Source organism: Mesoplodon bidens (genome assembly GCF_964165515.1).
Source record: "Mesoplodon bidens genome assembly, chromosome: 16".
Taxonomy (NCBI): Eukaryota; Metazoa; Chordata; class Mammalia; order Artiodactyla; family Ziphiidae; genus Mesoplodon; species Mesoplodon bidens.
Window position 1 is genome coordinate 4,749,668 of NC_138173.1, and position 575,873 is coordinate 5,325,540.

The 575,873-nt window shown below is 41.4% G+C and overlaps 2 protein-coding genes and 2 pseudogenes across 9 annotated transcripts in view; 2 read left to right on the plus strand and 2 right to left on the minus strand.

Annotated features, from left to right (window-relative positions):
- The first annotated feature begins 107,239 nt into the window (after positions 1 to 107,239).
- Positions 107,240 to 107,882, plus strand: LOC308604773 (signal peptidase complex subunit 2-like; annotated as a pseudogene). Its single transcript has one exon. The product of its transcript is annotated as a signal peptidase complex subunit 2-like (transcript).
- A 43,356-nt stretch (positions 107,883 to 151,238) lies between these two features.
- Positions 151,239 to 487,354, plus strand: XKR4 (XK related 4; the record flags this gene model as incomplete). The annotated part of the gene is made up of 3 exons (XM_081258696.1): positions 151,239 to 152,064; positions 361,927 to 362,126; positions 486,408 to 487,354. The coding sequence occupies exons 1-3, from the start codon at positions 151,244 to 151,246 to the stop codon at positions 487,352 to 487,354; spliced, it is 1,968 nt and encodes a 655-aa protein (XP_081114822.1). The 5' UTR covers positions 151,239 to 151,243.
- Positions 376,131 to 405,823, minus strand: LOC308604752 (large ribosomal subunit protein uL4-like; annotated as a pseudogene). The gene is made up of 6 exons: positions 405,724 to 405,823; positions 405,540 to 405,642; positions 405,066 to 405,298; positions 403,742 to 403,793; positions 379,551 to 379,587; positions 376,131 to 377,403 (listed from the first exon to the last, which is right to left on the minus strand). The product of its transcript is annotated as a large ribosomal subunit protein uL4-like (transcript).
- A 64,589-nt stretch (positions 487,355 to 551,943) lies between the features above and the next one.
- Positions 551,944 to 575,873, minus strand: part of TMEM68 (transmembrane protein 68) — a 34,589-nt gene continuing 10,659 nt past the window's right edge. For 4 of the 6 annotated variants that reach the window (XM_081258213.1, XM_081258214.1, XM_081258215.1 and 1 more), the window contains 5 exons: positions 569,599 to 569,766; positions 566,723 to 566,916; positions 561,599 to 561,659; positions 559,379 to 559,518; positions 551,944 to 553,567 (listed from right to left, as the gene is read on the minus strand). In XM_081258213.1, coding sequence (XP_081114339.1) covers positions 553,463 to 553,567; positions 559,379 to 559,518; positions 561,599 to 561,659; positions 566,723 to 566,916; positions 569,599 to 569,766 — 668 coding nt within the window. In that variant the 3' untranslated portion in view covers positions 551,944 to 553,462. The remainder of the gene's footprint in view (positions 553,568 to 559,378; positions 559,519 to 561,598; positions 561,660 to 566,722; positions 566,917 to 569,598; positions 569,767 to 575,873) is intronic. The other 2 variants (XR_014017733.1, XM_081258217.1) reach the window with 2 other exon arrangements.

Below are 575,873 nucleotides of genomic sequence, written 5' to 3' on the forward strand. Positions count from 1 at the left end.
GGTGACTTTGCTAAGGAAAAAAAACCCAGCACTCTCTCCTAGAGCAAATTGTGCAATCTACTTTGATACTGAGAACTGCATGCCTGACATTTGCAGTGACATTTGCCATCGTTAGGTGGATGCTGGAAATTAAGTAGAACTTCAGCTCTATTACTTCAGGTGGGATTAAGACCGTCACTTGTGATGCAGTGTGAGAGTGAGAGCATTTTCCCCTGAATTGCAGCGTGAACGGGGGTGCTGAAACACGCTTGACAGTGTTCTAGTTGGCAAACGCTAGCATGTTAATAAGTCAGTACTGCCGAGAGTTCGATGTAGGAGCTCATCTGAGAGTGAAATAAACTGATGAAAGCTCAGACCAGTGAGAACATTGTCACCATCCTCAACAAAGTGTACATGCGAGTTTGTAGCTCATATATGAGTAACCTTTCAAAATAATGCCCACGTCTGATCATATGCTCCAGTGAATGCCATGAAAATCCCTGCCATGGTTTTCAGAGAGAAATAAACATAATTTATATTTGGCATCAGCATGAACTGGTAATTATCTTGGGATAAAAAATACTAAGCAATATTTTAAAATCACTTGCGTGCAGAAGAGCTCTGCTTCCCGTAAAATAATCAGTGAGACGAGATGGAAACTAAGGTGATTATTTAGATCTCAGCATAAAGATTTTTAGGAGAGGTGTTTTCTGAACATTTGAAATACTTAGTCCTGTTTGGGGGCAATTGTTTCCTTACAGCTAGTCGCTGATCACTTTTTAAATAGATTTTTAAAAGCTCTGCGATTCTATCTTTTGCCTTTGGCCATTATTTATTATTATTATTATTATTATTATTATTATTATTATTATTATTATTAAATCTGATTGTCCAAGTGTTGTTCCCGGAGAATATTCAAATCCCTTCAAAGACATGGAGCCTCTTAAAACTAACCATATATTGAACTGTTTTTTCCCTTCTGTTGGAAAACAGTTGGAAATAAGTTGACTGTTGACTATTGTTCCCAAGGAAGTCCCACCAAGATCCCTGTGTTCCTTTCTCAGAGAGATAAACTTCACATTATTGCAACACATGACACACGTAATGCTTCCACAGTTCCTGTGGAGAATCCCTGTTCAAACGCTGTGCTGGTTACTGTTTTATGTCGCTTCTGGAGAGGAAAGAAGGGCCTGCCCAATGTGACGTAGAAGATTCACACTGCGTGTCACCACTGCCCATCACAGAGAAGGGCGTGGAAGGTGGCACCAACTCCCTCCCCAGCTTTAAAGCAGGACCTGTTATATGGCTAAATCTTTATTTCTGCCACTCCCAATGGTAAGAGGTTCAAATCTGTGAAAATGCATTGGAAAAAAGGATGCAAAACACATGCGGAGAGCCAAATCCAGGGTGGTTCTCTTTGTCCGTTTGGGCTGTTATAGCAAAGCTCCACAGACTGGGTGGCTTATAAGCCACAGATATTAACTTCTTATGGTTCTGAAGCCTGGAAGCCTGAGACAAGGGTGCCAGCATGACCGGGCTCTGGAGAGAGCCCTCTTCCAGGTTGCTGGCTTCCAAATTCCCACTGTATCTTCACATGGCCCAAAGAGGAGAAGAGAACTCTCTGGGGACTCTCCTATAAGGGCACTAATCCCACTCCTGAGGCCTCACCCTCATGACCTTATGACCTCCCACTGTCTCCACAGTGCCATCACACTGGAAGGGTAGGTTTTCAACATGCGAATTTAGGGGGACATATAGTGGTCGTCTTTGAATGCTGTGAAAAGTAGTTTTGTGTAGAGGGTGAAGAGATAGCAGAATAAACCCTGCAGAATGGTCTCTAGGTCCCTTGCTACTGTGAGATGCCCTCCTCCTTGCTTATTTTGAAAGAGCCAAAGTAAGTCCAGGCTTAGAGCAGGAGAAGTCCCTCATTTTGACAAGCACGTCTTGTTAGGGTCCATCCATTTTGCTTTGTGTGACATGAATTGTGCAGCTTTCCTTGTAATTGTTGCTGCTTCCACTAAGCCAGACTTGTCCTTATTATAGGGCCCCCTGCCAGGATCACCCCCAAACCCACCTTCAGCATATTCTCATCAGCGCTATTTGTAATTTTAATAATAAAACATGACATTCCTTGAACCCTAGATGCGCTTAAGTCAACATTTTGTGTTTCTCCACAGCCCTTCCTGCAGCATCACCTCCTGCCACACACAGGCCCTCAAATATCTGTGAAGTGGGTAAACTTGAGACTGCTAGTGAGTTTAAACACATATTTCAAAATTTAGATTTCCTAATGGGTGGAATCCACAGATTCAAAAGGTTGTGATAGGGAACCCTAAAGTTTCCAGGTTTTAACTGATTCCAGTTTAGGGCTTGATCTTGATGGTTTTCATGGAATCCAGGATTGTACAGATAAGTCCAAATGGGTTGCCCACTGACAACGTGCTTCCTCTCTTCCTGGTACCCAATGAGGTTGGGGATAGAGCTCAGTCATAATCGAATCAAAGCATTTTATAGAAAAAAGTACTTGTGGAGTCAGTTTTAGCAACAGTCTGTATACTGTTCTCTAAAACTGGTCTGTAAATTACAAAGTGGCACAACTGTGTGATAGTGAGACCAAGAGAGAGACTTACAGAAGTCATCAACACCACAAGAAATATGGACATTTATAAGATTTTTGTTTTCTTATAAAATGCACATATTGGCTCCAATCATATGATAATACACAGATTAATGTTCAAAACATCTCATCAGCACTTCCCTAGTGGCACAGTGGTTAAGAATCCACCTGCCAATGCAGGGGACATTGGTTAGAGCCCTGGTCTGGGAAGATCCCACAGGCCTCGGAGCAACTAAGCCCATGTGCCACAACTACTGAGCCCGCGTGCTACAACTACTGAGCCCACTTGTCACAAGTACTGAAGCCTACTTGCCTAGAGCTTGAGCTCCACAACAAGAGAAGCCACCACAATGAGAAGCCTGTGCATTTCAATGAAGAGTAGCCCCCGCTCGCCACAACTAGAGAAAGCCCACTCACAGCAACGATGACCCAATACAGCCAAAAATAAATAAATAAATAAATTTAGAAAACAAACAAGCGAACAAAAAAAAATCTCTTCCTCGCGACTGGCTTCTCAATAATCAACCTTAGAAACATCTATAAGGTTATTAGGTCTTCACTTCCATTTGTTTTCCTTTGTCTCATAAATACGTGTTAATTTTTGTCTCAAGCATAAACGTAGATTGTAGACTCTTTTACATGGCTCCCATTCTCTCTCTCTTCCTCCCTCCCTCTCTTTTTTATATCTACCTATCTATCTATCCATCCATCTAGTGTTTTTCTATTGAATTAGAAAGTAAGGGATGTAGGGATGATATTCTCGATAATCCTCCCAACAGTCAAGCTACAGTTATTTCAGTTTCTTAAATGCCTGTGGTAACTCATTCTTACTAATCCATCTGGCCACCAGATTTCATTGGTGTCAACACTTCTGTGCCACAGTCAAAATTTAGTTTTAGCTCTTGTTTTCTGTGAGAATCATTTTGTGGGTAATGGTGAGGGGGTGTTAAGGGGAAACCCAGTCCAACTTGATAGCTTGTGGGCCAGGAAAATGAGTCACGTTTCAAGCATGAAAGCGAAGCCTTAGGCACTGAACTCTAGTTACTCCTAAGCTGTCTCTAGCAGTGCCCCGAGTCTACTAACAGGAGGCATCAAACAAATATCTACATGGTTCCCGTGGAATATTTTTCATTCTCCTTTAGCCAGACTCAGAGACTGAGTTCACTGACAGCAACCTCCAGACCCAAGGGCTGTCACACTGTTTGAGGGTCTGAGTTTCGTGAACAGCCCTCCCGGACACCCCGGGGTGCATCCACCCAGTGCTACCCTGCACCCTTTGCTCTGCAGCCTTCTCTGCCTTCAGCACCCGGCAAGCTGACAGGAGGCTTCTGCTGCCCTCATTCAGTCAGTTCTGTGTGTCGCCATGCCTGGGCTTTACTGTTTAATTGTGCCTCAGTGTAGTGTCAGCCTTTGCAGAAATGGTTAGCCTTTGCCCCGAATGGGAATAGAAATGAGGTGCCCCGTAAGCCAGGTCTCTGCCCGCAGAGCCCAGGAGTAGTGGACAGTTGCTGTCACCCCCGCTTACACTTAGAGCAAAATGGAAACCTTCCCCACTCAGCAGATGCAGAGGACATTTTAACTGAATTGGCCTTAATATTGTTTAAGCATTTGCTCTTGCAAACGAAATATTACATAATTCCCTAGAGAATGTTGTTGAAACTGGGGAGCTGGTCCTCGCAGTACAGTCATGCCTACACACTCACACATGACATTCATTTGGTGGCACAGCTGTGTCTACACAGGGGTGATTGTGTAGATGGGAAGGGGTGGGAAGGGAGAAACTATTTGATTTACGCATGAAACACCGATTTGTGATTGTCGTTACAGTTTTGTTTTGTTTTCCTCCGTGGACCGGACCGGGTTCACCTCCTGGGTTAAATCTTACGACTGTTTTTGTGTGCCCTGGGGTGGAAAGGCCTTGCACTATGGGATCCAGTCATGTTGAATTAAAGTCCTTGCTCAGAAACTTAGGGCCCAGAGGGCCTTTGGGCACATGACACAACCTCTCTGAAGCTCCCTTTCCTCCTTTGCAAAATGGAGAGAATTATGTGTCTCTCAGGGTTGCTACAAGGATTTAAAGTAACATGAAAACGTTTGGCCGTGACTCTCCTTCTCTCAGCAAACCTCAGGCCTTGTGCTCGTCACTGTTGTTACGACACCAGAAAAACACCTAGGATCTTGACTTGGTTTTTGTTGTGAGATTGGGTTCATTCTAAGTGAAAAACCCCGAATTCTTATTGTAATTCTGAAAATGAATGGACTTATGAAAGCCTCCAAGATGCTCATGGAGCACTAAGAAGGGAGAGAACCTTAAAGTGACATCAGTCTGGAAGGAATGAGCCCACAAAGGACTCAAGAGTGAAAACTAAACAGAACCCAAACAAACAAAACTCAAAGTCTCTCAGAGTCACCGCTCTGTCCTTGGAGGTGTTTTAGGTGAGGCACTGAGTCGGATGGGGTGGATGTAGTTTCTCTGACTGTAGAGAACAAGGTGCGTGACCGGTGATCATTAGAACATACAAAACCTCGTGTACTTTCTCAGAGTTCACCCAGCAAATTCTGCAGTGGATAGGCCCTGTAATGGGCCTCTGCATATCGGTGGGAGGGCACTAGACATGGAGTTTAGTTTCCCAATTTGCCCCGTGAAGCAAGGGCCCTGGTTATTGTGTCTTCAGAGCTCTCTCTCAGGTGTGCTGGTTACTCAGTACTCTTTCATTTGGTAGAATTTTGACTTTGTTAAGATGACTTTTGATGCTGCTGAAAGTCCTTCAGCTATTTTTTTTCTCTCTCTCTTTGGAGAAGTTGGCCATTGATCATAAAATGATAACGCCCATGGGCCCATGGAAAACAGTAGAAATTCTGCCTTAAAAAGAGCCTCAGCATATGGTCTAGCATTTCTTTCACAGTTTGGGTGATCTGACTGATACACACAGCTCTCCTCTCCTCTGGCTCCACCACCACAGATTTCTATCCTTTGTGACTGAATTATTCTTTTAAAAGTCAGACAGTGGTTTATGGAAGAACTACTTTCAAAATATTTTGTGACATGTTTGTTGAATGACTCTTAAGGCTTAGAACACTTATCTAATTCTCCAGTTAAAACCAAGCTTTAAAACTCTTTCTTCAAGATGTGGTATATTGTATACAATGGAATATTACTCAGCCATAAAAAAGAACAAAGTAGTGCCATTTGCAGCAACATGGATGGACGTAGAGATTTTCATACTAAGTGAAGTAAGCCAGACAGAGAAAGACAAATATCATATGATATCACTTATATGTGGAATCTAGAAAAAATGATACAAATGAACTTATTTACAAAACAGAAATAGACATACAGACATAGAAAAACAAATGTGTGGTTACTAAAGGGGAAAGGAGGTGGGGGAGGGATAAATTAGGAGTTTGGGATTAGCACATGCAAACTATTATATATAATGGATAAACAACAAGGTCCTACTCTATAGCACAGGGGACTATATTCAATATCCTGTAATAAACCAAAATGGAAAAGAATATGAAAAAGAATATATATATATATATAACTGAATCACTTTGCTGTACACCAGAAACTAACACAACATTGTAAACCAACTATAATTCGATAAAAGAAATTTTTAAAAATCCTCTCTTCTTCAAAGGGGAGCGAGGAAAATTTTGGAGGTGACAGGTTTATTACCTTGATTTTGGTGATGGCTTCATGGGTATATGCATATGTAGCTCATCAGATTGTGTTTCTTAAATATGTACAGTTTTGCATATCAGTTATATCTCACTAAAGCTGTTAAAAATAAATTAATTTGAAACTCTCTTCTTGAACTTTTATTAAATGAAATAAAGTAATAACATAGTGACCATTACTTAATATTTGTGCTAACGCAAGGAAAAGGTGCAGTTTTAATATTCTAGCCTATGAGTACATCCAATACTGATTTTTTATATTCCAGACAATGTGGTTTGATAATAATAATCCTAACATGCGATGTGAATATTGAGGTAGATAACCAAGGAAGTCTAGGATTTTCTTCATGGTCTGGGGTGGTTCATTTGTAGCTCAGACAGATGGGTTATACAGCATTGTAAACTGCTTTCCAGCCCTTTAATTCTTGGAGTACTTTTATGACAACAAAATTATGTGTGTGTGTGTCTGTGTGTGTGTGTGTGTGTGTGTGTGAGAGAGAGAGAGAGAGAGAGAATGAAGAAGACCAGGTCTAATATTGTAAATTTTAAAAATAGATGCCTGCCTTGAAGTTCTGTTTGCAAATGTTAATAATTTTCAGAAAGATAGTTCATATTTGGTTCAGTTATAGCTAATTTTTAAAATGGGGATTAACTTATGTCTAGACATGAACATTTTGCCTTTGCTTCTAGTGATGTTATTTCTTCAGAAATTTTAATACAACTTGAATATAAACCTGTAGCATGCTCATATATCCCAATGTGACCATAACACTATCTGGGCGTTTCAGAGCTCTTGTCTACCAGCTCTGTCATGACTACTGGGTCTCAACTCTGTCTTTCACAGATGTAAATGTGACTCTTTGGGAGATTTGGCTTATAAGGAAAGGTAGATTCTTAAAAATAAAAACCTTACTCTCTAATTATAAACAATCCCAATGAGAGAAAGGGGGAAATTATTTAATAAAGTGATTACACAGAGATTTCTTTGATGAACTAAAATTTTGAAAACTATGTTCTAAAATGCATATAGGGACAAAATTAAGAACACATTAAAAACAAATAGCAGGAGCTTTCATAAAAGATCTCTGTAAGTTAAAGCTTTGTGCACCTGGAGACGTGGAAAAGGCCAGTGGTCATTTAACGCGAATAAGAAGGGATGAGGGATGTGAAACGGTGAATGTGAACGAAAGCCAGGGAAAAAATAGAACTAATGAACTCTGACAGGACATCAGTGAGGAAAATTTCTACCTGGAAACCTGGAAATGTAAGGCAAATTAGGTGGAATTTCAGCCCCAGGACTTGAGGGTGTAGTCAGATCAAATACGTGGCATAGATGTACTTCCAAATATATTCGGAATCCTTCTTCTTCCCTCTGTGTCCATTTCCAACATCCTAGTCAAGGTCACCACATTCTCTCACGCGGATTCACACCCTAGTCTCTTTTTCAGTCCCTCCACCTGGCTTTCACTTTACTGCCCTGCAATCCTTCTTTTGCAGAGCAGTCAGGGGAATCTTTTAAAAACATAAACCAGATCACGTTATCTCCTGCTTACAATCCCATCCCTGACGGACACTACATGTCCACCTCGCTGTCCTCCACGCATTCTGGCTTCTCCTGGCCGAACAGCCCAGGGAACTTCTTTTTTTGCTCCACACTTGAACCAACCAAACTCATTCCCAGGTTTGGGCTTTTCAAAGATTATAGTAGCTGTTCCCTCTGCTGGCAGTGCTCTCTCCATTAATATCCACCAGCTGAATAGCTTTTTGTCATTCAGATCTCGGCCTGAACGTCACCTCCTCCGAGAGGCCCTCCCTGGACATCCCATGTAGAATGGCAGCCCATTCAGTCTCTGTAGAGAACTGAGCACATCATTGCTTTTCTCCCATGTGTGTTTATTCTCTCTCTCACCCCATTAGGAGGTATGTGCCAGGAGAGTAAGTACCCTGTCGATCTGATTCCTTGCTATCTCTCCCCAGTGCCTAGAATGGTGCCTGGTATATAATGGCTCTCAATAAAAGTTTTTGCATGAGTGACAGAATGCATGAATGATTAAGAGCTGAGGGAATTCAGAGACCAAGGACATCAATGCAGGTTAGGGTTGGTGTCTTGGGGATGGTTTTGGCAGAGGTAGAATTGGGCTGGAACTTTGTCTGGGGCCTAGAAAGGTGGAGGAAATGCCTGGGCACATACTGTGGGTGTGTAGATTAGCAGGAGGGAAGATATTAATGGGGAAGGGCCACAGCCTTCGGGAGCTGGCGAGGAACTTGCGTGGCGAGAATGGCAGAGAATGAGACTGAACAGAGTGGGATCTGAGTAAAAGCAGGGGTATTTGAACACTACAGAACAGCTTGGTGACTTGGTGGAAACTAGAATGTGTGTTTTTATGTGTGCAAAATAAAACTATGTTTAATACACAGGAAATTATGTCACAATTAATTTTCTAAACAATTTCTTCACTTATACACAAAATAATTTTTGTTAAATGACTCTAGAACACCTCATTACTTTATCTGTTAATTCTACTGATGTTCACACAGACATAAAGTAAAACATTTTTCTTTAAAAATAATATGCGCTCTTCATTTTAATTTATTAGACTTGGCTCGTAGCTTTACAAAATCCCACTTACAGAGAAAGTCATAATTAATATATGGCCTATTTCATTTTATTTTCAGAAAAGAACTATGTAAGCCATTTCATAATTGGGAAATGTGACATTTCCTAATAGAGCTTATTTTTCCTATTATAAAACTTGACCTGGGCTTCCCTGGTGGCGCAGTGGTTGAGAGTCTGCCTGCCGATGCAGGGGACACGGGTTCGTGTCCCGGTCCGGGAAGATCCCACGTGCTGCGAAGTGGCTGGCCCCGTGAGCCATGGCCTCTGAGCCTGTGTGTCCAGAGTCTGTGCTCCACAACAAGAGAGGCCACAACAGTGAGAGGCCCTCGTACTGCAAAACAAAAAGAAACAAACAAAAAACTTGACCAACTTAAGTGCTCACAACCAGAGTTTGTCTATAAAATAAGAAAAAAACGAAAACATACAAAAAAACCTCTCAATCCTTTTTAACACTGCAAAGATGGGCTATGTTAACAACAACCACTGAGCTCATTTTCTCACACCAAGGTCGTCTTCAGCTGCCTTGGTTAAGAATAAACTTGACTGACAGTTTTGAACCAAATGTGCTGGAGGCCTGCGTTGTGAGTTTGTGTGCTTCCTATATAACTTTGGACTAGCTACTTTAGCTCAGTTTTCTCAACTGTGAGATGGATTCAATGAACAGTGTATTTGCAAAGATGCAAACCGTGGCTGAAATCAGCCTTATGCTAATGATGGCTTGTCCTGACAGATTTCCTGTCCTCTAACTTCCACCAGCCCTAAGAAATGCTATTTTGTAAAAATCCATCAGATTTGATTAGGTTGAGACTTTTTGTTCAGAACAGCATCGATCTCCAAATGAACATATGCAGATGGAGTAATGGTGAAAATCTCAACTTGGAAAACTAAGGCTAACAACAGCCGTCTTGATGCAGAAGGACATCTAAGTGGCACTGAGGCAGGAAGTGGGGCTCAGCTTTATGTAAGGAGGGCACCTGCCTCAAGAAAGGTGGTGAGGTGTGCGCTGGGAGCATCCCCGCCTGGTCCTCTGAGCTCCTCCGGGCCTGTGCCTGCTGGAGAAGCCAGCCACCTGTCCTTGCCCTGTAGAACTACTGTGAGAGGCGGATTACTATTTGCTCTGCTTTTTCTTCAAGCAGGAGGACCCTTACTGCCAGGATCTCAGGACAAGGCAGATACTTCACATCTCAGAAACCAGGGACCAAAAAGTGGGAGGAAATTGGTGGTGACAGAGTGTACTTGTAAAGTGGCGTCTTCAGGAGCAAAGCCCTGGAGATAGTGCAGATGGGACTCGGGGAGCAGTATTATTACAGTGTATTACAGAGAGGGGGTGGGGGGGGCGTGAGGATGGGGAGAGCTGAGACCACCGCGGGGCCTGGACAAGTTTAGGACAGCAGTGTCCTAACCAGAGAGCAAGAAGCCTTGGTCCCCAGGACCCCATAAAGGGGACCCATAAGGAGAGAGTGTCCTGAGACAAGTAGCAAGCTGAGGGGTAAAGCTGGAAGTGACTTAGAAACAAAAAGGCAACAGCAGAATGGAAATTCATGCATAAATCTGGGAGTGAGAAATAGCAGGGCCAAGACTGTATCAGCGATGTAGGACATGCCAGAAACGATCTCCCGGGACAAAAATAGAGAGAGAGAAATAAAGTAAGGCGTGTGTGGAGAACAAAAAGTAAATCAAGGTGTTCTGGAAAAAGAAACAAAAAAAATATAATGATAGCCATAATAAATAGAGCGGAACACAACTTCTAGAGTTATAGACTATCACATATCAACGAAAGGACCCATCAAGTTCTACACACAACTGGTGGAAAGAGGCCCATGTCCAGATACACAGTGGCAGCTTTGGGGAGTGCTGAGGATAATCCAATAGGTGTTTGTTAAAAACAAACAAAAAAAGATCCTGCTAAACCATATGAATAATTCACATTAACACATTTACACCAATTTCAATGGGCTTATATTGTCCGAAAGAAATTATCATACTTATGGGTTTGAGTCCATGTTCTGCTTTTCTGGGCAATCATGGCCAATCCAGTACTTTCTAAAACTCTGCCTTCTGATCTGTAGAAAGAGGTACAAATATAATCTCTTATATTGGTTGTGAACATCAAACTATCAGTATAGGTGGCTTCAGTGGTGGATGCAATCTCATATACTACGAAAAGCAGAGAAAGGAACTTAATGTGATAAACTGGAAAAATTAGTGTAAACTCATGACCTTAAAAAGCTGCAGATTTTTTTCAATCTGTCACCAGTAATTGTCCCAACAGCAGCAGCACTTTCACCCACCCACTCTCATGTGTCCCTAGTGCCCATGTTTTGTACGTAATGTTGCAGACCACGAAAAAGACTCAGGATACCTGGGTGGGAAATTGATTCCATGTCTCCCAGTGGGAAAAACAGAATTGGTCTGGAATATCATTTTGTCGTCTGGAATCAGTAATAGCTTCAAAAATGTCAAGGGCAGTGCTGAAGCACAGAAGGAGAAATTTAAAGGGGTTTGCATTCACTAAGCTGGAAATGTTATCTTCGTAATAGTGATGATAATCATAATAGTTAATTGAAATAAGTGGAGACTGTGAAAAGCCATGAATTAGTAATTGCATTCAAAAGAGAAAAGTGAATATAAAATGTACAAAATGTAGTTGTAATACAAAGAAGAGTATATATAATAGTATATGTTTAATTATTTAGTGATATTAATAAATAAAAGAGTGTTAATAAATGGGATTCCTGTAAAGCCCTGTGCCATTTGAGATTTTAATAAATTCACTTCTATAAAAGATGTAAACAATCTGCAAAATGCAATGGAAAAAAACTACCCACAGAGTAGAATATTTGATTGTGTAAATCTTATCTTTCAACCTATCCACCGTGATTTTGGATAATTTTGATGTCATTCAGCATAGCATAGTTTTTATTACCTGGAATATAAAAGAAAGAAATTAGAAAAAATGAATCATTAGTAATTTAATTTAAATGATGAGTAATTTCTATCTCTCCTACATTTTGCAAATTGTTTATATCCTCCATAGATGCAAATGTATTAAAATTAAAAACTACACATTTACTTTATGGATAGCTTGAATATATGAGTATTTTGTTTCTTATTTTAATTATGTATTCAAATATCTTGAAAGTACCATCGTAATAATGTGTCTGCTTCAAAATATTTGTGTTTATCAGACTTTAAGTAGTGAGAAAATAAGTATCTTTCCAAAATGCTTACTGACAACCTATAGCCAGTTTTAGATGAGAACAGCTGAGCTAAGATAAGTTTAAAAAACAGGAAAGCTCTCCTTAATGCTTTAGCCTTTATCCCAATACCCGTATTCAAGGGGAAAATGTGGGCTTCAGAGAGAGGCAGATCCTTTCATCGGGGAGACAGCTGAAGCTCAGAGAAGCAGAGTCTGGCCTCAAATCCTGCTCTCAATCTGGGGAAGATTACACAGATTTTCTGAGTCTCCGTTACTTTGTCTGTGTAATGGGGCTGATACCTATACTAGAGTGATCTCTGTGACATTGGCCATCCCTCCCGAGGCACATTTGCGAGAGAAGAACGGCTCCATTAATCATTACGCCCAGACAACAGATGTCAGTTGGGACCATTCCAGACAAACTGGGGAGTGGTCACTGCGTGGGGCTTCCATCAGGAGGAGTGAGAGAGTGTGACCGCAGTGCTGTCCCCTGGGTGGCACTCAGCACTAAATTGATTCCTTGGTCCTCTGCCTGAGACTTCTCCATACTGCTTCCTTCCTACCGCTTGGCTGGTGTCATGATGGGAGGACAAACACAAAGAACAGCCCGGGTAGAGGACAGGCTCTTCTCAGCCCTACAGCCAGAGGGGCCCTCTGACAATGTCAATCAGATTCTGTCACTCTTTTGCTTACTACGCCCCAAAGGTTTCCCAACTTGCTAAGAGTAAAAGCCCAAGTCATCACCACCTCATACCAGTCCTTCCCTGGCGCCCCCAGCTCCAGCCTCAGCACTTACGGATGTCGCCAGGCAAACTGTCCCTCTGTCCCCAGGCCTCAGCCCTTCTGCTCCATCCGCTGTCCCCTACCTCCCCGGCCTCTGCATGGCCAGTTCCTTCACCCTCCATCAGGTCTCTGGTCCAGGGGGCTTCTCAGCTAGAAAAACCCTCCCTCCCCTACCCTGGCATTTCTTTTCTTTCTACAGCTCAAAGGTACTTCTTTTTCAGCAGTAAGGTAAATGATTTCAACCATGGGGATTCAGCCCTGAACCGCCAGCGTATATGGTCTCGGACCACAAACCTTCAGTGCAGATGGAGGTGTCTGCACGTGCTTGATGCTGGATCTCATTTACCATCTGTGTCTGAGTTCTGATTCTTTTGGGCAGTTTGTATCAATACAATCACACCACGATGAGTGCTGAGAAAGCTCAATTCTTGGTGACCTGCAAGAAAGCACTGAAAGAGTCCATTAATTATATCCGATCAGAGGTTCAGCCGAGGGGTTCGTTTTAGTGACACTGAGTTGTGCTGCCTGCGTAGGCTTCCTGGTGCCGGGGGTTACACTCCCCAGGTGGTGCCAGCAGGCTCAGGGCTCACCGGGCCCCCTCCCCCCCGCACCCCTCCCCATGCCCCTGTGCAGAGGGGCGGGCCCCACAAGATCCTGGCAGGGCAACGTTACTCAGTGTTACCTGGGAATATTTGAGCATTATGGCTGAAAAGACGGTACTGGGGAAGTTCCCCAAACATAAACAACTACATCTCTTTTTCCGGATTGAGAAAGTGTTCAGATAAAAAACCCCCAAAGCTGACATTTGCTAAACACATTGTGTGCACTTTGACAGGAAGATGAGGACTCACCTGTAAGGTTCATGGCCCTTTAGCCTTTTCCTTAGGCTCTGGGATTTCTTGTTTATGTCATCCAATGTTGGTAGAGCCTGAAATGTGTCAAGAGTTTGTCTCCCAGGATGGAGGAAAGGGTACTGAGAGGTCATGTCCCCAGGTCACCTGCCGACTGGAGAGATTTGGGAGACGGGCTGGCCCAGAGACCCTTTGGTACCCCATCTCTAAATTGGGGAGCTAAGTATTTAGAAGGGCCTTGGTGGAGAATCTTTCAGTTAGGGCCCTACTTAGGATTTAAGGTCCCATGAGTTTCACTGGAGTATCAGTGTGTTTGCCCCCAACTCAGGGCATGTGTGTGTGTGTGTGTGTCTGCCCACAGACATTTGCACAGAGGCACGTCTCTCTAGGGGAGGTCCCATAGGTCATTTCCCAATGAAAATTTGAACAGTATAACCCCAGTAGAGAATGGAAATCTGCAACATTAAGGACACAGCAGGAAGAATGATATTTTTATGTGACTCTATCGTTTATTTGATAAACGGAGAATTTTGTTGCAGCGGATTGAGAACTCTTGGAGTTTTAGACCAACAGGGAATGAATTACACCACTGGGCCATCTTCATAAAGAAGATGAGGAGGCCTTTGCCATGCACTGGCTCGGGAGGAGCATGGGGGGGTTGACAATGCTAGTTCTCTGCCCCCCTTTGTTCTTCAGTCACTGGGGTGTGTGGGTGCTCCTTGGAGAGGGTCAGAGTCTGGGAAACGAAACTCTGTTGTCCACTCCTACTGGAACATATAGATCTAAGATAAGGAGGCAAAGCCAAAGGGCCCAAAGCCAGGTGGACCCTGAAATAAACTGGGGAATAAGAGCAAAGTTGGCTGCAAAAGGAGCCTGGGAAGGTAGACTCTGTTTAAGGCACAGATCTGTGTGAAGAGCAGCCACAGCACTTTCTAGTTGATTCACACTTGAGCAGTGCTTTGGGCAACCATCAGGAGCAGGGTACAACACTTACTGATGGATGGGTGGATGGGTAGATGGATGGATGGATGGATGGATGGATGGGTGGATGGGTGGATGGATGGATGAATGGGTGGGTGGATGGGTGGATGGGTGGATGGGTGGATGGATGGATGGATGGGTGGATGGGTGGATGTGTGGATGGATGGATGGATGCATGGGTGGATGGATGGATGGATGGGTGGATGGATGGATGGATGGGTGGGTTGATGGGTGGATGGGTGGATGGGTGGATGGATGGATGGATGGGTGGGTTGATGGGTGGATGGGTGGATGGATGGATGGGTGGGTGGATGGATGGATGGGTGGATGGATGGATGGATGGATGGGTGGGTTGATGGGTGGACGGGTGGATGGGTGGATGGATGGATGGATGGGTGGGTTGATGGGTGGATGGATGGATGGGTGGATGGATGGATGGATGGGTGGATGAGTGGATGGGTGGATGGGTGGATGGATGGATGGATGGATGGGTGGGTTGATGCGTGGATGGGTGGATGGGTGGATGGATGGATGGATGGGTGGGTTGATGGGTGGATGGATGGATGGGTGGATGGATAGATGGATGGATGGATGGGTGGATGGATGGATGGATGGATGGGTGGGTTGATGGATAGATGGGTGGATGGGTGGATGGATGGATGGGTGGATGGATGGATGGATGGATGGATGGGTGGATGGATGGATGGATGGATGGGTGGGTTGATGGGTGGATGGGTGGATGGATGGATGGATGGGTGGGTTGATGGGTGGATGGCTGGATGGGTGGATGAATGGATGGGTGGATGGGTGGATGGATGGAGGGATGGATGGATGGATAGATGGATGGGTGGATGGATGGATGGATGGATGGATGGATGGATGGATGGGTGGGTGGATGGATTACTAGGCATTCATTTATTCAGTAGTATTCAGTATTTACATGTGCCAGGAGCAAGGGGTTCAAAACTAAGGAAGACGTGAGCCCTGCACTTACGACACATGTGGTTTAGGGGAAGGAGTCCAAGAGGCCCTGGACATGGATAACTCATTTCTGCAGGAGGATGGCCCATGTGAGGTGGACAATGTTTTGGCTGATAGACAATCTGTGAACGCATCCACTGTTTGATATATCATCAATAATTTCAGGTGATTTTCATAACAGAATTACTAGATATTCTTTCATTATTTATTCAAAATCATCCAAAATTGAGAAGATTGCTTCTCTTTAGGGCATTTCTCTTGAAATAGCTGCCTAGATCTGGGAGGAATATTTCCTGGTTCAACTAATTTTTATGATACTCTGATACTGTAAATGGCAGATTGTGGAATAAGGTAGCCGCCTGCTCCTTTCCGTGTTTACTTCTGGGGATGACTTTATTTGGCCATAGGTACTTCTTTAGAGTTGTTCAATCTTGACATCTTGGATGGGTTAAAGGTGGTCCTTTCCTCCTGAAACATACAATGGCCCTTAATGATCCTGAATGAGCCTGATGGCAAAGGACTCAATTCAGTTCCACAAATAAACTCCTGGTGTCTAGATGTTTAAAACTCTCCATTCCAGATAGATTTGTGAAAAGGCTGCCCCTCATCCCCACATAGCTGATACCTTGGGTGATCAAGGGATCACCACCAAGGGAATGAAAAACTTCTTGGCATGATAGGATATTAAGAGGTGATCCTTCAAATGGAATTGAGATTAAAATCACAGAACATCACCAAATATATTATATTTTATATATTATATATAATATATTTTATATAAAATATATTATATATAAATATAATATATTTACATATTACATATAAAATATATTTACATATTATATATAAATATAATATATTTATATTTATATATAAATATAATATATTTACATATTATATATAAAATATATTTATATATTATATAGAAATATAATATGTTATATGTATAATATAGAAATATATTATATTTATATAAATATAATATATTTATATGTTATATATAAAATATATATTTTATAAACAATTAATTGGATTCAGTGCCTTTATATGCTCATTCAAAAATCAGGCAGGTATCATGTCTGAGACAATATTTCTAGATATCATCCTGGCTATTACTATATCTGCATTGTTTTTATCATCATGTGATGGGTTTGAGTCTTCACAATCATAACTTTGAGGACTGCAAAAACATAATCTTTTTTGTTCTCTATAACTGATTAAAATCACACCCCTCATGAGGAAACTTTTTAAGGTGATGGAAATGTTCTCTGTCTTGATTATGGTGATAATTAAAGGACTTGTGTATATTTGTCAAAACTCATCAAACCATATACCTTAAAAGAGTGAATTTTACATGTGAATAGTATTTCTTGACTTTAAAATATTCCAAGCCCCTATTTCCACTGATGATGGAAATCTTAATCCTTTTAATTCAAAATAAACTCAGTAAATTCCAACATAGAGCTTAGTTTCTCTTGGGTGAAAACTGGTCAGTTTAGGATTCTTGTCATTCTGCTCCCTCTCTTACTCCAAGTGGACATGTCAGTTCCTGGAACTCACCCTCAGATGTGGCGAGGATCCCTGTGTGAGCACCACCCTGTGTTCTTGGCCATCTCTGAGGTGTCTCTTTCTAGTTCCTCTTTGGGTAATGCTTCCTCCCTCTTGTGCTGAAGGGAACATGTCCCATCGTGCCTTTGGTTTCCCTCTTGTAAACATCCAGTGAAAAATCATATTATAGCTTTCTCCCCAGCCATGTGACATTTTTAATATATCCTTGTGACTAAAGAATTTATATATGTCCCCATGAAGAGCAAATATATGTAATGTAAATATAAATATAGATAGATGGATTTTTAACTCTTCGTATGCAGTAAGCAGAAGCAGAAGAATCCAAGATTCCTTGTAAGGAAAATCCTAAGGATACTATTTATGGCGATATTAAGACTTGGAGTTGAGGCTGATAAGTCATCATTAACAAACGCTTGGCACAGACTCTGACCTAAAATGATGTTTGAAAAAAAAAAAACTGTGGGGGAAATTTGAAAGATTTTTGTGTCCCTCATGAGATGGTGTTAAATCTTATTATGTAGGCCAAAGGTTTATAAAGCCCAAAGAATGCTGAGCTTTGCAATGATACGTATACTGTGCATTACTTGAGAGATGGGGACATTGTTGAAATGACAATAAATACGGTAAATATAAGGACGAGAGTGTTGAAGATGGTGACATTACAAACACAAGTGAAAGAATGCCCCTCAAACAGTGAAAACAGGCAGCTATTAAAGGAAGTGGATGACAATTGCGGCAAATAGAAGACAAGAATTTTCTTCTGTGCTGATGGCGGATGGGAAAGGCTTTCCGAACAGCTGAAACTACTGACTAATTGTCGGAAAGAAAAAGTCCATGTCGGCTACAGTGAAAAGAACTTTTAAAAATTATTGGCAGAAATGCCCAACATATATAGATAACAAATCAGCAACTTAACTTTTTGAAATACTTTTAGCTAAGAGGGTGATAGATACAACTACTTAAAATAACTACTTAAAATCCGGTGCTTCAAGAATGGTATTTGTAGTCAGCATGATTGGTTAGTAATACCTCCCTTTGAATATGTTCAGGCAAAATGGTCTCTTCCATTCTGCATAACATTGACACCTGGAGACCCATCCTTATAGTTTTCAAGTATTCGAGCTAATTGCAGGTTCTCTTCTAACTCACATTTTGGACTTATCACTGGGATCCCTCAGGAGTTCACCCTTGTGTGTGGGGTGTCCCTCTCCTAAAGATAATTTGCCAGCCTCTACATTTTTACAACAGAATGCATGTCATTAAGCTAGAACATACAGCCCTGACGTTAAACCCACATCGAGCCCTGACTTTCTTGCCCAAGGACAGACAGTGAACAAAGGATTCCTGATCTTCACTTGCTGTTTTAGCACATGGTATTTTAAGGTGTGTCTAAGCAACGTGGTAACTTTAAAAGTTCCCTCTGCATTGTTAGATAAGGAAGAATTTTATATTGCCTTAAGGATCATGAAAAAGTCTGGAGTTTTCAGAATCTATTGTGAAGCATTTAGCATTTTTAAAAAGAATCTACATGCTTTCATTGCAGAAGCAAATGCTTCGTGAATCTTGTTATCTAATACCAGTAAAGGAGAGTTACTGTTACAGATTCCAGCAAAACGTCTGTTTCTCGTAGCGGGATCATGTTTTCTTTCAACTTAGCAGTATAAACTATGTGACTCTTCTTGATGCAATTTGAGAATAAAATTTAGTGTTCATCTATGATAATCACTTTGTTCTAAAATTTCTAGTACATTTATTTCTCTTTCTTTGAATTTAGATGATAAGTTAAGTTTTGTGTTTTTTTGGTGCGTGTATATTAAACTTAATTTATAGCAGCTTCTGGAAGCACAGACTTGAGAACTATTGAAGGTGTGTGTAGGTAGCAGTCAAGGTACAGGATGTGGTCATTGCCGCATACAGTGATTGAGGAACGGCTGAGTGTTGTTTGTGCTGCAAATATATGTCTCGGTTCTAAATAATTTTTGATATGCACATTTTAAACCTTTAACTATTCATTCATTTTTGTCATGTATTTTAATTTTTTAAAGGTCTTTATTATTTAAAAAATTTTTACTGAGGTATAGTTGATTTACAATCTTGTGTTAGTTTCAGGTGTACACCAAAGTGAATCAGTTATACATATACGTATATCCACTCTTTTTAAGATTCTTTTCCCATATAGTTTATTACAGAGTACTGAGTAGAGTTTCCTGTGCTATACAGTAGGTCCTTATTAGTTATCTACTTTATATATAATATCTTTATGTTTTTTAAACTTGTAAACAAGTTCACTCTTTGCCTTAAATGAAAATATTCTGGGTAAACGGAAACAATGTTTCTCTATAAAGACTTCAGTTCATGCTCGTCCACGCACTTGTCTTCACGAAGAATTCTACCATAAGTTTTAGCTTAATTCAGTTCATGCAGCTACACAGGTTGTAAGACCAGATCATCTTAATAGGTAGCTTTTAAGATTTCTGTGATTGTCCTAAATTCATCAGTGTTCTAATTTTCTGCTTAAGCTCAGCTGGGTTTCACTCTGGGGCATTTTAGAATATGTAAGACAGCACAAAGAACCTGATTTATCTTCTCTGCTTACACCATTTCCCAGTATACCACGTTTGTCTTTTTAAAGGTCAGGTGTGATGGAAACAGACAATGTTTCTAGCTTACTTTGTTTTCTTACTTGTTGGATTTTCATGTCTGAGTTCTTTGGAAAATGTTAATGTGAATTTCTATAAATGCAACTGTTTAATTGCACTGAGGATGGTTTAGAAGGAGTTCTAGGATCCTGGAATAAAAAGTACTCATTGTATCCAAGATATTATCCATATTAGTAGTATCAGCAAGAGCAATCTCTTTCCTAATTAGTGACTTCTACCAGTGTCTCAGAAATTGCTTTAATTCTAAGGTCCAATATAGTGGATCATAATTTGCTCGTACCTCACTGCGCTCTTTTTTAAAAATCATATTTAAATTTGCATCTCTCTAGGATCTTTGTATTTTTTCCCTCTCAAGAGGCTATTAAAAATCTCCATTATTGGAATAGTGATCTCCATGAAGTAGCAGCATGAGTGACCAACTGTGATTAGAACAGCCAAACTTCAGGGGAAGAAATTGCCACTTTTATCTAATTAAGAGAGAGAAGAGTTTTTTTTAAAATACAATTTCTCATAATAACTGTGAAAGTGTAGTGGTTAATGAAAGTGCATAATTGCTAACAATAATTATTTTGAAACAGTAGTTCTGGGAATAGCTGAGAGTCTGTATGAATGGGTTAAACATGAAATAGCCAAGAGTGTGTTTGAATAGGGGTGCACATAAGAAAAAGGGCCAAGGCCAAATACCATGGAAAAACTCACATCAACTAGATTAAAGAATGGTCTGATTCCCTTCCAGGGTATCTACATTCAAAGAGAAAATAAATATGAGAAAGATACTACCAGATTTCTGACATTTCAGTAATGGTTTATGATATCTACGTGTACAATGGCAGGAGGCCAGGTGCCGAGACAGAATCTAACGTGTTTATCAACCTCATCGGCACCAGAAGAGATTCAGGGAATCGAAGCCCTCATCAATCCAAAAATAACAAAGTCAAGTTTTGGCTTGGACGGGTAATAAAAAGATCCTTCTAAATTCGTGCCCACAATTTTTCCTCTAATTTCTCTAACTAAAAAGACACTCAAACAGAAAATTCCTGAGATGCTCATTTGATACCAGCTAGGAAGTACAGTAGGTGAGGTCATTTCTCGGTATGCATCTTGTCTTCAAGTTGAGTTGAGGTGGGACTTAGCCAAGAACAATGCCACCATGAGTAGGTCCCAGTTTCCTTTTCTGTTAAAAACAAGTAACCTCACCCCCCACCAAAAAAAGAAAAAAAAAAAAAACCCAAGATTCTACCTCCAGATAGGACGGACAGTATAGCTTGTAACAAAATGATCATCCTGCTGACAACTAGAAATGTTTGTCTCTTTAAATTGGTTTTGAAGGCACTGAAGAGCTGCCAAGGCAGTTAGGGCTTGAGGGTCCACGATCTTGGATAGGAAGGAAATTCATAGGAGAACCTGATACTCAGCAGAGCTTTCTGTTCTGTTGTTCGTTAAGTGGAAGCTTAGATCAGAAAGTGGCATCAGAGAGCCTGAGATGCTGTGCAGAGATTTAGGAGGCTCCTGGGGAGGGGATGCAGCCCGGCAGTGAAGTCAGACCCTCATAAAGCCCCACCTGAAAAGCGGGACCTTTGTGTGGGTTCTCCCCGGGGCAGGTCCTGCAGGTCATTAAAGGGGGAAGTGACCCCAGGAAGCAGCAGTGAAGGAAGGTGGAAGAGTGAAAGAGAGCGGCAGAGCCAATCTGAATGTGTATTCCAGAGGTCACTGCTGTAGGCAGCAGGCACTGGATCCCTGTGACCTCAGCTGGCAGCCTGGGAACCCACAGCCCTCGTGCTAAAGGAGCCTCAGGGGAGGGAGCCCAGGTCCTCGGGCCACGCACAGACAACTCTACCCCTGCCACCATGCTCACTCCACCCATGAGCCCATTCACACAGGAACTTCAGGGCCACAGCGAGGCTCTACATGGAAAACTACAGAATATTACTGGAAAAATATAAAAAGACACAAATTAATAGAGAGATAGGGACTTCCCTGGCGGTCCAGGGGTTAAGAATCCAGTGCAGGGGATGCAAGTTTGACCCCTGGTCAGGGAACTAAGATCGCACATGCCACGGGGCAACCAAGCCCACGCACCGCAGCTACTGAGCTTACGAGCTCTGGAGCCCATGCGCCACCACTAGAGAAGCCCAGGCACTGCAACTAAAAAAAAAAAAAAAAAAGATATACTATGTTCCTGGATTGGAGGACTCAATATTATAAAATTCTCACTTCTCTCCTAATTGATCTGCAGTTTCAGTGCAATATCAATCAAAATTCCAGAAGTATTTTTAATGGAAATTGACACTCTCATTCTAAAATATATGTGGAAATGCAAAGAGTCAAACACACCCAAATAATCTTGAAGATTATTAATCTTGAGAAAAACAAAACCGGAGAACTCACACTGTCACATATCAAGATTTAAAGTTAATGCTATTAAAACAGCATTAATTGATACAAGACAAATAGAGCAGAGAAACAGGCAAAGGCCAGAAGAATATCTACATATCCTTATGTCCAGCATCAAGGAAACAATAGTCTTTTAATGAATTCAGAGAGTAAGCTGGGTATCATTATAGAAAAAAAATCATGAGCCCTATTTTATACTAAACCTAAAAACCAGTTCCATACAAATTTAGGTCTAAGTGTGAAAGAAAAAACAATAAAATATCTAGAACATGTGAGAAAATCTTCATGACCCGGGGAATAGATTAGGAGTTAAAATTTTTTAAATTGGGCTAAAGTATACATAACATGAATTTTACCATTTTACCCATAATTAAATGTAAAATTTTGTGACATTAAGTACATTCACACTGTTGTGCAACCATCACCACCATCCATCTCCAGAACTCCTTCCTCTTGCAAAACTGAAACTCTGGAGCCATTAAATAATGATGCCCATTCTCCTCTCTCTGTTCCCTAACCCCAGACCCTGGCTACACCTCTCCACTTTCTCTCTCTATGAATTAGAGTCCCTTAGACACCTCAACTAAGTAGAATCATACAGCATTTGTTTTTTTGTTTGTTTGTTTGTTTTGTTTTTTTTACGGTACACAGGGCTCTCACTGTTGTGGCCTCTCCTGTTGCGGAGCACAGGCTCCGGACGCACAGGCTCAGCGGCCATGGCTCACGGGCCCAGCCGCTCTGTGGCATGTGGGATCCTCCCCGACCGGGGCACGAACCCGTGTCCCCCGCATCGGCAGGCGGACTCTCAACCACTGCGCCACCAGGGAAGCCCGAAGCCTACTCTTTACAGTGAGTTGTATGCTGAGAAGGCAAGCACCAAATTACTCTTGATAAGGTTTATTTTTTTAAACAAAGACGTACACCTTTTAATTCTCAATGTTTCTAATGTATTTAATTACACTGTATTAAATTACAGTGTTCTAAATTTGGTGTTGATTTTTTAAATCTTATACATTTATAACTAACAGTAAGAGACTTTTTGATGTCTTTTGATATCACACATGGTCTCAGCATGTGGTCTTTTCATGGTTCTGCCCCATTGCTCAGAGAAAGTTGTGTAAACATGTAGGTCAATTCCAAGTCCTTTTTTCTATTCCATCAGTCAGTTTATCTATGCCAGCACCAATTCTGTGTTGTCTTACTTAGTATAGATTTATGAGACATTTTGATACCTGATAGGATGACTCTCCTACCTAACTGTAGTCCTGGAGTGCCCGAGACAGTCCTGGGCTGTGCTCATTCACATACATCTTACCATGCACTTGTCAACTTTCTTGTAAAACCCTATGGTGAATTTGATATAATTACATTGAAGTTTTGGACCTGACATCTCTATAATTTCTTTACACTCATGAATATAGGCTCACTCTCTATTTGTTTATGTCTTCTTTACTGCCACTCCTGAAATTTAGGTAATCTTTCTAGAAATTATACTACATCTGTTTTTATATTTACCCTACTTTTTTTTTTTTTTTTTTTGCTGTACGTGGGCCTCTCACTGCTGTGGCCTCTCCCGTTGTGGAGCACAGGCTCCGGACGTGCAGGTTCAGCGGCCATGGCTCACGGGCGAGGCCGCTCCACAGCATGTGGGATCTTCCTGTACCGGGGCACGAACCCGTGTCCCCTGCATCAGCAGGCAGACTCTCAACCACTGCGCCACCAGGGAAGCCCTACCCTACATTCTTAAGTTTTTATAGCAATTCAACATTGTAACTTTCATCGACTTACACTTCTTGCCTGTTCCTTTCTGGTCAATAGAAATGTCATGGGTTTTTATATATTTGTTATATATCTAACCATTTTCCTCATCTCTCTTGATTCCAGTATTTTCTGTAACTTCTTGGGGTTTTAAATTTAGAAAGTCACATTAACCATGAATAATGACTGTTCTGTTTCTTCTTTTCCAACAAATTACCTTTCATTCTCCTTTCTTCCTTCCTTCTTTCCTTCCTTTTTTCTTTTTTCCCTTTATTTAATTGCATTGACAAATGCAATAATCAGTGATAACTTCTAAATTTTTACCATTAAGAATGATGATTGTGACTTTACATTATTAGTTAAACATATCAGTCTTCTATAAATAACGTACTGAAATGCATTTATGTGAGTTTATTTTGCTGTGTTTAGCTTTTAAATACTTTTTAAAGAATTTAACAGAGAGTTTGTGCCCCTGGCAGAGAACCCTCTCTCTTCTTCTGCTTCCCCTCCTCTGAGTAATCAGGTAGCTCACTGAGGTTTGCATTTCTCTGCTGGTATAACTTGGATGTGCATAGTTTTGTATGCAAATTGCCTGAGAAGTGTATTTTAACAGGAGATTAGGAGATTCTATGAATAAAATCACAATACTAGTATATTTTATGCTGAGAGTCAAAGTGATCTCCTTTGTCAATCTACACAGGTAAACAGTTGGTTTCTTGAGAGGACTGTTGTTAAATCTGAAAAGGAAGATGACAATCAAGAAGTGCTGGTCCCGTGCAACAGGTGTGCTGTCACTGTCCATTTCTTCCAGCTGTGTCACCAGCCTGCCCCCTCCATCCGTCTGGCCACCTCCTCCCCTCCTTTAAAACCAGAGTTGAAGGCCTTCTCTCCCCAGGAAGCTGCTCTTTATCCACACTAGTAATTACTAAATGTTGTAACATTTAGTATTTTTCTCTTCTGGAATAAGCATGCTGAAATGGAAAGGACGCTAAATTAGGACTTAGAAAACAGGTTTTTGATTCTGTTTCTCAAACGGGTACTCTGTTTCCCACTAGTTCTGCAAACGTGGGTATTGCTGTCAATGTCTCTGAGGTTCAATTTCCTCATATTTAAAGTGGGAATAATACCTGTTCCTCCCGGTTCATTTGAATCATTTAAAATCAAATGAAGGTATATGTATGAACTGTGAACTCTAAAGCATTATTCTAATACGGTGTAGATATAATATTAATTAAGAGAATTAAGTTGCAAGGGCAGCTCTGGAATTCATTGACCATTCATAGGTGTATCACTTAAACTCTCTGGTCCTCAGTTTCAGACTCTTTATGCTAAGAAGGATTAAATAAGACCTACCTACTTTATAGGGCTGTTGTGAACAACATCTTAAAGCAAAGTGAGCTATAAATAGACATCATATAACTAATTTCCTGTTGTTATTAATCTGTAGAATATGTTGGTTCATTCATTCGGTCATCGTACAAATAGTAAATTACCATGAACCATAGTAGGAAGTGGAGTAGATTAGGAGATTCAGGGGTAAAGTAATATGGTCCCTGACTGCAAGGACTCAGTAGACGGCCACATGAAAAAAATGTTCACGACCTAAGGGCCCTGATAGAGACATGTGTGAGAGCCCAAGTGCCAAGGTGGACGTCTAGGTGATTACATGTTCCCTGAATCTAGAGAACACATGCATTGCATTGTGTTTATTCATTTATTCATCCGTTGACTCAAGCACAAACTGCATGCCTCCTAGGCGTCAGGCACCATACCAAGTTCTGGATATCTAGGGATAAAAAATGAAGCACCCCTGTCTTCAAGGAGCTTCCACTTGTTGATGAGGTAGGGGAGGAGGGATGCGTGCTCTGAGTTCAGCAGGTGTTTGGTCATCGCTGACTCCTGAAGAGGACACTCCTTCAGACACGTGGGGAAGCACTTCGGTTGACTGAGTGGGTTTTACCTTACAATAGTTCTGATTCTACGAAATATCCATACTTTTGAAACTTTATAAGGAGTTGCATTCTTATTTATATGAACAAGATGTATAACACTTCTCTGATCTTCTGTTTGTTTTCTTACTACACATCCATTTGAAATGTATGTGCATCATAGGAGTTATTGCCATTTTATAACCTTCAATTTCTAGGAAGAGACCTTATATTTTTAGTTTTTGCAAGAGCTCTTTATTTCTTAATGGGGAAAGATTGAAGTTTTTCAGCACTGGCTTTGAATTAGAGCTCTTTCACGGACTAGCTCTGGGAGCCTCTGTTTATTCTTATGTAAAATAGCAATAATGACACCTATTTTGCAAAGTTGTTTGAGGATTTCACACAATATATATAAATTACCTGAAAAAGTGTCTTGCAGTGATTAGAAGCTCCACAATGACAAATGTTATTGCAATAGAGCAATTTTAGATTAAATAAATCTTTAGATACAATGCCATACATGCAAAGGAGGTAGAAACTTTCATTTCTAGATTATATGTCAAGTATTTAGAACTCTCCAAATAATTAACTTTCATTTTTAAAAATCTAGATCTGTACAGTCCAATACAGTAGCCATTGCTACATGTGACTAATACATGCAAATTAATGAAAATCAAATCAAATAAAAATTCAGTTCCTGGGTAGAACAAGATACAGTTCCAGGGCTCAATAGCTGCAGGTGGCTAGTAGCTACTACATCGGGCAGCTTATACACAACATTTGGTGCTATATCACATCTAGATATTTGGTATCATATGAAGCTATGCTTAATATTATCCAACATATTTTTATTGCTTTTAATACAAGGGTAAACATGGGATAACCTTAAGAATAAATAAAAGATTATTGCTTTATAAATGTGTCACATTTAAAAGATCAAGAATCATCCCGAGCAGGTGATAATAGTCATATTCTCTTCAGAGCTAACATCAATTTTATTGGCAATGCAAAAGAGAAGTCAAGATGGAAGTGACTTATTTCTCCAGGGTCTGTCAACATTTTGGAATAACTACAAACAAGAAAACTGTATTTGTAAAGAACAGAATGATACAAATGAAAATAGTCACCTGTTTCACGTGAAAGGTGAGAAACAAAGGCTTCCACTGTGGAAACTGCAAATGAGAAAGTTTTACTGACTTTAAGATATATTAGAATATTTATAATGTTACCATAGGATGTTTCTGAAAACTGACACGAAAGGATGACTCAATGTAACCTTCAGCTTCAGTGCAGGACAGTTTCACTGCAGTTGCCCTCCTAGAGAACGTTTGGGGTGGCTTGAAATCTTAAATGCTTTTAAAAATTTCTGAGCTTCTCGCTGAAGGCCTCCTTAAACCACTTCTGTATTTCATTTTCCGTTCTAAGCCATGTGCCTTCTTTACATCCTCCCTCATGTTACTTACCTTCCCCCTCCCGTGGCAAGTGGTTGTACCAGTACCAGGAAGATGGCAGGGCTGAGCGGGAGCTGCTCGCCGAAGGCAGCTGCGGGGCAGGAGGGACTGGGTCCCCGGCCTCCTGAGAGGGCCCACCTGGGTCTTTCGCTGTGCCTTCAACAGGCTATTTACCTGATGGTCACAGTGTGTCTGCCCTTTCCTCATGCTGGGGCAAATCCCCGGCAGCGTCGCTTGTGTCGGACACATTCATTGCTTCTGGGAGAAGCACCAGCCAATGATGGACGGAGATCAGCCCGTCATAACTGGGTACACAGATTGTTTCCTCTTCTTCCCACTTCCTCTTCCAGAAAACCTGACACCTGCTGGGTTTACTGGGATGTTTAGGTGGCCTTAGTGGAAAGTAACTGAAGAGGTACATAATGCTTGCTGGCAGTAAGATACTTTTAAACAACCTACGTTAATTTTAAAGCGGAAGTCGTATTCTTGGAGAGCAGTCTGTCTCTCTCAGTGTCGGTGGTGATGTACAGAGTCAAATGTGAAAAGAAAACAGTCGATTGGTTACATTGCATTCCCTCTGCACTTCACACCCACCCTCGTCCACTCCGTCTCTTGGGAGCTGGTCACTGCGGCTGCAGCGGTGAGCAGCTGGGCTTCCTGCAGGGCACACGTCTTCCATCCGCTGGTCAGTTTTCTCAACTAGCCTCACATACTTGTCAGCTCGGTGCTTCTTCCAACCTGTCCACTGGCACAGCGAGAAGCACAATGGCTTTGACATCAGAGACCTGGGCTGGAATCTTGATGCTGCCACCGCGAGGTGGATGCTCTCATCCTCCACCTTTGGCCGCTGCGGAAGCAGAGACTGGGAGAGGCTTGCCCACGCTCATCGGGTGAAATAAATAGGAGAGCAGAATCTGCACCCGGCGGTTCCGCTCCAGAGCCCGCATCGCTCCATGTGTTTTCAGGTGTCCCGGGAGATCACCCAGCTGATCCTGCACATGACCTTCCTGTTCTTGTCACATGCATGTACCACCTGGACCATTTATACTCAACATTTTTTTTTCTTTAAACTGTCTTTAAATTAGGTTATTTGAGGGTGGAGGGAGCTTTGCCTCATTTTAAACCATATTCATAATATCCACGCAATCACTGATGTCATTACATTTTTTTCCTAAAACATATTAAATGAATCTATGTCTAACAAAAATCGTAGTTTAGATATATGCTACCTACAATTATCTTATAAACAACCGGTGGGTCTGACATACAGTGATCCATAGATAATGTTTCAACAGATAGAAGCTGTTGTTATCACGGTTTACCTTTCACTACTCCATGACTAAGGACTAACCTAGTCCTTAGAAATGGTACATTTTACAACTGAGTTTGAACACACATCAATAGTAGAGCTTCAGTGATTTGAAGTTGAAAACGTTTTTTCCTTACAGTGGCCAGCAGACCGTGTTAAGGGTTAGCACAGCCAGTATGTTTCATGCTGGCTGTAGGAGACCCTGGTGGACCGCCTCTAGCCTCGGCTGTTGCTGCTGCATGGTGCCCCGTGCAAGGCAGGTACTGAGGAAACACACCTGTCTATTAAGCAGAAGTTTGTTAAGTGTCTCCTGTGTCCTAGACACAGAGTCAGGCACCGGGGTAAAGGGCCCACAGCTCAGTGGTTCTCCCTGCCCGCCGAGGGACTTCTGTGCTAGTGGGGGACCCAGTGAGTAAAGCGTGGCTGCACACAGGTGGGCACCCCTCCTGCTAGATCCTGAGCCCTTTGGAGTCGGGACCCTTTTATGCTCCTCTGCATGTTTTGTCCTGGCGTGCGGCCTGACTCATAGTAAGCGCTCTGAGTCTATTAAATGCACGAATCATCCCTGCCCTACAATTCAGCACACCTTTTAAGAGATTAGAATATTAAATTATACCCGATTCAGCTCGTATATTTATGGAATTAGTACTCACAAATAATCACTCAATTCCTCTGCTTTTACAAACTTTCCTACAACAATATATTTCAATTTTTTTTTTTTTTTTTTTTTTTTTTTTTTTGCGGTACGCGGGCCTCTCACTGCTGTGGCCTCTCCTGCTGTGGAGCGCAGGCTCCGGACGCGCAGGCTCAGCGGTCATGGCTCACGGGCCCAGCTGCTCCACGGCATGTGGGATCTCCCCAGACCGGGGCATGAACCCGTGCCCCTGCATCGGCGGGCGGACTCTCAACCACTGTGCCACCAGGGAAGCCCAATATATTTCAATTCTGAATGTAATCCTTCCCCTTTACTCCCACCACACAGATGGGAGCAGGATGCTTCCCACTTCTATCCGGCGGCAGAGTTAAAATCCTCTCCTGGGGGAGGAGGTGGTGTAAACACTGATTTCACCCATTTTGTGTTGATTCTTCTTTATTTGTTTATTGTAGCAGATTCTGGCACTATCTATCTCAGTCTAACCCCCATATATATCGACTATACCCTGAAAACTGGATAAAGCGCAGAGAAGCCATATTTATTTCTGGGTTTGCTGAGAAGGCAAAAATGAACAGAGTATGTGGTACAAAGAAGGCAAATAGATTCTTTTTTTAAAAATAAATTTATTTTATTTATTTAGTTTTGGTTGTGTTGGCCTTCGTTGCTGTGCATGGGCTTTCTCTAGTTGCAGCGAGTGGGGTCTACTCTTCGTTGCAGTGCACGGGCTTCTCATTGCGGTGGCTTACTCTTGTTGTGGAGCACGGGCTCTAGGCATGTGGGCTTCACTAGTTGTGGTTCGTGGGCTCAGTAGTTGTGGCGCACGGAGTTGCTCCGCGGCATGTGGGATCTTCCTGGACCAGGGCTCGAACCCTTGTCCCCTGAACTGGCAGGTGGATTCTTAACCACTGTGCCACCGGGGAAGCCCAGAAGGCAAATAGATTCTTTGTTTTTTTAAGATGAATATTTTCATTTTAATTAATAAAACAAAAATGAAACAATGAAGACATATATTGGGACTTCACTCATTCACCAATTATGCAAGAAAAGTTTTGATTAATTAAGATAATAATTTTTGAATCCAGAAAAAAATATTTCCTCAAGTTCTGGTGCTATTCACGTTGTAATGGCTATAGACACAGCACACTTTTAAGTTTGGTCTCCATTATTAACATTTTCTACACCACTTTATGTCTAGACAATCAACAAAACATAAATCAAGACCTGATTTGCATTTGCCAATTTCTGTGGTGGAAATACTCCCACTGTGGTTGATTTCAATCTCACTGTTGGGAAGAGATGCACATCATTACAGTTGTCTCCCAGTATCCACAGGGGATGGAATCCAGGACCCTCCTGCAGAAACTAAAAATCCATGGATGCTCAAGTTCCTTACATAGAATGACGTTGTATTTGCATATAACCTACCCACAGCCTCCCATATACTTTTTTATTTTTATTTTTTAAACATCTTTATTGGAGTATAATTGCTTTACATTGTTGTGTTAGTTTCTGCTGTATAAGATCAAGTGGAAAGAAGTGTCCTTTTCTTGTGGAGAGAATCATGTAAACTCCTAATCCGGAAACTGCCGTGTGTGTCCCTGGGAAACGCTGGGGCTGGGAGACAAGTGCAAAAACGAGGGCTAAAAACAAAATGTGGCTTGTTTCATGGAGTGCCATGACTGCCTAGCACAGCCCTGGTGGCTTCTCCTGTTTGCTTGTGTCTGGGGCAAAGTCAAGAGGTTGTGAAGAACACTTTCATCTGAGGAGCTGAATCCTCTATTTTAACCAGCAGACTACAGTCGTGGTGCAGTGTTGGTGCTGGTGTCCTTCCAGTTCTGCAGGGTTCTCATAGACACGCTGCTCAAGCAGGCGCGGGTAAATACCGCTGATGCATTTGTTGTACCTAAGGATGATACAACTTCTTTGTGTCTTTAGGCAATGCAGTGTCTTGGAGAGCTAAGCTGATGGCTCTTTAACAGGGAGGAGGGGCTTTCTAGAAAGCCCACCAGAGTTAGGTTTACCCTACAGTTATGAGGGCTCGTAATACTTCTGAATAGTTCACATTTCCAATTACTTTTAGAGGCAAAGAACCTCTGCAAAGTAGACCCTCTTCATGCTGATGTTTTGGAAAATGGAGGTTCATTTCAATTCCTTCAGGCAGTGGAATAGAATATAGTAAACAAAGGCTCTCAAGTTCAGAAATTAATCTTGATTCTCTACCACAAAAGGTCTGAAGTTCTGGGAAGGTAACATCAGCTTCCTTGGGCTGTTTCCATGCCTCCATGACAGCAACTCGAGAGAACCAATAAGTTTATAAATATGCAAAATCGTGGTTATAAGGTCAACATTAGTCTTTGCAAGCTCAGCCATGCCAATGGATTTGAATGTCGCAAACACACCATTCTCCAGCTCTGTCCCCGTGTGGTTTTGTGTGCATGGAAGGTCCTTCCCTCGTTGCCTGGAAAATGGGTTTTCATGTTCTGAGATTAAGCTTGAAGTGCTCAGCGCCAGTCAGAGTTATGTCACCCCATCCTCTGTGTTTCCATATCACTGTGCTTCGTCTCTGGTGGTAACTGTCATTTCCATAGTGGGCGTGTATCTTAATTTATGTACTCCGAACTGTGGCAGATATTACACTCTTTATCTTCTATACTCCGACTTAATGTCTGGCTTTAAGTCTCCATCCCGCAGCCTGGTAGACAATTTCTTCTTAAGCATAGTCGTGGCACGTCCTCTTTCCCAAGGAGAATCTGACAGGCTGACGCTCTGTTTGGAAAGGAAGGAAAACGCTCCTCCTCCCCCGTCTCTCATTGTCTCTGCTGAAGCAGGTTCTCTCTGCTTCCGGGCCACTCTCAAAATGCCAGGAGTCTTGGCAAGGCTGGTACCCTGAGTGCCTTGGGCGCCCCCTTTCCAGGCTGCTATGCAGCCTCTCCTGGGAAGTCTGCCCCACCCTCGGGGTCTCTCCTTACACGAAGATGACAAATCCAGTAAGGATCCCACTGCTCTGGAGACTGCAGACCTGTTTCCTCCTGGAAGAGAAAAATCTCTTCTCCTTACCCTGTTGCTTCTCAAAAACCCTCTCCCTTCTCCTCCATCAGCACAAGCTCTTATACATTTTGGCTTTCACGGATGACAGACAGGATTTTGTTCCCAATACGAACATGATGATGGCGGAGAAAAGAATCTTTCCCCTCTGTTCTTACTCAAATTAACAAAGGGACTGAAATGTACAATCTCAATTTCAGTGACTGCGTGAGGCAGTGGGTATCTGCGGACTCCCAGATACATGACATGGTCTGTCACAGACAGCTGAAACAGACACTTGAGGGACCAAGCAGTGGCAGATCTTAGAAAGTGCCAACGTAAGCCCACTTCCAAAGGGTACATACCCTCCCGGGAAGTAAAGAAGCTGTATTTTGTATTCCTAACAGCTGGAGCAGGCATCTGTGTGGAGCCTAGTGAGCAAGGGGAGGGCTGAGATCAGGCAGAAGCTGTGCAGAGGAAGATTGGGTAGGGAACGCTTCTCTCATCAAGCCTCAAGGAATCCCCAAAAATAATGTGCGAAGGAAAATGGACAGTGCCTGGTAAAATCAAAGCTCAGCTCTGAATAAAAAGAAAGAAGCACTTACGAGTATTAGGAGACATAGAACTACAAAGGCTTCGGATATTAGAATTGTCCACAGAGTATAAAAACATCTATAGTACATTAAAAAAAAACAAAAAAAGCAACTGGTGTGAAAATATCTGTTTAAGTGGAAAACTATAAAATTCATCTAGCATACTGAAAAAACCAACTAAATAGTATTTGTAGAAATTTTAAAATGGAATGCTTACAATTTAAATCTAGGTGTGTGGGTTTAACAGCAAATGAAGCTCAGTTAAAAAGAGAATTTGTTAACGGAAGTTAACAAGAATTTTCGGGAATGTAGCAGAGAAAGACTAAAGAGAAGATATGTGTGAATGAGAGGTGAAGAGACTTTGAGAATAAAATGGTAAGTTCTATTACATCTAATCAAATTCCTAGAGAAAACACAAAGAATGTTAGAGGACAATATTTGAAGAGATAATGGTGGGGAAGTTGGAAGAAAAGTTGAAAGTTGAAAGATTCCATTTCCAACAGACCAATGAATCTTAAACAGGATATGGGAAAGGAAACCCACATCTTAGCGCCAACGCGGTATATACTGCCTGATACCCAAACCGTGCAAAACAATGAACAAGCAGCCTGAGAGGAAAGTTACTTTACTTTCAAAGAAACAGGACGTAAAGTCGCAGACGGTGTTTCAGGAGCAGCAAAGTGGCCAGAGAATGGAAGGACAGCTTGGGAATTCTGAAAAATTGTGAGGAGGATCTAGAATTCTCCAGCCAGGGGGAGTGAGGCCAAAATGAAGATATTCTCTAACACAAAAGGTACACGCACAAGAATTCTAAGAGTTTGCCACCAGACCTTCACTAAGGGAAATTCTAAAGCAGGTGCTTCAGGCAGAAAGAAAGTGATTCCAGATGGAAAGACTGAGACTTCAGAGGAATGATGATCAGAGAAGGTGGCAAATAAGTAGGAAGACCTAAAATAACATTGACTGCAGGCATGTGATGGTACTGGGTTAAAAGAAAATGAGATAGAATTAAAATGGAAACAAGAAATACCATGTAAGTCTATAAGTTGGGAGGGGGAAGTAAAGCACTCTTTTCAAAGCCCTTGCTTTATCTAGAAGGAGGATAAAGGTATTAGATTAAATACGTGTGTTTGAATTTCTAGTGTAACCACCAAAAGGAAAGCAACAGGATAAAATTTGCAAACACGTGTATGTGAGATTAAAAGGTTTAATATACCAGGAAGATATTATAATTTTAAATTAATATGTCACTAATAATATAGCAAAGGTAAACATAAGCACAAAAAAAAGTAGATGGAATATAATAACATTGAGAGATTTTAACACATACTTATTCTCTTGGTAATTGAGAGAATAAATAGCAAAAAGAAAAAAAAAGACATTGAAGATTTAAATAACATGATTAACAAAGGACCTAACAGAAAAATATAAAACACTGCATCCAACACATGCCAAATGCACACTTTCTTCAGATATCCATGGACCACCACAAATATGGAGCATGGGTTGGGCCATAAAGCAGCAACAAAAATGAATGAACTACAGACACATCGATGACATGGATGAATTTCATAAACACGATGTTGAGCAAAATAAGAAAGAAATACAAATATACGAATATAACTCTATATAAATTCTAAAAGCAGGTAAAACATTTTGTATGTAATGTTTAATTCTATATATAGGTTGAACTGTTTTGGTTTTTCTTTTTAATTTAATTTTATTTATTTTCTTATACAGCAGGTCTTTATTAGTTATCCATTTTATACACATCAGTGTATACATGTCAATCCCAATCTCCCAATTCATCCCACCACCACCACCACCACAACTCCCACTTTCCCCCCTTGGGGTCCATACATTTGTTCTCTACATCTGTGTCTCTATTTCTGCCCTGCACACCGGTTCATCTGTACCATATTTCAAGGTTCCACATATATGTGTTAATATACGATATTTGTTTTTCTCTTTCTGACTTACTTCACTCTGTCTGACAGTCTCTAGATCTATCCACATCTCTACAAATGACCCAATTTCATTCCTTTTTATGGCTGAGTAATATTCCATTGTATATATGTACCACATCTTTATCCATTCATCTGTTGATGGACACTTAGGTTCCTTCCATGACCTGGCTATTTATTATAAATATTGCTGCAATGAACATTGGGGTGCATGTGTCTTTTTGAATTATGGTTTTCTCAGGGTGTATGCCCAGTAGTGGGATTGCTGGGTCGTATGGTAGTTCTATTTTTAGTTTTTTAAGGAACCTCCATACTGTTCTCCATAGTGGCTGTATCAATTTCCATTCTCACCAAGAGTGCAAGGGGGTTCCCTTTTCTCCACACCCTCTCCAGCATTTGTTGCTTATAGATTTTCTGATGATGCCCATTCTAACTGGTATGAGGTGATACCATTTTTAGGTGTACAATTCCGTGGCATTAAGAACATTCACAATGTTGTCCAACCATCACCACTATCCATTTCCAGAATTTCTTCATCATTCCAAACAGAAACTCTGTACCCATTAAATAATTATCTCCCCATCTCCCTCTGCCCTGAGCTCCTGGTAATCTCTTCCCTGTTTTCAGTCTCTATGAATTTGCTTCTCCCAGACATCCAAGAGATTAGTTAAACGTTTTTTAAAAAGGTTACCAGTGGCAGGGCAGAGATGGGGATACAGAATGTGGAAGATGGAGGTGGGAATGAGTCTTTTCATGCCACTTGTTTTGAATCACTGAACTGGTAGTCTGTTGAAAAAATTAATAGATGAATAATTGAATGAATGATTGAAAGTAAATGGGAGCTATCTTAGTTACCTACATATGTAAGGGATACATTCCTGGAGGAGCCCCAGTCTTTCTCCCCAGGATTCTAGGGTCAGAGATTTGCCTTCCCTGACTCCTGCTTGGGAGGGGGAAGGAAGAAGAGTAAAGGAGAGAAGTCAGGATGACCACTTCGGACACAGCAGTCCACTGTCCCCACTGGACAGTGAATTCCTGGAGGGCAGGAATTTTCATCTTATTTATCTTGTATCCTCTACCTGGATCAGTGAAGGCACAAAAAACTGTTATGTTTCCCTAATAGAAATTAAATATATACTTAAGGAATAATGGGGATAGTTGGGAGGCTGAGAAAATGGAAATAATTTAAGAAATTCATCTTGGTTTTTTTCCCCAACAGTTATTGTGATTCTGTTTTCACCCAGTAAGATGATCTTAGAAAAAGAGACCTGAGAAGTCCCTTGTTTTGCCAAATGTCATTGTCAGTTAGTGCAACTAAAAATGTATCCTGAAGTGACAATCCCAGAAGCTGTGGGTCAGAGTGTGCAATGGTTTCCTCAGAATGTTCGGAAATGCTTTAAAATTGGTGATGAAGCTTAATGTGCTATCTTTCCTGAGGCATTTGCCTAATAGAATCCATGAAAATGCAATCCCACTCCTTGAAATTACACTCGTGTTAGTAATATTACAGTGAATACCCTGTGGAGAAAAAAAGACTCAAGGTGAGCTCAAAAGGGTTTATTTTTGTAAATGTTCTGGCCCCAAAGTTATTTTACCACCAATCCTCCCATTGTCATAACTTTTGTGACTCTCTAGTTTATTTCACTGCTAATCTGCTTAGTGATTATTGGCTTTTTCAATTTTAACAATAAAGCTGTTGGTTGTTGAGGAGAGGTCAAAGTGAAGCATGACACAGTCGCCTGAAGGTCTCAGGCACACTGAAATTGTCAGTAGATTGCCCAGCACGTAAAAATGTCCCTCCCCACCACCTTTTTTTGGAGTTTAGCAGACTGAAGGGAGACGTGTTAAGTTAAATACCAGGAGCCCTTCCTTAGTACTTACCGTGTTTTGGCCGCCCAGCACCCATCTTCCATTTCCAAGAACACCCCACCTTCCTTTTGAGAAATCAGCTTTGCCTCAGGACTGTGTTCCTTTCTCCTCTGTCCTTTCCTTGGCTAGAGACGGGCTTGTGACCCAAGCAAAGCTGATACTCGGACGGACTTTGAGTTGTTAATGGCAGAGACCAAAAAATGTTGGCATTTCATCCCCAGCCAGCAACGGGCCCCGCGGGACTTCTGCCCTTGGCCCAGGGAGCTGCCTGGGTCCCTCCCTCGGCCCCCAGGCTGGTTCCCCACCCAGGAGCTGAAGCTGAATCTGGCCTCTTACCCTGACACTGAATTAAATCTTGGAGACAGAGTTTTGGGTGAAGTAGAAAAGAATAGCTTTATTGTCTTGCCAGGCAAAAGGGGCTACAGTGGGCTAGTGCCCTCAAAACTGTGTCTCCCAACCTGGAGGGGGTCGTGAGGAGTTTTATAGTCATGGGTCAAAGAGGGCGTGGTCAGCTCGTGGACGTTCTTCTGATTGGCTGGCGGTGAGGTAATCGGGAGCCGGCATCATCAACCTTCTGGTTCCAGAGAGTCGGGGGGTCTACGTGCTTGTGAGCAGCGTACTACTAACCGTTAACTTCTCCCACCTGGTGTGGGTTTCAGTATCTGCAAAACAGCTCAAAAGTACTGTGTGTATCCCTCGAGGGGGGACGGGGACCCTGCCCCCAGGCTGCACTGTTGTTTCCTGACTGCTCCTCCCTTGTCTCCGCATCCCCTTCTCTTCCCTGATTAGCATCTATGTGAACCTCCTCGTTGGACCTCAGGGAAGGTCATGGAGGCTGAATGAAGCCTATTTCCTGTAATCGAGAAACGGGGGACACAGAAAGGCTTTTGTGTCCAGGAGCCCCCCAGGGTCCTGCTCGTTATCAGAGCCGGTCCTTCAGATACACTCCCATAACCACTGAAGTCATCAGCATCAGTCCATCTCGTCTGTGACCCAAGTGTTCTAGCAAATTCAAGCTCTTTCCTCAGGCAGCTTTCATCCGCCCTTCCTGTCCTGTCTGCCTGGAGATCTTTCCTGCTTCCAGTCCTCTCTCACAGCAGGACAATTGCTCCGCCACTCCCACCCCAGCCCCTACTTCTGTAACTTCAGGCTGTAGTGAGTAGCCGCTGGCAGAGACATCCCTGTGGAACGGAGCTCTTGAACAGTAGGAGGAATGGGTTTTGCTTGTTATTTTATGTTACTTTGACGGTGATGTGCACATAAACAGAGACCATCCTAATGAGAAACGCAAAGGCTGTTTGCTCAGAGCTTGCTGTAGCAAGAAGCTCCACCACCCTCACTTGCCCTGGGCAGAGACTCAAGGGCCCGATGAGAAATGGAAAACTTGAGAGTGGAAGGTTTCAGGTGGCCCCGACTGGAGGCTGCTGAAGGGCCTGGGTGGAAGCCGCATTCCCTGGCAGTGCTTGGGGTGTATATTTGGCTTCTGCTGGTGGATCCTAAGTTGCAAGAACGGACAGAAATCAGGGAAGCTGGCAGTTATTGATCAAGTCCTGGCCATCTGGGGCCATTGCTACTGACTTGTGGTTTGGCTTCCAGGGCTGGTGGCTGCAGACATGTGAGTTTTATGTCATTGTCAGTCTGCCTGCTGTCTGCTTATTCCGTCTCTCAATTAGCACTTGAGTTTGTGGTATAGGTTTTATTTAGATTTCGGACACATTCTCTTTGCTTTTATTTCCATTCCAATGCAAAGGAAAGGAAATGCTAAGGAATAAAATTCTCTGCCCGAAGCCACCTCTTGAAACCCAGAAGTTCTGGTTTCTAACCACAGGGTATTTTTTGTTTTGATTTAATACATTTTATACATGAAGATTATCTTTTAGTTTCTCTTTGTAGTTTCTAAGTGCAGGTGGTCAGGGCCTGCTTGTGAAGAGATTTTAAAATGCATTTTCAATCACATCTTCTGTCTCTGAATACATTTTTTAAAAGTCTGTAAGGAAGCCCAAGTAAGGGTGTTCTTCTGTCTGACTCTGTTCAGGGTATTATTCCCAAATGTCATTGTACATCAGAACAAGCTGGGGACATTGTTTAAAATGCAGACCCCTGGACCCCCCGCAGGCTTCATGCACCGGACTTTTGGGAGGGTTGTCCAGAGCATTTTTTATTGGTTCACTTGTTTGAGTACAAGAAGTGCCCAGAGTGACTCTCATGCCATCTGGTGGATGCTGGTCCTTGTGATGGCATTTGGCAACATTTGTTTTTTTTTTGGCCATGACATGCAGCTTGCGGGATCTTAGTTTCCATACCAGGGATTGAACCTGGGCCCTGGGCAGTGAAAGCGCCAAATCCTAACCACTGGACCGCTCGGGAATCCCCTTGGCAACTGTTGAATTAGGAATTCCACTGCTTCATGGTGGTGAGACTGAGGATGTCCCATCATTTATCCTTTTCATAAATATTGCCTTTGACAACGTATCCACATTTACATTTGTGTTTCTGAGGTTTGGAAATTGTGCAGCCTGGGGAATTTCTGATTTACCACTGTTGTATCTTTTTCACTACGCAGGCAGTGGGGACCTTTAAAACAGGCCATGTTGGGCAGACTGGGTTCCTTTTGGCTTTAAACACGCTGCCAAACTTCCTGAACGCAGAACAATTGTGAAGAACCAGTCTTCCCAACGTTACAAAGTTCAGGAAATAGCAGAGTTGGGGAACCTAAGCAGGAATATATGTAACATTTCACAGGCAGTTTAAGGAAAGGAGCAGCCCTGTCAATTTAACCAAAGTGCCTAAAATAGCTTTTGCTCTAAATTCTTTGAAGCCTGGCTGTTCAAAGAGACAGAAAAAGTTCCACCTTGTGTCAGGTGCTGAGCTCTCAGGAGGCGACACCCAGGCAGGCAGAGCTCTGATTACAGGGTTTGGGGTTGAGCAGCCCTTTCTAGAGATGCAAGATTCTCAACCAGAAGTGACACAGGCTCCGTCAGCCTGAACTTTTTATTAATCATAGACTCAAATAACAGATGTGGAAGGGGTCACTTGTTCTTTATAAATTGGGGTGGACTCAGTCACTTCTTGGCATTTACGTTATTATTCACCAGGCCCTGTATTCCCTGAATTGTCTCAGTTAGTATGTAATCCGAGAGACATGTCCTGATGCCTACAGGAAAGACCTGGGCACTGAGGTGGAGGGAGGAAGTACTAGCTCACGCAGTCACAAACCCGAGCCTCACAGCCAGCCCTTTGCCTCCAGAGCGTGAGCTCTTGACCAATCCACTCCCCAGAGGCACGTGGCATCCCGTGGGACACAGACCCAACTGCCTAATCTTTTATTGCAGTGTCTACAGAAAAAAACCGCACAGCGTGGGAGCTGTGAGTTTCAGTTTTATTTGGGGATTGACTGAGGACTGCAGCCCGGGAGATACCCTCTTAGATAGCGCTGAGGATCTGCTCCAAAAAGGTGGGAGCGTGGGCGAGGTCAGCATGTATGTGATTTTGGTCAAAGTGTACATGCCTCTCAGTAGAAGGTTGCTGCTAGCCAGAGGGAACAGATAGCTGACTTAATGGTTTCAGTGCTTTTCTAAGTATGGGAAGATGCAAGAATCTAGGTTCATAAAAAATTTCTCCTGAAATATTTCTAACTATCTAAGGACCTGTTCTGTCTGTTTTCCCAGAGCACAAGTTACCTCATCCTGATCTTCACTCTGAGTTCCTTTCAGGGTGTGTTGAGGGTCACTGACTGCAGTGGCTAATGACTTGATTCTTGTGGAACTGGATGGTGGGCAACGTTCTTTATTCTGCAAGATTGATTTGTTTTCAGTTTGAGACTATTATATTATTAATAAGCTGCTATTAACATGTGTGCACAGGTCTTTGGACATCTGCTTTCATTTCTCTTGGATATGTCTAAGGGTGGGACTGCTTAGTCATGTGATAAATGTATGTTTAACTTAAAAGAAACTGTCAAACACATGTACCACAATGTTCATTGCAGCACTATTTACAATAGTCAGGACATGGAAGCAACCTAAGTGTCCACTGACAGATGAATGGATAAAGAAGATGTGGCACATATATACAATGGAATATTACTCAGCCATAAAAAGAAACGAAATTGAGTTATTTGTAGTGAGGTGGATGGACCTAGAGTCTGTCATACAGAATGAAGTAAGTCAGAAAGAGAAAAACAAATACCGTATGCTAACACATATATATGGAATCTAAAAAAAAAATGGTTCTGAAGAACCTAGGGGCAGGACAGGGATAAAGACACAGACGTAGAGAATGCACTTGAGGACACGGGGAGGGGGAAGGGTAAGCTGGGACGAAGTGAGAGAGTGGCATGGACATATACACTACCAAACATAAAATGGATAGCTAGTGGGAAGCAGCCGCGTAGCACAGGGAGATCAACTCGGTGCTTTGTGACCACCTAGAGGGGTGGGATAGGGAGGGTGGGAGGAAGGGAGACGCAAGAGGGAGGAGATATGGGGATATATGTATATGTATAGGTGATTCACTTTGTTATACAGCAGAAGCTAAGACACCATTGTAAAGCAATTATACTCCAATAAAGATGTTAAAAAAAAAAAAGCACCTGTCAAACGGTTTCCGAATGTGGCTGTTCCATTCTGCGTTCCCACCATCCGTGCACAAGAGTTCAAACTGCTTCACCTTCTCGTCAACACATTGTGCGGTCAGTTTTTAAATTTTAGCTATTCTAGTATGTAATCAGGTTTTAATTTGCATTTTCTTAATGGTTAATAATATTAAACATCTCTTCAGGTGTTTATTTTTCACCAAGTCTCATCTTTGGTGGGTAGTCTGTTCAAATATTTCCATTTTTTCTTTGGGTTAAGAGTCATTCAAAACACCTTTCCTCGTTTTCCCAAAATTGATTAAGAACAGGTTGTACTTATCTATCTCCAGGAGATTTTTTTGTTAGCTTAAAATGAGAAATACTCTTCTGTCCCTCCACCCTCATCTTTTTTTTTTTAAATCAAGATAAGAGAAAAAGGCCTTGTTAGTAATGAGTCGGCAGTGAAAGCAACCATATGCCTAGTTCTTTAAGTGTCCATGTGGCCACCTTTGAATCCTCCATTTTTACATAGTCCTTGCCAGCAAGTAGTGTTGATACACCCACTGGTGGGTAATATGGTGAGAGAATGACATTCCCTGCTCCCTCTCAGGCAGGTCTGGCCCAAACATTGGCTAAATTCTTTCGCTGCCTTTCCACGTAGGGTGGAAAATAGGGATGCGTCCTAGAGCCTGCCTTATGGGAATAGCTCTAGCCTTCCGTCTGTCAGTCTCCACTCTCATGACTCAGCAAGGAGACAGGCAGTGATGGATTATTTACACAGCAAGCTCAGGAAGGGCTGCACTGGACCAGTGGCCCACGGTGCGTCCTAGGATTATACCTCCTGCTGGCACCACGGCCAAGTCCTGTCTTCCATCCAGTCTCACCAAGTGTGAAGTTCGTATTTTGATGCCCATCTGATGCCTGTCTTCTTCTCCATTTATTTGGAACCCACTGGGGTGAGGGTGTTACTGGATCCTGATAATCTCAATACACATTTTGGAACGCATGTACTCTTAATGGAGTGTCTGCCTCCCTCCCTCCCTTCCATTCTGTCAATATTTACCAAGTACTTACCATGCTCCAGGTATTGAGGCTTTAGAGATTTCTAAGTTTATTAAGCCTGACCTTGGAAGATTGAAGTATACTTATATGGGGAAAAGGAAGGAAATATCTGTATTACTATTTCTTCAGAGCATCTTTCTTTATCTGTGTCACATCTATTTCCCTTACTCTGCCTGTGAGTAAAAAGAGATTTTCAACGTTTCATCTTTAATGTTTTGTCTTTGCTACTTTTCAAAATGTACCCTTCACAAAAAGCAACCAGAAATATTGAATGTAGGAATAATTTTGTCCAGAATATTTTACCTGCGATACAGGTTCATGTTTGCAAACATTATCACCATTAGGTTTTAAGGTCTTACAGAAGCCACAATTTTCTACTTAGTTGGCAAGTAGCTAGCTCCTTGCTGGCACTGAGGTAATGCATGCTTTGTAAACAAATGAGTTTTGAAATATCTTCCACAATTAGAAGTTAAAAAACTTATAAATTAAATACTTAAAATATTGCATTTTGAACTTAAAAAGGTAATTTGAAGTCCATTGATATTTTTGGTGTGATATTTCTCAGCTTCAAAATTTTTTTCAAGTTCATAAACCCTCTTAAAGATTAGAAGGATGATAAATCATTAAGCCTTAAAGCCCTTGATGTTGACAAATATTTGACAATATTTATACCTGTTGGGCAGAGATGGATGGTAGGAGTTATGACAGTTGAAAACTCTGCAGAAGCTCAGCATGGGAAGAGCACACAGGTGGTTAATGGCTCAAGAGGAAGAAGCCATAACCTCCCCCTTTTCACCAGTCATCCAGGACAAAGTGTTCTTCCTGCAGCTACCAGAGAATCCCTTGAAGTCACTGAGAGATGCGCTTTGTATAATAAGTTGTGGAAATCCAACAGAAAGACAGAGACCCTCTGTAAGAAAGGATTTGCTGTGCCTTGGGTGCAGGCAGCTGGTGTGTCTAATGTGGATTTCAAAACTAAAACTTATCAGGATTGTGCACGTGCCTGTGTTTTAACTCCCAGCACGTTTGATGGGCTATTTATCGAGCAGATGATCGGCACCACAGCACTTAGTGGTCCCTGCTCTTGGACCATCCACTTGGAACTGTACTCATGGACCGTCCAGAGCAGCCTCTTCTCTTTCATCAGATCTCAGCTCTGGTGTCATCAGCACACGTGGCTTCGCTGGCCACTTCCAGGTGCCCCATTCCTCCCACGCCCCACTCACGGGCACTTCTTATCCCATTTCCCCACCATATATCTTTGTAGAACTTCACATCCTCCAAGAGAGCACATATTGATGGTCTATTTGTTTATTGGCTCTCTCCCACTGTAACATGGGCTCTTAGAAGAGCAGCCCTTTTGTTCTCTTGATTGCAGAATCCTGGGGGCCTGTGGTGTCTGGCACACAGTAGGATCCCACAAATCTTTGATGAAGGATCGAATACTAGGTTACTAGCCCTAAGAACTAATCAGACCAGATAGCTGCCCCTTTTCCAACTAGGATATCTTTGACTTTAAATGTGGATATCTTTAAACTGAGCCTAAGATTTTATGAAAAAAGAAGAATGAGGCTTAATCTTTGCATGGTCACAAGTATAAAGTAACAGACTCTGGTAGGGCTGTCATCCTAAAGCCTCTGCCAGGCCACGCCTGCCATGGCTGACCACCAGTTCTTGGTGAAACAGAGGACCGATGACAGAACTGTCTCTGCATGTAGAACCTGGGTCTTTTCCATCGTGGCCAGAGAAGGCTTTCCTCTTCTAAGGTGAATGTCCATGGCTGACAGTGAGGGACGGCTCCAGGAAGGTGGCCTGAGCCCAGGGTGGTGTGTCACAGAGAAGCCACTCTTGTCCAGCTGTTATGGGCACCCCCCCTGCCTCCCCCACCCCGACCATTCAGACCCCAGAGAGTAACTGGGGGAGCAGCACAATTCCTCCCTCAGGGTGCTGAAAGTCTCCTAAATGCCTGTGGGTTATTTCATGGTCTGTTTGTCATATAAAAATATGAAGTCTGAGAGTTTCATGAAACAGAATGGACAGAAAACATGATTAGGTTCCCCCAGTCTCACAGCTTCTTGATCAGAAGTGTCTATTTCAGTTCATACCCGTGAGGTATCCTTCAGGGAGACAGTTCTGCAAACTGTGACCATTTATTTTACTTTCGGCTTCTTGAGGGTGTATTTACTTCACATTTGTACTTGGGTAGGTAACTCACTGGCCACTTGGAAATAGAATTCCATGCTTCTCATTGGTCAAGATCCATGGGGAGAAGATACACTTCATCCTTGTTTATACATGATCTTGCTGGAACGTTAGTATTCTCGAAGAGATTATTCTTTTTTAAATTTGAAGTGTTACTCTCTGAATGGATTGTAATGTTTTATCAATTTTTAAATACTATACAATAATCAGAACAGCAGGGTGTAGCATTAGAAAGTTGATGTTTCATGGAAAACATCCTAGTTAGAAAGAATTGACTGCATAGGCTATGTTGTCGCTAGTCTTTTTTGCTGCCTTTATCAGTAAAGACTTTGTGGGAATTAGAACATTCATTACTTAAGAAAATTGGCAGCATTCCACATATCATGGTTTTTAATTGGGGGAGGGTAACTATGTAATGATCAACTCAGTTGGGTAGTAAATCAAATCGTTGGGACGATAAAATAGAATATAACCCTAAGACAGTAGAGATTGGAACAAGGGGTAAATTGGATAAAATTTCTGGAAGATCAATAGTGAAATAAAAGTTTGATGTGTTCTGAGTGATAGGAAGAATGTAGCAAAGTAATGAAATAGCAACTAGGTAGAGGCCAACATTCTGATGAATTTAACTAAAATAGTCAAGCATTTAAAAAATCTGTCTCTTGAAGAACATCTTAAAATTAGTGAGTAGGAGGGAAGTTTGGTTGCAAATGTATCTCCATTGTGTATGGATGCGGTGAAAATCACCAAGTAAGTGAAAATCACCATGACTTTGAGAAGCTGAGTTTTTAAAAAAAGTCTTTTTGACAGCAATCCAAACCATCGACTACAACAAAATATTCTTTTAAATGGCTTCCAGGTATTTTCCTATGTTTGTGTAAATGCATGTGGGAAAAATATACCTATGAAGACATTGCTGTTCAAAGTCCCTTTTGCTAGTAAGAACCGGAAGCCAGGGGATGTTTGTTAGGGTGCAAGATGTTCTCCCCAATGAGTAAGCTGATTTGCAAGATTCTTTATCTTCCCAAACCAAGAGATTTCAAATACATTTTTTTCTAAAAGATCCAGTGTTATATTGAGAATTAGATTGAGAGATGAGTCTAATGCTGTGAAAAGCATGGACTTTAATGGTTCCGTGGAGGGTATGCTGTTAACTCAGGGGAAGAATGTATGGTTCTCGTGAAGCCATGTTTGCCTTTAATTAAGAACCAAGGTCATGGTAGGGAAGGCAGAGCGTTCACTCTTCGAAAATCTTCCCAGTCGCATTACTCCATTTATACTTCTGTACAAGCTTGCAAAGTCACTTTTTCTATTCACAGTCTATGTTAGAAAAGCTACTTTGTAATTTTTATATGTTCTCCTTAAATTTCCAAAACACTCTGAAGGTTTTTGAGTGATGGAATCCCTATTAACAAAGCATATAATCTCCAATCACAGAAAAGTGATCAGATGTCTAGTTAGAATTCCCCTCACACTGCATGAACTCCAGAAATCCTCTCTCAATATACACTGGTCCAGCCTTCTTGGTACCCAGGGCAGGTTGGCCAGGCAGAGTGAAGCCGTGCACAAACCTACCACATTCTTTCTTAGGGAACTTTCATTCTTTCTAAAACTTACAAAGATGGTGATAAGAAAAATGACCTTCTGATTTCAGCTCTTAACTTGTTGGCCAAGTGTGTTGGGTAAGTCATTTTATCAAGACTGCTATTTTCCGCTATAAAATGTGAATAATATTGTCTACCTCTCTGGACTTACAGCAAGGATGAAATGAGGTAATGGAAGTAAAATTGCTCTAAAATTATGAAAATCATTATCCTGATAGTAACTATAACATGATTCATTACAATTCTTAATCTTGCCATGCGAACAGGTGCATTTCCCACTGGGCAGAACTAATGATGCCTTGGCTGACAAATGGAGGCTTCAGCAACTGTTTCCCTTTTGAGTGCAAACTATTCACATTTGTTTTTCTTTCAGCTTTACTCTTTTTTTTTTTTTTTGCGTTACTTGGGCCTCTCACTGCTGTGGCCTCTCCTGTTGCGGAGCACAGGCTCCTGACATGCAGGCCCAGCAGCCATAGCTCAGGGGCCCAGCCACTCCGCGGCATGTGGGATCTTCCCGGACCGGGGCATGAACCTGTGTCTCCTGCATCAGCAGGCGGACTCTCAACCACTGTGCCACCAGGGAAGCCCTCAGCTTTACTCTTGATTGCAAACCCTTTTGTAACATCAGAGAGGAGGGGTGCACCCTGGGTAGCCTAAATTGAAGTGGTTTATGGGGATGGGAACTCTGAGAGCAAATTTTCTAAAGACTTATGATCAGTATTATGTTATGTTACAACAACAGTGGGGTCACCATGGGCAGGATGGAGGAAGATGAAGCTCTCTGTGTCCTAGGGATGCCCAAGCTTTTACTTTTGTAAAATAATGAGCTAAAAGGGAGATATCCAGATATAAATGTTTAATTGATCATAATGCTATGATTAACAGTAACCTGTTAATTATTCAATATATGGATTGTAGGCAAAAGTATAAAAGCAGACACTAAAGTGTTCAGTAAATTTTTTTAGCAGGATAATCCTAAAGTAGTCCTGGAAACTTCAGTGACAGAATCTCTGGTCTTGAAATAGCAGGGGTTAGGGAGGGTTTTAGAGTATATTTCACATGTGATTCCAAACCTACATCACAGGCAACCAATTCAAGAGAGGATGCTTTACTGCAGCTAGTTGTTACTAAGACAGTCCGGTCGTAGCCACATTGCGAGATCCCTAGGAGACATGTGGCTGGAGACCCTTTGTCTTCCCGGTGAGCATGCTGACACTGAAACACAAGCAGCATAAATAATGATAGTTCAGAGACATTTGGAGTCTGTGCTCCAGAGGCAGCAACAGTAATTGAACCACTTACAAAAATGTGTGACCCTTCCTGGAAGTTGTGATGTCATCTCTGCTAACCAGCTCTGCAATTTCTTGAAATCCACGACAGCATCAGCACATACCTGTAAAGGGGAACTCAGGCAGCGTGTGGTGGCTTTGTCCAGCTGGAGTCTGAAGCCCTGGACTGTCTTTGAAACCAGTTCAGCCCCGCCTTGGTTTCTTGGCTGCAAGATAGGATTCAAAGTCCAGATGGCGAGAAACTAAATATCGTGAATCACTTAATGTCTGACAAATTGGCATTCTCCGAGTTTTAATTAAAAAAAGAAAGTCCTCAATTGGATAAAATAGTTAAATACATCTCTTCAACAAGTTTCCACAATCTATCTAAAACAACAACCACTCCGAGGGGAAACCTCCGTCCTCTGTGTGACTTCTTTCAAGTGTCACGTAAACCAACACTAGTTAATGACACAAAGACAAAGAAAAGGACTGAATGGCTGTGTTTTTAGCGTCGTGCAGACAGGCAGAGGCCAGGCCCAAGCTCCTAACGGCCAGCTCCATGGAAACCAGACACATGATCTTCTCTTTGACTTGAAATGATTCGCCTACCTTATCCTGTTTATTTTTTTCATTGCTGGTGTCCTGGGCAAGTGGACATTTTTGGGTGGGTCATCTTTTATAATACCCCAGATTTTACGAAAAATTTTTAGTGGAATTTAGTTGAAACAGTTCAAAATCATGTTATCAAGTTATACTTGTCCTCACAAATATTAACTAACCTAAGCCCTCTCATTTGAAAACTCATAACTGGGAGTTTTCTAATAGTAGTTAATGGTACTGTGTTGGCTCATCAGTCGTCACCGCAAATGCTCCACAGCACACTCAGATGCAAGTTGCCCACCTTCAGATCATTCTGCACATAAAAACACATGCCATGCAGACCTTCTTTGCCCTCTTGTCTTGCTAGCGTAACATATGTTTTTTAAGGCTAGATAGACACTAACTCAGTGAAGAGGGGAATTACGTTAAAATAACTCTAATCAGATTCAATCAACTACTGATATGACCTATAACTTTATAAAGGCTGCAAGGTTGACTCACTGGTGGGCTGGGGGGTCAGATAGACCAGGTGCAAATATTAATTCTCCTACTTATAAGTGAGCCCCAATTTCCTCATTTGGAAGATGCACTTAATAATACCTAGTTTGCAGGGTGATTGTGAAGACCCAGTGAGGGCTGCTTGTTCCTATTTAGCACAATGTCTGTTACACGGGATGGTCTTCCCAGAGCTGAAGCTGTTCATATGAAGTCTCTGCAGCACCATTAATGTGTCTGCTTTCTTTCACACTCCGTTGCAGACCACATCTTGCATGAGGTATACCTGCACGGGTTCGGGTCAGCTGTGAGGTCTCACCAGCTTCCCAGCCTTTCCAAATAGAAAAGGAACATACAGATCACGAGGTGAACTTTGACTGTGGCTGCTGGTTCTCTCTTAAGAGAAAGACAGGCAACCGGTCAAAGAATTCTCTGCAGAGAGAAAGGACCAAAACATTTTTATCAGGTAAAAATGATGGGGAAGACAGAACAGTGTCAACTAGGCTTTGAGAACAAGCCAACGGAGCTTCACATTTTATTACTTTTCCCTCCTCTTGATAACTGCTTATGTGATGTTTTCATAATCACTCTGAACATGTGGCACTTTTAACATGTGTGTTTGTGTGATTGAGGTGCACAGAGTGTAGGGTGCCCATGGGTCACTTGGGGGTGGTTGATAAGAGAGGCATCCCTGATGGAGTCTGCAAAGCACTTAGTAGGATCCACATCCGTCTGATGATTTCTGAGCCCTGGATGCTGTGTGCCCAGCCTCTCCCCAGCCCTCCATCATGTACGCTGGATGGGATAAGAAAGCAGTGGACCTCTTCAGCAGCATCATGCATGGCCAGAGAAGTCTGGCCCTCACCTCGCTCACATGCTTTCACTTTCCCCCATGAGAAAATTTGCAGGCTGGGTCGGGGGGTGTCCCTTGGCACTGAACTGACTGCCTTGGGGAAGGGGTAATGCAGGTAGAGTGAAACGGTTGCTCTTACCGTCTTCAATGCATCCAATGTCAGATTATTTTTTTCAATGATGTACTAGAAATTCGCTGGACTCCCTGACTCACACAGTTCTTCTCATCTGTGAGTGATAGTCAATCTTTGGAGGGAAGAGAGTGAAAACTATTTACCATCTTGCTGACATCCCTCCCGGGTTTTGCGTAGGCCTTGACAGTTGAATGTTAGTACAATCTCTCTCTCTCTCTCTCTCTCTCTGCTCCCTATAAATGGGATATTATTTGCATAAAAACCAGGGCTTTCTACCTGCTCTGTATATATCCAGACCTGGGCTTTCCAATACAGCAGCCGCTAGCCATATGTGGCTCTTTACATTTAAATTAACTAGACTTAAACATTCAGTCCTTCATTGCACTGGCCACAGTTCCAGCGCTCAATAGCCACCTAGCACAGATATATAACGTTTCTATCACTGCAGAAAGTTCTACTGGGGGTACTGCTCTAGAGTCATACTTAATTCTTTGGATGAACAAATGCTTGGTATTGGAGAGAACGCAGAGAATGAGAGCCCTCTCACACTGGCTGGGAAGGGTCCATTGGTAAATACCCAGGAATTTTGCAAGCCAGTTGATAAACTATTGGTATCTTGAAATTGGCCATAGTGGAAGCATTACACCACGGAAAAAGTCTCAAATCAGGGCTTCCTTTTCTTCCCTTTTCTCTTTTCTCCTGTTTTCTTCTCCTCTCTTCCCTCCCTTCCTTGCTTCCTTCCCTCCCTCCCTCCCTTTGTCCTTTCTCCCTTTCTCTTTCTCCCTTTCTTTCTTTCTCCCTTTCTCCCTCTCTCCCTTTCTCTTTCTTTCTTTCCTTCCTTCCAGCTAGTTTACTAGCAACCTACTGCCTGACATGGCTTGCGTCAGGTATTTACTAGAGAGGAGACACCCAGATAGTTGATCCCCTCACTACGGAGCTGCTTAGGCGATGCCACTATCACACCAGAAGCCCCAGCCGCTGTGGACTCTTCTCTCCTGCCACATGCGATCTGCAGTTACTCTGCCTCTACGATGTCCTTCCAGCATCCCACCCACCCCCTGCTGCCACCTCGGAGCAGACTGGCACCCCGCTCACCCAAACTGCCCTGCTAGTTCCCAGCTAGCCATGCTGCCTCTCCACTTGATCCCTTTCCTTCCTTGGTCATCACTGATCACGTGGCTACCCATTAGGTAGAAAATGAGATCGAACTTCATGGGACTTTCCAGGCTCTCATTTTCCTGCCGTCTCATTCCTACGACACCCCTCACCCACTGTTCCCCTCTCCGACACACCTTCTTCCTCTGTCTCCGCACCCTCACTTCATATTCAGCATGCGTTCAACGGATTCACATTGTCTCATCTCTGTGTTTTAAATTGTTTACTCCCCGAACTCCCCAAATTCCCATCACTACTCACATTCTGTTTCTTCCCTTTGTGGCTCTGCTCAGAATGTGCTCTCCATATAGATTCATTTTTGTCTTTCTTTCCCGACCCTATGTCACATTTTTTTGCACTCAGCTCAAGCACCTTCTCTTTAGAAAGCCATCACTAACAGCCCTTCCACTTGGGACTGGGTAAGGTGAGTCTCAGGTGGCTCCCAAAACGTACCTGCAAGTATCTGTATCACGTCCCTTCCCAAACGGCATGGTCACTGTTACTACGTGTCTGTCCCCTCACCCCACTCCTGACACCAGGCTGAGTCCTGACATGCTGTAGACAATCAGTGCATACTTGGTGCATGAATCAGTGAGCAGAGTCCAGGTCCTTTGGAAAGCTTTGCCAGATTTTCCCAGGCAAATCTGATGCCCCCTCTATCCTGACCTATCAAATCTTGCCCTGCAATATACGTCTGCACTCTGTGAGGACAGGGGTCCTTCTGTAACTGTAGCCTCAGCTTCAGTCTGCAGAGTCATTTGAAAGTTAAAAAAAAAAACACATTTGGTCACTTCTACTGATATGCATAAAACAGGGTTGGTGGAAAGAAATATTTCATGATCACTAAGGTTATTCAGTTTTAGTTCTGCCCATAATGACCCCATGTCTGGACACAGCTGGCCACTCTGTGGGCTCCCACGTCACCAAGGATGCATTGGATAAAGACCGTTTCTAATCAGCCATTCATTTTCCTCCTTCCGACTCCAAATTACTTCTCTATCAAGTCCTAGCACTGTGCCTCACTCTTGAGTTGTTCTGAAAAAAAAAGTTTTCAAACAATATAATTTTTTGCTTATATACATTCCTCACAAAGAAAATCTCATGTATTGAACAGGCTTCCTCCTGAGAAACCCAAGAATGAGACATCCAGGACCCCCCTCCCTTAGGCACTCATGGGGGCATTTCTGGAGCTCACAGGCCCCTTCAGCCAGGTCCACAACTCTGGAAAACTTGGTATAAAAAGATCTGGGGTCCTGAGCCCAGCCTGCCGAGATATCCTGCTGACCACTGTTCCCCTGTCTACCTGACAGATCACAAGTCACACAAGGTATTGAAACTAACAGATACCAGAAGAAACTAACCAACTTAAGGGAGAGACATTTCACTCAGTTCAAAAGCTACATACAGTACAACTTACAGTCTTCTACTCAGAGAATCTCTAAGTACCTTTAATTGTTGACTGTAGCCCTAAAAATGTACGGGTTGGTGCTTTTTAATGTTCTGTTAATAGTTTCAACTAATGGCATGTTTAATAGTATATTAATAATATTTGTACCTACTCTTGTACCAAAGCTAGAAAACTGAAGTTTGCTATTAACACTGAAAATTTTTCTTCCCTTTTATGGGTTTTGTTCACTTTACAACTTATAGAAAATCGAAACATTATTTTTCTTGTATAGATGTATATCCTTCTTGGTAGCATGCCTCTTCAGTAGGTGTGTTAATCCCCAGATTTCACCTGCCCTCCTGCTAGGGATTATCTTTTTTATCCTAACTTTGTCAAAACTATGCAAAATTGCCTTTTATCTCATTAGCATTATGCTCCTTTTGGCATTTTGGAAGTATTTTAAATAATGACTGTGTAAAATGTCACAATATTTGGAATTGAGCCCTTTCATTATATCATTCAATATGAAAAGCTGATGATCAGGGCAGTAAGAAGACATCTAAAAATAAATATCTTGGGGCTTCCCTGGTGGTGCAGTGGTTAAGAGTCCGCCTGCCGATGCAGGGGACACGGGTTCATGCCCCAGTCTGGGAAGATCCCACATGCCGCGGAGCGGCTGGGCCCGTGAGCCATGGCCGCTGAGCCTGCGCATCCAGAGCCTGTGCTCCACAATGGGAGAGGCCACAACAGTGAGAGGCCTGCGTACCGCAAAAATAAATAAATAAATAAAAATAAATAACTATCTTGGAAACATGTCTCCTGTCACCTGGTGATCTTAGGTCCTCCCCTCCCCATCAGGCTGGCTGCCCTGACAAGCCATCTCTCATAGCCAATTTCACACTTGTTTTGTCTTAAACCTTTGTTTTGACTGCTTTGATTAAAAATCACTTTGTGATCTTTACTAATCTAAGAAGGAGAGGATGAAGTGCTGTGAATTAGGCACATGGTTGCATGATTCAAAAAGCTTTCTCTTAAAGTACCAGATGATGGCCAGAAACAGACCTGCCACAGAAAATAGGCTTGCCAGTGTTTTTTTCAACAGTGAATTACCACTGTTTTTTTCCTTCAAAATTGTCCCCAGACAGGAAAACGACTGAATGTACTGTTCCAGAGCAGTAGAGTCACCTCAAGGCAGAGAAAACACCAGTGTTTTTCCCCCTGGCACCCCGCAATCTGCTGCTTTTTCTAGTTATGAAGGCAGTGGCAACTTTGAAGAGGAACAAAATAACATTTGTAGCATCTACAGCATTGGCATCCAATCATCACCTCCGATGTTTATTAATCAGATATTTATTAAAATGTTTCTGAGGTAAATAGAAATAAAACACATGGTTCCTATTTTCTGTGTCATTTCAATCTTCTGGGGAAGAGAAGACATGGCTCCTTTGCTAACCAATATTACAATTTAAAAAACAGTAATTTCACAGTAAAAATATCTCCATGTAATTTTGATCTATATTTGTATTATCAGTGAGATTGAGCACATTTTCTTTCTTTCTTTTTTTTTAAATTGGGGTATAGTAATTTTACAAAGTTGTGTTAGTTTCTACTGTACAGCAAAGTGAAGTAGAGTTCCTTGTGCTATACAGCAGGTTCTCTTTAGTTATCTATCGTATACATATTAGTGTATATATGTCAATCCCAATCTCCCAATTCATCCTACCCCACTTCCCCACTTGGTGTCCATACATTTCTTCTCTACGTCTGTGTCTCTATTTCATATGCCCAGCAATCCCACTACTGGGCATATACCCTGAGAAAACCATAATTCAAAAAGAGTCAAGTACACAGTGTTCCTTGCAGCTCTATTTACAATAGCCAGGACATGGAAGCAACCTAAGTATCCATCGACAGATGAATGGATAAAGAAGATGTGGTACATATATACAATGGAATACTACTCAGCCATAAAAAAGAATGAAATAATGCCATTTGCAGTAATATGGCTGCAACTAGAGATTATCATACTAGGTGAAGTAAGTCAGACACAGAAAAAGAAAAATATCATATGATATCACTTATATGTGGAATCTAAAATATGACACAAATTAACCTATCTGTGAAACAGAAACAGAATCACGGACATAGAGAACAGACTGGTGGTTGTCAAGGGGGAGGGAGGTGGAAGAGGGAAGGGGTGGGAGTTTGGGATGAGCAGATGCAAACTGGTATATATATGGAATGGATAAACACCAAGGTCCTACTTTATAGCACAGGGAACTATATTCAGTACCTTGTGATAAACCATAATGGAAAAGAATATGAAAAAGAATGTATGTGTATGTATACTTGAGTCACTTTTCTGTACAGCAGAGATTGGTGCAACATGTAATTCAACTATACTTCAATAAAAAATAAACTAAAATTTTTTAAATAAATAAATAACACACACACACACACACACACACACACACACACAAAAGAAAACCCTGGGAACCCAGGGGCCTCCTCTCCCATGTGAAATCCACCATCTCCCCAGAGCATTTGGTGACACCAAGGAAATTAGGCAGCCGTGCTCCCTACTCCATGGCCCAGCTGCTGGCTGGCCTGGCTGGAATCCCGGGGCTGCCTCGTTTTACTAAAGAAAATGCTTCACTTGTAAAACTAAAATTTCAAAAGAAAATGATGAAATCAGGATAGTCTCCTATTTCTGTTCAAATAAGCCTCAGCTGAGTTGCTAGCTAAGCATTTTGTGAAGTCCTAAAATTCTGAAGTCATCCTTGGAAATCGGCATAAGATCCAAGGCCAAATTTTGACCTGCAAAGGGAGAGAAGCTGAATGTTCAAATCCAAGAGGGATGACTTGACTTTATAATACATGTCTTTTCTGATGAGAACTTACTGGCTGTAAATGGACACAGTTAAAGCAAAGCAGACAGCCTGTTGTGATGAGAAACAGGGCCATTTTGGTCTGTGTCTGAACTGTTTTTCTGGGTTGCCTCTTAGATGTGGGAAGTTACTAATTTTAAAAGAAGAAAAATTAAATACTACTACTAGAGATTGAGAAGAATTATAACTCCCATCAGGCCTATCAAACAAATGTGACACCAGAACTCAGAGGAAAGCTGGGTCTGATTCATTAAATTCCCACTGGCCTTAAAACACATTACATGAATTAAAAACTGTCTGTGATATTTGTTCCAATTAAAACAGCAGAGGCTTAAAAATAGCTCATAAAACAAATATTTATCCAAATTTCGAGAAGGTTTCTCCCCATAAAATTATCCCAATTTTATTAGTTACAAAGATAAGCATGGTAATCTATGTAGTGATAGTTTTCTAACTATTTCTAGTAGGAAGTGTCATTTATCTTGTTTGGGCAGAATAAATAAGACAAAATCTACCAAAAAGCCTGTAATATTTCTTAAAATTAAAAACTTAATCTTCTTAAATAGGGGAGACCATTTGTTGGATCTCAAATGTCATTCTTAAGTCAAATTCCCAGGCTTTTTGGACCCGAGTTTCTGACACTTGTTCCATGCTTGGATTTCAGTAATGGCCCCTTGGACTTGCGCTTTTGCATACATGACCAGTTGATGAATTTAACGATCCCCAGTACCAGTTCTGCTCTCAATCAGATAAGAAAGGGACAGTATATGCAAATGCATAAAGGCAGGATGTAATGTTGCATTTTCAAGAAACTAGGAGTATTGTGGAATTCCTGGAGTTTTAAAGAAAGGGACAAAGACACAGGAGAGACCAAAGGTGGAGGGCTGGTCAAAGGAGCCTCTTCAGTCTTGTTAAGGCACTTGAACTTTATCCTGGGTGATGAGTCCTTGCAGCAGGGAAGTTGAATGTTGGCTTTGAGTAATTCTTCCTCGGGCAGTGTGGAGTCTTGTCTGCAGGGAAAGGAATTAGAAGAGGGGGACCTGCTGGAGACTACAGCAGAGAAGACCAAGTAGGTTAAGTCCTTGTACCTCAACAGGGAAGAGCGGGGAGGAAAGAGAAGATGACGGCCAGAGCAGGGCACCTGCTCAGCAGGGAGTGTGTCTTATTGTAAAATGGGAGAAACTCGAGGTTAGGGAAAGAAACCAGAGGAGGAGTTGGGAGAACTTTCAGTCATGCAATGAGACTGATGAGCTGAGGCCCCTTCCTCAATTACACACACGGACTCTTTGCAGGGGAGGCTGGGCACGGCACCAAGATGGGCACTGGGACAGGGGACTGGCCGGGGACCACAGGAGGGGGGCAGGCTCGTGGTGTTGCCTGGAACGGTAAGGGCCATCCTCTCTACACATCCTGCCTGTTGGCCTAGGAAGTGGCACCAGAAAAGAAAAAGAAAAATCTGTCTTTGCTTGGGTCTCTTGGGGGCAGATAAATGAAAAAGCATATCTGCACGGGTACCTGTGGGGTCTGTTCCCTCTCCCTGTGTTTGTCTCTCTCTGTCTTTCTGGGATAAGCACACTGAGCCAGAGTTAATCTGAAAACAGATCCCATCAGGTTTCCAGAGAGAATGCAGTGCTAAGTTCCTAGAAAAGACGGCATTCACAGCTTTGGGTACAGGATTTCCCAGAGTCCAGCGTGCTGGATTCCACAGGGGAACACAGCCGAGGTGAAGATGAAGCCCCATCTACACCACAGAAAGCAAGTGGGTCATGACAGGAGGGAGCATCTCTCATAAACACCGGAATCACCTCTCCTGGGAATTAACACTCTGACATTATAGAATAATTGTACTTGAAGTGATTATAAAAGGAAGAAGAAATACCTCAATGAATAAATTGGGCACTATCTTGAAAATAGGCAGATTTGAAATAAGACTAAACAGAATTCCAAGACATAAAAATATACTTACTGAATTTTAAACAATGTTCCTTGAAGACAGAGCTGAGGAAATTATGAGAATGCAGCAGAATGCTGAACACACTGTCTTACCAAAATGCAATAAAATTAACAATCAAAAGCAAGACAAAAACAGAAATAAAAAGAGACTAGTTCTAAACCTAATGTATGGCTATTTAATAGCATGCATACATAAGTCATGGATCCACAAGATAATGTAAATTATGAAGTATTAAGAACTAAACAACAAAAAAACACTACATATAGCAAATCTTTTTAGATGCAGCAAAATTTCCTTTGAAGGAAATATATTGTCCTAAACGTACATATTCAAAAGGAAAATGATTAAAAATAAATAGCCTCATCATTCAATTCAAGAAGGTAGAAGAAAAAAACACAACATTATAAACTTGAAGAAAGGCGAAGGGAGGAAATAATAGGGAAAAAAGCAGGAAATAATTTTTTAAACCTCAGAAATAATAAATAGCATCAGTTAAACCAAAAGCTAGTTCTGTGAAGGAGTTAACAGCCATTCCTCGGGTAAGAAAATAAATGGGTGAAACTATATTAATTCATATAAAACGTATGTATAAAAACTCTAACTAATGTACATACATCATATATATTTATATCTCTCTACATGTGTATGCATGTATGTATGTATAAAAAATACAGAAATTCATATAAACCTGAGTGCAAAATCCTAAATTAAATATTTACCACCTGGGTTTAGTAATGGTGCCAATAATATGTTACGAATAAGTTGGCTCTACTTCAGGAGTCCTGGGTGGTTTAACGTTAGGAAAACCTGTTGAGGGTATTACAGGACTACATGAAAGGTCATCTCCTTATACCTGCAGGACCAGAACATGCTGATGAGAGAACCAACACTTCTGGGCCACACTCTAGATGACTACTCACCTCTGTCCCAATTTCCAAATTCCTCTGTTGAGCAGGAAAAAAAAATGGATTTCATGATATCCTTTGGGGGTTATTTGACAGAAGGGAAAACATGCATTTTAGGCCACTCCTTTGTGGGCTCCTGAACCTTCCACATACAGGTCAGCTGCTAGCCTGCAAGACGGAGCCAAGGAGCTCCAAGTGCAGGCTCCTGTGTGTGTGTTTGGAGATCTATTGAATCTGTCTCCCACTATGAGTAGGGCATTGTGGTGTAGGACTAAAACCCAGTGTTGACATCACTAGAGTTTAGAACAATTCTGTCTCATTTGGTTCATAAGGAGGGCAGCTGAGGTTTTTGAGTTGGTAGAAAACCAGTGTCAAACACAGCCTTCTCCGTCCTTCCAAAACCATCTCAAAAGGTACTATAACAGGTTCAATAAAATTAAGCATCTACTAATGTTAAAAAAACCCAAAAACTTAGAAAACTGGGAACAGAAGGGAACTTTCTCGCTTTGATAAGGGTATCTACCAAAAATCTATAGTAAACAATAACAAAAGAAAAGAAAAATTAAAAGAATGTGCATCAGAATAGACGTAAAAACTGTCTTTACTCACAGACAATATGATTCTCTACATAGAAAGTCCAAGGGAATTATATACAAACAAGTAAGAAGGTTTAGATACCATGTTGGATTTAAGATCAACTACATTCCTATATGCCAGCCAAAAGAAAACATCAAAAGGTTATAGGGATAAATCCAACAAAAGATGTGGTGAAGAAAATAAAGCTACTGAAAAATGCAAAATTTGCTTAAATATATGGAGAGCAATATTGTTCATGGATGAGAAAACTTCAGTCATGTTAATCTAAATAATTCAGTTTTGTTTTAGTAAAATACCAACAAATCTATAAATCTTTCACTCTTTTCCTCTTTCTCTCTCTCTTTCCTTCCTTCTCTCCTTCCTTCCTTCCTCTTTCTTTTCATGAAATTTGGTCAGCTAATTCTAGACTTCATGCAAAATAATAGAAGATCAAGAATAGCCAGTGTTGGAGAACATCTGGCGACAGCCCTCCTAGATATCTTTATTCATTACAAAGCTTAGTAATTAAAATCACGTAGTATAGACACAGTCTTAATCAAATAGAACAAGGCAAAATAAAGAACCCAGAAATAAACCTGGGAATATGACAGGGTGGCATCACAAATCAGTGGTTGTGGATGAACTTTTAAAGAGTGGGGCAATTGATTACCAACACTGAAGAAGATTAACTCTGATCTTTACCTAACATCATACACAAAAATAAATTCCAGTTCTGTGAAACTCCAAAATGTGAAAAATCAAACTTTAAAAGTGTTAGAAGAAAATAAAAGTGAATACCTTCATTTTATGGTAAAGAAATTTGATCAAGACACAAAGATTTTAAAATTCGACCGTATTAAAATTTTAAATTTCTGTAAAATAAAATACACTATATTTGAATTAAAATATAAGCTCTGAGAGAACGTGCTTGCAATTTGTCCAAATAAAATATTAATATGAAGATTAAACGTACACAATTCATATGACAAATAAGACCTTAGCATCCAGATAAGAAAGCCATCCCCACCCCCACAGGTAAATGGCTAAAGGGCATGAAGAGGTCATTCAAAAACAAACAAACAAAAACAAAAAACAAAAGAAAGCCAACTGGAGGCACAGAGAAATTATGGTTTAGTTTTATAGGGAATTGAGAAACCAGGAGGTGCAGAAGAAAAATGAGAGAGGAAAATGAGGGCGATGGGAGAGAAATACCCAAGTAACTGCTGTGATGAAGTAGGTCACTGAGGAGAGGAAGGGAGACCAGCGAAACGGGTTAATGGTTAACTGGGAGGGAAATCAAGGAGATTTGTGGTGTGAATGAGCAGATGCATCGTCGAGAAGGCAGCACCTAGCCCTCAGGGAGAGTGAACTCTTACGTTAAGACTGCAGAGGTTGTAAAACTCTGATGATGACTAAGCCCAGAGTTTGTCTATGTAGGTGGTAAGTAGAGGGGAGTGAGGATTCTTGGGGTTGAGAAGGTCAAGGGGTGGTGGGTGGATCCACCGAATACTGAAACTGCTAGAACGAGAGACAGATTTGGTATAGACAGTATTACTTAAAATTTTCCATCTCCTTTAATCCTGAACGGTGCGATTAGACTGATAGGTAAAAAAACCTATGAATTAGTACTGGAAACATAAGAATGCAAAGTCTTTTCCTTTTGCAGATCAAACTTAACAAGTAGATTTTTTCCCTCGTGTATTGACCTCTAAGTTAATGTAACTAGGAAATTGAATTGAGACATATTATTATTCTACTTGCTGTGAGAATGGGGAAAATATAAAAATATCAGCTTATTGGAATGAGATAGAATATTGGTAGTAATTCAGCAGCTCTCCCCCTAGGATTAGCGGGTCTCACACATTTTCTCTTCATCCTCTGCAAAGTGCTTGATTACTAACTGATCTGCTATTTTCCAGTTCGGGTGCTTCTGAAGAAAAATACCTCCAAGGAAAGAACATCACTTTTCTTCCCCTGTCATATATCCTCCTCGTGATAAGATTATGTGGTTTCCCAAATTTTGGGTTCCTTCCGTACCCTTTGCATGCTTGTTCTCAGCTACTGGGACTTAAAATCAATTTTAAGTCATTCTCCGTGGCTCTGGGAGCTCATGCAGGCTGAATGCAGAGTATTTAGAAGCTGTCATCACTGGTAGGGCTTCTGGTCCTCCTGTAAGATACACTCGCTTCCTCTACAAGTGATCCTGTGTCATTCTACTTGGTTATGTATGTCCCAACAGCTGACAGGCAATGATATGCTTAGTGGAACCTTAAGCTGGGCATGGAAGCTTCTGAAAACACTGTATATCATTGACAGTGGCAATGCTTAAAATTCCCAAGACCTTCTCGTAGCAGAGGAGGTGAGAGTCCCCACCCCAGACTCAAGCTCCCTGAGTTCCAACCCTGGTTTGCCTGCATCCAGCTCTGCACCCCAAGGCAACTTACTCAGAGTCCCCAGGCTTCAGTTTCTTCATCTGAAAGATTCTTAAAGGCCTCAAATGTAATAGGGTTATTTGAACTATGCCGACATTGCATTGTTAAGAAGTTAAGGAAATCAGTACAAGTTAAATGCACACAAAAATATTCACAGACTGCCAAAAAGAGGAGTGAAAGACGTGTTTTAAATCAGTTGGTGCCCTGCAGCGTCACATCTTCCCTTCAGCATCCCCAATTCGCTTAATTACAGGTGGATGTTTTCACCCTGGGAGCAGTGCACCCTGGCAGCCTGGAGCAGGTGATGTTGAATTCCAGAGTTTGTAGAAAGCTACAGTGTTTGGCAATGTAAAATAGTTACCTCTAGGTTGACCATACTACTTTGTCATATGTTAAGTATATTTAGAGACATTTACTGAGGAATTACTATTTTAACTCCCTTCATTATTGTAGATTAATTCCATATTGTTCTCAAGTAATATGCATGTGATAATTTTTAAAGCAGAATTTAATTTTTCTCTCTCTAAAATAATGAAATAAAAACAATGTATTAAGGCCTTCCCTGGTGGCACAGTGGTTGAGAGTCTGCCTGCCGATGCAGGGGACACGGGTTCGTGCCCCGGTCCGAGAAGATCCCACATGCCGTGGAGCGGCTGGGCCCGTGAGCCATGGCCGCTGAGCCTGCGCGTCCGGAGCCTGGGCTCCGCGTCGGGAGAGGCCACAACAGTGAGAGGCCCGCGTACCGCAAAACAAACAAACAAACAAACAAAACCCACAATGTATTAAAATAGAACTGCATTCATTGCTATAATTTAATGTGTCTAATTATTATTATTATTAGTTTTCATTAAGCACTCAGCCCCCTCCCTTTTGAGAAAACCAAAAAAAGAGTAGGGTTTTATGTAGTATTGTTTCAGCTTATTACAATAAAGCTCTGTTTCTCAAAGCAAGCTGGGGGGATGGATTCCCAAAAAGTGCATAGATTTCAGGGAACATATAATTTAGGAGATTTGGGATATACTCTTAGTTAGTTAATGATAGATTCCCAAACATGGGAATTCTCAATGTCCTTCTTTATCAGAAAGTATCAGTGTTCACTGAAGAAAGAATAGCAGACATTCTTTGAATTCACTTTATTCAAATCAGGAAGGGAGAAACATGGAGAAAATGGCTGTACTTTTCAAACTGTTTGTTATACTTTCTAGAATCTTGCACTTGAGACTTGCCTGCATTTAAAATTTTGAGATATGAAAGAATGAAGCCCCGAAGAAACATTTTTTTGCCTGTATTTGCTTTTATTTCAATGTAGAAGTGGCTTAGAGAACTGAGATTGGAGTCCAGATGTGGACTGGCTTATGACCTCAGCATATGCCATTCGTTTTGTGTAACTTCGAGATACACTGTTGGCCTCATCCTGCTTGAATATTATAAAACATAAATCAAAATACTTTTGGAACCTACTTAATAGTATTTAGCAAAAATTCCAATTTATCTAGAATCCAAATCTCAACAGTGAATTAAATAACTAATGTTTGAAAAAAAATAGAAGGCTGAGAAATTGAGTTTGTTTTCCACGTTATGTTTTTTCAGATGTGATATTCTAAAATGCATAGAAACCCTTGAAGTATCTAGTTCATTAGAATATTAAGTCAAAATATAGTGAAAATATTTAAGAATGACAAATTAAAAAATATCAAACAGTGAAAGGAACACACCATGAGTGAGAAGCATACATTGTATCCCCCATCTACTCAGCACTCAAGAAGTTTGTCATATGAATGAATCTTCACCTGCTACTTCATTATGCATCCACAGATGAGGAATTCAGAAGAAACAGATTCTCATTTCCCTGGAGAATTACCTTTTGATCACCTCATATATAAAAGACAAGTAAATAACTAGCTGGGAGTTTTTTGTTTTTGTGACATGTGACGCTCCCTCTCCTCTCCTGTAGCTATATCTCCAGTGCAGAGTTCCTCTGCTTTAAGTCTGGTCTGCTTATTAGGTATTAATGTAAGAAGGTGTTTGGACAAAAGATTGATTCAATAGTTAGAAGAACTCTGAGACATTATCGTATTGATGCAAACATCCAGGAACACGGAAGAGGAAAGTGGTATGTGGGTAGAGATTAGCAAATGATGCTTCTTTTGTAATCCAAGCACACCTTTTATAATGTTCATCACATCGGACAATTTTGGTCAACTTCTCCTGAGTGTGATTTCTTGCCAGTTAAACAATAAATAGAAAGTCTGTTTGTATACGTATCACATGAATCCAGGCTGAAGTACTGAGAAGATCATGCTTCTCTGCTTTTTTTTTTAATTTTATTTTTTTATTTTTTTATTTTTCTTTTTTCTTTTTTGCTTTATAACAAATTTAATCAGTTATACATATACATATGTTTCCATATCCCCTCCCTTTTGCATCTCCCTCCCACCCTCCCTATCCCACCCCTCCAGGCGGTCACAAAGCACCGAGCTGATCTCCCTGTGCTATGCGGCTGCTTCCCACTAGCTATCTACCTTACGTTTGGTAGTGTATATATGTCCATGCCGCTCTTTCACTTTGTCACAGCTTACCCTTCCCCCTCCCCATATCCTCAAGTCCATTCTCAAGTAGGTCTGTGTCTTTATTCCTGTCTTACCCCTATGTTTTTCATGACATTTTTTTTCTTAAATTCCATATATATGTGTTAGCATACAGTATTTGTCTTTCTCTTTCTGACTTACTTCACTCTGTATGACAGACTCTAGGTCCATCCACCTCATTACAAATAGCTCAATTTCATTTCTTTTTATGGCTGAGTAATATTCCATTGTATATATGTGCCACATCTTCTTTATCCATTCATCGGATGATGGACACTTAGGTTGTTTCCATCTCCGGGCTATTGTAAATAGGGCTGCTATGAACATTTTGGTACATGTCTCTTTTTGAATTATGGTTTTCTCAGGGTATATGCCTAGAAGTGGGATTGCTGGGTCATATGGTAGTTCTATTTGTAGTTTTTTTAAGGAACCTCCATACCGTTCTCCATAGCGGCTGTACCAATTCACATTCCCACCAGCAGTGCAAGAGTGTTCCCTTTTTTCCACACCCTCTCCAGCATTTATTGTTTCTAGATTTTTTGATGATGGCCATTCTGACTGGTGTGAGATGATATCTCATTGTAGTTTTGATTTGCATTTCTCTAATGAGTAAAGATGTTGAGCATTCTTTCATGTGTTTGTTGGCAGTCTGCATATCTTCTGTGGAGAAATGTCTATTTAGGTCTTCGGCCCATTTTTGGATTGGGTTGTTTGTTTTTTTGTTATTGAGCTGCTTATAAATTTTGGAGATTAATCCTTTGTCAGTTGCTTCATTTGCAAATATTTTCTCCCATTCTGAGGGTTGTCTTTTGGTCTTGTTTATGGTTTCCTTTGCTGTGCAAAAGCTTTGAAGTTTCATTAGGTCCCATGTGTTTATTTTTGTCTTTATTTCCATTTCTCTAGGAGGTGGGTCAAAAAGGATCTTGCTGTGATTTATGTCATAGAGTGTTCTGCCTATGTTTTCCTCTAAGAGTTTGATAGTGTCTGGCCTTACATTTAGGTCTTTAATCCATTTTGAGCTTATTTTTGTGTATGGTGTTAGGGAGTGATCTAATCTCATACTTTTACATGTCCCTATCCAGTTTTCCCAGCACCACTTATTGAAGAGACTGTCCTTTCTCCACTGTACATTCCTGCCTCCTTTATCAAAGATAAGGTGACCATATGTCCGTGCGTTTAACTCTGGGCTTTCTATCCTGTTCCAGTGATCTATCTTTCTGTTTTTGTGCCAGTACCATACTGTCTTGATTACTGTAGCTTTGTAGTATAGTCTGAAGTCAGGGAGCCTGATTCCTCCAGCTCCATTTTTCGTTCTCAAGATTGCTTTGGCTATTCGGGGTCTTTTGTGTTTCCACACAAATTGTGAAATTTTTTGTTCTAGTTCTGTGGAAAATGCCAGTGGTAGTTTGATAGGGATTGCATTGAATCTGTAGGTTGCTTTGGGTAGTAGAGTCATTTTCACAATGTTGATTCTTCCAATCCAAGAACATGGTACATCTCTCCATCTATTTGTATCATCTTTAATTTCTTTCATCAGTGTCTTATAATTTTCTGCATACAGGTGTTTTGTCTCCTTAGGTAGGTTTATTCCTAGATATTTTATTCTTTTTGTTGCAATGGTAAATGGGAGTGTTTCCTTGATTTCACTTTCAGATTTTTCATCATTAGTGTATAGGAATGCCAGAGATTTCTGTGCATTAATTTTGTATCCTGCAACTTTACTAAATTCATTGATTAGCTCTAGTAGTTTTCTGGTAGCATCTTTAGGATTCTCTATGTATAGTATCATGTCATCTGCAAACAGTGACAGCTTTACTTCTTCTTTTCCAATTTGGATTCCTTTTATTTCCTTTTCTTCTCTGATTGCTGTGGCTAAAACTTCCAAAACTAGGTTGAATAAGAGTGGTGAGAGTGGGCAACCTTGTCTTGTTCCTGATCTTAGTGGAAATGGTTTCAGTTTCTCACCATTGAGGACGATGCTTCTCTGCTTTTGGAACCTGGCTTTATATTGCAGGTGTTCTGTGTGGCTTCAAAAACACAGTCATGCTCCTGGGCATCACAAAACGTAAGGGTTTATCACAAGCGTTTTTCAAATATGTGATTAATTTCAAAACTTGTGCATTTATTTTTGCTAGCACATTTTTGACTCACCCAGTTCTTGGCATTCACGTCCAGGATTTCGGCAGATAATGTCATTTTCTATCAAAAGAAGAGCTATTTCCTTTTTCTGGCCATCCATATTTTGAAAATAAAAGGTCTAATTGTTTACCATCTAATGTAAAGAATCTCTTTCCCTGTTAGGATTTCCAGCGAATGGAGACAGTGATGGACATTGGCTCTGGTAAACCGCATAGAATTTTTAGTAAAGCTACATAAAATCTGGCTTCTTATATGTTTTCATTTTTACAAGCTGTGTTTCTTTTGTCTGGCTTCTCGCAAATATGTCACAAAGCATATATTTGTCATGTAACATAATCTTATATTAAAAACATGGAAAGGCTTTAAAGTCATGCTTTTTAGCTTTTAATTTTCCTATTTACTACATTTTCTAAATTTAGCAATGCATCCCATGTTGATAGCAGAATTGATTCTGATGTAACCAAGAGAGGGGGTCCTTTTTCACTCACAAAGGGTCAGAGCCAAGTTGGGTGACACAAGAATGATGTAGTGACCCCACGGTGTCTCTGGAAAAAGGTGTCAAACTCTTTCTCGGCTGCACCACCTTCAGGGTGAGAGCCCTAGCTTCACGGTCTGAAGAAAAAGGCTGGTGCTGGGCCACCTCCTGTCTGAAGCAGGAAGAAGGGAACAGGGAGGGGGAAAGAAGGTGGCTTATGCCAGCTATGTGGCTCCTATTCAAAGCTTACCTCGTGGTGATGCCCTCCCTCCCCTCCTGGCTTGCATCTCTTTAGCCAGAACTGTGTCCCACAGCCCCCAAATTGTAAAGGAGGCCAGGGAATGAAAATATTTAGCTGGGCTTGTTGCTGCCACTACAACATCAGGGACCATGAGAGAGTTATATCAGGTAAGTAGCAGTCTCTGACATGTCCAGAAACACTGAACAAACTTAGAATTAGCAATCAGTAGAGAACATCAGTGGATGCATCTTCACATATCTTTTCTCTTTTGGAATAAAGAAGGTCTAGGTAAATGAAGGGTGATGACAACTGCACCACAGCCGTATAATACACCTCTGGTTGACTAAGAAATTAAATGTCCAACGGGGAACTATGCCTGCGTGCCTCTGGTCGTATCCCCGAGTCTGCACCCTGGTGCCCTCCAATCAGCAGTACTCAGGTGTACACCTCGTGATGTTGTCAAAGCAACCAATGGAAATGTGACAGTTACAGGTTATACAGACCAATGCTGCTGATGGTTTCATCAAACTAAACTGCCTGCATTTTTGGAAGAGTTTGTTGTTCATTTGTTTTGATTGTTTTTTAACTTGTGTGACTCATTTCTATTAGAATGTTACAGGTGTATTTTACACATTTACCATCAGAATGTTTTGAGGAAGTAAACACACCCTCTTTCTTGTGTTTCAGCCAGAAAATTGGTTAGATTGTTATAAAGGAAGCACACACCTGTACCTTCTCTCATATATTTACTTATAACTGGACAAGCAAACACTCAAAGAGAGATTTCCCTGAGGTCATGGTCCCACTGAAAGAAATATCAATCTTGTTATTAAGATCTCAATATTTCTTTGATTTAGCTAGGAACAAAACTCTAGTTTCCATTATAAAAGCAAATTTCCAGTTATAACCTAAATTTCCCTAACTGTCCAGGACTACCAAAAGCTTTCAAAACATATTCTATAATGCCCATAAATACAAATTCTATGTGATTCTTCTCCAAATCAGTGTGTTGGATATTCGCACAAGTTAGTTTAAACCTATTTCATCATATTGTTTTATGAAATGTTAATTTTTATTGTAGATACTTCATCTTATAAAATGTTTAAAATTTTCTACCTCCTAATGAAAATGAACTTATTTATATTATACTTAAGATGGAAAACGAATTTCCGTGTGTGAGATAAGACATTTTTAGAATTGTTTTAGGGAATGGAGCAAAAGGAGTGAACCATGTGATGCCAGGTTCACTGCTTCCCTGCCCCAGTTGCTTCCACCATCACGCCTCCCTTGCAGGGTGGAGTGAGAGGAATGGAGATCTAGCATGCTCAGCAGGGGACCGGCACACGGAGAGAACCCACCGGGCCTTACACCCTTATCTTTCCTCTGCATCCCCCCAGTTGGCCCACATTTTTGATCCCACTCACACTTCCTTCCTCACCCAACTCTTCACTCCAACCCAGCAGCTTCCGGACGCCTTCTTGAGATACCACGATCATTGTCAGTGTATAACGGAGCAGGACCCTATGGGGCCTTCCGGGGACAGACCCCTTCTGCTGTAGCGCCTCTCTCAAGTACCCGGATAACAGTATCTGATGCACATTTCCTGAGTTCTTTACAGGTCAAAACCCCCCAGCAAATGGAAGAGGTTAACTACTTGAGACCCTGAGCACAGAGCCCCAGGCCTCCTGGAGCCTAAGGACTGATCATGTTAACCCTGAGCACAGAGCCCCAGGCCTCCTGGAGCCTAAGGACTGATCATGTTAACCCTGAGCACAGAGCTCCAGGCCTCCTGGAGCCTAAGGACTGATCATGTTAAAGCCTGTGACATCACCCTGCGACATCACCAACAGACAATCAGAGGACTGTGCACAAGCTGATCTCGTACCCGGCGACCCCCTCCCTCACCTGGTTTTTAAAAGTGCTTTGCCGAAACCCTTCGGGGAGCTCGGGGCTTTTTAGGGCAGGAGCCATCCATCTCCCTGCATGGCCTTGCAATAAACCTTTCTCTGCTCCAGACTCGGACGTTCCGGTTTGTTTGGCCTCGCCGTGCATCGGGCACACGGGCTTGCGCTCACAAGTGCTACTCCCGTCTCTCCAGTGTCCGTTCTCCTCTCTGCTGTCCAGGATGCATCCATCCCTCGTGGTTTCTACAAGCCCCACTCCCTCTACCAGCCTTTCCTTGCACCCCCTGCGATGCCCATTCCATGCTTCCCTGGGCTCCAATAACACAAAGTGTCTTCACCACTCGTTTTGACACTTGAATTTTGTAATGAGTTACAAGGTCCTTTGAGCCCAGCAAATATTCTATGATGCAATATGGGGGGAACATCTTTTCCACAACAACATTTCCTCCACATTGTCTACAATAAGCAACATTTACACATGTAAATAATGATTATTTCAAAGCTTAGGAGTAAATAGTCATCCAGCTTTGAATAATGGAGAGAAAACAGTAAGCCGGATCTAAACATCCGTCTGCTGAGGATGCGTGACTATGTTGGAATGAGAGGAAAACCTGCTGCACAGAAAGTTAAAAATCTGAAAAAGGACCCAGGGAATTCCAGTTTCTGGTTCCACATGTCAGGAGCCTGGAAGTCATCATTGTGTCTTAACAAGTACAAGGTTGAACAAACTGAAAAATAAATAACAGTTCTGAGATCTGTAAGAGAAGTGAAGCCACAGGCAAATGGCTGTTTCCCTAATTAAAGAGACCAACAAGCAAAAAACAGAGAATTGCAGTTAACCAACGCAGCAACACAGGAGCTGAAACTCCACGAAAACCAGCGCTGAGTAGGAAAAGCTAAACTATAATCGATGGATTGCTGGCAGCTAGAGTGGACAAATCCACTGGAAATCTGGAGGGGAGTCTTGGGGGCGGTCCCCACATCTTTGTGAGTTTTACCTCCAGGAACTTGACCAAATTCCCACAGAAGATATCAGGGGGAAATCCCCTTGTATTTCCAGCATGGAAAAGGGAGAAGGAGTTATTCTGAAACACACCAGAGCACTTAAGAAGATCAACCCTCAGGAAAAACTATTTCACCAGAGCCTGCATGTGCGGGTTTTATCAGAGCCTACCTAACTGACCTAACAGAAGGGAAATGACCAACTCCAGCTGGCTCTAGCCATCCTGTCCCATTTAAGAGAAGTGAGGCAACAACTAAGAAACACTAGTGAAGTTCACCCAATTAAAAAATGGTTCAAAGGAGTTCCCAAGATGGTGGAGTAGAAAGACCCTGAACTATTTGAGACAACATGGATGGACTTGGAGAGTATTATACTTAGGGAAATAAGCCAGATAGAGAAAGACAAATACTGTATGAAATTACTTATATGTGTAATCTAATAAATAAAACCAAAAAAGTGAATATAACAAAATGGAAACAGGCTCACAGTTATAGAGTACAAACTAATGGCTACCAGTGGGGAGAGGGGAGGGGGGAGGGGAATGATAAAGGTAGGGGATTAAGAGGTACCAACTACCATGTATAAAATAAATAAGCTACGGGATATATTGTGCAGCACAGGGAATATAGCCAATATTTTAAAATAACCATAGATGGAGTATAATCTATAAAAATTTTGAATCAGTGTTGTACACTTGAAACTAAAACAACATTGTAAATCAACTATTCCAGAATAAAAAAAAAATGGGCCCAGACCTTAACAGACACGTCACCAAAGAAGATAGATGGTAAGTAAGCATACGAAAAAATACTGCACATCATAGGTCCTCAGGAAATGCAAATTAAATAAAAATGAGATACCACTACGTACCTATTAGAATGATCAAAATTCAAAATGCTGACAACATCAGATACAGATGCGGATGTGAAACAACACGAACTCTCATACATTGCTGGTGGGAGTGCTAAATGGTACAGCCACTTTGGAAGACAGCTTGACAGCTTCTTATAAAACCAAACATACTTTTACCATGCAATCCAGCTATGGTGCTCTTTAATATTTAATCAAAGGATTTGAAAACTTATAGCCACACAGATACCTACACATGAGTGTTTATACCATTTGTAATTGCCAAAACTTGGAAGCAACCAAGATGTCTTCCAGTTGGTGAACTAATAAATAAACAAGTACATCCAGACAATGGCATATTAGTTAGCACTCAAAAAAAGAACTATCAAGCCATAAAAACACATGGAGGAAACTTAAATGTTTCTAAGTGAAAGCCTTATTGCTAATCTATAATTCATATTATTAATCTGAAAGGTTGCCTGCTGTATGATTCCAGCTATATGACATTTTGGAAAAGGCAAATAGAAACATTAAAAAGATAAGTGTTTTCCAGGCATAAGTGGGGAGGAAGGCAGAACACAGAGAATTTTCAGGGCAGTGAAATTACTATGTATTTTACTATATTGTTGAAAACATGTCGTTATACATTTGTCCAAACTCATAAAATGTACAACACCAAGGGTGAACCCTATGTAAATGATGAACTTTGTGTGATACTGATGTGTCAATGTAGCTCATCAGTTGTAGCAAATATACCATCTGGTAGGAGTTGTTAATGATGGGAAAGGGTCTGCATGTGTAGGGGTAGGGGTTATATGGGAAATATCGGTACCTTCCTCTGAGTTTTTCCAAGAACCTAAAACTGATATTAAAAAAATAAAGTTGTTTAAGAAATGACCCATATTTGGTAGTTTTACTTTTTTTTTTTTTTTTTTTTTTTCTTTTTGCGGTATGCGGGCCTCTCACTGTTGTGGCCTCTCCCGTTGCGGAGCACAGGCTCCGGACGCGCAGGCCCAGAGGCCATGGCTCACGGGCCCAGCCGCTCCGCGGCATATGGGATCCTCCCAGACCGGGGCACGAACCCGTATCCCCTGCATCGGCAGGCGGACTCTCAACCACTGCGCCACCAGGGAGGCCCCAAGTAGTTTTACTTTTTAAAGTATTAATTTTAATCACGTTAGCTTTTTAAAGAAAATATGAAAGAGTTGACTGAAACAGAATAAGGAAACATGACATTAGATCTCATTCCAAGCTTGTCTGATTTGCTGTTCTAACCCAGGCAGAGGAAAAAGTAACATAATCAAGAGATGTGGAAGGAAGTCTGCGGTCAGAGGAACATTTGAAATTACTTCTCAGGCACTTGGGTATGTAGCAAAACCCAGAATTGTCTAAGCCAATTTATTTTGCCACATCCTGCCAAATCCCAAATGCCAGAGAATCTTGGCAGACTCCTTGATAATTCAGTCTAGCTGCTCTAAATCATTTTCCAGAGACTGGGCTTTGTGATGTTGCATGCAACAGTATCTAAAGGAAGCAAAACTGCTCACATACCAACCTATTTTAGAAAAATGCCAACAACTGAATATGCTTTAAATCCTACTATGGAAAGTTTCTTGCTCATGATGCTGTTCTATTGGATTTCTTTTTCTTTTCTTTTTTTTCCCCGTCATTTTACAGGTGAATGTTGAGGGCATAGTGCTATAATGAAAGTTTCTTGTCTATTACCTGGCCTATGTTTCAAGAGAGGAATTAGGCTATACAAGGCACTGTTTAGTATTGCATATTAATTTGGTACACTTAAGTGTATAACATAACTAACAGTGTATCATATAACTAACAAATCAAAGCTTCTGAGTAGTGCTGTGCACTTCACTCTTCATGATATTTCTTATAGACAATGAAATGAAGGTAATTTCTCTAGTCCACGTAACAGACCTTCATGTAGATGAAACATTATTTTCATAGGTAAGGGGTTAAAAATAAATAATGTAGAAAGTTGCAATTTTTATATTGGAACAAAATCTTTAAAAGATACGATTTAGTAATTTTAGAGTTAATTTGGAAATGTCATGTGAACTTGGGAACTAATATTTGTATTTTTTTATGAAAAAAATTTATAGTCCTCAGTTAAGTGGCTTAATTTACTGTCAGACAGCAGAACTCAGGTGAAACCACCAATATACACCTTCCTTTAGACTATTTTCCAGAGAAAGGAACGTGGACCCCTTTGAGAGTAGCCCATTCCATTTTGAGGACCAGGAACAAGTCCAGAGGTTCCAGGAATATTTTATTTTTGCAAGTAAGCAAAGATACTTTAAGAAATTGTCTAGGATAATGTTGAAAGGACAAAGAGTCATCTTAAAGCTGCTACTAGTAGCTAAGTTGTGAATACTTGAACATCAGTTAGAAAAAGTTATTATCATTATATAAGAAGTTGAGTCTGTGCCTGTGAATGATATTCAAAGAGAGAAAAGTTAAAAATAAAGTATGTAAGAGCTACTTTTACTACAACTAAAGGACATATCATAGGACATTTATTTTAATGAACTTTGAGTGAGTACTGATGCATCTTATTCAATTTTTTTCTATCAAGTATATATTGACTTATAAAGTATTGATATGTGTTCTTCTTTCTTTGTAAGAAGAGATGGCATGATATTGGAAATTTTGAGTAAGCTGACTAGTTCTAGGAAAAGCAGGGATTGTCCTGAGAATAAAAGAACGAATGAGCACTGCTGGTCATTACCATTGCAGGGTGGAAGGGGTCCACTGGGAGTGGGAAACTCATAGATTAGCCACATGTTGATATAAGAAACTAAACAAATAATTCTCTGTAGAAATACTCTTTCTGTCATCTCCTGGGGGATAAAAATCTCAGAATAATGCCACTAATTATAACAAAATACTTATTAGACATATATATATAATTTTGCAGAATTGCTAACAGATCAGGTCAATATAAGATATTGATGTGGCAATGGATTATAAAACCTGAAAGCACATCATTTTGGAGAAAGGCTACATTTAACAGAAACTAAAACCTGTTGGAAGACATGAGCTTTAAAAATTCTGTGGAAGTAACCACTGAAGCTTATCTATGAAATGGGGATCCAGCTTGAAGACCTGAAAAAAGGCAGAGAACTTGCAAACTCAGCTTGACTGGTAAGATTACTGAAAACTGAGGAAGGTCCAGAAACTTTACAGTCCTGAGACGGCACAGGAATAGCGAGGGGTAGGATATTGTAGCAGATCCTGCAAGGACTAGAGTATGACGATTCCAAGCCTGAAGTGAGGGGCCAGCCAGTCATTCACGTCACCTCCAGGAGTCCCTGGTCCCCTCTCTTGTGTCCTTTGATCCGAAGCCTTTCTGAGTTCTTTAGGAGACATAGGTTTTCCAGCCGCTACTCCCCAGACAGACTTCTTGTAGAATAGCTATCTTAGACAATTTTGGAATTTCGGAAAACAGGCAAAATGGGGTTCCTTGCGTCTGGAGAAATCCTGAGTCATGTGTCATAGCTTCCCACCTCCTAACCCAGCTGGCTTGTACCCCTTCCAGAAAGATAAGTGTGGAAGGGCAATGGACTGTAAAATTAGAGGACCCATTAGGGCAATGGGGTACCATCTCCACCACTTCTGTAGGCACTGACAATGCCTCGGAGGCTTACTTTCCTCATTGGCAAAATGGGTGTGCTTACATTTTACAGGATTATTGTAAGGTCGATGTGCCACAACTACTGAAGCCCGCGCACCTAGAGCCCGTGCTCCGCAACAAGAGAAGCCACCGCAATGAGAAGCCCACACACCGCAACGAAGAGTAGCCCCTGCTCGCCGCAACTAGAGAAAGCCCGCGCGCAGCAACGAGGACCCAATGTAGCCAAAAATAAATAAATAAATACATTTATTAGAAAAAGAAAGTTAGGCATATTACTATTATAATAATACTACCAGTGATGATTATCGTTTATTTATTGAGTACTTACTATGTGCCAGGAATGGTGTTAGATGCTTACAAACGTTATTTTATTTCATTCAAAATTATCACAAGATAAGTAGGATTCTTCTCATTTTATACATGGGTCAAGTGAGAGAAGGGACACTGAATAAGTTTTAAAGTGTCAAAAGGCTGTGTAATGACCAAACTGAGTTTCTCACCCCAGTCTGACTCCAAAACACTTGCTTTTGCTGCTGTAATTACAGTTTCCCCCCAAGGACCGAGGTGTGCAGACATGACAACACAGTCTTTTTTGAATTGTAGGTCAAAGCCTCTGTAATGAAGTAACATAATAAACTTGTTACAGTGCATCGCACATAGTGTAATAATATGTTATAAAACTCGTATTCATTCATAGCGTGCGAGTACGAGGAGGGCCACAATATAAAACATATCCTCATAGTTGTCATATCAGATAGTGTTTGAAAGTCCCTGTTGTCATATTTACCAGCAATACCAGTGAGTGCCCAAAGAAGAATATATACAATCAAAGGGGTGAAACATGATCCAATGGGTTATTTAGGAAGGACACATTAGAATCTCTATTTCTTTCTATTTGTTTTTAGTGTAAAAAAATAAGAAAAGAGATGGTGCTTTTTGGCCATGTTACAGGTAAAAATAAATGTAAAGTTGACAAGAAGTCATGGAAAAAAAAACCCAGAAACTCAATTATCAAGAAGACTGTTCAGAATATGGATTTACACTCACTGTCCTTAACATAAAATTTTTCTTAAAGTCTATGTGGTGCCTTTAGATATGAGCAAAAAGTAGAATGAAGCCATGGCACAAAGATGTTCAAGGCATTTAAAAACTGAACAAATAGATTATAAAAAAACAAATGTCTACCTATTTTTACCAAGTATAAATTATTTAACACACAATCCGTATTTTATAAAACTTCACCAAACCTTATGCTAAAGGTTTAAAAGTTTGAAATTTTCTCCTTTTTAACTAATAGCTGAAACAAAAAGCAACACAATGTTGGAGAAACATTTGTTCTCCCTATTGCAGCAATAAAAGTGGCTAAAGTAACATATGGATAACAAAATGAAAACAAACTAAGTATTCCTTTGTGAGCAAATACTCATATAACTGGAAGACACATAGAAAATATTGCTTTAAAGTTGAAAAAGTGTATACTAGAATAAATTATGCAGTTTTTCACAAGTGCTAACTCTACAGTTAGTTGGAAGTGAACATGTTTCTAATGTGTTATAGTTGTGATGTTCAATGAAGCAACTATGGAATGCAAATCCACTGTTTTCTGGATCACTAAAGGGAAGAGGTACCAGAGAAGGTATAAGAAGTGAATGATATTTTTAATAAAAACTATATTTTGTGGAAAAGATGTATGAGTGTAATCATTAATGAAGCGATTGCTCTGACTGGAATAATAGAGGATCTCAGGATAAGGTTACAGAGCTAAAGCCTCTTATATTTATTCACTAACTTTTCCATAGTCAGGTTATTGTAGCAAAGAAGCTGAAAGCAGGATTGTACAAAGTTCTACAGGACAACATCCATATCTGTATAGTTAAACTTTAAAACCTTTAAAAATACAATATTTTGTAATGAAATAGGGAGTGATCACTAAATATTTTTAACACACGACTCATTATTTCATGAAGTACTTAAGAGAGTTATTGAACTTAAAAATGTTAACCTTATTCTTTTATTTAAAAAATGGGGGCTTCCCTGGTGGCATAGTGGTTAAGAATCTGCCTGCCAATGCAGGGACACGGGTTCGAGCCCTGGTCCGGGAAGATCCCACATGCCGCGGAGCAACTAAGCCCACGAGCAACAACTACTGAGCTCGCGAGCCACAACTACTGAAGCCCACGAGCCTAGAGCCCGTGCTCCACAACAAGAGAAGCTACTGCAGCAAGAAGCCTGTGCACCACAATGAAGAGTAGCCCCTGCTCGCTGAATCTAGAGAAAGCCCGCGCAAGGTAACGAAGACCCTACACAGCCAAAAATAAATTAAAAAAAATTTTTTTAAATGGCATTGCAAAGTTGCAGACATTTCTATGTTGTTATTGACTAGTATTATGGTACCAAGCACAAATTTTAAAAAATGTATTTAATCACTCTCTAAAGATTAAAGTGACTTTAAAAAAAGAGTATAGGGCTTCCCTGGTGGCGCAGTGGTTGAGAGTCCGCCTGCCGATGCAGGGGACACGGGTTCGTGCCCCGGTCTGGGAAGATCCCACATGCCGCGGAGCGGCTGGGCCCGTGAGCCATGGCTGTTGAGCCTGTGCGTCCGGAGCCTGTGCTCCGCAACGGGATAGGCCACAACAGTGAGAGGCCCATGTAACGCAAAAAAAAAAAAAAAAAAAAAAAAAGAGTATAAATTTTCACTAATTTTCAAAAGAAACCCATGCCATAGACAGAGAATTTTGAAAGCGGCTATCTGGAAATATTTCCTCCATTATGATACTAGTTGCTGGAAACAACATATGTGCTACCTATAAAAATATTTGTTAATATAAACTTTAAAAATTTGGAAACATATTTTTCTAATCTCTATAAAAATTCCAAATGAATAGTTTTTCTTTTGGTACGTGGGCCTCTCACTGTTGTGGCCTCTCCCATTGAGGAGCACAGGCTCTGGACGCATAGGCTCAGCGGCCATGGCTCACGGGCCCAGCCGCTCGGCAGCATGTGGGATCTTCCTGGACTGGGGCACGAACCCATGTCCCCTGCGTCGGCAGGCGGACTCTCAACCACTGAGCCACCAGGGAAGCCCCATTCTATTTCTTAAAATACAAACCGAACACCTTCCCTATTTGTTTTCAAGAACAACTTATTGACATAATTATAAGCTGAATTACAACAACAGTGAAAAACAAACCTTTGCAGTGAATGGATGGCACTGAAAAATCAGTAGCAAAATCCAGTTAGTACAAACAATGATGCACTTTCCCCCTTTGGATGTCTATGTAATTTTATGAAGTATCTTCCTCAGCTATCATGGCCATTAAACCTGAGTATCCAAATAAATCCAAATGAAAACCAGCATTTCAAAATGATGTAAAAACAAGTGTTGAACTAAGTACATTATTTAGAGTAATTCTAGTTGCAATTTCAAATAGACCAAAAATGTCAGAGTCTTAACAGCTTAGGGGTTTATTGGTTGTGCATTGTCCCAGAGCAGAGGTCCTGCGTCACAGGTGACCTTCCTCCATGTTGTGACTTAAGGAGCCCAGCCTTCTTCGGTCCTTTGGCTCCACCACCCCCTATGGCTCTGCATCACCTGGACCCAGCCAGTGGAAACAGAAAAAGAGTAAGGAAAACATTGGTTTCTTAAAAGCTTTGCCCAAGAAGCAGCACATCCGTTGGATGAAAAGTTGTTGAGGAACAGGATACTCATATTTTTCCAAAGCATCATCTCACAATTTAGTTATTAATTGAAATGCTTTACAAAGGAGCCATCAGGTAGACTCACTTTAACCAAAGGGTCTAAGTTGACGTTACCAATTGTAGGACAAATGACAAATGTGCCTCCTGATGGGATGCCGTGGAAAACACATATCACCTCTATGGTACTCTTGTCAAAAATTCTAACCTGAATCTAATCGTGAGTGAAAAAAGTCAGAAAAGTCCAGACTGTGGGACATTCTACAAATCAACTAGTCTGGACTCCAAAGAAGTAAAATATAATGAAAGACAGAAAATGGTGGGGAGGACAATTTTAGATTAAAAGAGACAAAAGCAACATGGTAGCCAAATGTAACACATGGTTCTTGATTGAACACTGGATTTTAAAAAACAAAGTTTTTTTTTTTAAAAAAAAACAAAGCATGATGCCGAACAAGGAGATAAATCAGCAAGCAAAAAACAGAAGAAAGAATGTATAAATGTATAAAATACTATGAAGGAAAGAAAGACTTGGAAGACAATGGTTTAGGGGCAACCCACCAATAAAGATCAATTATTTGTGCAGTACTGCCATGAATCTACACACATTTTAAAGTGTTCAAATATGTTGTATTTCACAATAAAGTCTCCAATTTTATTCAATTATTCATTCAATTATTCATTCCTCAAGTTGCGTTACATCTTTTTTTAATGTCCCTCTTTTATTTTCTGTTATTTTATCTTTTAGGGCAAAGTTGCCTTATGGTCACTTATCAGTGCGTACGGGTGTTTGTGTATGTTTGGAGTCTGTGCTGGTGATCTTCTGTCTGCCTCTGCAGATCTGCTCTCCACCCTTCTCTGCCCTGTGGTCTGTTCTGCGGGCTTGACTGTGTCATCAGTGAGCTCTCCTGCCCTGTGGCCCCCTCTTGGTCCCCCTCAAATAGAGAGCACTGAGCAGAGATTGGAGGCAGGGGGGAGAGGGAACCCAAGGTCTTTCCTACCCCACCTGGGGATAACAGTGGATTGGTTGTGGGGATTTATGGCTGCTTATTTAACTCACAGATCTGAGCCAGTTCTTGGAGATGAAGCCTTTGGATCAGAGGTCCAGCTGAGCTAGGACTCTGTATATGGTGATTCTTCCCCCAAGCCTTCTCTAGAGGGACCTTGGCCATTTATCAGGGTGACTGTCCCAGGAAGTAGAAAATATGCACATTTTCTAGGGATTATTATTACTGGATTTAAATTGTTGCTATTACCCAGAGACTAAAAGTACCCCTGCAGTACAGTGGTCAAAATTGCAGCATATGGAAGTTGAGTGACAGAGGGAGTGCTGGCTGAATCAATCTCAGAGAGAGTCCAGCAGGAGGGTGGACCCATCCTGTGGCTACTTCCCCAGCCCCCTGAATGTATAATGGGAATAGATGTACTTAGCAACAACATAGTTTACAAAATAGTAAACCAAAGGCAATACCACATTCCTAAGGAAATGACAGAGTTTTTGCTGCCATCAACAAACTGAGAGGTGCAGGAATAGTTATTCCTTCCGTATCTCCATTTAATTTGTTTTTTCAGACAATAAAAAGCCGGATGGATGGCAGAAAGCATCTATATTGCTGCCAACCTAATCAGGTGATGATGCAATCCCATCTGTGGTTCCAGGTGTTGTATCTTTATTGCAGAAATGGATACAGCCCCTGACACCTATTTACTATCAAACACTGTGTTTTTCCCCCTGATATCAGCATAGATAACCGGAAACAGTTTGTCTTCACATGGCAAAGATAAGAGGAAGGGCTTCATCAACCTCTCTGCTTTCTCTGTCACAACCCAGCCTACAGCCGTGCTGGCCGGTTTGGTAGCTACCAGCCACACGTGGAGACTGACCACTAGTCATGTAGCTGGTACAGAGATGTTCCATGAGAATAAAATCTATACCAGATTGTCAAGACTTAGTATAAAAAATGTAAAATATGTTGCGCTGATTACATGTTGAAATAATACTGATATTTTTAATGCATTGGGCTAAATACCATTAAAGTATTATCTATTTCATTTTACTCTTTAATGTGGGTACTAGAAAATTTAAAATGGCACAGGTGGCTTACATTTACAATTCACATTACACTTCTATTGGACATTGGTCTAACGGAAACTAGATTGTACTGATAACCAACAGGACATACTAGAGGTCCATTAAGTTGATGAAATTAAAATAACTGGACCCAGTAAGAAGGAAGTAGGGCACATCCTAGCTGCCTTAGTGAGTTTATGTATGCCAAAGAGTAAACAATTCAGGGACCTGCCACACCAGTGGAGATTCTAGGCTTCCAGGGATGTTTGATATGTTGGGATATCTCTTCTAAAGTGCGAGATATATTGCTTTGCTGCACCTTGTATTTCACACTATATATAAAGAAATACAATATTTGGTGACCCTGTTTGGATTTTAGAGGCAACATATCCTGAAGAAATGATTTCTATGTGTCACGGTGTGTTCTTTCCCTTTAAAATATCTGCTAACCAACAGACTCACTCCTTTAATACCAGCAATTTCCTAAACAAAAACAACTTTTTATTCACCTGCATAAAATACTAGGCTTTTGGGAACAACAGGAGAAAAACCCAAAGCCACCACAGTAGTTTCAAAGGCATCATTTGTAATATTCCCTCAAATTACCTTGTCAGGCTCTTAGACTGATCTGCCTTTGAAATAACAGAAGTAAATACTTACTACGGTTGGACATGGAAACAACCATAATTTCTCACTTCTTTGTATTTGGTGACTGTGTATAGTATTCTACTGCAACACACAAGTCAAATGCTTGCAATAAAATATTACGTTTGTCTTGTACAGAGCAGCAAGCTAAAGGCGAACAGTCGCCAAGCTTGGATCCTTGAGCTGTCATTTGAGGTGCTAAGGACGCCCATCCCAAAGGGTCTGCTGAGCCTGGATCTACTTGCCTCCTATGGGGTGGGTCGTGCACAGCACAGGTGCCAGAAGATCTCCTTTCCAGCTTTGCTACTGAACACACGTGCGAGCTTGGGCAGGTCAATCAACCACACTGAACTTGACATTCTTTACCTGTGGCATAAGAGCTAAAAGTACCTGCCTTACAGGCATGTGAATGACCACGTTAAGGAACGGGAAATAATTTGTTATGACTAGATCATCTGTGGGATTTGGGGAGTGGGGAGCAAGGAATCCAGAACGGAAGACAGAGTCCAGCTGACAGAAGGCACAGAAACCACACTAGGGACCTACGCCTTTACCCTGCAGGGTTGGCATTAGTCGGACATTTGTAACTGAACTCTATATTTCTGTCTTCATACCTCATTCTCAACTGATCTTTTTATTTATTTTTACATCCTCAAGCAGGCAGCATCTTTAGGTATCCTTATGAAAGTCACACCCTTTATTTCAAAGGGCCCGTTTCAATTAGCATATGTCACCTCTTGTGAAGGCACCCCTGGATAACATTACAACCAAGGAAAGAAACCATGAGGAAGCACAATTTAAACAAATGTAGTCAAAAATAAAAATAGGAACTCTGGGATGAATAATGCCTAAAAGACATCTGATCAAATTCATCACATGAATCACCAGAAGTCCAAAATTGATATTTCGCCATCTAGACCTGCCCTGTAGCATATAATGGCCTCTAGTCACATGTGACTATTGACCACTTGCCGTATGGCTAGTCCAGATTGAGTTGTGCTGGAAGTATAAAGTATACCACAGATTTCAAACCCTTAATATGAAAAAAATGTAAAATCCTTAAGTAGTATTTTTATACTGATTATAAGTCGAATAATATTTTAGAACAGTGTTAAATTAAATGCATTATTAGAATTAATCTCACTGTTTTCTCTTCCTTTTTTAACGAGGCTACTGGAAAATATAAAACTGCAAATGTGGCGAACATCCATCCATTTCCATCGGAAATCGCTATTCTAGATCATTCTAGAGCAGGATTGGAAACAGAGGCAGCCTCTCAGTACTGTTATTTTCTTGTCAGGTACTTCTGGAGAATGACTAAAGCTACTTGAATACAGAGGTTATGTTTATCTTTATAATTCCTGGAGCGACTGCAGTGCGTCTCGAAGACCATGCATATATCTCTTCATGTTTGTGCTTAAAAAAAATAAAAAATTGGGAAATCACTGTGGAGGCTAGTGATGCTCCTGCAGACACTTGCCCCCTGAGATGACCTTTGTCACTTGCTGTGATCAGTCTTTGGGCTCCATTGTTGTTCCCAAAAACCTCTCAGGGAGCACAGTGTATGAGGTAACAGTGCAAAGAGCTGGGAGTTACAGGGCCATGAAGAAAGTGGGCCTCACGTCAGAGATGCCCTGCACGGAGAAATCCGCCACTGCCATCAAGAAAGGAATTAAATCATGTGCATTCCTTTTCTTGGGTTTTTGTTTTGCCTTTACTTGTATATTCCTAGAGGACCAGAAGTATAGACGGGCCCAGCCTCGTGTTACACACGGGCAGGAATTTGGCAGGTCCTTTTCAATAATAAAACTCGTAGCATGATTTGACTTGCTCTTTTACAATTGTGCTGATGACATGGGCTACCACATCAGGTTCTTATTTTTAAAAAATATTTTAGCTGCTAAGTCTCAGTGTTAAAGATTTTATATGTGATGGAAAAACATACCTCTTGTGTATTTTTATTAGATGATCTATGAATTATAAAATTATTTCTAGCTGGAGGAGAGCAGAAGGTGGTTGCCTGTCCCAGTTCAATCCATTTTCACTTTTGTGAGCATGCAAGAGATTATTACTATAATTTCAAATTGGCTGTTATACGTTCCGGACATATAATCCCAAAGAGGTCATAAACTGAGCTTCTGGAAATGCCTTTGACAAAAATATCTGTCACTTTCGTTGATGTGCTAAAAATGAAATGAATAGTTTAAGGGTCTGCAATGCTGAAGATAATCCTCTGATGCCATCAAAATCGCTGTGCAAAAACACCACAATCGTAAACAGATTAGATACTGATACATTTGTCTTGGCCATAACGAAAAAAGAGCAAGGATGAAAACTCTCCCTGGAAGGTTTACAAGCCTGCATCTAAGAATATCTTGTTGTTTTTCTTTGTGAGAATAGAAAGAAAACCTCTTCATCTGTCGTTAAGCATGGAAACCAGTAGCACGATGAAACACACAGCAGACATTCTTTTGCGGGCCCACCTGCCAAAGACACCTCCCTCCTCCTGTGAAAGATGCACATGTCAGGCCAGTTGGCAAATTTGAAAGTGATTTTCAAGACTGCGCCCACCGGCTGGGGATCTCAGAAACAGGATCAGACTGAGGCTGGAACTTTGTAATTAACTGCTGGCACAGTACCCTCAGCCAAAGCTGGTGATGATTCAAGCCACGTTAAAATAAGAGTGGCTGGAATAATAATAATAATAATTCAATCCCGAAGGTTTTCACAGCTGGCGTGTCAATTTGGCATTGCTGTTCACTTGAGCTGTTAAGTATGGCAGATTTTCTTGTGACAAACACGGGGTGCAGGGGTGTGGGTCTCTCTACACAGCATGTTCAGGTCTGAAGAGCTTAATGATAATCACACTCATTGGGTTCCGGACCTGCCTGCCAGGAGCTCTTAGCTAACTGTCCGGAAAGCCCTTTGTGATGAATATGCTCAGGGTCCTACAGGCTTCAATTAGATGGAATGTCAGGAATATTCAATATCAACCTCGAAATTCCAGGCATAAAATAATATACGTTTGTGCATTATGCATTTAGATGCATGAGCATCCTTCACACTCACAAAAGTAGGGTTTTTTTCCAAGCTTTTTTTCTCCTCCCCTAATTTACACAAGGGGCGCTTATCTTCCAGACATCACTAATATTGTAATGTTGCCTTTTACATCAAAAATACAATTTTTCTCAGTCTTTATTATTTGAATATTTACTTGCTGGCTTGATCTTCCTCTGACGTTAAAAAACGGGTCATCTAGGTGGGGCATGGAGTATGTGTCCAACCCTACGCAGCCAGGGAACTGTGCAAAGAGTTTGCAAAGGGAGGTCCTGACCCACAGTCTGGTGTGTATCTCACGGGGCAGTAGAGATGCCGTGAAAATGAAACAAGCACAGGACAGGACACAACCTCCTAGAGCACCAGTTTCCACATCTGTGAATTAGAGCTGTTTCACAGGGTTGCTGTGGGATTATGTGAGCCAAGACATGTAAACATGCTGTGTCAACCGGCAAACACCTCTCCAATACTACCTACCACCAATTCCTACTATCCCGAATCCAGGAATTATAGGACCAATGAGTGGGGAAAGCTATAATTGATAAGGTCCAAACGTGGAAGGAGATCCTGTACACGGAGGACTCATGACCTATTGATACAGACTTGCAAAGTTGATTGCTGAGGATGTTTTCAGTTCTCTGGCACAGGATACCAAGGGTAAAATATTTTTTAATAACTAGATTTTTTTCAGTAAATCTTTTTGATAAAGTTAAACTTCTTAATGGGACATGGAATATTACTCAGCCATAAAAAATGAAATAATGTCACTTGCACCAACATGGATGGACCTAGAGATTGTCTTACTGAGTGAAGTAAGTCAGACAGAGAAAGACAAATATCATATGATATTGCTTATCTGTGGAATCTAAAAAAATGGTACAAATGAACTTATTTACAAAACAGAAATCAAGTCACAGATGTAGAAAACAAACTTATGGTTACCAAGGAGGAAAGAGGGGAGGGATAAATTGGGAGATTGGGATTGACATATACAGACTACTATATATAAAATAGATAACTAATAAGGACCTACTGCATAGCACAGGGAACTCTATACTCGATACTCTGTAATGACCTATATGGGAAAAGAATCTAAAAAAGAGTGGATATATGTATATGTATAACTGATTCACTTTACTGTACAGAAGAAACTAACACAACATTGTAAATCAACTATTCTCCAATAAAAATAAAATTTAAAAAAAAGGACAAGTGATTCAGTCCCCTGAAACGGAGGTAGATAGTTTTTTCTTGAATTTAATAGGCATTTTGATATTAGAGGCAAAACCACCTCTATCTCTGGTCTCCAGTATGAGAATTTGTGACTCTGTTTTGATGTTTGTTTTCACTCTACACATCATTGAAAGCATAATCTCTGTGTTCTTTGAATTTTTTCCAATCACATATGTGATCAATGCCATGGGTTTATTTAGCTGCATGTTAAGTGGTTTACTAGTCTGTCTGTGTTCCAGTATGTACAGCTCAGGATCTGGGACACTAAGCTGCATAGAAAAGTTACTCACCTTGCCTGTGCATCACTGTAGTAACTACATAATGAACCTTTGTGTCAGGGTTCTTTTACTTAGCACTATGCTTTCAAGGTTCATCTGTGTTGTAGCTACTTCAATTAGAGTTGCAGAACTGTGTTAATACTTCATTTTTACTGTATGGTTTATACATTTTACGTATCCATTCATCAGTTGATTGACACTTAGGTTGTTTCTACTTTTTGACTATTATGAACAATTCTGTTATGAATTACTTATGTACAGGTTTTTGTGTGAACATATGTTTTCAATTCTCTTAGGTGTGTACCTAGGAGAAGACTTGTCAAGTCAAAGAGTAATTCTACACGTAACCTTGTGAGTGGTTATAGTGGCTGCACCATTTTACATTCTCTGCAAGTGTACAAGGGTCCCAATCTACCCACATCCTCACCAACACTCATCATTATCTGTCCTTTTAATTTTACCCATCCTAGTGAGTGTGAAGTGGTACCTCAATGTAGTTTTGAGTTACGTTGATGGCTAATGATGTTGAACACATTTTCATGTGCATGTTGGCCATTTGTATATCTTCTTTTTTTTTAACATCTTTGGAGAAATGGCTATTCAGTTCATTTGCCCATTTTTAAGTTGAGGTTTTTTTGTTTTTGTTTGTTTTTTAATTAACTTGTAAGATTTCTTGTATGTTCTAGATATAAGTCCATTCTCAGATATATGACTTGCAAATATTTCCTCATATTCTATGGGTTACCATTTCACATTCTGGATGGTTTCATTTACAGCACAATTAAAAATTTTTTGAATAGCATCCAATTTATTAATTTTTGCTTTTGTATCTTGTGCTTTTGGTGTCATATCTAACAAACAGTTGCCTAATTGAAAGTCATGGAGATTTATACCTTTGTTTTCTTTTAAGAGCTTTTATAGTTTTAGTTCTTACATTTAGGTCTTTGATCCATTTCAATTAATTTTTAATAATTATATATGGCATGAAGTAAAGGTCCAGCTTTATTACTTTGCATGTTGATATCCAATTTCCCCAGCACGATTTGTTGCAAAGACTTTTCTCATTGAATTGTCTTGCCTTGTTGATTATCAATTGATTGTAAATGTGAGGGTTTATTTCCAGGCTCTTAATTCTATTCCATTGATCTATATGTCTACACTTATTCCAATGGCATGCTATTTTGATTACTGTAACTTTGTAGTAAGTTTTGAATTTAGGAAGTTTGAGTCCTCTAACTTTGTTCTTCCTCAAGATTATTTAGCTACTCTGGGTGCCTTGAATTTGTATAAGAATTTTAAGATCTGCTTGTCAGTTTTTGCAGAGAAGCCATCTGGGATTTTGCTAGAGATTGTGTTGAATTTTTAGATCAATTCGGGGAGTACTGCCATCTTAACAGTATTAGGTTTTCTGATTCATGAACATGGTTGTCCTTTCATTTACTTAGCTCTTCTTTAAATTTTTCAACAAAGTTTTCTACTTTCAAAGTATGTTTCACACTTTTTTGTTAAATTTATTCCTAAGTGTTTTGTAATTTTTGATGCTGTAGTAATATGAATTGTTTCCTTAATTTAATTTTGGATTGTTCTTTACTAGTGTATACAAATACACTTGATTTTATATTGATATTGGATCCTGCAACCTTGCTGAAGTTATTAGTTCTAATAGTTTTTTACTGAGATGAAGTTTACTTAGGATTAATCACTGTAAAGTGTACAATTCAATGACATTTTGTACATTCACACTATTGTGCAACCACTACCTCTTCTAGTTCCAAAATATTTTCATTCTCCACAAACTAAACCCTCTGTCGCATAAGCAGCTCCTCCCTTATTCCCATATACCCACAGTACCTGGTAACCACCAGTCAGCTTTCTGTTTCTATGGATTTATCTATTCTGGATATCTTTTGATGTTTCTGTGAAGAGATGGGTCTTTGAGCTATCTACTCTGCCATTTTCCCTGACATTACTCCTTTAAGTGTTCTTTAAGTTTGAATTGTTATAATTCTCTATATAAATGCATGTCATATGCAAAAAGAGATTTTTACTTCTTCCTTTCCAACCTGGATGACATTCTTCTCCTTGTCAAATTGCCCTAGCTAAACACCCAACATGATATTGACTAGAACTGGTGAGAATAGATATCCTTGTTCTGTTCCCACTCTTAGGGGAAAGCTTTTGGTCTCCCTATTAGTTATGCTGCTTCCTATAGGTTTTTCATAGATGTCTTTTATCAGGTTGAGGAAGTTCGTTGAGTTTTTGGTTTTTTGTTTAGTTTTAATCCAGAAAGAGTGTTGAATTTTGTCATGTGCCTTTTTTTTTTGTATATTGAGATGATCATGTGGTTTTGTCCTTTATTCTATTGAAATGCTGTATTACATTAATTGATTTTCAAACGTTAAATCAAGTTTGCATTCATTCCTGTGATAAATCCCATTTGGCCATGCTATATAGCTTTACTTATATATTTCTGGATCTGGTTAGTATATTTTGACAATTTTACACCTATATTTATAAGGGAAATGGTTCTGTAGTTTTAATTTCTTGAGGTATATTTGTCTGGTTTTGGTATCAAGGTAATACTGGCCTTATAGAGTGGATTGGGAAGTTTTTTCTTCTTTTCTTATTTTTTTTTAAAGAGTTTGTGAAGTATAGGTGGTAATTCTTCTTTAAATGTTTGGTAGAACTCATCAGTGAAGCCATCTGGACTTGGAATTTTCTTTGTGGATAGTTTTTTTTTTTATTGCTAATTTAATCTCTACTTATAAGTCTGTTCAGATTTTCTATTTCTTCTTGGGTCTTTTTGATAGTAGATGTCTTTCTAGAAATTTGTCCAATTTGTTGGCATACAGTTATTCATAGTATAACCTTATAACCCTTTTTATTTCTGTAAAGTCATTTCTTTTTTATTTCTGAGTTTTGTAATTTGAGTGTTTTGTCTTCTTTGCTTGGTGTATTAGTCTGCTCAGGCTGCTATAGGAAAACACCACTGACTGGGTATCTTAAATAGCAGAAATTTATTTTCTCATAGTTCTGGAGTCTGGAAGTCCAAGTCCAAGGTGCTGGCTGGTTCAGTTCCAGGTGAGAACTTTCCTCCTGACTTGTAGATGACTGTATTCTTGCTGTGTGCTCATATGGCCTTTCCTCACTGTGTGCATGAGAGAGAGAGGAAGCAAGCTCTCTGATGTCATCTCTTATAAAGACACTAATCCTATTGGGTCAAGGACCCACTCTTTTGAACTCATTTGACCTTAGTTACTTCCTATAAGCTAGAAGGAGAGTACTCACCAGAAACCAAGTTGGCTGGAATCTTGATCTTGGACTTCCAGGCTGCAGAGCTGTGAGAAATAAGTATCTGTTGTTTGCCCCACCCATTTAATCTTGCTAAAGTTTTGTCAATTTTGTTTACCTTTTCAAAGAACCAGCTGTTGGTATTGTTGCTTTTCTGTGTTCTTCTGACCCATTTACCTTTACACGCATTTATTCCACACACATTTTTGAGTGCCAACAACTATGCTAAGGTTCTGGTAATATAGATGAAGTCATTTTTCTTGCCCTCATGGAGGGCATTGTCCTCCACATTATTCTCAAACTTTAATGTGAAAAACTATTTTCCTAAATATTCAAAAGTAAATATTGCTGGATCACATATATAGAGAGATTATATTTCATTATATCTAGGCTAGGACCTAAGATAATTAGGTGATTGTGATGCACTCATTCATGAACCATACACTGAGATTTATAACTCTGGTGAGTGAACCAGACTAAGTACTAAGACATACTTAGGCTTCAGTAAAAAGGAGCTCTGAGAGAAGTGTTCAGAGGCAGCTAGGAATTACAGAGACACAAAGAGGAATCAATAGGACTTAGAGGTAAAGCCAGGGGTGAACAGGGAAAGCTATCAGAAGGAAATAATAACTGAGCTAAATTTTAAAAGTATAACTTAAGAAGATTAAGAAAGGAAAGACTATCCCAGAGGGAGGTGGTGGGTAGGGACAGGGGGAGGGGGCCAGGATGAGGAAAGTCAAGGTGGGGGAAATTAACATCCTACATGCAGGCAGGGAATTGCAGACAGTCTGATATTGCTGGAAAGCAAAGTGGCATCTCTGTATGAAGCACTAGCTTAATTATACCTTTTTTCCTTTTTCCCCTTTTACAAATCCTGATCCAGGCTTAGTTGGGCTGTCATTCCTTGAAGAAAGACTGTGTGGATTCAGGTTTTAAGTTTGCCTTTTTTTATTAAGTCATAATACCATCATCCAGGCACTGTCATTCTGGTACAGTTTACTTATCAAGGGACCCAATTGGTTCATTAGCTCAGCAGACTTGGCCCATCACTGAATTGGTTTTCAAGGTATGTGAGCAGCTAGGTGGTGGTGATTATATTAAACTTGATATCTATGCCAGTCAATTAATTAATGGCAAAAGTGAAAACAAGTGCTTTGAGATAAGGGACAATATATATTCTGTCCTCTTAACCAGAAGAATATCATATGTTGCATGAACAGCAAACAGGAAATAGTGGAATTGACAACCAGTATATAAAACCAAAAATAAAACAAAATACGCAAGATTCCATAATCCTTGGTTTGTGTCTCAAAGACTGAAAGAAATTTCTCATTTGTGTAAAATATTTTTTTCTAAAAATGTCTGTATTTTATACATCTATATTTATAGAAGAAATATTTTTAATCCAGATCTACTTGCTTTAGTATCCATCTTCTTGATTGCTCACTTAAAAGTATCCTGCTTTTCCAGTCAGGGCATCTCTTCTCTGAAATTTTTGTTAGGCCTGTAGAATTCATGTGGAAAAAGCCAGAATTATTAATTCAGCAAAATTTCCTATTATGCTTTCAGGTCTCCAAGGAGACTTAAAATTCTTCCCTCCGTGGGGTATGAAGTTTGTTCTTAAGAGGAAAAGGTGGGCCAGGGAAAAGTTAGTGGAAAGTTATTAGAAAAGTTATTAGAAAAAAAATGGTGTTGCAAAGCCAGGTTAAGCCCAGAGCTAGATGTTCTTTTCCTCTTGAGCCATGGCACGCATGGTCTCTCCATGGAATGAGACTTTATTCCTGCAATCTCAGTGGTAGAGAAAATTCTTAGATGCCTTGTCAACCGGAGTATTTTTATTTGATTCTTGCTTTAATCTGAAAATAATGTAATGTTTGAGTAGCATATAACTACTTGCTACTAGGGTAGCATGTAACCAGTGTCACTGCTTGTGATAGAAACTATTACTCTCCATCTGGTGTACTTGGGTAATCTCACAGGGCAAATCAAGGGCACCTAGGATCCTCTGTCCTGAGGTTCTTCACAAAAACAGAAGATGCAGAGTGGCTGAGGATGCAGTTCTATGGTAAGCTATTCCTCTTAATCACATCTGTCCTGCTTTTGAGAAAAAACACCGAAAGGTCAAGCAATGTTTTTGCCTGGTGATATTTTAAATTACATAAAATAGCTACCTATCGCCCAATGAGCTCTTGCTTAGGAGTGTAATATTACCACTTTTGGTACTTTTTCTTAAGCACAAAATGCAAAGTCTATACTTCTGTGACGCTAGGCTTCCTCTTCATGCCCCTGAAGTACAAACCGCACGGGTCCTCCCGGGCATGGAGGGGAAGCTGACCCGAGTCTTTTGGGCAGCAAAGTGGTGATCTCAGCTCAGTCACGCCCAGGTTTACTCTTTACAGAAGTGCAAAGTAAACACCAGAGCCCCTTGGAAAGGCTGTTGTCTTTGTGATGAACAAAGTTTGCTTCTTATTGAAAATGACCCAAATTTCCCTTCCCAGGTTTTGTTGACTATGTTTGCTCTTCTCAGAAGGACCACTAGTTCTTTCCTTTACGTTCTCTGACCACATGTGGTCCATCACGCCCGCCTACGGGAAATCCCATCCGTATCCCCTCTGGTAGTTGCACACTCACGCCTAGGCAGGCACACCCCTCACCCTCATACACGGTCAGGGACCCTCAAGGAGGCATCAATGCCAGATACGCAGCTGGAAACACGGACAATGGCATCCTTTCAACATGGATAATTTCCACTTATAGTATCGTAACTCACATGGGTGCTTTAATCTTCGGTCAGCTTTAATCCCAAAGTTGTAGACCAAGAGTCTGATGTGTCATCAAATCATATGGTAAAATTGATGATGACATAAAGGTCCTGGATTTGCTGTAGCTCAATCTCTCACTGAATGGAAATGAACCAGGTTAAGTTAGGTGTGTATTAATTAACCATGTGTTTATGACAGCTACTGCATTCTGCTTCAGAGCCAGAAGTCACGCCTTCCATCCCCACCAGGCAGCCCCTGGGGTCAGGCAGTGTGGCTGAACCATGTGTCACCCTTCAGGGTCCTCAACAGTCCCTGGGAGGAAACTTGGCAAGATGAAAAGTAGGTGATACTTTTTCAGATTTCCTGACTTCTGCTTGTATTTCCTTTCCTCTGAATTGTTGTCATTTTTTGGAATGAATATTTAAATGTATTATGTTAGGCAACTTATTTCTTCAAGGAATCAGATCATTTTTCTGCTACTGATAATTTTTTCAGCATATACCTTTTATTCCTTGGTGGCTGTAACATGGAAAGGTGACCAGGTATCTGGCCTTAGGAGGACAGTGCTCTCAGCATCTCCCCACAGATGCTTATTCTTCTTGGCTGAAATCATCCTCCTTCCCCTCGCCCTCCCACCCATCTGCCTTCTCCTCATATTTCTCTCCTCCTCTCTCCCTGTTCGTCCACTTACTCAAGGCCATTTCTGTCTCTAGTCTCGATTCAAATCCTAGCCCTCCACATAAACCCACTATGTGCCACGTTTCTTTTCAAATTTATAAAACACAGATGAAAATGGCACCAACCTCCTAGAGCTTTTGTGAAGATGAACCCTATAAAGCCCTCAGGACAGCATCCAGCATCACCCAGGGGTCAGTCACGTTTGTTGTCATTGTCACTTCATGCAGCTACATCTGCTCCCAGCATCGGTCAGAGACACGGGCAAGGTCCTGAACACCTATGCAGAATCAGTGCAATTTGGTACCTCGCTTTCCCCGTTTGAAAAATAAGGCTGATAAATGCCATCTCCATGAGGAGCTGTTTTGACTGCTTCAGCTGCACCAATTTACTTTACCTTCACCTCCTGAAGGTGAATGAATTTTTCAGAATTGTTGCCACTTTTCTTTAGGAAATAGTTCACTGCTCCAGCAACCAAAATAGAATTCCATTGGCCTAAATGAGACCATACCCCTTCAAAAGTAAGTGTCTTCCTCCCTGATTCCTGGGGGGATATTTGAAAATGACCTTGGACTTCTTAGAAGGCTGTCAGAGTCCCAAAAGGACACTTCTCCTTAAGTAGCCACCTTGTCCTGTGGGCTGTTGGTATTTCTAAATTCAAAAAGGAATATCTCTCTTGAAGGTAATAGGCTGCTCCCGAGAAGGATAGTTTGCATACCTGAGCACAGGTCATTTCCTGGAGGCAGTGACTGATTAGAATTAGGGGCAGCTAAGGGTGCACAGTGAGTAACAGACTGACCACCTTTTGCCAACTTATTGGATGAAACTGTATAGGACACAAATGTTGTTTCCTTCCCCTGTTCCCTCAGATATGCCCACCTGGCTGGTGGTTCCTGATGAAAGACTTGAGTGGAACTTGAAGACAGGTTTTTAGCTTGAAACCTGTGTCCTAGGGAGCGAGGGAGCCCAGAAGACCTTGGCTTCCCAGCTGTCTGAGCCCCTGGGCTGTACATTGTTACTTGATGGGTTTAAATCATAATCCCCTGCTTCTGGCCCCCTGGGTCAGCCGGCTCCCCACCCGTCCTTCTCAGTCATTACAACAGCCCGGAGATGGAAACAACCTAAGTGTCCATCATCCGATGAATGGATAAAGAAGATGTGGCACATATATACAATGGAATATTACTCAGCCATAAAAAGAAACGAAACTGAGCTATTTGTAATGAGGTGGAGAGACCTAGAGTCTGTCATACAGAGTGAAGTAAGTCAGAAAGAGAAAGACAAATACCGTATGATAACACATATATATGGAATTTAAGAAAAAAAATAATGTCATGAAGAACCTAGGGGTAAGACAGGAATAAAGACACAGACCTACTTGAGAATGGACTTGAGGATATGGGGAGGGGGAAGGGTAAGCTGTGACAAAGCAAAAGCGAGGCATGGACATATATACAGTACCAAACGTAAGGTAGATAGATAGTGGGAAGCAGCCGCATAGCACAGGGAGATCAGCTCGGTGCTTTGTGACCGCCTGGAAGGGTGGGATAGGGAGGGTGGGAGTGAGGGAGACGCAAGAGGGAAGGGATGTGGGAACAGATGTATATGTATGACTGATTCACTTTGTTATAAAGCAGAAACTAAAAAAAAAAAAAAAGAAGACTTCACAACAAGCCTAAATCTTAGAGCTCTACTGACTAGTCCCAGTATCGTCACTGGATTTACATTTGACAGAGATAAGACTAAATGGTACTGAGTTCTTCCTTTGTGCCGGCTACTCTTCTAAGTACTTTGGATGTATTAAGCTTTTAACCTGTAAAACAATTACATAATCCAAGCACTATTAATATTCCCTTTATGTGATGTGGAAACTCATGTATAATTAGGTTAAATACCTTGCTCTTGCTGATAAAATACATTTAGAAGGTAAACAAGCCAAAGTTTGAAGTCTGACACTAAATCTAGCCCTAATCCAATCCTAACCCTAAACCTAAATCTAAACAAGACTCTAACCCTAACCCCAACCCACTGTCTTCAGAAACTTCACTCTTAGACACTATGCTATAGTGAACTATTATTTGGGCACTAGTGAAATCACTCAATACAAAAAAAAATGCATGGGGATTGCTATCTGGTGAAAATGATAATATAATTTATTAAATACAGTGATGGTTTCATGAGTAACTAAATGTTATGGCTTTGGGCTAGTGACTTGAAGAAAATATTTAAAAGGTGTATTTATCATTTATGCCTATGTTCCCCATAGTTTTCAGGTTGAAAATGCTCCATTATGACTAAAAGATGATGCATTTGCAAGAGTAACAGAAATGGGATTTTCATTTTTAACGTTGCATTACCATTCTCAAAAAAAATGTTCTCTTTTCTTGTAAGACTTGATCTTGCTTCAAAGGTGCTAGTAAGCAGTAACTATATTTTATCATTGAAATAAAGTGCTGTCAAAATATTAAATTAGTTACATTAGCAAGCCAGCTACTGAGCACACAAATATTAGGTCTGTTTCACCCCGAAGACTGGCAAGGTGCAAAGGAGAGTGGAAAACATCAACATTCAAATGGATTTGCCATGAACTGAAAGCTCATTTAGAAAATGATAGATTCCTCCCCCTTGTGAGCCAAACACCAGCTGTAGGGTCAATGGAAATTAAATTTCTCATTCAGTTTTATATTCAAACACAGTAAGAATGAAAATCAAATTCAGGAGCCATAAATAGGCCAGGTAAATAAGGCAAATAATACATTTCAGTGATGCTGTCCATCCCCAGGATTTTTGCCCCGAGAATGATTAGAAGAGGTCATTGCACATCAAATATGTGCTTAGTATCTGCTTGTTGACTGAATGAAGGAAATAAGTCATCACAGATGATCTGCATGTTTGAATAGGTTGAGAGAGAGAGCCTTCAAGATACTGATGAACCATATCATAGAATTTTAGCTAAGCTGTGTCTTCCAAGAGCATATAGCAAGGATAATATACTTTTAATGTGTTTGGGATTTTTTTTTCTCAACCGACAGAGACATAAATTGCTTCATCCCATTAAAGAGCCTAAACATGTTTTAAAAAATCACTCTTTGATAACAAATTCTCTTCAAAGTAAGATTTATTTAGGAAGAGGGATTGGACTCTACATTTGGTAAATGTGGTCATCTATGTAAGTTGATCAGCTTGTTTAAATTGATAAAACTTCCCATGGAAAGGGGGGAAGAATGCCAACAGCACACTGTAACCTTTCCAGCCTTTGCTCCCTAGAATAGTAGAGGGTTACCGCTGAGCATGTCTACCTATGGCACTTAGGGGCTAACTCAATCCATTGCCGTTACTTGTTTCTTCTTTCACGTGGACTGAATAATAAACTTACTGGGTGTTGAAGCTAGGCTGGGTGCCTTCATACACATATGTGACAGAATATACAACTGTTCATGTTACTCTCTTGCTTAAACCCTTTCATTGGACTGAAACTGAGAGGCAGGTCCCCTCTTGGGGCTCATGATGACATTCCAGCACTGAGAGCTGACACTAAACTAGAGAGAAAGTGACCGAGTTAAGATAAATTTTGAAGGAAAAAAAGAAGTTTTACCTGTAAATTAAAAATGGTGGTGTGATAGGATAGGACCATTAATAAAAATGGTGGTATTGGGGTGGGGGAGATTTATGGACAAGGATTACAAGTTAGATTTTATGTTCACTTGAGCTGAAGGTGAAGGTAAAACAGGCATGTCAAAAACTAAGTAAGACCTTAAAAATGTGAGGCTCGAATATATTGGACAGGCCAGGGCTGATGTTATCACGTGAGAACGCTGGACAAGAAGATAAGTTCAGGTGCGAAAAAGGCAGCAAGAATAGATTTGGCAGAAGGATTCATAAGAAAATTCATAGGAAAATCAAAGAGGTACAGTTGATGTCATTAAGGATGCAGTAAATCATAAATCACAGGGAAAAAATATGGAGTCAAAGAGGGTGATTTTTGAGACATCCTAAAAAGTTTATTTTCAGTCTTAACCAAGCTCAGTGGCTTTATCCTCTTCTCTGATATGTCTTTCCTCTGGCTGGAGTTGGTATGACTTCACTCAACCTTATCCCTGCATTAGAATGTGTGGATATTTTGAGAAACAGCTAGAGTGGGAATTAGCAATTTAAGTCTTTGGATTAAATATTATCCTATTTCTTTATTTATCTTTTCAAAAGTAAATGGGACTTCCCTGGTGGTCTAGTGGTTAAGACTCCATGCTTCCATTGCAGGGGACAGGGGTTCGATCCCTGGTTGGGGAACTGAGATCCTGCATGCCACTCAGCACGGCCAAAACAAATTTCTTTTAATTAAATTAAATTAAATTTAAAAAAAAACAAATCCTCCTAGATGTTGAAATCTACTAGGTGATTAACATTTTAGTGGAAATTAATTTTTCAGATTTCTTTTTTTCATGGTAGAAAGAAACGTTGGTGCAGATGAGGGTGCTGAAATGGAGGCGACCCCACGGAGTCTGGAGTGGATGACAAACGTGGGCCCCATGTGAGCACTGTGCCCACCAGCTCCCACCCCGCCGGGGCAGCTGCTTTGATGGGAGGCTGCGTAGGGTTCCTGCAGGGTGGCCTTTCAGCACCTCCTCAGGGCTCTTTTCACACCTGCCCTGTGGCTGGACACTGCTCCCCGCCCCGTTCCCTACCTCTGACCTTTTAATTCCAAGACTTTGGAGTTGGGTTGCCTAGGGCTTGCAGCCTAAGTAAACACTCCCCTGCAGGCAAGGGAGCAGGGATGATGCTGAGATGGTCTTGGTCAAACCCCACTTGACTGTTGGGACACTAGCCTCACAGGGATCACTGTCCAGATTATCACACCGCACTTGATTATAGAGGCCCTTCCCTGTGCCAGCCTGGGGGTAAACGACTGGGCAGGCAGACCCCATTTCGGCAGCCAGATGCCCTCAGGGTTCTGACTCCAAGCCCCAGCTCCTGTGGAAACCAAGTCTCGGGGAAGGACTCTCTCCAGACAGAAGGGTAACTTGGTTGGCATGCTGTTCAAAGGGGCTGGTTTTAAAATAAGTTAATCTGCTTTCCATGAACAAAAAAGTACCAGGGCCAAACTGGTCCTTTTATGACTTAATCCACTACCTTTTCTTTTTGACCACTTCACATTTTGTGAGTTCTCTCAAAGTTCAAGTTGCTATTCAGTATTTTGGAAAAGGGAAGGAACATGCCTTATATAGTATTCAAGAGTCTTTTGATAAATATGGCCATTGTAAAGGATTATCATCTTGGCTGCTTCTGACTGAATCGTCCTGAGACACATGGAGAGTTGTTCCATGCTATGGATCAACACAGCGTCCTTTCTCTCTGGGTTATGACTTCGGATGACAAATCCTCCCCCCATCTCCCCCTTAATATGTATTTTCTCCCTGCATCCTAAAATGTTTGGAGCTATTGCAGGGTGTTTCTCCTGAGTTATTTCCATGTATGTCATACCTACCTGAGAGTTACTAAAACAGCCATTCTAAAACATAATTGTTTGTTTATCCCCCCAAACTCCAAAACAGTTTATGATCTTAAAAAAAAACAAAAAACTTAATACAACATTAGTATGATCATGCAACAAATAACCTCTTAAATATACATAAAAACTATAAATCACTCTTTTCCTTACATCTGAAAAATAATAGATTAAAAATGTATTCTTCTCCCTCAAAAAAAACTAATGACACAGGAACATTTATTTTTCTTTGCTCCTCAAATTTGTCTTTTAGTAGCTGAGAGCAGATGAAATCTTTTATCACTATATTTAGACGTCAACCAGGCAGGTTGGTGCCATGGCAACAGCTGCACAAAGAAATGTTAGCAGGAGAGACTCTGTCGGGCTGGGAGAGGTGCTTACTTAGTGCTGCTTGAGTGGATTAAAGATAGGCTTGGCCAAGGCCACGTGCCTGGCTTCTCTTGTGTCCCTGAAACAAGGGAAGCACATGAGTGCCACTGCCACCTGGTATCACTGAAGTCCAAGAAACGGCTGAAGGGTGGATGTAAACAAGCCTCTGTGCTTTAGTCCCCTCACCTGGATCCAGGCTCCTCTGACCCCCAGTAATGCTGCCTTGGCCTTAAAACATCCTATTAGCCTTGAGTCCCAGGATTGTTTTAGATGATCACTTTATAATAAGATATGGATAAAATAAGTTCATTCCCCTGCATTTGTATTCCATGTGATTCCCACATACTGATCTGAAAGAAGAAATCACCCAGTCAACAGTTCTTACTGGGAGCTTGCCTTTGGCCCGATACTGTTTCAGGTGCTAGAGATGGAGAAATGAAAAAGACAAGCAGGGTACACGTCTTTCCAGCTTCAATTCACTGGGAGAGAGACGGATGATAATATACGACAGCAAATAACAATAGTAAATAGATAGTAGACATACATTTTAAAATGCCATATGCACAAGTGATGTGAAAACTACCAGCAAGGCAGTTTTCACATGACGGGGCTGGGATTGTGGGTGGAGGAAAGACTGCCACTTGAGTTGAGACTTGAGTAATGGGAAGACAGACCACTCAGGACGCAGAGGATGTCTTTCCAGACAGGACAGCAGGGCAAAAGCCATGTTCCAGGAGCAAATACAGGTCCAGTATTGTTGCAGCAGGAAAGCAGCAAGCGCCAGGCCTGTGCCAAACCAGCTCGTCTAGGCCGTCCCCTGCGCCTTCTTCAGAAGCTCTCACATCTTCGAGCACCCCTCAAACAGGCCTAGGAGCCCCCAGGAAGTGGTCTCCCCTGAGATCTGAAAGGAAGTGTGCGTGTCTACCAGCAAAGAAAATGGCCTGTCTACCATTTCCTTCTTTCTAGAGAGCTCTCAGCTCGCTGCAGCTGGATTAAAGCCCAAAAAGGCACTTACACCCTCAGTAACCATCCAAGATGCAGCTCAAGTGTCGCAGCTCCTGCTGGGTGACAAGAGGTGCTGCTAGATGGAGTACCCTGCTCTGGCTTTGTCGCCACCTCCCATGACTGCTGCTGCTTCCTCTGGACCTTTATCTTGTGCTCACAGGCACCCAGATGGCCCCAGGCCTCGTCGTTGGGTTGTCACAGTGACAGCTACACCAAAGCTAGGGTGACTATGGAGAAGCTCTTCCTTCATTCTTGGATGGCACTCTTCTTCCCCAGGCCTTGGTCAGAGCACTTGGCCGGCACCTGGAAACAAACTGAGCACGTGGAAGACAGATACCCACCCTCAACTCATCCTTCACCCTCGAGGACCCTCAGCATCAAGCAGCTCAACTTCCTCTTCCTTCAAGGTGAATTCTTTCTTTCCTTTCCAGGAGGCTGTCTTGTTTCTCATGTGATGGTACCTCTATTGGTCTTCCACAGGTGCAGGCAGGCCCACATTTGGGAATGAATGCAGATGGGCTTCGAGGTCATTCTTTATTTAGGAATATTTAAGTGTTGATCTGTCTTGGACAACTCTCTTCCCAGCACTACTCAAAATGCGCATTACATGGGTGAGCTATGTGGACTGAGCCACAGAGTTCCATGATGCTTCTCAGAAATGAATAGAACGTCGCTGGATGTGAGGACTTTCTCTTCTTGCTTGATTACAGTGGGGTTTACGATGATCTGCAAGCTCCACGCCATCTCTCTCTCTAGTTTTATTAAGAGGAATTTAAACAATCGTAGGAGATACGGTTTTTCTGGCAAAAGAAAGGGTCTCTTTGGACCCTTGATCTCATTTCTAGCTAATCTGGTCAAGTCTGACCCAATGCATACCACCTCCATGTCACTTTTCCTGAGTTCTCTAACAGGAGCTGACAATTTTTTTGAATCTTAAATGCACTTACTTTATTTTTTATTTATTTTTTTTTTTGCGGTACGCGGGCCTCTCACCGCCGTGGCCTCTCCCATTGCGGAGCACAGGCTCTGGATGTGCAGGCTCAACAGCCATGGCTCACGGGCCCAGCCGCTCTGCGGCATGTGGGATCTTCCCAGACCGGGGCACAAACCCGTGTCCCCTGCATCGGCAGGTGGACTCTCAACCACTGCGCCACCAGGGAAGCCCCTACTTTATTTTTAAAATATGTTTACATATTCTAGTATTTGTTTTCTATATCATGTAGCACATAGTACAATTCAATCAATAAAGACTTTGAATGAACGAAGGTATTGGTGAAGATGTTGTTTCTTCCTAAGTAGGCTGTAGGCTCTCAGAATAAAGGAACACGTTTATACTTATTTTTATAACAAATGTTTTAACACAGATCCTTGTATGTAGGGTGGATGGACAAAGAAAATACTCAAGAGGGAAAGAGGAGGCTCATTTGAGAAAGAACCCCACTCAGACAGGACCCCAAAAGATGAAACTTCCTTAGTAGCTTTTCACAGTACAGAAGCTAGTTCTTAAGCTTGTTAGCTTTGAAAACTGATTCCAACAGCAAATGGAGAGTGGTTTCATCTTTAAAATAAACACATGCATGAGGTCGATGGATAAAATCAGAAGATCGATTTATTAATTCACAATGAGAAATGAACGGTCATAAGAGCTGGAGGGCAATGTCTCTTGCGTAGACCTATGTGGGAAGCCAGATATAATCAGAAGTTTGCTGGGTGAACATGGAGTCAGATCAAGGGAAAATCAATAAGTGATTTAAATATTTAATGACATCAGACCAAGATAGTTTGATGCATTTATCTCCATAGTCATGATCATCCTGCCAGCGGAATAACATTCTCGAGTCTGTTGGCTAAATGAACAGTCACTACCAGTGTTTGAATCTTGGGCCGTTCTTTCTCTGTGTGAACTCGTTATCTTGTTTTATAATCTTCTGGGATCATACTTTCCTTTTAATATCCAAATAAAATTCTTTATGGCTCCCATATAGTGTGACTATACAAAATGCAGTCATTTCTCAAATATTGCTGAGAATTTCTTGCCCTACTTTCCTAGTTGTTATTGATTATCTCTCACTCCAAACTACTGCTCCTAGGACCCCCTCCCCATCACTCCTTGGCATATTACTACTCTCTCTGTATGTTCTTTAATCTCTCACTGGTCTACTTAGTCCCAGAACCTGCCTATAATCTTCTTTTTATTCCCCAGAGGAACATTTGATTGTACTGGTTAACTAATTTGCTACATTTTTTCTGTTACTTTTTAAAATGTTCTCCATTTGGGTGTTTTAAATTAATATGAAGAGACCCCTTGGCTCAGGGGACAGCAACATCTGGGCAACCACAGACAAGCCCCTTGGGATAGAAGCTTCTCACTGACCCAACTTATTTTGAAATTCTTTAAATGAAGTGTCAAATCATCCCAGTAAAAATGCTTCAAATTGACACAGTATCTTTGAGCTTCCTGCCTGATGCCTTCAGAACGTAGTCAATCGTCCTAGCTTTCCTTTTCATTAGCCATTAGGCGTATGTTCTTCATTTGGTTTCATGGATAATGACACACTTTAAAAAAATTTTTCAACGTGATTTTTTGCAAGGTGCTCTAAAGTTTAGAAGAAGCCTCAGCTTTTTTTTTTTTTCTCAAGAGTGTGGTCAATTTATTACAGAATGCCAGGGTTGTTACACACTTTATATTGTAGAGTGAAATCAGTAATAAATGGGCACAACAGTGACTGCTTCACTAGTTATCATAAATAGCCTTTAAAAATTTGGGAGGTCTTAGTTTTATTACTAAATCAACTTTTATAATTTTGTAGATGAAAAAATTTGGCCTGTCAAGACTAGACTAAACCGGAGCTCAGGCTAAGCTGCTCCAAACCTGCATCTCCATCCTCTTTCCAGAATGGTACATGTCTTACCCAGACTCCCATTTCTCCCCCTTATATTTTAACTAGCAAACTGTTCAAGTTCTTTTTTAATAGATGATGTGTGGCTTTCAAATGGAGCTGGTTCACAGAGCTCAAAATTTCTGCATTTGATATTTTGCTGTTGGGAGGCGCTGGGCTGTTATGACAGTCGTGTGACTTGAAGTCACACAGACAGAAAGCAGTGGGACCTGGTGGGATAATAATGAGTTGGGGCCAGGCAGAGCATCTCTTAGAGTCCTGACTTGGTAGCCATGGGACACTGGGCAAGTCTCTTAACCGCCATGAGGCTTAACTTACTTACCTGTCCAGTGAAAAATATAACTTACAGGGTTATGTAAGCAGTAAAAGTACAGTGTCTAGCATAGTAATAGATGTTTAATAATTAGCAGCCCTTAGTGTTGTTTTTCTGTTTTATGTGTCACTTATCACATTTGTAAATGTGGGAAAATTATTTAACTTCTCTGAATCTCTTTATGCCCAGTGGCAAAATGGAGAAAAGAATATCAACCTCACAGGAATGTTAGGAGGATTAAATGATAAAAATATGTACAGTGACATTCAATACACATCTGTTCATTTTTCTCTCCCTCTTTTCTCCTGTCAGTAATTTGTTCTGGTTCCTCTGAACCAGTGAACAGTTTAGATTGAAATTTTGTTGGGAAGAACTTCATGCTAAGGGTGTTTGTGTCTTCATTTTAGGTGGCATGTCATCTGCCCGTACACTCCAGAAGTGAAAACAACTAATGTATTGAGTTGTGGTTTTCTCGATTTTGAAAGCACCTCTTCCTTTCTGATGAGAGGTCCTGGAGTTTAGAACCTTGCATCATAGCAGCTCCCACTCTGGGCAGAGTTGGTCAAGGATGCCCCTCTTGTAAAGGCCTACAAGCTCTCAAGTTTATTTCACAAAGAGAGGGGGTTGGAGCTTATGACTCAGCTTCACACAAAGTCAGCTCTTTTTCTTAGAATGAAAATTTTGTTGTGCTTCTCCCAAGGTACAGATGAGGATTCCATCCTTGCTAACCGTGCTGGAACCTCCTGCAGGTGGATGTGTTCTGGGTGGAAGCAGTTGTCTCTGTTCTTTTGCAAACATTGTATGTAGAAAGCAGGCAGGGTTTTGGCATTTGAAAAAGGTGCTGTGAGAGAGACACCCACGAATGCAAGGGAACTGCTACCTGTGGCTCAGACCTGCTCAGGAGCAGAACAGACTACTCACCAACCATACTAAAAACCACAGGTGGTTTATTTTTCCTTTTATTAAAATAAAAGTACTCTTATAATAATTACCAATGTGTTAATAATGTTCTAAAACAGTTTTGGGAGAGGAGTGACATAGCCGAGCATCTTTGTTGCTTTTGCTGTCAGAGAGCATAATAGTAACTGTTTCCAGTTTATGGCCAACATAGACTCAGCATAACAGGCAGAGCTGGAATCAGCAGAACTTGACTTTATTTCCAATTCTGGAGTTTACTTATTGTAAGAATGTGAAAAAAAGATAATAATACGTACACTCCAACAATAACAAGACTTAGATTCTCAGAGCTACGGTCACTGAGAGGGAACGTGAGGCTCAGTTGGATGATGCGCGCATGTAAAACTCATCACAAGACCCAGCAGCATCCACACAACAGACCATGCTTGCATCTCATCTTGTTTAATTAGGAAATGCACCTGGAAGTTGAAGTCTAGGAATTTATTAGATCCATTTCATACTGCTCTCAAAAGGTCCCAGGGTGATCTAGTTGCAAACAGCAAAATGCTTTACCCCTTACAGACCTTATGATTTATTTATAAGAAAACAAAAGAAAATATTTCGATACTTACTCTATGTTATTTCCACAGGTGATAAGGTGGTCTGTTGGTGTTTGTTAGTATGTGCATTATTGTCTAATTTTTAATTATCTAGCCTTGATTTTATTACTTTTTTGAAAGGAAGTGAATCATTGTCATCTGCTTATAGTCAATTAAGTTATAGACAATGTGCTATTAAAAATCTTGAATAAGTTTAACAAGTAATTCTTAAGGAGGACAGATACCACAAATTTGGTCTGAATTATTTTGTGACCTACCAGAACAAAAAAGGGCTTTTACTGACTTTGCCACCAAACCATAGAAGAAAAAGTTGTCTTTTATTGTATACAACTGTATCTTGTTATGATTTAAGTAATTAGTTTGGTATTAGAAGTATCTGATTAATTCAGATACATCCAAACCAGTGGGAACAATAATTATGTAAAAGAAGCATGAATAATTAAAAATGAAAAATTGTGAGTATCTAGTTCTAAAGCTTTTCAAAGTATTTGTTCTAGAAGCAGCTAGTTGTGCAGAGCAGTGTCTAGGAGGGAAAAGTTAAGTACAAAATCACATTGTAGACTTCTCAGTTTAATCTTAATTTAAATGATACTCCACTGCCTAACCACAAATGAATACATATGCTTATTATCACGTAGATACGGTTTTGCCTAAACATCCATTTGGATTTCAATCTCCTTTTCAATTAGAAATCCAGGAAAGCAGAAATGTAGATGCCTTGCCACTGAGACACCAATACTAGCTATCAAGTGAGACTTATACCACTGTCACGGATATTGTGCCAGGCAGTTTCAATCTGGTCACATGTTAGCTGTTGTTATATGAGAGCTGTCCTTTGCCGGAAAGTCTCTTTACATTTTCCTTATGCTACTCAAAAATGGTGATATATTTAGACTATATTATCCAGTCAAAATACACATTTTTATTTATTAGAGCAATTTCTTTTGGGTCTTTAAGTTACTGTCTGGTATAAGTTTGATCCCCAAAAGAAACACAAATTTTCTAAAACAGCTCATTTCTCCTACATGCCTGTCTTTCTGATTTAAAGTAAGAGCAATATAAGCAATGGAAAGGACACTTTCCATTGGGCGTTCTGCTGCCTATAGAAATGCTTGATTGAAACAAAGTAAATATATTTCCTTCTCCTGAATTTTTTTTTTTGGTTATCACAGTTTTCATAATGAAAACAATTTTCTCTTACACTTATCATATCCTGATATAATTTGGTCAGAAAGCTCATGGAAAATATGTCTAAAGGTTCAGGAAGAATCAGTTGAAGAATGTGAAAAATTTTGGCTAAATACCTCTGGTTTGAGGGGATGTCTGCTTCCAGATGGATGGAATAGAAATACATTTCTATATTCCTGCCACTAAATACAACTACAAACCCTGGACATAACATGTATGACAAATATAAGAAGACTCTGAAAGGTGGGAGAAGAAATCAGGCTGACTGGGACCATCAGGATCCAAAGAACAATGTGGAGGTGGAACCTCTTGGCTTTTCTTTTTGCCTCATGTGCCCCAGACAAAATGCTGGAGACGCTACAGCCTGGAAATGCCAATGGGCGCAGACAACAACAACAAAATAAGTCCCAATAAAAGTCCTGCTCTCTCTCTAGCCAAATGACCAAAAAAGGAGAAGTCTAGAAAGACAGAAAATCTTTTAGGCAATAACCACTCTCCTCTATCCAAACCCCACAGAATGAAGTGAGGCTGCTTCCCCACCACTGCTGTGTCCCAGAGGAGACATTCTCTGGGCTGTAATAAGATGCCCAATCCCATGGACAGGGTGATATCTGACCGTGATGGAATCAAACTAGAAATCAAAAGCAGAAAGTAGGAGGAAAATCTTCAAACTTTTAGAATCCAAGCAACACACTGCTAACTCAGCCATGGGTCAACCAGGAAGTCTGAGGGGTAAACTAAAATTACATTTAACTGAACAAAAATAAAAACAGAATAGCAGCAAACTTTGTGGAACACAGGTAAAATAGTTACTGAGAGGGCGCTTGATAGCATTAAATTTGTTATTAAATAAATAAATAAATAAAATTTTTTTTTAAAAATGAGGAAATGTCCTAAATCAATCATCTAAGCTTTTACCTAAAGAATCTAGAAACAGAAATCAAAATGAACCCAAGCAAGCAGAAGGAAAGAAATAATGAAAAGCACAAATCGAGGAAGTTGAAAATAGAAAAATAAATATAGAAAATCAATGAAACAAAAACCTGTTTATTTGAGAAGTCAATAAAATAATCAAGTAAGAGTGATAAAGAACAAAAAGACAGAAGACACAAATTAATAATGCCAGGAGTGAAGCATAGAGTATCACTACAGACCCTACTTCGAAAATGTAATAAGAAAACACTGTACACAACCATACATACACAAATTTGACAACTTAGATGAAATGGACCTATTCCTCCAAAGCATGAACAACTACAACTTACCCAATGTGAACTAGAGAATTTGAATAGCTCTGCCACTATTAAGGAAATTGTATTTGTAATTAAAATCCTTCCAAAAAAGATATCTCCAGACCAGATATTTTCACTAGAGAAGTCTATGAAAGATTTAAAGGAAAATTAGCTCCAATGCTACACAATATCTTCTAGAAAATAAAAGAGGAAATAGTTGCAAATTCATTTTATGAAGCTAGTGCTATCCTGATACCCAAATCAAAGACAGTACAAAACAAAACAAAACAAAAATCATTATAGACCAATAACACTCATGAATATAGACAAAAAATCCCTAATAAAACATTAGTAAATATAATTCAGCAATATATAGAAAGAATTTTATATCTTGGTCAAATGAGATTTATTCCAGGAATGCTAGGCTGATTCAATATTTAGAAGACAATAAGGCAGTCCACCAATATTAACACAAAAATCATGTAATCCTATCAATTGATGCAGGAAAATCATTTGACAATATTCAACACTAATTCATGATTGAAATCTCAGAAAACTAGGAACAGATGGTAAGTTCTTCAACTTGACAAAGAACAGCTACAAAAAACCTGCAACTAACATGATATTTAACGGCAAAAGTTTGAATGCTTTCTTCCTAAGGTCAGGAAAAAGCAAGGATGACTGTTCTCATCACTGTTATAAAATGTAATATTAGAAGTTCTAATCACTTCATAAGGCAAGAAAAAGAAATATAGATGTACAAATTGGAAAGGAAGTGGGTAAACCCCTCCTTATTCATGGATGGCATGATTTTATATGCAGAAAACCCCAAGGAATCTACAAAAAAATTTTTAGAACTAATAATTGAATTCAGCAAGGTCACAGGATACAAGATCAACAGATGAAAAACAATTATATTATATATGCTAGCAATGAACATGTGCAGGCTGAAATTAAAAATATAATACCATTTGCAATACTTCCCAAAACAGTGGGAACATAGATATGTGTAAACCTAACAAAACATGTATAAGACTTACTTGCTGAAAACTACAAAACACTGATGAAAAAAAACCAAAGAAGATATAAATAAATGGGGAGAAATATCTGTTCATACACTGGAAGTCTCTACATAATAAAGAAATCAATTCTCCCTAAACTGGTATACTGGTTTAGTGCAATTCCTATCAAATTCAGAGCAAGATTTTTTTGTAGATATAGAAAATATTATTCCAAAATAATATATGGAAAGGCAAAGGAACTATAGTAGTTAAAACAATTTTGAAAAAGAAGAAGGTGGGAAGAATCATCCTACCCAGTTTTAAGACTTATTATGTAGTTACAGTAATCAAGACTGAATAGTTTCGGCGAAGGATAAACACTAGAGTCAGTGGAAGAGATTAGAGGATGAAGTAATGGCGCCACACAAAGACACCCAACTGATTTTTAGTAAGGGTGCAAAAGTGATGCAGTGAAGGAAGGAAAGCCTTTTCAACCAATGGCATTGGAGCAATTAGACACCCATAAGGAGAAACTTCATGATCTAGAGTTGCGCTAAGAGTTCTCACATGTGAAAAGCCTGATCCATAAAAGAAAAATAAAGGTAAATCAAAGTTTAACATTTTTGCTTTGCAGAAGACCCTGTTAAGACGATGAAAAGGGGACAAGTAGGAGGGGAGGGAGACGCAGAGGCAAGCAAGATGGCAGTGACAGCTGCTCAGGGCGGGAGAACCGGTGGTGGCTGTAGTAGGGCTGGCGGTGGCCAGCTGTGGGACAGGCAGTAGCCGCAGCAGCTTGCTGGATGAGTGGAAGATTGATGATAAGCCTGTAAAAATTGACAAATGGGATGGATCAGCTGTGAAAAATTCTTTGGATGATTCTGCCAAAAAGGTACTTCTGGAAAAGTACAGATATGTGGAGAATTTTGGTCTCATTGACCGTCGCCTCACCATCTGTACCATCTCCTGTTTCTTTGCCATAGTGGCTTTGATTTGGGACTATATGCACCCCTCTCCAGAGTCCAAACCTGTTTTGGCTTTGTGCGTTATATCCTATTTTGTGATGATGGGGATCCTGACCATTTATACCTCATATAAGGAGAAGAGCATCTTTCTCGTGGCCCAAAGGAAAGATTCCACAGGGATGGATCCTGATGACATTTGGCAACTGTTGTCCAGTCTCAAAAGGTTCAATGACAAATACACTCTGAAGCTGACCTTCATCAGTGGAAGGACAAAGCAGCAACGGGAAGTCAAGTTCACCAAGTCCATTGCTAAATTTTTTGACCACAGTGGGACACTGGTCATGGATGCATATGAACCTGAAATATCCAGGATAAAGTAAGAAATGTAAAAAATGTCCATTTTGTCTTGAAATTTTAGTCCATTCTGGATAAATACAATTTTCTAGCTCAGTTATGATAAGTTGTAGCTCTGATATCTAGCTATAGCCTCTTTGGTCTGCTGATTTCATTCTTTTGATTTGCTTTTCTGGAAAAGCATTTTTGCTAAAAGCTGTACAGACTTTCTTGTCCATATCTAGCAGTACTTTATATAGTATAGCTTTGTGCCATGCAGCATTTGAAGACTCAGTTTTTAAAACTGTTAACCTGTTGTTGACTTTATTGTGTTAATTCACATTTCAACAGCTGTTTCCCTTAATTCAGGATACAACTTCCTGTGTATGACAGTTTTCCTTCACACACCATTTTTGTGGGTGTGTATATATCTGACTTGGGGGAGAATTGGGGGACAAAACCATAGCTTTTTAATTTGTTTAAAAGAGACTTTCTGCCTGCTACATTTTGTGCTCTTAACCAATTAAGGAAGCCAATGGCGTTTTTAGTTTTATCTTGTCTATGTTTTCCACTAGTATATCCCTGTTGATTTGTTTGTGCCCTTTATTAACTGCCATTTTCTAAAATTTTTTTCAATAAAACAAAAGATGTGAAAAAAAAGACAATGAAAAGATAAGCTACAGACTGAAAAGATACTTGCAAACTGTATATCTGTTAAAGGACTAATATCTAGACTCTATAGAGAACTCTCAAACTCAACAGTAAAAAACAAACAAAAAATCCAAATAAAAAATGCAAATCCCATGAAGAGACATTTTATTGAAGATGATATATATGGAGAGCAAGTAAGGATATAAAAGGTGTTCAACATCACTAGCCATTAAGACTACAATGAAATATCACTGCACAGTTGTTAGAATAATTAAAATTTAAAAACAGTGACAATACCAAATTCTGGTGAGGACACAGAGAAACTGGATCTCTCTTACATTGCTGGTAGGAATGTAAAATGGTCCAGTCGTGTTGGAAATCAGTTTGACAGTTTGCCAAAAAAAAAGACAAAACTAGACATGCACTTCCCATATGACCCAGCAATTGCCCTTCTGGATATTTATTTATGAGAAATTAAAACTATGTCCACACAAAAACCCATATATTCTTTTTTTTTTTTTTTTTTTTTTTTTTTTTTTTGCAGTACGCGGGCCTCTCACTATTGTGGCCTCTCCCATTGCGGAGCACAGGCTCCGGGCGTGCAGGCTCAGCAGCCATGGCTCACGGGCCCAGCCACTCCGCTGCATGTGGGATCTTCCCGGACCGGGGCATGAACCCATGTCCCCTGCATCAGCAGGCGGGCTCTCAACCACTGCGCCATCAGGGAAGCCCAAAACCCCATATATTCTTGTTCATAGCAGCTTTATTTGAAATAGCTCCAAACTGGAAACAACAAAAATGTCCTAAACTATGTGAAGAGTTAAACAAACCCGTTCCATGGAATACCAACCTGCAATACAAAAGAATGCACACAAATAAAAAGAAATGGAACAACTTGGAGACATCTCAAGGACATTATGCCAAGTGAGTAAAATCCAGTATAAAAAAGCCACTGTGTCATTTCCTGTATGATTCCATTTGTATAACGTTCTCACAATGACAAAACTCTGAAGTTGGAGAACAAATTAATGCTGGGGCTTGGGATGCTGGGGAGGAGGGAAATGAGTGTGACTACAGAGGGTGCCACACGGGAGAACTTTGTGGATAGATTAGTTGCATATCTTGATTGTGGTGGTGATGACATGAATCTGCACATGCAATAACGGGACAGGATCATCCCCACACTTCACACCAATGTCAGCTTCCTAGTTTTGATACCATACTCTACGCAAGAGGTAACCAGTGGTGGGGGGCACTGAGTGAAGGTACACAGGTCCTCTCTGTGCTAGCTTTGCAATTTCTTGCAAATCTATAAATATTTCAAAACAAAAAGTTTTTTTAAAAAAAATCCTAATCTGGCTCTGATGTTCTAAGGAAGTCGCTGTATATTTGACACCCCACAGAATCAAGGAGCCCTTTAAGTTCATGTGATTTTTTTACTGAGAAGCTGGTCCCATCAGGTGGTAATTTAGATCACTGCCTTCTAGGTTCTGATACCCTTGACTTAGGAATGATCAATAAAGTCCTACTTGTGCTGAAGAGTTTGGGAACCTCTGTTTCTTCATCATTTTAAAATTCAGAAGAAAGCAACAATGGATACTTTTGGTCTACTATAAATAAAACACTTCCTCTTTCTTTTAATGGAGACAGATGGATTGAGTCCCTGCTGAATGGCCATTAAGGGAAGCTCTGTCTGGTATATCTCTAGCTGCTCAGAAGATGATAAATGATTCTGGAGCTAATACCATCTAATAGACATTTTTCTCAAAGCACTCCATTATTTTATGTTTAAAAATTTCTGAAAAGCCATGCATTAATCCCAGATTTAATAGTAAGTAAACTGAAATTAATTTAGTTTTTGTTTTAGGATTAGTATAACTAAAGGAAGCTTATTTTTTACACACTTCAAGCTTTTCTTATGATGCATAGCTAAATGGTATTTGGCAAGTCGCTCTGTTTCACATTCTTCAGTATTCTTTGGTGCTACTTTCTGGTGCCGGTGGAGGGTGAAGCCCAAATTATAAACCTGAAGACCTTATACATCACCCAGCCCAGAGGGCTTGAAACGACGGCCAGCAAGTGTTCAGTCTTGGAACATGACTATTTTTTATTGGAGTTCGAATGTCTTTTGTCTGAGCACAAGATATCCCGTCAGCCACAGCCCAAACCAGGCTCTCTGAGTCACCTCCATTTTCCCAGGATACATCCCCTGCTGGGAATTTGCATGTGAGACTCTTCTTCCTTGTGTATCACTCACATAGGTGAAGAAACAGAGAACAGAGGCCAGAGGATTTACTTTATCAAGGTCACATAGCTAATTCACTGCATAGCTGGACCTTGCCTCAGTCTTTCTGATCCTCACATACTCCACTGTCCTGTACACCCCACAGGCATTTAAAAAAAAAAAAAAAAAACAGGTCCTAGGGAGAGAGCAAGAAACCCCAAAGGAACAGAAGAATTTCTCTGTGTGTCCAGCAAGCTCAAAGCGGCAGCCCAGCAGGGATCCAGGCAAAGTTCAAAGTGATCTCCTGTGGCATAAGGTGGATCAGACTCTACTGCTAGAAACAGCCCGCATCTCTGTCCCCTCTCTCCCCGCCCCACTCCCAGTCCAAATTGATTTTGTGCTTCCTGTTTTTCTGAGCTTGACAAAGAAAGCAGAAGTAACATGCTGTCAGTGGAGAGTTGCCAAAAAAGCCAAGTGGCCTTTAAAAAAAATCACTTGCTTCAAATTTCCAACAGCAGTTCAAAGTCTCCTTTCAAGCAGACACTGCATTATGCTAATAATATGCTAAATCATTAAGGTCTTCCGATTTGTCTATTGATTGTTTAAGTAGAACGTCATGACAGAGAGGTATTGGTGCTTGAAGCATCAACCCGCCCTCGGTATGTTCTTCAGCAGGCAACTCTGGTCTACATGTTACACTAACTCTGAGGTATTGCATGTCATAAGCCATTTCATCATACACCGAGATGGTCTTTTGGGAACATTGACATTCTAGAAAAATTGAGAAAATATAGGCCACATCAAAAATAATATTAATAATTATTTATCATTTATTGAGTTTCCCTGAGCTAGAAACAGTGTTGGGAATTTTACCTGTAACATGGCTAAAAGGCCAAAGCTATCCATAGGGATTATTGTCTCCTTTGTACATTTGGTGGAATTGAGACTCAGAAAGGTGAAGTTGCTCTGCTAAACTCCCTTGGCTGGTCATGGCCATTATCAGGATCTGGACCAGACCCCAGCTGAGAGGAGGTCCGTGTCTACCTTAGGAATAACTCAGATTTCCCGGATCAGCTCGCTCTCTCTCTTTGACCTCGGAGGTATGGAGACAAGGAGTTACCAGTCTGGGGTCTTCAACTTCTAGTAAAGCGAGTTGTCCTCCAGTTGGTGACCAGGTAAGGGAACACTGGAGGCAGAGTGGGAGTGGGTGCAGCACCATGGGGCCCCCCGTGAAGTGGTAACAAACATGTAATTCAGACACACACCTGGCACCACCCAGAGCCCTGTGCACACTTATTGGTGATGCGGCACACTTACCTCTAGTGCAAGTCTCCTGGGAGCTGGCAGAGAGGAGGTGTGTGTGGGGGGGGGGATGGAAAAAACTGGGATTGGCAGTGTGTACATGTCATTCCCAACTCCCTAACTACGCCTTCCTCCCACCCTTCCCCCTGGTAACCAGAAGTTCGTTCTCTAAGTCTGTGAGTCTGTTTCTGTTTTGTAAATAAGTTCATTAGTATCTTTTTTTTTTAGATTCTGCATATAGGTGATATCATATGATATTTGTCTTTCTCTGTCTGACTTACTTTGCTCAGTATGATAATCTCTAGGTCCATCCATGTTGCTTCAAATGGCATTATTTCATTCTTTTTAATGGCTGAGTAATATTCCATTGTATATATGTACATCACACGGCTATATTTAAAATGGATAACCAATGCTGAGTAATTCTGGTGATTCTTTATATATATATATATATTTTTTTATTAGTTTCTGCTTTATAACAAAGTGAATCAGTCATACATATACATCTGTTCCCACATCCCTTCCCTCCTGCGTTTCCCAGAATTACTCAGCATTGTTCTGAAAAACCCAGCCAATGCTATAAGACATGGAGAGGAAATAAGAGATGTGAATATTTAAAAGGAAGAGATAAAACTTAATTTGCAGATGACACAATTTTCTATTTAAAAAGTCTATACTGAGTCCCTTTCTTATACCTAACATAAAAATGAGTTATATATGGTCAAATATCTAAAACTTTAAAATGTGATAATAATATGATCTTGGGATAGATTATAAAATTATAAACTATTCCTGTGGAAATTTGTTTCTAGACACACATACTAGTTCTTAGGGACACATCCTGTAATATTTACATGTAAAATAATATAATATTTGGAATTTGCTTCCAAAACAACAGGGAAAAGGTATGAAATACTGAGTAAAATTACAGTGTGCTCCTAAAATAACTGTTGAATCTGGAAGATGTGTACATTATGGGAGTTTATTATACTGTTCTAATTTTGTGTATGTTTAAAATTCTTTATTCTCTATAATAATTCAAAAATATTAAGTCTGCATAGAAGAAGTGAGAGTTTGAGTTGGCCCTAAAGAACAGGATACACAAATCCCCAGTTTTCATTCTCTGTAATTCTTCTGGGAAAAATAAATCTTATATTTAAAAATAAATAAATAAAATGGATAACCAACAAGGACTTATTGTATAGCACAGGGAACTCTGCTCAGTATTATGTAACAACCTAAATGGGAAAATTAATTTGAAAAATGATACCTGTAAATGTATGATGGAATCACTTTGCTGTACACCTGAAACTAAAACAACATTGTTAGTCAACTATATTCCAATATAAAATAAAAAGTTAAAAAAAAAACTGGGATTAGGAGGCTTACTTGGACACCTAGTAAATAGAATTTCCAAAACCATAGATCATTTTTAAAAGACTACATGAATTACAGAGTGGTTTTCAAGTTGAGATCCATGGCGATGTCTTAACAGACAGGATGCTGAAGAAAGGGGTCAGGTTGGAGACTGGACTTGAAACAGACCCATGCTGGGTCCCCGACCTCTACAAGGAGAGCAGTGGTGGTGGCTCTCTGCAAATGGAGACAAAGTGCAAGCTTTGTCCCTTAAAGGGAGCGCTCCTTGGGGGACAGGTTCTGAAATAGGAGTTGAATTGGCCTGAAATATTTGGAAACAAATCACAGATTAAGGAAAGACACATTCAGAATTTTCTCATTTATTCGTATCCTTGAACCACTCCGATCCCTTTCTCTCTGTCCCTGTCTTTGTCTCTGCCTCTGTCTCTCTCTCCTATTAATTTGATCCTACCACTCACCCCAGCTACGAACCTCCTTCTACATTTTGCCTTCTTCGCAGAGCACAGCACACTGGAACCATGACTCCATCTCCATTCACACATCTCATGGATCAGCTTTCTGTCAGACAAAGGGACGACCTTTGTATTCCACCCAGTAATTAATAGCGACATTCTTTCAAGCATCAGGGACTAAGAGTTTTCTTACTGCCTTTTCTAGAATATTATGCTCTGAGTTGCAAAGAGCCTCTCTCATTTTTATGGTATTTTTCAGCTTTAATACCTCTTTCTCACCCAGGTCTTCACCCATGAATCCTTCTTATGCAAGGCTTGTTCTTTCTGCATGTAAGTCCGCTCTCTCTCCTGCTTCTACCCCAAACTGTTCTGTTACTGTGCTCTGGGCTCTGTTCAAAGTCTTTCTAAAATATCAGTTTCCTATTCTTTCCTTTTTTCTTTCCTCATAACATGAGTTACCTAAGCATTTAGAAATAAGATTTCAAGATTTTTCCCCAGAATTGATTCTCATGAGCTATTTTCCCTAGGGACGAACAAGGTACCATCAAAATTAGATAGAAAAATCTAGCGTTGTTTTTCCTTCAGTTCAAGAAACCTTTAGTTGTGTGCCTCCCACTTGCTAGGTCACGTGCAGGGCACACAGAGCCGCACAACGCAATTAATCTCTCAGCGCCAGAGACTGTCCCATCACACCTCTTCAGGCTCACTCTCCGCAACCTTCCTCCTGGGCTCCCTCCCGCTCAGCACAGAAACTTCCTCTCTCACTTTAAAAGAAAAACAAAGCAACAAATACATCCTGAACCACAACCATCCCCAGAGACAGCTGATGCTCTCAGCTTCACAGCCAACCTTTAAAAAATGATACATTGCCTTTCCTGTCTCCACCCCTCCATCCCTTATTCAATGTTCTGATCTATTGCAACCTCACCCACCTGTTGCAGGACGACCCATTCAGCTCCTACTTTTAAAAATACAGAACCTACCATTAAAAATCCACTCTAATTATTCACTCTGCACGTGCACCTGTTTATAAGGCTGTTTTCCTTACCAGACTGCGCCCCATGAGGACAAGGATTATGTTTTACTTAAGTTAAATCATGTTAAATTGCTATCTAAATTGCCATTAACTGTTTTTAACTTACAAAAACAGCAAGTAGGGTTCAATCTATTAATACTATCTCTGTATCCTCAGCACCAAATATAGTATGTGGTGCAAAGTTTAGGTTCAATAAATACTCAATAACTGAATTAATATGTAAAATGTCCATGCTTTATGGACTTATTGAATGGTTTTGCAAACTTTTAACTGACATTGATCTCTCAGAATTTATCTCCTCGTGAATGATTTGTTCTCTAAAGCTTCAAGAATCAAAACATATTTTACTGAGAGAAAAAAGTTGTCTATATACTTACAGGCTCTAATATAATATACATATATTCATAGACATATACTGAAAGTGCGTATGAAGCCATCTTATAGATCTCTGAAATAAAACATGTAATTTGTAACTGCTACTATATTACAATCATTAAAATTGTAGTAAAAATTTGAAACTCATGCTACTTCTTTGTGAAAATTGTTTCAACTTCCATTTGTGTGTGTTACTTTAAAATAAAAAGATGATGCCATCTTTTAGAAGTAGATTCCTGAGATACAGTTAGAGCAATAGCCTGTTTTTGTTTTTGTTTTTGTTTTCTTAACACTTAACAATATTTAAGTGTCAGGAGACACTGATTTCTAGACATTTTCCTAACTTGGGGAACTGACTTCACCTTAAAAATTTCATCTTCAGAAGTAGTAGAGACACAGAAACTTTCTCTCTAATCAGAAACACATCCTGAAAATGACAGGAGGTAGTCTACTTTTCATTCTCTCTAGGAATGCATTTCATTTTTTCTTTGCCTTTGAATTAATAACATTTTCTCAGTTCTTTTTCCAATGGCTTGATCACCATCCTGGAAGCTTTTGTTGTTGTTATTCTTGTGACTTTTGTCCTGGAGGCTGTTGAACTGGGAACACTGCATCACATTACCTTGTATAGAAGCATATCAAATGTATCCTTTAAGTAAGCAGGAATTGTTGAAGGAAAAGTATCCAGCACAGATCTCTGGAGAAATGGCAGGCTTTATGCAGATGGGAAAATCATTACCCAGGCAAGGAAGCAAGTCTCCTCATGGGATTCCACTCCTGCTTACGCCAGAAAGATCCAGAAGTGTAATAGAATGAACCCTCACTGCTGTGCATCCCTGAGGTGGGAAGCACAGACCCAAGTGGATTTCTTTGTCCATCTGTGAAACAGTGTGAGAAGCATAGTCTCCTAGCAAAAGGAGACTTTGGATAAGGGGGAAGGAAACTAAACATTATTACATAGATACTGCATCTTATACATCTGTACATATCCAGTTGTATATAATGTTGGGTGAAATGAGGTAACCCAGCTTTGAAGTTCGGCTTTGGCAAGTAAAGCCCAAATGGCTACAGGTTAACATTCAAAAATGCTTATAATCATGCAAATTTCACATTCACAAAAGGTATGATGATTCTGATTCACTTCAAAGGAAAGAAAGAACCCAACTTCCTAAAGGGTAAAATGTTTATGGAAAACTATATGATGGAACAATTAAAGAGTTTGAAGCCAGATGAGGTGGATTAGAGTTGAATGCAGTGACTTTGGGCAAATGGCCTGAGTCCTGGGCTGTGGCTTCCTCAGATGGAAACAGAAATAAGAATTCTTGCTTCTCAGGGTTATTGAGAGCATTGAAAGCATTGGACATTTGAAAGTGTTCTGTTAATGTAAAATGTGAAACGAATGCTAACTATCTTAACTTCTCCTTCCTGGGGAAGGTGTTAGCCATCTTTGCATAGGTGCCTGCCTCTTAGCACCCTGAAAGCTGCCTGTTATCTTCTCCCCGGACCTTGAAAGAAGGGGAGGCAAAGCACAAAGAGTGGGGCTGGAGAGTCAGAAAGATCTTAGTTCAAATCATGGCTCCATCACTGAGCAGCAGGTGCATCCTTGGGAAGTTAGCTACTGGGGGGCTGCACGACAGCGTGTGCAGGGTTTAGGTGACCTGGCTCTGTATTTTCAGTTTCATCTTTATTTCATCTCTATCACGTAGCAGTCTTGTGATCTTGGGGAAGTTGTCCAATCTCAATTGACACTTCTATCAAATGGGGATAGAGAAGAATATTTCTCATAGTATTGAGAGGAATAATAATAAAGACTAATATTTATCAGTTCGTGTTTTGGGAGTGTGAAATAGAATACGGACAGGCAGACCCTTGCATTACGCTGAGATGGCCTGAGAACACTGCCCGCCTAAAGCCAGCACACAGAGAAGGAACTTGGGCAAGCTACCTAAGTAAATGCTCCTTCTTTTGTGTTGCCTGTGAGTTAGTTATTAAAACACTACCCCTGAAGGAGACACGTAGGAGAGAGCTCATTTATGCTTCTGAAGTGAATAAATAAGTTTGATCCTTAAAGCTCACCAGACAATCTGGTGTGCAGGGAGCTTGGGAGGACTTTCAGCAAATAAGCAAGCTTCCCCATCTCCCCCACCTGTGAGGAAAACAGTCGCATGAAGGGTCAGACATTTCCAGAAAGCTCACCAGGCTAACTCCCACACTACATGGGCTACCTACAAAATGGGCATAGAGAGGAATGAGGCTTTTAAAGATACTCACCTCTAGACGCCGAAACATGACTTGTCTTCAGTGACCCCTGTGACTGCCTTCATAGATAACATTATGTCGTCAGGACACTCGACAGAAGTTCCAGTGATTGTAAACCCTGTAGATCCTTCTCAGTCCCCAGGACAAAGGCAGGAGATGAGGTTTTATTCTCAAACAATGGGATAGAAAACCAATTACCATCATGGAGCTCCATTCTGCTATTTGGGACCCAAAGGGAAGGTTTTATGTTATTCATGAAGGAGAGATGGCATCATCCCCCAGACCAGGAAGGGTCACCCAGTGACGCAGCAACATCCTGCTCTGTTCAGGATGGAGGGTGAAGCCTGAGAAAGAACATGCTTTGTGGTAAAAAGAACCGGAACAGCAAGCCATCTCCTGCCTGGAGGTTCAGTTCTGCTTTTCCATGTCATCCAAGACCAGGGGATGAAATTAAGCCATGTGTGCTGGACTTTAACACTGTCCATACATAGAATAATGTCAATATAAGTTTAAATTTCCATCATCTGATCAATTTTTAGTCATACTGGTTAATTCTTTGTCTCCCTCTGAGGACTGTAGAGAAATGAATGTTACAAGACACATACAAAACTTGTCCCCTCTCAGACTCTCCTTTTGCTCAGCCCTGCCTGCTGGGTCCCCTCTGAGGCCTGGGGTGATCTGGGGATCTCTGGCTCAGTAGCTGAAGTTTGCATCAGCTCCCACTGGAATCAGTCCAGTTCTCGCAGTGGATTTCGGCCACCACCTCATTTCTGCAAGATGTTAAAAGTGCCAAAGCCCAGAGTCTAACGGACCTCTGCAGCAGCCGACACCCCATGCTCATCAAAGAACCTTGTATAGTAGTGTTTCCCCAGCAAAGGGGCTCTTCCCAGGAGCCCACCTGTTCCATCTTCCAGAGCTGCTGCCCTTGTCAGCTGGACACAGAGACAGTGCCAGAGGAGGTGGGCATAGAGACAGTGCCAGAGGAGGAAGGACAAGACAGAGAAAAGGGAAGAGAGAAAAGGAGAGATGCATTTTAGTCTGTCTATACCAGTTACCAAGATTCGATCATCAGTGAATTTTATGTTATTATTTTACTCTATTCTATTCTATTCCATTTTTTCCCCAGGAGAAGTTCTTTTGTAAATTTTACCCATCATATTCTTTAGTAAAATTTATGGTATTCTTTTTTTAATTAAAATTGTTTTTATTGAAGTATAGTTGTTTCACAATATTGTGTTAGTTTCAGGTGTACTGCAAAGTGATTCGGGTGTGTATATATTCTTTTTTTTAATTCTTTTCCATTATAGGTTATTACAAGATACTGAATATAGTTCCCTGAGTTATTCAGTAAATCCCTGTTGTTTATCTATTTTATATATAGTAGTGTGTATCTATTAATCCCATACTCCTAATTCATCCCTACCTCCATCCCCTTTGGTAACCATAAGTTTGTTTTCTATGTCTGTGAGTCTGTTTCTGTTTTGTAGATTAGTTCATTTTAAGTGCATTTGGGAGATGTTTCCCCCAAATAGGTTAACTGCAGAAATATTCCCACGACTAGGCAGACTGCCTTCTGTGAGGAGACAGTCTTCAGAAACACTGTTTTTCTGACTAACTTGAGAAACTTTAAATGCAGGCAATGCTAGCCCTGGGGTCTCCCCCAAGACCTTTTTATCCTCTTTAGCATCTTAATAAATATTTAAAGAACACTTCTTTAACCTTTCTCTTTGGCTTCTGCACTCCTGATACCCTAATCCTGAACTGAGAGAGACCTCTGGTCCAGGCCAATCTTTCTGCCTGTCTGCATTTGGAACAGAAAGTTCTCCAGGCTGTGCCCGTGGATCTGCATTTCCTGGGAAAGGAGGAAGGGAGGGCGGAAGAGGAGGGAAAGTGCTTTCCTTCACCGTGTCCCACCCGAGACTTGCAGGCCTGCGTGGCCCCAGGGAGACCCTCCTCTAACCAGATGGGATGCACTGCTCCCATGGTCCACCAGCCTGCAGCTGCTTTTGCAGCCTGAGGTCCCTAAACAGGCTGCTTTGTCCCACCTGTGAACCAGCCTTCTCACCAAAGCGATCGTCTCCTGAATAAAGGTGTGTCAGTGGGTCGGGAGGTTGCCTGGGTCTCCTGAGGGACCCTGCCTCCTGGGAACAGGGTGAGCCGAGGTTTTCAGAGCAAAGCCAGATTGTTCATTCTGAGGGAAAGGGGCTTGGGCAGGATCCCAAATCCTTGATGGGGTGGGCTGACAAAGCCACAGCCCAGTAAACTCCTGGGGAAAATTAATGCAATAAGGCACTAAAGGCAAAAGTGTATTTTATATTATTAAATAGCTACAGCTTTAGCCTCGAGTTTCTATCTGGACTCATCCTCATGAACCTGCGTGGTATGAGCTAGGCCAGGGAGGGTAATTTCATAGCCTGCATCCCAACAAGACACCCACCGAGTCCCTGAGGACCCAGAGAAGGTCTCAGAATCCTTCTCTCTGACACGTGAGAGGACACTTACTTACAATCCTGCACTAGGTTAAGAACAGACCGAAGGGGCCTGTTCCTTGGGCTCTTTTTCCTCATCTTTGCTCCTTCTTGTTCTAAGGTGGGCAGGGGTCATAATAAGGGAATCTCTCCTTTCCTAATGACAGGCATGCTAAGCCCCTTTACAAACTTCGAAGAGAATTATTAATTTTTTAAAATAGGAATACAAAAGGTCTAAGAGCCACCAAACAATGTTTCAAGTAGAAACAAGACTTTTAAACATTTTATCCCAAACTGTGACCTCATAGGTCTTTATACATATTGGGGTGGAATTGAGGGGAAGGGTTGTGGTGGGAGAGGTCCAGGAATTAGAGCTTCCATTCGCAGTTGAATGTGTAACTAATAGTATGTATTTGTGTTGTCATCGTTACCTTAAAGATTATGATTATTATCTTCATTTTATAGATTAGGAAACCTAGGCTGAGAGACACAAACTTGCCATCTTGAGGTCACAGGGCCAGTGAGCGTCAGAGCTGAACTGAAAAGTGTCCATGACACCAGTCCCTTGCTTCACCCCAGTCCTAGATAATCCCCTGGGCAAGATGACTGGGAGTCAGCAGTTTGTGGCTCCTGGTAGGGCTGGGCTTTATAGTAGACCTAGGTGGTATGGCTGATGAGCTAATGGGAAACCCCACTTTTTCACCACCCCACTCAACCCCAATACCCAAGGGCCTGGGACTCTACAATAAAAGATTCACAGTTTTTCAGCAATCATTACTTTCACTGGGCATTTTTTTAAAATCAAAACACCCCTGAAAAGAACAAGCATCTTCCATCACTCCTTCAGGAGATGGCTTTCCTCTGGCACAACTGACCCCAGCTTTATAAAAACACAAGCCACTTGCTTGGAAAGGAAGGAGAGTGTCTCCTGAAAAGGCAGAAAGGAGGTATAGAGTTTACAGGTGGGAGGAAAGAGCTTCCCCCTCACCCCGTGTGCTGAGAGACTGCTCTTTCCTCGTGTGAGGGTGAGTACAAGGCAAAGGTGATTCGCGGGTCCTACTGAGTCCAAAAGACTAGGTTTGAGCTCTTCTTCCCCACGGTGGGGAGTGGGCAGTCCTCCCAGAAAGAACGAGCAACTTTCAGAAGGCAGATTTCCAAGTTTACTGAGTGAGTTTAACTTGTTTTTCTGGTGTCTCACAGTTAAGTGTTAACAAATCTTATTTTTATATTGATTATCTTGGCAGAAGGTTCATTATGAACACTGATAAGCTTGAAATTCAAGAAAAAAAAAAAACTCAGTATCTTCCATTATTTATAGAAAGGAAGGATGGAAGGCAGTGAGAAACCAGAACTGACTCTGGTGCTGAAATCATCTTAATTCCCAGGAGGCAAAAGGCCTAGATGCAGTATAACTGGCTATCCAGTTAAGGTGTATACAGGTGATGCTAAAGTTACAGGTAATGATGCTGATGTGCACAAGACTATCTGGAAAAGAAAACTTATCTAAACCTCTGCTACTCCCCAGTCTGAGGACCATTCAGACCCTTTGAAGGAGGAAAGGTGTTTTGATAAGTCTGTCATATTAAATTAATAAGCGTTACTCAGACACATCATTCTCTTCATTTTCTGATATAAAGGAAATCTTTGTAATACTTGATATTTATGCCAGTTACATTTTTCCCGCTTGAAGACTCAGGGCATTGGCTGCTGAATTGCCTGCTTGAGTGTAGGTAAAGGAGCAGCTTGGATAAAAAGTGTGAGGCTCTGGTGTTGAGTTAGGCTACTGTGGTGGTTGGGGAGTGTTCACCCTGTCCCTCGGGGTTAGACTCTCCCATCTTTTAATACCTGCTCTAGTTGCACCGGAACTGATCTCTCCTTACTTCCTGTGCTATTCTCTGATAGTCACTCGGGTCCGTGAGGGTTTTCTTTTCTCCCTCCCACCTTATATTGCTAGTCAGGTCCAAAATCCTTCAAGATTTTCTCTTCTAACAAGAAATGTTTACTTTGACAACCACATTTTCAGACTATATCTCCCAAAATAGATTTATGAAGAAGGAGGAAAGAGAGACAAAGGCTAGTGAAGGGCTCCTTACCCACCTAAATATATTTTGAAATGTCAAAACCCCAATGGACCAACTCCAGAAGGAAGGAAGGAGCATGGGAACATGAGGGGGTCCGATGGAGGCCGTGGGAGAGCACAGGTGGTGGGACAGGGCCAGGGTCTTATACTTGAGACTCCCATTCTGACAATAAAGACAACAGTCACCTGCCCTGCTTTCGTCAGAATGTCTTATATTAGTTATCAACACTGGAACAGCCCTTGGAGCCATGCTTCTTCTTCTTGTCTGTATATTTATAATGCTCTAGAATAAAGATTTTAATTTGAAATTTACTGCCATCTTTTTCCTAACGGATTCTGAGAAATCATCTTACATTTTCCAAGCGAAAAGAGGGAGGAGCCTTAGCAACATGACAAAATCCCAAGCACTTATCTTACTTGATGCTTTTCTACTACTGGGCAACAATAATAAACAGTGAAATATCTAAATGTGTTGAACATCTTCTTAAACTGCAGTTCCAACCACACCACTCTCCTGCCCCAAACCCTTCAAACCGAAATTCAAATCCCTTCATACAGGGCTCAGCCTCCCTTTTTGGCTTCTTCTTTTATATCTGAACTAGATGACTTTACAGTTTCTCAAGTTCACTCCTCCCCTCCCCCTCACTGCCAAAAAATAAAAATAAAATCTTCATCTGTCAAAATTCTGCTAATTAGCAGGTTGGGATTAATGTATACACAACTACTATATATAAAATAGATAACCAACAAGGACTTACTGTATAGCAGAGGGAACTATACTCAATATTTTGTAATAACCTATAAAGGAAGAGAATCTGAAGAATATATATATATATATATGCAAAACTGAATCACTGTACTGTACATCTGAAACTAACATGATATTGTAAATCAACTATACTTCAAAAAAATCCTACTAATTCTTGAAGGTCCATCTCCAAATCACTTCTTGATTCCTTCTCCTTGATGCAAACTCTCCCTCCTTCTAACCCCTCCTCACATTTATGTGTGTGTGTGTGTGTGTGTGTGTGTACTCCATCCATTCTGCCCTGTGTTATGAGCCACATCACCTGGTGTCCTCTGCAGTGTCTAGTGCTGTAGTGTAGTGTCACACAGCTTCGGTGACACTACATGACAGTTTGCTGAGTCCTTTTGTCAAATTATAACTGGGTGGTGACCTCGTCCCTCTTCAAAGTGAAGAATTATCAATTGATAACTTGGAAAGTACATTGCTCATATTTAAAGGAGAGACTATTAACTCCAAACAAATATGGAAAGCATCCTCCATCCATTTCTTTGGTGCAGTCACAAACCTGAACCAGCCAAGATCTCAATTTTTAATGTTCTGACTTCTCCATGTTTTAATAGCCCCGTCTCTTTCTATTTTAAAGGCTGAGACATTCCATATTAAAACAAAGAATCTGGGACAGCTAGAGAGAATTGAATTGGGGCATAATGGGAAAGGACTTGGTAAGTTCTCCTCGAGGAAAATTTAACTGAATTGGAGTCACCCCAGATATCTACCAGTGTCTTTTATATTCAAAGAGAGGGCCACTGCCTGTGTTGCTAAATGTGTGCAGAGGACAGCTGAAAAGACCAGTGTGACCAGCTGTCCCGTCTGCAGTGCATTTGAATGAAGCCTGTTCTTTCTTACTTAGCAGCTGTAGATGCTGTTTGCTGAGCGTGTTGCTATTTTTGATTCTGCCTTCCTCATAAAGAAGAAAAAGAAGAGAAAGAGAGAAGTCAGGCCACCTCCGGTAGCTCCCATGTCCAACTGCTCTCTGTCCACCTTCCCTAGCTTGAGATGGTTGAACAGCACATATTCACATCTTTTGTTCCCCATTTCGGTTCACTTTATTGCATCCATTATTTATTGAATCCACAGTCGCACATTAGCCTCACCTCTGGAGCAGCAGAGAAGTCGCAAGGAACGTTTCAGTACAGCCAGTTCTCTGGCTGCATTCCAGGGTTTCATTTCTCTCTCTTTTTTTTTTTTTTTGCTCGCATCTAGAGGTTTATTAATGGTATTGGCTCCCGGGCAGCACTGGTTAACACACCCAGAACAATGCACTTGAATGGTGAGGTAAACCCAAGCCTCCCCTGCTGCATGGCTGTGACCCAGCAACCCACTGCCTCATAGACCCGCAGCCTGACCCTCCTTTCTCCCCAGCCCAGCCCCACCAGGGACACGGCGCCTTCTTGGTCAGAGTGCTGGGATCTGCCCATTGGACATTTTGCCCCTGAGCAGAGTGTGATGACTACTACGGGTCTTAACTGGTGAAGGGAACCTCTGGTTTTATGCAGATGGATACATAGCATCCATTTCACACGGGCCTATTCTCCCTCATTGTGTGACTGGCCACCTGAACACAATTTCTTGCATAATCCTCCAGGCTCTCGACTTTTATGCCTCTGGCCTACATTCACTGACATTAAAGACCATGGCTCCTACCTGCCAGGGTCCTCCTGTGTTGCTAGAAGACTTTGTTCCTTTGTGTCCACTCTCTTTTAGCTAGACTGCTTTAATGTCCCCTGCTGTGACCTCCACATACAGCTTCAACATTTTCTCATCTTTCAGGGATGTCCTAGGAGCAAACAAGGACTTGCTAGTGTTTCCCGCTAAACAACGTTCAGTGGAAACGATACTAAAATATACTTGCAACTTATAAACCGCACATGGTCTAAGTGGTGTCAACACACAAGATCCTCCAAAGTCAATCCTAGTTCCTCTCCTCCTCCTGGTGAGAGGCACTGGGCTGTTAGGGTCCCAAGTGTGATGCTGGAGATGTGTGACCCGAGTCCACCACTGGGCTCTGTCCCTGTGAGCTCATGTCCTTTGGAAGCCGGTCACTGTCTCTCTCCTTCACTTAAACTATCTGTACAATGAGAGTTATAGTAGTATCTACATTATAGCATTGCTATGTACAAATTACACAAATATACATAAATAAAGCTATGAAAAATTCTCGTTCATGTAAACAATGTCGTATATAGCTTATAACAGTCTACAAAACCTGTGAAATCCATGTTTCAGAGCATTTTAACTGGCCAGGATCTTGCCAACAATGGAGATTTGACTGATGAATTCCTTCGGTCATGTTTTGATGATCCATCTTCCCTTTCCTGGTTGTGAGCATAAGGATTTGAAATCCTTATCTTTCTTCAGCAGCTTAAAGGTCATGGAAAAAATATGTAGATTATTTAGGCGTCCCCTTCGACCCATAAAAGATTGGAAGCTACTCTTAAAAGATTAGAAGCTGACTAACTTTGGGAACCAATTCCTATGTATACAATAGTCTTTCCTAGAATATTAGCATGCAGAAAGCCATGCATTTCCATCAAATTTCAGTGAACATTTATAAATGCACTTAAATATGCTTGAGTCTACTGTTTTCTTCATGTGTTTTGTCATAAGTCAAAGCAATGAATTACATGTCAGCATTTCTCCTTGGAATGGTAGTAGAAATGTATATTTCTTATATTTTATGAACACAAATCAACTAGACTGTCAGGACCACTTAGGTCAAGGAAACAACCATTCATGTTTATTAAATAACAGAACTATGCTTAAATGTTAATGTAGAACGAGATGATTCTGTAAAAGAGAGAGGAATACACAACACTATTTTCTGGGATTAGTATTGGTAATTGTGTTAGTAGAAAATCACAGTTTAGTGGGTCTCATAAAAGACTTAAAACAGTCACAATTTTATCAATGAAGTAACTGCAGCTCCAACAGGTTAAGACCACCAAGCTAGTTATCTTTTCACCAAGTCCATTGACCTTCCTCTTGCACTGCCTTAATCAGCAAAGTAGCCCTTGAACAGAGAATACAGCTGCTTTGAAGTGTTCAGGATGGAAATCTGGAATTTTGCGCTTACCAAAATCTGAAATATACTAGGTGAGTAAATGTAGTCTGAAGCCCAGAGGTGATGAAGGTCTGTTCTTTAAGTCTGATCCACTCAGAAATCTCTCCTTTTCTTGGGAAAAATTTAAAATCTCCCATGACTGACTGTCTTACCTGGCTAGAGCATCAGAATCTACATCATTAGGCTCTAGCAACATTCTTTAACAGTGTTTCACAGTGGGAGAAGAAGCAAAATTAAAATGTAGAAATTGGTCTTGTTGTTAATTTGAGCTGATTCACTAAGCTGCTGTTTGGACTGTACTTTAAATGAGATCAAAACTCACCTTCAGAGTTTTGAGAACTGTCCTCATAATCCCTACAATATCCACTAACTAACTTTCTTAAATGACCTGAAAGCTTTATATTTTAGCTTTCAGTGTGGGGTATGGTGATAATAATAAATACTTCTCAGGCAGTATTTCTCTACAAGCCTCAGGCTCACAGTAAGAATAAAAACACAGCGAGTCTTTATCTCTAGCTGAATGTTTAGCATATTAAAATATTTTGTCACTTGAGTATTCTCCCCCTATAGCTTATGATTATTTTCTTTTTTAAGGTAGAAAATACAGAAATGTTCAGGAAGAAAAGACAGTTCCTTTTTTGCAATAGGTCTGTACACACACTTGTGTTTTGTCTTGGAGTGGAACCGTCTCATAATTTGGATATTCTTAATCTAGTGATATACCTCCATCTCTGTCTCTAGGCTTTCTGCCTCTTTTCACTGGGTTAAATTATCTGGATCAAGAATCTTTTGATTACAAAAGATAGAGTCTTGACTCAAATGAGCTCAACCGGCAAAAAGGAAATTTGTTTGGGTTCTTAGGAAGCTCAGAAGTGGATCTTGGCCTCAGGCAAGGCTGAATCTAGAAACAAACAACACTGTCAGCATTTCTCTCTTTCTTGCCCTCTCTCCTCTTTCCCATAATTTCTTCTGATTCTCTCTTACTGAAGATGTGCTTAATCTGCTTGGGGCAGGTAGAAGGCGAGACAGAACCTCAGATTCACAACTTTCCAACGTCTCCACTTAACATTATTTGTATAAAGAGACTTCATCTCTTCCCAGGCCAAATGACATTCCAGGGAGTGGACTCTGATGTCAGGGCCCCAAGCACGGACTAATAACTGTCTCCAAAGGGATGGTTTACTGTCACAGGTCCAGCCCTGGTCACATGCTCACCCTTCAGGTAGAGGTTGAGACTGGGACACTGAATCAGAGCCCTGAGTAGTGAGAAGGAGTTCTGGAAATAGAAGGGGTTATAATCAGAAGAAAGAGCGGAGAATCGGCTAGGCAGACCAAAAATGGCAGCTACCCCGTGGCTTCAGCTGCTTCAGCAGGGATACAGCCTGAAAACAGCTCCCAGGGCTCACACAGGCACGATTTGCTGCTGCTGACTAATCCCGCGCTGAGGAAACACCACCACCACTACTTCAGCACCAGGGATGTTCTTGAATCATCGTCCCTAATCTGAGTCTCCCACCCTCCCCTCTGCCACGGGTGAGGGTAAGCTCTGCTTTCCTGCCAAAGGACAGAAATAGATCTCTGAGGTGCCGACGGGAGAGAACGGAATGGCTGTCCGGAAACAGGTGACATAGTTATTAGAGCACAGGCTTTGGTATCGGAGACGACACATGTTCAAATCCCAGCGTGACGTTTCAGTGACTTTGTGACCCTAACTTTTCTGAGCCTCAGTTTCTACCTCATAGGTTTTTTTTTTTACATGTTTCAGTTAAGCTACCTCATTGGGTTCTTGTGAGGATTTACTGAAATAATATACGTAAAGCATATGACATAACATGTGGCAACAAATAAGTTCCTAATAAGCAATAGTTGCCATTATTAAGAATATTATTTTAGTATTTCGTCTCTCTGCTTCTCAAGCTGGGGATAAAGAGTAGCAATTTAGGATGGTAGAACCCTCTTGAATGAAGAGTCCGATGTCACCGTGATGTATATACGTTGTTACATCTGTGCACAAAGCTCTCTCATACAACAGCTGTGTATTCTCTCATTTAGTCTTCAAAGCCTCCACTGAGCTGGATGTCACTAATATCCAGTTTCCAGGTGAGAAAGATGAAGCTGGGTGGGACAGTGGTTTTATCAGGCTACATAGCTGGTAAGTCACAGAGACAGGATTCAACATAGGTCTTCTCACTCCAGATTCTGTTCTCTCTTAATTATACCACGTTGTACAGACCTATTTTTCTGGGAGCCCAGCATGTGCCTGAAGATAGTCTTGTTAATCAGATGGCATAAAGGGGAATAACAGTGGCCTGAGAAGACCCTGACAATTCTCATTAGGTCACTGAGGTTTTGAACATTTTTACCAGGAATTGTCTCCAAAGGTGATAATAGCGGACAAGCTGTGGCCTGTTTGAGAGAAGAGAGGAGAGACCAAAGCTAAGAAGAAGGAAGAGAGCTGAGTGAAAGGAAGAAAAGTTGGAGGTTGGGGTGATGAATATTAAAGTCTGCCCTTGTAGAGCTAGGAGGAAGCCAAAGGTATCTTTTAAACTTATTGCACTTTTTGATAAAAGAAAACAAAGACAGCAATGATTAGTTAGAGAGTCTAGGAAAGGAGAAAAAGAAACAGTAATGCCCATTTTAAGAATAAATTGAGTTATTCTCTCTCTGACTCTTTAAAAATGTTTAAGCTTTACAAAGTGTTATCCTTAGGAATTTCTGTTTAAATGTAAACTTATTTTGCTTATTTATCTTATTATTATTTAGTTTATCCCCTTCCCTTACTAAGTCCCCAAATTTTTACTTATATATCCTATTACTCAAACTATCACCCTATAAAATACTCTTTATCCAATCTTGACACAGGGATATGATTTTAAATTATTACTCTAAACCCAATTTTCAGCTTCCTTCAGTTTTCTCTGATATTCCCACCTTCTTTTAGGAAAGAATCTTGAATATCTTTTGAAGAGAGCAGCAAACACATGTAAGTGAGACATGTCATACACACTTGAGTCTTGAAAAATGTCAGAAGATGCATCCATGAGATGAAATTATACATCTAGGGACTTCCCTGGTGGTGCAGTGGTTAAGAATCCGCCTGCCAATGCAGGGGACATGGGTTCGAGCCCTGGTCCAGGAAGATCCCACATGCTGTGGAGCAACTAAGCCCATGAGGCACAACTACTGAGCCTGTGCTCTGGAGCCCACGAGCCACAACTACTGAGCCCACGTGCCACAAATACTGAAGCCCGCGTGCCTAGAGCCCGTGCTCCACAACAAGAGAAGCCACTGCAATGAGAAGCCCATGCACTGCAACGAAGAGTAGCCCCCTCTCGCTCCAACTAGAGAAAGCCCGTGCGCAGCAAAAAAGACCCAACGCAGTCAAAAGTAAATAAATAAATTTATTAAAAAAAAAGAAATTACACATCTATCATCTGGACTATTTATTTTTATTTCTTTATTTTTTTTAAATCTTTTGATTATGCTGTTCTTTTCCCTACACACACAGGCAAAAGTCAGAGAATATAAATTATCAAAAAAAGAAAAGTTCTTAGACTTCAGTCATTCCTTCCATCAAACAATATTGTGCCAAGAAAAGGAATCAAGGCTGATATATACAATCTCCGGAGTAGGGTAATTCTACTCTAAAATGGGAGGAGAGGTATTGGGTTACGCAATTTTAAAGCAAGTAGAAACTTTAAAATAAACGTCTGGTTTTGTTATCAAGGTAATACTGACCTCAAAGAATGAGTTAGGAATCGTTCTCATTTTTTGCAACAATGTGAGATGTATTCATATTAATTCTTCTTTCAATGTTTGATGGAATTCACCTGTGAAGCCTTCAAGTCTGGGCTTCTTTTTTTTTTTGATTACTGATTCAGTCTGTTTACTGTCCATTTCATGGCTTTCCCATCCACACAACAAAAAGAAGCTGAACGGACTGGACATCAAGTACTTTCCTCAGGTCCACCAGAGAACTGAGATCGCAGGGAAACCGCTGCTCCCAGAACTGGAGAGACAGGCAGATACAGAGAATCCTGACTCAGGGAACAGGAGCTCAGGGACAGAAACCTAAGGCAGCCTAAGCTGTTGGGGTTGTATCAGCGCTTAACCAACCTGGGGGGTGGGAAATACCCAGCTGCAGTCCCATCCAGGCTTCCTGTCTCATCCAAAGGGAGACAAACAAACACGACTGAGCAGTACTTACGAAGACCACACCCCCGGGGTACGGGCTCACTAACAGACCCAGACCTAATCATAGACCATAGAAACTGAAAAATGCTAGAAGATATAGATGTTTCCATAAAAGTTTCTTTTGTTTCAAGGATCTCAAATCTATTAAAACCTTCTCAAATAAAACAGGAATGTCCTCTTCTTTTGAAGGAGACAGATCTTCTAAGAACCCAGGGGAAAAAAATAAAAAACAAAAAAACTCTGAAGCTACAGGAAGGCGTAACCAACAGACACTACATGGCCTGTCACCTCCCTCTACACTCTCTGACTCTGGCCCTCCCATGTCCCCTACTCCCTTCATCCCTGCCTTGTTGGCCCCCTGGCCCCTGGCTGTGACGCCAGTGGGCTAGGAGCCCTCCTGCCTCCAAGCATCCGAGCAGGAATGCTCCACCCCAGATATTAGCATAACTGCTGCTTCTCCAACAGGCCTTAGCTCGGTGTCACCCATCAGAGAGGTCCTCCTTGAAGACCTGATGTAAAATGACACACCTCCTGTTCCTTGTTTTTATCCTGCTTACCCTCCATTGTCTTTCCTCCGAGCACTTAACAGCACCTCAGCTTGTATGTGCCTTTGTGTTCATTTGTTATCTCTTTTCCCCTTAGACTGGCCCACGGTTGGCTCTTAGTAAATATTTGTGGAATAACTGGATAAATAAATGGATGAGTGAAGAACAGATACCAAGTTGGCTTTAGGGACCACCTCTATCCCACCTCCTGCCTCCTGTTCTCTGCTTCTCTCTATGTGTTTGCTTCAATCCTCTATTTTTCCAACTAGATTCTGACACTGTGTTCCCGTATGACATAGGGGGACACATAACCTAATGACAGGTACCCATCCGTGCTCTGCTGACAGCTCCACTCAAATGTTTGTCTCCAACCTCTCCTCTCCTCTCTGGCTGTGAGTTCAGAGACACTATCTGTCCAGCAGGAATTTTCCTTGTTTATTTCGTCTTTCTAGGTCTTTGGGTGGAGGAGGGGGAGTTAGGTATCACAGACACGGCTACGTGCTCCTTCTAGGTTGGTAGACTTGCTCAGCGCAGGGTTGCCACAAACTTTCGATCTGTAAAAAGCAAAGCACGAGCTTCCCTGGTGGCGCAGTGGTTGGGAGTCCGCCTGCCGATGCAGGAGATGCGAGTGTTCGTGCCCCGGTCCGAGAAGATCCCACATGCCATGGAGCAGCTGGGCCCGTGAGCCATGGCCACTGAGCCTGCGCGTCTGGAGCCTGTGCTCCGCAACGGGAGAGGCCACAACAGTGAGAAGCCCGCGTACCTAAAAAACAAACAAAAAGAGGAGCCAGATATTTATTCCTGCAGCAGAATATTATACCAAACAAATAATACTTGTAAAAAAAATAAAGCTCTTCCCAAGAATCCCAAATCTTTCCCTTCTATTTTCTCATGGCCTCTAAATAAAACTGGAAGCAAAAAGTCGGCTTTCAATAGGTATCTACTGCACACATGTGTTTGGGGAAAAGCCTTCGATGGCAATCAATTCTTTTCTCCAACGTGTGGGATGGAAACTCGAAACAGCAATTTGGTTCATGTGCAGGGCGTGAGCGGGTGGGCTGGGTTTCAGATGAAGTGGGGTTAGTCCTTACAATCAGTGAGCGTATTTACTAACCGCCTCTTGGACTTATGCTGGGCTTGTGTTACTAATGCAGATGTTTTCCTTCTTCCTGCACGCAGGCGGTTGGCGAAGGACGATAATAATAGACTCCTTGTTACAAAGCTCTACCAGTGAATCTGCTTTTATTTTTTTCAAGCATTTATTCTCCATGTACTTCTTTTTATTCAAATAAATGTTAATTTGATTTCCCAGATTTCTTCAGGTGAAATTACAAGGGTACCACAATTATTTATGAAGAATGTCAAAACAATACATTAATGACTCTGTAGAGTTTAAAACTCATTAATGCATAATCCATTCACAGTGATACGAAGTACTTGCTAGAACCATGTGTCAGTAAAGAACCAATGACTTGAGTGGCGATCATGTAATCTCTGTGTATTTTCGATACACTCCAGCTAGCTCATGTGTCACCCTTTGAACTAAGACCTGTCCTTCCACCTGGTAGCTGATGGTCCACATGGCTTTTCACGAGATGACACGAGAGAGTAATGATCACATGTGGACACACTTTTTTCTCCGAAGAATTTTTTACTAAGTTTATTGGAGAATTGTAGCAATGCATTAAATTAATAACAGTAATAGCTGGCATAGACATTTATTGGAAAGCCTTTCCTCCTTCCCTTTCCATAAATTCCCAGTTGTGTGCTTTGAGTGGGATTGCCCTCGTGCCCCACTGAAAAGTGAGCTCTGACTTAGCTCAGACTCTGGGTCTCTGGGTCCCATCCCTCTGGGATTTGTTATTAATGAACACATGTTGCAATTGGGCCAGTGAGACTGAAACGCTACTGAGAGGCCTCTGGGGAAGAAGTTGCCTCTTTTTTCTTTCGGAGCTACCAGAAGGCAGATCGTTTCTTTCCCTGGATAGTGTATTACAGATTGGAGGTCTGAACTGCTGCAGCCAGGATGCCTCTGGGAGGGGAGTAAGTAGGCCTAGAGACAATGACCACACACAGAGGAAGCCACAGCTGAACGACCTGGAAACCCCTGGACTAAGCTTCTCCTGAAGCCAGATCTACTATCAGTATTTACAGGAATCAATATATTACCAGTTTTGCTCAAACCAGTTTGCATCATGCCTTCTATTTCCTGCAACCAAAGCACACTAATGAATGCAACCTTCCAGATATCTAAGAAAGATCCACACGACTATTTCTATTGGTGGTAGTCTTCCTAGGGCCCTCACTCTTTCTCTTTGGAACTTTTTATGTCAGAAAGGCCTTAACTCTTTATTCGAAATTTCAGAAGTAATTTAGCTAAGTGCTTTGTGGAGTTCATCTGCCTCTTGAAGGGGTCTGAGAATCAGTCAACAAGTATTTATTGAACACATACTATGTGAGGCACTCCATTCCCTCCTCATGTAGATTGTCACTACCTTTGGTAATAATTATGATTTTATTGTTTTTTCCAGGTTTTAATTATCCAAGTCAGTTTGGTCTGTAAAAATTGAATCAGAAAGCTAACAAGAAGTGACTTTCCTATGAAATTTCTAGCACTTCCTATTTTCAGACAGGCTAGAAATACCCTGTGAACAGCCTTTCTCATAAGATTTGGCATCTGCCTCTTGCTATGATCAGAAATAAAAAGTGTAGGGGTTGGAGAAAATTAACTAGAAAAATATACCTGAACTTTCAAATATCAGATGCAGACTCTGCTACTGCCTAAGCTCTCTTGATTTTTCCCTATAGACCAAATGTTTGTCCTGACCTGTCCTGTTTTCACAGCAGTCATTTGCTTAATATAAAGTCTATATGTTGTGATAACACTAATTTCAAATTTGAGATGAAAACTTTTTGTTCTGAAAAATCAGATTCAGGAGTGATTATTGACTGACCATCTCCCATAGGCTGAAAGCTTTCTCTCAACAGAAAACCACAGGGTCTTCCTGGAAGTTGATCTTTGTTTTTCCGTGTCCTAATAAGTAATAATTCAAGTGATTTCTGAGAGGATCCAAGCAGACAAATAGTGACATAATAATAGTTCTTCAGAAATAGAATTTCCTTTTGTACTGCTGCAGTAGGGCCGGGAATGGATTTTAACTCCAATCCCTAGAGTATAATCTGGTTACTTAGCATCAGTATTCATTATACTAAGCCTCTTTGTTGTCACCAGCTATGTGCTCTGCTTAATTACTGTGTCTTTCATTAATTGTGGGTCATATTAATTCTCTTCCATATCATATTTGATTTTCATGTGTAAATAAGCCCTGCCTAATCTATTTGTTTTCTGTTACTAATAAAGAATACTTTCCATTAGTGGCTGTGTTGCTTCTTTTACACACCTGTCTATTTGATCAGTGTGCCCATCCATTATGGATCGACAATGTGGGAAATGTGTTTTCACCTTAAAACTCACTCAAATACGATCAAGTAGTGAGGGTAGCACCTTTACTCTCTAATTTTAGAGATGGTCCTTGGGGATTATAGTTCCAGCCTTTCAAAATGGAGAGTAACTTCCAAGTTGCTTATATGAATGAAGTGTTGGGGAAATCAACTGAGTAAATAACTAGAAAGGATGTATTAGAAAAGAGAACAGGAAGCACAAACTGAAGAATGAGGTATTTTAACAAAGAAAAGGGATATTTCTCTTTTTGTTTTCTCAACTTTCTAACACTTCATATAGATATTTAATATGGGTAGATAGGTAGGTAGATAGATACTCACATACGTGTGTATATGTTTAATGACAAAACATTATTAGGAAATAAATCAGTCCAAAAAGTTCCTCGAAGTCAGGAAACAAGTAGGACAATTTGAAATTCCTTAGGGTAAACAGATCTATAGAAGAAGTAAAAAGTATTTTTATACCAACAAATATTTATTGAGTTAATTCTGATAACTTTGACCTTGTCTCCTTTGGCCATCATTTCTCTATAAGAAAGGTAGTACCACTACTGTCTATAACACTTAGATGATGGGTAGGATGCCATAAAACATGGAGTTTTGTTCAGTTGAGTTTTCTCCAACAATACTCACTTGAATACATCCACTTTGGATATATTACAGTTGTTACTGATATAACAAAAAGTGAACACTACTCAAGGTTTCTGAATGGTAAAATTATGTCAATAATTGGTTGTATGGTGTGGGCACCTTTAGTTATTCCTTAGTGTGCTTTCAGTACAACAAGTTAAGTTGTGCATCTGAGTTTTTTGTTTTTAAATCCTTACAACTTCATTTCACTCATTGGTTTCACCTGAATAATTTACTTATTTGAAAAGCATGACCATAGCTAAATCCTATTTTAAGAGCTGACATGCCCTTTCATTGGTGGCCAAGAGTGAGAAATTCTCTCTGGTACCCCAGGGGACTCTGATTAGCAGCTAGCTGCGTGGTCATTGATCCATTGTTTCTGAGTTAAGATCATGGTCCTTTTTTCCACATTCCTCATCTCTTACAGGTCTTTATACCTATTTTTCAACACACTTGGAGCTATAACTTTCCCCAAGGATGACTTGGCAAGAACACTTTGGTACAACCAGGTAGCTCTAGGGCTTCAGCTAATTTTGATTATCAACAGGGTTATTTTCAGGGATCAAGTGCAACACAAGAGTGAGGAGTCTAGCGCTTATCTCTGTTTCTTTGATCCTAATACCATAGCAGTGACAATTCTCGACTTCCTTCACCTCCACCCTGGCCAGATCCTCTTCCTCACCATGAAGTATCTCTTGTACCTATACTTGTCACCTAGGAAAATGTTGTAGACTCCCCCTTTTCTTGATTCAGAGAAGTCAGTTGACTTCCCCAAGTTCTGAAAAGCAGGAAACCTAATCCTACCATCTGAAGAACAAAGCCGGACTGAACTTCATGCCCTTGGACTCAATGACACCAGGGCTCAACAAGAACCAGACCGTCTGTGAATGAAGCACGTGGTGTGGTTTATAACTTGCCTATTCAGAAACATACTTGAGTTGAATACATGATGTGACATTTGTTCAGTCATCATCCCCAAGGCTTTCAAGTTCTCGGGAGGCTGTAAATGTTGGGCATTCCACACGGCCTCTATCATGTATCCCTAGCAAGTTTACCTGAACCACATTTGTCATTGGAATCTGCCTTCTGAGAGTTATTTTCGGGGAGACCACAATTCTCTTTGTTCTTGTTCCTATATGAATCAGAGAATGAGGTCTAACCTTTGTAAATTTAGAAAATAAAAAACTGCATTTGAGCCGAGAAATTATTTTGCTAGGCTTTTTATGCTTTTTAATTTAATTATTCACATTAATCCTCTGTACATTTCTAATATATCTATGTAAGTCCTTGGCATTTTCCCATTGTCCAAGATAATATCTGTATATTTCAGTGGATGTTTTACTAACAAATATCTGCTTATTATCACCTTTTAAAAAGTGTCGTGATTCAATTTAATTCAACTGAATTCAAATTCTCCTGAGATTGTTTATTAAAAGATTATCACACCTTCATTCTTCCTGACAGGTGGTTTATTATATTTCCACAATTTATCTGTAACATACGCTAGAGCATTTTGGAAGCAGCAGAAACATTAAATACCTATTATAATCCTGGCTGAGTGTGGCTGGGTGGTTTTGTTTATTTGTGTGTTTGGTTTGATTTGGTTTTTGTTTGGAAAGTACAGTGTGAAAGAAAAGAGAATTACTCCAGCATTGCCCATTTTAATTTTTATGTTTAGTCATATCCTTTTTATCAGAATCATTAAAAACAATTTAAATCTACATCTAATTTACGAAGAAGTTAAGTTGAAATGCAAAGCCACTGGGTTTTTCAATTACTTCCAGTTTTATTAGACAAACAATGGGGAGTTTCTGTTTCCACCACCTTCCCACCTTCGCATTTTCTGAGGCATGCATGACTCACCTCAGATTGCTGTAATGCTGTTCCTCAAGGAACTTGGAAACATAATTAGGAAAAAGGAGATGGGCAGCCGCTGGAACAGTACCCAGTCCTCTCTCAAACTTCAGAGGGAGCTCCCAGTGCAGAAGGCTTCAGGAGGAGGAGAGGGGAGGTGAGCACGGGGTCTCTGGGCACTCTGGGATCTGCTGCCTCTGCTCACTGTGAATGATGGACGCCCGGGGATCCAATCCAGGGGAGGATTAAGGCTAGCGGGGGTCAAGTGCTGTGGGATAGAATCTGCTCATAACAATACCAGAAACATTTATACTGCAACAATCCAGATTTCTGTGGATCCATCTTTCACCAGCCATCTTGGGTATATTCCGTTTGGACTCATCGTTTTGAAAATTCTCCTGTCCCTAGGTACCCATGTGCCTCCTTGTGAAATATTATCACATATAGTTCAGTAAACATGCCTCTTTATTCTCAAATGCTTCTTACTCTGCATGGAATACATTCCCACTCTGCTTGCCTGATGAATTCCTACTAATTCTTTAGGGAACCTCATCAAACATCATCTTCTCTGCAAAACCATCCTGACTCCAGAGGGTTAATTATACACAACTTTGAATCCTTATTCTATTGCGTACGTGTTGCTAATATGCTTTTCATACAATATTACTAGTATTTGTGTCGGTTTGCCACACTGGACTTTTTGAAGGTATGATTCACATCTTCTCTACGAGGTGCTGGGTTTATTGTCTATAAATATATGTATCAAAGTACTGTCCAAAATTGTTGATATTTCCTCTAATGTTTACAGCAGTTTCACAGCCATCACATGAATAATATATAATATCTCCAGTTTCTTTTCAGGTGAGGAAACTGAAGCTCAGAGAACGTTGTTCAGAAAAGCAGCATTCCCAAGGGTAAACACCATGAATTCCAGGCCAGCATGAAGTCACGGCCAATTGGACCCCAAAGTGGAGGCTCACTTAAGGCACCACTGTGCTCACTTCCTGCAGACTGATACACAGATCACCAGCTGAGACACTTAGACAGTGTTCTACCAAGATTTCTTGAATTAGTGAAGTAATCGATTTTAAAAGTTCACACCAGCCTTGGTCCTTGTGATCTGGTCAGTAAAGAAAGATGCCCGTCTCTAGAAATAATAGACCCCAGAAGGCAGAGCTACTGCACCTAATCCCCTGGAGTGGGTGCCGCGTGAATAGGAGGCATGGGGTCCACAGAACATGGAGTGCACCTTCATTATAGTCACATAAACGAAGACCCACATGGCTAGAGGGCATGTCCAAGTTAACCAGCTAACAAGAGGCAGAGAGGGGACTAGTAAAGAGAGAGCTTCGATCTGGACCTTATGGCTTGGCTTTGTGATGTGGCACTGACAGATGCTTTGGTTACTACTTATTCCCTCTGCTCTTTACCACTGGGCACCAGCTAGCCCTTCATTTTCCTGTATTTCCTTCTTTATGAAGTAGGACCAACTGTTGATAACCTGTATCCCCCTTTGTTGTAAGTCACAAGAAGGCACAAGCCTTTGCTTTTACACGTTTGGGTTTTGTACGACTTTTTGAGGCTGAGTATGAGGATCGAGGGGTGAGACGTCTAAGGGAACTTCTCCTGGTTCCAAAGTGTGAAATAAACCCAGATCCACTGGCAACATCACCGTGCTCTGGGCATGTGGTGATAAGAACTCAGCAGAATATGGGATGAAACTCCAAAGCAGACTCGGCAGTAAAAGCTACACTTGTGATTTCTCCTAACAGTGCCCTAGCTGCTGGTTCTGGGGTGTGGTGATGGGAGACCACTGCAGGGAGGGCAAAGGAAGAGGAAACTGAGGAAAGGATTTGGAAATACTGTGAGGGGAGAAGGTCTTTCTGGTGTATAAGCTTTGGCCAAGATACTGACTTGAGTGAGGTTGAAGACTGTCAAAACCTTGTCCCTGTGGTGCTGGCTAGAAGAATCACATCACAATATTCTCCTGTGGTTCCGTGACCCCAAACCGGTATCCGTTTCTTTCTCCATTGACCAGGAGCCTCAAATGCCACAGAAAAGAGGATCCTGGCATATACGGCATGTAACACCCAGCTTTCCTGTCTCCTGGTACAGACACCTCAGTCTCCCCACACTGCCTGTTGATTAGGAAACTTAAGCTTCTGCATGTTCAGAACAATGCAGAGCAGTGACAGACTCAAAAAGCAGGAAAAAGAGTTTTAAGGAGATTATCTTGTTGAATTTGCATTCAACTGATCTGTGTTTTTGTTTAATCATAAATGAGAGTTAGAGTCAACCTACTGGCTTATTTCAAAACCAGTATTCTTTTAAACAACATTGATGTCGCTTCTTCATCAAAATTATATTTTTGGAGTCATGTACCACAATGTTCATTGCAGCTCTATTTACAATAGCCAGGATATGGAAGCAACCTAAGTGTCCATCGACAGATGAATGGATAAAGAAGATGTGGCACATATATACAATGGAATATTACTCAGTCATAACAAGGAATGAAAGTGAGTTATTTATAGTGAGGTGGATGGACCTAGAGTCTGTTATACAGAGTGAAGTAAGTCAGAAAGAGAAAAACAAATATCATATGCTAACACATATATATGGAATCTAAAAAAAAAAAAATGGTTCTGAAGAACCTAGGGGCAGGACGGGAATAAAGACACAGATGCAGAGAATGGACTTGAGGACACAGGGAGGGGGAAGGGTAAGCTGGGACGAAGCGAGAGAGTGGCATGGACATATATACACTACCAAGTGTAAAATAGATGGCTAGTGGGAAGCAGCCGCATAGCACAGGGAGATCAGATCGGTGCTTTGTGACCACCTAGAAGGGGGGGATAGGGAGGGTGGGAGGGAGATGCAAGAGGGAGGAGATATGGGGATATATGTATATGTATAGCTGATTCACTTTGTTATAGAGCAGAAACTAACACACCACTGTAAAGCAATTATACTCCAATAAAGATGTTAAAAAAATTACACTTTTGTATTTCTATTAAAAATGCTCTTATTTTAACAATAATGTTATTAATTTCTTATTTCTTTTGCATTTTAATAACTTCTCTATGAAAGAAATTATTGTTGCAGTTCAGAGATAATTTTACTTGGTATCCAGGACAATCAGAAGACAAACCTTGATTTTTTTTTTTCTTTTTACCACATGGCATGTGGGATCTTAGTTCCCCAACCTGAGCCCCCTACATTGGAAGTGCAGGAGTCTTAACCCCTGGACCGCCAGGGAAGACAAAACTTCAAAACAAAGTCTTACTCCCACTGATCCAGGTAAACAGCATTGCAAATAACTTCACTGGATTTTCTGAAGGTGCAAAAAGAGAAAAACAGAAAGGCAAAGAGAGAGGGAGAAGGACAAGGAAAGGTACATTAAAAACATATGAACAAAGTCTATAAATGTATTAAAGAAGGACCATAATGCTTCTCTTTAGTTGATCATCAAATTCTATCATACATGTTACTTTTTTATACAAAATTACTTCCAATAAGAATGACTTCTGGGCTTCCCTGGTGGCGCAGTGGTTAAGAATCCACCTGCCAATGCAGGGGACACAGGTTCGAGCCCTGGTCTGGGAAGATCCCACATGCCACGGAGCAACTAAGCCCGTGTGCCACAACTACTGAGCCTGCGCTCTATAGCCCGTGAGCCACAACTACTGAGCCCACATGCCACAACTACTGAAGCCCGCACGCCTAGAGCCCATTCTCCGCAACAAGAGAAGCCACCACAATGAGAAGCTCGCGCATCGCAATGAAGAGTAGCCTCTGCTCGCCGCAACTAGAGAAAAGCCCGTGAGCAGCAACGAAGACCCAATGCAGCCCAAAATAAATAAATTAAATAAATAAATTTAAAAAAAAGAATGTGACTTCTTACCATTTCTATAAAACATAAGTAGGAATTACTTCATATAAAAATTTATAAAAATTTTCCTAACATTAAAAGACCTGGAAAACAGATTGGAAAGGTTTATTACTAGATAAAATAAAGATACTATATTACTAATATGGTTGGCTCTGAAAGTGTATCTTTCATCTATAAACTTGTGTAACAAGGAAGTCAATTTATTTCCAATTTGTTTGTATGACCTACGATTTGGGTACAGTGATATCAGAATGCAACATACACATGCATACACACACCCACTCTCTCCTTTTATTAAAGTAATAGTTTTCTTTTGATCTTTACTGTATTTCTTCCTTCTTTTTCCAGCTTGGCTTTCCCTTTCCTTTGCGAACATGCCAAAGCATGTCTGGTCAAAAGTACATCAGAGAAACAATGGTGTGGGGCAATAAATACAAGAGGTAAAAAGAGGATTCCAGTTTCTGACACATCACCAAAATGGTGGAATGGAAGCAAATCCACAGGAACTCAAATGGGCAGGTAGTCATATAATTACATCGTTATGACCTCCTCCTTGTGTATTTTTGGTAGATGTGTGTATTGCTTTTCTAGAGCTTCTGTAACAATTTAACAAAAACTGGGTGACTTAAAATAATAGAAAGCGAATTCTCTTATAGTTCTGGAGGACAGAAGTCTGAAATCAAGGTGTTGGCAGGGCTCTGCACCCCCAGAAGACTTAGGGGAGCTCCTTTTCTTGCCTCTTCCAGCTTCTGGTGGCCCCTGGTGATTGTTGGCTTGTGGCCACATTACTCTAACCTCTGCTTTTGCCTTCACATTACCTTTTCCTCTGTGTCTCTGTGCCTCCTTTTCTGTCTCTTATAGCGATACTCTCATTGGATTGAGGGCCCACCCTACTCCAGAATGATTTAATCCCAATCTCAACTGCATCTACAAAGACCGTATTTCCAAATAAGGTCATATTCTGAGGTTCCAAGTGGATGTGAATTTTGTGGGGACACTATTCAAGCCACTACAATACGGGGGGGGGGGAAGTGTTTCTAAAGGCATGGCTTACAATGGCTCCTGCCCACATATGTGGTGTGGTGCCCACCACTGCTCCTTCGGCCCCAGCTTCCCAGCCTTCCTATTGGGCTTCCCCTCCTCAGGTGGGGTCAGTCACCTGGCAACCTGTGCTTGGGTCTATTCCCCACCATTGTCTCCTGCCATGGTCCATCCTTCGTCTGCCCTCTGGGCACATGTGCACACCTGGAATAATGGACTCCTGACTGGTACCATTCTCTCATCTTGCAAAGGAGCATCCATCCAGGAGCAGAGAGGTGAAGCCTTTGCCTGAGGTTACGTCGTGTCTGGCTCATCCTCTGCACCCAAGCTCAGCCTGGACTGGCTGTGCCATGGTGTACTGACTCACTCCTTTTTGCCTCATTTTGTGCAATTTTTTTTTTTTTTTTGGTGGGGAAGGGACACACCGTGCAGCTTGTGGGACCTCAGTTCCCCAACCAGGGATTGAACCCAGGCCACAGCAGCGAAAGCCTGGAATCCTAACCACTAGGACACCAGGGAACTCTCCCATTTTGTGCAATCTTGCAAGTTCTTCTCGTTATTAGGACATTTTTGTTCCTTCTATGTCTCCTTGCAATCCTCTCCCAAATCCCAACTGGTCTCTCACAAAACGTCTGCCTCCCTTCTTCCTTATTTCCCCTCCCTTGTCTCACACGAATTGTCTTTATTACCCTCTACATCCCCAAAGCCCTAAAGTTAAAAATGCTAGTGATGTATCTGCATCAAAGAGAAGGAAGACTCTAAGTCTTGAGATAAATTTAGAAGAAAGAGCCCTTGCCATCAGCTTCTAATGTGCTTGATAGTGGGAGGGGCTCCTTCAGTATCTTTATAAAGCACTCATTTGTTCTTCTAAGTTGTTAAATTTATTGGCCTAAAGTTGTTCATATCACCCCTTACTATCCGTGTGCATGTGTTCAGTTCTGGGTGGTTTATCACCTGTGTAGGTTCATGTAGCCACCACCTTGGTCAAGATACAGAACACCAGAGTTCCATCACCAGAGGCTCTTTTTATAGCCATCACTTCCATCCTTAACCCCTGGCAACTACTCTTCTATCCTCCATTTCTAAATTTTGTCATTTGAAGAATGTTCTATAAAGGGAATCCCATAGTATACATTCTTTTGGGACTGGCTTTTTTCACTCAGCATAATTCTCTGGAGATTTACCCAAGTTGTTGCCCATATTACCAGTTTGTGTCTTTTAACTGCTGAGTGGTATTCCATGATGTGGATATGCCCTGATTTGTTTAGCCATTTACCCATTGAAAGATGTCTGGATTGTTTCCATTTTGGGGCTATTATGAATAAAGCTTCCAGGAAGATTCCTTTTTGTGTGAACATAAATTTTCACTTCTCTGGGATAAATGCCCAGGACTACAATTGCTAGGCCATATGGTAGTTACATGTCTTATTATCCTTTTAATGTCTAGACTTTGAAGTGATGTTCCCTCTTTCACACCTGATATTGGTACTTTTTTGTTTTCTCTTTTTATTGACCATTCTTGCCTTTAACTTTACCCATTTTCGTAACCTTTTCAAAGTACTGATTTTTTTCAATAAACTTAATTTTAGAATAGTTTCAAATTTACAGAAAAGTTACAAAGATGGCACTGAGAGTTCCTATACATACAGAGGTGAGACACTGTTTTCCTTCTTATTAACATCTTACATTAGTGTGTTTACATTTGTTGCAACTAAAAAACCATCATTGATTCATTACTATTAACCAAACTGGATTTTATTCTAATTACACTGCTGTATCCCTAATGTCTACTCCAGGATCCCATCCAGGATTCCACACCACACTTATTTATTTTTATGGGAAACATTATTTTATTTTATTTTTTTAATTGAAGTATAGTTGATTTACAATGTTTGGTCAGTTTCTGGTGTATAGCAAAGTGACTCAGTTATACACATATTATTTTTCATATTGTCTTCCATTATGGTTTATCACAGGATATTGAATATAATTCCCTGTGCTATGCAGCAGGACCTTGTTGTTTATCCATTCTATATGTAATGGTTTTCTACATCACATTTGGTCATCATGTCTCCTTAGGCTCCTCTTGGCTGTGCAGTTTTTCACTTTCCTTGTTTTTGATGACCTTAATGGTTTAGGAGAGAACTGGTCAGGTATTTTGTAGAATGCCTCTCAATTGGGATTTGCCTGATGCTTTCCACTAAAACCTTGTAGGTTTTGGAGGAAGAAGACCACAGAGACCACAGAGAAGAAGTGTCCTCCTCTCATCTTATCAGGAGTCTCTGCTGTGACCATGACTTATCTCAGCTGAGGTTGACCTAGATCACCTGGCCAACAGGATGTTTCCAGACTTCTCCACTACAAAATTACTCCCCTTCTCTTCCTGCTCTCTATTATTTGACAGCAAGTCGCTAAGTGCCAGTTATATTCAGGCAGAAGGGTGAGGGGAGGAGTTTAGCTCCTTCTTCTGAAGCGGCTTCTATACTTTCAAATTCTCCTATTTTCCTCTCAAGCTTCAGTATCTAATACAAATAAAACTCTTTCTTATTCAATAGTATAGTATTTTGAAAATTTTGTCTAAGTGCTAGTATGGAAATGATGTATTTTCTGCTTTTTTATTGCAAATGTACATTTCAGCTATGTCAGGGATAAATAGGTTTTTATTGGCTAGCTTGGGGACTTAATCACCATTTACCATTTTGTACTTACGGGAGAATGCGTTTTAAGACCTAAATGACTACTAACATACTTCAGAAACAAAACACACTTCCCAGTCAGAAGCTATTATAAAATATAGAAAGAAACCCAGGGCCCCCTCTTTCTTTCTGCATCAAATCTAAGCTTGTGTTCCCAGCTTTGGAGACACTTCATTCCAGACCCTAAATTGCATCCCATTCTATTTCTTTTACTCAGCTCGGGTTGCCATGCCAATTTGGAAATTAAAATATTTAGGCAATTCAACCCTCTAAATTCCTCTCACCATTTTTGGTAATTATATCCCTCAGCCCTCATCTGCTCTTTCTCCAACTGCCTTCTAATATTTACATTCCTTAGCTTTGTTCTAAATTTTGTTTAAAAGCCCATTTTTTGTTGATTCTTTTAGCATTTCAGAAGTCTCTATGGTTTTGCAGCTCTGGCCTTTTGAAAGCCACAGTTGTAGTTCTAATGTCGTCATAAGAGGCATAGACTGTTTGTCTGGAAAACCTGTTCCAGAATATTTATCAAATGCCTGCTAATGTTCAGACATGGCATTCGGCTCTGGGCACAGAGTGGACGTGGAGGGCTGGTGGACCATCACAAACCACCAAGGGTCTTGCCACAAGGTCCCTTACTTCTCCACTCTGCTACCAGAATGGTCACTCTAAAATGGAAAATGAGTCGTGTTTCTCTTGTACTTTAAATGCTTCAAGAGTCTTTCTAGTTTGGGAGAAAAAACACACTACTCTATATAAACGAGATAACTCATAAGGACCTACTGTATAGCACAGGGAACTCTACTCAATACTCTGTAGTGACCTATATGGGAAAAGCATCTAAAAAGGAGCAGATACAGTTTATGTGTAACTGATTCACTTTGCTGTTCACAGAAACTGACACAACATTGTAAAGCAACTCTACTCCAGTGAAAATCAATCTAAAAAATAAAAAACCACAGCACTGCTTTTCATGAGCGAAATCTGACGGGACCATGGAGCGTGTGCCCGGGGCTTGGAGCCTCAGCTCACAAGTGGTCCCGCCTCCCTAGGATGCTTCTCAACTCCCCACCCAACACCTCCTCATCCTCCAGCCCTGCCTGGCCTCCCCTCTGTGCCCTCACCCCTGTCCCATTAGCACTGTTGTCCTCCATCCCCAGACACCTGGGCTTAGAAGTGGGGAGTGCAGGGGTCAGGGGTGTGCCCTGTGGCATTTCAGGCTGAGGTGAGGCCATGCCCCCCCTCCTTGGACAGCAGCACCAGATGCATTCATCGGGGCCTCTCACCCCCCACCCCCCAGGATCCACGGAGTTAAGAGGGCTGCGATCTCTTGGGAACTGCTTGTCTGCTCTGGGTGGGGACCGAAGCCTGTGGGAAGGGAGACTGACTCCCCTGCCCACAGCTGGGGTCCTGCATTTTGCACTGGGCCCCCCAAATACGTAGCCGATTCTGACGCGAGTGGACGAGCAGTGTAATCTGGCTTGCTTTGTTGTTGTTGTTGTTGTTGTTGTTTTTTGCAGTACGCGGGCCTCGCGGGCCTCTCACTGTTGTGGCCTCTCCCGTTGTGGAGCACAGGCTCCGGACGCGCAGGCTCAGCGGCCATGGCTCACGGGCCCAGCCGCTCCACGGCATGTGGGATCTTCCCGGACCGGGGCACGAACCCGCGTCCCCTGCATCGGCAGGCGGACTCTCAACCACTGCGCCACCAGGGAAGCCCCTGGCTTGCTTTTTAAAAGGAGCTTTCTGACCGCTGTGTTGACTGTAGAAGTGGAAGGGTGAAAACAGGAAGACCAGTATGGAGGCAAAAACTCCAGGTGGCAGATAATTGGGAATCAAATCAGAGTGGCATCAGAGAAGACGGTAAGAACTGATCAAATAAAAATAGACTCTGAAGGTAGAGCCAAAAGCATTCATTGGCAGCTTAGATATGGAGTCTAAGAGGAAGACGTGGTCAAGGATGACCCCGTCATTTTGTCTTGAGAGACTAAAAGGACAGAGTTGTCATTAACTGAAAAGAGAAAAGAGGAACAGATGTGGGGGGAAGATCTGAAGTTCAGGTTCAGACTACTTAAATTTGAGATGTCTATTAGACATCCAAGTACAGATGTTGAGAAAGCAGTTGGGTGTATTCTGCAACTTAAGGGGACATATCCAGGCTGGAGAAATAAATATGGGAGCCGTCAGCATATGGCGGCATTTTAAAACATAAGATTTCATGAAATTATCAAGAGAGCAAGGGTACATAGAGGAAGATTTGAGAACTGAGCCTATTTAAAGACAGAGGAAATGAGAAAGAATTAGCAAAGGCCCAGAATTAGCCAAGAAGCAGGCTTTGAGAGAGGGAAAAAAACAAGAGTGTGTGGTATAGTGAAAGCCAAGTGAAGGACGTATTTCAATGAGCAGGGAGTGATCAACTAGGTCAAATGCTGCTGAAGGGTTCCCATAAGATGAGGGCTGAGATGTTTAGTAAAGTGGAAAGAGATGGCCTCGGACTTGGTGAGAGCAGTTTTAGTGGAGTGCTTGTTGGTTTAGTCAAGTGCGTTCAAGAGGACAGGTGAACGGGAATTGAAGGAAGCCAGGTTAGGCAACTCTAGGAGTTTGTTGTAAAAGGTTTCAGAGAAATGCGGTGGTAGCTAGAAAGGGAATTGGAATCAAAAGGAAGTTTTTTTTGTTCAGTTTTAGTTTTTTTGGTTAGGTTGGTTTTTTAATTTGTATGGGCTGAGGGTAATCCAGCAGAGAGGGGAAATTGATGGTCATGGAAATCGGTGTTGAATTGTGCTCTTGAGCAGTGAGGGGATGGGGGCTGGTAATCAAGTGGAGGGGTCCCCTTGTCGAAGAGGGGCACATGTGTACAGATGCCGGTCGGTGGGCAGGGGAGGTGCTGAGAGCTTCGTGTGTGGGCTCTGTTCTCTTGTGGTTGCTTCGTTTTTCTCAGTGAGATGGGAAGCCGAGTCATCAGCTGAAAGCAAGGAAGCAGAAGGAGGTGTTAAAAGTTTGAGAAGGGAAAAGAAGAGAAGAAATAATAATGTAAAAGAGTAGGACAGCAAATGGACTGGGAGGACGTGGTGGGACCGCCCAGCAGACCCGGGCTCCCCTTTGGGTCTGTGGTCACACATCCAAGGGAGCCAGTCAGCATGGCTGCCCTTTCTCCAGACACAGCCCGTGGCCCAGGCTCAGGCCTGAAGTCGGTGGACAGAAGGGTTGAAGCAGCGTTGGTGTTTGGTCAAGTAAGAGGGACAACAGAAATGAGGATGTGTTCCAGGGAGGGCTGATGGGGGTTGACCACGGGACTTAAGCTGGGCCAGGAGAAAGGTCAGGGTGTGAGGGGGTTAAGGGATGTGAAAGCCTGGCAGAACCGAGTCCAAGGGAACTTGAGGGACTGAGCTGACCCCTTACGAGAGATTAGTCCGAGAGCGGGATGCTTGAACTTGAGATTATGAAGCTGTTGAGTAATGACATGGTTTAAGTTACGACAATGGGAAAGGATCTCTTAGATAGGATGGAAGACAAGCTCATTGAAGGAAAGGCGATCACAGTACTGATAGGCCAGGAATCTGTATTAAAAAACCATCTGATTCTGATGCAGGGGGTCCAACAACTGTGCTCTGAGGAAATCTTATTTTAGGGAGAGTTGACTAGCTAAACATAAAGTTTTAAAGTTAAACCAGAAAACATGAAGGGGTGGGAGAAACATGAACAATATGAACAGAAAGTTGTGCATAGAGTGTGCAGGACGCAGTGTCAAACAGTTTACAGGCGTCATTTTATTTATTCCTGGCAAGAACACTGGATGCTAGAGATTGTTATCGTCCCTATCTTCCAAATGATGAACATGAGGGCCATGGGGGTTGAATACTATGCCCAAGCACACCTCCGTCTGAGTCTAAACTCTGAGCTTTTAGCCAATACGTCCATCTGCCTTGACAGATGCAGTGGTTATTATAGAGCAGGTAATCTTAAAATCTGCATCTCGAGATGTGAGTAATAGACTTAGGGGATTAGAAACTCTTAAGAACACTATTGTATACAAAGTGCAGTAATATGCATTATCTCATCCAATCCTCATATTAGTCCTGTTTATTAAGCAATTTGCCCAGATCATGGGACCAATAAGTAGCAGAGCCTGGATGTGAATGCCTCTCCTCTGGCCTCCTACTCATGTACTCTTCCCACTAACTTCCACCACCTTCAGGAGATGGTTCAGACAGAAACTTTAAAAAAAAAAAAGTCTAAATGGTTTTGAATAAATATACTAATAAGGAGAGTATTACTAGTTATATCTTTTTTAGAACCTAACAGGATAAGTCTCATAATTCCTGTTTCCATGGGAACATTAGTACAGAATGTAGCGTTCTTTCTGTTGTGGAATGTTCTTGCTATAAATCCATGCATCCATTCAACTAATATCTATTGAGCAAATAGTCTGTGCAGGCCCTGTGCTAGATGCAGAGGATACAATTGAATAAGAAACATTCCTGCTCGAAGGGAAACTTCAGGCAGCTCCAGGCCTCCAGAACCTCAGATCCTCTGCAGCCTTTTCATGTCACTGTAAGGCATTGCACTTGACCTAGAATACACCCTATCTCTTAGGACCCAGTTACCTAAGAGATCATTCCTCTCCCTAGTGGTTTGGCACAAAGTAAGATCAGCTGTAGTGCCCTGGAGATGCAATCTTAGATTTGGACCTTGGGCAAAAAGAACCGAGGTGTTTTCCCAAAAAAGGATGGTCCTACTTCAAGACGGTCCAATATATATACATATTTTTTGGAGTATAGTTCATTTACAATGTTGTGTCGGTTTCAGGTGTACAGTGAAGTGACTCAGTTATACACATACATACATCCACTCTTTTTTAGATTCTTTTCCCATATAGGCCACTACAGAGTATTGAGTAAGAGGGTCCAATTTTAAAGCTAGATTTAAAATACACCTTTTGCTTGGCAATCTAACTGGCTCCCGTGGCCCTGCACTGACCCTCATTCACTACTTGGCCATGCCTTGCGTTAGAAGTACGGGATTTGTACATACCAGGTAATGGTTAGGGACTCTGTGGCCCAACACCCATCCTGCCTAACTGGGCCCAGGGCACCAGTCTGTAAGAATACAGGACAGGGGTGGACAAATTCCACTTTGATTAGGTTGGTGCTGAAACAGTGGGTGAGCTGTAGCACAAGACGTCCGGGGCGGCTATTTCTACATGCAGAGAAATGTGTGCACTTCCACTTCATAATGCTTCTAATTCAGAATGACACACATACTAGTTCGAACTGAGCCTGCTGTCTAGAAGTAAGGGGGAGGGTGTTAGGGTTTGCCTCCAGATATAGAAGACCACACTGGTGCTCCTCGAGGCAGTGTAACACGTGTTGCCTCACTTCCCTGTGGGCTTAAAGCATGTGAGTCACAGTACAATTTAAGATTTACACTCCTTGTCTCTTACATTTGCGAAAGTTAAGTGAGACAAATCAAAGTTTTCTTATCCAAAAAAAAAAAAAAAAGAGGATCCAACACCTATGGGGTTTTCAAGAATCTTTTCAACCCGTAAAATGTTTCATATTCTCTTTATATCTGATTCGGTGAACCACTCCGATCACAGGTTAATTTATTCGAGTCCCTTCTGCAGTTGCGGGACTCCACAAATCTGCAACTCCTACAGCTTTAAGAGCAGGTAGTTCTCGTTTGGAGCCCAGGAGGCGGCGTCAGCTCCGGTCTCCGCCACTCCCGGCCCGCGGGCCAGGGCACCGAGGCCCGCCGCTGCCGGCCCCGCCCCGCCGCCCTCGGCGCCCAGAGCCTCCGCCCGGGGTGCTGCGCTTTCCACCTGCGGGAGGACGCGGCCCGCACCGCCGCCGCTCCTCCGGTCTTGGCCGGTTCCCGGCCGCGGAGAGCGCGTCGGGGGACCGGCCCCGCGGCAGCGGAGAGCGGCCGAGCCGCCTCCTCACCTCCCCGAGCCCGGGCGCCCGGCCTACGCGAGAAGCCGGAGCCTTCGGGCCGCGCGCTTCCTCCCCCGAGGGCGCGGGCTCGGGGCTCCCTGCGGGCCCGCCCGTCCTCCGCCGCCCGGCTGCGCGCTCCGCGCCCTCGCGCGTCCTGCCGCCCTCTCCGTCCCCAGCTCTCCCAGGCCAGACACACCCACTGCCGCTGCCGGCCTTCGGGGCCCCGGCGTCCGAGTTAAACCCAGCCTCCCGACCCTTGCCGGCCGCAGCTGCACACCCAGCCCTCCTCCCGGTCCCCGCTGCTCGGAACGAGCACAAAGAGCCCTGCGCCTCCCCAGCCCTCGCCGCTGCCACACCCGCCGGCCCCCAGCCTCCTTCGATCTCCGCGCTGGCTGGACGCGGGGCCCCCTCCCCTCTGCGCCCTCGCGCCCCTCCCCCAGGGCCGGTCACGTCCACCCAGCGGTCCCCGAACCCCCGTGGGCCGGGCCCTGGGCCGTCTTCCCGAGTCCTCGGCCGCGCGTCCCGGCCCCGGCCCCTCCTCCGGGGCCCTCCGCCTCCCTCGCCCCTCCCGAGCCGGGGTGGGAGCGGCGGCAGCTGGAAGGGAAGCGATGAGGTCATCCTCTCCCTCGGAGTCAGCTGGTGGAGGAGCGGCAGCGGGAGGAGGGAGCGCGCGCGCGGGGAGGAGAGGGATGTGCAGGTCCGAGGGGCGCCGCGGCGGCCGCTGCTGCTCCTGCTGCTGCTGCTGGCGGCGGCGGCGGCTCGGGCGGCAGCCGCGGGGCCGGGACGGCGAGGAGCGCGGGCGGCGGGCAGGGGCGCGCGCCGGGCGCCGCGAGCAGCTTGGCTCCGCGCAGGCAGCCAGGCGGCGCTCCTGCCGGCTCCGGGCGCACCGCTAGCCCGGCCCAGCGCCCAGCCCGGCGGGCGGCGGGCGAGCCGGCGCAGGAGCGGGCGCAGGGGCAGCGGCAGGGGAGCCGCGCCGCCAGGGAGGGAAGCCGGGGCGAGGCGAGGCGGCGGCGGGAGGAGGACACAGCGAGGAAAGGTGCCACATAAAGGAGGGCTCTGCTCCGCTTGGGAGGCATCATGGCCGCTAAGTCAGACGGGAGGCTGAAAATGAAGAAGAGCAGCGACGTGGCGTTCACCCCGCTGCAGAACTCGGACCACTCGGGCTCGGTGCAGGGACTGGCTCCGGGCTTGCCGTCGGGGTCGGGAGCCGAGGACGAGGAGGCGGCGGGCGGCGGCTGCTGCCCGGACGGCGGCGGCGGCGGCTGCTCGCGCTGCCGCTGCTGCTGCCGCTGCTACTGCTGCTGCTCCGGGAGCGGCGGCTCCGGGGGCTCGAGCGGCCCGGGCGGCGGCGGCGGGGCGGGCTCGGCGGCGCTGTGCCTGCGCCTGGGCACGGAGCAGCGGCGCTACTCGCTGTGGGACTGCCTCTGGATCCTGGTCGCCGTGGCCGTGTACTTCGCGGACGTGGGCACGGACATCTGGCTCGCCGTGGACTACTACTTGCGCGGCCAGCGCTGGTGGTTCGGGCTCACGCTCTTCTTCGTGGTGCTCGGCTCGCTCTCGGTGCAAGTGTTCAGCTTCCGCTGGTTTGCGCACGATTTCAGCACCGAGGACAGCGCCGCCGCCGCCGCCGCCGCCGCCGCCAGCTACCCGCAGCCCGGAGCCGACTGTAAGACGGCGGCCGGCAGCAGCTCTGCAGCCGCGGAAGGCGAGGCTCGCCCTTCCACGCCGCAGAGGCAAGCGTCCAACGCCAGCAAGAGCAGCATCGCCGCCACCAACAGCGGCGGCAACAGCACTGGGGCCACGCGGGCCAGCGGCCAGCGCAGGTCTGCGTCCTGCTCCTTCTGCCTCTGGCTCCTGCAGTCGCTCATCCACGTCTTGCAGCTCGGGCAGATCTGGAGGTACCGTATCGGGGGTGGGGGAAGAGGGAGATTTGCTGCCGCTCCTGCATCCCCACTGCTTTGCTTTTGCACAAGAAAATCGTTGAGGGTTGCCGTGGTAGTAACCCTAGTCACACTCCTTCCGGGTTTGGTTTTGTTTTGGTTTGGTTTGGTTTTAAATTTGTGATCATAACCTAGGGTGGGAGAGAAGTGAGGGGCAAGGGAAAGGCAGCAAAGTGGCTTTGAGCGCTCAGCCCTTGTCTTCCCACTCCGTTCGACCAGCTTCTCTATGTGCTACACCCCCCTTCCCGCTCCCCCCCCATTTTTAGTGATTCTGTTTCTGTGAGTAGGAGAGGATTCCTATCACATCTTCTAAAAAATCATTTTTACTTATGTTGAATTTGAGGTGTGTGTTGCAGTTTGGATGGCTTCTTTTGTTCCCTGAGAAAAATTGCTAATTCTAGTTAGATGGAGCTATTGCTGTTCAAAAGTACCCACATTTTAATTCTCACCGCTAGAGAAGTACTGTGCTTCAAGTAAAGAGCTTAGTAGGGGACACACTTGTTTTTGGGGGGGACTGTGTATATCTATATCTATTTTTATATCCATCTCCAAATACCAGTAAGTACACTTTATGGGACCCAGACTTACTCGAGTGGTGCCCTTTCTGATTATCCTGCAGTGTCGCCTCAGCTGATTTCTGGGATAACTAAGAACCCTTGGAAAAGGGTGGTGCATCTTGTAAACTTTGACCACACTTGGCATCTTCATTGACTTGCTTTGCTGCTTGTTACCTGATCTACCAAGTCTTTACACAGATATCACTTCCACTTACAAACTGGAGTACAAACTGGAATATGGTTCCTTTGGGCAGAGGGAATCATCTCTGGAACCATCACAGCCTGGATTTAGGAATATAATGAAGTGGCATGCTCAGGAATGCATTTCTCCAGGTTTTATATGTTTTTGATAGCTTTTTGAAGTGATATTTTACAGCTACAAGAATTCTTTGTGTTGAAGCATTTAAATGCTAACATCCCAGAGTTTTGCTTTTTGGGTTTTTCTTTTTTTTGGGGGGGGTGTTTAAAATAACTTAGTAAGTAAAAGTAAAATGAGAAAACTTCCTCACAAGTGCACTGATATGGGACTACACTCTGCTATGCCAATGTCCTTTTCAATTTTATTTGTAGTTATTTTTGTGATTAAACAAACAAAACGATTATGAGTCATTAACTCTGCTACAACTCAGAGAATTTGTGGAATGGAACTAAAATCATCCTTTTCTTTACGGTGAAGTGTAGTGTTTTCATTGAGAAGAGCAAGTGTGATTTTTTTCAGTCTTTTCCGGGACCATTGATTTGTAAAGCAGGGTAAGCATTGCCACAGACAGTGACTTTTCAAACTGAGAAACTTTTTTTCCAAGCAGATACTTTCTGGTAAAGTGCTATATGATATGCAGTCAGACAAACTGATGTTGGAAACTTCCATGCTTTGGACTTAAAGGACTTTTTGAAACGTCAGTTAAATGTGATAGCTATATTTCCCATGGTTGACTATTGCAAAGGCTTGCAGCTTGGTGCTTTTCGAGTGTGATGAAGAACTCAAAGGCTTGATTTAATTACTGGAATTATTTACGGGTTGAGATTCGTATGATTAGCAGTTTTAATCTGATAATGTGGTAAATGAAGCTTAACATTCCATTTCTTCTGCAGACTTCATACAGGATTTGGAAATCACTCACTTTTACCTTTAAAATGTCTAGATTCATGTAAATAATGCAAACACTTCTCAGTTCTATTAACTGAAGAACTATCTATGTTTCTTACCGATTTATACTTTATGAAAAATTGAATATCAAATTCTAGTTGTGTTTACTAGACCTTCTAGACCAAACATTTTCCCAGTTGAGAAATGATGTTTAATATCTCAGGACATAAAATATGGAAAGTGAGAAATAATTAGGAAAAGAAAAGGGCTTCAATACATTTCAGCGAGACCATAGCCACTGGGTCATTTGGCCACACAGCAAAGCTATGGAGGGGTGGGGGGCAGGGATGGGTAAGGTTCAGTGCAGAAGGAAAACCGCAGGCTGTCCGACAAATGCATTCACCAGCCCAAACCTTGGAGAAACTATGGTCACACATGGCTCCTTTTTGTCAAGCATTTCTACAATATTTTCCTTAAAGGCTTCAAAGTTTATTCTGCTAACACATGGTCATTTGGGAGGAGATAGTATTTCTTTAGATATATATACACATATGTTTTTTATATTTGTTTACATATTCAGAATAATGTATTTAATAATGTATATCTGAATTATCTAATCTTACTGTTCTTGGATTCTGGCTAAGATATTTGGAGGATGGTGGGGTAACTTGGTGGAAGCATGATCTAAGACTCAGCCTCATTTGTTTTCTCCTTATAATGTTAAAAACAAAGCAAAAAAAAAAACTTTAGCCTAATGTAGGAAATTGAAATGGGGTCAGAGAGTTCTTGGAATTTAAAGCTCAGATGCATTCCGAATTGTTTCAGTTTCTCTGAGTGTAGAAGATTTGAATGGAACTTGGGGGGATGGGTGCATCTTTGATAATAAACTGGTGAAATACAGTTCATCTCAGATTATTGTATTAGACCATTATCTTTGACCACTGTGATTCCTTAATTAGGAACATCCCTCTGCTTTTTCAAGCTTTTCTTTTCAATGCATTGTACACAAATGTTGCAGAAAGACCAAGGTATCAATGGTTCAAAGCTCAGAGTTCATTACTCATGTTTTAACATGCTACTTTCTAAGATCAATAGAATAGATTTTAGCTAGGTTGGTAACTGTTCATTGTATTTCCATGGAATTCAAGTTATTTTAGGTAAGGGTCAGATTCTAAAAGCTCTCTGTAGATAAAATCCTTTGAAATACCATCAAAGTGTTTGCTTGCTCAGAAATAGCTGTTTGAAACATTTTGGACAAGACTTGCATGTATTCATACATTTATTACAAATGCAACTGCTGAAAGCAATGGTACATATTCATTTTAATTAACGTTTACTAATGGAAAAATTAATGGCAGCTTTTAAAGTCGCAGGAGTTGATACTGGGAAAGAGCCGTTAGAAATACTGAAGTGAATTTTTGCTACCATGTGAAAAGAGCAATTGTGACTTTAAAGGAACTGTGTGAATGAATGAGGAAGTACTTTTTTTTCTTGTTACATCATATGATTCCAGAAGTTACTAAGGGTGCAGTTCAGCCAGTGGGAATCAGAAACACGCAATCAGAACAGCTTTTAGTCTTCATAATACCCACGATCGATTATATCTGGACGTCTTCTTCCTTCAGAGTTTATGACTTACTCTTCAAGTTTGACCTGAATTTCTCCTACACTTGTACATGTGTAGGTACGTACATATTTAGTTGTTTTCTAGCAAATAGGCACATGGTAAATGATAACTCCGTGGATGGTAGAATGGGGAGTATTTTTACCATTTTTGGTTTTGTTTCTGAATATCTTATTGTGAGAGTCACCTGATGGAAGAACAGCTTTCTTGTGTTTCTCATGCTTGATCCCCCACGAGATATTAACATGTGTCCCATGTTCAGGTACTTGGGAAAATGACGGGTTAAGCAGAATTAAGCAGATCTCTCCACAGCAGGACTTCTCAGAGCCTTTACTTACTAAGCTGTTGTGCAGTTGTCAGTAAGTTTTTAAAGGCACAGCTATTCAATTCTCTTGTAATCATGTGGCACACAAAGCACTTTGAGAAACATTGTTCTATGCCATTCTTCAACCTGCCCAAACAAGAATTATAATAACAAGAGTTTTATGTGGCACTTTAAACATCTACAAATATTTTTATACTTCTCTCTCGTCTAAGCATTAGTACCTCTGTCTATGAGCAAGCTGGCAGAGAGATTACTCAAAGATTACTCAAGATTGCTTAAACTCAGAGAGATTAAGTAACTGGCACAAGATTACCCAACTATTATATGATGTAGCTCAGAGTCAAAACCAGGCCTGTCTTACCCTAAAGTATTTTTCTGGTTCAATTAGCTACCTCAAAGTGCCAATTTGGATAATAAGGACAACAATGTATGAAAATGACAACTTACCTTCACTAAGGTTGGCAAAGTTCGAGAGACAGCTGAGTTTAGACAAGTTAGGATGTTTCTCTAATACACACCAGTGGTCCAATGGCAGAACGGAGGATGGAGTTCAGATCATCTGACCAGTGTTCTTCTTCCTACACCACTTGGACACGCTGAGGTTGTTGTAGTGGCATTAATGACTAAATGGCATAATGTACGTGAATAAGCAGAAAGTGCTTTGCAAATGATAAAAAATTCTAGAGATAAGGAATGGGTAGGAAAATAACATACTGGGTACAGCTGCGAGTGTTGAAAAAGTACCTTATTGATTCTGAGTTAGTTCTGAATTCTGATATAGGTCAAGCAAGATTGGTGCCCTTTCCTGAGTTTATTGAATGGTCATTTCCCATATATCTGTGTTCCCTCTACTGCTTATTAATTCATCTATTCATCTGTATTGAGTACCTGCTCTACGCAAGGCACTATGCTAGTTACTAATCACCCCAAGATGAATAAAGTACACATCCTCTTTCAAGGAATCTACTGTCTGATGAGGAAGATGGAACAGTAAACACACAATTTCAGTACTGGGAAATAAGCACTCTGATAGAAACAGGAAACTCAAGCCACCTTCGTGGTTCAGGTAAGACTCTGGAGCAGAAGATGTTTGAGCAGAGGTTGTGATGGTGGGCAGGTCTGCTACTGGAATAAAGTGGAGGTTGGCAGTGAGGGCTTGGATATGACTGAGTGAAAGGGCAGAGAGGCAAGAAAGAATAAGGCAGGTTAAACATGCCCTTCGAACAGAGAGAGCGATTGAGAGACAGTAGCTAGAGGTGAAGATGGAGAATTAGTTGGGCTGGACAATGAAAGGAATTTAGATTTTATTCTGGAGGCATTGAGAAACCACTGAAGGATTATAAGGGTGAGGATTGTTGACAAAAGTGTGAAAATCTTGTTTTATTCAAAGGAGTGGCAAAACGTTGAAAGATTCAGAGGAAATGTCATCAATCCCTCTCTAACTCGATCATGTCCCTTTCATTCATAAAACTCCATTGATTTTAAACGCATTGAGTGTGGATGTAATTGGAGCATATAAATAGGCCCAACATCGTGGGAGAGTTGTAAACAGATTGGTTGAAATTCACTGTATTTATACCAAAGTAAGTTATTGGCGCAAGTTTATTTTGCGTTACTTTTTGAAGAGATTTTCCTTAGGATATGGTGGGCTTCATCTTATTGAAATCCTTAGAAAATTGTTCCTTGTATTTGTGTAACACTTCTATTTACAGAGGGTTTCCAAGTTTTCTTTCTTATGTGACCCTCAGACTCATCTTTGAGGTGACACATTTTGCCTATGTGGAAATTGAGACAGAATTTTAAATGTTTTTCTCTTTAGATCACGTGGTTCTGCGCAGATTCTAGGCTAGACTTCAATACTGAGGTGGGAGGGAGAAAAGGGAACATGGGAAATTGTTGATGTAACTGAGGATGATTTGGTAGAAGAGAAACCTGAAAACTTGAGAGCTCTCTGGTACTGAAGGGTTCTAATGTGGAAGACACTTTTGCATCAGCCCTCTGGGACAAAATGGATAGGATCTACAGAAGAGATTTTGAATTAATGTAAGGAAAACATTTTTAAGTAGTCATAAGTAGTTCAGCTAAGATTCCTTAGAAGTAATGAGTTCCTCATCATTGGAGTGTCTAAGCATAGTTTGGAAAACTGTAAGCAGAACTACGGTAAAAGATACTTTATTATACAGAGGGTTGGACTAGATCATCTTCCAGCTCTGAAATTTTATGACAATTTCTATCATTACATGCTGCTCCAAACATAATGAACTAACCTTTGCTTTTTTTGCATAAAAGAAGTAGGAGTTTGCTTGAATTACTGCAGCTATGTCACTTTGAAATCTATTCATTGGTTATGGACCCAGTATCTTCCCTGGAGCATCACAAATCCACACCACAGCCTTGAGTGCTGAGCTTGGTATTTAAATCTCTGAGTTAGCTCACAGATATAAATCCACACACAATCAGACAGTCCTCTGTCCATTTACTTGGGTTTCTGTATGAGCTGGAATAATTTATGCATAAATCTGTGTGGTAAATATAACTATTTCAGTATCCTTGTAATAAATGCAAAAGCTGTAATTTTTCCATTCACCTGAACTATACACTTACAAGAGTAAAAAAAAAATGTTATACTTATTATACCCCATGAAATTGCAGGCTACTCTCAGAGCAATTGAAAGTAGTATCTATGCAGATGGATGCTATCATTTTTGAATAGCGTCCACAATCCTTGGGTCAGTAACTGTGAAGGTCTTTGCTCAGTCACTTACAAAAAAGGTCCTTATTGTTTGAATATCCAAGTACATGACTTCTGTTAAATATGTTCTATATTTTTACAGTTTGAATGGAATAGTCTACCAATGAATTTAAATAGCACCAGTCACTGAGTAACAGATAAATACTAGAATGATTCCCCTTTATATGGAATCCCAGGCCAATCTGATTAGCACATTTCCCTGACTTGTTTTAGAATTTGAATAGCACACATTCTAAGCTTATGGAAGCAAGACTAGGTATTAGAATCAGATTTATTACTCTGACGTATTATCAAATAGAAGGTGCAGTGTGGTGCTGGTCATGCTTCTCAGGTATGATCTTGGAAAATAGTTGGAATATGTTGATGGATTTCATGGGAAAAACATTCAGTAATTCTCAACAGGAAGTATTCTCTTGAATGGCATGCGTAATTCTGACTACCACACCATGTGACTTCCTTCCAGCTGTATGATGGTGTCCTTGGGAACTGTTGGCATGGCTGGTCGGGAAGAAGGACCATGGGCAAATCCTCAGGAGGTTACTCTAGTAGTTGTGGATCTTACGTGTGTAGGCATACATGTTCAGTGAATATTTGCTGATCTGTGAATGAAGCCCAGGGGTTATTACTTCTTCTTTGCATGAGTGTAGCTGCACTTGCTGCCTGGTTGCTTCTTGAGTTGCTAATGGTACAGTGAATCAGAAAAGGTGCCACGTTATCTAGAAAGGATACAACAAATCACGCAGCTCTTTTGTAGGTTACTAGTGCTAGGAAAGTGGGGCTGAATTTCACAAAATACTAGTTATCCTCTGAGAAAGATGCAGCTAGACGCTCACCTTCACTTACCTGTTCTTGCTGATAGAAAAGTCAGACTGGGGAAGCTTTGGGATAGATATTTTTCACTTAATTCTTACGTACTCTTGACCTTCTGAGAATACACCTGTATACAGAATGATTTGGGGGATTTTTGGTGCTCCTACTTGTCTACTCAAAGAAAAGCTGTAGCTTCTGCTATTATGATGACCACGGCCATCAGCACCATAATTGTTATCACCATAGAACATTACTTCCATGTCTAGTGTACATACAGAACTCATACAATTACTGATGGTGAGGGATAATAAAGATGGGTTAAAATGGAAGTGGATCAGTCCCGAAATCCTCTAGAGGCAAGAGGTGGCCTGAAGGACAATGGTAGATCTTTTCTAACCCTGAGATGAAGGCAGAGGGTCACAGTTAGTGTAGCAGCAATGGGTCTTATTTAGAGGGGCAGCTGCCTTTTGGGGAACTGGACTAAAAGGGGATCAGATGATTTGGCCACTTGGGGGCTCAGACCCCCGGCAGTCACCTACTGTCCTGGGTTTACATGTGACAGCATCTGCCAATGGCCCCCCAAGTTTAGGTCTTCTTTTGGTTTCCTCCTTCTGGGTCTTAGTTTTCTACCTGTATGATGTGATTAGTCAAAAATAGTGTCCAAGGTTCCTTCCAGGCTTAAAATTCTGATCCTGCTCTTATTATGAATTCTTTTTTGCTTGTCCAGTCCCCAGAGTATATGCACCAGAAAGTCTGTTCTTCTAAGGCCATGACCACAGCATTGTGTAAGTCAGTCAAAGGGGATCTACAGGGGGTTTCCAGAGTTGACAGTATTACTGTCCGAAACCCAGGAATCGGTATCGTATGTGGAGAGAGAATCTTAAGCTTATTTGTATAATACAACTTACTTTGTATCATTCCAACTGTTAGTTATAACCAAATTAAACCATTTTCATTAAAACCCATATCTGAGGATTTGAAGCTGATGTTCAAAGTGTCCCATATCACTAATTTTAAGAGATGTACCATACAGACTTGGGAAGCCAGAATTGCCTTCTGCATTTCATGGGGGGTGGTATGCACAGCTGGAGTGCTAGGATTAACAAATAGGAACAATGCTTCACAGGCTTAAAAAGAACTATCCATTAGGTCAAGGAGAAGGCTGTTGTCAGAGCTAGATTTGCTTTTAATTTAAAAGCTTGTCCTGGGTTACACTGTCACTGATTTAATATGCTGGAAATTGAATTAAACACTATACAAAGATACTGTATCCAGGCCTGCACTTGTTGAGGAACAGGGCTGTGCTACATTCTGCCAGAAGAAGAGATCAACCCCTTAACCTTTCCCAGTTGGGGATTGCCTGGATCTTTAGGATGTTAGAGATCTGTTGTGACACTGCACAGTTTTCAACCTCACGACAACATTTCAGTTTTTTACATTAAAAAAAATTTTTTAAAACATTTATTTAAAAATTCTCTGAAGTATGTCAAACTGTTTTCCCCCTTTTATGATTCATAAGTAGGCTGTCTGAATCAGTTCTACTTCTTTTGCTTACTTTATGTACTTGCAGTGTTTTCCTGTCAGGGGAATCCTTCTACACAAACAGAGCAGTGGGCAGTGTGTGGGGTGGGTGAGGATTAGTCAGTCAAAATCAGGCATATATAGAAAAAAGGAGGATCTACAGTGAATATGAGTCTAAAAAGGCTTGAGCTGACTTTGATTTGACTTCCCATCAAGTACATTTTTTTAAAGTGTATAATATGATGGTTTTTTTAAATTCATTCTTTAAAAAAATTTTGTTATGGTAATAACATGAGACCTACCCTCTTAATTAAAATTTTTTTAAATTAATTTTTATTAGAGTATAGTTGCTCCACAACTCTGCGTTAGTTTCTACTGTATAACAAAGATGTACATTATTTAAGAAGGAAAGAGTCACCTTTCTGAGCCCCCAGCCTAGGAGATTTCATCCGTGTAAATAGCAGTCTATTCCTCTTTCTGCAGCCTAGACAACAATTATGAATAAAGATATCAGTTTTGGGCTCAATTCTCTACTTTCCAGGTTTGTTCTCAGTAGCAGAGAGTCAATACTCAACACAAAGGTAGCCATTGTAGCAGTAACAGTTACAGAACAGTCCCTCATCACTTCCTTCATTAGTTCATGGCATAATCACTGCATCAGTGTGACAGTAACAATGAAGAAATGATCCTTCAGGAAAGAGGGGAAAGGATTTGTAAAGCCTTCCTTTGTCTTGATAGAGTTTTCAGCTGATTAATTAATTTGCTGTTTTACCGAAGTAAAATTAATAACAATCATTTTTTAAAATGTAGGTCAATTCTAGAAAACTCTCCAAAGTGATTTTTAGTACTTGGGTCTGTTGTTATAAATTAGGAAGGATGTCCCATAGGGTTTCATATCTCTAGGGGATGTACTACTATTAAGAGTGGCAGCCACAGATATCCTATGGGATTTTTCCTGAATCGGTTGGTGATGATCAGGTTTCAAAAACTGAGTTCTAGATGGGAACAGGTAATATAACACAGTCCCAATGAAAGCATAAATATTAGTTGTGTTCCTGCTTCTGAAAAGTAAACAATCATTACAATTACTTAAGGATATACTAATATCTATCTATATCATATGTAGAATCTAAAATATGATACAAATGAATTTATTTACAAAACAGAAACAGATTCGACTCACAGACATAGAAAACAAACTTATGTTTACCTGAGGGGAAAGATTGGGGAAGGATAAATTAGGAGTTTGGGATTAGCAGATACAAATTATTATATATAAAGTAGATAAACAACAAGGTCCTACTGTGTAGCACAGGGAGCTTTATTCAATATCCTGTAATAAGCCATAATAGAAAAGAATATGAAAAAATATATGTCTATATTTATATGTAGAACTGACTCACTTTGCTGTCCAGCAGAAACTAACACAACATTGTAAATCAACTATATGTCAATAAATAAATAAATAAATAAATAAATAAATTAATTAATTAATTAAGATTGGAATCAAATGAGTAAGGGAGAGGAAACCTGAAGTTCTGATCAAGGAACTATGTCCAAATACCCTGGAAACTATCATTTCATCCCATTCTCTGATCTGCTTGTAGAAGAGGTGGGTATTATGGATCGAGCATGAATTGATTAGTTGGAGGAAGAAAAAATATAGCCATGAGAGAAATGAACGAAGATGGAGAATTTTATTCCATACTCAAAGGATGAATTTTTAATCCTTTGTCATAGGAGTGGGAAAATTGTACTGATCCCCATTCTATAAGGCATCACAGCAAAGTTTAAAGCAAGGCTTCACCAGCCAGGCTAAGTTTCCATTAGATGAGTTTGTTCTGACAGCTCCAGCTGTGATGATGGTCCCGTTTATAGGATCAAGTTGAGACTGAGGGCACCAGTGGGGTCTGCAGTCTGAGGGACTCTGACCTGAGTCCTGGATTATCACACAGGTCAGAAGAGGGCAAGTCAGCTGGCAGAGGGTCAAGGCCAGGGCACATCATCACAAAGGGGAACATATTAAGAACCCAGGAATCTAAGCAGGGACCAGAAACAAACTTGATAATAGTAAAGGGAGGGTAGAATCTGAGATCAAGGTCATCATGCAGGCAAACCATGACACCCGGACTTCAAAGTGTAAAACCAAAGGGAGATTTGTTTCATTTATGTTCTCGTTATATTACTTCTGTCTGGTCAGGTATCAAGAGTAGGGCCTAAAACTGGAGGTTGAGTTCTAATCCCACTGAGGGGAGGGCAGAGAGCTGGGATTGAAGGCAGGTTCTCACTCATCCCCTGTTGACACCTGCAGATTCATCAGCAGCCCATTGGCCGAATCACTCTGTGGTCACTGTAATCGGTTGCTGAGGATAAAATGACAGAAATAAGTGACCAGTGATAACCTTTTCGTCATGTTTTCCACAAACATCTGCTTAAAATCATAGTAAGGAAAACATGTTAAAAAGAATATGCTCTCAAAAAGTTTATGTGGAATCTAAAAAAAATGTTACAAATGAATTTATATGCGAAACAGAAATAGACCTGCAGACAAAGAAAACAAACTTATAGTTACCAGAGGGGGAAGGGGGAGGGATAAATTAGGAGTTAGGGATTAACATACACACATCACTATATATAAATTACATAACCAACAAGGACCTACTGTATAGCATTAGGAACTCTACTCAGTATTCTGTAATAACCTATAAGGGAAGAGAATCTGAAAAAAATAGATATATATGTATGTATAACTGAATCTCTGTGCTCTAAACCTGAAACTAACACAATGTTGCACATCAACTATACTTCAATAAAAAAATAAATGGTAAAAGAAAAAAAAAAGGTTTACCATCTAGGAAAGGAGGCAAGTCGCTTTCATACCCCTGGAATCTGTGATGAGGCACTGAGTGAGCTGTTGCCTTGCTCAAGGTAGGGTCAGCAACCAGCAGCCTTAGCATCTCTTGGAAGCATCTCAGAAATGCAGAATTTCAGGCTCACCCCTGATCTACTAAATCACAACTTGCATTTGAACAAAATCCCCAGGGGATTCGTAGGCATTTTTAAGTTTGAGAAGCAGAATAGCATCCATTCTGCTACAGAGGAGGGAGGACCCCTTTCAGCTGAAATGGTCAGGGAAGGCTCATCTGAGCTGGACATTCATGGAAAATATACTTGATCCAGACACCGTAACTGGCTTTCTCACTAGTTATCACACCCAGTACGGTAGCTTTCAAACCGTGCCAGTGATAGGCGCGCACGTACACACCCAGGAGCCTCCTCATAGACAGCATTGTAAGCAAAAGTATGACAAACAAAGTGAAGGATTTTAGTAAAATCTTTATTCAAACTCCATTGTTTTGTGGTTTTATTGTTCACAACTGTTGACTGCCCTCTGCTCACAGTTTTATATTCTACTCAGACCTTATGCCATCTGGTCACTTGGGATGGAGGGGACAAGGGGTGGTGAGAAAGGGACCAGACCTTCTCAATGGAGGTGGACACTAGGGAAGCATTGGGTTCATAGTAACCAGACCGTGAGGTTAGAGAATGAAAAGAGGGGCATGGCAGCTCTTGCCAAGAAAGACATAATGATTGTCATCTTTGCTCAGAGAGGCGGAGCTAGGCTGGTTGTGGCATCCTTATTCTTACTTTTCTGAAAAAGGAGCAGCCTTGAGGGTGAGCAAAGATGTCCCATCACTGGGTGTCGGGGATAGTGGAGCAGGAGGTCAGGTTCTGGGCATCCCTCATCCTTAGCTTTTAGTCTGCTGGACCAAGGAGCTTCTGCATCTTCATGGGAAAGAGGGACCAAGAGAGGAGAAATAGAAACGAACTAGGAACCCAGGCCTGTAAGACCAGGTCCTGTCCAGGAGTTGGCAGGGTATTTTTATAAAATGACGTGGGAAGACTTCTGATGACCAACCTGCTGTGTGCAATTCAGCTCTTTATGGTGACCCATGAGGCTCACAAGGCAGGCTATGCCATGGGAAGAAATATGACATCTCAGCCCCATGTCAGGCTTTACTGTTTGTCTTCCTAAGTGAGAACCATAGCATCAACACCATGACAAAATATGTCAGTGTCTGGGTTGTGGGATAAAGAGATAATGAGGGTGGCGCCGTATAAGATGTATATTTGTGTAGATGTGCGATCAGTTTCCTTATTTCACATTAAACAAAATAGAAAAAGATGGCCTTCCCAGAAGTGCTTCTTTTCAAAGTAATAGTTTTCTAATTTCCCTTTCGTACAACATCTAGTGTTGCTAGGCTGTCATTTCTGTTGCTAGGGTTCCCTCCCCCATCTCTGTGCTAGGACATGATTGTTTCATTCAGTGTTCTTAAGTGTTTCCATGGAGAGTTCCTAAGTTACATCTTCTCAGTCTGCTTTATCAGTAGGTGTGGTCACCCTGCCAGGCTCTAGACCTACATGTCTTTCCAATATGGTAGCTATTTCCATTGAAATGTAGTTATTCTCGACTGAGGTGTGCTGTCAGTGTCAAACACCCAGGGGATTTTGAGGACTTAGTGTGACAAAAAAGGGGATGGTAAATATCTCATTAATAACTTGAGCTGATAACATTTTGGATATATTGGGTTAAATAAAATATACTGTTCAAGTTAATTTCACCTGTTGCTTGTTTTTTCTTTTTAAATGTGACTACAAGAAACTTAAACTTACAGACGTGGCTTGCATTGTATTTCTATTGGACAGAGATGCTCTAGGTGATCTGAGAGCTCAGTTCTTGAGGAGTGAGAAGAGGATAAATCCAAAGTGAAGTGTTTCAGAATATTAAGAACTTGCTAGAAGTTACCAAGGACAGAACACTGAGTTGTTGCACTGCTGAGGCAGGTTGGCTTAACGGGTTTTGCAAATAAGGTTACCTGCTGATAAAAACTGGGTCTTTAGGAGATAAAACCCCTACTGTGGGTGCGGCCCATGGTCTTCCCTGCTTCCTGCCTTGCTTAAGGCCCAGACACCCGCTGTGCTTCTTTGGTGGTTTAATAAATAATTCTTAATGACGACAGTAAGAACTACATCTTTGTAAGTGCCACTGTAGCTTGCCAAGCACATTCACTCCTATTGAACCATCCAGTCCTCTCACCAGCCTCTCAAGGCAGGAATGTTTATCATTCCCATGTGAAGATGAACCCACTAAGGTTCAGAGAAGGTACAAGATTGGCTCAAGGGCACACAGCTCCTCAATAGCAAGTGCCTGCGCTCACATTCTCGACTTCAGCTTCTGAATCTCATGCTTTTCCCACTGTATCTTACAAGTTCAATCCAAGAGAATCACTCGGAGAAGCATTTCCTGACCTTTCCGGCTGGCAGCTGTGCTAAAAACTGCAGTGAGTTCAATTGTACTGTGACATCAGTGGGAATTACTTAATACCAATTTAGAGGATTTTCCCCTGACTACCGGGAAAGGGAGAGACCCACCTGAGGACAGGAGGTCAGATTTGAGTCCTGACTTTGCTGGAAGCTCCTCAACTACAAAACAGTGGGTGGGAGTTACATCAGATCATTTCTAAAGTCCCTTCCAGCTTTATAATCCTGTGAAACCTGGTATCTAAAAGGAGCATATCAACTCTTTTCATGCACCTTATTAAATATCCACTTGGGAAACAATATGCATGTTTTATTAACCTGGGCTAGTTTTCTGATAAACTACTCCTGGAATTGGTATTTCACACCAAACTTCAAACACAGAGACTATGGATCCATTTTATCCACAATGTGTCACTTTCACTTGGTGCCTACTGGTAAAATACATGTTGTTTCCATTGGGAAATGCATGGCACTAAAGAATAGTAAGTAGGCTCCAGTCCCATGTGAATACTACGTAGTTAACCTGTATTTTTATCCTCATTTTGCATGCAGTCATGCTTTGCATATGCCAGCGTTCTTCCCCACATTATGTTCATAAATTATGACTTCAGCTACAACCATTCAAGGCAAGCCCCGCTGTCAGTCACATCTCTCTCTCTGAGACCAGCAGGATTTACATCTATGTGACTGACATAACTTCAAATTCAACTCCTAAGACCTATCTCAGAGGACCAACTCTATATAGTCCAGCATATGCAAGTGCTAGAAAATTCGTTCTCAAATGCACACAATTCAAAATTTTCAGAATCAGACACAGCTAGTCTTTGAAAAAGCAATTCCAAATATTCATTTCTAAAAATCAAATAATTCCTCCCAAAAGATGCCCTCCAACATAGATATGACTTGCTTTGAAAAGGCTTGGCAACTGCAATCTCCTCATTATTATTATTACTTGGTGGCATTCCATGAAAAATATGTAGGATCATTTTTCTTTTTAGTTCAATGCCATCCTTGGAAAGGATAGTTTTTCCAGAGGGACTGATTTCCAAGTATGTTTTTAATGTTCATGACATTAAATGTGTTCGGACTTACTGTTGTTTTTTTTTTTAATCCCAAGTGATATGTTCTAAGAAACATGCATATCTATACTATAGTTATTTCTCCCATGATTTTCTTCCATGTATACACCTGCTCATGCAGTTATGTAGGTTCGGATATGCTGGAAAGAACAGACATGATTTAATTAAACTCAGATAGTCTGGAGTAAAAATGCCTTCATTCATTCATTCAATAAGTATTTCTCACGCATTCACTGTGGGCAGGCTCTGGGCACAGCAAGATGAATGGGATGCACTCCCTGACTTAAAGGAGTTCTCCGTCTGGCAAGAGACTGTCTCATTTATAACCGTTCACACCTCAGAGGGTCATGCAGCCTCAGCAATGGCGGGGGAGTAGTGTTGTTGGGAGAATAGCAGAGGGATGGGGAACCTCTGTCTGGAAGAAGGGGTAACATTTGAGTGGGACCCAAGAGAGTTCCAAGCAGAAAGCAAAGAAGGGACAAAGACATCTCATGCCCTGTTTGTAAAGAGCTGAAGCAGAAAGTGAGAAGGAAAGAATGTTAGCAGATGAGTTGTGAGTTTGGGGCCAAACTAGCCAGGGCGTTGGGTGCTTTCCTAAGGCATCAGGACTTGATACTGTTGGCAAATGGAGGCTCCGGGGACACGTATAGATACATATTTTCAAACAACTACCTTTTAGCAGTGGGAAAGATTGAATCGCAGTCTGGAAATATTGGAGAAGGAAGTCTCCTGCATTCTTCAGAGGCAGGGAAAAGAAAATGTGAGTGAGGGGTGGACTTGAAAAATATCTGGAACTTTAAGATGCAGTGGAATGAGTGAGTGAAATGAAAGCCCGGAAGAGCTTGGTGAGTCTCACTAAAGATTCTGACAGTCCTTAATGAGCTATTGGAAAAGGCATAAACATAAACAGAGTTAAATAAAGATGCTCTGTAATGTAGGCTGAGCAATTAAAAAAGATTTACCAGAGTAAAGCTAAATACAGTGTCGTGAATAATTAATGGGCCCGTGACAACTCAGTAATAACTACCCTGAACTTTTACAATAGTGCATTAACATATGTGCGTGTCAGAAGGAGGGTTTGCTTTTACAGTCAACCCCAGTTAGCTGGGAGATTTCCCCACAGAAGTTAATTAGGGATTCCCGGTGATGGAGCCTGCTGACTCACCTCTGACCAGCGGTGAGTAGCTGCTCCTTTCTCATGGGTTACTGGTTGAGCCTTAAAGGAGTTTAGTTGTAAATTCAGTTCTTGTCCTCCATTCCCTGGGCTCTAGGTGCTATTTTAGCTTTCAGTGGGATTTCCCTTTCTTACTTTAGGAAATGAACTTTGTTCTCCTTGTGGGTAGGTGCACTCCACCTGGAACAGAACTTTGTGGGTGAGGGAACCTTCCCTGAATGGACCGGGCCATTCAAGCCATTAGGATGTGGAGGATGGTCCACCTGGGATACTTAGCTCACTGAAGACTCCGCAGAGGAAGGTACCTTTGAGCCCCAACTGACCTCTTTTATTTCAATGAATCCTCATTTAACAACCTTTAAATTTTTCTTAATTTTTAGTTTTTAATTAATACACTTTTCCCCAAGCAGTTTTAGGTTTATGGAAAAGATGGAATTGAAAATACAGAGTTTCCATATACTCTCCGTCCACCTCCAGGTTCCTCTATGACCAGCGTCTTCTGTTAGTGTGGTACATTTATACAATTGATGGACCAAAACTGATACATTATGTCGACTGAAAAAAAAAGAAAACTCGCAACCTGAAAGTTGAGAGTTTTGTTGCATTCCGTGGGAATTTTTAGGACTTCCAACCTGGGAGGTAGCATCTCAAGTAACCCTGAGAGAACTGCTCCGAGGAGGTGAGGGGGGAGCCAGGTTATATAGGAGTTTTGCAACAAAGGGCAGGTAGTCTGAACGTCAGAAAAGTATTGTTAATAAAAGAAAACCAGATATCTCAAGTTAAGAAATTTAGCACTTTTCTCTGTATGGGAAGATGCAAGCGTCCCGGCTTACTGAAATCGTTCCTTTGACATGCACCTCAGCTCTCTGGGGCCAGTATCCTGTGTTTTCACGTCCTGAGTTTCCGCAGGGCTCACCTAGGGAGTGGCTGCAGTCTGATGGCTGCTAGATGGCAGGTATTCTTTCCTTCCGGAGTTTCCTCAGGGCTCACCAGCTGACCATAATGGCTGATGACTGTGATGTCCTTTGTTTGTGGATACAGCAGGCAACATTACATTTCTCATTACTATTAACTAAACTCCACAGTTTAGAATTCACTTTTTGTGTTGTAAATTCTATGAGCTGTGACAAATGTATACAGTAGTGACTTGTGTCCACCTCCACAGTTTAGAATTCACTTACTGTGTTGTAAATTCTATCAGCTGTGACAAATATATACAGTAGTGACTTGTGTCCACCTCCACAGTTTAGAATTCACTTTTTGTGTTGTAAATTCTATGAGCTGTGACAAATGTATACAGTAGTGACTTGTGTCCACCTCCACAGTTTAGAATTCACTTTTTGTGTTGTAAATTCTATGAGCTGTGACAAATGTATACAGTAGTGACTTGTGTCCACCTCCACAGTTTAGAAGTCACTTTTTGTGTTGTAAATTCTATGAGCTGTGACAAATGTATACAGTAGTGACTTGTGTCCACCTCCACAGTTTAGAAGTCACTTTTTGTGTTGTAAATGCTATGAGCTGTGACAAATGTATACAGTAGTGACTTGTGTCCACCATTGCAGTATAGCACAGAACAGTTCACTGCCCTAAAAATCCTCTGCATTCTACCTATTCATCCCTGCCCCCTCTTCCCCTGGCAGCCACTGATCTTTTTACTCTCTGCATAGTTTTACCTTTCCCAAAATGTCATACAGTTGGAATCATATAGTGTGTAGCCTTTTCAGATTGGCTTCTTTCACTTAGCAATATGCATTTAGAGTTTCTCCACAGGATTTTGTGGCTTGACAGCTCATTCTTCTTACTGCTGAATAATATTCCATTGTCTGGACACACCACAGTTTATTCATCCATTCACCTACTGCAGGACACCTTGGTTGCTTCCAAGTTTTGACAATTATGAATGAAGCTGCTGTAAACATTTGTATTCCGGTTTTGTGTACATGTAAGTTTTCAACTCATTTGGGTAAATACCAAGGAGCACGATTGCTTTGTCTTATGGGAAGAATAGGTTTAGTTTTATAAGAAGCTACCAAACTGTCTTCTAAAGTAGCTGTACCATTTTATATCCCCACACTTAACAACTTTTGAGTATCTACCATGTGCCAGATACTCCTTGTTTGAGGGCACGAAATTAGTGAACCAGGGCACTAGATGTTATTCTAGAAAGAGTTAAGATACCATGAACTTGTTCAAGTTACTAGTTCTAAATTTAATATTTTGGAAGGATTTACTGAATAGGATCTATACTTTATAGTATAAATCACATAGTTATTCTTAAATGAGAAATGGGTAAAATAATAAAAATTTAAATTACAGTGAAATATTAGTTGTTCCAGTGATGCATTTGAGTAGCTTTATGAAGTTATTTTGCTGGACATCTAGACATTGAGTTGTGGTACCAACTCTGGTTTCACATGGGTGTAAGAAAAATTATTGGAACAAAATCAGCCTTTTTTTAAATGTACCTTTGAGATTAGTTATATTCATGGGTTTATAAAACTGCTTGGTAATTGTTCCTTTAAAAATGTAACCATGGGGTAAATAATTTTCAGTGAAAAATATCACAGAGCACGCACACACACACACACACACACCTTTAAAAATACTCTGGAGTTCTGCCAGAGACTTGAATAGTTGCCCTGGGTAGCGACAGCCTGATTCACTCATGCCAGCTCAGCTTGGGCTTTGCCTCCAATGGAGTTGAATGGAAATCAATACACAGATGAATGGCAGAAAATTGGTTTCTCTACCTTTTAAAAGGCCTCGTCAGGGGCGCGCGCTAAACGGGAGAAGCACTGGTTTGAGAAAAGCATGGGTCGCAAGTACACATTGGGACCCTGCCATTAATGGAGGGGAAAAGCGGGGAGACGCCAGCAGATTCCATCCTGTAAGCTGGTAGGAAGCCTGAAGGCTTGATGGGATTCCAGTGTGATAGGAGGCAAGGACATGCTTCAGGACCCCGGAGGAAGATGGCGGAAGAGTAAGACGCGGAGATCACCTTCCTCCCCACAGATACATCAGAAATTCATCTACACGTGGAACAACTCCTACAGAACACCTACTGAACGCTGACAGAAGACCTCAGACCCCCCAAAAGGCAAGAAGCTCCCCACATACCTGGGTAGGGCAAAAGAAAAAAAGAATAAACAGAGACAATAGGATAGGGACGGGACCTGCACCAGTGGGAGGGAGCCGTGAAGGGGGGAAGGTTTCTACACATTACAAGCCCCTTCGCGGGCGGAGACTGCAGGTGGCGGAGGGGGAAAGCTTCGGAGTAGCGGAGGAGAGCACAGCAACAGGGGTGCGGAGGGCAAAGCGGAGAGATTCTGGCACAGAGGACCGGTGCCCTCAGGCACACACCAGCCCGAGAGGCTTGTCTGCTCGGCCGCCGTGGCGGGCGGGGCTGGGAGCTGAGGCTCGGGTATCGGCTTTCAGTCGGAGCGCAGGGAGAGGACTGGGGCTGGCGGCAGGAAGAGAGCCTGAAGGAGTTAGTGCACCACGGCTAGCCCGGAGGGAGTCCGGGGAAAGGGTCTGGAGCTGCTGAAGAGGCAAGAGACTTTTTTCCCTTTTGTTTCCTGGTGCGCGAGGAGAGGGCATTAAGAGGGCTGCTTGGGGAAGCGCCGGTGACAGGCACGAGCCGCGGGTAAGGCACGGACCTCGGAGACGGGCGTGGGCCGCCGCCGCCGCCGCCGCCCGCCCGCCGCGGCCCGCCGCCGCCGCCGCCGCCGCCGCCGCCGCGGGGCCTGTGTGCGAGCGCGGGTCACTGTCCGCCCCGCCTTCCGGGGGGCCTGTGCACCCCGCCACTGCTGGGGTCCCCGAGACCCGGGGACGGCTTTCCCGGGAAAGCGCACGGAGCGCCACGGGCTGCTGCAACGTCACGCCGGCCTCTGCCGCCGCAGGCCCGCCCCACACTGCGCGCCCCTCCCTCCCCTCTGCCTGAGTGAGCCAGAGCCCCCGAATCAGCGGCTCCTTTAAACCCGTCCTGTCTGAGCGAAGAACGGACGCCCTCCGGCGACCTACGCGCAGAGGCGGGGCCAGGTCCAAGGCTGAGACCCGGGAGCTGTGAGAGCAGAGGCAGGGAAATCTCTCTGTGCAGCCTCGGAGGCAGCGGATTAAAGCTCCACGGTCCATTTGATGTGCCCTGCGTCTGTGGAGTGCATGAATGGACAGCGAATCATCCCAAATTGAGGAAGTGGACTTTGAGGACAAGATTTAAGACTTTCCCCCCTTTTCCTCTTTTTACAACGAATTATTCCAAATTAAGGAGGTGGACTTAGAGAGCAAGATTTCAGACTTCTCGCCCTTTTCCTCTTTTTACAACGAATTATCCCAAATTGAGGAGGTGGACTTGGAGAGCAAGATTTTTGATTTTTCCCCCTGCTCTCTTTTTGTGAATGTGTATGTGTAATCTTCTGTGTAAGATTCTCTCTGTATAGCTTTGCTTCCACCATATGTCTCAGGGTTCTATCGGTCCGGTTTTTTTTTTTTTTTTCAATAATTACTTTCTAATTTTAATAACGCTACTATATTTCATACTTTATTCTATTTTACTTTACCTGCTCTTTCTTTTTTTCCTACTCTCCCTTCCTCCCTCCCTCCCTCCGCTCCTCCTTTCCTTCTTTCTTTTTCTTTCCTCCCTCCCACCCTTCTTCTTTCCACTTTCTTTTTCTTTCCTTCCTCCCTCCCTCCTGTCTTTCTTCCTTTCCTTTCTCCCTCCCTCCCTCCTTTCTTTCCATCCTTCCTCCCTCCCTCCCTCCCTCCTTTCTTTCTTCCTTCCTTCCTTCCTTCCTTTCTTCCCTTCTTCCTTTCTTTCCCTCTCTCTTTCTTTCTTCTACTAATTCTTTCTTTCTACTTTTTCTCCCTGTTACTCTGAGCCGGGTGGATGAAAGGCTCTTGGTGCTGCAGCCAGGAGCCAGTGCTGTGCCTCTGAAGTGGGAGAGCCAACTTCAGGACACGGGTCCACAACAGACCTCCCAGCTCCACATAATATCAAGCAGCGAAAATCTCCCAGAGATCTCCATCCCAACACCAGCACCCAGCTTCAGTCAACGACCAGCAAGCTACAGTGCAGGTCACCCTATGCCAAGCAACTAGCAAGGCAGGAACACAACCCCACCCATTAGCAGAGAGGCTACCTAAAAACATAATAAGGCCATAGGCACCCCAAAACACACCACCAGACGTGGACCTGTCCACCAGAAAGACAAGATCGAGCCTCAACCACCAGAGCACAGGAATTAGTCCCCCCCACCAGGAAGCCTACCCAACCTACTGAAACAACCTTAGCCACTGGGGTCAGACACCAAAAACAACGGGAACTACGAATCTGCAGCCGGCAAAAAGGAGACCCCAAACACAGTAACATAAGCAAAATGAGAAGGCAGAAAAACACACAGCAGGTGAAGGAGCAAGATAAACACCTACCAGACCTAACAAATGAAGACGTAATAGGCAGTCTACCTGAAAAAGAATTCAGAATAATGATAGTAAAGCTGATCCAAGATTCTATTTCCATGATCCATAATCTTGGAAATAGAATAGACAACATGCAAGAAACAGTTAACAAGGACCTAGAAGAACTAAAGATGAATCAAGCATCGATTAAAAACACAATAAATGAAATGAAAAATACTCTAGATGGGATCAATAGCAGAATAACTGAGGCAGAAGAACGGATAAGTGAGGTGGAAGATAAAATAGTGGAAATAACTGATGCAGAGCAAAATAAAGAAAAAAGAATGAAAAGAACAGAGGAGAGTCTCAGAGATCTCTGGGACAACATTAAACGCACCAACATTCGAATTATAGGGGTTCCAGAAGAAGAAGAGAAAAAGAAAGGGACTGAGAAAATATTTGAAGAGATTATAGTTGAAAACTTCCCTAATTTGGGAAAGGAAATAGTTAATCAAGTCCAGGAGGCACAGAGAGTCCCATACAGAATAAATCCAAGGAGAAATACGCCAAGACACATATTAATCAAACTGTCAAAAATTAAACACAAAGAAATCATATTAAAAGCAGCAAGGCAAAAACAACAAATAACACACAAGGGAATCCCCATAAGGTTAACAGCTGATCTCTCAGCAGAAACCCTACAAGCCAGAAGGGAGTGGCAGGACATAATTAAAGTGATGAAGGAGAGAAACCTGCAACCTAGATTACTCTACCCAGCAAGGATCTCATTCAGATTTGATGGAGAAATTAAAACCTTTACAGACAAGCAAAAGCTGAGAGAGTTCAGCACCACCAAACCAGCTTTACAACAAATGCTAAAGGAACTTCTCTAGGCAAGAAACACAACAGAAGGAATATACCTACAATAACGAACCCAAAGCAATTAAGGAAATGGGAATAGGAACATACATATCAATAATTACCTTAAATGTAAATGGACTAAATGCTCCCACCAAAAGACACAGAGTGGCTGAATGGATACAAAAACAAGACCCATATATATGCTGTCTACAAGAGACCCACTTCAGACCTAGAGACACATACAGATTGAAAGTAAAGGGATGGAAAAAGATATTCCATGCAAATGGAAATCAAAAGAAAGCTGGAGTAGCAATTCTTATATCAGACAAAATAGACTTTAAAATAAAGACTATTAGAAGAGACAAGGAAGGACACTACATAACGATAAAGGGATCGATCCAAGAAGAAGATATAACAATTGTAAATATTTATGCACCCAACATAGGAGCACCTCAATACATAAGGCAAATACTAACAGCCATAAAAGGGGAAATCGACAGTAACACACTCATAGTAGGGGACTTTAACACTCCACTTTCACCAATGGACAGATCATCCAAAATGAAAATAAATAAGGAAACACAAGCTTTAAATGATACATTAAACGAGATGGACTTAGTTGATATTTATAGGACATTCCATCCAAAAACAACAGAATACACATTTTTCTCAAGTGCTCATGGAACATTCTCCAGGATAGATCATATCTTGGGTCACAAATCAAGCCTCGGTAATTTTAAGAAAATTGAAATTGTATCAAGTATCTTCTCCGACCACAATGCTATGAGACTAGACATCAATTACAGGAAAAGATGTGTAAAAAATACAAACACATGGAGGCTAAACAGTACACTACTCAATAACGAAGTGATCACTGAAGAAATCAAAGAGGAAATTAAAAAATACCTAGAAACAAATGACAATGGAGACACGACGACCCAAAACCTATGGGACGCAGCAAAAGCAGTTCTAAGGGGGAAGTTTATAGCAATACAATCCCACCTTAAGAAACAGGAAGCATTTCGAGTAAACAACCTGACCCTGCACCTAAAGCAATTAGAGAAAGAAGAACAAAAATACCCCAAAGCTAGCAGAAGGAAAGAAATCATAAAGATCAGATCAGAAATAAATGAAAAAGAAATGAAGGAAACGATAGCAAAGATCAACCAAACTAAAAGCTGGTTCTTTGAGAAGATAAACAAAATTGACAAACCATTAGCCAGACTCATCAAGAAAAAAAGGGAGAAGACTCAAATCAATAGAATTAGAAATGAAAAAGGAGAAGTAACAACTGACACTGCAGAAATACAAAAGATTATGAGAGATTACTATAAGCAACTCTATTCCAATAAAATGGACAACCTGGAAGAAATGGACACATTCTTAGAAATGCACAACCTGCCAAGACTGACTCAGGAAGAAATAGAAAATATGAATAGACCAATCACAAGCACTGAAATTGAAACTGTGATTAAAAATCTTCCATCAAACAAAAGCCCAGGACCAGATGGCTTCACAGGTGAATTCTATCAAACATTTAGAGAAGAGCTAACACCTATCCTTCTCAAACTCTTCCAAAATATAGCAGAGGGAGGAACACTCCCAAACTCATTCTACGAGGCCGACATCACCTTGATACCAAAACCAGGCAAGGATGTCACAAAGAAAGAAAACTACAGGCCAATATCACTGATGAACATAGATGCAAAAATCCTCAACAAAATACTAGCAAACAGAATCCAACAGCACATTAAAAGGATCATACACCATGATCAAGTGGGGTTTATCCCAGGAATGCAAGGATTCTTCAATATACGCAAATCAATCAATGTAATACACCATATTAACAAGTTGAAGGAGAAAAACCATATGATCATCTCAATAGATGCAGAGAAAGCTTTCGACAAAATTCAACACCCATTTATGATAAAAACCCTGCAGAAAGTAGGTATAGAGGGATCTTTCCTCAACATAATAAAGGCCATATATGACAAACCCACAGCCAACATTGTCCTCAATGGTGAAAAACTGAAACCATTTCCACTAAGATCAGGAACAAGACAAGGCTGCCCACTCTCACCACTCTTATTCAACATAGTTTTGGAAGTTTTAGCCACAGCAATCAGAGAAGAAAAGGAAATAAAAGGAATCCAAATTGGAAAAGAAGAAGTAAAGCTGTCACTGTTTGCAGATGACATGATACTATACATAGAGAATCCTAAAGATGCTACCGAAAAACTACTAGAGCTAATCAATGAATTTGGTAAAGTAGCAGGATATAAAATTAATGTACAGAAATCTCTGGCATTCCTATACACTAATGATGAAAAATCTGAAAATGAAATCAAGAAAACACTCCCATTTACCATTGCAACAAAAAGAATAAAATATCTAGGAATAAACCTACCTAAGGAGACAAAAGACCTGTATGCAGAAAACTATAAGACACTGATGAAAGAAATTAAAGATGATACAAATAGATGGAGAGATATACCATGCTCCTGGATTGGAAGAATCAATATTGTGAAAATGACTCTACTACCGAAAGCAATCTACAGATTCAATGCAATCCCTATCAAACTACCAATGGCATTTTTCACAGAACTAGAACAAAAAATTTCAAAATTTGTTTGGAAAAACAAAAGGCCCCGAATAGCTAAAGCAATCTTGAGAACGAAAAACGGAGCTGGAGGAATCAGGCTCCCTGACTTCAGACTATACTACAAAGCTACAGTAATTAAGACAGTCTGGTACTGGCATAAAAACAGAAAGATAGATCAGTGGATCAGGATAGAAAGCCCAGAGATAAACCCACGCACATATGGCCAACTTATCTTTGATAAAGGAGGCAGGAATGTACAGTGGAGAAAGGACAGCCTCTTCAATAAGTGGTGCTGGGAAAACTGGACAGGGACATGTAAAAGTTTGAGATTAGATCATTCCCTAGCACCATACACAAAAATAAGCTCAAAATGGATTAAAGACTTAAATGTAAGGCCAGAAACTATCAAACTCTTAGAGGAAAACATAGGTAGAACACTCTATGACATAAATCACAGCAAGATCCTTTTGGACCCACCTACTAGAGAAATGGAAATAAAAACAAAGATAAACAAATGGGACCTAATGAAACTTCAAAGCTTTTGCACAGCAAAGGAAACCATAAAGAAGACCAAAAGACAACCCTCAGAATGGGAGAAAATATTTGCAAATGAAGCAACTGACAAAGGATTAATCTCCAAAATTTATAAACAGCTCATGCAGCTCAATAGCAAAAAAACAGACAACCCAATCCAAAAATGGGCAGAAGACTTAAATAGGCATTTCTCCAAAGAAGATATACAGACTGCCAACAAACACATGAAAGAATGCTCAACATCATTAATCATTAGAGAAATGCAAATCAAAACTACAATGAGATATCATCTCACACCAGTCAGAATGGCCATCATCAAGGAATCTAGAAACAATAAATGCTGGAGAGGGTGTGGAGAAAAGGGAACACTCTTGCACTGCTGGTGGGAATGTGAATTGGTACAGCCACTATGGAGAACGGTATGGAGGTTCCTTAAAAAACTACAAATAGAACTACCATATGACCCAGCAATCCCACTACTGGGCATATACCCTGAGAAAACCATAATTCCAAAAGAGACATGTACCAAAATGTTCATTGCAGCTCTATTCACAATAGCCCGGAGCTGGAAACAACCTAAGTGTCCATCATCGGATGAATGGATAAAGAAGATGTGGCACATATATACAATGGAATATTACTCAGCCATAAAAAGAAACGAAACTGAGCTATTTGTAATGAGGTGGATAGACCTAGAGTCTGTCATACAGAGTGAAGTTAGTCAGAAAGAGAAAGACAAATACCGTATGCTAACACATATATACGGAATTTAAAAAAAAAATGTCATGAAGAACCTAGGGGCAAAACGAGAATAAAGACACAGACCTACTTGAGAATGGACTTGAGGATATGGGGAGGGGGAAGGGTAAGCTGTGACAAAGCGAAAGAGAGGCATGGACATATATACACTACCAAACGTAAGGTAGATAGATAGTGGGAAGCAGCCGCAGAGCACAGGGAGATCAGCTCGGTGCTTTGTGACCGCCTGGAGGGGTGGGATGGGAAGGGTGGGAGGGAGGGAGATGCATGAGGGAAGGGATGTGGGAACAGATGTATATGTATGACTGATTCACTTTGTTATAAAGCAGAAACTAATTAAAAAAAAAAAAAAGAGAAATCTAGAAACAATAAATGCTGGAGAGGGTGTGGAGAAAAGGGAACACTCTTGCACTGCTGGTGGGAATGTGAATTGGTACAGCCACTATGGAGAACGGTATGGAGGTTCCTTAAAAAACTACAAATAGAACTACCATATGACCCAGCAATCCCACTACTGGGCATATACCCTGAGAAAACCATAATTCAAAAAGAGACATGTACCAAAATGTTCATTGCAGCTCTATTCACAATAGCCCGGAGCTGGAAACAACCTAAGTGTCCATCATCGGATGAATGGATAAAGAAGATGTGGCACATATATACAATGGAATATTACTCAGCCATAAAAAGAAACGAAACTGAGCTATTTGTAATGAGGTGGATAGACCTAGAGTCTGTCATACAGAGTGAAGTTAGTCAGAAAGAGAAAGACAAATACCGTATGCTAACACATATATACGGAATTTAAAAAAAAAATGTCATGAAGAACCTAGGGGCAAAACGGGAATGAAGACGCAGACCTACTTGAGAATGGACTTGAGGATATGGGGAGGGGGAAGGGTGGGCTGTGACAAGGCGAAAGAGAGGCATGGACGTGTATACACTACCAAACGTCAGGTAGATAGATAGTGGGAAGCAGCCGCAGAGCACAGGGAGATCAGCTCGGTGCTTTGTGACCGCCTGGAGGGGTGGGATGGGGAGGGTGGGAGGGAGGGAGATGCATGAGGGAAGGGATGTGGGAACAGATGTATATGTATGACTGATTCACTTTGTTATAAAGCAGAAACTAATTAAAAAAATAAATAAATAAACTTAAAAAAAAATGGAAAAAAAAAAAAAAAAAAAAAAAAAAAAAGGCCTCGTCAGAATCTTTATTTGAATTGTTATAGTATTAGCTAAGATTGAACTGAATTATTTTTGTAATTCTTAAAAACAGACAGTGAATTAAAAATTTTCTTCTCGTCTGTTGGACTAAAAAGCAATAAAGAACATGAACATGTTAATCCTTTTTAGCCTAAATCATATAATCAGATAATTTTCCTGTTTCCTTTGTTCTATATAGAAACAATTTGAGTATCAGTGTCAATGTCTTTGCTTTCTGCATAAGTATTCATTTCAATGCAAGTTCCCGCGTTTGTCTCCATATTTCCAACTTTTTTGGTTTTAAAATTGCACACAAATATTTGTGAAACTGAAAATTTGACATGATGTGAAATGACAGTTCTAGGAAAGCTATCTGGCCGAGAAGGCCAGTAAAACTTTACCAGTTTCATTAAACAGAACCAGTCATTCCATTTGGTTGAGGCCTCAGCTTTGAAACGGATTGAGGTGTTTGCTTTGTTGTCATGAGGATCAACGTGCGTCTGTTGATTGTAATGGGACCGTGCTTGAATGGCCAGTCTGTGGGCACTTGATTTGGGGGGGGGGGATTAGCAAAGAAATGCTAAAGAATCACTTTTTCAGGTGCTTGAAAGAAAGAACAAAGCTTTATCTGGTAGAGACATGAAAGTTCTGAAATCTACCGAATTAGGAATAAGTAAGAGATGCAGTACCAAAGAAGAAGAAACACAGTTCACATGTGCTCTGATCTACATGCTGTGACTTGCAGCAAAGTGCTGTCTTTCTTTTCTTCTCTTTAAGAAATAACTAATTAAACCCACAGTCCCCTGGGGCTTTTGCTGTGTTACCAGGGGGGGCTCCTAGGACTGGAGAGGAAGATGAACGGGGTGGGAGGATGGGAGAGGAGAGGAAAGGCAGGCTGTGGGTCAGGCGTGTGTAAAAACACCTTCATGAACTCACTTGGACGTGGCATTCATGTTGCTGGCTTGCACTTCTTCCATAATGTCTCTTGCTTACTTTGGAATATAGGTTTTGGATAAGATTGACACTTGGTTTTATCAGCCTTACACTGGTTAGTTTCGTTTGTAAATCCTGTCCCTTTCTGGAATGTGTGCTTCATGAGAGCAGACATTTTTATTTGTTCACAGCAGTGTTCCCAGCATCTAGTATGGTGTCTGGCATGTTGCTGTCATTTAATACGTACTTGTTGATTAAATGAATGAAATACAAATTAGCAAGTCATCATTCCAATAAAATACTTGGGTGCATTTCTAATTTCTATATGTTCTATTTTACTTGTGAATTTAATCCATGGATTTAAGAGGCATATGATGCGCAGGACATCCCCTCGTCGCGTGCCTGATGACCTCCCTGTTGAGTTTTGCTGTTGGCATCAGGCGAGTGGATGGAAGGGCTAGACTTCTGCAGAACTTAGACCCCAGAGCATTGGTACCAGGTCTTTAGAGCCCCCAGCCTGGAAAGACGCTGCATAATCTAAGTGTGCTGTCCGTTCCCTTAGAGGACATCCCAGGAGAAGCTACGCACCGAGATAACTGCGTGCCTTCCCTCCTGGACCCAAGATGAGCCTGGATTTTCACAAGTAGAAGCTTGGGTCCTGCTGCTTATGCTGCCCCTCCCTAGAAGCAGCCTCAGAAGCCTGTCTTTGCATAATACTCTCCTGCAGTGTGTGTCCCGCAGGGAAGGTCCCCCGGGGTTTCCTAGTGACAGCCATGATTTATTGCTTCAGGTGGGCCCGTTCTTATTCTGTCTTGTGGGCTAAGAGTGAGCAAGACATACAATTTGCACCATATTCTTATACCCAATCCTACATCTTACACTTAACCGTTCTGACTGGACAAAAGCACATGGCAACAGTAATCACAGCGTCCCATCGTTTGTACCTGCTTGTGTGTCACCATAAAGTCCATTCGTTCACAGCAGTCCCTCCAAGTCTGCTTTTTTGACTTTGCCACCCTTAGTAAAACCAGATGAAGTCTCATGTTTTAATTGTGCCCCGTCATCCTCCCCCCTCCCTCTCCCCAGTGCTACTATAATCTTAACTTGCATCTGGTTCACGAATGCTTCCACTGACTTAGCCCTGCCTGCCTTGAAAAGCAGGGTCCACCTTTCCCATCCTGGTCACTATCCTCTCTCTAAATGGGTCCTTTTTCCTGTGCTCGTCAGTCACTCATCTGCTTGCTGTCACTGCCTGTCCCCTCACTGTACCCTCTCCTCCGCTCTTCCTGGGAAGTGAACAGAATCTGCATCTGCGTTCCTCCTCCCCAGCCTCTTGGTCCTACGGAGCTCACTGTATTCCTTCCAAAGGCAGAGCACAAAGTGCTTTGATTGGTCCATATTCCGGAGTTGCTTTCAGTTTGTTTGTGAACAGCAGGGCTGCTCTAAGATTTGATGCCCATGACTGTTAACAAGAATAGTAGTAAAGGTGGTAGTGATATGATATCTTGTATTAGTGTGGTTTAACTTTCATCTTTCACACAGCATTTTCACAAGCTTTTAAAGCTACTTGTATTTTTATTATGATTTCTTCCATAGCATCAGAGTAAGTGCTGAGATTCAGAAGAGTTTTCAGCATCTGGATAACATGGAAATTTGACTGCCGTTTTATTGTTTTCTCCTCTGATTCGTAGACACCATCCAAACCATTTTAAACATCCTTATTTTTAACTGGAAAGCCAGATCAAGGTTTCCAAGTATAATACAAGATCACCGTCATTTTCTTCAGTAATAATTAATCTCTCCATATTTGAAATATCATATTCAGTAATTCATGAGAAGTATTTAATAAGGTCCTACCACATGCTGGGACTATTCACAGCACCACCTAGCCTCTGCTAGCCTCTGGAGATATTTTCCACTCATAAATTATTGGTTTTAACATGAAGCCATTTTTCTGGAAAATGGTGTCGATAGGAGAAATAAGGACATGTGATGTCATCCTAGAAGGAAATCCTTTAACAGGCGTTCTTCAGATGGCTCCAGGTTGTGTGTCAGAGCTGTGAGAAACGGTATTTGTCTACCAGCATGAACTTGCTGATTTTCACTCTTTACAGGTAAGTCGGTTTGCCCATTAATATGGTAAAATCCTTTTACACACCTACACACACCTGCCCCAAAATGTTGAAAGGCACACGAGAAACTGGATAAGTATCTTTGCAACACAAATTACATATTACAGACAAGGGCTCTTTCTCCTAACATAAAAATTCTCATCCATCGATAACGAAAAAAAAATGGCCAGTAACCGCTTTAAAAATGGGCAAAAACGTTTGTAGACAGTTTATAGAAAAAGAATGTTTTTAGCACGCAAAAGATGAACAATTTTACTTCCAAAGGAAGAAATTCACTTCCTCTTTTCAAGCTGTTTACATCTGCCTAACATAGAGGATTTGCTTGGGCCTCTTGAAAGCAAGCGTGGGGCCTTATATACGGCCCGGGTTGTATGTGTGTGAAGCAGACCCCGTCTGCTGTCTTCACCTGGAAAGCTGAGATTTTTTTTATCCCTTTGTGTATGTGGCAGATATTTCAGATGGGCTCACCGAATACCCACTCTGGCTCCCTTCTAGTGAATCTTATGTGATGAAACTGGAAAGCTTAAAAGAAGTGGGGGGAAGGGGAAGGAGCAAGGAAGGGGAAGTTTTCAATCCTTTCACGCATCTGGAGAACCCGGTGCTGGCAACAAGCTGCATTTGTGATAACTTGGAATGATGACACGAGCAAGTGAAGGTGATGGCTGTGTGCCGGGAAGTGTTTTGTTTTTCTGGGAAACGGTGATAGAGACTGTGGTGCCTGGATCCTGTGGTCCTAAGTGCTGAACAGCAGGTGGTGGCAACACAGAGATGCTGGAAGCGAGGTCTCAGATGTGGACAGCCATCTTCTGGCTGCATTGCTCCTGGCCACGGGGCATCCCGGCATTTCCTTGATGACCCCAGAAATTCTTCAAGTCGTCTAATACCTTGTAATAAATCTTTCTTTTCTTAAACCGCCTGGAGTGGAGTCGACAGATACATTTCAAAAGTATAATTGTGTTTCGGGAACCAGAGGGTAGAGGTGGAGGATGGAGCAGAGAACAGAGACATAATAAATAAATAAACCAATCAAAGCCAAGAGGAGTTCCATATAGAGGTTCCATGAGATTTTCAGTTCTAGCTATTTCACCACTAAAAAATACTGTAAATTAAAGCTAAATTTGCTTTTGGGTCTCCCCATTGAAATCTCATAAAATGTTATTTTCTAGACATTTACTCTTTCATTTAGTCAAATATATCAATCAAGTGCTTCATCATATTAACCACAATTACAGAATTCAGGCATACTTTGATTTAGGTGATATGCCTTTTCCTTAAAACGTATAAACCCAAGTAACAACTTGTTATTTTCAAAAAATCTTAACAGGAATCCTTTAAAAAATATAAAGAAGATTCAAAGATGAACAGGACTTATTGGGTTGGCCAGAATGTTCGCTCGGGTTTTTCCATAAGATGTTATGGAGAAACCAGAATGAACTTTCTGGCCAACGCAATAGTTTCTCAGCCTCAAGGAAATTTGATCCAGTTGGATAAACAGGTTAGAAAACCGGTCATAACAACGCAGTATAAATTCTCCATTGGTAGGTTGCATGGAGTGTGATGGGAACATGGAGAAACAGGAAAAACTGGTTGACAGACTGAGGATTTCTCCACTTTTAAACCATTCTGTGATGAGGCCGCAAGCATACCCTGAAAAGCAGTGTTAAAACCTAAAGCAGGGCTTCCCCGGTGGCGCAGTGGTTGAGAGTCCGCCTGCCGATGCAGGGGACACGGGTTCGTGCCCCGGTCCGGGAAGATCCCACATGCCGCGGAGCGCCTGGGCCCATGAGCCATGGCCGCTGAGCCTGCACGTCCGGAGCCTGTGCTCCACAACGGGAGAGGCCACAACAGTGAGAGGCCCGCGTTCCGCAAAAAAACAAAAAACAAAAAAACAAACCTAAAGCAGAGTCGGTGTTCCCATGGAACGTCCCTCCTTACTGTTCTACGTGTGGAAGCCTAAGCATCCTCTGTGAGTGGTACCCGAAAACAGAGGCTGCGGAGCCAGCCTTGACTTTGCTTCAGCCAAGAACATTCATTCCCACTTCTTTGGATAAAGATCTAGTCAAGTCTGTCTTTGAGGCAAGCCTTAGCAGATGAGATTAACTGGCTTCATTTTAAGAAGGCATCTTGCTCATTGTAAGGAAGTCAGAGCAACAGTGATTGAGTCTGTCCTGGATGACTGTATATACTTGTAGCTCAGTTAAAACTTATCAGAGTGGAAAGAAAAGAAGAAAGCTCGTAATGTGGGCTTTAGGAGGTTTTCTCTTCTGACAAAATCACACCAAACATACAACAATCCCTGATATTTCAGCTCTTTATGTTTGACCTGTGCAACAAATAGATTCCTGATTTCTCTTTCGGGAGAAGTTTTATGGGAAAAAACATCTCTCCAAAAAAGGAATGGCACAGTGGATCAGAGTGCAAATAGCCCCACGCGTTTTTCATGCAGCAGCACCGTTATTCAGGATGTTGAAACACAGACGCTTGGCCATGTGGGTGGATTAAGAAATGGGATTTTGGGGAAATGCGGTCCAAACTTCTGTTTATAGGATCATCTCACCTGTGGTGATAGGCATGGAACCCTTCATCAACCAACCCCAGGCAAACTGGAAGCTTCTACAGACATCCTTACATTCCAGCTGAACTCAGAAGATTTTTGAATCAAAATAGGGAAATACTGTTTTATTTACAATAAAATATTGTACAGAAACAATAATACAGAAAAAATCTTTTTCAGCAAAATCCTGAAAAAGGATGAATATCTGTTAAGTTTTGAAAATGGAGAGATAACCCAAAGACCTCAGTTTTAAGGGAAAAAATATATATTTGTCTTTCTAGGTACAAGGTTGGTTACCCATGTTATATTCTGAGAGCCTATATTCTGAGTCAAGAAAATAATTTTCCAGGATAAAAGAGTGATAGCCTCAAGGGACTTCTCCCCTGTGGGCAAATTCCTCTGCAAGAATTCTCTCAAACCCTCTGGCAAGTCTGGTGCCAGGAGGCATAACAGCATGTGCTAGGGCTGCACCTCCGCTTGAAGTGAGGCACAGTTAAAGGAAAATGTCAGTTTACAAACTGGTCTCTTCACTGACTACAACAGTCTGGCCTCGACTATGTGGTTCTTAACTTGTTACTTGACTGAAAAATGTTTATCAGATTGAGGACATAGTGCTTGATCGTTGGTGACCTGAGCAAGACAGGTTTTGCTGAAGCTCCGAGGGCAGAAGCCAGATTCTTGTGGGTGGAGGATGCAATCAGAGGCGGGCAAGTGGGGAGGTGAGTGTGGATGACACTAGAAAAGCTTGAGTGTGAGGCCCAGAAGAGGGGCTGGACAGGAATCTGGGCCCAGGAAGGGGGAAACTCCTAGCTTTTCGTTTCTTCTTTTCTGCTCTTCCCTTTTCTTCTGTGCCTTCTTGTGTTATATTTTAAATGGGAGAGTCTGGAACATGTGTGAATATGGTTGGATGGATCCGAGAGAGGGTGAGAGAGGGACGTGACACCTGAGACCAACCTTGATTTCTTTCACATGTAAGGTTTCTAAGAAGCAGGGGGCATGGCACCCAGAGCACAGGAAATAGTGGCCTTTCTCGGGCAGTGGAGGGAGCAGGGGACCTGTACAGTCAGGGGCCGCTGGCCATCTGGTAATTTCTATCCTTTCTGTGAATTGGGAGACATGGTCATCTACTGTGGGAGCGGTGGGTATGCAGTTAGAGCAGGATTTACAAGTTTGAAGACATAGTGACTTAAAAGGATGGAAAAATAACCGGACTAGAGAAATCTGGTAAGATTAAGGGTTAGGGGGCCCAGTGGCGTTTGATGACCTTGATTTTGGAGCATTACCAGTCTACCTGATTTGTGATTTTTCTCTGCAGCATTTGGATTCTCAGAAACATTCATTTAGACATTTGTCAACATCCAATCAGCTTAAAAAATAAATTAGGGTCCTATAGTTGGCACCAAATATATGACAACATACATTCCAGAGAGGAAATACCGACAATAATTTTAAAAGCTGATAAACACAGAATATATCAGGTCATATATGCTATGCAGAAAAGTAAAGTGGGGGACAAAGAGAGCTGGGAGGAGAGTTTTGATTTATAGAAGGTAGTCTGGGGGAGAGTTTCCAGTAAGGTGACATTTGAGGAAAGATCTGAAGTGGGGCGAGTCGACCATGCAGACACCTGAGACAGAAGCATCGCATGTAGCAGCATCACACCTGGGAGGCTGCCGAAAGGAAAAGGGACCAATATGGCAGGAGCACAGGAAGCAGGCGGCTGAGGGGACGAAGGGGAGGGACCACGGGCCATGCTCCTGGGTGTCTTGTGGGCCACAGAGGGGACCTTGGGTTTTACCTCGAGTGAGCGGTTTTAGGTGGCAAAAGGTCAACCGTGAAGTGGGGTTTTGCCGGGGGGTGTTGAGCAAAGGGGAAGAGCACAGGCTGAGGGCCTTTGCCAGAGGAAGGGGCCGCACGGGAAAGGGGGGCGGGATTGAAATGGCCCCGGGGCTGCCACACCTCGTGACTTGAGGGATAACTGCTTTGATTTGAGGAACGCCCCCCTGGACGGACAGGAGGCTGTGTCAGTGATGGGGACGCAGCATAGAGGGGGTGACTCTGGTCCCACACACGCTGTACCACGTGCTCGCTGGTGCCAGTGCCCTGCCGGCTGGGGGTCCGTGGTGAAGGCGACCCACCAGCACACTGACACGGGGGCCCTGTGACCGGAGGACACAGTGGGGGGACGTAGCCCCACACAGAGGCTGTGTTACCTGGAGTGGTACGAGTGGGAGGGGACAGCCGGGCTGGGGGTCCCCCCCTTTCTCTCTAGTTGCCCCTTTGGAATGAGCCTCCACGGGCAATGTATGTGCCTATTGCTTCTGGTCTCGCCCTGGACAGTGTTTCTAGTCTCCAGTCCCGAGGCATGAATGACCAGATGCCCAGGTGCCCATCATCTGTGAGAGTTTATATAACTTGTGCTGGGTATGCATGTGTGTGTGTATGTGTGTGTGTGTGTGCGCGCAAAACACACAGGCTCCTTGGCGGAGGGCAGTTAAAGTTAGCCCCTGACAATCTGGACATGGCCAGCTGACCTGTAGTTTACTTTCATTGCCACGGTCAGGACCCTGGACCTTGTTCCTCAAAGTTCAGTCCTCACCCGCTTGTTAGAAATGCAGACTCTCGGGCCTCAAATCGAATGGATTAGAATCAGAATTCACATTTTAGCAAGATCCCAGGTGATTTGTATGCATGTTGAACTTCAGAAGTGCTGCTCTAGAGATCCTCAAAAAGAAAATAAAACAAAACAAACGAAAACTGGAGGGCATTTATATTTTCTATTTAAGATCATTTTCCCAACATCCTTGTGCTAAGCATAGTCTAACAACAGGTCTTCTCTAAGTTCTTTGAACAAAGTAGAAACATTTGTATAATCACTTTGCTACAAAGTGGGGCACACATCACCTAATTACTTGTGTAATGGGAAATCATTCCCTTTTCATCTTTTCTTTCAAGATCCAGATCCTTTGGTCTTTCTAGATAAGAGTGGTCTCGCCTGGAAGCTTGGACCACTTCAGCTACCTCAGACGTCTCACTTCAGCTTCCCCTGAACGTAGTTGAGTTAAATAACTTATATGCGTGATTAGTATGCTTTTCAAAAGGATGTTTGTAACAAGTTTTCAACATCTTCCCGATATTAGTTGCAGGATGAGTGCTGTTAATGCTTGGCCTTATGCGTGGTGTCATGAAAGTCATTCCAGGGAGAAAATGATCCTGTTTCTGCCCTGGCAGAAACGGCAGAGCAGTTTCATCCAGGAGCTAAAGCACAGGACGTAGGGGTGTGGCTCTGCCGTGTCATCAGTCGGGCAGTATGAACATCCAAGCATCTGGACCTCCTCCCAGACGGGCAGAGCACAGTGGGAGGACTGATAACATGGCTTTAACAAGTGCCAGTCACTGTGCTTTGCATAAATTATCTTTCATTCTCATAACCTCCACGATATAAGCACTGCCATTTGCCCATTTTATAAAAGGTTGAGAGATAAGTTAAAGGCTTGTCCAAGGTCACATAATCAATAAGAAAAGCAAACTTTCAAATCCAGGCATACGGGACTCTAGGGACACGTTACTAACTGCTGTGCTGGAACCACTTGTCAGAAATTGGGGGCGTCAGGCCATTAACTTCTAGGAGGTTAGCAGTAATAGACAGCGTACCTGCCACGAGAGCAGCCCTTGAGTGGGAAAATTCAGGCTTAAGGTGGGAACGGCACATCCAGGGTGTGATCAGAACAGAAGTATAGCAAGGGAACGGGGAAGAGATGGAGGCCCAGGCAAAAGGCAGGTGTCCCATTACCCAAACTGGGGTGCCCAGGGGTGTGGCTTGAAACGGTGCCATTGAAGATTGGTGAGGATGGCTGGACACGTCTGATAATCAGTCAGGCTTGGTCCTGCCTGGGGTTGGGGTCAAGCCTGTGGATGAGAAGTAGCTCAGTGACCAGGCTGGTCCTTGAAAGATGATATGGTTTGGACACATTTGGGAGGTGGAGCTGAGATGAAAAAGAAACGCATGTTTGCCTGAGCAAAAAAAGAGCCCGTCTGCCTTGTTCCTTCTATTTCTCCAAACACATCGTCACATACATGGGACTGGTCATGTACCATTATGTTCATTGCAGCTCTATTTACAATAGCCAGGACATGGAAGCAACCTAAGTGTCCATCGACAGATGAATGGATACAGAAGATGTGACACATATATACAATGGAATATTGCTCAGCCATAAAAAGAAATGAAGTTGAGTTATTTGTAATGAGGTGGATGGACCTAGAGTCTGTCATACAGAGTGAAGTAAGTCAGAAAGAGAAAAACAAATACCGTATGCTAATGCATATATATGGAATCTAAAAAAAAAAACCCAAAACAAAAAATGGTTCTGATGAACCTAGGGGCAGGACAGGAATAAGACGCAGACAGAGAGATTGGACTTGAGGACACAGGGAGGGGGAAGGGTAAGCTGGGACGAAGTGAGAGAGTGGCATGGACATATATACACTACCACATGTAATATAGATAGCTAGTGGGAAGCAGCCGCGTAGCACAGGGAGATCAGTTTGGTGCTTTGTGACCACCTAGATGGGCAGGATAGGGAGGGTGGGAGGGAGATGCAAGAGGGAGGGGATATGGGGATATAGGTATGAATATAGCTGTTTCACTTTGTTATACAGCAGAAACTAACACACCACTGTAAAGCAATTATACTCCAATGAAGATGTTAAAAAAATTTTTTTAATTAAAAAAAATGGGAGTGGTTATTGGAAAACAGCCACAGGTTTATGGAAAAGGAGCTAATGGGATAGACAAGAGATTTAAAAAAAATCTACCATGAAGGGTAAGTGCTGGGGTGAAAGTACAACTTATTAAACTGCTCTGGTTGGAACTTCTGTGCGGAGACCTGGGGGCACGTGCTTCATCTTGAACTGAAGCAGGTGGATAAAAAGGCTTCCGTGCAGGACAAGTGGGAGTCTGTCCACAACCCATACACGCAGCTCCCATCCAATTCACCAAATTCACTTCTACGGGAAACAAACACGTTATCTGTGTGATGCTATCTGGGTCTGTGACTAAGCAGAGCCACTGATTCCAGTAGCAGCTGATCCTGAAGATGACTGAATAATAAGTTAACACCCAGGGCATAGGGAAACCGAGAATGGACTTACTCGCCAAAATTATCAAAGCCTTGAATTAGGTATTCTGATACACAATGGATGGTGTTTGCTCCCCCAGTAACTGTCATCAATTAAAAAGAGATGGATAGGAGATTATGTTGCCCTTAATTTTGTCTGAATATTTAAGCACAAATAATGGAGATGAAGATTTATGAGAGATATTTTGACATTCTGGGAGAGGCAGCAAAGTTAAAATTGTTGGAGCCTTTTCAGTTATGGATTGCTTAGAAAGTGAGAAAGTCCACAATAGCTGCAGAGACCTGAGACTCAGAAATTCAACATTTTAGATGTTTTGGAAAAATTTTCTGCCCAGATAGATTTTTTTCTCTAAAATCAGTTTATAAAATAGGTTTCTTCAATTACTAAATTTAAAAGGAAAGTTAAAGGCTGTTTAAAACAACTGATTAGAGAAAAACTACTTTCCCCACAGTGTTAAAATATATCAATATCTACTCTACATTAAAATTTTCTCCCAAATGGGAGCTGCCCAGATCAGTTCACCCAAATTCTAACAGAGAAATTGGGGGAACATTCGCTTGGTGGATGCTATTTGGAGTAGGACATTTCTTTGCCTTCTTTCAAAATTAGTTGGATTTATTCAAAACTATTTCTGGGAACTTGGAATGCTATTTGTGTATATTTATATAGATGACAGTAACCAGTATGCACTCTGTGAAGGTAAGGAAGCAAAATTTAAAAAGAAAAGGTCAATACATGCACATGCAGATGCGGCTTTCATGTGAAACCCGTGAAAGGACCAAAAGGAAGACAGAGAAGAAGTCAGTCAAAATAATGTTGTCTCCATTTGTTCATTCATTCATTCATTCCATGTTCAAACCTCCCAGCGTGGCAGCCTTCCCCATCTTCACGGTGGCAGAGGCAATGGGGTGTAGTGGACAGTCACAGACCTGGGTTCTGCTTTCTTACTGCTCTTTAGCTACTAGCTGCCTGACTTAGAGGAAGCTACCGTGTCTGAGCTGTACTTTCTTCATTTGTAAGTCAGGTAATAGTATCTGTAACCCTGTCTTGGCAGGCTCTTGTACCAAATGAAGGTTTGTGAAATCATCTCATACCTTTTGTTAAAAGAGCATATACATATGCACCACATTGAGCACTGCAGGTGGTTTATCTTGTGTAATTCTCACAATCCAAGCCATAATTAGCAGATAAAGAATATGAGGTAGTGTTTTAAGGACCCTCCATACTGTTCTCCATAGTGGCTGTATCAATTACATTCCCACCAACAGTGCAAGAGGGTTCCCTTTTCTCCACACCCTCTCCAGCATTTATTGCTTGTAGATTTTTTGATAACGGCCAATCTGACTGGTGTGAGGTGATACCTCATTGTAGTTTTGATTTGCATTTCTCTAATGATTAATGATGTTGAGCATCCTTTCATGTGTTTGTTGGCAATCTGTATATCTTCTTTGGAGAAATGTCTATTTAGAGGTTTTCTCCCCATTTTTGGATTGGGTTGTTTGTTTGTTTTTTGATATTGAGCTGCATGTGCTGCTTGTATATTTTGGAACTTAATCCTTGTCAGTTGCTTCGTTTGCAAATATTTTCTCCCATTCTGAGGGTTGTCTTTTCATCTTGTTTATGCTTTCATTTTACATGGAAGCAACCTAAGTGTCCATTGACAGATGAATGGATAAAGAAGATGTGACATATATATACAATGGGATATTACTCAGCCATAAAAAGAAACGAAGTTGAGTTATTTGTAGTGAGGTGGATGGACCTAGAGTCTGTCGTACAGAGTGAAGTAAGTCAGAAACAGACTTCTTAACCTCTGACTAGAGATCTTAAAATTTACCTCTAAGGTGATGACTTCAATTGTCCATTGTTATCCAGTCAAGTTATATTTTGAGCACCTACTCTGATGAAGGGATTCAGTTAAGTTAAAGAGAAATCTAAAAAATAGCAGGTTTTCTCAAGCCTTTTAAGGGATTATTATGTAATTGGAGAAATAACATATAAAAATACCTGAAAAATCTGAATAACTAATAATCCAAAGCTAAAAATGGTAAGAGGCACAGACACTTCACAGAAAATTATAGAAGAGTGAAGACTACCTTGGAATGAAAGAATAAATTGGATAGAGTATTAATAATATCTAGTGTGGAGGGTACACATAATAGTATTATTTGCATTAAGAAGTAATTGCTGTGTTTGCATGTTTAATATATAATCTCTCAGAGCTAAGGAAGGTCTAATATTGGGGCAAGATCTTTAGGCGGAGGCTTTTGGTGGGAGAGTGGGCGATATAGATTTCTATCCCAGGAGGAGGGAAACTGGCTCATTAACTCTTTAAAGCCCTGCATTACTTTGTGTCCTAAAATGGATACAAAGCATTATTAGTTCCACAGCAAGTCTCTGTTTATGGTTCCTCAGTCCAAAGGGTGCCTTTTTTTTTAATTAAAAAAAATATTTTCTTAGGGTTGTCTCACCAATTATTCCTTTATTGACATTTAAGTCATTTGGACAGTTGACTAGCGGTTACTAAGTTAGTTAAAAAGATAGGATGGGTGAGCAGGAAATTGAATCCAATGGACCTAACCATTGGCAGGTATCAGAATTCATTCTGTTCTCACCCTCCAATAATGGGGAACCAAGAGTGTGCTCTGGAGGATGATGAGGGAGAGAGGGGTCTGGGCAACGTGAAGAGATGAGCAAAGTTTTTAATATTAACTCAGGAAAATATTGTCTTCTAGAAAAAAAAGATGTAACAGATAAAAATGAAGTCTTCTTTCTCGGATGCTCTAGAAATATATTAAAGTTAGAATGACTGCTAAAGATAACCTAGATATTTCTAAAACATGGTGTCTAAGAATTGATGCTAATAAGCTCCACAAAACAAAGACCATGCATCTAATGAAAGATAACTGTCAGTTCGTGTTTTCTCTTATGAAATGACGTTTACATTCAGCTCATCTGTTTGTTCAACAGATATTACTGAGAGTCTGCTAGGCAGGGCCGCCTGCTGAGGGAAGTGATAGGAGAGTTTCTAGGTAGGAATGCAGAGTTGAAGGAGGTGATTCTTTGTTAGTTTTGCTGATTTTAAATTTTCTTTTAAAAAAGAGAGACTTGATACTGGCAGTGGAGGAGTCATGCCAGAAGATAAGACGAATATACAGGAAAGAGAGGAAATAACCATCGAAGCAAGTTCTGGAAGAGAGTGGAGGGAATAAGATCAAGAACATGTATAATATTAAGGGTTCACAATTGATGAAGAGTGAGGCTGCTCTTCTGCCTGAAATTTTTAAATTCTGTACTTAATCTGTCAACAGTAGAGAGTGAAAGTGTAAGTGGTGCCATGTGTAGATTTTGTGTGTGTTGGGACAAGATTCTGGAAACTCAAATTCCAATCCCCACCCAGCTGTCTGAATTTAAACTGTTCCATCTTCTCTGAAAAGAGGGTAGTAATGTTAATCCCATCTTTGTCCCAGGAGGGTCCAATTCATTGATGAGAAAGGACTTGTAGGAGGGAAAAGTAAGAAGTGCTATTTAAGTTTCAATACTTTTAAGCCCTAGCTGAAATAGGGTTCTACTGAAACAGGTTACTCAGAGGAAAAGGTGTTTGATACCAATGCCATACTGTCAAAATGAAGATCCCAATAATCTTCTGGTACAATTATCTGTGAGAAAGTACTGAACTAAAGTATACAATTTCTCATTTGCAAAATGAGAGTAGTAACAGTTGCTATCTTAAAAGATTTGTGTGAGCATTTCATGAGCTGATATATTTAAAGTGTGCCTGGCATAGAAGGAGTACTCAGGAATGGTTAGCTATTATTTCTGTCATTCTCATCAATAAAAAATAATATTAAAACCTTTTTGCTTAATTGAATATGTACACCATTAAGCACATGTCCTTAATTTGCCAAATTATGCCTAACTAAGGGTAATATATTTATAAATCATTGATTCCTTTCCACTTAAATTAGCTAACGATTTTTAAGCTACCAAAAATTGGGAAAGTCTTACTGGAAAATTTCATATCCTATTCTGTTTAGTAAATTGGAAAAATATCACTTTTTAGACCATTTTACAAGGTGAACTCTTTCTTAACTATGAAAATTTTAAGTTATTCTGGGTTCATACCATCTTAACAGAATATCCTTTTTTTCTGTAATTATCTCAAAGTTAAGTTTAATCTGCAGACTCTAATATATAATTTTTAGTTTCAAATCCTGGAGTCTGCTTCAACTCTTAGTGAGAGAAGTGTGAAAATTTAGGAATGTGGTTATTGTGGAAGTCTGTGAAAAATTTTGCATTTGGGGTCATTGTTTTGATCACAGACTGTTATTAAGACTGCATGTTATGATGCCACGTGGCACAGAGAGAGACCCGTCTTCATTTTGCTCATTAAGAGATGTTCCTGTTGCTGAGGCCCCGCGTCTCAGTACATGAAGATCTCAGCTCAGTGAATGACTCCATCTCAAGGGTCGGGGCAACGGTGCCCACGTTCCCCTCCCGGCACCTCGACGCTGTCACTCTCAGTGTCCTTTCATCAAGTGCTCTGAGGACCACTGATGCTGCGGCACTGCTGCAGGTCCCTGGAAAATACGATGCTCTGGGGATTTTCAACTACTCTCTCTTTTTTTCCTTTCACACTGAAATGGACATAGGATTGTGTATGGGGGTGCGTGTGATGTACACACAGTGTACATCAGCCTGAGTATTGCTGCCAATCTCCCTGGTCTGAGGGGTGCTGGTCCTGTGCCTGGCACCCTCTTGTACAATGCTTGGGGGTGGGCGGGACCTCAGCTTACATGACAGAGGGTAGCCTGCCTGTAGATGGACAGAATCATCTCCATCCAATGGAAAAATAAAGCTAAGATCATAAAGCCATCTTTGGGAGCTTTCAAATGAATTGCAGATGTTCATTTGTGAATTTTCACTCTGTGCTGCAGTGAATATTTTGTTTTAATTCGGCAGTTTAGATTGCCCTGCCCGGCCAGCAGCCCAGACGCTCACCCCTACTCCCCCCGCCCCCCCGACTCCGTCCCCCTGCAGGGTTTTCCCTCCCCTCTCACTGTCCCTCGTCCTCCCCCTTGAACCACCTTCTCCCTAGTGTCGCTGCTTTGGCGTCACGTGAGGTCCCTGCCCACCAGGCTGAGGGGGTCTGATTTCTCCTCCTCTCCCTCAATCTCCACTGGAGCCCCAAATCCCATCTGCCTTAAGGAATGTTGGGTCACACAAAGCAGAAGCCTAGTGAAACTGATGTAATCAAGGAGAGAGATGCCAAGGGAAGCTGGAGGCATGCCCTGTTTGGGGACTTGGGTGGCCGGGGAACATTTCGCATTGTTCCCTCAGTGGACTGACCTCTGGTCCACTTCCTCCTCATCCATCAGCCGTGGTCCTCAGAACAGCTTGCCATAGCTTCCATTCCCTGAATCTCAGTTATAGGCTCCCGGAAAAGAAAGTGTGTTTGACTACGTGTGTTTTCCAGGGGATCAGCTTTCAGGGAGGCAGGGAGGGGGTCTCCCACCCATGGCACACTGGGTGGGAGCTGACCCTCCTGGGGCGGGGGGGGGGGCGGGCAGAGCCAGCAGGGCTGAGAGAAGACACATGCCAGCCAGCCACAGCACCCGCTCTTAGCCCAAGGCTGCTCGAAGAGGCTCCCCGGCTGCTCCTCTCCATCCCCAAGGATGGCAAACTGGAGCCCGAGCCTGGCGGTCCTGAACCACAAAGGCTGGTCTCCTGTTTTCTTCCTCCACCCCCTCTGGCCTTGCCATCCCCCTGGTGACCTCTGGCTTCTGGAGACTGTTAGTCTTTCCACCCCACTTCCATTCTCCCAGCCCAGGGAACCCAGGGGTTGCTCTCCTGAGCACTTTGTCTTGTCCTGTCCATCTGCTGGTCTAATTAGAAAATTTCACCTCACTAAAACTGTCTTGCAGCCCTTTCCTTTCTTTCTCCACTTTTCTCAAAAATAGAAGAAGCCATCTTTCTCCTGGAGATGGGGAGGGTGTGCACAAGGCTGTCTTCGGGCTGCTGACTGATTGCCTTTTTCCCGCCTCTTTGTCCTTATTAAGAGCCCTTCTGCTTCTCCTCAGCCCCTCCATCTCTGGGTCCACTTAGCCTTCCTGAAGTTGTCAGTGGTCCAGCCCATCCTCCTGGCTCCTTCTGAAAGGCAGGGCTCAGGGCCACACACAGGTCAGGAACTAGTTCAACATGAAAAGATTTCTATATTTTTTAATATTAACTAAAATTTTTTTACTCAAGTATATTTTAAAATATTTTATTTCAAGTGTATCATAGATGATTTTTTTTTGCAACTTAGATTTGGAGAGTTGACCTCCAGAGATTTAAATACAGAGAAATAATTTTAAAAAAGTAGGACCTAGAAGTGTATTAATTCTTAGTTTCCAATAAACTCTTTTTTTCTTTTAAAGTTCCCAATTTTGGCAAGTCAGTCCACCAATCTTCTGAACTTTGAAGCTAGAAATTTTGACTTTACATTTTCTGTTGTTTCTTAGAAAGCATTTCTTGCATGATTGTATGAAATATTAACATACATGCACAAATATGCACAATGAAATCCAGTCCAATGAATACTCATCACATGAACCCAGCCATGAAACCAGCACCCCAGTGAAGAAGCAGAACCCAGCAGCCCCATTCATGCTCCCTCTGGCCAATAATTCTTCCAGGGTGACCACTGACCTGACTTTTAACACTTGGGATTAGTTTTGACTGTCTTGTAACATCACACAAATGGAATCATACAATATATATTCATTTGTGTCTGACTTCTTTCACTCAACATCAAACTGAGGAGATTCACCCTTGTTGTGTGTTGTTATGGTTCATTTTTTTCTCATTACTGTGTAGTATTCCATCTTAAAAATTTACCATGCCATTCAATTATTGCTGGATGTTTGGGAATTTACTTCCAATTTGGGGTATGATAGAAAGTGCTACTATGATCATTCTTATACAGTGCATAACTTTTGGTGAACATATGTGCACATTTTTCTGGGACCTTGACTAGGAGTGGAATTGCTGAGTCATAAATTCCTTAAATGTTCAGTTTTAGTAGGCACTGCCCAGTAGTCTCCAAAGTCGTTTTACCTCTTAATGGTGATTCAGAGTGTAAAAAAAAGTTAACATTTGATAAAACTTTGAATTTTCTCAAAAGAGCTAATATCTTTGTAATGTCAAAACTGCATTTTGTTCACTTCTGGAAAAGTAGGAACCATTATTCCAAGAAGGAAAGGGCACAGAAGAGGCTAGAATTTTTCAACCAAAAGAGACCTAGAGGTTGTCTAGGGCATTTCGAGATATGAAACATTCCCCCAGGTTGGGTGGGACCATGATCATGCTGTGAGGGAGAGGTAGGGCAGGATTTACACTGAGTCCCTTATTTCTATGACCCGTGTTCTTTTCATTGTCATTCAATTCTACAGACAAGTTTGGCGTCCTTCTCTGGGCAGGTCAATACAATAGGCAATGTGGGAATTTCTAGAAAAGAGAGAAGAGCGCAGTGTGGCATAGGAGCTTAACCCTTAATGGAAAAGCAAATCCCTACAGTATTTTTGCTGGAATGATTTTTGACTCCTACCTGACTTTAAACTCTAATAGATAATCTGTCCTTTATACCACATTGATCCTTTTCCTTTCCCTTTTGATGACTTTTCCTCTGACTCAGATCCTCCTCACACCAGGGCTGAATTATTGCAACAAGCTCTTGGCTGGTTTCCTCAAGGGTATCTTCTGTCATCGCTAAAATTCCTAGCATATTACTGATAGGATTAGTCTTTATGACACAACAACACATTCATCTTGCTTCTCTTTTGGTCAGTACTCTTCAACAGGAATTACACACTTGTATACCTGTGGGACCAGGTAATGCAAATGTGTGAAGAAGACCGAGTAATGAGCTTTGCATATTAAGCATCTAGTAATACTCTTTAAGTCCATAGAGAATTGTGGTTTGTTCAATTTTCCTTGAAATCCAGGGACCTCTTGGTCTAGGTTTCATTTCCCCGATTTGATAAAGACTGAGTCAAAACCAAAAATTCACTTCCCTTTTAACCTTACAATACAAAAACCAACAGCAACAGCACAAGCCCAACTAGAAACAGGGGTGAGACTCAGGAAATCCCCACGTAAAGAAAGCTGTCTGCACCATTCAGCTCTAGGCAATTGTTAACATGATGGAGTCTGGCGTAGTGTTTTTACATCTTCCAATTTTTCAAAAGGATTGGGAAAGCCAGATTTTTCTATGAAATCTCCTTATATTTAGATTTTAGCATCTAATTCATGTTTTGGGGGGAAAACTTGTATGTCAAAAACAAACAAAGACAACAGAAAAAAAAGAGGTTCTGTATGTGAGATGTGGTCCCCAAGCTGCCTTTTTGAGTTCAGCCCTGTATCACATACATTAAATGCATGTACATCATCCATCATCCTAGCTCCTGACCCTCAGGAGCTAGGCCACCCTCACTATTATCATGATTTTCTGTTCTCCCCTGTACATGTTTAGCTTCAGTTAGATCAGACCCTCCCCTATCTTCTTCACAGAACAGGTCCACTCGTACATGCGGCCGTTTTTGAAATTAATCCCCTCATACTCTCTACCCCCAGCCATCCCACTTCCTTCTTTCCTTTTAAAGTTCACTGGCATCCCATTTTGTCCATGAATCCACTCTTAATACTTCAGGAGAGATACACTGATTCCCCATTTTCCCAACAGACTATATTTAAAGTCACTGGCACCAAAATTACCGTAAACTTTTTAGAATTTAATTTTCTAACAGGGTTATCCACTCTTATGTTTTAGATCCATTCAGTAGTGTCCCTTGCCACAGCAATATTTGGCACAATTTGGGGTCTGTAGAGAGTGTTCAGTAGCTGTTTCACTGGCTGGTGGATTACATAAAGTGTGAGGTGGCATCTACAGCCCTTTAGAATGATTGTGATATTTTAGTAACTGTTCAGGTAGTTGCAGTACATACATATTGATACTTTGACTTAAAATGTTTTGTTTGCTATTGAAGAACCTGGAACACATTTAGTCTGGATTTTGAAGTAAACACTTTTAATTATGTGTGTGCTCAGGAAGGTATATTTGCTTTGTGAAGTCCTTAAGAACAGGGCCATCTATTTATATCTTTCCATCACATAAACCTTGTCAGCAGTAGATGCAGAATGAGTACAAGTTGGCTGGTTGGTTCACTCCAGTCATCTCATGGAGTCATTTGAATAGTTTCATTATTGGAAGCAGATCTATTTGTGAAACAAAGGATTGCTTATTTAGATTTGGGGAAAAAAAGGTTTTAAGCTCAGTTGGTAATGTAGATATTATCTTGAGTTTATTTTTATCAGTGGGGTAAGCTGTGAAATAAAGCTGCTGCTTTGGGAATGTGAACAGAAAGACATTGTGACCTGAGTCACCACAAGCATGAAATGTGATCTAAGGTGACATGGTTTTTGTTCTACCTCTTATGTTCCGCAAAGTGACTTGACCCCTAGTGTTCTAGGAGTCTGGGATATGCATTCCTCACCTACTCCCAACACAGGATTGAAATTCCCCAGGAAATGCCAGACTTTCCCTGGGAGGCCTCCTAAACCGCCGCTGTAACTTAGCAGGCTACTGACAGGACAGCCTGGAGTCGGGGATGAGAATGAAGGAGACTTTCTGAAACAGTGTGAAGAATGTGTAATAATTTCAAGGAGGTGCAAGGTAGTTTCTAACATGACAAATAACGTTTGATTACAAAGTACCGTATTTTCTAGAGTAGCACTTTCCGTTGCAGAGCTCGCTCCAGTGATGGAAATGTTCTGGGTCTGTGCTGTCCCACCTGTGGCTGTTGAGCACTTGAGAGGTGGCAAAGGTGGCAACTGTGATGGAAGAACTGAATTTTAAATTTCGATTAACTTGTGTGAGTAGCCGCTAGTGGCTACCATATTGGACAGCCCAATTCTGGGGGAAAATAGATCTTTTTCATGTCTTTAAAACAGGTTAAAATAGTTTTTCTCTTTGGTCTAGGTCAAGAACCTCAGATATCTTCAGTGATGGTCTTTGCTTTTTCATTTCTCAAGGAGGAAGATTTTAGAGAGAGATAGGATGTGGGCGGTGTGCACGAGGGGCGGGACTGATGCTGAGCAGGGGAAGAATGCCAACACTAGCGGTGTCCCTCTCATCCGGTGCCCTCTGGGTGGACCTCCTTCCACAACAGCAGATGCTGCAATTTAGAGATAATCATCACATAGAAGGAGAAGCCCTGTTACATCCAATACAGTGAAAATTGTATTGAAAATAACCCCGAGCACTTTATTAAAGTCAAGGGCAATATGATTTGATAGGTCCCAGCACTAAACATATTCACGCTTATCATTAAGGTAGGTTCTAAGCCAAACATCTACTTTTCAGCGTATGTGTCCCAGTAAATGTGACGAGCAGGTACATAAGAAAATCAATTCACATCTGCTTCATTTTATAACATACAGCTTCAATTAGTATCTGTTTTCATTAGAAGAGACTAAAGCTTTATTTGAAATAAAATCTCTGGTCGTAAAATAACCAAACAAAGCAGCCCATCCAATAGTAAAATACCATAAGTAAGAGACTGGAGAAGTTGGCTAGACCACCTTCCAGCATGAGCTGAGAACATTGAAAGGGAGGCATCACTCTTCGGTTTTTAAAGACCTGTAGGGAAGAGATCTAATAACCTCTTTTGTCTTTTAATTACAAGGAACATCCTATTTTATGATGAACCTCATGATTCAGATTTAATTTTTGTGCTCTACAGATTCTCTAGACTCTTAAATGACAAACTTAATTATTTCCAGTACATCAAGAGCAGAATGTGTGGCTTAGTCAAGTTTTGGATGCTATGATGAAGGATAGAGGGGCTTTGCCTATTGCTGTGAAACTTCTGTTTGGAAGAAGCAGGAGCCTGGTGACTGCTTGTCCCTTTTTCATTCTTCTCAACCTGTGCACTTGGCTTGAACTGTAGTGTTTCTTAGAGCATTGACAGCCAGATTTTGGAAGAATCTCTGTGAACATGTGATGGCAGGTCGACAGATGACCAGTGATGGGCAAGAAGGAAAACCATAAGTCCCTCAGGCTTTGGTACTTTGTGCCTGTCTTGTATATCTTATAACTCCCTGGCATAAATATGAAGTTGTGCCCAAAGGGGGAAATGTAACCAAATGAATGACATAAATCAGGAAAACTAAAGCCACTACATCTGCGAGCCAAGACCTTTGACCTTTGTGGAGTCATGGCTGTGTTTGACTCTGGAGGACAGGGCTGTAGGAGGGCAGGGACAGAGGCTGGGACTTCTGGTGGCCTTGGGCTCTCATTCCTCATTTCTCTAACTTAACTGAAAAAGGGCGGTGGGGAGCGGTACCTTACAGGCACACTGCTCCACGTAATAGCATTAATGTACAAACACTGAATGTTCAAGTGTTTTTGTAAGTACGAGAGCTCTGATGTATGAATTTTCAGAGGTTTGGATTTAAGAAGGAAACATTTCACAGAAGCATATCGCTTCTTTTTCTTAAGAATTACCGTAGCTTAGCTTAACCAGGAACTGATGATCTCTGTCTCCTTGGTGAGAAGTGTGTCTCATGCCCAGACCTGGAATGTGATGTGAAGCCTTCTCTTTTAAGTCACTGTTAAATCGTCAGGTCAAATAATGTAAAATACATGACAGCATGAAATTCTTAAAGTCTGTCTTCTCCCACCCTCCACCCTGCCCCAACAAACCATGCTGAATTGTATCCAATTTAATTATCCAAAGGATTATAATGTATAATTTGTCTTTGAAATAATTTAATTTTTTTTCTTTTTTCTTTATTTCCGTTCACAGTAAAAACCCAAACCTAAACCCATGAAGTGGTCAATTAACATAAGGGGAAATTAAAATTATGTGCAGCTACATTAAAGTTGGTGATTTATTTCTCAGGGTTATACACTTCCTTCACTCTGACCCAGAAAGAGTCCTTAGCAGAGAATGAGCTTCCCTTCTCAGTGATTTTCTTTCCTATTATTAACACTTAAATTCTTGAGAATGAAGGTAATGTCAAAGCACAAGTATACAAATAAAACAAATTCTCCCATGGCTTAATTAGATGACACTCAAAAAACACTGGTCAGGAAACACATTAACTTTTTTTTGATTTCTAAGACAAAGTCCTGTTTAGTTTTTGCCTGGGAACCAGTTCATAATTAATTATTTGGATAACGGGCAGTGTCCCTTCTCTTGGATCTCAGGCAGGCCATTTGCTGGCTGTGTCTATAGCATCCAAGGTTCTGTGACTTCATACCGTGCTTGACCCATCTGAATATTCTAATTGTTCACCGAATCATCTCACTGAATTGCCCTTTTCACTTACTTGAGTCAGCTAGTTCTCTTTTTCAACTGAACTCCTTTGTTTAAGTGCCAGGGAGGGGGGGAATTGTAATAGTGTCCTAAAGAGCTGCCCTAAGTGTTATGAAGTAGGAGAAAACGCAGGGACACAAGAGTCCAGGACAAGATCCTAGAGACGCTGCATTTGAAAAGCTTAACACACACACAAGAAGGAGAAAAGAGAGAGGAAGAAAAGAAGTGGGTCTGGATGTGGTGGTGGGGAGCCTTTGGAAGGGAGAAAAAGTTTAAATTTAGACATTACGTAATGTTCCTCAGGGTTTCTCGGCAACATGGGGATGGGTTTTGATAACTAACAGGATGATCATTCTCATCTCGGTCATCAACTGCAAAGAGCATTTCAGAAGCTGCCACAGGCTCTGCCCTTTGGAGTATTTATAGCTTAGGGCCATCGCGGCGCAGCAGCCAGCAGACTGGAATTAGGAAGGAACTAGCTGTTGTATTTGAGCCTAGTTCTTTGCAACCTACGGCAGAAGCTGTGCTGGCTTATGGGGGCAATTCACAGGCAACTTACACAGGCATAGCAGCACGCTGTGCCAGGTCTAGGGAGGCTTGCCTTTCAAAGCCCATGCTGGCTATTTATTGACAGTAATTACATACAAGGGGAAACCATACTGATCTGCTATTTATCTTGGAAATGACCATCTTCCAACTGTGCACCATGGTGCACCAGGATGACCCTGCACTGTGAACCTGGAGATTTAGACCTAGCACTGGCCATTCCACTTCTAACTATATATTCCTGGACTATCGGCATAGAGGCTTTGTTTTTTCATCTGGAAAACGAGGACCCGATATGACCTCCATTATGCTGTACAGCTCTATGATGATCTGAACACCCTTTCATGGGTTACTTGCTAATTGTCATTGGTTTTTATAACTGAGTCTTTAAATTAATCAGAGCAATAGTTTCTTCATCAAGCACTTTTCACAACTGTACTCAAACACTTTGGGTAGCTGTAACTGCAAGCCGCATTTTTCTGCCATTTCTTTCTCTTCTTCTTTTGGTTCAGTTTACATGCAAATCTGTGCTAATAAGTTAAACACGGCACATTTATTGCAGAGTGATGCCCGTATGTTTTAGTATACCGTGCGAGTTGCTGAAGAAGGAAGTGGGAGGGAGACAGTTGTTAATAGAGGGTTAGATTTAGCTATTCCAGACTACATAGATAAAATATAACTTCAGCATCCAACAATGATGGAATGCTCTTTGTGAAGATATCAGTCATACTTAGCAAGTCATGCGTGATCCTTTATAACTCCCCCATTCCTCAACTTAACTCGCCCTACCCCTACCTGCGCCCCCATACCATACCCCACTCGACCGTCACTATTCCATCAGCAGACCCCGTGTCTTCACTCCGCTAAGGGTCAGCCCTCTCTGCTCCACACGCTGTCTGTTCTCTCCTTCTTCCCTTTTCCTGCACGGCGAACGCCTCCTCATCTTGAAAATCCCAGTTGCCAGACAATAAAATGTTTTTTTCTTCTGGACTTGCACAGCTCATTGTAAGTACCTCTCCTATAATGTTTATCACATGTCACAACTGCTTGTGTTTTTTTATACTCCAATAAACTGTGAGGTCCATGGGAAGAGGATGGTGTCTTTTTCAGAGAGATCGCCCCAATGTCTGGTGCACGGTAGGTGCCAAAGAGCATTGTCTGAAAGAATGAAGAAGCAGACGGATGAAGGGAGAATGAATGCATGTGTCTAAGTCTGTGTCAGTAAGTGAGACAGTTAATATTTCCCTCCCCATTCCATTTCAGCTCTCTAAGGAACAAGTGCTTTGCCAAGGTATAATTGGTTGAAAATAATAGTGTTTGATTTAGTAATTACTAGACTTGCATTCAGTATTTAAAGGAACTTTAATGATAGTAATGCAGTGCTTTTTGTCTGTGTGAAGCTGTCTTTTCTTTCCTTATCATCTCTCAAGCTCTGGTAATACACACTCAAGTACAAGTCCAATCAGATGGCCTATCAATAACCTATTTCGCCCAGCAGCATATTCATATTTGATGACTGAGAATAGCACTACCTTATATCTAGAATTTATACCTGAATTTCTGGTTTGCAAAGTAAAATTCACAAGTATATTGAAAAGACAGCGTCTGACCTTAAAAAATTATGTGGTGCAATACCAGATCTGACAGTAAAGGCAGCTGAGACGGAGGGAAAAACGGCAGAATGTGAGGAGAATTTCTATCATCCGCTTCATCTGAAGCAAAAGACATGCTGCCAATCACCCTGCAAACTCATGTCCCTCTTTGTCTTCCACATGACAGGACCCCACAGTGATCAGTGAGTAAGCCACACAAGAATGCAGGCACAGGGACTTCCCTGGTGGTGCACTGGATAAGACTCTACACTCCCAATGCAGGGGGCCCGGGTTCAATCCCTGGTCAGGGAACTAGATCCCACATGCATGCTGCAACTAAGACGCAGTGAAACCAAATAAATAAAACCAGTAAATAAATTTAAAAAAAAAAAGAATGCAAGCATTATGTTGTCTTTCCGAGCACAGATATCTAGCTGTGTGGCAAAAAATAAGTAATTACTGTTTTAGAGTGCACTTACAAACCATTTAGATACTGATTTTCATAAGTATAAAATTAATACATGTTTCTTATAAAAATTGAGAGAGGTATAAAAAAGGAAAATTTAAATCACTCTATGCCCCCCACTATCAATATTTTTGTGTATTTTTGTTGAACTGCAAAGACAGATTTGATCCATAGGTAGAATCATAGATAGAATTGGAATCAAGCTCTAAGTGTTTTTGTATCCTATATTTACCTAACATTTCGTGATGAGCGTTTTCTCATATCATTAAATGGTTCTCAAAAACATGATTTTAGTGCCTTATTAATATTCGATGAGTGAATATATCCTAATTTATTTAACCATTTCCCTCATGTTTTTATGATTTTTACTGTCAAAATAGAATGAAGAATCTTGTGAGTAATTTTTTGTATGTGTGCATCTTTTTTTCTTTAAATTTCCAGAAGTATAATTGCTGGGTCAAAATGTGAAGATTCGTAAGCCTCCTAGTATGATGGTAACTTGTGCATCTTATATCCCACATCTTCTTATAGCAGCAAAGTCTACTTATATGAAAATAATCCCCAGTCTTACAATAGAAAAGAGTAGTTTTGAATTAACCTTAACTAGAAAACTTGCCTGGTAAAGGGAATGTTAACAGAATAAGGTGCTTTCAACATGAGCTATATTTATGAAAGAGGACACTAGATGTCAGATTTACCAGAGGTTAATGAGATAATAGCTTTGATAGTTCAAACTCTGTTTAAAGCTAGCTGATAGATATTGTGTAATTTTAGAGGACTCTCCAGAGAGTTTTAAGGCCCGATTTGAAATCCAATAAGATGGTCATTATATACTATTTATCTTTCCTTTACAGAAAAATGGCAGGTTTTATACAGAACCCATATTGAGGCAAAAATTAAGAAAATATTACATAGGCTGTGAAAATTCTCTTTGGTCTTCAAGTAATGGTAAATGAATGGTCAGGCATTTAGGTTTCTAAGTTCTTAATACTTATAAAATGTGGAGCACTTTTTAATTGATCCTTTCCAATTTTCATGTCAGTTAAATTATACACTAAATCTGGCAATGGTAGTCATCCAAACAAAATGTGAAAAAAGTTATTAATGCTGAGGACTTGCAAAATTAGAAACATCCAGATCATTGATTACAAAATGAAAGGGAAAGTCAACTGATTTATTTTGCTGTGCATTCAGATCCAGATGAGATGTGATATTTATCAGAGAACTGGATAGATCACATGATGTTTTGGACTAGACACTGAGGTCTAATTCTGGCTCATCTCTTAACTAGACTTGACCCCTGGTAAGTGAGCCTCAATTAATCACCTTTGAAGAGTGAGAATTGAATAATGTAGCTCGAGGGTCTAACTTGCAATGTGGTTCCTGTTCTTTATAAGTATGAACCCAAGGATCTGGGATGGACAAAGGGAAGAACTGGAGGTGATCGCTTCTATTCCTGGGGATGCGTTTCGAGCAGTATTTTTCTGGTGCTCCCTTGGGAGAGTCTAGGCTGGTGCTGGGTTGAGTTTCATGCACTTCCTTGATTTAGAATGATCATGACTTGAGGTCCACACTAGAGTTGACTTTAATTGCCTTAATTGCCATATACATTTTGAATCAAATTGGCCTTTCAAGGGTCTTCCAATTTTTAAATGGGATATCTGTGTTTACTCAGCTTACACACAATTCTTGGCCCAAGTATAGTACAGAAAAACTTTTACGGGAACACACATTAAAAATTCGACATTTTCAGTGCTTTCACCTTCTCGTTTTTCCCCCAAGAGAAGATATAAGGGACAAAGAGCCAGTTATTTCTTAAAGTTTTGGACTCCCAGTGGGAGAAAATATTCAAAGACTATTCTATGACCCGTGGGCCTTCAAAGAGCATATACACCAACACTCGGCCTTCCAGGGAGAAGACCAGGAGGAAATTAGCACCGCTGTTGCTAGGAGAAGAACAGCCTTCATAGATGTGTATCTACTTTAATGATAAAAATAAAACACATGAGATGTGGGTCAGTTGAATCACTTGTTTCTTCATACTTTACTGTACACGGTGAAACCTGAGAACATTCCATGAGTTCCAGTACAAAGACAACATGCTCAGATTAATAACAATTTCCCTCTCTTTGAAAGACTTGTTTTGATGTCAAATCTTAACAAACTTTCAGTGCCCAGTTCTGTTACCCTTCTGATCATGGAAACAGAGATCAAGTCCTTGGTGCAGGCAGATCAAATATTTCCTCTACACTGATAGGTACACTGCTGTCTTGAGTCTATTCAAATCCACTTGGAAAAAGGAAAGCCAGGCTTGTTAATCCATGAAGATATTAGACATACAGGTAATTGAAAGATACTGGGGACCTGACAAAGTATGTTGGCTTAGCATTTACCTTTGATGAGAGTGTATTCCCAGGAAGGGTAAATACATTGATAAACTCGTTGTCCTTCATCTTCCAACACAGTTTCTATTGACATTTCTTACAGCTCCAGGCATAGATTAGAGAGTATATGGCCCATTGATTGCATTTAGAGCTCATAATGACAGGAAAGAAGATTGAATTCCTCTCCCTATGTACACAGGGAAGATTGTAGCATTTCTGTCTGGCCTTCTCTTTTGAATTTGCCAATCTAATTTCAGATTCTGTTTACTAATTCAATAATTATGTTTCAAGAGATGTTTTAATATCATTCTTAAAAGATTTTAATAATATATTTTAAATATGGCAATTCAAGTCATTGTTTTTGAGTCTCTACATGAATGAAATTTTGAGAAAGTTGTATGAAAAAGGTTTATATCATTCTTGTGTTCTGATGTTTTCTAGGTACAATCTCTTTTGTTATGTATTGCCACTTTAAAACCTAGCAAAATTTGATATTTCTAAATATTTGGGTTAATTTTTTCTACCTTAATTTTTTTTTTCTTTTTGGCCGTGCCGCGCGGCTTGCGGGATCTTAGTTCCCCGACCAGAAATTGAACCCGCGCCCTCGGCAGTGAAAGTGCAGAGTCCTAACCACTGGACTGCCAGGGAATTTCCAAACATTTTCTATTTTATAAAGTTAAAGATTTCCGCAAAAAATGTCCTTAATGTCGGTGACATCAGATCTTAGATTCCACCAAGCCATGTACAGTGGTGGATAGGAAATGATTAATCAGCTTCCTTCAGTTTGCCTCAGATCTCGCAGCATCCTCTCCAGATTCATGGTACTGGGAAAAGTCTTCTGAAAAGCTTCTACTGGAGATATACTGGGGCCAAAGGCCTATTCATCAGGACACTGAACTTTAATAGAGATAAGAAATTATTCCCATCATCGGTTATTAGCAGCTGCAAATAACCTAAACTCACTTAAAATGCTTTAGTAGAAAGTAGTTATAATTAAAGCAGCTTATTTATTGAGGATGAAAATAGGTTAATTAAATGGAGATTTGGGGGGTACATATTGACTGGAAAGGATCACTATTAAATTTAAATTCACACAGTCAGAAAATGTTGCTGGTGCCCAGCCGGAGAACTAAGAAAAAGACGGTTGTTAAAACGCGGCCAAGGAAACACATGGGTGTCCTGGGCAGTTCAGGGGGCTCCCTCTTCTACCCCAGTGGACAGATGACTTTTCTTCCTCACCCTCTCTGTAGGTCGAAAGTTGCTTCTCTAGAGAAGTCAATCCAGAGAGCTTCAACTTGGTCAACAAGTCCAGGGAAAGGTAGGGTGGAGACATAAGAGTGAAAAGAGATGGACCATAAGGCAGCTTGTGATCCAGTGAGATCCTGGACCCCCTCCGTCTGCTCCCAGAGAACCCACAACTAACGGTATACGCCTCTGCATTCTCAGAAGGCAAACAACCCCAGAGAAAACAAAATCACATACTCTTAATATGAACAGAGAACGAAAATCACCAGGTATTAGAACATTCCCATTGTGAGAAACTGAAACCAAAATATTTTTTTAAATGAAAAAGTCCTTTTTTTTCACTTTTAATGAGATATAATTAACAAACAGCACTGTCTAAGTTTAAGGGGTACAGCATAATGACTTGACACACATATACTGCAAAATGATTACCACAAGAGGTTTGGTTAACACCCATCACCTCATATAGTTATAAAAACATGTTTTTTCCTTGTGAGAACTTTTACTATTTGCTCTCTTAGCAAGTATCAAATATACCACACTGCAATGTTAACTATAGTCATCATGTTTTATATTACATCCCCAATACTTACTTATTTTATTTTTTTTTATTTTTATTTTTTTTTTTTTTGCTGTACGCGGGCCTCTCACTGCTGTGGCCTCTCCCGTTGCGGAGCACAGGCTCCGGACACACAGGCTCCGCGGCCATGGCTCGCGGGCCCAGCCGCTCCGCGGCATGTGGGATCTTCCGGGATAGGGGCACGAACCCGTGTCCCCTGCATCGGCAGGCGGACTCTCAACCACTGCGCCACCAGGGAAGCCCTTACTTATTTTATAACTCTGAGTGTATACCTTTTTAACCACCTTCATCCAATTCCCCCAATCCCATGGGAATAATGATCAATGCTCATATCAATCCACAGGGAATAACAATCAATGCTCATATCAATCCTGAAGAATAGGAAACGGTGGAGATAGGGGAATATGATTTTCCACATAAAATTACACATTCAGCCATTTGTCCATCCAGTGTAATAATAAAGACACTTTCAGACATGCAAGGTCTCACATACACACACAAATTACCTCTCAAACAAGCCATCTGAAGAAGCTACTAGAAGATGTGATTCAGCCAAAGGAAGAATTACCCCAGAGTGAGTAAGACATGAGATACAATGCAAGAAACTGGGCTTTGGATGTAGGGGAGTGACCTTCAGGACCAGCCAGTTTTGACCGGAGCTGAGATGTGTGAGAGGAACTCCATGGGGGGCACGAGGGGGTAGACAGTTTGCTACTATTTCCGTACATTTGGAAAACTATGATGCTAAAGTTTTGGCAAATCTGTTGTAACGCCTGGGAAGAAATGAGTGATAGATATATATAAAAAAATGAGGGGGCTTCCCTGGTGGCGCAGTGGTTGAGAGTCCGCCTGCCGATGCAGGGGATACGGGTTCGTGCCCCGGTCTGGGAAGATCCCACATGCCGCGGAGCGGCTGGGCCCGTGAGCCATGGCCGCTGAGCCTGCGCGTCCGGAGCCTGTGCTCCGCAACGGGAGAGACCACAGCAGTGAGAGGCCCGCATAGAGCAAAAAAAAAAAAAAAAAAAAAATGAAAAAGGAGATAATTTAAATTAAAATAAATGTATAAATATAAGTGAGTAAGGACATGTCACCAAGTGTCTTGAATAGGAGACGTCGCTTACACTGCCACAGTATGAGATGGGAAAGGAAGGAAGAAGTGAGGTGGGATGTAAGAGTTAAACCTTTCCCTTAATTAATTCTGTAATCATGTCTAAAATTTATAAGGTGACAACGAGAAGCAAAGAAATAGGCAGAGCTCGTGTATAAGAGCATAAAGTTGGATTGATGTCACTCAGGAATGTCTCCTGAGCATCATTGTTCTAATTATATACATTGAAACTGCCCCCTGAGGGGGACCTGGAGTGCCGGGCACCTGCCATGGGCTGGGCAGTGATGGGCCCTTCACAGCTGCCATCTGGAGGGACAGGAAAGGGCAGGTAACAATGTGCAAACTTCTGTCCACCTGCCTTCATGGGTTACATGTGGATGAAGAGTAGTTCCCACTTCCTAAGGCTGCAGTGAAGATCAGATGGGTTACTACCTGGACAGTGTTTAGGAGAACCTGCTTCCTCCCTACTGGTCACTGAGCAATTGCTCTGGGCAGGTCCACCTACAGCTTTGTATGTATTAACTTATTTAGTCATCGCTAAAACCTTTTCTCCATTTTACAGATGACAAAATGGAGCTTAGCAAAGTTAAATATCCAAGGTCTTAAAAACCAGTGTGCTCCTGTCAGCCCCTCCTTAAAATCCTGCTGTGCTTCTTCCATTTTTCTGGTGCATTCTTTCATGATCTGGCCTCTGCTCTCCCATTAGGTCAGTCACTTCTGTTCTTCAGATCTTTCCATCTGACAGCGGCACTGACAGTGTCACATGGTTTCAAGATGCTAGGAAGATAGTTTCACATGATCTCCTCCTTAACCAGTGGCCTGTCCTCACCTAAGTAATTCCTACTTGTCCTTTAGAGCTCATCATGAGCATCACCTCCTCTAGGAAGTCCTCCTTAATCTAACTCGCAGTACGACTATAAGCATCTCCTTTGAGCCCCAGACAACCTTGGTTCTCATCCTCTCGTGACATTCTTCACAGTTTCCTGTGGTCATAGAGGTGCACGCCCAGGTCCCTGGATAAGACTGGAGATCTATAAGAATATAAAGCATGCCTTCTTTGTATCCACAGCACTCTGCATGGGGGCAAGAAGTGCCTTTTGAAATGACTGAGTTCATGGTGTAGCCTGTGATCTTTGGCATCAGTATAGACCTAAATGTTAATATCATTTCAATAACTTAGTAGCTAAATGGACTTAAAATTGCAACTTCTTCTTTTTTTTTTTGACACGGCCACAGCATGTGGGATCTTAGTTCCCTGACCAGGGATCAAACCTGGGCCCCTGCACTGGAAGCGTGGGGTCCTAACCACTGGACCGCCAGGGAAGTCCCCAAATCGCAACTTCTTCATCTCTAAAATGGAGAGAGTATCTTATTTGTAGAAATGTTGTTAGAATTAAATAAGATAATTTAAATGCTTTACTCAAAGCTTGGTGCACAGGAATCACTGAATAAATGTTATTATTTTTACAATCATTATTTTTAAAGCCAGGATTCAAACCCAAATCAATGCCAGCGTTTGCAAGCCAGACAGACACACACAAAGCGCACTCATCGGTGGGGTCTCAAGAGTACAATTTAGGTCATTACTATGTGAAATGGAACTACTTGTGTGCTTTTAATATGCTAACTATATTCAGTTAGAAATGTCCAAAATCTATACTAAAAGGTTGTTTTTTTCTAATAAGAAAAAAGTATTGTATCTATTTATATGAATTGGTTATTCTGAGCTAAACTCTGCAGAATATCTGGACTTAATAGTATATATCTCTGAACATATAAGTGGACACAATTTTAAAAATATAATAACCCAAAGTGTTATGAAATACATATTATATAAATATGTTATGTATAATGCTTTCCATTTTCCATTAATGTCACGGGGTACAAAATAGCTAGAATTCACATACATTCCTCGTCCTGACCTTACCTGTCACAGGCAAGAGCAGTTAGGTTGTAATTTCATTGATAGGAGGATGCCCCCTCCTGAAAATAAATGAACCCCACCCCTAATAGAAACTGCTGGAACATTGAAAGCTTAATTTTTTAAACTTAAGGCTCTGATCTCTGTTAACGTGCAGATAACCCTGGGAAGAGAAGACTTACTTGCTGTAGCTGTTTGCATCTAAGTGTGTGTGAGTCTCAGATTCTTCCATTAAAATGGGTTGTGTTTAAGTCGGGGCTGCAGGAAGAGACCGTGGACACCCTGTGGGGCTGAGAGAGAAAAACACAGGAGCAAATGGCAAAGAAGGCGAATTTCTGGTTTCATAGGCGACCTGCGTGGCTCCAAATAGGATTTCCTGTCAACGTGAAATTCCAAATATTCTTAAGTTATCGCTAAGGATGCTGTGACTTTTGATTCCATAGCTCAGGCAACCATATTAAGTAGTTAGCACTATTATAAATAATTGTGAGCACTGTATAAATGCTCTTGAAAATAGAATGAGGAAGCCAGTCAGTGGGGAAGGGCCCAGCTCCTTGAGGCCTGCAGGCACGTTCTGGGGCGAGTGCGGGTTTGCACACACACATATCCTCCACACCCAGTTGTTCCAGGGGCTTCTTTACCCTTTTCTGTGACCCCCCCCCCCAGCCCTCTGTCCTCTCTGCTGTTCAGGACACAGCCTCAGGCCCGCCCCACAGGCGCTCACCCCAGCATGGAGCATGGTGAGCGGGGGCACAAGAGCACCCCCTTAGCACCCCTGCTGCACTTTCTGGCATTGGGATCCAGCCCTCTTTCTCCATCTCACCTCCCGGACGCTCTCCCAACCTTCTGGTGGGCAGTTGGGGGAAATGCGCCTGGAATAGAAATAACTCCCCTATGTTCAAAGATCCAGCCTATAGAGAGCTAATATTCATATGTTGCTCGTTGATCCCTAAAAAGAGGAAACGCTAAGTACCTTGAGGACAGAGCCTGAGCTTTTTATCTGGGTGTGCCCCACAGCTGTTAGCACAACGGCCTGGACATATTAGTCCTCAGGACATGCTGCAGGGTAGTTTTTGCCCGGAGGGTACAGCATGTGCAGGAACACACATCCGCAGGACCCACCCCTGTGATGGCTGGACGGTGAGAAAAAAGAAAGGAGAGGGGGCTTATTTTCTAACACATATTTATTTCAAGTTTCAGAGAGAGAGGGCAAGAGATAAGACGGAGTCCAATCTGATCCATGTGTAGGTATGGTTACCAAATTTTTAAAAATTTTGTGTTTTATTCCAAATCCACCAACAAAAGTTGACATATCTCCCCCAGTGCTCAGGCTGGTAATTAGGGGACATTTTTCTTACCCAGAAGTGGGGTATTCTGCTTTCCATTCCCCTAGAGATGATTCTCTGACTCACCCCTGCCCCTCCAATGTCCTTCAGGGCTGGTGCTCAGGGTCACTCCTTTGAATCCATGTGGAGGCAAGGTGTTCATTTCTTGTCAAAGGCAAAATCTGTGGAGTTATGGCCTGGTGGCACAGAAGAGGCGGGGCGGCCCTGAGAAGTGGGATGGTCGGGTCCCATAGAAGGTGAGACAATGAGAATTCACTATGCTTATTTTTCCCCATAGTTCCTCCTTGGATGAGACACAAAGTTGCTTAATTGGTCTTTATTTGAAATTAGAGTGCTGATTTGTAAGAACCTCTCAATGTTAAGAGGTGCATTAATGAATCCATGTACAGAAAGACAAAGGAGGAATCGGGGCTAATCAAAATACCAGCTATTTTAAGATCTTTCCTTGATCATGTAATGACCTTCATCCATATTACGCGCCATTAGTACTCATGACAATTACATGTTTTTAATTTTCTCAGTGTTAAAAACATTAATCATCAGTACCAGCAAATAAAATATTTTTGCCTGAGTAGTTTATATAAAATTTTGGCAGTATGAAACTGGCAAATATCATGAAGTATGTTAAAAAAAAAAAAAGGAAAGCCAAAAACTGAAAATAATCTACCAAACATTCACTAAACTCAAAATGTCGACAGTTAATTTTGGCGTCATAGTCAATGTCAACAAAGAGGCACTTGAAAGTCAAAGTGACTAAATCTTCATCTCTTCCTCTGGAAGCTCATAAAATATGGTGGTTGAGAGTCAAAGAGATTTGTGGGAAAATAGGGTATCAGTGCTTATATGTCTGAGGGAAAGTAACTCCTTTTAAGTACAAATAAAATGAGTTGGGATACTTTTTACCTTTGCTCCTTGTCTGTCCCACTCAGGGTCAAGTGTGATGTGTTCAGAAATGGCTTTGGACATTACTTTGAACAAAATTAATGGCAGGCAGGGAAAACCTGTACCTGTAGCAAAGTGTGGAATCGGCTGTCTGTCAAGCAAATGAGTTGGGGGCGGGAGGAAGGATAATGCTAGTGACGCCCCAGTGGTGGCCCAGTTAATGTCATAGTGTCAATAAATAATCAATCAATCCACTGTCTCTGCTGTGTTTGGCCATAGAAAGTATCTTCTTTTATTTGGCCATGATGTGCGGTACATGGTAATACTTAGGTATCGTTGGACCCCGAATCTATAGAGAAGCTCCAGAGCCATCATCCTGCTGATGGAGAATGAGGTGACTGGCTTGCTGGCATAGGAACAGGCATCTAGCCTGAGTCTTTAAAGATAAATGTTTCATTTATTCATTTAAAAATATGTCTTAAGCACCTACCCTGTGCCAAACATTATCCCAGCATTGTAGATACAGCTGCAAAAACAAACAAAAAATACACAAAAGTCTCTGCTTTTATGGAGCTTGCATTCTAATGGAATGAAACAGAATTAAACATCTTAATAAGAAAAACACGTAACATGTATGAGGATGATACGTGCTCTGCAGAAAAAATAAAGCAGGGAGTGGCACAGGGCGTTCTCAGTTGAGCGGGGACATGATTTCAACCTGTGGAGAAGGTGGTATTTAGTGAGTTGTGTGACGTCTGGGGGATATTCAGGCAGAGGGATCTAAGGGAGCCTTGCACAGCATGTTCAAGGGCAGCAAGAAGGTCAACATGTCTGAATCAGAGTGAGTGAGGGGATGCAGAGTGGGAATAAGGACGGACACAAATCCTATCCCACCTGGTAGACCAGTGCAAAGGTGGGATTTGCTTTGAGTGAGACGTGGAGACTTTGCAGGGTTTTGTGCAGAGTCATGGTAGATTTACATTTTAAAAGGGTCATTTAGGCTAAGAGTTGAGAATAGATTGTAAGAAAGCAAGAGTAGAAGTTTAAAACTTTGGCCATAATTTTAAGAAAGAGAGGATAAAATCTTTCACTGGGATAGAAGTAGCAAAAGTGGTGAGAAGTGATCTGATTCTGTATATATTTCGAAGGTGGCGTCAACAGATTTTTCATGGACTGGATGTGGGATATGAGAGAAAGATAAGAATCCGGGATGACACTGTGTTTAGCCTGAGCAAAAGAAGCACTGAATTGTCACTTGATATGATGGGAAAGACTCTGGGAAAAAAATGAGGCTTTTGTTGTTGTTTTGTTTTTGTGGGGTTTTTGTTTTGGGGGGGTTGTTTGAGAAAGAATATTAGAACTCCTTGAGAATGCTAAGACTGAGATGTCTATTAGGCTTTCTTCTTCCTCTACGGCAACCAGCTAGACTGTATTTCTTGGCCTCCCTGCAGTTATCTGGCTTTGTGTCTGAGTTCTAGCTTGAAAATGTGGGCACAATTGATATGCATCCCCTCCAGGCACAGGCTGTGAAAAATCTCACAAGCAGGAGGATCTAGCGTCTTTCCCTGTCCTTAGAGGACTTCTAACTAGGAAAGCAGAACAATGATATGGAAAGAGCCTTGGTCCCTGAATAACCTAAGACTGCCTGCCAATTAGGAATGCTTATTATAGACTTGGGGAGCAAGAAATAAACTTCTGTTGCATTAAGATTTGATAGTTCATCTGTTAGAGAAAGTAGTGTTACACTAACCAGTATGGTACCCGGATTGACATATACGTGGGGGAGTCACCAGCTTATAGACAGATTTTTAGAGTCATACAGTGCATGTGGTCCCCAAGGGAATGAGTGTGAGATGAAAAGAGAAGAGGCCCGGGGATTGAGCTTTGAGGACTCCAGTATTTAGTGGTCCAGGAGATGAGGGATGAACCAGCACAGGAACCCGAGAAGGGCTGACCAGGAAACTAGAAGGACAACTACTTAAGCAGAATTTCAAGGAGGAGAGAGTGACCAACTATAAAATGAAACTGATGGGTCAAGTAAGGTAAGGAATTAGCTGTTTCATTATAGTAAGTGTAGGTACTTTTGGAGAGAAGATAACTTTATAGTAGAGTGTAACATAGACATGAAAATTTTTATATTAGAATGTATCACAGACATGAAAATTGGAAAACTCTAGCCGTTTTAAAAACAATACCCATTGTTCAAGAAGAGCTCTATCATATAGAAAATATGTTGTTCTAGTGAAATATTCATTTCTCATTTACTGCCTGAACCTGTAACTTTTCTATTGGCCAAACATTCATTTTTCTTCATTTCTGACCTTGAGAGGAAAAGTTGTTTTCGTCTGCATTGCTTTTTCTCCTTTGTTTGTGGTGGTGTTTTCATCAAGGATATAGAGGAAAGATGGGCATTGGGGGAAGAGTGACAAATGCCGAATGCTTCATCAGCATGAAGGAAACCTGTGTGGTTTCATTCTAAATTATATGAGAAGCTGAGAGGTTATTACTTTATAATAATGTGTCAACACATCATTTTTTCCACTTCTGCACACTTTTCTCCTTTCCTGTGCTTTATTTTACAGAGGCAGGAAAATCACTCTGGAAATACTGGTCTGAGGTCATTAAAATGAATGGTGCTGGTCTGTACCATGGGAAAGACGGATGCCCTATGGTCCACTCACCCTGTGCCATCACATGTGTTTGCTTTAGTTCGCTTTAGTAAGCATTCATATGCTTATCCAGTGAATCTCCTCCTGTCAAAATGGTGGTAGAAATTCTTTCAGACCATCCTTATACTTTGATTTGAGACTTTTCAAATCACCTTCTCAGTGTCTCCTTGCTGATCATACTCTTTTCCTTCATAATAGCAAGAAATTCCAGGACTTTGGGCCAAACAAGGATGTGGTGATTAATTCTGAAGTGTAGACACTGAACAGACACTCTGGTCAACCAGTCCTGCGTGTATCCAATTACCTGATTAACCACCACCCTTGGGTACATTCCTAGCAAACAGCAGGCCTATGGAAAATCTACTTCATATTCGCTAGATTGTTTCTTAATAAGCATTTCAGAAACAAGTAGGTTTTTTTTCAAATCATGTTCCCTTGAAGCAATTTTGATTCTACTTTTCACTCTATCAAGACATATGTTGCGTACGAAATTCTGAAAAGTAAGCAGTCAGGTTTTTACCATGTGCTCTTTGAAGTGTTGGCACGATTCAAAGTTCTGATCCTTGGTGCCATTTGCTATGTATAGTTTAAAATGAAGAACTCATCTTACTTGCCATGGCCTCAGTGCTGGGGAAGACCCTGTAGCTCTTTTCTCCCGTGGTGGTTTCTAACCAGCCTGTTTCTGTGGACACTGCGGGGAAGAAGATGGGAGGGCAGGTAAGATGGCAGTAATGCCCATCAGTGGTTTCATCCCTTTGAGAAGATTGAAGAGTAAATGCCAAAGCCAATAGGAAAGCCATCATTTCAGGGTTACAGAGGGACACTGACTCATTACTTTCTCAAGGCCCTCTGTGTTTATGTCCCAGTTCCAACATAATACCAGGAAGACAAGAGTCCAGCACCAGGGTTTGTATTTTCACAAAACCATCATGACTGAATGGGCAGTCAGGCTGAGGACAACCTCCTTCCTTTGTCAGAAACACCAGTGTGCAGAAACGGATTCATTTTTCTCTGTGGTCCATCCATCTAAACTTTATTTCAGATGAAGTGATATTAAGCTGTTTCTTCAATTAAATACAGACTTAGAATTGTAGAGCCACAGTGGAAGTATCTACCATTCAGACCTCGAATAGGGATATTTATATAGACAAGAAATCCCAAATAAAAAGGAGTCTTTGGATGCAAGGAGTTCTTACTCTCCTAACCAATACTGATTCTGGTAAAAATAATCAGTGAGCTAACATCCTCTTAAGCCTAGTTTAACTTTTGTTAATCTTCCATTTTATAATATCGCATGCATTTTGAGTTATGAAAGTAACTTATTGTCTTATACTCTAAGATAATAAGCAACAGTTCTTCTCTAACTGCATATCCATATTCATGTTCTGTCTTTATATCCATAGACTTCAACCACAAGTTTATAGCATATTTCAAACATGACATTCTTGGATTATGTTTGATGGGCTAGTCATGTATGTAAGATACATGGTGGCCCCCAAGGATGTCCACGTCCTAGTCCCTGGGAACATGTTAGGCTACAAAGCAAAGGGGGCTTACACATGGAATTAAAGTTGCTCACCAGCTGACATTAAAGTAGGGAGAACATCATCCTAGATTACCCAAGTGAGCCCAAGGTAATCACAAGAGTCCTTAAAAGTGAAAGAGGGAGGCAAAGAAAGAGAGTCAGAGGGAGATGCCACTACGGAAGCAGGATCAGAGGTGCAGTGAAGGTTTTGAAGATGGAAGGACGGGGCCATGAGTCAAGGAACGTGCGCAGCCTCTAGACGCTGTTGAGGATGAGGAAACGCATTCTCCCCTGGAGCCTCAGAAGGGCCATCTCCCTGCTGTCACCGTAATCTGAGCCCACTGACACCCTTCTTAGACTACTGACCTGCAGACCTGTAAGAAAATAAAGTTGCGTTGCTTTGTGATTCGTGACAGCAGCAGCAGGAAGTAATTACAGATACTCCCGAGACATACACATCCATCACCTTCGATAGTATCTATTGGTTGTACTCATTGTATTCTGGAAAAGCATGGAAACAGCGGGCTCCGTGGAAACGTTACAGCCAACGAGCACTTGGGGTGCAGGATTTCCCCCACAGTTAGCTTCTGGACTGAAATCTTCCTCTGACTTTTTGGATATTGGCAGGTGTGTGGTAACGGCAAAGGATGAGACTCAGCTCATAGCTTCCCTGTCAGACCCCAGAAGGTCAAAGCCTCTCAACCTCTTCTTGTTAAGCAGTAAACTCTGCTTCCTGGCAGTGTTACCTAATAATTTTCTGTCAATTCTTCTGTGGTATTTCTGGCACCAGATTATTACATGCCTTCTAGAAATTAACATGAACTGAAAAGAGCTAATATATATACTTCATAGATGATATTTCTTCAGTCAAGGGCAAAAAACGCATCAAGATACTTACACATAAACCCACTATACAGTGAAAAACACCAGCTCAGGAAAGAGTGAAGATGGATTTCAGTCCTTTTATAAACTAAAACTACATTTCTGAATAATTAAAGAATATTTTTGAGGTGCTAATGCTGAATTTCATTTGTGAGGCATTTGATAGAAAACGTATCCAGCATCTGTTACAGCATCTGATGGAAGGCCGTGTGGGAAGAAGAAAAGAAAATGGGGCTTGGGGCCAGGCAAGCCTGGGCTTGAATCCCATCTGGTATTTAGCTGTAGACCTTCTGAAAGTCTCTCAAGAGCTCAGGGTCTCCATAGGTCCACCTACAGAATGGGACAAGGTAGGTCTTACTTCCTAGGTTTGCTGTGTCCTTTCACCTAGTTATCAGGGTCGCTGTGTCATTTTACGTAGTCATCGCTTAGGTCTCCGCATTCTTTATTCCCAGGCCTGACTGGGACCACTACCCAGTTTCCTGATGGGACTGAACTCTTCACCTGAACATTGCTTTGTTTTCCCCGCCTCTGTCTGTAGCACTGCAATCCATTCACACGTCAGTCCAGACCCAGGAATGGCCCGCATTCTTCCCACCACCTGTCCGTCAGGTAACACGCCCAGTTTATGTTGCCTTCCAACAACCTGAGCTACACTCCCTGTTTTCCACCTGTCCTCCTGAGCTCAGATCCTCCCTGCCCCTCACCTGAACCACGCCCATTGCTCCCTGGCTGGCCTCCTGGTCTCCATTTCCAGCCCATCCACTTCATTCTTCCCTCTGTCCCCGCCGGGATCTTTCTAACAGACACATGCCCAGTCGTTAAAACGCTTCAATAGCTCCTGTCTCTTACAGGATCACGATCTTAGGCAGAGACTCATTTTTTCTCTGCCTCAGTTTCCTCATCTCTAAAATGGAGATAATAGTATGCAACCTTAGAGGATTTAAACATTTTATTTTTAAATAGATAACATATTTCCATCGTTCAAAAGTCAAACCAATGTAGTAAGTCTTAATCACACAGTGACCCCGCTCAAACAGTTGCTCCTGTGCTCCAAATGGGCAACAGTTTGTAGATTTTTTTCTGCATCCTTTCTGAGTTTCTTTATACAAATAAAAAATACATATATATCCAATATCTGTTTCATTTTTCATATCAGAAAAATGTCTGAAAAAATGACTTCTAGATTTCTTGCATAAGCCCCTCATCCTAAGACATCAAGCTACCTCGCTTTTGTAGGTCAATTTCTATTTACAGTAGAAGCAGTAGTATAAATGGATCTTACATCACCTAAAAGAAGGGTAAAGCAGGTTTCTTTGTATCCTGCATTGAACTCCTTCCAAAGAATAAAAGGATGTTGCTTGCACTAGAGCAGAAGGATGGAGACCACCTATATATCTTTGAGTGTCCAGTGCCTCACTCTGCTCTGCATACAACATTTAGTAATGCATATTGAATGTCTAATTGAACATTTTGTTCAGAAAAAGAAATAAAGCAACCATCCTGTGACTTTAGGTTAATTCCTACTACCCTCCATCCATGACTGAATGATTCCTCACCATAAGGTATTGGGGCAGTACATGGTAAAGATTGGAAGGCATGGGGCTTTGACCCAGCTCTGTTTCTCAGCTGGATGGAGTAGTAACTGTCACGAATCTTTCCCAGTTGACAGGATAATCATATACCAGTTACAGATAATTCAGGGATTGCTTATCATTCAAAAAGTTTGAGGTGGGGCTGATTCAGCAGTGCCAGAAGCATCTCCCACAAAGGGACCTGAGACAGTGTGATGTCTCCACCCAGTGACCCCACATCATGGCCTGTCTGTCTCAGGCTGTCCTCCAGGATCTACAAACAGCATTTAGTTCCTCCTCAGATGAGAAGACAATCAGAGAGATGGGACCAAGGCAATATTTCTTTTAGTGGTGACTTGGAAGAAGTAATTTCATTAGGAGACTTCAGAATTGTATATGTGCATACATATTAATGTTAAACGGTATAATTCAAAATAACAAGTAATAAAATGTTGTTGCACTTGGCTCAGAATACACCCAAAGATAGCATTTTGAACATGATCATGATCTAGCTGAGATCTGTCAGAAAACCCAGGCAATGGTGGTCTACTGTGAATAATTAGAGATTTAAAACCAAAATTTTACCTGATGGTTGAAGAGGTTTTTAAGACATTTTTATGAGAAGCTTAAGCTTGTAACTCAAAGCTATCATAGAAATTGGCTTTGACAGAAAGCAGTGTTATATCTAATATTTTAGTCCTATGGAGTCAATTTAGGCAGATTATAAATAATATTAGAATAATATAAGCTCTAGCTTCCGAAGTCTTGGAAGCATTGTTAAGAGATGCAGCTAGAAAAGAAAACTTGACCAAAGAAAGTTGACTAATTTTTTAAAAGCCCAGTTTTGTTATTAAAAATTCCTGCTGAAATACTCAAGATTTATGCTTGGTCATTCAATGATTCAAGAAGTCTTTTGGTTACCAGGAGGGCAAGGGTGGGGAGGGGGGATAAATTGGGAGACTGGAATTGACATATACACATCACCATATATAAAATAGATAACTAATAAGGACCTACCGTATAGCACAGGGAACTCTACTCAATACTCTGTAATGACCTATATGGGAAAAGAATCTAAAAAAGTGGATATATGTATATGTGTAACTAATTCACTTTGCTGTACAGCAGAAATTAACACAACATTGTAAATCAACTATACTCCAATAAAATTTTTTTAAAAAGAAGTGTTTTTAAAGCACTTTCCTATATGTTCAGAGTTATGTCCAAATGCTAGGTCCAGGAAGAAAGCATCATATTCAGAACTTCAGCTTTCTTAATGGGTAAGGCTTTGTTGTGGAAACAGAGACATCAAAGGACATCAGTGATGTCAGAATAGAAACAGAGCATTGTGCTTGATTAAGCTTTATTTTAGGTTCTGCTTATAAAACGTGATCTGCCTTTAAGTCACCCCCTTGTAGATAAGAAATCACATACCAGGGTGTACAAATATTCGAAATAAATAATAAATAGAGTAAGCATGTATCAATTATGATATTAGTCCATAAATTTTAGGGAAAGTGCACATTTAGATGTTTGGGGGTATAGGAACCCTTCCTATAAGTTACTATAATTAGGGGAAATTGGTTAAATCACTTAATAGTCACTTCACACTCTATAGAATGAAATACTTAACATCCATAAAAACGTGAGATTTTTTTCTCTCTGTACTCGACAGATGTGAAGTTGAGACTCCCTTTGTAAACTTGAGATAAGCACACATCCTCTTTCTAAGTTACTTAAGAAAGTAAATCACAGAGGTGCAGGTGGCTTGTGACAGAACACAGATCCATATTGTCAGAATGAAAGAACACATCGTGCATGGCTGCTAATGTCGATCTCTGGTGTATAAAACTTACATCACATCAGTTTTCAAGGAGCTCAGAAGTACGGATTCTATAAATGTAGCATCCCGAGTTGGGGATTAACATCTCCGCATGCACAGATTGGGTCCCTCGTGTGCGTACGGGCTCACACTGGATCTGGCTCTGCCAGCTTTGCATCCTGTGTATGGTCCCTGGACCACTGCCTCTGGAAGAGACACACTTAAACACAGAGTCCACCCTGTACTTAGGACTGGGGGCTGGCGTGTGGGAGTGGGCATATGCCTATGTAGCAAAGCCTCCTAATTCATTCTCATTGTCTGCCAGGCCTGGAAATACCGCCTGACGCCATTCTTTCGGAAAGAGATGGCACTGGCATTCACAAGTCTTTTCTCTCTAGACCTTTGTAAATACCTAAATTTCCCAACATGGGTGGGCTTCTGACTTTGATCTGAACTTAATTCTGTTGAGACTCCTGTGTTTCCTGTTCATGGCACATCTTGGTATACTTTTGGCATTTATTGAAATTTTCTCCAACTGGGTGGCCATTTTTTTTTTCACAAGTAAATAATGATGTGCAGATTTCATGGGAATCATGATCCTGGTGGCTTGGTCAGTTATCTCACTCCCTGGCTCACTCACTTCTGCACGATCACATCCATCTCGGTGTCCACAAGGCAAATTTGTGTTCGGCCAAATTACGAAATAACAGATGTAATTGCCTAATAATTTTCAAATAACCACAAGCAGAAACGTTAAATCCATCAATGTCAATGGCCTACCCTTTGTAACCATAAGACAACATACTTCTGCTTGACTGTCCCTTATGTTTTGAAGGGCACCTAATGATCCAGCAATCCCACTCCTGGGCATATATCTGGACAAAACTGTAATTCAAAAAGATACATGCATCCCTATATTCATAGCAGCACTATTCACAATAACCAAGACACGGAAGCACCCTAAATGTCCATCGGCAGATGAATGGATAAAGAAGATGTGGTACATATACACGATGGAATATTACCATTTGCAGCAACATGGATGCAACCAGAGATTATAATACTAAGTGAAGTAAGTCAGAAAGAGAAAGACAAATACCATATGATATCACTTACATGTGGAATCTAAAATATGACACGAATGAACCTAACTATGAAACAGAAACAGAATCACGGACATAGAGAACAGACTGGTGGTTGCCAACGGGGAAGGGGAGGGATGGAGTGGGAGGTTGGGGTCAGCAGATGTAAGCTTTTATATACAGAGAATGGGTAAACAACAAGGTCCTACCATAGAGCACAGAGAACTATATTCAATATCCTATGATAAACCATAATGGAAAAGAATATTTTTTAAAAAGTGTATATACATATATATATATATATATATATATATATATATATATATAACTGAATCACTTTGTTGTACAGCAGAAATTAACACAACATTGTAGTAAATCAACTGTACTTCAATAAAAAAAAAAGGAAAAGGATGCCTAATGACACAGTTAGGTAAGGCACCCATCCAGGGGCAATCTCCAGCACAGTGGATGCAGCCAGACCCTGAGCATGACGGAACAGATGGTTAGTAGGAAGAGGACCTTGTGCCCACCTTTGAATCTCTTTCCTACCAGAGGCACTCCTCCTAAAGCCGACGCCTGCCTGATCCTCCACTGGCTTTGAAAGGTGTTCCCCCTTTCTTGAGTTAGCTCTGGGGTCACAGTGAGCAGGCCATGACCCCTGGCAAGTCCCTCCTGCTGGGAAGCGATGTGTTCTCTTTGCCATTCCTTGTAGGTAGTATTCACTGACACTGACCCAAGAGACGTCATTGTTCTGAAGTTAGAAATGTCACAGTGCTGCTTTCGCAGAGGATTGGGTGTTACAGCACAGCTGCTGTGGACTTTGAGTTGGTTCTGATCTGCTTTGCATTTCTCATTGTTGTTCTTCATCCCTTGAAAGCAGATTTTTAGCAAATGTGATGTCCACAGCTTCCCTGCTCAGCTCCAGTCCCTCCCTTCAGACGCCCCTGGCTCAGAGCCAGGCAGACAGCCGAGGACCAACACACCCTGCCAGGGACACCCACTGCCCTATGGAGGTGCTCAAGAATCAAAACAAAACCCTTTGAGAGCAGTGATTTCTCAGGAAGAGAAACCACTGCCAGCAATTTCTGCAGTGTCCTCTGGTTTCCCCAAGGGTGCAGAGACCATGCCTGTGGACACAAACGCACAGAGGTAAGGGGCATTCAGAGATCAGGGGCCCTTCTAGGAAAATTGATTCAAAGCAGAGAGTGTTATCCCCACGTCTATTTCACAACATGTGGGGCCTTCCCATTCGACCCCCTCATTGTCTTGACTCAGTAACAGCTGAGAGATGTTAAGTGACCAGTCGGGTCAGTTTCAAGGACAAGCTGTGCCAACTACTGTGTGATTTGGGGCTCATCATATAAACCCAGTGCCTCGGTTTTCTCATCTGTAAAATGCAAACGCTGATACAACCTAATTTACTGAGCTATTATGAAGTTAAAGCAGGTATTGAACATCAAGCATTTAGTGCCATGCCTGGCCTATTTTTAAAAGTGTTCCCTGTAATAATAACTATGAACATCGTTGCTAACACACATCTCCTGACCCTAGCCGGCAGAGGGCTTCTTCTGTCAGATGCTCATATGTTCTCCCGGTAAACTATCCTACCAGGGTCTGTGTCCCGTGGGAGAAGGCAGCCCTGCTAACAAGCAGAGAACCTGCGTTCTTGCCCCAGCTGGACACTGACTAGTCAATGGGACCTTAGTAAATTAATCCCATTTTCTGGACCTTCGTTTCCTCGTAGACAGCATAAAGACTGAATACACTACTATATGTAAAATAAGGACCTACTGTCTAGCACAGGGAACTCTACTCAGTACTCTGTAATAACCTAAATGGGAAAAGAATTGGAAAAAAAATAGATACATGTATAACTGAATCACTTTGCTGTACACCTGAAACTAACACAGCATTGTTAATCAACTAGACTCCAATTAAAAAAAAAAAAAGGCTAGGAAACAGAAAAAAATCTTTAAAACTTCTGTCATGTCTAACAGTTCTGGTCCACAAATGTGAAAACAGCGCCTCCTACTGGTTCAGGCTCCTGGTTCTTATCATGGACCCAGTGGTCTCAGCCTCCCCACAGAAGCATCCAGCCCTATTCTTCTAAGTAGCAAAGAAGTCAGAATTTTCACTCTTTTGTTCACTTCTCGAGAGTGGAGCACGGTGAGGAAAGTGGGTTTATCCGAGCAGCAGGGAATGTTGAGGAAGAGTGAGAACACATCCTTTGTTTTCCCTGACAAACTAGAGCAAGTGAGTTAAATGCAGCAGAGTGAACTAGAAATCATGGAACCAGAGACTAGTATAGAGGAATGGAATATTAAGAGTTTGTCAGTAGAAAATATCCTGACGATATTAACTGTGAATTCGATTACCAAACAAGATTTGGAATATCTACCCTGGAAATGTTAAAATAAAAGAGATGAGTGTTCCTGAGATGACTTAATTACAACCTGTCGATGACGAAGAATGAGGGCACCCCACATGTTCTTTGACTCGCTTATCCTGCACTTGAGTGCCTGCTCTATGCCAGTGACATGCAAGACTTCTTAAAAATCCCTTTCAGTCCTAAAATCCTCCAGTTTTAGCAAGACGGGTATTGTTTTATCCCTCAAACAGGTCATTCACATTTTCAGATTGTTCTCCATCCGTGGATTTCTACCAATTAATTGCTTTTGTGCTGTGCTTCTGATCATTAGAAAGTAATCCGTAGCCTAAAAATGATTGCTTTTTAAAACTCGGGTTTATTAATTAACTTTTTGTAAAGATTGAGGGAGTAAGTTTCATCTTTGCCTTCAGATCTGCAAATGTCAAAGGTAGGGTATTTATCCTCTGTGTTTTTCACTGGAAAATGTACGAGTCTATTTTCATTGCCTAGGTAATAATACAGCTTTGCTTTGGCTTCCTGGACACACGGCAGTGGTACAGGATGGACTGTAATAAACAGCACAGTGTGGCTGGTGTAATAGATTTATTGGAGGAAGTCTCTCCGCTTTACCGTTTTTCATTTGTCTTTTGTGCTCTTTGCGTTAATACCATATTATAATAAAAATTACTTGTAACTTACTTTAAAATGATTATATTTTCTTTTCAAGGGAAACTGGAAATCTCTGAGACGCCTTGATAGAAGAGTTTCTTCCTTTTCTAGAGAAACTAGAATTATCCAGTATTAGCCTAGAAGGCATTGAGTATAGTCATGCTTTTTGTGCAGTGATGTTTGAACACAGTGTTATTATAATTATATGCATAATGAGCTATATCTTGATGCCAACACGTGGATTATGAACCTTTCTATTTGAATTAAATACTAGTTCAAATAAACTAAATTATCTTACATGGGATAGTTGAAAAGATTCATGAGTCAGAAGTTACTTTATGGGACTTCCGGGTAAGATGGCGGAAGAGTAAGACGCGGAGATCACCTTCCTCCCCACGGATACACCAGAAATACAGCTACACGTGGAACAACTCCTACAGAACACCTACTGAATGCTGGCAGAAGACCCCAGACCTCCCAAAAGGCAAGAAACTCCCCACATACCTGGGTAGGGCAAAGCGGAGAGATTCCCGCACAGAGGATCGGTGCCGAGCGGCACTCACCAGCCCGAGAGGCTTGTCTGCTCGCCCGCCAGGGCGAGCGGCGCTGGAAGCTGAGGCTCGGGCTACGGTCAGAGCGCAGGGAGAGGACTGGGGCTGGCGGCGAGAACTCAGCCTGAAGGGTGCTAATGTGCCACAGCTAGCCGGCAGGGAGTCCGGGAAAACTCTGGAGCTGCCGAAGAGGCAAGAGACTTTTTCTTCCCTCTTGGTTTCCTGGTGCGCGAGGAGAGGGGATTAAGAGCGCTGCTTAAAGGGGCTCCACAGACGGGCGCGAGTCACGACTGAAAGCGCGGAGCCCAGTGACGGGCGTGGGACGCTGGGGCTGCTGCTGCCGCCGCCAAGAAGCCTGTGTGCGAGCGCAGGTCACTGTCCACACCGCCCTTCCGGGAGCCTGTGCAGCCCGCCACTGCCGGGGTCCCGGGATCCAGGGGCGGCTTCCCTGGGAGAACGCACGGCGTGCCTCGGGCTGGTGCAACGTCACGCCGAACTCTGCCGCTGCAGCCTCGCCCCGCACTTCGTGCCCCTCCCTCCCGCCCGGCCTGAGTGAGCCAGAGTCCCCGAAGAGGCTGCTCCTTTAACCCTGACCTGTCTGAGCGAAGAACAGACGCCCTCCGGCGACCTGCACGCAGAGGCGGGGCCAAATCCAAAGCTGAGACCCAGGAGCTGTGAGAACAAAGAAGAGAAAGGGAAACCTCTCCCAGCAGCCTCAGAAGCAGCGGATTAAAGCTCCACAATCAACTTGATGTACCCTGCATCTGTGGAATACATGAATAGACAACACATCATCCCAAATTGAGGAGCCAGGAGTCAGTGCTGTGCCTCTGAGGTGGGAGAACCAACTTCAGGACACTGGTCCACAAGAGACCTCCCAGCTCCACATAATATCAAACGGCGAAAATCTTCCAGAGATCTCCATCTCAACACCAGCACCCAGCTTCACTCAACGACCAGCAAGCTACAGTGCTGGACACCCTAAGCCAAACAACTAGCAAGACAGGAACACAACGCCACCCATTAGCAGAGAGGCGGCCTAAAATAATAAAAAGTCCGCAGACACCCCAAAACACACCACCAGACGTGGACCTGCCCACCAGAAAGACAAGATCCAGCCTCATCCACCAGAACACAGGCACTAGTCCCCTCCACCAGGAAGCCTACACAACCCACTAAACCAACCTTAGCCACTGGGGACAGACACCAAAAACAACGGGAACTACGAACCCGGAGCCTGCAAAAAGGAGACCCCAAACACAGTAACATAAGCAAAATGAGAAAACAGAAAAACACACAGCAGGAGAAGGAGCAAGATAAAAACCCACCAGACCTAACAAATGAAGAGGTAATAGGCAGTCTACCTGAAAAAGAATTCAGAATAATGATGGTAAAGATGATCCAAGATTCTATTTCCCAGATCCAAAATCTTGGAAATAGAATAGACAAAATGCAAGAAACAGTTAACAAGGACCTAGAAGAAATAAAGATGAATCAAGCATCGATTAAAAACACAATAAATGAAATGAAAAATACTCTAGATGGGATCAATAGCAGAATAACTGAGGCAGAAGAACGGATAAGTGAGGTGGAAGATAAAATAGTGGAAATAACTGCTGCAGAACAAAATAAAGAAAAAAGAATGAAAAGAACAGAGGACAGTCTCAGAGACCTCTGGGACAACATTAAACGCACCAACATTCGAATTATAGGGGTTCCAGAAGAAGAAGAGAAAAAGAAAGGGACTGAGAAAATATTTGAAGAGATTATAGTTGAAAACTTCCCTAATATGGGAAAGGAAATAGTTAATCAAGTCCAGGAGGCACAGAGAGTCCCATACAGAATAAATCCAAGGAGAAATACTCCAAGACACATATTAATCAAACTGTCAAAAATTAAACACAAAGAAATCATATTAAAAGCAGCAAGGCAAAAACAACAAATAACACACAAGGGAATCCCCATCAGGATAACAGCTGATCTCTCAGCAGAAACTCTACAAGCCAGAAGGGAGTGGCAGGACATAATTAAAGTGATGAAAGAGAAAAACCTGCAACCAAGATTACTTTACCCAGCAAGGATCTCATTCAGATTTGATGGAGAAATTAAAACGTTTACAGACAAGCAAAAGCTGAGAGAGTTCAGCACCACCAAACCAGCTTTACAACAAATGCTAAAGGAACTTCTCTAGGCAAGAAACACAACGAAGGAAAAGACCTACAATAACAAACCCAAAACAATTAAGAAAATGGGAATAGGAACATACATATCGATAATTACCTTAAATGTAAATGGACTAAATGCTCCCACCAAAAGACACAGATTGGCTGAATGGATACAAAAACAAGACCCATATATATGCTGTCTACAAGAGACCCACTTCAGACCTAGAGACACATACAGACTGAAAGTAAGGGGATGGAAAAAGATATTCCATGCAAATGGAAACCAAAAGAAAGCTGGAGTAGCAATTCTCATATCAGACAAAATAGACTTTAAAATAAAGACTACTAGAAGAGACAAAGAAGGACACTACATAATGATCAAGGGATCGATCCAAGAAGAAGATATAACAATTGTAAATATTTATGCACCCAACATAGGAGCACCTCAATACATAAGGCAAATACTAACAGCCATAAAAGGAGAAATCGACAGTAACACAATCATAGTAGGGGACTTTAACACCCCACTTTCACCAATGGACAGATCTTCCAAAATGAAAATAAATAAGGAAACACAAGCTTTAAATGATACATTAAACAAGATGGACTTAATTGATATTTATAGGACATTCCATCCAAAAACAACAGAATACACATTTTTCTCGAGTGCTCATGGAACATTCTCCAGGATAGATCATATCTTGGGTCACAAATCAAGCCTTGGTAAATTTAAGAAAATTGAAATTGTATCAAGTATCTTTTCTGACCACAATGCTATGAGACTAGATATCAATTACAGGAAAAGAGCTGTAAAAAATACAAACACATGGAGGCTAAACAATCCACTACTTAATAACGAAGTGATAACTGAAGAAATCAAAGAGGAAATTAAAAAATACCTAGAAACAAATGACAATGGAGACACGATGACCCAAAACCTATGGGATGCAGCAAAAGCAGTTCTAAGAGGGAAGTTTATAGCAATACAATCCCACCTTAAGAAACAGGAAACATCTCGAATAAACAACCTAACCTTGCACCTAAAGCAATTAGAGAAAGAAGAACAAAAACATCCCAAAGTTAGCAGAAGGAAAGAAATCATAAAAATCAGATCAGAAATAAATGAAAAACAAATGAAGGAAATGATAGCAAAGATCAATAAAACTAAAAGCTGGTTCTTTGAGAAGATAAACAAAATTGATAAACCATTAGCCAGACTCATCAAGAAAAGAAGGGAGAAGACTCAAATCAATAGAATTAGAAATGAAAAAGGAGAAGTAACAACGGACACTGCAGAAATACAAAAGATCATGAGAGATTACTACAAGCAACTCTATGCCCATAAAATGGACAACCTGGAAGAGATGGACAAATTCTTAGAAATGCACAACCTGCCAAGACTGACTCAGGAAGAAATAGAAAATATGAATAGACCAATCACAAGCACTGAAATTGAAACTGTGATTAAAAATCTTCCATCAAACAAAAGCCCAGGACCAGATGGCTTCACAGGCGAATTCTATCAAACATTTAGAGAAGAGCTAACACCCATCCTTCTCAAACTCTTCCAAACAATATCAGAGGAAGGAACACTCCCAAACTCATTCTACGAGGCCACCATCACCTTGATACCAAAACCAGGCAAGGATGTCACAAAGAAAGAAAACTACAGGCCAATATCACTGATGAACATAGATGCAAAAATCCTCAACAAAATACTAGCAAACAGAATCCAACAGCACATTAAAAGGATCATACACCATGATCAAGTGGGGTTTATTCCAGGAATGCAAGGATTCTTCAATATACGCAAATCAATCAATGTGATACACCATATTAACAAGTTGAAGGAGAAAAACCATATGATCATCTCAATAGATGCAGAGAAAGCTTTCGACAAAATTCAACACCCATTTATGATAAAAACCCTGCAGAAAGTAGGCATAGAGGGAACTTTCCTCAACATCATAAAGGCCATATATGACAAACCCACAGCCAACATTGTCCTCAGTGGTGAAAAACTGAAACCATTTCCACTAAGATCAGGAACAAGACAAGGCTGCCCACTCTCACCACTCTTATTCAACATAGTTTTGGAAGTTCTAGCCACAGCAATCAGAGAAGAAAAGGAAATAAAAGGAATCCAAATTGGAAAAGAAGAAGTAAAGCTGTCACTGTTTGCAGATGACATGATACTATACATAGAGAATCCTAAAGATGCTACCGAAAAACTACTAGAGCTAATCAATGAATTTGGTAAAGTAGCAGGATACAAAATTAATGTACAGAAATCTCTGGCATTCCTGTACACTAATGATGAAAAATCTGAAAATGAAATCAAGAAAACACTCCCATTTACCATCGCAACAAAAAGAATAAAATATCTAGGAATACACCTACCTAAGGAGACAAAAGACCTGTATGCAGAAAATTATAAGACACTGATGAAAGAAATTAAAGATGATACAAATAGATGGAGAGATATACCATGCTCCTGGATTGGAAGAATCAATATTGTGAAAATGACTCTACTACCCAAAGCAATCTACAGATTCAATGTAATCCCTATCAAACTACCACTGGCATTTTTCACAGAACTAGAACAAAAAATTTCAAAATTTGTTTGGAAAAACAAAAGACCCCGAATAGCCAAAGCAATGTTGAGAACGAAAAACGGAGCTGGAGGAATCAGGCTCCCTGACTTCAGACTATACTACAAAGCTACAGTAATCAAGACAGTGTGGTACTGGCATAAAAACAGAAAGATAGATCAGTGGATCAGGATAGAAAGCCCAGAGATAAACCCACGCACATATGGCCAACTTATCTTTGATCAAGGAGGCAGGAATGTACAGTGGAGAAAGGACAGCCTCTTCAATAAGTGGTGCTTGGAAAACTGGACAGGGACATGTAAAAGTTTGAGATTAGATCATTCCCTAACACCATACACAAAAATAAGCTCAAAATGGATTAAAGACTTAAATGTAAGGCCAGAAACTATCAAACTCTTAGAGGAAAACATAGGTAGAACACTCTATGACATAAATCACAGCAAGATCCTTTTGGACCCACCTCCTAGAGAAATGGAAATAAAAACAAAGATAAACACATGGGACCTAATGAAACTTCAAAGCTTTTGCACAGCAAAGGAAACCATAAACAAGACCAAAAGAGAACCCTCAGAATGGGAGAAAATGTTTGCAAATGAAGCAACTGACAAAGGATTAATCTCCAAAATTTATAAACAGCTCATGCAGCTCAATAGCAAAAAAACAAACAACCCAATCCAAAAATGGGCAGAAGACTTCAATAGGCATTTCTCCAAAGAAGATATACAGACTGCCAACAAACACATGAAAGAATGCTCAACATCATTAGTCATTAGAGAAATGCAAATCAAAACTACAATGAGATATCATCTCACACCAGTCAGAATGGCCATCATCAAGAAATCTAGAAACAATAAATGCTGGAGAGGGTGTGGAGAAAAGGGAACACTCTTGCACTGCTGGTGGCAATGTGAATTGGTACAGCCACTATGGAGAACAGTATGGAGGTTCCTTAAAAAACTACAAATAGAACTACCATATGACCCAGCAATTCCACTACTAGGCATATACCCTGAGAAAACCATAATTCCAAAAGAGACATGTACGAAAATGTTCATTGCAGCCCTATTCACAATAGCCCGGAGCTGGAAACAACCTAAGTGTCCATCATCGGATGAATGGATAAAGAAGATGTAGCACATATATACAATGGAATATTACTCAGCCATAAAAAGAAACGAAACTGAGCTATTTGTAATGAGATGGATAGACCTAGAGTCTGTCATACAGAGTGAAGTAAGTCAGAAAGAGAAAGACAAATACTGTATGCTAACACATATATACGGAATTTTAAAAAAAAATGTCATGAAGAACCTAGGGGTAAAACGGGAATAAAGACACAGACCTACTTGAGAATGGACTTGTGGATATGGGGAGGGGGAAGGGTAAGCTGTGACAAAGCGAAAGAGAGGCATGGACATATATACACTACCAAACGTAAGGTAGATAGCTAGTGGGAAGCAGCCGCAGAGCACAGGGAGATCAGCTCGGTGCTTTGTGACCGCCTGGAGGGGTGGGATGGGGAGGGTGGGGGGGAGGGAGATGCATGAGGGAAGGGATGTGGGAACAGATGTATATGTATGACTGATTCACTTTGTTATAAAGCAGAAACTAAAAAAAAAAAAAAAAAAAAGAAGTTACTTTATGAAGGCCACTGATGGCAACACGTGTGTTAGCATTTGTTGACCATTAATCCATCAGAGATTATGTATGTAGGCACGGCTGCTTGGAGTGGTGTGTGCATACACCTGTATGTGAGTGAGCATGAATTAGATGGATATGCAGCTGGTGTACTGAAGTCTTTGGTAAGGAAAATGAATATGCAGGTTTCAGAGCTTTGATGGCAGCTACCTGCCTTCCTTATTTAAGAGATCTCACTCCCTGGGAATCTCTTGGGCTGTGCTAGCTCGGAGTTGTCAATGTGGCCAAAAGAATTTAGGAGTCATCTTTTAAGTACGACGTTGCATATCTGTACAAAACTATCATGTATTTTTGTGTAATTGTTTCTCCCTCTTCAGGCTTTCTTGTCTACAAAAGAGAGATTCGATTTGCTCTCAAATAGTGAGAAGCTACCTGGCACAATCAGAACAAACTTACTAAAGAGTAATGTTGATGAATGATGTTGGCATTGGACGATATCAATGCACGTTGATTGATGAACCCATTGAATACAAACCTTAAAGTGAATTTGGACTTGAAGCCCTATTGGCAGGTCTTCTATGAATAGGTCCAAGTCCCTACTATGTCTTAATGGAGTAAATTTGCAATTCCAAGGGAAGGGAGCACGTCTTATTTATCATCCGTCTCTGGCTTCCAATGTTCTTCTTCTTCTGGTACTTAAGCTTGATTTTCAAATAAGCATCTATATTCTCCACATTATTCTTTGGGGGATTAAATGGTTGGGTTTAAAGTTGTTGTTTCTTTCTCTCCACACATTTCATTCTGGTCATAGCCAGCATCTCCTGGCACCTCACACACATCCTATACGGGGGTCACTCTGGTGACGTTTCCACAAGCCTCTGTTCTTCCTTTCCTGTCCCCTAGCTTTTTCTCTCCCTCACTCCCTTTCCTTCCTTTCTGTCTTCCTTCCATTCATTCCATTCATTTGTGGGGAATTTTTATTGAAATGTTTTAAGCAAGATGAAGGCCCACTCCCTGATATATAGTAGACACTGGATACGTATTTGTGGAACGAGGGAGGAATGATTCCTGTCCATGTTAGAAGGGTCACCTGTGCAACAGGGTGAAGGCTGAGAGGCAGGAAGACCTATTAGGAGCCTGATGCCTCCTTAACAGCAGGAGATGATAAGGACCTGGACTTTGGGGAGAGAGGGGAGGAGAAAGATGAGAAGAAGCAGAATGGTAAGATGCAGAGGACTTGGGTATAGATTTGTGGGGGAGGGAGAGGTGTACATTAAAGCCAGGAGGGCAAAGAGGAGGGGAGAATTTCTGCCCTCAGTGGGCAGTTTAAGGCCTGACCAGCTCAAAATCCTCCCTCTCCTCCATGAATCTTTTTTGAACTCCTTCAGACAGAATTAATTGCTCCTGTCTCTTGATTTCCATCCCATTCTATTGAATTAAAATTATTTGTTTCTGTGGATTTTAAACATTGAAGATTTATGATCTCCTCACATCTGAGGCTGTACATGATTCAGTATTTATCTGCTACACATGGCATGATGGCCTGCGGGTCTCAAGTCCTCAGCAGATACCAGGGGACCAAATCCCTATTTAATGTTGAATGCACCTGTTATTTTCTGTACAATTTTCTTACATCTGAAGACACTCCAATTCTGTGAAATTTTCAGGCTGCCATACAACAGGGGTCAGAAATCCTTGAGTAACTTACAAAGACATTTTAAAATTTTTGTTTAAAAACTAATTTTAGACATACAGAAGAGTTGCAAAGATAGTAAAGTGCATTCTGGTATATACCCTTCACCTAGAATCTCCTATACTGCTCATACCCTATATAACCATGGTAAAATTATCAACATTTAAAAATTGATATTAATATAGCATATATAACCAATTAATGTGATCAATCAAAAATTAATGTAAATGCTATTAAGTAAATTACAAACTTGATTCAGATTTTCCAAGTTTTTCCACCAGTGTCCTTTTTCTGTGTTAGAATTGTACCAGAAATACCACAGATTGTTCTCACTTTTCCTTAGTCTCCTCCAGTCTCTCAAAGTTCCTCCATCTAACCTTCACTGTTTTTTTACTTTTTCTTTTTTTTTTTATGATCTTGATACTTTTAAAGGGTGCTGGCCAGGTATTTTGCAGGATGTACCTCAATTTGTCTTTGTCCGATATATTTTCATGCATAACTCAAGTTTATGCATTTGGGGGAGGATCATCCCAAACGTGATGTCCCCTTCTTGTCACATCCTATCAGTGGTACATGCTGTCAATATGTTTTATTACTGGTGATGTTAATCTTGATCATGTGGTTAAGGTGGTGTCTGTCTGGTTTCCCTCTCCATTGTAAATTACTATTTCTTCTTTACACCCTATATTCTTTGTAAACAAGTCACTAAGTCCAGCCTATTCTCAGGGAAAGGGAACTTAAGCCCTGCCTCCTGAAGGGAGGAAGGTCAAAGAATTTGTGGACATGTGTTAAAACCACCACAGGAAATAGTATTTTGGAGGAGACATGTTGAGCCTACGCAAATATCCTGTTTTTCCTCAGAGTTTCATCTACTGATTTCATCACTCATTGGTGGATTTTTGCCTGCAACAACTATTGACATAGTGCTATAATGGTGATTCTGTTCCTCTAATTTTTTTCTACATGTATTGACTGGAATTCTTCTCTAAGGAAGGCTTGTTCCTTCTCCCCCATAAGTTTATTTATACTATCACCTATTTATATCTGCATAGACTCTTAGATATTTATTTAATGCTTTGTGTTAGAATCCAGAACTATTGTTATTTATTTTATTTGTAAAAATTTTCCAGCTTTGGGCATTGGGAGCTTTTATTGATTAACCTCTATGTCCTTTACGTAAGACCCATGGTTTGGTTTTTTGGGGAGGTGAGGTGGGGTTATGCACCTTCCTACTTTTTGGCACAGAATGATGCCCCAGTTTCTTCTAGTATATTCCCTGTCCCAGCCCTATACTCAGCAATTTCTCCAAGGAGCCCCAGTTCCTTTTATTGGAGAATGTTATTTTAGAATCCAAGTTCTGGGCATGGGATGTGTTGGTTGGTACTTGGGGGTCACTGCTTCTAGCCCCTTTCAGCAAACAGTTAGGAAATGTATGTATGTATAATAATGCATGGATTGCATGTATCTGTATTTCTGTATCTCTATCTATCTATCTATCTATCTAATCTATTTAAATATACATGAGAGTCCATACTGATGGATTCATTCTAGCATTCCCCTTTGCTTATTTTGTAGCTTATCCAAAATTGAGACCCTGTCATTATGTACAATGTATTTCCTTATTTATTTGGCCCTCATGTACCTATAAAGTAGTTTTAGAGTTACTAACCCACATCCCGTGAGAAACAATTTTTTGTTTTGTTGTTTTGTGTGTGTGTGTCTGTGTTTTATTCCAATCGTTCATTGCTGGCATTTAGAAATTAGACTTACTTTTGTATATTGACCTTATATCCCGTGACCTTGCTAAACTCCCTTATTAGCTCTAGATCAGTGAAGCCATTTGGGCCTGTATTAGATTATTAACTATAATCCTATCTCTTTAATTGATGTAGGACTATTCATGTTGTCTATTCTTGAATGACTTTTGGTGGTTTGTATCTTCAGGAATTTATTGATTTCACATAAGCTGTCAAATTTATGAGGATAGAGTTGTTCATAGTATCCCAATGATCCTTTTAATGTCTATGGGGTCAATACTGATATTCCCTCTTTCATTCTCAATATTGATGATTTGTGTTTTCTTTCTTTTTCTTATCCAGTCTGGCTAGAGTTCTGTCAATTTTATTGATCTTTTCTAAGAACCAGCTTTTGGTTTCTAGGATTTTCTTATTATTTTTCTATTTTCAGTTTCATTGATTTCTGCTCTTACATTTATTATTGTCTCTCTTCTGCTTGCTTTGTGCTTAAATTTATCTTTCTTTCTCTGGTTTCTTTTAGTGGAAACTTAAGTTAATTATTTGAGTCCTTTCTTCTTCTTTTATTGTAAGCATTAATGCTACAAATTTACTTCTAAATGCTGCTTTAGCTGTGCCCTATAAATTTTTATATGCATTTTCATTCAATTCAAAATATTTTAAAAATTTCCATGACATTTCCTCTTTGATTCATGGGTTGTTAATAAGTGTGCTGTTTAATTTCTAAATGTTTGCAGATTTTCCATGTATCTTTTGGTTATTGATTTAGAATCTAATCCCTTTATGATCTGAGAACATACTTCGTGTGATTTCTAGTTTTCTAAATTTGTCAAGGTTTGTTTTATGCCCTGGAATATGGTCTACCATGGTGAATGCCCCATGGTCTCTTAAGAAGAATGTCTATGATGCAGTTGTTGAGTGAGATGTTCTATAAACGTCAATTGAGATGGCAGTTGAGATGGTAGTGTTGTTCCAGTCATCTACATCTCTACTTATTTTCTGCCTACATGTTCTATCAATTACTGAGAGAGGAGAGTTATGGAGTCTACAATTTCAGTGGTGGATTTGTCTATCTCCCTTTTCAATTCTATTGGTTTTTGCCTTGTGTAATTTGAAATCTCTTTAGGGTGTACCTATTTAGGATGGTTACCCTTCCCATCCCTCAGTCAGCTCCATCAAGGAAACTTTCTCAGGATTCTCACCAAACTTGCCTGAGTGCCTGTAAGTGTTCATGGAGAGGAAGCCTACAAGGAGTGTGAATCCTCCTATTCTGCATCCACAGGGACTTTGCCCCTCTTGATAATCTACATTTAGCCTTCATTAGTTTGTTAGAAACATTTTTAGCTGAATTTTCTTACCAGCTTATATGGTGTTCAGCAGTGTTTGCTCCAGGTAAGCAAATGCCTGAGTTCTGTTGTTCCCTGTAAATGTCTTTCTTTCCCCAGATTTCACCTTGGTGGTTTGCCCTCCAATCTGATTTCTCATCGGATTAAGAAGAGTTGTGAATTTGCTGTTTCTTCAGCATTTACCTTGTTGTAAGAGTGGAGATGACACTCTCCACATTTCCAAGCTGGAACCAGATGCCTTGCAAATATTTTTGAGAATTGAAAATCTCTGCTTTTGTTGTTGCCACCACCTTGCTGATAGCAATTTGTGCTATTCTGCCCTTTGGCTTCTCTTGTTTATAGGAATCATGGTCTCCTGAATCTCTCTGCCGGCAGAATATTACTTCCATCTTTCTGGACACTTTCAAGCATTGACTTTTCCCATTGGAAATTGTGTATATTTCTTCTGTTCTCTTTCATATTCAAGTGTATCTGTTCTGTGTGTCTGTACAATTACATCGTTTCTTTCTTTTTTTTTTTTTTTTGGAAGAAAACTACTTTTGAATCTCTGAGCCACTCGATATCACTGTTGAGTATGTGTTAAATAAGGGTGGTGATGATCTCAGTGATATCAGTGGTAAACATCACTCACTTTTACAGTCTCCAAAGCAATATTTCTCCAGCATTAACCCTAGCTCTTCTGTCTTCTAACCAGGATGCGTGTTAAGATAATAGAAATCTTCTCAGGAGCATTTCTATTTTTCCTTTTTTTAGGGATAAATCATTATTAGAAACAGCACAGTAATATAAAACTGAAGGATCACTTAACTCCAAAAAGCTATGAATACCAGTATCTTAATATTGAATGAATAATGAATGCCAATCATTAATTATAGTTCATCTAATCTTATATCATTTGAGATTCAATTTCAAATTGTAAAAAAAGACAAAAAAACAATTTTTGCATATAAGCTGATCTGAGACATTGTGTTGGTAGGCAGTGACATAAAGCAAATTTACTTTTAAAATAGCTTAGCTTGTGAAAAGGGGTCAGAGAAATATGGGGATCCTGTTTTTACCGCTTGAGGCAATCTCACTTGCAAAACCATTTCAAACCAAAGCCCATCTATCACTGTGTAAATGACTTAGAGTAATTTTTTCAGTATTGATATGTTTGAGTTTAGAAATCCCACTTCTACCTAGTGACACTGAGGCAGTAATTCCTATTGAAAAGTCACCTTCTCCTGCTTTAGTCTTCCTTTAACTTCTTTTACATCCAGTGTACATGCACTTCCTTTCATAAAGCTATTTTTCATATCCTCTGAGTTTTCCAATGGACACAAAAAGAAAATAACCACAATTTGAATTACCCCTTCATAACTGTAAGATGATTTAGCAGCTAATACAAGTCCTTGCTAAAACACCCATTAGGATGATATTTAGAGTAATAGGAATGGAACTAGGTGAGGTTTTGATGAAAAGCAATCATAGGTATTTAAGCATTATTTGGAATTTCAGAACTCTGGACTCTTGAGGGTTTGCTGTCACTTTCTGTGGTTAGGTGAAAAGTGCCTGGTTAAAATATGTAGCTCTGCTTAGAGAATTACATGCATCATAGCTGTAGCTGAAATGACAGATTATTAACTTATTAATGGACAGTAGCAGTTTCCCAAAAGAGTGTGTAAGAGTTTGATTCCACCTATAGGGAGGACAGTTAAAACCCTGCCATCTTTGCCCACCCAATGCCTTCATGCAGCCAAGTCATGTTCAGATTTTGTGAACGTGAACTTCTTAGCCTCAAAAAAGCAAATGAGATTGTTAATGGAAACAAAGCATGAAACTGATCATCATAAATGGTTGGTGGGTTGGGCTTCCCTGGTGGCGCAGTGGTTGAGAGTCCGCCTGCCGATGCAGGGGACACGGGTTCGTGCCCCGGTCTGGGAAGATCCCACATGCCGCGGAGCGGCTGGGCCCGTGAGCCATGGCCGCTGAGCCTGCACAGCCGGAGCCTGTGCTCCGCAATGGGAGAGGCCACAACAGTGAGAGGCCCACGTACAGCAAAAAAAAAAAAAAAAAAAAAAAAAATGGTTGGTGGGCTTCCCTGGTGGCGCAGTGGTTGAGAGTCCGCCTGCCGATGCAGGCGACACGGGTTCGTGCCCCGGTCCGGGAAAATCCCACGTGCCGTGGAGAGGCTGGGCCCGTGAGCCATGGCCACTGAGCCTGCGCGTCCAGAGCCTGTGCTCCACAACGGGAAAGGCCACAATGGTGAGAGGCCTGCGTACCGCAAAAAAAAAAAAAAAGGTTGGTAATTACTAAACTCCTTATATTTTTCTTTTGGAGAAATGCTCCATATTTACATCAAAAGAGTCTCTCTAAGGGTCTAGACATTCAGTTTACCCCAAAGAGCCTGATAAAAGCAAACTGCAAACTCAATACAGTCGACCCTTGAACAACACAGGTTTGAACTGAAAGGGTCCATTTATACATAGATTTTTTTCAGCAGTAGATACTACAGCACACTATCTGCAGTTGGTTGAATCCCTGGCTGCAGGACTCTGTATCCGGAGGAACTGTGGATACGTACAGAGGGCTGACTATAATTTATACCTGGATTTTCCACTGCTCAGAGGGTCAGCGCCCGCTAACCCCCGTATTGTTCAAGAGTCAACTGTAATTCAGTTGTCCCATCCTCGCTGGCCATGGACTATTTCACCTCTCAGAATAATGCAAAAGATCAGTATAAGCACAAGCTCAGCCCTCATAACAAAATTGCTAATTTGTGTTTACCTGGACCCCCATTTTTGTTAATGAAGTGCTTAATTAAGTCAAAGTGATGACAATATCTAAGAATTTGAAAACAAGATTTGGCTTTAAAAATCCAAATGGGGTGATCTGAGATAATCAATTATGAATTGTTTTATACAGACTTTTATATAAACTTTTTTCACCCTCAAATGTGCTTCAGGATATATCCTGCTTTTCTTGAAGGAAATTATGCTCCCTAGATTAAGATAATAAAAGTAATGAAATAATAGACCATTATATTTGTAATCAGTAATTATGTAGTCATAAGTGACCAGTATCTAGGGAACAAGCAATTATATGAGCTATGATTACTAAAGAAGTAATTATGATGAAAGATAAACCCTCTTAGTTGTGCTTTTTTTTTTTTTCTTAAGACTGACATTTCTGTAACACAGTCTCTAATCCATAGAGAATGTTTGGTTAGGTCTGAAGGAATACGTGTCTGTCACACACAATCTAATATAGGAACCCTTGGCCTTCATGAATTTGACATTCTTAGTTTCAACCCAGAGACTAGTGGTTTGAAGGATGGTGGTTTACCTGTAACTACTGTACAGCAAGGATTTGAATCATTGACTGCAGTGTTTCTGTGCAGGAATGTAGACAGCCTGGCATCACACCCCTGCATCCTGACATTCAGGGTCTCTTGTCTAGTGGGAGAAGGAAAGTAAGATAAAAAAATACCTGCTATTGATAGCGATGGAACTAAGGAAACATAGTTGCTATGGTCTGAATGTCTGTGTCCCCCAGTAAGTTCATATGTTAAAATTCTAACCCCCAAAGGTGCTGGTATTAGTAGGTGGGGCCTTTGGGAGATGCTTAAGTAGTGAGGGTGGAGCCCTCATGAATGGGATTAGTGCCTTGTAAAAATGCCTCCAGAGATTGCTTTGGCTCTCTGTGGTCTTTTGTGTTTCCATACAAATTGTAAAATTATTTGTTCTAATTTTTTAAACTTTTTATTTTATATTGGAACAGAGTTGATTAACAACGTTGTTAGATTCAGGTGTACAGCGAAGTGATTCAGTGTACATATACAAGTACCTATTCTTTTCTGAATTCTTTTCCCATCTAGGTTGTTACATAATATTCCCTGTGCTCTACAGTAGGTCCTTGTTGGTTATCTATTTTAAACATGGCAGTGTGTATATGCCAAGCCCAATGAACTTATTTACAAAACAAAAACAGACTCCTCTTTTTAACTCCAACCATCCTATAGTGATGAATCTCACGGATGCTTTTTTAACCTCTGTCTTCTCTGCCCTTTCTTGTCTTTTGTGTGGTTTCTTCATGGCTGACTCCCATCCCCCCTCCCTGGGTCCCTCCTCTGAGCACACGTGCATTTCATCCCTTTCTGCACTCAGAACCGTTGGGACGGGCCCCACGCGCCTGTCCCTCTGTGTCCTGACCTCTGCTCCACCTCTGGCCTGGTTCCCTCACTGGGTCCCCCTGCAGGTGCCTTCACCGCATCCTGGGGTCCAGCACCCATGGTCCTCTTCCTGACCCCCCTCTTCCCAGGAGCACTCTGCTGGGGTCCCCTCCTGCAGTGGCCACTGGTCTGCAGAAACCGGGGTCCCTGGGCTGGAAAAGGCAGAGCCCAAGGAGCCCCACGGGAAGACTGGAGCATCCATGTGATTTTCTTAGCAGCCACGGGGCAGGAGACCCCCTTAGGCCACCAGGGCTGCTGCTGCTGAAAATGTCCCCTGCAGGCGCTGGGAGCTCTGGGTGTGAGACAGCCGAGGGGTACACGCTGTGCTTCTGGTCTGAAGAGCGGCCACCAGTGGCTGAGAACGTGAGGCCTCCATCAGCTCCTTGCTGGCCTGTGTCCTCGTCTCCCCATCCCCTCCCCTGGCGTTTAGCCCAGGTCACAAGGCCGCCTGGTGAGGTACCCCTCTCGGCTGCGTCTGAGCCTGTGCCCTGGACACCTTGCAGCGCTCACCTGCCTTCAGGATCTGTAAAGTAACTAAATGCCAGGTCGGACTTCCTGATGTCTCAGAGAGACAGCGTTTCCTTAATCCAGACTGACTGGTCCAGTTGTCCTGCAGACTGACAGTTTGGTGCCCCCAGCAGCCACTGAAATGACTTGTCATTCAGCCCTGCAGATGCTGTGGGATATTTTTAGTCAGCTCCCCAGAACCCCTGATGACTGAGAGGTGCTGATCCACTCTCTCTGGAGGCTTCAGGGAAAACCTCCCTCCTTGAGGAAGGACTTGGGTGCTGTGTAGAGTCTCAGTGCCGACCCACTTAAAGAACCTCACAAGCAAGGCAGGCAGGCATCACATTTCATAATGTAATGAAAGCGAAAAAAGTTTTTTTTTAACACTTTAGAGATCTACGGTTATATCAGTCTTTTAAAAATTTCATTTAAATACATAATATTTGTGTCAAGAAAGTCTAATAGCATGATCAATTAAATTTTCAAAATAAATATATATTATATTAGCCTAAAGTACAATAAGGGAAGTGAAATGGAGATTAGAAATTCATGGAGTACAAGGAATTAGAGAAAAAAATGTTTAGTTGTTTATGTAAAAAATATGTAAAATAATGTTTACATTTTTTATTGAGATATAATTGATACATTATATTAGTTTCAAGTGTACAAGAAAATGATTTGCTATTTGTGTATCAACTGAACACCACAGTTACAAATTTTGTTTTTCTTGTGATGAGAACTTTCAAGATTTATTCTCTTAGCAGCTTTCAAATATACAAAAGAGTATTAACTAGTCCCAATACGATGCGACGTTACCAGTCCCAGTATGAAGCAGTGTTACCAGTCTCAATACAATGCAACATTACCGGTCCTGGTACAATGCGGTGTTACCGGTCCCAATACAATACAGGATTACTAATCCCAATACTATACAATATTACTAATCCCAGCCACTATACTGTACATTACATCCCAGGACTTATTTGTTTTATAACTGGAAGTTTGTACCTTTTGAAGTTTTGTACCCTTCACCTATTTCACCAATCTGTTCTCTATATCTATGAGTTTGTGTGTTTTTGTTTTGTTTTTAGTTTTTGTTTTTAGATTCCACATATATGTGAGATGGTATGATATTTGTCTTTCTCTGTCTGACTTATTTCACTTAGCATAATGCCCTCACGTCCATCCATGTTGATGCAAATGGCAAGATTTCCTTCTTTTTATGGCTGATTAATATTTCACTGTAGGTGTATATACCATGTTTTCTTTATCCATACATTTATTGATGGACACTTAAGTTGCTTCCATGTCTTGGCTATTGTAAATAATGCTGCAGTGAACATGGCAGTGCAGATATCTTTTCGAGTTAGTGTTTTCCTTTTCTTCAGATAAATACCCAGAAGTGGAATTGCTGGATCACATGGCAGTTCTATTTTTAATTTTTTGGGGAACTATCATACTGTTTTCTATAGTGGCTGTACCAATTAAAGCTCCCACTAACAGCACAGAAATTTTCCTTTTTCTCCACATCCTCACCAACACTTGTTATTTCTTGTGTTTTTGATAATAGCCATTCTAACAGGTGTGAGATGATATCTCATTGTGGTTTTGATTTGCATTTCCCTGAGGATTAGTGATGCTGAGCATCTTTTCATGTACCTGTTGGCCATTTGTATGTCTGCTTTGGAAAAAATGTCTATTCAGATCTTTTGCCCATTTTTAAATCAGATTATTTGGTTTTTTTTGCTACTGAGTTGTATGAGTTCTTTATATATTTTGGATATTAACCCCTTACCAGATATATGATTTGCAAAATATTTTCTCCCATGGTAGGTTTCCTTTTCATTTTGTTGATGGTGTTTTTGCTGTGTGGAAGCTTTTTAGTTTGATGTAGTCCTGTTTGGGTTTTTTTGCTCTTGCTGCCTTTGCTTTTGGTGTCAAGTCAAAAAATCATTGCCTAGATCAATGTCAGTGAACTTACTGCCTAAATTTTCTTCTAGGAGTTTTATGGTGTTAGGTCTTATGTTCAAATTTTTAATGTTTTGAGTTAACTTTTGTGTATGGCATAAGATAGGGGTCCAGTTTCATTCTTCTCCATGTGTCTGTCCAGTTTTCCCAACACCATTTATTGAAAAGACAGTCCTTTCCCCGTTGTGTATTTTTGGCTCTTTTGTCCTAAATTAATTAACCATATATGTGTGGGTTTTTTGGGGCTGTCTATTCTGTTCCATTGATCTATGCGTCTGTTTTTATGACAGTACCAATGTTTAGATTACGATTGCTTTGTAATATAGTTTGAAATCAGGCATCGTGATGCTTCTACGTTTGTCCTTCTTTCTCAAGATTGCTTTGGCCACTTGGAAGGGTTTTTTGTGTTTCCATATTTTTTACATATTTTTTAAATGGACAGATTTGGCTATCAAATTGCTCAGATACTTAGATTCCATTGCAAATATTTTAAAGGGCGATATAACAGTTAACATTTAAAATGGCATCAGTTTTACTTCTTTTTACAAGTTTTAAAGCTTACAATGAAAAATTTCAGATTTTCATTTTTAAATGTCAGAGGAGGTATCTGGTCTTCAAAATCCTTTTGAGTATACAAAGAAATATTTGAAGACTCCTGTTTAAGATACTGGCCATGATCTCTAAATGAGGTTACCTATCAAAACCGTTCTGAGGTCTTTTTACGTTTACCAGTACTAAAGCTGGCCACACCCCCAAACCTGCAGGATCAGAATCTCTGGCCATGTGGCTTAGGAATCTATGGTTTTATAAATCTCTCCAGGTGTGTCAGCCAAGCAGTTAGCTTACCATCTGCTGCTTTATGGCACCAAGGGACACAGCCCAAGCTTGTCCAGACCCTTTTGGAGAGGTTCTCTTTTCTATTTCTCAGAGCTGAGGACAGTGTCCTTCTGCTGCCATCTGAGCTGTCAGGGAAGCAGTGGGTGAGGTAGGGAGAGCAGCCACTAGTTCCAGAGAGAACTGTGCCCTATACATGGTGATCTCTTAATAAGAGGCAGTTTCCCCCAATTCCTTTGTAGTAAGTATATTAACCTTCACATGAATGTGTGGTTGTGCTTTCACTGAGGATTTTAAATTTGTGTTTTCAAAGCTCATAATTGGGTGTCTTAAAAACATTGCATTATTTTCTTACAACCTTAAAAATCTCAACCAGATTATGTGTTTGCAAGAGCAAATGTCATATGTGGATAAAGACATAATTTACTTATGTAATTTACCTGTTGAAAAAAAATTAGGAAACAATTGAATTTGTTGAATAAAATAATCAAAAAAAATAAAACAGTGCTAATATCTAGATTTCTGTTAAAAGAATAAGAATGGATTGGAAAGAGGGAGGATGTGTTAGAATATTTCAGGCAGCGTAAATGGGAAAGAGAGAAGGGTGGCCCTCTCTTTCTTTCGTGCTTCCCAGGGGTGCACACAGTAGATGTGGCTGGACACTACACGAGGATTTGGCAGAGAACCTGTCCTGAGTAGGGTCAGCAGAAGAGTTCTGGTCTGCCTTGCGTACAGCCATTCCCGGTACGATTGACGGTTGCAAGATAAGTAACTAGGAACACAACCCTGACTACAGAGAAGACGTGTGGAGGGAAAAACAGTCCATATTCCTTTTCTGTAATCTGGTAGTTATGGATGTCAGTAGCAAGAACCCTCGACTTGGTAGCTGACCTTGCTTTTTAGTTGCCATGACAATGCTACTGATGCTTTGGGTGATAAAGTTTAAGGTTGCCACAACTCTTGATGATTTAGTTCACTCACTGTTTCAGTCATTTTCATACATTTGTAATTTGAATTTCTTTTGCTCCATGATTCTTTTTTTTTTTTTTTTTTTTTTTTTTTTGCAGTACGTGGGCCTCTCACTGCTGTGGCCTCTCCCGCCGTGGAGCACAGGCTCCAGACGCGCAGGCTCAGCAGCCATGGCTCACAGGCCCAGCCGCTCCGCGGCATGTGGGATCTTCCCGGACTGGGACACGAACCCGTGTCCCCTGCATCGGCAGGCAGACTCTCAACCACTGCGCCACCAGGGAAGCCCGCTCCGTGATTCTTTAAAAGGGTGTATCCACATACCTTCATAGTAGGCAATGGATTGCTAGTATATTAATAGTATTTAGTGTGGAGTATCCCTACCCACAGCAACCGTTAATGAGCTTCTTGCAAAAATTGGATTTTTATTACTTTATGGACAAAAAGCATTCACTTTGTGATAATTTTAATGTAATGAAATGAATAGAGACAGTAAGCTCCTTATGAGCTTTATATTTTGAACTTTAAAATGGAATCTGTCCAACACAAAAACACGAACTTCAGCCAGATTTTTACAAATGAAGTTTTATGACTAAGATCCCTAATTAAAAGTACAATAAGGAATTTTCACTAAAGTTCTGCCTAATTTTATGGTGGCCCTAAGAATCCTGAGACTCAGAAAAAATAAATGCCCAACCTAAAAGCATCTATGCTGGCCAAATAAAGTGTTTTCCTGGAAATCAAAGGTCTTGCCTAATTGACAATATCAGGCCTTGGTTTTCCTGATGTGTTTTTCATGAAGTTTTGGTACATCTCTGTCATGGCTGCCGTTGATTCCAAGATAGCAGCTGAAAGATGAAGGTAAAAGTGATCTGCCTGTGGACCTATCAACTGGATTGGGTCTCCACAGACTGAGATATCTGTGCTATCCTGGTAGTGATTTTATCAAAGTAATGACTGATCATGACAGTGATGTCAAATTTAATCCACTCTGCCTGGGTAAACTTGCAATTTGATGTCACATCGAAAACACAGCTCCTTGACCTTCAATAACCTTTGCTATGGAATACAGAAGAGATGATCAAAGATCAATAGAAATAGTAAAAGAACAGCTTAAAACTGATAATGAGGATTACATTATTGAGGGTTTAAATCAAGAGTAGTTATGAATATAACTTTATAGATATACTTATAAATATTTTATTTTGATTATATATAAATATATGATTTATAAATATACATATTTTAGAGGTACAGCCCATAAAAGCACCTTCCTGTAAATGAAGAAGTGGATTCCACTTTTGAATACACTTATCATCAATTAGAAAATTACAGTAAAATACTGATTTTGTTAGAAAAATATACTAATATGTGTCATAATAAATAATCATTACAATGTGAATGGCACTTCTACAACTGTACAAAATACAACTCATAAATGTAGGTGGTGACCCTTTTGGAACATTAGGGTAAATATAACAAACACACCTCAACTCTTACTGTTTTATGGTGAGAGTTATTACATATTCTGATGTCTACAAAAAACATAATTTGACCTTAAATTTAGCAAATTGACAGTCTAGACTTTGAACCAGCTATAAGCACCTCAGCTTCCTGCAGTTGGAAAGGATATGTAAAGTAATTTTAAAAAGCAAAGAAAGTATTCAGTTCACATACAAAGAAGCTATTAAAAACTTATCGTACTTATATGTAAAGTAATTTTAAAAAGCAAAGAAAGTATTCAGTTCACGTACAAAGAAGCTATTAAAAACTTATCTCAGTGTAGGCAACAAGATTAAGGCAATAAGTGCATTTGTAGTACTACTTCTTACATATGTAAGCACTACTTCTTATATACATTGTAAAATGGTCCATTACAGAGCTAGACGTGTAGCACAGTGACAGAAGCCCAAAGGCATTTCCCAAAACTACAGTGGAATGGATCAGACCTTGATTTAAAAAATAATAATACTAAAGTAAAAGAAGAGAGGTTAAAATCAGCAATTCAGCTATTTATAGATTGCAAAACTGCGAAATTCCCTTTGTATGGTCTCAGATTACACTCAGAGACAGGCGACGATGCATCTACAGTGCTTAGCCCTATGTTTGCCTCACGCTAAGCACTAAATAATTAATTATCACCACCAATTCATCATTACTACATTTTATTTAAAACATCCGTTAATAATAACTTACATCTCTTAGGTGCTTGCTATACAATTTCCAAAATATTTCTGCATATGGTTGCTCTATTTCATCTTTATCACAAACTTCTCTATGAATTATGTCCCCATTGTGCAGGGAACAAAGGCCCAGGGACATGAATGACCTGCACATAGTTTCAGAGTTAATAAGTTACAGGATCAGTGCATAAAGTCTTCCGACTCAATTCAGTGGCGTCTACCGTATGCCAGCTCTCCTGATCATAGCTCTGTACCATTAACACGGGCGCAAATAGACAAACAAAAACTCCTCTGATTTGATCAATGGAAGATCTAGTGTTGAACGATATATAAAATAGCTACTTCATATTAACTGCTCACTTTTATCCCAGGCTGACTGCGTGACAAGCACTGCACTAAGCATTTTACCTGCTCTGTCATTATCCTTCTGATGTAGGTGCTACCATTTTGTCTACTTTTTAGAAGAAGATGCTGAGACTGAAGGAGATTAAGTTACTTGCCTGAGGTCATGTAGCTGACAAGTTTAGAGCCTCAGATTCACACATACCGACTGATTCCAGAACCCTCAACCCCTAACCGTTTCACTGCATCAGTTATACGATACCATGTGGCTAAGTCTGTACCCTATTTATCATTCCAATAAGAGATGGTAAGAAGAAAGGTAGCCAGAAAAATGATTACAAATACAGTGAAATATTCAGAACTTTTGGTAGGTATACTAGGCAATCCTAAAGTTTATATTTAATCTGTTTGCCAGGAAAGTTAAATGTAAAAATCATATCAGTAAAATGATTGTGGAAATAGAAGTGATCATGTTTTCTTCAAGCATTTTAGGAGTGAGTTAAAAATCACCTTATTTATCCAATAAATCAGGTCATTCCATAATCAGATTTGCAATAATATGTTGACACAGTAGTGTAAGTTAACATCATTTTTATTGGCGTTGGCCAAAATGTAAGCTGTTATGGAAAAATGCAAACGAACTTTTTGGCCAAGCCAAAAGAAAGCCTTGTTTATGGAAGTTATAACGGAGGGAAGCTGTCTGTAGCGTGGCTGGGTCTACACCAGAATCTACACCTCCTTGACTTCTGGGGCATCTGCCAGCAGAAACAATTGTATTTTTAATGTTTTAATGATGGCTAAACAGGTTAAACAGAAGATAACAAACTAAGACAAACTAAATATTTGTAAACTGTTGCTCTAAGCTGTATCAGTACTGAATCCTAGTTAATAGTAGACCAGCTGAATCTAACTAAAATACTTTTTTAGTTTATGTTCACTAATAATAATGAGGTACTACCTATTTGAGTAACATTTCCTTTCAGCCGAATATCGTGAGGTACTCTTCAGGGATTTTGCTGTTGCTGTTTGCTTGTGTTTTTAAGGGTAGATTTTGGCTCCAGCACAGATAATGAAACAAATGAGAATCTAAAAGTGAATCAAGGGAATAAGGTTGGCTTTATATCTCCTAGTTGAAAATCAGGAAGAAGTCAAAATTAATCAGTACTTTGTCTTTTAATGTCTATCTGCAGAGCCTAGGACAGTGCAGGCAAATAAAAGACACTCAAAAATATCTGTGGCTGCAGTCGAATTGAGAAGACAATGCATCTGAAACGTCACGTCACTGGGACATTTCTATGCCAACAATTGGGGTGTGACAGAGCTCATGCTGGTATAATGCAAACTTAGTTTAACCTAAACAGGAAGGAGAATGCTGTGTTACAATTATATATCCCTGTCCTCTCTGGACTCCAGGGTAATTTAAAATATGTCATTTTTCTCACAGCATTGCTGGGAAAATTGAGGCGCAGAGAATTTGTTATAATTCACCAGAGAGGACACAGCTGCTGTGCAGTGGGCATCCAGCTTCACCTCTTACTCTGTCTGTAGGAGAGCTCACGTGTGAGAGAGCCATGGGGGAGCTCTGTAATCAGGAGAGAGAAGGAATGATTTAGATCTGACTCTGGAATTTTCTGGAATTTTCTAGCCCTTTGTGAAAACAGGGATGACTGCATGACCAAATCGAAAGCCAACATTCCCATGGCTCTGGAGAGGCACTGAAATTGCCCATTGAATTTGTGTGGTCTCTTGTTGCCTATACAGTTGAGCATTTATAGGAAGAGACTGTTTCCAATCAACATTTTGTTGTCCAAATAGGGCCTCTCTTTATGTGGTTTGGGAAATGTGTTATTAAATCAGATGTCCTCTTAATATTGAAAAGGAGCATCATTCTTTGGAGACATAATTTCTTCATTTACAAAATGGAGGCTTCAGTATTAATTTTGCTCCATGTTACCTGTATTAAAGCATAGGAACTGCTCAAGAATTTTCTCATTTAGGCAAACAGTGTGGAGAGGAAGAAACGGTGCCAAGAGCCATTCAAATTCTAATAAGGACGAAACCCTAACGAGGAAATTGGCCTCAAATTTGAAGGGTACTCAATAGCTTGGACTCGCCTCTTAAAAGCTAACGAATATGTAATCAGCCAGGGGCACAAGGGACTCGAAGTTCGATATGTCATTACGCCAATTGGCTCGAGGCCTTACGGGAAGTGAAATGATTTATAGGACCCGAGTGGGTGACTACTGACAGAGCGGGGGAGTTACCTTCAGAGGTTTATAGGAAAGGGCTACACAGTGTACTTTCCAGACTGAGCCATACCCTGAAAGGACGCCCTCGCCAAAGGGACCCTTCACAGACTTTGAGTTCATCTTCAGTGCCATCCAAACGATTACAGACCAACAAGGAACATTTCACAATTTACCACTGATACACTCCTTAGGCTTCTCATGCTTGCTTCATTCACTGCTCAGCATTTTCCTCACCAGGAAGGCTCCTTAGTCAGCACTCCAAAGTTTTCTCATCATGGACTGCCTGGAAATGGCCAACATTTATGGCTAGAGGTCAGAGACCTGGGCTGTCCTGTGGCTCCAAGGTCCTGTCTGTGTCCGAGTCCAAGCTTGTACTGCTCCCTGGGCCAATAATCAAGAGATGCGCTGCTAGGACAAGGAATAGCGACCTTATTCCCAAAGCCAGCAGACTGAAAAGATGGTGGGCTAGTGTCCCAGAGAACCGTCTTACTCAGGTTACAATTCAGGCTTCTTTTATACTAAAAGAGGAGGCAGTGTGACTGGCTGTTGCAGACTTCTTGGTGCTGGCATTCTTTCTTCCTGCACCTGTCTAGGTAGGTCTGGTCACGATGTTCCTATAGCCCTCCAGCAGGACAAATGTTATCCTCTGTTCTGCAACTTTTTATTTCTCTATGAATAGAAACGTGTTATAATGTTAAAGGACAGGGCCTTGAGAATGGGCTGTACAATATATTTCAGGCTACAGGCAACATTCTTCTACAAAAGGTGCAAGCCAGCAGGACTAAGCACAGGCAGCAGAGCACGAAGGTTAGAGCTAAAGGAATGGATTCAATATGGAATCAGGCTTGTTCTTCTCTGTTCCATGTCCAGGGATCTCAACACAACTGTAATCCCTTCAAGGTATGAGTGCCTCCGTTTAGGTAAGATTTTATTCTGCTTCTAAGTAAAGGACAGACTAAAATGTATCATCTTTGATGAAGATTTAAAGAAAGAAATGAGACCATCTCTAAACTCAGATGTAAGCCCTCTTTCTACAAGGTCAAATCGAGCAGCCATTAGAGATGGCGATTTCCAAAAATTCACTGCAAAGTCTGCAGGGTAGCTCTGCTCACTCACCCACCTGGACCTTTAGGGAGGGCCTTCGAATGCAACCATGGCTGGAGGGGATCCTAAAGGTGCAGGCATCTGAGATGACTGATGAGACCACTTCACTGTTCCAAGTGTAACAAAGTTCAAACAATGTCAGCCTTAGCAAAATGTGGGGCAAGATGCTTGGTGTAGAACAGCTACCAGGGCGTTTGCTAAAGTGGCAGATGTGTAGTGTACTCATCACAGTGTGCACTGTTGGCACTAGCCATGACATTGTCTGTATTGGTAAAGCAGACGTGAACGTCTGCCAGCCGACGTCCAGCCAGTGTCCCTGCTTCCGAAAGCTGCGACTTGGCTTTGGACTAATACCATGCTGTCCTCCCCTTCCCTGCCTGCCCTGCCACCCAAGTGGCATCTTATTGGCTCATTCACTGGGCACTGATAGGTAAGAGTCGGCAGTAGTGCACCTCCTTACTTTCAGTGGAGCCGTGAGCCATCTTCTCTGCTTCTTCCACTTCTGTGATGATGAAAATTCCTGGAGGGAGGTGGTTAGATTGTCTGTGAGGTGAACCCATCTCAGACCCACTGAATGAAGTTGGTAGGATAGGCTTGGTGGTCTGTATAGGCAATAAGCTTGCAGGTTACTCTCTGGGGGAAGTTTGAGGAAGATTGCTGCTGGTGCAGTGAGTCTCAACATTGGCTGGAGATGGAACACCTGGGGGACCAGAAAATTCCCAGTATCCGGGCCACACCCAGACTAGTTAACTCAGTCTTTGGATGGGACCCAGGCATTGGCATCCTTCAAACTCCCCAGGTAACTTGAATGTGTAGCCAAAACTGAGAACCACTGGACTGGAGGGAATGACTCAGAGAGAGGTTTCCATGTCAGGAAAATCCTCGTCCCAAAAGAGCTCATTTAGCGCTTGTGTACAGAGAACTTCACTAGGCATCACCTCTGTGAAGATGTGTGGCCTTATTTTAAGGGACGGCAAGATCCCTGCCTTGGGCTTCCCTGGTGGCGCAGTGGTTGAGAGTCCGCCTGCCAATGCAGGGGACACGGGTTCGTGCCCCGGTCCGGGAGGATCCCACATGCTGCGGAGCCTGCACGTCGGGAGCCTGTGCTCCACAATGGGAGAGGCCACAACAGTGAGAGGCCTGCGTACCACCAAAAAAAAAAAAAAAAAAAAAAAAAAAAAGCACAAATGAAAACCACAATAGGTGATTTTTTCCTCCTCTTCCCCCTACCTCTCTCCCTTCATTTTCCACTAGATGTTTCTAAAGCTTTTAGGAGATGAGGAACGGGGACTGTGGGCCAGCACTCAACAAATGTTTTCATTCACTCCCCCCGAGAACCAGTGGGCTACATACTACATCATTTACTCTAGAGATTAGAAAACTAAAGCCAAGGAAATATAATTATCCACACGATGCCACGTAGCTCCAAAATGGTCGAGCTCAGTTTTGAATTCACACCTGTGTTGTGAAAGCCCATTTTTGTAACAGGTGGTTCAATTATGTCATGTCATACGTGGTTATTATCCTTTAAAACCAAGGACACTTTGCCTACGAAGAGGAGGGCCTTTGATTTGCTTTTATCAAGAAAGTAAACTCCTTATGAAACATGTTGAGGTGAGAGGACCCAAAATTTAAGTGGGTGTTATCCACATATCAGAGGACACTGAGATACTGTCTCATATACATTTGTTCTGCCTATAGATGTTGAGTGATAAAAAGACAAAAATCACCACTAGAATTTAAAATGAAAGGGTAAGCACTCATATCAAAATCATTGCAACGTGGACCTTTTAAGTTATAAGAAGTCGGAAGATTTTACATCTCTTTTGAAAACTGATTTTGGAAAGTTCCAATATTTGTGGGCCCATACATCTTGTTTTTCTTCATGATGTAAACCTTCATACAGAACATTTCAGTTTTTTAGTCACAAGGCACCTTTAATAAGAAGTTATCATATTCTTTGAAATAGGCATAAATTTGAACACAAAATAGAAAATGACCCCACAATTTTTGAGGTGTTACATTTCTGCAAAAAGGAGCATCCCTCTCATTTGCTTAAAATTCTTAACTGGCTTGTTGAGGAGCTGTCAGTGCTCCAAGGAATTTTCCCTGCATCTGAGACACATACAAGAACAGGTATTCCAAACACCTCCATGTTCGGAAAGAGATTTAATCCTCTTAAAGACAGTAAGATCTCAGTTGTGTCATTTACTTTTAATTATTCTTGACTCTCCACAATTGATTGGGGCTATAAAATCCCTTTAAAATAGCACTTCCCAAAGTATGCTCCGAGGAACTCTGGTTTCATGAACATTTAATGCTCAGGGCTGTGGGGAAAGAGAATTGGCTGGGAAAGTACTGGGTGAAACAAACATGAAACTTTCATTTCTCAAGTGCACTTGAGTCTGGGAGCTAGGATGTAGCAAACGCTGCACTTTCTAAACTTATTTAATCACCAGTTCTCCCTTTTTACTACAGAGAATCATAAAGGTTTCTTATTCCGTGGTAAACATTTTGGAAAATGCTAGATTAGATTATCTAAATATTGCTTTATGGCATTCTCATTCTACAGAAACATTGGTGTCAAGTAATGGCATTGACCGTATATGATTTCAGAGGTACTGACATGGGCTATAAACTCATTTTTAAAAAATAAGAATTAGGTGTTTCTGATATTGATTAACTACCATTGATGATATTAAAATCAATACACATCCTGATTTTGGTATAAGTATCACACTAGTGAATTAAGTAAAATAACTAAAAACCTTAGGACGTTATACATAATTAGAATAAAACACACTGTAGAACTTGCTATACCCTCATCCTCAATTTGAGCTACTCTGGTCCGCTCTTCATCTATTCAAGTGAGGTCGTCTGTCTCATTTAGTATTTGGGCAACATAAAGTCACGCTGTATGACTATGCACACTCCAGATTTCATGGGCTTCAATATCTTACTTCCTCATGTGGCTATTTTTGGGTTTGATAAGGTATAATATTTCAATTCACAACTTACATTTTTTAAAAGATGATGATGACTTCTACAGGTTAAATGGTTATTTCCAGATAAGCATATGTATTGTATAGCACAATTGTAGTATTTAGAAATTGCACTTTAGCTGGCATAGACCATATAATGAACTCCATGGTACTCTTTGCCTGTTAGCCTTGCTGCATTTCCTACAGCCTAAATGGGCTGTGTAATAGGATCATTGCTGTCATTGACCCACCGCCCCATGGTGCACGGCGACAAATGGTCACACGAATGATATCCATGCCTAGAAAGGGTCTATGGGACCATTCCCCTCCTATGGAGGCAGATGGCTGTGGCAGGGACCCCAGTGCTATAGCTCCTGGACTCCTGTTTGCATTCTGGTCATATTTCTCCAGATCCAAAGGCTGAGCTATGCAGGAGACCATCACATCTTAGCAAAAGCTCACATGAACAAGTGCGCATCAGTGGTTCCAGTGCAGTGACCAAGTGCCTGGAGTAAATGGCATTGCACAGTGTGGTGCTGAGAACTGTCATTGTTTTCTAGAGAATATTAGAAACAAACACCAACCAGAAAGTGAAACTAGACACTCCACATGGAATATATTGTTGTGAGTCTCAAGTGTTTTGGTTTATTTGCTTTTTTAAAATAAGGAAGTTTGTTTTGTTGTGTAAGAGATGAAGCAATACAGGAAGCATTTAGTGATCAGAGCTGGCAAGAATGGAGCTGGGCATAGTCTTAAGACCTACGTCTCCATGTGAACTGGACAACTTTGCCTTCAGCCATGGCTCACCACTCTGCATCCACTGGCGACTGTGGTCCACATGGACACCTGGGCCAAAACAACCAATGAAGCAGACTTTTAAAAAGTCCTTCAAAATATAACTAAGAACCACAACACACCCTGGTAAGGGTAGGTCAATGTCATCTTTCTATACAAAGATTACCAAAGTATAATTGATTCAAGGATTCATGAAACAAGATGGAACTGTGGCTTAAGAAACTTCAAAATTAAGGCAAGAATATACATCTTTTCTCAGATGTACAGAAATTGTGCATTAACTCACGGAAGAGAAAATGCACTCAGTGATTGAGCATATAAATTAAGCTAGAGGAGATATTTTCTTAGGTATGAAGTTAAGAGAATGATAAAGGGGGGCTTTCACACAGTCTGTGACCTGTGAATGATTGTGTACTCACAGAATGAAATGTTTTTACACTGAATGTCAAGAGGCATGGCAGCCGTGCTGGAGGTAGAGACCGAGGCATGCATCCTACTGGGTGAAAATCCGTCTTCCAGACTCATTTTGCGAAGGTCCCTCCTAGAGTGCATCCTCTCCCTCAGCACCCCTGATGTCCAAGACATCGTCCAGTGCGACCTGTCCTGCTTCCTCAGTAGCTCCGCCTCTGTCTTCCTCTCCATCCTCACCATCCCCTTCGTTCTTGCCCAGACTGCCAAAGCCACCTTCTGACAAGTGAACCCTCCCACCTTCCTTTCAATGCATCTTGGTAGAAGAATCCTACTGTTGACGGAGTGATCTTCCTAAAACATGAATCTGATTATGTCAGCCTGTAACTCAGAATCCTTTACTAGCTACCCATCACCTTGAAGATGAAACTCAAGAACTTGAGCAAGATGTGTGGGGACCTTTACTGCCTTGCCTCTCCTATCTGACTGCTTCAGAAAATGCACCCATATGCCCGGCCCAATCTTACTTATCAGAACATACTCTTGGGCACCAGCTCATTCAAGAAGCCCTCCTGGGACACCCCAATGCCACCTGCCCTTCTGCGGTGCCCTGGGCATAGCTTTCTCATGACCTTTATCACATGCATCCTGACTCTTTTCTTATCTATGTCCTTCCCCTAGACCATGAGTAATTCTGCCATGTGATGGGCCTCAACTAGTTACTGATATTTACTGTTATCATTATTATACATTAGTGATGGAATGGTCCCACTGCACTACGCACAGAGACTTGAGAATTTTCACTTATTCCACATATGCAATTTCCAGATACTGATTTCATTCACTAAGTAATCACTGAGGAGGTAAGGCAGGGCCAGTGCTGAGGGTGCGGCCCCATTTGCTGGCTTCGTCTGGCAGTGACACTGTGTGGTCAGGTGAGGAAGATGAGGTTCCTCACCTGGCCTGAGTCCAAACCCAGCTCTCTCCATTTTGATCAATGTCTCTTCCTTAAATTGTGGGAACTACATTAGTTGCCTGAACCCATAAGCCTTGGAAGGGCTCTGGCTGAGCTGCTTGAGTCACAGTCACAAGTGGGACAGTTTGGTGGCACTTCTGCACAAACAGCCTGGGGACCCTGAGGACAGAGGGGAGGGAGAGAGAGTGGAAGGGCAGGGTGTCGGCTCGTGGATTCTGCCGGTGCAGTCCTGGGCCCCCTCCATGCTGTTCCATGATCTGGAACAGGAAGCTCAGACTCATCTTTATGTTCATGGCTTCATTGGTTCTTTGAACACCACATCCTGGCATTACAGTCACGTGGGAACCGAGATAGTCAGAGAGAGGAGACCGAGATATTCAGAGAGAGGAGACTGAGATAGAGAGAGGAGACAAAAGAGGCATCCATATCTTTGAATATAGCAAATTTTACAACACAGTTTTAAGAATAATTTGCTATAAATATCAGATGTCAGAAAGAAGCAAAAGTAACTGCTCTTTATTTAAAGAGGATGAACCTACAGGAAACAGCAACTTTTAAGGACAGTCAAATTTTAATGTAAAGTCATCTGAGAATGTGTTTTATTTATTTGACTTATTACCAGTGCTCTCATTTCTCAGAAGCCTGGGGCATATGTGTGAGATATAAATGGAATAATTAAATCCAATAGTTAAAATTCTCAGAAAGGAAAAAAAAATCAATGCAATGTTACTGTTTACAATTTAATTGAAGAAATCACTTAAAACATGTAACAACTTTAAGAATTTAATAAGGCCTTCACCCTCGTCTCCAAGATGAGGAAAATAAATATAACTTAATGTAGGCCCCCTCCTATTATTCCTTATATAGTAGAACCATATCTACTTTCTTCATAGCTGACCACAGTTGTAATTATTTTATTTGTTTTCATTTTGTGTGTTTCATTAAATTTTTGTTGAACTGTATGTATGCATCTCTGTGTATATATGCATATAACATATGTGTATGTGTGTGTGTATATAGGTAGACACACACACACACACTTCTGTTTCTGTTTCTAAACTGTGATTCTGGATCCACGGATTTATTAAAAGCAAGGGTTGTCTGTAAACAACACTGATCATGGGGCCTTCTTCCACTGACTGACATTTAGTTAAAAAGGAATCCCTTCCCTTTAGTCAGGAATTTCTGTATCTTTCCACTAAGGCACTTTTTCTGTCTAAAGAACTAAGTAAAGCTTTTGCAAAGGTGCGGGGCAACAACTGCTGCCCCCGACTGGAAGCGTGCTGTCAGATGTCTGTGGCCCGGTGCCCCGAGCTGAGCCTACCTACCTTGGATAAGGATCTTGATGGTCCTTGCTTAAATTTATTCTGCCTGTAATGTAGGCTGCGATGGTAGCCTGCCCTACAGTTTAAGTGGGTTGACACTTGGTATCGCTGTCCACATTTTGTGGATTTCCACTCAGCACTCTGACCAGTGCTTCTGGGCATGACCAAAGGTCATGAGCAAAAAAGCACAGTAAAGCAGAGAGGGAGCTAGGAGACTCTGGGCTGATGGCCTTGTGCCCCACCCTTCCTTAGAACCTGATCGTTTCCTTTGGTTGTTTCAGCATCCTCCGTACCTAGACTGCAGCCTTTGGCTTGTCTGGAACCAAGTTCAGGGTCTGGAATATATTGAGCGCTCAGTAAATAGTTGGATGGGTGGATGAAAAGAAGAAAGAGGAAAGGAGAGAGGGAGGGAGGAAGGAAGGAAGGTCTTGAACACTCTTTCTTCCATATTAAAACTCTCCTTTCTTCCTGATTTTCTCAGTCTCCGTCACAATCCTCTGTGAAGGACACATTACTCTCTCCAGCCCTTGGTCCTCTGTGGGTCTATTTTCTCTCCATTTTTGTGAATGCCACATTTTTGTGGGTTTCCCACAGGATTCCTTCAGCCTCCCTACAGAATCTTGGTCTTGTGTCACCAAATTCCAATTGGACCATCTCCATCATGCATCTACCATATCCCCAAACCAAATAGAGCTATCACCAAATTAATCAGGTGGTTTTTTTTCCTTCAAGTTCTCCAGGTTTTCCTGGTCCCTGTGTAAATCATTATCCTTTGGGTAGCTGGGCCGGAAATCTCATAGTCACCTTTGCCTCTTTGTCTCTCCTCTGCCTGGTTCCGTCTGTCTCAGCCCCTGTGTCCCCCCTCACTTCACCCCCAGCTCATTCCTCTCACTCTGTGATGATTGTGTTGCAATTTTCTGAACAGGCTTCCTGACTCCATTTTCTTGCCACTAAAGTTGATACTATGCACTAAAGAACAATTAATTTTCCCAAATTATTTCTCTGTTCATGTTACTCTCTGATTTAAAAATCTCCAGTGACTCGTTCTAGCTTAAGGCAGTGGTTTCCCAGAATTTTAGACATGATAGAGCAGTAAATAAAGCAATTAGAAAAAAAATCAAAACTAGAAAAAAAAATCAAAACTAGAAAAAAATTAGGGAGGGAAATCACGTATTTCTCCTAGTAAAGATGTTTTTGAAATTGCCGGCGGTGGTAGCCATTATTACATTTTACCCCTAAGTGGTAGGCATGGCAATCTCAGAAGACAACCTTTCACATTGGAAGCAACGCTTTTGTGAAAACCTCCAACCACTGGCCGCTGTACCTCCTTATTCCCTGGACTGGTGACGCTGTCCCTGTGCCAGGTGCTGCCCTGTGCTGTGGAGCCCCAAGGAGCCCTGGCCATCCCTTCAGCCCTCATCTCTCCTCCTGCCAGCAGCTGCCCACTCTGATCACGCCAGAGCACCGACAATTTTACTTAAGAGGCACAGGACATGTCACCTGACCTCTTTATAGGCCTCAGTTTTCTCCTCTTTAAAAAGAAGACTTTGCAGGGACTTCCATGGTGGCCCAGCGGTTAAGACACCGAGCTGCCAATGCAGGGGGTGCGGGTTCCATCCCTGGTCGGGGAACTAAGACCCTGCATGCCACATGGGGTGGCCAAAAGATTTTTTTAAAAAAAGAAGACTTTGCAACTGATGATGATGATGATGAGATGAGGTTTCTTCCAGTCCTGAAGACTATATTATTGATTGATTGACCTAATCAAGCATAATAGCTCTATTCCTTGACATCTGGTTTACCATTGCATAAACTCAACTTAAAATATTGAGGATTATAGCAAGGATTTTCCCATCAGAAGATGAGGAATAAATCAAAGTATGAAACTGAAACTGTTCTTTATTCACCCTTGGGTCCCTTGACATCTGTAAATTGGGGAAGCAGGGAACATCATGAGTGAATGGGACAGGATGATGAAATTCGACATTTCACGCACATCCTTTTAGTCTGGGGGGAAAACAAAACCATCCCTGACATCCTCGGAGGGTATTTGCCCTCCCACCTCATTTAACTGCAAAGGACCCATTGATTTAACTGACACGGTCGTTTTTAATCCCTTTGAGTTTGCTCTGTTTTCCTGCAGCCCCCTTACCCTTCCCACTCTTGATGGAGGAGGAGTTCAGATTGAGGTAGCCAAGAAAAGGGAGAGGCCAATTCATCTTTTTTGGCAAAGGAGTGATGAGGCTTGCGATCCCTGATCTTGGCAGGTGGATGTGATCTTGCCAGTCTGCTTTGAGGACTTCCAGTGCTGCCTAGAAAGAGCCGAGGGCAAAGTAAGTGCAGAGGGACATGGATGCAGGGTCCGCATGCAAACCCCACCTGCAGAGCAGAAGGGTCATCAACCCTATAAGTTCCGCCCAGTTGATCTAGTTTGAAAGAGTTCCTGCCACCCTGTGTACGTGAGGAACAGGGAGCTGAGAGAACTTGAGATTCTTAATTCCAATACATTCACCTGCAGAAGTCCAGCCCTGAGGGCCAATCATCATTTCAGATCCCTCTAGTGTAACTGGGAGTTTCATAAATACTTGATATTGACATCCCCATCAAACTGATGGATGGGCTCATAACAGAAAGACGTTGTGTCCTTTCCAGTTTGATGTCTTCCTGACAAGGCACTGTTGGTTCAAAATTGAATCCTTTCCCAAGCTTGTCATTCTGACCGCTGAGCACATCTTGCCTCTCAAAAATCATTCCCTGGTAGGTTGTACATCCGAGTCCCCTGGCTCTTGTGGCCAAAGGGAGAGACCTTTGGCTGGCTCTTAAATACGAATGTAGACTCACTTTTGGTGTGGGCAGGGTGCTTGCTGGTCATTAGCGATGCTTGACCGAGTGCCAAGAAGAGGCCATTAGCCGGGTGCACTGCTGGGAAGAGTCCATTAACACCCAGCTGCCAGCTGCGGTTTGGAATATGGAGCACGCTGTATGTTCACAGCCTGGAAACCGTGCTTCTCTCCTGGAAAGCATGCAAAGATGAATTGTACTCCACCATCATTTTGATACCTTGTCCCTAAGACATCAAAAAGACAGAAGAAAAGTGAAAATTGAGGTCAGTCCCCCATGCATTGGGTGTACACGAGGCTTGTTTGGAAACAGCGGGTGAAAGACCAAATCTTTATCTTTATGCACCAATTTACCAAATTTTATCTTTATGCACATACAGAGAATCATGTATAAGCCTGCTTTTTTTCCCATAATAGGATTTTGTTAAATGCAAAACCCATACTTAAAAAATTGCTTATGAGCTAAATGAAAAAATTAGTAGTAACAATGATGTATCAAAATCTTAGGATAGTGGCTCTCCTTACTATTAAGAAAACAACTGTTTGGTCCTCCGTGTCTCCTGTCTCACTTGCAGGCATTTCCAACAAGGAGATAAGGGACTGTACTCATCAGGGTTTCCAGAGAAAGAGAACCGGTAGGGTCTATAGAGGAAGAGATTTATTATGAGGAATTGGCTCATGCAATTATGGAGGCTGAGAAGTCCCACAGTCTGGAGACTCAGGAAAGCCCCTGGTTTAGTTCCAGTCTGAGTCCAGAGATCTTGCAAGTTCAAAGACCTCCCCTGAGTGCAGGGCAGCCAATGGTGTAAACCTCCACCCAAGGGCAGAAGAACCTCAAGGATGCAATGAAAAGGGCAAATGTCTCCTTCCTCCCTCTTTTTGTTCTATTCGGGCCTTCGATGGACTGTATGGTGCCCACTCACACTGGGAAGGGAAAAACCAACTTTGCTGAGGCCACTGATTCACATGCTCAGCTCATCCAAAACACCCTCACAGGCACATCCAGAAGTCATGTTTCACCTGGCAACCCTTTGGCCCAGTCACATCAGCCATCACGGGGACCAACCCATGTGCATCCTTGAGCTGTCCACAGCCTGGCCCACCTTCGCGGGCCTGGTTCTCTCCGCTTGGTGCGTCTTCCTCCTCTCCCCCGCTGCCTCCCCTCCCCGCACTCTGCCTTCTGGCTCTGTGGGATCCCTTGTCTCTCCCAGCCATCTCTGAGGCTGCATCCGTTTCAGGCTGTGTCCCTCTATCTTTTCTGCCCCCCTGCCCGCCACACTGTGAGTAGGGCACGGCAGGAAGGAGGGACAAGGCATGTGTAGGAGAGGAAGTAGGCGTGCGCAGGGCTGGCCAGACTGGCCTGGGGAAAGCTCTGTTCCGGGGTCACTTTTCACTCTGTTTTGATCCAGGCAACTGATTGTAAATTAAAGCCACTGTGTTGGGAAGGGGAATTCATTACAGGGACACAGAGATGTTTCATAGACCTGGTCTCAGAAAGGGCAGGAAGTAGAGATGGAATTTCACTCCAGTGTTCAGCGGAGAATCAAATTCTCCCACATTCCTTCAGTTCTACAGGTTTCCATCCTGCTGCTGACTTTGTCTCATCGCACTCCCAACCCCCAGAGAAGAGTCCAATCCAGCCCACCCTTTTTTCCCCAGGACAGACTTCTGTGGATGGTTCCTTTTGGGTCAGGAACAGTGCTGGGTCCAGTTGGCTGTTCTGTGAGAAGGGTGGATCCTCAGGCCTGCAGTCCACAGGCTCTGGAAGATTCTCTGAGAAGGCGTGGACATGCCGTGTTTGCAGGCACATGTGATCACGTGGCTAAACACCGTGACATTTGCCATAGCAAGATGGACCTGATTCCATAGAGCTTATAACTTGTGGGAGGAAATGCCCCCAAACTTCCTGAACTGGAAGTTTAAAGGAACCTGCAAATGAGGTCTGACACATTTTCACGAGCTTTCCCACATTTGCTTTAGCTCCTTGTCTCCTTAACTCCATTGAAACACCCTCCCTTAATACTGGGCTAAAAAAATTCAACCTATTACCTATTGCAAACACTCTGAATAAAGTGAAAAAAAATGCAGGAGCAGAAGACAGCATTTCCAGGGTTGTGATGATTACATTTATGGACTTAGAGATGAAAGACAAAAACTGGCTAAGAAAGATTGTCCTAAATGGGAAACCCAGAAGACTGTGCCAGAGCCAGCGGAGCTTGTGGGCAAGTACCAGAGCCAACGCCATTATCAATCCCCTGAAGTCCAAATTAATATTGCACAGAATTTAGGACACTGTGGTCAAGAAAGATATTAGCAAGATGTAATTCCCATGGCCCAGGAATGGAGAGGCCTTCATTACCCACACAGATGCAGCTTTCAGTTTCACACTTGGTGTAATTTTCACAGCCTGGAGATCTTCAGACCTAAAAATGCTGTCAGGCTTGGATCCAACCTATAGATTTGGATATTCTTCTTGAAGAAAAAAGCATGTTCTGATTGTAGTTAGAGAATACTAAATCAGATTTTTGGAAAAGTACTTCATTTTCCATCCCTGTCCATTTATAGCTACCTCAAAAATACTTTTCATTGAAAACTAACATAAATTTTGAATGAAAATGGTTGATAAAAACAGAAGAGGCACAGATTTTTAGGTCGCCCCAAATTAAAGACCTCTGGAGGCTGAGTCTAAAGGCTGCCTCTGAACTTACCTGCCTTCAGTCTGAACCCGACCTTTCTGAATGTCTTCTCCTGAAATCTCTCCACCTTACACATATCACAAAACTGTATCACTTCCAAATTCAACCTCTTGTTAAAATTTGTATCACTCCAGTAGTTTTATATCCATAGGAACATTGGCAGTGTTGAGTGATTTTAAGGTAATCGGAGCATATTTATTTTAACAAGCATTGTAATCTGGCAGCCAGAGAAGCAAACACAGGAACATTGCAGCAAATGGGAACACTGAGTGGCTTATCACCAAATATACAATAATCAGAGGCATTAAAGACGCAGTGAGAACCAGGTAGGAAGGTCCTAGGGACCCTCTCAGGGCATCCACAGACCCATTTAGCTATGGAGGCGTCTCAGCAGAGTGACAGGAACACAGACTCTGGATCAGGACTGCTCAGCTCTGTACTCACGCCCGTGTGTCCTTGGACAAGGGTTTCAGTGGCTATGTTGGTTTCCTGCGGCTGCCATAAAAAAAACTATATAAATCGGAGAGCTTTAAAAAATCAGAAATGTATTCTCTCACAGTTCAGGAAGCCAGAAGTCTGAAATCAAGGTGTCACCAGGGTTGTTCGGTTCCTGCTGGAGGCTCTGAAGGAGAATCCGATGTTCCTTGCCTCTCTCCCAGTTTCTGGTGGCGGCCACCAGTCTTTGGGGCTCCCTGGCTTGTAGGTGCATCACTGTACTCTTTGCCTCTGACTTCACATGGTCTCTTCTCTGTGTCTCTGTGTGTCATCTTCCTATAAAGCTGCCTGTCACTGGATTTAGGGCCACCCTAACCCTGTGTGCTCGCACCTCCATTCTTGCTCAATTACTTCCACAAAGATTCTATTTCCAAATAGGGTTCCATTCTGAGGTTCCTGGTGGACATGAATTTTTTTTGGGGGGGTCACTGTTCAACCCACCGAAGGTGCCTCAACATTACAAGGTGGATGCTAAGAACACCTGCTTCCTAGGTTGTTATATCAGGTAATGGAGATAGGGGGCTTAGAACTGCACTCTGTCTGTGGCAAGCAGTGTATGTGTTTTAGCTCTTAATTATAGTAGTGAGTGAAAAGATCACACTTACTCAGTAAACCTAAGCTCATTTTTATTTGTCATAGATTCATTTGCAGGTACATTTATAAGAACATCACCTTTCCCTCAACACCCACTCTCTCCCTACCTCCCTTCTCCTTTACCTACAAACTGTCCATGCTTATTAAAAAACAAACAAACAAACAAACAAAAAACAGCTATGAAGGCAAACCTTGGCAGGAAGCTGCCATAGCAATGGCAAGGGGAAAGAAAGCCAGACCAACCCCCAGCCTGCCCCTGGGTGACAGAGGACAAAAACTCCGTCAAAACCCACATGGCTGCTGGTTGCCAAGTTACAAATTGGCGAGCCTTGTTGGGCCTAGATAACCAACTCACTTTAATTAAATTGCCTCTGACTGAGCTGTGGGCCATGATTTTTTATACTGAGTTTGGCTCCATGGTGAGCCAGCTCAGGCCTTCTGGCATAAAATTGTGGTCATCTGACCGGATTTCAAACTCCAGAGCTTGTCTAACCCCAGGGCCACTTGGCCAGTGCAGTGATTGTACCTGGTGTGCCCTGAACATAAACTGCAGGCAGGGACTCCAGCCTACAGTCTCCGGGCTACCCCTGCAGGACACGGGAGTCAGGCGCATGGAGTGGGTGGAGACATTGGTGTACAACCACGCAGGTGCGGGCTGGGGCTTGTGCAAACTAAACAGGAAACGGGGCCGTGCTGCTTTGCCGTCTTCCTGGTTCCTTCCCATCGTATGGGAAATGTCATGAAAGGAGGCCCCAGGGGGCTGCATCTGTTCACCACTCTTGAATTTCCAGTAGCCTCTGTCCTTGTGTTTCACAGTCCACAGGAATGAGGACGTCATACTAACCCTATGATGGTTTATCCCACCTGACTCCAGCACAGTCCAGATGAGGCTGGAGAGCCTTCCAAATGCAGATGTGGAGGGAATCACTGAGCCTGCTTGTCCAGAGGAAAGATAACCCAGGGGCTGCCACAAAGACCTGGCCTTGGGTCTTTATGCCCCTCCCTGTCAATGCATGTTGCACGACTAAGAAATCGTGTCGCACACTGTGGGGGACCAGCACTGACTGGCTAAAATCCATGCAGTGCCCTGGATAGACCAGTGACTCCCACCTGCCCCCCATCCCCTCCCTCCATTCTCCCTCCACTATGGCCCAGCCCTTCTGCACCACAGCTGCTCTGGTACCCTGAGCACCAGGCTTCCCCTCTGGATCTTTGCGTCTGTCCTTCCCCACTTCCCACCTGGACAATTTCTATTTATCTTTAAAGCAGAAGCAAGGCCATTTTTTCACAGAGGAGAGTAAGTGTTGCTGGGAAACCAAGCCATCCTTTAACTATCTGTCTGCCCCGCCCTCTCTCTCTTTCTAATGCTGTTCAGTCACTGTGTTCTCACTGCTTCTTTAATGGTGATGGTTTTCAGAACCATGCTTGTGTCAACCTATCACCTATTTGTGGTTGAAAAGTGTGTACTCAGGGTTGGGAATGACCCCTCTCCTTTTGTACCCTCTAGTTACACTTCTGCTTCAAGGTCTAGGTCAAATGTCACTCTGATTCAAAGCCTTCTTGAACTCTTCAAGACAGAGATTGTTTTGTTGTTGTTGTTTTTTTCTTCTCAAATCCACAGCACTTTATAGAAAATGTTAAACCCATTTTGCTCTTCTTTCTGAGCTGAGTTCTTGGATGTAGGAAAGAGAGACCATATCTCAACCTTGGTCATTAGCAGAGGACCTAGCATATAGTAAATGATCAATAAAAGGGGTAAAGGGAATGAACATGTGTGATGCATATTATATTTGTTGATTCATTTTATCCAGTGAAAATCTTAGCCCAGAAACTCAAATGTGAAAGAAATAATCACTTTCTTTCTTTTCCATAACTCACTTGATGTATAGCACTGACCCCCTCGTGCTTCTGGCTGGTGGCAAATTAACCTGTTATATGCTGTGTCCCCTGCCCCTGCCTCCCCAGTTCAAGCTCTTAGGTAACACCAAAGCACTTGGGGGGCGTGGTCGGGGAAGGGATGATGTCGGCCCCCGGCCCTGAGTAATGGCTTGACAGAAAAATCTACTGAACCTTCCCTGTCCGCGGTCTGAAGTGACTTTGCAGGTCCGGCAGACTCCGTTGCTCCTGGGTCCACTCTGGACACACGTCTTCTTGCTGTGTTCTGGGCTGTCTGCCTCTTCTCTGTGGGGTCCTATTTCCTGCCCCAAGGGCTATAAGGAAGCCAGACCCAAATGCCGTGATCTCGGCTGCTTGAACTCTCCTCCCTCAAGCCTGGGAGAAATATTTTTTAGTCTTGGCTGAGGGTGGGGAGAAGGGCTCAAGAACCTCATTTTCCTGCTGCTTTTTCAAGACACCTATTTTTCTACTAAAGAATCCCTTCCTGTTATTTTTGCTTCCTCCAAAAATCTTCCAAGTTTTAAGGAATTAAGTTTTTTTCTGCACATTTTAATTTTTATTTATTTATTTATTTTTTTTTTGTGGTACACGGGCCTCTCACTGTTGTGGCCTCTCCTGTTGTGGAGCACAGGCTCCGGACGCACAGGTCCAGCGGCCATGGCTCACGGGCCCAGCTGCTTCGCGGCATGTGGAATCTTCCCGGACCGGGGCACGAACCCGTGTCCCCTGCATCGGCAGGCAGACTCTCAACCACTGCCACCAGGGAAGCCCTTAATTTTTTTTTTTATTGAAGCATAGCTGATTTACAATGTTGTGCCTAAACCTGGCTTTTTATATAATGAAACTTTTTTTTCTTTTTGGCCTCGCCACACAGCTTATGGGATCTTAGTTCCCTGACCAGAGATCGAACCTGTGCCCCCTGCAGTGGAAGTACAGAGTCCTAACCACTGGACCTCCAGAAAATTCCCTAAGTAACTCTTTAGGAATTAAGCTTTGAGAAAACAAAGGGAAAAAAATAAATGCTTGGTCACATATTTCCTCTGAAGCAATGATACTATGAACTAGTATAAGTTGGGGGTTGAGGCAAAGATGAAAATGACAATTAACCAATAGGAAAGGAACCCCAAAATACAGTAGCTTAAATAAATGGAAGTTTCTCTCTCTCTCTCTCTCTCTCTCTCTCTCCCTGACTCCCCATAAAACAATTCGAAAGTACATAGGCCACCCGGCTAGATGTACAGCTGAGCACCAAGAGGTCCACGGTACCATTTGCAGCATGTGGCTCCCATCTCTGGTTCCAAGGCTGCTGGTTCAGCCACACCATCTCCCAGCCAGCAGGGAGCAGGGAGCAGAATTCAGGGCAAACCTGGCTCAGGGGGTGACCTGGAGTCAACACACACCACTTCTGCTCACTCCCTTTGCTTTGAACTAAAATGGCCACACGGAGCTGTAAGACAGGGGTCAGGAGACTGGGTCAGGGGCTGACACCATGAGCCCTGCTGAAACCCCAGTGGCAGAGGTGCTTCTGTTATTAAAAGGAGAAGGAGAGAAGTCATACCAGTGTTCAGCCAGTGGCTGTCACTCACCGGGAAAAGTAAAACAACAAATTAAAACCTCAAATATTGTCCAATTATATTAGCAACAAGGCTATTTCCATTCCATTTCGAATTTTAAGGATGAATAAATAAGGTTCATAAATGAACCTTACCTGTATGAACACAGATAAATGACTCATTTATCTGGCTTCATATAGGTAGCAAATAAGCAAATGGTGGAGTTAAGATTAATCCTAAATGTGTCTGACTTCAAAGTCTGTACATTTCCCCTTTACTAGTTATTGATGCATTTTAGGGAACACATTTTGTTTTTAACATCTTTATTGGAGTATAATTGCTTTACAGGGTTGTGTTAGTTTCTTCTATATAACAAGGTGAATCAGCTATATGTATACATATATCCCCATATCCCCACCCTCTTGCATCTCCCTCCCACCCTCCCTATCCCACCCCTCTAGGTGGTCACAAAGCACCGAGCTGATCGCCCTGTGCTATGTGGCTACTTCCCACTAGCTATCGATTTTACATTTGGTAGTGTATATATCTCCATGTCACTCTCTCACTTCGTCCCAGCAAGGGAACACATATTTAAGATTAACTTTCAGTTTCCGTGGTCAACCAGCAGGTTTTATTTTTTTCATATTAACCCGTATGAAAATAATTAGGGCTCTGTTCTAATGTTCTATGTTCTTTACAATTATATAATTTATTGTTACAGAGACATTTGAAATATGTGTTAATAGAGCCTTAGGATATCGGAGGTGGAAGAGCTCTGTTAACATCACTGCTCCATGTTAAGTACAGATGTCATGGAATTGTGTCACTTTGTACATGAAGTATCTTGTTGTTTGGTCTTGGGTGGCAGCTCAAATTGTGTTCAGATAGAAAAGGATGGCAACAGATCAATAGCAGTAAGTGCCAGGCTCTACCATATGATGCTTTTTTATATGCAAAAGACATACTGCCTGCAGCCCAGAGCAATTTAGAAATGCCTCCTGCTCATCTAAAACCAAGCAGCATCTTTACACTGCCTTCCAGCCCCCCCGAGAATCAGAGCGGATCTCTGTGCACTTGGCTTCTGTGCCTCTCTGCACCTCCCCCTGGTCCCCACGTCATTCACTGTGTTCTTCTTCCTTCCTTGGCTTCTACATCCTTTAACTCTTCTTATGCTGGGTGTTGTCTTTTAGAAACCCATCCATTTTCACATTTTTTCAATCATTTGGAAAATTACCAAATGTATATATCTAGCCATGACCCCTTCTGCAATAGTATAATCATTTCCTAATACCCTCTCTCCAACTGTTCTATCCAAGTTCCCATTCCATCCTGCTGCTTTCAAAAGTGGTCTCCTTCACACAGGTTGTATGGCAGTTGATACTTCAAAGCTGCTCCCAAGAGCAATAACTCTTGTAAACCATTTTCCTAAAGAGCTTCCTATTCACACTTGACCTAATGCTTTCTCCCCGGATCTCAGCCCCCCTGACACCACCAGGCTAATTTAAGTGCCCTGCTTCTATGAGCCCTCAGATCTTGCTTGCATTCTATTGTTGCAATTGGAACATCTTACTGAGTTTGCATATGTTTGTCTTCTCTCTAAACTGTAAGATCCTTAAGGTAGGGCCAAGCTCCTGTTCGTAACACCTGGTATAGTGCCTGGATCCTAGTCTCTGTGCACAAACTTTGAGCTGAATTAAACATATCCTTCCCTTTCTGAGATTTCTCGTGAGTCAGCCAGTAAGACCATATTTATTAAATACCCCCAATAGTAAGGATCATGAGGGTTTAAAATAAATAAATATATATATATATATATATATATATATATATATATATATATATATATATATATATATATAAACACACAACTCAGAATATACAAAGAACTCTTAAATCTCAAAAATAAGAAAGCAAACAATTCAACTAAGAAATGGGCTGAAGACCTTAACAGACACCTCACTAGAGAAGAAATACAAATTGCAAAGAAACATATGAAAAGATGCTCCACAGCATATGTCGTTTGGGAAATGCAAATTAAAACAACAATGAGATGCCACTACACACCTATTAGAATGGCCAAAACCCAGAGCACTGACAACATCAAATGCTGGTGAGGAACTCTTATTCATTGTTGGTGGGAATGCAAAATGGTGCAGCCACTTTAGAAGGCAGTTTGGTGGTTATTTTACAACATTAAACATACTCACCATACAACCCAGCAGTGGAGCTCCTTGGTATTTATTCCAAAGAGTTGGAAACTTAGGTCCACACAAGAACTTGCCCAGGGATGTTTATTGCAACTTTGTTCATGATTTTCAACACTTGGAAGCAATCAAGATGCCCTTCAGCAGAACAGATAAATATATACATCCAGACAGTGGAATGTTATTCAGCCCTGAAAAGAAATGAGCTTTCAAGCCACGAACAGACACAGAGGAAACAGTTGCAAATCACTAAGTGAAAGACGCCAATCTGGAAAGGCTCCATACTACATGATTCCAACTATATGACATTCCAGAAAAGGCAAAACTATGCAGACAGTAAAAGGATCAGTGGTTGTCAGGGGCTGGGGTGAAAGGAGGCCTGAATAAGCAGAGCATGGAGGACTTTTAGGGCAGTGAAAATACTCTGTATGATATCATACGATGGATACATGTCATCATACATTTGTCTCAACTCATACAATGTTACAGCACCAAGGGTGAAGCCAGAGTACACTATGGACCTTGGGTAATTATAATGTGTCCATGTAGATTTATCACTTGTAACAATGCACTGTCTGGTGAAGGACGCTGATGATGGGGGAGACCATGCAGGTGTGGGACCAGGGGGTATGTGAGAAATCTCTGTACCTTCCCCTCACTTTTACTCTGAATCTAAAACTGCTCTAAAAAGCCAAAATCTTAACAAAATGAGAAATAAAATGAAAGACATGGAACCACAAGGCTGACATTCATGTACTAAGCAATCTACATGTTCTTAGATACATGAAAAAATATTGAAAGACAAGAGCTGAAGGGCTTTGTCACTTATGGTGGTGAATCTTGGGACAGTCTGACCAGCAACAAAGGAGGATGTCATGGCAGGGAGATAAGAAAAGCCCAAGAGGATGGGAGCCTGCTTGATTGGGGGGTTTGAAGGCTGTAAAGAGCGAGCCTGGGTGAGGAAAATGAAAAAAAAAAAAGGGTTAAAGAGGTAGAGAGAACTTGATTAAATGGAATGGAATATTAAAACCTTAGGTGCCCAGGGATTATTTGAGTCTCATTGTATTATCAAAAGGTGATAGGAGGAAAATAAACCCTCATTTTCCCTTCTGGGAAACTGCATCCAGGAGGCCGATTAGATTCTAGGACACACAGGCAAGGGAATAGCTTCCAGTCTCTGGAAGCCAATTGCTTAAAAAAATCTTTTTCCAAATAAAGTGTCATTTCACAGGATAACACACGCATTTCAGTTTATGACCACAACTTTCCTGAAGACTCACACGGCTCAAAAACAAAACAATGACTGAATTACACATGGTGAGGAAAACAGTTGCATTTTGAGAGGATTTCCTTCTTTCCATTGCTATGCTCTCGTTTAGAGGAAAAGTAAGCCGTTCTAAAAACCCTGCAGAGGACTACGGGCCCCTCTCTTGCAACAGATGATTTTACCTTCTAACCAGACTGAGTCTTTGGCCAGCAGGGACCAAGCATTCAGCCCACGTTAAGGATAAAGATTTCTTTCTCAGACTTCCCTGGTGGTGCAGTGGTTAAGAATCTGCCTGCCAATGCAGGGGGCATGGGTTCGATCCCTGGTCAGGGAAGATCCCACATGCCATGGAGCAACTAAGCCTGCGAGCCACAACTACTGCAGCCCACACGCCTAGAGCCCGTGCTCTGCAACAAGAGAGGCCACCACAATGAAAAACCCGCGCGCTGCAACGAAGAGTAGCCGCCGCTCGCCACAACTAGAGAAAGCCCACGCAGCAAAAAAAAAAAAAAAAGAAGACTTTTCTCACTTTCTGTACTTACATCTGCTTAAGGCAAAGGAATTTATTCAAAACCGACTATGTATGACTTTGGTTTAACCTCAGACAATGAGTATATGGTGAATTGGTTATTGGAACCTCGAACCCATTCATTCATTTCCTCAATCATTCATTCTTCCAACAAGAATTTGTTGTCTATTACTATTTATATTTTCCATGTCTGTACTTCGTATGGTCCTTGTATGTCCCTGTCCTCATGGGGTGTACATACCAGCCCCTTCTCTTTCCCTGGGGTCTTTGAGCCAGGTCCTGAGATTTGCACTCAGTGGCAGTTTTCCCTCCCCTGCAGCAGCCTTGGTTGTCCTCTCGCTGCTTCTGTGCTCACTTCTTTCAAAGTTGCACAAGTACTTTAGCCGTGAGTGAATACATTTTTTTCTTTTAAGCCCTTAACATCCAGCCTTGCTCTGTCTTCACTGAAATACCTTCAGCCCGAGAACACATTTCCTTCTGAGACTGGCCTAGAGACTCCTGGGAGCTCCAGAGTCCCTGGATGTGTTCTGTTTCCTAGGCAGGGAATTTCTGGCCTTCTCAGAGGTTGCCTTGGCTTCATTCCCTCTTCTTTGCAAAATCTCAAAAACAGAACTTCAGAGTGCTGATCATTCAGCCTAGGTGCCCTTCATTATTTTTCATATTTGCCTTAAGGAACTTGATGCAATTACCTCCACTTCTGGCCTGCCTTGATATTTCAGAGTTCCGGAGCTGGATTTTAATCAAATGAAATCATGTTTATAAGTGCTTAACACCTGACATGTATTAGATAGTAAATGATAGCTATTCTAGTTAAATATAATTACTATGATTAGTACATAGATTAAGCCCTAAACATGATTCTAACTTCCTAGCTATGTGTAACAACAACAATAGCAATGATGAAAATAATAATAATAAATTTTGGCTATTAATGCATCTACAAATCTGAAACTCCTAAACTTTTAGCTCTTATCTCTTCTAGAAAACATTACTATTGAAAAAAAGAACTCTTTCATACCCTAAATGATTTATTAAATGCCAAAAGATAAATGCAACTTATGTTCATCCATTTATTCCCTTACTAAATACTAGTTTTGTTCTTACTTTCTTTCAACTTAATTCCATCTGAATCTCTTTTCAGTTCCCCATAGGGTTCCGTAGCTCGGCTCTTGTCTTGATTGGTATGCATTTCTTTGGAGACTCTGCTTGGAAGAGGAAGTCAGAATCAGCACCTCCTTGGTGTCCTTCTTCTATTCTGTGTAAGGTTATGAGGGCAAGGGGTATGGCGGGGACCAGCCTACAGTAGACATGTACCAGTTTCATCCCTTCCATGTCAGCATCAATTGTCTTCCTAAGTCTCGGAGGGAAACAGGTTGGACCACAGAACTTAGTGAATCACCTGTGAGAGAGGAAATGGGATGAGACATAAAACAAGACAGTGCAAGAAGGAAGACATAAAGACAAGATTCCTAGCCACTTGGACAGTTCAAAAAGGAATAGAATATTAGAGTGAATAAAAGTGTTTTAAAATATTCATTGATAATCAAGGAAATGAAAACAGAATATTTGGTAAGATGCCATTATCACTTTCAAAATGGTAATAAGTGGAAAAAAAAAACCTCAAGGTGTTGGTGGGCTTGCAGGAGGAGGGGCCTGTGTGTACACTGCAGTGAGGCTCCGGTCAGTTTCATGGTCCCAGAGGACAGTTGTCAGTGAATGGCATAGGAAGCATGCATACAGTTTTATTTCCAGGGATTTATTCGTTGGATGTTATCAGAAATGTGTCCAGAGATATCTATTTAAAAGCATTAGTGGGCTTCCCTGGTGGTGCAGTGGTTGAGAATCTGCCTGCCAATGCAGGAGACACGGGTTCGAGCCCTGGTCTGGGAAGATCCCACATGCTGCGGAGCAACTGGGCCCGTGAGCCACAACTACTGAGCCTGTGCATCTGGAGCTTGTGCTCCACAACAAGAGAGGCCACGATAGTGAGAGGCCCGCGCAATGCAATGAAGAGTGACCCCTGCTTGCTGCAACTAGAGAAATCCCTCGCACAGAAATGAAGACCCAACACAGCCCAAAATCAATAAATTAATTAATTTTTAAAAAAGCATTTGTTACATGAGAAAAATTACAGCGAGTGTCATAGCTCAGGCAGCTGTAGCAAGATACCATAGATGGGGGGCTTAAGCAACAGAAATTTATTTCTCACAGTTCTGGAGGCTGGGAGTCTAAGATCAGGTGCCAGCAGGTGGAGTTCACTGTGAGGGCTCTTCTCTTGGCTTGTAGGCAACCTCCACCTTTCTGTGTGCTTATGTGACCTCTTTTTCGTGCTTTCACAGAGAGAGAGATAGCAGGTTCTCTGGGGTCTCTTCTTGTAAGGACACTAATCCCAGCATGAGGGCCCCACCCTCATGACTTCATCTAACCTAATTACCTCCCAAAGACCCCACCTACAAATACCATCACATTTATTTAAAAAATAAATGTAAGACACTAAATAAAAAAAATATTATGCACTGCATTAGTCCACTCTGGCTGCTATAACAAAATACCACAGACTGGGGGGCTTTAACAGAAATGTATTTCTCATGGTTCTGGAGGCTGGAAGTCTAGGATCAAGATGCCAGTAATTCAATTCCTGGTGAGCACTTTCTTCTTGGCTTGCAGATGGCCACCTTCTCGTTGCACCTTCACATGGTCTTTCATCTGTGTGCACAAGTGCACACACACCCACACCCACACACAGCAAGAGCTCTGGTGTCTCCTCTTATAAGGATACGAATCCCGTCAGATCCTATCAGAGGCCCTACCCTTATGACTTCATTTAATCTTAATTACTTCCTGGAGGCCCATCTTCAAATATGGCCACACTGGGAATTAGGGCTTCAACAAGTGAATTTTGGACACAAACATTCAGTCCAAAACATTTTACCCCAATCCCCTAAATGTGTGACTTCGCATGCAAAAAACATTCACTCCATCCCAACAACCCCAAAAGTCTTAACTTATTCCAGCGTCTACTAAAGGATAAATCCAAAGTCTCATCTAAATATCACGGAAATCAGATTATGTATGGGTGAGACTTTGAGGTATGGCTCATCCTGAGGCAAAATTCCTCTCCAGCTGTGAACCTGTGAAGCCAGACAGCTACGTGCTTCCAAAATACAATGCTGGAGCAGGCATAGGGTAGACAATCCCACTCCAAAAGGGAGAAGCAGGAAAGAAGTAAGGGGTGATGGGTCCCACACATGTCCAAAACTTAGCAAGACAAATTCCTTCGGCTCTTAAGACTCAAGAATAATCCTCTTTGATTTAACACTCTGCCCTCAAGACCTACTGGGGTGGCAGCGTCAGCTCCACAGCTCTCTGTAAAGGCCCCATCTATGCAGCTCTCTCATCATTGTAATCAGTGAACCCACACTGACAACTTATTATCACCCAAAGTCCATAGCTTACATTAAGGTTCACTCTTAGTGTTGAATGTACATACTCTAGGTTTTGGCAAATATATAGCCACATGTATCCAACATGGTACATCATACAGAATAATTTTCACTGCCCTAACAATTCCCTGTACTCCATCAATCCCCCCCAACCCCTCCTCCCAGAAGCCTGGCAACCACCAATCTCTTTCTTGTCCCTATAGGTGAGCCTTTTCCAGAAGGTCATACTGCTAGAATCATACAGTATGTAGCCTTTTTAGATTGGCTTCTTTCAGCCAGTAATATACGTTTAAGTTTCTTCCATGTCTTTTCATCGGTTACTTCCAAGCTTTGGCAATTATGCATAGAGCTGCTATAAACATCTGTGTGCAGGTTTTTGCATGGATATAAGTTCTCAATTAATTTGGGTGAATACCAAGGAGCTTGACTGCTAGATCGTATAGTAAGAGTATGTTTAGCAAGAAACTACCAGACTGTCTTGCAAAGTGGCTGCATAATTTTGCATTTCCACCAGCAATGAATGAGAATTCCCGTTGCTCAGTCTGCACATTTTAATTGCAGTTCTGGGAGGCTCGAGAGCGCAGTAGGCAAAGCCCAGGCTCTGGAATCAGAAAACCTGAGTTCCTTTCACAGCTCTGCCAAGCGGACAACTCTAGGATGAAGGTGATCGTGGGACCTCCCTAACACACAGTGATGAGGATTAACCGAGAGGATGCACAGCGCCTGCCATGCATGTGAGAAGCACTCAATAAATAAGCATTGTAATAATTATTTTGTGCGCATGTGCCTATGTGCTCACAGGCAATGGCTATAAACCGAATACTAAGTATTATGATTCTTAGTTTTTGGATATTTTATATTTCCCCCAAAGAAATCTTTTTTTCTTTCCAAGTAAGCAAAACACCTTTTATATAAAAATAACCCTGCCGTGTGGACCAGCAACTTAAAATAATGGCCCTCGTGTCTCCCCACTGATCAGCCCCCACTCTTGCTTGTTCTCCCGGTATTGAGGGAGTGTTTTGCTGGCCCGTTTCTCCTGCTCTTGCTGTCGAGATGGCATCTCTGCTTGGATACTGAGCTGGCACATCAAACTAAACAAACCCGCAACAGAACTACTGAACTTTCCACAGGCTGCCCAAGGGTGTCCCCATTTCAGTGAGGGGCTGAAGATCCCCACGGGATCGGGCCATGAGTCTCCTGTCCCCCTTGACCCCCGTCTATCCCACACTCCACGCGCATCCATCATCAACTCCAGTTACCTCTGTCTCAGAAACGGCCCCCGACGCAGCCGCTTCCCCGCATCTCGACTCCACACACCCCAGTCGGAACCACCCTCATCTGTCGCCTGGACTCTCTGCGCGCTGAGACGGGTCTCCTTGTCCAGCTGCAAGCACAGCGTTCCTATTCAAGGCTTCGCTTCACTGCTCGAAACCATCCGGGGGTGAAAAAACTGAAAGCTCCTCCCACTGCTCCCATCTGAAATGTATGTATGTCCCAAAAGAAATTCGAAGTCTTTACCAAGCCTTGTAAGATCTTCAGTGGTCTGCCCCGCCCTCCGTGCAACCCAACGCAGCAGTTTTATGTTTGCTACTCCCTCTCCTAGAAAACTCTTACCCCAGTTATCCGCACGATTCCTCCTTGACTTTCTCCGCTGTCCACTCAGCTCTCATCGTCCCGGACCACCCTGGCTAAGATCGTGCACACGAGGCTCCAACACGCAGGTGTACACACTCACACGCGCACATAGAACCTTCTACCTCTATTCCCTTTTTCCCCTCAGTAGCCTCTATCTTTCATATTTTTATTCGGGGAGTGTGTCTACTTTGTTCACGCAAGCATCCCTGGGACCCACCAGTGTCTGGAAAACACCACAGAATTGAAGAAATGGATGAGGGCCTAAAAGATCACTCAGCAAGGCGGGAGTGGAGGAGAATCTCCTGTTGCTTGTTGCCTCGGTAGCAGTGGACTCAGTCCGAGGTAGGTCGTTAGGGCAGCACACACAGCAAAGAGGATCAGGGGGAGAGTTTATCACGAGAGAACACGGCTTTGGTTTCCCCAGCATGTCAGCAGCCAGAGCATAATTTGGGGAAAGGAATGAAAGAATGTCCTGGTCCCATTTATTCGTGGCCAGGTGTACCTGCAGACAAATCAAATGGACTGATCCGCTCTTGACTCCATGGCTTATGGAACAGGTTTCTGTATCCTAATCCCTTGAAAGGGTTTCTTCTACTGCCAAGTATATAATTAATATCAGGCATGTAAATGTTCCTTTGTTCCTCAATCTGGGATATATTATAAAGGATAAGCAACGAGGTCCTACTGCAGAGTACAGGGAACTATATTCAATATCCTGCGATAAACCGTAACGGAAAAGAATATAAAAAACAATGTATGTTTGTGTATAAATGAGCCACTTTGCTGTATAGCAGAAATTAACACAACACTGAAAATCAACCGTACTTCAATAAAAAAAAAATAAAGAAAAATAAAAAAATTTTTAAAAGCAAATTTCTCCCCAAACCGTTGAGAGTAATGAGCATTCTGGGAGGTTTCTGGTCTCAAGAAGAAAGACCTCATTGAATTTCTTTTTGGCTGCGTTGGGTCTTCGTTGCTGCACGCGGGCTTTCTCTAGTTGCGGCGAGCGGGGGCTACTCTTCGTTGCGGTGCACGGGATTCCCATTGCGGTGGCTTCTCTTATTGCAGAGCACGGGCTCTAGGCTCGCGGGCTTCAGTAGTTGTGGCTCACGGGCTTCAGTAGTTGTGGTTCTCGGGCTCTAGAGCGCAGGCTCAGTAGTTGTGGTGCACGAGCTCAGTTGCTCCGTGGCATGTGGGATTTTCCTGGGGCCAGGGCTCGAACCCGTGTCCCCTGCACTGACAGGCGGATTCTTAACCACTGCGCCACCAGGGAAGCCCCGACCTCACTGAATTTTGAGTCCAGATGGAGGAGGTTCGGATTCCATTTTCAGCTTCATCAATGACTCAGAGCTGTTCTGTGAATCAATCTCTCAGCCTTTTAGCCCCTAACCTTCCTCATTTGTAACAGGAAAATAATGAAAGCTGTCACAATCCACCTCCCAGAGTGTCATGGAGATTCCTCCTTGTTCACTGTGCCCTGGGTTTGTGGGAGGAGAATCCCTAGGGGTGAGCTGAGTGCAGACCTGCAGAGGGAGAGATAAGACATCTTAGTGTCTGGAGAAGAGTCACATAAAATCCACTCCAGGAGGATGATGGAGAGGTGGGGTGGAGGCATTCTTTGGGGGACCTGGGCTGAGGAGAATCGACCCCAACCCTGCTTTTCTTCTTCTTCCCTATCCCCCCCAGTAGACCATCTTTTCAACGGTTTGAGCCAAAGGGAAGAAATTGTGTTACTATGAACAGCAAGGGGAATTCTGAAAGTGAAATTGGAGGTTCAAAGGGTGTGAGCAGGAAGCTTAGGGGCTGTGAGCCAGGAACTGTCCTAGAACCATTTGCGAGAGTAACCCTTTCTCCTGCCACTTAAGCCACATCTCAAACTCCCTGACCCCAACCTTGCCCTAGGACTCCTCCAAGGAAATTTTTTCATGATGGAGTTTTTATAACACTAGTTTTGGAAGTACTTTTACAAGCATTAGCCCTTTTGATTTTCACAATTCTTTGCTTGGAGGGAAAGGCATTACTAGCATCGTTTTACTGATGAAGATGCTGAGTCTAGAGGAAGTAAATGGCTTTCCTGAGCCCATCTGGCCAGCAAATTATACAGCTGGATGGAAACCTAGGACCTCTAACTGTAAGTCTCATATTCTCTTAACATAGAAATATCACTAAGCACTCAAGGAAATGATGCTGGAACGCCCGTGACCTGCAAGCGTTCATCCCCTTTGCATTTTCTGCTGGACTAAAGATCTGGTTTCTTCTCCTCAGTTCACAGTGCTTTTCCCTTTCTCTTATGAGCTCAATGGGGCTACTCCGAGCAACCATAAAGGAACAACTTCTTTTTAGTTACCCAACCAAAGATCCCGTGGAGCCTCTGGAAGCCTCTCCCTGGAACATTTATCACCCCTCCCATGAAGCCCCGTTTCCAATATTATCAATCTTCCCTGTTCATAGACATGCAATGTCAGATCTGCTTTCCAAATAGCTGATTTGTCCCCACCAGAGAGCATTCTTCCTCTGTTCCGTAATTTCATTTCCGACATTTGACATTCCCACGTACATGTGATTGCTTCCACTAGCATCATAGCTCAGAATTAGCTGACATGTCGGCCGAGTTTGAAAACCACATTGCATTACACACAGGTTTTCCCTCCATATCCCTCATTCAGGGATGAATACTTTATTGTATATCAAAATAGTACATAACAGTGCCCTGTGTTTCTAGAGAGACTCTCTACTTCTCAAAGTGCTCAGATGGTCACTCTGCCTCAGTTATCCTCAGTTTCTGTGCATGTGTCATAGGGGCATCTGCATGTAAATAATTTAAATGTCCTTATACAGTAGACATATGTAACAGCACATTTTCAAACTTAATATTCCTTCGCATAAGCTAAGCTACCTATTTCTTTTCTTTCTCTGCCTTTCCTAGACTCCCCACCCCATCCCTATAAATTTGAAAACTACATAAAATGCTACGATGGTCAGGGTAGGTGGGCTGCAGTCTGGGAGTAGGTGGTCTAGAGCACTGTGATCTCATATTGACTCGTAGACACTCCTTTGCCTGTTCCTCCTCATATAGGTCTCAGTGGAGACATAAAGAAAGGAAGATTAGATTTTTAGGGTGTGGTTAAGGCATTGAGACATAACAGCAAAGTGAGGTCCTCTGTTAATTATGTCTGGGAAACCACTTCACCCCATTCCTGGAGCATATAGGCACACGCTCAACGTTGGTTAGGTCCAAACACACTTTTGCTGGTGCCCCATCTGCCTGAAGCTTGTCTTTGCTTCTCATTTAAGCCCCTCCCAGTATTCAAGGCCTTGCTCCACGTCTGTCCTCACCATGTCTCCTTCCCACATCCCTTTGGTGGGATTTATATTTCTGTGTAGTCACTTCATTCAACAATCTCTGTTGATTGCTAAGTACGGTTCTTAAGTCATGGTCAAAGCGGGCAATGTTCCTGCTTTCACGAAGCTCATATTCTGGTCAGGAATTGTTTGGTTATAACAAAAGGAAACCCACTCCGGCTATCAGAGAGGTGTGTCATGACCTTCAAGCACACGAATATAATCAGCTAAATCTGAAATGAAGAAGTCATTGGAGATAGAGCAATGACCCTTTCTCTCACCCTTCTTTTGCTTCTTTTGCTCGAGTGTCATGGGTGTTTGTGTCTTTTCTGTTCTTGTTCACGGCAACATCACTCTTTCCTCTGAAGATGGGCTTTGTCTGCTGCTTTGTCTGAGTTACATGTGGTCAAATGGTGGCCTGACCCTAACCTCGTGTAACCTGCTAGTGGAATCTCTGAATTCCTGGCTTTCGTGATGGGCCCGGTCCACCCAGGGAGCTGACTCCATTCCTGGGCCAAGGGCATGATGCTGCTCACGTGGTTTTGTGGGTTGATAATTTCAAATTTGCCATTTGAGTTTTAAGCTTTGGGAACATCTATTGTAATAGGTTACGTTCTTTCCAACTTTCTGGAAACCCAGTCACACTCAGCATCAAAAAATGTCCACAAAGACCTAATTAAGATGAAGTAGAAAAAGGCTGTTTACAACAAGCCACTGATGTAGTCATGTCACATTTAGTGTCCCACTTAGGCTTATTATTCTGTAGAATTAATGTGTCAACTCTTGTGATTCTTACTTTATATCCATATTGACTACATTTGTTTGTGTATAGAATTGAACATCATTAAATAGCATCACTTGACTGGAGGTATTCTAACGTATAAGAATATGAGTGAGAAACTAAAAACTTCAATACCCAGGAACTACTTATTAATGCCTTTTTTATGTTTTGGATCAGGAAAATTATCAGAAAAGTTAAGTATGTCTTTTTTTTTTCTAGCATTAACAAGTTGCAAGAGCCTTTTCTCATCCACTAAAATCTTAATGGCATTTAAGTTAATACCTATTTTCAAGGTCATTTTTAAAATTTCATAATTCTGTCAGAGAAAGTGTCTTAAGTTTCTGATGGTTTGACCAGAAAGTTACTATGGATATTTAAGAAGTACGAACTTCAGGGGCAGCTAAAAGATAGCTACATGTGAATCAGAGAAAACTTTTTTTTTTCAGAAAGGATGCAGCAGGTTGGTTTCCACACATAAAGACAAAATTATCTTTCTTCCAACAAAAACATGACAGAATGACTCGTATTTACTGTAAAAAAAAATGCTGTAGATCCTGAGGAATGTGTACAAAAACAGGTCATCTGCTTCTGTTTACTTGTTGTTTTTTTTCATATTCTGGCTTTGGATGCCCTAATTCTATATCTTTGGATGTCTAATTTATTGCTTCATAAGAAACTTTTCTAAGAGCATTGGATGAGTTCCCTAATTCCCATGAGAACCTAGAATCACCTCGTGTGAGTCCAACATCTTCGTTCATCTAGTCCATCCTGCCTGCCCCAAATGGCTATGGATTCCCCTAAATTAAGAAGACTTTTAATAGATGTCATTTTACCATTTTCACTTTCTGATATCTAATAAAATACGTGCTTTGACTTATGATCATCTTGTTTGAAATGGAAAAATAATAGAATATCGACTGTAAATGTCAATTTTAGGATGTTCAATTAATATAGACATGAAGACAGGACTCAGTACTTACTGGTCAGCCATTTGTACTTTATGAATACTTCAGTGAATGATCCTTTACCTTAAAATGGTGCAAATCCTGCTGTTAGGCACTTTGGCAGCAAATGGGTGTCATGCCACTTTCAGTGGTCATCATAATTCATCCTTGTTTCTGGGAGAACAGTGTAGTCATAGATTCCATAGTATTTATTACACATACTGTGGCAGCCCTAAAGATTCAACAGGGAACCAGATGCACCCTCCAAAAGCTATGCAAATAAGAATAGGAATAAGCATAGCTATAGCTATTAATAATGTCCTTTTCTGTTACCTGCTTCCACCAATGACTGAACTTTCTGGTGTCATCCAGACCTCTGAAAATCACCCACAATCATTTAAGGTCAAGATGAACGGAGTTAGAGACAGCTCTCAGCTGCTGAATCCTAAAGGGGTGTTAAATTTCAAATTGCACTTAAGTGACAGCTGGTTCTTCTGCAAGGTTTACATAGAATATTGTCTTTGTCGCCACTGTCAACCTGTTGAATTTGTTTAGACCTAAATACCATTGAATGAGATAGCTAGTTGTGGAGCAAGGGAAGAAGAGGTCCTAGAGACCCACACAGCTTTGGGAGACAGTGAGTGGTGGTTCGTTGATGATCTGCAAGCTTGATGAGTAAAAAAATCCACGAATTTTAAAAAATTCTAGATCTAAATCTCTAAACCACGAGGGCAGTCCATTATCCTCTATTTGATTTTAACACGGTAGCCCAGGAGGATCCAAATGAGCATGAAGTCATTGTTCTAATACTTTCACCCCTTATACCTCTCCTCAGATACAGTAATGATGGGAACGTTTAATTTGTCTTTAGGGACTTCACAGATGTTTGGCTTGAACTGCTAGTAAGAAAATATTCCAGCACACTTTATCAGTCTCTAACACAAGTGTATTAGCTTTCTCATTCTCTATACCTTGCTATAATATCTGGCCAATTTTTATATCTTGTACTTGTTCTGTTTTTCATTATTGGTCATTTTTGTCACAGCATATTATCCAAACTGTCAATCCCATGAGTGCCAGAGGCTTGTATTTCTATAGACATATCAGTTTCCTCCCTGATGGAAAATCCATATTTGTCCCACATTGGATTTGAATGGATAAAACTTTGTAGAAATGTCGTTCCTCTTCCAACAGATTTAAACTGTGTGCATATGCAGAAATTTTCCCCAACTAGATTCAGTACGTCCCAACAGTTTAAGCGAGAGAGCTGTTGAGAACAGCGGCAACTGCACACAGGCTGAGAAAAACAAATGAGTCCATGACGTCTTCTTTTCAGTTAGATTCTTGGCATCAAGATGGAGAAGTCTGCTGAAATTTCCTATTCACAGAAAAACAGGTGTAGAATGGGATAAACTCTTTGCTTTGATTTTCCTGTTTTCCTCATACTGAAGGATTTCAACCATGCACCCCGACAGGCTGGGACCATTTTTGTTTCATCATTGTATTTTGACTGCTCATGCTTGGAACAATGCAGACTTATAAGTGTCTGCTGAATACATGAGCCATTGGCCGGGGAGGAGAGCTAAAGCATGAGAGACTGCACAATAGGGACTGATTTTCCGCAGATGGAAAATCGAATTGCTGCAAATAATAATCTGAAATCTGTAAGAATTCTCAGTCCCCAGTCTTGTGCATAAACTGCCGAGATCTGCCCTCACCAAATGGGCCGTTCCCAGGATGAGCTGCATCCAGGTCCATATAGGAGAGAGGGCGTGTGTTGTTTACGCCAGAAAATGTGTTGATGACTGATTACTGATCAGTCGGCTCTATGGGGAAGCCTTCTTGGAAGGAAGAGATCCCTCTGGAAGTCTCTGAGGTGACCTGAAAGGTGAGGAGCTGGGATTTAGCCCACTTCTGTGTCGAGCTGGAGGGTCTAAGGCAGAAGCTACCGCAGAGAATAGATGTGAGTCAAATGAGAAAGAGCAGAGACCAAGTGAGATGTCAGAGGCTATTCCTGGAGCTCACACCTGCAACCTTCCTTAGCTTGTATAAATCTATGCAGGCAGGGGACCAAAAGGGTTACCCTGGTCTCTAGACTTCCTAAAAGTACAGCCAGTACAGTGAGATACAGGAAAACATGGTGGAATGGCAAAAACACAAGTCAAATGAACCTGCATGATTTTAACTGCTTCGTTGAAGAGTTTTGTGTGCACAAACAATTTGCAAAAATGGAGTATTTGGGTGATTTGAACATTTTATTTGCTATGCTACGCCTTTTCCTTTCTCTGTAAATATTCTATTCCTTCCTCAGCTCAATGGTAGTAAAAATTTACCTCTAAACGTTTATCCACCATGGAAGCCAAATGCAAAGCAGTGGCAACCTAGCACCGTGTTTTTCTCCCTGGGATGTTTCTTCACAAAGATGATGGATTTATACCCTTTATCACATAGATGGTAGGGAAACACAGTTTTGGGGGACAAATTTCATGTCCAAGTTTACTGGGTTTATTTTTACAGCAACAGTTAAAGTATTGGTAGAATAATATTCAACCCCATAATTTTTGCAGACTGACCATGATGCACAATGAAAGACCAGCACAGTTCTAGAACCTGTGTTCTTGGGCACTGCATAAACGGCATCCCGTTCCAAGAGTCTTATCTCAAGGACTTATGATGAGCTTTAATGCAGGCAGCAAGTCACTTTTTATTCAGAAAAGATCACAGCCAGGAGAGATGGGGTAATTGTCTTTGGGACACATGGCGTTGTGTTTGGCAAGCATCTCTCAAAGGTCATCTCAAGTTCTCTTGCACACGTTGTCTTTCCTCTTCCACTTATGCTTAGTCTTTTTCTCTTCATCACGTGAAAGTACTTCCTACAGAGAAGTTGTTAAATTGATACAGATTACATTTTTCAGTTGAAAAATGTGTCGTGTTGTGTCCAAAAAAAAAATAAAGAAGAGTGATGAGATAAGCTCTTTCTGTTCTCACAGCCCTCCTGTTCGTCTCCAAATATGAAAAATCATCAACTTGTGTGGTCCCTATGAGGACAGACTTGAACAAATCTTAAACACACTGGAACTGTTTCTCCCAACCAAATAATCAGTGTATGTAATTCTGTCACAATTGGCACACGTGTCTCCAAAACACAGGATAGTCATGGACGAGCTTTAAAGCAGTTCAAAGTACAGGGTAAAGTACGAACCTAAGTGCTTTTCTTTTTCCAAGAAAATCTATGAATGGCTCTTTTTCAGTGCCTTGCTAAATAATCTCATGGAACAAGTGATCCTTTCTATTTATTTATTTATTTATTTTTAAACATCTTTATAGGAGTATAATTGCTTTACCATGGTGTGTTGTTCAACAAAGTGAATCAGCTATACGTATACATACGTTCCCATATCTCCTCCATCTTGCGTCTCCCTCCCACCCTATCCCACCCCTCTAGGTGGTTGCAAAGCACTGAGCTGATCTCCCTGTGCTATTTAAAATTGAAAGAAATGTTCACACTTGGATAAAGGCAGTCAGACCAAAAGCACCCCTGGACCATCTTGTCTCTGGTGCTGGGGAGGCATTGGTCGTGGCTCCGGTTGTGCTGGAAGCTGGGAGGGGGTGCTGACTTGTTCTCGTGACTTTGAGAATCTCATGCTGTCTCAGATCAGTCCCCATGCTGCAGCCCCTGCCCCAGGGAGTGGAGTCCAGGCTCCAGTGATTTCCTACACCTGTCAACTGCCTTCCTTGCTGGTTACAAACGGCCTGACTACCAAGGGCTTCTCTTCTGACTTCTTCCTACAGACTCCCAATATAGGAAGATTTTATCCACCAACAAATTGTACTTCCTAAGTGGTGATACACATTCTCTACTAGCCAGTGTCATACCTGACAGCTAAGTTGAGCTCCTGGCTGCCGTGAAAGAACCAGCAATTTCTGTTTGTGGAATTTGAGCTAAATCTAGCACAACTAACAGGTTTTGAATTATTCTGCACTGCTTTCTTGAGTATAAATGCAACATTTCCATTAGGTAGTGGAAATACCTAATACCTCCACTAGTTTTTAGAGGAAACTGATCTATGCATATGTTCTGGTTCTGGGTAGTGAAGGGTGTGTGTTTTGAATCTGACAGATGTGGTTTTAAATTTTACTAGCTGTGTAATCTTAGGCAAGTTATCTTCTCAGAGTCTATAGTAAGAACAGAAGAGAAAATAGGTGAAGTGCCTACAACAATGCCTGGTAAATAATGAATATTCAATGGATGTAGAACTTTTCAAATTACCTACCCTTCACTTATGTTAGTGACCAGGATGATTTGCTGCACATTTCCTAGCATACATCCTAACAACTTTTTATTTTCACCAGATGACCCAATTAATAAATAAACATTTTATTGTAAATGTCATGAAGGCAGAGACTGGATCTTTTATGTTTGGAATCTCAACATTAACACTGTTGTTTAAGCACAGAGAAAGCACTCAGTACATGCTTATTGATGAATGAATGATGAAATTTAATGCATGATGTCAAATAATACTGATGGTAATGATAGGGACTTCCTGGTCTGGATCCCACATGCCTGCCTCAACTAAGAATTCACGTGCCGCAACTAAGGAGGCTGCCTGCTGCAACTAAGACCCAGCAGAACCAAATAAATAAATAAATATTAAAAAAATAGTAATAATAATAGGCACCTGCATATGCAGACAAAGACTATACAAGTAGAAGATATTGTGATTACGGAGTAGCTCTGTTCTTAACTTTGGGCAGTAATGAATTACATGAGCTAGGACAGACAAATCACTTGCAGTCGGAACCAGAGGCACAAAAATGAGTTTCATCCCATGCCAGGTGAAGTTCTAGGTGCTGGAAATAAAAGTGCAGGAAGGGTGTGTTTCCTGCCCCTAACGAGCTTACAGGCAAATATAAGAGAGACACAGTCAGACGGTTACAATAGGTAGAGAAGAGCAGTGACAGAGGTGAGCCTGGGATGCCATGGGCACATGGGGCAGGGGTGAGGAAGGGCTGTTTCTTAGTGGGGTTGCGCCTCACTGGGGTGTGAAGCAGTAGGTCAGGGAAGTTGGAGGTGACCTGGAGGTAAGGCAGGGCAGGGTGAAGGCATCCCAGGAGAAGGATATTTAGCAAAATTAGGCGGAGACTTTGTAGAGGTAGAGCCTTATGTTGCAAGGGGGTAAAGGATGAGGTTGAGAGTGAGGGAAGTCTTGGGCCCCATGGATCTTATTAAGGAACTTGAACTTGATTCTGCAGATACTTGCTGCCCTGAAACTTTTTTAGCCAAGGGATGGAGTGACCAGATTGCATTTTGAATGAACCCCCCCACTAGCTCTGTGGAGAATGGATCTGAGGGAGACAGAACTGGGTTCTGGGTGACAGCAGAGGGACTGTGTTTGCAATTAGTCTGAGAAACTGGAAACCAGGACCGTGCAGGTTGAGATGGAGAGTAGGTAGTAATTTGAGAAATATTTAGGAAATAATATCAGCAGGAATTTGGTGATTGAGGGGTTGTTGGAGTTGAGTTGAGGGAAGAGTTTAAGACACTTTGAGATTTTCAGCTTGCATGGCTAGATGTAAGTTGATTTTATCCACCGAGAGAGAGAATGCCAGAGGAGGAATGGGTTTTTAGAGGTAGAGATGATGGGGCAGATCTGAGATGCCTGTTGGATGCTAAAGATTTCGAGCTTGAACCTCAGAGGTTTAGACTAGAGGCATGGGGTCATCTACCCCAAGAACAACAGGAATTTCAGTCTGAGCTGGTTCTGTGGCATAACTGCGACCAGTGGACACACTTACATAACCCAAGTAGAAAACTGATCCAATGTGGGGAGGATAAAAGCCTGTATGTCATTACTTTAAACTTCCTAGGGCTTCCTGGAGAATTAGGGGAAGCAGTCAACCCACAAATTTTAAAATAAAGAACGGCATCAAAAGAGTTCATTCAGTAGACATGTATTCACAGTTTAATATATAAAAAAATAAATATTTTTAAAGAGAAAGAGAGGGGATAAGCATGGGGAAAAAAGGAGGGAAGAGAGGAGAGGAGAAAGAGAGTACAGAGCAATTCAGAGGAAAAAAGAAAAGAAGAGAGAGGGAGAGAATCTCATGAGAGGAGAAAAAACGTTCTCTTCATGAGAATTTGAAGATGATCCTGGCCACTTGCAGAATGGACTAAACATCCTGTGGCAGTCCCTCACTCTTCTTCAAGTGGGAAACTTAAACTGTTTTGCCAATACCTACAGAATCCATAATATACGTGTACTCCAAATACCCATGTGTTTCCATTTTGAACTTTTCAGGGTATGTTCAGGTTTGTGACACGTTATTAATATTGAATAGATACCATGGCTATTCACTCTCAAGTGAAGGGAAGACCTTTCCAGGGCTAAGAAAGAAGAAAACTATTGATTTTTGCATTCTGGTGTTTTCTTTGAGCCTCTGTGACTTTTAAACTCTTTCTCAGGGCAGACTTGTTTTCCTCGTACACAAACTCTGCTCTGTCTTCCCAGGAGGCACCCCCATTGGTCACCAGGCTTCTTCCTGCCACCAGTGGGCACGGGCAGGAGCTGTGGCAGGAGATGGGGGAAGCCAGTGAACCAGTTCAGGCCACAGGCTCTGAGCAGAAGTGGATAGGCCTGGTTCAAATCCCAGCACTGAGTCCTGAGCTGGTGACCGTGGGCAAGGCACCTAACAGCCGCGTCTCACTTCTGTCGAAACCAAAGGAAGGATAACATCACCTTCCCCTCAGCGATGTGAAATCAGGAAAACACGGGGAAAAGCCCTTAGCCCAAGGTCTGGTAATGAGTCAACACTCCATATTGTGCAATCATCTTCATTATTATTAAAATGAGCTCTATTATTTATTTAATTAATACCAATCTTAATGGAATAGTTCCTTAATAATCTTTTGTTTTTTATTATCTTTTTTACTTTTTTCTGGCCGGCCACCGCTTGGCTTGTGGGATCTGTTTCCCAACCAGGGATTGAACCCGGGCCCTAGGCAGTGAAAGCGCAGAGTCTTAACCACTGGACCACCCAGGAATTCCCTGTATTTTATTATCATTTTAATGGTCTAAATCTGCACTCCCCTGGAGAATGGGCTTTAGAGTACTTGTCACTTCCTTGCTGTCGCCTATAAATCACACACTCCACAGCTGAGGGACTGGGCAGCCACCAGGGAGTGGGGCAAGCCAAGGCAAGACATATTGCTTTTAGGACCTGCCCAAATTGAAGGACACAGCCTGGTCTTGGCCAGATGGTCAATTGAATGTCTTCATCACAGTGAGACTGAAATTTCAGGATACAGTGGAAAGACACAGTCACAGCACACGAGGAACCTCCGGTGTTACCTGTCCTGCTTGCAGCCCTCACTGGAGACCTTGACCCCCTGGGCTGTCCTGGTGCTGGTGTGGCCCTGGGTGGACTGACCTCAGAGGCACCACCTCCCTGCTGAGTGTAGCAGGCTAGACCAGGGGAGCAACCCCTTATCGTTACTTTGCTGGGGTAAGATGCTCCATTCTAATAAAATTCAATTACTATCATTTTTACCCAGGAAGAAATCCCCTTAAACACTCTTTGCCTTTACCGGGGACAAAAAGAGATACGTTTCTCCCTATTCTACTTAGGGAGAAATACACCTTTGAAAAGGCCCTTCACGCAGAGGGCCCGTACATGCTACATGTACATGTACATGTCCCCTCAGGGCCCTGTATCTTCTGGGAAAGGGATGGACTGTGGTGGATAGACCCTTGCCTAAAAGCGCTGATATCCTTTCTGTGGATTCCTGGCAGCAGAAGGGGATTTGCCTGAGGGACCCCAGGTTCCAGGCTCTGTGGGAGGGTCGTACTGGGCTGTCCAGCAGCTGCAGTGCTGGCAGTGGGGGAAGAAGGTGGCGCCTTACGGGGAAAGTTCTCCACACCCTTTCTTCCTCGGTCCTCACTCTGGAGCCCACTTCCTCCTTTCTCACCCACCGCGTCTCCTCTCCCACCTCTTCTCCAGCTTCTGGTGCGGGAGCCCCTTCTGCCGACATTTCCCTTATCAGAATGTTTGCTTTTAGCTGAAGTTTGGGTGATTTATCTCTCCTGGCCCTTGTTCTTCAGGATTTGACAGGCAAGTTTTTTGGGTCCACGCAGACCTTTCTAGTCTTTACCTCTATTATTTTTCTAGATCACAGAGAGAATTGTCGCAAACATTGAACAAATAGAGCATTGATTCACTCTCTGAGCCTAAACATCACTCTATTGGCATAAACTGTACTTATGCCAGTGGAGCGGGCTCATCTGACGTGAAGGGCCGGGCTAGCTCCTTTTTTAGTGGCAGGTGCTCGCCGGCCTCCAGGAAGGGGTTGGTTTAGCCAACATGGTACAGTCTGCTCACAGGGACACTGCCACACTGGAAAAACACCTGAGATTCTTTAAGCCGCCAGATCCCACAACTCAATGCACGAGGTGTGAGAAGATGAAGTCAGTGTGGGTCAAGCCCCTACATCCTCAGAGGGACCCCCGGGCAGGGGATGCAGCCCAGTGATGAGCTCACCTGGGGCTTCAGGCCCATGATTCTGGGTTCAGGTCCTTGTTGAGAAAATTCTTTAACCTTCTAATGCTTGGTTTCCACGTTTGTAAGATGGTGATGATAATACCTGCTTTAATCATGAGCATTAAACTAGATAACATAGGGAATTTAACATTGGGTCTGGCATTTAATAAACACTATATAAATGACGGCTACTAATATTATATTAATTGATTTATTCCTTATTCCTCTGCTGTGGATGAGGACGCCCAGGTGCAGAGAATGAATGATGTCTGTCCAGGCTTACAAAACTATTAGAGCATCTGGGGGTGGGGGCTCTTCTCAGGTGCACCTGACAGCAAGCCCCGCCCCTGCTGCCTTCCTGAGACCCTCAGACACCCCTGTGCTCCCAGGAAGCACAGCGGCCCTGGGTGCGTGAGGACCCTCCCTTGATGTGCATGAGGCTGAAACACAATGAGACAGTTGAGGGACCTGATTTATTTCTATCAAGACTCTTGCACTATAATGATGGAAATTATTAGCCCTATTGATCCGCCTATCTGGTCATTCTTATGGCACTTTTTAGTGTAGAATTTGAAGGTTTATACTAATTAATGGTTCTGAATTCTAACACACTGTATTACACTCAGAAATGAGAAATCTTATTAAACTTAATTAACCTAATTCTCTCCCAGTGTTTTTCAAATAGCATCTCCATGAGGGGTGCCCTAGCCATCCTGTCTGCAATTCCCAGCAACACACATGCACACACACCCGCTCAACCGATCGATGGAGGACACTTCTGTTGTTCTTCCCTCTTTCCGTGTCCTACTTCGCACTTATCAAGATTTGGGATTCTTTGTGTTTACATTTACCTTGCTTGCTGTTCATCTCCCCCACTACAGTGTGAGCCGCCATGGTTGGTGCTCAGTGAATCCTTGCAGAATAGGTGGACAAATACATCCATATTGTCTCCCCTAGGACTGCCCTCTCTTCAGCCCGCCTATTCCACAGAACCTACATTCTCCAGCTAATCAGGCTACCTTCCCTCTTTTACAATTTACTCCTAAAACTCTTCGTGGTGTTTTGATTCTATTCCATCACCTGTTGTGACCTCAATTAAACTAGTAAGTAAATAATATGGGTCTGTTTTGCCTTAGATGTATTAAATTTATTTTTCTGAAAGGTATGAAAAGACTCTTGAGTATTTCTATCATTATGCCCAGGGAAGTGAGACTTCAGGGAAACCATATTCTGTCAAAGGGAAAAAAGGAGAGGAAAGAAAATATACAGTGGAAAGGATAGAAGGCTAGGAGTCAGGAACTTGGGTTCTAATGCTGGCTATTACTTCATGTGACTTTGGGAAAGCATTGAATTTCTCCAGAACTAAGTTTCCTTCCCTGGAGAATGAGTGGGTCTGTCCAGACGACCTCAAAGTTCTCCAAAGATCCATTATTCTAGGTCAAACCATAGACTATAGGTCTAACCAGCTCTAACACTCCACATCTCAAACTAACTTAAAATATATTTTCTAATGTCAGGGACATTTTACAGGTTTTGCTTCTTTCTACCATGCTAAGGAAATTGTTTTCCTTCCACAAGTATAAGTATTGCTCCAACAAGATTGGAGCAATAAGGGCTTCTATTTTGAATTCCTTTGCACCCAAGCCAACCCTTCATTTTCTGAGGAGTAATAGAAACAAAACTGTCAGGGTTTTCAAAACTGATGGAAGGTGGCCTTTAGCAACCTTTTAAATTTGTTCTCTAGGCTCATGCAAAACATGCAAAATAAAGCTAGAAGTTTTCTTTGAAAATAAAATTGGCTTGAAACAAATGGGGATTTGGGAACAGGCAGCCGGAGCAGATTTCCTTCTGTAAATATCACATTGACTCTCCATGGGGGGACCAGAAAATGCCAGGAATTTAAAAATCGGCTTTGGTCGTTAATAGGCTAAAGGGTCACTCTTTTGGAATATGGGATGCTGCTGGTAATATTAAGTTCTCTCCACTAAAGAATAGAAGACTTGGATTAAAAAATATATACTCATACAGAGGATCTCCTGTTAGATTGTGATCAATCTTTATCCATGTCCTGGAAGAGAGAGAGTTTATTCATTTTAATAAAATGAGAGATCATGGGAGCACTAAGTTGGGGAACTTTGATGAACAAGGTCAGAACAAACATTTCCCAGATTTCATCTGAAAACTGCCTTAGATAAGTTTTAAAATGAGTTTGACTTTGTGTAGTATTAATGGGGAACGTACATGTAAATATTTTCTGAACATTAATAAATAAGCAGGATGTTGATAAATAACTTAATTCATTAATGAAACATGCTAAGTAGAATGGCACTGACATTTATTAAACAACTTCTCAGAACAAGCCTTTCATATACATTGCCAAAATTAATGCAGTCAGCAAATATGTGAGGGAGATATTATTTTCCCACGAAATGCTTGGGGAACAGGCTCCGAGAGGTCTGATACTTGCCTAAAACTAAATATTGATAGTTAATGAGTTGTTATGGACTGAATGTATGTGTGTGTGTGTGTCCCCAAATTCGTATGGTGAAGACTTAACACCCAATATGATGGTGTAAGGAGGTGGTTGGGTTTAGGTGAAGTCATGAGAGTGGAGCTGTTTTAATGGGATTAGTTTCCTTGTAAGGAAGGAAGAGAGACCAGAGCTTTCTCTCTCCAAGAGCACACAATGACCATCTGAGCACACAACTAGAAGGCGGCTGTCTGCAAGCCAGGAGGAGAGTCCTACCAGGAGCCGAATCAGCTGGCACCTTGTTCTTGGATTTCTCAGCCTCCAGAACAATGAGAAATAACTGTCTGTTGTTTAAGCTGCCCAGTGGGTGGTATTTGTTATAGCAGCCTGAGCTAAGACAGTGGTATTATAATCCAGCTCTGTCCAATTTCAAAGTGCACACTTACAAGGATATGGGATCAAGGAAGCTGCCATGGGCAAGGGGGTACCGAATGGACCAGGCAGAGGCACAAAGTATTTGGGGTCACTGTGGTCTAAGGAGCAAGAGCCTAATGAGATGAACTCCTTTCTCGCCAGAGTAGAAACCCAGCAAGTGGGAGGTGCCTTCCTAGGTTTCTCCTTTCCCACACATGCCCCACAGAATCAGCCTCTAAGCCCTGCACCGCCTCTTCACCTTACGTCCGTCTGTCCTCTGGCCACCCCTGCTCTTCCTGCTTTAGTTCATGGGCACCTTCTCTCCCCATTGGTCTTCCTGCCTTCGATCTTACCCCTTCCGTTCATCCTAACCCAGAAATGATCTCTTTAAACTAAAAATTATTTATGTTGTTTTCCTGCTTTAATTCCTTCAGTGGTACAAGGTGCAATGTGGGGAGTGTCATTGGGCTGCTATAAGCAGAACACGTGGGGTGGGCGATATTGTGGTTCTTATATTTGCAGGAAATATAGCCCATCATAGGGTGAGGCTGAGGGCAGTCCTCTGTGCCTTGTCTCCTTTGCCTGACCTGATGCTGTTTTTCTAAATCACTCCCCTGTTCTTCTTTGTAGGATCAGCCAGATCCACTAAGCAGGTATGCTTTGCTAGGGATAAAGACAGAAACAAATACAAAAATAGATGGTTATGATTTTGAGGATGGAACAGTATTTGAATGTAAATAATGCATATTTAAAGTAATCACCATAATGCTATTTATATAACACCTTCTCACCCAAAGATGGCAAAGCAGTTTACAGAGATTCTCTCAATAATCCTCACCATTGTCCATTAAATTGTGTATAAATGCATTTCAAATCAGGAGTGTCTCTCTTGCCTTCCAAACCGTCACTCGGGACTTTGTTGAGTTGCTTAGCCTAAGCTGCCAGTTACTTAACAGAGATGCCACATTTGAGAATCCGTGTCTGTTCTCGTACAGACTGAAATGCAGGGCTCAGCTGTCATGGACATCTGAGTGAGAGCCATCATCAAGCGGAAATGTGCAAAGGTCCATTAAGGCCACTTCTCATTTTCTTGATTGAAATTAAGAACATAAGTTCATTTGTACCCTTTTTTTAGATTCCACATACAAACGATACCATATGCTATTTGTCTTTGTCTGACTTACCTCACTCAGTAATAGTCACAGATGTAGAAAACAAACTTACAGTTACCAGGGGGGAAAGGGGGGTGAGGGATAAGTTGGGAGACTGGGATTGACACATATACACACGACTATATATAAACTAGAGAACTAATAAGGACCTACTGTAGAGCACAGGGAACTCTACTCAATACTCTGTAATGACCTGTATGGGACAAGAATCTAAAAAAGAGTGGATATGTGTATATGTATAACTGATTCACTTTGCTGTACAGCAGAAACTAACACAAAATTGTAAATCAACTATACTGCAATAGAACTTTAAAAAAGAAATTAAGAAAATAATAATTATCAGTGTGTTGAAGGCCAGAGCAGCCTCCATGCATGAGCTGTTTTGTAAGACAGGCTACATATCTCCACCCAGAACAGGCGCTATGGCCAAGGCACGTTCCTTCTAGACCTCACAAGGTCTGCCTCCTGACTTTCCTTGCTCGTCTCAGTCCTATGCCTCTGACCTCCTGTTCCAAGGCATGCTCTGCCTTGGGACCTTTGCACCTGCTGTTCTTCTGGCTGGAAGCTCTTTCTTTTTCACCGTTGTGTTTCCCAGTGCCTAGAACTGTGCCCAAAACACAGAGGCCCTCAATCAATATATGATGTATGAATAAATAAGTGGGTAGACAAAAGGCCCTTGGCTTATATCTGCGAGGTAATTAGAACCATCAGTGTATTTATTTACAGCTGTGTTTAGCTGTGTTTAAGGTAAATTGTTAAAGTCAAGGTTTCAGACACAATTTCATAGCATATGAAACTTTGTTTAAATTTACATGAGATTTGTCAGTTTGACTAGGAAACATGAAAAGGGAAGATCTTCATGGTCTACAAGCGTCAAGGCAGAAACTCTTACAAAAGCAATTAACTAGTGTGTGAATTGCAGTGCATGGATGTGATCCTTATTCATCACTCCTCTTGTGTGTATGATTTTTTCTGTCTGTACAAAATATAGACAGAATATAAGTATACACACATATATACATATGTACACACATAAACGCATGTATACACACACATACACATGTATACATACATGTGTATACACACATGTACACATAAATACACACGCATACATATGCATATACACACATATATAACATACATAGTTTTTAAAGACACAGTTTTAAGACCTGGTGATATATGTAAAGAATCCTAAAGTCTTTCTAAAATAAAGTGTCTTCAGCTAGCTGCCAGCCAAATGGTTCTGCCTGCTGCGTTGTTTCCCAGAATTCCGTCGACTATCTGTATTGTCTTAACTTAGGACTTTGGAGCCTTTCTTTGGCTGCTCTGTTTGCATTCCCCATGGACATCTGTTGTTCCTTCTACTCTCGGCCAGTGTCCACCCTTCTCCCACCAAGCACTGGGCACTGCAGCAGTAGAGCTGCAGCACAGGCAGAGGGGCTCTGTTCCAGAGCTTCAGTCCTGGTGAGCCTGTCAATTCTGGGACCCACATAGGGAAACTATTCATAACAGAGAGACCCAGCATCACACAGACGCTGGCAGATGGTCATCTCTGCTGAGTGTCTTCACTGGACTGGCCAATGAGATCTACAGTTGCTCCCAAACATGCGTGAGATGTGTGCCTGTTTCAGGGCTGAGCTCAGTGTTTAGAAGTAGCTATTTAGAGGTAGAGTGAACTATTTCAGAGGTCCAGTTCTCTTATGCTGTCCAAGTGCACCATCCAGCAGCTGGCCTGGCAGCAGTGGCATCCCGAAGGCCAGAGCTGGCTTTGAGGATGGGATGAGTTACCCAAAGAAGGAAAGAGGGAACATAGTGAAAGAGGTGTAGAACCATGTTCAAGCTGAGAGCGAGAAGTTGAAAATTACTAGTCTAATGGTTGGTTGGATGGGGGGGCAGCCATGGGGGCAGTCACAACACAAAGCCGACCAGGAGCTGGGTGTGTGGTCAGGAGTGAAGGTGGAAGACAGGGACAGAGCAAGTGTCTCAAGTGGCCCTGCCTTTCCTGAGCGCCTCACTCCCCACCAGTGCATCCCAGACTCTGGACAGGCCTGACTTAAAGGTCCGCAGGCAGGGCGGCCACAGATCTCCCACGAGCAGGATAACAGAGCAGAAAGAATGCCCGTGACACTTACGGACAGTAGCTCGCCAAGAAAGGAGGAGTGTGCGGGCCTTTCAGAAGAAGACAGAAATTCAATACAGCCTTGAAAAAGTTGAAGACCAGCGTCAGCCTCAACCGGTATCAAACACAGGGTGTGTATAGAGAGGGAAGAGCAATTTGCTCAAACGCAAGATCAGAAATGAAAGGTTTTGTGACTTTCTGGATGACACGCTACGTGTTGCTGCTGTTAAAGGATCAGGAACCTGAGATTCTCTGCCAGAGCCATCGCGGGAAGAGCCCAGTCATCTACTACTCCCACCCCGCCTGCCTTCCCCGCCCCTCCCTGCCCTGGACCGATTTGATCCACTTAGAGAGACACGGCCTCTTTCTCTGAGTTGCTCAAGCTGGGTAGGAAGCACAGATAAAAAGTTAACCTCACGTCTAAATATCATCAGCTCCACGTACCTGTGGGATAAACCGTGCGTTGTGTGTGCAGTAGTAGCCGAGAAAGAGGAATGATGGGATTTGCACTAGCAACGGTGTCTACGGACATTTGCTACTTCTTCTCCTATTAGCAGGGAAGATGTCAAAGAGGAGGTGGTATTTCAATAGCTGCTGGAACAGAGGAAGGTGGAGAACTTCGATGGGGGTGGGAGGCAAGTGCTTGCAGGATTTAGTACAACCAGAGCCTGAGGATGCTTAGGGAGGAGAAGGGAGAGGGGCCGAGGTGCAGGAGGGCTAAGGCAGAGGCTCAAACAAGAATACAGTGGGGGCTTCCCTGGTGGCGCAATGGTTGAGAATCTGCCTGCTAATGCAGGGGACACGGGTTTGAGCCCTGGTCTCGGAGGATCCCACATGCCACGGAGCAGCTAGGCCCGTGAGCCACAACTACTGAGCCTGCACGTCTGGAGCCTGTGCTCCACAATGAGAGGCCATGATAGTGAGAGGCCCACGCACCGTGATGAAGAGTGGCCCCCGCTTGCCACAACTAGAGAAAGCCCTCGCACAGAAACAGGGACCCGACACAGCAAAAATAAATAAATAAAAATTAAACCACATTAGAGAATGGCTGAAAACACTTTAAAAAAAAAAAAAGAAAGAAAAAAGAATACAGTGTAACCGGGGTTGCTTCAACTAGAGAATAAAGACATGTGGGTTACTATACAGCAGGCATCTGGGGTCTATCAGGTCTATTTTATTTACAAATAAAATAGATAAAATTCGAGCACACAAGGAGATAATGCAGTAAGTAACGTTTCTGTGACGCTGTACAGGCTACATAGCACATCTGCATATTACATAGACTTTTCTTTTCCCAACAATCCTGTAGAACAGGTGTGTGTCATCATTCTGTCTTTACAGTTGAAGTGAGACCCAGAAAAACTTAAACAACTATCTGGGATGCAGAACCCTTCTTGGTTAGTGGAATGCATGCCAGCTGCTGAAACAATCGATTCCCAAAGTGAGGCGGCTTAGTAAGCAGAACATATTTCTTGCTATTGACAAATAGATACATACATACACACATATATAAAGTTAGCTACAGCTTAACTAAGATTTCAGGCATTAAACTGTAACTGACATGTTAACAAGGGTTGTGATAGTGTGGCAGACAGATGAATTTTACTTCTTTCATCTATTGTTTCCTGGTTTTCTAAAATAGTTCCATTTTATAATGAAGCTATAACAATTTAACAGCTGACAAAAGACAATGCTTTTATCACTTTCTGAACTTGGGAGGCCAGACTCACTTAAGAGTCTGTGCTTCAGGTGGCATGGTTTCTCCCGGCAGTCAGGCTATGTGTTCTGCACGAAGTAGGGTTGCAGGACATGTTCGTTGAAACATTGCATTGAGGCTGCTTTTGTAGGCACAGGAGCCCACAACTTCAGCTACACAACTTTTTATCTTGAAAGAACTCATACTTCTTGTAGCTTTTATTCCACGTTTAATTTAAAATGACTAACGCACCCAGCAGAGCACCTCACTCCAGACTTTTAAGGAAATTTTTAGCTTTTATGGAAAATGACACTTCAGTGGTTAAATTTCTCGTGCCTTAGGTGATTCTGGCCCTAATAGCACTAGTTGACAACACCACAACCACCTGGAAAAATATTTTTGGAAACAAAACTTTAATTTTCTACAGTATTTGCTATAGAGAGTGAAGAAAATTTAAGAACTACTTGTTTTTTTTTTTCTTAACAAAGTGGAATCCACTGTGTTGAAGATTTGATACTATGTGATTGTTTTTTTATAAATTAGAATAAAATCTAGTACGATCATGATGATTGTAAGGATTTGTTTGGAAAGTTACATTTTATTTGTGAATTTTTTTCTAAATCAGGGTAACTATAAACTTGACTGGTTTATTCCACTTTTCATTATGTTGTTTTGTTCTTAGCGACTGTGACCCATGGAGAATTACATCGACTAACTTGATAAATTCAAAAAAAAAGAAAGAAAGAAAGCAAACATTTGCGGAATACTTTGTAGTTATGTATAAATTGAGACAACTTTATTTCTCTTTTGAATGATGTTGATTTAGAAAAAAATAATCTGAGGTGAGGAATAAAAGAAGAGGTAAAGAAACATGTGGAAATGAGAAAAAAAAAGCAGTGCAGTTTAGCTCTGCCTTGTCTTACATGTTCATCCCATCAACTAATTGATAATATACAATTAGGAAAGTTCGTTGTTGGAACAGTGCACAAGCCTATTGATTTTGCCATCATGAGTACATTAGCCTCTTACCTTCTCAAGATTAAAATAAATAGGCAGAGTAACAAGATTCTCCATAAATTAGAGTCATTCATTTTCATCTTGAGAAAGAAAAGTATGTCATACTTTCAGCACTTCAATTGAGATCTACCAGAGGAGAACTTTACAAGGTATTAATTTTTAAAGGAATGTATTTCTATCTTCACAGTAAATAAGCATACTCATAGCCATGGTAGCCTCCAGGTAAAATGTTGAAGACATTTAACACATAAAAGAAGGACAGATGCAAATGACATTGATACTTTTAATGGTGCTATCATAAATATTTTAATACTCAGTATGTAAATTACTGTATTATGTACCCGGGTTTCCTCAGTCAACAGATATTTACTGCATATGTACCAAAAGTAAAGCCCTGTCCCAAGTGGTAGAGGAAATAAAAAGAATTTTAGTATATGGTCCCTGCCTTCCAAAAAGGAGATGATCTAATCAGGGAGGCAACAGTCACACCTGCGACAATCAGTCATAATAACTACAATGACAATAGCGACACCAGCAACTGCTGAGCATTTACAATGTGCCAAGACTGTGCTAATTGTTCCCACCAGCATGAAGTCATGAACTTCGCATTGACCTTGTGAATGGCACGATTTTTACCTCCATTTTATAGATGAGGAAATAGAGGCTCAGACCATTCATCCAGCTGTCAGAGAATAGGTATTCTCCATAAATAACTTTCCAGATACATGAAGAAATATCCAAAGTCCCTATATTTGTCTCAGTCACTTTGGATGAACTTTGCTAATGCATGCAACATAGGCTCCACAGAACAGAAGCGTTCCTGAAAACTTTCCTTAACTACTTAGGAGGGTTGCATAGCCCACATTTCGTTTTGTTTCCATGTGGTGATTCTGGGGCTCTGGTCCCTTTCTGAGTAGTGTCAGACTGGCAGGAATCAAAGCAGTTAGGATGGTGTGTTAGTGAGAGTAAATTATCTCTGAATGAAGTCCAGGTGAACTTGCTCTGAACAAAGTCATGCATTTTTTAAAGAAACATTGTGTATTCTGGCTGCTCTCGGGCTTTTAGTCATTTGTTCGGTCTCCCTTCTGGTTCTGCACGTTGATGAGAGCAGTTAGGCTATAGAATAAATGAGATGCTATGGCATATGGTCGCGAGAAGAAAACATCATCAATACTTTACCTCCTATAATCTGTTCACGATCACTAAACCCTTAGCACAGTTTATGGACTGTTTAATCTGAAATCATCAGTATGGCTCCAAAGCCCTCAGCTTTAGCCTCCAGGACAGAAAAGTACTTCTGGATGCATGTGATGTTACCAGAAGGCTGCGTATGTTAGTGGACAGAGAAAGAACGAGGGAAGGAGGGATTAGAATGAGAGCCACCATCCAAGGTCATGTCCTGGTTAATGAGAATCAAGCTGGGAGCCAGGTATGGGGAAGCTGGCCTTTACAAGGGCAGGAGCTGATCCGAGCTCCCACTGACCTCAAGAACCTACATATTCACAGCTGCCTGAAGAACAGACCGAACTGACAAAAGCCCAAAGGAATCCTGGAATCTGGAACTTGGATGCTCTCTCCATTGCGGGTTTTGCACTTTTCCTGCTGATAATTGTGCTCAGGGACCCCATGTAGTTGGTAACTGAGTGAACCTGGAGACCCTCATGATATAAATGTCAGCAAGTAAGTTCTGAACATATAAGGTGTAAAGAAGGTCACTGCACTGAGGCGTTGGTACAATTGCACCACGTTCCTGGAGGTGTTGTTTGAGAGTCGCATTGCTGTCATTATTTGTACCTTTTATTTTTTAAAATTGGCCAAACATGAATTAATCAGCTTAACTAGGTCACCAGCACCTTCCCTTAACTCAGTATAAACAAAAATATCCTACATTGAGGCGTGTTCTTCAAAGAATGGACCTTCAAGCTGTGAGTTCCCGGTACTCTGGTTATTCTAGAAGGGTCGGGCCCCATGCCTGGGAGGCTGTAGAGGAGCACTCATCCCCCTTTTGCTTTAGTCCCCAAATCTGTTTTTGCCTCTGCTGAGATCTGGCCACTGGACAACCTTCTAGTCATCCTTTAAGTGGCAGCACCTATGCTTCCAGTCTTGGAGCCCTCTCCACTCCGGCAGAAGAGTTAGGTATTCCGTGCATGAACAGCCTCAGTGCTTCAGACCCACTTGGCTGGGTTGTTGATCGTGCTGTATTGCTTGTCTATCTGATCATTCCACTCTGAGCACCACGTGTTATCCACGTTTATACTCCTGGGGTCTCACATAACACCTAGAGCATTGCAGGTACTCAAGTAATGTGGTTTCAGTTTAATTATAGTCCCCTGAGAATATATGATTCAAGCTTACCTACATTAGAAAATATAGGCTAAACTGCCTTAACCAGATGTCCCCAAATTATTCAGAGTGTTAGAGTCTGGAACAGCTAACTGACCAGGATAGCTGCTCCATTTTGCTGATGGCTCTCTTCCAAAGGTCGTTGATTCCATCTTCAACACATGGCTTCTAGGCCACTCTGCCCATGGCCATCTTGGCCAAGAGAAGGCAGTGAAGAGGAAGTAGACCTTGGCCTTAAAGGCTCTGGTCCAGAGCAGCATTTCTGCTGAACACCATAGGCCAGAACTCTGTCCTCTGGCCAGACCTAAGAGCAACGGGTCTGGGACATGGGTCCTGCTTTTGTGCTCAAGAGGAGTGGTGAGCATGCATTTCGATGGACAGCTAGCATCCTCTGCTACAAGCCCCTTCCTTCACACTGCCACTTTTGCTTTTATAAGCATGACCATATTCCCATCATTGGTCTTCAAAATATCACAGTCATCTTTGGCTTCTAACTCTTCTTTCTCACCTCCTCCTAGCGAGAAAGTCATCAGGTCCTGTACTTGTCACCTGTGAAGCCCCCGTTCCTTCTCCACTGCTTGCTTCCTAGTTCAAGAAAGCATAATATATCAAAGTTAATCATGAATGAATATAAAGGTAAGGGAACGAGGGCATTGGAAAGCCGAATGACAGTAGCAACTGTCGCTAAATTATGTAAATGTTGAGCCTACAGAGAAATAAAATCATGGAAGACAAGGCTAACGACACATACCTTGGATGGCTTGTTTTTGTTTTAAGGACTCCAAAAGATAACAATAAAGAGAAAAGTCAGGAAAGGAAAAGATTGTAGAAATAAATGAAGACCAACCAAATGAGGAAAGCAAAGACAATTCTGAGCTTGAGTACAGGGGGTCTGCCATGTTACTGGCATTTTGGCAGAGACTCAAAGGCCCAGGGAAGAGTGGCAAAGCTTCATAGTGCAAAAAAGGGAAGGCTTCAGACGCGTGCACGCTGAGTGGAGACCGTTGGCCTGGGGAAGCTGTAAGTGGGCTGAATAGAAGCAGGGGATTCAGAATCGGTAGGGGGCATATCTGGCTCTCTCTGGTTCATCGTAATTTGGAAGCAGGGACAAACATTAGGGAAGCTGTCAGTTATTAATCACATCCTCGATATTTTGGGCTGATTGTTACAGAAGTTATTGTCTAGCTTCCTGGATTGTCACTAGAGATATTGGTCTGACTTCCTACAAGTCTGACTTACAGATGCTGGCATTGTGGGCTGTTTATTGTAGATAAGGGATTGGTTTCCTGGGCAGGTTGCTGCAGGTTATGGGTCAAAGTTCTATTTTTATATATGTCCTTTGGCCATCATCCATTTGTATATCTAGTTTCCCAAGACAGAGATGTAAGCTAAGAGTCTGCTGTCTATGTGTAAGTATAGTGGTGGCAGGGAACAGGGAAGAGAGTTGGTCACAGAGGTGTTTAGGTGGGGATAGACCTTAAGGGAAGCAGTTGTTAATAGAGCAAGCAGTAAGAAATGATGTCTTTCTCCATAAAACAAGCCTCATTAAGATGGCATGAGCATCTTCATACAAGAATAGGTCCCGTGCTACCACTGTTATAGCACGTACGGAGTGGAAGGCTTTGACCTTAAAAAAAAAGATTCAGAGTAATTTAGTAACCCAAATTAACAAGTAATTGGATAGAAAATAAAGTTTAGATTTGTGGGCATAATGCCTTAAAGATGCTGCCAAGTGAAGCTGCTGTCTAATGGGATAGCCCAATGCAGACAGCAGTGGCAAAGGGGAAGCCATATTCACTGGGACTGACACTCCCGGCAACCCCCAGGGTTAGGTGGAAGCCTGCTTCCTGGATGCTGCTTTGGAACATCCTTGACAGGTTCTGAGTGCCTCATTCCAGATTTCTGTTAATGGTCCATCTGCCAGCCTCAGCTCTGCCTCCGGGATCTCGCGGACTTTATCTTGGGTACCTGCCTCTCCCTTAGCTTCTGTCTCTGCTACCCCCGAGTGAGGCTGAATCAGCAAACACAAGCGCCATGTTATACTTCAACACTCTCAACACCCTTAAAACCTGCTGCACAGGACACCTCTGCGTTTAGCTATCATTATGGAGCATAGTTATTTACTCAGTCCCTTAAAGAAGGATTCTAAGAATGATGTTTTAGACTAAATTTTAATTAGCTGTAGAATGACTTACTTTTCTCTGTTAATTAATCATGCCTGGAGGTATCTAAACTACTGGACATAGACTCCTCTGATATAGAATACCCACTTTAGGCCAGTTAACTGTATTTCAACAAAAATGCCTAGAATGCCTCAGCCTGTCTGTAATGGGTGTGATGAGGTGATGTACTCACATTGAATGGGAGAAAACATTACAATATCTGTTAACTTATTTTTTTCCCACAAGCGTAATAAGAATAGAATATAATGAAGGCAATAAAGTATGGGGAAAAGAGGGGTGTGTGTGTGTGTGTGTGTGTGTGTGTGTATGTGTGTGTGTTGCCATGGCTTCACCGACTACATTATGCCTTTGTTAGTAGATTTGTCAGGAGCCAGCAGCAAGTAGTGAAGCTCAAAGGAGATGGTGTAAGCAGTACTCTCTAATTCTGAATTCTTGCCCTTAAAGATGAGGAACCTAGGAATACAGCTTGTTCGCCTAGAGTCCTTTCTTTCACTGTGTTCCTGCATAAGAATTTCAGCGAACTGAAATGAGGAAACTGAACAAGTTCAGGTACATATAAACTAGATAAAGGTAAGATAAAGATGCTGAATATGGGAGTCATCAACCCAGAAAAGTGAAAAACAAAATAACAGTGTCACCATTGCTCATAGTGTGTCTAGGGCTGTATTAGCCTGCTCGGGCTGCCATAACAAAATACTGCAGACTGGGGGGCTTAAACAACAGACGTCTGTTTTCTCAGAGTTCTGGAGGCTGGAAGTCCAAGATCAAGGTGTGGGCAGGGTTGGTGTCTTCAGAGACCTCTCTCCTTGGCTTCAGATGGCTGCCTTCTCACTGTGTCCTCACAGGATCTTCCCTCTGTGGGCGTCTCTGTCCTAATTTCCTCTACTTATAAGGACACTAGTCACTTTGGAGTAGGGCCCACACTAAAAACCTCATTTTAACTTAATGACCTCTCGAAAAGCCCTGTCTTCAAATACAGTCACATGCTGAGGTCCTGGGGTGTTGGGACTTCAACATATGAATTTAAGGGGGGGACACAATTCAGCCATAACAAGTGCCTCTTGCAGCAAAGAGCAGGAGCCTTTATTGTGTGTTTGGGGCAAAAAACAGACTGCTGTATTGAAACTTATCTGGAATTACATCTTGTTTTCTAGGGAAATATTAGAATACTGGAATTCTAAAATCTTATTTAAAATTTAATGTTTATGTATTTTGCAGAAAATCCTATAAAATGAAACATCTTTACAAAATATCTGAAAGACAGATATGCTTTAAAGAAAATCATTTCAATTTTGAAAGTAAAAGTATTCATTATTTCACATTTCTATTTTAATAGCTACTTAGAATAAAGTATCTAAAAATAGCTTTTTAAAACGTAACTTTATCATAAGGCTATCTTATATACTATTATTGTAGAAGATAGTGTGAATAGATTTGATGGTAATAAAGCTTAAATATTTGAAAAAGGAACTACAATAATGAAATTTGATTTTTAATTACACAGGGAAAGAAAGTTTAAATCACATGGATATCTTTGACTCCTCCAAGATATTGTATAATAAAGACAGTCATTCAGGGCTAAACAACATAAATAGCATCATTGGTTTGGGTGTAATGAAGCTACAGAATGTCAGGAAAAGGTCTTAGGAGTGTTAGACCCAACAATCTTTCTTCACGGCTGGGTCATCCTAAGAAGAAATGCATCCCCAGCCAGGAATGAAGAGTTGTAGCACGAATATTCTGCCATAAAATACAATAGGCTATTACTTGCACTCCTCATGAATTTCTCCCTCAGCAATTTGCTCGGCCAAGAAAATGTCACATATCCACAAGTTGACGGAGTGATCCCAAGTTTGTTTACTTTATACTAATTAGTCCAAACCACCTGGTGTGTAGGGTTGAACCTAAGGAAAATTGTGTGCCCTTCTTTTGTCTAATTCCTCTCAAAACACCTCATCCTTGTTGGAGACCTTGGCCAGAACAATCCTACCTGGGTCAGCTTGGCTGCCTTGTCCTCCTTTTCTAGATGCTCCCTCATCCTGTTAGAAAGTAAAAGCTTGTTTACATTAACATTTTGATGGCTCATTTACATACTAATTCTTCCAAACCTCCCCTCACAGTCCTGCTAAGAGTAGGATTTTTAAGGCCACTGGCAGATTAGTAAAAACAATTTCCTCTTCTTCAAAGTCCAAAATCACTCCACACGGTGCACCCTTGGTAATTGAACTACACTTCACACAGCATTTAAAATGATAATATTTTCCTGGGGACCTTAGGCTGTATTTAACAGAATACCCTGAACGCTTGGTATCTTTGAAGACACTTGGTTTGGTGATGAATAGTGGGAAGCCGGAAGTTCTTTCACCTGGAGAAATCAAGCTTCTCAAGCAATAAACCTTACTCTCTCCAAGACAGTAGATTTGGGACCATTCTGTCCAGTGGTCTGACAGATACACAAGAAAGTTGCCTGCCTTCCTAATTCCCTTTGCTCAAGTAGTCATGGCACAGATAGCAAATAGGACAATAGTAACAACCAGTGAATGACTTCATGTGGAAATCCATCATCATCCTTATCTTCTACATTTTTCAGAAGATGGCTTGAACACGAGGAAACCATAGTGCATTCGAGTTAATTTGTAGACAGAGATGCAAAGATAAAATCTAAAGTAATTTCTATTTCCTATTCATTCCTTAGAACCCCACAATTTCTGACAGTCCTGCGGTGAAATAGTCAACCATTTTTCTTAACTTATTTTCTTATTTTTCCAAATAAGTGATTACAGATAAATTTGATTTATCCTACTTCAATAAATATTGGACACATTAATTGTTTTTGAAATGTCAAGATAGAAACAAATCATAGACTGTTATTCCATTTTGCAAAACTTTTTAAAGGCATTTTTATTTTTCTTGCAAATTCCAGAGATACATCAACATCAAGTAACTGAACTGGAAAGGGAAAGAACAAAATTAATCCAACCAGACAATAGAAAAAATAAATTTTCTTTTACGCAAAGCTCTGTAAACTACAGTATTACCATGGAACATTGGTTTGTGTAACTATCTATGGAGGATTTAAACCAAAGCACTAGATTTCATTATCTGTTTTTGAATAGCTGAGGCTGACAGCACTTGGAGAGGGCAGATAAAAGCCAAGTTGGATTATTCAGCAATGCTTGATAGAACGACCACCTCTCAGGACTGATGTCAGATCCTGCCTTGAGAACAGGGCTCCCATGGAGGTCAATGTGAGCTATGGACTTATGATTCTTCAAATGACGGTGGTTCAGTTATGTGCTTCTCTCTGATATCATCATGTGTTGCCTTACATCATTCATAAATCCATGATGCTAATGGACTAGAACAATAGATCCACTGATACACTATTTGATGACTGTTTTGTAAGTGTATATACATTCTTACACACATATCTTCCCAGGCTATGGAACAAGAAGGCAAATGGAGGCCCATGTACCATGTCTAAATGTTTAAAAGTCATAAATCCATCTTACAAACTGTCCAGTGAGCTATATTCTATTGTATTTATCCTCCTACCAGAAAATATACCTTCAAAGTATAAAACTCAAAACACTTGTAAATACTGCTTATATTGCTCATATCAAATATTATTTATATTGCTTTTACATGTCATCAAAATATTAATGATGACTGAGCATAATTATTAATGCACAAGTCTATTAGGCTATAGACCAGCAGCTTTTACTAAGTAATAAAATAAAGCATCTGTAACTCACAAATTATTATATATTTATTCCAAAATATTTTTTGGCTATTTTAATAAAATCACTAAAATGTTGCTGTAATCAGTACCTTCACAGAATTTTTATCCTAAAGGTAGCAATATCAAAGTAGTCATTTTTCTTGATTTATTGTAGTTTTTAGGCTTTGTTTTTCATTTATTTCTATTTATAGAAACTTCATTCTAATAAAGAAGTACCAATTGGGATTATTAGTGAAATTTTTAAAACAACACTTAGATTCAGAAATCATGATTATATTCAAATATTATACTGGGTCATGTATGATCAATTATCATTATTTTATAAAATATTACAAAATATTTTAATTTTATTATTTAAATTACCATCACAACAGAAGGTCTTCACCACTTCTTTAAACAATAGCTGAGGGCTTCCCTGGTGACGCAGTGGTTAAGCATCTGCCTGTCAATGCAGGGGACACGAGTTTGAGCCCTGGTCCCAGAACATCCCGCATGCCACGGAGCAACTAAGCCCGTGTGCCACAACTACTGAGCCTGGGCTCTAGAGCCTGCGAGTCACAACTACTGAGCCCATGTGCCACAACTACTGAAGCCTATGCACCTAGAGCCCATGCTCCGCAACAAGAGAAGCCACTGCAGTGAGAAGCCCATACACCGCAATAAAGAGTAGCCCCCGCTCGCTGCAACTAGAGAAAGCCCGCACGCAGCAATGAAGACCCAACGCAGCCAAAAATAAATTAATTAAATATATATATATATATATAAGCTACCTGATTAGAGGAATGCCCACTTTTGAAATAAAAATAAAGCCATTTTGTTAAGGTCTGTGTCAGAAGAGTGTAGAAAAGCATTCCAATATTCCGGACCCAATGGTGTATTTCGAGCCTAATGAAGAATTAACTGAAGTGTTTTTGTTTGTCAGAGTCACTGTTTCCATCTGGCACAAAAGAGAGTTACTCTGTGCAAACTGAGTCATAACACATGGAACTGAGAGTACTGTTAGGATTTAGTAAATGTGCAAATGGACAAAGCCCCTAGGTAAGCTTATGTTGACTCAGGGTGTCCTGTTTCTTGAACACAAACATTTGGTTGTAAACCCCCTGCCGTTGATCAGCTTGTAAATAGTCATTTATGCTCTCTAGTCATTTATGCTATCTATGTCCCTTATTTCCCCATGACATTGAAAATGAGACCATATAACTAAGTACAGCTTAAGCCTACATTCTGCTTGATTATTTCTATTTTTTAATGAGTGTGTATATAAGCATATAAACTCTTTACTTTGCCACGACCGTTCGTAATCATTCTTAAAGGAGTTACAATCACTTTGAACTAGCGAGATATTTGGGAGTTTAAAAAAATGTTTGATTTTAGGTGTGAAAATAAAAGTTATTCAGAGACCATTTAATGATAATATGAGGTATCAGTGGCTTTCTTAAAGTTAATAAAAGTTTGGAAAGCAGGACTCAATAATGACCATTTTATGTGTTAAGATATAATACATATAATAGATTTGAAGATTAAAACTTCATCCACTTCCTGTTAAACATCAAAGCAAAATCTCCTATTTAACAGTTCTAAGATTTTATTCTACATTTTAACTAAAGGTTTTTTAACGTGTAGTATAGGAAAAACTTCATGTTCTACCACCTTCTTCTTCGTATCCAGGGGAGAAGACCAGTCTTTCATGGTGGTTCAGATTTCAAATGACAGTAGATACCCGTGGAAAAATAAAATCCTGATTTTGCCTCCTGGAAAATCATAGAGGTTTTAGTTCTTCTTTGGGTTTTAGTTTTTCTCTCTGTAGGAATTGGGCAATGACTTTCCTCAGAGAATTTAATATTAATTATTCTTAATCTGGGGAAGAAATTGCTAGGTTTATGATGGTATTGGTGTACCCTATATAATTATCCTCTGATCTCAGCTGATTTGGGTGGTCATAATTAAGTAGTTCATCATATAGGCACACATATTTATACAGTGAAGTTGGTTATCTTATTCTACAAAATGATGGGCTACTCAGCAACATAGTTTATCTTTTATCTCCTCATTTTACCTTCTCATAAAAAAACATATGTGAGTAGGAAGAGGGGAGAGGATGGGTTCTTGAAGTATAAAACGGGAAGTAGGAAATTCCTAAAGTTAAAGCTTGAATGGGAAAAAATTATTTCAGATGAAAAATTTAGAAACACATATGCCACTCATATTGAACTTTGAGCCTCACAGTACATGTCATGATTTGTTAGTCCCTAAGAAAGGAGGAAAATGTAGATTTCATGAGGATAACTTCTTGTTATGACTCACTCTTGATTTGAGACAGATTGGGGGCTGATTGGAGGGGATTTTTTTGAGTCACTTCTCTCACTGTTTATATGCTGGGGCGCTGGAATGCTCTTTCAAAAAATCCCCAAATAAACTCGTAAGATTCTTTTTCCCCAAGAAAAGACTGATTCAAAACTTTACATCCCAAACATTTAGCACAACTATCAGACTACATATTGACAAGCAGATGTGAATCTGCTCTTTCTTGGCTAAACTTGCATTATCCACAAAGTAAACTGGTAAAGTAACTGTGGAGCTCACTAAATACCTTCTGTGGCCATGTGCTTCTTTCCAAGGCCTGGTCAGTGGAAGCTATGCCCCAGCATCAAGTCTGTGAAGTGACTGGGCACCCAAGTGAGTGTTCTAATGGGATGGAGTCGGAGGAATTTGTATCACAAAAATTATAGTGGAAGAACTCTAGCCACTGCTCTTTTTAGAGCAGGATATTATTTTGTTCCTTTCATGACAATAATTTATTGTACTATTATTATATACCTGGCATGGGGCTGAATGCTTTATTTTTAATACCAACTGGATGATTTGGAGAAGTAGCTATGCAATAGTGGATAGAAGACCCACTTTTTATTGAGGTAAAATTAATTTACCATGTTGTGTTAGTTTCAAGTGTACAGCAAAGTGATTCAGATATACATATATATATTCTTTTTCAGATTCTTTTCCTTTATAGGTCATTACAAGGTATTGAGTATAGTTCCCTGTGCTATACAATAGGTCCTTGTTGTTTACCTATTTTATATATAGTAGTGTGTACCTGTTAATCCCAAACTCCTAATTTATCCTCACCCTGCAACCTGCTATCCCCTTTGGTAACCATAAGTTTGATTTCCATGTCTGTGAGTCTATTTCTCTTTTGTAAATAAGTTCATTTGTATCCTTTTATTAGATTCCACATATAAGTGATATCATATGTTGTGTGTGTTTCTCTGACTTACTTCACTTAATATGAAAATCTCTAAGTCCATCCATATTGCTGCAAATGGCATTATTTCAATCTTTTTTATGGATGAGTAATTTTCCATTATATATATATGTGTGTATATATATATATATATATATATATATATATATATGTATATATATATATATGTATATATATATATATATCACATCTTGTTTATCCATTCCTCTGTCAATGAACATTTAGGTTGCTCCCAAGTCTTGGCTATTGGAAATTGTTCTGCTGTGAACACTGAGGTGCATGTACCTTTTCAAGTTAGAGTTTTCTCCAGATATATCCCCAGAAGTGGGATTGCTGGATCGTATGGTAACTCTATTTTTAGTTTTTTAAGGAACCTCCATACTGTTTTCCATAGCGGCTGTACCATTTTACATTCCTACCAGCAGTGTAGGAGGGTTCCCTTTTCTCCACATTCTCTGCAGCGCTTATTATTTGTAGACTTTTTAATGATGGCCATTCTGACTGGTGTGAGGTGATTGATACCTCGTTGTAGTTTTGATGTGCCTTTTTCTAATAATTAGCAATATTGAGCATCTTCTCATTAGAAGACCCACATTTAAATACTAGATCTGCCACCAGCCGCTCTGAATGTGGGGCTTGCAGGAATCCTGCAGACATTATTGATTCTTCATCCATGGCATGTATGAATCTATCTTCTGAGGAGGCTGCACAGAGCCCTCCGGTACCTGGCTTGGGAATAATAGTCACATTTATTTCCTGCATGAAGAAAGAATTGTCAAAGATATCGTCAAAGTCCCCCAGCACAAAATAAAGAGGATTTCCCAGGGTCTCCTATCTCAAGATGACAATTGTGAAATGAGTAGTTCTGGTTCTGAAACTAAAAATGGCAGAGAAAGAGAAAGGAGTCACGTCACAATGAGATTATCTGGGAAGGTCAGAAGATGCGGAGGTGCAGCTGGTCTGTGAAGGGAGAAGCCAGCCCAGAGAGAATGTAGTCTTCAGGGCTACCATTGGACACCAGGCAGCATTTCTTCTCCCACGTCCCTCTTGCAAATGCTCAGAACAGCATCTTTCAAAAGCATTGTGCCAGAAGGTAGCCTCTCTGCTCTGGGAGTGCTGGGTAGGAGGCTGCATGTTCTGGCTTCATGGGGATACGGGATGGTGAGGATGGTCTTCTGAGTGGTGAGCCCACAGGAAGGCAGGAGTGAGCATCCTTGGGGAGGGAGAGTCCCCAACAGCAGAGCTGGCACAGGTCCCTGGGCACCAAGCCAGCAGCCAGTGTTGTCCAGGAAACAGATCTGCTCACCTCTATGGCAGGGTGCCTGCAGCCGAAAGCTGGTAACGTCTGGGGGGCGGGGGGGGGGGGTTGGGCTCCTTTCCTGCCTTTGTGGGATCACAGAACCTTCAAGTTTATTCCTTCAGTGAATGTGCATGATAGGGAATGTCCTTAGATGTGATTAGTACCTGCCTCTTGTAAAACAGGAGAACCCTTCTTCAAAAGACCAAGATTTAAAAATATTTAGAATCAAATGTTAAAGGGTCTGTGTTCTAAGGAAAGATACATGAAGGGACCTGACATAGATTTCTGCTTAGGACCAAACTAAAGCCCTCCAGAAATTGTCCTTAAACTCTGTTTTAGTCAACAAAATTATTTAGTCTAGGGGGTTTTTAACTTCCAAAAATGCAGCGTAGTTTTGTGATACTTCTTCATTTATATTGTTTTTCATTTTCAGGGTTCCTTTTTTCTCTTTATGCTTTAAAGATTCTTTTAAAATAAATTCGTTCTAGTTGGTCCCATACCTTTATGTGAAAACAGGCAAACAAAATCTAGTCGATTAGAGGCTCTCTGTTTTTGTTTTTTGTGGCTCATTGACATACAGAAGTGAAAGTTATAGTCTGAGGTTTGAAATTTAATTGTCAAAACAAGGTGTTTTGAATGTTTCTTGAAAAATACTTCCATAACTCAGGAAGCATTTTAAATTAAAAAAATACGAGAACAAATCACCAAACATTTTCAAATTTCAGTTTATCATTTTTAATCATTTCAATTTATATTTTCAAAAAGTCAAAATATACATAGGTGAATTAGAAGTGCCAAAAGTTGGAATATAATCACATACTCAGTGATCAGATACTACTGGTCACTGGAAATTTCAAAAGGACAATCTTGTGTAGGGCTACTAAGTCCAAAGCCATATTTAGAAAATCAGTTGAAGTTTAAGCATATTTGCATATTAGAGACTTCAGGTACACCTGCTAAGCGTGAAGTGCTGATGGGAACAGGCATTGAGAACGCCCAGGTACTAGCTCTCAATATCCAAGATGTTTCAACTTCTTCTAAGAGGCCTTAGGATTCCAGGCAGGGAACCCAGAGCAAAAGAAAATCTTTTACTTAACGAGAGAGAGGAAATCTTGGGAATGGATGTTGAAATGTGCTGTGTGCTCACCAGATCCTGCTCTCCTAACAAAGCCAGGTATGGTAGCCTCACCAGAAAACTTTCTTTGCAGACTAACAAGCTGCACACCCTATTGGGGGAGGGGAACAGCCAGTGTGACCTCTTTTCCCACCTCTGTTCTCTCTAAGGGCCTTACACAGAATGCCATTCCTGGGGGCTTTGCTTGTGGGAATTGAAAGCCCTGTTGAATAGCAGTGTATCATTCCTAAAAACCTGTTAAGCTAACATTTTAAAAAAGGCTTTCTCTGAGCATTGCTAACCCAAGTTCGTTAGTAGGAAAAAGAGTAATTCTGACTTACTGTTAGAACCTGACCAAACTTCCTTTGCACAAGACGTATTCCCCCTTCCTAAATCTAAGATTATGAGGAATTCTATCAGTTTCAGAGGCAGCATTCAGTATTCAGTCACACACAAAGACTGCAGCTTAGCATTCAGGGAAAGAACCCTGTGGCTTGCAAAGACTACAGCGCCTACTGACTTCATTTTAGCCTTTGTTGTTTTGCAGTAGTTAAAAAATAATAGCGAAAGGTATTGCCAAGAAGATTAAGGGATGTAAAATTCATTTAATTCACTTAAAAATCTTGTGCTTAAAAGCTTCAAAATCGTGGCTTCTGCAATGGATCCTGATGGTGATTTCAGGAAGGAAACTAGGTATTATAATTCACTTGTAAAAGCCATTTCAGTCTCATCTTCCTAATGCACCAAATAATAATGCGTTTTATACTTGGAGAACATTTAAGTTCAGTACAGAGCAAATCTCTTTTAAAACAAATGCCCATTGTTTCCTCCAACTGCTGTCTTTTCTGTTGCATTTTTTTAATATGATTTGTAATTTTGACAAAATTGTAGACCAACATGCAGTTGTAAGAAATAATACGGAGAGATAGATCCTTGTACCCTTTGTCCAGTTTCCCCCAAGGGTAACATCTTGCAAAACTTGAGTACAGTGTCATAACCAGGATATTAACATTGATACAGTCAAGAACCTTCCTACCACTTCAAGGAGCCTCAAGTAGCCTTTTTATAAACACACTCACTTCTTTCTGCTCACCCTTAATTTAAACCCTGGCAACTACCGAACAGTTCTCTTTTCAAGAATGTTGTATAAGTGGAATTATACAGTATGTAATCTTTGGGGATTAGCTTTTTCTTCACTGAGCATAGTTATGTGGAGATTCATCCAAGTTGTCCCATGCATCAGTAGTTTGTTCTTTCTCATTGCTGAATTGTATTCGGTGGCAAGGAGGTTCCCCACTATTTGTTTACCCTTCTCCTGTGAAAGACACTTGGGTGGTTTCCAGGTTTTTACTATTATGAATAAAGTTGCTATAAACACTTGTATGCATTTGTATGGACATAAATTTTAATTTCCCTGGAATAAATCCCCAATAGCGTGATTGCTGGGTCAGGTGGAAGTTGCCTGTTTAGTTTTATAAAAAACTGCCAAGTTATTTTCTGGAGCGGCCAGGCCATTTTACATACTCACCTGCAATGAATGACTGATCACGTTTCTTTGCATCCTTACCAGCATTTGGTGATGTTGCTATTTTTCATTTTAGCCATTCTGATAGGTGTTTAGTGATATCTCATTGTGGTTTTAATTTGCATTTCCCCAATGGCTAATGATAATGAACACCTTTTCATGTGCTTATTTGCCATCTGTATATCCTCGTTTGGAAAAAGTCTCTTCACATTTTTGCCCAACTTCTAATTGGATTGTTTATTTTTGTATACATACTGTTGAGTATGGAAAGCTTTTTATATATTTTCGATACTAGATTTTTGTTACAGATGTGGTGTATAAATATTTCCTCTCAGACCGTAGCTTGTCTTTTCATCCTCTTAACAAGTTCTTTTTTGGAGTGAAAGTTTTTAATTATGAAGTAATCTATTAATCTTTAGGGATAATGATTTTGGTGTTAAATCATGCTTTGGCGTCAAATCTAAGAACCCTTTGCCTAGCCCTAGATCTTGAAGATTTCCCATGTTTCTCTAAGTATTTCCTATGTTTATTCTAAAACTCCTATCATTTTATGATTTATGTTTAAGACTGGAATCCATTTTGTGTTATTTTGTATATAAAGTGTATGGCTTAGATTGGGATTGTTTTTTTGTTTTGTTTTGTTTTGTTTTTTGGTCTATATGTGTCCAATTGTTCCAACACCTTTATTGAAAATGCTATCTTTCTTCCATGAATTGCTTTTGTACTTTTCTCAAAACTTAGTTGGGCATATTTGCGTGGAACTATTTCTAGGATCTGTATTCTGTTTCACTGATCTATGTGTTTACCCCTTGCCAATACTCCATAGTCTTGATTAGTATAGCTATATAATCAGTCCTGGAATTGGGTAGACTGATTGCTCTCACTTTATTCTTCTTATCAGACATGTTTTAACTATTTTAGTTCCTTTAACTTTCCATATGAATTTTAGGATTATCTTGTCTAAGTCTACAAATAATCTTGCTGGGATTTTTTTAATAGACTTTTTGTTAAAACTATATGTTAATTTTGAAAGAACTGACATCTTTGCTATGCTGAGTCTCCCAATCCAAGGGCATTGTACATCTCTCGATTTATTTAGATCATGGCTTTCAGCATACAATTCTATACACTGTGTTAGATTTACACCTAAGTATTTCTTTTTTTTTTGCATGATTGTGAGAAGTAAAGATGTGAGTTTCATCCAGCTGTGTATTGCTAATACATAGAACTACAGTTGAGTTTTGTGTGTTATCTTGTATCTTGCGACCTTGCTGAATCCAAATTATTAATTCTAAGAGTGGGTTTTTTTTTGTTTTTTTTTGGTATATTCTTCATGATTTTCCATGTAGATGATCATCTCATCTGCAAATAGGAACAAATAGATTTTTTTGCAGATACTCAACAAATTGAAGAAGTTCTCTATTCCTATTTTTCGGAGGGATTTTTAAAAATCATGAGTGTATGTTGAATTTTGTCAAATGTTTTTTGTGCATCATTTGTTATCATCATGGATTATACTGATTGATTTTCAAATCAGTTCCCTGAAGCACCACCTTAATGGTACATTTCAAACTAACCATTCCTGTGTTGGTCAAGTGCACGTTTTCCTTCACGCCATCATCACTCCAACAGATCCACATCCCCCCCTCCCCCCAACACACACATGGATCTCTCCCTCTTGCTTATGAGTGGTGGTCTTCCCTGGACCTACTACGTGCTAGTAGCAGGGACAGATTCAGCAACAATATATTAAGTGATTCTTGCATCAAACTGTAAATAAGTCACTTGAGCTGTAGCAATGAGCTGTGTGAAAGGGTGGTGGGAAATAAGGGGTAAAAGCTGTATATGTGCAAAATAGGATCCCTGAGATAAGAATAGGCACTTGTTAATTTACAGGGTACGTTTGATTGTCACTCACTGGATTTCAAACTTCTTCTTTGTTAGAACTTTGTCTTCTAAGCTAATTGCCAAAAAAAGAGATAACTAAAATGCTCAGTAGAGTATAAATACTAATTATCTGTCTATTCCTCGTAGCTTATAGATGGAGTAGATTTATGGATCATATGTGTTCACTTTATGCTCTAGTGGTTTTAATTAATGTTTTATTCCATTTTTATTATTTCGTATTCCACAAATCTATTAAGACTTTGATTAAATAGCATTAAATGAAGATTTTACTTCGTAGGCTATCAGTTTGCCTACTGTAACAGAGAAATTCAAAATAATAGTGACATAGATAAGATAGAGGTTCATTTCTCTCTCATACAAAAGGAAGATAAATGGTCCAGGGGACTATGTCCTGTCACACGTCCTCTATCTCATGTTGAACATGAACGCTCCATCTTCCACTAACATACCAGGATTCCAGCCAGCACAAGGGGAAAGAGAGAAGGATGGGGACATACTCTTTCCATTTAAGGTAATAAACCAGATATTGTACGTATCACTTCCCTTTTCATTACACTGTTTAGAAGTTAGTCATAGAGCCACCCTCATAAGGAGACTGCAAAATGGAGCCTTTGGCTGAATGTCCATATGACTGGCTAAGAGGTGGCATTCTATTATTAAAAATGTATATTGGATATTGGGCTGCAGCTAATGGTTTCTGTCATAATGACCTGTTAAAATTATAAGCAAGTCATTTTGTTGATGAAGATCTTTTGTTCCTTATCCTTCTGCCTAATTTGCCACTACTATTTTTTTTCCTTGTGTTGAAAAGAAATGCAGATACTACACAGAAACTCATCATTGGAATCCAATTCCAATGAAAATTTATAGAGTTAATGAACAATAATGAACCAATCATGCACACATAAAAGGTCATATTTGAGCTCCTGTTGAGATCAGAAGCTGGAAGTAGTAGTTTCAGATATAAAGAAATTGCCTAAGATGAGGCAGGATCAGAGGACACCTGAAGAAGTGGAAAATCAAATAGGACTGCTGAGATAAAATCAGCAATTTCCACACTCACTACATCTCTTGTTTTGGACCAAAACATTTACGTGTTTATGAACATATGTAGATGTTCAAAAGAAAAAAAAAAACAGAATCATAGTGTTTAAAAAAAGAGCAATGGTTCATAAAGAATCATATTACAAAAGAAAGAGCAACAAATCGCAATGAGAAGTCTGGGTTCCTATTACTGTCTGAAGATATCTAGTTGTGTGGTACTAAATAAGACGTTTCACCTCCAAGGTCTACATTTCTTCTTTTTAAAATAAGGATGTCATGTTAGATTTATCAACTACAGAAAATGCTCTTTGAAAATCAATTCTGTGCCACACGTCATTCTAGACATGTGAATAAATGCTTCAAGGAACTAATGTTCTCCTGGGTTGGGCCTGGGGGTTTGGTGCAGACTAGTACACAGGCCACTGCAGTGCAGCCTGGAAAATGCAATAACCGACGGGAAGACCCATCAGGTGCTTAGGGAGCACGCATAGAAGGGGATCCAAATTCAGACTGGAACCATCCAATCTGTTGAGTGAGGAATATTGAATTTTAATTTTATTATCTAAAACCAAGATCCAATACTAAATTAAAATTAACAAATTAGAAGGGGCAGAAAATGTCCAGTTGAGGCAAGGTTGGGTTAGAATGCTGCTATTTCTGCATAAAATGTTTGTTAAAAACCAACATGTGGGGGCTTCCCTGGTGGCGCAGTGGTTAAGAATCCGACTGCCAGTGCAGGGGACATGGGTTCAAGCCCTGGCTCGGGATGATCCCACATGTCGCAGAGCAACTAAGCCCGTGTGCCACAACTACTGAGCCTGCACTCTACAGCCCGCGAGCCACAACTACTGAGCCTACATGCCACAACTACTGAAGCCCATATGCCTAGAACCTGTGCTCCACAATAAGAGAAGCCACGACAATGAGAAGCCCACGCAATGCAATGAAGAGTAGCCCCCGCTCACCGCAACTAGAGAAAGCGCGCGTGCAGCAACGAAGACCCAACGCAGCCAAAAATAAAAACAAATAAATTAATTAATTTTAAAAAATCAACATGTGCTGGGTACTCAACAGAGGTTGAAACAGGCAGGCTCCCTCTCTTCAGAAAGCCTACAACACACAACATTGGCTTATAGGATCCGGAATTTAGGTGGATTTTTGAGATATGGCAGAAGGTGTCTGTCATATAATCGATCAAGATCTATTGTGATGCAAAAGTTCATCCTTACAGGGCAAAGGCTGGTTGATGTTTTATTGGGAAAGGGATGGAAATAAGGAAAACAAAAATGCTGTGACTATCTCTAAGAAAGGTATAATTAGACTCCTTAGGTATATAGACAACCAGCTAACCTAAGATGCTTCTCAAGAGGGCTCTGTCTAAATGTGCTTTACTCCCAGACCCCATCAGCCAAGGCTGTGGCTAAAATGGAACCTATTTGCTCTCTTTTCTTTTGTCTGTTCATTGTAAAGCACCTTATTTATTTTCAATTTTATTAACCAATTCACACATATTTACGGTATTAAATTAGACAAAAGAATAAGAATAAAGAAAATAAAATCATGTAAAATCCCATCAACAGTTCCACTGTCCAATGTGTACACTCAGAATTTTCCTAAACCTTGTATATGATTAATTCACTTACAGTCTATTCTTCTGGCATTTACCCAGCAATTTTTCTTAAATAAAACATTTTACACTGTAAGAATTTCTATGACACCTTTTAATTTTAGCTCTTATAAACCAAAATTAATGACAAGAACAGAATCTCTCACATTTGCTTGACAACAGTTACAAAACTGGAAATCAAAAATTCTAGAACTTTCTTTTTAACTATTTTTGGTAAAATAATTCAAAACTTACAGAAAAATTGCCAGAATAATACACAGACTTCCTACACCCTTTACCCTAAAATCACCAAGTTTAATATATTACCACATTTGTTTTATCATTTTCTCCTCTCTCTCTCTCTCTCTGTGCATTTATACTAAAGAAGTGAAAACTTATGTTTGCACAGAACCCTGTACATGAATGTTCATGGGCTCTTTACTTGAAATAACCAGGAACTGGAATCAGTCCAGACACTCTTCAACAGGTGATGGATAAACAAACTGTGGTATAAACATGTTGCAATGGACAGAATAATGGCTTCTCAAAGATGTCCACATCCTAGTCCCTAGGACCAGTGAATATGTTATGTTACATGGCAAAGGTGAATTAAGGTTGCAGCTGGAAAAGGCAAGGACATAGATTCTTCCTAGAACCTCCAGAAACTAACACAACCCTGCCAATTACCTTAGTTTTTACCCAGTGACACCCATGCAGGACTTCTGACCTACAGAACAATGAGATAATATATTTGTGTTGGTTTAAGCCACTAAGTCTGTGGTAATTTGTTACAGCAGTGATAGAAAACTAATACACGTGCCATGAATGCTCAATAAAGAATGAACTTGATACACACGGCCACTGGGGTGAAGCTCCAGAAGATGATACAGAGTGAGAGACCCAGCCACAAAACCTCACACTGTTTGATTCCATTTAGATAACGTTTTTGATGTGACATTTTAGAAAAGGAGGACAGATTTAATGGTTACCAAGAGTTGAGAATGGGGTGGGCGAGTGGAAGGAAAGTTGGTATTGTTATAAAAAAGCGACATGATGGGTATTTGAAGCAATGGAATTGTTCAGCATCTTGACTGTAGTGGTGTATACACGAACCTCTACAGGTGATAAAATTGTATAGGACTTAATACACACACAAATAAGTAAAAGTGAAACTGGGAAATATGGGTAAGATTGGGAGATGTCAATATTCTGGTCGAGATATTATACTGTAGTTTTGCAAAATGTTATCACTGGGGAAACAGGGTGAAGTGTACAAAGGATCTCTCGTATTATTTCTTACAACTGCCTGTGAATCTACAATTCTTTCAATAAAATTTTCAAGGAAAAGTATTGTAGAAAATTGTTATCTTAGTATAGCCATGACTGTGAACTGCCTTAGTTAAAACTTAGAAGGTAGGGGAAAGGCTACCTAATGACCCTTGTACACTAGATCCTCAGCATCACATGGCATTAATCATTTAGATGCTTTTAATTAATGGTGATACGTCTGAATGTACCTTAGAGCAGCGAACGTTAACCTGTTTCTGCGGATCGGGAGTCCTTAATTCACCTGGAAATTGTTATCAATATTACATGTGTATGTGTGTGCCTCTTTCAAAAGAGCCTATGATTTTTCTAAGGGTTCTGTTACTCCCCTAAAAAAATGATCAAGAATTATTGCCTCAGAAATTGGCAATCCTATAACTTAGAAACAAAGTCCTTAGAAACACACTAAATATGAACTTTAAAAATATATCTTTGGAGCCATTTAAAGTAATGGTATGCACAACTGCATCAATTCTTTTAAATGTGAGAAAGTGTAAATGCTTTTTAGTAGAATGGGCTCTGGAGTCAGATTTCCAAGTTTCAAATCCCAGATCTGTCATATACTAGATTGTGACCTATGGCAAGGTTATTATCTTTTTTCAGTCTCAGTTTTGTCATCTATGAAATGTGGAAACGAATACTTCCTATTTCATAGGTTATTGTGAGTTTCAAATGAAAAAATGTATATAAGTCATCTAGCAGAGTGCCTTACACATGGTAAGAACTCAATAAATATCACCCTTATTAGTGTTGTGAGTATTGAGGTTAAAGTGGAAAGAACTAAAGGTTCTGATTGTTCTTTTCAAAGGAACTTTTCAAAATAACAGAATAAAGTGAGAATAATTTAGTGGCAGGAGCACTGAGGTTGGTAGACTTGTTCTGCCTCTGGCTCATTGAATAAGTTTTGACAAGCCATGTGCTCTCTGACCCTCAATCCATGACATAAGAGGACTAAAGCTTTGTGATTTGGAGTAATTCTCTGCACAAGTTATCAAGATGCCTTAATTCACTCCACCAGCATTTAAGTGGAGTCCCTCTGGCTCTTAGGTTGAGGTCCCCAGAAGGTCTCATGAACCCTGAGCAGGGATTCATGAGAATGAGTTTTCCTGGTGTATCCAGGAAAACCAGAGCAAATGGTGAAGTGGCCTGAAGAACAGAAAAAGCTCAAGCAAAGGCCCATGGAAGGTGGCTTAGGGTCAATCTTTCGGAGAGTGCTAGAGACGATGTAAGTTACCCCAACATCATCCCCACCAGAGGCCAGGGAGCTGGGGTATTTGTACCCCTGTACCAGCTGTTCATTGTTCACGGCAGTTCACATTTACATAAATTCCCAGGCACCACCTGCTCTGTACAAGAGCCAGCAAAGCAAATTCTGACTGCCTGAGGGCAGCCCTTTGGCAAAAGCATGCAAGGGTTGGCTTTTAGAGGAGTGAAAGCACACCCTGAGCTGTGTGCCTGAAATTGAAATGGAATCCAAAAGGTTCAGGACAAAGTATTGGCAACATCTGCAAGGGGGAGCTTTACTCTCCGTTAATGGCACTTATAAGGCAGTGGAGAAGTGACAAGTAGCTACACGGCTGGAAGTGGGTAGATACACACAGGGTGCTGGAGAACACAGACCAGACAACCTTAATTCACCTTGGCTGGTAGGGGGGAGCCTGGGAGCACTCCCAGGAGCAAATTAAGGAAGCGAAAGAATTAGCCAAGGAAAATAGGGAGGTGCTGAGAGGTGAACGTGGTCCAACCAGCTAAAGAGAACGTGACATACAAGGAATTAAAGGAGGCCCAGTTTAATTGGATTGAAGGAGAAGGAGGTGGCTGAAGATGGGGCCGGAAGGTGAGGAGAAGCTGGATCGTGAAGGGAATGATGTGAGTTGACTTGAAGGATCTATTCAAAAAATACACACTTTGAATAGAGGCAAGTATCAGCTGAGAAATGGATGCAAATTTCTTAGTTTACAAAGAGATGATAACCTGTAGACTGCATCCTATTTTCCCCTTAACATCCATGAACTATAGAAAAAGGAGTCACTGGGGACACAAACATTTTGAAGGAACTGAAGCTGGGTAGGTTTAAATTTCTCTTTATATTCCTTGCATGCTTGAAGGTAAAAGAATATGTATAGAGAGCCTAAAACAACTAGAAATGTATGTGTGATTTAGCTTAGGAAAAAAAAAACTAAACACAAGAAGAGCTTCTATGGTTGATTATGCTATAATGTTATGGATTTTCCTCATTTTGTGGTCCAGACTAGTCTACCATCTACTGAATTAAATTTGTAGATTCTCGTTTAGATTTGCTCTGAGACAGCCTGTTCTAGTACAATTTAATTTCATGGTCAAATGAGGATAATTATTCCAAAAAGCTTTTAGCCTTGAGCCTCTTGTGATCTTTAGCTGCAAAAGTAGCCTCTTCTAAACCTGTTCTGTGTTTTTTAGGTGTGCATACAATAAAGTGTTTGCTGGTGACCTCTAAACTAAAATAGGCGATCACCTTTGGATAGTTCTGTTGTTACAGATTACTAAACTATTTCCTCAAGTTAGTGAAAGGCATCAGCAATAATTCATACCTTGTCAATCTACAATAAAAACCTTTGTCTTTTTCAAAGTTTATTGCATGAGACTTTTAAGCAGTAAATTTGGTATTTGTTTCATTTATTTATATGATCAATTGCAAGAGCATTCCAATGGCTTTGCATATTTAACAAGTTAATAGAAACCCCAAAACTGTGATTATGTCTGCCACCTCCGAGATCTCTATCTTAGGACCACAGTTTATCACTTCTGGTGGTATTTGAACAGTAGGAAGTCTTTAAATGCAAAACTGCAGGCACTTGAGCTTTGATCATTGGAATTTAACAATGATACAAATATTCCTTCCGTTGGGATATTGGTAGAACAAACAGTCCGTCATCAAGGTAATTAATGCCCATTAGGGTCTTGTTTAGCAGTATTCTCTTTTCATGAATTTCACGAGTATCTTTTTTTTATAATGAAGGTAATTGTTTTTATTCTTCTTGAATTAATTCAGATCTTTCTGATAAAGTTCTAATCCCTAGACTCCAAAGGCCAGAAGCAGTCTAAGACCTGTCTGATCTTAGAGGTGGAATCAAGACCAGTAGAAAGAGCCGAGGCCCAGGCTGTTGTGGTTGTTGGATGGGAATCTTTCAGTCTCACCTCTTAGGATAAGTTTGCATTTAGAGTCTTTAAACAAGACAAAGCACTTGATTAGTTTTTCTTAAAGAACTTCACATGACACACTTGTTTGGTTACATCATTTTCCTTCCTTTCTCTGGGTTCATAACATTTTAATTGCTGTTTTAACCTTGTGCTTTATAGAAAGCATACATAATTCCTTTGGTGGATAGAACCCATGGAATTAAGAAGTGTTCTTATTATGCATTTCCCAGTTTGTTAGTGCTTTGATAGATTCTCTTTGAAATAAAATTGCTACATACATTGTGTGCTTTTTACAACATTCCTATCATGAGTAGGAGGAATATTTTAGGGTAGGATAAACAGTAACTGGCAAAGAGCTGTAACATTGATTTGCACAAGCTTAGTGTCCGACCCATTCTGAGGACACAATTAGAAGAATGGATGAAATGAAGACAGTGCTAATTTGCTAAAATTTACCTCGGGAAAAGATCAAAGTGGCATCAGGGCTTGGGAGGCAGTGACCTTGACAGTTTCCTGAACACTCTCTGGCACCAGTAGAAGTAGGTGCACAAGCTACAGAGCAGCTGCATGATGTTTGGGCAGAAAAGAGGCCTCAGTGCTGAGAGAGCAGGTTTGTGGAAGCCACTAGATGGGGGTGTCTACTTATTTAACCTGGTCTAATACCCCATAAGCCCACTGGCAAAAAAGAAGTAAAAGTTGATCTGAGGGTAAATTCCATCCTCCTCAAGGCCATTCCTCTACAGAAGGGGAAATGTGATGAGAAATGGATAAAGAAGATGTGGCACATATACACAGTGGACTATTACTCAGCCATTAAAAAAAATGAAATAATGTCATTTGCAGTAACATGGATGGACCTAGAGATTGTCATACAAGTGAAGTAAGTCAGCCAGAGGAAAACAAATATCATATGACATTGCATATATGTAGAGTCTAAACAAAGATACACATTGTAAGTCAACTATACTCCAATAAAAATTAATTTAAAAATTAAAATTAAAAATAGTACAAATGAACTTATTTACAAAAGAGAACTAGAGTCACAGATGTAGAAAAGAAACTTATGGTTCTCGGGGGGAAACCTGGGGGAGGGATAAATGGGGAGACTGGGATTCACATGTACACACGACTATGTATAAAATAAAGAACTAATAAGGACCTACTGTAGAGCACAGGGAACTCTACTCAATACTCTGTAATGACCTGTATGGGAAAAGAATCTAAAAAAAGAGTGGATATTTGTATATGTATAACTGATTCACTTTGCTGTGTGGCAGAAACTAACACAACACTGTAAATCCACTATACTCCAATAAAATTTTTTTTAAAAAAGAAAGAAAGAAAAAAAAAAGAGTAACTCGGGGCTGCTGTGGCCAGCTGCTGCTTCCCATGCTTTGAGTAGGGAAGGGTCGCCATTTAGATCTTCTGAGCCTTGGGGCTCCTGATTGAGAATGGCTTTCCTCTGGGAAACTGATCAATACAGAATGACTAATTAGCATAGAAATAAGAAGTTTTCCTTAGTTTTTCTCCCGAGTTATGGGTAATTCTGGCCTAGTCATTTAAAACCTGGGTGCTTGCAGTTTTCTATCTTTGCAGTGGCAGCCACCAATAGTGACATTAACTTATACTTTATAAGTGAGCTCCGAATGTGGTCAGTCCTTCAACCAGTAAATCAGAGGAGGAAGAGGGCAACAGCAGTAGTGGCAGTGATTTCAGGATCCAGCCAACAGCAACCAGAAATTCCATCCTTTGGTTAAAATTCTTCTAAGGTCTTGGCCGATGGGTGAATTTGGCAAACCCAATTATGATAGCAATTAATATTTTAAAATGTAGTCAACTCAGGAGCCAAACTTGTACCGAAAGCTGGCAGACAGATAGCCTGAATTTAGGTCAGGGATGTTATTCCTTTTACCAGGGGTAATTCAATTACATCGCAGCCCCAGGCAGGCAGGCGCTCTGACCCCAGGAAACCTGGTAGTTATAATAGGTTTTTTGGGGCTAAAGATATCCTGGGATGCCTTTCCTGCCCCAAGCCCACATCTCTGGGGCACTGACCTTGGAGCATAGCAGGTGGACACCATCTGTTCTGACATTCACCTCCTTGGGAAACTGCCATGCTGATGGCCAAATTTGCCTCTGCTGCATTTATTACAAAAAGATTCCTGGAAGATTGGTTAGTATTTCTGATAAGATCTTGAGGTGGAAAAGTTTTTCTTTAAGGAGTAGAATGTTTTGACCATAACATTTTCTTTTTAAGCTTTTGCAAAGCAAAGGAAACTACAAACAAGATGAAAAGAAACTCTCAGAATGGGAGAAAATATTTGCAAACGAATCAATGGACAAAGGATTAATCTCCAAAATATATAAACAGCTCATGCAGCTCAATATAAAAACAAACAAACAACCTAATCAAAAAATGGGCAGAAGACCTAAATAGACATTTCTCCAAAGAAGACATACAGATGGCCAAGAAGCACATGAAAAGCTGCTCAACATCACTAATTATTAGAGAAATGCAAATCAAAACTACAGTGAAGTATCAGTTCACACCAGTTAGAATGGACATCATCAGAAAATCTACAAACACTAAATGCTGGAGAGGGTGTGGAGAAATGGGAACCCTCTTGCACTGTTGGTGGGAATGTAAATTGATACAGCCACTGTGGAGAAGAGTACGGAGGTTCCTTAAAAAACTAAAAATAGAATTACCATATGACCCAGCAATCCCACTACTGGACATATACCCAGAGAAAACCATAATTTAAAAAGACACATGCACCCCAATATTCATTGCAGCAATATTTACAATAGCCAGGTCATGGAAGCAACCTAAATGCTCATCGACAGCTGAATGGATAAAGAAGATGTGGTACATATATACAATAGAATATCACTCAGCCATAAAAAGGAAGGAAACTGGGTCATTTGTAGAGATGTGGATGGATCTAGAGACTGTCATACAGAGTGAAGTAAGTCAGAAAGAGAAAAACAAATATCGTATATTAATGCATATATGTGGAACCTAGAAAAATGGTACAGATGAACCAGCTTGCAGGGCAGAAATAGAGACACAGTTGTAGAGAACAGATGTATGGACACCAAGGGGGGAAAATGGTGGTGGGGGGTGATGCATTGGGAGATTGGGATTGACATATGTACACTAATATGTATAAAATGGGTAACTAATAAGAACCTGCTGTATAAAAAATAAATTATATAAAATTCAAAATTTCAAAAAAAAAATTTCTTCTTTTCAGTATAAGTATTCTGCCTTTAAAGTACTGCTACTCATTGACACATATACACTACCAAATGTAAAATAGATAGCTAGTGGGAAGCAGTCACATAGCACAGGGAGATCAACTCGGTGCTTTGTGTCCACATAGAGGGGTGGGATAGGGAGGGTGGGAGGGAGACGCAAGAGGGAGGAGATATGGGGATATATGCATATGTATAGCTGATTCACTTTGTTATAGAGCAGAAACTAACACAACATTGTAAAGAAATTATACTCCAAGAAAGATGTTAAAAAAAATAAAGTACTGCTACTACTACTACTAATTATTATTATTATTATTTAGATACTGTGAGCAGGGTAAAAATTCATATGTAGTCAAATCTGTCCACACCAACATGTTAAAGAAAGATATTTTTATATGACAGCAAGTATGCAGCCAGGATGGTATTTATGAAGTGATATTAAGGCATAGTTAAACGTGAAATAATTTCAAGCTTCCATTTAAAAAATTTTTTTTAATTAATTTGCCCTCGTGTTGCTCATGGTAATAGAAGAAAGTACTATTCAGTAGGAACTAACACAACATTGTAAAACAACTATACCCCAATTTTTTAATAAAAGAAAGTAAATAACAAAATGTATAATTTTCAAAGTTTGCCTTTTTGTTCATCCTGTGTTCCTACTCTTTCCCCCGAAAACGGCAACAAGAAGAAAAGATTTGACAGATGGAGAAAGAGAGGGAGAGAGAGAGAGAGAGAGAGAAACAATGGTTAACAGCTTGCTAAAATCTGGTAGCTAATCCCCTCTCCCCGTACCCAACCCCTGGGGAAAGTCATCTCATATTCTGAACCTCAGCTTCCCATCCATAAAATGTGAGGATAAACTAAACTAGATCAAGGAGGGAAGGTGGGTTCTTCTGCAGTGCAGGCTCACCCACATGGACAAGGAATACTGACCACAAAGACAGGAGAGGCGAGAGAAAGCAAACAGGCTGAGCCTTTGCCATTCCTGAGCTAGGTGATTTTACAGCAACGTTCTCATTACTAACAAACTTTAAGACTAAAAATGCATTTCCTGGTACTTCCCTGGTGGCACACTGGATAAGACTCCATGCTCCCAATGCAGGGGGCCCGGGTTCAATCCCTGGTCAGGGAACTAGATCCCATATGCATGCCACAACTAAGAGTTTGCATGCCGTAGCTAAGACCCAGTGCAACCAAATAAATAAATATTATTTTTAGATAAAACAAAAAATAAAATTACATTTCCTGAGTGTTCTAGTGAAAAAACAATTCCAGGTTAGAGCAATGTGTCCACTTGATACCTGAGTGGAATGGGACAGAGATACCTATTTTAAGTGACAGGTACTAATTTTATTAGCAATTAGCTTTAGCACTTATTCACGGACCAGCTGTCGTGTACCAGCTCTGTGCTGGGCTCCAAGGACAGAGAGAAGAGTAAACCAGGTGCCACATGTCGGGAGTTTACCATCCAAGGCCGCCAATGGAATTTTTGGAAATTCAATAAATGGTTGGGTTTCCTGTCCAGCCTTGGTCGGTGTAGGAGAGGAACATTTTCTGGGCAATGTTTCCAAATTAATAAACAGAGCTTTGCAAGGACAACTTACCTGCTCTCTGAGGGAGATGCCTGGACAGTCAACTGCTGGTGACCACAGCCTTGGGTTGTGCAATTCCCAGGAGGTCCTGGAGCCCATTCAAATGGGAGGAATTGTTGATTCTGCAAAACTACCTCACTACGTTTTTTCAGTCCAGAAAATCCCAAGATGTGCTTAACCAATATACTGTGAAAAGGAGAAAGTGGCTACTCATGATTTTAGTAATATAAAGAAACACTGGAGTTTTTAGTCCCCTTTCCATATTTTCAGTGCTCTTCACTAAGTAAAAACCTCAGCACAGGAACAAGATAGCATCTCTGAAAATCCTAAAAATTGGGTGGACCCTCATGGGTTAGCGTGATTTGAACTGAAGGAGAGAAGACTCATCGATGCACCTCGTGAAGTCCCTGCCATCCTGGGATCTTAGACCTTGGCTCACAGCTGCATTAAACAAAAACAACCAGCTAGAAAGTAAAGAAGTCACTCAAACTGGTTATTTGAATTAGTGGAGGCTTTAAAACATAAGGATCTGCTTGATTTCACATGAACCATGTTATGTGGACTCCTTCCAAAAAACAATGATATCTCAGGCTAAAATTTTGCAATTTCTAAAGCGCATTCTCATTCATTTTCTTTTCTTTCTGTGATTCTGCTGAGGGAAGTTCCTCACCCAAACACCGAAGCTTTCCTGTCCTGGCCCTTGTGACCAGCAGCACCAAATCCCAGGCTGTAAAGAAGGGGACAGTCACACGCAAGCTCTAGCCTCATGGGGTTCATCCCACGGCCCTTGGCCCACAATTCCTCATATGTGCCTATGATACAACACGTGCCTTTGATTCAAGCTTAAAGTCGTGACTTGCCTAGATAAACTCTTTTTTCAAAGTTGATTATAGCACAAATCTATTTGAAACAGAAACTCTGCTAAGGAGATTTATCGTTTATAGATGGCATTGAAAGAAAATCACGTTGATTTTGGTTTGGAAAGATGGTTTACGAAGCTCAGCTGCCCTGTGTTGCAGCTAACCCGCTTGAGTCTCCCATTCCCCCCTCTTTTCTTCCATCCCTTGCCCTGGTCCTGCTGCACCTGGCCCCTGCAGTGCATGTGCACTCACCTGTGTTTACCTGTCTCCGCGCCCAGGTCCTCTTTCTTTGTTCTTTCCTTTGGTCCTGTTCCCCTCCACCCGTGATCTACCCCAACCCCCAAGCGTGTTTGATGTGACTCAGAGGCACAGTGGTTTGGACTGAATTAAAAGGATAGAAACATAAAGGAATTATGCTCTTTGTATTTAAGGATTTCTCTGGTGCAAATTCAATATTAAGTGCAGATTGCAGCTAAAATGGTTCTTCAGGGAATACCAGAAGGATATCAGATCTTAAGGGGACTGCTAATTGAAAGGGATTGCTGGCTGGGAAGCTTTTAATAAACGTTTACTGTCTATGGCTTAAAAATAAGGCAGCCGGAGGGGAGGGGAGAGCATGGAGATGACTCTAGCCTTCGTTAAAAATAGCCTGAGATTGATTACATTTGCTTGGAATAGCTAAGGACTTATCTCTCTTTCCTGACAGGAGAGAGCTCCTTGGTCAATTAAATTCATAACCAGTATCTCAGATGAAATGATTACTTCAGGAAGACCTGATTCGGTGGCGGGTGGTGCTCTGTGCATAACTCATTGGAATGCTCCAAAATTTTGTTTGTTTAAAGCAGTGACTTATTACATTAAAAAGTTTTCAACTTTAAGCATCTCTTGCATTCTATCCTTGGTCACATCACTTTACACTTTCCCTCTCTTTTTTACGTCCTTTCTTTTCCGGGCCATTTTTCCATAAGACAAATTATTCTTGAGATTCCAGTCACGGAGCCTGAACTACCTAGACACTGGACAGTAAACATGTGCTTTGCCAGAAGTGCTGTGTTTTGTCAACAAACCTTGATGTAATTCCCCAAAGAGAGAGGGATCCAAATGCATGGATGTGTAAATGTCTAAGTGACGTGGGCAGAGAATCTGCATGAAGAGATCTGAATTCTGGTTCCGGTGCCTCTCGCTCTCACTTACTGCATTGGTCCCGTTTCCTCACGTACAAAGTAAGGAGGTTGCCTGTATGAAATGTCTAAGGTCGTTCTTGGAAAAATATCTGTGGCCTTGCTGTGCCAGATTCGTATACCCTAAAATAGTTATTGTTCCTATACTGGGGCGGACTGAAAGGTGCCACACTTGAAGAGGATAAACACAACTCAATTTACTGTCTTTTAACCATTTTTACTTTTCTTCCCACTGTTCCTCTCCCCCATCCACAGCATCCCAGCCCCTCTCACCACTCCCACTACCCTCTAAAATAATTACTGAATTACTTGGCGTGCTATCATAGACCACGAGTGGCCGAAACAATTACTTACATCTAAAGTAGCATGGAATTAGTCTCTAATTTTGCATCTAAATGTCTCTGAAAGATTGATCATGAATAAATACATTTTAAAACCCAACCCACCCCCCCACCCCCAGTTAGTCATCATTTTTCTAACCTCAGGTTTACTGGGTCTCTTTGGGTCTGGGATTTTAGTCTAAGTTTTTTGAGCAAGGATTTGGTAAACTGAAATACCCACCCCCCGTCATTTAATGTTTGTTAGAAAACAATTCATACCACGTCTGAGAAAGCAGGATTTATATTATGTAGCATTTCCACATTGACTATTAATATTGGCTCTGATATCTTTATGGACAGGAGCCGGTACTGTGGAGTTCTCAGCTCAGAGTTTGCTGAGAGTCAGCCCCAGGCTTCCAGCAGCCAGTGATCACGACAGACCTTGATCTGGTCCACGCTGGGCCCAGGCAGTGACAGAAGGCTCAGTATCTAGTATTTCCATCACCTGTACTGCTGTGGGTGATGGAGACCACAGTAGACAACCTGGGCAGCAGGTGGTCAGGAAAAGCATGATGTCAGGAAAAGAAATCACCCAGCAGTACAGAGGTGATTGGTGGCAAAGAGGTCTGTGGGAGGTGACCCAGGGGCTCAGCTTCAGAACAGGACCCTAAGCCCAAGGTGATAGCTACGATCTAGATGGAGTCAGAGTCCGGGAAAAAAAAAAGAAAGATAGGAAGCCATTTCCTGAAAATGTAGTACCAGGTTGTAATTTATTCACAGGGACCAAGTAATAGTCCCGTCTACTAGAACCAATGTTCAGGGTTGGACAAAAACCAGGGCAAAGTTGGCTTGATGCTAAATGGCCTCACTTGGCTTGGGTTGACATCTCTGTTGACACATTCATTTTAGGTTTGGAGCCGGGACGAGGCAGGATGATCTATTTTGCAAACATCTTCCTGCAAAATTACCCTGACTAGCCTATATCATTGGCGTGTGTCCTCCATCTATTTGAATCACGACAAAAAGGTACGAAAAGAACAGATAATCGGGAGAGTGATGAAGCCATAAGTTATGTTATAAGTATTTTGATTATTGATAAATGGTTGTTCTCGATTAAAGTAAAAATCCAATGAAATGTGTCTATTCACGGGCTTCCCTGGTGGTACAGTGGTTAAGAATCTGTCTGCCAGTGCAAGGGACACAGGCTCAAGCCCTGGTCCGGGAAGATCCCACATGCCCCAGAGCAACTAAGCCTGCGTGCCACAACTACTGAGCCTGCGCTCTAGAGCCCACGAGCCACAACTACTGAGCCTGTGTGACATGACTACTGAAGCCTGCGCACCTAGAGCCCGTGCTCCACAACAAGAGAAGCCACTGCAATGAGAAGCCCACGTACCACAACCAAGAGTAGCCCCCGCTCACCGCAACTAGAGAAAGCCCACATGCAGCAACGAAGACCCAACGCAGCCAAAAATAAATAAATAAAATATATTTTAAAAAATGTTTCTATTCACATCCACAGTGTTGAACTGAGCACCTGCTATCAACTGGGAAGACTGCAGGAGGCTCTGTTGGCATAAACCAAACAGTGCTGACCTCAGTGCCTCTGTTCTCTAACCCCAGACAGACACCAAGGGATCTCTCCCCATGGCCTGGCCCCAAACCACGGAGTAGACCAAGTGCAAGTCTGACTTTTTGTGAAATGAGCTATCTCAGAAATGTGGGCTTATGTTCGCCACTGGGAAAAATTTATTGAGAACCTACGATGCGTTGAGCATGGCGCTGGACTTTTGGGATGCAAAGATGAGCACAGGATGGTCACTGGCTTGAAATGGTCTGAGAGGGAGGACACACACATAGGATGTTTCCCTGGGAGTGAACATGTCTTCTCCCACCAGATACCTAAGCTCAACACCGACATCCCATACAAAACAGTGCTTCCCCCTTTGCAAGAAGAGTTGTTATAGCTTTTTATCATCAGATGTGACAAATTAACAAACCAGGGCAACATAGATCCACAAAAATAAAGAGCATCTAGGGATAATAACTTTGGTTGCATGATTTAAAATTGTAGGACAAGAATGTTTTTGTACAGTACGTATTGTCAAAGCAGAAGAGCAGAGTCTCCCAATAAATTGTAAATTATCTGACTTTTGTTCCCTTTTTCTGTTTGTGGCAGCTTGCTCTCTCTGAATCTGATTTTCTGTGTGGGAAATTTAAGGCCATTGTGACATTCTGTGTTTCTGAGTGAGAGAGAAAAGAGAAAAACACTGGGAAAAGTTCATAATCAAGTCAGATCAAAGGCATTGTTACATTACCTATTTTTTTCTGTGATTTTTTTTCTAAGAAAAATTCAAAAGAAAAGTAAAACCTAGACTCATAAGCTTTGACTTGGTTCTCAGAAGTACATTTTGCAGTTTGTGATTCTTCGGTGAATTTTAAATAGTTGTACTACAGAAAAGCAAAAGCATTGTTCCTTAACCATTAACGTATCATGAAATATAAGTATCTAAATTTTTTCCCATATCAAATATATCACTCTTTTTTGTGCATGCACTATTGGATACCAAAAGGTTAGTACACTGAAGTCATTTGCTATGCTCCTAATGGCCATTCTGTTGTAAGAATAAAAATATGAAAATAATCATTCTCTAATTTACATTAATTCATGGGCAAGAAAACGTAATATGTACTGCTGGTCTACAAAGATGAATAAGTCATCATCCCTTCTCTTAAGGAGCTTACAGTCTACTGGAGGAAACAACATAAGCACACTTAACCATGACCCTCAAGACAATCATGGAAAGTGCTACAAAATACACGTAATATAATACAATGATGTGTTAAGGACCTACATTAAGCTAAAGCTATTTTCATTTCCTAATCTTTACAATCCTAGAAAGTAAGTTATTATTTTTATCTTAGAGATAAAAGTTACTTGGAAAGATACAATAGTCTCCCCGTGTTTTCCTAGTTAGGCAGTGGTAGACATGACATTCATGTCTATATGATTGTGCGACCAATAATTGATACCTCTCAGCAAAGCTGTGTGATCAAGAAGGTAGCATTAGTTGAAGAAGTAAAATAAAGGTGAGCCTTGACAGCACTTATTATGATTTCCCCCCGATTTCTTGCTGGAAATGGAAACTGACTTCTCCCTCTGCCTGCTCTCATTTCTGCACCCGATCTTGTCCCCTCTTTTGCACAACAAGAGGGGTTTGGAACCCAGCAGCCAGTGTACTGCCATGAGTTACGTCAAGCTAAGCAGGCTGGGAAGAGTTATTATATATTGATCTGAAAAACAGTCTTTAACAATGCAAAACAACAGAACTAACGGTCTGTTCAAACAATGTATATTTTTAGCGAGGAAAAAAAGCAAAACCACTTACTTGACTTTTATATAACCTCAGTACTTCACCTTTGGACTCAGAAGTTGCCCTGCTAATTTGCAGGAGTGAATATGCTTACCTAGCCCTTAGCTAACTATCCAGGATGATGAAAGAGATTTGAGTTCAGTGTAAATTAGGCCACTTGCCGTAGTATCAAAAAACAGCCAACTGGTCCTGAACCAACGCGCAGCTCTGATCAGTAGATGCTGGTTGTTTTGGAAGAGGGTGGAGGAAGGAGGAATGCTCTGCTTTTTGTACAAGTACTGTGAAAACACAGTGGTTGGGCTTCTTTTCACAAAAGTAGAAATGTTTTATTTGGATTTTAAATTCAGGTACATTAATTATGTTACATCAGATCTACCTAAAATCCTAATGTTATTTTGGGGGAGCATATCCTTCTCTTCCATCTCTGCTGAATCTTGACTGATTTCATCACACCTTATTCTGGTCACTTGCCTACATAAAAGAAACCCTGTCATTGATCAACACTCAACAGTAACCCTTGGTGGGGTGGGGTGGGGGGAGAAATGAACTGGGAGATTGGGATTGACATATATACATCAATATGTATAAAATGGATAACTAATAAGAACCTGCTGTATAAAAAATAAAAAAAATAAAATTCAAAAAAAAACAAAAAACAAAACAGTAACCCTTCTCTAAAGCCAGGCGTGATCCCCTCACCTCGCCGAGATGCAGCCTACTTTGTGCCTTCCAAATCAGTCTCCTATCAGAGTTGTTGATTTATTTGTGTCTCCCTCTAAATTTAAGGTAGCCACAAACTCCTTGAATTAAAGGACTATCAATCAGTCTTCTCCTTTCTTCACTTTGACATAATACTTTCACCAGGATCCTAAACTCCCAGTATACTCTCCTTTTCTGTCACATGCATTTGACAAAGTCCCAATCCTGGGTGTACCCAGGTCTTCAGCTGAACCAGAGCAGCTGAGCACCACTGCACGTTTCCACAGTGGTTCCAACAATAATACAGATTGATGCTGTGAGAAATTCATGACCACCTGCCCCATGCTGTCACCAATATTCTGTGATAACCTACTTTGTTCCTTTGATCGACTTCTGTATCCAAAAGGGCTATTTCAAACTTTCTCTACATTCTTCAAACCTGAGACATCACCTCTTTACCTTCTTCAAACATCCTTCTTTACAGAGAAAAAGGAGTCAGATTGGAGTCTCTTAGCGTCCCTCCAGTAAAGCTCCATCTTCACACACACACCCACCGCCCCCTGCCGCTTGCTTCCTTTTCCCCCTCTCTCCCTATAGAAAAGAGAAGCTAACCTTCCCTCTACATGGGACCAGTTCTTCCACCTGGCTTTGTTTTGATCATTGCCTCTTCCTGCTTTCTCATAAAACCTAAACCACGAACTACCCCCTTCTCTATTTTCCTGATTCAAGTTCTCTCTTTTAATGAGATTCTTTTTTGTTAGTTTTAAACTCAACGAGCTCATTAAAATAAATAAAACAAAACCTTCCTTCAACAACTTGTCTAATCTCCAGCTACACAGCTCTGTACTCTTCATCAGAGCATAACTTCTTGAAAGTATTGTCTGTACTCTGTTGGTTCCATTTCCTAACCTTGACTTTCTACTCAACCCACCACACCCATTAATTACATCATTGAAACTCTTCTCCTGAGGTTACCAGTGAGTTCCCATGGGAGCTTTTGGGTCCTCATTTTCTTGGTTTTTCAGCTCCCTTGGAGACTCTTGACAGTGACCTTGGCTTCTGTGACATCATATTCTGATTTTTCCCCCTCTTGATAGTCTCCATCTTCCTTGCAGACTCATCCTTCCTTACCGAGCTGTTAGATTTTCTACTTTGCTTCTTATTAAGTGTTGAAAAGATAAAAAGAATATTGATAAAATAGATGAATGGTATGCCTTTGAGCATTCATATACACATGACCTTTGACATGTGTGCACATGTTTCTCTCCAGGGTAGGAGTTTGCTTGAAATTGGCAGGATTGGTAGGCTGTGAACATTTCTAAATTTGCCTGATATTATCAAATTGTTTTCCAAAGGATTTTTAAAAAACAAGTCATACTCTGACCATTACAGAGTAAAGCTCCTTTTGCTCTATGAGATTACCAAACATGATATGGTTAGACTTTTTAAGTTTTGCCAATCAAATGAATGTAGAATCATATCTCATTTAGGTTTTAATTTGCATTTCCCTGCTCCAGTATATGCTATCTTTTAAAATTATATTTACAATTTGTGCACTGATTTTGTCCAGTTCAAACTTGCTAATCCTCTAATCATTTATCTTAGATTCCTTTTTAGTATAACACAGGAACAATTATTATCTGTCAAAAGTGGCAGCTTTATTCTGCATTGCCAATATGTATATCTTATATTTCTTTTTCTTGCCTCTTTCCTGCTAGGACCTCCAGTGTAATGTTGGAAAGAAGCATGAGAACAGTCATTCTTGTATACTTTTCTTTACCTTAATATTTCAATGTTTCAGTTTGTTTTCTACAAGGGTTTTGTACATACCATATATTAGGTTAAGAACTTTCTCTTATGGCCCCAGTTTGTTAAAATATTTTAAGTTAAATCATAAGTGGATGTTTCATTAAAACAAGTGGTTTTTGTGCATTTTTGAGATAATCATATGATCTTGCTCCTTTAATTTATTAATGTGGTCAGTGTTTACTGATATTATTATTATTGTTATTATTTACTTATAGCAAAATTTGCTTCTTTGGTGTACAGATCTATGAGTTTTGATAAATGTATTCAATCCTGTACCCACCATTAGAATCAAGATGTAGAACAGTTCCATCATTCCAATGGTTAACTAATTCTACTTCTTTGTAGTCAACCCAACCCCAGCTCTTGCCTTTGGCAATCAATGATCTGTTTTCTGTCTCAATAATCTTACGTTTTCTAGACTGTCAGATAAATGGAATCGTTTACTATGTAGCTTTTTTTTTAACATCTTTATTGGAGTATAATTGCTTTACAATGGTTAGTTTCTGCTTTATAACAAAGTGAATCAGCTATACACATATACATATATCCCCATATCCCGTCCCTCTTGCGTCTCCCTCCCACCCTCCCTATCCCACCCCTCTAGGTGGTCACAAAGCACCCAGCTGATCTCCCTGTGCTATGTGGCTGCTTCCCACTAGCTATCTATTTTACGTTTGGTAGTGTATATATGTCCACGCCACTCTCTCACTTCGTCCCAGCTTACCCTTCCCCCTCCCTGTGTCCTCAAGTCCATTCTCTAGTAGGTCTGTGTCTTTATTCCCATCTTGCCCCTAGGTTCTTCATGACCATTTTTTTTTTCTTTTTTAGATTCCATATATAAGTGTTAGCATACAGTATTTGTTTTTCTTTTTCTGACTTACTTCACTCTGTATGAGAGACTGTAGGTCCATCCACCTCACTACAAATAACTCAATTTCATTTCATTTTATGGCTGAGTAATATTCCATTGTATATATGTGCCACATCTTCTTTATCCGTTCATCTATCGATGGACACTTAGGTTGCTTCCATGTCCTGGCTATTGTAAATAGAGCTGCAATGAACATTGTGGTCCATGACTCTTTTTGAATTAGGGTTTTCTCAGGGTGTATGCCCAGTAGTGGGATTGCTGGGTTTCACTTGAGATTTGAGATCCATTCATCTGAGAGTCAGCCCTGTTGCTGTGTTTATTGGCACCTTGTTCCTTTTTACCACTGAATAGTTCTCCATTGTGGGGATGTGTCATTTGTCTATCCATTCACCAGTTGAAGGGCATTTGGGTTGCTTCAACACTTGAACTGCAGGGCCACAGCACTTGCTAACTTATGTCCTACCTAATCCTTTCTCTCAGTGAAAGACAACGCCATTCCTCCAGCTATGCAGACACCCAGGTGTCATTCTGGATACCTCCCTCTCTCTGCTTCTCTGTAACCACACCGTCACTTAAACATGACGATGTTTAAATACCTCTCAAATCTGTTTTCTTCTGTCATTATCTAGCTTATCAGACTATTCCATCTCCTCCTTCTAATGCTACAAAAGCATTTTCTTATCTCCTCTCTTCTGTATTCACCCCTGAATTTGCTCCGCCAAGTCTGTTTTTCATTTTTTCAGCAATTCCCCTTTCTCCACTCATCAGGATATAAAAGAATCGAGGGAGAACAAACTCTTCTCAAACTGAGACAGGAAACAAGCATCTGTAACGTGAACTTTCAGTTATACATTAACACAAAAAGGCTACTTCTTTAAGAGCTCAGGTGCTATTGACCTTAGCATCTCCCTTGCTATTTACAAATCCAGTTTCCCTGAGGTCCCCACACTACTGTTCCTATCTACCCATCTTTATTGCCCAGGCTCTGTAGCTCAAATAAACTTGTACCCATTATTATACAAGCATGCCATTTTCCTCTGAACATGAAGTTTTGCTCAGTGTTCTACCAACCTCTAGTGATTTTGCCTTCCTCTTTACTTAGTCAATTTTTACTATAGCTTAACTCAATGTAAGAGAAAACTATCATTTATTGAGGTCTTTGTATGTGTTAAACCTTGTGTTAGAAAGCAATGCCTCAGTGAAGTGGATATGTTTATGCCTGATTTACATAGCAGGTGATTGAGATTAGAGACTGGGAAATAACTTTTCTAAGATCATATAACTAAGAAGAATCATCATCAGGATTCAAACTGAACAAGGTCTAGTGCAAAAACCTGTTATCTGAAAAACCGCCTTTCACAGCCTCATGAAACCTTCCCTTACCATATCAAACTTTAAAAGCCTTTAATTTGGCCCCTGTATAAATATTTCACCTCCTTTCTCAGCACATGGTCCTGTAGGGTCATTGACTAATATAACTTATCTCTCCATTAAGATGACAGATTCTTGAGAGTTAGTTTACTGAGTCTTCTGTTTCTGCTGTGTATCTCTCAAAATATGTACCACTTCTTTTGTATATCACAAATTTTACATTTCATGTAATAGATGCTAAATAAATGCACATTAAGATTTGAAAAAAAAACCTAAATAAAACCCTAGTCAAGGGAAAAATATGAAGCATAATTTTAGCTATGTTCTGGCTAGCAACCTCAAAGAGTATTCCATTTGGAAGATGTGAATATTGCTATGCTAAAGTCAGAAAACAAAACCAGAGAAGAATATGTTTTAAGAACATGTTTCCTACAGATTTGTGTATATATTTATTTTGATTTTAATAGATTAGGTTCAATTCTATATACTGGACTGACCTTAGTGTCTGCATCCAGGGCTCTGACCTCACATATTCTCTCCATTAATCCCTCTGTTTTGAGTATCCAGGCAGTGAGGTAGAGAGATGTGATTCTCATCCCAAATCTTCCTGATTTAGTGTGTAGGCATGAGTAAAGATTTACTTTGCAAGGCCTTCAGTTCATTTTAAGAAGAGAATAATTCCCCTCTGAGTTTGAACATAAATAAAATGGGTTAACACCTAAAGAGTTTTTGAAGACTTTGTAAAAAAAAAGAAAAAGCTTTATGTAACTTTAAATATTATTTTTTCATTCCTAATTAATTTCAGAAGGATTCAAGAAGAGATGACAAAATACAGAAGCACTAGTTACTAAAATATTGTTCACTTTCCTCATCATTATTATACAAAATTGCCTGTCTTCCTTCCCTACAATCTTATCACTGTCAGGAACAATTTTTCAGAAACTTTATGTGTAAGAGGCACTCTACATATAGATCCTATGGGGAAATTTTTACAAAAGAATAAGGCATGATAACTCCATTCTAAGAAATTCATATATAGTTGGGGAGATAAGGCTTGTTCACAAGGGGAAAAAAACTATTATACAAGGTGTAATTATGATAAATTTCACATCAGTAGCATAAATGTGCCAGGGTCTAGAGCAGAGGTAAGGATGAAGTGTGGATTGAGTCAAATTGTGTAGCCTGTGATTTTTGGCCAAACAGGATATTTTGGACTTGATCCTTTAGTCAACAGAAACCACAGAATACATCTGAGCTGCAGAATGACCTGATGTGGATGATATTTAGGAAGATGAATATAGAGGATAGAAAACTGGCAGAAGGCAGACCTGTTAGGGATATAATTGTCCAGACAGGAAACTGTGTATACCTGGATAGGGATACTGATGATACTAGTGACCACTGTTTGTTTAATACTTACTATTCCAGGCCCTGTCATGGGTGCTTAGCATATATTACTTCCAATTCTCACGGTAACCAAGTGAGGTCCATATTATTGTCTTCATCTTGCAGATGAAGAAAGAGTTTCACAGTGATTAGGTGATTTGTTCAATGAGATTATAAATCAAGTCATCAGGTCTGTCTGGATCCTAAGATGTACTACATAACAGTACCCTCATCTGTGAAAGTTAGGTGGATTTGGGTAATGGATGTAGCTGCAAAATTCTATTTGAGCTTCTAAGCCTGATTGCTTTGAATTTTCAAGGACAAGGAGGCCTAAAGAGGCCAGAAAATGAACATGGCCAGGGTCACAAGCAGGACGGTTGCACAAGATGATTTCAGGAAAAGTGAGGACGTGCATCTCATTCTGCTGCTTAAAATCATTTTACAAAAGGCAAGACCTAGGATTCCAGTAGCCCCAGGAGAAGAAACACAAGTTACGTTCACTCCAAAGCATATATGAAACATGTCAGATCATTTCTGGCTGAAAGATTTTGACTACCTTGGGCAGAAACCAAAGCATGGGGTCAGCAGGCACCTAAATGAGGGCGGCAGGGCAATCACAAGAACCCTGACCTACTTTACAGTTTGGCTAGTTTGGCCTTTATGTCAGGGCCTTTTTATTGAAGTTGCTAGATTTTTCCCCATTTAGAAAAATTAAGTATTTTCAATATATGCTCGAAATCCATTTCTTACTTAGAAGGTCTCATTATATTGTCACCAAATCAAAAGAATTGAAAGGAAATCAGTGCCCTTAAAGTACACAGACTGCTCAAGTACTACGTTTAAGGCAGTTTCCCCTTTGATTTCTAACAAACAATATTATTAATTCATTGCTGGAGATGGCACAGAAGTAAAACCAGAGTTAAAATAAGCCTCCCTACTGCATGATCATTACAGTCTTTATAGGTTTAAATTGCTTCTATGTTGTACTTTGCCAAAGCCATTCTTGAATGAGACCTTGCACTCAAATAGTATTTGTGTTCTTTAATGAATAGAAGTGTAGCAAAGTATCTTTTTAATGATTGCCACAAACATTAACATTCTTTACTCATAAAGAACCATATTTGACATAGAACTCAGCAAAATATCAGAGTAAAAACAAATTTTCCCTATAATAACTTTGACTTTTGTGACATTTTGCGTGGGGAAAAATAAGTCTGCCTGACCTTTCAGCCAGAACAAATAAGATGCCAATTGCCAAGTTCACAAAGTTAACTCTAGCAGCAGAAAATGAGATACAGTTTTGCGATCAAAATGCTAGTATAGTGTGGTGATGGCATCAACCAAATCTTGGAAAGATTCACATCCCAATTTCTATGGATGGAATTTTTCATATATAGGCTTCAAAAGAAAGGTTCATGGTGTTACTGGAAAAGTACATGGTGAGTAAAGAGGGGACAGTCCCCGTGTTGACATAGGAACACAATATCAATGTCCCAGAGAATGTCACAAATTACAAAATAATACTTGAATAGTGTCTCAGATTTTCTAAATTGCCTTGGGATGCATCTCCTTACTCCTCACATCTAGGCCTTTGGAAAGTACCATCAGCTTGGCCTCTAGAAGCACAGCAGCCTCCACCCATGCTCCCTGCAATCCAGTTCCACAGGGAGCATTTAAGTGGGTTCACCCTGCACAGCAAGCAAGAAACAGCCACCTATTGAGGCTGCCTGGTCCTGCCCAGCCTGGCCCGGCTCCCTCCCTAGCCTCATCTCCTGTCATTCACAGTGATCCCACTATGTGGCCCTCTTTCTGCTCTTTGAAGAGCAGAAAATGCTGACCTCAGGGCCTTTGCACTTACCCTTCTCTTCCTGCAGCTCCCTCCCCTGAACCTTCTCAGGGCTAGCACTGTCATGTCATTCAGATCTCAGCTGCAATGTCCCCTCCTAAGAGAACCCTTCCCTAACTACTCAATTGAATTTACCCACCACACACGCACTCTCTCTGTTTTCTTTGCTTCATAGAAATAATTCTCTGAAATGACCTTGTTTGTGTATTTGTTCATGGTCTCTTCTCCACAACCTGTAGACTCCCCAAGATGGGGGACCCTGGCTGTCTTGTTCACAACTCTGTCTCAAGTGCCCAGATCACTGCTGGGAATGAGGTGGACCCTCAGTGAGTATGTGTGGAATCTTCACAATTATCCTGATTTAATAATATGACATTTCCCCTTCAACCAGGAAAGTTGGCTTCCTAAACCTTCTTATGCCTCTGCCTCTGTCTCTGCTTCTACCTCAGGAAGCTACAGTTCACAGTTGATGTATTTAAAATCGTGGAGAAAAATAGAATAGGGAAAGAGCTGGAGGAAAGAGGGGTCCACAATCCCAAATTAGCCCGTAGAGTCTACATAAATATTCTACATGGACCAAATTTAAGTAACAAAAGTAGTACACTAAATAAAAGAGAACATAATTGCACTTGACATAACTTAGTAATTAGAGATTCTAAAGATTTCATTTCTATTTTCTAGTCTGTGCTTCCTATACTTTTTACAGACTCTCTTTCCCTTGTTCTTTCTCTGAGATGCATTAAGGTTTCCCAATGTTCCCTATAAAAGGTGACTATAAAATGATAAGGCTTTCATCAGTCCACTCAAAAAAATAAATCATCTTATTTTATCATTAAGACTATTGCTTTCTGTTTCCATATCTGGCCCATTTTCAACTATCAAAAGCACACTCAAGGGGCCTCCCTGGTGGCGCAGTGGTTGAGAGTCTGCCTGCCGATGCAGGGGATACGGGTTCGTGCCCCGGTCTGGGAGGATCCCATATGCCGCGGAGCATCTGGGCCCGTGAGCCATGGCCGCTGGGCCTGCGCATCCGGAGCCTGTGCTCCGCAACGGGAGAGGCCACAACAGTGAGAGGCCCGCATACCGCAAAAAGAAAAAAAAAAAAAAAAAAAAGCACACTCACATGAGGCAACGTGAAGTAATAACAGATTTGGGCCATAGAGTACAGACGTTTGGTTTAAATGTGAGCTCTACCACTTCCTGGTTTTCATTTAACCTCCCCAAGTCTCAGGCTCGATCTGGAAAATGGGAAAAACAACTAATTCACAGAGTTAATTTCAGGATGGAGGGGAAGAATATACATAAAATGGCTTTATGAATTGGGTATGTTTATAAATGGTATAGAATTATCATCATTGTCATTATCATCATTATCATCATCACCATCATCATTATCTTTGACCCAGGTCAGACATTATTGGTGGTTTTTTAATCAGCATATAATATTTCTCTTTTCCCAGTACCAGTCACAAAAATAAATGAGGCTGTATAGCAGCTGTTAAGACTTCACTGACGTCTAGCTGTGCCACTTAGTAGTTATGTGACTTCTCTCCAGTTACCCAGTCTCACTAAGATCCAGTTTCCTCACCTGAAAAATGAGGAAATTAATTGTCTTTACTTCAGAGGCAGGAAACAAGGATAAAATAAGAAAATGCCCATAGGGTTTAATAGGATATCTGGCACATGATAAGCACTCAATTATCATTTACGGTAGTACCAAATTCTCTCAGGGTAGAAACTTGGGAAAGGCGTGCTGTTCTATAAAAATATATATTAGAGTCCACAGTACCTCAAAAGCTATTTAAATCCTCTTGATTTAATGCATCTGAAGGGTTGCTTCTTCTACCCAAAGTGACTGAGTTCAACAGTAATGAAGTCATGCTCCCTCGAAGCTTTCTACTGAGATCTTAAACTTCCCGAACTCTTCACCTCGACATCCCTGAGGTGGGCATACCCAGGCATCTTCTGAACTTAGACAGCTGCTGTTAGTACCTGATGATGTTTTTATCAATGTGTAAAACCACGAAGTAAATCCAAAGGTAATAAAGATACACATTATATTAGAAAACCCAATAAGTAGAAACCTAAATTCACTAAACAAATTACTTGTGGGGTATACACATTTCCAAAGAATCATTTGCTTTACAAAATGACTGATTATAGGGTTCTTTGCAGTAAAGAGTTCCTTGCAATACTATGCAGCAATCAAGGGAATATCTTTATGAATTAGATACACATGTAGCAATACCTATGGGTCTTAACAACATGGCACTGGATGAAAAAGAAAGTAAACTATTTTTAATACAATGCCATTTAATAAACGAATGCATGCAAACAGAACAAATACAAGAACGAATGCCAGTTTCTTAGACTGTTACACATACATTCACCGTGTGACCCAGAAAGCCCACTTATAGTTATTTATTCTAGAGAAAGGAAACATACATTCACACAAAATCGTGCATTTGAATATTTACAGCAGTTATATTTATAATCACCAAAACATGGAGACAACCCAAATGTCCTTCAAAGGGTAAATGGATAAACAAACTGTGTGAGGTGAAGGTGATAACCCCTACGTTATGGAAGCTGGCCCAAACTGTGGTACTTCTATACAACAGGACACTACTCAGCAATAAAGAGAAATGGTTGATTGATACAGGCAACAACTTAGATGAATCTCAAGTTGAGTGAAGAAAACCTAATCTCAAAATATTAAACACTGTATGATTCTGTTTATATAACATTCTTGAAATGTCAAAATTACAGTGATGGAGAACAGATCAGTCGTTGCCAGGGTTAGGTTTAGGGTTGAGTATAACTATAAATGGGTAGCACAGGGAGTTTATTTAGGATAACCTTAGCCTGACTGCCATGACAAGTTTAATGAATCTACACATCTGATAAAATTTTATAGAGCTATACACCAAAGAAAGAAAAATAGTGTGCTTATAAAAACTGATGAAAGCCAAAATAAGGTGTGTAGCTTGGTTAATAGTATTGCTCCAATGTCAATGTCAAAATTCTGATTGATAATTGTAATATGATTATGTAAGATGTTGTCTTTGGGGGATTCTTGGGGAGCATCACTTGGGAACTCTATACTATTTTTTCAACTTCCATGTGAGTCTAAAATTATTTCTAAGTGAAAAGTTTTTTTAAGAACAAATGCCAATTAAAAGAATGCATATTAAACACATTTTCATGGTTGCCTATGTGAAGAAGGAAATGGGGACCAGAGGGAGAGAGAGAAAGATATTCCAGAGTCTATTTAAATACTTGATTTATAATTTTAAGGGGCGACATTGCAGCTCTCTAGTACTAGATTATACACACCATGTGGTCAAGAACTGTTTATTAGTCATTTCTGGATCTCTCAGTGACTAGCATAGTGATGTGTGTATATTAGGTTCAGAATGAACATTCATTCTATTGTTAAACAAATTAACTAGTGAACATATCTGTTTCATAGCTGAACTCCATAAAGCAAACAATCCTAAATTTGCAGGTCTGTTTTAAGTCTGTTTTCATGGAAATGTTGATATTTTGTGAACGCATACTTTAACCGTTACGCTTTATATTTAGGTCTCAAACATTTTTGTATGACGCAGTTACATCATGCCTAGTTCTTCCCCCAAAGTGGATGTGACTGCCATCAGTAAATTCAGGAATTCAGTGGAAATAGCAGATGGGAGACCAGTGTGGTCTGAGAAGGGCCTTCGTGTCTCTTCCCATCAAGATTTTCCTTTCAACAGAAAAGAAATTATAGTTTCTAGGAACGTCCACATGGAGGTTTCTGGAATCCAACTGGAACTCTTGAATTAAGATGCCCCATTAATCAAATCACATTTTTTGTTTCACTAGTTTTTGTATTTTCCTCATGCTCCTCTTTGACCTTAAGTGGGCCTGCATGTAATTTAATATTCCTTTATGATATTTTATGAATCAGGGCCATGTTTCTCAACTAGCAACTGCAGCCCTTAAATGTGTAATGAAGGTTGAGAAACGATCTTACTCCTTGTTGCTGGTTTATGCTGGGGAAGAGTGAAGACATGTAAGAAGAAGAAAGAAGGAAACATGTATCATGTTAAATGATGACATGGAGAAAAGACAGAAGTTAGTGGAAGGCAGAGAGGGAGGAAGGAGGGGGATGGGAGAGAGAATTTGTACGTGGAGGTGGGGAGGTGATGGTAAAATAACGGGTTTTTCAGTAACTAGGTAAACATGAAGAGGGGGTGCTCTGAAAAGTTCACATGATCTCAAAACATCATTGAACTACCTTGGAGGGAAGTTTTCTAAAAGACCCTTTGCTAGCTTTTCTCATCTCTGAATGCTGTTGTCATTCTGAGAATAGGACAAGTAGTTTTCTTATTCTTGACAGGGAAGGCAGGGTATTTTCCTCCCTGTCACATAAGAAAGTCAACCATGTGACTCTTGATTACCCTGCTGCCATATTCAATAGGAAGTGTCTTCCTTTTGCTATGAACAGCACGTCTTCCGTTTTGTCTCTTGCCTGAGCCGGGTAGAAACAAAAACTGATTACAGAAATAGGCTGGCTTGGCATGCCCTGTATGACAAACTTAATTGAGCAATAAGTTAAAAATGTAAGAGTTTTGTTAGGCTTCATGAAAACAGAAATCGTGTGGATTTGAGAGAGATCTCCTCTTAAAAATAAAAAAGGGGCCTTCCCTGGTGGCGCAGTGGTTGAGAGTCTGCCTGCTGATGCAGGGGACGCGGGTTCGTGCCCCGGTCTGGGAAGATCCCACATGCCGCGGAGCGGTTGGGCCGGTGAGCCATGGCCGGTGAGCCTGCACGTCCGGAGCCTGTGCTCCGCAATAGGAGAGGCCACAACGGTGAGAGGCCCGTGTACCACACACACACACAAAAATAATAAAATAAAATAAATAAAAATAAAAAAGGATCTGTTTTTAAAAATGCTAATTGCTCTCCCAGATTTTGTTTTTAAATTCACGTCTTTAATCTGGGCAACTTTCACTTACCTAGTTCCTCCTCCTGCACAATCCTTGAGGAGAAAAATAAGGCTCTAGATTCACTCTGGCAAACATCTTAGCCTGGATTCGCCAGAAAGCAGAGCCTGAGACAAGAGCCAGTGTGTATGTGGTTTATTTGGAGAGGTGGTTTCAGGGAATAGGAGACAAGAAAGGAGGGACCACCAGCCCAGGGTGCACTGTGGGGCTGGTCTCCACTGTGGGAAATGGGCTAGACACCCCCGGGTGAGGGGAGAGGGAGTTCTGATCCAGTGACTCCTCTGATCCTCCCTGGTCAAGGGTGGCCCCAAGAATGAGAAGTCCTGGGGCAAAGATTAGGAGGAAAGACCGCAGCTCCAGCAAGGTTCCACTCATTACCCCTGTATGAGGTCAATAAACTCAGCAACAGCTTAAGTAAAGTTAGACAGAGGCTGGGAGGCATGTCACATGGCAGCCGTGGGGGTCAAGACAATTGCTCCTCGACACTTTTAAACATTTTCATGCTTATTTGTGACAAAGTTAAATAATAAATAAATTGAAGTATCTCAGGCAGCTGTTGACAAGCAGATGGCTCCGTGTCAGGACCCAGAATAGGAATCTCAGCCTTGCCCTAGAGAATCTCACCCTTTAAAGCCTACTCTGAACCTCAGGTGTATCAGGTTCAACTTCATATTGAGGGAACGAGCTAGTTCTGACCCAAATAACATTAAAAAAAAATTTTATGGAGGTATAGTTGATTTACAATATTATATTAGTTTCAGGTGTACAGCTTACTGATTTAGTATTTTTGCAGATTATACTCCATTAAAAGTTACTACCAAGACTTTCATAAGACTTATAATGGCTATGGGTCCCTGTGCTATATGATATAGCCTTGTTGCTTATCTACTTTATATATAGTAGTTTGTATCTGTTAATCTCATTCTCCTATTTTGTCCCTGCCCCCTTCCCTCTCCCCTTTGGTAACCACTAGTTTGTCTTCTATGTCTGTGAGTCTGTTTCTGTTTTACATATACATTCATTTGTATTATTTTTTAGATTCCACATATAAGTGATATCATACAGTACTTGTCTTTCTTTGTCTTACTTCACTAAGCATAATACTCTCTAGGTCCATCCACTTTGTTGCAAATGGCAGAATTTTGTTCTTGTTTATGGCTGAGTAATATTCCCCAGATAACATTTTGATATAAGATGAGCAAGTGATAATTTAGGCATCGGTAGCTGACACATTTTCCTGGACTGGAAACCTGAGGCTGCTTTATAACTTAAGATGCTGAAGTGGGTCTGGTTCTGTGTAGATAGCATGGATTTGGGAGACCAACAGAAATGGCATCTATGATCAGCTCAACTGCTTACTAGCTGTGCAACCTTCCTAAATGACCTCTGATGGTGAGGATTCCTCACGGGTCAGAGGGCATAGATAGCACCACCTTCATTAAGTGTCTGAGAAGAAAAAGAAAATGTATATAAAGCATCTTACCCAGTGCCTCTGTGTTTTAGGTGGAAAGTTATTGTTAATTCCCTTTGTCTGATTATGTGCATTCATTCTCGAAAGATGAAAAACAAAAGCAAAGCTTGAAACTGCTCAGATACTGTCTTAATCTGCCTCAGACAGGGTCCATGTACACCCCTCAGCTGCCATTCAAAACCATATTGGGAGTTCAAGTCAGGGTGGCATGGCACCTCCTTTTTTTAATGTCAGCAAGTTTAATTTAATTCTGGGCTGTGGTAAAACAGCAGAAGAGTGTAGGCGGTCTTTTGTTCTTTATGCGGTGTGCTAAAAATTACACGATAGACAGTAAATTAAGAAAAGCTGCCCTATAAGTTTCAATTAAACCTTACATTGGTTTTAATATTTAATATATCATCCTGAATCACATTTCCATAAACCACAATAGAACTTCAGGCAAAGGCTGTAAGAACATGTTAGATTTTTACTGCTATTATTTTTCCTCAACTAAAACCATCCCCTAAATAAAGCGTGAAATCAGTTGGATTTTCCTCTATGACGTAAAACACAAAATCAAGTCTCATTGATCACTAATGTCGTTGAATTGAGTCCAAAGCACAATGCATGACTTTAGTTCATAAATTACCAGAAGAGCTCAAATTCTATCCTGAAAGAATGCATGTACGTTCCCATTCTCTCTTGACTTATGTTGTGATTTTAAAGAAAATTGGCTGGCAGGCACTAGTTGATAATAAAATATGATATGATGACACAAGAGGAAGGTCTGTGTGACAGAATGCTCAAAGATGAGATTAACAACAAAAAAGGTTTTAAATACTTTATATGCTATTACATACACAACTGTCAATTGCCAGCCCACAGCAATGCCTTTTCAGCTGAGCCTGTATGATGTGTGGTGTGTGTGTGATGATGTTGGTTCTTGACGCACCCCGTGTGTGTGTATGTATTATATATATACATATATATATATATATATATATATATATATATATATGTATACACACACAAATATGTTTGAACCTCATAATTCAGCTTTAAGTTTAGATTAATGAACTTACATTTAGACTGATGAGTTGGAAAGGAACAAAGAGAGAGAAAATACGTATCGCAGAGTAATCACCTTCAGGGACTTGTAAGCTAGTGAGAGTCAAAAATAAATAGCACATGAAGCAACTCGACCAAATACCTATTGCACTGGCTATCACTCATCCGATGGCAGATGTCACTTACTGATACCAAGGAGCTCAAAGTCCAGCTCAGAATGCTTCCCAACTCAGTTATCTCCAATTGATCAGAGTTTGCACACAAAACAAATCTATTTTTCACTCAAGAATTAGGGATCGTGGGGTGTCCAGACTTTTGGTGCTGAGTGAGTTCAATAGAATCTCAGGGGGTAAGAATCACTGTGGTAGGAAGAGAGGTTAGGAAAAGCTTGAGCTAAGCCTGGAGGAGTGGCACTTGGACTTGGCTGGACACCTGGTGCCGGAGGACAAATGTGAGCAGACACCAAAGGAAGAAGGAAGAAGGAAGAAGGACAGGCAGGGAGGGGGAAGCCGTCTGCACGGGTCACGTGTGCATTTCCATGTGAGAAGATAACCTGTAACGTCAGACTTGATAGGAGAAAGTGTGGAGAGCCCGGCAGAGGAAGTTGGGGGCCATCTGGGGGCCACTGGCATGGATGCCATGTGAGTGGTATTTTGGAGGATTTACATCCAGAGGAAGAGAGCGCATCATTGAGGGTGCTGCTATGAGCCTGTGATGTGACTAAGAGGAGGGTTTGAGTGTAAGTGGCTGATCTGAAGGCAATTCTAGGAAGCACTGGTGGGGGTGGGGAAGTGGGACCGGGAAGGGAGGACAGTCAGAAGGCTGGGTGTCAATGAGTAGGTCACACTGTGGGCCTTGGGGACTCAAGCCCCCCAGGGACTCACTTCAGAATTACAGCACCTGAGGCAGCTGGGGTACTTTTCCAACCATACCTCTGGTCATTGGCAGAGGACTGACCCAGGGCATTCACTCCTCAGCCCTTCCAAGCTGCCTGCATAGGGGTCAAGAGAAAACCCTCATCTCGTACCAGAGTGCGGGTGACAAGGGGCCATGGACAGGGATTCAACTCGCCATGAAGCTTCCCCAGATTCTCTGTGTTTCCAATCCTCCTAGTTCAATTACGGGGAGGCCCAGCCATTTCTGGCTACTCTATAAAGATGGACTTTCTAAAGATATCTGTGTCATTTTGGTTAGCATATCCACTGAGAAAAGGCAACCAAAATTGCATCTAGGATTAGACATCACAGAAACCTTATCACATTAATTCCAAGCCCATACCATTCAACTTTCTCCTAGGAGTTTGAAATAACCCCGGTGCCCCCTTAGGTAGGCTCTGGGAAGGGAAAGACCCCTGAGCACTCACCCTCCCCAAGAGAAGCTGGATGCCCTGTCCCGAGGTTGCCTGATGTACTCAGGTGTGGTGCCTTTTAAGTAAAGCCTTCTCAGTGGGCCTCAAACCCAAGCCTAGGGACAAGGTGCACCATGCTTAGTAAGGTTGGCACAGTCTCAGTGTAAGTAAAAGTGAGCTCATCTTGTGGCTTTAAATTCGAAAATGCCTCCCAAATCATCAGTAAGTGGGCCTGAATTTGAGACTCTGATCCCATGGCCTACCCAAGATCTCCACTTGGATATTTAAAAACATTTCAAAATTACCACGTGTGAAGTCCATCATCATCCAGTAATCTGCTTATTGCGGTAAATGGCAGCTCCATCTCCATGGTAGCTCAGGGCAAACAGCTTGGAATCAAGATTGCTTCCTCTTGGGCTTCCCTGGTGGCTCAGTGGTTGAGAGTCCGCCTGCCGATTCAGGGGACACGGGTTCGTGCCCCAGTCTGGGAAGATCCCACATGCCACGGAGTGGCTGGGCCCGTGAGCCATGGCCGCTAAGTCTGCACGTCTGGAGCCTGTGCTCCGCAATGGGAGAGGCCACAACAGTGAGAGCCCCGTGTACCGCAAAAAAAAAAAAAAAGATTGCTTCCTCTTTCTCTCACACCCACATCTGATCTGGCAGCAAGTTCCATTGGCCTTAACTGCCAAATAAATACCCAGAATCTGCCTCATTCTCCACCGCTGCTATCCAGATCCAAACAATATCACTTGCAAGGTTATTGCAGTAACCGAGCTGATTCTACTCTGCGTCCCTTCATTCTATGCTCAGCACAGCTGTCAGAGGAACCTCGTGGCCAGATTCTGTCCCTCACCTGCTCACACCTGCAAATCGCTTCCTTTCTCACTGATACAGTCTGCACAGAGCCCACCAGGCCCTCTGTGACCAGACCAGACCCTCCCATTTTCCCCTTTACTCCGCCCCCTCCCCACTCACACCCACCTACCTGGTGCTCCTGGGATGAACTCAGCACATGACCACCTCAGCCCCTTGGACCTCCTGTCCTTTCTGACTGGAATGTTCTTCCTCAGGTTTTTTTTGTTTTTTGCTGTACGCGGACCTCTCACTGTTGTGGCCTCTCCCATTGCGGAGCACAGGATCCGGACGCGCAGGCTCAGTGGCCATGGCTCACGGGCCCAGCCGCTCCGCGGCATGTGGGATCTTCCTGGACTGGGGCACAAACCCATGTCCCCTGAATCGGCAGGCGGACTCTCAACCACTGCGCCACCAGGGAAGCCCAAGAGGAAGCAATCTTGATTCCAAGCTGTTTGCCCTGAGCTACTACGGAGATGGAACTACATGAGAACTTGTTTATGTAATAAGTATCATTATGAGAGGTATGCATGAAAATTAAACAAAACAAAAATAACCATATCCCATAGGTAAATTTTATTTTCAGAGAAGACTAAAAATAAAATCAATAAAAGGGCCTTTTTATCAAACACAAGATGCCAACCAAGTATGCTTTCACGTTGTATAAGCTCATACTGTATAAGAATGCTCTATGCCATGATAGAAGCTCTTAATATCTTAATAGCACTAGTATTATTCTCCTCTGAGAACCCAAATTAATTCTAATTATCTGAGCAAGAGAGAGAGGTGAGGGAAATACAGCTCACAGGTCAGATACATGCAGAGAAAGCCAAAGCCTCATTAGTCTAAGAGGCAGTGTTGCTTTGGGGAGAAAAATAAAAGTATCGTGAGTGAGGAAAAGGTGTTGAGGTTCTTGTCCCATTGGAGGATTTCTGGGAGACCCTGAGGATATTCTCCATCTCTCTTTCCTTATCGCAAATATCCATGAAAGTTACAGGAGAGGCATGACACGCACACGCGCACTGGAGCGCTTAGGGGCTCCGGGTGAGAGGTGATCCCCAGGACGCTGTGAGGGGATGGCTCTGCAGCACGGGTGACAGCGCACCCCGGTCCCCTCGGGTCAGCGTGGCTCAGACTGACCTCATAGGGCTGTGACCACTAACGCTTGGGTCAAACATAATGTCAAGCAATGCATTCGTTCCCTCCTAACGCACATTTTTCCCCCCTTGGGATGACTGATGGGAAGTAGAATCTAATTTTAAAACAATAGTCACCAGGAAATTTTCCACTGTAGAAATATAGCAGAGAATATTGTCATTTTTACTGTTATTGGCGTAATGGAGACAACAGAAACTTGATGTTCTGGTGTCAAAACAAGGTTTTGTGGTCATGGCTGTTGTTTAAAATATTCAATACAGAATATTTAAGATGACAAACCATACAATTTCATTCCTTGTCAGTGCCTACTGTTGATGAGAGAGAGAGAGAGAGAGAGATGATCGATGGACAGACATATGTGTATTATGATATATATATATAGTGAATGTATATACATATATAATAGTTAAAGCTTTGCTTGTAGCCAGGCCACAGAAGAAAATACCAGTTGCTGGAATCAGTGTTTATTTATGTTGTTTCTTTAAAGCTCTTCTGCTCAGATTTTGCTCTGCATTTTTCAGATAGTAAAAATAACATTTGTTAACAGCTAACCTGTTTAATGTGCTATAAGAGAAAGAAAATGCAATATTAGAATATATATGCATAACGTCCTCATAGCTGTTAATGATTTCTGATTCAGCTATATCAGTAGTTAACATTTGATCAAATATTTTTTAAGGACTGAGGTATTCCTCATAAATATGGACTATCTGAAACTTGTTATATACATCTCATTTCCCCACAAGTAATGTAAAGATTATCTCAATCACATTAAATTGTAGATTAAAATACATACTAGATATATAATGCTTGACATGCTGAATGTTTGGAATTTTCCTCCCAAGCTTATCACTTTTGCCATATTATGTTTAGGTCTGAAGTTGGTAATGTGAGGGGCTGTGAATTTAGTCCAGGTTGCTCTTTGCACCTGGAAAATATTGATGAAAAGGAGCTGAGAATTTAAATGCAATTTACATCTTCAGAAAATCAGTGGACTAGATTTTGTGTAGGTAGGTGGAGGGCGTGGGTTACATGTGGGTGTCTTTGTGTGAGGTATGGTAGGGAGTTAGGTAGATGTGTTCGTGTGTTTACATCTTCAGTAATGCTGAGGAAATTACAAAATTAAGATATTCTTAGGAATGAGATTATGTTGATAAGGTTGGTGCAGAATTCCTGGTGTCATTTTGTGATGTAAGGAAAACCCTATCTTCCATTAGCATGCGCCACAAGACGATAAATTAGAATGACCCTATCAGAAAATGAATCAATCATACAGTAAAGATGGCAAACATCTTCTGAATGTGCTCACCTCAGAGGAAGTGTTGGACACACTGACATTTCCGAGTGGGGTTTACTGGGAACATCTCCTGTTAGCAGGAATGAGAGCTGTGTGTTTAAGCCACTACCCTCTCGTGCTTACTGCATACTGCATCCTCGATGATGAAGACTTGAAACTTTTTTCCTTCTTAAATGAAGGAAATCCATCGGTTATTATGCTAAAATTTTAACCATAAATATGGCTTTTTCTAAACCCTCCCTATTTGAATGTGTTTTCATTGACATCAACTTCCTTGGTCACCTATGCCTGTTGGGTGTTATTTGCCTTTTTATTAATACAGCAAAGCAGAATCCTAAGAAAAAGAACATTAGTGACCCCTCCAAGCCCCACCTGGACGCCATGCTGGATCCTTTTGATACTCAGGAGGTGAAGAAACTACCTCGTTTCCCAGCAGAGTGGTGACCTTCTGCGTCTGCCCTCGGGAAGAACAGGCAAAGGCCAAATCCAACATAATGGAAACACTCCCCAGAATAAAATGCCTAAAGGAAACAAGAAGAACTGAAGACGTAAAGCCACCTGAATTTTTAGGATCAAAGAGTTGGCCTTATAGATGAGCCCAGAACACCGATAACCTTGGTGTGCAGTGACATCCCTGCATATCGTGAACACAGCACGTGCACAAGACACAACTTCTTGTTTAGCGCTCACACAGCCGTGAAGGAGGTATGGTTCTCTCCACCTTCAGATAAAGAAACTTGGATCAGAAGCTAAGTGGCCATAAGAATCAGAGGGGAGAAAATACTTCCCAGTTAAATCATAATAACATAGACGCCAAGGAGACAAGACTGCTTGGCCTTTGTCTTCTAAGTATGCAAAGGGTCGTTTTCCAGGGACAGGCCGTCAGCCATCCTCCCCTCCCCCAGAGTAGACATGTGTTATAATGCAATGTGAAGGATCTGGATTAGACTAAGAGGGCAGCTCACAACCAGGAACTTCTCGACTCTGTCTACCCAGTAGATGGCTGCCAAGAACCATTCAAAAGCTAACTTGTGGGCTTCCCTGGTGGTGCAGTGCTTAAGAATCTGCCTGCCAATGCAGGGGACACGGGTTCGAGCCCTGGTCTGGGAAGATCCCGCATACAGCAGAGCAACTAAGCCCGTGTGCCACAACTACAGAGCCTGCGTGCCACAACAACTGAAGCCCGCGCGCCTAGAGCCCATGCTCTGCAACAAGAGAAGCTACCGCAGCGAGAAGCCCGCACACCGCAATGAAGAGTAGCCCCCGCTCACTGCAACTAGAGAAAGCCTGCACGCAGCAACGAAGACTCAACGCAGCCAAAAATAAATAAATTAATTTATTTTTAAAAAAAGCTAACGTGTGGAGTCACATATCAAGGCGTCCCCTCGGCATCTCTGACCAGCGTTGTAAGTTCCCAGACTCCACTGGTGGGTTGGATGGAGCACAGTGGAAGCACCTTGTCAGATCCACTGAGTGACGGTGCAGAGGCAGCCGTGACAAGGGCCCTTCGTGGAAGGCAGACAGCACAGGCTCACGTTGCCATCAGAGCTGTCCACGACCAAGGGTGCAATTCAGCGCCTCCCAGGTTTCTTCAGTCCTGAGTTTGATTCAGGGACGTCTTACACAGCTGTCCCTCGTTGGGGGCCCCTTTGTCTCCTGGGATTCAGTTTCAGACCTGAGGCCTCACGTCTACCACATCATTAGTTCTTACCAAAGGGATTATAACTTCTGACAGAATATTTCTGTTTTAAAAACTCTTCCCTTTTTGAAACTCACCTAAGGGTGCTTAACACAAGAAGTAACTCCAAGGCTCTTGTCCTGGTAGCTATTAAAAACACAAACAAACCAAAACATCTGCACAGAAGAGTTAACTTGACAGTTTTGCTCCTGTTTCTGGAACACAATGACTTTTCACTGGAACACAAATCCTTCTTCATGTCATTCTAAATTTCTGTGGAAAAGAACTCATGAGCTTATTCTTTTATATTTATTTCTCAATTCCTATGCAGTTTACTAGATTAAAAGACACAATAAGGCTTCCCTGGTGGCGCAGTGGTTGAGAGTCTGCCTGCCGATGCAGGGGACACGGGTTCGTGCCCTGGTCCGGGAGGATCCCACATGCCGTGGAGCAGCTGGGCCCGTGAGCCATGGCCGCTGAGCCTGCGAGTCCGGAGCCTGTGCTCCACAATGGGAGAGGCCACAACAGTGAGAGGCCCGCGTACCACACACACACACAAAAAGACACAATAGTCCAGCTTCTTTGAATAATCCCTCATCTGTCCCCATTTGTTAGAACTGAATGACAAATATGACCAGTCTTCCTTTGCTTTCTTCATTGATGTTCTGTCTCTAGAACAGTTGGTATTACCAGTTAGGTGAGAGGTGTTTGGGGCTGTTTGTCAACGTGGACAAAATTCCCTGCCCTGAGAAGTAAATTATTATGAAACCAGATCTCCCTGGAGTCAAATCTCTGGCTGTACGCTCTGGGGAAACACGACGTGGAACATCATGATACAGGTCAAACGTGGAACAAGAGCTGAAGCCCTGAAGACCTCTCTCAGGGACTCGCTCTACAACTGGAGGGCTGGTGTCTGCACAGCCCACACAGGAGATAGCCGTGGCAGAGGGGAAAGAACGTGACACTGAGGTACAAATGTGTGTTTTCATCCTCCATTCACGTGGGGCAACATTTCCTTACCATGAGGTGTGAGGAACTGTGGGAACAGTTGTGACTCATGGTCCACATTTCTACTCACACTCATTGGGCCTCTTCTCTTCCAACCTTCCCTTCCAGCAGCTGATAAAGAAGATGGTGGAAAAAAATAATAATGTGACAAAATGTGGTAAACCATTTACATATTGACAAGATGGAGGAGAACCAATTGTGATCGCAAAGCCTCTTTATTGTCATCGTTTTTCAGAGCACAGACTTGAGAAAAGCCCAAGCTGACTGAGCTGTGGGCATAAGACCCCTGATGTCCATCACTGATGATTTAGAGAAAGTAGAAAACTCTCCTACTACTGTGCAATACTCCAAATAGTGCTAATGTCCGCTGAATAGCATAAACCATTGTGTGCTTCCAGCTGGAAGCAAAAACTGATATGATGTAGGCTCTTGGTCCGTCTCATGAAATAACTAATTATAAAGAAATAGAATTTGAGACTTTCCCCCCAATTCAATTTAACACACTTTGGTGAATCCCAGCGTGAACAGAAAATAGAGCTCAATGGTGAGCTTCAGTGATGAGTGAGCACCCTCCAGCCTGTAGGTCTGGAACAGAAGCCAACACAGAAACAGATAAACCCACCCAGTGAGGTAGCTTCCGTGTTAGCAGCATGCACAAGTCGGGTGCAGGGAAGGATTCTCGGTTGGGGTCATCAGGGAAGGTCTTCTGAGGTGAGATACATTAGAAGAGTTTTAAACCACAACTGTAAGTTTCCGTAGTGGAGAAAAGAGATAAGGTCATTCTAAGAAAAGGTAACGTGAATGTGCAAAATGCATTTCAGGCCAAGCGTGCTACATATGCAAATACACTTCCTATCAGAATGCAGGGCATTTTCCCCATCTTTGTGTCTTTACATATGTAGTTCCCTTGGGCTTTTTTGGAAATTTTTGCATGTTCTGAATTTTTTAAATTCTGAAATCTTTTGCACATTCATGTTACCCATATATATAATGCTTGTATAAATATATATTATATATAATGCATGTGTTTTGGGGTAACCTTGGAATTTTTAAGTAGTCAGATAAAATTATTATAAGGACTTCGACTTTCTGGTCAACTTTCTTCAAGCAAGAAGGCAACCTTTGTATTCAGTGATGTATAGGTGTTAAACGAGCCCCTGCAGCTCTGGTAACACCTACCTTCCCCCCTGCCACTGTCCTGTGCCATAATACTGTGATGGGAAAACAAAATCACCTTTTATTTCTGTTCCAGAATCAAATTTTCAAATGTTATTCATGGAAGGCATGAATGAAATGGAACACAAAGGAAAATATACAAACCAATTTTACATAAATCAGTAAAAACTGTGGCAAAGCAGCTTAGGAATGTTGACCTACAGTCAACTTGATCAAGACACTTATAGCAGAGGAAAGCTTTGGATTCACAGGGAGGGAAAATATAACATAAATCCATATTATGTTTTTTAATTTTTATTTATTTTTAAAATTTTTATTTTATATTGGAGTATAGTTGATTAACAATGTTGTGTTCGTTTCAGGAATACAGCAAAGTGATTCAGTTATATGTACACATGTATCTATTCTTTTTCAAATTATTTTCCCATTTAGGTTATTACAGAATATTGAGCAGAGTCCCCTGTGTTATCCAGTAGGTCCTTGTTGGTTATCTATTTTAAGTATAGCCGTGGGTACACGTCAATCCCAAACTCCCAATCTATCCTTCACCCCCCATTACCCCAGTAACATAAGTTCGTCCTCTAAGTCTGTGAGTCTGTTTCTGTTTTGTAAATAAGTTCATTTGTGTCATTTTTTTAAGATTCTGCATAGAAGTGATATTGTTACAGCACTCAAAAGTCAATTCTCGAGAGACAAGTGTTGGTAGGAAAGGAAAGGTTGCTTTATTTTGGAGGCCGGCAACATGGTGGAACTGACCAGGAAGGGTGTCTGTAGATTATCAAAGTGGAAAATCCCTTCTACACCTGTGTCTCACCTCCCTCTTCATATTACAAGGCAGTGGAATGCTTTAATGACGACGAAAATTGCAGTGACTCCTCAAAGTGAACCTTTAAGAATAAGGGCCAACTTGGGGCCTTAAGTGATAAGCCACTAAGGTAGTTGTTTCCTGGATGTGCTTGCCCATATATGGCAGTTTGCAGAAGAGAAAAAACAGCCCTGGTGTTTGAAGGATTAGTTATCACTCTGGTCTTTCTTTTTCTCTGTGTTTCCGTTCTAGGTATTTCCACACGATATACTTAGGTATTCGAAGTCGACAGAGCGGAGAGAATGACCGGTGGAGGTTTTACTGGAAGATGGTCTACGAGTACGCAGACGTGAGCATGCTGCATCTACTCGCCACCTTCCTGGAGAGCGCTCCCCAGCTGGTGCTGCAGCTCTGCATCATCGTACAGACTCACAGCCTGCAGGCCCTCCAAGGTAAGGGCTTGCAATTCACTCTCTGCATTTGGGGAAAGGTGGTCGGCTCCTTTTCTCACGACCTGAGGACCGTTCCAGTACCCTTTGACGCAGGTCACGGCGCTCTGTATTATTGTCGGCCGCTTGACACCTGTATTTGTGAATGATGTCTGTTTTCTTCTTCGCCATCACTTCTCATGGGTAATTTAAAGAAAGACGTTTTTGCCCTCAAGCTGCTCTCCGAGTAGGAAAAAAAATTCCTTATGATTTTACACTTGCTCAATATGAGAACAGAATCCACTGAAGCTTTCTGGCTCGTCCGATAACTTCCAAAAATTTGAGAAAAGACCTATAGCCCTCTCTAATGTTGTGTGTATTTTAACTATTACATATATTATATACATTTTATGTATCAATTTATATATATAATACATATTTGAATATTAGGGTAATCGCCACCATTTCTTTTTGATATTAGAACACAAAAGGGGAGAGATTAAAGGAAATGATAAAGATGACCTTAATATTTTAAAAAAGAAGGTCATATGGGAAAATGTCAGTATTTAATAATGTATTGTTTATGTAGTACTAAGTTTTATAAAATGAATATTACAGTCAGATTAATATTTTGGGGTTTTGCCATCTTGTTTGATCATCTCATCAGTAAGACGATTCCATTGATAACAGATCCACCCTGACGTTTCCTTAGGGCCTGCTGCTGAAGTCTTTTCTAGAAGCAGATTAGACAGACCAGTGGGTAGACAGGTGACTACATGGGTGGGGGAGGATGGATAGGTAACATTTTCTGCATAGCTTCCTGGTAATTTGTCAATCCTGTAACAAAATAGATGTTGTTAAACAGGTAACGTTCTGTAATATGCTCGTTTTGTTTCAGTCTCAGCAGAGCCTTGCTGTGACTTGCTGTATGTACTGGGCCATCCTCTAATCTGATCTGGTTGGTCTGGGGAATCTCTCCAAGGTCCTTATAACTTTTTATAGCAAGGAGCACATAAGCCTGGGATGGGTACTTTACTAATGGAGTGAGAGGGAGGTATATTACAGGAAAAGAGAGATGGAGTGTTTGCTGGTAGCCAGTAGCCCACTGGTTTATGAATGCCTGGCCCAACCATGGTTCCACATGAGAATAGCTTCAGTCCAAGAAGTTTGAGAAAGGAGTCAAAGAGGTCCATGGGTGGGAGTCTCCCATGCTAGTAAGCAAAATGGAAGAAAGAGAAAATGGGTGTTAGCACAGAAGCAGAGGAGAAAAGCCTGGGGGAGGCGAGCTTTATCCACCTCCCCCATGTGAATTATCTGTGGACGAGCCTCTTTAGACGTGAGACACCACACGCTGCAGAGGGGGGCTCCAGCTTTGCTTATCTCACTTCCTCGCTGTGAGACCTGGTACAAGTCACTTAACCTCTCTGGGTCCCAGTTTCTCAAACTAAACTAGATGATCTCCAAATGCCTTGACAGTGCTATTCTACCACTGCATCTGTGAATGCTCAGTAAACTTACGGGGCCAGGCATATGCATCAGGAGGTGGTCTGTATGTGAGGATACAAATTCAAACTCAACATCAAACTGAATCTCTGTCAGATTCTCATCTCCAGAAGAACTTGGCACCCCCTTGGTATAGTTACACACCTGAGAACTCTCTGGAAGAGAAAACCCCAGGCACAAGTGAGGAGTGTGGCAAGCCACCTTCCTGTGTGGCCCGAGATTCCTGAGGGTCTCTGCTAGTTTCCTAAAAGATCTGTAACATCACAGAGAAGTTTTTATCCTAAAGATGATCAAGATGGAGAAGGAAAGGAGAGGGAGGGTGTGAGAAAATGAGATCACCTTTTCCGTTTGAGAGCTTTACGTAAAGTTTTATAGAAAAAAAAAAACATAGAGAAAAGACAATTCTTTGCCTTTATCAGATTATTCATCCTAAACATAAGAATCAAAATATGTGTTTTTTGGAGTTGTGGCTCTTCCCGGATGCCTGGTGTCCCCAGCTTAGTGACTAAGCTCACTGTTGCATCAGGTTTGCTACAGACTTTAGGAGCGGGACCTCGTCCTTGGCCAAGGCGAGCCTTGCTGTCAAAATCAGAGAGCCATGGGGAAAATATGTCCTGTGTCACTCCCAAGGTGGTCAAAAGACAGTTGGATGCAAAGATCACTAGGATTAACACAAGTCAGTGAGCACAGGATGAGGAATAAGGCCACTGAGCTGATCTTATGGTTGCCACTGTTTAAGCAGGGAGATGAGCAGAAAGTTGTGTTAAAAGACCAGAGAGGAACTACCTGACAGCAAACAACCACCACAAAATCTCCAGCAAACGAAGACCAGCTCAGGCAATGCCATCTCAATCCTCTTGCATTTTGAGGAGAAACTTATCTGCAGAGAGAGCTTCTAAATTCAACCCTCTGCTGACAGAGGACCCCCCTTACAAATGAACCAGCTTATAAATTAAACTGATGTGAATTGTAAGAACTGAGCCTTTCCTCTCTAGGAAAAGAAAAATGAATGTGATAGAACCGAGTCTGACCTATATTTTCACATATCTTTATGGTAAAAGATTCTTAAGATTTATATGTAAAAGCACAACTTTCTGCAATGAATGCACATAATCAATGGCATGAAACCTGTGAGGTATTTGCAAATAGCTCTGAATTTAAATCTTCAAAATATTTTTATTTAGCAGGTAAGAGTGGTCCTAAGTCTGCAAGTTATTTCCATAAATGACTGTGTCTAAAATTATTATTTTTAGGACAGAAAGAAAAATGCTTTTTAAATCCAATTTCAACCATCTACTGCTCTCTGATGGACACTCTTTTAAAACCAATTAAAACACCAAACAAGAAGAGTACAACATTTAAAACTGATGCTGACAAACTGTACCCCCTTGTGGAAGTCGGTGTGGCCCTAAAACCCTGTGGGCTGTGAAAACCCTTTCTCAGGGCTCCTTACTTATTGAATAATTAAGTCAGAGGGGCCTCGCTGTACTGGAGGCCAGCAGGCTCGGTGGAGAGCTAAGTGAAGCAAAATGGTTTCTCAGTTCGTCCTGTCCTAGGAAGGAGAATTCAGCTCCTGTTCTGAGACCAGGAATCAGGGCCGAGCAGAAACTTGAACCTGAATATCCAGTTCCTTCCACTCCACACTGCCATCCTTGACAGAATCGTTGCTCTTCACTGAATCTGGCATTTTCCCTGGAACATCTGCCTCTGGAGAGCCAGAAATACTCAGGGAGTCTCAACTGTACCCGCACAACTAAGACAGCACACGGACCATAAGACGGTATAGCAGCCTGTGCTTAGAGCTTCCAGTTTACACGGCATTATGTTTCCAGTCCAATCCCATATCCCCACCTGGAGAGGGAGCGAGAGAGCAAGGCACACAGGAAGGACAGAGGAGGGGCAGAGAGACGTAGAAGGACTGTGTGTGAGAAGCAGAGGTGGGCAAAGCGCTCCTGTTGGTCTCCGTGTAGCGGATGCAGCCCTCTGTGTTAGAGATGTCAGATGCGGTCCAAGGCCTGTCAGTCCTATTTTCAAGCAACATCTCAAACCCATCCAGGACGTTTGATTCTATCTCTTACAGATGGTGCAAGCAAAGGTACAAGGTTAACTACCTTCTACAGACCAAAGTTACCCCTCCTTATAAAAGGGCTGGCTGGGCCGGAGGGTCTCTGAAGTCACTTTTAGCTTTGTGATGCTCTGAGCACTCGGCTTTGGTTGTGTAGACCAGCTGGCAGAGAGGATACTGATTCGTGCAGGTACAGATGTCCACAGGCCCTGCCTAGCCGGCAGCGTTGCTCAGAGCCACGCCATGGGGTGGAAGCTGGTGGGGGTGGAAGCTCCTCGGAGCAGCCCAGGATGCCGTGCAGGGTCACCGCGCACACACCATGAAAGCTTCTCAGCCAGAACGTGTGCACCAAGGCCCAGGCTGCATGCAGCACCGTCACCTGGCTCTGATGGTCAGGTGTGCACGCCCGCGCCACAGAGCCTTCGTGTAGGAGCAGCACTTCCTGGAAGGAACCACCTAAAACAGAAGAAATCAGGCCCTCACCAGATGCAAGTGGGTGCCTACCTAGCAGCACAATTGCTCCCACTTTTTCCAGATGGCTTTAGTTCTTCATTTCCAATTTCCACCTTTACTTGCCATTGTTGGAAAATCTCTTTTACACTCCCTGTGTATTTAAACTGTGATGCACAGAGTGAGTTAGGAACAAATGCTTTCCCACAGGCCGTGTGCCCAGGAAAGCTTTGCTGAGCAGGAAAAGACACCTACATCTACCTCGATTCCGATTTCTTCGTATCCAAAACCCCCATGGTTGCCCATTTTGCCTACAGTTTATCCTGAATACTTCATGAGCGGAAGAAAGCAAAGGGGACTGGAAGAAGTTTCTAATTATTCTTTTCCTGTCTTGCATCCCACAAAACTACAGGGAAGTCAAAGGTTAAGGGGCTCTCCTTAAACAAACACCATCCCCAGCCAACCACGGTAGGAGACACCTTGAGTGTGACAACGGCCTCCTTTGTCACATCCTGATGAGGACTTTCAAGACCTAAACCACTGGATTTCCAGTTGCTCCATTTTATGGTAAAGCAGGTGGAGCCACGCCCGGCTACCTTCCCGAGGCTGAGGTTAGAGAAGGAACCCATCAACCCCCAGGCCCAAGTCCTCTGTGCCGAGTTCCTGTCTCTGCACCCGGCTCCACCCACGGATTTCTGCAGGGGAGGGAAAATGCCGGGGAGACTGTCAGCCTGTGAGTGGGACTGTGTCCTGTCCCTTTGGATCTGTCTGTTTTTCTGTCGCTATTTTCGTTAAGTTCATTAACCCATTTATCGAATGTCTATTGTGTGCATGATGGTGTGTGAAGGACTGTAAGATTGGTCCTAAAAAAATTCACTTTTTACTAAAAGTTTGTAATGTGACATTATAAAGAACGTGACAAAACATATTTAGAAAGGCCTAACTCATCTGGGTGTATTGCAGAAGAGCTGTTCCGTCTTCTAGATGGGATGAGAGAAAAGGAGAGCAGGTCTAGGTCCCCATCCCGCATAGAGGGACCACACAGCCCCTGCTTGAGCCCCTTCTTCACTAGGGGGCAGTTCACGCTGCATCACAGACACGACGTGGAAGACACGGTCATGGGCGTCTAGCCTGTCACTGCCTGACGCGTGGGTCTCTGATCCATACCACCCCCGCTCACCAATGCCAACCTGGGGCTCCCCATCCCACAAGGAAGGCTGCTCGTTTTCCCAAAACGGGTGCGGCCAAAGCTCACCTCTCCAGCGCCGGGCAGGCAGTTCTCCATTCCCTCTGCAGAAGGTTCTTCCTGAGGCCATTCATGCGTTGAACGTTTACGCCAACCGGGCGGCTTTGGGTCCGCAGGCCCAGTTGTCTCCTCAAGTTGAGCTGAACGCTTAGCAAGGATCGGTCTGGTTTTCTGAAGCTGCTTATCTCAAGGTTCTTGTTCTGGTAGTCATTTTGCTTAATTGGCATTTAAACTGATGAAATACGAGTGTGAAAAGAGACTTGTTTCTATGAAATCTATACTGATAGCTTTGGAAAACGTAGCTCAGAGGGCAGTGCGTTTCCAATCACGTAGCGTTGGGACCCCTCTCCTGCCCCCTGGTGTCTGGTCCGAGGATGCTGCGGGTCGGAGGGCTGCACCTGCCCCTTGGCTCTTCCTTGCACAGCCCTTGCCAAGAGCTTAGGCACATACTTTAATGTCCTCCCACCACTCTGGGACTTTGGCTGTTTCATCTCCGATCATCAGCTGCTGTGTCTTGCTTTTTGTGTGTCCATTAGAATATCATCCCCAACCAGGAAAACAAAACAGGTTAGGTATCTCAGAAAGAAGGGATTTAAATCAGGGAATCTACTCTACAGGAAGATAAGTGGACAAAAAGAGGATGCTTATACAAGTCCAGGATTCTTCATTAAAGGAAGCAGCTCCCAGCCCGGGGGCCAGAAGAATCAGGAACATGTGCACAGGTCTCTGGGGAGGGGCCCAACCTGGCAAATGCTGGGTGACCAGAGGGGCCAGTCTAGCCGCTGCAGAGGCTACCAGGCAGGGATGGAGCGACGCTCACAGAAATCATCTTACTGCTGAGGGCCCCGTCCCAGCTGCTGCTCCCCGCGCTGCGGTGAGGCTGCGTCTGGTGGGCCCAAAAGAGCCGAGGGCTGGTGGCTGGAGAAGTCCAAGACTAACTGGATGCTGATCTGAGCAGGAAGCCAGAAAATTGTCTCCTTTCCTCGCCTCCCACTTTCCAAGCTCCGGCCACTGCCACCTCTGGGAAGAACCTAGCGGGAAACTGCAGTCAAGGAGCTGGGGACCCCGCCGACCAGGTAACTGGCACATGTGCCCCACCCTGCTGGTCTCCTTTTGCCTGCTTCCACCTAAGAGATTTGATCATCAAGCTAGTTAAAGCTGTTTCTGAGTGAAAGCCTGAAAGACTATCGTATGAGACAAACACATGCATTTTATACCATGGAGACTGTGTCATATTAAATATATCCAAGCAGCCGAGTTTGGCAACTGATACATCTCTCTGAAACATCTGACCACAGATCTCAAGTGGTCACTCAGCACTGTCAAGCATCCGACACTGTTTCTCCTTGAACTCACTCTCCTGCTACAAAACTGACTGTTTCCTTCCTTCTTCTGCGTCCTCACACTTCCAGCCATCTGCCTCCATCACGTCAAACCACTGCTTTCATTTCCTATGTCAGTGAGAAAACCGAAGCAGTGAAATAAGAACGGCTTTATTTTCCCACCGCTAACCCCACCTCCTCCTGCACCCATCACCTGGCGGCCCTCCGTTTACTATGGGTAAGCTGTGCCTGCTCTCATCTCTTGACCCCTCTTCTTCTGCACTGGATCCCGTGCCCTCTCACCTCCATAAGCACCCTGTTCATGAAATTACCCTCTCTCTCCCCTGCATTATCAGTTTCTCCTTGCTACTGGATCATCGCCATCACACATAAACAAGCACACCGTGATAACTCTAATCTTTATTTTTTTAAAATTGTCCCATATCACCTACTACCATATTGCCACAATTAATTATATTTTAGTGCTTATCGAGTTCTTTCATGTTTCATATATATTACATTAAAATAGAATTAAAATATAGATACTATTTTGTGACCTCCTCTTTTTTGGCAATACGTCATGAATATATGTCCATGACGATGTATGTAACTCTACATCATTTCTAACTACTGCGTGATTTACTAGCACATGGATTATCTTTTTCTCTTCCACTAATTCCCTGTTTTTGAAATGATAAGTGATCATCTATAGTCACCATAATCAATAATCCTATGATAATCCTATTATGAACACATTAAGAAAATCTTTGCAGCCTTAGTTAAATACCTAAAGTGAAATGCGTGGATTTGAGGACAAGCTTGCGGGCTTGAAGGCTTTTGATACTTAATGTCAAACTGGCAATTTTAAAGTACATTTCTTGAGAGCTCTGCAATGTCTCAACTTTCTGATCCAAATGCACAGGAAGTCAGTGAGGGCAATAAATGTGACAAGGACTGGGAATGGGATAAATCTTTGGAGATTTGGGAAAGAGCTCTTAATGGTGCCCATTGGAATAGGAAGGGCTTAATTCCAAGAAGTGTCCTAGTTTCTTCCCTTGTTACTTCATTGTACCCACCATATAAGCTTTATTAAATCTATTCTATTAAGCAGCAGCTCATTATTGATGAAACAAAATTTTAAGAACAGCTTCATCAAAGACTTTTAATTTGAACCAAAATTGTTAGGAAAGTAGGCATAGGTTCCTCAAAGCACATAACAAAAATCTGACCCAAGAAAACTTTTAAAGAGCACAAAAATTATTAAACAGCAGCCTTTACACTGGACAGTTGTGATTTCTTTTGGCTTTATGGATATGTTAAATGTATTCAATAGTATTTAGTGTGAAAGCCCACTGGGTATTAAAAGAAGACAGCACGTCCTCCCTCCCAGGTGCTGACAAATTCCATAGAGGCTGATGTGGATGATGATGTCACAGCAAAGGCTGACACGCATTACTTCCTGGCTGCATGGACCCTCTGCTCTGGGCCCATTATAAGCAGTTGGTGGATATTTGTTGAATGAAAGGAAGAATGAATGTCTGCTGGGTGACAAAGCCCTAGGCTAGGTGTACTTGATAAAAAAACAAGTGGCATAGCCCCTGCTCTCAAAGAATTCAACCTAATGGAAAAGAAAGACCAAAAAATTGTTATTATTCAATGTGCTCTATACTGTTGGTGGCCATGTTAAGGCCCTTTGGTGACATAAAATGATCTCTTATAGAAAATGATACAGATCACAATAGCCAAAACATGGAAACAACCTAAATGTCCATCAACAGATGAATGGATAAAGAAGGTGTGGTATACAATGGAATACTACTCAGCCATAAAAAAGAATGAAATAATGCCATTTGTAGCAACATGGATGCAACTAGAGATTATCATACTAAGTGAAGTAAGTCAGAAAGAGAAAGACAAATAACCGTATGATATCACTTATTTGTGGAATCTACAATATGGCACAAATGAACCTATCTACAAAACAGAAACAGTCTCATAGACATAGAGAACAGACTTGGGTTGCCAAGGGGTAGTGGGGAGGGAGAAGGTTGGCCTGTGAGTTTGGGGTTGGTAGATGCAAAGGATTACATTTAGAATGGATAAACACCAAGGTCCTACTGTAGAGCACAGGGAACTATATCCAATCTCCTGTGATAAACCATAAGGAAAAGAATATAAAAAAATAATGTGTGTATGTGTATAACTGAGTCACTTTGCTGTACAGCAGAGATTGTTGCAACATTGTAAATCAACTATACTTCAGTAAAAATAAAAGAGAAAGAAAGAAAATGATACACAGAAAGTAGAAATGCGGTGCCATCTGTGACGTCAGGGAATGTTGGAAGAATCAGGGAAGTTTTCATGAAAAGAGCAGCCTTTGAGCTGGGTCACAACTGAAGCCTAACATTTTGTCAGGTTCAGTAAAGAAAAGATAGCAACGTGAACAAAACCAGAAGAGGGAGGCCAGTGGTTTTGTCTACACCTGTCTGTTCAGCGATGCTGGTGGATAACAGTCCCCTCAAAGCAATGGGATTGTTGGTGTTACTTGTGGCACATGATTAGATTTGTTCCTCGTATTTGAAAAATATTTCTAGTAGCAGGGTAAATCCTGCATATATACTTAAAAAAATACACGTATTTTTCTGTACGTCTTACTTTTCAGCCTGTTTCTGCATCGTTAGTATTTGGGGGTTATCGATCAATCAGTCAAAAAAATAGTAAAATGCCAGTCTGCTTAATCAATACATATATGGAGTTGAATTTTGAAGACTCATCATCATCAACATCTTGTAAGGAGAGGCTCACACACCCGACAGGGCATGTTGGCCACACTGCTCCCCTCTATTGAAAAGTATTGACAGAATAAACGATGAGGGTCATGAGGGTAATGATATTATTGATCCCTTTATTTCACATTCCATAGCCTCTGAGTCATGGTACTACTCCAAGTTATACTTAGAAGAACAGAGAGAAGCTTCATTTGCTGATCATTGATTCAAGTGCTTGAAATCAACTCTGTATGGTAGCAGCCCCCAGCACAGCTGTGAATAGTTTTGAATTTGAATCATTTTGAACATAATATGAAATAAGGGCGTGACTATTTTTAGGTCCTACTTAATTATCTCCAATAATCAAGCACAAATCTTGGTATTTTTCCACTCAGTATTCCTTCTCTCTCCCTCTCCTTCTCGGTGAGATGTGAGTGAGCATGGGTGCGTGCTTGTTCAGGTACTGGGTGATAGACTGGGTGGGGTGAGGGTAGCTGGTGAACAGATGCGAATAATTGCACACGCCTGGCTTGGGAGAGCAGCAACCTGGCAGAAAGTTGCAGAGAGGTTGGTGCAACAGAGAAGCAAACAGATATAAGGGCTGTCTGCGGTGAATGATGTCCCCAAACACTCACCGTTCCTTCGCCTTTCTTGTGGCTTCCTTGTTTGCCAACCTCCAACCTCCCCAAATATTTCAGTAATTTTTCAGCACTTCGTACCTTCAAGGCGTCAACTTAAAAAAAAAAATGTACAACGTAGGAGTTGTGAGTTTAAGTTTTATTCAGGGTGATAAATAAATTTAGATAACTTAGCTCCGAGGAAACTCTTCCAAAGAGGTAGGAAAGGAACAAGGATGGATATGATTTTTGGCTGGGAATGCGTGTAGTCCAGCATACATCCTGGTAAAATGGTACTGCTGGTCTTGAAGAACAGATATCTCAAGTTAATGATTTCAGTGTTTTTCTATGTATAGAAGATGCAAGAATCTGGGTTCATTAAAATTCTTCCTGAGACACACATCTAACTATCTAGGGGACTGTTTTTCCGAAGCACAGAGCGTCTCATCCTGACTTAACCCTGAATCTCTCCCAGGATGCACTGTCCCTCAGCTCTGCGATGACTAATGACTGAATCCCTGTAGAGCTGGATGATGAGCAACGCTCTTTGGGCATTTTTGTTTGTTTACAAAGGAAACAGCAGCCCACTCACCTGACCTTTACCCCTAACTCAGAGCAGGTATTTACTTTGAATACTGATGTACTGTAATTGTTATTTCTAAAAACTAAAAATAACTACAGTGAATAGTAACCCAAATCCTTGCTGAGCAGAGTCAAAGTGAGGTCAACTTAATAAAAAATTCAAAAGTGGCTTAGTATGGTATTTTCCTAAATAACTTTTTTTTCCCTAGGAAGCCACAGACACAGTTACATGATCAGGATTTTCTGACCCAATTCTGATTGGGTGGGTGAATGAGGGAAGCGCCCACAACCAATGAAATAGTTTTCACTATGGAACCTCTTCTCTATGACAAACTTGTGTCATCACAGAGCGTACAGTCGAGTCTAGAAATATTTTACATTCACTGGGCAGCTTGGAGTTAAACTGAGTTTTGAAGCAGTCCTTAGACATGGAGGCTAATATTTTCTTGATGACTCAGCAGGGGTAAAAAACTGGGATCATTTCCTGTTGACTGATTTAAGAAAGGCCTTTTTTTCACCATACTGCTCCCTCATGCATGGGAGCCTATATGTATGCAATCGGGAGGGATGAGATCCCATCACACTGAGCCAGATGCAAGCAGGAGCAAAAAGGAGCAACTGATTCAGTTGATGTGTAAGCGTTCCTTAGTATAAAACCACATGGAGATTCACTCCCCAAAGCTCACAATGAGCTTCTGATTGCGGAAGGACAGGCCTGCTGAGAGCTGCCTGTGGAAGGTTTTGTCAGCACTTTCATTGTGATTCTAAATTTCCACAGCTTTCCACTTAGCTGTAGAAAAAGTCCGGGAGTCCGTGAGGCTAAGGAGACTCCAAACCTCCAAAACTTTTAAAACATCCATAATTTTATCACTTCACACACCTGGACCATTTTATAGGGCGTGAAGTTCTCCAGTGTAGCATTGAAATGTAGGCCTTTCCAGTGTGTAGGCTTCTGTGAAGGCAGGTACTACCAGATTTTCGTTAGCTAAAACATTGAGTTAAAATTCAAATTAAAAAACGCTAAAACACATCTGCTAGTATGTAAAAAGGCAATAGATATTTTTAACATAGACTTTTGGAATAAATGCCTGAGTAAAAAAATGCATAGATTTTTAAATGCACAGATTTTTAAAACTCAATGCAGATAAGTGAAGAAGCTATTAAAGAAAAAGCATTTGAAAAAAATTTCATTTTTAAAATGTTTTCTGAGCCCAGAAGAAGACATTTTTTCCATATTTAAAGATGCTAGGGAATTTTGTGAAAGAGAGGGCACTGGATCTTCAAGAATGAGTGAAAAGATTTTGAATGTAGAAATGTTTGGGAGGCAGGTTTGCTGGGCCCTGAGGAGGAAGTCAGAGCATGAGGTGCATGCGTTGTAACACTACCAACTCCCAGAAGTAGGAGGGGAATGATTTGAACTTGATCTTGAAGCTTGAGGGTCCTGAACATCTTTGTCCATATAAGGTCCAGCAACACATCTCTCAATAATGGAATACAATGTCTTAATTAAGACCTGAAAAAAACTCATCATTATTTATTACATTATTTACTGAACAAACATTTGTTGAGTCCCTATCCATGGCAGGCACTGATTTGAATGCTAGAAGAATGATGACCAAGACCAGTCAGTGAAGCAGAGGAAATGAGAGAGAAGTGGGATAATCAGAAGAGCACGGTGATGTGGTAGCCAAGGCCGTTATTTCAAAAGAGATGCTCATAAGGGAGCAGCCCAGACGAGAACTAAATAGTCTATTAGACTCTATTAGTCTATTAGGCAATGATGACATCGCTGTCATCAGGACCAAGCTTAGGAAAGAAGTAAAGATTGCAAATTAGAGGAGAAGAAATCATGGCAGCAAGGTAGAACTTCTAGACTATAAAAGGAAGAAGAAAATCAGTGAAGTGGCTAAGAGGACAAGTTTCAGGAAAGAGACATAAATGTAAGACATAAACCATGTGGTGAACGGTAGGCTTGAGAAGCAGAACAAAAGCAAAATCTTTATCTAATCCAGTTCCTGCTCTCCTACCCTAGTAGTTAACAAAGGTTAGTGTGAGTTAACAAAGGTGACACTCCCAGCAGCAGGTGGAGCTGGGACCAGAGCCCAGGGTTCAGGGCTCCTCTCATGGATAAAGGACCCCAACGTGGAGACATTCCATCATGAATGATCTTTTACGTTTTCACTCACCTGTAGCCTTCAGTGTGTTCCTTAACCACGCTGAGAATTTGCTTCTCTGATTGAAAAAGAATTTCCTGATCTAAGTCGCCACGTTGTGCTAGAATCACATAAACAATGAAAAGGACCTTAACCTCCTGTGTGGCACTTGGGGGTGTCAAGTGGTCCACGTGGGCCATCTTCTTCCTTCCTTCCTTCCTGTCTCACGTGGAGAAGGGGAAGGGCACCCGTAGCGTGTTTCTAAATTTGCTATGAAATGAGATTTCAAAATTCACATTTTCTTTCTCTTTTAAATGGATGTAAACCCATTTGAATTCATTTTCCCTAACTTGGAATTAAATCCGAGCCTGCTCTCCCCCTGAGCGCTCTCTGTGGCCTAGGTCACTTCTGCCCTGCATGGCCAGTGCCCACTGCCCATGTTGTGATCTTGACTCTTAACCTCAGAGGTGTCCCAGTAGGGTTTTGAAACCTCAGGGATCTTCCAGCAAATGCCACTCAGACTTTGATCTGTCCACTGACCTATATTTTTAGCGTGAAGTACTTTCAGCCTTGACGTTTTTTGAAAGAATATACGTTTATGAGCAAAACAAATGTGGATTTTCTTTATATTCTCTAAGCACATCGTCTCCACGCCATTAGACATGGAAACTAATCTTTCTTCCACAAGCTTATTAGCATTCATATTGTAAGTGTTGAGATATTTTCTACAGTCTGAGAAAGTGTAAGATTCCTATAATTGGTGGTCATATTTTCTTCATTTTTTAAGAGACTTTATTTTTTAAAGCAGTTTTAGGTTCACAGCAAAATTGAGGGGAAGGCACAGAGGTTTCCCATACAGTCCCTGCCTCCACAGAGGCATGGCTTTCCCCAGTATCAACATCTCCACCAGATGGTACGTTTGTTACCAGGGATGAACCTATATTGACACATCATTATCACTCAAAATCCATAGTTTACATGGGCTTCACTCTTGGTGTTGTACACTCTGTGGGTTTGGACAAATGTAGAATGACATATATCCATCATTATAATATCATACAGAGTATTTTCGCTGCCCTAAAAATCCTGCATTCTCCTCTTGTTCATCCCTCCCTCCCCCCAATCCCTGGCAGCCACTGATCTTTTTACTGTCTCCATAGCTTTTCCCTTTGCAGGATGTCATATAGTTGGAATCATACAGTCTGTAGGCTTTTCAGATAGGCTTCTTTCACTTAAGTCATATGAATTTTTTAAAAACAGGTCTTTATTCAAAATCAGCTGTCCAAAATGATTTAACCTCTATGTAATAAGCAAATTTAAGGTTATACAGCAGCCTTCTTTTTCTCTGAGGTGGGTTTCTTTCCTGCGGGCTTCTTTTCAGCTGCTGGTTTCTTGGTCACTGCAGACTTTTTTCCCACCAAAAGCTTCTTCTGCTTCTTAAGGCCAACAGCCTCCTTTCCCTTCTTTCCCAGCACAGGCTCTTGCCTGGTACCCCCTTCTCATCTGATTTGGCTTCTAGTGCTGCTGCTGCCCTATCCATCCGGATTTTGTGGTACTTGGCCTGGCTAAGAATGGTGTTCCGGCGCATGGTCTTTGCATGTGGGTTTAGCTTCAGCATGATTCTCAGGCTTTTCGGTGGACTCCTCTTCGGGACTCTGATGAATCCTGTCGCGTGCTGCCCAGAGAGCTCTTGGATCTCTGGGCTTTTCAAGATTCTGCTAAGGTCTGTACTGAGCATCATGTGCATGGAGATTGTAGTTACTCTTGAGGGGAGCAGCTTTACGCCAAGTGCCATACAGCTCCTCTAACTTGCGGAAAGCACCTTCAGTCCAAATGCAGGAATGTAGCACGTGCCCACCAGGAGCAAGTTCCAAAAGGTTCGATTTGCTCACGTTAGGCAGAGTAATTCCAGGGATGTTTCTGAAGGCCTTGATGACGTGCCCCTTACAGATGATGCAGGGTCCCCTCACTGGATACAGTGACGGTCTCTCATTTTGCCTTTGCCAGGTCTCATTTGCTGAGAGGCGTAGACCTTTTTGATATCATTCCAGACTTTAAATTTCTTCAGAAGCAAAACAACCTCCTTGGTCTTCTTGTAGCCTTCATCTTTATCTTCAACCACCAAAGGAAGTTCAGGAACTTCCCCAATACGATGACCTTTAGACACGACCAGCGCTGGTAACGCCGAGGCAGCCAGTGCAGGGCAGATGGCATATCCCTTCAGTGTTGTATTCAGTCTGCGGTGCCAGTGTCGCCAGGTCTTGGTTGGTGCAAACATGCGGCGCCCAGGACACATATTTCCAGAAGCATCCTGGCCAGAGTGGTGAGTCCTGCCACCCTGAACCCTGGGAATTCGAGCCACAGCTCTGGCAGCACCCAAGACTCAGCACTGGTTTGATGACCTGCTAATTCACTGACAGCATAGGGCTGTCTGTTGTTTTTGCACAAGTTGGTGTGAACAAAGTTCACAATATCTGGTTGAATGGGAGCCTTGAACACAGCAGGCAAAGTGACATTTTTGCCAGATGACTCCCCCTTTTAGGAGTACACTGATATCAGTGGACGAGCACACGCCAAGGCCATGCTCCTCTCAACCTGCGGCTCCCACAAGAAAATAAGTCATATGCATTTAAGGTCCTTCCATGTCTCTTCATGGCTTTTGAGCTCATCTCTTTTTGTGCTGAATAATATTCCACTGTCTGGATGGACCACAGTTTATTTATCCATTCACCTACTGAAGGACATCTTGGTTGCTTCCAAGTTTTGGCAATTATGAATAAAGCTGCTGTAAACATTTGTGTGCAGGTTTTTGTGTGGACATAAATCTTTCAATTCCTTTAGGAAAATATCAACGATTATATGATAAAAGTATGTTTAGTTTTGTAAGAAACCACCAAACTGTCTTCCAGGGTGGCTGTACCATCTTGTATATCCACCAGCAATGAATGACAATTTCTCCCCAGCATTTGATGTTATCAGTGTTTTGGATTTTGGCCATTTTAGTAGGTGTATAGTGGTATCTCACTGCTGTTTTAGTTTGCATTTTCTTGATGACATATGATCTGGAGCATCTTTTTATATGCTTTTTTGCCATCTGTATTTCTTCTTTGGTGAGGTGTCTGTTAAGGTCTTCCACCCATTTTTTGAGTTGGGTGGGTTGCTGTATTTTTTTATTGTTGAGTTTTAAGGGTTCTTTGTATATTTTGAATAATAATCCTTTATCAGTTGTCTTTTGCAAATACTTCCTCTCAGTCTGTGGCTTGTCATTTTGTTTTCTTGATGGTGCTTTTCACAGAGCAGGAGTTTTTCATTTTAATGATTTTCAGCTTATCCATTATTTATTCTATGGATCATGCCTTTGGTGTTGCATCTAAAAAGTCATCACTATACTCAAGGTCATCTAAATTCTCTCCTATGTTATCTGCTAAGGGTTTTATAGTGTTGCATTTTGCATTTAGTGTGATCCATTTTAAGTTTTATGAAGTTTATACGGTTTGTGTCTAGATTCCATTTTTGTTGCACGTGGATGTCTAGTTGTTCCAGGACTACTTGTTGGAAAGACGATCTTTTCTCTGTTGACTTTGCTCCTTTGTCAAACATCAATTGACTACATTTATGTGGGCCTATTCTAGACCCTCCATTCTGTTCTATTGACCTGTTTGTCAATTTTTCACCAGTATCACACTTTTTGATTACTGGAGCTTTATAGAAAATCTTCAAGTTGGGTAGGGTCAGTCCTCCTCCTTCAGTATTACATTGGTTGTACTGGGTCTTTTGCTCTCCACATGAACTTTAGAATTAGTTTATCAATATCCACAAAATTACTTGCTGGGATTTTGATTGGGATTGAATTGAATCTATAGATCAAGTGGGGAAGGACTGACATCTTGCCAATATTGGATCTTCTTTTTTTACTTCTATGAACATGACATACCTTTCCATTTATTTAGTTCTTTGATTTCTTTCATTAGAGTTTTATAGCTTTCTTCATATAGATATTGTACATATTTTGTTAGATGTATACCTTACTATTTCATTTTGGGGGGTGCTAATGCAAATGATATTTAAGGTAAAGGGCATGAGAGACTGCTTCTCAAGTTATAACACAATAGTTGAAAGTCATAATGCCTAATGACAATGACACTAGTCCCCAACCTCCACCACCACCCAGAGGATGAGAGAGAGATGCAGGCTGCCTCCTCAAGGAACAGAATGGAGAGAGAGTTCAGATTCAACAGACTTTGTTGTGATCTTGGCTCCACCACCTAATAACTTTGAGCTGCGGCTCATTTCGCTACTTGTCTGCATCTATTTCTTCATCAGAGGAGGGGGGAAAGCAATCCCTACCTCATAAGAAAGGCACCTAGAAGAATTTGCTGAGACATTGTGAAGGACAAATGCCCTGAATTAGACTCAGTATATGGCAGGTACTCAAAAAGCATCCTCTTACATCACATGGGGAATAGTTAACTCTGATGTCTTGGTACAGACAATGAGAAAAAAGATCATTTATAACTAAGATATCAACCATACCACCAAGACTGTACTACCAATTCAGGGAATTAGGAATACTACATCACTGCTTCTTCCTGGAAGGAAGGAAGGAAGGAAGGAGGAAGGAAGGAAGGAAGGAAGGTAGAAAAAGTCAACAAACTGAAACATCAAAAGTCAAAGAAAAACACCAGAACTCCGTAAGTTCATTGCGCGTCCATGCCCCAGTGGTGCCTCAATTCTCCACTTACTTGATGCTTGTCAGGATGTCTAATTCTTTGCTTGCACCTAGTGAATACAGGGGGGGGAAATGTGAAACAGTAATCTGATATTATCAGACCCTAGAAAGGTACTTCTGGAAACACGAATTGGATTTTCTTCAGCCTTTTTTAATTTAGTGCATTCCAGGAGAAGATCACACCTCTCCTAACACTTATAAAGACAATTTGTGAGCGAGATTGTGCACAAGTAATACCTATTGGATGCTCCAGGCAACGTGTTGCCATGGTACCAATCAGATTTCATCTTCATCGGGGAATAGAAATTAAAACTGAGTGTAACTGTTTTTGTTGGTCCCCATAAGCAGTGTGAGGGTTTGAAAAGGGAGGAGGTCTAGTTTTGTTGCTGTTTTCTGGTTTCAAAACAATACTACATTAAAATGAGTACCGGGGCTTCCCTGGTGGCGCAGTAGTTGAGAGTCTGCCTGCTAATGCAGGGAACACGGGTTCGAGTCCTGGTCTGGTAGGATACCACATGCCACGGAGCAACTGGGCCCGTGAGCCACAACTACTGAGCCTGCGCGTCTGGAGCTTGTGCTCCGCAACAAGAGAGGCCACGATAGTGAGAGGCCCGCGCACTGCGATGAAGAGTGGCCCCATCTCACCGCAACTAGAGAAAGCCCTTGCACAGAAACGAAGACCCAACACAGCCAAAAATAAATAAATAAATAAATAAAATGAGTACACTCCAATGAGTTCAGAGAAACAAAGAATCCCCCAAAGGAGCTCATTATTCCTATAAATTTACATTATCAAAGGATGCGGAGGGCTTCCCTGATGGCGCAGTGGTTGAGAGTCTGCCTGCCGATGCAGGGGACACGGGTTCGTGCCCCGGTCCGGGAAGATCCCACATGCTGAGGAGCGGCTGGGCCCGTGAGCCATGGCCGCTGGGCCTGCGCGTCCGGAGCCTGTGCTCTGCAACGGGAGAGGCCACAGCAGTGAGAGGCCCGTGTACCACAAAAAAAAAAAAGAAAGAAAAAGTTCCTCTTTAATCTCGCCTTTTAGAAAATATATAACCTCACTCATGTGTATGTTATGCTTAACCCTTTAGAAAGAACCAAGAGGAGAGACATTTCACATTTTATTGTACCAACCGAAAGAATCCAAAAAAAGCTGGTAGTGAATGTGATAGAAACAAAAACGTATCCTGTGCCTTCAAATTCTGTGTGCTGCCTGTTTTTCTCTATTAATTGTTTAGCTATTTCATAGGTACAATATTTTTAAATTCTTATAAATCCATTTTATTTAATGCATATATAAAGAGATTCAAAACAGAACAGCTACTGTCTGAACTAGAAAATACCCATGCTTCATGAAATATCAAGACATCGAAACACTCATCATTTTATAGGACTACGATACAGCCAATGATCACCAACATGAAGCATCCTTTCATACCAAATGTAGTAACATTCAAATGCATAGGGACCCTTCCTGGATCAGGGTGTGTATTACATCTCCACTTGTTGGGAGTGCACCGGGCCTCCTCTGACCTGTCCCAGTCAGTCAGCCTGCTCCACGCATGACCTTCACATGATGCACGGAGCCCAGCAGTCCAGCTGGGAGCGGGAGGTGCTGAGTGACGCCAACAGCCTGCCCTCCTTGGGTGAAACTGAGGGTCTGGACTGAGAGAGATGCAGGGAGCGAGAGCCCCACCCTCATGACCACACCCACCCAAAGTAGAGCTTCCATCCCCCTGAGCTGGGGGCGGGGAGGAGTAACGTGAGCAGGTCCTGGTTCAGTGGAACAGTGTCTGGCTGTTCTTACAGAGATACTGCAAATGTTCTTGAACAGATTTTTCTCCATTTAATATAGTCCTTTAGGACAATTTTCAGAGATTTGGGGTGGTTTTTTTAAAAAATAATTTTCAGCAGATAAAGGGTTGTTTCACTGGAGAGAGGGTCTACCTAGCTCTTCACTCTTCCATTTAGGGAGTCAACCTTGCCTTAAATTCTTTTAAATTCTTACAAGCATGGCAATCTGAATATTTACCTTCTTTTCATGATAGGATCAGAAGGGTGTCATTTAATATTAATCAATATGTCACTTTATAAGTTTTCATACACGTGTTCAGGCATCTCAATGAGATAATTTCCTTTAAGGTCAAATGTATATATCTTATTCTTATTGGCACATTCTCAATTCTGGAATAAAAAAGAGCAATCTTTTGCTCTTAAATTTTGCATATTGTCATGCTTCCCCAGCCATGTCTACCTCATAGGACAATGGAGAATAATAGGTCCTGTTAATCCCATATCAAACTCTAGCAACCTCAGATTGCACCCAGGAATTTAATAGCAATAATTGATTTCCACTGATGATCTCACCACTCAGATCTCTGTTGTGAGCTGAACTGTGACACCCCCAAATTCACGTTGACATCCAAACGCCTAGTCCCTGAGGCTGTGACCTTATTTAAAAATAAGAGTGTTACAGATGTAATTAGTCAAGATGACACCATTAGGGTGAGACCTAACCCAGTATTACTGGTCTACTTCTAAAATGGGGAGATTTGGACACAGATACACAGACACACACACACGCACACATGCACACATACACACACGGACAACACCATGAGAGAATGGGAATTATGCTGCCACAAGCCAGGGAACCATCAGAAGCTGGGAGACCTGGAACAGATCCTTCCCTCGGACCTTCAGGGGGAGCACACCTCTGCCAACACCTTAGTCTCCAATCTCTAGCCTCTAGAACTGTGAGACAATAGATATCTGTTGCTTAAGCCACTCAGTTTCTGGTGCTTTGTTACGGAGGCCCTAGCAAATTAGTACAATCTTCCTACTGATGGAAAACGATTTCTTGATGGCTAGTATGTTACTCCAATCACCTGCAACTTACTCAGAATTTATGTAATGTTCAGAAGACCTGAGATTTTTACAAACTCAACCCTTTAAAAGAAAGAGCCATAGGGGGGATGGATAATTTGGGAGATTGGGATTGACATATACACACTACAGTGCATAAAAAAGATAATAACTAAGGACCTACTGTATAGAACAGGGAACTCCACTCAGTACTCTGTAATGACCTATATGGGAATAGAATCTAAAAAAGAGTGGATATATGTATATGTATAACAGATTCACTTTTCTGTACACTGGAAACTAACACAACATTGTAAATCAACTATACTCCAATAAAAATTAATTTAAAAATAAATAAACAAAATAAAATTTGACATGCAAAAAAATAAATAAGACAAAATAAAATAAAGAGCCATGTAAGATGAAGACTACATAGTGGCTAATGAATACTGTCAGTCTCCTGGAATCCAATAGAAAATGTATTGGGCGAAGTGCCTTTAACATGAAATTTCCAAGGGAAAACGGAATAAATTAACTGGCAAGTAGTAAAGAAAGAACATGAATACGCTATTCAAGTAAGAAACTTAAAATCAGTGCTAGATTTTATCTCCTGCAGCGTCAACCCCAGGGTTTCACAATCTTTTTCTCATTTAACACATATGTATCGAGTGCCTCTCATTTGCTAGGCTCTCGTTTGCTAGGCTCTTTTTGTCCCAGTGCTTATTATTTAGTACCTGGTGAAACAAAGTGAAGCTGTAAGCCTGTCGTCAAGTCCCTGGCAGCCCACTCTCATCTTGCAGAGTTCCTGCACCTCCTATGGAAACAAATCCATGTGCTTAGGTTGCTAGAACCTGCTAGAACCTATACATGTAATATTTCTCTTTCTCTCCGTCTGCCCAAGGCTCACGGTCAAAGTTCCTGCCGGGGGCTGGTTTCTGCGCTCTAACAGTTATGTGCAAGCTGTACCGGGGCCTCTTCAGTAACCCCTGAACCCAGGGGAAAATGCTAAGGGAAAGAACTAAATTCTGACAAATGGAAACTGGCCTGTGGTTGTCTCAATTTCCAGTAAGGTTGCCCATATGTAGGTCAGGAGGTAAATTTAATGACTCATTTGTGAGCATGTGGGGGCTTCTGGCTGAAGTATACTTAAAAACAAGAAGAAAAATCTAAACAAAAAAAATCTTTCTTCCTCTAGTTAACTTCTTGCCTTTGTGCTTCTAGTGATGTTTTTGTGAATCACACTAAAACACTGAGGAAGTTAGGTTAATGGTATCATGTGTCCATTTCGATGTAAAGTTTATGATTAGCTATATAAGACTTAATAATAAATATAATTTTTACATCAAAAAGAAATTAGTCTTCATCCTGTATCATTTGCTGTCACGTTAGAGAATTCTGAAAGGGCTTTTTCACAAAGTAAGCACTGCATCTTTGTTCCATCCACATACATTATAGTTTGCATCAAATGATTATTTTCCTCAATGTATAGGAGATCCTGATGTTGTAAAACAGTCTTTGGGACTTTCTCCTTCTGTCTGCATAAGCTTAGACTGTGGGGATGGAGAGGAGACTCCTGTTTCACTAAAGCTCCGTGCTCTGCACACAAGTTATTATTTGAATCACTGTCCCACGTATTGATTTTCAAAACATCGTTTTGCTTTCTCCTGCTGGTCTTCTCCATACACCAGCTTCTGGCCCTAAGCCACCTGGAGCTGGCTGCTCCCCCAGGGCCACAGTGGTGACCTTGACAATGAGTTGGCTCCTTGTGTATTGCCAGGTGCACTGAGAGATTTAATTATCTGAGGGAGCCCCCCAATAGATTATAGAAAAAACTTGGAAGTCCTTCTCATGTTTTTCCTTTCCTGCTACCAAATTTTTAAATCTAAAAATACATTTGAGTTCCCAAATTGGCAGGTTACATGGTGAGTTTGATTAAGTGCTTTACTCTAAAACACCGCAAAAGTTTGACAACATTCTCTGTGGGCCTATGAATCATGCAAAAATGACTTGCCTCACTTACAAGAAGAGCAACTACAGTGAAATATTCTTTCTTATAATATTGACAAGAATCCAAGTGTTTGACAATGTTCTCTGTTGGGGACACTGTGGAGAAACAGGAGCCCCCATGCGTCGATGATGGGGTGTACAGTGATTGAAGAATATCTAACAAAGTTTATCCTTGCACCCTCCTTGACCCAGCAAACCCACTTCTTAGAATCTACCCTGAGATACACCTCCAAAATATGAAACAATGTTTTCAGGTTTATTCATTACAGTATTACTACTAATAATAAAAATTGAATCGGCCCAAATGTCCATTAATAAAGGACTGGTTGAAAAAATATGATATAACAAGGATCATTCATGGATGAAGCCACGTGAGAAAAGGTCGATGGGAAAAGTCATAACGTAGAGATCAGACTGTCTTAGCATCATAGAAAGTGGACAGCAAGACCTAGGGTATCTTCCTAAATGAAGCAACATGAAGGACTCATGACCACTTCCTCTCCAGAAAAGAAGGAGAATGTAATCGAGTTAACACCACAAGGAATCAAACAGAAAATTCTAAATTATGGAGATTCTAAAGCATAACTGGTGTTCTGAAGTAAGGATGGAATGACAAATGAATGGAACACACTCCTGGAAGAAGAAAGAAAAGGAAGGAAGGAAGGGAGGGAGGGAAACAGATGAAGCAAACGTGGCAAAATATTAATAACAGTTGAAGTCATGTGGTGATATACGGAGGTTTATCATACTAGTCCTTCCACTATTGTTTTGTTTGAAACTTTTCTTAATGAAAAATAAGAAAATGTTTAGTCTTATGATACATAGAAACCCTGGATCATCTTGGCTCTCTCTGCTGTCTGCAATATCCAACCCAGCTGCAGATGACAGTATACCTGACAGTGACATCCACTTGACTCCTAGTTTCAGGTGAACATTCAAAGCACAGAAGTTGGGTTGATAATAATAAACAAATATTCCTTTTAAAGAGATTGAACTATCTTGAAGCACTAGCCACAAAACATAGCTTAACTGGTAACATAGGACAAATGCAAGAAATAGACATAAGAAAATGACAAAAACAACATCTCAGTTTGATAGCCAAGATACAAGACTAGACTGCTTTTCTGAAGCCTGAAAGAATCCCATTGTCAGCGCCCTTCTAAGCAAAAGAAAACCAACACAGATTTTACATTCACTGACAATTTTAACTAGTTTCCCCTTCATTCACTCTCCCTTCTGACTGCATAAATGTGGATGGAAGAATGAAGACGTGGTTCATGCCTGCAAGATGCTTACTGCCTGTAAGGTATTTAGACACCAGCATAACTTAAGTATAGGAGGTCCTTACTATTTAAAGAAAATTGATACTAGAAAAGATCAAGTTAAAATAGCTCTCATAAATAAAGGTTAAAACTTGACTGAAAATATTGAGATCTAAAAAATTGAATCTTTATCTTAAAAAAATGAAACTAAACATAATGAAAATAGATTTGTTTTATTGTATTTAATAAGACGTAGTTTATACTACACCATGTACAGATTCATAAAACAAAGAACTACACATGTTGATGGAGGGCGTGGGCATAATCTTACAAACAACTTGTATAATCATATAATATAACACCCTCACTCCCTGTTTGACTTTCACAGCAGGATCATAAAGAGAATTATTTTAAAATGCACACACAGGGCTTCCCTGGTGGCGCAGTGGTTGAGAGTCCGCCTTCCGATGCAGGGGACACGGGTTCGTGCCCAGGTCCGGGAAGATCCCACATGCCGCGGAGCGGCTGGGCCCGTGAGCCATGGCCGCTGAGCCTGCGCGTCCGGAGCCTGTGCTCCGCAACGGGAGAGGCCACAGCAGTGAGAGGCCCGCGTACCGCAAAAAAAAAAAAAAAAAAAAAAAAAAAAAAAATGCACACACAGTTCACCAGCTTTCTCATAAGCATCTCTTAATCAGGTCAAATCATTCTCTTTAGAAGCACCTATTGTGTCAGTAATTATCATTTTTTATTTTCTCTTCTTCAATTATCTAATCTTGGCCAATATCCATTTATGTTGCTTGTGATTTAGGGTTCCCCATCATCAGTTTCATCAACTTCATGAAATTCCATATATTTTCACCTTCACTTTATAATCGCTTTGCATTTTGCCATCCAAAACCCAGCAAGACTGACCAAGAGAGACCACCAGAATAGTTGCAAGTGTTAATCAGGAAGGCATGACTGAGGGAGCGAATTGTGCAAGAGGTCAATTTATTAGTAATTTTCCTTCTCTGTGAAGTGGTAGACTTACAGCTAATGATCCCTTCTGTATATATCAATGTAGCCATGGGCAGCGCCTCCTTCTCTGGAGGTATCACATCACCTGAGGAGCTTTATGAAGTGATCTGGGTTAGGAATCATTTGAGAAAGTTCCTCAAATAACTATGACAAGTCCCCCTTTCCATGGAGAACCACTGAGGAAGACTGTGGTACACTGAGCATATGCAGTTTTTTCCAAGTAAGATGATAAGAGATAGAATAGTAGATTTTTAGGGAGAAAAGACTCTTGATATCCCACCAGGCGTATGTGCACTTTGAAAGAATGGAAAAGATAAAATTTTCCCTCCATCCTCGAAACCTTCCTCTCTCTCTTCAAAACTGGCCAGCCCAAGCGGAAAGGCTTCCTAGGAGTGATGCATACACAGATTCAGCCAGCCACCCCACAGAGAGGGAGGGACAATGATTCCACTGGTCACCGTTCCCCTTGCCCAGCCCCACTTGGCCAAATTCGGGAGCAAATGAGAGCTGATCCGTGACTGGAGGGTCTTGTTCAGATATTGTTTGGATTTGGCCCAGTGCTGTCATTCTGCAGATCTCATTTGTATCTTTGCAAATTTCCGTATCAGCCCAAAATAGCACGCTATGTGAAAATACATCTGAATAGAGTTGTTCTTTATTGATTGGATTACAAAATTAAGGTGAGGCGGCCTCACCTTTCCTTAAGGTGCGGAAAGGACACCAGTGGAAGTACTGTTCATCTTTGAACACTTCATCTTTGCTTGTGAATGAACAGGCTCTGTGGCCTTAGTAAATCCCTTCACCTCCCTGGGCCTTCATCTTTTAAAATGAAGACACTGAAAAAACACAATCTAGCATCAGATTCATAACCATCAGGAGGATACAAGAAAGAATTAGAAAGGAATGAAAAGACAAGGCTGTAAGGAAACGGGGTTTGATGGCACCCTGAAGACATTTATTTTTTAAAATTTAAAGCCCAATAAAACATGTTGGCAAATTCATTGTAAGAGCAGCCAGGTGACCTTTTCACAACCTTTAAGGTTCTTGTTGCCTTCGGATATTAAGATCTGAAAAAAATAGCGTTTTGCTGAAACATTTATTTTATTTGGAAAATATTAAGTGTTTGAGGGTTTATAGAAACAGCAACAGTTTTCTACAAAAGTTCACATGCCTGTTGAATTCCGTAATGTCTCAAATTTAAGATTTTATTATTATGCATCAAGGCAACATTGGATACACAAGAACACCGTCCATCCCTCTGTCTACCACCAACAAAGATCTCCGAGAATTAGGAAGTTATTGAGTTGTTGTCTTGATTTACCTGAAGGAAGGAGGTTTCTTCAGAGTGGGATTGGAGTCTGTCTTCTGCCCCTGACTTCGTAGCAGGGAGTTTGGATTCCCCACACCTGTGTCCTGACGGGACTATATTGGCATCACCACTTCAGACTCTCCAGGTCTAGCATTTTCTACACCCATTACTGTCCACATGTACAGAAGATGGACGTCTGATACAGAAGGAAGCAGAAAGAACCAGAGGAAAAAGATACAATTCAGCCTAAAGTCCAAGTGGCATTTATAGCCACTTTTTCTGGAACAAGCCAGTAGCTATATACAATAGGTTTGTGAGTTAACTTCTTCCCAGTGACAGCTCATAAGTTACCTGTTCACTGTGTGAGCATAATGGTCCCTGTAATCTTGATTTTTACCTGATTTTATTAAACCTCTCCTCCTATTTCTGTTCATCATTTAAAATTCTTGTTTCTCTTCCCATCCCCACCCATAAAATGTGTAGAAATGCACGAGAGACTTTGAGATCTTTGACTAAGGGCACAGACAGGAATCCCAATATGTAATCCCGTTGTCTTTGAGAAGGAAACCACTCGCATAGTTCTCGACGTGATCTGGGTGGTCCTGTCAGTCAGGTGTCCAGGGAGGGCTTGTTGACAGCCTTGGACCAGACAGAAGAGCTCACTGAACATACCATACCATTTTCCTGGGCAGAAAAGCTGGGTGGGCAGAGTGAACTCAAGATCAGAAGAGAGAGGGCAAGCCCTATGCAGCCATGGTAAGGCTGGAAGGACAGAGCAGAGATGGGAGCAGCCCCACGCCCAGGGTGCTGGAGGGGAGGGGGCTTCAAGGGGCTTTGGGGCCCCCAGTCCACTCTTAAGCTGTTGGGTTTCTCCCACTGTCCCCAATGTGCCAAGAACAGGCTCCTCTCTCATAAATCTCACACTCTAAGGCAGATGAGACTTCGCCTGTACCTTTGTCCTGGAAGTCTTGAACTTGAGTGCCATGTGGAGTCACCCAGAGAAACACACTGAAGGGATATGAAGAGAAAATCACTTCAGAGAAGACAGCCAACGCAGAAGTCAGCTTCCCAAATTACAAATCTTTTACAAGTTTCAAATCCGAGGAAACCAACACAAGGAGCAAAGAACCTTCCTAGACCTAAAATTCTCTGGCCTGTGAGAGGCTGTCTCCAGTTTCCCACCTGCTCCCTGGATTCAACCAACGCCATCTTACTTGCGTCCTATAGTAGTGATCTGCCTAAATGTTGTCTGGAGGTCAGAGCCTTAAAGGCAGGCAGTGGGAGGGGTGCAGGTGGGCGGTGCATTGACTCAGCCTCCCTCCGCAGCTCCCACCCCGCAGGTCCATGCTTCCTGCCTTGCTCAGGACAGGGCACTTCATTAGGACCCGCCCAGGGAAAGCATTGAGCAGCCGAGGGTCAGTGGCAGATGGAAATGAGCAGGGACGGTGCTTTGCTGCGGACTCCCCACTTGGTGTTGAGCAGATACCAGTCAGGGACTTTGTGCCCCACTTGCGTCACCTGTGACCTAGGAGAACGCCCCACCTGAGCCGGCCATCCTGAGGGCGGCGTCGCTAGTGAGCAAAACGGTCCAGCTCCTACCATCCAGAACACAGAGCACAGAGAGAGCACGAGGCTTTTTTTTTTTTAATATTTCACAAAAAATTTATTAGAACTAATAAACTTTGCCCATCTTAGCAAAGTTTGCAGAATATGAAATCAACATATACGCATCACTTGCATTTCTGCACATTAACAATGAACAATCTGAAAAAGAAATTAAGAGAACAATTCCATTTACAATAGCATCAAAAAGAATAAAATACTTAGGTATAAGCTTAACCAAAGACATGAAAGACTTGTACACTGAAAACTACAGCGTTATTGAAAGAAATTAAGGAAGACATAAATAAATGGAAAGACATCCCATGTTCATGAACTATTGTTAAAATGTCCATATTACACAAAACTACCTACAGATTTAATGCAATCCCTATCAAAATCCCCTATTTTTGCAGAAATAGAAGAAACGACTCCAAAATTGATATGCAACCACAAAGGACCCTCAATAACCAAAGCAAACTTGAAGACCTCACTCTTTCTTTTGAAATGAAGTTTTCTTGTTATTATGGCATTTTAATTATCGTGAATCTTCAGGAGAGGGCAGATGAAGGGGAGAGGAGGACAAGCCCGCAGGAGGGAACCAAATCCTTCAAGTTCACAGAAAGCAGCCTCCTCCTTGCGCCGGGCTGAGGACCAAGGGGCGGGTGCAGTCAGTGTCCGGACAGCCCCCGGCGAAGGGACCTGAGGGTTGGCTATGGGCACCGCTGCTTCATATGCTTTTCATTATCAGAAACTTTTACACCCTCAAAGGTTATTGAGGACCCCAAAAGACCTTTGTTTGTGTTGGTGACATATATTAATATTTACCATCTTGGATATTAAAACTGAGAACATTTGAAAATATGCATTTAGTAATTCATTTTAAATTAACAATAATAGGGGCTTCCCTGCTGGCGCAGTGGTTGAGAATCTGCCTGCTAATGCAGGGGACACGGGTTCGAGCCCTGGTCTGGGAAGATCCCACATGCTGTGGAGCAACTGGGCCCGTGAGCCACAACTACTGAGCCTGCGCATCTGGAGCCTGTGCTCCGCAACAAGAGAGGCCGTGATAGTGAGAGGCCCACGCACCACGATGAAGAGTGGCCCCCACTCGCCGCAACTAGATAAAGCCCTTGCACAGAAACGAAGACCCAACACAGCAAAAATAAATTAATTAATTAATTAACTCCTACCCCCAACATCTTCTAAAAAAATTAACAATAATAAAGTCAAAATTGCATGTTAAAAATAGCCCATCTTATGAAAAATAACTTTACTGTTCAAAACAAAAAAATTTAATGGGAACAATGTTGTTTCATGTTTTTGCACATCTCTTTAATGTCTGGCTAAGAGAAGATTCTTCTATCTTCTGCATTCAATTTGTTGCAACATTATCATGTAGCCTTTAGAGAATTCCACTGGATAACTCATGAGTGAAAAATGTCTTAGTATTATTTTGAAAACAGTTTTTACCTCAAAGACCCCCTAGAAGAGTGTCTGGGACCCCAAGGGTCTCCAGACCACACTCTGAGACCCGCTGCACTGGGGCACACACCCCTGCATGGCAGTGGAGGCTGGGTCTGCCCTGTGCAGGTCCCTTGGCTGTGTTTGCTCTGGAATCTCCTCATCAATGCAGGGCAACCACAGACCAGGAAACACTGTGCAAGTAAGTCTTAGAAACATGGCTTTAAGTATCTCAGGGTTGAGGCTTCCCGTGAGGATGAGGGTTTCTCATTTACTAATGTGGACCCCAAAGAGTAACCTAGTCACTCTTATAGTGACTGCAAGGCTGTGCTTCTTAGGAAGGGGGTTTGCCACACCCCGGGAGGCCATGAACTGCTCCTCCCCTACCAGATGTATCCAGCCATAAACCTCATCCTCTGTGTATCAATTTCTGCAGTTCCTGTTCAGAATGTCAGAGACATTTACTACAAAGTGCTGCTTCTAACTTTCACTGTGAAAATGTGGACCTTTGTATGTCATGGTGCAGCCAGTGGGCACTGCCTGCTTTTCTCCTTTGGTGGGATTAAGCAGAATCAGGATAGCGTTCCAGATAATGACTATCAAACTGAAGCTTCAAGCAAGGCAATCAGACAGGATCCAAGGTCAGGTTAACAAGCTGGAGCGAGATGAACGGAGATGAGGACCCGGTGGGGAAACGCAGCAGACCCACCCACTAGAGCCAGGCTGCAGAGCCATGGTCAGGAACACAGACCCCTGCCGGCTCAACTCAAGGTCAGGAGCATCATAAATCAGAACCAGGAAGGGCAAGAGCAGGCCGGGGCTTGGCTCCCATCCTAAACACTGTGTTGGCAGCAAGAGGCTTTTCAGATATTGAGGTTCTGCTTTGCTGGTTGCCCCACCTGATGCCATATGGAGTATCTACAGAATATAGCTAACACCATTTCTATAATAGGATATTATGTACCTATGTTCAACTTTATCAGTAAATACATTTTGTTGAGTTTTTAAAATAATGTTTCATGCCAGCTTGGAGCATTTAAAGGTTTCTATGGACACCTTTTTGGAGCTACATTTTCCATTAACTTCGCAAATTTCATCTTTAGGGTCCAAACTGATCTCTTACCTATTACTTGTGCTTTTCAATAGTTTTCCCAATTTTTTAACATTTTCTCACTTTATAGCTAGGCTACTTGTGTGGGAACAATTGATAATTTAAGTAAGATAAGTCCATTAGAAGTAACTTATTCGGGGTGGGAGGGGGAGGGTGGGAGGGAGGGAGATGCATGAGGGAAGGGATGTGGGAACAGATGTATATGTATGACTGATTCACTTTGTTATAAAGCAGAAACTAATAAAATAAAAATAATAATAATAATAAAAAAAGAAGTAACTTATTCACACTATGAACAACTGCCAGTGGAGGACAAATAAATAGACTTACTTTAGAAAAATGTCATCCTCTTACAGACAAGCATTAGCCTTTTGGCAGTCAGCTGTCACTTTATGGCCAGCAATTAAGTAACTAAAGGGCTGTATTTCTATGTGTCTCATTACCATGTATTAATCAGTCGAGTCTGTACCGAGCATCCATTATAAGCAAAACCACAGGAAACCAGTTGCTTTTCGAGACAGTGTAACATCATCCATCTTCTGAGGGCGCAAAGCAGACTCTGCCAGCCTTTCCCCACCAACTTTCTTCTCTCTCTTTTTCTTCCCCTTCCTGTCACCCTCCTTCATTCAATAAACATGTAGTAAGAACCCACCTTTAGTTAGGAACTCTGGTTTTTCCCCGGTGAAGAGCTTTAAGGTGATCGCTGCCGAGACTTGACAAGCATCACAGCTCAAAAGTTCACAGAATGCCCTAAGCACAGCCGGCTGCCCCCTCCCAGCTTGACGACCAATCAGCCTTTAGTGCTCACTCTTCCAGGGCCCATTTGTGCCCTCACCAGCCGGCTACAGCCTTGGAGAAAGAGGAAAGCAGAGAGCAGTCCCAGGAGTAGTTTCTGGAAGAGAAGGTGTGTATATATATAAACACAGATATATATGTCTGTGTTTATATATGTATATATGTATTTGATTACCTTAAAACCTGTTTTATAGTATCCTTATATTATTTCAAAATATTGACACTGTTTCTATTGGTATCTGTTAACATTAGGAAGGCTAAACAATGTATGTGTGGGTGTGTAGAAATGGGTGATAGGTAGATAGATAGATGATAGATACATAAATAGACATAGATAGGTAATAGATAGGTATTGAGATAGGTATTTATAATACCTTCCTTCCATGATTAGGGACCAGAAAATGTATCCTGAAGTCATCTTTAGCTACCAGGATGAGCAGCAAACATGTTGTCTTGTGTCTTGTGTGTTTGGATAGAGTCAAACACTATCAAACACTGGGGTGGAGTCATTTCCCAAGAGCTCCCAGTCTGAGGAAAGATGAAGTAAACAGCCACTTCCACGCTAACTACAAAACTGCCCTTGTGTCCATTTATCTTCCTCGTCCTATCGTTATTGCTTTAATTTTTGTGATCAATACATGACAAGAGCCACACTGCACAAGCCTGCACGGCCCTTGCTCAGCACACCTGTGTCTCACAGCCTTAGTATATACAGCTCTTGATTCCTGCCTGTCTTGCTGGCTGCCTTGCAGACGAGAAGGAGACATTCGATATCCAGGGGCAGAGAGAACCGTAACTCGTGTGAGGCATTCACCTGCCCATCACGGCAGAGGCATAACGTTGTCTGGACCCACTTCTCTCAAGGGTGGATTAATGCCTCCTTGCCTTCCTGCCTCACAAAAAGACAGCGCAGATTACATCTTTGAAGCTGTGTTGTGCTGCGGCTTTATGCGATTTGACATCTTTGCAAAATCTCTGTCTCTTCGCAACGAAAAAAAATGTCTGTTACAATTCGTGCAAGAATGCGATGCCTTAGTGCACCGTGTGATTTAGACTTTTCTTTTAAAGTGCTTCTCTGCTTCGTCAGCGTGAAGACCTGTTTGCCCGAAACATCACTGATGGGCTAGTTCTCCTAATACGCTCTGGACCAGAGGAGAACACCTCGCCTCTGTTGAAGTCAAGCCATCAGAATTGCAATGGTCAGATTAGACATGTGTAGCAAAGAATTAGGCACGACAGCCTGGATGGGCAAGCGGAGAGTGGGCAGGAGAAAGGGCAAGGAACTCTAATAACAGCCGACGGTAAAGCCACTGCCCACGTTTCGGAATTCGCTCCCTAACAAAAGCTTAAATCATCGTCACGATGCCATCTGTCATCAGGGAAGCAGAGCTAGCTGGCTTCATTGTTTACTTCGTGAAACTTCAAAAATCCCATCACCCTTTTTTTTTTTTTTCTTTCGGTACGTGGGCCTCTCACTGTTGTGGGCTCTCCCGTTGCGGAGCACAGGCTCCGGACGCGCAGGCTCAGCGGCCACGGCTCACGGGCCCAGCCGCTCCGCGGCATGTGGGATCTTCCCGGACGGGGGCACGAACCCGCGTCCCCTGCATCGGCAGGCGGACTCTCAACCACTGCGCCCCCAGGGATGCCCCCATCACCTTTTTTATGGTATGGAGAGCTGAGAGATGCCAGCGCGTTATCACCTCTGTGCTTCCAAGATGCGATCGGTGCTAAAGCAACAAGGTGAGATAGAAAAACATTACAACTCAGGATTTGAATGGCACTTGACTCTGAGAAAGACCCAGAGGCCCTGATGAGCCAGTGGGGAGGACACAGGATGGTACATACACTCCTGATTCCCTTCAATTCCCCTAATCTTTTAATTTTGGAATATGGTCACCTCCAGGGTGTTTGGACAAGGAGGTTCACTCAGAAGCACACTCTGAGTCCAAGAAGGGTAAGACTTACATCAAATGGGGTAGTTTTATAATCATCATTTCACTGCTGCCTCTTACAAGCTGTGTTCTGAGGGCCTCTGTTAAAGGGGGACAACGCCCAGTGGAAACTGGCCTCTGTGACTCGGTGCCGGGGTCCTTCTTTCTAAACCCTTCCATTTGTATGCAGGACGGAGCAGCATCTAGACCCCACGGCAAGGCCATGTGATGCTGAACCATCCTGAAAACACACGTGGATTTTACAGTTTTCACTAATTTGCGGTCGATCTGTTGACCTTGGTCTCAGCAATGAGATGTCTCCTCCTCCTCAGCCTCTGGGTGTAGGACATCTGGTTGGAGACATGGCCTTTGGACAAGAGTGCCTTGACAGTAATAAGACTTGTAAAATATATGTAACCAGTACTGTAATGAAGACAATCAAGTGCTTCTCTGATGGAATCTTTTCTTCCAGCCTCTGGATTTAGTGTCAGAAATAATGATAAAAACAAGAGTCACCTATGAGCATTGCCTGTACAGACACAGGACTCAGGGTGCACGTGCATCGTTCAGCCTTCCCAGCACCTCTCTGGGTGAGGTAGATGCTGTTCCCATCTCAGTGCACAGGTGAGACTGAGCCTCAGAAAAGTTAAGTACCTTGCCCATGATCATAGAGCTTTTACATATACATATATAATATATATTAAATATATGTATATATTTAATATATACATACATAACATAGAGACCCAGCTCTCTATATACTATAAAGACCCCAGTCTGTCTGACCCCTGAACTAAGGTCTCACCTGCCAAGGAACTTTTGTCAGCATGTGTGCCAACAAGCATTTGATCCCAGCCCTATCTTTTATGAGCATTGTGATTTGAGGCAAATTATTTAATGCTTCTGAGGCTAATTTGCCCAAGCTGTAAAGTGGGAACAATAGTACCTACAGATTGTTGAGAAGGTACAGTGGGGAACATAGTGTCTAATATGATATCTGGTACATATGAATCACTCAGTGTCTATTGAGGGAATAAATGAGAGAATGAATGAAAGAATGAGACTCTGATTATTAATTCCTTTTACTCTTTCAGAGAGTCAGTAAATATTGAAGGTGGGGAGGAAGACAGGGAAGCATTATTGACCAAAATATTCCATAAGTTCTTTCTTGGAAATGTACCAATAGTTCATAGTAGTTCTTAGTAAAAAAAGATTCTCATGTTTTTACGCTCGTTGCCCAGGTCCAAAAGCCTGAGCCAGGAAACCAGAAGGATGACAAAGCACAGTTATCCTTCTCTTCACTTCCCTGGCCTGGCAACACTCTCATCACCCCCAGGGGCTCCCATGAGGTCCTGCGATGTCTGCAGCAGCCTAACTGAGAGTCTCCAGACCATACGGAGCCTGGGAGGCAGGGACGGGGCACTCTGTGACACCCTCCCCACAGGGACCATGGTCAGAAAGGACCACGTAGTGTCAGCCTCACATGGCGAGTATTCAGGTCCTTATTTTTTTCCCCCATTTTTTTTATTATTAGTTTCTGCTTTATAACAAAGTGAATCAGTCACACATATACATCTGTTCCCACATTCCTTCACTCTTGCGTCTCCCTCCCTCCCACCCTCCTTATCTCACCCCTCCAGGCGGTCACAAAGCACCAAGCTGATCTCCCTATGCTATGTGGCTGTTTCCCACTATCTATCTACCTTACGTTTGGTACTGTATATATGTCCATGCCACTCTCTCGCTTTCTCACAGCTTACCCTTCCCCCTCCCCATATCTTCAAGTCCATTCTCTAGTAGGTCTGTATCTTTATTCCTGTTTTACCCCTAGGTTCTTCATGACTTTTTTTTTCTTAAATTCTATATATATGTATTAGCATACGGTATTTGTCTTTCTCTTTCTGACTTACTTCACTCTGTATGACAGACTCTAGGTCTATCCACCTCATTACAAATAGCTCAGTTTCGTTTCTTTTTATGGCTGAGTAATATTCCATTGTATCTATGTGCCACATCTTCTTTATCCATTCATCTGTCAATGGACACTTAGGTTGCTTCCATGTCCTGACTATTGTAAATAGCGCTGCAATGAACACTTTGGTACATGTCTCTTTTTGAATTATGGTTTTCTCAGGGTATATGCCTAGTAGTGGGATTGCTGGGTCATATGGTAGTTCTATTTTTAGTTTTGTAAGGAACCTCCATACTGTTCTCCATAGTGGCTGTACCAATTCACATTCCCACCAGCAGTGCAAGAGTGTTCCCTTTTCTCCACAACCCCTCCAGCATTTATTGTTTCTAGATTTTTTGATGATGGCCATTCTGACTGGTGTGAGATGATACCTCATTGTAGTTTTGATTTGCATTTCTCTAATGATTAATGATGTTGAGCATTCTTTCATGTGTTTGTTGGCAGTCTGTATATCTTCTTTGGAGAAATGTCTATTTAGGTCTTCTGCCCATTTTTGGATTGGGTTGTTTGTTTTTTTTGCTATTGAGCTGCATGAGCTGCTTATAAATTTTGGAGATTAATCCTTTGTCAGTTGCTTCATTTGCAAATATTTTCTCCCATTCTGAGGGTTGTCTTTTGGTCTTGTTTATGGTTTCCTTTGCTGTGCAAAAGCTTTTAAGTTTCATTAGGTCCCATTTGTTTATCTTTGTTTTATTTCCATTTCTCTAGGAGGTGGGTCAAAAAGGATCTTGCTGTGATTTATGTCATAGAGTGTTCTGCCTATATTTTCCTCTAAGAGTTTGATAGTTTCTGGCCTTACATTTAGGTCTTTAATCCATTTTGAGCTTATTTTTGTGTATGGTGTTAGGGAATGATCGAATCTCATACTTTTACATGTCCCTGTCCAGTTTTCCCAGCACCACTTATTGAAGAGGCTGTCCTTTCTCCACTGTACATTCCTGCCTCCTTTATCAAAGATAAGGTGACCACATGTGTGTGGGTTTATCTCTGGGCTTTCTATCCTGTTCCATTGATCTATCTTTCTGTTTTTGTGCCAGTACCACACTGTCTTAATTATTGTAGCTTTGTAGTATAGTCTGAAGTCAGGGAGCCTGATTCCTCCAGCTCCATTTTTCGTTCTCAAGATTGCTTTGGCTATTCGGGGTCTTTTGTTTTTCCAAACAAACTTTGAAATTTTTTGTTCTAGTTCTGTGAAAAATGCCAGTGGTACTTTGATAGGGATTGCATTGAATCTGTAGATTGCTTTGGGTAGTAGAGTCATTTTCACAATATTGATTCTTCCAATCCAGGAACGTGGTATATCTCTCCATCTATTTGTATCATATTTAATTTCTTTCATCAGTGTCTTATAATTTTCTGCATACAGGTCTTTTGTCTCCTTAGGTAGGTTTATTCCTAGATATTTTATTCTTTTTGTTGCAATGGTAAGTGGGAGTGTTTTCTTGATTTCACTTTCAGATTTTTCTTCATCAGTGTACAGGAATGCCAGAGATTTCTGTGCATTAATTTTGTATCCTGCTACTTTACCAAATTCATTGATTAGCTCTAGTAGTTTTCTGGTAGCATCTTTAGGATTCTCTATGTATAGTATCATGTCATCTGCAAACAGTGAGAGCTTTACTTCTTCTTTTCCAATTTGGATTCCTTTTATTTCCTTTTCTTCTCTGATTGCTGTGGCTAAAACTTCCAAAACTATGTTGAATAAGAGTGGTGAGAGTGGGTAGCCTTTTCTTGTTCCTGATCTTAGTGGAAATGGTTTCAGTTTTTCACCATTGAGGATGATGTTGGCCTTGGGTTTGTCATATATGGCCTTTATTATGTTGAGGAAAGTTCCCTCTATGCCTACTTTCTGCAGGGTTTTTATCATATAGGTGTTGAATTTTGTTGAAAGCTTTCTCTGCATCTATTGAGATGATCATATAGTTTTTCTTTTGCAATTTGTTAATATGGTGTATCACATTGATTGATTTACATATATTGAAGAATCCTTGCATTCCTGGAATAAACCCCACTTGATCATGGTGTGTGATCCTTTTAATGTGCTGTTGGATTCTGTTTGCTAGTATTTTGTTGAGGATTTTTGCATCTATGTTCATCAGTGACATTGGCCTGTAGTTTTCTTTCTTTGTGACATCCTTCCCTGGTTTTGGTATCAAGGTGATGGTGGCCTTGTAGAATGAGTTTGGGAGTGTTCCTCCCTCTGCTATATTTTGGAAGAGTTTGAGAAGGATAGGTGTTAGCTCTTCTCTAAATGTTTGATAGGATTCACCTGTGAAGCCATCTGGTCCTGGGCTTTTGTTTGTTGGAAGAAGTTTTATCACAGTTTCAATTTCAGTGCTTGTGATAGGTCTATTCATATTTTCTATTTCTTCCTGATTCAGTCTTGGCAGTTTGTGCATTTCTAAGAATTTGTCCATTTCTTCCAGGTTGTCCATTTTATGGGCATAGAGTTGCTTGTAGTAATCTCTCATGATCTTTTGTATTTCTGCAGTGTCAGTTGTTACTTCTCCTTTTTCATTTCTAATTCTATTGATTTGAGTCTTCTCCCTTTTTTTCTTGATGAGTCTGGCTAATGGTTTATCAATTTTGTTTATCTACTCAAAGAACCAGCTTTTAGTTTTATTGATCTTTGCTATCGTTTCCTTCATTTCTTTTTCATTTATTTCTGATCTTTATGATTTCTTTCCTTCTGCTAACTTTGGAGGTTTTTTGTTCTTCTTTCTCTAATTGCTTTAGGTGCAGGGTCAGGTTGTTTACTCAAGATGTTTCCTGTTTCTTAAGGTGGGATTGTATTGCTATAAACTTCCCCCTTAGAACTGCTTTTGCTGCGTCCCATAGGTTTTGGGTCGTCGTGTCTCCATTGTCATTTGTTTCTAGGTATTTTTTAATTTCCTCTTTGATTTCTTCAGTGATCACTTCGTTATTGAGTAGTGTATTGTTTAGCCTCCATGTGTTGGTATTTTTTACAGATCTCTTCCTGTAATTGATGTCTAGTCTCATAGCATTGTGGTCGGAAAAGATACTTGATACAATTTCAATATTCTTAAATTTACCAAGGCTTGATTTGTGACCCAAGATATGATCCATCCTGGAGAATGTTCCATGAGCACTTGAGAAAAATGTGTATTCTGTTGTTTTTGGATGGAATGTCCTATAAATATCAATTAAGTCCATCTTGTTTAATGTATCATTTAAAGCTTGTGTTTCCTTATTTATTTTCATTTTGGATGATCTGTCCATTGGTGAAAGTGGGGTGTTGAAGTCCCCTACTATGAGTGTGTTACTGTTGATTTCCCCTTTTATGGCTGTTAGCATTTGCCTTATGTATTGAGGTGCTCCTATGTTGGGTGCATAAATATTTACAATTGTTGTATCTTCTTCTTGGATCGATCCCTTGATCATTATGTAGTGTCCATCTTTGTCTCTTCTAATAGTCTTTATTTTAAAGTCTATTTTGTCTGGTATAAGAATTGCTACTCCAGCTTTCTTTTGATTTCCATTTGCATGGAATATCTTTTTCCATCCCCTTACTTTCAATCTGTATGTGTCTCTAGGTCTGAAGTGGGTCTCTTGTAGACAGCATATATATGGGTCTTGTTTTTGTATCCATTCAGCCAATCTGTGTCTTTTGGTGGGAGCATTTAGTCCATTTACATTTAAGGTAATTATCGATATGTATGTTCCTATTCCCATTTTCTTAATTGTTTTGGGTTCGTTATTGTAGGTATTTTCCTTCTGTTGTGTTTCTTGCCTAGAGAAGTTCCTTTAGCATTTGTGGTAAAGCTGGTTTGGTGGTGCTGAACTCTCTCAGCTTTTGCTTGTCTGTAAAGGTTTTAATTTCTCCATCGAATCTGAATGAGATCCTTGCTGGGTAGAGTAATCTTGGTTGCAGATTTTTCTCCTTCATCACTTTAAATATGTCCTGCCACTCCCTTCTGGCTTGTAGAGTTTCTGCTGAGAGATCAGCTGTTAACCCGATGGGGAGTCCCTTGTGTGTTATTTGTTGTTTTTACCTTGCTGCTTTTAATATGTTTTCTTTGTGTTTAATTTTTGACAGTTTGATTAATATGTGTCTTGGAGTATTTCTCCTTGGATTTATTCTGTATGGGACTCTCTGTGCCTCCTGGACTTGATTAACTATTTCCTTTCCCATATTAGGGAAGTTTTCAACTATAATCTCTTCAAATATTTTCTCAGTCCCTTTCTTTTTCTCTTCTTCTTCTAGAACCCCTATAATTTGAATGTTGGTGCATTTAATGTTGTCCCAGAGGTCTCTGAGACTGTCCTCAGTTCTTTTCATTCTTTTTTCTTTATTCTGCTCTGCAGCAGTTATTTCCACTATTTTATCTTCCACGTCACTTATCCGTTCTTCTGCCTCAGCTATTCTGCTATTGATCCCATCTAGAGTATTTTTCATTTCATTTATTGTGTTTTAATCAATATTTGATTCATCTTTAGTTCTTCTAGGTCCTTGTTAACTGTTTCTTGCATTTTGTCTATTCTATTTCCAAGATTTTGGATCATCTTTAATATCATTATTCTGAATTCTTTTTCAGGTAGACTGCCTATTACCTCTTCATTTGTTAGGTCTGGTGGGTTTTTATCTTGCTCCTTCACCTGCTGTGTGTTTTTCTGTCTTCTCATTTTGCTTATCTTACTGTGTTTGGGGTCTCCTTTTTGCAGGCTGCAGGTTCGTAGTTCCCGTTGTTTTTGGTGTCTGTCCCCAGTTGCTAAGGTTGTTTCAGTGGGTTGTGTAGGCTTCCTGGTGGAGGGGACTAGTGCCTGTGTTCTGGTGGATGAGGCTCGATCTTGTCTTTCTGGTGGACAGGTCCACGTCTGGTAGTGTGTTTTGGGGTGCCTGTGGCCTTATTATATTTTTAGGCAGCCTCTTTGCTAATGGGTGGGGTTGTGTTCCTGTCTTGCTAGTTGCTTGGCATAGGGTAACCAGCACTGTAGTTTGCTGGTCGTTGAGTGAAGCTGGGTGCTGGTGTTGAGATGGAGATCTCTGGGAGATTTTCGCCCCTTGATATTATGTGGAGCTGGGAGGTCTCTTGTGGACCCGTGTGCTGAAGTTGGCTTTCCCACTTCAGAGGCACAGCACTGACTCCTAGCTGAAGCACCGAGAGCCTTTCATCTACCCGGCTCAGAATAAAAGGGAGAAAAAGTAGAAAGAATTAGTAGAAGAAAGGAAGAGAGAGAGAAAGAAAGGAAGAAGGAAAGAAAGGAAGGAATGAAGGAAGGAAGAAAGAAAGGAGGGAGGGAGGGAGGGAGGAAGGATGGAAAGAAAGAAAGAAAGAAAGGAGGGAGGGAGGGAGGAATGAAAGAAAGAAAGAAAGAAAGAAAGCAGGGGCGGAGGGAGGGAGGGAGGAAGGGAAGGTAGGAAAAAGAGAAAGAGAGAAGATAAAGTAAAATAGAATAAAGTATGATAAAATATAGTAGCGTTATTAAAATAAAAAAGTAATTATTAAAAAAAAAACCAGATGGATATAACCCTGGGACAAATGGTGGAAGCAAAGCTATACAGAGAAAATCTCACACAGAAGCATACACATACACATTCACAAAAAGAGAACAAGGGGAAACAAATTGTAAATCTTGCTCTCAAAGTCCACCTCCTCAATTTGGGATAATTCATTGTAAAAAGAGGAAAAGTGGAAAAAATCTTAAATCTTGTTCTCAAAGTCCACCTCCGCAATTTGGGATGATTCGTTGTCTATTCATGTATTCCACAGATGCAGGGTACATCAAGTTGATTGTGGAGCTTTAATCCGCTGCTTCTGAGGCTGCACAGAGAGATTCCCCTTTCTCTTCTTTGTTCTCACAGCTCCGGGGTCTCAGCTTTGGATTTGGCCCCGCCTCTCCGTGTAGGTCACCGGAGGGCGTCTGTTCTTCACTCAGACAGGACGGGTTTAAAGGAGCCGCTGATTCGGGGGCTCTAGCTCACTCAGGCCGAGGGGAGGGAGGGGCACGGAGTGCGGGGCGAGCCTGCGTCGGCGGAGGCCGGAGTGACGTGCACCAGCCCGAGGTGCGCCGTGCGCTTTCCCGGGGAAGCCATCCCTGGATCCCGGGACCCCGGCAGTGGCGGGCTGCACAGGCTCCTGGGAGGGGAGGTGAGGATAGTGACCTGTTCTCGCACACAGGCCTCTTGGCGGCGGCAGCAGCAGCCCCAGCGTCCCACGCCCGTCTCCAGGGTCCGCGCCTTTAGCCGCAGCTCGCGCCCGTCTCTGGAGCTCCTCCTTTAAGCAGCGCTCTGAATCCCCTCTCCTCGCTCACCAGGAAACAAAGAGGGAAGAAAAAGTCTCTTGCCTCTTCGGCAGCTCCAGACTTTTTCCCGGACTCCCTCCGGGCCGGCCGTGGTGCACTAACCCCTTCAGGCTCTCTTCCCGCCGCCAGCCCCAGTCCTCTCCCTGCGCTCCGACCGAAACCCGATACCCGAGCCTCAGCTCCCAGCCCCGCCCGCCCCGGCGGCCGAGCAGACGAGCCTCTCGGGCTGGTGAGTGGCGGTCGGCACCGATCCTCTGTGAGGGAATCTCTCCGCTCTTCCCTCCGCACCCCTGTGGCTGCGCTCTCCTCCGCGGCTCCGAAGCTTTCCCCCTCCGCCACCCGCAGTCTCCGCCCGCGAAGGGGCTTCTAGTGTGTGGAAACCTTTCCTCCTTCACGGCTCCCTCCCACTGGTGCAGGTCCCGTCCCTATCCTTTTGTCTCTGTTTATTCTATTTTCTTTTGCCCTACCCAGGTATGTGGGGAGTTTCTTGCCTTTTGGGGGGTCTGAGGTCTTCTGCCAGCGTTCAGTAGGTGTTCTGTAGGAGTTGTTCCACGTGTAGATGAATTTCTGATGTATCTGTGGGGAGGAAGGTGATCTCCGCGTCTTACTCTTCCGCCATCTTCCCCCGGGATTCCAGGTCCTTATTAAGGGTGGAGGAGTCTTCAGGGAAAAGGGGAAATGGCCAGGAGTCTAGCTCTCCTGCTGATGCTCATTCCCTTCAATGATCACCCTATGGGGGGAGGGAAAGGAACTCCAGGCACCTGATTATGGGGTTGTAGCTGTCATTAAAGTGACTTTCAATATCCCACCTGAGAATTGCTGACCTAGAAGAGCTTCAATGTCACCTATAGGTCCCATTATCATCAGCTCTCAGCCTGAGTGTCCTGGAGCCTGCCTGGTGTTCATGCACCTGCTGGGAGAAGCAGCATCCGTAGAAGAAGCAGAGAGTCTCTGGGTCAAATGCACCTGAGCTCAAAACCCAGCTCCACCACTTACTCCCTGTGCCACCAGGGAAGTCTCTCAGTTTCTCTGAAACTTAGTTTCCCTTTTTGCAAAATGAGTTTTAAAATGCTCTCTTCCAGGGCTTTTGCCAGGAATAGGTAAGAAGACCAGGTGCCAGTGGATGCTCAAGAAACTCCTAAGAAGTGTCTAAGGACACCAAAGCACTGCACAGACTCATTCTTGTTAACTATTTCAGCTAAGAGATCTCATTTGATTATGTTCCATGTGGGTTTTTTGCACAGGGAGAAGGCAGGTGATAGGCAGAAAAGAGAGGAATGGTAAAAAATAAAATAAAATAAAAACCAAGAGCCTTCAGTTGGGACAAAACATATTTTTGATGCTGCCTAACCTATGGTGGTTAATTTCAGGAAAACCTTTAACTTTGATTTGCTCAGCTATAGATTGGGGATAGAGGCATGCTATGGTAATTTAGACCAAATAAAACACTCCTATGCTTCGACCATATACATAATATAAATACTGAAAATATGGAAATCTGTGACCCTAGGATCGGTTAAAAAAAAAACCTGTAGGAGAAAAAGAAGTATCTTCCATTCAGTTTCAACAGCCAGAAAGAGCATTGGGTGAGGGAATTCTGATTGCCGAGAAGCGGAGGAAGCACAGCTGTCCAAGAACTAAAACTTAAATACTTTTGCTGCAGTAGCTTTTCTGCCTTTGATCCCTTTAACTGACTGCTCCCAGCTACCCTGAAACACATCTTCATCTGTTTGAAATACATCATGTTGAGCGGTCTGAGTGGAGCTGGGAGGTGATGGAGAATCGCTTCATGTCTGTTTGCGTGGGAAGTCGATTCCCCTCTATCGTTTGCCTTGGGGGGAGAAAAGAAGAAATAAGTAAGGCCTTTTGAAATGGAGATGGAAAAAGTTCTCTCTCTTCCCTGAAGGCCTCTCCTCCCGTCTCTGGATTCACCCTCCTTGTCGCTGCATCTCCCCGATGTCTCCCTCCCGGGTCCTCTGCTGCTCACAGGGGAAGGAGCTCGCGATCCTGTGCCTCCCTGGCCCGCCACCTGCCTGGACCGGCCACCCACGGTGGGCCTTCTGGCCATCACGTCTGCACCCGTGATCGCAGCCCGGACCTCATCCTGGGCTCTGAGCGCGCACTCTGGGCTCCCCTGGGTATTTCCGTAGAGGTGGCCCTCAGGGCTGTCACACGTGCATGGACGGGGCCTGCCACGGGGTGAGACTCCCCAGCTCTGCAGCACTTCCCACGACCTCTGTTCCTCTGGGTCACCCTGTCCTGGCTGCTCCAGCCTCTGCCACACAGGCTGCTAACCAGGGCTCTTCCCTGCGTGCGGGAACCGTCCCCAGGCCTGCCGGCCCCATGTCTCTACTCCTGTCCATTGCCCCTCATCCCTGCTCTGCTTGGACGCCTCCCACCTCTCACCTGGACCCTGACAGGCTGCCCTGCTTCCGTCTCTCCAGCCTGAATCCTCCTACTGACGTCAAAGGTACCTCCTTAAACACAGGGTGGCTCACAGCATCCACCTCTAAGATTCGAAGTTACTGCCTATTGCCTACAGGGTAAAACCCACACGGTTGGTTTGGACCCACTCATGACGGTTCCAGACTGCATTCCAGGCTGTTCTGCCATCCTAGTCCTCCTTGGGGCACACGCTCCCGGCTCACCGAGCCCTGGATTCCCGAGGCACAGCCCCTCTGGGTCTTCATGTCTGGTCCATCCTCTGCTCAGTCCTCAGCCAGCAGCATCTGAGCTAAAAACAACTTCTTCTTCCATGTGCTCCCACACAGCATTGCTTCCACCACTATCCAACAATTATTTAATTTTGTCTCTTACTAAAGTTGGTTGTGTGCATCCTTCATGAGACTGGAAGTTTCTGGAGTGCTGTCTGCAAGGAGGCCACACGTTTCTTGAGTGCTGGGTGGTGGTTCAGGGGCCAGGCCCTGGAGAAGGAACACTGGGACCTGAAACCTGAGTCCAGCACTAGTGAACTGTGGATGTTTGGGAAGGTGACCCATTCACCCTCACTTCACTTTCCTGATGTGCAGGTGAGGCTCATCACTGACCCTCTGTCAGCAGATTCTTGCGAGGACTGAATAGCGTCATGTATGCAAAGTGTTCAGCGTGGAGCCTGGTACATAATACATGCTCCATAAGTGCAATCTTTGATTTCATCATGATTATTATTATTCGGTTTTGTACCTGGAACAGTGGAAAAGCACTCGGTGAGTTTTTAAAATTAAATTCTTCCAAGAAAATGTTCTTAAATCCAGGGTCTCCCATGTTGCTATGGAGGATTCTAAAAAAAATAAACAAACAAAAATTACATCCTACTCAAAAGTGATTTTTTTTAAGCCACAAGTCCCAGCCCCCAGCAAGATGAAGAAAGGCATCTACTCCTCAATTGAGAAACAGAATTTTTTAGAACCCACAAACTCCAGTCTTATTAATAGAGCAGAGATAAGACATGACTCGGGGTCACATGCAGACCATCTAGGAAGAGGGTGAGGTCAGAATGTTCCTGCAAGCTCTTGGTCGATTGACCACTCACCTATCTATAACACTGACACCCAAAACACAAAATGGAAAAGCAGGCTAGAAACCGGAGACCAAGACCTGCAGTGCTGTGGTACTGAGGCCAGCCAGGAGAAGTGGGTCAGCATCCCTCTCTGTCCCTGACAATCAGTGTCTGTCTTCCAGCCGAGTGAAATGGAATTTGATAAAGGATATAGCCACCCGGTGCAGTGAAGTGGACCAGGTGCAGTAATGATCCATCACAGTGGGCGCCAGGTCCCCAGGCCCAGAACTGCCTGGCGACTCTCAGGCTACACTCAGCCATGAAGGACGGCATCAAGACATCCTGTCAGCTCAGGACATGGAAGCGGCTTCCCTGACAAGCCTGCTTCCCTGGAAGATGCTCATCTTAGGAGATTCACATTTGCTCTCCCCGCATCAGGCAGGGAGATTATTCAGGGAAACATTGTATCACAAACAATTTCATAGTGCTCCAGACAGAAGGGAACTCTCAGACCTGTGGCTGGCAACCGGAAAGGGGCAGCTGGGTAGATGCTAACTCATGTGGACGTATGCATAGATCCCTTTACCAGTCACTGAGGGAAAGTAGAAAAGAAACAGAGCAAGTGCTGGTGGTCTGTGGGCTGTGTCCTTGGACCAGCTCTCTCTCAAGCTCTGGCATCCACTGATCAACCGTGAAAATGAGAACCCACCTCTCTATAAATCTGAGGAAGGAGGAAGCAATTACATGACTAAGTTGTCATTCTGTAAACTGTGACCCCTGTCACAGTAAAGGGGAAAGTAACAACCTCTCTTATTTAAAAAAAATGCAAAATCCAGGAAGTTATAATGGCAGAGCCAAGAACAACTATCCAGGACCCCAGTCCTTGGTCCAATATTCATTTCTTTATAATTTTTGCACCAGGTGCCCTTGGCTTACCCAATGCACACTGTCCCTTTCCTTCAGTTACAAGAGGCCATATGACACTGATGAAATTGAGACATTTTAAGCCCTCAAAAAACTCAGTTAGTTCTCAGATAAGTAAAGATAATTTGAAACAACTGAGACAAAGAGTCATCAGGTCCCTTCTTGCTAGTCAGCCTGATTGGAATAGGAGACTCTTAGCTCAGGAAAAGCCAACCATGTCGAGTTCAGGACGTGAGAAGACTTGGGAATATGCCCTCACACCCCCGTCCCCGCCATGCACACGCAGTGCCTGAAGAACCTGACTGGAGTTGCAGAAACCAAATGATTTCCTTTCTGTTGAAGAACGGAGGGAGGAGAATGATTTGTCCATTAAGGTGCCCTAGGAGGCAAAGATAAATTTCTGAAACTGTCCAAAGTGGCTTTGATGAGAAAATAATTAAAGCCACCAGCAGAACTGCCCTCAGGTTTGGGTCAGATAACAAAATCATTGACAGTGATGGTCAACCAGGAGGATGGGAATCAGAAGACAAATTAAACCAGTTCACCCTGGATAATTTTATAGACATTTCCAGCTCCTTTAGTTAGTAGTATTTAGTCCAAAATCATATATGTATATATAATCATATATACGCATATATATAATCATATATATGACAATGTCCTACTGGCTTTTTTCTTGATATGAGAAGAAATGAAGATAAAGAGGTCAACTGCTACACTGACCCTATGACATACGTGTCTTCACTTTCCTCTCACCATCTTCACTTAAAGTTTCTTCCCCTTATTATTTCCTTTTGTGATGGCAGCAAAAGAGCACCCTTTAAATTCACTTTTTTATACAGCAGAAACAAACACAACATTGTAAAGCAATTATACTCTAATAAAGAGGTTAAAAAAAAAGATTAAGAAAAAAATAAATCTTCCAGGATTAGGACACATAGTTTTTTGAGGCAGAAGTCCTGTGTGTCCCTTTGCCTGGCAAAGTAATAAAGCTATCCTTTTCTATCTCACCCCCGCCCACCAAAAAAAAAGTAAGCAAAAGAAAAAAACAAAAACAAAAACTCTGTTTCTGTTCAAATCCTTCAAAACTCAGTCTGATTTCTATCAATTTGTGTAAAAACCAGAACAGCGTGTTCTGTTACACAAGTGACATCTGTGGGTCCCAGGCCCACGGTTTCCACGTCTCACATCGGTCTCAGTGACCCTCTTCTTCGTCTCCCAGTCATGTTTTTCTATGCAAAGATAACAACAACAGACTAATACACGACAAGAATATAAGAATAAATTTTTAGGTGACAATACTGCTTTGCTGCTTATTAGTAACAGTTGTATGCATTGCTGATGAACACAAGCTCATTCCCTATGTACTTTCAAATGATTACTCATTTTTACATAAACTGTGGCTTTTTGACAGTAGAAATAGAGATTATGCTTTGATTTATGATTGTATGTTACAATTTCCCTACATCATAAAAAATAATGAAGCCATGTCAGTTACTCAAGCCTTAATTGTGTTTTCTACAATAGAAAGAGAAATCTTAGCAGAGATTATGCTTGAAAGTCAGTTATTAATATATTAAGGTTGTGAAGAATCAAGGAAATGATTTGCAGGTCAAATGGAAGCCTTCTCTTACATCCAGCTTCCCAGCTGCATCGTGGTCCTTAAAGGCAAGATTTATTCACATATTTACTAATCAGGTGTTCATTCAGCATCTGCTATGTGTGAGGCTCATTTCTGGGATCTAGAGGAATTCAAAAGTCAATAGCTGTGAGTTTCTATCCTCCAGAAATTTACAGACAAACAAGAGAATGACACATACCTGTGATAAAGGTTAAAAAGGGCCGAATGTCACAAGTGAATGTGTCAGTATTTTACCACAGAGGACAAGGGAGAGAAAATGCAATTGGAGTTAAGAAGAGGGAAAGCTTCTGCATCTTTAATATAGTATATTAATTACTTACTGCGGTTCCATACATTATCCCAAAACTTAGAGGCTTAAAACAACAAATATTTGTTATCTCATTGTTACTGTCATACAGGAATCTGGGTGTGGCTGAGCTGAGTTCCTCTGTCTCAAGGTCTCTCCTGAGCTTCCAGTCAGGCTGTCCCCTGTGGCCACAGTTTCATCTGAAGTTTCAGCTGGGGTGGGGTGAGGAGGGGTATCTACCTCCAAGCTTCCTAGTGTGATTGTTGGCCAGGGCCCTCGCCCTGTGGGCCTCTCCGCAGTGCTACCACGTGATATGACAGCTGGCTTCCTCGTGGCAGGTGGTCTAAGGAACAGCATCCGAGATGGAAGCCACAGTTTTTTTTTTTTTTTTTTTTAAGATGTTGCGGGTAGGAGTTAATTAATTAATTTATTTATTTTTGCTTGTGTTGCGTCTTCGTTTCTGTGCAAGGGCTTTCTCTAGTTGTGGCAAGCGGGGGCCACTCTTCATCGCGGTACGCGGGCCTCTCACTATGGCGGCCTCTCTCGTTGCGGAGCACAGGCTCCAGACGCGCAGGCTCAGCAGTTGTGGCTCACGGGCCCAGACGCTCCGTGGCATGAGGGACCCTCCCAGACCAGGGCTCGAACCCATGTCCCCTGCATCAGCAGGCGGACTCTCAACCACTGCACCACCAGGGAAGCCCCAGCCACAGTTTTTTAATAACCTAATCTCGATGTGTTGTATTCTATTCACGAAGTCTAGCCCACATACAAGGGTAGGACACTACTCAAGCACACGAAGGTGGGGATCATGGGGACCATCTCAGAGGTTGCCTACCACAAATACACTACTTTCCTATTTAAATGCTGCTGTGGCTGGGGTTACCCATCCAATTTTCCAAACCCATCTTGAGTCAAAAGTCTAAGAAGAATGATGGGAAGAGGACAAACATCCTATGTGTCTTACTGCCTTGCCTTTATATTATTAAGGAATCAAAATATTTGTGTCTTCCAGCCATCTCGAGGTAGGTGTGAGAAAGTAATGTGGTGGTTAAGTGTCTCCAGGACAGGAGACTAGGTGTGCAGGAGAGCTTTACCTGTCTCTTCGCCTTGTTTCTTGTTCAGAATGTTTAGTCCAAACAGGCAGAGCACATCTTGCAAAGCTAACAATAGTCTGTGATCACGCAGAAAAAGAACTAAAACCTTAAAGACAGCTGAACAAAGAAATGATGACACAGATGACCATGTGTACTGCCTTTCCAAAGACATGATTTCATCTCACATTGCTCAGATCAGGGATAAGGGAAGTCTTACCCTTGCTGGTCGCCCTGTTGTGTTTGTGTGAGTTGTGGAGAGACTGGCAGGGCCAGGCCTCCTGCACATGGGGGAGAAGTTGGGTCAGAAAAAACATGGTTGTAAAAAGTCATGAATATGTCAGAAGCTAAATGCATGACAGTTGGGTTACCTTCATGAGATGTGAGAAAAGAAATAGATTCTTAGTCCTTAAACCTTGGATTCAGCAAGCATTATACTATATTGAGTTCCTACTATGGGTCGGGTGCTGAATCCAGCGATGAAGAAGAAGAAAAATATCTGAATATACATCAACATTTTATGGCTATAGGAAACTGGTATCCTCTTTTGTGTTTGAAAACCATTAGACTCCCTCGAAGGGTACTACTACAGAAGAATTCCTGGCCCACTACATTTTTATTTTCTAATTTTCAACCAGTTAAAACCTCACTAGAAAATCACTGTAAGGACAGAGTGATTATGAGATGGAAACACATAGATTATGGAGTCAGAGAGACCTAGGTTTGACCATGGCCTTGCAAGTTTAAAGCTATGACCTTGGCCGTAAGGCTTAAATGCACAAAGTTATGAGAATTAAATAACATAACTCTTGAAAATCCCATAGAGCACTACTTGGAATAGAGTAGCTGTACAGTAAATGGAAGGCAGCATTATTACAATAATAATCACACACAAAGAGAGTTATAACCTGGTGGCTTAGAGTGATGTGGAAATAAAGCTAATGTAATAGAAACAACATGAGATCGTCTGAGGAGCAAGCACAGCACAAGCAATATGAGGTCATGGTGATTCCACTCCCGCCATCATTTTAAAATTTCTAATTAAAGGACTGGCCTGGAACCCTGCAGGTTAAAGGAATGTGCATAACTAGGAGAGCTCTCTGGAGGAACGCACTGCAAGTGATTAAAGGGCCAGAGAACCGGGCCAGTGAGAAAAGCCCAGAAGAAATAAAGCTCTAGACTATGGAAAAGAACTGTGAAGGACTGTATCTTAGGCTGTAGAAAGGATGGCTGGTACTCATTTTCTTTAGATTATATTATACAAGAACCTTCTGAATTAACAGAAGAATCCCTTTCAAAGGTACTTTAGTTGTGGGTTTGAATTACACGTCCACCTCTTACCCGCCTACTTCCTTAACCTGTTTGAACCATAGCTTCACAGCCTCCATTGCTGGAATCAACGGCACAGTACTCAAGGATCCAACTGGAAATTAGCTGGCTGAGATCAATTTTGTTGATAGAAAGTTGTCAACATTAATATGATGGCAGCGATCTGGGACAGCCTGTATGGAGCAGCAGTAGGACCCGGTTTACTCCCTCTGGCTCGTGATCAAGGCTGGAGGACCGTGAACAGGGCGTGACTGGAGGGGCTGAAGTCAGAGACAGCACCCAGATCAGAGCAGCCCACCTTGCTTCCATCAGCTGCTCTTAGCCATACTGCATCTGGCCACAGGCTGGCCATCCAATTGTTTATAGCCACAAATGTATTTCACTTGACAGAGCAGTGATTCGCAGCTTGGTCGGCACGTTAGAGTCACCTGGGGAGGTTTTCAGCTTTCAAATATTCTGATACCCAGGCCACACCCCCAGACCAACTACATCAGAATCTCTGGGGGCAGGAGCCAGGCACCAGGGCATTAAATGCCTCCAGTGATTCAATGCGCACCCGAGGTTGAGAGCCACACTGTGGAGGGTGATGCTGAGACTTGAATGAAAGGGCCCACAAAGGTCCCGGCATGAGGGAAGCACTCAGTAAACTCCAGTTTCCTTTTTCCCCAAATACAGCTTTCAGGAGGTGTGTGAGTTTTTCCCTCGTGGACATTTTGAGGATGGACTAGGTGATGTCAAGGTGCAGTCCGTCCTGTGCACAGAGCAAGGGTTTTAGAAAAATCTTTCTCTTGTATTTTTTTCATAGGCTGTCCAACTAGTCAAACATTTCATAAATTGGTTAATTCAGTTCACAGATCAGTCCATTCAAAAGGATACAGTCAAATGTGATGTTGTCTGGAACACCGCAGACAAAAACAGTAGCTTATAGCTGCCTAGATGTTTCCCTTTTGAAATTGTGGATAGAACGCAGATCCAAGTATAGAGGCCTGAGGAGAAAAGCCAGTTACAAATCGGTCTTCACACTATCAGACTTCTAGCACTCAAAAGGCCAAGATCAGCTCAGTGCTTTGTGACCACCTAGAGGGCTGGGATAGGGAGGGTGGGAGGGAGGGAGATGCAAGAGGGAAGAGATATGGGAACATATGTATATGTATAACTGATTCCCTTTGTTATAAAGTAGAAACTAACACACCATTGTAAAGCAATTATACTCCAATAAAGATGTAAAAAAAAAAAATTACTCCTAGAAATCAAAAAAAAAAAAAAAACAAGGAAGCAACAGCTAGAGGGTGTGGTGATTTTGCTTGCCGTTACGTGAATCGCAAAGGGAAACAGACATCTGAATTCAGTTTGAAAGTACTGCTTTTCGTCTTTAATTTCTTCTTTTTAGTTTCTGTTCAGGGGCATTACAGTTATCTATTAACCACATGACAAATATTTATTCACTCTCGTTTAGGAGCAAACTATATAAATAAATATAGCGCGGTGCCAGATCTCGTGTGATCTTGTCGCAGGATAATCATTACGGGTCTCTGTAAAGCAGATACTGAGTGGAACAGGGTGATACCAGCTACACCAAGAAGATGGACAGAGTTTCTACGTGGGGGGCCCCTAGAAGGGGTCTTAAGGTGGGTCCCCGGAAAACAGACGGAGATTTGGGTACAGAAAGTTTACTGGGCTGTGCTCTCAGTAGCAACCCTGTGAGGTGCCAGAGCAGGATGGGCCGAGGGAAGAGCAGAGCGGGGAGGCCTGAGCCCCTGCCGGGAGCCTCCCAGTGGCCCCTGGTTAAGGCCTGTGCACGAGACCTGCATCCCCGCCATCGCGTTGGACCTCAGCTGTGCTCACTGGAGGCATGACCTTGGCAAGGCAGCGCCCATCAGAGGGCCATGCCCAGGGAGGAATTCAGCGAAGAGCCATCAGTGGAAGCGCATCTCAGACCTGAAACGAGTCCCTGCTACTTCTCCCCAAACCCGTTCATGTTCATACTTCCCCGTCTCGGTTAGTGGCAAATTCTTTCTTACAGCTGTTCGAGCTAAAAGCCTTACTGTTATCCTCGACTCCACTGTAGTTTTCACACTCACATCTCTCCCACCCATAAACCCTGTTGGTTTAACTTAAAAACGGATCCCGAGTTCAACTGCCTCTCATGGCCTCCATAGCCATCATTCTGATTTTATATTGTCCAGATTCTTAAAGCAGCCTGAGAAACTGGTCAACATCCTCACGCTTCTTCTGTCCTCGGCCCCTCTGTTTGCAACACAGCAGCCAAACTGATCCTGTTAAATGGAGACCCAGATCAGCTCACTCCTAGGTTCACAGTCCTTCAAGGTCTGCCCAGGTCCTCGCTGACCCACACCGAGTCATAGCTCCAGCCTCAGTGCAGGTTATCCTCAGCCCTGGCCCCCTACCCCTGCCATTCCTAGCTCGGCAGGGTCCTAACCTGTTCTCTACCTGGCTGGCCCTCCCACACTGTAGGCAGCTCCTGCAGCTTCCCAGCATGGCCCTCCCAGCCATCCTTCCCTTTGACGCTTCACCTCCCCAGTCTTTGCCCTACTTTTTTCTCATTACCATTTATTTCCATCAAACATCACCCATTTCTCCTTTTTAGAGGTGCTTCTTGACTGTCCTTCCCAATAGAATATAAGCTCCATTAGGATGGGCAGGATCTTTGCGTGTTGTGTTTCCCGGTTGTCTCCGAGCACCTGGAGCAGTGTCTGGCATGTGGCCCAAGCTCAATCCAAGCACAAAAATCCAGGAGGAGACACTGATTTGCAACACGTGGAACACCTCACTGGTGCTCCCATGATTGTACGCATCTTTTAAAACTGACCGTTCTAGCCTCCATGATTCAATATGTACTAGTTCTGACAATTTTCCTTGTGTGTTTTGTTATTGCTACTATTGTATTCAAATATGTTTGAGGCATGATGTAACCGGGCCAGCTCTCTGAGGCATCTAAAGGGAATGGTACATTCTCAAGCAGATAATGAATCAATAAAATGATCTCCTGAGACCTAGTTAGGATCCTACTACTTGACAAATTAATAACAGATTGATCTGCTCTTCAGTGATTCCAGACTCTTCGTCTCTTCAATAACCATTCTTTGCATCACACAAAACATCAAGAGAGTGTTTTGTTTTGGTTTGGTCTGCTTGTTGTTTATTACTCAGGATATTGAAGAGAATTAGATGGTAGAATGCAGAGCTTTGGAAACTTTCTCTCTATTTTTCATCGACTTCTTCTTCCAGTACCTTCCTCCTAAATCCACGACAATAACAATGCAAAGTTCTTTTGAGGTTAGAGTGAAATTCTTGCCATTTGATTTCTGAAATAAGAATCACTCCAATAATTTTAATAAAAAGCCTTGGTATTTTCACTCAATAACTTGTACAAATAGTGAAAGCTCTTTTTTGCTTTGTTTTGGTGTGGTTTGGTTTTTGTTTTATATTTGCTCTTGCTATTACTTTTGAGATTAAATCTTTCTTCCTAAGAATGCAAAAAAACAATAAACTAAGTTGACCTCTCTCAATTTTAAAAGCATGTGCATAAAAGGAAGCTGCGCTATCTTTCTCATCTAGAACAAGGAAAGTCCAGAAGAGTGTTTATAAGTATCTTCTTGCTGTTGTTCAGATAGGATGCTAAGCTACATTTTTCTTTCACATTTGATTAGCTTTATAGATTGTGACAGTTACTATTCATTCCTTGTGTTTTAATTATTAAATCTGATTAATAAGGTTGAGAATTATAAAGTATTTGTAAGTATACTTCAGAATTATCTGGCAAGCTCTATGCCATCTTGGCTTTATAAAACGCTTTCCCCAAAAAACTAGCAGGTAAGCCGATTAGGCTTTTAATTCAAAATTTTTAACAGAATTGAATTCAAAGCCCTACTTTACTCCTATCTTCTACTAATAGCACTTCATCCTAGTGACGTGCTTTGAAGTTTATGAAGTTTTTGAAGTTTATGAAGTTTACAAAATTTCCCACATTTTATCCTGTCTGGTTCTCACAGTAACTTTATTTAGAGGTGAGGTAGCCAAACCTCTGGTAGCTTCAGCAATTTGCTCAAGGTCACAAAGCAATTAAAGGTAGAGCTAGGTGGAAGGTGAAAATTTATCTTCAAAACATAAGTCCAGGGATCTTCCTCTCTTACCATACAGCCTACTTACTAGAGGCAAGTCCATTTTAAAAAAAAGAAACTATGGATCCAACCCCTGGGCCTCCAGAATGGCCTGCAAACACGAGGGCTTCTCATCACTTCCCGCTGAAGCCTAACGGGACAACAGCAACAAAGAAGGAAGAACAGTGCTGCTAAAGGGGACGCCCACCCAATGCACACGCACCCTCCCCCTCTCTCCTGGGGTCTGGTCAGCAGGCAGCAGGTCTGTACCAATAGCACCTGTCAGAAATTTGGTAAAGGAAGTTATCCAAAAAATGACTAGAGTAGACATTAAACAACTGTGCTACTCATCTGCGTTGAGGCTGGCACTTGACCACCTACACTGGCTCAAGTGCAATTCTTCTTCTCAAGTTGCTATAGGAGCCATGTTCAAGCTTAAGGGACATCTGTGCACAGAAAGAAAATACTGATTTTAGTAGCAGTGTTTACACTGCACTGGGTCTCCAGAAGGAAGAAAGAGACACCAGGGAAGCTGTTGCAGGTGGTAAATGACAGAACAGAAGGAACTTGGTTCCCATCCCAACTCTGGTCCTCACTGACTCAGAGAGAGCTCCAGGGAGCCTCTCCACCTTTCTGTGCCTGCACCAAGAAAGATGCTGTGTTGATACATGTATTAATATCCCGTGAGCCTTAGGGCATAAAATAAAATAATAAACATGGAATCATTCATAAACACTAAGTGCCCTACTTATAAGATTAAAAAAAAATAATGATTCCATGAACTGAGACCACTCCAAATACAAGTACATAAGATCAAGTCTTTTCAACTCAAAGAGAATTAGCAGTGAAAAATGTACTAGTAGAATTGCTACACTTCGATAAATATTAATCACCTACAATGTGAAGAATATTGTGCTAAAAGAAATAAAAGATGCAAAGTTGAGAAATACATAGCCGGTACCCCAAGTGCATCAAAGTATGTACGCACATTACACTAAAAAGGCATAATTTTACAAACGCAATACAAGCTACGTGTGCATAGTACTGTGTATGTGGGTGTAGTGCTGGTGATTTAAAGGAAGGAAAAAACGCAATAGTGGGAGTGAGGATATTGGGCGAGGACTTCACAATTGTTGGAGTGTTTGAGCTGGTCCACAAAGTGGATCTTTCAACGTGGACAGGCTGGGGACGTGCATCCGAAACTGAAGGATGTTTCGAACAACACTGAATGAAGCAGGAAAGCAGAACAACAAGTAGTCTCCGTTGATTCCCAAGGAGCAGAGTAGTGCAAGGGCAGCAGAGAAGGGAGGCTGGAACCATAAGAAAGGCTTCGAGCCCCAGGCTGAATGATTTAGGATGACCATCTCAGGCTGTGGGGATTCCATGAGAAGCTGTACACACAGGAGTGATCAAATAAGAGCTTCTCTAAGGAAGTTTAATTTTGCAGCAAAGCATAAAAGGAATTGAAGTGGGGGAAAAATTGGAAGTAAGGAAATCAGTGAAGACGAGATTGCACTAGTTCAGTAAGAGATAAGATGTAAATGAGAGAGGTGGCAATGAGAAAGGGCGGGGTAAATGGGAGACGGGTTATCTATCTCTGTGACATCGATGCACATAAAAATGTCTTTGAGATCTATGAAATATGTTCATTTCAAAAAGGCAGTAAGTCCAAGATGATGCTCCAAGTCAGTGTGTACTTTAATAATATGATCTATTAAATCAACAACATACACCTTGAAAATTATCCTAAAACCAAATCTTGACTCGTAATTTAAAAATTGAGTCAAAAGATGCTTTATTTGACTTTGCAGCATAATAAACACTTGTTCCTGCTCATCTTGGATCTGCCATCCTCTGCCCTCGTCTGGGTGACTCTGTCACTCAATTTTATTTATTTATTTTTTAACATCTTTATTGGAGTATAAGTGCTTTACAATGTTGTGTAAGTCTCTGCTGTAGAACAAATTGAATCAGCTATATGTATACGAGAGGGAGGGGATATGGGGATACATGTCACTCAATTTTAAATGTCAGTTTTCACATCACTTCCTTTAAGAAGCCATGGCTTATCCCTCAAGTTAAGTTGAGCACTCCTTCCTGTGCTGTATTGGAGCTGGAACTTAAGCTATTTCTTGCTCAAAAGCCCGACTTCTTCATTAGACTATAAACTCCATGAAGGTCGAGGATTTGTCCATTTCGTTCTCATATCCAGCTCCGGGCTGGCTCAGCACCTGACACACAGAAAATGCTAAATAATATCCACCACAGTAATAAATGCTTTACATAGCAAGACAGCCTCTTTAATGTGCCTAATTCTTGTCAGACTCAATCAGACTCACAGGTTTTGTCTCGTGAGGTCAGCTAGACCCCATCGCCACAGAGGGTCAGGAACAGATTTTCTGTGAATCGGTTCCCCTGAAAGATAAGAGATGTCCGTTAGTGGCGATAGGGGCAAACCTTTCTTCCAGCAGGTACTTTGTCACTTCACTCACACTTGCATGCGTAAAAGTGACATTTACATCCATAAACATCATAAACATCATAAAATCACTGTTTTAGACCCATGGGTGCCAAGTTAGACATCATAATCTTTATTACAGCCAACTTTTGCATAGTTCATAGGAGCCAGAACATGGGCTGACCCGTAGACACCTTCTCACTTTATTCTCACAATAATTCTGCGCATTGGCATTATATCGTCATGCACATTTTACAGGCAAGAAGACAGAAGCACAGAGAATTCAAGAACCTTTCCAGGATCTGTTTCTAATCATTGCAGAGCTAAATCCAGGGCATCTGATAAACTAAATAGGAACCCATCTGATACCAGGAGCCGAGTGCATCACAGACACTGAGGTTGGTTTCAACCATGTGTCAATACCACAAAGAGAACAAATAACCACAGAGGAGAAAAAAATGGCCTTATATGTCATTCGCCTTTCAGGATTTTTGACTCTCTCATTTCCCGCTAAATCCCTTGAACCTGGCACAGATGAGGCACGAAGTAAGTGAGTACTTACCAGTGGAATGCGGTCTCGGTGGAGGGGACGTCACCACTTCCTGACCCTCAACATCATCCTCTGTCACTCCAGCCCAAGTCGCCTACTTCAGAGAGCACGACGTGGCAGACCACAGACAGCATTATCTTCCCCGTGGCCCCTGCAGAGAGGTTTAAATTTGAATTAGCTTCCAAGATTTAAAATGTGGAATATTTTACATCAACCTCTGGATTTCTTCATTCTCAGTTCTCCTCCCCTCTGCTCTCCACGTGTTGGTGGCGTCAGCCTCACCAGAAATCCGGAGTGTCCACGATTTCCTCCTCTCATCATGTTCACTGGGACCGGGTAACTGTCTCTTAAGTATTCCTCAAGCCCATTTCTCCCTTCCATCCACTCTGCCACGTCCTAGTTTGAGCTTCATGCTGCTCAGCTGATCCTCTGTAACAGGAAGGTCAGCTCTGGTGTCCAAGGCTTCTCCAATGCCACCTGCCCAGAAACATCAGTGATTAAGCTAAAAATGAAATGTAGTCGGGTAACCCCAGCTGCTTTACACTCCTATGTGACTTTCCCTTTCCTCTCCACCCAGCATAGAGGACCTCAGTGTTCAGCACCCTCCACCCCCTCCCCATCTCCAGACTGAATCTCCACCCCATTTTTTTCCCCTCTTGGTTCCTCAGCAACACCAAACAGATGACTTTGAGCTCCCTGGGTAAATAATAGATGAAGGGGCTGGAGTGTTTGCTGGGGGGATGGAAATATAAATAGGTAAAGACATTTGTAAGTAAGAGGTTTTTTTTTTAATTGAGGTACAGTTGATTTACAATGATTCAGGTGTACAGAAAAGTGATTCAGTTATACATATACATATATTCTTTTTCATATTCTTTTCCATTATAGGTTATTATTACAGAATATTGAGTAGAGTTCCCAAGCTATACTGTAGGTCCTTGTTGTTTATCTGTTTTATATATAGTAGTGTGTATCTGTGAATCCCCAATTCCCAATTTATCCCTGCCCCCATTTCCCATTTGGTAATCATAAGTTTATCTTCTGTGTCTGTGAGTCTATTTCTGTTTTGTAAATAAGTTCATTTGTATCATTTTTTAGGTTCTGCATATAAATGATATCATTTGATATTTGTCTTTCTCTGACTTACTTCACTTAGTATGATGATCTATAAGTCCATCCATGTTGCTGCAAATGACATTATTTCATTCTTTTTTATGGCAGAGTAAAGAGGTTTGTTTTTGAATAAAACAATGGAAGTCTACTATTCATTCAAAAACAACTTGGCTTTTCAAAGTTTAATATGGACAAATTGCAGAGTTTATTTTGCTTCTGTATAAATAACTTGATTGTTTTCTTCTCTCTGTCTTTGCCTGGCTAATTTCTTCTCAATATTGAGTACTCTACCCAGGAAACTTCTCCCAGAAGCCTGTCCTAATACTTGTAACATCCCTCACCCCCATCTCTCCTCTCTCCCTCTCTCTCTCTCTCTCACACACACACACATACACACAAACATACACACACACACACACACACACACACACAGGCTGGGTTTGGTGCCCTTTATGTGTATTCCCCTAAGAATCTATCCATACATTTACCATGAAACTTAATAAGCCATATTTTAATTATCTTCCTACATTTATATCTCCCTTACTAAACGTGTACGTGTTTAAAGCAAAGACTGTGTATTATTCTTTTTGATCCCCAGAACCACACACAGAGTAGTTCAAAACTACTAAATGAATAAATGAATGAGCAAAAAAATAATGATGCCAGAAAACTTAAACATGCATCAGATGCTAAAAGAGTCTATTTACAAAGTAGGCATAGAGGGAACTTTCCTCAACATAACAAAGACCATATATGACAAACCCACAGCCAACATCATCCTCAATGGTGAAAAAATGAAACCATTTCCATCAAGATCAGGAACAAGACAAGGTTGCCCACTCTCACCACTATTATTCAACATAGTTTTGGAAGTTTTAGCCACAACAATCAGAGAAGAAAAAGAAATAAAAGGAATCTAAATCAGAAAAGAAGAAGTAAAGCTGTCACTGTTTGCAGATGCCATGATACTATACATAGAGAATCCTAAAGATGCTACCAGAAAACTACTAGAGCTAATCAATGAATTTGGTAAAGTAGCAGGATACAAAATTAATGCACAGAAATCTCTGGCATTCCTGTACACTGATGAAGAAAAATCTGAAAGTGAAATCAAGAAAACACTCCCACTTACCATTGCAACAAAAAGAATAAAATATCTAGGAATAAACCTACCTAAGGAGACAAAAGACCTGTATGCAGAAAATTATAAGACACTGATGAAAGAAATTAAATATGATACAAATAGATGGAGAGATATACCACGTTCCTGGATTGGAAGAATCAATATTGTGAAAATGACTCTACTACCCAAAGCAATCTACAGATTCAATGCAATCCCTATCAAAGTACCACTGGCATTTTTCACAGAACTAGAACAAAAAATTTCAAAGTTTGTTTGGAAAAACAAAAGACCCCGAATAGCCAAAGCAATCCTGAGAAAGAAAAATGGAGCTGGAGGAATCAGGCTCCCTGACTTCAGACTACACTGCAAAGCTAAAGTAATCAAGATAGTATGGTACTGGCACAAAAACAGAAATATAGATCCATGGAACAGGATAGAAAGCCCAGAGATAAACCCACACACATACAGTCACCTTATCTTTGATAAAGGAGGCAAGAATGTACAGTGGAAAAAGACAGCTTCTTCAATAAGTGGTGTTGGTAAAACTGGACAGCTACATGTAAAAGAATGAAATTAGAACACTCCCTAACACCATGCACAAAAATAAACTCAAAATGGATTAAAGACCTAAATGTAAGGCCAGACACTATCAAACTCTTAGAAGAAAACATAGGCAGACCACTCTATGACATAAATCACAGCAAGATCCTTTTTGATCCACCTCCTAGAGAAATGGAAATAAAAACAAAAATAAACAAATGGGACCTAATGAAACTTAAAAGCTTTTGCACAACAAAGGAAACCATAAATAAGATGAAAGACAACCCTCAGAGTGGGAGAAAAGTTTTGCAAATGAAGCAACTGACAAAGGATTAATCTCCAAAATTTATAAGCAGCTCATGCAGCTCAATAGCAAAAAAACAAACAACCCAATCCAAAAATGGGCAGAAGACCTAAACAGACATTTCTCCAAAGAAGATATACAGATTGCAACAAACACATGAAAGAATGCTCAACATCATTAATCATTAGAGAAATGCAAATCAAAACTACAATGAGATATCATCTCACACCAGTCAGAATGGCCATCATCAAAAAATCTACAAACAATAAATGCTGGAGAGGGTGTGGAGAAAATGGAACACTCTTGCACTGTTGGTCGGAATGTAAATTGATACGGCCACTATGGAGAACAGTATGGAGGCTCCTTAAAAAACTAAAAATAGAACTACCATACGACCCAGCAATCCCACTACTGGGCATATACCCTGAGAAAAGCAAAATTCAAAAAGAGTCATGGACCAAAATGTTCATTGCAGCTCTAATTACAATAACCAGGACATGGAAGCAACCTAAGTGTCCATCAACAGATGAATGAATAAAGAAGATGTGGCACATATATACAATGGAATATTACTCAGCCATAAAAAGAAACGAAATTGAGTTATTTGCAGTGAGGTGGATGGACCTAGAGTCTGTCATACAGAGTGAAGTGAGTCAGAAAGAGAAAAACAAAACTGTATACTAACACACATATATATATATGGAATCTAAAAAAAGAAAATGTCATGAAGAACCTAGGGGCAAGATGGGAATAAAGACACAGACCTACTAGAGAATGGACTTGAGGATACGGGGAGGGGGAAGGGTAAGCTGGGACAAAGTGAGAGAGTGGCATGGACATATATACGCCGCCCAACGTAAAATAGATAACTAGTGCAAAGCAGCCGCATACCACAGGGAGATCAGCTGGGTGTTTTGTGACCACCTGGAGGGGTGGGATAGGGAGGGTGGGAGGGAGGGAGATGCAAGAGGGAAGAGATAGGGGGACATATGTATATGTATAACTGATTCACTTTGTTATGCAGCAGAATCTAACACACCATTGTAAAGCAATTATACTCCAATAAAGATGTTAAAAAAATAAATTAAAAAATTTTTAAAATAGAAGAGTCTGTTTATGGTAAATCAAGCAGGAAGCAACTCAAGCTACCTGTTTGAAATCCAATGATGTATGTACAACCACCCTACACCATGAAACCCACCCAAGCTGAAGTACAAAGTTAAGCATTTGCATACATTTCCTTTTTGTCCAAATGTCTTAGTACCTGTAGGCAAAGGAATAGTGTCATTTATCAGAGAGATAAATTGATTTTTTAATATTGACTGACTTTCTGCAAATTCATAGATAATGTAATAATATTTGTGGAATAATAATTTCCTACCACTGCCTACAGTCACCATTCACAGCAAATTATTTACCAGAATTTCCAGGTAGTAAAAGCAAATTAGGTCAGTGCTCCATATAAAATATGGCAATTGTTAGTAACAGTCTTTTAGTTTATTACTGTAAACTACATTTTGCATTCACATAAATATACATTTGGATAATAACAGCATTGATTTTCCAGCAGTTATCTTAAAACAGTTATAAGCAATGCTTCACAGTTTATAGAATAGACATCCAATAACTAGAGGAGAGGTGTTCAAAGTAAAAGTAAATTAGAAGATTATTACACAAATGGTTAAAAAGTAAAAGGATGGGTAACCCCAAAGTATCTATGGTTGGCTATGAGCAAGCATATCAAAGTTGATATATTTTTATGTTATAACTAGAATCAATTCTTAACTATTAAGTTGAAGTTTTGCTTACAGGAAAGTATATAACACAAGGGGGAAAATTCCGTTTCTCTATAAAATTAGCATGAATGAAAGGTCTATTTGTTCTACGCATTCTGTGTGACAAGCTCCGTGGAATTGTCCATACTTAACTTTAGAAGGACTAGTTACCCCCAACTAAGTAATAGTCTCTCTTGAACAATTGTTCCTGCACAAACGTCTTACTTCCAAAAGTCTCTACCTACCATCCCAGGGGTGTCATTTGTTTATTCCTCCAATACATGTTTATTCAGCCCTTAGTATGTGTTCCAGGTCTAAGTCCATGTTGGTGAAAATGAGGCAATGTGTAATTTATCTTCTGATAAATTGGACTTCATAAAAATTTAAAACTTTTGCTCTCTGGAAGACCCTGTTAAGGGAATGAAAAGACAAGCTACAGACTGGGAGAAGATATTTGCAAACCATGTATCTGACAAAGGACTAGTACCTAGAAAATATAAAGATGTCTCAAAACTCAACAGTGAAAAACAAACAAAACAACTAAGACATGGGCAAAAGACATGAAGAGCATTTTACCAAAGAGTTGTATGAATGGCAAATAGCACATGAAAGATTTTCAACACCATTAGCCATTAGAGAAACATAAATTAAAACCACAATGAGATATCACTGCATGCCCATCAGAATGGCTGAAATAAACAAGAGTGACTACACTAAATGCTGGTAAGGTGGGGAGGGTGGGAGGGAGGGAGATGCATGAGGGAAGGAATGTGGGAACAGATGTATATGTATGACTGATTCACTTTGTTATAAAGCAGAAACTAATTTTTAAAAAATGCTGGTAAGGATAATGAGAAACTGGATCCCACATACCTTGCTGGTGGGAATTACAATGGTACAGTCACCCTGGAAAATAGTTTGACAATTTTTAAAGAACTAATTATGTAAATCCCCGGATGACCCAGCAATTGCCTTCCTGGACATTCATCCTAGAGAAAGGAAAACTCATGTTCACATAAAAATCTATAAACAAAAGGTCATAACAGCTTTATTCAGAATACTCAAAAACTGGAAACAACCCGGACTTCCTCCAACCAGTGAATGGCTAAAGAAACGTTATGTTTCCATTTCAACATTCTTGAAATAACAAGACGGTACAAGTGAAGAATAGATGAATGGTGGCCCAGGGTTAAAGTAGAGCAGAGGGAAGTGGGTGTAGCTCTAAAGGGGAAATACAAGAGGACCCAGCGTTGATGAAACTGTTCTGCATCTTGATGGTGTCAATATCTTGGTTGCGATTTTGTGCTGAAGTTGATGTTCCTCTTGGGGGAAACTGAGTAAAGGGTACACAGATCTCTGTGTATTGTCTCTTACAACTTCATATGAACCTACAATTATCTCAAGATGAAAAGTTTAATTTTAAAATATGCAGGAAAGTGTTTGATTAAGGAGTAAGTCAAATGTAGTGGAAAAGTGACTGGACCTTGATCAAGTGGAGAAGCAATTAGGGTTGCTCACACCGAAGTTCCGTCTTCTCCCTGAGATAAAGCAAAATTTATTAGAAGAGGAAAAGGACATCTAAGGGCCTCTGTTTGCTTCATCCAGAGAGAGAAGCTTTTTACTGATTTTAATTGACAGAATTTCTTTAATCTCCGAAACATCATTAGGCTGTGTAACACTACGTATACATTGAATGTGAATTCATTTCAGGTTAAAAGGAATTCAGAATCAAAGTTCAAAATACTCTTAAATTCCAGTATTTAATAATATCAGGAACTATAACTAAAGATCAATTACCTTGGCCAGCTGAGATTTCAGGAATGTAGGTTCTTTTTTAGCTTGAGAACGCCTCTGGTTACTCCTATTATTTTGAGCATGAAGTATGCATGCTTGCAACTACGCCATTCAAAGTGAATTCTTTGATGGCGTTTATCGAAAGCATCTGATCTACATGTGGTGTACGCAAATCCTCAACTCTGTAACAGTTTTGAATATTAGCACCACATACAGCTAATCTGAAATTGTGCATTTCAGTTCCTGGCATCAACACCTTTTGTACTAAATTATCTTCATTATCATATACTTCCTTCTGTATTTTTCCTTAACTGTATTCTTGGAAAAGCTAACAAACTACTCCAGGGAAACTCACTCTTATCAGATAAGATGCATTTCTTGGGGTGACTCAACTGAATTTTCTGGAATCTGATTCATTCTTCGTGGACAGGATGGTTAATCCAATCATGCCCACGTAATATTATGGATTGCAGCATCTAGGTCTTTCTACAATTTAGAGGCGTGGGATAGGGAGGGTGGGAGGGAGACTCAAGAGGGAAGGTATATGGGGATATATGTATACATATAGTTGATTCACTTTGTTATACGGCAGAAACTAACACAACATTGAAAAGCAATTATACTCCAATAAAGATGTTTAAAAAAATAAATTAAAAAAAATTTTTTTAAATGCCATCTCTTACGGTTGTAATTCTGAGTTTCATCCAAGCAGAGGCTCAATGCAATCTAAACACAGACTTGTGTGTGGTGGTTGCCCGGGGCAGAGGGAAGGTTGTCTTTGCAAAGTGTAGTGTTTACGAGCATAAGCTCTGGAGCCCGCCTGCACGGCTGAACTCCTGATTCCACCATCTATTTGCTGTATGACTTAGGGTAACTATTCTAACCTCTCTGCACCTCAGTCTCTTCATCTGTTAAATGAAGACAATCATAATACCTACCTCCTAGGGGTTTGGTGAAGATTAAATATTTGTAAACCTCTTAAAACAACTGGCACAAAGTAAGCAATATGTAAGTGCATTTTTTGTTCGTCCTTGAGCTGTTACAAACGACCTATTCCTTGTATTATCCTGGCACCCAGTCTGGCTTTGTCTCAAATTAGAAAAAGGCAGAAATGGTGGTGCTGGTGCGAGGCGGAGTGGGGAAGCTGCATTGGAATTGGCAGTAATTTTTGAGTAAGTGGTAGGTCAGTGAGCATATATACATTCACATATTTTATAAATATGAAAGCATTTGCAGGGGGAAGTCTGAAGTTCTCAGAAAATTCTGCTTATCAGAGAAATTATGTTACTTACATTATTATTCCTCTTTCTTCTGGAAAGCCTTCTTATCTAACTGTCTCCCCTTGATCTTATTTTTATCAACTGTTCCATGAAAAGGCCATCTTGGCCCTCTTAAATCTAAGCTCCTTCCCTCCTTGACTTTCTCTCCCTCTTAACATCAGAGGAAGGCAAAGCACAGGAAGATCAGGGAACACGTTTCAGTCTGGGTCTTCCTGTGGTTCACCCATGGCCTCTCTCGGCCAGCATCCACTTCTCTCCTTCCTGGTCACCATTCAATCATTGGTCACTCCTCAATCATTGCTCACCCTCTGCCCTCTGCATCCAGTCTTCAAGGAGACAACCTGGCTCTTAAAGAAACTTTGCTTTTCAGTTTACTTAAAGTATTTTGAAATTCAAATTTAAAATACAGATATATTTTGTAAGTATATGTGGCACTTTTCTTGCAGAAGCAGTTGTTTTTTCTTTTCCCAACCCAAGAATTAATTTTTTTCCATTCAAAATATTAAGAAAAAAACTATATCACAGAGGAAAAGAGTGAAATAACTATCTATGCAATTGGCTTATAATTTCTTAAATATTAGCTCACAAACAAACTTTGCCTTGGAATTATAACATACCATAGAGGGATTTTTTTTTTCATTAATGTCATTGATAATAATGAATCTATACAGAATTCACTCAGTGATGGCATTTCACAGTTATTTGCCAATAGAATCCAGGAGTTGCTTTTACTATAACTGTAACTGAACAATGGTTAATATAGGAACAGACAAAAATAACAAATCATTAGCTCAAGGTTTACTAACTTTTTTGTACTCTTACTTTCAAGACTACTGACTTGAGTGAAGTTCTCCCTTCTTATGGGTCTATTGATGGTAATTCATAGATGAAGAAAAGTTTGAATTTCTATGAGCTGGTATTTCAACCCAGAGAATAAGGCATTGTCTTCTCTACAAAGGCAAAAACATTCCTTAAATGAATAAAATCCTATAAATGTTTGTTAAATGAAGAATGAAATGGAGAGATGGAGAGCAAGGGTCCAGTTCTTTTTTTTAAAGTATAGTTGATTTATAATGTGTTAATTTCAAGTGTACAGCAAAGTGATTCAGTTGTATGTATTTATATATATATATACACATATATATGTATATATATATATATTCTTTTTCAAATTCTTTTCCATTATAGGTTATTATAAGATATTGAATAGTTTCCTGTGCTATATAGTAGGACCTTGTTGATTATCTATTTTATATATAGTAGTGTGTATTTGTTAATCCCAAGCTCCTAATTTATCCCTCCCCTGCTTCCCCCTTTGGTAACCACAGGTTTGTTTTCTATGTTTATGAGTCTGTTTCTGTTTTGCAAGTAAGTTCATTTGTATCATTTTTTTAGATCCCTTATAGAAGTGATATCATATGATACTTATCTTCCTCTGTCTGACTTATTCCACTTAGTATGATATTCTCTAGGTCCATCCATGTTGCTGCAAGTGGCATTATTTCATTCTTTTTTATGGCTGAGTAATATTCCATTGTATATATGTACCACATATTTATCCATTCATCTGTTGATGGACATTGTCCAGCTCTTTAAATAACTAACGACCACCAAAGAAAAATCTAACTCAAGATAATGTGCTTCTCTTTTTCTTTAAAATAGTCTACTTACTTAAATTTATATATATATATATATATATATATATATATATATATATATATATATATATATATATTTATAATGTAGAATATGGTCAACTTATATACACATTAGATAAATTTAACAATGAAGCACAGTATAAAACTATAGTGTATTTTCTCTATTCTCTAAAACTTGTAACATAATTGAATCAGCTCTGAAGGGAATCTTCCTAGTTTAGCTTTTTGTAGATTTCAATAGTCCTGCCAATGGAAAAGAATGAAATGCAGCTTTGAAAATATCTCATGAAAGAACTTGATGTGAGTTTGAAAACCTTCATTTTAGATGTTTTTGCTTGATACTAAGTTTTTGTCCATAACTATATATGGGCAAAATGGATTCAAGGCTGTTTAGGTGTTAGTTAACTGGATAAAATCCAAACATAGAGAACAACCCAGACTGAAACTGAGATTCCACTATGGGATTGGTGATGTGAAAACAAAAGCTACATCTCGTTAACATGCACAGAATAAAGAGTCCTAAGATTTTACTTTAATCATGATTATTCATCACACAAAGTTGGCAAACAGTCTCCTGTGGATGTGCTGGACTTACATGTGTAAATCTGTTCATGGTAATGGAATTTCCACCCACTCAGTATGGTGAAGATAAATCCCACTGTGCTTCTACTTCACCGCTTTTTTATTTGTTCAGTGAAAAGACAGTTTAATTCAGAAATTCTCTGCACAGTTGCACTATGCCTGCTTATTTAAGCCCCAGGGCTGCTCTTGCCTGGCTTTGAAGATTATATGGAGGTCCATGTGGCCAGTTCTCCCTTCCCAGACGTGCGACGTGGGCTTCACCCTGCAGCCCATCATACAACTCCTTATCCCACAAAAATCAATGTGTTTGCTACACACACACCTAAGCATGCGTACAGGCACTTCTAAGTCTAAGGAATATTCCTGCTTTGAAAACGGGGCCACCCACATGCCCACAATGGTACCAGACGCCTTAGCTGCTCAGAAAACCCCCATCAGTGAACCAGAGGATGTACCAATCGCAGCATCAGTGCCACTTGCTCAGGATTTTCAGAAGATGCATGCATTTTATCTGGGATAAAACTTTCAGTCCATTTATAGGGTTAATATATTGGTTTGATGACGTGTTGACTATGATTAGTTTGAGCACGGACTCATCATTACCCATTGTGCCCCAGACAGAAGGGTGGTCTTCTTCCGTAGAATGGAGTACAGTGGAGGAAAGGAGACAATTTTGAAGGTTAGGGCATTTCTGGGAGGGACCCTGTGAGTCCCCCCAGGGTGGGGCATTGAGCAGCAGAAAGCCTTCATATTTGACTGCAGCAGGAGGAAAGGAACTTCCAAATTTTGTCCATTTCATAGTCGTGCCTGTGGCTAGACCTAACAGGCATCCTAACTTTTTAATCTGCTTAAAATACGTACTTAGAGATAAGTTAGCTGCCGTGAAACCTTGCAGCTGATCCTCAAAGGCTGCAAGTGTTGTGTTTGAGGACAAAAAGATAAACGTTCTGCAAAATTTTTTGCACATCGAGCTGCTTTTTTTTGTTCAGTGAAAGGACAGTTTTAATTCCAACAAGCTGCCCTGTTACAAATCACTTTTCCGTACAGTATGTTTTTCTCCAATGCTTCGTATTTATCAAGTGTACCATTTTCCTTACATATGCAAATGTATTATCTCTATGTTTATCTTTAACGTACAAGCCATTTTACGGATTGGGTTCTAAAACTAACCGCAGAATATGTTCAATCACAAACATTTTTCTTATTAAGACAAATTAGCAGGTTCTTACCGCCCACAGAATGCTGAGGTGCTTTACTTTGCACTGCTTCTATTTTTAATGACACAATTTAGCCAGCCAAAATTTAACCCCTGAGAGTCCTTCATTGCCACAGTCAGTCAGAAATGAGTGTCACTGATTTTACTGGTCTACTAAGAAGACTTGCAGATGTGCTTTTAAGTAAAGAGGGATTTAAAAATAAATGTATCTGACAAGTTGCTGATCAGAAGCCTATATTTACCACGACCAAATTAGAATGGTGTTGCATAGAAGCTGAAGTGTATCCTGGAAAATCCCTGAGATGTGTTCCGATTTGATCTCAGAAGTCTTTGTTCATGACTTTGGAAGTTATTTGGGCTTCTCTTGGCCACACTTTTTCTTATACCTTGAAGAGGACTTTTCTCCTCATGGTCTTTGAACCTCTAACCTCACACATGGCCAAGTCATTGTCAAGTACATGTCGTCAGAAATGGCCAGTCCTTCACATAGCTCACATTCCTACTATGACTGCACACGGCGTAAAGGAAACTTTTTTTTTTCTAAACGCCAGGTAGGTAACTCTGCATAACCATAAAATACAATACTTTTCCAAACAAGATTAAGTAATAAACTACAGCACTTTTAGAGTTGCATAGGTATAATGGGTCAAATACCGTGGTTTCAGATTTCAGCAGCTATTACAGACCTCTGTACTGGGGAACATTGTTAAGACTCCAGCAGGAAGCAGGAGGCCTGGTAGGACTCAGCATCAGAGGACATCCGTGTTTCTGGTCCCCAGTGACACTCCTCCTGAGCTTTCTGAAGCGCAGGCAAGTGAGCAGTTCCTCCTGCAAATCGTCACTCATAATCACGGGATCTGAACCTGGCCAAACCGAGTCTCCACTTTCGGGCGAAATCCTCCATCTCTTGTGGGTCTTCATCCTGCAGGAGGAATAGAAAAGTATGGATAGTGAAGACTTAATGAAATAAATAAAAATAACACACAGTTTTGGGGGGGGGCGGTTTAAATAAGTTTATTCTATTTATTTATTTTGGGCTGCGTTGGGTTTTCGTTGCTGCGCGTGGTCTTTCTAGTTGGGGCGAGCGGGAGTTACTCTTCCTTGCGGTGCGCGGGCTTCTTATTGTGGTGGCTTCTCTTGTTGCTGAGCACGGGCTCTAGGTGCACGGGCTTCAGTAGTTGCAGTGCGTGGGCTCAGTAGTTGTGGCTCCCGGGCTCTAGAGCACAGGCTCAGTAGTCGTGGTGCACGGGCCTAGCTGCTCCATGGCACGTGGGATCCTCCCGGACCAGGGTTCGACCCATGTCCCCTGCATTGGCAGGCAGATTCTTAACCACTGCGTCATCAGGGAAGCCCCACACAGTTTGTTATGCTGTCATGTTCAGTTGCAAAGCTATTTATAAAAACAATTAAGTCAAATAAATGTCCTCTGCTCTGAACCACAAAAAAAGAAAGACAGAAATGGCTCAGACCCATGCTTCTGTGACCACAGACACAGGGTTCATGGGTGATGACCCTGCACATCACTTTTCTTCTCTGAGCTCCACTTCCCGTCTACAAAGTAAAGTTGTCGGACCTGACTGTCTTCACGGACCTTTCAAGCTCCAAGAGCTGATAGATCCAGACATCATGGAAGGTCCCACTGCTAGACCACCTGAGAGCAGGGTCTGTGCCCTCCCAGAGGGCTCTCAGAACACAGTTTCTCATTACTTTCATTGCTGTTTCTGCCATATCTAGTTTTCTAAACAAAGAAAAAATAATCTGTATTACAAAAGTTATGGAATTTGCTGTTTCTGCTCAGAGTTCAACCCAGCTGAAGATTAAATATGTGTTCTTCATAGTAAAAAAAAAAATTCTATAAAGTAAGTTGTGCATAAAGATACTGATAGCAGGATCTGATACACAACTTGAATCAAGAGATGGTTTTAGCAAGTGGCTTATTCAACTTGCTGTATTAAGGAGGGAGATTTCTAGCTCAAATCAGATTTAGAAGTTTACATGTGATTTTTGAATCAGGGTTAAGTAGCAATACAGGTGATGGTCTAAGGATTCTACTCTAATCTCAAGGGTTTATAACACTAGTCCAAAGCTTCTTTTATTGTAATTAGATTCCCAGCTACCAACATGGTCATTTTTAGAGCCTTGCTATAAAGAATTCCCATAATCCCCCTAAATTATATGTATCTGAGGATATGAATGATGTAAGGAAGAGGAATAAGCACTTGCTAAGTGCCTACTATGTGACACTAACTATGCTAGTTACTATGCATACATTGCTTTATTTACTGAAATGCAAAAGATGTGAGCTTTGAAATCAACTGCTTGGTCAAATCTGTCTACATTATTCACTATCAATAAAACATAGGCATGATAGTTATCTGTATATGCGTCAACTTTCTCTTCTATAAAATGGAGATTTTAAGTAATACTTGCTTCTTGGGATAGTTGGGAAGGTTAAATGAGATAATGCTACACAGTGATTAAAGCAAGATCCAAAGAAGATACTCAGATAAGGTTAGCAAATAATATATCTATGTTTATTAAAATTCATGACTGAGCAAGAATTGTTTTGTGGTTTACAGATAGGCCCAACTGGCACTTAAGATATGAGAACAGTAGGAGTGAGAAATTTAAAAAAGGAAACGTTAAGTGAGTTACAAAGAGCAAAGAAGCATAAATGTGAAGAATCACAGGACCTCCTTTAAAGAAATTAGGACAGGGCAGAAACAAGATGAAGGGATCAAAACTGGAAAAGTTCTGGGTATACTCACAAGAAAGGATGTGATAGCTAGAGCAGCTGGAGAGCAGAGAGAGGTTGGATCCAGCAGGACTCTGAATGGACACTAGGGGCACATCACCTGATGAAGAAAGTTAACTTAGGTCTCAGCGCAATTCAAAGGGGAACACCTAAAGCAATGCACCAAAATAGCCTTGCATGTTCAGTGAGCAGTGACTCAGGACGGGCTCCTTTCTGGCCTGAAGGTGACTAAAATATGGAAATAGGAAGCAAAACACAAAGAGAGGATAAAAACTGACAGGCTTATAAAAGAAGATGCTAAGAAATAAGTTCACCCTAATCAACTTAAAGAAGGAATCAGTGGTCTTCTATGCCAGGCAATATGGCCTATTATCTTGATCAAGAAAACCGTCTGGAACAAAAATTCATAAAATGTTGGCTATAATATATTTTAAAATATTGAGCATGGCTTAGTTGGCAAGAATATAAGGACAAGAGAAGTTACAAACAACAGGAAAGCATAACCCAGAACAGTGAGTTTGAAACCAGTTTTTATTGACACCCCAAGCAGTGACGAGGGCCAATCAGAGAACCCCAAGTAAAGCCAGAACTTCAAAGTGTGGGGAAACCAGAGCAGAGAAGGGGTGGGAAGTGGAGAGAATGATCTTGCACAGGGGAACTTGAATGGCTCAGCCTAGGTTCTGAGGAGAGGAGCAACTATGATTAAAACATCCTGGACATGTGTCTTAAATTCACATTACCTGTGGGGCCCCAAACTCCTAACAATTTAATTGAAAGCGCCATGGATTGGTTTTCCCCCAAGCACTTGTCAGAAGGAAACACAAATGCACTTTGAATCCACGCCTCAAATAATGCCCACACATAAAGTCCCATGGAGCAAGAGCTCCCTCCCAGCCCAAATTCTCTAAACACGCAAGGAAACAAGCCACCAAGAGGGAGAGTCAGAAGACCTCAGAAACAGATCTGTGAAGTCAGCAGACATTAGAATGATGAGCCAAATATAAAATACTTTAATATTTTTGAAAAACTTAAAACATGGTGCAAAAATAAGAGGCAATCAGGTGGAGCCAGACCAAATAAAATGTCTAGAAGTGAAACATTAAGAAATCAAAATTATAATCTCAATCGGTGGATTAAACATCAGGTGAGATACAGCCAGAAAAATAATCGGTGAGTTGGAAGAGAATTCTGAAGAAATGCGACACGAGAAAACAAAGACATAGAAAAAATGTTTTAAATGTTAAACTGTGTAGAAGATGGAACATAAACGTGTTACCATATATTTAATTGTAGTTCCAAAGGAATCTACTAAAGGATAAACACTGTTTGGGTTTAGGGATAGGCAGTATTTGAAGACACAATGGCTGAGAATTTTTCAGAACTGATTGAATAACGTATTTAATATTCGAGAAGCCTAACAATAAATCTTAAACAGAAGAAATAAAAGCAAATCCCTAACTAGACACAGAAACACAGTGAAGCTCCAGGACACCAAAGAAACAAAGATAAGTAGAGGGATCTAAGGAGCTTTGAGGGGTGGGAGGAAGGAGAACAAAGACAGATTATTTACAAAGAAATTAGTTTTAGACTAAGAGCTGAGCCTTCAAGAACAGAAATGGAAGCCAGACAATGTTAGAAAAATATGTTCAAAGTGTGGAGAGAAAAAAACTATCAACCTAGAAGTATATATCAAGTGAAAGTATGGTTTAACAAAAGGGCTAAAGACATTTTCACAGACAAGGAAACTGAGAAATTTTAATATCAACAGACCCTCACTAAAAGAACTTATAAAATAGGTAGAACAAGAAAGATTCCGTAAAGAAGATATAAGATACAGAAAGGAATGGTGAGAGGGGGTGAGAAAAGGAGATCACTGAGTAGGTAAATCTAAGCAAACAGTGATGGTATTAAACAACAAAAAAATAATGTCTAATTTAGGGGATTTTAGATGTTGAGATAGAATTGAAATCCTGGGAAAATAATAGCATATATATCTGGACAGCATGATCAGAATTAAAAGTTATGGTCTGGGGATTATTTGAGAGGGCAAAGATTCTTATTTAGACTTTAGGTTAAACATGCATGTTAAGGTTTCGAAGGCAACCTCTAAAAGAATACAAATAGAGTGTATAACTTACAAACTAGTAGCAAAAAAGTGGAATGAGGAAGGAAATATTAATCAATCAAAATGATGGTAAGAAAAGCAGAAAATAAGAGAGAGCAAAATGTAGGGGCAAATATAGAGCATAAATTATATGGTAGAGATAAATATAAATATATTGAAAATAGCAGTGGTTGTAAATGGACTATAATCACCAGTTAAAACATAAGAATTGTCAGGCTCTTTCTACAAAACAAGAAACAAAAACACACCACTTTAAAATCTAAGAACTCAAAGGTTTAAAGGGTAAAAATATGACAATATATACCCTGTGTAATTATTTAATAATCAGGAAAAAATAGAAGCTTTAAAGTAAAACACATAGCCACAGAAGGTAATCACAGTTGAAAATAAATAAATCACCAGGAAAATAGAATAAGTCTAAACTTTTAACAGCTAATAATATACCAACAAAATATATAAAAAGCAATAGTTTCAGAAATATAAGGAGAAATTGACAAATCCAGCATCAAAGCAGACTTTAAATAATAGATTTAAATAAGAGATTAAGTAAATTATAGAGTAAGCTCTCAGTAAACAATAAACTAGACAAAAATGAGTCAGTACATAGAATACTTGAAAAATAGTTTTTAAGCTTGATCTGATAATGTACATACATAGAACATTGCACTCAACTCAAGAATACACATTCCTTTAGTGTATGCATGGATCTTTTATGAAAATTCACCAAATTCTAGGCCATAAATCAGGTCTTAATATATTTCAAAGGGTTGGTTTTACACAGAGAACATTTCATAGACTACGACATTACATAAATCAGTAAAAAATATATAATTTAAAAAGTGTTTCTTTAAAGATACAATTTTTAAAAAACAAAGTCAAAAACCAAAACAACAGAGTCAAAGCATAAAGCAAGTTGAAAAATAATTGGAATACAACAGTAATAAAACATTGTAAATTCTTACTTTTGACACTGCCTATTAAAGTTTAATATACACAGCCCAAGGACTCAGCAATTCCCCTACTATGCATATACGCTAGAGAAATTCTTGCACACATATCAGGTGACAAGCACAAGATTATTCATAACAGCATTATCTGTAATTATTACAAAGCAACCTAAATGTCCTTTGACTGTAAAGAGGAAAAATAAAAATTGTGATCTAATTGTATCATATAAACCTATACTACCATGAAAATAAATAAACTACAGCTATATTAACATGGATAAATTTTTAAAATATAAAATTGAATGAAGTGGGAAAACCAAATCACAGAAGGGCGCTGTACCTGTATTATTTTATATTCCTTTCATTTCATATAAAGTGACTATAAGACTATACCTGCTCCCATTAATTGAGACCCTCACTCAACTAAGGAAGACCTGCTAAATATTTCTTCCCTAAAAGAAAAGGGCATAGAAATCATGGCTTCAACTTTCTGGCCCAAAATTACATCTTCTAGGGTGCGTTTTTTGGACCATGAACAGAAAGAAAGTTCATACTTTCGGAGCATACACTGGTTGAGGAGGAAGATTCGATTGGGATGCCTTTGCACTTAGCCTGCTGATTAAGCATGAGCGCCCCAGGTCACATCAGAAGACATGGTCTGTCCCTCCCCACCACACATCAAAAGCTTTGACAAATGAGAAAAACCATTAGAAGAGTTAACTCTTCCCACAGTAATAGTAGCAGAAACACTATGCCAGGTATTCTTATCCATGTGCACAGATGCTCAATACCAGGCTTTGCTAAATAGGCTGCCATTCTGTGTCTACAGTGCTAGCTGCAGAAGCTCAAATTCTCTAAGAGAAAAGGCCCCAATTACATGCCTGTGAAAATCTTCCAAAGAAAAGTCTCCTTATGCTACCTGGGGCTCTGAACAACTTCTGTGTGAAGGATTGGCTGATCCAGTGAGCCAGCAACAAATTACTGTCCTCAACCTGCAGCCTCTGTGTTTCTGGACTTTGTCCTCCTGCCTCTCCCCACACCAATGCCTGGCTTGGCCCCCATCCCAAATCTACAGCTTTACCCTCAGGATTGCATAGGATGGGTGTGCTGCAGGTCCAACTCACCCATCATATGGAGATACCTGGCTCAGAGCAAACTGCTCTTGGGACTCATGTCTGCATGCTACAGTGGGTTGGTGGAGCCCAAGCTTGGCAGTCTCAGTAGTTCCTCCAGGATTTTGGCACTGGGAGATTATCCAAGAGCTGGGCTGAAACAAATGTGCTTTAACTCACAAATTTCAGCAAGGGATCCTTCTGAAAGTACTTCTGTTGCAATGAGCTTGCCCAATAAAGTTGTAGGACAGTGGCTTCATGTATCCACCATGAAATACCTATTCAGTGACAACCAAGCCCTTGTCCAGACAGTACCTTCTGGAAGAGAGTCTTCCAATCATCCAAGGAAATGGTCCTATGCTTGGATCAATTGACACCCACAAAGTGACAGACAGTGAGTCTCCAGGGAGCAGACCCCTACAGAAAAGGATAATGTACTTCCATTTGAATGTTATTGTCAAAAAGCTCAATCCATCTTTTGTGAAAAATCGGATAGGAAAAAATCTAATTTCCATTAACCTCAGAGAAGAAATTGAGTCTTCTATCTTATCCAACGTTTTGAAATAATGGTATAGCCTATCTGGTTGAAAAAAAAAAAACATAAAGCAAGGATTGAAGTGGGGAATAAGGCCCCTAACAATAAAAATGCAGAGATGGAGAGCTATATTTATCTGGACAGGATCTGTATGACCTGCCAGTTAGGAGACAGCCAAAGCTAAATCTAGGAATGTGCTAGTAGTTAAAAGCCCAGAGAGCACAGGAGAAGCTTAGAAACCATTTTATGTGGCAAGAGTGAAAAGAGGGTATAACTTAACTCAGATACACAGTGAAAGCCAAATCTGTGCATCATTCCAAGGCTGAAATTGTGGAAAACAGATGGCGTATTCTTACCCTCAATGCTCTTGATATGCTCTGAGAGGGAAAGGAGTGAAAATAGCAAATGTAGACCAGTTTTCCACGAAGACTGGCCAAGAAAGAAAGGAAAGATCAAGAGTAACAGCAGGGTTGGAAGCAAAAAGACTCCACTCGACAAGCCCTGTGACACTATCTTCTACTTCTATGTTAGTATCACTATCTACCATTGTCATTATCCTTTCATTGAGAGTTTCTTGACCGCCAAGAAATGGCATCTGGCTGCTTCCCTGGTGGCGCAGTGGTTGAGTGTCTGCCTGCCGATGCAGGGGACATGGGTTCGTGCCCTGGTCCGGGAAGATCCCACATGCCACGGAGCGGCTGGGCCCGTGAGCCATGGCTGCTGAGCCTGTGCGTCCGGAGCCTGTGCTCCGCAACGGGAGAGGCCACAACAGTGAGAGGCCCGCATACCGCAAAAAAAAAAAAAAAAAAAAAAAAAAGAAATGGCATCTGTCCTCTACTGTCTAAAAGACAACCTCATAAGCCTCCCTTCACAGAAAGGAAACTGCTCATCACCAGCAGTCATGTTTCAGCATTCAGTACAGTTCAGGCAAGATATTTTTCTTTCCTAAGACTTTTTCTAACTGGTAGCATTTTAAGGAACAGCCCATAATCTCCTTACATTTCCATCTGTGTTTTCTCTCTAGCAGAAGAATTGGGAATCTGAGACTGGGGGATTTGAAACTTCCTTAACTTTGTTTGGATGCTTAGTTTAGTAAACTATTCATTTTGAAAGAAGGTTATGTTAACCCCTCACAGTAAATGGCGCCTGTCTTTCACATCCTCTTGGTGGGATATCAGGGCATCAGGAAGTGAACCATACTGAGCTGCCACCCTTGCTCCTGAGACTGAGTAAGCCACGGGGACAAAGCTCCCTGGTGGGCAAGCTGCCTGTCAATTTTGCTAAAAAGAACCGTAAAAGTAAGAACAGCCAAGCTTGTACAATTTTGCAGTTCCTCTCTTTTTTCAGTGTATTTTTAGGTTGGCAGAAATCAGTTTCCTTTTCTATGCTTTATATATTCTTATTCACTAGCCTGGCATTACCAGATGATGTATTAAACTTTATTAAATAGGCATCACTCTGGGAAAGGGTGACTCAATGAAGTGCTCTTGTTCACAGACACCTGGACTCCTAGCCAGAGAGCAAAGTGCAGTGCATACAGTGAACAATCAACAAAACGTAAACCATCTCATGCAAAATAAAACTTAGTCTTGAAGATCTAAACGTTTCCTTTACAAGGAAGGAAACGGATTGAATGGACCTTTTCAATCAACATGAATCCAGGCAAACCCATTCTACTGGAATTTGAGTAAACCAAAGTCTACTCATCCAAGTAACATCTAACTCATAAGTGAGATGCTTTTCATTGGTGGAGAGATTGTGGTTTGGGGAACAGGCTCCAGGTGGGGTTTACTATCTAGCACATTTTATTTATTTCTCTCTTATTGGGAATCTGCTCTTTAATAAGATGATTACAATTCTTGGTTTTCTGGTTTATTGCTCACCATTTATCTCTACCGAAGATCTTCCATATGAACTACACAGCAATAGTCAGCTGCAGTGCAGTGTGGTCAGCCTAGTCTGCTAGAGCTTTACTTCCTAGAACAGGGATGAGCTAGAGACCAAACATGGTTGTTATATATTTCTCACGACATTACAAGGAACCACGGCAAACCAGCCAGGGCAGCCCTGTACACAGATCAAGAAATCAGAGAGTGACAATGGAAGGACATGCCACCACTTGTGACTCTGAGAAATGGCCTTACAGACCCAAAACAGTGCTTTACATTAGGCTCTTCCAACAGTCCTAAAATCTAATTTTATGATTTGATTATTACCTAAACAATAGATGATTTGAACTTCCAGCTATGGTGAGGTTAAGAGCTCAGTAAATCCACTCAGGAAAAAAAAAAGTATAAAATTGGAAAAAACATTTTAGGATTCTGGAAACTGACTAAAGGCAGATAGCAAATTGAGATGCACTTATACTTGAAAAATTTCTGAGCTCCAGGCAAGGGCAGTGGGCGTCTGTGACCTTCTTCACACGGACTGTCCGCATCCTTCCTCCAAGTTCAGAAAGTGGGAACACTGGTGCTACCAGCCTGAGGTTGGAAATGGAAACCATCAGCTTTGGAGCCGGGGGCGCTGACTGAACTGTGGGGTAGGTGGGGAGTGGTAGTGGGTCAAAATCCCATAGCTCTGTCCATTAATATTGGATTTTTAGGTTGTTTCCTGTCTCTCACCAATAAATGGTGCTACAACAAAAATCCTTTTACATATAATTTTGTTTGCGTGTCTGATTATAACCTCAGGATGACTTCCTAAGGTCAGACTTAGTTACTCAAAATATGTATTGCTCTTTTATTGCTTTGGAATAAATTGCCATGAACTTTGCAGCTTCAAATAAAATACATGTATTACCACACTATTTCTGTGGGTCAAGGGTCTGGGCAAAGTTTAACTGGATTCTCTGCTTGAGGGGTCTCATCAGGCTGCATTCAAGGTGTCGGCCAAGACTACAATCTCATCTAGGGCACAGAGTCCTTTCCAAGCCCAATGCTGCTGGCAAAATCCAGTTCCTTGTGGTTGTAGGACTGTCTCTCAGCAGCTAGAGGCCAACCGCCATTCTCTGCCATGTGGCCAACTGTATAGCATGATAATTTGCTTCTTCAGGTCCAACAGGAGAGCATCTGCTGCTGCTTCTTGCCACTTACCTCTGGACCCTTTTTTAAAGGGCTCGCCTGATTAGGTCAGGCCCATCAAGCATAATCTCCCTTCAGTTAAACTGACTGGCAACCTTCATGACATCTGCAAAATCTTCTCACCTTTGTCATAGACTATAACCTGATGACAGGAGTGCTCACCCATCACACTCACAGCCCCACCCTCACTCCAGGGGTGTACAGATACATACACCAGGAAGCCAGAATTGGGGGCTCTTGAAGTCCAACTGTCACAAAGAGTTTTCACGTTTGTTAAGATTATGATTCAAATTGCCAAATTTTCTGAAGAATGTTTATTCCCACTCCACCCCCACTTCACAGTGTTCTTGTTTCCCCAGCTCTGTATGTTATCATTATTCTTAATCTTTGCCAAAGATTACCAGCTTAGACCATTGGACAAGTGTGGCAATAAGAGAACAAATCTTGCATTTCTTGATTACTATTAAGATTATTATGGTCTTTGGTAATTTTTAATTCTCCTTTGCAAAATATCTATCTATTAATATTTATTTGATCGTTTTTTCCTAGGGCTAATTTTCTGTTATTTGTTGCTTTGTAATCCTATTTTGAATGTCAAGAATATTAACTATTAATGGCCCACATAGTAAGTATTTTCTCTTGATGTATTTTCTTTTCAACTGGGATCCAGTGCCTTGTACCATGCTAAAAAAAAAAAAAAGGTTAACTTTCAGACCCACTAATTTTAATGGTTTCTTTATGTGTCATTTTATGGCCTGACATGTTTTCCTGAGCTTTTAATTTCTAAAAAGAGAAGTAAAGGAATCTGTTGGGGTTTCCAGTTTCCATCTCAGGTGACTAACAGGGACTCTCAACTGAACTAATATGTGCAAAGATGAAGTTTCTAATAAGTCAGTGCCCATCAGACTTCTAATTGTACATAAACCGATTCTGAACCTAAGGTGTCCTGCCAGAGCGAAGAATGCATCTTTCCTTCAAATGGCTTGGCCAAGGGGAGTAGACCACATTGTTCAGTTAACAGTTCAGGACACAGCGTGTCAGCTTTATTTATTTTTTTCTTTTCTTGTCTTTGGTTATCAAATTACAGCTCTGAGTATTTGAAAACAAACAGAAGGATGAGATCCGCTTTTTTCTAAAGCATTTAGTCTTGGTGTTGAGTTTTATCCCCATCTCTAAGCACTAGTGCCATAGTATAGTCACTAGTTCCATTTTAATCTGGGGCCTAAAACTAGTCTTATTAAAAAAAAAAAAAAACAGGAAAAAACAACACTTTGGATAACCAAGAAAGTATGCCTTTCAGGCAAGAGCACTTCTCCTTGTTGAATCAAAAAGATAATGATGAAATATTTCCTTAGCAGAAGCAAAATCACTTTATGATTTATCTGTTAAAAAGTAGCCTCAAATCCCTCCTCCATTTATAGAGAGTAAATCATAATATAAAGATCTAAGTAAGTTCCTTAAGCCTTCCTTGCAGTCTGGGCATTAAATTTCCTTGTCTAGAAAATGAGAAAGTTAATCTAGTTAATCTCTGAGGTCCTACTCATATCTAACACTCGGATTCTACTGGATGTTCAACTCAAGATTTTCTGCTCACATCCTTTTTTGGCCTTTTCAAAGTCCCAGTCATAAGTCGTGCCTTCAGCTGACCCCTCTTTACATTTCCAGATTCCTACTAGGCATTCTTGTAAAACACCTCATTATTATTTGAAAGTCAATGGATCCAAAAGAGTACTCTTGCCTTCCCTCTCAAACTTCTTGGTTTCCATATTCCTGGGGTTGATACCACTCTCCTTCTTAGTATGCAGACATGAAATACGAGCTCTTTTTTCATCATCTTTCTCTTCCCCCTCATTTAATCAGTATCCAAGGCGAGAATATTTGTCTGCTGCAATATTTGTCTTCTTGACCTTCTTTCAATTCTTACCAACATATTAGTTCAGGCTCCTCGTAGGTCATTTCAGGACCCAATGTTGAAAAATGTTTCTCTTCTTTATTTTTCATGATACGAGTTATCCAAAACACCGCAGCCAGGTTGAGGTTCCTACAGCTCTTTATTGTCTTATGAATTAAGAGCAAACTACATTGCCTGGCAATGCAGCCCTTCTACAATACGCCCAGCCTCGCTTTCCAGTCTTTCCCCTCTGTTCATGCTCAGTGCCTTAGCCACCCAGGATACTTGCTATTTCCTGAAATCTTCCTGAATATTTTGCTATGTCCTTGCCTTTTTCATCAGGTTTTGAATTCTTACTTTCAGTGTTTAAAATTTCTGTGAATGTTTGAGGTATCTACTTAAGCTAAAACAAGAAAACAATAATAAGTAATCATTTTAAATCTTTATCCTCATTCCAAAAAAGCTCAGTATTTCTTTTTTCAGTCCAGTGGTTAAGACTCCATGCTTCCACTGCAGGGGGTGCAGGTTCAATCCCTGGTCAGGGAACTAAGATTCCACATGCTGCACGGTGAGGCCAAAAAAATATTTTTTTAATTTTTTTAAAATCTAAAAACAACTTTTTAAAATGTCTGTGCAGAAGACACTGAGGGTTGATTGTGTGAGTTGGATGGACTCTTGAGATTCCCCTACTCCAGTCTCCCACTGGAAAAGATCAGAGAAGTGAGGCATCTCACGAACGTCACACAGCTGCTCAGGACCAAATCCTGGACCAAAGATTTGAATGGTTTTTTTATAGTTCAAGAAACTATCAAAACTTACCTTTTCATAGGACCTGACCCATCATCCCCTCAACAATTAGGTATTTAGTGCCTGCAGTGGGTGGTGTGCTGGGTCCTGAGAATATAGAAATGAAATGCTTCCCAGAAACGCAGTTGAGGAGGGGGATATATATGTGGACAGATACATGTACTAAAGCTGGCAGGTGCTGTGATAGAAGTTGTGCATTGTTCAGACAAGAAGGAGGTGGTAGTCAGCTCTACCTAATGTGACAGGGCAAAGCAGAAGGATTTCATAGATAAGATAACCCCTTAGGCTTAAAAAAAAAGAAAAGTTGTATACATCAGGGTAGGCCAGCAAGGAACCAACACAACCAAAGGCACAAAAGCATGAATTAGATGAAAGTATCTGGGGAAAATACAAACAATTTAGAAAGTCTGGAAGTTAAGGTAAAAGATAAGGCATATCAAAATTTAATTGGAAAGCGAGGCAAGCTCTAAATTATAAAGGGACTTGTAATACCTTACAAAGGAGTTTGGAATAATTATGATTGCTACTACCATTTTATACTAATTATCAATTTCTCATTATAATTGATGGGTTCTGTTTATTGATCACTTGCTATGATCACTATGATAAGGGATTTACATTAACAGACAAGGAAACTGAGAATCAAAGATTAACTTTCTTGCCTAAAGCAATATAGTTCTTAAGTATTGGAGCCAATATTTGAATAAGGTCCTCCTGGTTCCAAAGCTGAACATGGATGGATGACACTATAATCCATCTTTAATCTGGAGACAATATGGACCATCAGTGCATTTGAAACAAAGAAGACATATGAATGGATTCTTGTCTTGGAATAGTCTGCCAACAATGTAGAGTTGTACTGTCCAATCCAGTAATCACTACATATATTGAAAATCAAATAATAATTTAATACTTAAAAGCTCAGGTCCTCAGTTAGTGCTCAGTAGCCACATGTAACTAATGGCGAGTGTACTGGATGGAACAGGATAAACATTCCTGTCATCACAGAAAGTCTTTCTGGACAGCACTGATACGGAGGATGCACCGGAGCTTTGTGAGATGGGGAAAGGGAGAGCAGGGGACCACTAGCCAGCACAGGTGAGAAGGGATCAGAGAAAAGATGAAGGCACTAATTAGTAGAGACTTGAGCCAATGACTCTCAAAGCATGATTTGCACAGTTCCACCCCCCTCAACCAGCAGCATCGGACCTCTGGGAACATGTTAGAAATGCAAATTCTCAGCACACCCTGGATGCACTGGATCAGAAACTCTGAGAATGACGCCCAGCCTTCTATGCTGTGACAAGTCCTTCAGGGAACTCTGATGCTCACTGAAGGGTGAAGACCGTTGATTAAGAGGAAGGGACAGACCTGAAAAGTATGTACAGAAATACAAGAAACTCAGTAGCCAAGCGTGAGGTATACAGAGGAAGAAGAATGTAGGCTAACGCAGGTGGGTGGGTGAGGATGGAGAAACATATTCAAGGGGAAAAGATAAGGAGTTTGAGTTTGAGTTCCTGAGGGATGCTCAATTGTTGTGATCCAGCTGGGAGTATCAGTCTAGAAATCAAGAGAGAGTTCTGGAATGGAGATACAGACTTAGAGTCATCAGAATTTCGGTGGTACATTAGCCAGGAATGGATGGGTGAATAGCTCTACAAAAACAGTATTTCTATATGTGTCTGTAAATTCTGAGGGGGTATCTAGATTTGGGTGCAATTCTCCACATGCTGGTTCCTTTTTTCTCCTATTCAAGGAAGCATCTCAAAATACAATTTGGTCTGTTAGATGTGAGTATATTCTATTTTTAAAAAATAAATAGGGACTTCCCTGGCAGTCCAGTGGTTAAGACTTTGCCTTCCAATGCAGGGGGTGCGGGTTCGATCCCTGGTCAGGGATCTAAGATCCCACATATCTGGTGGCCAAAAAAACAAACATAAAACAGAAGCAATTTGTAACAAATTCAATAAAGACTTTTAAAGTGGTCCACATCAAAAAAAAAACTTAATAAATAAATAACCTTCATTGTTATTCTGAGAAATAGTATGTATAACCTGTTGAAGAGGATACACACAATCCTAACGTGTGTATGGTGAAAAGGGACAGGTGTCAGGGCTCAGTCCCTTTCTCTCTGATTCTGGAGTGTGGGCTGCAGCAGGGGAACCAGCAAGAGGGGAGAAGACATGGTCAGAGAAGTAACAGGATGGTGTCCCCAAAGTCGACATAGAGCATTTCCAAGAGGAAGCAATGAGCACTGCCGTATCCCAGAGGCCAGAAAGATGAAACCGTGGACTTTGCTCTTAGGTGGCCATCACGGAACCTTTCAAAGTCATTTCTGTAGAGCAACTCGGGACAATTTGGCAAATCAACTAAGAAGAATGAAAAGGTTAAAACAAAAATAGGTGAGGAAATGGAGCAGCGAGGGTAAATTTATATTTTGCACTGTTCTTTGGTTACAGAAGGGTCCCCTTACATTCGCAGTATCTTGCAGCGATTTCAGGGAAAGCAGTTCTAATTTTTATACTTTCCCCAGGGCCCTGGAAAGGATGACATGAAAAGGCTAGCATACTATAAGATCATTCCACCTGCTGATAGGGATCCACTGATCCCAGACAACAACTGAGCTCACCTTAATCCTCCCTTCGCCTAGGATGGGTGCCTTTCTGGGATTCTTCTTATCCTGCTCACCTTCCTGTCCTGCCCCACATACCCTAATGACATGTCTGAATTCTTAGAGCAAATATAGCTCAGGCTTTAAAGCTTGGACCTTCTCTACAAAAATACCATGTGTATAGTTCCTTACAGTTGAGTTGGCCTAAATTAATCCCCACTGCCCTCCTATGAAGTAGGTGGGAAAGTATTATGGTGCTTATTTTGCAGATGAAAATTGAGGTCCTTTGATTTGTCCAATATTTCCCTGTTCTTCATCACAATGCAACAATCCTATTTTATTTGTTTTATTAATGTATTCATTCCACATTTTCCATGAAGGACTCCAGGTGGGAGTCTGAAAAATAATAAGAGTAGAATGTCAAGACTAGGTGATGAAAGAACATAGATATTCAGTTGTTAAATCTCTACATAATTGGCACAGCTCAGGTTTAAATTTAGCTCTGAGTTTTTGGCAACCAAGCAAAAGGCCGGACACTGTCAATTACATAGTTCCTATTTTCATAAAGGAATAAGAGTGCCAGCTTCTCAGAGGGGCCAAAGTACCTCCTTGCCTAAGTTCTCAATGAAACTTCAGACCCACATCTTCACATAGAGGGCATTTCTGCAAACAAAGGTAGTGGAACATTTCATACGGCGGCTTCTCATGACATCCTTCAGCAAAACTTCATTTAAAACATTAAGTTAAAAACCGACTTTTCAACACAAACAAACATACTAATTTATTGATCACTGACAGGCAGTTACCATAAGGATATAAAACCTTACATCTTGGACAGGATCTCGGTTTTCATAATTGCAGCTAAATGCTACCCACTAATTGGCATGTATTCGTGGAATATGCTCTCCCCTCATTACAGCCAAAAATCAGGTAGCCTTGCTAAGGTCCACACACTTGTATACACACTACACACACACACACACACACACACGTACACACACTACCATCTTAAGAAAAAAAGAGTATAATTTTTTTTAGAAGATGAAACTAAAGCATCCTTGGGGTTTTAGGAAATGCTAATTGGCTTCAGTGAAATGTCATCTATTATTCTGAAATGTTCCTGGAATAACTGTACATTAAGGTGACTGGAATATAGGCAAAATTTTTTGGTATTTAAGTTATAATTAGAGCAGATGCTGAGTAACAGTCTCCCCTGACTCGCAGGCACTGATGATCACTAACGTTTTTAATTAATCACAAGTCTCCCCTGGTTGCTAATAAGGCTCTACCAGAATGACCCCTTCCCTCTCACAAGGTGCTGACTGAGCCTTGCATTTAGTGCTGGCTCTGTGTCTCGTTAGGTGATCTATACATGGACATCCAGTCACTGCATTACCTCAGAGCTCCCAGGGCACACTTGTTCTTCTAAAACTGAGTATGTGTATGAGGAAACCAGTCTGTTAAAATGCACTTCACGATACCTGCTGGCCTCAGAGCTCTGAGCAAGGCACTGGTCCAGAATATTAAACAAACAAGCCATTCTCTCTGTCTTCAAAGAGTTTAAAATCTGGTCAGGGAAACAAAATATACACACACAAGTTATACAAGTCAAAACAATAGCCTAAGAACCTATAACACATGCAAAATAATATAGTAAGTAATCAATCACACACAACAGTACACAGATACACAGTAGGTAAGGACCATGAGTATTGACAAGAGGAAGAGTAAAATACTGTTCTCTGTTCCCAGCAGCTGTGGGACACTGAGATACAGACAGCAACATTCATAGAATTATAGTCATGCTATGTCTAATGCCCCCAGAGACGTGGGCAGGTGAGCCTAATTGTGCTATGCACAGAGAAATCCCATACTTGAGAATACAGGTTGTCATGTTTCAGACCAGTGATTCATAAATGTTAATGAGCTCTGATTTTACTTAGAGTGTTTTTTTTTTTTAAAAAGGAGACTTCAAGATCACTTTTGTATATTCTGATTCCGTGGCTAGGGGATAGAGCCTGGGAAAGTGCATTTTCACAAGCCTCCCAAGGATAGAGTGAGTTCAAGGACCACAGTGTGAGGACCACTGCCAAGGGCTTTCACTCAAGACCAGTCCACCTGTGACCTAAAAGGGAAGTCAGTAACGGATCTCCCCAACCACCATTAATAAGAGGTACAGAGAAAGGGACTGGAATTCTGGAGTGATCTCTCCAAAGATCAAAATTCCACTCAGGGCTTCCCTGGTGGCGCAGTGGTTGAGAGTCCGCCTGCCGATGCAGGGGACACGGGTTCGTGCCCCTATCCCGGAAGATCCCACATGCCGCGCAGCGGCTGGGCCCGCGAGCCATGGCCGCGGAGCCTGTGTGTCCGGAGCCTGTGCTCCGCAACGGGAGAGGCCACAACAGTGAGAGGCCCGCGTACAGCAAAAAAAAAAAAAAAAAAAAAAAAAAAAATTCCACTCAAAGTAAGAAACAGGTAGCATTTTAACTGGTGAAATTTCATGTTAGAAATTATAAACACATATACAAACCTAACATACAGAAATATTATTCTATGATTCATTTAGTAACCAGATTTTACTGGATGATTATATGTTGGTTTTGTAAAAAAAAAAAATCATTCAATTAAATTCTTTGAATTTAGAAAGGAGTACAATGTAAATTCAAAGGGTTACAATAAAATGGAATTGTTTGTATTAAATTTGCTACCTAATAATTTTCACTGAATGTATTTTGGTTTCCAGAAAAGAATTTTTTATTCATCTCTATTTAATAGGCCTCAATTAGATGTATTTGTTCTCTCAGATTAAATACTGTAATAATATTCTGTGAAACCTCATGCCAGGCTGTTATTAATTATGTTTAAAAAAAAAACCTTTGCAGATATGAGATCTTCTTTCCACAGGCATTTTGCAAATGAATCATTATTAGCCCTGTTGAAAAGAAAATCAGAAAATATGAAGAATTTACTCACTTTCTCAAAGCAAATGCACATGAGTGAGAATTGACTATGAAGTCATTTACTGAGATGGCAACAGACATTCATCACACACTCTCGAGGCACAGCTGGGGATGAATTGGGCATCTTTTTACCTGATCACTCTTTTTCGGCTGTATCTTTCCCCTCAGAATCATCCCTCCTTATTAAATTTCCATAATTTCAAGTACAATTTTGTTCAAATACAATTTTATTCTAAGAAATAGAATAGCCTTAGAATGACCTTGAAACTATTATTTGGGAAACTAAAAAAAACAAAAACAAAACTGATTGTCAAAGAATTCTAAATATAAGCAAACATGTGAAGCCAGCAAGACGCAAGGTAATATTCAGAGAGTTGTATGGAACGTTAACGTAGTCCAGAAATGGGGTTTTTGTTGCAAGCAGTAACAGGAAAGGGTGCTGTAAGACAGATGGAGCCAAATTGTGGAGGACTTGAAAAATGAATAAACAACAAGATCCTGGACTTCCCTGGAGGTCTAGTGGTTAAGACTGTGCACTTCCACTGTAGGGGGCACGGGTTCGATCCCTGGTCGGGGAACTAAGATCCCATATGCTGTGCGGCTCGGCCAGAAACAAACAAACAAACAACAAGGTCCTACTGTGTAGCACAGGGAGCTATATTCAATATCCTATGATAAACCATAATGGAAAAGAATGTGAAAAAGAATGCATATCTATATATATATATGTATAACAGAGTCACTTTGCTGTACAGCAGTAATTAACACAACATTGTAATTCAACTATACATCAATTAAAAATAAATAAGTAAATTTTAAAAAGCCCAGCTGATCCCTTCACTCCTGCATTGTCAGTGGAGGCCAGGTGGAAACTCCTGGAAACTAAACAACACACTTCAAAATGGGTCAAAGATGAAGTCTCAAGGGAAAGTCTTAAAAATACATTAGCTGAACTTCTGAACAAGGAGCAGACTTTCAGAGTGAGTTAGAGATCCCCAGTGGGAGGAGAGCCCCAAGATCAAGCAGAGGTTCGATACACTTCTTGGAAAGAGAGGCAGCCTGGGTGCCCCGGGAACAGAGCGCATGGAAGAGCAGGAAGGTGAGACAGGCGGGTGGCATCTGGAAGGGAGGACATCTAGAGAGTGTAATCAATGCACTCTGGGGAACGCACAACGTGGCAAAGCCCTAGGAAGCAGCGTAAGTGTTGATCATTGCAGGTTGGGGGTGGAAGACCAAATACTGGGAGAAACGAGACACACTGGAATTGATACACAAATCAAAGCTGCAGAGAGAAGGCTAAGAGCACATACATTGAGGAGAGAGCAACATCAAATGAAAAAAGTTTTAAATAAAAAAAGTTTTGAAACACACAACTAGGAGAGACCTGGCAAGTTTATTGGCAGAAGGAAAGGCATCTGGAAAGAAAGATATTGAAGATGGTTGTGGGACAGAGGACACAATTAAAAATGTGGAAGAAAAAAACAACCCAGCATTTGTGAAAAGGAATAAATTAACCTTACAAGTAAGGGTGTATCTTCCCAAGAAGGAGAAAGAAAAGACAGGAAGGAGGTTCGATCTTTTGCGGTCGCAAGGACGGAAAACAAAGATCTCCTTGGACCATTTTCCTCACCGTCTGGGAACTGGGGCTTGGGGAGAGGAGAGCTCAGGACATGGGTCTTCAAAGTGGGATCCCAGGAACCCTGGGAGCATGAGACATGGATGCTTGAAGGAAACGGATTCTGGATCCTCCAATTCCTCGTGACTTACTAGAGAAAGTCCTTGTGGGGCTATTCTCTCCTCACTCCCCTTACAGCCCTCCATCCTTCCCTTCCTCAAAGGTAGGCAAACCTCTCATTCACCCCATACACTGCCCGGGTGTGAAAACTCAAGTGTACAAAAAAGAAAAAGAAAAAATTCAACAGTTCCCTTCATTAAGTAACTGGATACCCATTCCTATTCATCTAATTTAGAGATGCCTTTCCAATAAAATGTTTGATTAATAAATAATTCTTAAACTCTGCCATACATTGAGGATGTTTTGTGCAGCTCTGTGCTTATGATAATTTTCATGAAAACCCTATCCAGAAAAAAAAAATGTTTTAACAAAGTCTTTTAATCATAGTAAATAAAAATTAACAAATAAATAAGATACCGATATATTTTGTTGTATAGAGGCCTGATAGAGTGACGATGACATTGAGCATGAAAAGTACATTAGGACAAAATTTGGGGGAAGCAGAATGGAATATGAGTTCAAGAAATAAAAGGAATTATGTGAAATCTTTATCTGTTAAAAAGGCTTTGTAGGTGTGTTTTTAATGGGTAGCACACTCATTTTAAATGGATAATGCCAGGTGTCAGATTACCATGGTATTTCTATCACACTGGATTCATTTAAGGGAGCCAGGCAACACTTTTATTTTAAAATGTCAACATTTCAATAAGCCAGGAAGTACATTTTTTAACTATTTAAACTTTTGCTGAAAACTTCTGTATGTCCATTTCAAAATGTGTGAAGGTATACACAGTCTTTCAAAATTATTTTGAAAATTATTTCAGGAGATACACCAGAAACAAAAAGATATGAAGGATGGGATTGATGAGCAGAAATGCACACCCAGGTGAAGTTAACATGAATGCATAGGAGAGCAGGTGGGAAAAGTTACAGCATCTTCTTTGGCGATAATCTGTAGCACAGAAGCAAAAATTAAGAATGAATGATATGAAACGTTAGAAAATTGGGTACAATAAGGTGCTAGGAAAGCCTTGTGTAATGAAGACACGTTAAAATGGCTGACCAGGGTATCTAAGTTGGACAGGGAAGTAAATGAGACGGCAAGCGGGTTACTGAATAGTGAAAGTTGGTTGGATCCTGAAGGCTGAATCAGGATGTAGAAAGGGAAAGAGAGAGGGGCATGCCAACTCCCAGCTTTTGAAATCAGAGAGGTATAGTGTAACAATAAATTGTTACTTTGTGGCTATCATGAGATGAAGATTTCACAACAAGAAGTCCAGGAATCATGAGGCTAAAGGCAGGAACAAAAGGCCCGCACAGGTATTGAAATACATTGAAAGGACTAGAGGTGCTGTCAGGGAACAAGGTAAGGCAGATGCCTTACTAGAGGCTGGGACTGGACAGGCTGTCATAGTACCAAAGTCAGGGAAGGATGGCTAAAGTTACAGAAGGATGCTGTGATTAAACAGTGTGGACTTTAAGATAAGGTCCAAAGAAAGAGTTGCATGTTCCAGCAGGGACACGGGGACTTGTATAGAAGATGCAAACTCTCACACTCCAGTTTGCAGAAATGGAACTTTATTTTCCACCTCTTAACTGGCCCAGGAGCACTGATTTACATTAAGGACAAGGAAAAAGAGAAATAAGAAATCTTTGCCCTAGTCTTTCATGGCAACTTGGTTCCTCCTATTTTACGGCTTGGTCTATTGGGGATAAATATTAGGTCAAACTCAGGCTTCTCCCAGGAGGTGATCTCAGTTTCTATGGTCAATACCTAGAGTTGTCCAGGTATCAGGGAAGAGGCTTCTGTTCAGGTGGTTAATTACAGAGTCTCTCTCCACTTCACCTCTAAGCATTAGCTATTAATTGATCCAAGCCTGGAGCCTGAGTGGCTCTCCCTACAGACAGCTTCTGAGGCTCAGACAAGCCCCCATCCAGAGGCTGAAGAATTGGCCAGGCGCACTCCATATGGCTTTCATGGGACACCATCTCTTCCCCTATTTCTAGGCAGAAAACCAAGCACTATCCCCTTTTGGGTGTCCTGGGGCTCTTCTGCTGCCTTGTCACATGCTGCCATCTTCCCTCTTTGTGGTTGAAAATCCATAGGCTCCTCTGAGCCAAAGGCCCTTGAGAATCCACATTAAACCATTTCTCTCTCGCATACCATCTTCAGCTGAAAATCAGATTTCCCATTCCCTTTCCAGGAATCCACAGCCCAGAATATCTTGGTGTAAAGCCAAGCTCTCCCCTAAGAACAGTGCACATAGAAAGCTTTGCTGCCTAATGGCAGACTGAAAATTGGCCCTGGAATGCCAAGGGAACAGCACTTTTCCTGTCTCTGAATGCTGCCATGCTATTTTTGAAGAGGAGGTCGCTGAAGGAAGCATGAGGAGTGCTCCAGAGGAGAAGTGCACTTCCTTGGGAGTCCTGATCCAGGTGTGTGAGTGCTGGGGAGGAAAGCAGGGGAAAGACAGGGCCCTGATGAACTTGCCAAGCCCTTCCTCCTGAGTGTAGTGTATTGTGACCAACTGGGCACCCAAGGGGGCCTCCTCACAGGCGTCCAAAGGGGACTCAAATCTAACAAGCATGGAACTGAGTTCATCTTTCTCTCAGAACTGTGTCTTCAACGCCAAAGGCATGACCTATGAAAGAAATAATTGATAAGTTGGACTTCATTAAAATTTAAAACTTCTGCTGTGTGAAAAACAATGTCAAGAGAATGAGAAGACAAACGACAGACGAGGAGAAAATATTTGGAAAAGACACATATCGATAAAGGACTGCTATCCAAAATATGCAGAGAAATCTTAAAACTCAAAAATAGGACAACAAACAACCTGACTAAAAATAGACAAAAGACTTTAAAAGACACTTCACCAAAGAAAATATACAGATGGCAAATAAGCATATGAAAAGATGCTCCGCATCATATATCATCAGGGAGATGCAAATTAAACTAATGATGAGATACCAGTACACCCCTATTAGAATGGCCAAAATCCTAGACACTGACAGCACCAAATGCTGGTGAGGACGTGGAGCAACAGGAACTCTCATTCATTGCTGGTGGGAACACAACATGGTCCAGCACTGTGGAAGACAGTTTGCCAGTTTCTCACAAATATCTTACTACACCAGCCAGAAATCACACTCCTTGATATTTACCCAAATGAGTTGAAAACCTTATGTCTGCACAAAAACCTGCACACAAATGTTTACAACAGCCTTATTCATAATTGCCAAAACTTGGAAACAACCAAGATGTCCTTCAGTAGGTGAATGGATTAATAAATGGTTGGTACATCCAGGCAATGGAATATTATTCAGTGCTAAAAAGAATGAGCTATCAAGCCATGAAAAGACACAGAGGAACCTTAAATGCATATCACTCAGAGAAAGGAGCCAATTTGGAAAGGCTCCATACTATGTGATTCCAACTATATGGCATTCTGGAAGACGCAAAACTATGCAGACAATAAAAAGATCAGTAGTTGGGGGAGAGAGATAAAGAGTTGGAGCAAAAAGAATTTTTTAAGAAAGTGAAGCTATTCTGTATGATACTTCAGTGGTGGATACGTGTCATTATACATTTGTCCAAACCCATAGACTATATGCCACCAAAAGTGAACCCTAGTAAACCATAGACTTTGGATGATAACGAGGTGTCAGTTCATCAACTGCGACAAATGTGCTGTTGTGGTGAGGGCTGTGGATAGTGGGGGAGGATGGGCATGTGTGGGGGTAGTGTACACGGGAAATCTCTGTACTTTCCTCTCTATTTTGCTTTGAACCTAATGCTGATCTTTAAAAGTTTGTTAATTAATTTAAAAAAGAAAAACTGTCTTCCTCCATTATCACCTATGTAGGTAAATGCCCTGTTGTCCACTCAGCTTCCCAAGCCAAAAATACAGGCAACGTACCTGACTCCTCTCTCTCTCTTCTTTCGAGCAACAAATTAATCACCAAGAGCACCAGTTCATTTTCAGCATCTCTGGAATCAGTCACCTTCTCTCCATGCTTCTGCCTTTATTCTAGTTTGTACTTCTTCTCTTGCCTGGATGACTGAACCATCTTCTTACATGTTCTTGTTCCACTTTATCACTCTTCAGAGTAAGTCTTTCCAAAACCTGAACATCATCATGTCACAGCACCACTTGAAGCCCTCCACTGGCTCCCCGTTACTCTCAGGGTAAAGCCCGAGCAGCAGGGCTTACTACACCCTCCAACCTTGGTCCCAACCCCTGGCCTCAGGACTCTCCTGTGCCCTGTGATCTGGCCACAGTGACCCTCTTTCAGGTCCTTAGCTTTTCCCACAAGCTCTTCTCTTTCCCTGGTACATTCGCCCAGGACTCCCCTTTCCACCTTTCTATCCCTTCTCTTTTTGGGGTATCAACTTAGTCATGTGCTCTCCAGGAAGTCTTCCCTAGATCCTCCCGGGTCCCAGTCAGCTGCTGGCGGCACTACTCTCCAAGCGCATAGAGGTAATTTACACTTTTCTTTATCATCCTCCTTTTACCCCCTGGGTCTCCCCATGAGCCGGCAAGCCCTATGAGGCCAAGAATTGACACCAGCCTTGTGTGCTGTTAACACGTCACATACTGCCTTGCAGAAGTTCAGTGCTTGTTAAATCGTTGAATGAACCAACAAATGAAAGGAAAGTGCTGAACGAAGGGAATGAACAAGAGACTCTCCCCACTTGGGGAAGGACGGGGAGGAGAGGAGAAAAATTGGTATAGAACTGAGTCATCAGGGAAGAATGTGGTGATGGCTGCATGGAGTAAGAAATACAACTGAGGTACCGCAAAGGGTGAATGCTTGTCTAGTTCACTTGATACAAATACTAATGAGGATACAAAGATTAGCGCAAGCAAGCAAATGGTTTACTTAGCCTTAAGAAGATGGGTTCAGAAGGATCGCCAGGCAGAGCTGAAAGTGTGTTCAAGAGGAGAGAAAGTAAAAGTCTCTGGAGTCCTGTAAGCCAAAGGAGGTCCTGAGAAAGCCAGCAAAGGCTGTCCTCTACTCATGCAGTCCTGAGTGGTACCCCCAGGTGTCCAGGGCACAGTGATGCCTACCAGCCAATAAGAGAATCTGAGCAAAGCTGAGAAGCTTAAATAGAATAACAGAATTAAGAGTATATCTGCACCCTTTAACCTATGAATGATGGCCTTCGTGGGGTGAAACAAGACAGCCAGGATATTTCTAATTTATTAGTTAAAGAAAAATATTTCTTTTCCCATTGGTTACAGACTGGCCACTGTATTCCCTGTGGTTTCTCTCTATTGGGATTGAGCATGGGAAGGCACTGGCTGCTGTGTGGGCCCCAAGGGCTGAGCCAAAGGAAGGAGTGGGGTGGGTGCCTTTTTACCTTGGAGTGGTCAAGCTGAGAAAACAGGTCAGAGCTTGTAAGAAGCTGCAGAAAGGGGAAAGGGAAATGGCCTATTTTCCAATTGTGTGCAAATCCATCTAGCTGCAGAGATCTGTGCCTGAACGGAGAGAAGAGAACTTTCAGGGGACCCTCCAACTGCCTGTCACACCCCTTTTCTCCAAAACCAAGACACCTCAGCTCTCAATAAGCACAACGCTGCCAGCTCAGGGTGCTTAGCTCTTTCCTTTAATTTCCGTTCTTCTTCTACAACAATCCTGCCTCTGGAGGTGGAGCAGAAGTTATTAACTGGAGTTAACAACTCAGGAATATGACCCTGTCACATGGTTTATAACATGTAAGTAAATAACATTTTTTTTGTTGGCCGTGCCACGTGGCATGCAGGATCTCAGTTCTCTGACCAGGGATTGAACTCGTGTCCTCTGCAGAGGAAACGCAGAGTCCTAACCACTGGACTGCCAGGGAATTCCCAGTAAATAACATTTGAAAGGCCACATAAAACAACGAGTTAGCACTACATACTTATTAGAATGGCCAGAATCCAGAAGACTGACAACGCCGAAAGTTGATGAGGTTGTGGAGCAACAGGAACTCTCATTCATTGCTGGTGGGGATGCAAAAAGGTCCAGCCGCCTTGGAGGATGGTCTGCCAGTTTATTACAAAGCTAAACACAGTCGTATCATATGTTCCAGCAATCACGCTCTTAAGTATTTTACCCAAATAGAGTGAAAATTTATATCTGCACAGAAACCTGTACACAAATGTTTCTAGCAGCTCTATTCATAATTGCCAAAACTTGGAGGTAACCGAGATGTCCTTCGCTAGGTGAATGGATAAATCATATTCGATTGTCTGGTACATCCAGACAACCAAATATTTTTCAGCGCTAAAAATAAATGAGCCATCAAGCCATGAAAAGACATGCAGGAAGATTAAATGCATATTACTAAGTGAAAGAAGCCAATTTGAAAAGGCTATATATTGTGTGATTCCAACTACATGACATCTGGAAAAGGCAAAACTATGAAGACAGTAAAAAGATCAGTGGCTGCCAGGGGTTGGTGGGGAGGGAGGGGTGAGTGGGCAGAGTAAAGGGGATTTTAGAGCAGTGAAACTGTTCCATTTTATGCTGCAGTGGTGGATACATGTCCTTATAGTTTATCACACCTCATAGAACATGCAAAACCAAGAGTGAACCGTAATGTAACCTGTGGACTTCAGTTAATAACAATGTATCAATATTGGCTCATCAGTGGTAACAAACGCCCATACTTCTACAAGATGTTAATAACAAGGGTAACTTGGGGAGGGGAGGCTGTTGGTGATGGGAACTCGCTGTATGTTCCACTCCATTTTTCTATAAACCTAAAACTGCTCTAGAAAATAAAATCTGTTAATTTTTTTTAAAGATATAACTTAATCGTAACAGTAACACCCTCTCAAAAACTTACTGATTTTTCCACAAAAGAGGGTTTCAAGTACTTATTAGTTAAGAACAACATTTATAATAAAGGCATAGAGATATTTTTGCAAATATAATGGCATGGAGAGTCAGTTATGTTTAAAAATAAAATGGAGTGAAAAGATGAAGTCTTGGCTCTTCATATTGCGTTAATTTAGGTGAGTCAACCTCACTAAACCTCCGTCTAACGCTTTTTTAAAAAGAAAAGAAAAAATAAGATAATGATTATGCATCCAATAGTTTAAACTAGATCTGTGCATTTAATATATTCAATTTCTTTTTTAAGTATTTCATGGATCCAACATATTCAGAATGCTTTAAATAATTCCTAGAAATATCTCATTTATAAATACAATAATCTACAGTATTTTCAACTGCATAAACTTCAGTTTTCAACATAAAAATCAAGTCAAAATGAATTACACATTAAACTGGTTACACATGCATGTTTAACTTATTGGCACCTGCCTTCAAATTACTTATACCATTCTATGTGCAAAAATCTTACAATAGTGTACTTTCATCTGCCCTGCCCATACTACATTTACCTCCATGTGTGTTATAAAGTCCACAGTATATTGCAATCGGATAAGTCAGTTATCTTTAAATACATTTAAAATGAGAAGTATTTTTTATTTACTCAACTATCGACCATTTCTGGCAATCTTCATTACATTGTGTAGACCCAAATTTGCATCTGTTATTATTTCTCTACAACCTAAACTTCCTTTAACATTTCTTATAGTGCCAGTCTACTGGTGACAAATTCTTTCAGCTTGTGTTTGTTTGAAATGTCTTTATTTTGCCTTCCTTTTGGAAGGATATTTGTTCTGGATACAGAATTGCAGTTTGTCAGGTCCTTTTTTCTTTCAGCACTTTAGAAGTGCTATTCCACTGTCTCCTGACTTGTGTTGTTTCCAATGTCAGCCATCATTCCCATCTCTGTTCCTGTGCATATAACATGTCTTTTAGCTCTGACAGCTTTTAGTGATCTGGCCATGAAGTGCTTTGGGAAATGTGTATGGTGTGTATGTGTGTGTGTTTATCCTGCCTGTAGTTTGTTGAGATCTCAGTTTACAGTTTAATCAAATTTGGAAATTTTCAGTCATTGTACCTTCCAATATTTTTTTTCTGCTCCCTCCCTCCTTCTGACACTCTAATTACATGTATGACAGATAGGTTTCTATTATTTCATGATTGTTTCATGGGTGACTGGGGGGGGTTCAACCTTTTTTCTCTCTGTGCTTCAGTTTAGATTGTTTCTATTGCTAAATATTCAAGTTCACTAATTTTTATCTTCTGAGATCTAATATTCTGTTAATCCTAACTAGTATATATTTTTATTTTTATTTTATTATTTTTATTATTATTATTATTATTTTTTGCAGTACACGGGCCTCTCACTGTTGTGGCCTCTCCTGTTGCAGAGCACAGGCTACGGACACGCAGGCTCAGCGGCCACGGCTCACGGACCCAGCCGCTCCGCGGCATGTGGGATCTTCCCGGACCGGGGCACAAACCCGTGTCCCCTGCATCGGCAGGCGGACTTTCAACCACTGCGCCACCAGGGAAGCCCCCTAACCAGTATATTTTTTAATTTCTGACATTGTATTTTTCATCTCTAAAGTTTCATTTGGGTCTTTTTTATGTCTTCCATTTTTTCCTTCATCATGTTCATGCTTTTGTCTATATTCTCAAGCAAATTTATAATAGCAATTTTAAAGTTTTCATCTGTTAATTCCATCGTCTTTGTCATCTTAGCTTCCTCTTCTATTGGCTGGTTTTTCTCCTGGTTATGGGCCACATTCTTCTGCATCTTTGCATGGCCAGTGATTTTTGACTGGATGCTGGGTATTGTGAATCTGAATTTTGTTGTTTCCTTTAGAAGAAAGTTGAACTTTGACCCGGCAGGCAATTAATTTACTTAGAGATGAGCTTGATGCTTTCAGGGCTTCTTTTTAAGCAGGAAGTCAAGTGTGGAGTACCAAATATCATAGGGCTAGTTTAGCCCTATTTTTTAAAGCATGTTCTTTCTGGGTTCTTTTCTGAATGCTCCATCAGCTCTTTTATGTCAGGCTGGTCAGAATTTACAGTCTCCTAGCCCCGTGAAAGCTCTGGGAATTGTTCAGCTTGCAGCTCCCCAGTACATATTTTTTGCCTGGCTTATGCACATATGGCTTGGTATTCAGCAAAAAATTCAACAGGATGTCTATGCAGCTTTCTAGAGTTCTTCCTCTGCGTCCTTCCTTCTCTCTAGTACTTTCCCCACAAATTCCAGCCATCTAAGCTTTCCTGAATACTAATGTCTATCTTTCAAAGCAGTGTTCTACTTGAGTTCCCCTTCCTGCACCATAGCTTAGAAAATGTCTCCAGGCAAAAAACCAGGGCAGCTGTTGGTCTCACCTGATTTGTTTCCTTTCTACCTGGGATGCAAGCTTGTGCTGTCTTTTGTCCAGCAACTGAAACAGTCATCTGATGTATTTTGTCCAGGTTTCTAGTTGCTAATGGCAAGAGGGAAAAATCTAGTACTGGGTAGTCTGTCGAATTTTTTTAAACTTACTTAAATTGTAAGATTGTCTTTTCTTAAAAATTACAAGTACATTAAACACTAAGTATGTACATAGTCTTTGTTAGCCCCAAACGCTACTGCCACTGTTTTACTTCTCTTAACCCCTGCTATACTAAATCTGGTTAGAAAGATTCTCACCCGTTGAGGAAGACAGTTGCCATTCCAGTTAAGTGAACAGATCTTAACCACAACACAACACTGTGTTCATCTGGACGGTGCTGATGAGACTCATGTCCTATTTATAATTGCTATGTCAATGATGCCATAACCCACAAGAAGTGTCACTTAGCCCATATCCGTGGACTCAGGATAAACACATTACCAAATTCCTCAGTCTATTTATAGAAGACCACAACTACCCAGGTTTATCAATTAATCAGATTCTGCACATATATATATATATATATATATATATATATATATATATATAAAACCTTTAAACTCTATGGAACTCTGCATTTTTTCAGTCTCAAGACTTACAGATGGTATATTGATATTCGATTGTATTTTAGATATTTCACACTGCTCCATCAAACTTGCAGCTGTAACATCTGAAGTCACTCTGTTGACATAGGGGCCCTATGAATCTGTAAGCACTGGACCAGCACAGCCTTACAGAGCTGTGGCACAGACATAGTAGTAGCAGGGCAATGGTGAATAGGCCAACAACAGCTCTTTGAGATTACCAGAAAGATACTATCTAGCCACACTTAGACTGTGAAAAGTGGGCTCAGGAAGATAATATATGTCAAATGGATAGGATATTGGTTCATTTGGGAAAATACGAACCTGTCTAGGTATCTTGAACATAAAGGTATCTAAATTAGGGAATTAAAGGACAAAATCTGGGTGCTGAAGGAGCAAAAAATGGAAAAGTTGGTGGTCACCAGAGATCAGAAATGGCAGAAAGCCTTAGAATCCTGGAGGAAGGTAGCACTCATCTGAACCCACACTGTTCCTCCCTGATCCAACAGGTGTGCTCCAGAAGGCCTGGGTTTTTGCTAGCTCTTGCCTCTGTAGGGGTCCATGCTCATCTTCCAGTGGTACTAGAACTGTTGGCACCTACTGCATCAGTCTGCAGTCACCTGCCACTGCCAGAAACAGGGTAGTTTCTGTTTTCTTTTCACAGTTAATTAGTTATATGCACCTACCGTTTTCTCCCATGGACCCCAACTAAGCAGGGAGTCTGGAAAATGAAGTTTGCAGGTTTCCAGCCACAGTGGTTTAGGGGAGAGTATAAAAGGCCAAGTAGAGGCCATTTCAACAGATGATACTTGGCAGAGTTTATTGGGCCAGCTACTCCACCTACTAAGATTCAGTCTTCCCATTCATACAATAGTGATGATGATATACCTACCTCATAGGGTTATTGCAAGAATTAAAGGAGCTATAGTTTATAAAGCTCTTAGAAAATTGTATGGCGTATAGGAAACTCACAATAAATCATTGTGTGTTTGGTCATTATTAGTTAATAAATAATTGAATGAAAATGAAAACAATAGAATGAAAATCTGGGCTGACCATACAGAAACAGACTGTAAGGGTGACTCTGCCCTTTACCCCATAGCTTTACCCATTCACACAGTTCTCATTTTCCCATTCAGGGAGGAATAAAACAAAGATCGTATTGATCTCCTGCTCACTGTGGTATTAATTGCTTGTGGTCCCCAAACACTATGTAAGTTAATAACCTTTGTATCTGTCCATTCACAGTAAAGGAAGTTCTTTCCCAATGCTTATGTTCACATGCCTCAAAAGCACTAGATAGATAGATAGATAGATAGATAGATAGTGGGGGGAACGGAGAGGGACAAACTGGGAATTTGGGGTTGGTAGATGCAAACTATTACGTTTAGAATGGATAAACACTAAGGTCCTACCGTATAGCACAGGGAACTATATTCAGTCTCCTGGAATAAACCATAATGGAAAAGAACACTAAACAAGAATGTGTATATGTGTAAAACTGAGTCCCTTTGCTGTACAGCAGAGATTGGTACAACATTGTAAATCAACTGTATGTCAATAAAAAATTTAATTCAGTTTCTCAATGAAGGCTCTCCTGCTGACCCTCTGAGAGCTTGACTGGCACTGGGGGGCTTTGAGTATATGTCTGTAAGGAACCCAGGACAGCAGTAGACATTTGATATATGTTAATTAATAGTAATGAGGGCAGGGACTACTTGCTGTACCCAGTGGATGGAGCTGTTCAAGTTAAGGAGAACCCTTCTGAGAAATAATGCTTAATGGATAAAGATTAAGACTGTGGAAACCTTTCCACATCCAACAGAATCACTCACTATCTCTTATCCAGCATCCCAGCCAGTTCCTGGACCAGGAACTGATAACATGTACATCTCTTTAAACAGAGCCCCCCACCCAAAAAAAATCCTGTTGTTGTTTTTAAAAAGTATCAGCCTTTGAGCTAGCCAGAGACCTGGGTTCAAATTCTGACCCTGTCCCTTAGAAAAGGGATCTTAAAACAGCTTGCTAAGCTTCAGATGACTTACGTAAACATTCAGGTCATTGATAATCATGTTTCAAGGTTGCAGGGCACTCACGTACGTAATGCATATTTTTATTATAAAACCAACCTGAAAGTACAGGCACCTCTGGATCAGTTATCCTCTTTAAAAACTAAAACTGAAAGCTAGACTCCAAAAGGCAATCAATTTGGCTTTTGAATGTGATTTTGAATTTGAATATCTATGTGTCATACATATGACAAATCCACCTCAGACAAAACACTAAATATATAATTCTGGATGTAGTGGGAAATTAATTCTCCTTGTGTAATATTTCTCAAATGTTTGAAGTATTTTCATAAAGTATGATCCCATCATAATAAAGCAGCATTTGATACATCAGGATTTATTCAGTTGATCTGAGTAGTTGAAAGGGAAAAATGTCCAATTTTCATGCCAGTCTACCCAAGCTGTTTTTCCTTCAGTAGTGATCTTCACCTGAAAAATGAAGCCTGTACGAGCTTGCCCAAGAATTCCCCAACCCCACACCTAAAAGTTAAGTAAACACTTTCCCATAGGAATCAGGATAAGGAGTTTGACTTATCAATGCAGTTTTATGTATGAAAGTGCCTCCCTTCTTTTCAGTGATCAGTAAAAAATATTTTTGAGCTCGAAAATCACAGTTCTGAGCAGTATCTCCCAGACGCCCATTTATCAAATTGTCATTTCCTTATTATTTTTAGAACTGTATCTGCAACAGTGAAAGTCACATAAAAGATTGACTATAAACTTGTATGTGCCAATCAAAATGTAATTATAAGAGTGGGTCTGATATTAACTTTACAAAACTGCTGTGGGCAGATTGTTTACTTGTTCGTTTTTATTATTTCGATATGTTTTTTAATAGACCATAGTAACTGATATGGAGCGTATCTATTCGCTGAGTGTTTTTAAATGTCCTTTGGAGAGCAAATAGCTAATACGTCTTGAATGTTTATTATATGTCACTGTTCTAAACTTTTGCTTTATTGACTTTTCTACCCTCAAAACAGTCCAGTGAAGTAGGTCCCGTCATTATCTTTACTGTCATCCCAAGAAGATCCCATCTCAGAAAATATGAACTCCGGTCTTCTAGCTTTTCAGCCCCAAACTTTCAGCGCCGATTCTTCTCGCTCATTCCCACCCCACATCCAAATCATGAGCAAGTTGCAAATTAGGAATTTTACATTTCCATGGCTTTCTTTTTTTTTTCTAAATTCCCGGCCTCCCGGCTTATTCCGGCGGCTCCCTCCTAAGCGGCAGCCCTGCCTTCATCCCTGTCCCCTGCAGGGACCACACATCTTTTTCAGACACAAGCCCAAGCCCAATAGATAGAGTCACCCTCTGCTCAGGACCCTCCCACAGCTTCCGGGAGCACGCAGAGAGAGCCGGAAGTCACGCGCTGGCCGCCAGCCCCTCCAGGCGTGGGCGGGGTCCTCTCCTCCCCGCCCCCTCGCGGGCTCGCCCCGCCCCCTCCCCTCCTCCGGCCACACCCCCTCCCGGGCCGCCCAGCCCATCGAGCACGGGCCCAGGCCGGCTCCGCAAGGCCCCGGCTCGGGGTTTCACGCTCTGCGCGCTGATGTTTTTCACGATTTGATCTCGGGATGGGTGTCGGGTAAGCGAAGGCCGGTAACGCCGCCGCCCGCTGGACCCGCCCCCGGGGATGCGCTCTCGCCGCCCCCGGCCCCCTGGGACCCGCCCGGTCGCCCCGTCCCCATTGGACCAACCGGGTCCCCTCGCCCCGGGAAGGAAGGCCGCGCTTCCCCGTCGCCCCGATCGCGGCGGGACCTGGGAAGGGCGAGGGGAGCCCTGGGTGGCCGCGCGCCCCCGAAACCTCCAGGCTCTGGCCCCGCGTGCCTCCAGCGCCGCGCGCTAACGTGCAGGCAGCCCCATCTCAGCACTTTGCAACGACCGCTTCTTCCCTCTGCACAGTTGCCCCCCCATTGCCCCCCCAGACCCCGCAGGGCTTTTCCCTGAGGTCTCCAGGAGCTCTGCCAAATGCCATCCTGGGGGGCTTCCCACCCACCCTGGAGAACTAGCCTCCCCACCCATCCTTGTCCGTCCCCCTTCCCCGGTTTAATTTTCTTCAGAACACGTTCACCCTCATGATTAGGTGTTTATGGCATCCTCTCTCCATAAAATCTAAGCTCTAGGAGAGCAGGGCGTGTTCGGGTTTGCTCACTGCTGCATCCCTAGAATTGGAAACTTGCAGGTGGGTGTTCACGAAAATTTGCTGCATAACTGAGTGCCCATTTTGTAGATGAGAAAATTGAGATCAGAGATGGGAGTGACTTACCTAATGTCACAGCACCAGGATTCCATCCAGGCAGCGTGCCTAGGAGACCCTGCTTGGAACCACTGGACTATTCTAGTGTCTTCCTAGGTGACAAAACTTGGCGTGAGAAAGAATTCACTGGCCATAAATAAAGCCTCCGCAAATTTATCTGCTATTTGAATCAAACATAAGATAAAATGCCATCTTATTTTATTTGGTCATCTTCAGTTTAGATGAGGAAACTTTAATATCTTCAGACACCAGAGGGGTGTTGACTGACTTCTAGATAGTCATCTTATGGAAACTATAGGCACAAAGGTTAAACACCACATGTGAAAAATATCAAACCACCGTCTACACTAAGATAATATATGAAAAAGCACTGCAAAATACTATTACTTGAGATCAAGGAGACATTATCATTATTTTAAATGCCTGGAGTATAGAGGTTCATTAAAGAAATGGGTTAGGGTTTCCCTGGTGGCACAGTGGTTGAGAGTCCGCCTGCCGATGCAGGGGACACGGGTTCGTGCCCCGGTCCCGGAGGATCCCACCTGCCGCGGAGCGGCTGGGTCCGTGAGCCATGGCCGCTGGGTCTGCGCGTCCAGAGCCTGTGCTCCGCAACGGGAGAGGCCACAGCAGTGAGAGGCCCGCGGACCGCAAAAATAATAATAATAAAATAAAAAGAAATGGGTTATTAACATGGTCCTTAAATTAAGGCAACTTTCTCTCAACATTACCCTTCCTGCTATTTGAAAAGCACTTCCTGCCTACCATGTGACACACATCGGTTAGTCCTTGGAACTCTGGGAGCAGAGTTGTTCAGCTCCAGAGGGCTTCGTCTTTGAAAAAATAAGAAATGGTAAAATATCTTTTCTGGTATTATCTTTGCAAATTTACAGGTTAAGAACCTGAGAAGTGTTCCTGAAGGGTAGTCAGTTAACAAGAAGAGAGAGCTCACGCTCCACATCTGCAGTGGCCTATTGTGGGAAGGTCCCTGGGACCAATCAGGCCAGAAGCGGAAACTTGCTAAGAGGATGGGGAGCATTTAAAGCGTCTGATGGCAGCAGCCTGGCAGGGAGAGCCATCCTGCACTAATAACACTAATTTGGTCTCTAATTATGTATTTACACAGCGGTCGGCTGAATATCCAGCTGTTGCTCCATCTCTAGCCCACGGTTCTTCTCTCTGAGTTTGTTTTCTTTTGTCTGGGCTACAGCTGGAATTCGGGATGGAGCCCAGAGACTTTCCTCCAGTTTTGAGTTTATCAGTCCCTGGGTGTGCTTTCCTCATCTCTGTAGGAAACAGAGCATGCAGATCTCTTCAAACTAAGAGGGAAGGAAACTAATAACCAGAATCAAAGATACGATATAGCAGTCATTTTCTTCTTTCATTTCTTCTACTCTAATTCTCTAGAATTTGAGAGTAGAGGTAAGAAGAAATGCTGTCCCTGCCCAAAATGTAACCCCCAGAAGGCTCTGTGGCCCAGGGAAGAGGGGTAGCTTTTGGAGCAAGTTGGTCAGAGGTCCTGGGAAAAGCATCTGCTCCTGAAAACTGGGCCAAAAAACTTAAAGAAATGAGAACATTGCAGCAAGAAGGAAAAAATGAATAATAAGTTCTTAATCCTTGAGTTCTATTTTTCTTTCTAGCTTTAATTTTTCTCCAGATTTCTGCAAGCCTAAAGTCTTATCTTCAGCAGTACTGAAAGCCATATTCTATTCCTAAGGGTCCAGATGACCTATTTTTTCCCTCCCTGTCATCAAAGCTAGGTGAATGTCATTTTGATGCTTATTTTGCCACGTTGACAAAATTCACGCATTATTCTCTAAGCATTTATTAAGCAGCATGTTAGACCTATAGATGAAAGACAAAGACGGCCAGTCCTTGTCATCCAGGACCTTACAGTTTAGCTAACCACAGGACACCCTTATGCAAACCACTAAAACCACTCCTCCCGTCCTCTCCCACCACTAACGTGTGAAAATTGCATGGCACGGGCATCATTCCCTTGCACAGGAAGACTCATCACTCATGGAAGCAAAAGAAGAAGGAAACCAGCATTTGCTGAACCCTATGGTGCCCACAGGCCCATAGCAGGTGCTTTTGTATTTACAGTCTCATCTAACCCTCCCAAAGCCCTATGAAATTACTGTTATTAACCCTATTTTACAAATAAGAAAACTGAAGCTCCACGTGCCATAGGGCTCATGAGGGCAGAGCTAGCATTCAATTCTAAGTCTAAACAGAGGTCCCAAATCCAACCTCTTGCCATTCTACACACATTCCCACAGGTAACTAAGAACAGCTATTCATCCCACAGGCAGGTGCTAGCAAAAGGATAGAAATAGGAGAGATCAAGGTGGAATTACGTGGGTTTCAAACCCAAATAACTTTGGATTCCCAGCAGGTAACTAATTAAGTGAAACTGACAAGGTGTAATACTCAGGATATTCTGTGCAACGTCTGCTTTAATGGATAAGTTTAGCTAGGAACAGCACCTGATTGTTTTTATTGTGATAAAATGCACAAAGCATAAAATGTACCATCTTATCCATTTTTAAGTGTATGGTTCAGTGGTATTAAGTCTATTCACATTGCTGTGCAACCGTCACCACTGTCCATCCCCAGAACTTTCTCATCTTCCCAAATGGAAACTCTGTACACATTAAACAATAACTCCCCATCCCCCCTCCCCTTTTGAGGTGGTTCATTGTTAGTGCATAGAAAGGCGACTGATTTTTACATGTTGATTTTGTATCCTCCAACTTTGTTCAATTAATGTATTAGTTCTAACAGGGTTTTTTTGTGTGTGTGAGATCTTTAGGCTTTTCCACATATAATATGTCACCTGTGAACAGAGATAGTTTTACTTTTTTCTATCCAGTTTGGTTGCCTTTTCTTTCTTTTTCTTGCCTAATCACTTTGGTTGGAACTTCCAATCCTACGTTGAATAGAAGTGGCAAAAGTAGGCCTCCTTATTTTATTCCTGATCTTGGAGGAAAAGTTTTCTGTCTTTCACCATTGAGTATGATGTTACCTGTGGGCTCTTCACATGTGGCCTTCATTATGTTGAGGTAGTTTCCTTCTATTCCTAGTTTGTTGAGTGTTTCTTTTAATCATGAAAGAGTGTTCAATTTTGTCACATGCTTTTCTGAATCATTTGAGATGATCATGTGAGGTTTTTTTTCCTTCATTCTATTAATGTAGTGTATTACATTGATTGATTTTCATATATTAAACCATCCTTGCATTCCAGAAATAAATGCCACTTGGTTGTGTTATATAATATTTTTAATACGCTGCTGAATTCAGTTTGGTAGCATTTTGTTGAGGATATTTTACATCAATATTTATCAGGGATATTGGTGTGTAATTTTCTTGGTGTATCTTTGACTTTAGTATCAGGGTAATCTTGACCTGACCTCATAGAATGAAGGGAAGTATTTCCTCCTTTTCAGTTTTTTGGAAGCCTTTGAGAAGGGTTGATGGTTTTGTTTTGTTTTGTTTTAATATTTGGTATATTTCACCAATGAAACCATCAGCTCTGGGGAGGCCAGGGGGTGGGGAGAGTTGTTGGGGTGTTACTGATTACCGATTAAATCCCCTTATAGTTTTATAGGTCTATTCAGATATTCTATTTCTTCATGATTCAATCTTAGTAGACTGTGCATTTCTAGGAATTCATCTATTTCATCTAGGTTATTCAGTTTTTTGGCATACAGTTGTTCATAGCAGTCTGTTATAATCTTTTTTAACTCCATAAAATCAATAATAATGTTCCCACTTTCATTTCTAATATTAATAATTTGTTTCTCTCTTTTTTTTCAGTCAGTCTAGCTAAAGGTTGGTCAACTTATTTTTATCTTTTCAAAGAACCAGCTTTTTGTTTCATTGATATTTTTCCTATTGTTTTTCTATTCTCTGTTTTATTTATCTCTGCACTAATCTTTATTATTTTCTTCTGCTACCTTTGGGTTTAGCTTGTTCTCCTTTTTCTAGTTCCTTAAGGTGTAAAGGTAGATTGTTGTTTTGAGATCTTTCTCCTTTTTCAGTGTAAGCATTTACAGGTATAAATTTTCTCTTTGCACTGCTTCATTGCATTCCATGATTTTTGATATGTTTTGTTTTTCTTTTCATTTGCCTCAAGATATTTTCTAATTTCCCTCATGGTTTCTTCTGTGACACATTGTACTGTTTAATTTTCACATATTTATGAATTTTCTAGTTTCCCTTCTACTATTGATTTCTACTTTCATTCCCTTGTAAACAGAAAAGATATTTTGTATAATTTTAATCTTTTTAAATTTACTAGAACTTGTTTTGTGGCCTAACATGTAGTCTACCCCGGAGAATATTTCACACACCCTAGAGAAAAATGTGTATTCTACTGTCATTGGGTGGAGTATTCTGTTTATGTCAGAACATGTCTGTTTATATGTTTATGTTTGTTAGGTCCAGTTGGTACCTTGATTGTTCAAGTCCTCTAGCTCCTTATTGGTCTTCTTTCTGGTTGTTCAGCACCTGATTTTTCTTCAAAAACAAATCTTAGCAAAGCTAAAGAAGACACTTGAAATAATCTGTTCTGATTCAGACCATGTCCACCACACATTAAATAATCTTCTTATATCAAAATATATATTTAAACTTTTTAAGCAACTGTTTCCAGGGCTATCACATTTGGTCATATGGGGTGTGCACTATCCAATATGGATTTGTACAACTGGTGTTTGCTTTCAACAAACCAGTAGCCCCCTTTCATAGCCCTGGGACAACATAAGGGCAAAATTCAATGGTCCTCCCAGAGCACAGCCTGTATCCTGATAAAAGTTTTCGTGTTCCCCCTGCCATGAATGCATAAGATGCAGATGCAACTCTGCCAAACCACAGGGCAACCCAGAGGGGCTTAGGAATGTAGGTACTGCAGAGGGAGGACTGCTGAGTTAGTCTGGGGTCTCTGCTGCCTAGAGATCAAATAGATATGGTCCTGAAGGGCTCACAGTGGAAATCACATACCAGTTGCAAGTGTCCCCACTCAGGACCTCAGTCAGAAGGAACAGCTGAGTGTCAAGTGTGCACAATAGGCCCATCCTGCAAGGCCTCATTCCATCACTACCCTCAGCAGCAGCTGCAGTGTTTTCTTGTCTGCCTTCTCTCAGTGTCCTATCAAGCACCTTGCTGAAGCCTTAGAAAGGCCAACTCCCTACCTTCCACCTTGCAGAGAACACTGATTTTATTTAAAATCTCATTTTTTTGCAAAGTAGAGACCATATTACACGCACTCCACTTCATTATCTGTCCATGGTTTACATCCCTTTTCCCTACTAATCTCTGATAAAAGCTGGTTTCATGCCATGCTTGATACATATCTTAAGGCCATTCTGCCCCTTCTCCTTTCCTGAGGGGAAAAGTCCATGCAGAACAGACCTACTGAATATATAAGCTGTCTTAGATTTTTGGCAAAGTTTGTAATGGAAACCATAGGCTGTGAACCCAGCACTTAGCCCATGAAAAGTACAGTGACTTTGCTGGTTCACCGCTTTTAGAATATTTTACCATAACAAGTACTACTTGCTTTTATCCAACAGTGAGAATTCCTTAACTATTAATTAATATTTACATATTATATATTTGTATATTAATATTATAATTAATTAATATTTAACTATTTAACTCATTTTTTTACTTTGGCTTCTTGGAAGCTCAGACATAAATTTAAGTGTTCAATTAGAATAATAATATTAGCCTAGGGTTGTGGTGTCACTCTTATTTTTTTCTTATTCCCTATTAATCATTTACTTAGCTATGTTTATTTTATAATTATCTGCTTCAAGTCTTTTTTACAAGTTTACACTCAGAATAAACTGAAATAGATTTGTTTCCGAGCGGTCATGTAGTTGTCATGACTATTGGACCACTTATATATCACTATCTCCAAATTGTACAGTTCCTTGTATTGTACTAATTGAAAAATTCTAAGACACATATAATTCCAGAGTTTCTGCTGAGAACTCAGACTTTAGTATCCTTAATACAATCAAAATCACCCTTATATGTATTTTAGAAACCTTAAAATAATTTCTTCTGGTCAGTTTTAGAAGATTTCGAGAGAACCTTGAACCTGGAGTTGCTCATTTCCATTTAAAGGTCTCTGCCTTGGGAAATGACTGTTCTTTTACTGCTTGCTAGCATACAAAATCCTAATTGAAAAACCTTTACACATGGTGATGGCATGCATTTAATTTACTTCTGTTCTATTAGGGACATGTCTTGGTCAAGGAAGGAATGCACATTGGAATCTTGATGATTTGTGTTTCATATAGTCTGTGCCTTAGGGTGAGCTCAGTCCCAGGACACTAATAAACAGTCCCAGATCCAGGGCATTTGTATCCCTTTCTTACAGGCAAGAACGGCATCCATACAATACCCCAATTTAGAGCAAATCCAAGTTCAGTTCAATTCAATTCAGTGCTATTTATCAAGTAATTATCAAGTGTGCTAGGCATTTTTCAAGTCTCTGGGCGTATAACAATCAATAGGACTCAGTCCCTACCTTCGTGGAGCTCACAAAAAGAGAAGGCTAATAAACAGCTCGAAAATGGAAATCAAAGTGTACGTGAGGAGGTAAGGGAACACAGAAATGGAGTTTCTAGCCAGTGGGGAGAGAGCAGGATAGGCTTTCCAAAGGGGGTGGCTCAGGCATCGCAGAGCAGTCAGAGGGGGAAACGTGATGGAAGTCCAGGCCCAGACAGGGGTCAAAAATCCAAAAGATTCCAGAGAGGTGGATGAGGATCTCCCTGGGGTTCTCAGACTTAGCCTAGCAGCAGAACCAAGGTAGGCTAGGAAGGCCCCCATAAATGTATGTGGAATTGAACGAGTGAAGTACAAAGGAATCTCAAAAGAAGCACACTAGTGTGAAAAGTGATCATGAAGGGGTCATTACTACTTATTTATCTGGGCCTCAAAAGGTGTTCCAAATTCAAACTACAGACCGAACTGGAGATTCACGTATTTACCTGATTGTGAGGTGCTTCTTTATATAAAGCAATTCTCCATTTTGTCAATGAAAGGAGGAGATCTAAAATAGTTTTGAAGCCAATTTAAATATATAAACTTTGGGGGATGGAGATGAAATAGCTGAATGTCTATTCATACTACTTAACTCAATTTAATCACACATGCATGTCAAATGCTATATAGGTTGAGAAATCGTACCTTTTTGTTTCGTCACCATTTCTTAGTCATCCAGCACAGTTTCGGGAGCCCTGCCCCTCCTCCCTTCTGTTTAAGACAGATTCTGAGCAGGTCTGCAAGCCTCTCACTAGACACCTGTCCCCTGATGCTGGTTCTCCTTTGCTATTAGTGATCTTCATAACCACTTACTGTGTTGCTTTAAAAAGCTGATTTGTAAGAGCTGTAGGACCTGAAAAATATCTTTTCCTTCCTCCCTTCTAAGTTCTTGGCTGGGGCCCCTATACCAACAGATGGATTAACAAGAGAAAAGCTTACAAATTTATCTAATAAATGTTTTACGTGATACATGAACCTTCATAAGGAAGTGAAGACATGAAGAAGCAGAAAAACCTGAGTGTTTGATACTGGGTTTGATGAAGATGGGGAAGTCGTGGGAAAATGTGAGAGGACAAATGGGGTATAAGCCATGTGTATGCAGTAAACTGGGGGAGACTTAGCGAGGCCTGTTCATTCTGCTTCCTCTCTGAGCCCCTCCATCTTTGGAGATAAGGATGCTCCTTTCCTCTTGGGATGGAGAGGGCACCTCTCACGTGAGGATCTCATGACCAGCTCCAGGAAAAGGTCAGAAACTCCTTTCTGTACCTGCTCTTTCTCAAATTCTTTCAGTTTGAAATATTCAGTATGCCAAGGTGTCATATTTGGGGGTAGCTTGTCTTCAACCCTGTCAAAGCCAAAACTTAGTTATGAACTCATACTTCCAGGAATAATTTCTAATTTGAGTTAAATTTTTTGCCTCCTTTCCCCCCGCTTTTCCTTTCTTTTTATCTTTTCTTTTTCTTTATCTTGTTAGTGATTTTGTTGTTAAATCTCCATAATCATCCCAAACTAGCAGTGACATAGGTCATTTCAAGTAAATGTGGCTTCCCAAACAGAGTTTCTCAGTTCAAAATATTGAGGGCACCTCAAAATATGACAGATCAGCTAAAAGGTGACCCTTGTATTCGTAAAAGTAGTTGTTGGGAGCTTCCCTGGTGGCACAGTGGTTGAGAGTCCGCCTGCCGATGCAGGGGACGCGGGTTCATGCCCCGGTCCGGGAGGATCCCACATGCCGCAGAGGAGCTGGGCCCGTGAGCCATGGCCGCTGAGCCTGAGCGTCCGGAGCCTGTGCTCCACAACGGGAGAGGCCACAACAGTGAGAGGCCCGCGTACCACCAAAAAAAAAAAAAAAAAAAAAAAAGTAGTTGTTGGAAGGAACCTTGCTATAATCGTGCAAGGTGCACATGGAACTAGTTTACCTGAGCTGGTGAAAGGCTCACTTATTTCTAAAATTAGGTTATACTAAAAAGGGTTGGTTGGATTGTTCTCTGCACCCCTGGACAGACGACCTGGAAGCCGGGTATCCTTCACAAGTTTTAAGATCTCCCAAAGTGCTGGACATTTTCTCATGTGAGACCAGAATAATCCTTGACAGGTCTGATAGTCTACCTTTTGGACAAGAAGGTATCGCTCACACCCAGAGAAGTATTAAAAGAAATTTCACAATATTCCTCAGTATATCCAGACTGTGAGGTTCTTTCCTTTGGCTTTTATTTTTTGAGCATTGGAGACAACCCCTAATATTTGTAAAACTCTTACAGTTTACAAAGTGCATTCACAGCCACTCTCCCCAATTCCTAGCCTCAGTCCTCAGATTAAGAGTCTAGTCTGTCCGTGTGATTAAGCCACAGCACAGCACCCAGGGGCAGACAGGCTCCACCCTCGGTGTCTTACATGGTGGAGGGGGGCAGCACTGGCGGTTTCCCTGCGGTGGTAGATGCTGAAGGAAGGGAGGAAGGAGTCTGCCAGGTGGGCTGGACACAGAGGCCCAAGTGTAACCAAAAGTGGCGTCCAGCTGCTCACCGCGCAAAAGCCAATGAAGAGGCAAGGTTGTTGGAAAGTAAGTTTGCTTTATTTTGGATGCGGGCACATGAGGGGAACTCCTGTCCAAAGGCCACCTCCGCCCGCCCCATGCTGACAATCAGTAGGCAAAAGCTTTTATAGGTGGAGGGAGGCACGCAGAAACACGCACAGGCAGCTCTGACGGGCATCTTGAAATTGGTCATTGGTGGCCTGATCAGCGTCATCTCGATTGTTTTAGGTACAGGTAATCTTCAGTTCCAGGGTTGGTTTCTTCCCATTTCCTTGAGGCCAATTCTTGGAATTGTGGCAGCTTATGTCACAGCTGCTACAGCCTGGTCATCATGTAGTTACCTTCTTCCACCTGCTGAGGGTTTCAGTATCTGTAAGACAGCTCCCAGGATACGGCTCAGAATGTCATCTATAGCCCTTAAGGAGGAACTACAGGTCCTTGACTTTGCTCAGTGAGTAAACTATTATTATTTGGTCTCCTTGGACGGTCTTCCCTTGCTTCTGCATTTTCTCACTCCTCTGATTAATCTTGTTCTTTGGCCAACGTTTTTCCACAGACAAAAGGCCAGCAGAGGACACGGGGTGTAAGGACCATAGGGTCCTGCGCCGTTTCACAAGCAGGACAGAGGAAGGGGCTGGCGGGGGGCGGGGAGCGGGAAGCAGGAGAGAACCGGAGGGTCTTCAAAGGGCAGGTCCTGGAAGGGCTTGATACCCGGTTACGCGCAGGGCAGCCGCAAGCCCCTGAAGGGTTTTCATCTGTGGAGAGATCTGATCAGATGCCCTTTGTGGGCAGCTCCCTTTAACCACAAGTGAGCACCGATTATGGGTGGGCGATGGAGGTGGGAAGGACCAGCTGTGCCCGATGGGGTCCCGACGCAGGGGGCCCAGCAGGTGGGAAAGCAGGGGCGTCAACTTGCTCCAGGCCCCGCAGGCCCGAGGCAAAACCCTCCCTCCGCCGCCTCCTGACTCCCGAGCCTGGCGATGTGAGCTCTTGGCACCTCCAGCGCAGGGACAGGAGCCGCGGTGCCTCCCCTCCCCCAGGAACTCTTCGTGCAGCCTTAGACGCTCACAGAGCACGGAGGGTCCCACCGCCGGCCAGCACGGAGGACCGGGACGAGGAGACGCCAGGCGATGCGGGGGCAACTGCGAGGCCCCGCTCCCTGGCTCTGCGCCCCTGCGCGCCGCCCACCCGCTTCCTGGCGGGTCGCCTTTCTCCGAGCCAGCCCCGCTGTGAGAGCAGATAATGCTACAAGTCCCAGGCCTCGGGGTATCGAGTCATTTCTTGTAAATCACCCAGAAAGGCCTGGCCGGGCTGGAAGGCACAATTTACTGCTGCGTTATTAAATGGTCCCAGCGCAAGCCGGCCTTTTCCTTGCAGAGTGAAACGCAGGCAACCCAAAGGACAGGGCGCCGGGAAATGAGAGCAGAAGCGGGGGGCTCCAGCCCTCACCCCCCAAAAGGCCTCTTTCCTGAAGCCCGCAGGAGCCCCACAATTCGACGCTGGGGATCCTTCGAGAACGCTACATCATGGTGTCCAAAGGGCTTTTATTTTAAAGGCCATCCATTTCCGCCAGAAATTGTTTGAGGAATGAAGCCAGCGGAAAGAAGCAGTGGAAAAAGCAGATAAACAGAGTCCGTTGTCCTTCCCGAGGGCCTCAAGGCGGTCTGGGGGCAGCTGCTACCCCCAACCCCTGGTCCCGGTGCTTCTCGCACAGCCCCGCCAGCATCTTGCCCTCCACCACCCCCTCTGCGGTCTCGGGAGGGCCGCAGGCCGCGCCCTGCCCTCCTGCAGGGAGCCTCCGTTCTTGTCCACAGTTAAGGGAGATCCTGTGGCCAGCACTCTCCCCTTCACCTGGGTTTCTCAAGATGGGGCCACGGAAACCTGTTCCTGCCTCAGACCTTCCTGCACCCCTGACACCGTATCTCCACCTCCCCTGCTTCCTTCAACTGAGTGACTTCTATTTTACCTGCTTTTAATCCAAATAAAACGAAGGACATATTCCACCTATGTACATAATGCCAACTATTTTTTCCTCCTATTTTCCACGTGACTTTTAGAAGCTGGATCCTGTCAAAATAATTGCTTTCCTATCTGTAAAGAGAAAAAGTCTTTACCCTAGAAATTGCACCTCCTATTCTATTCTTTCTCTCTCCTGTTATTCTCTTGAAGCCAACCTCCTTCAGTAAGAATCCAGACATAAAAGAGCTCCTGGGGAGAGGGGAGACGGGTGCAAAACTAAGAGGAAAGCTGGGCTTCGGAGAGGCTAATCCTATTTCTGTAGAGAGTTTGCTGCTCACCAATACTTTAAAGAGTTCATGGACCGTCACTCAAACTTGTGAAGAGCAGGTGTAATCGGGTGACTTGCGCAGAGGCTCAGGGTCTGTAGGTAGAGTTTCCCCCCATTTTCATGGATGTCTTGCCAAGCCTCCCACCTCCGCCGGGGGTGCCTCCCAGCCACTCGGGGCTCACACGCGCCTCACCGCCAGGCTCCTGAAGGAGCCGTTGGCTCCCAGGCAACGCCCCCGTCCTCCTGTCTGGCGTGTCACGTCCACGGTCTCCTGGCTTCCCTGGCCAGCGCTCCGCTGCTCAAACGCCCTCACTCCAGCTTCGGCCACACCTGCAGCTTCAGCTCCTGGCTGGGCTGTCTCCCCTCGGGGTACAGTCTGCTTCTCTCCTCTGCGCTCTGCTCACCACGTTGGCGTATGTCTCTTTCCCAGCCGACGTGCTGTCCCTCTAGGGACCTGCGTTTGTGTCCTCAGCGACCGGCACTTAATAGGTGCCAGTGTTTGTCAGAGGAAAGCATGGAGGGAGGGATAGAGAGGAGGGAAGCAGGGGAGGACCTGGGTCTGGGCCTTCAGGATGCAACCCTGTTATCCTTTTATCATTGGACGAAGGCACCAAACACACATGTCCACACACAGGCCGGCTGGTGTGTCCTCCCAGGTCTCCGCTTTGGACCCTCTTCCATCAGGGGCATTCTTTTCACCTTCTTCTCTTCCATGTAGGCAGATTCTCAACTCTCCTACCAGAAAAGACCTTCTTGGCTCTCCTGTCCAGAGACACAAATATTTACGCCACCTCATGTCACTGTGAGCATCACATGCCAGCGCCCCGCCCTCCCAGAACACATCCTTGGCTCTGTTCCAACCTCGCCACCCACCCGACAACGGCCACCTGCCGCCCCTGCATGCCTCACTCTTGTTAATTTTATTTACCCTGGGTTAGTGTCACCATTTTGCATCCTCTGGGCCCCCTTCCAAGTTCTCTAAGCATGAATAACTCTGATTGTGGGTGCGTAGACAGCAGCCTTCATTAGAGTTAATACTTGATTTTAAACCCCGGGGACCCAGACTCTGTCACTCTCCCAGGGATGCCCTGAATCACAGATTCTTCTAAATAGGCCAGTAACTGTCTATACTGGTGACACTAGCAGGTGATTGGTAGCATGCGGGCCATCACATTTACATGCATGGCAGACTGCAGAAGCACCTTGGGACATAAGGGAAGAGAAACAGCCAAAGAGTCTGCCTCAGACGTGCTTCCACTGGTACGGTTGGGGCCTCACCAGTAGCAGGATCTGGTCTGTCCACAAGTGGGGAACTGCCTGAACCAGGGGGCCGTCTTGCCCTTTCACTTTGCAGATGCCTACCTGCTTTTCTGGAAATGATCAAGCTTCCTGAGGTGTGGCATTCATGCTCCTGATTAGGTAACTTTACAGTCGACTGTTCGTGCCCAGACGTCATCCTATGTACAGGATACCCTGCAACAGCGCTTTCCTGTAGCTTCATTTCTTTGGTTGGGTGAATGGTGACAGGGCCTCCGGGCTTTAATCCAGACAGCGATCACACTATAGCCACCTCAAAAAGTGTCCCAACGTTACCAGGTTTCATCATTGGTCCAAAATGTTTCAATGAGTTTAGGGAGTTTAAAGTCAGGAAAATGTGGGTATAAATCCTAACTCTGCTACTTGTTAAAAATGTGTCCACGGGTCAGCTGAGGGTTCGGGAAACTAAGGCTCATGGACCAAATCCAGCCCATCACCTACTTTTTCTTCCGTTTAAGTATTGTCTACGGCTGCTTTCTCCCTACCAGGGCAAAGTTGAACTCTTCTGACAGAAAGCCATACGGCCTACAAAACCCCAAATCTTTCTTATGTTTACAGAAAAAGTTTGCCACCCTTTGATAAGAATATTTCGTCTCTCTGAGCCTCAGTTTCCCCATCTGTAAAATGGCAAAATACTCACATTCAAGAAGGATGCTGTAAGGAATAAAGGGGCTAAACAATGTGGAAAGTCAACCATAGAGCAGTTTTATATATATCGGGTTTTTTTTTAATTATTATTTTAATTTTGCTCTTGTCCATCCGTGTCCCTCTTTGCCAGGTGAGAGAAGGTTACAGCTGCTGTCTGCCTGTCTCTGTCCCTGTTTTTGCCTTTTTGTTTCTCTTCATTTTGCCCCACTACACCCCCTACCATCCAACAGATGAAAACTTCTAGAAAAAAATAGAGGGCTTCCCTGGCGGTGCAGTGGTTAAGAATCCGCCTGCCAGTGCAGGGGACACGGGTTCGAGCCCTGGTCCGGGACGATGCCACATGCCGCGGAGCAGCTAAGCCCGTGCGCCACAACTACTGAGCTTGTGTTCTAGAGCCCACGAGCCACAACTACTGAGCCCGAGTGCCACAACTACTGAGCCCACGAGCCACAACTACTGAAGCCCGCGTGCCTAGAGCCCGTGCTCCACAGCAAGAGAAGCCACCACAATGAGAAGCCCGCGCACCGCAACGAAGAGTAGATCCTGCTCGCTGCAACTAGAGAAAGCCCGGGTGCAGAAATGAAGACCCAAAGCAGCCAAAAATAAAATAAATAAAAATTTTTTAATCTATAAGAAAAAAATAGAGTGATTGATAATTTAAAAAATGGTATGGAAAATAAACTTACTCTAAAGCAAAATTTAATTCTACTGGGCATCTCGGGTTACTTATTTTATGTCTTTTGAGTAGTCATTTCTATCATCTTTTTATTTTCAATATAAATTTAACCTTGCAATTTGTAGTACTGTACAAAGAATGGTGACTTCTCACCTTCTCCTAAATACAGAATTTTTTCCTAGAGAAAAGCTATTAGATGTTTTCAAATTCCTACACACAGAATGTTTGCCTTCTTGGGATTTTTTTTTAATCTAAAAATAATTTAAAAATTAAGATGAGCTGCAGCTATGTGAGATCACCTAAGATTTTTTTTTCCAATCAGAAGGAAATTACTTTCTACATTTCTTAAGGAGGAGAGACACTTTGCTTCTCCCAACAACTTTCTTCAACTGCTTTCCTATTAAAATACTTTTAAAATTTCAATTCCGTGTTTCCCTTATCAACTCCTTAGCAGCCTTAAATTTGACTTGCAAAGAAGCTGAAATCCTCAGGATGGATTACGAAAAGAGTGTGTATCCCTACCAAAATTACACATATTAAAGCATTTAAATATTTTTAATCACAACTATTACAAGGTTTAAAACAGAGATAAAATGGTTTCAACGCAAGAGGATTTCGAACATCTTAGACCCAGTGAAGTTTGTATTACTTTCCTTCCCTTCACCTCACTCCACAAAGATCACAGCATAGGGGGCTTTACATTTTTTCAATTATTACATTCTTTCAACTAGGTGAATTCAGTAAGAGTCCAGCCAAGTGGATCTCCTGCTTTTATCTCTGTAACTAAGAGACAAGCTCTAAACATGCTGAAGAAATGGAAAACCTTTCTGGTTTCATGACCTGCTACTCTTGAATTGGGCAACATTTTTCCTCAGATACAAATTCAGGAAAAGAAATTCCCTGGTGGTCCAGTGGTTAGAACTCCATGCTTTTACTGCTGAGGGCCAGGGTTCGATCCCTGGTCAGGGAACTGAGATCCCACAAGCTGTGTGACGTGGTCAAAGAAAAAAAGAAAAGATTCAGGAAAATTAGGAGGGCTGTTTAGTCCAGAAAATATGAAGATAAGGAAATCCTGATTTTCCTCCTTGGTGCTTGTGTTTCTGATCCATTTTGTGCAAAGAAACCCAAACGGGATCCCTTGGCCTGGGAATAAGTGTGGTCATGGTGAGCCTGAAGGAGCAGCTGGACGGAAGCCTTCGTGGTCAGACCCCTGAGGGTGGCACTATTCTGGGGTCACCTCCATCCCGCCAGCCCACGAGCTCTACACCTCACACACTTGTCCACACCTCATCCCGCCTGCTGTGGCTGCCGCTCCCATCCAGTTTGTGGTCATGGTGCAGAGCTTGGAATCCATGGACTCAGTTGTCTATCTTCCTGGCTAATCACATCAGCTTGGGCAAGGTATTTAGCCTCTCTCTAGGTCTCTGTTTCCCTGAATGCAAAACAGTGCTTGCCTCAAACTGTCATCATGAAATTTAAATTGGACAAAGGCTGTAGGTACCTAGCTCATCCCTGTGCACAAAGCAAGGACCCCACAAACACTCCCTCCTTCTTTGTCTATGATTATGTGTGTCCCACTCACTAACGGGACTGTAACTTTTTTTTTTTTAGAGTGTATATCTTTCTTTTGGGTAAGAGAAACTCAGAACTCAAAGTCAGAAGCTGTAGGTTTTATCTTCTGTGACTTGAGTGAAGAAGGGGAAAAAAGGAAACCATAACTTGTTTTGACTGCAAGAAATCAACATTACGTGGTCATCTAAAATTCAATATTTTGTCTGGTGTGGTGCGCGCTTATAGCAGGGGAGCTGGACTTAGATTAGGAACTGGGACAGGCCTCCCTACGCAGAGGAATGGTGCTTAACCTAGAAACTGAAGGATGAGGCGGGATTAACCGGAGAGATGTGGCTTTTCAAGGTAGAGCACAGCATTTCGTGTCTCGGGGGAAAGGGAGAGCTGGCAGGTGCCTGGGGGACCAGCTGAGCTAGAGGGAGTCGGGCTGAGAGCTACCAGTTCAGGCTTCCCAGGAAGAGCCGGGAAACATCAGCTATCAGCGAGTCAGCTTCCAGCACAGCTTCCGTCTCGCAGTAGAGGGAGAGGAGCATCAGGGAGATTCAGGAAGGCGCGAGCCAACGCTCCGTCGAGCGGCGCCCCCTGCCGGCCAAACCTCACGCTTCCCTCGTGATGGATTTCAGAACTCAGACCTAGGAGTTAATTCTGCATGAAGGGTATACCTGTTCTATTATTCTCTCTGCTATTATGTATGTTTGAAATTTTACACAATAATAATTTCTTTTTTTAAAAAAAGAGTCCTTCTCACCAGCTGCAGTTTGGTTGTGAACATGGGCCAGTGGCGAGGTGTTTCCCTGAGACTAACCCTTGGCTGGCCTGTAGCAGGGGAAAGGCAGCAGTTCTGCCCTCCCTAGGGAGAAGGAAAGAGGCTCATTCTGTTTGTTGAAGAATCAAAGAATGAGAGTACTTGGTTCAATTCCCTGAATGTCCTACATCCGGGGAATTAGGCTATAAATCCTATAAAGCATTCTCCAGGTGTTTTCCAGGAACTCTTGTTTACACTCAGGCCACGAACGACACAACGGGAGGACAGGTTTCGTTTCACAGTGTTTTGGCATTTGCAGCTCAGACTGAAATTGCAAAGAAGCAGAATAGGAGAGCAATGAAGAATGGTGCAAATTTTTTGAATGTCTCATTCTATCTGTGGTTCTGGCTCTATCTTTAGAATCCTTCCTTTCTTCCTTCTTTCCTTCTTCCTTCCCCCCTCCCTCCCTCTCTCTCTCTCTTTCTTTCTTTCTTTCTCTCTCTCTTTCTTTCTTTCTTCCTTTCTTTGTTTCTTCCTTCCAAGTCATAATATATGCCAGGCACAAAATGACAGAAAAGTAAATAAGCAGGTACTTTTCCTTACCTAAAGGTCCACTCCAGTAAGAAACACAATGATTAAACAAGCACAAAATAAAACATAATTATAAGCTGGGATAAGTGATCTGAAGGAAGAGAATGGGGGTGGGGGTGTGCTTGATATAAAACATACTCCTAGAGAGAACTAATTTCATCCAGGGGCCAGAAGTAGTCCCCTTCTAGTTTAGAGGTTTCAACATAAAACGATCTCTTGGATTGTAATATTTCAAGGGTCTTATATCCCATCCTAATCCCTTTATCCATTATTTCCAAGAGGAGATAATGTTTAAATGCAGATGATAGAACTTTTGCCCACACCTCTTCCATAATTTCCACTGGAAACAAGTTAGGGAGAGGAGGGAGGGAAGATAACTCATTTAACGCCTGAGAGTAAGACTCAGTTTCTTTTCTTTAAAATGAGATTGTTGCACTAGGGAAGCTCTGAGGTCTTATCACCTTTTTTTAACATTTTAATAAATAGTGTGATCCCATGGAGTCCTCTGGAGCTGGTTTTTACCTTAGAATGAAGTTTTCATGAGCTATATGCTATTCATTGTTTTGAAAGAAAATACTATGAGACCCACTGTACACCTCCTAGGACTACAGAAGGAATCTTTATATTTTAGCATTTTAATGATGTAATGGGAATAATATTGTTCAGTGTCACTTATGTAGTATTCCAGCTTAGAATGCATAACCATGAGGAAACAAACAGACAAACCCAAAATGAGGAAGAGGAACACTCTTTTTCTTTCCTTTTTCTTTTTCTTTCTCTCTCTCTCTTTCTTTCTTTCTTTCTTTTTTAGGTACTGTACTCTTCAAAAAATGTCAAATAATAAAAGGCAAAGAAAGTCTGTGCAAATATTCCAGATTTAAAGAAAACTAAATGGATAAAAGAAGCAAATGCAATACCTGATTCTAGACTCAATCTAATACCAGAGGGAAAATCCTGTAATGGACATTGTTTGCCAATTGATGAAAATGGAATACTGATGGTGGATTAAAAAGAAAAATTGTACCAATGTTAAATGGACTGAAGTTGATAAATGTACTATGGTTATCTAAGAGAATATCCCTCTTCATAGGAAAGAGACACTGGTGTATTTTAGGGTAAAGAATCATTGTGCTAGTCCTTTCCAACTGCTATAACAAAATACCACGGACTGGGTGGCTTATAAACAGCAGAAACATCTTGTTCACAGTTCTGGAATCTGGAAGCCGGAAGTCAGGGTTCCAGCATGGTCTGGTGAGAGCCCTCTTCCCTTCTGGGTGGAAGACTCTTCGTGATATTCTTACATGGCCGAAGGGTTAGGGTTCTCTCCAGGGATCCTGCTCATGAGGGCCTCCCAAAGGCCCCACCTACTAATACCATCACCTTTAGGGAGTAGGATTTCAACCTGTAAATTTGGAACACAGCAGCTGAGGTGTGTGCAATATACTTTCAAATGTTTGAGAGAGAGAGAGAGAGAGAGGGCAGTGATAAAGCAATTGAGGCCAAATGACAATCTGGGCAAAGATATGTGTGTCCAATTACTATTTTTATTCTTGCAATTTTTCTGTAAGTTTACAATTCTTTTCAAATAAAAAGTTAAAATATATGTTGTTGGCTAAAGGATCACTTAGAGTTCCAGGTTCCAGCACAGCGCCTCAGAAGTTCTAGAGAATTCTACCTCTATAATAACACAGTGCCTTGTGGAGGACATCTACGTTGGCATTTGAAACAACTGAGCTGATATCATTTGCATAAAAAGCAAAAGAATTAAAGCGTTTCATGGCGGGTGTGAATTTGTAATGAGGAGTAATTCTAAAAGGGCCCCCCATTTTCTGTTCAGGCATATATTTGTCTTATACAAATTAATTGCTAAACAGATGAAAAAGAAAATCACCATCAAATGAACAAGGGAAATTCTAGTTCTTGTGAAACAGATAATTCATGAAGGGAATGGTTATGATGGGCACGAAATTTGCCTTTGGTAATGACTTTTTAAATTGTAAGATACATAGAAAGCAAAGCTGATAGAAAGTCTTCATTTTTCTACTGCCAGAATATTGTCATAACAATTGTATGGTGTGTCAAATGCAGGCTGAATTCCTTTTTTACGGCATAATAATAAAAGGGGTGATGATTACAGGAGAATTTGGACGAAGCTAATTTTCCAATTCTCTTAAAATCTGACAACGAATAATTTTAGGATGCTGTATACGTAAAGTTTGTTGTTGTTGTTTACGATTTTCACTGCTTTGAATAACAGCCTTCAGTAACTGGTACCCTGATCTGACTGCCCGATGGAGTCGCTCGCTCCTTCCTTGGCTGGAGCCTGATCAACAATGCAGCCATCCTCCTGAAGGTGGCGCTGTGCTCCGCGCGGTCCTGAAGGATGCGGGCGGGTGGAAACCCGGAGGGCGTGCAGGTAGAGAAGCAGCCCGGGTGCACAGCTCAAACGCATAAGGAGAACACAGTCTATGCAAGAAGCAACCCGCACCGTCGCAAATGGTGCCAATGAGGAGAGAGCTCCTGAGGGCTTCTGTGTCCCACACACGGGTGTTGACATTCAAATGGCACTACGCTTTGTTCTTATACACGAAACTGATAATAAGGATGTCCTTCGCATAATTCTTCCATCACCTTTTATCTCCCATCCTCTCACCTGGTTTCTTCTTTCTGTAACTTTTCCTCCTTCCGTCTCTTCTCACTCTTGGAGGTGCTTTAGAATAGATGTTGGTGCTCCCACCGCCTAAAAGTTATATTATCGCAAACTCCTTTGTGCACGGGTGGCTAACTGACCTAGGAATATCGCCTACACTGCCTGAGGGTTGCAGTAATGAAAGGTTTTTTTTGCTGGCCGGAAAAAAACCTGAAGGCCCAGTGTAAGATGTGGATGTTCTGCTGGCTTGACAGGGAGCAGACATGAGACGTGTTGTTGGAAAATATTTTCTTTATCAATAATTGTCTTTTGGAGTTCACCTTTCTCAAGGAGAATGTGTAAGAAATGGTTTTCGAGTTTGAATGTTTTTTCTATCAATTAGTGTGGGTCTTTGCCACAAGAATCATTTTTTGAAATTCATTCTTCAAGGACCATAGACAACAGCTTTTCTCTATTGAAGTATAAACAGAAAAGTGCAAGTTCCATCCTAAGTTGTTGGCAGCCCCCATTCCATAGTGGGAGAACAATGATTAGGAATAGATCTGGTGAGGAAAAGCCAGCTGGACTTAAAAACGCATAAAACCTTTGTTAGCGTTGGTAAGCCTCGTTACGGCTTATTAAGTAAACCAGCTGCGGTGCAGACTGACCTGACGTGTCAGTGACAAAGGGGAACTCCCCAGAGAGCTCTCTCCTGAAGGAGGTGGTGTGTTTTCAGGTGAGCCCTGTCCACATCACGACCACAGAGGTGACGCTTCAGGCACAGCAGGTGGAGCGAAAGTGGAGGGGAACAATAAGAATGATTTTTTTTAATTTGGAAACATACTTTTGGGGGGTTACTAACCAAATGGGGCTGCCTGCATAATAAGAAATGTGGTTGATACGTGATTTCTGTACAATATTTAATTTGTGGAAGAATAAGAGGTGCGTGATGGTGAGCAGTTATTTCTTCTTCTGAGTGGAAAGAAGCTGTAGGAAGAGTCTCGGATCATATTAGGACAGACTGCCCACCAGGTATCACAAGAAACATGGCCAAGGAGATTCCATGGGCTCCTTTTCTTATGTTCAAGAACCAGTTAACTTTCTGTGGTGAATGAACTACATTTATTCTTGTTTAGAAGCAGAAAGGTGAACCAACCAGCCCCTCAAGTCTCCTGTCATTATTTGTCCCTTTCAATCACAGAATCTCAAAGCTGACAGGGCGCCCTGGAGATCATCCACTTTCTGAATGAGGACGCCAATGTCAATGATTGTCCAAAGTCATGCAGGTCATAAGGGGCAAAGATGAAACAGCAACCAAGTTCTGTCAATGTCCCATCCACAGCTATATTCCCGCCAAACAAAAGGACCGCCCCAGTCTCTTTACACCAAATACACAGAAAGCTAACACCTGTCCCCATCTTCAGCCTCAGGCTCCATGCTGGTCCCCAGGAGCACTCCCATTAGCCTCATGTCTTGTCCATATAGATGGGGCCCCTTAGAGGACAGATCCTAGGACCCCCATCCGAGTGTTTAGTCCAGCTACAACTCAAAGAAATGAAGAGCTTTGCTGTGGTAGAAGCTAGCCTGCCCCAAGCCCCCAGCCCCACGTGACTTCTTTCCAGGGACAACAGCGCATCTCGCTTTTGACAGCCTGTCTTCCTGTTTGCCTTTGTAGGTTTCACAGCGGCTGCCTCCCTCGTGTCCTTGGCTTGGGCCTTGGCCTCCTACCAGAAGGCCCTCCGGGACTCTCGTGATGACAAGCAGCCCATCAGCTACGTGGCCGTGGCCATCCAGTTCTGCTGGCACTTCTTCACCATTGCGGCCAGGGTCATCACCTTTGCCCTCTTCGCCTCGGTTTTCCAGCTCTACTTCGGGATCTTCATCGTCCTTCACTGGTGCATCATGACCTTCTGGATCGTCCACTGTGAGACAGAATTCTGTGTCACCAAATGGGAAGAGATCGTGTTCGACATGGTGGTAGGAATCATCTATATCTTCAGCTGGTTCAACGTCAAGGAGGGCAGGACACGCTGCAGGCTCTTCATTTACTATTTTGTGATCCTCTTGGAAAACACGGCCTTGAGTGCCCTCTGGTACCTCTACAAGGCTCCCCAGATCGCGGACGCATTTGCCATCCCAGCGCTGTGTGTGGTATTCAGCAGCTTTTTAACTGGCGTTGTTTTTATGCTGATGTATTATGCCTTCTTTCACCCCAACGGACCCAGACTCGGACGGTCCCCAAGTTGCGCCTGCGGGGACCCCGCCGCTGCCTTCACGCCGTCTCCAGAAGTGGCCACGAGCGCCCTGCGGTCCCTCTCCAACACCCGCAGCGTGGCCGGCGACCGCGACCAGAAATTCGTAGAGCGGGACGGGTGCGTGCCTGTGTTTCAGGTGAGGCCCACGGCCCCGTCCACCCCGTCCTCTCGCCCACCACGGATTGAAGAATCTGTCATTAAAATTGACCTGTTCAGGAATAGGTACCCAGCATGGGAGAGACACGTTTTGGACCGAAGCCTCCGAAAGGCCATTTTAGCCTTTGAAGGTTCCCCGTCTCCTCCGAGGCTACAGTACAAAGACGATGCTCTCATCCAGGAAAGGCTGGAGTACGAAACCACCCTGTAAAGCAAGAAGGCTTGGAGGGGCCCCAAGCTCCAGACCCAGGGGTGACAGCCGGGCCGAGGCAATAATGAAACTCTGCCCTGGAGTCGAGCAGCGAGCTGTGCTGTTCGCAGTCTGACCGTCATCAGGATGCGTGTCTGGCCCTGCATCAGCTGACAGCCTGCTGCTGGCCTCCTTTGAAAAAGCAGCCCAGAGACCCTACTGTTCCATCTGAAGGGAACGGGCCAGCTCAGTAGGACCCCTTGTCGCCACCAACCCCTCCTGCCCCGCCTTTCAGCACATCCACCTGAGGGTACTATTATTATGGGAAATGTTGCCTCCGATCCGTAGGGTGTTTTGATGGAGTTAACTGATCTTTGCATAAAAATATACTGAGTCATACACACACGTGTACACACACACTAACACACACACACACCAATCCTGTCAAAATAGCTTAGGTGATTTCTTTTGATGCAAAGCTGTGATTCCCACGGGAATATAAAAGCAAAGAGAGAGAAAACATATCCCTCAAGACTCCAGAAAAAAAAAAAATAGTAAAGCTAAGAAAGAATTCATAAACCATTCTCACGTGAAAACCAATCCCATGCGTGAAAAGCCTATCCAATGGACAGAAAACCCAAGTGTGTTTACGCATGTATTAGAATTGATGGAATGGTTCGTTTTCAACATGTCAGGATTTTTTTCCATTTTAAATTTTCAGTTGAGAACATCTTTCATGACAGATACCCCACGCAGCCCATGGCTGGCTTTTGACGAGACCAAGGAGCTCGATACCTTGGTGATGAAAGTTCAATGATAATCAGGATGCAGTATTCAATTGCAAAAATTTGATAAAACCACGAAGAGGAAGCGGGAGAAAAAGGCAAAATGAGCATCTGATTTCCCGGCCTGTGCAGCTCACACGGGAAGGTCAAGGCAGAGCGGAGGGAGAGCCGGGCTGTGCTCAGGTCCAGGAGTGGAGGCTCTGCGTGACTGCGGAGAGGCCAGATTCCAGAACATTCCACGCCACACCCTTCTGGTACCAAACACCGTCCAATAGGGGATGGACGGGGATGCCCTGAGCGGCTGAGCATGAGTGGCGTGAGCCCCCCGAAAGCGGAAGAGAGCACGAACAGTCAAGTCCTTCGCTGTGTACAGACTCCCCCCTCCCCCATCCAAGGTCAAAGTGATGTGTCTCTTAGAGGCTTTGGGACACATTTTAGTAAGTATAAGCAGACAGATGCAGTGAATATGCTATAAGAAAACCCTTCTGAACCGATTGAGGGCTTATCACTAGATCCACTAAGATTCGTATTTGAGTCCTTTGTAAAGTCGCACTCTTACAACAAGCTTCTGGGTTTTAAATACCTCCGTCCAGCAAGTAAACGTTCCCCACTTTCTGTTCCCAGCGTCCCCCGGTCATGGTGCTTTTTGTTGCATTAAAAGTGCCGGTCAAACTTTGATAGTATTTTTTTATAGTTGGTGCAGAGTGGAATAACTCATGGATTATTTCAATATTTTTGTAATAAAAAATATATAGGGTATACATATAAGCATCATCACTTTTTTTATAGACCTGGAATCGTTTAAAATACTTTAAGCATCATAGTTACTTGGGATGTCAGAAACTGGTCCACAGATCCCATCGACCTGCCTTGGCAGGTTAAGAACATGCGTCTCTTGCAAGATCACCCTACTTTGCCATGTTGGTGCCCCCAGGAACCTGGCCAAGGGTGCTATCAGAATATCAGGGGACAAGAGAATCAGCTTAACTAGAAAGGGCTTGTCAAGACTGGCCAATGTTTCCCAGGAAATCAAAGACGTAAGTGATTACCTTCTTCCATCTGTTATGACAAACCTGACCACAGTGGAAGATGTCTTAAACTTCCTTCCCTGGTTTTATATTAACCCAACCGATATACTAAATATTAGTCAAGTCACTTAAAAAATATGTGTTAAAAAAAAATCAGTGTAACATATTCAGTTTTTTGGACTGTCCAATTAACTTTAAATAGTCAAGGTCTAGAGCCACGACCTGTAATGGGTGTATCGTACATAGACTGCTGTCCCTATGATGACACCCACAGGAAGTGAGAGGGCTCGACCTAGGACTTCTTTTGGTACAAAGCCCCAAAGCAATGTTTTAAAAAATGGATGATTTTTATCAGTAGACATATTTTCCTAGTACTCCATGATTTGATCCTTCAAGCAAGAGTCCACTAAAAGATAATAGTCTTTTGTTTGGATGTGAAAACATTATCTAGTCACACCAGTAAAGGCCCAGGAAGACGCTCTTCTTGTTGGCAGTTAGTGAAAACATCCCACCCCCAACTATAGAAGGAAACAAAAGATTATAATGGCAGATTCTTCACTTTGGTGCCGAACCACGAGTCACTAGCTTCATTAATTAATGATCTTTGGAAATTGAATTGCTCAGTTGAATTCTACCTTTGATTCCACGAGTAAATAACAGATTATAATAATGTCAGTCAACAAACACAACAGACCCCATCACTCTTCAATCATGTAAGTCTTAAATTATTTCTCAACTTGATCCTTCATTTAACAGGTCAAGAGTCAAAATAAGTGCTGTGTGGCTAAAAAAATGACGTACTGTGCTTTGTCTTGGAGGTGAGAATGCAGTCAGGAGGGTAAAAGAAGTTTGAATTTTTCAGTGATTTCCCAAATACTGTAAATACTCTGTTATCCAGCATACTTGAAGATTTTGATGTTTTAGTCAAAAATTCTTGTGAAGGCAATGACATCTCTACCATGTTATAAATTACAAACTTTCTCAAGATTACAAACAACAACAACAACAAAATTTTTACTTCCAAGGAGAATCATGACTTAATCTTGCTTCCATGATTCATAAAGTGCTGCATTGCCATCAGACTGTGTGGTGATGAGAACGTGTATTAGTTTCTAGATCCACCGATAACAGAGAGTTTAAAGTATTAGGATTTAAAGAGACATTGTCAACGTACAAAGGAACAAAGTTTGATTTTCATATGTATAGTTTAGTTCTTCCTAAGATTTTATTTTCAATTTACCATTACCTCTTCCACGGAGAGTAACTCAAGAATCCAAAAGGAACCAGCCATGGTTAGCATACGAATTGCAAACCCTGGATTCTTTATCTGTGGGCTCCAACTAACTTCCTGGGCTGGGTCTACTTGGGTCCCCTGTAAGGGGTGAGGGGCCTGTTCTCAGTGCTTGATTTTTGCATAGGACCATGAAATTTTCTAAAAGAGAATATTATGAATTTTTTTCACTTTTAAATTAGCATTTCTCAACAAAACCTTATTTGAAATGAAGGACCGTATGTATCTTAACCACACTGAGACTTTAAGTATTTGTGTGGAAGAAAAAAAATTTTTTTCTCCATGTAAGTCAAAGTTTGGTCCCCCAAAATGACTATGTCCTTTAAATCTTCTCCCATTTCCAGTGTCCTACTTAACTATGTACTATCTAGTTCAGTAATCTTGACTTTGCGAACACTTTGTTACTATCCCTTTATGATATTGCTGTGAACACGACAAATGAAATAAATTCTCCTGCTGACATGGCAAGAATATGCAATTCAAGTATAAGCAAAAGAGAAAATACAAAGATAATCTGAAGATAAAATACATTGAAGTATTTATACTTAATTTCTAAATGCCCAATTCCTTTGGCTCTGTGAATAAATGAAGTAATTAAACCAATTAAAAGTGAATAGGAATTATTGAAAGCTCAATGACTTTTAAAAGAAATATTGTATATACGTGTGTATGGTATGGATAACAGATACATATTACATATAATACATGCACACACACACACAACTAAAGTAACAGATGAAAAGAGTAAAGTATATACTGCCCCTTTCATACATATAAATTGGTATGTTATTGACACGTGAACTTTTAGATCTAAAGCTTTTTCCCCACTCCTTTTTGGCATCAGCCCAAGCGTAGAGCCCATGTCTGTAAGACATCAGCACACTTGTGAACTTTGGTTGGAAATACCTAGATATAATTTATCACTTTTAGCTTGTATGAATTTCCCCCCCTCAAGGATCTCATCTTTTAAGCAGTTGACTAGAATAGTTTTTTGTTTTTGTTTTTGTTTTTTTGCGGTATGTAGGCCTCTCACTGTTGTGGCCTCTCCCGTTGCAGAGCACAGGCTCCGGATGCCCAGGCTCAGAGGCCATGGCTCATGGGCCCAGCCGCTCCGCGGCATGTGGGATCTTCCCGGACCGGGGCACGAACCCGTGTCCCCTGCATCGGCAGGCGGACTCTCAACCACTGCGCCACCAGGGAAGCCCTAGAATAGTTTTGAGTCATTTCAAAGTTTCTTTCTCTGAACAGATTGAATGGAGCAAAGGAAACCTCTGGTGTCCTTAGCAGGATTACGTAAGGTTACATATTTGCCTTTAAGTGTACCAAATGCCACTGAGCGGAAACAAGCTCTGACGCGATGTTTGGACAAGGATCCAGAAATTTTTTTTCTAATGAACCATTTTTGAGACTAAATATACGTTGCCCTGAATTCTGACGAGTCTTTGCCCTTAGCCATTACTGTTTCTCATCATCACTGGATGAGTTGCCTGCATTTTTATGTTTCTAAGGAGAATTCCTTAAAGCCTTTTAAAAAATAGCTCAGGCTGTCTTTCAGAAAAATAGCTCAGAGGATGGTTGATGTGCGTGGTGGAAACACAGCAGGACTGAGATGGTCATTTCTCTAATTTCAGTGATGGATGCAAATCAACTCATGTTCATTTATCTTCAGCAACCCAATGTCACTTTTGAAAACAATCAAAATGATGGCTTCTGCCAATTTGTGACTCATAACACCCTTTGTCCCCAACTGAAGCAGGAACCTTTCAAAATGGCTAAGGATGGGCTGTTTCCCTCAGTACCCCCACCCCACCTCCGTTTCCAAGTTTCCGGTCCCGACCTGTATCAGGCTGTGAAACGATCTTGACAGCTGTGTGCCACCTCCTCTCCTCACCGGGGCAGGCTGTACTGCCTTCCTCAGAGTGCTCCCTATGGAGATACATCTTGTCCAGTGGCTGTCCTAAAAATGGGCACATGGGAAGGTGCAATAAGTGTTTGCGATCAACAGCCTCCAAAGTAAAACTCTGCGGCATGTGGGTGGAATTGTATACAAACACAGTGTGCCATTTAATTTTGCTAATTGTAGCAATTAGGCGAGCTCACACAACAGCAGAAAGCCAAATGGAGGAAGTGGCAAACAGCCGTTTACCCACCGAAATGAGGGGTTCAGGAGCTCTCCCTTGAGTGTTTGAGGCATCATGTTGTTTTGCCATCCATCTGAAGCTCTTTCTCTGTATTCCATAAGAAAAAAAATCAGATGCTTTGTAATATTGCATGCAGTGATCTAGCGCAGAAATGTAAAACTTTAACCTTTTGTGGGCCTATGTTCTGCTAAATAAGGGGTCAGTTAATGTCTAATTTCTTTGCTAAAATCATTGCCATAATATACTGACCTAAGTCAGAAGCACTGACTGAATCAAATTTTTGCTTTGGTTATTCCCCCCACCCCCGAAGACTTTATGCCGTTCATTTCCCCATATGGATGGTAGCTGACTGTGCCCGAGACTATTGTGTACCTGGGCTGTGCTAACCAGCTTTATCTATGTGATCTCATCCCCTCCTCAAGGCCATCTATGAATTAAGCACCATTTACAGATGACAAAATTTAAGCTCAGAGACACTAAACTATCCAAGTGTCGCTCCCACAGCTAGGAAACGCTGGAGCTGAGAGCTGCACACAGCTTGTCATGACTTCTAATAATGATTACAAATCTTTTTAGAAAACCAAGGAATAGTTTCCCACCAAAATCTCTTCCTGACTGGGCAAGGTCTCTGGAGAAACAAAAACATGGTCTGATGATCAAATTTTTCAAAGAAAATTTCATCTGAAAGTCAAAGATATCCTTCAAAATGAAAAGTTAAAAATTAAAAAGTCAGTGATGAGAAACAGAAGTCTCTATGGTCTGTCACTGAACTTTACTGCAACTCCCTAATTCAGAGTAGGCAGATAAATGCTTGTCTTCCATTGCAGACAATTGTCCCTCCCACCCCCATGGCCCTACTTCGCACTAAAGTAAGAGATAAATATACAGTAACCGATGGTTCTTTTCTTGTATTCTCTACATGTCTGCTACTGTCATCCAGTTAGGCAGAGTGGAAAATAGCCACACCCCACTACTTACCTTGACCCTCTGACTGGGAAAAAAAAAAAAGAGAGCAAGAGAAAGGAAGGAAGAAGGAAAGATGGATCGAACAAATCTTTGAGTGACATTCTTTTCATAGTATAAGATAATTCTATTCCATTGCAATAATTTTCCCTAACTTTTATTTAATGTTTTGCAAGTCACAAAATGTAATACTTATGAGGATTATCATAGCACTAGTGGAACCATCATATAAATCTGGGAACCTCGTCTTAGATGGAAAGATTACATACAAAAAATATAGCAAACAGTTACCCAATACAGGTTGAGTTGGATTATAAAATAATGTGTGTGTCCTCTCCCTCCTCAGCTTAGATGTAATGCATCTGGGGTCTACAGGATGACAGAGTTGTGACCCAACCAAAGATGTTGCTGTGTAGGCAGCTGTGTGTGTGTGTTGCTTGAATTTGTGCTAAAAAGGTAGCCAACAATAAACCAAAAATTTTCTCAACCCTGGTGTTTATTTAAACAAATAGATACAGGGATCAGTCCGAATTTAACATATTAAAAATACAAGCAATCTTCTATCTTCTGACCTTGATATGATTTAAGCAGATCTTTATGAAGTTAGGTGAAGCTAGGAGTCACGAGTTTTTATAGAAAATAGCATCTAAACGGGATCTCATGTTACTTGAGAACGCTTCTTTTAGAAATGAGCACAACTGGGATCCAAAGAAACCAGGCATTTTTTATCATCAGGATTCCTTCAGTCATTCATCTGTCACACGTGATCTACATGACTGGCATTGCCAGGCAATACACAGTCACATGCAAAAGGAATTCCACATTCCAGCAGCTCACACTTTGGTTATTGGTAGCAGAAGAAGAGTCTGCTGACTTCAGCTCTAATGCTTTCTACTCTACCACACTGCTTCTTTTTTTAATGTCTATATTTAATTCTATACTAGAGCAATAAAGAAACATAAGCTTTTCCAAGGCTGTGTTATGTAAGCCTCGCAATACACAATTAGCACACATAATGGCAAACATAAGGTAATGATATAAATATAAAGATAAATCAACAATGGATGACAGCCTATAAAAAGAAAAGTAGTTTTGTAATTTGTTTTTATGCCTCTCCAACACTAGATACTTTTAAATCAAGGCCACAAAGCAACAAAAAAATCGATACATTCTTGGCACAAAGTATTTGACTCAAAACAATCATCTCTGCATTAACTTTGGAAATATTCCTGAGAATTTCTTTTAAGAAGAGACATGAAATTAGGATGCCTCTGAGATGTCTGAACATTTTTCTAATAGGCACTTCTCTGATTTCAGGAAGCATCCTTTATGAGCACATATGATACTTTTTTGTCCCAGTCACCATTCCAGTTTTTTAATGGAGTGGTTCTGTCTGGCCACAGAGGAATGGAAGAGGGACTGTCAGGTAGACAGAATCGGGACATGTTGTGAGGTAGCCAGAAACCCCACTCTGGACAGTGCAAATGGGACATGTGGGTTTATAAAAGATCCCCCTTCCCCATGATCAGTAGAGAATCATCGCAAAAATATCTCTCTGTGGACAAAAGTTAGATGTCTTAGTAGATTTCCCCAGAACATAGCCTCCTGCATATGCATTATTTAGGAATAACAAATTTCCAGACATAAACCTCAGTTATCACAACCTGAGGAGTTGTTCTGAAGCCCTGCTCCCCATGCCCGGAAGAGATGCCTCACCTTTCAGGAGTCGGGATAGCCAGCCCCATCCCATGAGGACACATACTCACATGGTATCCAATCCAATTCCCTCCTGCAATATGGCCCGGAGTGATTGGCTTCCCACAGATGTAAAGAGCATCTTATTTAAAGATGTCTATTAACTTGCATAACTAATTTTCTCTGAGTGAAATAATTCTGTTCAGGGAATCCTATAAACCCATAGGTCCTCTATGGAGTAAAAGGAGAGAGAGAAGGAAGCATATTAATTTTTATGAGCACAGAATACAACACCAAGAATTCCTTGGTGAATCCCGTGAAGCATCAGTAAAACAGCCAACCTGATAGTAGGGCTAAGTCAGAGCCCTGATTTCTCAGTTCCTGCCACCATTAGCGGTTCATTATGGTGACGGCCACTGTCTCAGCTGTGGCACCAGACAAGAAGAGTACAGTTACTGATAATGATGTTTGCAGAGAAAGATCATATTTAACAAAACAGATCAACATCAAAACTAATTAATCAACTTGATAAGCAAATATTACCAGCACAAAATTCTCTCGTGCTATTATTGAAGCCTGCCTCCTACTCTGTTATTAGAATTTCAGAAGATGTAAGGCTTCATGTTTTTATTTTACTTCCATCTACCAAATTAAGCTGGTGACCATCACCCCTCTCTCTTGCCTCATTTGCATTCAAATGGAACTAATCAAATTCTGACTTCATTTAGGTGCTACAAATACTAACAAATGGAGATGTGTTTAAGCTAATTTAATTGGACTGTTCTAGTGGCAGTCTGGTATACAGTTATATCAAATCAACACTCTTAATTATTTCAAATTAATTCATCTATCAAAACAAGTTCCAAAACAGTCTTAAGTGTTTTGAAAATACATTTTGGGTTTCTATCATTGTAAGAAATTCCTGTTTCGATTACAAGCCAGTAGAATGCATCTTAATCAACACTGGCATTTTAATCCATTGTGGTTCTGGCAGATGAGCGCTTGAGTTTGGGTGTTGGGTACCTCTATGATAACTTAACAATTAACCTTCCACGTGTGGCTTTCTATTTGTGTTGCTGAGAGTTCTTATTCTATCCAAATTGTGAGCGATAGCACATCATCTTGTAACCAAAGATCTGTCAGCTGGTCAGAGAATTGTCATTTCTTATCTTCCTTTCAAAGAGCTAAAATATTCAAACCCCCTTATTAACCTTTGTAAGATATTGTACCTAGAAAAAGAAATGAATCTGAAGTGTGCCTTGAAAGCCTGGGCTGAAATGTTTTCCTTGGTCTCAATCAGAGTTTTGGGGCTCGCTGAAAAGAAAGCAATCTCTCCTGCCTTGAGGAAGGGGAAGGGGGCTGAGAAGATCCAGCCACACCAGAAACTCGAGCCTCAGCTTCCACGAAGCTGCATGCTGCTCATGCTATTGATTCCCTTCTTTTTTACAGAAACATCTCGGAATTTGTCAAGCTTTACTGAAGGTGATATGCATTAATTAATTCAACAGACCCTTTAATCTTGCAAATTCTTGACTTGTAAGATTGTAGCCAAGCTATTGCAAGGGGAAGTGAATCAGTTAGTGGAAAGAAGCACTCGTTTAGGGCGGGGATGTGCCTGGAGAGAAAGACCTCTGTGAAGTAGCGCAAGCACGCAGGAATTCCTGCTCCCTGCTTTGTCATCCATACCTGCTTCATTTGTTTTTGCCAGTAGGCACGGCTTTGAAAAAAGAGAAAAAAGTCAGTGGATTCCTGGGGGCTTTCATATCTCAGGGTACTGGGTTATGGAGGCTCATCTTAAATGGATACAAATCTACCTGTGTTTGGAAATGAGAAAAAACTCATTGTCATCTGTTTAATGACTCATCCGTCTGAGTACAGGTGCTGCTCTTCATTTCTTGAGAGTACCATTGTCAGCATTGTAATAACCAACTTATACAAGTTGAATCTATAATTCAATTTCAGAGGTAAAATCTGCATGGATGTAGCTATTGAATAATTTGATTCCTGCCTTCCTAGGTGGTGACATTGCCAGTTTCAAACCGAGAGACATTTGTATGTGGACTTGGCTCTCCTGTTGCTTCTGAGATCCTGCAAAACCTTGGTTAGGAGCTCTGAGATCACCGAGCGGACATTCTCAGCACCAGAGTGTTCACTTAAAAGTAAACAGGTGATCTCATACTTAAAAATCATGGTTCTTTTCCACTTACTTCGCTGTTTTTAAGGAAAGGTTTGAGCTGCAAGGTAAGAATAAATGTACTTCAGTTCACAGTTTCAGAGTCTGCAAGAGAGTCAGGCATCCCTATGTTGCTATAAAGTTTACTGTCTAATCTTTCAGTATAACAGTTTTAGGAGTTAACACTAGAAGAATTGAGTGAAAGTCTTCAGATGTATCTGGTAAACAATCTAACAGAAAAAGAAGAAGAAGCAGGGATGCTTTTTGTGTGTGTTCCAGAGGTGTTTCTCCTTCATAAAGGGCCATGTTGGTGACAGTCTCCAAGATGTACCATGAGGTACCAAGTGAGAGTCCCAGTTATAGGCACCAGGATTGTCCTGCATGCCCTGATTTGGCAAAGTCATTTTTCAGAACTAGCTCTAGACAAAAGCACTGAAATGTAATGGTAAAGAGTGGCCTACCACCATGTAACTTATTTTCAATTGCAAGGCAAGGAAAACTAACAAGTTGAAGACATTGTGAATTTCCTGATCTCCAAAGCTCAAAAAGGGGCACAAAGATCCTCTGTGTTGTCCAATAAGTTGATTGGCTGTGGGGACATAGGAGCGATAAACCACCCTGTAAAACAAGGCTCCTGAGTAAGAGTGACTGTGAGAGGTGTTGGAACAGAAGGTTTCTATAGCTGTAGAGGTGCTGGTATGGGGATTGAAAAGCAAACCTGTCAGTGGCTCATCAGGAATATTTGCCGCTTTGTAGAGCAGAGGTTCGAGGTGGCCCCTGCCACTCCACGGCTATGACAATAGATGCGTCCACTTATGAAAGGACAAGGCATGGCTGAAGTGGAAGGACAGAAATGACATCAGTGGCTCTGTGTCTGCGGCTAACTCTGTCCCTAAGGGGACTCTCCCCCTTGACAGTTTTCCTTGGTCATTGGCCGGTTCGCTGCTAGCTGGCTCTGCATGCCAAGGGCTTCTGATGGATTACAAAATGAGATATTTTAAGGTACAGTAAGTACTCTTGCTTGTAAAACATGACCGTTGAATCATCCCTCATTTTAACAGCAGTGAGATTCAGGGTGACCATGGCCTTACTCATCATCCCATTGTAAGTATACATCATGACATCCCAAGAACCTCTGTGTTCAAATCCACTAAACCAGGTTTACAAATTTATTAGTCGAATCATTTCAACATATTTTGGATCTTGATTCTGCCATCACCTAGTCTGTGTCTCTATCCCCAAATAGCAAAAAGAATTCTGGTGAGAATGCTTTTCAGAATAATGGAAGTGAAAAAAGGTGAACAATGAAGGAATTTTTCAACGGAGACAAAACCACCAGACCATTGACAGCCTGAAAGCCCTGATTTTTCCTCGAGACTAAGTTTCTTTTCACTGGGGGGATTTCAACATCTGAATTTTCCAGATGACTGTGAACCATCTTCATTAAACACAAGTAGACACTATGGCATTATTAAAAAATAAAGACTGTCCACACAAATGCAAATATCCCAACAAAAAGTAAAGAAGTAGGTCACTCAAGGAGGGAATTTGGCCTTTGCGATGTCAAACAACTGGATAGTAGGGGAAATCCAGATGTTTGAATCCTCGTTTTCCATCTGGTTGTCTGGTCTGGTGTTGTCTAGATAGACAGAAAATGCTCAGGTGTTGTAGGTAATGGAATTTAACCTTCTTGTGCATTAATCTATTGCTGGTGATATTCTGCTGCTAAAAATCTCTTTGTTGTGCAAAGGGAAATAAATAATGCAGAGCCAATGCTATTTGATTTTTATTTACTTTCGGCAAACGTGTGGAGGGGAGAGGTTTGGGAGGCTGTCCTGGGTGTACTGGGAGGCGGTTTTGTCACAGACCTCCTGCAGAGCAACAGTTCTGGAGGCCTGCCTCTCTGCTCCTGCCTGACAAGGAACCTTGTTATTCAGCCGTTTTCCATCTTTTATAATTTTATAATTACTCCTCTGTTTTTCACATGTCCTTAATCCTTCACAAAGTCTACCTGACAGAATCATCCAAGGGAAATACAAATTTGTGAATGTTTTATTCTTCAAATAGGAAGTTTAGACGTTAAGGATTTCTTAGACCTTTTAAGCATAAAAATATAAACTATAGTCAGCTCCTGTATCTGAGGGTTCCATATCCAAGGATACAGAGGGAGGACCACTATAAGAGACTTGAGCATCCTCGGATTTTGGTGTCCAAGGCAGCCCTGGAACCAATCCCCTGTGGATGCCCAGGGTTGACCTTACTTACTACAGTTATTTCATGGTGAATTTCATGGTGTCAACAGAAGCAAAAGCTGTCTTTCCCAAGTTAAACAAAACACATAATTTTTTTGGTTTGCTTTATTGATGTCATTCCAATTGCCAAGAACTAACCGCTTATCACTTTGGAATATTCGTGTTTTCTTTGTAGTCACGGGAACAAAAAGAAAAAGATTACATCGAAGGGAAATTCACCTTCCAGAAGGGAAGTTTGAGAGAGTCTTAGGACTTTCATACTGGTAATTATTGGAGGGCGTTTCTTCCTTGTTTCGTCTGATTTGGCTCTGGATTGGTGAGCGCGTGTATTTCCTCAACTGTGTGCGTACTTCGTCATTGTTCTGAAGCTGGTCCAAATTCAGACCCATTCCTTTTAAAGTGTGCTTATGCTGCAGAATGAAATCCGAGGTGCTGTTCAGTCTGCACACAGAGCCCTGAGGGTGTTCAGCTATGCAAAGACCGTGAGAGCATTTCCAGAGAAAACCGAAATATTTAATAGGTTCCTAGGTAATGTTTGTGCTGAATTCTGCCCGGGGTGCCAAGTTACAACACCTGCATGGGGTAGGCGGTCCCTTCCTTGTCGGGTCCCCACTCCCATCAGATGCAGAAGTTTCCCCAAATCAAGTGGGTCCTCCACTTGGTGCCACAAGGGCCTCCAGCCCCCGGGGTCATTGCTCTGTGCTTTGTAAACGCTCCTTGGAGGGTGGTCTTGGAGAGCTGCGACCCCCAGGTGCGTGTGTGCACACCAATCTAGCTTGGATTTGCCTTTCTTCTTCCCTGAGATGTGTACTTCACTAAGTCCTTTTCCACCTCTTTTTCCCTTCATGTAATTGACAGAATGTTCAAGTCCAAGGCTTAGCTGAATTGTCAACAAACAGGCAACAGTCAGTCAGTAAGCCACAAAAACACTGAGCATTTTTTCAGTTATCTTTTCTTATGTGGTAATTAAACGGAATTTATGGTTTAGTAGAAAACCAAAAATCCCTGTGTTGAATATCATGATTGCTTTAAATATACTTAAGTATATTCTATGAAACAGATTCCTTTTACACTATGGCATAGATTCCTTCCCGGAAACAAAGACACAGAGGGGTTGGTCCAGTGATGGGGACACAGGGTTGGGGAATCTGAGCGCCCGGCATCCTCATCCTTGGCCGTATCTTTCTCACATGTGAAAAAGAGGTGATATTTATCTACCTACCTCATAGCCGTGTTGGAAAGATTAGTTAGAGTTCAAAAAGTGCTTTGACACCCGTAACTAGTATTAGCACAAAGGAGAACTGCATGGCCGGGAGGGATTGGCTTTGGAGGCAGGTGGAGGCGGGTTAGAAACAGAACAGCAATAACTCACCGAGCAAAGACTCTGACTCTTCTTGATCGCTTAATGAAAGGAAAACTTTTTCTTCAAAAGTCTATGTAGAACTTCTTTTTCATTATGAGCTTTTTAATGAGAAAATTAACTCTTTTCATACAAACATTGAGAATGGGAATTTTCCTCTTAACCAAACTGAATTTTACTAAATATTTATCAAATGTATCCAGAAAACATGGCTTCTTCTGATGCCTAAAATGTTGGCACCCCTGATCCCAAGCTACGTTTTCCAGAACGCTGCCATGACACCTGATTCAGTACTAATGATTAGCAAGTGGTGCTCTGAAACCCACTACCAGGAGAGGAAATTTTAATAGATATTATTGAGATTAGATTTTGTGCTGTTTACAATGAGATTCTTTCTCATCCCTAAGAGGACACATGTCTCCCTTTACAACCCAATAAAAGAATCTAAAGCCTTATTTCTTCACTCTTGAGTTGATTTATTTTCAGATTATAAATATATTTTAAGTATTTCAGAGAAGTGTTTGTTTACACTAGGGCTTCAGCTGTACATGGATCCACGTCTATTCTTACACGTACACAGATGTGAGTACTTTCCAGAACAGAGGAGATGGTGGGAAAGCCACCACAGAGAACGTCCTGTGCAACTTCCTGCCAAAGTAACATGTTTTCTCTTAAATATTTAGTCCTGAGAAGAGCTAGTGCTAAGTAATATGATTTGTCATTTTTGAGTCAGGGAGGCAATATTGTAAAATATTATTTATGGGAATATACCCATGAAACAATACTAACAATGCAGAAAATGTTTTAGTGATGTGACTTCATGAGGGAAAGTTGTTGTACATAAATATTATCATTGTGCCCTTATTTAATAACCATATTCCTTTGCCAAAAAAAATGCATGCTCTTAAAAGTATGAAATAGGGTTTCAGAAGTTTCACCAGATAAGTGGGTTTAAAATCATGTTGTGCCTGGAGCTGACATAACATATGTATTCAACAGAATCTCTTCTGGATTCTAAAGTCTTGTTGCCAGTGGTACATCCAAGGCTTAAAATTTCAGACTGGTTAAACATTTCTAATGCATGGTATTAAGCTTTCTGAAGCATGAATTTAGCCTAGGCAATTATCTGACCCATTTAAAAAAATTATGTTGCCACATCAGACTTAAGTATCATTTTGGTGTTGTTGTTGTTCTTTTGGTTTTGGTTTTGTGGGGTTTTTAGACTCAAAATATGATTATAGGAAGTGAGTCAAAATAATTTGGATTTCTCTGGCTTTTTTTTTTTCCAGTTCCTAGCCCCAAAACCTTTTCAACGAAAAGTGCGGTGGAATATCCTTGCTGCTATGAAGGGAAATATCTATGTCTTTCCTTTGTTTTTGCACAAGAAAACTGAGGTTTCCTGGCCTTGGTGCAAGGACCTGGAAATAAGATGGGGTGAGGCAGCTTTCCAGGTGGATGGGCTGGGAGGAGAGGAGATAAGTGGGCAGAATAAGTCATTGGGAGATTTCACCACAAGGGTACAAAATAGAATCCAAAGGGGTTAGAGCTGACCGTTCTTCACAATAGTAGAATCTAAACTCTAGACTTAAAAACAAATGGAGACAAGATGTTATTAGATATAAGCTGTATATCTAATCACTGGGGAAAAGGGGATTTGAATGCCCCACACATTTCACTCTTTTTAAGACTTCCCAGTCCCACATGAAACTCTCCAGCGTCCTCCCGGAAAATAAGAGACTCTTTTAGAAAAACTAGTTTCTGGCAAAGATAAATCTGATGATACTGCTGTGGACCAGTCATTATGTCCTCATCATGTACATGATGCTTTTTAAATGTAGCTGTCAACTTTCATGGCTACTTCTGGTTAACATTCTATCCCGTAAACAAAGAGAAGAAAACACATGGAAAATTCTGTTTTGCTCAAAAGGAATGTCTCCCAACTTGTTCATATCCATTCTTATCCTTGGCATGTTATTATCACAAAACTCCTTTCATATCTAGGTGGTACCAGATACAGGTAAAAAAGGAGGTTTTCGGTCAATTGCTTATTGAATGTCCTACCTGAAGCCTCTCTTTAGGCTGGAAGAGGGGATGTTGCGTGAGAATTTTGCCTCTGCCAGATCACTCCTGCATTTCTTCTTAGCTAACAGAGAGCTCAGTGACCTGGAGAGAGATAAGATGATGGATATGCAAATAGGCTTTCCCATTCTCAGAACAAGGAGGGCAGCCAATAAGCCAGACATTTCCTCCTCCTTTGAAACCAAATAATACTTTGAATTTAGGGCTAAAGACAAAAAATGTCATAAAAGTATGAGTGAAATCATCCTTCCTATTGACTTATCTCTGTTCCTACTAAATACTTTTTACAGTTTAGATCAAAATTTCTAGTAACGATAATGCCCTGATATGTTATACCTTCACAGAAATAGGGAAAGCATGAATTATAAAATTACTGGGGATACAGACTTCATCTGTACTGACATCCTACCAAGCAAATTGGAAACATATACTACTACCACTAATATTTTGGTTTCATTAATAATATCCAGTAGGAAAGTAGAAGCATTTAGGTCAGCATTAAACCATTGCACAATGGAAACCTGCTTCCAAACAGCAAGGATTTTTGCTACTGACATTTGTTCTTCATCCTCCAGTTATTTTAAGTAAATAAGTTTCACATCTAACTACCTCAGCTACTGTTTTATTTTGAAACATGAAATTATGCACTTTGTAACCAATAAGTTTTTTCATTTAAAATTCCAAAAGGATACTTGGTGCAAAGCAATTTTCAAAAAATTCATATATGACGTAAGCAACCCAGAGGTGGTACTTCATTTTGTTTGTTTCTAAGTTCGAGCACGGGTGAAATCCTTGTTTCCATTCAACACCAAGAAAAGCTGCTCTATATTTGCTTAATTTGCCTTAAACATTCTGTGCTCCTTTCCCAGCTCAGTTTTTCCATTGTTTTTGTTTTAAATCTATCTCTGGAAAGAAAATGTACCAGGTGGGAGGTGAACAGCCAACTGATGAGAATGGTCTATCATTTCTCGGTGCCCTGTTGTCAACTCTCTGCATGACCTTCCAAGTGTGGGAAATGGCCATTCCTGTGCTCCCCTCTCCCTTGACCAATACAGAAGTAAGGTCTGAGAGACCCCGTGCGTGTGTTTAGGGAATGGAGTCGACATTCCCTGCCCCGCCCCCAGTACAAGCTCATTGCCTGGACCTGAATGATAACTTGGCAGTTCTTGTGCTTTTACTTTGTAAACACTGTACAAATGTATTTGGAATTTTATTTGAAATGAAGATTTAAGCTAGTTATTAAATTTTTTTCCTTCCTGTAAATATATATATATTCAAATTCCATGTATCCAAACATTCCTTTAGCGTTCGGATCGTAAGAGTGTCTTTATTGGCTGGAGGCCACTGTCTCCGGACACGGTCTCCCCCTGCTGTAGTTGAAAGCACAGTGTGTGGAGTATTTGATGTACTGCAGTACCATCGTTATTTTGGTCTGTTAAGTAAGTTGCAATTTGTGATGAAACGAAGTGGAAGTAGTGCTTCATAATGAACAGATTTCCTTGGTTACATGATTTTTCTTGTAAAACTTAAAAAAAAAGAAGAAGAAAACTTGAAATTTTATATATTTGGATTTTGTAGATTTTTTTTTATTTTATTGCAACACAAGGTACCAAAATCATTAAATAAAGTACACTGTGGTCATTTTAACAGAAGTCTGAGTTCCTGATTCTTTCTAAGTCTAAGAAGAGAGCAGGACACTGTGGGTCTAAGATGAGAAAGTAGGAGAAGGCCATGTTCACGGGCATAGTCTCCTGACAATGTGATTTAAACCTGAAAATAAATAGCTGAGTTTTGTCAAATCTGAAATAAATTTAAAATCGAATTATATCAGTTTCTAGGATATGTTTCACTTATTCATTTTATTTCTGAAAAGTGCTAAAGAATGTTTCTCTAGAACCACTATAAAAGCAAAAAGATGTTTCAGGCCACAAAGAGGCTTAAAAATGTAAATAATTTGTTTAAACATTAATAAAAGGAAAAACTGTCAATGAACAAAAGTACTTTTTAAAAAGATGACATTTCTAAGTGCCTGATTTTTTTTACAAAATTAGGGTTTATGCTATACATATTGTATTTCTTAAAATATTCTAATTTTTTAAGAAATGTTCTATTTTCTGTACAGTTTGGTGAGTGTTCTACTGGTTTATAGAAGCCTTTCTTAAAATGTTTAAAAGGGGCTGTAGCATAAGCTCTGACTATGTGTGTATAAACTGCTATACATAACAAATAAGAACAAATTTCAAAATTTTTAGAAGGAACAAAAACATGAAAAAAGATTGACAAGAGTTCACTTGTTTCTTTTTTTTTAATTAGAGTATAGTTGCTTTACAATGTTGAGCTAGTTTCTTCTGTACAGCAAAGTGAGTCAGTTATACATATACATATATCCACTCTTTTTTAGATTTCCTTCCCATTTAGGTCACCACAGAGCATTGAGTTCCCTGTGCTATACAGTAGGTTCTCATTAGTTACCTATTTTATATATAGTAGTGTGTATATGTCGATCCCAATCTCTCAGTTTATCCCTCCCCCCTTTCCCCCCTTGGTAACCATAAGTTTGTTCTCTACATCGGTGACTCTATTTCTGCTTTGCAAATAAGTTCATCTGTACCATTTTTCTAGACTTCACTAATTATTAGAGAAATGTGAATCAAAACTACAATGAGGTATCGCTTGTTTCTTTTTTAGAGTAATTTATCAGAGTTTTCTTTATTCCTGACTATAGTCGTAACACATGCTAAATGTAAATACTTGAAGCCCACCATTCTGAAGTACCTGTTTCCAGTCTTTTTGTAAGCATTTGTAATTTTTACGTTGTGATTTTAACAACTATGTTTGAAAATCACAACCATTTGACATGCATGGTATTGGGGTTATAAATATGAATAAAACATAGTTTCTTCTTAAAGAATACAGTCTAGTGGGGAAATGAGTCCAGAAACACTAATTATTATATTATTTGTTAGTAAAAGCAAAAGTAGAGACCTGACCAGGCTTTTACGGGAGTATCTAATTCAGCCTGCAGTGGCGCAGGTAGGGAGTCGCACCATGGAAGGAGCCTGGATCCCTGAATAAGTGGGTGAAGCAGAGTCCCCACCCCACCCTGGCCGAACCAAAATGGACACGAGCAAAACATGAACTTCTACTGAGTTGGGCGACTGACATTTGGGGCTGTTTGCTACTTTCTGCTTTTGAGGAGCATTCCATGGACTAGTGATGTACAATTAGTTCAACCATGGGATGATTAATTCAACTCTCTCTACCTGTGCTCCAAAATCAAGGAGAAAAAGAAATGGCTATTTGTCTGTTTTTTTCATATTCTCTACGATGAATGAGTGTTGTTATTATAATCTGAGAACCAATGAAATTTATATTTAAGGGGAGATTTTTTAAAAAGAAAAACACACCATACTCCTGAGTTAGAAATCTTAATTTAGTGAGGAATGCAATTTGCCTCTAATTGATCTAGAAGCACAATACAACTCCAAACAAAGCCCCAAAGATATTTTATAAAACTTGACTAAATGATTATAAAGTTTATGGAGGAATAAAAACACTAGAATAACCAAATAGTTTGTTTTTGAATGTGTATTGATGGAGGTTTGCCCTCCCAACCTATTAGAAGTTGCAATAACCATAAGAGTTTACTACCAGCACAAGAATACATTTAAAAGTCCAGAAACAGAATCTGTACATATAATATAAATGAATTTAATATGTGATCATTTAAAATCAGTAGAAGAAGGACGGCCTCTTCCACAGATGGTCTTAGGATAACCAGCTCCCCACTAGGGACACCTCCTACACAAAATCAGATTGTATAGATGAAAGATATAATTGTAGAAAAACACAACTGTGAAACTAGTATATTAATATCACCTGAGGTGGGAAATATTTTCTAAATTTTATTCCAAATGAGAGAGAGAGAGATTATAATCAATAAGAAAGTAGGCTACAGTGATGTAGATAAATAGATGATAGATAGATTTCCATTACTTCCCTTAAAGGAGAAATACAAATGTCCAAAAATCACCTGAAAAAAATCTTGAACCTACTAGGTTGGACAAACCTCCTACAATGTATACACAATGTTGTTTGCAGAGGAAAAATTGGAAATAACTGAAAAACAAGCAAAAAGAAATCAAATAAACTATGGTACATTCTTAAAGTGAGACACCCTGTAACAACTAAAAATAATAAATACTCTAAAAGTATCTTTATTGTATTAAATAACAATATTGGGAAGGGTGGGGTCAGGATAAATTAGGAGTTTGGGATTAACAGACACACACTACTACATATAAAATAGGTAACCAACAAGGACCTACTGTATAGCACAGGGAACTATACTCAATATTTTATAATAACCTATAAGGGAAAAGAATCTGAAAAAGTATATATATATATATATATATATATATATATAAAACCGAATCACTTTACTGTACACCTGAAACTAACACAACATTGTAAATCAACTATACTTCAATTTTTTTAAGTTTAAAAAAATTTTTTTAAACGACAGTCATTGTTAAAACTTCATTTTGAAAGTAAAGAACAAAGAAACAAAAGTCTTGGCAAACGATAAACGAAAGTGCAGGAGTGCAATAGAACACGAAATAAAGGCTGGTCTAACGAGCAAAGGACATTGCAGGGAAGAGAACTGGCCATAGGTGAACATGCAGCTACCTGACGACAGTCTCATCTGACACACCAGTTGATCAGTGAGTATGAAATTGGCAGCTCTGCTAGGTGTGAATTGAATTTATTTGACAGATTTTTGAAAAAGATGTAACCATGGAGGGCCGTGATTGAAAGTTCCTCTGAAGAATTTGTACCTGGAGCTGGTTTATAAAAAGTAATTGGGTTTGGAGAGACTTTAGGAAAAGGCTGTGTTTTTCAGTCAAAGTCCATACGAAAAAAGAGAGGCAATGAGAAATGGACACCTTGAACACGCGTGCAGGAACCCGGGATGGCTGAAGGGGTCTTGCAAAGAAACCACTTGTGGTTACTCAATAGGCCAAGACTATCGCAGTGGGTACTCCATGCCACAGTATCTCAGTGGAGTTTAACAGAAACAAAAGCCAACAGTTGTCTGAACAATTTAATTGAGCCAGTGTTGTCTTTAAAATCCTCCTACTCATTTCCAGGCAATTCCCTTATCTTTTCTCCAAAATAATAAACTTAAACTCTGACACTCCTGAAAATCAAAATCTACTGTATTTACAACCATCCTAACCACTGTCTGAAAGAGATATTCCTCCATGTTTTCCCAGGGCTTAAGTCCCACCTGTGTTTTTTAGTTCCATGACTTTTAACTTCACTTATAGGCTACCCCTCTATTTATTCTCCCATGTCTTTCCTATCTTTTCTGAGATCGATTTCATTCTGTCTACCATGGTGCTGTAATCAGCCAAGCCAAAACGCCAAACCTAGATGTCTGCCCCTCTCTCTCCCTGACTCTTCATCCCGTCTCCCCCTTGTCCTTGTGTTCTGTTCTTGAGTGAAGAATTTACAAATTTAACATGATTCATTCAAAAGTAGAAAAGGTGTCAATTCCTTCAGAGTAAGGACCACATCATATTTTTGGCTTTGATTGAATGAACAAATGAACATTACTGTAGATACATTCATTAAATTCTTGGCCCCTAACTTTTCTCATCTAAAGGATGGTGGTTATGATAGAGGTAGAGATACCACATAGAAAGCAGCTAGCCCAGTGGACAGCAATAGATAATAGATGTTACTGCTACTAGATTAACTCTGGGAAATATAAATAAGTAGCCATTCCCAAGTTCAGTGGTCTTTTTGTTCTTCCTACTACTTGACTTTTCCCAGCTGCATTTGACACCACTGGGCGCTTCCTTCTTAAGACTCACAGGTGTGACTCTCGCCAAGTCTTCTCCACCTTTCTGTGTGATTCCTTCCTCTCTCTTATGTCTCCTCCTCCTCTGCCCACACTTCACTGTGGTGATTCTTGGGTATCACCGCCTCCTTTCTTGTTCTAATCCAATCCACGTAGAAATCAGAACAGTCTTTCTAAAATGCAAATTGGATCAAGCTGTGGCCATTACACTTCAGTAGTTCATCGGTGCCCTTAAAATAACCTTCAAACGCCTATGGCTTAGAAGGCCCTGCATAGTCTAGATGTGGGTAACTCTATCTGGTTCATCACTTGTGACTCTCTTTCCTGGTTGTGTTCTAGCATCAAAGAAGTTCTTTCACTTCCCCAAACCACTCTCTGCCTGGAGGTCTTCCTGCCCCAACTTTAACCTTTCCTGCTTCTCAACCCCTTTAATCTCAGCTTCTCTGCACACTCGGTCCAGGGCTGCTAGAGCTCCCAGTGCATCTTGCCCTGCTTCCAGAACATTTGGCCTCAGAATTGTATATTTTTTGTTACCTCCCCAAAAGTGTTTAAGCACAACAATGTCAGGTACCATATTTGTCTTGGTGACCACAGCATGCCCAGTGCCTCACAGAGGGTCAGACACACAGGACACAGAGAAATGTCAACACCCAGTTGCTGATTCACGTTTTTATTTTAATCCTGTTTTGGGGATGCTAGAGAGATCATGAGAGCACAGACAGACTGATGAGCATTCAGGTTTCAGCGAATAAGGAATAGAGTCTGGTTTTCACACGCACTGGACTCTTTGAGGCTGAGAGTAGCCTCAAACATGCTCATCATGGATGAATATTTGCATCTTTGTCAGCTCAGCCTGCTATAACAGAATCCCACAGACTGGGTGGCTTGAACAACAGACATTTATTCCTCAACAGTTCTGGAAGCCGTGAGCCCAAGGTGCCAGCAGTTTGGGTCCCTGGTGAGAAGCCACTTCCTGCACCTCCATGGCTACCCTCTCCCTGTGTGCCCACCTGGCCTTTCCTCAGTCAGAGAAAGAAAGAAATAAGGCTCTCTGGTCTCTTCTTACAAGGTCTCTAATCCCATCTTGAGGACCCCAAGCTCATGAGCTAGCCCATCTCCAAATACCATCACACTAGGGATTAAGCCTTCACTGTATGAATTTTGAGAGAGACATATTCAGTCCATAGCAGTCTGTAACAGCCTTCCATCCCCAACTCTGAAAATTTATTCTCTTTTAAATGAACTTATTAAATACATAACATTTTTACAGATTCCTTTAGATGAATACTTCCTTGGGAGCACTGCAGTGATGGGCAGTTGCTGAAAAACTAAAGTCTTTGTTAACTTCTGAGATAACGAATTCAGTCGTTAACCTTGTCTTTAACAAGAAAAGAAATTTAGGGCAATTAGGAAATAATGAAGTCTTTGCCAAAAGCGGCAATTGATTTTTTTTTCTTTTTTTTTTTTTAAGCAGGTAAAAGAACGCCCTGGAAATGTCGTAACAGGCGCCAGTTCTGTGTTTTGGAGTTGCTGATCCACATAAATGTTTCTTCCCTACTCCTTTCCATTCCCAGAACCTATGTGTTTCGGTATCTAGTCAATGTAACGTAGCCACACGTGGCAAAGAGCAGTTCTTTTACTCTATGTATAAGATGATGCTCACGATTACTTTCAACAGAAACAGATATTCAAGGATATTTTGGAAAATATATTCAAATTGGACTTAGAGAAGATGAATGCTCATTCTTGCCATTCTCCATGCAAAGCAAAGTTGGAGGAAGTGTCAGTTAGGTGGTGGAGCAAGAACAGGGGCTGGAAACCTAGTGAGACGCTGTGGTTTGCTGCGGCCATTGTGTGTGTGATGATTTCTAATGACAAAATACGCAGAGGGGAGTTTCACAGCCTTTCATGGGAGGAGTCCCAAGATATTAGTACAACGTGTCTGTGAGGACACCTGATCTCTAGCAGAATAAAGCACCTGCTGGCTTCCTCCCAGCCTTACCAGACTTCCTCATCTTGAGCGTGGCCAAACCTGGCCTGTTCATGCCAAAACTCGACTGAGAAATCTGTGCTTCTCAGTAACTTTTATGGCTGAGTTTCTCCAGGCACCATACCACTTGGTGGGGTGAGGGTGGTCCAAACAGGCTGAAGGTGGGGACAGGGCTGGGCGACAGAGAGAAGACAAGAAAGACACGAACTGCTCAATGTCTGGTTCAACCTTGTCTCTTTCCCTTCTTCCTTCATCTTCAAGCCCCCGCTGCCAGCTCTCTTTTGTTGATATGTGTTATCAGCTGAGTTGGGTCCCCTCAAATTTGTATGTTGAAGCTCTAACCCCTAGCCCCTCAGAATGTGGCTGTATTTGGAGACAGAGCCTTTAAAGAGGTGATTAAGTTAAAATGAGGTCGTTAGGATGGACGTGAATCCAGTAATAAGAAGAGGAAATTTGCACACAAAGAGACACCAGGGATGCACGCACACAGAGGAAGGACCACGTGAAGACACAACGAGAAGGTGGCCATCCGCTGGCCAAGGAGAGCAGCCTCAGAAGAAACCACACCTGCCAACACCTTGATCTTGGACTTCTAGCCTCCAAAACTGTGACACAATAAATTCATGTGTTTAAGCCACATAGTGGTGCTTTGTTATAGGAGCAAACTAACACAATACGTTTAATACAATCCTACCATCATACGTAATGCTTTGTTCTATTTTTTCTATTAAACAGCTTTCAAGTAGTTTGTTTTCAACTAGTTCTCATGGACCCACTTCATTACAAGTAGAGACAACAGCATATGCAAAGGCACTGAGGCATAAGGGCCAGCAGGTTCAGAAAACTGCGGGCAGCTCTGTGATACGGTGAGGCAGGGAAACCCCAAACCCTTTCAATGTGCAAGAGTCTCTAGAAGACCCGAGAGAGAGAAGGGGGATGGTGGGAGGGGAGGAAGGAAGGAAGGAAGGAAAAAGAAAAGAGACAAGGCACTCCGTCTGTGTTTGTCCCCCCTGCTGTGGACTTACTAGACAGTTTTAGGTAGTTTTAATAAGGTTTCCAGGTTACAGATCTTTCTCCCCCAGGTAAGCTTCAGCCCCCAGACTTGCTCTCGGCACCTGCTACACGTCTGCTGATAAACACAGGTAAGAAAAGGAGGGAGGATGAATGCTAAATTCACACATCAGAGAGCCCGCGAACACAACTGCAGGGCAACTCTAAATGTAAGCAGGTTTACGTTTGCTCTCTTTTGAAGAGAGGGCTTGACGGTGAAGTTCCTTTGAGCTGGGTCGCAGAGGACGTCTGCATCTTGTTAAGTCACAGCAGGGTGGGGTCCCTCCCTGCCTTAACTTTCAAAAACAACCAATTGTATGAATTAATTCAGAAGTAAAAGAGCCCTAGGAAAGTCTTACTGACTAAACGTAGGAAAATCAAATCAGGGTAGAATGAAATCGACTCACAGCGACCTCCTGCAGTAACTAGGTTAGCTGGACCCCTTCCCCAAACCTCTCCCACTAACGGAGGTGAACCCAGGACTCGCGGCCTCGTTTTGCGCAGACGGGTCCAAGGATGCTCAGGGCACCCAAGCGGGGCCGTCAGGCTGCGTCCAACATTATCCAAACGGGAACCTTCTCTTTGGCCCCGGAGGTTAAGCTGCGAATCAGAAGCCCCCGGCAGCTGTGCTCATGGAAGAAATTCAAAGTTCTTAGAGAGAAGTGACGTAGAACATTCCGTCAACGTTGAGTCTCCACAGGCAGTAAATTCCAAAAATACCTCATTTAACCCTTCTGGGTTAAGGGAGCCCAGGACGCGTCATTAACTGCACTAAAATAAAACACGTTTTCCTGTCTTCAGCAGTCTCCTTCTAGATCCGTCTCGGTGTTTTTATTTACTCTTTCTTGCAGCGCTCCCGGGGGCGCGGGGATGTCGGCGGCCAGCCCTGACCATCCGCGGCTCCCCCGGGGGGAACCAGAGCGGGCATCTCCCATCCCACCGTGGACTGGGGCGTTCCCTCCAAGGCATTGCATCTTCCGCGCCAGGACGCGCGGGGCGCCGGAAGGAGAGGTGGGCAGCGGGTTCGCCAGCCCCAGCGCATGGCCCTCGCCTGCCCCGCCCCAAGGCCACGTGCGCCCAACCGGCTTCCTCCCGGTTCCCCACGCGACCCGCCCGCGGCCAAGGGCATCACCGGTGGCTAAGCCGGGAAGGGAGAGGATGCCAGATAGAATACTGGATGCCCAGGGAAACTTGAATTTCAGCTCATTTTGCAGTATATCTCAGGCAATATTGGGGACATACTTATACTTTTAAATGATTTACTGTTTATCTGAAGTTCAAGTATAACTGAACATCTTGTTTTCTGATTTTGTTTCTTTGTTTTTGCTAAATCTGGCCTAGGCACCAGGGGCTGTGGGTGTGGTCTGTACTGAACACATGGGCAGCCAGGGAGGCCCGTGAGCCGAGGCTCCAAGCCCTGATGCATACTCTGTTGCTCCAGCAGATTTCATGTACAAAACACAAATTCAAAGGTAAACTTATTAAGGAAGTCAAAATGGTGACCGCAGAGCCTTAACACCCGCCTGCGCAGGGCCCTTCTGAGTGTGGGACCCTGTGCTCCCTGGGTCACAGGTGCAGGAAGCCTCCCCAGTGAGCCCATAACTATTTCTGCCTCATCTGGTTTGAGTTGATTTCTGCTACTTGCTCCCAAGAGGATTCTGATTAATACACCAAGATTCATATTTGTAAACCAAAAGGCCAAAATTATGCATTTACTATGGCAATGAAATGCAAAATATACCTTTCATGATAAATTTTTATTCTCTGCTCCTAGGGAAAATATTTCTTCCTAAGTCACCCTGAAACAGTACTGTGCACGAGAAATATGGAAAAAGTCTGACTCTTCCTAATTTCTTTCCAGTCTCCATGCAGAATATCATCCTCCTGTCTTGACAGTAATAAATGTCATCATTAATTAGACCAAGCTTATTGAATTATATTCATATTACTTCCATGAGAATTTTTTCATGTGATTTAAAAGGCTTTCTTCCTAGTCTCATCAGTAACAAATTATGTCTGAAGGTGGTTTTCCCATTTTCATTTCTCTCTCAAGTCCTGAGGGTATATACCCTATTTGTAGTTGACATTACTCTTGCATGAACTATAGATTCTACTAAAATTTCATCTTTAGTTACCTGTGATTGGAAAGAACTTCCTCCCCCATAGTTCATCCCTTCAGGGATAACTGCTTGAATCAAAAAAAGGAAAATATTGGGCTGAAGTTAGTTATCAACACAAACTTACAACATTAAGTGGCAGATTCTGAAGTGAGCCAAGTGAGTTTTTCCCAGTTCCCCATCCAAGGGAGTAGCCTAACTGACTATTTAATAATTGTCCTTCATGGCTTATTTCCATTTTTAAGATGGATTTCAAGACTGTTGAAGTCAATATGTCCCCTTCAAATTTATAAAGGATTTCAATATTGCTGACTCTGAGTCTTACTGGTCCCGTGGTAATAATGAGAAAATAGGGCCACTGGGACGTGTAGAAGGAGGGGGGAGGTCTCCACTTCCTTGATTTAATTCCCTGGGGCCTGAGGATTGATACTGAAATAATGGGAAACTAATGCCATGAGTTCACAGAATTAATAAACCATCTCCAACAAATTTGATAGCTCTATTTTTAAGGTTAACAATATTTGTGAATAACAGGAAAACAACAGATGTTCTCATTCAGAAGTTCTTTAGTGTATCAAATATAATAACTTTAAAAAATTTACTTGTAAAATTATGACATTAATTAATGATTCCATCAATCATAGAAAGATACTGAAATGATCATGACTATACCACCAAAACAACTGGATGACTCATTAATTTGAAGAAAAAAATATGGTGGTTTTTGATATGCCATTTCTGGATCATTGTACAGGTTTTTACCAGAGAAGTTCACACCACCCACATCATCATCATCCTTCTCAAATGGTCATTGGTTTGTATTATCCCTCTGTTCCCCTTCCCGCCTGGCTGGACAGCTTCATCAACTAACATTTTCCCTGTTTTTCAGCTGCACTCCACATATCAGGAAGGGTTAATAAAGAGCTGAGCAAATCCAGCTTTCCCTTAAAAGGAGAGAAATCCTGTGTCTTAATCAGCTCCGGCTGCTATAACAAAATATCCTAGACTGCGTGGCTTACTCAACAGACATTTATTTCTCAGTTTTGGAGGCTGTGAAGTCCAAGATCCATGCAGACTGATTCGATTCCTCATGAGAGCCCTCTTCTGGTTTGCAGAAACCACTTCTCATTGTGTCCTCCGAGCGGGGGAGGACAGGCACAGAAAGCTAGTCTCTTCCTCTCCTTACAAGGACACGAATCCCACCACGGGGCCCCACCCTCATTACCTCATCTAACCTAAATCACTCCCCGAAGGCTCCACTTCCCAATACCATCACACTGAGGGTTAAAAGTTTCAACATATAAATTTGTAAGGGACCTGAATGTTCCACCCATAACAATCTGCAAACTGGAATATGACAGTAAGTAAAATGTGTGGGCATAAATCACAATGCAGGTGAAAGAATTAATTTTTAAAGAAAAATAATTTTTAATTGACCAATCTATATGGAATTCATTAAGAATACATTATATTAAAAAATACTAAGTACCATACCGAATGGGGAAGTTGTCTAATAGGAAACCAATGATACGGATGCATAAAAAACAAAGATATCAGCTCCAGGCACATCATTAAGTTCTTCCTTCCAAAAATTTTCTAAAATATTTTCGATTAGATATTCTCCTTTCATTTTGAGTTTCAGTTATTTCACAGCATAATCTCATGTATAGTTCAGTGATTATTTAATTAGGAACCACTCCAATTTGGAAAAAAAAATTAGTGATGAGAAAAACGTGTACTGTCAAAAGTAGTTCATGGAAATGTAAGTCTAAATGTGAAGAAGAAACTAACTCTATAATAGAGTTCTTAAAGCTACAGTTCTTAAAGCTACATGAGCAGCAATATAGTGGAATAAACGCAAGATACAGGGTTTCCCTGACTATAGAGCTCTTGGGGAACCTGACAAAGCACTTATAGAAATGATTTCTCCAAAATGACTCTGAATTTCAACCAATCATACTCATGCATGTCTACTGTGCCATTTGGGTCTTGAACATCCCATGCATTATCCAACCATCAGCTTCAAAAGGTGATTGAGCATAAAATCTTCCCAGCTTATTCTTCAATAAGGCTCAAATAAAATCTAAAAATTATCATTTTGCTATTGTCCATACCAAAATAACCGTCTTTTCTTTCACATGAGTGGTTCTTGGGTCTCCTTCCAATTTTACCTTACTTTCCAACCATTTATAAGAAAGGCACAGAGTACTTATGTAGGGGAGTTTATTCATCCCTAGTCAGAAAATATTATCCTCATTTTGTGTTTAGTATTTTTGCACTTTTAATTTATTAATTTGTTAACAGAGATCTCTGCTCTTGGCTTGGGGACTTGACTAGGATTCTAAAAATAAGCTATTTTTTAAATTCTTTTTCCCCCTAAGATTAAAACTGTTTTATCCAGTATCACCAACATGCTTCGTGCTCAGTCTCCACACTTTAATACCATGGTATGTCTTATCAAGGCCTGAGTCTGTTTTCCTAAGAACCCTTAATACCAGTCAATGGGTGACAAGCTGAGGGGAAAGGGAAGGCAGGTGGGGGGAAGGAAGAAGGTAGTCCTATTTATGTTATTTCACTTAATTTTCATGAAAACCCTAAAGGGAAGCTATTGTTAAAAACTTTGTGTAAATGGTGAACCCCAGACCCACAGAGGTTCAGCAACCTGGCCAACACCAGGCAGATAAGAAACAGCAGAACCCAAGTTCACATCCAGGTTTGTCTGACTATAAATACATTCAATGTACTCCACTTTATTTCTTCCCATGCACCCACCATTGGTCAGAAATATTGGAGAGTTGGTTGCATCAACCAATCCATAGGACACTGATGGGGGGGAGAGAGGAGCACATAATACTTGACAAAAAGGGAAATCTCTCTTTTCAGTTGGGAACCTACTGGGGAACCAAGTGAATATCCCAAAGCTACTTGACAAGGGGATGCTCTGGAATTGGAAAGGTGCTATGGCACCTGACCTGCCCCAGGACTCACGCTCCTATAACCTGATCTGGGCCCCTCAATTGATGCTGAAGATGTATTGTCCCAAACATCTTCCCAAGTGCTCTGTGCTAGCAGCAGCCACCCCAGGGTTTGCCCTTGCAAGAAACACTTGCTTATGGGGCAGCCTAGTTGGACATGTTTGTGTCCCATAGTAGTCTACCTGGTCACATTCTACTGGGGCAGGGGACCTCCTCTTATAATGTTCCAGGCCTTGAACAAAACCCGTGTGGTTTCTACCCCCAGCACTCACAGTCTGATCAAACACAGAGACAATAAGCACCGAATGTTATAAAAACACACGACAGAGAAATTTAACCGGCAGTGACCTCGTGTTAAGTGGATGAGCTAGGTCAGCCTGTGCTGAGTGGTTGCAGTATGACCCCCAAGGAACCCACCTCTCAGTGTCCACGGCTGTGTGCAGTCCCCCTACTCATTTGACTCTGGGCTCCACCACGTGACTACTTTGGCCAACAAGACACTAGTGTGATGAAGCTGAGATGTTCATGAACATTAGAACTTGTGTTCTTGGGATTTTTCTCCCAGGTTCTTAGAACCCTGAGGAAGAAAGACAGCTCAACCATGGCTAGTTGTGAATTTCCCACCAACTCTGGCAAATGGGGGTCTGGCCAATTTACGTGACTTAGAAAAAGTAAAAAAAATATTCATTTCCGTTCATCCCAGCCTTGTGGAACCAATTCATACCTGCCACACTTAACAATCAACTTCCACTTACAATAAATGTCTAATTCCATGAACTAACTTGATTAAATCTGGAATGTGTTCTTTGAGTTCTAAAATAGTCTAAATAAAACACAGTCCCTTCTGAAAATGTCAGACTGCCCCATCTGATCCTGGGATGATGTCGACAATTCTACCAAGAGGTTTATAATTATTTCAGGAGTAAAACTTCTAATTAGCACCAAACGGTTACCAACAGCGGCTGGGGCATTCACACCAAAGATACAGGAAGCCAAATGGAAGGAAGGGATACAGACAAGGATACATACAAAGACTCTCTTCACACTTACTCAGCACGTACCATGTCCAGTGCTCCTCTAGTCTCTAAAGGAAAACAAAACTTATGTATTCCATTTTCCTAGGTTTTGCCCTGTGAGCTTCCTTCAGGGAAAAGTGACAGGGAATGCTGCACATGTAGAGGCACACCTCGGTGAAATTGTGGGTTTGGTTCCAGACCGCCACAAGAAAGCAAATATCAAAATAAATCGAGTCACATGAATTTCTTGGTTTCCCAATGCATATAAAAGTTATGTTTACATTATACTGTGCTGTATTAAGTGTGTAATGGCATTATGTCTAAAAAACAACATACACACCTTAATTAAAAAATACTTTATTGCCAAAAGAATGGGAACCATCAACTGAGCCTTCAGTGAGTCCTAATCTTTGTGCTGGTGGAGGGTCTTGCCTCGATGCTGATGGCTGCTCACTGATCATGGTGGTGCATGCTGAAGTTGGGGTGGCCATGGCAATTTCTTAAAATAAGACAATAATGAACTTTGCCCCACCAGTTGACTCCCCCTTTCAGGAAAGACTTCTCTGCAGCTTGCAACGCTGTTTGAGAAAGTACTTTCAAAATGAGAGTCAGTCCTCTCAAACCCTGCTGCTGCTTTATCGACTAAGTTCATGTCATGTCATATTCTAAACCCTTTGCAGTCATTTCAATGATCTTCACAGAATCTTCACCAGGAGTAAATTCCATCTCAAGAAACCACTTTCTTTGTTCATCCATAAGAGGACCCTCATCTGTTCAAGCTTTATCACGAGATTACAGCAATTCTGTGGCATCTTTAGGATCCACTTCTAATTCTAGTTCTCCTGCTGTTTCCACCACATCTACAGGTACTTCCTCCACTGAAGTCTTGAGCCCTCAAAGTCATCCTTGAGGGTTGCGATCAACTTCTTCCAAACTCTTGTGAGTGTTGTTATTTTGACTTCTTCCCATGAATGTTCTTAGTGGCATCTAGAATGGTGAATCTTTTCCAGAATGTTTTCAATTGCCTCTGCCCAGATCTAGCAGAGGAATCACTCTCTATGGCAGTTATAGCCTTGTGAAATGTGTTTCTTAAATCATAAGACTTGAAAGTTGAAATTACTCCCCGATCCATGGGCTGCAAAATGGATGTTGTATTAACAGACAAGAAAACAACATTAATCTCATTGTTCATCTCCATCAGAGCTCTTGAGGGACCAGGTGCATTGTCAATAAGCAGTAATATTTTGAAAGGAATCTTTTTTTCTGAGCAGTAGTTCTCAACGGTGGGATTAAAATATTCAGTAAACCATGTTATAAAGAGATGTGCTGCTGTCCAGGCTTTGCTGTTCCATTTGTAGAGTGTCGGCAGAGTAGACTCAGCATAATTCTTAAGGGTCCTAGGATTTTCAAAATGGTAAATGAGCATTGGCTTCAACATAAAGTCACCAGCTGGATGAGCCCCTAATGAGAGAGTCAGCTGGTCCTTTGAGGCTTTGAAGCCAGGCATTGACTTCTCCTCTCTAACTATGAAAGTCCTAGATGACATCTTCTTCCAATAGAAGGCTGTTTCTTCTACACTGAAAATCTGTTGTTTAGTGTAGCCACCTTCATGATTATCTTAGCTAGATCTTCTGGATAACTTGCTGCAGCTTCTACATCAGCACTTGCTGCTTCACTTTGCATGGAGATGGTTTCTTCCCTTAAACCTCATGAACCAACCTCTGCTGGCTTCAGACTTTCCTTTTGCAGCTTCCTTACCTCTCTCAACCTTCACAGAATTGAAAAGAGTTAGGGCCTTGCTCTGGATTAGGCTTTGGCTTAAGGGAATGTTGTGGCTGGCTTGATCTTCTATCCAGACCACTCAGGCTTTCTCCATATCAGCAATAGGGCTGTTTTGTTTTCTTATCATCGGTGTGTTCACTGGAGCAACACTTTTAATTTCCCTTCAGGAACTTTTCCTTTACATTCACAACTTGGCTAACTGTTTGGGGAAAGAAGCCTGGCTTTTGGCCTATCTCGGCTTTCAAGCTGCCTTCCTCACTAAGCTTAATTATTTCCAGCTTTTGATTTAAAGTGAGAGACATGGGACTCTTCCTCTCCCTTGGCCTAATTTCAATATTGTCATGTCTCAGGGAATAGGGAGGCCCAAGGACAGGGATGGAGATGGGGGAATGGTTGGCTGGTGGAGCAGCCAGAACACACACAGCATTTATCAGTTAAGTTTGCCATCTTCTATGGGAGTGTTGGTGCCCCAAACAATCACAATAGTAAACATCAAAGATCACTGATCACAGATCACTATAACAAATATAGTAATAATGAAACGGTTTGAAATAATGTGAAAACCATGACTTCTGAGAATTCAGGAAAACACATATTTATTTAGGATTTCTTCTCTATGAATCATTCCTAGACAAGTGCAACAGGGGCTATGGAGATAAATGGGAGCCCTGCTGGTGATCAGGGTCCTGGGGAAAGACCAGCGCGGACCCAAGCAAACTGAAAGCAGGGCTCGCTGTGACCTGCTGGACAATTCAGATATTTAACAAAGGCTACAGAAGGACTGGGAAGGAAGAAATTAATGTCTCAGGGATCTGGAATGTTCTGTTGGAAGAGAAATGTTCCAACGAGGCCTTAGGGGTAAAAAATATCTTTAAAAGACGAGTAGGATTTTGACAGATGGAAAAGAATTGGCTTTGGGGGGTTCAGTAATGTTTTAAACTGTAAAAAAAAAAGCAATTTATTTTTAATGGCATTGACATTACTGTATCACTGATGGTTCTTATTTACAGACCAGAATAATAACTTCCCTTTCCAAAAGTTCTGCTTTTGCTTAATTGCCGATAACGTTCTTGGTTATAGGCTTTGGTTTATTTAAAATAGTGGTTTACTTTCTTTCTTTTCCCTTGGAATTTTTTGTTCAAATAAAATTCTATTCAGATGCTGAAAACTCCCCAGCTCCTTCCTCACTCCCCACCGCACAGTTTGAAAACCACAGATATAAATTACAAATTACTGCCCAGCCAGAAGCTCACACACCAACACTAACGTTGCCTTAGATGGATCCAGAAACGTTCCCAGAGCTCACGCCTCACAGTTTCTAAACACAGATGTGTCATGGAAGGTGCCCCGGGTGGTATCACTTGTCTCAGCGAAAAGGAGCTTCTCCTTGAACGTGCACCTTGCACGCTGAGGAGGAGGCCTTACTTTGCTCCTGGGATGCAACCCTGAGATGATTAGGGGCACTGGCCTCTCCCCGTCCGAGCTGATCTGCTGGGTTTGTCTGCAGTCTGAGGGAGTGTTTCCCTTTGGGAACATCCTATCAGACCAAGCACCCACTTAGTTCTGACCATGGAACTGTGAAAGTTCCAGTGAATGTGGAAAAGAAATGCAGCCAATAGCATAAGGAAGTAGGGATGCGGCGTCTCTCTCAGAGCGCATTAATAGAATGAGAAGCAATTTCAAGGTTAAGCCTGGTCCTCGCCTACAGAGATACTCACCATGGGGGAAAAAAACACCTGGCTGTCTCCTTAGGCCTTTGTGCAAGTGGGCAGAAGCCTGAGGAAATGAAAACTCCCATTTTCAGCTGCCCAAAATGTGGGCCATCCTCCAAAACAGGGGAGCTGTACATATGCGTTCACTCCTCCTCTTTCTCCTCGAAAATCACTTTGCATTTACTGAGATTTTACTGTGTGTGGATGTCCCTTTGGTGAATCCTTTGCTCACGTTCATTTCTACCAGGTCTTCCCCCAGTGTGACGAGCACAGAGGGCCACTTCATCCTCCTTATTCCGCACTCACTTCTGCCTCCAAACAAGAAGTTCTCCCGTCCTCTTTCTTTTCTTCAGCCTCATTGCCTTTTGCCACTTCCAAACTTTCTCCATCAAAAGACTCTTTTTTGCATCTCAGATCTTTCCCCCACTCCACTCTCTCCTTTAAAAAGTTACCTTTAAGGACTATCCTGGCGGCCCAGTGGTTAAGACTTTACCTTCCAATGTAGGGAGTGGGCTTTCCATCCCTGGTTGGGGAGCTAAGATCCCACATGCCTCTCAGCCAAAAAAAATGAAACATAAAAAAAAGAAACAACATTGTGACAAATTCAATAAAGACTTAAAAAAAAAAGTTCCCTTTAGACTTTTGCCCGCCCGCCCCCACCACCACCCAATAGCTGGCATCCTTTCCCTCTCCATCCCTCTTGACTCTAATGTAATTTTTAAAAGTTGGCTTTTCCACTTTTTTCCACCAAAGTATTCCTGAGCCTTTGCAGTCAGATTTCTGCCATGTGACTCCCCTGAAAAGTCTCTCTCCAATGTCACCAGGACCTCCCCATCCTCAAACCTGATTGTCTCTCTTGGTGCTCTTCGTCCTTGAGCTCTGCATGAGTCCACAGTGCTGGTCCCCCCCTCTTCTCCCTTGGATCCAGAGAAGCTATATTGTCCTGACTCTCATCTTTTATCTCCAGGAGACTGGTCTCCATGTACAGCTTCTCACTGTCTTCCTAGACTCTGCATGTGGGTCATTCCCAGATCTCTGTCCTTGGACATTCTTCTTAAAAACTAAACCGGCCAAATCATGACTTGACTATGTCCATCACAGAGATGGCTCCCATATCAGGATTTTCCATTACGAGGAAGAGACAACTGAGCCGAAACTGACTTAAGCATAAGGGGGATTTCTCGGCTGTGTAACTGAGCACCCTTCAGGCACAGCTTGATCCAGGCCTCTAAAAAAATGTCTCCAGGACCTGGTTTCTCCTCCATACCTCTGAACTTCATCTTATTTTTTGCTCCATTCTAGGATGCTCTCCCCTTGCAGTTGCAAACAGATGTCAGCATCTCACAGCTCATGGTTCCAGGACAAATCCAAGGAATAGTATCTCAGCCTACCCAAATGAAATGCCTCCTTGGCTCTGATTAGATTATGTGCTATGAATCAGCCCCACTGGAGCTTGGGGGTGAGGGGAAGGAATTAGAGGACTGGCTTCCTTGTTCAACATTCCAAGATTGAGCCAAGATCTAGAAGACAACGATCTTATCTCCTTGACTCATACCTAACTGAAAAGGAAGTACATTCTGCAGAAGACTAGCCACTGTGTCCTGTCAAATACAAAGCACATCAGGAACTAATTGTCTACTTTGGGCATAACTTTGGTTCGAAATATCTGAGCATCCCTTGGTAAGATGACCTTGGTAAGGCCTCCAAACTTACAACCAGAAAGGACAGATGCTTACCCAAGAGGCAGTGATGCTGTGGAACTAGGCTGGAAACACCCTGATGGCATCATTTTGGGGGTGCTGCTCCACTGATGCACTATGCAAGTTTAAGACCTGTCACAGCCCAGCTTTGGTCAGCCTTATTTTCCACTCCTTATGCACAAATTCTCCTCCCAGGACTCCCAACCCTGACCAGGGTCTGCCCTCTGACGTGCCTGTGACTTTGCTTAATGTGTTCACTCCCAGGGGACCTTTGCTTTTCCCCCAGTGTCTGTGCTCTGCCAGATTGAACACTTCAGACTTATCCTTAAGGACAAATTCCACCTATGTTGATACTTCCTCTCAGGCAGAATCACTGCTTTTCCTTTGAATTCAGATACTTTGTTGACAAGGATCAGGGCGCGTAACTGCACATGACTCCATCTCACCAAGGAGCCTATGAACTCTCACCCATATTTGAACAGAACTGGACAACCGGACAAGGCTTATCCATTCTCACCAAGCATCTCACTCTGCACAGGCTTCAGGGGAAATTCCAAGGGCTTGTTCTGGTCTCTGCAACCCTACAATCTGGATTTGCAGCCCAACCACAAGGCCATCACGTCAACCCAGACTGCTAGTATGCTGCAGTGTTTTACGTCAGGAACACATTTATGTAAACTTATCCTGTTCTACGCGGAGACCCAATCTACCTGTGATTACTGCATCTCTGAAGACACCATTTTCATAACGTAATAATTGTCTCTTCCTTTTTTGTAGACGTTTCTACACAGGCAGGTATTTGTTTGCTCTTCAAATCCTTTTTAGAAGGAAGATTTCTGGCATTTCTCACTAATCAGCTGCAATTGTTTATGTGTTCACTCACTATATTTACAAGTTTGCAGCTGCAGTAAAACCTGCATGCTTTGGGATTTTTCAGATTGCTTCCCATACTTAATTATGGTGCAGGATATAAAAGCTGCACCTGGTTTTAGAATTGTAAATATCGTAGTGAATGTGGTTTTAGGAACAAGGGGAAAATATATTTGGGTTTAATGGAAGTACCTAGAAGATATCATTACCTTCGATAAAACTGTCCCTTAGTAAAGGGATCATAATTCCTCTAAGGTTAAAGACACTATAAGGTTCTCCATGCCAGGGGAAGTTTTTCTGTACCATCTTCTCCAGTATCATCTTCCCATAAAGAAAAGGGTGGACAGAGGCTGACAGGGAGACAGGAGACCTAGATTTTAGTCCTGGCCCCAGCATACAGCATCTGCTGCGTGACTTAGACGGACAACACTCTTCTGGGTCTAAAATTCCTCATAAATAAATCAGAAATTTGACTCTCTGATCCTTAATGTTATGTGATAGTGTCTGTTAGAAAGTACCTAGGTTTCCTTCAAAAACCTGGAAGCCAGCCATTAAAAGCAATGAGAGAAAGAGAGATGACAACTAATTTTTCTAGACTTTCGTCATCAACCCTGAGACAGATGTTGCATTTCCTCATGCTCTGCTTTATTTTAGAAATGCTGTTCTTAACGAGGCTATTAACATCTCTTCTACTGTCACTGGGCTTTCCCATAACATAGGCTCACATTTTACTTTGTAATATTACAGTTGGTTGTTAAAGTTGGGACGTGAATGCATTTTCTTATTTATTCACTGAGAGGTTTGATATTTCTGACTGAAAAAGACTTTACTTTAATTTTAATATTACAAAAACTTTCTGTGTAAATTTGTGCACATGCTTTCATCTTGTTTCAGTCACAAGTGTTAAGCAGAGGTTAAATTTTGGACCTCCCTTTCGCTGAGGAAAACGCCTGGGTTCTTCGTTCTGCAGTTTCACTGATGCTGACAGTGACCATGAAAATTTTATAATAGCTGAGCCTGGGCAACTCATTTTTCCTGTGGAAGATCTATGGGAGTGAGGACAGCTATTTTTGTCCTAAATGTGTTAAAGTTACAATTAAGAAGGGAGTTGACAGGCTGACTGCTGCATTAGACCATAGGGTCACCAATAATGATGATGAACCTACAGCCTCCAAGACAGAAAATCATCCCTTATTAGACACTCAACTCTTTGGTTGTGTTATTGAATTTCCCTGGGAAATTTTCTCCAGATTATAGGACTACTACAGGACCATATCCATTTCTTAAGATAATAGGCTATAGCAACCTTCTATAAAATGAAGGTGTAATCAGGTATTCTTAGTGAAAATTCTGGGATTAAAATTATTTATTCATACACCTTTCCTCTCAGATTTAATTAGCTATGGATGAGCTAAGAGAAGGTGTTCAAAAGAAAAATTCATAGCTGCTTTGACTATTTCCTATATATTTCATGCATGTCTCGGGTGGCATGACAGTGTTTATACAACCTTGGGGGACATGGGCCCTGACCTTCTTACATACAATGAGGAAGAACTAAATGGATCTGAAAAAGTCATGGCAAATGAACAAAAACTGTCCTTTGTTAAAAAATATATATATATATATATATATTTAGCACAAATTATTCAAGGGAAGATTCTTAACATTACAATAGTGTTATTATGAAACACTTCTAAGCAGGCCTCTGAGCACCAGTCAACATTCTCAGCAGATTTTCTGGGGCCGGATTGTGTTCAAATCCTGGCTCTACCATTTATTCGCTGAGCAACCTTGAGCAAGTTACTTAACATTTCTGTATCACCCTTTCATCATCAGGTAATGGGGATATTACTAATCCTGACCTCACAGGGTGTTTTGGGCTAAACTGTGCCCCCCCAAAATTCATGTGTTGAAGCCCTAACCTCCAGTACCTCAGACTGTGGCTATATTTGGAGTAGAGACTTTAAAGAGATGATTGAGTTAAAACGAGCCATTAATGTGGGGTCCAAATCCAATCTGACTGGTGTCCTTATAAGAAGAAGAAATCTGGGGCTTCCCTGGTGGTGCAGTGGTTAAGAATCCACCTGCCAGTGCAGGGGACACAGGTTCAAGCCCTGGTCCGGGAAGATCCCACATGCCACGGAGCAACGAAGCCCGTGTGCCACAACTACTGAGACTGCCCTCTAAAGCCTGTGAGCCACAACTACTGAAGCCTGCCCACCTAGAACCCGTGCTCCACAACAAGAGAAGCCACTGCAATGAGAAGCCCGTGCACCACAATGAAGAGTAGCCCCCGCTCGCCGCCACTAGAGAAAGCCCACGCGCAGCAACGAAGACCCAACACAGCCAAACATAAATAAATAAATTTTTTTTTTTTTAAAAAAGAAGAAGAAATTTGGACACCTAAGGGACACTAGGGATGAGCAAGCAGAGGAAAGGCCAATATGAGGACGCAGGGAGAAGGCGGCCGTCTGCAGGCCAAGGAGAGAGGCCTCAGGAGAAACGAACTCTGCCCACACCTTGATGGTGGACCTGTAGCCTCTAGGACTGTGAGAAAATAAATCTCTGTTGTTGAAGTCATCCCGTCTGCAGTATTTTGTTGTGACAGCCCCAGCTAACTAATATACAAGGTTGTCTGAGGCTTAAAAAGGGTTCATGGGGGGCTTCCCTGGTGGCGCAGTGGTTGAGAGTCCGCCTGCCGATGCAGGTTCAAGCCCCGGTCCAGGAAGATCCCACATGCCACACAGTGGCTAGGCCCGTGGGCCATAGCCACTGATCCTGCACGTCCGGAGCCTGTGCTCTGCAACGGGAGAGGCCACAACAGTGAGAGGCCCACGTACCAAAAAAAAAAAAAGGGGGGTTCATGGGTTTCACTAGTATTATTTCCTTTGTAGGATTTGTTAATTTTACTTCCCACTTAAATGTCCTAAATCTGTCATAAACATAGAGTAACACTCTACTAATGAAATTATTCTCCTCTGCCAGTGCTCCTGTACCCTTCTGCAAGCCACTTACCAGTCTGAGTTTCAGTTTCCTCATCCATAAAACAGGGAGACTAAACTTGAAATTTCTAAGAAAATCATGTTCATCTAAAATCAGTGATTTAAAGTCTATAAACAATAAATGCTGGAGAGAGTGTGGAGAAAAGGGAACCCTCCTACACTGTTGGTGGGAATGTAAATTGATACAGTCACTATGGAGAACAGGATGGAGGTTCCCTAAGAAACTAAAAATAGAGCTACCATATGATCCAGAAATCCCAGTCCTGGGCATATATCTGGAGAAAAACATGGTTCAAAAGGATACGTGCACCCCAACGTTCGTTGTAATGCTATTTACAGTAGCCAGGACATGGAAGCAACCTAAACATCCATCGACAGAGGAATGGATAAAGAAGATGTGGTACATATATACAATGGAATATTACTCAGCTATTAAAAAGAATGAAAGAATGCCATTTGCAGCAACATGGCTGGACCTGGAGATTATCATCCTAAGTGAAGTAAGTCAGACAGAGAAAGACAAATATCATATGATACCGCTTATATGTGGAACCTAAAAAAATGATACAAATGAACTTATTTACAAAACAGAAACAGAATCACAGACTTAGAGAACAAAATTCTGGTTACCAGGGGGGAAGGATGGGGGGAGGGATAGATTGGGAGTTTGAGATTGACACGTACACACTGCTATATTTAAAATAGATAACCAACAAGGACCCACTGTACAGCACAGGGAACTCTGCTCAGTGCTCTGTAATAACCTATATGGGAAAAGAATTTGAAAAAGAATAGATACAGGTACATGTATAACTGAATCACTTTGCTGTACACCTGAAACTAACACCACATTTTTAATCAACTACACTCCAATATAAAAGAAAAATTAAAAAATAGAATAAAATAAAATACAGTGATCTAGAAATGAATTCGGGTTTGATGAAAGAAGCTCCTCTGTGGAGTATGGTTTGGCTCCAGCAACAAGCCGTTAGGCCCAGGCTGGAGCTAGCAGCAGGAGGAATGATTGTCCTCACGGCTCACCAGCTGTGGGAGAGGCCTCCAGAACACTCCAGAGGCTCCCGTCCACCCTGGGTCTATGGGATGCAGAGAGAAGGGGATGAGTGACATTCTGAGCAGAAGGAAGGACAAAAACAAAGTTCAAAATCTGGGGTTGAGCAGAGTGGATGACATTTCATTAGAAAGACCCTGAATGATGTCAAATACTGAAAAGGAATCCCAGCCAAAAAAAAAGAAAAAAGACTTGGAAATTAATTTAGAAGCCGTAACTAACATTTTAGGAAAAGAAGGATATAAAGAGACTAGGGAATGTGGAGAACAGATGGCAAAAATAGAGCATTTTATAAATAGTCACAGACTGTTAATATCCAATATCCTTAACTCTGGCCGAGTATCTAGACTTCTGCCTGGAGTAAGGTGTATTATTGGAAAATGGGGCACTAAAAAAACGGCTCAAATGAGGGAAAGCTGGATGCATTCGGTCTACATTTTAGCACATTTTAAACTGCCTTTCACTTAAATAGAAAATGATTAACACAGATACATATCACCCAAGTAATCAGCATGACATGACATGTAGAGAGCAACCATTTTTATCCAGCTTTAACCCTGGAAGATAAACCTGGGTTCTGAGCTGCACACTGAGTCATTATTTGTCAATGTTAATTTAGAAAGTACCTGTCTCCTCTGAGCTGTCTGAAGATATCATTCAAATTTTTTTCTGTAAAGTGAGTATGCATTTGAGAGGTCTTGCTCCCCGAGCAAACATTTGCAAACTTCAACTACATCACTGTAGGGAAACATATCAAGTTATCTCTAGACCTGGCAGTCATTGGCTGGGGAAACGATTACTCCAGAGGTGTTTCACTCCCCTCCCTCCCAGCCCAACTTGCCGCTAAACAGAAATGAAGCCAAGCTCCAGCTCTCTCCAGCTGGCTTAGGGTATTTTATCAATCGGAAAAATGAAAAGCAGAGGTAAAGATGTGTACAATTCATGCAAAATGTTTGAGTTATCCTTACTAATGTGGGTAAAGAGAAACATTCCAGAGTCCCATTTTTTTTTAAATTTTTTTAAAGAAGATGTTGGGGGTAGGAGTTTATTAATTTATTTTATTTATTTTTGCTGTGTTGGGTCTTCGTTTCTGTGCGAGGGCTTTCTCTAGTTGCCACAAGCGGGGACCACTCTTCATCGCGGTGCGCGGGCCTCTCACTATCGCGGCCTCTCTTGTTGCAGAGCACAGGCTCCAGACGCGCAGGCTCAGTAGTTGTGGCTCACGGGCCCAGTTGCTCTGCGGCATGTGGGATCTTCCCAGACCAGGGCTCGAACCCGTGTCCCCTGCATTAGCAGGCAGATTCTCAACCACTGCGCCACCAGGGAAGCCCCCAGAGTCCCATTTTTATGCTTCAACTCTTGCTAACTTACTAAGTAAGTTTTAAATGAAGAAATAATCTCACGGAATTTTCAGAACTGGTATGTTTTCTTTTAATATGTACCTTCTTGTGGAAAGTTTAAAGGGGAGGGACCAGAAAGAACTGAAGTCTGCCACACTTTTATTTCAAAAACAAAAACCTTCTGCTTCTGGTTCTAGAAGGGGTGAGACATTGTGTAGTAGAAAGAAGATTCAATGGAGCGATGGGACCCTGGGCCACTCTAGTCCTGATTTTGCCACCAACTAATTGTATGATCTTAGCCAAGTCACTTAAATTAAAAAAAAAAAAAGTTTCCTCATCTGTCAAGTTAATCTCCAAGATCCCTTCCAAACCTAATACTCTTGAATCTCTGGCAACTGTGTATTGCCCAACTCTGTATCTTTCCTTCCGACTTTCCCCTTCCTTGGTGAACTGCCCTCAGGTCTGCACCAGACAGTGCAAAGCACATCTTTTCTACCTATAATCAGGTTACAGTCTAAAGGCAGCTCACGAGTCCTTGTTTCCAGAAGCCCAAAGTGAAGTCATCAATGAGTTTAATGTGTACACATCAATGTCGCCTGTGTAAAGTTAAGTTTTAAGAAGGAACTGCAGAATAAATATACAAACACAATGTGAAAAATTCCTCTCAAAACAAGAACAATTGGGCAATCTAGACTCCCAAAGAGTTCACTATGTTACAAAGCTACAATAACTGACAGAACAGTACTGGTGTACGGATAAATGAGGTGATCGGCACAGAAGAGAGAGTCCAGAAATAAACCCACACACAGATGAACACTTAGTCAGCGACAAGGATGGCTTTGCCTTTTGTGAGGACAAGATGGGCCTTTCCAGCAACAAGCAGCTACCGGCGAAGAAAATTAGTTGGATCGCTAACTCCCATTTTACACTGAAATAAACTACAGAGGTCTGAAAGACTTCGACTTTTTTTTTTTAATGACACCTTTATACGAGGATTAGAGGAAATCTTGAGAGACTGTTCTATTACCCTGAAGTGGGAAAAATCTTTGTAATAAAGATTCAACATCCAAAAGCCACTTAAAAAGGGAAGAGGGGATTTGACTACATTAAACTCTTTTCAAACATCTACATTGAAAAATAAAATGTAAAGTAAAAAAAAAAAAAAAGATATTTTTAAGTCTACTACTGCCAAGTAAGACAAAACAACCTCCCTGTGGCAGAGTAGAAGCTCATGCAATTTAGCTCAAGGCAGATCCAGGGCTCTGCCGCTTCTGAGCAAGGGTCGGAGCCTCAGTTTCCCCATCTCTAAAATGGGGATGACAGTCGTACCTTCTTCAGAGGTGGTGGTCAAGATCGCGTGCAATAACACGTGACAACGTTCCCGAGCAGGTGGCGTAATTCGGAGTTCGGTACCCACAGGTTGTCTTCCCAGCATCAGGACGGCACAAGCAGAGGTGCTTTGAGAGGGGGGAGGGTGGAGACTCACGTCTAGCCAGGAAATCAAGAAAGGTTCCTGAGCGCGAGATGGACACTTAAAGGAGGAAACCACAGCGCAGGCAGGCGCGGGCCCACGAGAGGGTGTCGCGTCTCCACACAGGCGGCCGGGGCACACTGCGAGCCCAGCAGGTTAGCTGTCAAGACGGCCCTGCAGATTTACAAGCAAAACCTAGAAAACCTACAAAAATAAGTGTTTTGTGGTTTATCTAGGAATAATACAGAAAATATTGCTGTTATTTTTGGTGAAGAAAATCAATTTTGTATAGTTTATTTCAACCTAAATAAAAAGTGAATTTTGTTTAAAAAAAAAAAAAAAGACGGCCCCCCAGGTCCAGTCGCTTGGAGGGTCACCGGCAGGTCTCCATTTGTAAATGGGAATTCTTTTCCCCTGCAGTCTATATTTGGTTTTTAAATTGTGCAGATTTGTAGGTTCCTCACAGTGAGATCCGTGCCAACCAGATGCCAGCTCTGCAATTAGTCGGTTTTCTATAATCCTGGGATATTAGAGCTGGGGTAATAACGAATAATCACTACCATTTATTTAGCACCTCTTCTCTGCCAGGCACTCTACCTGGCACTTCTTACCCACAGGCAACCCAGCATTGACGAAGCCCCCTGTAGCCCGCTGGTGTCACAGGTGCTGGGGACAATTGTCCCTGACACCATCCCTGACCTTGGCACGCTCAGCAGGGCACGTGGACCAGGAGACAGGCAACGATAACATATTATTTTGTATGTTGACGTGTATTACGACTTGCTCGAAGTAGGATAGAATCGGCGGCTTTGGAAGGAGGCGGGCAACCACAAGGGCCGGAGGCTCGCGGGTGGAAGGGAAGCTGCGCTCCTGGCCTCGGCGCAGCCGTGGGCGCACCGGCAGCACTCTGGAGCTGGAGCGTCTCAAAAGCTGCAGGCCACCACTGGCCACCACCCCTCAGCATGGTCCCCGTTCCTGGTTTTCTTCCTGCTCAGCGCTCTGTGCGGGGACGCTTGGTCTGGCCTCTCCCCGGAGAGACCCTGCCCGGGGCCGTGGTCCTCACCCTCCGATCAGTACGTGGGCTGCGCAGCCCCGCTCAGCCCAGGTCCCAGCCCCGCGCCCAGTCTCTTCACTCTTCAGGCCTCTGTTTCCTCCCCTGCAAACGGGCCCAACAAGGACCTCACAAGGCCGGGCTGTGTCCCAATACCTTCTCCTCACACACTGTGTATTCAATAAACAGTCCCTGGTCTTATTAGAGCGTTTAATCTTTAACAGGTTTGTTTTGCCAAAGAAGAGAAGGCAGTGAGGTTTTATTATGTATTTCAAAAAGTAAATAACGTCTTAAGGCAGGTATTATTTTTCTACCAGATGAAACAGAGGAACGTTCCCTCCATATTAACTGGAACTTTCCACTTTTCAGGAAGCACCCACCACTTAGCCTTCACTCTACAGCCTGCAGCCGGGACTGGGGCTCTCACCCCAGTTCTGTTCTAGCTGACAGATCTTAACTGACTTGTTAACTTCTCTGGGTCTCAGTTTACACCATCTTCTAAGTGAGGGATGTGCGCTAAAAACCGGCCTCTCCTGTCAGTGTAAGCATCTTTCTCTAAAGACTCGAGGGGGAAGATATGCGAGGCCATCCAGCCCAGCATACAATGGGGGCCTCAGAAATGCTAGCCAAATAAGCAAACAATCTCAACAGCTAGGTTTAAAACAATGAGACACAGAGGCGGAATGCTTAGCCAAGATCAAGCACTTCTCCTGTGGCAAGGCCAGGACTAAAATTCATGATCCAGTACTTAGTTTCATGTCTTACGAATTCTTTGCTCTCAAAGCAACGGTCAGAAGAAAATGGAAACAGGACAATGCATTTTCTGTAGCGTCAGTTGCTTAGTCATCTCTGAGCACTATTTCGTTCTGTTTCCATAGCTCCCGGAGAACTTTGAGGCTGTGACCTGAAGTCCATCTTCATTCTCTCTGTCCTTTTTCTAAAACAAATGCAAAGGAACCATTTCATTGCTCTAGCACGGCTTTATCATCTGAAATAAGCCCTGGAAAACCACTTTGGTGAAGACGTGCTGCCTTTTATCTGTATTGTGTTCAGTGATTTGAAAACTCCTATGGAGACAGTTTTTGCAATATTCATGTTTTACTTCTCTGAGCTCTAACTCATTCTCTTTCCACTCCTGGTGAATTTCCTCGCTGTCTCAGGCCTACTTCTGCACGGCTCTTTTGTGTTTTGTAAGCATCCTGTGTGTGTCCTAAGCTTTTCTTCATGACCCTTCTTGACCAGATGGGCTTCCATGGTTCCTTCACACCACGGTTATAAACACTCATAGTTTTGTTTCTGTAGTTGCGGTCTCTCTAACTCCTTTTTATGTTTAGGCAGATGTGGTTTCACTCTTGTCACCCTGAAATGATGAATGGACTAGGATGTGATGATATTTCCCTAAGAAGACAACTTATTTTTTTCCTGGATTAGTCTGGAAATCCATGAACCATGTCCATGAAGCAATAAGAAGGAAATCGAATTAAACCAGTTCCACTATTAGGGCAATTTTTTCCCCTTCGTCCTGTTTATTCTCATCTCCAAAAAGCTAAAAATGAGCTGGTTACCTGTTAACGAAACTAAATTATTTTCCTGGTTATACTATATTTTTTTCATTTAATCATTTTGTTTTGAATCTCAGGATCCCTCTTGAAATAAACAGGTAGTGAGGTTCAAGCTTGTACCTACTTGTCGCTACAACTGCATAACACAGTGGACGAGTGGCTCCACGCCCCACCTGCCACCTGGGCCCTCCCCCAAGACTGGACGCTATGAGTTCGCCGTAGCCAGTTTTTATGGAGTTCTGCTGGAGGCCAGCAACTTCTCTGGGAGACCATCTTGCAGGGAGTGGATGCGTCGAGTGATCCCTGGTTTTTTGAGATAAGGAAAAATCAAAAGGACTAGCAAATTTTATTTGGGACAAAGGCATGTAAATTGTTTGGCATATATTGAGACTGAGAGGCTGTGAGATCACCAGGCTTGGACATAAGATATGAAGCTCAGGACAGAGAGGTGGGTATATCAGATGTAGACATAGACATACCAATAAATTCTTTTACAGCGTATAATGGAAACAAGAGGAGAGATGCTCAGAGAGAGAAGAAGCCTCTGAAAGCACTCTGAGGACGACCGACATTTCTTTATGGAATGAATATTCCAATGGAAATCAAAAAGGAACAGCATGCAAACTTGCTGTGAAAATCAGTTGGAACAGTTGGAAAATCAAAAAGGAACAGTAAAATCACAAGAATGTGTTATCACAGAAAAAAATGAAGAAAGTAAATCAAGACAGAGAACATTATTAAGAAGAAAAAATGCAGCAGAGAAGTAAAGCAAGATAAGGACTGAAAAGTATCCACTGGATTTTTATTGAGATAGAATTCATATACCTTAAAGTATACAGTTCAGTGATTTTTCCTGTATTCAGCAGGTTGTGCAACCGTCAACACAGTCTAATTCTAGAACATTTTCATCACCATACCTGTTAGCAGCCACTTCTCATTCCCTGGCAACCATTTTCTGTGTCAATGGATTTGCTTATTCTAAAGGTTTTGCATAAATGGAATCATACAATGTGTGGCCTTGTTTGTCTTGCTTCCTTCATTTCTCATATTTTCAGGATTCATCCATCTAGGAGTGTACATCAATACTTCATTCCTTTTTGTGGCTGAATCGTTGTACACCAACTGATTTTCACAGCAAGTTTGTTCTTTTGCTCTCAAAAGGGTTTGAAAACCCTTCAATGGGGTAGAAAAAAGAGAAGTAAAGAAGTTTCTCCTCTTCCCTGGATTCTATCTCAGCCACCTGCCATGGGAAGCTCTGCCTTCCACTGCCTTGTAAGGTGAGGCCCACAAAGCAGTGTTTATATCACCCCTCACATCACAAGTGAGCAGAGATGGAAGGCTATAAGGGAATTTGGGGACTTCTGAGGGCAGATATAATATGTACCCTTATATTGTTTACATTTTTTTAATATATTATTTAGACATTATCCTGTTGATAGATTTTTAGGTTGCTTCCAATTCAGGGTTATGATGAATAAAACTGCTATTAAAATTCAGATACAAGTTTCTTCGTGGACATATGTTTTCATTTCCCTTGATAAATACCTAGCAGTAGGATTGTTGGGTCATAAATAGGAGCACATTTAATTTTGTAAGAAATTGGCACAAGGTTTCCCAAAGTAACTGCATGACTGTATCCTCCCACAGCAAGGTAGGGAAGTTCTAGTGGCTCCACATCTTTATCAACACTTGGTGTTGTCATATTTTTCATTTTAGTGAAGTGGTGTCTTGTTTTGGTTTTAATTTGCATTTCTCTGATAACTAGTGATGCTGATCATCTTTTTGTAGGCTTATTGGACATTTGTGGTCCTCTTCTTCTCCTTCTTCTTTTTTCTTTTTATCTGTTCAAGTCTTTTACCCATTTTTAAAAAGAATTATTTATCTTCTTACTACTGAGTTCCGGATACAAGACATTTGTTAGATATATGTATTGTGAATATTTTCTCACAGTCAGTGGCTTGCCTTTTCATTGTTTTCATGGTGGCCTTGAAGAGCAGAAAGTTTTAGTTTCAATAGACTCCAATTTGAACTTTTTCTTTAATGCTAGTGTTTTGTGTCTAAGAAATATTTGTCTACTCCAAAGTCATGAAGATTTTCTCCTACTTTTTCTGCTTTTTACCTTTTACATTTAGAGTAATGATACATGTCAAATTAATTTTTTCATTTTTTTATTGAAGTATAGTTGATTTACAATGTTGTGTTAGTTTCTGTTGTACAGCAAAGTGATTCAGATATATATATATATATTATTATTATTCATATTCTTTTCCATTATGGTTTACTACAGGATATTGAATGTAGTTCCCTGTGCTATACAGCAGGACCTTGTTGTTTATCCATTCTGTATATAATAGTTTGTGTCTGCTAACCCCAAACTCCCAACCCCCTCCCCCTTGGCAACAAATTAATTTTTATATATAGTATGAGGTATAGGTTGCAGTACATTTTTTTATCTAGTTAAACCAGCTCAAATTGTTGAGGAGATTATCTTTTTCCCCCATTGAATCACTTGAGCACCATTGTTGAAAATCAGCATGAATCTGTTTCTGTACACTATTCTACACATGTATCCAACACTTCACTGTCTTGAAGTTAAGTCTTGAAACCAGGTAGTTTAGGTCCTTCAGCTTTTTTCTCCTTTTTCAAAACTATTTTGCATTTCCATGTAGATTTTAGAATCAAATTGTGGATTTCTACCCACCCCACCCCTCCAAAGAAAGACTGCTGGAATTTTTTTTAATTGGAATTGTGTAGAATCCATGAATTGATTTGGGGAGATTTGATATCTTATCAATATTGAGTTTTCCAAAATATGAACATGGTATATCTCTCCACTTATGGCAGCCTGTTTTAAATTACTCCCACCAGTGTTTTATAATTTCAGTGTAGAGGTCTTGCACATGTAATGTACATTTATTTTGAAAATGCTCAATTTTATTATAAACGATGAAAATGTTTGTAGTTTCTAAAACATTGGCAAAAACTTTTGAAGTGTTTTAAGTATAGATAACTTAGTAAGCAAAATCTTTTTAAGAATAAACAATGCCCAAATGTTAAAATGTGTTAAGTAAAGATGAGTTACAAAGTAGAGCGTGTGTGTGCTAAACATAGGTAAAAAGCAGTGGAAGGAGCAAAAAAAAATACCTAATATTCATTCAGCACCAGATACTAAATATTCATGACACACCAAGTACCCTGGAGGTACTAAATATTCAGGATATACTAAACATTTAAGAGGTGTATACAGAACTAAATATACAAGAAGCTCAAAATATTCAGGTTACAACACATATTCATGGGCACTCAATATTCAAGAGGCCTTAATTCACCATCCTTGGTGACATTCATTCTGGCCTCAAGGGAGACAAAACCCAAGGCTGTTCAACAAGCAAATAGCAAGCAACAGCCGTGGCCAGGTTTTATTGCACCTCCATCACTCCAGTAGAGCAAGGGTGTGTCACTGGCCCAAGACATCTTCTGTCTGTGAGGCCCCCTGCTCATACCTCAATTCTTGTCCTTGTAACCATATTGTCAGTGGGGAAGGCAGATGAGGCAGAGGGAGAGACAGGACAGGTGAGCCTAGCAGAGCCCAAGGTTCACATAAGGTAGCACTTCCATCTGCCTGCACTCTCTCCAAAGTGTGCTGAATACCCCATGTCTCTTTTCTTGCTTTTTTTGCCTTGTGTTTGTTAATTGATTAAGTAAACCATATGATTTGTGTTTTTTCTTCTTTTTTTAAGGCAGTTCTTTTAGAGCAGTTTTAGGTTCCCAGCAAAACTGAGGTGGAGGTACAGATTTCCCATATACCTGCTCCCTCCACACATGCATAGCTTCCTGCCTCCCCCCAGCCCCCCGTCAACACCCCCATCAGATGGTCCATTTGTTACAATCGATGAACAGTTGACTGACACATAATTATCACCAAGAGTCCATAGTTTACATGTGGGTTCACTCTTGGTGTTGTATATTCCATGGGTTTGGACAAATGTACAATGATATGTATTCATCATTATGGTACCATACAGAGTATTTTCACTGCCCTAGAAATCTTCCGTGTACCACCAATTCATCCCTCCTCCTGCACCCACCCCTGGCAACCACTGATCTTTTTACTGTCTCTGTGGTTTTGCCTTTGCCAGAAGTGGGACTCATACAGAATATGGCCTTTTCAGATTGGCTTCTTTCACTTAGCCTTTTATTTAATCGACTTGTCTTTATAGTTAAAGTCCATCTCTTATGGACATCATATAATTGGGTCTTTGTCATAGGTTACATTCTCCAACAGCAGATGCTGACCTGGAGTTTGCAGTGCAGAGTATTTACTGGAGTCAGCAACTGTGGAAGCAGGGGCGGGGAGTAAGCAGGATGGGGCCGAAAAAGAAGTCAAGCTGCCCTGAAGTCTTTGCAGAGAGACTCAGCTGACCCGAGAGGGAGCTCTGGTGCATGCGGGGCTTGTCAGAGTTGTCCCACCTTGGGCTGAAATGGTCAGGTCTTTGTGTTCTTGCCTCAGTCAGTAATTGGATGTGGACTACACTGGGAAGGGCAAGGGCAACAAGTCCTTCCTTGAAGAGGGTCTGGTAGAGCAGCTTTATGTCCACCATAGTCTTGACTTCCATCCAGTCTGTCTTTAAGTGGAATGTTGGGTTCATTTACATTCAATGTAATTATTAATATGGTTGGGTTTTCATCTACCGTATCTTTGTTTTCTATTTTTTCATATTTTTTACGTCTGTTTCTCTCCTCCTGCTTCCATCTTGGGTAATCAAATAATTTTAATATTCTTTAATACTTAATATTTCTTGTATTGGGTTTTTAGCTATGTTTCTTATTATTACCTTTTTAGTAGGTGCGTCTTTAACTTATTACAGACCACGGGCAGTCCTCCCCTTTCGGCCACAATGGAGTAACCTGGACTGGATTTATCATTTCGCCTGGAGCAATTAAAGACCAAGCACAGTATGTGAAATAACGTTTCAGGCATTGACACCAGCACCTGAAAAGACTTGCCTCGTATGTTGCATCCAGTTTTAGACATTTTAGTGGAGGGAAAGTCTCTTGATTGTTAAATATTGTCATTAATAATAACTTATATTGACAGAGTGCTTTCACATTGTTTTTCATTACTCAATATTTATTGATTGTGCTGAGTAATTTGACTTGCATCATTTAATCTCAGTCTCATATAAGGAAAAGGGTTTCTTCAAGCTTATTAGGAGAGTGAACAGCCTGTACACCCGGGGAGCACCTGGTATATTCCAGGTGTCTTACTTGGAATATCTCCATCTAATTCCTCCTAACAATCCTCTGAGGACTATATTGTTATCCACATCCACTGAATGAGGAAATGGGACTCAGAGAAGGTAGACAGCTGGACCAGTGTGGCTCCGTCACTGAGAAGTGAAGCTTGGTGATCAGACTCCAGGCCCGCATCCCCCAGTAACAGCCTTCTCCTTCCAACAGCAGGTTCCAAGGTTTAGGAGGGTTAGTAACCCAACCAAAGTACCCTGGCAGCAGGTGTTTGATCCAGGTCCTTTTGTCTTCAGATGTAGATGATATACAAAGGAATGATCATCAAATGAGACCCATTTCCATTACATACTCTCTAGTCAAAACAATTATTTTGTTATACTTAAATTCATAAAACCATGTCCACATCTGGGACTTGACTGAGATTTCAGAAATTCTTTGCAGCTATTGCCACTGATACATTATTAAGGCAAAATGTGTTCCAGGAGTGTTTTGTTAAGCCACATTGTTAATATTGTAGATGGATTAAATGATGCATCTGATGTCATTTCATTTTTTTGCCTTGATTATTTGTGATCATCCTGACGGTTTAGTAATAGAGAGTCTAGTCTAGACAGCAGCTGCAAAACACACACACACACACACACACACACACACACACGGCCTGATTGAGGAAGTAGTCAATGCTCATCAGCATTCATCACCCACTTAGCACTGTGACATATCCTAGGAAGGCAGGAATTATATATCCTGCTTTCTCCATATTCATTTTTCCAGAGACTTCTTACTAAACACACCAACTGAAGAAATATTACAGTAGTGTGGAAGGTCATGCTCTGTCTACTCATAGCATCAGGCTAGAAAATTCCCTGATGGGGGTAAAAGAAAAATAAATAACGATGAGAGGTTTATGAATTGTCTCTCTTCTGGAACGTGAGTGCAACTGTCAGTTGGTGATGAATTTGACTTCTCTGCTGCTGGGATGCTCCAAACAAAGAATGATTATTGGGTGTCACTTGGCACTAAGTTTAAAGCAGACAGTAAACCTTGATTAACCAGAGACATAAACCCATCCGAATTTTTTATAGCTTATGACTTTGGAAAGAAAAGTGTGGGTCATAAGAAAATCAGATTATTTTCAGATTTATTCAAAAATTTACTGTGCCAGTCATGCCCTGGGGTCAGTGAAGACTTGGCTATATTTCCTATGCATTTTCCAGAAGAAACTATGACAGGGGTCTGGATGTTATGATAGCCTTAGGGCATTACAATAGCTTCAACCTTCAAAGAAAGATTCCATTTTGTTCAGACGATTGCACTTATTAAGACAGAGGCTGAAACACGTTTTGGCAGACTTTACAACCACAGAAATGGGGTGCAGGCTAACCCATTAAGTAATCATCAAAACATCTCAGGTCCTCCACCTTCTTCCCACTATTTTTCAACACAGAGGAAAATAAAATGTCTACCTGGATGAAAGTTTAACAGTCCTAAGTGGGTGATGGTCCTTATTTCTTGAAGACGGGGCTCTGCTGAGGAAGGCACCCCTGTCCTCCTCCAAGTTATCACAGTGCATGGGGCTCTGCTACTGGTTTGCAGCCAGTATTACTGATATTGCTTCGGTAGAGCTGTATGGATTATACATCAGGCATTTACTTCTTCATTTACAGCAAACAACTTTCGAGCAGGCATTCTGGAGATAGCTAAATGAGCAAAATGCAGACAAGCTCACAGTCCAAATAGGGATCTAGGTTTACAGCCAGATACACTCTAATTCACTGGGATGGACAAGTACAAAGATCCATGGGTGCAGAGAGACTGTGTAGACGAATGGTGCCCTCGGGGCTGGGAAGAGGTGTGATCAGGCAAAATTTCAGACAGTCATCTGGGCTGGGTCTTGAACAATGGCGAAAATTCTTTAGGCTTCTGGGAGAGCATCACCAGCCCTTACTGCGGCCCTTCCCACCAGGCAAAGCTGTCCCATCTTTGTGTTCTTCTGTTTCTTAATCCCAGGAAGATGGCAACAGGTCGTCCAAAGGCATTGTCACCCTTGATGCTCACTTTACCTCTTCTCAGTGGAAGTACCCTCTTGGAGCAGGAAGAACCACGGATGTGATGACTGCAGATGACATCACTGAAAGATGCTGAGGGTGCCCACAGCCCCAGGAATGCCCGCCGGCCACAGGTGAGAGCACAGCCGTTAGTGCCGGGTCTGCCTGGTTCGGACCCCTGTACCTAAAAAGAATCCGAGAGGCTAGCAACCTTTCAGAGACCAAACAGGCAAAATAGCAACTCCTCATCTTTGTACTTGGCTTGCGGTTAAGTAGACCTCACAGAATGTTAGAACAGGACCCACCTTACAGATCTGTAAGTTTCCCAGGGTTTACTGATAAAACACAGAGCCACCCCCCCCACAAAACTATCTTCTAGAAAACTCTGCATTTTTAGTTTTCATGGATTTAAATATTAGTCCCTGTAATTTATTAAGACCCATGCCTTCTGGGTAGTAGGTACGGCTGGCTTTTGGGGGTCACCTAGACCCTTTGGGCCCATGCAGAGGGTTTACCTGATGGAATCTTTGGTCAATTGACATGTATGAAACAAAGTACGGGGGAACTGATGGGAGGCAGGGAAGAGGGCGGGGGTGGGACAGGGACTCGGGGACTCAGTCCTCAGAGTTTTGTCCTTACTGTTCCCCCGACCTGGGATGCTCTTCCCCCAGGTCTCTTCAAGGCTGGCTCCTTCTCAGCCTTGGCCTCATCTTAAAGGCACCTCCTCACAAGAGCCTTCCCTGACCACCAGCACTCTCCTTATATCCAGAAAGTATTCTTTTCCCATCGCCCTATTTCAACCATATTATCATTTTATTCTGATCTTGATGTTTCTGGATTCTGTTACTTTCGGTCTGTGTCTCCCATTAGACTATGAACTCCTCGGGGCAGGCAGATTGTGTCTTCACTGCTGGACACACAGTGTCTGGCCCACAGTCGGGACCCAGTGGATCCTTGAATCATGGCATCAGTTCAAGGAAACAGGCAGGGGGCCTGGGGAGGAGGAGTTTCAGGCCCCCACCAGGCCCACGGAGCTCGCCTTGCAGGTAAGGACGTTTCCCATAAATGAATTTCTACCCCAAAGCTAACTCAGTCACTCACTGCTCCCTGCTCTGAAGAAAGATTCCGTAACTAGTAACCAAGAGAGCAAAGTGAGTCTCTGTTCTGACGGTCAGAAGTGAAGCTGTCTTATCTCCCATTTCACCTCCGCAGCGTGGCTGCTGCTTTGGAGGCTGAGAGTTGTATTTTTGCAGAACATTGGAAGATAACTGAATTTGCCCAGTACAATATAAATATGAAATTGCTCTATACCAAATCCAAGGGATGGGAGGATTATTGTCATTTAAGAACCACGATAAAGTAAAATGAACATGGCCTTCAAGGGCTGTGACAGAAGTTATTTTAGAGAGAACACCACCGGGACTAACGAAGGTTAGACGTTAATTCTGTGAGAAGCACGATTTTTGAAACCCCGAAGCCAATACTTACCTATTAACGCACATGTTGCCAAAGGGAACGAAATGTGAGTTAAAGGGGTTTTCCTTTAAGAAAACGCAAGTCTCCTTTTACTCTGGGAAATGAGCGCTTCTGCAAAGTTTCTTTTCATCACTCTCTGCTCTGGTGTGAGCACTCAGCTCCTATTTAGATACATGAGAGTAATATACACCCGTCTGAAGGATGTATGTATCTCTGGGCATCACCATTCCCGACAACTCGCTTTTAAATGGCCTTTTTTGAATGTTCACTTATGGATGAAATTTGGCCTGTGCAGGTGAGGATATAATATATCTGTAATATATTCTGTATATATACAGAATATATTGTAATATATTCAGCTGATTCTTCAGCTTGGCAGTGATGAAGTGAACTGAAACTAATTCCGGGCTCTACTTTACATTTTTGGCAAATGAGCAAATACGCAGACTCGTCCCAAACAGATGTGTCTGCCAGTTACCCCCGGAGCAGTTCCAGAAGCTGAGGTTCATTGAGCTGGCGTTCCAATTAGCGAGAACATCAGAACAAGTGTATAATTATTCTGGAACCTGTTGAGCTTTCATCTGCTATCGATTTCATTTCATTTAAGCCCAATTCAGGCTGAACTTGCAGTGACTTCTAAGCTTTAAAATGGAGATCTTAGATTGTCACAACTTTTTTTTTTTTTTTTTTTGCGGTACACGGGCCTCTCACTGTTGTGGCCTCTCCCGCTGTGGAGCACAGGCTCCGGACGCACAGGCTCAGTGGCCATGGCTCACGGGCCCAGCCGCTCCGTGGCATGTGGGATCTTCCTGGACTGGGGCACGAACCCATGTCCCCTGTATCGGCAGGCGGACTCTCAACCACTGCGCCACCAGGGAAGCCCAGATTGTCACAACTTTTGTGTTTGTCATGTGCTTTTGAGGTAGTGGTCAGGAAATCGTCTTTGAAATTGTCACACTCTGTATTCCAATGGTCTCTCTGATTGATTATAAAGCTTTATTGGCAATGCAATCATGATTATTTACAGTCCTCTCCGGTAATGCCGTAGTAAATTGCTTCCAATGAAAAATGTGAATCCTGAAAGAGAAGTGATGGTGGCTTGCACTATCCTCAGTCTATCCAGGCAGCTAGCCAGTCACTGACAGTGCATTAGGCACCAGGCTCGGGGTACAGAGGTGTTAATATGTGGTTTCTGTGATTGTGGAACTCAGATTAGGAGACGAAGTTGAGTAATCCAAACAAACTCACAGCCCAATGACCCACTGTAGGCATTGGAGTGGAAGGATGGACTGGTTGTTATGAGATCACTGAAGATTTAGCAACCGATTTTGCCTGCAAATCATACATCTGATAAAGGATTAATATCTAGAATGTATAAAGAACTCCTAAAACTCAACAACAAAAAAATTCAATTCAAAAATGAGCAAAGGACTTGGCAGATGTTTCTCCAAAGAAGACAGGCAAAAGGCCAATCAACACATGAAAAAATGCTCAGCATCACTAACCATTCAGGAAATGAAAATCAAAACCACAACGGGGGCTTCCCTGGTGGCGCAGTGGTTGGGGGTCCTCCTGCCGATGCAGGGGGCGCGGGTTCGTGCCCCGGTCCGGGAGGATCCCGCGTGCCGCGGAGCAGGTGGGCCCGTGAGCCATGGCCGCTGAGCCTGCGCGTCTGGAGCCTGTGCTCCGCAACGGGAGAGGCCACAACAGTGAGAGGCCCACATACAGCAAAAAAAAAAAAAAAAAAAAGCCACAACGGGACACCACTTCACACCCATTAAATGGCTACTATCAAAATACCAGAAATAATTATGGGCAAGGATTTGGAAAAATTGGAGTCCTTGGGCACAGCTAGTGAGAATGTAAAATGGTACAACTGCTATGGGAAACAGTATAGCAGCTCCTCAAAAAATTAAGCCCAAAGTGGGTCACATACCAACCCCTGAACAAATTTCTGGCAAAGGGAAAGGGCTTCCCTAGACTGATCAGCAACTTTTAGGTGCCTTGTGGGGAAGGTGGTCACCAAACCAAAGTGTGGCTCTTAAGGAAGAAACAGGAATGCTGTTTCAGGATGGACAGTGGACCTCCAGCATCAAAGCCAGTGCAACGTAGAATGCTGGATGATCCATTCAAACAGATGTTGCAGGGGATCCAAGGTCACAGTGGGGTAGTGTGGGGAGATTGTTGACTACATCAGGAGGTTAGTAGGTGGCAGCGGCAGAGACACGTGAATGATGCTGAAGCAGAAGATTATGAAAAGACGCTTCTGTTTTTGTTTATGTTTAGTTAAAATGGGCAAATAGTGGCCTCCCAGTGGTAACAGGCATGACAATGCAAAGTGCATAAAGAATCTTGTCACCCACCTTTTTCATAAAAACTAACATCACCCATGTTAGTAAGAAAGAAAGATGAGAGAATGAATACATGCTCAAATGTGACCCGAGTGGATGAGGGAAAGGAAAGTTCTTTCAGGAGAAAATGAATGGAATGTGTCTTTTATGTAGTATTATCTTTAAAAAAAAAAATCTCTCTGGGCTTCACAACCTCCCTGTCCAGACTATTATAGTACCTCATCACACTGAGGCTCAAGAAAATTAATCAATACCGCACTTGCCTAAATTTAATGCCAATTATTCTTTTTCAGTCTTTAACGCACACAAAATACACTGTTCTTTTCCAAAAGTTATCCCACACAGATTTCACAAAATCCATTTACTTGTATCCTGGAAAACTTAAAAGAAACCTCTTTGTAGCACTTCAGGATGGTAGTACCAATCGATGAAAAGGAACAATTCCTAGATTCGATTTGCAGGAAACTCAATGCAATACATTTTACTGAGAGGATTTGTTTGTTGTCTACATTCTAGGGTTAGTGTAGCCCTGAACATTGATCTTTAGGGGAATCAAGTTCTTTTGATTAATCAATAGAGCAAACTATTTTTGAACTGATTCTAATTTTCTAGCTAGTAGAACTTGGGATTTAAATACAAAGGTGAGTTTTTACGAATCGATTAAATTGCTTTTTTATATGAAGTCAGTCACATGATTTCTTTTATCCCAAGAAAATATTTTAGTCTTCTCATACACTTTGTTCATTTATTCAGTAACTGTTTATAATATGGTAAGTATTCTTCAAGGAACCAAGGGCACAACTGTCAGTGCTATGACTCTTAATTTGCTGATTCTTAATATTAACAATATATGACCTGTATCCAGCATCTATGCCAGCACCGTGCCAAGTAAATTACATCTGTTTTTTGCTTGAAGAGGTGATGTGAGTTGCCCAAGCTCTTTCTACTAAGATGTGAAAGAAGCGACATTCAAACCCAGTTTGGCTGTCTCTGGAGCCCAAGCTCTTAATCACAGTGCTACCATGCTTCTGGCAGATAATGTTTATTGCATCTCAAGTGTGACAAATGAAAAAGAAAGGAAATCTAAGGCACTCAAGCCTGCAGGGGGACAGAGAAGACCATCAGGGATAGGACTTGTTAGCTGAACAAGAGTTAGCCAAAGAAAGCTGGAGGAGTTGAGGGGATTGTGCAGCTAGGCAGAGGAAACGTAGGAGCGAGGTGCAGAGAAACTAAAAACTAACAAACCTGTATGACTAAAAGCAAGTGACTGGAGGAGGAAGAAAGGGCGAGCAGTAAGATGCAGGCTTGCTTGTAACCCTTGTTAGTAACACAGGACTTTATCTAAATGCAGACCAGAAACACAGAATTGTCATCTCAATTAACTTAATGCTTAGTATCCTGGGGAGATGGACATCCTGAGTGAAGAATTGGATGTAACAAAGTATTTTCAATCTAGTTTTCACCTCCTCTCATATTACAAATCCTCTTGAAAAATGGTGTTTTATATTTTTATCATCTACTGTCTATCTTAGCTAACACTGACAGAAAATAAATATTATAGTTTATGATTCTGTTGGTGTCTTCACAACAGTCCCAGTCAATTTGAAATAGAAAAACATAACTGCACGAAATATCATTGCTTTCATAGGACATGTCTCAGTAAGAGTACCTATCACAGTGCCTGTTCTTATTTAAATTCATTTGATTAAATAGTTAAATTACGAAAGTAATACATCTTCTGTCAAAAGCAAAAAAAAAATTTTAAATAGGTACTTGGAGAAAGGTCATGCAGCATACACAATGTTCACAACTCACTTTGAATCCTTCTGTCCTGGGCTAATATAAATAAGTATATAAGTTTAAAAAATAAACAAAAAAAAAGTGGACTTGATTTTCCCCCTTATTGGGTAGAACCCAGGTCAGAGTCTCACCAGATCATGTGCCTTGGTTTATCACTCTTGCCCGGAGCAAGAAAAATCTCTCATTTCTGGGGATTCCCTTCCTCAAAGTTTCCAAATTGTGGGCCCCCCTCCCTAAGTCTGAGTATTTGCCAGGAGAAGTGGACTAAGGCTGCGAGTCCACAGTCACCCAACATCGTTCTCACTCATGATTTCTTCAAGGTGGCCATGGCCCCCTGTATCCTAATGTCCTCTCTGCCTTTTCAGGAACCTCAGTTTGTAGCTGGGCGTGCACCACCAGCCTCCGGCAGTTAGACGTAGTCACGTAGGTGTTGGCCATTGAGGTGCAAGCTAAACTAATGTGTGAAAAAGCCCAGGAAATGTCTTCTATGGGGGATACCGAGCAGGACCCTGGGGGGCTCCTGGACACAAAAGCCTTTCTGTGTCCCCCATTTCCTGATTACAGGAAATAGGCTTCGTTCAGCCTCCACGACCTCCCCTGAGTTCCAATGGGCAGGTTCAAACAGTTGCTAATCAAGGAAGGGAGGGGATGCAGAGACAAGGGAGGAGCAGCTAAGAAACAATAGTGCAGCCTGGGGGCAGGGTCCCAGTCCCCCATCCACATAAACAACAAGGTCCTACTATATAGCACAGGAAACTATATCCAGTCTCCTGGGATAAACCATAATGGAAAAGAATATTAAAAAATAGAATGTAGGGACTTCCCTGGTGGCAAAGTGGTTAGGACTCCATGCTCCCAATGCAGGGGGCCCAGGTTCGATCCCTCCTCAGGGAATTAGATCCCACGTGCATGCCGCAGCTAAGGGTTCGCATGCCGCAACTAAGGAACCCACCTGCCGCAACTGAGACCTGGCACAACCAAATAAATAAAATAAATTTTTAAAAAAAGAATGTCTGTATGTGTAAAAGTGAGTGCCTTTGCTGTACAGCAGATTGGCACAGCATTGTAAATCAACTCTACTTCAGTAAAAAAAAAAAAAAAAAAAAAAAAAAAACAACTCAACAACAACAAAAACCTAATTCAAAAATGGGCAAAGAATTTGAATAGACATTTCTCGAGTGAAGATATACAAATGTCAAACCAGCGCATGAAAAGATGTTCAAAGTCCCTAGTCATTAGGGAAATGCAAATCAAAACCACAATGAAACACCATTTCACACCCAGTGGGATAGCTGTTCTCAAAAAAAAATAAAAATAACAAGTGTTGGTGAGGATATGGAGAAATTGGAACCCTGGTGCACTGCTCCTGGGGCTGTAAAATGGTATGGTCTGGTGGAAATCAGTTTGGTGATTCTTCAAAAAGTTAAACATAGAATGACCATATGATCCAGCAATTCCACTCCTAGGTGTATAACCAAAAGAAAAGAAAGCAGGGACTCAAACAGATACTTGAACACCAATGTTCATAGCAACATTATTCACAACAGCCAAAGAATAGAAACATTTAGAATATAGAGACAAGATGTGATACATACCTACAACCGAGTACTTTTCAACAGTAAAAAGGAATGCAATTCTGACACATTCTACAATGTGAATGAACCTTGAAAACATTATTGCAGTATAATGAATAAACAGATATATTCTTCAGGGTGGGAGCTGGTTACCAGAAAAACTAACTGTGATTAGAGAGTTAGAACTTTCAGCCCCATCCTCAATGTCCAGGGAGCAGGGATGGATTAGAGATGTAGTTCAGCCACCAATGGTGATCACTGTGTGGTTTGGGAAGGCTTCTGGGTTGGGGAACACCTGGACATGCTGGGCAGGCAGTGCACCCAGAGGGGGCGTGGAAGCTCTGTGCCCCGCCCCCTGTAGCTTGCCCTCTTCCATTTGGCTGTTCCTGGGCTGAATCTTTGATAATAAAATTATTAGTACAGCATTTTCCTGAGGTCTGAGTTGTTCTATGGAATTATGCCACCTGAGGGGATGTCATGGGAACCTCCAAATCTGTAGTAGGCCAGGCGGAAGTGGGAGCGGCCTGGGGGCCCCGTTTGCAGCTGGCATCTGAAGTAGGGGCAGTCTTGTGGGACTGAGCCCTTACCCTGTAGGGTCTGTGTTGACTCTAGTAGTTAGTGTCAGACTTGAATGGAATTGGAGGACACCCAGCTGATGTCAGAGAACTGGCGTTGGAACCATGTCATTTGGTGTCAGGAAAGAGCTCAGATATTTATGTTAAGTGAAATAAGCCAGACACAAAAAGACGGATATTGTGATTGTGTTTGTATAAGGTACTTAGAGTGGAAAAATTCATAGAAACAGAAAGTAGAATAGAGTTTACCAGGAAATGAGGGCGAGGTGAATGGACAGTTACTGTTTAATGGGTCCAGAGTTTCTGTTTGGGATGGTGAAGAAGTTCTGGAAATGGAGAGTGGTGATGGTTCCACCATATTGCGAATGTACTTAATGCCAGTGAACTGTACACTTAAAAAGGGTTAACATTGTAAATCTTGGTATGTATATCTGCCCAATAAAAAAGTAACAAAAATATATTTTAAAAATAGTAATCTTGGGCTTCCCTGGTGGCGCAGTGGTTGAGAGTCCGCCTGCCGATGCAGGGGACACGGGTTCGTGCCCCTATCCCGGAGGATCCCACATGCCGCGCAGCGGCTGGGCCCGCGAGCCATGGCCGCGGAGCCTGTGTGTCCGGAGCCTGTGCTCCGCAACGGGAGAGGCCACAGCAGTGAGAGGCCCGCGTACAGCAAAAAAAAAAAAAAAATTGTAATCTTATACATAAATACAAAAACACACGCAAGTTACCCCTGTAAATGTCTATTATTTCAATGGTTCATAAAATGTCATAAACTTCAAAGGGTCTCATATTTAAATCACTTAAGAGTCTACGCATTATCCTTTAAACAAAATATGAACCTCAGATGATAGGTAAGTGTTTGGTGTGTGTGGGGGGGAGTGGAAATTGGGAAGTTTCTTCTTACAGTAGGATGCCAACTCATAAACGTAGAATAATAGAATAATAATAATAGGGTTTCACACGTTGAAACCCTCAGAGTAAGAATTTATCCTGGCAATACTCAGTTCAAAGATGCTAAAACCATTGGGTGAAAGTTTGATGTGGAACAGATATTTACATATTCTCTCCATAAACTTATTCATTACAAAGGAAATAATAACTTTACAGGGAAGAAACCTGGTGGGCGCCACTTTAACCAAGTGATCAAGTTACTACGTAATGACACAAACCAACATTCTCTGCCTCCTGATATGACCCACTGGAAAGAGCACAGCATCATTTATGTAGCATTTCTGGAATAATGCATAACCTGAATCAAATCATGATGGAACATCAGGGAAAAACAGATTGAAGAGGTGGCTACAGAACAGATAGTCTGTCTTCTCCAAAAATGTCAGTATCCTTCAAGACAAAGTAGGGCTGGGGAATCATCCCAGATGAAAGGTGACTAAAGACATAGGAAAACTAAATGCAGTGTGTGGTCCTGCTATGAACCGTGCATCAGGAGGAGAAATTGATGCAAAGGATATTATTGAGACAACTGGTGAAATTTGAATCCGGTCATTAGATCAGATAATACTATTATCTCAATGATAAATTTCCTGATTTTGATCATTTCTCTGTGGTTCCGTAAATAGACGGCCACATAGGAAGGGGCATGGTATCTGCATTTACCATCAGACGATTAGGGAGAAAACTTTATAGATATATATGTGGGGAGGGAGGAAAGAGAGGACAGAGAGAGAGAGAGAGAGAGAGAGAGAGAGGGGGGAGGGAGGGAGGGAGAGAGAGCATATGAAGATAATAAAACAAACGTGCCATAACAGTTGGGGAATCTGGGTGAAAGTATATGGAGTACTGTGCACAATAATTGCAACTTTTTGGTAGATTTGTAATTGTTTCAAAATGAAAATTTTTCTGAAAGGGTAGGAAAGATTTCCCATAAAAGTGGGCCAAGTTCATGCTTCTGGAGGGAGTCCCTGGCTTTCATCAGGCTCTGACTTGAGGACACATGTTTCAAAAAGCGTGAAAAACACCCCCCCTTGAAAACCACAATTTGAAAAGACATGCACTTCCCAGTGTTCACTATTTACAATAAGAAATGGAAGCGACCTAAGTGTCCATCAGCAGATGAATGGATAAAGAAGATGTGGTACATATATACAATGGAATATTACTCAGCCATAAAAAAGGATGAAATAATGCCATTTGTGCAACATGGATGGACCTAGAGGTTATCATACTAAGTGAAGTAAGTCAGACAGAGAAAGACAAATATCATATAATACCACTTATATGTGGAATCTAAAAAACTGATACAAATGAATTTATTTACAAAACAGAAACAGACTCACAGACATAGAAAACAAATGTATGGTTACCAAGGGGGAAAGGTTGGGGGGAGGGATAAATTAGGAGATTGGAATTAAAATATACACACTACAATATGTAAAATAGATAATCAACAAGGACCTACTGTATAGCACAGGGAACTCTACTCAGTACTCTGTAATGACTGTATGGGAAAAGCATCTAAAACAGAGTGGCTATATGTGTATGTATAACTGATTCATTTTGCTGTACACCTGAAACTAACACAACATTGTAAATCAACTAAACTCCAATATAAAACAAAAAAAATTTGAAGTGTAAGACAAAATGGTAAACTAAAAACAAAACCAAGACAACCCCCAACACCTCCTCCTTTCTATTATTACTTATGTCTCTATATTTAGTCACATTCCCTCATTCTTCTAAATGGCATTTAAATTCAAATAGCAAAGATAGAGATCTTGCATCAAACAAGACAGAAAGCCTTCCTGTTAATCTGAGTATCAAAGAAGAAAAAAAGGTTTTAAGTAATGCAGTAAAACTTAAATACTGTAAAAAATAATGGCTTTTGCTACATTAGCAATGAATGTTTCTTTCTACAGTTTTTAAAACCCAATAGTTGCCAAAAAATATTATTCTCGTTCATATTATGATTCATTTATTTCTTCATTCGGAAATATTTATCAATTTTAAACAAACACTGCTCACTGCTAGAGAGGGGAAAAAAAGCTGCAAAATATCATTAGTTGACTCTTTTCATTGAAATGGGAATCAAAATATATTTATTACATTGGGAAGTCAGGTTTATTCATTGTGGCTGAGATTGATGAATATGATTGTATGTGAGAAATACATAAATAATAAAACAAAAAAATCAGTTTAAAATAAGAAAATGTCACATATGTAATCTCACAAGAATATGAACTTCAGTTCAGCTTTACTTTTATTTTTATGCTGCTTAATTTTATATACATTACACGTATCATACATACATACTTGTTATACAAAAATTTATACAAAAATCCAAGTAATTTAATATCTTAAAAAGGGAGAGGGACATACTGCATTTGATTTCTGGTACTATTGTCTTTAAATACTTTTAAATTCAGATTTCAAGGAGACAACAAATCGAAAGCCATTAATTTTTCAGAAAGACTTATGTTCACATAAATTCATTATTCAAGTATATTTTTATTGAAACAATAAACCATCTGACTGGTTTCAAAGTCAAGCTGAATAAGTCATGATGTTGAGCAAAAGCAGAGCTTTCTCTCTGTGCTTTCATCAGCCTAGAATCAGCTTCTAACATATGAGATGCAGGGCACAACCATGATTTCTATCCTGACTCTATTAAATGCCATATCATAGGGCTGACAATGCACAGCACACCCTGTACGGCTTGTCTACAGAGTCTCATTAAAAATATAATACTAGAGGGGGCTTCCCTGGTGGCACAGTGGTTGAGAGTCAGCCTGCCAATGCAGGGGACACGGGTTCGTGCCCCGGTCCGGGAAGATCCCACATGCTGCACGTGAGCCATGGCCGCTGGGCCTGCGCGTCCGGAGCCTGTGCTCCACAACGGGAGAGGCCACAGCAGTGAGAGGCCCGTGTACAGAAAAAAAAAAAAAAAAAAAAAAAAAAAAAAATATATATATATATATATATATATATAATACTAGAAAGAATAATAACAATAATTAGAAATTTTACTTTCCCTAATTTCTTTTTTACTCAATTTGAAAAAGAGTACATCATTTTCATTGTCCTTGGCAACTTGACATCATACCTGAAGGAATCATTTAAACATCCTATGGACAAAATATATATATAAACTTCTAAAAGATGTTGCTATTGTTTAATTAATTCAGTTACAATTTCGTTCTACAGTTATCAATCACAGCGAATATAAAGAATTTAAAACAATGTTCCTTACCAAAGTATTAACATGTTTTTAAAAATTGAATTGTTGAGGCATAAAAACATTGTGTGATTTGCCCAAGGTCATGGAAGGAATGAGGGCCAGAGGAAAGAGCATGTTTGTTCCTAACTGAAGTGTCTGTACTGAACCCTAGGCTATGCCACCTTGCAGAACTAGCTCGGGGCAAGGGATACAGAAACTAGATGCATTATTTAGGAATGTTTCTTTAACCTCCATTGCTGTTATTAATAAACTTAACTTTAAGAATCTATGTTTATGATACATTATTAGGAAATTATACAAAGAACCATGATCCTTTTCTGAATAATTAGGCATGTAACGAGTTATTGTTTAAATGTGACACAACAGATTGCAGAAACAAAATTGACAATACAATGTTAAACAAGTTTAGTGAAAGATACTTATTAACATGAGTTTTTAAAAAATACTAATTATAGAACCCACAAAATTTTGAAGACCGTCCTACAGACATAAACATATTAATATAAATGTATTAAAGAGTCTTCTAGTTGATCTTTTGTTTGTTATGAAAACGTTCTAGCAAAGCACTCATGATGTTTCCAGGTATTCTTTGGTGCTTATCAATCAAAGCTTGAACAGCATCCTTCGTCTATCAAGGAAACAAAAGAAAAGCCGTTATTCTTTTAGTTCTCAATGTAGATATTTAGTTAGTAAGGATTTTAATATACTATTACTTATAAGAAGTCTTCCCTAACTTAGCACCCGTCGCTACTCTGAATAAATGATTTCCTTCTCAGCACGCCCATAGCCTATTTCTTTTTTTTTTAATGTAATACTGTTTATTTAACTTCAAAACCCTTTCAGCATTTTAAACATACAAAAAAAAAATAACAGAACATTGCAAATTGTGTTTAGTACAGAAGGTTCTTGAACTTTCATTGATGCAGTGGCTCTTCCCTGTGCATAGCATATTTCTTATACTTACTTTATTAAACCTGAATTACAGATACTGTCTGCATGGTAACTTTCTACACCAGGTTGTAAGCTCCTTAAAATACATCTTAGCATTCCTCCAGCACTGAGCACAGCAATGCCTTGCACATAATAAACACTAAAAAGAACTGAAGGGAAAAAAATCAGAAGAAAAATGTAGTAGGAAATTTTCCGGTAGGTAAATGGAAGTTTTCACTCCTATTCACCCATTAGTAAACTTTTATGTATTTGTCTTTCGTGACCATACACACCAATCACATCAGGCAATGCGACAGGAAAAAGTGAGGAAAACTACGAACAAGCAGATATGCTTTAGTCCTTTACCCCAATTTCTAGATAATTTAACAGGAATTTAAATTAAGTCATAGCAATGGAAAAGTCAATTAGGATATATCAAGAAATCTTCTAAAACTAATTGTTCCCATTAAATTCATGACAAATTTCAACAATTTTTACTTGTTTTTAATTTATTTTATTGAAGTATACTTGATTTACAATAACAATTTTTACTTTAAATCAGTTTGTGGCCCTCTAAAAAATTTTTTTCTGCGTGCACATAGTGCAGGCAGGCACACCCATACACACTTCTTTCCAGATGCTAACCTTTATTAAGCCTTCTTTTTACAAATCTTGGACCTTCATTTATTTTTAAATATAATTAAGAAACCCTAGCCCAAAGATGTATTTTAAAAATATGCCTCTCTAATGCACAAGTTTTCACATCTGTGAGATGAGAACAATTTCATACACTTGATGATAAGGATTACATGAAACTGAAGCCATGTCTTCAGGCACTTAGCACAGCGACTGACACACATGTTGTGTTCTGTGCCGTGTATTTTTAAAATTTTATTCATTCACTCAGAAAATACTAGATGCTTTGGAAGCTATAACATTAGTGAAACAAGTCTCTAATCTCAAGGAGCTCATAATAAGCATAATCAAGGACAAAGTAGTTAGAATGTAAGCTCATTTGTGAGCTATATCATCTGAGATGTGAAAAGAACACATCTGAAGTTCACCGGTGGCCGGTGACCAGGGAAGTTTGCGTGAACGGGGTACTGTTTGGTCTGGGTCTCCCCCGGCCTGTAAGATTTCAACAGCAGTGAAGAAAGGAGCAAGAGAGAAAAGACCACAAGAAAACAGTTAAGCGACGGAGAGCTGGCATTTCGGATATGCGTTCATTTGCTGGGCAGTATAAGGCTTTACAGGTAGGTTTCAATTAAATCACGAAGGGAGTTAAATACCAAGTGAAAAAGTAGAGACTTTGTTTAGTATGAATTGATGTATCAAGGAAGAACTTTTGGGTGGAGAAATACGAGGTCTGCGCATTAAGAAAATACGGTTCTCGCAAAGATCACTAATGACCCCCTTTTGTCACTAAATCCCACGGACATTCTTTTCATCTGACATGACCTCTTAGTCACCATGGATCCTGCTTCTGGAACTCACACTCCTGGAGGAAAAGCTAGGTTTTCAGGACGCTCCCTTTCAACCACCTTTTGCAGATTTACACTCCCCAAATCAAGCACTGACTTATTCCTCCAAGGCTCAGTAAGCTTTCCACAGCGTTAATTACCATCCATTTGCTGACGACTCCCAGAATTTTATCTCCAGCCTCCCAGCCTTGGGTAGGAATGTTCAATATGACTTCCCTTGAATGTTTTAAAGGCACCTCAAACTCAACATGCTTAATTTAGACTGAACTAGCACTCTTTCCCCCCATCCCATCCTTTGTCCTTTCCTGAGTTCATGCCCTATTTCAGCAAATGGCCATGAATCCAGCCCAGTAACCAAAACCTGGGAACCATCCTTAACAAATCCTGCTTCTCATTCACTGAGAATAAGAATCCATTGGTGGCATCCGTTAGCTCATTCCCAGTACCACTCAAATCTACCCACTTCTCTCCACCTTCCTTCCACCTTCATAGGACATGTATATTATACATACCTGTACATATAAATAAATCTGTACTTTACATATATGTGGATGTGTGTATGCAGAATGCAGAGAGCGTGGCAAAGAGACAGATGGAAACAGAACAGATTTCTTTAAGACTGAGAGAACTTTAAGGTAGTGTCCCAAGTGCCCTCTTCAGCATGAGTACAGTGTATTTTCATTTAGATTTAGATAGTGTCTACAAAATGAATCTTCTCCACAATCAAATGCCTGAACAGTCTAGCTCCCATTTCTTAAATGAGGTTTCATTTCTACATTAATTTAGATGTTAGTAATTTTGAATTTGCGATAATCCAGGGATCATTATGCTACCGTTTATGCTTATATTGTAAACAATGGAGATTGGAAATTCATGCAATGTATCCACAAAAGGAAAATTTCAAGTATTCTTTATTGCAAGTTTACTTTAGTTCAGCAGTGACAACTTACCATCAGAAATATGGATATGGCAACTATATATTTAAGGAAATGCCCTCAAGAAATTTTACTAAACTATGCTTTCGTAGACAACTTCTGTTACTTTAAATACTGATAATAAAGTACATAAAGTAACTGGAGACAATAACTGAGGTATTTCAATGATTCAGGAAGGCCTCTTCTTTTTATTAATTTGAACTGGTAAATATATAAATATATATTTTAACATCTAAAATATCTAACTCTACCAGTGCCACGAATATATTTCTCACTCATATGAAAAATCAAGTCCCGGGAATTTAATGATCAGGAATATATTCTCCTTAACTGAGAAAAATAAGGGAACAGGGTTCATTTAATTTCAGACCTGGATGAAACCTCTGAGATATCTATTTTAATCTTCCCATTCTACAGTTGAGGACACTGAGACTCAGGGAGGAACATACCATTTACCCAACCGGACTCTGCTGCCTGGTGGGAGAGTTAGGGTTAGGACTCAGATCCCTAAACTTCCAGGCCAGTTTCTCTTCCTCTCTCTCTCCATTACCTTGTATCTTAACCATAAAAATGGACGGTATTTGTAAAAAAGTATTCCTAACTCGCTCTGACCCAATTAAATCCTAATAGTTAGGCGGGAAAAACCTTTTTAAAGAACAAAACAGAGTTCAGCTCTGTGCTAAAGGAGAATGCATTTGTCAGGGAGCTGCAGAGATGTGGTACAGCAACAATAAAGTGTGTGGGCAGAAGCAACATGACAGGGTGAGGGCTGAGCCCTGGTGTCACCTGAAGTCACCACCGTGAGGCGTCACATGGGGATGGGAGAAGTGCTGTGCGCAGAGCCTGCCCGGACCGGGAAACCAGTGTGGGAGGGGTTTCCTTTCAGGAAAAGGATTGCTACAGCTCTGAGTCAAGTCACTTAACCAGTTAGTAGAATACCTAGCAGGAGGTACGTTTTCTCAGAATGAAGCTCACAGACAAGGTACATAATGTATCATTAATGTTACCTTCGTCAAGCTTCCTACATACCAGCTACTCGATTTGAACAGTCTCATCTGATGTGACGTTCTAGCTGCCCCAGCTGGGCATCCTTTCCTAAGTGCTGGACCTTGCTCAGCCCTGGGTATTACAGTTGCTCATCCGCTCTACCTCTTCTGGGCCATCCCTGTGGAAAGGATCCAGTCCTGCCCCGTGAACGCCCAGTGTGGCTGTGTGCCTGCCTTGGCCAGTGTCACTGGGGGTGAATGGCTACTTCCAATGGCCTCTCCGAACGGAACTGTTCTTAGTAAACAAAATCCCTAGTCTGATATTCACGGGCCGAAAAATAGAGCTCCCACTTCCTTTTCCAGTTTCATCTCAACCAAATGCTCCCTACCCACTCAACTAGTGATTCCCCCAGTTTATTCCAGAGCTGTTATTAGCTGCTATTCCAGGAAAAACCAGGAGCTGGTTTTGGTCAGATGAGACTGGGCAATGCTCTTCGAAACAAAGTTAAATAGACCTCTTTATTGTGGGGCTTCTTAGAACCTTCACGATGTTCACGTGCTTTGCGAAATTCCTGAAGGCGAATTTATTAGGCACCCTTCCCAACCTCACTGGCCTAGTCCCATCAGGCTGCTCTACACTGTTGGTGTGTGCAGTCGACTTTCCTACCACCGTTTCTTTGTTGGAACTCTTCCCTCCTGCCCCAAGTCCGCATGTCCAAGTCCCGTCCGTCTTTCAAGACCTACCACAAACGACCTCAATTCTAGGAAGTGTTTCCTATTTTTTCCCTCACAAAGCAGTCTCCTTCCCTTTTGAGCTTCTCCTGGTCTCACTCAAACTCAGCCTCCCTACTGCTTCTAGTGATCTTTCTAAAAGCAAACCTATTACATCAGTCATCTGCTTTCAGTAGCTACCCCTGGCTTTCAAGAAACAAAATCAAGGATGTGCCTTCGTGGTCCAGATACTCCTATGTTTCCAGCCTCATTGTCTACACTCTCTATCCCTTTAGCTACCCCAGACCACCCTCAACTCCCTGAAGACTTTACGCCAGTTCGTGCTGCCATCCTTTCATACGCTGTTTCCTCTACCTCTCTACTCTTCATCCAGCGAATCCCTTTTCGCCTTTCAAAACTGAATTCAAGCATCACTTCCTTCAAGGAGGCGTCCCTGGTTTAATGTAGATGTCTTTCGTTTGTGTTTCCATAATACCCTAAAACAGCAGTTCTCAACCAGGGGAGATTTTGTCTCCCAGGGGATAATGGCAACATCTAGAGATTTTTTTTTTATTGTCACAGTGAGTGAGGGATAGCGATGAGATGCTACCAGCATCTAGTGAGTAAACACCTACAGTGCACAGAACAACTGCACAACAAAATACCAATAGTGCCCAGGTTGAGAAATCGTGCCGCAAGCACACCATTGTGCTAATGCATCACCTTAAAAGCATCGATTTAGTTATTTACCTGCCACACTGGGCCATAAGTTCCTAGAATAACAGCAGTAGCCAGCAGTCATGGAACACTTACTAGATGGCAGACACTGCTCTCAATCATGGATATCCTCAATCGCATGTGACCGCCAGGGGTAACTCTGTGAGTGGGCTCCATTCTCTCCCCTGCTCCCCTGCCTGAGCAAACACACAGTGGCACTAGAACAATCCGACTTCACAACCCACACTCTTAAACACGATTCCATTTTCCTCCCAAGGTATTTCTACCAGACAAAATCAATTTCTTTTCATGGAGGTCAAAGCTTTCTTCTTCTGAATATCACTTAACGAAACCTTTTAATTAACGGTGCCAAGAATTTTAACCTCAACACAATTGGCATTTTAGAAAGAACGGTTCCTTGTTGGGGGCGGGGCGGGTGTCCTGTGCACTATAGAATGTTTACAAGCATCCCCGGCCTCTGCCCACTGGATGCCAACAGCACGACCTCCTCCCGAGTCTCGTCCGTGGTGACAATAAAAATGTCTCCAGACGTTGCCAGATGTCCCCCGGGGGGAAAATCGCCACTGATCCAGAACATGCTTGTAGAATTAATTAATTTTTAAAATAAAACCTGAAAGTACAAATGTGTCCTAAAACTAAGAAAGAAAGAATAATTTACCTTTTCAGCTAGTTCTTCTGCTGTGATCTTTGGATCGTACGGAATGGGGTCACCTAAATAGGTGCGTAACTTCACTGGAAAACCTCCATACATTGGAGCAAACGGATAGCGGAACTTCTCATACAGCCACCTAAATAACCCTGTTTTAAAGAAAACAAAATCATTTTAATTGGTTAAATATTCTGAGCATATAACTGTAAACTTTCAAGTTAATTATGTAAGACTTAGAGGATGTAGGCAAACAGGATCACCTCCTGGCAATTAATACAATATTTTTTAAAAGATGAGCTTTTCATTGATCGTAGCAAATGTACCACACTAATGCAAGATGTGAATAACAGAAGAAACTGGGGAGTGGTGAGGTTTGTGGGTACTCTCTATGCCTTCTGCTCAATTTTTCTGTAAACCTAAAAATGCTCAAAAAAATAAGGTCTATTAATTAGGGGGGAAAGATGAGCTTTTAAAAATATAAGAATTTTAAAAGGCAAACTAATTACTATTATTGCAAAACACAGCATAAAGATTGCAACAAAAAGCTAGAAGCTAAAAAGTCTAGAGACTCACAAATACGTTGACTTACACAAACAAAAGAAAAAATGAAAGCATAAAATAAATTCAAGTAAACATGAGACTAAAATGCACCAATAAACTAAGTAAAGACTAAAAACATTACTGTAAACTAGGAAAAAGAATTATTAATGCTAATGACCAACCATGAAATTTAGCAAGAATAAAAGTGGTAGTAATGTAACATAAACTGATGGACTAAGACTAAGTTTTAACAAAAGAATCCAAAAAATGACAAGCAACATGGAATACATAATTAAGAATTGTACTGAAAGTTTAAAACACTTTATATATGGAAACAGAATATACCATAAGACCCAAAGTAATACTCAAAAAAATATACCACTACACACCAACTTTTGAGATATTCAACTTTTAAAGTAAAAAAAGCAATCAAAAAGAATTTTAAAACCACTTTACAATTAAAGAAACAAAATTAGGAATAATTTCTGGTATGCAACTTAAATTCTAAAGAAATGATCTGAGAGAAAATTAGAAGGATTAATTACACAACAAAAGTTGAACATCACATCAATCTGCCTTTCTATTCCAAATTTGAAGAAAAAGAACTAAAAAAACCATAATGGAATATCAACAATATACCAACACAGACATAAAAGGAACAACAGAAGTTTAAGGTTTTCAGGATGGGATTTGTATGTGGACAGGAACACTAACAATATAGCACTAGGGATAAAACATAACCAATCAAATATAATATATAAACCATAGGGTACAAATCAAACTATAAAACAAACAAACAAAAAAGAGACTTTGCAAAGAGAAAGCACATTGAATTGTTATCACTCTTATAGCTAGGTTCAAAACTTACTTTGCTATCAATAAATTAAAGGTAGGCAAAAAGAACTTTTCAATGTAAATCTATCATGGTTCAAAAAAAAAACAAGAGGTAACCAAAATAAATTAAAGCAAATGATATCTCCTTAGGTTGTTAATCTTAATTCAATATTTTCTTGTCTAAGAACCTACTGTATAGCACAGGGAACTCTATTCAACACTCTGTAATGACCTATATGGGAAAAGAATCTAAAAAAGAGTGGCTATGTGTACATGTAGAACTGATTCACTTTGCTGTACACCTGAAACTAACACAACATTGTAAAATCAACTATACTCCAATAGAAATTAATTTTTTAAAATTTAAAAGATTTATACAAGCATATATATATATATATATATATATATATATATACTTTTTTCAAGATAAATAGACTTTCAAATTCTGCCCTCCCCCCAATTTTTTTATTGCCATCCATTTTTAAACCTGTCACTTCTTCAGGAATGAGTTAGGAAGATAGTCTTTATTTACAAATAAGTACATTGGTTTTAAACCTCAACAACATGGTTTAACACAGTAAATTAGAAAATTCACTCTGTAATTTTAAAAAGCCCATGATAAATAAGCTTCAGTGTATACGTGAGACTCTTAACAAAAATCTAACATCTAGAACCACCATTACTTAGAACCAGTTATCATTTAGATTTTAAAGAGAAAACATCTAAAGAGTATATGCATTTTCTAAAGTAATAATTCAAGAAGTTTTCCTGTAGTGTTCAAAAGCCCAAATATTTAAAATATTACATTCTAAATATTACATTACAATTAGAAAAACCATATGAATCAGAACTTACTTGTTCCGCCAAGGGATCTAAATCCTTCTCGAATATTTTGTGTAAACATAGGAATAATGGGCTAAAGAGAGAATTTGAATTAAAAAGTAAATACATTAATCCATTTGATGTCTCTAATGCAAACTTTTGAGGGCCTGTTTAAGTTACAAAACCAAGGCATTTTAAAAATAAAGGTATACTGTTATCACCAGTGTGATTTATCAGACTAAAATTAACATGATCATTTGTAGAAAAATATAAACTGAAAACACTACCTTCTAGTGGTAATACATAATATTCCATTTACCAACTTTCCTATCATTCCACATGAACTCTTGAAACTCAAAATTAAGATTAAAGTGACCATTAATTTCATTAAGTAAAATGAATGTGCTAATTAAATTGGTTTCAGTGGGCTACTGAAGAAAAAGTTTCAAGACAGAAATTCTCTCTATGGAGAAACTTACATATGTTCAAATGACAAGTTTTAGCAAGATGCTGCCATGGAATTAGTGAAACACCATTTTTTTGTGAGCTTATTAAATCTAATAATGTTCAACATCAATGAAAAGTAAGTATAATACTCAACACCAAAAAAAAGAAAAAAGGAAAAACATATACATAAAAGAACTCTTTCTATCATTATTTTGGAGGATATCTGCTCAAAAGTTCATGGTTTCTATTTTTCCATGAATATTATTGATTAAATATGATTTTTTAAAAATGGAGACCTTATCTAAATGTCATGAAACAATGGATAAAGGAGCAAAGGATCATGTAAGGAAGTTACGCCACGGCGAAACTGAAGTAGATAAAAAAAATTGAATAAAACACTTTAAAAGGTACACAAAATATACTGAATTAAATGATGTTTTAGAATAGATAAAACTGGAAGTGAGGGGCGAGGATCACATTACTTACAGTCTACTATCAGCATTTGTTAATACAGAATTACCTGCCTGGGTGAGCAGGGTTTGAAACGTTTAAATAAGCTGACATTTAAAAAGCCATTCCTTTTCAGCTTTGGAAAGCAGTAAAATCTGGTGGACTAAAGGAAAGAGACTACAGGCACAGCTTTCTTCATAAAACTTACTCCCTTTCAATCACCTAACTGATCATTTATTTATTATCTCTCTCCCCTCACTAGAAGGAAGACCCCCCCATAGCAGAGACTTGGTTTCATTCACTGCTGGAAACACCTAGAACAGTGCCTGGAATAAAGCAGGTACTAAAAGACAGTGTGACAGGTGAACTAAAGAAGGAATGAATCAACAGGACAGAGAGAAAATGCTTCTAAGGAATTAGCTTGTATTCTCTGAATACAAAGGGTAGGAAACAGGCAGCAACAATTTTAAAACCAGAAAAGCCGGGTAAAGAGGCAGCAGTCCGATGAATAATTTAAAATCTGATGGAGTTAATTCACAAAGCTAACAACTAAGACAAAGTAGACTGACTCTTTTGTAAAAAAATTCAGATTATGATTTTCCTAAAACCACCACTAGTTTTGTAGAATAAAGTGATGGTTGGAATCCTACTGTTTTAAATACTTGTACAATGCCTTTAGAGTTGAGAACTTGAGAATCCCAAGAAGGAACAGAAAGCTTTCAGCTCATATATACACCACTTTGCCTTCTCTGATCAGTGCTGCTAGATTTTCGTCTACTGACTGGCATGAAACCCGAAGTTAGTATTGAAGGATGCACTTTATAAAGACTCTTCAGGTATATATATCATCCTTTAAATGGCTAACTCTCCAGAAGCTGGGCATTTCTAGAAGATACTAAACAGGAGAAAGCTTACCCTACAAACTCAGTATTCCAGGCTATACCCTGGTTTCTAAATTTACATTCAAGCTTTCAGCCTTACAGCTGCAAGCATTACCTTATTACAACTTCATACTGTAGTTCGTTCCTTTGTTTGTGCACACTTTGTATAACAAGGTAGTTGCATAAGTAACTTAGAATCAAATTGCTTACATGTATACATGTATCTCTGTATGTGTATGTACACGTGTGTGAAGCGGTAGAGAATGTTTGGTTTGTTAAAACTATTCTTGGGGAATAGAGCGTGGCCTTGGAGTCTTAACTTTGCCACAAAAATTTAAGTGGGAACCATTGGACAGGTCACTAAACCTGTTTCTTCATGTATGAAATGACAATAATAATAATTATCCCATCTCAAGGTTTTTATAGATTGAGATAATACATATAAACAATTTTATTGAAACGAATGCTATTTTCTTTTACATCTGTTATTTGTTTTCCAATTAGAGTAAATGGGCTCTTTTTTTCCCAAATTATTTAGCTACGAAATTACCTAAAAATTCTTAGCAAAGTCAGAATTCTCAGGAATTCACAAAATAAGAGTGATTTAGATTATATCAAAAAGCCTGTAACTTGCAGACGAGTCTTAAATATTTTCTGCCAATATTTTGTGAATTTCCGTTGATGACATAGATTGTTTTCACTTGAATTTCCATTCCTTTGTTTCAATTTAAATGTGGTTAGCCTTGTAACAACAGTCATAACTTTTTATTCAAAGTTTATGATAATTCTGTGAGACCTAAGAAGGGCTTTTTCAAATAAGCTGCTGGTGCCATTTACAACTGTATCCACATGTGACTGAAAGGCTTCCCTCACGGATCTGCAAGGCCCTCTAATCTTGGGGTCGGCGGACTCACTGTGAAGTGTACCCGCTGCCTGCGGTCCTGAACTGTAAGCTCTGCTTCTGACTTGCTGTGTAACAGGGTCCCTCCATCCCTTCATCTCTGTGTGCCTGAGTTTCCTCATCTGTAACATGGGAATAATTACATATGTCACCTACTTACTGTACAGGGGTACCAACATAAAGCCTTTAAAAGTGCTAAGAAAGGTTAGGGTGGTACAGATTTATCAGTGATACAGTGCTATTTTGTAAATCAGCAACGTTAAAGATTTTTGTTTATTAACTTGTAAAAGGCTGTTTATTAAATTTTCTCAAGTTTTGTACAAAAAACCTTAAATTATCTACGTTATCGGGTTTTTTTTTTTTTTTTTTTTTGGCTGTGTTGGGTCTTCGTTGCTGTGCACGGGCTTTCTCTAGTTGCAGCGAGCGGGGACTACTCTTCGTTGCGGTGCATGGGCTTCTGATTGTGTGGCTTCTCTTGTTGTGGAGCATGGGCTCTAGGCACATGGGCTTTAGTAGTTGTGGCACGTGGGCCCAGCAGTTATGGCTCACGGGCTCTAGAGCACAGGCTCAGTAGTTGTGGCGCACGGGCTTAGTTGTTCTGTGGCACGTGGGATCTTCCTGGACCAGGGCTAGAACCCGTGTCCCCTGAATTGGCAGGTGGATTCTTAACCACTGCGCTACCAGGGAAGCCCTATCTAGGTTATCTTAATTAATTATCTAGAAACTCATGGATTGATAAAAGGGCTTCTTTCTCTATACAATTTTTTTCTTTCAAGACTTCTTCCAGGCAATGGTCCTTAAAACTGTAACTTAAGGATGAGGAATTAGAATTCCATGATCAATCTGTGTGATTACAAATCTATTTTTATCACTTTTATCTTAAACCTTGGAAGAAATAATTCTCTCAGAATACAAACCTGAAAATTGAACTATCTTTAAGTTTTTAGCTGTTATTATTGCTTTAATGTACATTTATGCTGATTAACCTTAATTTCTGAACAACTGTGCATATATCGTCTTATATTCTACATTATTCATAAAGTCTAAGGTTTTGTTTTCTACCTTAGTACATAAGACTTTTTGGAAAATAAAATGGGCTATAAATTAATTTTCTGTATCATTAATAGTATTAACATAGACAAATTCAAAAGACTCCTTTCTTGTAGTGTTTAAAAAATCAATTCAACAAATACAGAGAGCCTAGTAAGTGCTAGTCATTGTACTAGGAACTCAGAATATAAAAAGTGGCTTTGTCCTAAGGGGGTCTATAATCTACTATAGGACAGTAGTGTTTAAATTTTTATGTTGTCCATTATTAAACACTTGGACAAGTACATTAACTTATACCAAGATCACATTGTTAAAGCACTATAGCAATAACTTACTTCTAGGAATTACATATACAAATATGTAGCGAATAGAGCTCAATGTATTTTATTTTACTGTAACTCTGCAATTAAAAAATAAAGGGAAAATGTCCATTCTTCTTCAAATGTTGCTTTTGGGTTAGAAGGAGTCATCCATAATCCTTTCCTTTTTAATCAAAAGTCTGTATCTGCAAGATGAACAGGCAAGCTAAGGGTGCAGACTGGTGTCTATATGACAACAGTGGAAACACACACAAAAAAAACAGAAATGTGAAAGTATTAGCAGCAGTCTCTAACTAATTGGCCTGGAAAAAGAAAACCACCTTGTCAAGTGCTATGATTTCTTTTTCTAATAGACAATCTATAATGAAAACAAACAGAAAACAAAGAAGAAACATTCCATAAGTAATAAATGTTTCATAGGATAAAGTACAATACAGAGACCAAAAAGCTTAGATATACTTTCCAAGGCAAAAGAAAAGAACAAGATGGCATTCAGATTTTCCAGTTTACTAAGTAGAATAATTACAGTGAATCCCAGGGAACACTTAATTTTATTGACAAATGCGTTCTTTTAAAAAGATCTAAATTACACCAATATCTCTTTCTCATCTTTATTCATACTATTAGAGAGCTGATCACATTTGCTGATGAAAAATGGTAGAAACCATATATTATTTGAGCTCTATTGTTATATAAATTGGTCACAGATAAAAGAATTATAATGAAACCAACCAATAGCCATCACTGAAACATGCCAACTCAGTTGAACCAAAGGATTAAAATACAGAGTTGGATTGATTGTACTTATGAAAAAAAGTATAACTGAAGGAATACAAAAAATTTCATAAATGTGATTAAAAGAAGCTGGATTTTGAAGCATAAAACAAAGCTTCGTTAGATATTTGCAAATTTCCAGATTGAATTTTTTTATAAAGATGGCTTCCCACACACAAGGAATATTTCTCTATTGTTATCTTAGAGTTACAGACACTGATTTTTAAAGTAGTGCAATGACAGTATCTAAATTCTGATATACTCTTGAGCTATTTACGCATTTATTTTAAAGTAGATACAGCTTTCCTTTAATAATCAGTTTTATACAACTCACCACTTTTGCATCAATTGCAACCTGAGCGAAGCCTTTACGATTACCCCACACGATGTTGTAGGTCTCATCGCTAATCAGGGCTTCTCGAACACCACCTGGTGAGATAGCTAACAAGTGACCACTCCGCAGAATTTCAACACATTTTTCTCTTGGTCCATGTATAGCACAAAATACATCAAGTAATAAACTAAACCCTGTAAGAAACATTAGCATGAAGATATATCTTAAGTACTTCTTGTCCAATTCTTCAAGAGCAAAAATCTTCACAACCTACATAATGTACTATCTATACTTAAATCAGTAAATTCTTTTTTTTACATTTTTTTAAACCAACAACAACTCTTAAGGTTAACATAAGATTAATATTGCTGGTAAATTAATAGCTATGTCTTGTTGATTACTTCCTCAGGGATCACCTACTACTCTGACTACATATTCAAATTCTTAATTAAAACTCATGGGACTTCCCTGGTGGTCCAGTGGTTAAGACTCCATGCTTCCACTGCAGGGGGCACAGGTTCGATCCCTTGTCGGGGAACTAAGATCCCACATGCTGTGCTGTGTGGAGGCCAAAAAAAAAAAAAAAAAAAAAACACCTGGGAAAATAGGGATTCTTATCCCCATTTTACAGATGAGAAAAGTTGACTCAGAGATTTAAGAAGCTTGCTCCAAGTCACACACCTAGCAAAGGGCAGGGCAGAGGTATGTCTAGTCCAAAGCTCCTTCCACTGCATCTCATGGCCAAACACTGTCTACAGTATTTATTAGAGCAATCAGAAAGGACATCCCATCAGCAATCACACATCTAATCTTCCATTAACCCTATAAGAAAGAGAATCACTCAAGAGAATGTGAGTCTGACTAGTCTAGCCCTACCAAAATTGGCAAGCCACAGTTAAATCTATTGAAATAAAAGTTACATACTGCTAATTCCACAATAAAAATTTTTAAATCAACAATAATAGCAATAATAGCAATATCATTAAGAGTTTTTAATAAAGTGAGTGGTTGGCTCAGGAACAATTAATTCCAGTCTTAATATTATACAGTTTTTCAAATTACAACTATTTATGGATGAAAGAAATAATCCTATCAGTAATTAAATATTTTAACCAAATTCTAAACTGGAAATTTGGAGGATTGATGTTTGTATACATTATCCCTTGAGACTGGGAAATATGGGGATGGATAGTGAAAACTGTGCAGAATAACCAAACTTCTCATAGGTTTAAGGATCTGAAGCAAGATTATCAATATTATTGAGAAGAAATAATTCTCATCCTATACTATGTTAAAAGTTCACTGATTTCACTAGATGTATTCTCATGATAAATGAATAAACAGGGGAGGTTTAATAAATTACAAGATCATAAAGGGGGAAATTTTTAAGTCAAATGTTACATAAAAATATTCACGTTTATTATTTATAAAAAAAAAATGGAAGCAATCTAATGTTCCATAAGAGGAAACTAGTTAAGTAAATATTTTAGTCATATATTTAAAATGTTATTTATAAAACATGGGAAAATGTTAACGCTACATTAAATTTTTTTAAAAAGAACAAAACAGTTTGCATAACGTGAAGATGTGCAAATTAAAAATGAAGCAAAATAGCGCTTCCCTGGTGGCGCAGTGGTTGAGAATCTGTCTGCCAATGCAGGGGACACGGGTTCGAGCCCTGGTCTGGGAGGATCCCACATGCCACAGAGCAACTAGGCCCTTGCGCCACAACTACTGAGCCTGTGCGTCTGGAGCCTGTGCTCCACAACAAGAGAGGTCGGGATAGTGAGAGGCCCGCGCACCGCGATGAAGAGTGGTCCCCGCTTGCCACAACTAGAGAAAGCCCTCGCACAGAAACGAAGACCCAACACAGCCAAAAATAAATAAATAAATTATTTTTTTTAAAAATGAAGCAAAAAAATCAAAATGATAACTGGATATATGTTAGGGGGTAAGACCACATGATGCTGTTTTTCTTTCCTCTGGTTTCCAAGCTTATTACAAAGTGATTAAATTACTGTCTAAAGAAATACCTTTTATAGCCAATGTAGTTTATACACAAAGTACAAATGGCTTTTTAGTGACACAAGGATGCTGGAAACATTAACCATGTCTATGAAAGGCACTAAGAGAACTGTTATTTCATTCACTGTCTGGTGTTTATCTGGTTGATGGTTGGCTTTTGCTTTTACAATTCCAGAGAACATACTATAAACTTTCTTGGCTTGTTTCTGGTGACTTCCTGACAGAAGAAAATAAGATTTAATATTAATGAGTTTACTTTAGAATGATTTTTTTAAAACTCTTATCATGTTTGAAACGATTCAGTTTATTAATCTTTTTTAAAAGGTACGAAGTCTTTATGAATATGAATATAAAAAAAATGTCGTTCTCAATCTTAAGAGTTATAATTCTACCAAGCAAGTCAAGTATGATAAGAGACATAATAGGCTCTTTAGGTTAGGATTTCTGGGGCAATATTATATGATTATATAAAGACAAAATATATCCTGGCTATTTTTTTTTAACTTTGATTTGCTATCAAACTGACAGTAATCAAACACTAATTACTATAAAATTAAACTCCCAGATCAATATCTCATGGAAAAATTCACCATGAAAAATCAACTACCTTCTATACCAAAATATAAATTAATTGTTTGGCAAAAGTTACAATTTATTTTAGGATTTAACTTCAAAAAATAATGACTACCTGTTAATAGAGAAAGAAATTAGATAACATTTTTGGCCATAATGTTTTTATATTTAGATATATTACCTAAAACAGATACTAAACTCAAAGACATACAGACTGTCACATAATTTGATCATGTTAATTAAACATTTTTATATCACCAGCTACAGTGAAAGTTTACCTGGAATTTTAAAAACAAAGTGATCAGCTACTACTCGGCAAGTTCTGCCTTTATGGATAAAAATTTTAGCCATGAAGTAGTAAAAATCGATGGGAATAGCTCCATGATAAAAAATGATCAGTGCTGGTCCTTCTTCTGGTATTTTTTCCATCCCATGAACTTCATAACCTGTTAGAAAGACAAAATACAGATACTTAAAATGTATTTAATATTAGTTTATTTACACTAAAGTACGGTTACAAACTCAGACACTCAGTCTTTCTTTCGGGAGCGCAAGCCTCCCTGTTTCCATCCACTTTCCCCTTCCCTCCCTCCCTGAATATATCGGTCCTACAGCAGTTGGGTGGGCCAGCGCGCAGTAGGTGCCTGGGTGGAGGGTGGCCTGCGGTGGGTGCTGGAGCCCAGGCAGGGCGAGGAGGGCATCCATACAGGGTGGGCCGGGGTGGCGAGTCAAGGCCCAAATGGTCACTAGAGCCCCCACACAGGAGAAGAGCCTAGAAAGGGTGCTGGGGCCTGGGCCGGCAAAGGAGGTGAGCCACATGGCAAGAGGATGGAGGTCAGAGCCCGAGTGGAGCAGGGTGGTGTCCCTGCGTGGCAGGGGACGGTGGCAGTGATGGGAGACTGATTACACCCAGGGGGCTGATCAAATCAGTTTTCATATTAAGGATAATGTCAGCCTGGGTTTCTCACTTTTGGAGAAGGTTAACAGTCGCAAATACAGAGAAGGTGAAAACTAAAATCCACTCTGTAGCCCTAAGAGAACCTCACTCCCACCCTAAGAAGGAGAAGCAGCAGCACGTTAGAAAGCTGAGGTCGCTCTCTCAGCCGGGGGGGAGGGACGGCAGGTGCCACAAAAGTGGGAGAGAAGAAAACCACAAAGATGTTAACAAACACTTCAAGACCGAATGTGGGCGAGTGCTAGGTGTTGGATCCCCGGGAACCCAGAGACAAACAGGAGTCTGAACCCACCCCCCAGCCTCACGCAGGCCTCAGCGCGTGTGCACGAGAAAACCAGGGAGACCCTGCTAAAGATTCAGAGAACAAAATCCCCCTCGCTTCCCGGAAGCTTCTCTTGTAAAAGCAAAACCCGGCCCAGGGAGAAGCGCAGGAAAGCCTTCCACTGCTTCTAAGAACTGGTACTTGCCAAAGGTACCTGACGCGAGCAGGGACAAAGTTCCACTCCCCCCCTCCTCTACTACTGAAGGAATAAACTACTTGGTAATATTTCAAATGGGCTCAAGAGAATGTTTTTAAAAACTAAATTTAATGATATTTCAAGATTCTCTATGTGTCTATACTTTTAACATTTCTTCCCAATTACCGAATTCTAATTCAAATAATTCAATTTACTTAGAACAGTCACTGAAGTTGTCTGACGTTATCCAAAGGATCGATTGTCCCATCAGATAAATTTTCCAAGAAATAAAGAATACTTCTTTCAGGGATTCTATACAGAATATTCCTGAGGTTCTCTCTTGTTTTCCAGAATACTTTTTTTTTTAAAGAATTGAGAAATAATTGTTACTTAATACCAGGTCACCTGATTGAAAGTAGAAAAATTCAATGAATCAATTTATTATTGACAAAAACTAGAGTTTACCATCGTGCCACTAAACATTAAGCCCCAATATTCAACTGTGTCACTCGTAAAGCGTGGATGTGGTCATACCGCCCCTCGCTATAAAAGCACCAGCAGATAATCACTCTGGTCAATGTCAAGGCCTTTTAGGTCCCAATTACCGAACAAGTGATGTCAGAGTCTTTCGGTGTCACATGGACTCAGGGCGCCTCCCTTCTCTGTGCTGCTCACGTGACCGCCTCTAAAGGAGCACTTCCTGTCCCATGTTTCCCTGTCGAGCAAAAGCAGAAATCCTGGGGCATGTTACCTGCCCCTCCCTCAGACTCTGTATTCCCCCGGTCACCAGCTTCTGTGCGTTTTACCTCCAAAAACTCTTAAATCTATCACTCCCTCTTCCCAATGTTGGTTTTGAAGTGTGGCCCCATCCTCTCCTGCCTACAGAACCCCAGTCCTGGGGGTCTGATGGGCAACAGCAGCTCAGAGAACGCAATCAGGAACGCAGCTATTGCCACCGTCCGTCCATCCGCTGTCCAGGGACGGGGAGTCTCCGTGTGCACATTTTATGCACATCTCAGGTGGTCTGGGCCCCTTCAATGAAAACAGCCCTACTCTGTGACGGTTGTGGTTCTCTTATTTGATGCCAAGAGATGCGCATTTCTTTACCTCCCCTGCTCTGTCCCGTGAGCCTAAGCACTCTCCAGACTCTTTGGCTTCCCCTGTAGTTTCGCCCACAGGGAGAAGATCTGAAGGTCACGGGGAGCTCAGGTAGCCTCATCTCCATAGCAATTATTTATTATGCAAATGAGTTACTGCCTACTGGCTTTAGACATCAGCATCATGAATCCAGATAAGGATAATCTTCTAAGAGATAGATCTTTTCTAAATGTGTCACCAAAAATCCATTTTTAAGGCTATACACCTCCACACTATGGTAAAATAACAATAGCATCCTTTTGAGTCTTCCTCAGGAAAGCACACAGAGGCAAACTACCTACAAAATAAAGTCAAACTCCTGAGCATAGCATTCAAGAGCCTTTAAAGCCTAATTTGTCTACTTTTCCAGGTTCATCCTTCCGCATACTTCTCACCCATGAATGATTCATCTTCTGGTCCTGAATACACCCTGCATTTTATTCAGTACTGAGGTGGGCGCCTGTTTTAACATAGGTAGTTTTCTATTAGGACTATAGTAATGAATCTCAGTTTTTCCATTCAACAACGTATCTTGGACATCTACTTGATATACACATGTAGTGATTTTTTTAATGATTTTTTTAATGGCTGTAAAGTATTCCATAATGAATTCCTATCACAGTTCATCTAGCCATTTTCCTATTGAGGGATAACTGGATTGTTTCCACTTTTTCAAATCTTGGTTGCAATGAACCTTCATTTATATGCATCCTTGTGCACTGAATGTGTGAATTTATCACTAGAATTTATCACTAGAATTTATCACTAGACTGGATGCTGGCAACTGTTGATCATATGGTACGCCCATTTAAAATGATAACAGAAACTACCAAATCCTCCTCCTGACGGGCTACACTACTTTCTCACATGCACTGCGTGAGAGTTCCCGTCTCCACATTCTCATCCTTTAATGTCAACGAACTTTAATTACTTGCCAAGCCTTTGAGTAAAAATGCTCTCAGCGCAGTTTTAATGTGCACTTTCCTAATTACTAGTGGGCTTATGAATCTGTTATAATTCTTGGCATTTATATTCAGACCATTTTTAGACCACGTGCTTAGACCACTTTTAAGCTGCATTTCTTTTCTCACTAACTTACTATTTTCTAAGCTGTGCTGTAAAGGACTTGTGGTGATCCGCCCCATCTTTTGATGTGTCTTTTAGCTCTTTTGTGAACAGTTTTTGTTTTTTTTCATCTTCTTTAAGACCTTCCGTACTTGGAGATCATCAAATATTTTCGTACATCTTTTCCTGCTGATCTGGAATACCACTTTTATCATTTACTAAATTCACATTTCTGACTTTTTCATCTGTTTGATCTGTTTGTGATGATCCTTTCCCTGTACCAACACCGTAATTTTGTTTGTTTGTTTGTTTGTTTTTGCAGTACATGGGCCTCTCACTGTTGTGGCCTCTCCCGTTGCGGAGCACAGGCTCCGGACGCACAGGCTCAGCAGCCATGGCTCACGGGCCCAGCCACTCCGCGGCATGTGGGATCTTCCCGGACCGGGGCACGAACCTGTGTCCCCTGCATCAGCAGGCGGACTCTCAACCACTGCGCCACCAGGGAAGCCCAGTAATTTTAACCATTTTAAATGTTAATGGTTTTGATATGATAGGGGAAAACTTCCTCTTGTTTTTTCAAATTTGTCTTGGTTATTCTTGTTTGCCCTTTTATATGAATTTTAGACATTGATGAAAAAGTGTTAGAAGTCTACCGAATTGGTAAAGGAACTGGGAGTGTGGGCTGTAGAGCAACATCTCTACTACGCTGAGACTCTCCATCCACTTCACCTTTTTCGAATTCCATTTGTAAAGTATACAGTTTCTCCATGAAGTTTTTAAGTGTTTTTTTTGTTACATTTAGTCTCAAGTAGCATTTTTCCTTTCCATTTTAAAAATGATTATTGGTGGTATATGAGTAGTCACTAATTTTGTGTTTATCATATGCCCATTTCCCTTGCTAACTAATCTTATTAGTACTGATAAGTGCATTCACTTGGTTCTTTCAGGCATCTCTTCTTTTCTCATCTCTACACTTATTTCTAGGAGCTCCAGGACAATGTTAAATAGTAGTGGTGAGAGCCTCCTTGTCCTGGTCCCTACGTATGGGACTCACTTTAATACTTTCTCCACCTCTCCAATGTGGATCATCTTTGTTGAAGATTTCTGGTACATTCCCTTTATTGAAGTAGTACCTTTTAGTCTTCACTTCCCAAGATTTTTTTTTATCATAACTATTGAATTTTATAAAACTACATTCTACGAGACTGACCTGCAAATCTCCTTTTTGTGTTCTCCTTAGTTTCGATAGCAAAGTTCTGCTAGCTTTGCAAAATAAACTGTGTAGCTCCACATTCTTTCCTACACTCTCAAACACAGATGGGCATTATCTGTTCCTTAAAAGTTTAGTATAACTTGTGGGCTCCCGGCCCTTTGTGAAGGGAGGGGGATACAGACTTTGACCACTGTTCTGACTTATTTCATGATTACTGGTCTGTTCTGTTTCTCTCTCCTTTTTGAACCAAATTTGATCATTCCTCTTTTCCTGCAAAACTGTCTATTTAATTTTTAAACAAAATGGTGTGAAATAGTTACTCAATTTCTTTCCCACTCACTCTTCAAAGCCTTGTTCAAAAGTTACTTTCTCCATGAATAGTACTTTCACTTTTGTCCCACAGAAACAAGAATGAACATCTATTGAGCATGCACCTGCCAGGCACTGTATTGGATCCATAATAACTATCTCATTTGGTCCTCACAGGATCCCTGCACTGATGAGGAAACCCAAGTAAGAAAAGCCCATGTAACTTACTCAGGGTCACGCAGTGGTACGGCCAGGACGCAAGCCCACACGCGTCTGACTCCACGACCTGTGCCCTTCCCTGCACCACACCTCCTACTAGAGGTGTGCCCGTGCTAACCTGCACCTGTGATTTTCAAATGCTGGTTGCCCTCACTCATTGAGTTATGCAATCACTTTAGTCAGTTATAGTCAGCATTTTTCTTTTAAATAAGAGAGAGTAGAATAGAAAATAGAGCAGATCGCATGAAGAGAGTATATACACTTCTGATGAAATACTATATACCTGTATGTATATACTGGGTGGCAAAATGCATTTCTTGCTAGCAATAAGAATCAAAACTTTGATAGCCTAGAAATATACCTTGAAAATACTAGGAACCTTGAACATAGTAGGTGTGTGAAGTTGAACTTAATAGTGACCAAGAAACAAGTGATGCATTTTAGTGCTTTCCAAATTATTGGAGAAAGATGCTCTGTAATGATGATAGCTAACATTTGCTGAACTTTTATTATGTAATAAAAATTATTCTAAGTACTTTGCATCAAGGCCCAGTGAATCCTTACAACAACCCATTTTACAGAAGAGGGAAATGAAGTCCAGAAAAGTTAAGTATCTTGTTTGAAGAGAAGGGTTATTTACATAGTCTTAAAGGAGTTCTCCCAAGACATCTATCAATTACAAAGTAAAAAATAGCAACTTCGTGGTGGAGAAACCTAACAGACACCTCCTTAACCACGTGATCAAAGTCACCATCACCAATAATAAAACATGTCAACATCATCAACCTCAGATACAATGTGCTGAGAAGGACCCACCATCAGAGGGATTCTTATCAAAAATGCACAATTTCAATCAATTTATGGAAAACACAGATCTAAATTAAGAGACAGTCTACAAAATCACTGAGCAGTACTCTTCAGAAGTCTGAAGGTCATAAAGACTAAAAAACTGTCAGAGATTGGAGGAGACGTGACAACTAAATGCAGGATGGGATCCTGGTAAAAGGACACTGGCAGGGAAACTGGTAAGATGTGAATAAGATCTGTAGTTTGGTTGATAGTATTAGACCACTGTTAATCTGATAACTATACAAATGGTTATGTACGATGTTAACATTAGGGGAAGCTGAGTGAAAAATAGAAACTCTGCACTATTTTTGCCAACTTTTCTGTAATTCTAAATTTTTTTTAAACTGA